Genomic DNA, 537,351 nt, shown 5'->3' with positions numbered 1-537,351 from the left:
CACACACACATACATACATAGTTAGAGTGTCCATCTCAGCTGGAGGTCACTGGCTCGAAGCCTGGCCAAGTCATGGCAAAGACTTATAAAAATGGTACTAGTAGCTGCCTCACTTAGAGCTCAGCATTGAGAGTTAGGACTGGACGGCCTGGTGTCAGGATAATGTGACTAGGTGAGACATCATGCTACAAGTCTGCGGCATGATGCCCCAGTGCTGGACATCACTGTAAACTGGCACACTGCAGGCATCATAGTGATATAACTGGAAAATTGTTAAAGCTACATTCAAACTCCAAATCACACACACACATTACAGCATTTAACACATTTATTCAACATTCCTTGGATGTGTAAGAAAGAAAACAAGGAGCTGGAGACCAATGAGAATCAGAAAAGTATTGTGAGTAAAAACATTCAAATAAAATAGATATGCCTATAAATCTTACTAAGCTAATTTAAGATAATATGTGCAAAGTGAAAAAGAAAGTGACAATTTGAGTATGTGGAGGTATCATAAATGTATATGAGCAGTTTCAAACAACAAACAAAATGATATCTGTGCAATACTCCTATATTAATTTATATTAATTTATTTGTGCATTAAGTTTCCAAACATTGTAGTTTATTGTTTCTCTTGGCTAATTCTGTCTCACTAATGTAATAACATTTTTAAAAGTTTCTAAACAAAAGAGATGGAGACTTTCTTTCATGGCACATAATATATATGTATTTATATATCAGTTGTATAAAATTTATTACATTGCAACAAAAGCACCTACTGTTAAGCTTTAAATAAAAAGGTAAGCAAGAAATTAACATTATTTATATTATTTATGATCAACAGGTTTAAATCATTCCAAAACACCTTCACAGTAACACAGTCCCAAATAGAATGGTTCACTGTTTCAAGTGAATCTCCAAGATAAACATTTATTATTTTTTTGATAATCCAAATTCTGTAAAAACAATAAATTTATAGCATTAATTTTTTAATGTTTCATCAAAATGCCTTGTCCATTTGGTTTCGTGGATGAAGTTGCATTTTCCATTCAGTTAGTGATTTTGTTTCAAATAATTCTTACACTGTTCCAGTGGTTAGAGTGTCTGCCTTGGATATGGGAGGTCACGGGTTTGGACCCTGGCAGAGTGATACCAAAGACCTTAAAAAATGGTACTAACAGCTGCCTCACTAGGTGCTCAGCATTAAGAAGTTAGTCTTAGGATTGGTCAGCCTGGTGTCAGGATGGGACTGGATGGGACATCATGCTATGTGTCTTGGCATGATGCCTCAATGCTAGACATCACTATAAAATGCCACAATGTAGACATTGTAGAAATATAAATGAAATATTTGTAAAGCTACATTAAAAAACCAAATTACACACACACACTCAAATAGTTCTCTCACTTTCACGAACATATTATAACTATTTCTGTAGCCTTTCTTGGCTTTTAAGACAAGTGAAATCTTTTTGGTGAGCCAAAGTTTTTCTGAAATTTATGGTTGGGATTCAGTAAATAATTTATATATAATTTCAGTTGAGGAACCCTGCATAATGGGAAAGGTTGGTTCCATCATTATAAATTCATGTACATTGTACCATGAACTTCATTGTTCAGAATATCATTTATAAATAGTAAATTTTGGGGGGCATTATTCCTTTAAAGAATACAGACCCACAGACCTTAATATTTTATTATACTTTAGGGTTTCAGCAAGTCTGATAAGTCTTTGGAATAAACATTTGAGGGTATACGTTATTAAAAACAAAAGCATTTCTTCTTTAAATGTGTTCCCAAGTCATAATACCATAGGAGAACTACTACTGCCTTACTCCCAGATCACACATTTGTCGAAAAAAAGCTGAAAGGTATCTGCCCACCTAGGTCAGGCAGAGTGATCTACCCTTGGTATTGGGATTGGCACCAAATCTCATGAATGTCTCGGTTACTACTTCCACTCATGCCAAGCAGCATGCTGTTGTCAGAAGAGACCTCACAAAATCTACAAAGTTTCTGGAAGCTCTACACTTAAAAGTTGGAGGAGTCTTGACTTCAAAAGGGAAGTATACTCCTTCCAAATTTTCTTTCCATCATTTTGCCATCGCATAATAGTATTACATACTTGCATCAGTAGTCTATGTGACTTCATAATAGTTCTGGCTATACTTTTAATTACATATGCTGGCAAGTCTGTAATGGCAAGAGAAACTCTTAACGTGTATAATCTCCACTATGACCAGATGCATACATGTAAGTTTTCTATATTAATGCAATCATTGTGTCTAAATGACAAGCTTCACTGATTTGAGCCTTCCTACAGGTAGTATTTTGAATTGATAATATATATTTATGTCTTGGTGACTTCATTTTACCTGTAGAACGTCATTGGTCCTTTTCCCTCTGGTAATATCGTCTCGTAATGGTGCTTCAGTTCCTTTTTTATGTACAGGTTTTCGTGTGAAATATAGAAACCTTGTTAGTTTTCTATACATGGATGACTCAGTTCATGCATGTTACTATAAGCAGTGCCTGGGTGACTTTAATCTGCAAGGGCAATCAACAATTGCCCTTAGTAAGGGTAAGCTGTTACTAGAATTGATTACTTGCCCTCCAGTCCATACATGTGCATACTATAAGTGATACTCCAGTGGTTCTACATGCACAGGAAGTCAAAATTCACATGCCTATATATTATTTGTAACTAGAATTGATTATTCTACATATTAATGCTTAGGCTATCATTCTATTCCTGTACAGGTCAAACGCACCCCTCTGCAGGTCTTTATTGTACTGGGTAAACATACATGGATTCTTACAAGCTCAAATGTCAGGACTCTGACTACACTAAATGTAAATACGGTCTTGCAGATTGAGACCATGGGCGAGACCAGTCTGACAACCACTCAACATGTGTAGTTCTCTGATTGTCATCCCTTGAATACTTGTTGGATTTGCATGTTATGGAAGGACAAAGTCAATTATAGCTTGGGGTATGAAAATATTTGCGAACCTTATCTTATTGGGGCAGTGAGATGGAAAGCAGCAGCAAGCATCAGTTGCAGTCTCGCATATCAGAATTATGGACCGAATACGTGGATCAATATTCCATACCCCATCACAACCTCAAGAACTAGACAATATTATACCAGCCAAATGGCCGTATTCCTTCACGACTAGACTTGGGCAAATAACTCTGGTCAAAATGGACCATGATCACAATCGATTATACAGAATCAGCTGCCAGAAAACGGACATGTTCATTTTCATGACTGCCCCAGTTTAGTGCAGTAATACCCAAGAACGCACTTTATGAAATCAATTTCATGTGGATAAATCTAACTCACATAGTGCTGCTAGGTACTCCCTGTGGAAGATGCACAGTTTATGTAGAAACCCTCATGGATCAAACTTATCTGCATAGCACTTTAAAACATACAGTTTTCAAGAGATGTCTATTCACTTGCCCTCAAGTCTCTGACACCCAAGGGATTCTACTTAGTGACATGTTAGAAGTAATGCAATCTGACTCGTCAGTGCTGCAAGTGGAGTGGGCCACCACCATCAACATTCATCTCCAACTACATACTTTTCAGGTAGAGCAGGAGACAGGAGACAATTTAACTACCTTAATCTGTAAACGACAATACAGGCATTCACGTTTCCTCATCGTTATTAGTTCCTACCTGGATGAGTGAACTGCACCCTGCAAACTTGAACCAAACTTACGTGCCCAATTCCATCAGATGTCCTCATATATATATATATATATATATATATATATATATATATATATATATATATATATATATATATATATATATATATATATATATATATATATCACCTGCCAGGCGTACAGTTCTGACATCAGGTGAAATTAACTCTGAAGATTCTACTTTAAGTTGCTTCCAAAATCGAAATATGTATGGGTCACCAACACAGGACTCCTCCTTATTAGCAATTCCTATAGACCTTGTCACCTCAGGGTTTTACTAATATATATTGCTGAACAGCTAGGGAAAGAGCAAACAAACAGCCAAAAGTATCCTCTGGCACAGTAGATATAGGTAGGTGATCAAACGTCCTGTAACCAGACCCAACATAATGAATTAGACGAAGTTCTCCCCACACAGATGACCTACTTCCGTTTTGACTGGACTAGGCTATCTACAAGGCAGCATTGGGTCCACGACCACAGCATATACTTGATAAGTCATAGTATCAATTCAGGGTGCTCCACGACTTTAGTCCATGGAATAAGCAGGGGCGTTCTCCATAGCATAGTCCACGTCATGACAGACTCAGTATACTGTAGCCGTAATAGCAGCTATCAACTAAGAACAGGTGGAAAAAGATACAGTGCTCTGAACTCCCACTTTATAGATCATTCATGGCCCAATATATGCTCGCAACCTTCATCATATGTTCCCTTCTTTTGATCAGGTTGGCGGAATTTCCAACATGCCACCATTCCTCTGCTTCAGCTATAGTGGAGGGATTTGCAAGGCATCCAGCAGGATCGCAGGGATGTCCTTAGAGCACATACCACTGGGAAACAATCATACATCTAAGTTGAGTCAGAATGGAGGTCGATCATTGTCAGCAGAGTTCCACCAGACCATCTCTATCTCAATGATGTACATACAGGTCCCCCTATCCAGTCTTTATCACAGATCCCGGTAGGGAGAAGGCTCCAATTTTCCTTAGCTCATTAGGGAAGGTTTACCATGCGGACCCAACAAGTTTCGTGGGGACTCTGTATCATGTTCAACGCACCTACTAAGCCTTTGTCCAGAGTTCTACAACTACAACGCAGCACTCGTCAGTTGGTCCTCAGTCTAAGAGCAGTTAACCAACAGTTATGCTCTTGAGTTTGCGATGGAATGCAGCACCGGAGCCTAACATTATCAATTGTGGGAGACTACGCAATCTCATTGTCAGCAAGAACATCTCCTACATCGTACCATTACAAGATTCCGTCGACTAGGTCTGGAATTAATGTTCAAGTATAAAGAATGTGCCCCCCCCCCGGAACGAGAATATAATTTATGTAATGGTTAGTTCCATGCCTAGTTTGAGCAATCTACCCATTAGAGAATTCCTTCACGCGCCGAATTTGGCTCAATGCGATAGCCGAAGTGTTAGTTTTTCGTGGCTAAATTGCGCTACTAGAACAGTGATTATGTGGTCCTAATTAAGATCGGACCTGTGACCATTGAGCCAACTCTCACAATCTGCAACAAAGAGGTTGCATCTCGCACTCAGAGAAACCACTTAGGACTCGCATTGGCGATAGCTTTGTAAGCACAACCTCCGGCAATCACTATCACTCCAGATGCGAACACAGCGGGCTAGGAAAGCAGGTCTCCTACCATTTCCCACTACCATAGAAGCGTGCCCCCCCCCCACAGATCATTATTACATGTCAGCATCATAGGGATGGAAACCGTGTTTGAAAGCTTTTCATTGGTGGCTAGAGAACCTACGAGGAAATGGAGTCCTCTCTCTATCCAATAACTTCATCGCGTTGACTCTCTCAAACAACAAAGCGTAACAAGTACTCAGACCTTTGTATTATTGTTTGGGATTTTCTAAAGTGGTTTCCTCATTAGCAATCCATACTTATGTTCGACATTTACTAAGCTGGGCAATGTATGGGCAGACTCGTGGTTCAGCGAGAAGGAACTTACACAAACCAGTGTTCCTTTCATTCTTCAGTTTTCACTCAATAGATACTTGATGGACCTATTAATGACAAGATAAAACCTCAACCTTTGTCTCACCAGTCCTGGACACGAAAGACCAGAATAATTTATGCTCTTTTTATAGATTGGAATGACCGAATGAATACTCCTCCTATACCTCTGATCCAGATGAGGATACAGGAATCGGGAAATATGCGTGTCTCCTCATCCTGATTAATAAACTCAACTGGGAAATATTGAAGGCTCTTCAATCGCAACATAATTGCCAGTATGGAGATATTTTCTCTTCTGAATTCAGAAACCACGATGGCTGGTGTTTCACCCCAGTCCATATTTACTGAGTCTGCACGTCTGAATCCTATGAAGTACACCTTTAAGAACAAACAGTTTTCAAGTAGTGAAGTATCCTCATGTGAGTTGTTGTTGTTGTTCTAGGGTTTAACGCCATTTTTCAGCACAAGATAGGCTATACATGGCGGCCAGTATTAATGGTGGAGGAAGAACCCTGGAAAACCCGGGGAAGAACCACCGACCAACGAGAAGCTACTGGCAGGCTTTCCCACCTACCCACGCTAGCCGAGCCTTGGACTCGAACCCACGCAGACAGAGGTGAGATGGCAGTGATCTGTAACGGTGAGCGCTTTAGACCACTCGGCCACTCGGGGACCCTCCTCATGTGAGATGGCAGTCCACCTTAGAGGTGTATAAAGGCAATGGAATATAATCTCGGTGGAGTACACAAAGCACTTTATACCCATGTAAATATCCATACCTCAATATCTAACTTCCTATGACTCTTCGATAGGAAACAGTTGTTACCAATTAGTTAAACCTACCGTTCCACGATCACTGGCATACTCTGATATCATGGAAGAGAGGATGTAAAACAAACCAAAGACGTATCTGCTCGTTTATTCATTTGTATTCTACTTGGTCAATGGCATCGTATCCTTGCCAAATGGAAGTTATCATGGGTATTAACCTCTCGGAATAAGACACCATTTGAATTGCTCTCAAACCTTACTTAGTTCACCTGTCTTTGGTCCTGCATCTTATCTACTTTGGAAGTCGGCAGGCGGAACCAGCAATACATTTCTTATTGGTGGACCCATCTACTTGCATTTACGCCACGAAGATCCATATCGCTCGTAAAGCTCCACACTTTCATTACCAAGAAAAGGCTTTCCGTCTATTCTGGACATTTCATCTCAAGGCCATCATCAGGACTTCGTGCTTAAAGATGAACTCATTGTTTTGGGTCAGTAATTGTTGCTGCTGACCTTTGATGTAATCATTGTTGATATTCACGGAGAATACGTATAGAGACCACATGTTCAGGCTTATGGCAAACTGCAGATAAGCGACTTGGATAAACCACATTACATAAAGCGAAACTATTTTCTTCTGCGATAGTCTGAGCCTTTCAAAAAGCAGGTAATAGGTCTATCATCAGGTGTAGCAGAGTTCTCTTGTTTATTTTTTTTTTTTTTTTTTTTTGGTTTTTTTTTTTTGGTTTTGGTTCTTTATTCAGTGTTTCCATACTTCTGCACACCGGAAGGTCACAGCTTTTATTGGAAAATAGTCATGTTCCAGGATACGAAATAGCGTACAAATTGTAGCGGATTTTATAAGAAGCTTGTTGCGGTGTTAAAAACTGAGCACAGCAGAAGGGCGGCTAACTTCGTGAATCATCCTTGGTTCCTTATATTGGGACGACCAAGTTAGTATCAGAAGCTAACGATTTGTTGGATGTGAAATGCTGGAGACTGATTTTTGTGCGAAATTCAGAAACGAGATTCAAGCCTATTTAATTCAAAACGAGATTCACGTGTATTTGATTCAGCTCGCAAAGAGTCCGCAAGTTTTATCATCAAACTAAGGTATGTAATTGGTTTGTAAACACACAAGACTTTTACAAGGGACTGCCGGAATTTATCTGTACATTGGCTCCACTCGCAAGAATACCGCGAGCTGTGCAGAATATTCAAGTCCAGTTACATTATCATGCCACAGACTAGTCCTAACACTAACCTCTTAATGCTGAGCGCCAAGCAAGGCAGCTGCTAATACCATTCTTATATGTCTTTGGTATGAATCGACTGGGGTTTGAACTCGCGACCTCCGGCATCGATGTGGTCGCTGTAACAACTTAGGCAACCGGAGCGGTCGATATTTTTATTTCGGTATTCGATGGAATTGCGGGGGAAAAGTGTATTTGAGGAGTTAGCAATCACAAATGCGAGTTGGGTACTGAACGTTTCTCTTTTAGAGACCTTCGAACTGGTCATGCACATGGCATGATTCACATTGGATCCTAATAAGTAGATGAAGACGAAAATGACGATAATAATACTAATGTCCAATAATATTGTTCATCACACGACTTTTTATATTTTGCAGCTATTAAGTCAAAATTGGCTGCTTTTTGCGTCTTTAAGAAAATATTTTTCAGTGTTAAAGATTACATGAAATATGAGTTTGAACCAATGCTGCACACTAATCTGCCTATCTAGTTTCGTGTGATACATTATATGACGCGTGACCTAAATAACAGCTTATATTTAATATGCACTAAATAACAGCTTATATGTAATATGACATACATAACGGCTTATATTTAATATGACCTAAATAACAGCTTATATTTAATATGACGTAAATAACAGCGTATATATAGTGCGACATACATAACAGCTTACATATAGTATGACATACATAACAGCTTATATATAATATGACATAAATAGCAGCGTATATATATATATAATGCGACATACATAACAGTTTATATTTAATATGACGTAAATAACAGCGTATATATAATGCGACATGCATAACAGCTTATATTTAATATGACGTAAATAACAGCGTATATGTAATGCGACATACATAACAGCTTATGTATAATATGACATTAAATTTTATAAATAATATGCCATAATAACGGCTTAAATTATGTGACATAAACAGAGACCCATACAATATGAATATCAGCTTACATATAATGACAAATAACAGCTGATATATAATACTAGTTTATATACAATATGTCATATGTAACAGCTTATATCTATATCTATATATATATATATATATATATATATATATATATATATATATATATATATATATATATATATATATATATAATGACATAAATAGCTGTTTATATTTAATATTACACAAATAAAAATTTATACATAATATGATAAAAAGCAAACAACAATATATGTTTGACTATCAAAACTAATCCGACACATGCACCACGGAATTTGCAATAAATTGAGGCAAATATAGAGATGTAGATACTGTTAGAACGAATAAAAATTGCAACTATCCCGGAATTCGCAATAACCGATTTTTCTTGTTAGACTGGATATACCACACGAGGTCTTGGTAAATAAAATGTGCGATGTGCTTATGTTAAAGTTTCATTTCCAGGCTTGGATAATTTTTTTCAGAAATGACTGCATCTTTATCGCCATATATTGAAAACAAAAGCAATAATAATAATAATAATAATAATAATAATCAAGAATAACAAGAAATCATATACAGGTAAAGGACACTCGATTGGTGGTTTGGGTTTAGCTATTTGCCCTACGGTATCGGCATTTACCGCTTTTCAGACTCAAAGTTAGTGTCCGTAGATACAACTGGTACTGGATTTCTGCAGAATTGACATCCGATACCTCTGCAGACCATATTTTCTTATGGCTGTCAGAAGCTATCATACTTTAATAGCTCTCCCAGAAGACCAGTGATTATTTCATTTAATAATGTAGGATGCAAAATGCAAGATAATTATTTTGTCTGACCGTCGATGGTCGGTGGAGAATGGATCAATTTCGCTTACTGAGACTTGTGAATAATTTTTGTTGACAATGAAGCAGTATCGACCAACTGTAGAACAGTACCGTATTACAGAAATCACTCAACCAATCAGGATCACAACTGCGGTTTCACAGAAAGTCTAGCGTCTATCAAAAACAAAATCCGTCGCACGTGAAAACTAGAGTCTGCACTTAACAATTTCGGATTGAATCATGCGAGTTGTTGCATGCTGATATGTTTATACGTACAAGTAAATACTGACAAAAAGCAACGTAATTCGCCAAAATTAAAACTTATCTAAACCGTGTTCACCATCAAGAATCGAGTATTGACGAGGTGAGGCGTGATTCTGGCCATAGTCGCTAAATTGCTGGTCGCTTATTTCAGCAAGCAATCATATCTGATTATTACGCTAGCAGTTTACGAGCCGTAAAGGTTTGCCACCTTCTTGATAAAGTTGCATTGAAAATCATAATGTCTGACGTCGATAAGAAATCGTGCAGTTTGAGTCGACCAGTTTTTCTGTATCACCAGCTTGTATCCCTATAAAATAACATGAAAATCAAATTAACTATACGAAACCATTCAGACTTATATACTAATGAGTACCTATCGTTGGCTTGGACTTTACATGTAAAATTTTTGTATGTAAATCTCCACAGGAATGTAAGCTAGAAAATTTAGTTTGTCAGAACAGGGAGAGTACAAAACAAATGAATTTTGCCTATTTGTATAGCATTTTTTTGTTTTTGGTGCTGCTTCACAAGCTTCATGTAAACGGAAGCAGAATATAAAACGGTCAGCAACACTGATAACTAATTGGCATGTATGAGACGAAACAAGTCCCATTGCCTGAGTGTTCACCACAAACATCGAACCTCAAGCAGCACATGTAAGAAAGTGATTTTTTTTAAAAAAAAAATGCGAAGCGTTATCGTAATCTTATTAATATTCAGGTTACTGATTCGGATCTTTGGTTTTCATAGGTTTTTGTTGCTTTTAGTTGGCAAATTTAAGACATTTAACGGGGAAAATGTCTGTAGTTGAAAAATTCTCATGCATTTGTAAGCCAAACCATGCGTTTTGAAATATTATGTATCATGTCAAATTTGAGACCCTGCATTGAATATGATTCACACATGTAATTTTTAAATGCATCCTTACGGGATTTGCGCTTTCTTTTCAGCATATTTTAATTATGTAAAATGTAAAAATCATAGGATATGGGGCCATAAGTTTATATAAAAAATATCGGCACGGTCACAAATACATTGCAGAAACATATTTATACTAATCTTTTCTTATATTTAAGTTATGTATTATTTAGACATTAAATGTTATATTAAAAGTAGGTAATATTATGTGAAATCTAAGCATTTACATTACTGTAGTGAAGCATGGACATCGTTGTTGGGTTTTAGTGTAAAATTCGGCAGAATAATACAATCTATAATGTATTATTGTGTCTTTGAAAAAGAATAATTATCATGAAAAATGGAACATTTTATACATTTTTTATTCAAAGATAGAAAAATCGACTGTTAATGTAAAATTTAGTAGAAATAATTTAGCTGTATATTCTGTCGGGGTCAGCGTGACACTTAAACATTAAATTTGATGTATGCCTTAAGTTGCTGACTGCGAGGGATGGAATCTGCCCTGTTTTGAGCGCGAATTGAATTTAAATTAGGACTCGCTTGGCTAAAGATTAGAGCCAGATAAGAGTGCAACGTTAACGCAAGGTCAATAGTGGTAAACGTCGAGAATATGAGATAAAACGGGACAAAATTTAGGAAGTCGGGGGCCGTTTGAAACAGGTGTCATGAATTTATATTTTACATAATAGTTATTAATAAAGGCGGAATCGAGAGGATTATTCTGACTTCTATGTGAGTGATACAAATTTGTGGCGATTAAAGTAGCAATCTTGATTGGCCACGCTAAACGAGGGCGTATGTGTGTTCCCAAATGGAATGCAGGCTTTTAAGAACACCCCCCCCCCCGGTGAAATTAGTCAGTCTAAGTTTCTGATGTGAGCCCGAATTTAGCGCCGGGAAATATACGATTTATAGATAAACTGTCTTTGGACGTGTGTCGGAAAACCAGGAACACGGAAGGATAGAGACTCGACTTCACAGTGAGGTACAAATCTCGAATATAGCACAAGGTTAGTCTCGATTACTTACAAAGTGTTCACTGATATAAATTTGTGATTAATTGTTGAATTCATACGTTTCAAAACTCATACTTCAGTTTTTCCTTGAGTACAGAAATAATCGTGCTTGTTATATGATTCGTGTTTGTAAGACCGTCATGCACTATTTCGTTATATGAATGAGTTCGGATTCGGTTGTGTTGTATGTAATGGAAATCATGTAGTGTAAGATTTCATGCATTACTTCTTATACAAACTATGTAAATATGTCAGTTATCTGTCTTGAATAATTTGATTCATTTATGCTGATAATTGATTTTTTTTTTCTCTGTCACTGAACTGCTAATTAGCAAAGTAAAGTAGTTACGGCAAGGGGACATGTCCATTAATTCGCGTGTAATTCATTTAGGGATTCTCTTCAATCGAGAATGGATGAATGTGTGCCGACTGGCACAGCTGAGCTGGTAATTTAAAGCCGCAGAGGGTTATGATGTTTTATCCAAAGAGGTCTAATTATATCATGGTTTACGTAGGAATGCGAGAGCAGGTAACAAGACACATTCTCGTTAGTAAGGTGTGAGTGTGTATTAGATGCTAAATGACCATCGCAAGTTCTGTTGAATTTCGAAAGACGATATCTGACACAAAATGTGGGAATATTCTTTGATCCCAAGAGAAGAAAAAAATCTTAAACGTGTTTAAGTTGGGTATATTTGTATTTAAAGAAACTAGCTTCATACCCGTCTTGCACAGTGGAAAGAGAGTGCAGTCTGCAATCAATATGTTGATGACCCGTAACGGTTGGGGGGGGGAGGAGAAATAAATATGGAAATGCTAATCTGGAACGATCAGTGCTTTGGGAAGGACCGGAAGCACCGCGTGATACTGTCATGCAGGTGATTTGAGTTCGATCATCACTCGATCATGTGATGAAATTTATTCTTCCAGTATAACAGAACTGCAAATTGAATTTCGCACATTACTGAGGTGAATAAAAGTCTCAAATATAAAATTAATATGTCCTACAATGTTAAGAAGAGATATATATTTTCAATGCTGATCTCACTGAAATAACCGCCATCAATCCGGGCACCAAATAGTTTAATAAATGAACCATGAAGAATAAATAAATCGTGTGTTGCATGTGGGTAAACACAATCACCTTAATTTATAGTACAAACTAATGATCTCGTAAATTTCACAAGGTTACGTTTTTACAATAATCTGACAAATAAAGGGACATAACTTATGCAGGACGATGTTTTATTTGAAAATGAACATGTTTTTTTTTTTTGTTTTGTTTTTTTTGGAATATAAAGGGGCTGCAGCAGAGTCAATCACATACAATATTTGAGATAAATCTGAAATAATCATGTGTTGGATAGAAACGGAAACGTTTCAAACCGCTGAAAAATAAAAAGCACATATTTCAGTCGTCCTATTGACTTGTTAACAATGCCTGCATATAATTTATCGGGGTGAGTGTTCTCGTGGTATTTTTATACATGACCAGACATATAATTTTTTAAAAAAAACCATTATTTAAAACAGCTATACGGTAATTTTCCAGTGGCGCAAGACCTCTGTAGAATAACCATATTTGGAAATGATAAGGATGATGCAAGTTGTTCAAATGGCAATGAGGTTTGAAACTGTGACATCTGGAGAAAAAGTACATTAGAAAATGTAGAAGCTAAAACTAGTTTGATACAAACAGATTAATTTTTTTTTATTACAAATCAAGGGGGGGAGAGATTTCAGGTAAATAACTAGACGATCTACATGAAACACGTGAATAAGTTTCTACAACGCAGAAAAGCTCATAGCTTGATAATAAATAGCCTCACAGAAGAAATCAAATGAGATAAACTTCAAAAGCATAAAGTTGTTTCCAAAAACGTGTACGAAATCGCTGAAAAGCAAATACGATGTAAAGTTCTAAAATATGAGGTTTTAAACAAAATAAATATAATTAAAGGCACATTGGGGTTATTAAACCTCTCTAATTACATGCACAAAAATTTCTGTCACATAGAATTAACAGAAAGTTAACCAAACACAAATTGACATATCATGATTGTTTACACTCTGTAGATGAAAGTAAAATCAATTGCCCCTTTCACAGTGTGATGATCTGGGAGAAACTCTTTTCGCAGAATTTTCATTTGACGTCAAGCAGCAGTTGGAAATAAACCACACAAATAAAAAGTGCAATAAATATTGGAATGAAACCACTTATAAAATATTATAAATGCCAAAAAGAAAATTTATGGATGACATAGAAACATGAAATGGCAAATCACAATGCAAACGACCAGAGATATAAATAATTTGTAAACCCAACACGCTTGTAATGGTAATACAGTGGAGGAAGCAACCAGAGAGGGAAATGAACAAGGTATTACATACGAATGTGAGAAACTGTAAATAGAAGCTCATTATATATTCACAAGAAATAATGCCAATTTCACATGATTTAAAAAAATCTAAATAACAGGTATTAGTTTCAGGGATGTATATAATAATATTCCTGAGAAACATTTGAACAATCAAGTCCTAAAGGGACATAATTGGGTCCATCATAATAGACCGTACTTCTAGCGTTGTATTGTTTCCGCAGAACACATCATCTTCATCCAGGAGCCAAGAGTGGCCTAATGGTCTAAAACACTCATCGTTACGGATCACTGCCATCTCACCTCTGTCTACGTGGGTTCGAGACTCGGGCTCGGCCAATGTGGGTATGTGAGAAAGCTTGCCGGTAGGTCGGTGGTTTTTTCTGGGGTTTTCCGGGTTCGTCCTCCACGTTTTATACTGACAGCCATGTATAGCCTATCTTGTGCCGAAAAATGGCGTTAAACTCTACAACAACAACAACAATCATCTTCATCCATTGACATACGATTAAAACAGGACTAGTACAGATTCTTACACTTGTACTGCAATTCAATTTATTACAATGAATGGATTACGTAACCGTAACCAAGTTGTTGCTCGTCCTTCAAATTCGAAGATGACCTTGATATCACTAACTGGGCTTGTAATAATAATAACAATAATGAGGACTTTGTATAGCGCCTAATCTTTAGAAGCTCTAAGCGCTTTACAACATTAGACGACACATATAAGATAAAAAACATATAATGCTATGATTACAAAAACAAACACCATGTAATGCTATGATTACAAAAACAAACACCATGAAATTAGAAATCATTAAAAAACATGCTGAGAATATTTAAGATAGGAAACATTATTCAGTCTTTAAGTTTGTTCTTGCAGTCGAAATAAGTGAGCTTTGAGAGCCCTCTTGAATGTGATCACTGTGTTTTGTGTCTAAGTTCAGTAGGCAATTCATTCTACGTTGCTGGGCCCTGGTATGCAAAAGAACGCTGTCCATATGACTTTGTTTTCATAGTGGGAATAATGAGTATACGATTGTCAGAAGAGGAGCGTAAGTATCTTGCTGGTGTGTACACATGGGTAAGGTCGGATAGGTATGTTGGACTAGAGTCCTACAATGAAACGTAGCACAGAGAACAAATTTTGCATTTGATTCTGGATCGAATGGATAGCCAGTGTAGGATACAGAGCAGCGGGGAGGTGTGCTCTGATCTTGGTACTCTAAGTATGATCCGAGCAGCTGTGTTTTGAACTTTTTGAAGTTTCTGGAGCAGATATTGAGATGAGCCAGATAGAATTGAGTTACAATAGTCCAGTCTTGAAAGTACTAATGAACACACAAGTGTTTTAGTGGCACCAACTGAAAGATATTTGCGAATTGAGCTGATGCGTCTCAGCTCAAGATATGCAGCCTTGTATATGTTCATGACATATTGGTGCAATGTCAGAGTACTGTCCAGAGTAACACCTAGGTTTCGTACTGATTGTGTGAATTTAATGTCGGTGTTGCTGATATTTATTGTTTGAGGTAAAGGATGTGAATGAGAAAGTCTTTGTGTTGTGATCAGAATGGCCTCAGTTTTATCATCATTCATCTGCAGCTTGTTACATGTCATCCATGATTTCACATCAGAAATGCACCTCTCTATACCTTGGATGGAGGCATCAACTTCAGTTAGGTGGCTAGATTTGTATATTTGGGTGTCATCAGCGTACAATTGGTGAGTCACTGGATATGATCTATGACACTTGAGAGCGACTGAGTGTATATAATGAAGAGAACAGGTCCAAGAACAGACCCCTGTGGAACACCACAACATAGATCAACTGGGCTGGAGTGTATTCCATTTGCAGATACAATTTGTGTCCTGTTGACCAAGTAGGACTTGGACCACAGTAAGGCTGTATCATGAATGCCAAATACATGCTGGAGACGGTGAAGTAATATATCATGGTCTATTGTGTCAAATGCTGCAGACAAATCAAGGAGGGTGAGGACTGTAATCTTTCCTCTATCCAACGCAGAGAGAATGTCATTAACTACTTTTAGAAGAGTAGTTTCAGTACTGTGGCAAGGGCAATATGCAGATTTTACATTGCTAAAAAGACTGTTTGAATTTAGATGAGATACAAGCTGGGATAGAACAACCTTTTCTAAGATTTTTGATATGAATGGGAGATTAGAAACTGGGCGGTAGTTCTTTAAATCATTATGGTCTAGTGTTGGTTTCTTCAGCAGAGGCTTTACAATGGCATTTTTGAAAAATGATGGGAATTCCCCGGATGAGAGAGAGGTATTAATAACATCAGTTAGTGAAGGCAATACTGGATCTAAGCACTCAAGCAGCAGTGATGTTGGAATTGGATTAAGTTCACATGACTTTGGTGCACTCTTCATCAGGATTGTACGTACGAAATCCATAGAGACAGGTTCAAATGCTGCTAATGGTTGCCGCTCAAATTCTGTATCCCAACTGTATGGTGACGACGAGTCAATTGAAATTGTGGTGTCAAGCTTATCTCTAATGGTTTTTACTTTGTCACGGAAGAAATTTGCAAACATGTCCGGAAGGTCGACCGGAGAGAAGGTAGTTGGAAGTGGTGTAGATTTGTTCCTTGACATTAGCTTGTTAGTAATCTCGAAGAGCTCTTTGCAGCTGGAACTTTCCATGATCTTAGTAGTGTAGTGGGCTGATTTCGCTGCATGGACTATATTTGTGACATTCTTCTTAGTGGCTTCATAGATTTGCTTATGAATAGTGAGTCTGGTGTAAAGCCAAAGCCTCTCAGCTTTACGGCGGTCTCTTTTAGCAGTGCGAAGCTGGTCCCTAACACTGCTATACCATGGAGAACACTTTTGAATTGATACTCTGCGCTTGGTAGCTGGGGCATGTTTGTCGAGCAATGAACGCATGCAGTTATCAAGTTGTTCTGCTGTAGGAGGTAAGCAAGTTGTTAGGTTAGCTTGGATGTCGTGCATTAGTTTGGTTCTATTTATCATATGGAGGTTTCTCTTAGTAGCAGATAAAGGCGGAGGGTTAGGGACTGATACGTCAAGATGGCATATAATGCAGAGGTGATCTGATGCAAGGACATGGGATACCAGGGAGGACCGTAGAATGTTATCATCAGGTCTGTGAAGAATCCAGTCTAAAATGTGACCATGTTTATGGGTGGGTTGGTTAACTGACTGTTTGAGGTTGAAAACATTAATGGAATCTATGAGTTTTGATGTATTTGGGTTTCCGGGACAGTCAAAGTGAAAGTTGAAATCTCCAAGAATAATCAGGTTGCCACCCATCGAATTTCCATAGTCCAGGAGATTCGGCAACTGCTCCAAAAAGAGAGAGTCAGCCAGCTTGTTTTTTTTTAACTAGGAGGAGGGCGGTATAGGCAGAAAAAATGGACTGACCTTTGCTCCAGTGTGAGTGTGGTTTGGACTAGTTCAAACGATGTGTGGTCGAAATTGAATGTTGTGGTGTGGTTAAGACGTTTTATCATGGAGTTCTTTGTGATGACTGTAATTCCACCTCAGCGAGAATTACGGGGAAACGACTTGATGGAGTAACCAGTGGGTGTTAGATCCGCACACTTGGGCTCATCGCCTGATGTTTATAGCCATGTTTCTGTCAGGAAAAAAACGTCAGTATTCTGGCCGTTGATAAAATTAACTATTTCTGTGCGCTTTTCCGGTGGTCCTACTGACTGGGCATTGAATAATGCAATACGCAGAGGTATTTCTTGGAAAGTTGACACAAAGGTTGACGAATTAATAGGGATTTGAATTAGGTTATCTAAATTAACGGTCGAATTTTGTTTTAAATTGTTGAGCCCAAATAAGGGAGATAACTGGAATTCTTCTTCCTGTTCTACGCCGCCCAGCTTTGAAACAACGTTTCTTTTTTCGCTTCTGTTTACATTTAGGTAATGATGAATGTAGTCCCAGTTCGTTTAGTCTAGAGCAGAATGTAGTGTGGAGAGCCAAGGAGTGATCATTTAAAGCAATTAATGAGGGTCCATCGTAGCATAAACGGGTTGACTGGCGAGCATCACGTGATGGCGGTTTGTTCAAAAACATTGGAGCAAGACAGCTGTAAGCAGGTGAGTGGATGATAAGGCCAGTATGTGATGAATTAACGACTGTTAACAAAATCTCAGAACTTCCACGACATATTGATGACAACATACCAAAGTTTCAACTGCATGGGATTTGTTTATACAGAGACAGAGAATTGTCATGAGATGTACACATTACACAAAGTAAGACAGAGAGCAGACGCTGGTGCATCCATACCGAGCATTACAACCAACTGAAACAAAAGCAGTGATATATGTCCTTGAGAAAGCGACTTGTAGGTATAAAAAAATATACGGAAGGTTATGGAAATGAGTGCAATAATTTTAAAGAGGAGACAATCTACATTTACTTATTTCCACCAAACTTGTGATGATCAAGTAAAATACGAGTAGATATTTACTGATCCTCTAATGGGTGTTAGAGTGTGTGTTGCGCACAAGTTTTCTTAAAAACGTTGTTTTTGTAGGCAATTATTAACAAATTAGTAATTTACGGTAAACCCGTAACTCCTCACAAGCAGAAAAAGGCATCACATGGATGTAAATACCTCAGAAAAAGATATCCCCGTATGACATAATCCAAAGAAACTTTAAGACAGAGCAACAAAGTTTACATATAGTATTTCCAAAGCAAACCCCAAATATGCTGACTTTGTTAACAGCCAAGCTATTACTTACTTGCAGTTACTTCTGTGGAAAGAATATGCTTGCACTGAATCTGATGGAAACTAAGTTCAGTGCTCTTTTGATTAAATCGTTGCAATCTACTCAACATTTTTGTTTAACAAAATTTGCAACAGAAAGTGGATTATCATTTATTAGGGTCGAAAAGTGGATTGTCTTTAAAATAGATGACAAATAGGGTCAGAATTATATGTTGATGTTTACCAATAAAGAAATACTTTCTTTCTAATAGATGACTTTGAGAACAATGACGACGTTTAAAAGAAAGTTAATAACCTAGTCAAACAGGCTTCGATTGGCAAACATTTTTAAATATCAGTACGGACGGTGGAGCAAAAGTACGAATCCAGTATAAAAGAATTTAGAGACAATACGCGTCGTTTATTAATATTTTACAGTAAGGACAAAATTCCAATGAAACCTATCGTCAATGCAAATATCTCATCAAAGATGACGCACAAAGATATTTTGTAAACTCTGAAACAAAGCAGAAGAACAATTAAATGTCTTGAATTTCCTTTTCCTTTAAGTAAAGTGCTTGTTGCACCAGTTCACAACATATGCTTTCTGACATGTTCTTTAGCTAATGCATTTGTGTTGTCAATGCATAACGCTTTTCGTCAAGCAATAACTAATGCATTTGTTTTGTCAATGCATAACGCTTGTCGTCAAGCAATAGCTAATGCATTTGTGTTGTCAATGCATAACGCTTGTCGTCAAGCATAGCTAATGCATTTGTGTTGTCAATGCATAACGCTTGTCGTCAAGCATAGCCAAAGCATTTTTAATCATTTTATACCGCAGACTTCAGGATTGTTAAACCTGAGTAAATTTATCTCTTGATAATTCTCCTTGTGGGTAACTATACTAGTCTATAGTATTTTTTATTGCATTTTATGTTCTTCTTTACAGACTTTGATTTCGTCTTTGTCTTCTTTAATTAATTAAAGGTTTTAGCTTAACCCACAAAACTATCTAACTTAACACCAATTAACTTGTCATTAAAAAGTACAGAATTTAATTTATTCATTTGTAGTAATACAAATATGTTGCTATTTTCGAAGTCACTGGTATATTAACTTTTCATTTTGTCCGCCATATAATTGTAGACGTTTTCACTCTAATAATAGATTTCATGCTGAAGCTGTATATTAATTAACCGTCTAATATTATCACCGTATTTGTTTTTCAATTTGTTGTAGTAAAAATCATACATTGATCATTTTGATTGCTCTTGTACTGCAAAGCGAAGGCAAATTATTTGGATGATTTTGTGTTTTCATTTTTCAAATTAACGAAACTTAATCTTAGTCAGTCATCGTTCTGTCTGCCAATGATAACTCTTCTTGACATTGAAATTTCCATCTGCACATACTTCAACTGTTATTATTTTTCGGAGATATCCTCTCTGTTTAGCTGGCTCCAGAGATCTCCAATTTGTACATGCTAGCATAAATGTGGTTTGCGCAACGTCTTTCTTTGTTGTTTACTATGATAGTTGATGCTTTAAGGTTCTGAAGTGAATGACACAATTCAATCATTTTTTAATGTACTATTGGATTTGTACACCTGTAATCATCAGCATCTCCTTTGTTGTTTCCTATGATAGTTGATACTTTAAGGTTCTGAAGTGAATGACACAAGTGAATCATTTTTTAATGTACTGTTGGATTTGTACACCTGTAATCATCAGTCATCTCCTTTTGCTCTGATGAATCATTTGCATCTGGAATTAATTTCACGGAATCTAATGGTTCGTCTGTAAAATAGTTAAGCAGGTGTAATAGAATCTATAAATCCGCTCTTAAAATGCATATGGTATCATTGTCATCAGGCCTATTACTTAAATAATGACCTTGACTTTGATCTTGACCTCTTGTACCCATCGTCGTTCTGTTTTTACCTTAATATCTTTGTAAAATAGAATTCGTTATTTGCTTCGGCACGTGTAGCCAGTATCACACTAATTCCACCCCGTTTTCCACTCTTATCAGGAATATATCCTAGGCCGCCAGTACGTGATAGCTTAAATGTTGCAGCAGGCATTAATAAAGAAGCATCGAATTAATATGCAGGATCAAGTTTTTAGTTGTTTACACAAACATTTCTAAACTACTCAAAGACGTCATATCCCATCAATGTACATATCTGTACATAATATTCATGCATATATCCTAGGCGTACATACTTGTAATTATCACCGGAAATGTTGGAATTGTTAAGTGGTACGGAAAATGTTTCTGCTCGTAGTTAAAATGTATTAATATTTCGTTTACAAAGAAACTGTCCATGTATTCATACGGATAAATATTTTTCCTAATATAATTTAGATTACAGATTTTCTGCGCTCCGCGAATCAACTTTAAAAAAATAAAACTATTTCAGAGTTCCTGAAAATATTTCGTCCATAAAGTTTTCGTTTATATTTGTTTTGTCTTTAACTCTGTCCAATGACTTTAAAGCTATTTGCAGATCTGACTTTAACTTTTAATGCTATTCTCGTTCTTTTTTATACTAATATTTTAGCTATCCAATCCTTGTCTTTGTTAGGTATGATTTTGATATTTCAGCTGGATAGTTTCTAACTACTTTCTTCAAGAATAATGACTGTTATAAATGAACAAGTTATGAATAATTAAAGATATAAATTTGGGATATTTGCATATCAGATTGCATTCTTTATGGACAGGACATGTATACTCTCTTGTTAATTGATCATGGTCTCGAATTTGTCTTTTTGTTTTCAGTTCTTGTACCGAACATTCCGACTCCGTGTGCAAAGCACCAACGGATCATGCTGCCTTGGGCACCATAGATATATTAATATGGACGGTGGATATCAAGTTATGTATTTATGTGCAATGTTAATTATTTATAATTATTTATCATTTCAAACATCCTTGGTGTAATTTGACATATAGAACGTAGAATACGTCAAGTATTAATCCCCCAACGACCATACCATACGACAAAAGATCAAAAGAGCTGATTTAACCGACAAAAAGGTCCCATATGAATGGGACTTTTATTTACATGTATTTTCGACTGCTACAAAAACAAGTTTATTTTAACAAAAACATATCTTTATTCTATTATTTTAATAATTAATTAATATAAATTATTTTTAATTTATAATTTAATTATTATTGTTAAATGGCCTCCAAATGCTAAATTACACAGCTATATAGACAATTCACACATTTTTTAACCATCAGGCATAAATTTGATACCTTTATGTATTTATTTATTTTTATTACATTTTGGGGATTGAGGGACTTTGCAAATTATATATCAGATAAATTATTGCTTATCAGAAGGTTAGTTATCCAACTGTATTTATATTTGAAAACTTAGATTGTCCTTTTCTACTGTCTAGATACAATAGCAGCAGGGGGGGCGAATCGGACATTTTGTCCAAACGTCATTTGGCTTAATTATTACTTCTGCACTCAGCGGATCCGGTGTAGTCAGCGCTGGTAAAAAAAAAACGACGTCGGTCCATCTTACACGATGGTGACGTCATTTGGTTTAATTAATACCTTCTGCGCGCCGATCCCAGCGTCGTCAGCGTCCGGTAAGCACATCGACGACCGCGTCGATGTCATCGCCCCCCCTGCTGCTAAGTGGTTATTTACAATGAAAATTAGTTACAATTTAACCGAATATTTGGTCAAGTCCGATACGATATCGTGTCCGAGGATCATGTAAATTTATCGTTACAAATCCATGTGGGGTCGACTGAGCATGACTAAAAAAGTTTCGAAAAACATTAAAGTCCATGTCACCGCCGCACCATGTCTGCCAAATATTTCGTAGCGTGTGTGTATCAACGCCGTTGAATACAGCAAGAATATTACAGTTGTCTCTGATTACTTTTGGAATCTGAGTGTATCGTTGAGTGACATATATCACGTCAGTGTTTTTATGCCTGCCTCTGGAAAATATCCTAGCTGGGTTTTTTTGATTGTCTAACATAACATCATCGTACACGACTAGATTGTTAACGTCGCCATCAATATCATCGATACCTGGTGCATCATTGATATCTGTAATAAACTCGATGACATTTTTTTTAGCGATCGCTGATGCATTCTCGTTGAAATCTTTCAACACCTCGTAGCATCGTTGATCATCTACGCTAGGGGCGATTAAATACAACTTATCCCACTTCATCCATCTCATTATTAAATTGAGTAACAATTGCGTCTTGCCGGATCCAGATGGTCCGATGATAATCATCCGGATCGAGTTTGGTAACGCTGCAACATGCTTAACTGGTTCTCTTGTTTTAGTCGCTGAAAAGTCAATTATATTCATGTCTCTATACATAAATTATGGATCTATATTGTGTAAAGTGTAGAGTGCGTACTGGCACAAATGATATGACAACCGTTACAACAAGAAATAACAGATCGGCGCTTACTGGCAAGTGTGTACAATGCGGTACAAAGAAATTTAGATTTATTTCTATTAAACCCGGGGATGTTTTAAAAAAAAGCGAGGAGGTGATATTGCAGCCAGGTTATCAAAACTCCCCGGAACCCCGTGGGCAAAGTATCCAGGAGAAAAGCACCTTCCAGGATATAACTACTGTGGCCCCGGAACGCGATTAGATATCAGACTCGATGATCAAAATCAACCCAAACCCGGCGAGTATCCAATAAACGCTATCGATAAGGCGTGTCATGCTCATGATGTTGCCTACTACAAAAGTAGCGATCTGCAACAGCGTCATATCGCGGACGTAAAATTAATTCACGCGTTAAATGCTATTCCTGATAAATCCGTCAAAGAAAAATTGGCCTCATGGTTGGTAAAATCGGCTATGAAAGGTAAATTAATGATTGGAAGCGGAGCTTCTCGCGCTGGTAATTGAAAACGCTAGCGTTTATAATAACAACATGGAATCCATCTATTATTCTCCGAGAGGATACTGGAAGGGGAAGGCCGCAATTGGTAAGCTTGCAAGCGCTGCAAAAGTAACGAGGGCCACTGCGGCTAATTGGTTATCCAAACAGGCTATATGGCAAATCTATCTACCACCGCCTAAACAAATCAACTTCTCGCGCTTTGATATCAGCGTACCTAATGAAGTTCATCAGGCTGATATACTATTTCTGCCGCATGACAACGGTTACAAATACGCGCTAACCGTAGTTGATGTTGCGAGTCGATATAAACAAGCGGAGCCGTTGAAAACAAAGTCAGCAACTGAAGTAGCCGATGCGTTTGAGCGAATTTATCGAAGAGGTCCTCTGCGCTGGCCAAATCTATTACAAGTTGATCCCGGTGGTGAATTTCGCGGCGCTGTTCTATCAACGCTGAAACATCATAGCGTCGCGGTACGACGAGGTCATACTGCGCTACATCGTGATCAGGCAATTGTTGAACGATTCAATCGGACTCTTGCTGAACGGTTATTTGGATATCAATACGCGAAGGAATTCATCCAAGAAAAACGATCTCGTGAATGGGTCAAAAGGTTGCCAGGCGTAATTTCAGCGTTAAATAACGAGATTACCCGAGCAATCAACATGAAGCCCAGCGACGCGATTAAAGAAAAGTATATACCCGGAAGATCAAAAATAGATAGCGTTTCCAAGCCGATTCTCGGCGATGTCACTGTTAGATATCTGTATGAACCAGGAGAGCTTGAAGGCGGTAAAAAAAGGGCTACTGATCCTATCTGGAGTGTTACCACACATAACATATCAACGATAACACGATCAACTAATAGACCACCGATCTATAGATTGAATTCAACTGCCCCACAGCGCGGATTTACACGCGAGCAACTACAAGTGATACCTGACGATACTCAATTACCCCCGCGTGGTCTTAACTAGCGCCGTTGCGTCTATTGCACTCAAGACAGGTCAACCTCACATTGTTTTTGACATGACCGAGACTGTTATCGATCCTGTCCACGGTAAATTGGCGAGCGTCTTTATCCGAATAGCGCCAACTCATTATACAATTGCAACTCGCGCAGTGATTATTCTGTTGTTGTCGTAACGCAATTATTAATTCGGCATCAATATCAAAACGCCGCTGTTTTTTTTTATCCTGTTGGCGGTAACCCGAGAGTTTTCTATCAATGACGCTTGCATCGATGGTGACTCCGTCACTGACTCCGTCAATAACAATTCTTCGAAGCTGATTTATCCTTCGTACTCTGGACACTGCAAGATAGACTAGATTCGACCATTCGATGCGATTATCAACCATCCAAACAATTGTATCCGTGATAGTCAGTCCCTGCGAGGAATGTATTGTCGTTGCGTATCCTAGCGTCCACGGGGATTTATCAGCACGTAGCGCGTCCTCGACGACGCTGATATCAACGAGCACGATATCATTCAGCACGAGAATTTGTTTTTCTGTCCGGCCCGGGATTTCAACTTCAATGTTCTGTCGCCGTGTATCCGCGGGTCTATAACATAACGGCACTGGACGCGTTGGAAACTTTTCCTTATGCAACGTAAACAACTTCCGCTGAAGTGTGTCTCTGACTATCTTTCTACTCGCTACAATCAAATCGTTTGGTCTCCATGTTTCCCAGAATTCATTTAACGGTGTTTCCGGAATCACCTCGCGGATTATTTCACATTGAATTCTATCTGGCTGTAATCTGATTAATTTTTTAACCTCGCGCAGTTGTTCATCAAGTGCCCGGTAATCAGTATCGGTTTCTTCATAATAGTCCACAAAACCCTTTAACCAATCATGTGGACCCTCGCCGACAAATGGTGGTGGTTGGCCATGGTCGCCACACATGATTACCGCTGTATTCGCGCGCAGCAACCACTCAAGAAACATTTGTAAAACGTCTAACGAAACAGTACATATTTCGTCCCAGATGATAACCTCAGGAATAAATTTTTCACCCATTCGATCAGGAGTCCACTCACCGCCGCTGTATCGAAAAAAGCTGTGATAAGTAACGGCGTCAACATTTCGTTGTTTTATCTCTCGCGCTAGTCTATGGGTCGGTGTAAGCACGATTATACTTGCCCGCGTTCGAAATAATTCAATTGCCCGAGTCGTCTTTCCCGACCCGCCACAGCCGCTTAAATAAACCGTCTTGTGTCTACAAATTGGATCAGAACACGGTGGTGCATTAGACCATTCTGATAATTTATCACCGCGTAGGTAATTGTTTTCAACGGTGACATCTGCTGACGGGGAATAATCGCGTTGTATTTCATTTTTAATTCTCCATGTACCCCAACTCTCGTCCGGACTAGTAAACTCGGCTACGTTTTCCTTATACGCTACGTCAACATAAAACGAATCAACGGCTACTCTAACCGCGGTGTCGGGGAATCTATTTATCATCGAGAATAAATTGATAGCGGCGTAACCCAGCATAGACGCCCTCAAATGCGGGTATGCCGGGCTGTCTCCATCGCTGTAGGTAACAACTGTACCCAACCTTGTTTCATTGGACAAGAAAGCTGTTTCGCAGTTCACGTATCTATTTTTCGCCACTGCGTCCTTGATTACGAAATCATATTCTGCGTCATCTATAATCAGCCGTGAGCAATATCGTTTGTAGTCGTGGTTTTTTCCACCTTGTGTGAACTTACCGATTATTCTTCTACCGAGATCTTTTGCCTCGCGGTTTCGTTGGTTAAATATCCTCCTGGACCCGATTTCAAGTTTCCAGGATACAACGCGCCAGAACTAAGAAAGTCTCTTAATGATTTTCTCGATCCATCAACTTATATCCTCAAACACGATAACGGAGATGGTGGTAGGCATATTGCCCCGTACAACGTAAATATCGCATCGGTGATAGCGATTAATCTAGTGTGTGATGTTATCGAAGGGAGTTACCAGGTGGATACCAAGCAATCAAATCAAGCTCAACAGGGATATATCCTTTATTCGTTTTCACCAACAGCCCCTCCGGGATTTTTGATCATTGAGAGTCCGATTAATCCGGTCTATATGCGATGCCATAATCGGTTTTTAACGAGAATTAATTTTAGAATTACCGATCAGTCAAATAACCTAATTGATTTACAAGAGGAGGAGTTAGTGATCACTCTGTTTGTAAGATCATAGCAGCAGGGGGGGGCGATGACATCGACGCGGTCGTCGATGTGCTTACCGGACGCTGACGACGCTGGGATCGGCGCGCAGAAGGTATTAATTAAACCAAATGACGTCACCATCGTGTAAGATGGACCGACGTCGTTTTTTTTTTACCAGCGCTGACTACACCGGATCCGCTGAGTGCAGAAGTAATAATTAAGCCAAATGACGTTTGGACAAAATGTCCGATTCGCCCCCCCTGCTGCTACAATCTTACCGATATCTTATTGTCACGGAATTGTATAAATCCTTTTATATATTAAACAGATACACTCTTTTTTGTGTACAACGATACCCGGGGGTGATTTATGTATATTCTACAAAGATTTCGAAATAATGAGTTTGGTTCATCTTATGAAGCACGTACGAAGTGCTTTGATGGGAAGAACCGAATACTTCCAGCGCACAGACGATGTATTGCGTCATCGTCTGTGTATAATGCCTCACCGTAAGACTAAATCTTTACATTACGGAACGTCTTGTCAGTGAGTTGTCTACCTTAAAGACTTGCACGTCTTCAGCTGTAGAGCTATGCGAGTTATTAATTTCTTGTATATAAGTTATAACTATTGTACTACCACGTTTAATTTTGTATATTTTCTATGTAGCTTCGGCTTACGAGGTATTATGCAAATATTTTCTATTCTTGTTTGTGACTTAGCAAGAGATTTATATTAGCAATATATAAAGTTGCATTTTTAAGCAACATTTAGTATCGTAGATCCTTGTCGAGCACGGGTAGGTTCACTTCTGAATTTGTGTATTGTTTTGTATCTATTGTGCCGATAATGTAATCTGTGTAGCTTACCGTATATAACGTCATTACGTTTTATCGTATATGCCCGTATGATTCATAGTACACGGTGTTAGATGTATTTTCAGCTGACCAGAGTGTTCGGAGTCGCAGCTGTATAGCTGACCAGAGTGATCAGAGTTATCGGAGTGATCGGAGTCGATGGTACCAGCTGCAGAGCAAACCATAGAAGTTGACCATAGCAGCTGTAAAGCTGAACCATAGCAGCCGTAGAGCTGAGTAAACAGTGCTGCTGGTCGAGGAGCAGGTGATTGGGCGTTGCTGACCCAGATTGGTGGGCGCTGATTGCTTGATTGACCAACCTGGAATACTGACTGCTTGATTGACCAGTGTGACTGGAAGCCAAGTGTGCTGGTGACGGAGTGTGTAACTCCATACATGTAATCTTTTAGCCGTGGGCTAATCTCTGGAGTTTATAAACCCAGTGTGTTTTTGGGACTGTAAAGATATTTTGTACATTTGTCCCTTTGTTTTCATCATTTTCACTATTTGAGTGAATACATTTTTTACTATATGAGTAAATACTTTTTTTACTATAGGAGTAAAATACCACAGTCTTACTATTTGAGTAAAACACACCGTTCTTTCGTTGTGAAATCACTGTGAATCGTTCACCCCTTGTGCTTGTACTGTATAAGGTCATTTATTTGTATTTTCATTATTTAGTTCGTGCTGATTATGTTAATTGATCCAATATTTGGATATTATACGCACGTATTAGTTATAATTCTTTTCTTATTCAATGCATTAGTTATTAAACATTGTATTTGTATCACCATCGATAGAGTTTTATTATAAATCCGAAATCCCACCCGGTTATCTTGTTACACTTATTTTACCTCCTGTGAAAGGACTTTTTGGGGAATAGATACATAATCAAAACTGTTGACTAAAAATACTTCAGTTGTGTGTTAGTCGGTGTAACATAACATCTTTTTCAAGTTATATTTTTATGTCATCAGTACCTATGTCTTTCAACTGTAGCATCTACGCGTATTTTAAAGATGGGACGGAAATACAGAACCACCCCTGGATCAACAAACACTGGCGGAAGCTAAACGCAACGCTAAGATAACGTATAACTAAAAATTGGTAACACGACGCGAAGCTAAGCGACAGCAAATTTAAAAATTCTAGATGGCATTTGCAGCTTCTGTCTAAGAGTTTCGTTTCCAACGCCAAGAGTGTGTCTGTGGCTGATATGACTGTTTTGTTGTTGTTTTAAGTTTGCACTTAACTGGGCGGCTACTGAGAGGTATGATTGATTGACCACTTTTCGCTGATATCGATCCTAGATTATTTGACTGCCTTAATTTGCTGAATTTTCGTTTTGGAGTGATGGTGAGTCAGAGTTAGTGAATCTTATACTTCTCGAATGTCTTAGTGACTTATTATACTACCCTTGAAGTTAGAATATTAATGAAATGAAATGCATCTCTCTCTCTCTCTCTCTCTCTCAATCGATCGATTGAAACCTGTTGTTTTTAAGTCCTAGTGATATATGACGCAAACATTTCAGCATGTTCGATTTACACTATTATTTCTATCGTCAGCAAACATTCGCATCGACCTTTCAGTTTTAGATGGTTTATTTCGGTTCCGCGTTTGAATTTAATCCAAATATATTGTTTAATCTGGAAATGAAACATACATACATACATACATACATACATACATACATACATACATACAGACAGACAGACGTACGTACGTACATACGTACCTACATACATATATACATACATACATACAGACAGACAGACAGACATACTATAAAGATACTTTAATAAATATAATAAATAATAAAATCAACCGCTTTTTTCGCTGACAACTGGATTTATGAAGGTGCAGCTCGGGGGGTGATCAGTTGTGAAATGTATCCGTGTTAGGGTAACCTTATGCTACTTCAAGAGGTTGTTATATATATCTGACTTAATTATATCTGATTTAATTGTTTGTAAGTTTTAAAATCGTTTTTGTTTTAAATTTCATTATATGTCAAAATAATGTAGTTCTATTTGTTAGGAACTTATACTTTTTTCAGAAAATAGTTTGACCTTGACTTTTCGTTTTAGTAAACACCAGGTGTTGACCTATATCCTGACCTTGATTCAAAATTAGTAGCAACCACGTAAAATAGTTATATTATTATTTTAAAAGGATTGGTTGTTGTCGAAGTCATGATGGGACTATGTGATTTAATATGCAAACAATTTTTTAAAATTTTTATTTCTTAGAGTAAAATAATTGGGCCTTATCAAGAACATACAGGGATTACGTGATTTTTTTATATGTAAACATGACCACGTGACCCTTATCCGGTGCGTAAAATTCAAGTTTTAAACCATCGCATTAGAGAAGTAAACACAGTTGATCTATTACACTGGAAAGTGATTGTTGTGCAGCTTGGATTTATTTCAAATTATTTGGATTCAAAAGGATTAATTCTTTTTTCCTGGAAAATACGTGTGCTCATATGAGATTCTTGAACAAAGACAACTCTTATAAACATTTAATCAGATTTCCAAAACCGGAGTGATATTTCTTGTTTCTACAAGGAACTGTAGACTTCAGCACTACAGGTTACAGCATGCGTCATCGTCTTCAATCTTGAATTATTTGTCGGAACTCGAACTTGAAATCATTTGAACATTTTATTAATATGACTTCTAAATTGTATTCGTGGATTATTCTTGGATTATTTTTTTATTTGATTCTTAAAACAGTAAATTCATATTTTTGTATTTTTACAGAACTTTTCTAGGTAAATAAATTATTGTATTTTTCAAAGCTTGTTGTTTTCACTCTTTCTTTTGTTACTGTTTATTCTAGCCTAAACACGTATCATAAGAAGGCCAATGTTGCACTGGCCCATATGGTAATATTCCTAAGGTCATATGGTCCACATGTTTTTATGCAATATAATGAAGTGGCTTCCATTCACCCACAGACAGGTGGATGGTTAGCCTGATTAAAAGGTTGATCCAAATGTGTGTCCCAGTCCGACATTTCTGCTATAAATTAATAACCAGTATGAAAACTAATTATAGTATTCAGTTTGTTTTAAAAAAAGGGTTTACCTTCACAGTAATTGATCCATACGTCTATTTGTCAATTACCACTGTCTTTCGGGGGCCCCGAATGGCCGAGTGGTCTAAAGCGCTTTCCGTCGCGGATCACTGCTATCTCACCTCTGCGTGAGTTCGAGTCTCGGGCTCGGCCAATGTGGATATGCGAGAAAGCTTGCCGGTAGCTTCTCGTGGGTCGGTGGTTCTTTCCGGAGTTTTCCCAGGTTCTTCCTCCACCATTAATACTGGTCGCCATGTATAGCCTATCTTGTGCTGAAAATGGCGTTAAACCCTATAACAACAAAAACAACCGCTGTCTTTCAAGGCAGGAAAATGTGTAGAAGTTTGTTTTTTCAACAACAACAAAAAATCGTTTTCTTTTCCTAAAGAATGAAAATTTCTTTAGTGTCATGAGCAGTGTATGAATAATAAGTATCCGCATAAGCTGTATATGAATAACAAGTATCCGCATTCGTATCTCACAAACATTTGCAACAGGCAGAATCTAAAAAACTTCATCAGTTTCAAACTAAACAAATCACCTCCCCAACAAAATCACATTAACACTTTTTAATCATTTTAGGGCATCGATGGGAAATTCTAAAGTATAAAGCTTTCAGTGTCACATTTTTGATAGTTTGGCTTAATAACTGGAACTGCCTTTTGCTTTCTAAGCTACGTGCTAAATTTGCTTATCCATTTTGTACAATTATTTAAAAAGAATTTAATTACCAAATTAGCGAAGAAAGTTCATTAAATAATGAATAGGCCGGAACGACAAAGTTTTGAAACATAAAAAACCAGCCTAAACTACATGACGGGTAGAAGCGTTCAATTTACTCCATACCTTATCCACTTTATGTCCCCAAAGCAAAACGTGATTCTCTTTCTGGATTATGTCTCATGAAGGCTGGAGGAACCATATTTATGGAGTAAATTAAATCTTCAGAGAAACAAATGTGGACTTTTGTTTTGGATGACATCGATAGTTGTGATCCAGGAATAAGCGTTTGAGACCAAAACTATTTCAGAATAAAAATGTTGGTTCAATGTTTAAACTTATCATTTCTTGATTTGATAATTAAACAAATGTTTCGAAATGCGGTGAGTATCTGTGCGTATGATGAGTGTACAATGTACCGATTCGAGTTTATCGACTAAGGCGAAAACGTTTTTTTCTCTCTACCGAGGGAGCTGACTTCAGTGGTATATATGGGTTCATGAATCAACTTGCCGCTACCATTTTTAAATTAAATATTCGTCGGACCTCTTGTCTTTTTCCAAGATAAGCAATTTTTAAAAACTAAATCAGATAAGACGCATCATTATTTGACATGTATTAATCCTATTCACGTAAATATTGATTATTCATTCATTTGATCAACCAATCAATAAACTTATCATTTTGTAATTGAAGAGATCGGTGGATATATTGATTAATCAAACAGATAAAGATGAATCAATCTATCGATGAATCAAATAATCGATCAATCAGGGACTCAATCGACCTACAGGGCAGGTTTACTCAGGGTCTATAAATAATGAAAGGATGACTGTCACCATTTCCAAAAGTTCTCTTACTGTCAAAACATTTCACTCTCAATCAAGCAATGCAAGTGGTGTGCACAGGGTATTTTCTTTTTATTCGACTTAATGTTGATTTATGTTCGATAATTCCAGGCATGAAAAACGGTTGAAGGGAGACTAATTAAGACACTAATGGGGCGACGATTACTTTGGTGGTGTTAGAGCCAGCCCGAACGCATTATCAGAATGGGCTTTTAGCTGTTGCCCTGACAACGGCAGGCACTTTGAGCCATGGGAAAGGAAATAGCATATTTGGTTTAGTTTTTGTCCTAACAATCGAATAGAGAGTGAGTTGTTGTGTTTTTTCAGATAAAGAGATTGCATCGATAAAAGTGCAAATTGGAAAGGCTTCGGCTATTACTAATATCTTGGAAATCTGGATGTTTGGGGATTAATGCACTCAATTCATTATGATTATTTACGTGTATTTTTGCTTGGTCTACATCCTCATAATTTCTAAGAGGGATTACATCGGTCACATATTTTATGTCTTTGTTTTGCTACTAAATGTATACGACCAATGCAAGCAGCATGTATATGCGATTTAGAACCAGTTATATTTTTGTGTTTATAAGTCCAGTGTAAGGAATAAGAAAACATTAAAATTAAAAATTATAATTTAATAGACAAAATAAAGGGGGGGGGGGGCATTTTGAAAATAAAAATTAAAACTCACTAGACGACTCATATTTGTGTATTGCAATCTCCTACAGGGTACAATAATATTAAATCAAATTTGAAAAAGTACTGGATCTGTATGACCCTAGACTATATTATACTGTTTGCAACATTAAATAAAACTTAGTATTGCTCAGTCAGACTATAACGACAATCCCGATCACAAATTTGATTGCAACACAGTCAGACTATAACGACAATCCCGATCACAAATTTGATTGCAACACAGTCAGACTATAACGACAATCCCGATCACAAATTTAATTGCAACACAGTCAGACTATAACGACAATCCCGATCACAAATTTGATTGCAACACAGTCAGACTATAACGACAATCCCGATCACAAATTTGATTGCAACACAGTCAGACTATAACGACAATCCCGATCACAAATTTGATTGCAACACAGTCAGACTATAACGACAATCCCGATCACAAATTTGATTGCAAGAACAGTCAGAATGCAGAATATATGAAACTCTACTACTTCAATAAATGCAATTGACAGAATACTTCAACAGCGTCAAGTGCGCTATCAAATTTTATGCTACTTCTCAATTTATGTTTACACGCTGCGACCGACTGCATTGCATAAATCAATATTAGTAAACTGGTCTAAATGGTGATTCATTCTAGCATGTTCTCGTATAATCACATTACATGAGATATATAAAATGAAATGGGCAGCCAAGTTAATACATACATACATGCATACATACATACATACATACATACGTATGTATGTATGTATGTATGTATGTATGTATGTATGTATGTATGTATGTATGTATGTATGTATGTATGTATGTATATATATATATAGATAGATAGATAGATAGATAGATAGATAATGTTTGAAGAGGACTACTGCATTCGACGTAAGTTGTTTATCATTTATTTGTCAACAAAAAAAGATTATATTGGTCCACAACTGTTTCTAATTCAGGTAAAGAAATTCTGAATCGACGAACTTAATTTGAATTAGGATTTTTACCTGTTGCCAAATAAGTAATACTTTTTTAATATCTGTGTTACTTTATTATCCTGTTTGAGAAAGACGAAAGTGATTGATATACTTTAAGACAAAAACAAAGTTCTGAAAGAAAGAAGCATTATAGCGTTAAATATTGATGACTCAATGGAAATTTCTGATTGGATAGTGACATCACTACATCAGAAAACAGTCGGAACATACCAAGCAAAGCCTGTCTACTGAAAAATAAGCCATTCATCAACATACCAACGGTGTGAAACTTTAATTTGTAACAAAATTGGTTTGGTAGAGAATAAGATTAAAACGTTACACATCTTTTCCCTTGGCAAACAAGAGTTAATCAAAATGTTAAAAAGTGTGATTTTTAGGCACTGTACATCCAAGACACAAACTCTACTTCATTGTTTTTATTATCAGGAGTCATAGTTCACTTGGTTCATGCCTTCGGAAACGTGTTGATAAATGGCCCTCGCTTAGAGTCAACTTATGCCCATATTGGAAGCCAGACTCTAATAAGCACATGCAGATATGACCATATCGGAAGCCATACTCTAATGAGCACATGAAGATATGTCCATATTGGAAGCCAGCCTCTAATAAGCACATGAAGATATTCCCATATTGGAAGCCAGACTCTAATGAGTACATGAAGATATGTCTATATTGGAAGCCAGACTCTAATGAGCACATGAAGATATGCTGATATGGATGCCGTACTCTAATGAGCACATGAAGGTATGCTGATATGGATGCCGTACAATAATGAGCACATAAAAATATGCCGATATGGATTCCGTACTCTAATGAGAACATGAAAGAATGCTGATATGAATGCCGTACTCTAATGAGCACATGAAGATATGCCCATATTGAAACCCGTACTCTAATGAGCACATGAAGATATGCTGATATGGATGCCGTACTCTAATGAGCACATGTAAATATGCCGATATGGATGTCGTACTCTAATGAGCACATGAAGATATGCTGATATGGATGCCGTATTCTGATGAGCACATGAAAACATGCCGATACGGATGCCGTACTCTAACGAGCACATGAAAGTATGCTCATATGAATGCCGTACTCTAATGAGCACATGAAGATATGCCCATATTGGAAGCCAGACTCTAATGAGCACATGAAGATATGCTGATTTGGATGCCGTATTCTAATGAGCACATGAAAACATGCCGATACGATGCCGTACTCTAATGAACACATGAAAGTATGCTCATATGAATGCCGTACTCTAATGAGCACGTGAAGATATGCCCATATTGGCAGCCAGACTCTAATGAGCACATGAAGGTATGCTGATATGGATGCCGTATTCTAATGAGCACATGAAAATATGCAGATATGGATGCCGTACTCTAACGAGCACATTAAAATATGCCGATATAGATGCCGTACTCTAATGAGCACATGGAAATATGCCGATATGGATGCCGTACTCTAATGAGCACATGAAAATATGCCGATATGAATGCCGTACTCTAAGGAGCACATGCTTACAACGGACACATTTAGAGCTATCCTTTGATCATATGGAACACAAGTTTAGAGTGTAAACATGTTATATAGCGACAAACCGATTCTGAACTTAAACGAAATAATGAAAATTACTTTATTGATTGTGCTCGTATTGATTATCGGTCCAATGATATCATTTGTTTTTCTTCTTGTTACTTTTGCTCACTAACACAAAGACTATTGATCTAATTTTTCACTTGGTCCAGCCAACAAATTAGTTAAATAAATCAAAATGAACACTTCAAAATTTTCTAATTCAGTGCCAAAACAAGTTGGACAAAATTATAACCGACTTTAATTCATAATACAACTTGACAATGATTAAAACTTCTATACCGACAATTATAAAAAAGAACTAGCCATAAAAGACTCGGAAATTCATTTAAAATAAATAGTAATGATTACAACTTTTACAGTTGTAACAATCACGATTTCTATGAATTTATAATGGAATAAAGCGATATTCAAATAAGATCGTCATTAAAAAATACTTGACAATTTGGTTTTGTGAAATGGTATTTAGACTGAACTATCAGACTATATAACGAGACTCTTTCATGAAGCTGTGCCAGTTCAGTATATACACCTGCATTACAGAGCAAGGTCTCTAAATATATTTAACAGAGGCGAAACGGATAATCTAATCCAACGTTTGTTCAACATATTATATTCCAAATTTGTACATAGATTAAGCAAAAGCACAAAATGGCTGCTTGGACAATATTGAATACGTAATATTGCACAGCCATAGGTATTAACCGCTAAAGGAAAGTATCATCCTGAGATCCAATGATCTGAACAGCTACAGTGGAAGCAGAACAAACTGGGAACGAGCAGGTTATGCAATCGTACAAGACGTTGACTTCTATTGTTCACTCGATCCTATGATGAACTAAATCTATCAGTAAACAGATCGGCTATTTTATTTAAATCTATTGTGTTTCTTTGTAATTCGGTGAAAATTTAATTTCTAAAAGCAGCGTATATTCCTGATGTAATGAATTTTCACAGTTGTTTTATGTAATTTATTAAATTGTTTGCTTACATTTACGGGGGCTCGTGTTGGTTTGTTCTATATATCTGTTCAGATCTCTATCTATTTCACCTATAAGTTTCACCACTCATATTTATATTTACTCGAACCGGACAATAACATCGAGGGCGGTCAACCCCTAGATAACGAAAACCAAATTAAGCGGGACAACCAAGAGAAAACAAAAACACCTCACACAGAGTGAATTTTGCAAATGTCATTGCAAACTATTGCAATTTTGAATTGACACATGTAACTTAGCATCGGGTTAAATTCATGGCATAAGGGTACTAGTAATTCAATGCATCTGGTGGGTCTTTTGATTGATTATTATTGATTATTAATGAGGTTAAGTTTGATAGCTAGGTCAGGAGAAACTGGACAGGGGTGAATATTGGGTTTTGTTTATCGAAATGGCCAATGGTTGAAATGTTGCACAGACAGCGTTTGTACTTATTGCAAGATTTGTCGTATGTTTAAAAAATGCTGAATTTGACAAACATTGGAGGGGTGTGATAATAATGGCAGTTAGATAAACTGAGATCTGATTAGGAAAACCCTACTGCTTCTTAATTTCAAACATGATATTTCTCTGGTACAATTCTTAAGATTAATGTTTGATCTGATCTGTCGTAAATGATATAGGAATCGTGTATGCTAAGAATTGATTATTATTAGATTTGTGTGATGTTTATGCCGGTAAATTTATAATTAGCAGTAAGGTAATATAAGCTAAAAATGAATTTTGTTTGATTTTTTAAAACTGAAATGTGAGTTCTTTTAACCTGTAAATTGGTTACATTAACATATAGTTATTTATTGATCATCCGTATGTGTGTCCGAGATTTAGCTCAAGTTCACACTGCTGGGCTTAATTGAATTAAGAGTGCGTAGGTTCTGATATTGATCAATTAGTAATGTTAACTAAGATTTATTGGAAAAATAGATTAATTTTCCTACACTATATTAACTGTCTATGGAAAAATATAAACTCGATTGTATGTAGACAAATACGGCACTGTTGTGATGGATGCAAGGTTATGACCTGAAATAAATTAGCAGTAAGTACCTGTTGTAAAATGTGGCTGATGCAGTTCTGATTGTGGCGGGGAGTGGAATGTATCTTCTGGTCAGAAAGTAAGAGATGAACGGAGTATTAGACCGCATGTATTTTATGTTATCGGGAAATAGCTTCCACGACTATTTAAGAGATTATACGACTAATATGAGATTCGCGATTATGTATAAGAGACTGGATGACCTAGAGAGACGACTAAAGGCGGCGTGTCGCATAAATATGCCAGATCGAATCCGAGAGTGTTTCAAATGAAGTTGACCTCATCCGACAAGCTACGTGGATTCTGGAGATACACAAGTTATCGGGCTGTGAAAGGCGTGCCAGACAATTAAAGTTTTATCTCGTGATGAAATTTACGTATCAGTATCGAACGAGAAAGGATAAAACTATTGATGACGACTTAGTCTTAGTCAGTTGATAAAGCGAAAAAAAAAATTACAATATAATTATAATATTAAAGTTATAGAAATAGCTAATGTACGAAATTTGCTACAAACAGTTGAAACATATAGTGATATTATGAACTATCTGTGTCTGACACTTTTACAGTGATGAGAAGATAACACAAATTCCATTATATTAGTGAGTATCCTAAGGGAAACATATTTGGTACCACACAGATCGACAAGAAAGTTCTTGAACGTTTTAAAGCAGAGTTGAGCAGCTTTCATAATTTGGTGGGTTTATGTTAAACTTTCCTTTCAGGACCTCAAAGACGAAAATAACATTTGCAAAGAAATAAACGCAAATGCATGACCCATAACGAACACTTAAGTATCGTATAGTGGATAAAAAGCTGCAAACAGATTCAAAGTGTTTCCTTGTCTTAAACTTTTTTCACTTCATCATGAATAGCACGGTTTCTTCAATAGCAGTTTCAATTTTTATTATCATTACTATAAAGCAATGAAATAATTAACGTGTGTTTGCTGTTAAATTTTTTGATGCATGCATACATACATACATACACACATATATACATACATACTGTGTGTGTGTGTGTGTGTGTGTGTGTGTGTGTGTGTGTGTGTTTACCTGAGCATAATACTCAAAACAAAATATTTATAACCATCATCATCTGCCTTTCAATGGATATGAATGTTAATACCTCGTTGAATGCTAGGTATTTATGACCAATAACATGCAATAGATTATCATTTGTACTTTTCAAAGCAATTCAGATACCTTATTTCAATTTGGATCTTGTTGTTCATCAAATAAATACTTTGTGGCCTCTGTAAAACTGTTGTAATGGACTGGAAATCAAAGGAATAAATCATGTTTAGGAAACTTTCTATTGTCAATAAAATTTATATTGGTTGTTAAATAGATTTGAATAATTTCTCCTCCTTTAACTTGGGGTATATTATAAAGCTCAGTACGGAAGAATCAAGCCTCGTTTTTTTTGGTTGCCATTTTGATCTCTCTGTCTGTTTGTCTGTCTCATTCTCTCTCTTTCACTCTGTCTCGTAATGTAGTGGTAAATTACCGGCATTTAGTTTCTGTATATGTCACTAATTGTTAAAAAAGTTTCTAAGTAACGTGTCGAACAAGACTCAAACATTTTAGAGGTTTTTGCAAATGCAATGCTAAATCTGAAATTCCGTGGAATAGTTCAAGCATGTTGTTGAGAATCGGAAGGTATAATGGAATAGCCCAAGCATATTGTTGAGAATCGGAAGGTATAATGGAATAGCCCAAGCATATTGTTGAGAAACGGAAGGTATACTGGAATAGCCCAAGCATATTGTTGAGAATCGGAAGGTATAATGGAAAAGCCCAAGCATATTGTTGAGAAACGGAAGGTATACTGGAATAGCCCAAGCATATTGTTGAGAATCGGAAGGTATACTGGAATAGCCCAAGCATATTGTTGAGAATCGGAAGGTAAAATGGAATAGCCCAAGCATATTGTTGAGAATCGGAAGGTATAATGGAAAAGCCCAAGCATATTGTTGAGAATCGGAAGGTAAAATGGAATAGCCCAAGCATATTGTTGAGAATCGGAAGGTATAATGGAATAGCCCAGACATATTGTTGAGAATCGGAAGGTATATCGGAATAGCCCAAGCATATTGTTGAGAATCGGAAGGTAAAATGGAAAAGCCCAAGCATATTGTTGAGAATCGGAAGGTAAAATGGAAAAGCCCAAGCATATTCTTGAGAATTGGAAGGTATACTGGAATAGCCCAGGCATATTGTTGAGAATCGGAAGGTAAAATGGAAAAGCCCAAGCATATTGTTGAGAATCGGAAGGTATACTGGAATAGCCCAAGCATATTGTTGAGAATCGGAAGGCAAAATGGAAAAGCCCAAGCATATTGTTGAGAATCGGAAGGTATACTGGAGTAGCCCAAGTATATTGTTGAGAATCGGAAGGTAAAATGGAAAAGCCCAAGCATATTGTTGAGAATCGGAAGGTATACTGGAATAGCCCAAGCATATTGTTGAGAATCGGAAGGTAAAATGGAATAGCCCAAGCATATTGTTGAGAATGGGAAGGTATACTGGAATAGCCCAAGCATATTGTTGAGAATCGGAAGGTAAAATGGAATAGCCAAGGCATATTGTTGAGAATCGGAAGGTATACTGGAATAGCCCAAGCATATTGTTGAGAATCGGAAGGTAAAATGGAAAAGCTCACGCATATTGTTGAGAATCGGAAGGTAAAATGGAAAAGCCCAAGCATATTGTTGAGAATCGGAATGTATACTGGAATAGCCCAGGCATATTGTTGAGAATCGGAAGGTAAAATGGAATAGCCCAGGCATATTGTTGAGAATCGGAAGGTATAATGGAAAAGCCCAGGCATATTGTTGAGAATCGGAAGGTATACTGGAATAGCCCAAGCATATTGTTGAGAATCGGAAGGTAAAATGGAAAAGCCCAAGCATATTGTTGAGAATCGGAAGGTATCCTGGAATAGCCCAAGCATATTGTTGAGAATTGGAAGGTTAACTGGAATAGCCCAGGCATATTGTTGAGAATCGGAAGGTAAAATGGAATAGCCCAAGCATATTGTTGAGAATAGGAAGGTAAAATGGAATAGCCCAAGCATATTGTTGAGAATGGGAAGGTATACTGGAATAGCCCAAGCATATTGTTGAGAATCGGAAGGTAAAATGGAAAAGCCCAAGCATATTGTTAGGAATCGGAAGGTATACTGGAATAGCCCAAGCATACTGTTGAGAATCGGAAGGTATACTGGAATAGCCCAAGCATATTGTTGAGAATCGGAAGGTAAAATGGACTAGCCCAAGCATATTGTTAGGAATCGGAAGGTAAAATGGAATAGCCCAAGCATATTGTTGAGAATCGGAAGGTAAAATGGAAAAGCCCAAGCATATTGTTGAGAATCGGAAGGTATACTGGAATAGCCCAAGCATATTGTTGAGAATCGGAAGGCAAAATGGAAAAGCCCAAGCATATTGTTGAGAATCGGAAGGTATACTGGAGTAGCCCAAGTATATTGTTGAGAATCGGAAGGTAAAATGGAAAAGCCCAAGCATATTGTTGAGAATCGGAAGGTATACTGGAATAGCCCAAGCATATTGTTGAGAATCGGAAGGTAAAATGGAATAGCCCAAGCATATTGTTGAGAATGGGAAGGTATACTGGAATAGCCCAAGCATATTGTTGAGAATCGGAAGGTAAAATGGAATAGCCAAGGCATATTGTTGAGAATCGGAAGGTATACTGGAATAGCCCAAGCATATTGTTGAGAATCGGAAGGTAAAATGGAAAAGCTCACGCATATTGTTGAGAATCGGAAGGTAAAATGGAAAAGCCCAAGCATATTGTTGAGAATCGGAATGTATACTGGAATAGCCCAGGCATATTGTTGAGAATCGGAAGGTAAAATGGAATAGCCCAGGCATATTGTTGAGAATCGGAAGGTATAATGGAAAAGCCCAGGCATATTGTTGAGAATCGGAAGGTATACTGGAATAGCCCAAGCATATTGTTGAGAATCGGAAGGTAAAATGGAAAAGCCCAAGCATATTGTTGAGAATCGGAAGGTATCCTGGAATAGCCCAAGCATATTGTTGAGAATTGGAAGGTTAACTGGAATAGCCCAGGCATATTGTTGAGAATCGGAAGGTAAAATGGAATAGCCCAAGCATATTGTTGAGAATCGGAAGGTAAAATGGAATAGCCCAAGCATATTGTTGAGAATGGGAAGGTATACTGGAATAGCCCAAGCATATTGTTGAGAATCGGAAGGTAAAATGGAAAAGCCCAAGCATATTGTTAGGAATCGGAAGGTATACTGGAATAGCCCAAGCATACTGTTGAGAATCGGAAGGTATACTGGAATAGCCCAAGCATATTGTTGAGAATCGGAAGGTAAAATGGACTAGCCCAAGCATATTGTTAGGAATCGGAAGGTAAAATGGAATAGCCCAAGCATATTGTTGAGAATCGGAAGGTAAAATGGAAAAGCCCAGGCATATTGTTGAGAATCGGAAGGTATACTGGAATAGCCCAAGCATACTGTTGAGAATCGGAAGGTATAATGGAATAGCCCACGCATATTGTTGAGAATCGGAAGGTATAATGGAATAGCCCAAGCATATTGTTAAGAATCGGAAGGTATACTGGAATAGCCCAGGCATATTGTTGAGAATCGGAAGGTAAAATGGAATAGCCCAAGCATATTGTTGAGAATCGGAAGGTAAAATGAAAAAGCCCAAGCATATTGTTGAGAATTGGAAGGTATACTGGAATAGCCCAGGCATATTGTTGAGAATCGGAAGGTATAATGGAATAGCCCAGGCATATTGTTGAGAATCGGAAGGTAAAATGGAAAAGCCCAAGCATATTGTTGAGAATCGGAAGGTATACTGGAATAGCCCAAGCATATTGTTGAGAATCGGAAGGTATACTGGAATAGCCCAGGCGTATTGTTGAGAATCGGAAGGTAAAATGGAAAAGCCCAAGCATATTGTTGAGAATCGGAAGGTATACTGGAATAGCCCAATCATATTGTTGAGAATCGGAAGGTAAAATGGAAAAGCCCAAGCATATTGTTGAGAATTGGAAGGTATACTGGAATAGCCCAAGCATATTGTTGAGAATCGGAAGGTAAAATGGAAAAGCCCAAGCATATTGTTGAGAATCGGATGGTATACTGGAATAGCCCAAGTATATTGTTGAGAATCGGAAGGTAAAATGGAAAAGCCCAGGCATATTGTTGAGAATTGGAAGGTATACTGGAATAGCCCAAGCATATTGTTGAGAATCGGAAGGTAAAATGGAAAACCCCAAGCATATTGTTAGGAATCGGAAGGTATACTGGAATAGCCCAAGCATACTGTTGAGAATCGGAAGGTATACTGGAATAGCCCAGGCATATTGTTGAGAATTGGAAGGTATACTGGAATAGCCCAAGCATACTGTTGAGAATCGGAAGGTATACTGGAATAGCCCAGGCATATTGTTGAGAATCGGAAGGTAAAATGGAATAGCCCAAGCATATTGTTAGGAATCGGAAGGTAAAATGGAATAGCCCAAGCATATTGTTGAGAATCGGAAGGTATAATGGTATTCTACTTTTCTTACCGTAGAATTGCAAACTAAATATATTCTTTGACGGTGTTTGTGAATAACACATTTCTGTTAGTAAGTTTCTGAGTTTTTCACTCATTACACCTCGTTCAGTCCTGTCTGTTCCAATTGAAACTGGTGACTACAAATCTTTCTATGCAAGAAATAATTGATGTTCTCCTCAGCTTCTAAAGACCGTTAATTTCATATGATATGGTGATATTTATCGCAGATGTCTACCTAAATTGTTTAGCACATAGTTGAAAGCATCTCTTTTCACCTTCATATCAAACTACACGAAAACTTTTCCCGTCATATAAATATTTTGGATTTCGCTTTGGGATGGGTATCTGCAAAGTTTGTTATGATTTAACATTGCCTAAATTTAGATAGAATTATACGACTCTTTGTCTGTGAGGGGTTGTGTATTTAATATATTTATAGTACGTTGATATTTCATTATTTATCTAACTGAAAATGACAGAAGTTTATGTTGTCAATTATAATGCTAAAAGACAAGATTATTAACAAAAGCATGTATTTAACATAATTACTCACAACTAGCACAAGTCCAGTGAATATATACTACAGTTATGCCTTTTCGTCAGGAAATAGGCAACAATCACTACCATTAGGTGTCTTTGCTTTCATGTTTTTTTCTTTCCTAGTGAGTAGATGCGTCGTAATAACTTGTTCCATCAGTATAAGTACACGTGTATAGATCAAAATGAATCATCGCGTTTACCTTAGTACCGTGGCCACCGAACTGAATTCTCCTTTCTTTTTGCAAATAATTCATAGTCTTGTCGTAGCAATTATTGAACCCAATAATCTTGCTCAGATCTCTGTTGATGTTCTACATATTCACCGGGCTACACAATCGAGGGAGGTCGTTCCCTAGATAACGCCTGCCAAATCCAATTAACCACCCCTCTTACTAATGGGCGACGTTACAAGACCCTTTGTTAAAGTTTTCAATTTTCAATTAAGTTTTAAATGGATCTATCGTTTTTATTATTTTGGTTTCAACTGAAACAGTCCTACCACTTTACCACTTCATGCAATAATCTTTTCATCGACTTTGATTTTGAACGTATGTGTATATGTTGTCTTAACCGTTTATATAACGATCTGAATATCTAGGCCCTCCTAAATATATCATAATTTCAGTCATCATTTATTACTTATATAACAATAAATAATAAAACATAACCATCTCAAATATTTCTTTTTTATCGTTAGACAAAGGCGCTGTGCTCTGCACACGCTAACTCTATCTACTTTACATGAAAACCACATGTGACAAGCATACGTAGAAAGTCTATCACTTTTTCATCTTCATCTTTTATGCTAATATGCCATATGTTAATTATACCCCTGTGATTATTTGTAATGGTCATAAGCAAACTATTAAACAAAGCCTCAATATAATACTCTAACGATGTTGAATAGTTACCATTTCAATAAGTATTTATAGGTTATTGCATTTGTATGGGAAAATATGACCGAGTATTTGGATGGAATACTGCACGACCTTGGGAGCGAAGTATATCCTTCCGAGAAAACGAATTCATATTTTCCCATACAAATGCAGTAACCTTTTTATTATATGCTCATTTTTTAATTCTACCTAAGGTTTAATTATATAAACACAATACACTACAAGAAACAACGTACACGTATGTATACCGCATTCCAAACTAAATACACAAGCGCATATTCATCATTACACAAATCAACATTATTACTGAGCATATATTTTTCCCCGTTAACTTTACATTGTCAGAATCGTTCAGCATTACCCGATACTGAACTCGCTCTACAATACACATATAGCATTCACGTGCATAAAGGAACTACTTTCTAATGTAAACAAACAATGGACGCAGACGCCAGCACTTTTGATTTGTACACAAATCATGTACACTCGCGTAAGAGGCTCTTTACGTTGTGGTTGTTTAAATTTGTTTATGAATGAACTAAAACGTGTTTCGTGGACTGCCACATACCAGCTGTTTTGGCACATTCCGCGTTGATACAATTTTACGGATTTAGGCTAGCAACAGTATATAACAGACGCAAGATAAGGTCCTTACAAATAACATACAAGTGACAAGCCATATACTTTCTTCTTTAGCTGGTGATAAGAATAGCAAAATAAAATATACTTACAGTTTTACATCCTGAATTTCCTCAAAATGTATTTTCTTAATTTTGCAAATCCGAATTACATGAGCCATATCATATGTTTTCAATCTGGATTACACATTTCGAAATTGTGCTGTAATTTCGATGATAAGTGCAACAGCAGCATCCTGACTGCACTTAAAATGAAAAAAGCATTAAATTCCATAGTGTCATTTGATAATTGCTATTGAAAGACTTCGTATTTTTCTCACATTATGATTTCAAACATTCAGTGACAGAAACAGAAACACATCTGCAGATGTCAACACGCTAATCCCTCGCTTCTTCAATCCCATGTATTTCATGTGGAATTGTCACATATAAATCCAGTCCATAATCACGAACTTTCGTAGAATCGAAAAGAATAATACCAAAATCTATTCATTCCAGATCAAATGTAAAAGTTGTTGCAATGCGCATTCATTCACAATATGACTCCAAATTTCAATTTTAACTAGAAACGTTATTTTCTTTCGAAAGTTATGTCGAGCGCTTGACTAAGTTCAAATTTATTTGGGCGGAGTTATGTGCGCAGTAATAATGTTGTTGTGAAATGATGAATATGCGCTTGTGTATTTAGTTTGGAATGCATCATACATTCAGTTACTTTGTTTAGTGTAGTGGATTTTGTTAATATAATTGAGCATTAGGTAGAATAATTTTTTAGCATGTAATAAAAAGTTTATCTCATTTGTATGGGAAAATATGAACTCGTTTTGTCCGATGGATATACTGCACTCCCAAGGTCGTGCAGTATTCCATCCAAAAAACTCGTTCGTATTTTCCCATACAAATGCAGTAATATATAATCATTGATTTGATCAAGGTAAATTTATATATTAATAGGTTTCACGTAGTCACAAACTGTATAAAATGGAGTACATATCAGGAACATTCTCTGGCAAGCGAATCTTAGCTAGTTCTCATTCAAAAATTCAACATCTATACTTTCTTCGTGTATCTTGCTTGTTGTCTTTCGGTATTTTCGTGTGTATTTCAGTGCTATGAAAACAGTAAATAATTTAAACAATCGTTATTTTATTCTTGTCGTTGATATTTTAAAAGACATTATTTTCCAGCTCATTGCGATTAATATGGAATCAAAGAACAAAATCTATTCTCTTCAGCAATATGGATATATTGTAGTTTCTGTCGTAAATCGGATTCTTGAGATAGTATTCTTTCTCAAGGAGATCAAAACCGTACGTAATTTATGTCATGGTACAGATTGTATTATAGCTCGCATATTAAAAACCAATGCAGATTGCCTCATGCCAAACATTTGTATAAGAATAAATAAACAGAAAAGCGTTGTACGGACGGTAATGCTCTCGCTATTAATTCTTTTTAACTTCGAATTTCTTTCCTCCGCACTCAAGGTTTCAAAACTGGAGCTGCTCTCCAACGCGTCGTTTCCTAAGGCAAAATGCTTCTTCAGAGCAACGCAACTCTCATTTTCATTTATTTACTTGCTCTCTTTTAAGTCAATTTATTTCTCATGTTCAGGTTCTTGGCATTTCATTGGTTAGTATTATTCAGGCTGTAGTTAACAATATTCATGTGAATTTGTATGTAAAGATCTTGTAAAATTCTGCGCATATTTCCGTTTAAAATGCATTCTTATCATTGTACATGATGTATTCTTGCTTTTCAATATATCGTGAGATTTTTATATTGCTCGAATGTTGTTGTTCTTCTGTTTGTATCACGGTCTGGAAACTGCTTGCGGTAAAGCAGTCCTGGGTCAAAGTATCTGACGTAAACGGAAACTTTGGTATGTCTTATGTCTTGTTACATGTGAACCAATAAAAAATATATATCCCAGAAAGGACAGACAAATAGAAGTAAGTGTTTCATTAAAATTTGAGAAAATATTACAAAATCAAATAGGAAAGAGTTAAAATAGTAATTGATCTCTCAAAAAAGGGCTGATCGCTCCCCTCCCCACTCCGCCTGTGTTATCTGCATATGCATTTTCTTTTTTGGCTTTCCGAAAGTAAACTCAGAAGATGATTAGCATCAATCGTTTAAATCTGACCATCTGAAAAATATTTGCTTCAGAAACTTTCAAGATATTGGAATTTAAAGACTTTAACTAAAAAGAATTTCCATGTCGGAACAGTCCTACCTATGTATTAGCCTTAAATGTCCAAACAGTCCTACCTATGTATTATCCATAAATGTCCCAACAGTCCTACCTATGTATTAGCCATAAACGTCCCGACAGTCCTACCTATGTATTAGCCTTAAATGTCCCGACAGTCCTACTTATGTATTAGCTTTAAATGTCCCAACAGTCCTACCTATGTATTAGCCTTAAATGCCCCAACAGTCCTACCTATGTATTAGCCATAAATGTCCCAACAGTCCTACCTATGTATTAGCCTTAAATGTCCCAACAGTCCTACCTATGTATTATCCATAAATGTCCCAACAGTCCTACCTATGTATTAGCCATAAACGTCCCGACAGTCCTACCTATGTATTAGCCTTAAATGTCCCGACAGTCCTACTTATGTATTAGCTTTAAATGTCCCAACAGTCCTACCTATGTATTAGCCTTAAATGCCCCAACATTCCTACCTATGTATTAGCCTTAAATGTCCCAACAGTCCTACCTATGTATTAGCCTTAAATGACCCAACAGTCCTACCTATGTATTAGCCTTGTTGGTTACTGATTCGTCCCAACAGTCCTACCTACGCATTAGCCTTACGTGTCTCAACAGTACTACCTATGTATTGGCCTTGTTGATTACTAATTCCACTGTTTGATTGGTTAAACAGTCCTACCTATGTATTAGCCTTGTTGATTACTGATTCCACTGTTTGATTGGTTAATTCTTTATATATGTTTGATTCGCAGACGGACTAACCGAGATGTTAACTATGTACGTGCTGAATAGGCACATTATCGACTCAAGTCTGTCGAACAAAGGTTAACGGGTCACCTTTTGTTTTCCCGTTATGCTGCTTTTAAAATTGTATGTAGATCCTTGAGCTGATGACATGGAACAGGTACTTTGACAATTCGTTTTGAACGGGCCTATTTACATCATTTTACCAACTCTAATAACCTTCTATATATTAAATTTGTATATTTATTTATTGTTTTATTTATTTATCTGTTTATTTATTCTAACATAATATGATATAACAATATGGCAAGGTAACATTTAGTATCATATTCCACGGCGTGCGTTGTCTCATGTATGTATGTGCATAAGAGGCAGTTTTGTTGAACACGCCTTAACGGATCTCCGCACAGGGGTGATTTTGGCGTCCTTTTACGTGTCCGCCGGTCCATATCTCCAACCACTTTATAGACTAACATCAGTGCAATTTTTTCCAATGTATTTTCTAGCTGGCTAAGTACACTCATTATTGACGCTAAGAGGCGGGCTCGATATGCTGTTCGTGGCTAGCCTCTTGAGTTGTCTTTCACTTCAATGTTTGTTTCTTCCGTATGTCCCAGACTCGCAGGGGTGGGCAAACTACGGCCCGCGGGCCACTTGCACTGGAAAGTTTGCCCACCTCTGTCCCAGACCGATTCTGAAGTTGAAGTCAGTATTTGTAGTATCACATTTGCAGACGGGCATTTCAATTTACATTTTTTGCTAAATGGCATTGTCTCTGCGATTTCGTGACCATATGTTACACTTGGTGGACAAAAACGTTTCAAATCAAACGTCAAGGCAAAGTTGATTCCGAAAATGTTTGTTGTTGTTTTTGTTTGTTTTGTTTTGGTAGGAGTGGAGGGTGAACGCCATTTTAGCCACATGATAGGCCAAACATGGCGGCCAGTACATTTTGTCGAGAAAGAACACTGGAAGATCACGAGAAGAACCACGGGAAGCTGCTGGCAAAGCGTTATCGCATACCCACTTTGGTTAAGTAGAGACTCAAATCCAAGAGGACTGAGGTGAGATATGTGAGAGATCTGTAAAGGCGAGTACTTTAGACCTTTGGGCAACCCATGGCTCGGATTCCTAAAGATGGCTGTACCCATAAAAGCAGACAGACAGACACATATGCAAGCGGACATGCATACATACATGAATAAACATATGCGGAAATACATACATGGAGTGGATAGATAAGCGTGCGTATGTGACATTGATGGTCTCCAATAGAAGACAATGTTTGGGTAGAAACGTTGGGAAATTTTGTTATTTCTTCTGCGCCGTGTTCGTTTTTTATTTTTGTTATTGTGTTTATACAACAATGAAACCTCTCTAAACCGAAATACCTCGGCATTACATTTTGCCTTCGTATTAGATGTGATCAGGTCCTATAAAATGCAAGTATATGTTGATATGTTGTGATAAAACATCACGAGTCAGCCAATATAAGAAATAAAACTTCGTGATAATGCAAATTTAATTGCGTTGTTATGTGTGTCATTGTTGGGTTTTATTTTATTCTGCATGGCCTTGAACTGATTAAAGACCATTCGATGTGGCCAAATGCTCTGATTACGTTGCGGTTTTATGTGGCTTGTTCTAGTGCAAGATTTACATTTGGGACGAACAAAATTAAATCAGTTTTCAGATTAGAGAGGTTTCTTATTACTGAGTTAAAGGCTATTGAAAATAAAGAGGGAAACATTTAAAACCTGAAAGGTGATTCGATTTTAATGAAATATATGTTTACTATGGTTACGATCTCAAGAGGTTTAACTCTCTCTCTCTCTCTCTCTCTCTATATATATCTATATATATATATATATATATATATATATATATATATATATATATATATATATATATATATATATATATATATATATATATATATATATTAGGGGAGAGGTCGGTCTTTATTTGATTTGCTGTCGATATAGAATTTCAGTGCCAATAGTCTTGATACAGACTATAAAATCTTTCTTCCAAATTTTCATGATTTCTGCAAATCTTTTGCATTATTTTTATAGGTGTTTAAGTAAGTTTTATGAACATGTGATGTTGCAAGTTTACACGGTCTTTATATACTATCCACCAATTCAGTTAGATAATAAGCCATTTAATTCGTGTATATTATGTAAATGGTATGCTGGAACATTTTTGATTAAGCAATTAATGAATGGTCTTCTGCGCCTGGAATATGGAAGAATACGTACATGCAGTACATAACACTTGTGGTGTTTTCAAATGAAATAGAATAAAATTACTAACAAGCAGACTCGGCGGGCACCGGCTTTCTGTTGAGTATAAATTCGACTTTTAGCTAAAAATGGCTAAATCAATAAGGAACAGGCGGCAAAACGTTCGTGCGCTACTTCCGTTGATTTCATATACAGAATCGAGACGCCCAAGCCAGCATTATTTAATGTACTTACAATGTTAGGGAGGTACCAATGATAAAATCAAAATCGAAAAATGAGTATTCAGTGGTTTCAATGCATAATGTCGTATTCATCGTTTATCATTGTCAGAGAGTCTTGAAAACAACGATGGCTCAAAGCACGGTGTCTAAACAGTGGTACAGCACAGCGTTACGCCATATAATTAATAGTCTTTTATTCATTCCATGTGAAAGATATATGCAACATTGAACTATAGCTAATATTTGTAGTCATATGCATTTTCTATCTTAGAGAAAGAAGAAATATCTTGCCAAGAAAATATTAGGTATTTAAAATATTCTCTTTCTAGCAGCAGATTCCTTTCTCGCTCTTCTGGACAAGGATCGATAATATACTGAAAGCCGAGCTGGGAAATGATCGTTCCAGACTTTCAGATTGACGAGGAAGTTCGAGAGATCTGTGTTTTCTGAGAATTCCTGGCTGGAATGTATTTGCAGATCGGGACCCAACGTAGAACATGTATGGACCAGGAATCAATATGTAATTGAATTAGGCTCCTTCATGCGATCGTACTTAAACAAGCTGCATTGTTGGATGGGCACAGTAATAGCGCAAACATTCTCCGTTTACTCTGAGAGGAAGCGGAAGTAAATTGTCGTATTGTGACGACGTGTCCTGTGTCACTGTGACCGCCACTTCTCAATGTCCTACAACGTACTGCGTCTTTAAAAAAAGGTAAGTTGTTTAACCAAATTCTTTAAATTTTCTCCCACTTTTTAACGTCTTTGAAAATAATATTTTTATCATTAATTTAGTAGAATTCAAGTCGAGAATTTTTCGGACGGATGGGGTCAGTTTTCAATGATAACGTCGTCGTTCACATTGTCCAAAAGAACGCTTTCTCTGTTTTTTTATTTATGGTTCATGACATGTTTTTCCTTATTTACATACGTAGAATTAGGATTTTCGGGAATCTCATAATTTTCCAACCACACTTAAATGTCGAAATTCCCTGAATCTTAGAATTTCCAAAAGCACATACCAGTAGATGTCCTTGAACTAAAATACCTTTTATTTTCACTGAAAATGATCCTCGTTCCCCATCCTATATATTTTGGATGTATGTCTGTATATCTGACTGCATAGCCGCGAACAGGATTTGTGGGTCATAGGAAACATTCTCCAGTACACTCTTATAAATTACAAAACTGTGACGGCGGTGCCCCCCCCCCCCCCCCGGTCAAAGTGAGCCCACGGAAATTTGTCAACGTTCTCGTACCCTGTCCGCAGCGCTGTCTGACAGCCTTTCGTTTGTTAGGATGTATATGTATGTAGGTAGATAGGTAAGTAGGCGTGCAGATAAATTAATCTCTGAAAAGTCTATTTCTGTCATGCAATATATCTGATATGAATAAGTATTGTTCTTTCTTCAGCAACGCTTTAATACTTTCAACATTTCATCAAAGAAAACACATCTGTATTGAAAGTGAGATTAAGACAACTATTTAGTTTTAGGGATTAGCACCCCTTTTAAATAAATTCTTTGAATTTTGGACTGGTCTGCGCCCCTTTCTAATAAATCATAAAGCAGCCAACTTTTCAAAACGGTACAAACATTCACAAACCTATATAAAAAAGTCACCTTTAAATCATGCCTGCTCTAATAATTATATCTGGCAAAATAAATGGAATAGATACTTCGACAAGAATTTTAGTAGCATCACTGATATACACGTGTTAATAGAATACTACAAAGAACACTGCTTCATCCACATGGTTGGTTCGTTTTGTTTTTGAGGGTGTTACGCAATTTTTAGCACATGATAGGCCATACATGGCGGCCAGTATACTTTTGGTTGAAGAAAACCCCAGAAAACCTGGGCCAGTAGAGACTCGAACCCACGCGGACAGAGGTGAGATGTCAATGATCATTCGGGGAGCCTCATCCTCTTCTCGGGGACACTCATCCTCTTGGTGTACATTACGGATATGAGTGGCCATTTGACTTTCAATGTAATACGAACAAAAGAAGAAATAAACACTGAAATGAAAATAACTTAATCATCATGCTCTCTATTTCCAAATAAATTTTAGCAACTTGTAATTTGTAGTTTAATTAACACCAAAAAGGCGTAGCGTCAGTACATAGGTAAAAGTGGTTCTCCGAGAATTGGAGGTATTTACATACGGAAACAGAAACATCACGGATTTTCACATTTACACTAGTATAGCTTCTCCAAGCTACGATGCTAAAGTCAAAGAGCCACGGTCAGTTGTAGAGGCGTAAATCTCACTACTTTGCAGAAAAATTCCATTACAAGCAGAGATCTCTCTAGCTTTGTGGCAAAATTCGATTACAGGCAGAGATCTCACTAGTTTTATTGAAAAGTTCGATTACATGCAGAGATCTCACTAGTGTTATGGAAAAATTCGATTACTGGAAGAGATCTTACTTGTTTGTGGGAAAATTACAATTTTAATATGTAGCAAACCGTGAAATACATTTGAAACACACTTTGAAGAGTCTAAATTGTGCAGTTTTCGCAGAGCCTGTCTTCCTGAATATAGTGAACATAACATCTAGTTCATAGCCGTTGCAACATAAAACTAAAGTGAATAATTTTCATACAAAATATGTTATTGATTTGTAAACTAAACGTACTTCAACAAACAAACAAAGTCATACTTTCTACATACTTTGCTCCATTACCTACAATTCGATTCTCTAACGAATATACAATACAAGCTCAAGTCTCCAGTATGTTATTACAATGCAGCTCGAATCTCTAACTTTATTACGATACAGATCATTACAATACAGCATGGTTATGTAATATTTCTAGATAAAATACAGCTCGGTTTTCTAAAGTATCTACATCGGTCATTACAATGCAGTGCATTACAATAGAGTTCGACTATCAAACATATATAGCTACGTCAATGCAGTAAATACAGCAAGATTCTGTATTAAAAAAATATAAAAAAATATTTTTACTATATATATATATATTCATACAAAATATGTTAACATATTGTAATGATGCAACTGGATATCAATCAATATCCATATTGTTCAAGTTGAAAATGAATATATATATATATATATATATATATATATATATATATATATATATATATATATATATATATATATATATATCCAGTTGCATCATTACAATACATTGACAAAACCATGTACTTGTTCTGTTTCGAGCTGGCAGCAAGAACGAGTTTGATACGGCATAGGAATGTCTGGGCCGTATTTATTATGTCATCTTTTTATTAACACATTCTCTTAAAACTTTTTAAATGTATACTTACAAAAAATGAATTAGGCATTTGCCGTTTTATGGAAGACGCTGTATAGCCTTTATGTACGTCACAGGGGTTAGGGCTTGGTGTATACTGTGCTGTTTGCGGCATTGGTCTGTCTGCATATGCATTTACGCTTTATCACTTAAGTTTTTAAAATTTTGTATGTGACATATGAATGGATTTGATCTGTACTAGTCACAAGCAAGTGGATTTGTCCTTACTTCTCAAATGGAACATAGGTTTTGGACCAGTAAGTGACCCTTTATCTTACACTCTAATTACTGAACAGAAACTTTACTTCCAAGTAAATATCAGGTCTAATTTTACAGACTTACATTAATTACATAAATTCAAGCTTCTAAGGAAAGCTCATTATTTACAGTACATTAAGACTCTGTTTTTATGTTTTCATTTAATATGAGAAATTATTGATACACTGAACCTGAGTGATAATTGAAGCATATATTTTTAAGAAATTGAAGGTTGTCTCTTTCTAACATGCGGACTAGATTTTTAATATGCATTTGGATATAGGTCAACAAGAAAAATTCTAAACAATATTGTAATATTGTTCCGTTCTCTTCCCTTTATTTTCAGCTTGAACAATCACAATAATTTCAAATGCAGACATTCAGTTCCATCAGTGTGCTCCAGTGATGAAAAAGTCTAAGAACATGGAAACAATATCTCATTCTTACTAACTTTGCCACACATCCAAAACAGCAGCTGTAATAATCTAGGGTACTTTGATGTTGTAAATGTGTGTCAGTTTTATCCTCAGATTTAATAAACAAATTCGATTCCTCTGTAACTGTAATATACAAATTTTAATTCCCTCCACTTAAACTTGCTCCTTAAAAAAATATAATTCCGCAAGCTATACCTTTGAAACTCTGAAACCTAAAAGGATTTTAGCTATTTTAGATGACTTACATTGTGGAATGTCTCTTGGGAATAAAACATTGGGTAAAGTTTTCTCCAAACGTGGGTCATTTCTAACTATGCCTCGAAGGTTGATATGACTCCTTGAGTCTTTCTTACCTTGTCTGGATTTAAAAAAAAAATAATTAAATACAGGATTTCATAGGCAAGGTACTCTCTCTCTCTCTCTCTCTCTCTTTCTCATGTTTGATGTCACTTTGCACACAAGCTTCATCTGAAAACTCATTGTCAAATATTCTGTCCAAAATAGTGTTGTCCACATCAACTATCTCTAATTTCTCCCTTTGAAACCGTGAAATACACATCCACTGCCCGTCACTCCTTACGGTGCTCTTCCATTATCGCTAGCGGCAAAAGCGTCCAATTTCACGTAATATGAATGCATTTATTAAAATTTTAAAAAACTGACACTTTTGAGTAATAAAAATTGTTTAGCAATAAATCATTACCAATATTATTTTAAGAGGACTATTTATTGAATATTTCAAGTTGTAAAATTAGTTCCAGGCTGGGTCTGCGATACGGAAATTTTAGGTGTGCGATACCACAGGTGCTCGACGCGAGCTTGATGTTGAGGGGGAAAAAACAATAATCTGAAGGAAAAGATCATACAGTGTGACAAAAATACCTTAGATTACCCCCATGACCCGTTCTGACATAGGACCCTCTCTTTCATACTAAATAAGAGTGAAGGTACGTAACTTCCAAATACTTGGTTCCACCCATGACCCTCGATTTCCTTCTGTTGTTTCCATCTTTAAAGGCACGCGACGATACTCTGTGGCTTGTTTCACTCCTGAGATAACTTGCTATTCATCAAGTCATTATTGACTTTTCTGGGCAGATCAGAAATTTCAGATTAAATGTGTAGATAATGCAGCTCGTAAAAACTCCGGTGGCCTAGTGGTTAGAGCGTCCGCCTCGGATGCGGGAGGTCGTGGGTTCTAATCCCCGCCGAGTCATACCAAAGACTTATACAAATTTTACTAGCAGCTGCCTCACTAGGCGCTGAACATCATGAGGTTTGTGTTAGGACTGGTCGGCCTGGTGTCAGGATAATGTCATTGGGTGGGACACTATTCTTCTTCTCTGCGACATGATGCTCCAGTGCTAGACATTTATATGAACTGCCACACTGCAGACATCGCAGCGATATGACTGGAAAATTGTTAAAGCTACGTTAACAATCCACACACACACACACACACACACACACACACACACATGCAGCTCGATTCTCTAACACATCTTGCTACTTCGTACAATGCAGCTCGATTCTCAAATATTTAGAGCTACGTCACTACATTCCAGCCTGATTCTGTAACATTTCCAGCTACGTCACTACAATACAGCTCGGTGTCTAGCTACGTCACTACAATACAGCTCGGTGTCTAGCTACGCCATTACATTACACCCCAATTTTCGAACATATCCAGCTACTTTATTACAATACAGCTACTTTATTACAATACAGCTCGATTGTCTAGCATATCTACATATGACGTTACAATACAGTCTGATTAAGTAAGGTCTCCATCTACATTACTACAATACAGCTCAGTTCTTAACACGTCTAGCCAGGTCATTACAATGTAGCTCGATTCTACAACATTGGTGGTTATGACATTACGTTACAGCTTAAACACCTAGCATTTATTTTGACATACTACAGCTGATTCTGTAATATTTCTGACTATGGCATCTCCGGTCATGACATTGCATCGCAAGACATTACGATTTTGAAATATTTATGGGCATGTCAATACAATACAGCTCGATTCTCTAATATTTCAGGTTACATCATTACACTACAGCTCGATAGTTTAACAGTTCGTCCTACATCATTATAATACAGCTCAATTCTCGAATATCTCTGGCAACGTCATTACTATATAGCTAGAGTTTCTAAATCTTTGGCTTTGTCACTATAATACAGTTCGAGCCTCTAACACTTTTATCTGCATAATTGCAAAGGGGCAATTGTCAAATATCTTTGTGTCATTACAATACAGATCGATTCTCGAATACCCCTACGCCATTACAATGCAGTTCGATTATCGAACATCTCTATGCAATTGCAATTCTGCTCGATTCTCGAATACCCCTAGGTCATTACAATGCATATCCATTCTCGAATACCTCTATGTCATTACAATGCAGCTCGATTCTCAAAAACTTCTGTCACTACAATGCAGCTCGACTGTGTTATACCTCGGGCCGTGTCATTGTAATGCAGCTCGATTGTGTAATATACCTCGTGTAATTGTAATGCAGATCGATTCTCAAATATCTCTACGTCACTACAATGCAACTCGATTGTCCACTGCCTCGGGTCGTGTCGTTTCAACGCAGCTCGATTGTCCAGTACATCGGGCAGTGTCAGTACAATGCAGCTCGACTGTCTAATACCGCGGGCAGTGTCATTGCAATGTAGCTCTATCATCTAATAACATAGCTAGATTTACTAATATTTCTCGTTACATAATTATAATGCAGCTCGATTCCCAATGATACATGGTTACATGATTACATTACAGCTCGATTCTTTGACACCGGCTGTATAACAAACAATACAGCTGGATTATCTAAACCTTAGGCTTTACAATACAGATCGAATATCTAATAATTTTGGCAATATTACAATACAGCTTGATTATCAAATAGTTTTGGCTATAACAATAAAATACAGCCCGATTTTATAAATAGTTTGGGCTATAACAGTACAATACTGCTTGATTATCAAATAGCTTTGGCAATATCACAACAATACAGTTCGATTATCTAATAGTTTTGGCTATATCAATAAAATGCAGCCCGATTTTATAAATAATTTTGGATGTAACATTACAATACAGCTCGATTATCTAATAGTTTCGGCAATATCATTACAATACGGCAAAAGATGTAGTGGTCAGCTATTAAGTTTCACGGATGTAGGCCAAAACATGTTCAGAGGTAAAATCGGGGGGAGTGGGGCAAGTGCTCCCTACCCAATGTGCGGGCGCCCATGTATGTTTGTTCTGTAACATGTCTGGCTACATCATAGTGAAATAAATCAACTCTCTAGCATATATCCGGCTGTGTTATTACACTACCGATTGGTTCTCAAAGATTACTGCCTATGTTATTACAAAACAGTTAAATTCCCTAATATATGTGGTTATACCATTATAATACAGTTCGAGTCTTTAACATCTATGGTTGTATGATTGCAACGCAGTTCATTTCTCTACCATAAATGGCTACGTGATTAAAATAGATCTCGATTCTCTAATATCTCTTGCTATTATTACACTATCAAATATCTCAGATAGATCTGGCTATGTTATTACAATGGTAAATCTCAAGAATCTTCGGATGTCATTACAATGGCAAATATCTTGGGTATCTTTGGCTATGTTATTACAATGTCAAATATCTGAAATATATCTGGCTATGTTATTACAATTCCAAATCTCTGATGTCTCTGGCTATTTCATTGCAATGACAAATATCTCAGATACCTCTTGCTATTTTATTACATTGGCAAATATCTCAAATATCTCTGGCTATGTTATTGCAATGGCAAATATCTCCGATTTGCCTATGATATTAAAATGTCAAATATCTGAAATATATCTGGCTATGTTATTACAATGGAAAATATCTAAAATATCTCTGACAATGGTATTGCAATGGCAAATATATTAAAACTATCTATGGCTATGTCATTACAATGGCAAAAAATCTCAAACATCTCTGGTTATGTTGTTAGAAGAGAGATCGATTCTCTAACATTCTGTCTACGTTATAACAAGCTGTAGTCGAGTCTTATTCCTAGAAAGGTAACGTCAGAGAGCAAGCATTTGGCGAACACAATTTCTGGAGCGAATGACATGGGACATTCGTATGTTTTTGCGTGTGTGTGAATGCGTTTAATTTACTGCATATCGTGCTTGACAACCACCCTATATTTTCCTACTTTATTAAGTGTCAATTGTAGTGATTGAACGGGTTACAAAGTATCGTTTGTATAGATTTCCCATATGAAACTCTCTCAATGTTACAATCAGGAAGAGATAATGCAGAGGCCGCTACAGCATTTTCATTTTGAAAAATAACGTGATTTGGACTAATGTGTTTTTTTAATAATTATATAACCTTCAAAGCGTGGTGTTCCCAAATTTAATACTGTTTTAGTCTCATGAGGACTAACTTTCTAATTATGCGCTATATAATCCATTAGTCATCACTCCACTTTTGATAATACAGCTTCTCAAAACCAGTTGACTTTTACTGATTCCTCTCTACAGCTGAAGGTGCTCGTGATTATGTATTTCACAAATACAGCTTGACGTTATTTAAATGTGACTTATCCTAACGGTATCCAATTGTGATGTATCCTAAGAAATTAAAATTAATCCATTTATTTTTTTAAGTTGCAAAGAAAATAAACACTAAATTTCGATATGGATAAATTAGTTAAAGTGCTGTCAAGTAATTTTGTTCAAATCATGTTTGGATGTTTCGGCATCTAGGCCCAGGTCTGGTAACAGCATGAAGTATTATCTACACTTTAACCCGCCAAGGTTCTACAAGTAGATAGGAAAATTTCACATCAAGACAGCGCGAGTAGCATACGCTGCATACCGTCTGTACTAGCTTATAAGATGAGTTCAACTGCAAACTGCACTTACCCCGGTCTGCCTTCACATAATGCGCCGGCAGATCTGAATCTGTGCAGTTTGTTAGGAGTAATCAGTAGAACAATCAATACAGACCCTGATCTGCAAGCGATTTATGCTATGACAGGGCAGGATCTTTGTTTTCAGTTTGACTCGACTTATAAGCGAGTATATACGGTAAGTTTGTCGATAGTTCGTTATTTCCTTTGTTTCCAAGAACTTAAAAAGGTCGTCAAAACAAGGGTTCGTTGAAGCACTAATAACGCAACACTTTTTTTTTTTTAAAATCACTCTAATAATCAACATACACTGGACTCAAATCTAACACCTGTAGGATTTTTTAAATATTTTTATTTGTTATTTTTTTTTTTTTTTTTTTTTTTTTTTTTTTGCATTGGTATGATTTATTAGTACGGAGTTCTAAGAAGTAGATCTGCATTTTCTGCACGTGCTACCAAACATAACCCAGAAACATAATAAGCAAGGATATTTATAGCTCACATTACGAAGCATTTATGCGTGAGAATATATCAAGATTTCCTTATACTGAAATATGTGGCACGGCAATTTTACAAAACTAATGTACGCTACAATAAAGTCTAAACCTAACAATTGACTGAATAGTTGGTTTGAGAAACATCTTCCAAACTCCGAGACCCCATAACCCAACAACCAGTAAATAATACAATCAACCGAGGCAATACATGGGGACGTACAAACCAAAATCACATTGCTCTGGATTTGTTAGAATATGCTATTATAAATTTATTCATCCATGTGATCTTCAGAAACGTTGGTGCGAAAAAGAGGCAACATTTCATTGTCGGGGCAGGGATTGGAGTAATTCCGGTCCCTTTTTAAATCGAAATAAATATTTCATCTGATCCTATCACCCTGTCAGCTCAAATACTGGCAAACAGTTCGTTGGGTCTGATAGTGAATAAATGAAATATCCCGGACCAAATTCACCTTCCCTAAGGTCTGAAAAATACGGTGTCACAATTTGGGCAACCATGCAATGTTCGCAAATTCAGCGAAGAAGGGTCTTATCATAAATACCCTTGTACAAAAAAGTGTACGTATAGCCGATAATCTTTTTGCAAAATTTGTATGTCATTGTCATCACTCATCCGCAATTTCTTCCAAAGTTATGGTTGCTGAACTATTATGTTCTGCAGTTAAAATGGCCCCTCCTTTATGAAAAACATAGAAACTGAATTCACTGGACTCATTCGTGCTACATTCATATCCCTGGTACCAGACTGTCATTACTTTAGTAACTTACATAGAAATTTGAACAGGGACCTTGAAGGGCTTTGTATAGTAAAACGCAAGCAATTGGTCAATTATCGATTTTGCAAGGCTGCCAGTTTCTCAGCGACTATTTCAAACAAACGTTTCAAATTAAAAACTGAATTGGTCTGCAAGTTTTGCAGCGTTTTCACAGCTACTCCGAATGCAATTTTATCAGATATTATTCAATTCTATCCGTTGACAACAAAAACGTTTATCACAACGATAAAAACAGACAGTGTAAGTTGTCTGTGAACGTATTTAAATCGCCCGAAGTTTGATTAAATACGTCAAAAATCCATGATATATATAGGTTATTAAATTTTACAATTATAGAATCCCAAAGTAACGTATTAAATCCCTGTAACTACAACGTACGTGTAAGTTATTCAGTTGTAGAACACACACACACACAAACACACACACACCTATATATATAATTTATGCATGGTACGCATTGAGAGTTTGGTATGGTTTGTTTACACTTGTCCACCTAGTGATTGGTTTGTAAAACAAAATAAAGTGGTATTTCTTGTGTTCAAACAGATGGATTGTACGCCAGCGCCTCATCCCACTTAAAGATGACAAAACGAAAGCATCTTGAGTTTGTATTGAAATGAGTTTTGAGTTTACATATCTTTTGTTGTATGCATACATTTCAACTCGTGTGTGTATATATATATATATATATATATATATATATATATATATATATATATATATATAATTGAAGCCATACTTGATATATATCGTTTACCTTCTTTATCCGATATTTTCTTTTGGATTGTCTGCAATGTTAGTTCAATTGATATCAGTTTTAGCTGTTTCCGTTTTCAGACTCGTTTTTGTCGTGTGCCATATAAGGACATTGCTGCCTTCTTTGGAAACGTAAACATATCGTAATAAATACATTATATCTTAGAATATCCAAATATGGCATAGCAAGCCTTACTTGAAAAACGAATTACCGCGAGAATCTCGTGTTATTTGTTATGATGGATAAAGCACGATTAGCGTAAAGATACCAATATTAGTTTCTCTAATATAAGCTTAACTTAATCATTAGCCAAAGTTCCTGAAAAACAGAAATCTAATTAGGCAGTAGATTTTAACTAGTCAGTGTGTGTGTGTGTGTGTGTGTGTGTGTTTTATTATTATTTTGTTTCTTTGAGATTTTTTCGGTGTATTGTATAAAGTAATTACCTAAAACACTAGTTAACACTCTAGTCAGTATGATTGTTGGTATTGTTTGCTGCTGTTTTCTTATTTAACTACTGAACCCCGCTAGATAACCGATCATACGCACTATAGATTAGATGAGGCCCAATGATGACTTGAGCATGAAGTTCGTGTTACTAAGCACAAAATATTCTAAAAAAGTTTACGTGTCCGAACCATTCGACTTTTTAATTTGCAATCACGTTTTTAAAGAAAATCATGCTCTAACGACTCAGACATGCATCATTTCTGTGTCACAGCAACAGATCGTTGCTCCAATGTATTAACTTCGCTTCCACTTTATAATAGAAATAGCAGAGGATTATGAATTAGATAATAAAAGCATGTATCACATGTAAAGAATTTTGCTTAATCTTTCATGGGTCTTGCGCCTTCATTTAATTTGTATTCCTTGGTAGCATACATGTATTACGCTTTTGAAAATCTATGCAGTAATTAATTTTTTTATATATAGAAATAATGGTGGTTCATGACGTGTCTAGGACAGATAAATCAAGGCAGTTAAACAAATATGTTAACGCAAAGATAAGAGAGATAAAACACTTTTTAAAATGACTTAAGATGACATTTTCCTATTTGTATTGTTACAAAAAGGCAGAACAGCATCTTACATTTAAATGTATTCATCCCCAAGGAAAACCCGCAATCGACAAATTCATACCCTTCCTTTGAACAGTATGAAAGGGCTGTGAAAATAGAAAGCCAGTCGCTGAAACCTACACCTAAATCTGGAAAGTACATAATGATATATACTGCTACTGTGTCTTGTTATCTATGTTTCGCGTTCATCACGGAAGCCTCATGCTAATGGTGTGAAACCTTTATTTTCTTAGATATTAACAGCTTCAAAAGAAACAATACCATTCCACATCGTCTTATTTGCCCAGAAACTACCAGGGGCTAACTCATATCATATTGCACGGCTCTGGACACTAGAACGGCAAACCCAATGTTAAATATACGCTAGCTATAATCATCAATACATTGATCAACATTCAGCATATTGCCTGTTTATACAATATACACAAATATCGATTTCAGTGGCTGATAAGTGGGCCCAACATCATAGACCTTTGTCAGTCGTCGCATAATGCGGTGACATATCCTGGTCAATGTATTTTCCCCTGATTAGTTTTTTTTTTTTAAATCGTTCGGCGCATTAAACGACGGCACAAATGGGTCTGTGCCATTTTGCATTTTGGTCCGAGTGCACATAACAATATCATTGCCAGTGAGTTCATAAACAGAACTTTATCGCAATACTTGTCCTATTTGTTTCCCTTTCTTTTGCTTTAACTGCTTTTTGGGGGGTAGATAATATATTTATAGGACGATAATACATTGTTCTGCTATAACCAATGAGTGTAGTCTCATTAGGTGTAGTGTCCTTTCTTTCTAGTGAATGTTATCAAACGGTGTATAATCAAATTTCTATACAGTCATTGATTGTCAAACAGTGTATACCCACATTTCTAGACATATGCAGTGAATGTTATCAGTGTATACTCCAGTTTATATTCATATTCATTGAATGTTGTCAAACAGTGTATAATTAAATTTCCAGACATATACAATGAATGTTATCAAACAGTGTATAATTAAATTTCCAGACATATACAATGAATGTTATCAAACAGCATATAGTCATATTTCTAGACAGATCCAGTGAATGTTGTCAGTGTATACTCAAGTTTCTAGACATATTCATTAAATGTTGTCAAACAGGATATATTCAAATTTCTAACGGATGTGGAATGTCATGGGTTCGATCCCCGGCCGAGTCATAGCAAAGACTTACAAAAATGGTACTAACAGCTGCCTCTCTTGGCTTTCAGCATTAAGAGGATAGGGTTAGGACCAGTCGGCCTGGTGTCAGGATAATGTGACTGGGTGGGACATCATGTTACATGTCTGCGGCATGATGCCCCAGTGCTAGATATCACTATAAACTGCCACAGTGCAGGCATCGTAGCTATATGACTATAAAATTGTTAAAGCTACGTTAAAAATTTAAACCACACACACACACTCACACACACATTTCTAAACATATGCAGTGAATGTTGTCAAACAGTTTATACCCAAATTTCTAGACAGATGCAGTGAATGTTGTTCAAACAGTGATTATTCAAATTTCTAGACATATTTATTAAATGTTGTCTAACAGGATATATTCAGATTTATATACATATTCAGATGTACATTAATTGGGATGTACGTGGTATGGCCACTTACCAGCCATATCGCTTTTCTCGTCACGGAAGGTTACTGTAGCGATCGCCAAATGACAGGAACCATCCTTCATTGGTTAAATGCTGAAACTGTATAAGCCCTATTTGAGCTCACATATATTGTATACAGTTTTGGGACCTTGCGTATGTATGTATGTATGTATGTATGTATGTATGTATGTGTGTATGCATGTATGTGTATGTATGTGTGTCTGTATGTATGTATGTATCCATGCATGTGTGTGTGTGTGTGTATGTATGTATGTATGTATGTATGTATGTATGTATGTATGTGATTGTGTGTATGTATGTATGTATGTATGTATGTATGTATGCATGTGTGTGTGTATGTATGTATGTATGTATGTGTATGTATATATATGTGTGTTTGTGTGTGTGTCTGCGAGTGCGTGCATGCATGCATGTCTGTGTGTGCGTGCATATATATATATATATATATATATATATATATATATATATATATATATATATATATATATATATATATATATATATTCCGATCTGGAGTAAAGAAAGAATGAATAAATGGGTACAACAATCCCTTTTTAGGTCACGCCATGCCAATTCACGTTGCAGCAATTGTAAAAATAAATCAGAATGTGTGTAGAATTAACTGATAAAAGTAAACAATCGGACCTTGTCATTTTTATGCTCTTTAATATAAAAACTTGACTGCTGTCAGAATAAGCCTTGGATGTATGGTTTAATTTCTTTGGGGTTTTGATGGGCTTTGGGGTGGAGTTGTCGGGATTAACACCATTTTTTAGCACATGAATGGCTATAGATGGCGGATAGTATATATTGGTGAAGGTAGAGAACGGAAAGACTCAGGGAAGACCTACCAACCGACGGGAAGCTACTGACAAGTTTTCACAAACACCCACGTTAGTCGAGCTGCGACTGGAACTTGACAGTAATGAGACTGAGCAGTGAACACTCGGTCTCGGAGAGCTGTCTTACTTACCAAAACGGTACGTTTCTGGGTCGCAACTCTAAGAGAGGAACTTTCCAGTAAGTACTTAAGTATATATTGATTAAATCATCTTTCAATTCACTACGTACTTATATTCGGGCACCTTAGGACATCTAGCGAAATAATCAGTTCACGAAGACAACTAATATCGAATCGTACACCGAATAGACGCTTTTGAAGGTAAGATTATTGATCAAGACGCTTTTGAAGATAAGAGTATCGATCCGGAAACTTCCAACTACCATTAACAAGATAAAATAACGGCAAAGAAGGTCGCCTCCAAATGAGGATAGGGGTGAGGGATAGAGAGGCTGACATTGATCGGGTGATGGAAGCATGCTTTAATTGAATGAGGACCACCTAACATTCTCCCGCAAATCAGTCCAATTAAGTCAATAATAGTAGACATTAGCAACTATCGCCTAAATCTTGGAAAGACAGGAATAATTTTAGATAAAACAGATATAGCAAGTAAACATAATACATAACCCATGAGTCTCTGTCGAAGAATTTTAAGAGTAATTAAGCTTTACAATTAAGAAAACAAATTACTGCAAGTTTTGAAATCTTCGTGTTTCAATATCGTTGGTCATAGATGAATCGCTAACATAACACGATATCGATATTCAGGGCGACAATTATCCAAATTGTTCATCGCTTGTATATGGGCTCTACTAAATTAAAACACCCATTTATTAAGTAAAATCAGTGAGTCAAGTGATCACGTTTTATAACAAGAATAACTGTATCCTGATCGGTCCGGATAGGTAGCGTTAATTGTTTGTTCTGTATAGTGCTCAGACATTGCTATTTTCCAGAGCTAGAGAGGAGTTTGAACTAGATAGCTCTAACTCATACTTAAGTAATCAGCAAGGTACATATCAAATAGTTCATTATAGTCATCCTTAAGAAAACACCAAGGTACATATCAAACAGCCGATTATTGTCATCCTTTAGAAAACACCAAGGTACATATCAAATAGTCGATTATTGTCATCCTTTAGAAAACACCAAGGTACATATCAAATAGTCGATTATAGTCATCCTTTAGAAAACACCAAAGTACACATCAAATAGTCGATTATAGTCATCCTTTAGAAAACACCAAAGTACACATCAAATAGTCGATTATAGTAATCCTTTAGAAAACACCAAAGTACACGTCAAATAGTCGGTTATAGTCATCCTTAAGAAAACACCGTAAGTACACGTCAAATATTTGATTATAGTCAGCCTTTAGAAAACACCAACGTACACGTCAAATAGTCGAGTATAGTCATCCTTAAGAAAACACATAAGTACACATCAAATAACCGATTACAGCCATCCTTTGGAAAACACCAAAGTACACATCAAATAGTCCATTATAGTCATCCTTTAGAAAACACCAAAGTACACATCAAATAGCCGATTATAGTCATCCTTTAGAAAACATCAAAGTACACATCAAATAGTCGATTATAGTCATACATAAGAAAACACTTAAGTACACATTAAATAGTCGATTATAGTCATCATATAGAAAACACCAAAGTACACATCAAATAGTCTATTATAATCATCCTTTATAAAACACCAAAGCACACATCAAATATTCGATTATAGTCATATTTTAGAAAACATCAAAGTACACATAAAATAGTCCATTGTAGCCAACCTTAAGAAAACACCAAAGTACATATCAAATAATCCATTATAGCCATCCTTAAGACAACACCAAAGTTCACACTAATAGTCGAGTATAGTCATCATTAAGAAAACATCAAAGTACACATCAGATAGTCCATTATAGCCATCCTTAAGAAAACACATCAAATAGCCTATTATAGTCATCCTTAAGAAAACACGTAAGTACACATCAAATAGTCGAGTATAGTCGTCCTTTAGAAAACACCAAAGTACACATCAAATAGTTGCTTATAGTCATCCTTTAGAAAACGCCACAGTATATGTCAAATATTCGATTATAGTCAGCCTTTGGAAAACACCAAAGTACACATAAAATAGTCGATTATAGTCATCCTTAAGAAAACACCAAAGTACACATCAAATAGTTGATTATAGTCATCCTTAAGAAAAGACCAAAGTACTCATCAAATAGTCCATTATAGCCATCCTTAAGAAAAGACCAAAGTACACACCAATAGTCGAGTATAGTCATCATTAAGAAAACACCAAAGTACACATCGAATAGTCTATCAGCCTTATATTTACATGATCATTTACAAGGTATATAAACTGTATGCCAAGTAACTACAAAAGGAAACTTTTATACATTAGAAAACCAAAACAAAACAAGACATAAAAATCAGAATTTTGTTTCAGCACGCTTTGGATGCAAAACTGTACGTAACAAAGCAAGTCTTTTCTGCAGACAATACATTGTGACATTTGGTTGCAGTGGTGGAAACCCTCATACGTGATAGTCTTTCCCTCTGGGTGTCTAAGGGTCATGGCGAGGGCAAATCACGATAAGACAAGGTTGTATTTACTTCCACTGGCCTAATTAGTTCTAATCATGATAAATAAATTAGTCTAATTGGACTCTGAGGATGCAAATTCGGTCCATAATTAGAAAACAAGTGTAACGATGAACGTTTTAAGTACAGACATATTCAAATGCAAAACAAAAAAAAATTAAAACTTATGGAAAAAATGGCATTAATATAGTAGTAGTACTTGCGTTCATATATACACACGTGCGCATGCGCGTTTATACGCACGTGTATCCACACCGTTATCTTCTAGTAAAAATCATTCCGAATAAAAAAATATCTGAAAACCAAAGATCTGATTTGTATATTTTTTGTACTATACATACGTATTATAAATACGTTTCGGTAACATTAATAGTACTATTAGTAATGGTAGTACTAGTAGCAGGGTAGTAGTAATAATAGCACTACAACCGCTACTCCTAATGCTATTACTATTACTACTACTAATAATAATAACATCATCAACAACAACAGTAATAAGAAGAAGAAAAAGAAGACTGCATATGATATTCATCCTTTAGTGTACTGCATATGATACTCATCCTTCATTGTACTGCATATGATACTCATCCTTCAACGTACTAAATAAGATATTCATCCTCAATTGTACTAGATATGATACTCTTCCTCCCGTGTACTACATATGATACTCATCATGCAGTGTACTACAAATGATACTCATCCTTCAGTGTAATAGATATGATACTTATCCTTCAGTGTAATAGATATGATACTTATCCTCCAGTGTACTAGATAAGATACTCATCCTTCAGTGTAACTGATATGATACTCATCCTTCAGTGTACTACATATGATACTCATCCTTCAGTGTACTAAATATGACACTCATCCTCCAGTGTAGTACATATGATATTCATTCTCCAGTGTACTATATATGATATATATAGAAATATTCAGCATTGTCCTTACCAGTGCAAGAAACTGAAAAGTTATGAAAATCAGAAAAATGTGAATGAAATTTAAAAAACATGTTTGTCACTGTCAGATCAGTTAGGCCTGCACAGTCACGTCATCACTAGAGTCACAGTTCTGGCAGACAAAGCTCAAACTTCCATCAATGCATGCTTCATATGCCCACATCTCACAAACAATGCACTGAACCCAACGCTCTCGTGACTTGCTGTTGCCATATGGCTCAGTGCAAATGAGGCAGAAATTTTCTGATTCAGAATCAGAACTAGCACTCTCACTCTGAAACAAAGGTCTACGACATCGCTTGCGAGACTGCTGTTTCATAACAGTCTGAGTTTTTCCTATTTCTACTGCTGTTTTTTTTACGCCTGTTTGCTGTCTTTTTGTCCTGGTTGTTATCTCGCTTCTGTTTGCCACCATCTTTCTTTGCTTGACTGTCGTTATTTCTCAAACCTGTGCTTTGCTTGCAAAGAACCTGGACTCGTAGACGCTGATGGTTCTGGATCATTAAGCCTACTAGTAGTCGCAGTAGGGGTTGCTGCAGCTGGTTCAGCAAATGATTCCATGTGGTCATTTGATACATGCAGCGTTGATGGTATTGATGTTCCCTCAACCGAACAGACCATTTCTGACGTTGACGAATGTGGTTCTTCTTCAGATTGTGCAGGTTGACCTAGGCCTACCACTTCTTGGCCTTCATCGGTGGAAGAATCAGCAGCTGACCGTCGAGCGGTAGAAATTGGTGCCGACGCAAGTGATGATGATTCTTCAATCGGCAACATCAATCCTTCTGATACTTTGCTAGGATCTGGTCTATCCGTAACTGACGATGGCAAAAAAGCGTCGTCTGAAATTCTGTTTCGGTTAAAGGGATAAATTCCTGTAACTTCAAATCCTGCCTGAATATTTGTTGGTGTCATGGCTGACTTGAATGCAGGAGCACATACAGCTGGAATGTCCAGCGCTTGCATGGGCCGTCCTGGATGGGCATTGCACCAGGTGTCACACTGTGCATTATAATAGCGTTTCAGTGGAAAATAAACTGTGCAGTCAAGAGGCTGAAGCCGGTGAGAACAATGAGGTGGGAAAGATAATAAGTGCACTCCATTGTCCTTTGCAAACTGGATGTTCTCAACGGAGATGTGAGATTCATGATTGTCTAATAATAGAAGAACTGGCTGGGTAGTGGATGGTTTGGTATGTTTAACGAAATGCTGAAGAAAGAGAAGAAAGTTTTCTTTTGTCATCCAACCAGATTTGTGACAGCTTCCAATGCACCCTGGTGGACCGCCATCAACAAGTCTCTCTTGGTACCTCACCCTTGGGAATATGAACATCGGAGGAATGGCATGGCCCAATGCATTTATTGCACAACACAGAGTTACAAGAGTCCCCCTTTCAGTACTTGTTACAGCTCCCACCTGTTTAACACCTTTTGGTGCTAAAATTTTGCCAGGATTTTGTGCTGTTGTGAGGCCTGTCTCATCAGCATTCCATATGGCCTGTGGTTGAAAATTAAAACGCCTGTATAAGCTCTCCAGATTGTCATAAAACAAATTTACATTTGTACGGTTAAAACTGGTGATACGACCGATGGAAGTGGCTTCCGGTTTACGCACTGACAGAACACTGCTGTGGCGGTTCATAAACCCTGAAAACCAATCATCACCTGCTGAGAGATTAGCTTTCCAGTTGTTTGGAATCTCTTTGCTGAGGTGTACTGCTAATTCATAAGCCAGTTTTTTTTTTTTTTTGTTTCTTTTGGTGACAAGCTAAAAAACATCTTAGATGCGTCAAGCAGATATGTTACAAACTCTTTTTCCTCAGCGTCGGAAAACAGTTGTCTTGGCCGAGCATAGCCGCACTTTATTTCACCCTCTCCAGAAGCTGACAGTTCTTTTTTCTTCTTGCAGAATCGATAAAGCGTCATCTCATCTATTCCAAATGCATCAGCGACTGGCCGCAGAGGTCGGTTCTGGTTTAAAACTTCATCGGAAGCACGTTCCAAAACATCTAGCCCAGCTCCTCGAGTGGTTTTCCTCTTATACGTTCGTACCATCTAAAACAGTAAAGTGTAAATAACTGTCAAGTACCATGCATATTCATATTCATGTTCACATTAGGCATACATTTATGCAACACTCAAGATAAAATAAATTAACACAAATAAATGGATATGAATATAAATGATTATGAATACGAATATGAACATGGTGGATTTCGAGTATGAATCTGAATCTGAATATGAAAATTAAATCACATCAAATTCATCAAACACGTTGAAGCACATCAAACATAGGCCTATTTCTATAAATTAATAAAATGCTTTAATGTACACATGTAGGCCCTGCAATAATGTACACATTTAAGCCAATGGGGCTAGTTGATACAGTATCAACTAGCCCCGGCACATGTGTATCAATTAGCCCCGATAGGTAGGCCATGCTAAATTTCTTTGTTACTTTACATGGAAGAGCAGGAACTGAACGACACTTTTCTTTTTAAAAGCGGAAACATCTATGCATAAAATAGTATTAAAATTATATTTGTCGTGCTTACCGTACTTTCGCAAAATGCTAGCAAGAAATCTTCAAAAAGTTTTCGGGGCCCCGAGTGGCCGAGTGGACTAAAGCGCTCTTCGTTACGAATCACTGCCATCTCACCTCTGTCTGCGGCGGTTCGAGTCTAAGGTTCAGCCAATGTGTGCATGTGAGAAAGCTTGCCAGTAGCTTCTCGTGGGTCGGTGGTTCTTTCCGGGGTTTTCCGGGTTCTTCCTCCACCATTAATACTGGCCGCCATGTATAGCCTATCGTGCTGAAAAATGGCGTTAAACCCCACAACAACAACAACAACAATCAAAAAGTTTTCAACGCAACTCGCAAATTAAAAACATCCGATAACTCGAAGACCAACGAGGTTTACGGCTTGCCGGAAATGCAGCGTAGATATCTCTCGTGCATCTAAAAATAGATACAAGATAGAGTTTTCCTGAAAATAACTAAGTAAGTAATACCGCTTGTATCAACTTGCCCCAGTATCAACTAGCCCCGGCTTCCCCTACTGTCCAGAGTAACACCTAGGTTTCGTACTGATTGTGTAAATTTAATGTTCGTGTTGCTGATATTTATTGTTTGAGGTAAAGGATGTGAATGAGAAAGTCTTTGTGTTGTGATCAGAATGGCCTCAGTTTTATCATCATTCATCTGCAGCTTGTTACATGTCATCCATGATTTCACATCAGAAATGCACCTCACTACCCCTTGGATGGTAGCATCAACTTCAGTTGGGTGGCTAGATTTGTATATTTGGGTGTCAACAGCGTACAACTGGTGAGACACTGGATGATGATCTATGACACTTGAGAGCGACTGAGTGTATAGAATGAAGAGAACGGGTCCAAGAACAGACCCCTGTGGAACACTACAACATAGATCAACTGGGCTGGAGTTTATTCCATTTGCAGATGCAGTTTATGTCCTGTTGATATGACATATGATAATCATCCTCGAGTGTACTACATATGATAATCATCCTTCAGTGTACTGCATATGATACTCATCCATCCTCCAGTATACTACATATGATAATCATCCTCGAGTGTACTACATATGATAATCATCCTTCAGTGTACTACATATGATAATCATCCTTCAGTGTACTGCATATGATACTCATCCATCCTCCAGTATACTACATATAATACTCATTCTCGAGTGTACTACATATGATACTCATCCTTCAGTGTACTACATATGATAATCATCCTTCAGTGTACTGCATATGATACTCATCCATCCTCCAGTATACTACATATAATACTCATTCTCGAGTGTACTACATATGATACTCATCCTTCAGTGTACTACATATGATACTCATCCTTCAGTGTACTACATATGATACTCATCCTTCAGTGTACTACATATGATACTCATCCTTCAGTGTACTACATATGATAATCATCCTTCAGTGTACTTCATATGATACTCATCCATCCTCCAGTATACTACATATGATACTCATCCTTCAGTGTACTACATATGATACTCATCCTCTAGTGTAGTACATATAATACTCATTCTCGAGTGTACTACGTATGATACTCAACCTTCAGTGCACTGCATGTGATACTCATCCATCCTCCATCATACTACATATAATACTCATCCTCAGTTGTATTACGTATGATACTCATCATCCAGTGTACTACTATGATACTCATCCTTCAGTGTACTGCATATGATACTCATCCTTTAGTGTACTACATATGATACTCATCCTTTAGTGTACTACATATGATACTCATCGTGCAGTGTACTACATATGATACTCATCATGCAGTGTAATAGATATGATACTTATCATCCAGTGTACTAGCAATGATACTCCTCATCCAGTGTACCGCATATCGAATGTACTCTTATTAGTTCACACGGTCTTGTGCACCTACTAGCATACATTTTCAGCCTATCGGATGTCACTTGTAATATGGGTTATAGTCGTTCTAACTTTTCACATTAACATTATCTAGATACACTTAAGATTGAAATTATTCAATATTTACGTGAAGAATGCTTTTTGAGAACTATGTCACCCTTTAGTCCAGTTTTGAACAAAATCATCAATTTTTTTCTAAAAGTTCACAAAGCTATGTAAATATTACTCATCACTTAATTGATGTAAAATTTTAAATAATTCATGGTCAAGGCAGCAGATCTTTAACATTATGTGGTGACCTAGTTGAGCCATCTGACATCATGTAATTGTTATATCTTCATCGTGATAGGTCAGAAAATTAAACCAGTCTTTGACAATACAGGTAATTTGACATCATTTTACAATTTAAAAAAAAAATGTCTTCAGATTTCATCATAATTAAATTGTATTGTGTTCTTCGATTAACCTCTGGTAACTTTAGACAAAATGTAACTTACACTTTCGATATTATTAGTAGGTTTCGCAACAATACTTTAAAACTCGTGATATTTGCTTATCACAAAGACTAGCACTAAATGACTTATGTTCAATATTAATTAATTTATGCATACATATATATCTTGCCAACTTACAGAATATGTTCTTCATCAAACAATCTCTTAAATATGAGAAGAACACCAAAGTCAAAGTACGTACATTTTTTTTAACAGTTTCTAGTTTATTTTACTATCAGTATACATCATATTTCTTGGCAACACACCACCTTTCCTACAGTAGCAACTTCTATCTCCTAAATTTAATTTTTAAATAAATATTTAATTAAGTTTTTATCCATTCCACTAATCATACAGTTAAGGCATCTAAACCATTTTGAACACATATCTGCACTCGAACAGTAAACAGTATCATATGCATAAAGTAAATATAAAACGTTATCACATGATTACTATGTTATATACGTAAAATATACCCATATCATATTTTTATCGCACGGTCGGAACACGTTTCATATAGTATTTGCATTTTCATATTGTTTTATATGACAACATGTTAAATATCACTTCATTCGATTCTAAGTGGCCAGGATATGCGATGAAATTATTGCGCTGTATTCTCTTTACTGATTGGCTGCGATCGTGAGAGAATTTCATTACCCCCCCCACCACCACCACCACCACCCACCTGAAACGTTTTGTTTTTGCTATTACTAACGTTCCGGCTGCCATTTTTTCCAATCGACTAACCAAAGGCGACTGTGGAAAAAAAGGTCACGTCTGTCTGAATATGGCCCATTTATCCCCACATGGGCTGGTTATGCCATGTATACATTATCATGCACTGAAAAATTGAGTTAAACCCCAAACAATAACATCAACAATAAATACAACTAAGGGAATTGGTCAATAGATAGTGTGCGTGTAGCAAGGAGTTGGGGTATGCCTGAAACATGGAATCCATCCTATATACAAGAGTGGTTTAAATGTTAACTTGTAGGAGCAAATAAACTCGCCTCTTTTCACAGAAGAATGTGGACATAAACCGGTCTCCAAACTGAAAGAACGTTATCTAATCACAGCACGTTTAAGTCGTAAAATAGTTCTTATCATGTGATACAGTCTGTGTGTTGAAAAATGTATCATGTGATACAGTCTGTATTTTGAAAATTTATGTTGTTACAATCAGATAGTATATTAATTCGCTAGGACAGTTGCTCTTTTAATTATAATTCGTAAAATTGAAAACTAATAAATTTTAGTAGTTATAGAACAACGTGAAAATTTACAGGGTCTATTCTTTTTACGCGAAAAAAAGAAAAGGTGCATCGTCTAAGTCAAAATCAGTGAAATAATTTCTTCTTCTTTCACTCCTATTTCCCTTAAAATAAAAACCATGTGCTATACCGAATCTCAAATGGGTAATGATTTAATAATAAATTTATGAAACTCGCCAAGGCTAGCAAAAGCTGGACACTCTTCAACTCGTTTCATATATTCAGTATTAAATCATCAATATGACACGTAGAATAATAGCACAGTATTAAGTCTCGAATGACGTCATAACGTCAAGTAAACGAACGGGCTAAGCAACCGAGGTATCTGAATGGTTATCAACGTTATTTCACTACATTAATCTGCGATTTGGTCAAATAAAATATGTACTCTTTTCCATGTGATAAACAGACTCTTGCATATGTGCTTGTTTCAAATGAAGTTCAGTTTAAATCTTTAAATTTCCAAGGCTGGCTAAGGTTTGACAAGATTCCTTTCTTTTAATAAATTTCATTTGAAATGAGTACTCGTGTAATATCCATTGCTGACTATGACATTGCATCATAAGGAAGGAATATGTATTAGTAGTCACCATAACCAAGTTGATAAATGTTTGAATACAAACATCAGCACATTCAAACGACTAACACAAATACCTAAATCAAACTCTCTCAGTAACAATATATATATATATATATATATATATATATATATATATATATATATATATATATATATATATATATATATATATATATATATATATATATATATATATATATATATAGAGAGAGAGAGAGAGAGAGAGAGAGAGAGAGAGAGAGAGATTTGTGATTTGGATTTTTAACGTAGCTTTAACAATTGTTTAGTCATATCGCTATCATGTCTGCAGTGTGGCAGTTTATGGTGAAGTCTAGCACTGGGTCATCATGCCGCAGATATGTGGCATCATGACCCAGCTAGTCACATTATCCTGACAACTGGCCGACCAGTCCTAACACTAACCTCTTAATGTGTGTGTGTGAAAGGGAAACCGTCAGTCAAAATTACAAAACTGCTATACACTAAACTATATTACATTGAGAAATCTTCATGATGTTTGTTGTAGATATTTAATGAACCCATACAACTGTCACAACGGAATCTAACCGAAGACGTAAGATAGTAGGTTATTACCAATGAATAATTTGCGCCGTCTATAGTGTGGTGGAGAACTTTCTAATCTCTCTCTCTCTCTCTCTCTCTCTCTCTCTCTCTCTCTCTCTCTCTATATATATATATATATATATATATATATATATATATATATATATATATATATATATATATATATATATATATATATATATATATATGTGTGTGTGTGTGTGTGTGTGTGTGTGACTAATTGAACTTTTAGAAGATAATTATGTAGATGTTTAAAATGCATTAATCTAACATTTTGGTAAGAAAATGTGATAGAGAAATAGGTTTGTTGTTGAAAATATATTGTTCCCTTCTGTTTTGTGAATAGGAGCGCAATTTGCTTGCTTCTAGCCGTTGGAAACGTCTGCTTTTCTAACTCTGTTTGGCAATATGTGTTCAATGTTGAGCTAAAATAGGAATACATTCCTTTAAACTTTTAGGATGAATTTCAACAGGACTTACTGCTATGCCAATTTCTAGATTTATGACTGCATCTTCTACATATATTGTATTAGTATAGATTTTGCTAAGGGCAAAATCAGAAAGATGATTAGAGGGCAAACTCCTGCAAAGAATAGTTCAGAGAAATATTCATGGAATAAGATCCCCTCAATGAACGTATGTGTTGTTTCGTTTTAATTAAATAGTAAATAATCCGAAATTCTATTCTACTTTAGACATTTCTTTGATACATTCCACCATATTTAGTAACGTTTCCTTTTTGGAGGTTATCAAAGGGTTTATTGAAATGAAGAATTTTAGCTCTCCCCACGACACGTACAGCTAATTTATGATACTTTACAACTTACTTAATACGACTGATCTTTTATTCTCTTAACCAATTTGTTTAATCTTTTGACTTTTCGAATTAACTTGTTTTTGAACAAAATATAATTGTGTACCAAGAGATGGTATTTCGTGTTTGCAATTAACCTTTTCACTCAGAATAGTGGAACATATTTCCTCAATGATATTTTGTAGAAATTCTACCAACTTGTTAAGCTCTAGGCAGATTTGTTATGTAGCTCTCAGGAAAATATTTTAAACATTTCATAGCTCTCTGATTTGAAGTTCCAAATTTTGCACTTGCAATTACGTTGCTGAATATTTTATGAGTCGGCAGAGCACGAAATAGGGTTACGATCGATATAACACGGTTCGAAGCAGTGCCGTCTTAAGGCATGGGCACACTGGGCAGTTGCCCAGTGTCTCACGCTTCTAGCCTTTTATTCCTGTGGGTGGGTAGGGCCGGTAGGGGGCCCCAGTGCATTGCTTTGCCCAGAACCTACAATGTTGTTAAGACGGCCCTGGATCGAAGACCCCTTTTTCAGAACGATTAACTGCTATACATGTATATGTCAAATAGAGCAACGTGGAACCGTGTGATGTAAGCCCAGTATGAGAATCAAAGTTAAAAAGCGAGAAATAATTGTTTTTAATAATGGGATAATCGTTTTCAAATGTAAGGCAATGCCTGTTCCGTTTGTATTTATATCACGTTGATAAGGTCGTACTTGGGTATTACAATTTCATCGTTTGAGGAATATCCCTCTAACAATGTCTCACGAAGTTAAATAATATAAAAATATTCAATTCTAAATCAGTCTGGTTAAATTTATTGTCAAGATTTAAGTACTTAAAATACAAAGAAAGACATTTGTTGATATTTGGTTTGGATATTCACAAGTATAAACACAAAACCCACTTAGATATCTTTGTTATACGTACAATCGTTTACTGGTTATATAAAGAATTAAACGAAACGCTCCTTACTAAGCAGGCATATATAGTGGAGTGTGTGACCAAAGCGATATGTTTATAGGGCTTTGTATCAGTACGTATAAGCTCCTCTTATAGGTCGTTTAAAAACATAAGTAATAAGAACAGCGATGAACTAGCAATGCCCTCAGACCACGTCTCTGGAAAATACATTGTACAAAAAAGTCAGTAAGCTATTTTAAAAATTTTCAGTATGAAATCTTTACCAAAATATACGAGATCATTGACATCTGGACATCTGAGTTGACTGATTTCTTATTTATGCAAAGCTTAATCAATTTCGGACAATTAAAAGTCAGTAAAATAAATTAATTTTAATTTAAATTAAATTTAGAGTAAAATTCATTAAACGTTTTAAAGCCATAAAGTATAGCTCACACTTTTCCATATTGATATTAAGTACCTGAATATTAACAGTACATTTATAGCAAACCTTGCTTTTTGAAATATCATTGCTTAAAAATGGACTGTTTTCTTTTCGTAAATGCATCTTAACTTTTCAGGAAAGAAATTTAATTTCACCATACCTTTGTCATTTCTAATAATATTTTGTTACTGCATTAATGTTTTACTTTTTTTCACATATTTAAGTGAACCGTGGATATTACCGTTTAATGTCTTGTCTTGTCCTCTATTACGTGGATATTACCATTTAATGTCTTGACTTGTCCTCTACTTCGTGAATATTACCGTTTATTGTCTTGTCTTGCCCTCTATTACGTGGATATTACCGTTTAATGTCTTGTTTTGTCCTCTGTTACGTGGATATTACCGTTTAATGTCTTGTCTTGTCCTTATTACGTGGATATTACCGTTTAATGTCTTGACTTGTCCTCTATTTCGTGGATATTACCGTTTAATGTCTTGTCTTGTCCTCTATTACGTGGATATTACCGTTTAATGTCTTGTCTTGTCCTCTATTACGTGGATATTACCGTTTAATGTCTTGTCTTGTCCTTATTACGTGGATATTACCGTTTAATGTCTTGTCTTGTCCTCTATTACGTGGATATTACCGTTTAATGTCTTGTCTTGTCCTTATTACGTGGATATTACCGTTTAATGTCTTGTCTTGTCCTTATTACGTGGATATTACCGTTTAATATCTTCACTTGTCCTCTATTACGTGGATATTACCGTTTAATGTCTTGTCTTGTCCTTATTACGTGGATATTACCGTTTAATGTCTTGTCTTGTCCTTATTACGTGGATATTACCGTTTAATATCTTCACTTGTCCTCTATTACGTGGATATTACCGTTTAATGTCTTGTCTTGTCCTCTATTACGTGGATATTACCGTTTAATGTCATGTCTTGTACTCTATTACGAGGATATTACCGTTTAATGTCATGTCTTGTCCTCTATTACGAGGATATTACCGTTTAATGTCTTGTCTTGTCCTCTATTACGTGGATAATGCCGTTTAATGTCTTGACTTGTCCTCTATTTCGTGAATATTACCGTTTAATGTCATGTCTTGTCCTTATTACATGGATATTACCGTTTAATGTCTTGTCTTGTCCTTATTACGTGAATATTACCGTTTAATGTCTTGACGTGTCCTCTATTTCGTGAATATTACCGTTTAATGTCATGTCTTGTCCTTATTACATGGATATTACCGTTTAATGTCTTGTCTTGTCCTTATTACGTGAATATTACCGTTTAATGTCTTGACTTGTCCTCTATTACGTTAATATTACCGTTTAATGTCTTGACTTGTCCTCTATTACGTGGATATTGCCGTTTAATGTCTTGACTTGTCCTCTATTTCGTGAATATTACCGTTTAATGTCATGTCTTGTCCTTATTACATGGATATTACCATTTAATGTCTTGTCTTGTCCTTATTACGTGAATATTACCGTTTAATGTCTTGTCTTGTCCTTATTACGTGAATATTACCGTTTAATGTCTTGACTTGTCCTCTATTACGTGAATATTACCGTTTAATGTCTTGTCTTGTCCTTATTACGTGAATATTACCGTTTAATGTCTTGTCTTGTCCTCTATTTCGTGGATATTACCGTTTAATGTCTTGTCTTGTCCTTATTACGTGAATATTACCGTTTAATGTCTTGTCTTGTCCTCTATTTCGTGGATATTACCGTTTAATGTCTTGTCTTGTCCTTATTACGTGGATATTACCGTTTAGTGTCTTGTCTTGTCCTTATTACGTGGATATTACCGTTTAATGTCTTGTCTTGTCCTTATTACGTGAATATTACCGTTTAATGTCTTGTCTTGTCCTTATTACGTGGATATTACCGTTTAATGTCTTGTCTTGTCCTTATTACGTGGATATTACCGTTTAATGTCATGTCTTGTCCTTATTACGTGAATATTACCGTTTAATGTCTTGTCTTGTCCTTATTACGTGGATATTACCGTTTAATGTCTTGTCTTGTCCTTATTACGTGGATATTACCGTTTAATGTCTTGTTTTGTCCTCTGTTACGTGGATATTACCGTTTAATGTCTTGTCTTGTCCTTATTACGTGGATATTACCGTTTAATGTCTTGTCTTGTCCTTATTACGTGAATATTACCGTTTAATGTCTTGTCCTTATTACGTGGATATTACCGTTTAATGTCTTGTCTTGTCCTTATTACGTGGATATTACCGTTTAGTGTCTTGTCTTGTCCTTATTACGTGGATATTACCGTTTAATGTCTTGTCTTGTCCTTATTACGTGAATATTACCGTTTAATGTCATGTCTTGTCCTTATTACGTGGATATTACCGTTTAATATCTTGTCTTGTCCTTATTACGTGGATATTACCGTTTAATGTCTTGTCTTGTCCTTATTACGTGAATATTACCGTTTAATGTCTTGTCTTGTCCTTATTACGTGGATATTACCGTTTAATATCTTGTCTTGTCCTTATTACGTGGATATTACCGTTTAATGTCTTGTCTTGTCCTTATTACGTGGATATTACCGTTTAATATCTTGTCTTGTCCTTATTACGTGGATATTACCGTTTAATGTCTTGTCTTGTCCTTATTACGTGAATATTACCGTTTAATGTCTTGTCTTGTCCTCTATTACGTGAATATTACCGTTTAACGTCTTGTCTTGTCCTTATTACGTGGATATTACCGTTTAATGTCTTGTCTTGTCCTCTGTTGCGTGGATATTACCGTTTAATGTCTTGTCTTGTCCTTATTACGTGGATATTACCGTTTAACGTCTTGTCTTGTCCTTATTACGTCATCATCATCTTTATTTCCTTCCATGGAAGATTACATGATATAAGAATAAATCATCTGAATACAATCAATAAATATAAAAAAAAAAAAAAAAAAAAAAAAAAAAAAAAAAAAAAAAAAAATATTCTATATTGGAATACAAATTCTTACACAATATCAATCAACAAAGTGTTCGTCAACTCATAAGTTGCAAGTTTCAGTACCTTATTTACAGAAGATAGCTGCACACTGCATGACAAAGTATGCTGCATACAGGACGAATAGCTTGGAGTTTTCTTTGTCGATTACTCCTGATGGTAACCTTTTACCTAAAAGATATTGTAGTTGCAGCTCATCTTCTGCATTAAATAACGTAATGTGCAGGCTCAGGGGAAATTTATCAGTAAGGAAATCCCAGAAAGAATTTCGAAAGTTCGACATATAAGGACAACTAACACAACAATGAAGTATCAAGTCTGTATAAACATTCCCACATCTAATACACATATCAAGCTGTGTTTGTGGAACAGCAGCCCATAGTTTAGCTACATATGTAAATACCTTAGTGTGTTGTCTAGTTTTAGCCCACTGCCACACTGAGGCAGGTCGTAAGTATTCGTGTATCGAAGAGAATCTATCAAAATCTGCTTGATTAGACATACGAACTCTCCAGAGGCTATTTTCAAGACCAACAATTTTTGACCTTACAATTTCTTTCCAATTATGTTTATCTGGAATTTCAGAATGATGTAAATAATCAGTTAGATACCCAAGCAAGTCAAACTTCTTTGAGGTATAATATAAATTTGAAATTAACCCGCAGCTTGACATGCATCCGCTCAGAATGAAGTGAAATAACGCAACGTTAAACACACGTTTAGTATGTACATTGTTAGGCATCAAACACAATCTGTGTAAAAACATCAATTTTCTTCTATCAATTTCGGACTGCGCTGATGTCCATCCTAGCATTCCCAGGGCAATGTCTGATCTTGTATGTATTGGAAAACCTTGTAAATGTTTGGCAAAATACCTCAGAGTTTTATCCAATAAAGCGAGGTCACTTTTTGAAATGTTACACCATAATTCACTTCCATAAAACATTGAAGGGAAAATTACCTTTTTAATTACATTTGCAGCAACCAAAGGATTTAAACCATTCGGTTTAATGCCAATACCAAACAGACCGTGAAAAGATTTTTTCCCTTTCTTGCATGCATCGAGTATTGCGTCATGCGACGTCAGCTTTGAGTTAATCCGGTGACCCAGGTGTGTTGCCGAATCGGTGACCGGCAAACATGACGGGCCAAGATACCATTTCATATTGATAAAATTCTTGTATTGGGGTCCGAAAATGATAATGTATGACTTTGTAACACTAAGCTCGAATCGCCACTTATTACTGTAGTCGTATGCTATATCTAACAGCTTTTGTAGATTGCTAGGATATATAGCCAAAAGTGAAATATCATCAGCTAGGGTTGGATTTCCCACAGCTAAGGATCCAATCTTTGCTCCAAATCCACTATTTTCTAACTGTAGCAGCAAGTCATTTATAAATATTGTGTACATCAAGGTTGACAAAACACCCCCTTGTCTCACTCCTTGGCCAATTGAGAACCAATCTGAAAATTGCCCATTTACAAGAACTTTACTCTGTAAATTTGTATACATGTTAAAAAATATCAAAAGGGATTTACCCGTAATTCCCAACGTGAATAATTTAAAAAGCAGTCCTTCGTGCCACACGGTATCAAATGCCTTTTTTGTATCAAGAAAAGCAGCAAAAACCCGTGAACCCATGTTTACATTATATTGTACTGATTGCAACAGCACAAAACTCGCTGTTGTGCAGCCTAAACCTTTTTGGTAACCATGTTGTTGTGAACTGGGTATACTAGAATTAGTATCTTTGAGCCAAGTTACCAAACGTTCATGAATAATTTTCTCAAAGGTTTTGTAGATAACAGGCAGTAAAGTAACAGGCCTGTAACTTTCGAGGGAGTTCTTTGATTTTCTGTTACCTTTGTACAGTGGTATTACTAACCCTTTTTTGCAATCTACAGGTATGTAAGATTGATCAATCATCCGAGTAAATAAAATTGTCATACACTCGATGAGGTAGTCGCTGCCATAGATCAAATGTTCATTGCAAATTTGATCATGGCCCGATGCTTTTGATTTCTTTAGACCTTTAATGATTTCTCTTACTTCATTTAAACTGATACTGGTCTGTAAGGCCTCGATATGGCTTACTTCGTCCTGTAGACCCCGATTTAATTCTCTCTCTATAAATTCATAAAAGTTTCCGTCAAAACTATGGTTTAAATTCGGCGTGTGAATGTCCTCATAGTATCTAGCAAAGCCATTTGCGATGGAATCATCATCACGGACACAAACTCCATCAGTTGATAGTTCCTGACAAAAATTTGTATTGTTCCCTCTCTTAATGTTGATCATTTTCCAAAAGTGTCTTACATCGCATTCATGTGCTTTTTCAATTTCTTCATACACCTCCCCCATATATTTTTCCACAGCCAGTTTTTGAACGTTTCTAAAGTCTCTCTTCTTATCTTTATATTCTCTGTAAGAATTAAATTGACTACCCCTCGGTCTTCCCTCATTTATCCAAGTATACCTAGCATGTCTTTGAAGTTTATGTGCTTCTTTGAGTTCATTTGACCAATATGGTTTGGCATGATAATTGAATTTAGACTTTGGAAGCGCGATGTCGCTTGACTGCTGTATTGCATTAACAATGTGCTGGTAAAAGCTATCAACATTGTCCGAAATAGTATCTATATCTAAAGTTTTCAGGCGAAGGTCCAGCTCAGATTGATAGTTTTTCAAGATATCAGCGTTTAATTTATTCCAGGCTATGTTGTTTCTCTTCATAGACTGTCTGAAGTCTCTCCCACAGGTCACTGTACGAAGGGAAGTAAGGATAGGGAGGTGGTCAGATATCGCGTGCTCTTCGTGATCTGAAACAATGTGCACACTTCGTAATCTACCTATGCATTGATCCGACAGTACAAAATGATCAATCATCGTTCTTGCTGGGGTGAACGTATAGCGGGAACCAGTGCATATTATTAAATGTCCAGCACTCACTAGATTATTATATCGCAAGAACTCATGAAATACTCTATCTTTGTAATCTCTGAAAGTGGCTGGTTCAGCTACTGCATTGAAATCACCAGTATAATACACGTCCCCCAGCTGTGAGTACTGATCATAGAGATTTTGAATCAACTCAATTTGCGCTTTGTAACAATCTATGCCATATAATAGGGTCGGCATATATACACAAAAAATATATACATTTTGCATATCAGGAAATTTGAATTCTATGCCAACAACTCTGTCACTATTAACTTCATCTATAAAGTTAGCATATCTCATGAGAGAAGTTTTGCAGAAGATTGCAACTCCTCCTTTACCACATTTTATTAACATACAATTAGAGGAAATATCCTCTGCCTTAGCAGTGCATTTATAATCAGAACGAATAGTATCGCAAAATGGAAGTATGTGCTGTAATAGTTTATGTTCAGTTACGCAAGCTACGTCAACGTTATATTTATCCAGCATTGCACTAAAGCTAAGAGCAGAGGACATAATTCCTCTAACATTCCAGGTCAGTATATTAAGATTCATATTAACTTGCAATATAGGCATATTAATACTTATGCATCGTGAAAGCAGGACTAAAATGACAAAGATGACAAAACACATTAACTTACGACAGAACATAATGGCAAATTTATGAACAATTAACTGTCACCCTAGTCACAGAATATCGCATCCTGCACCTTCATTTGCCTCCTGATCGCGATTGCTAAACCTGTCTCGCCAAGATTGATTCCCATACCACCTTCTTACATAAACACCTTTTATAAATTACCATAAATTACCGTTTAATGTCTTGACTTGTCCTTATTACGTGGATATTACCGTTTAACGTCTTGTCTTGTCCTTATTACGTGAATATTACCGTTTAACGTCTTGTCTTGTCCTTATTACGTGGATATTACCGTTTAATGTCTTGACTTGTCCTTATTACGTGGATATTACCGTTTAATGTCTTGTCTTGTCCTCTATTACGTGAATATTACCGTTTAATGTCTTGACTTGTCCTTATTACGTGAATATTACCGTTTAATGTCTTGTCTTGTCCTCTATTACGTGAATATTACCGTTTAATGTCTTGTCTTGTCCTTATTACGTGGATATTACCGTTTAATGTCTTGTCTTGTCCTTATTACGTGAATATTACCGTTTAATGTCTTGTCTTGTCCTTATTACGTGGATATTACCGTTTACTGTCTTGTCTTGTCCTTATTACGTGGATATTACCGTTTAATGTCTTGTCTTGTCCTTATTACGTGGATATTACCGTTTACTGTCTTGTCTTGTCCTTATTACGTGGATATTACCGTTTAGTGTCTTGTCTTGTCCTTATTAGGTGGATATTACCGTTTACTGTCTTGTCTTGTCCTTATTACGTGGATATTACCGTTTACTGTCTTGTCTTGTCCTTATTACGTGGATATTACCGTTTACTGTCTTGTCTTGTCCTTATTACGTGGATATTACCGTTTAATGTCTTGTCTTGTCCTCTATTACGTGAAATAAATAAAGAGGTAGTTGAAATGCTTGGCGGACGCCAAGCTGGGTCATCAATTCGGATTGTTTCAAGAGTCGGTTTGAGCACGCGAATTGTGTTCAACCTGTCAAAGTTTGAGCCCCTGTCATGTCGTAAGTATTTCATCATGTGATTGATACATCTAACAGAGACTTGTTGTAGGCTTGGAATGCAGCCACAAAATTTAAAGGCCGAATTTTATAGAAAAAGTCAAAAGATTAAAACGAAAATATGTATAAAGAAAGAAAGAAAGAAATTAAGTAAATATTAAAAAATTATCTGATCTAACATTTATAGCATAGTAAATTTCCCGGATGTCACTAGTATATTTAATCAATCCCCAAAATATTTCTTCAATTAACCAACGCCACTCCACAAACCCTTAAACTCAAGCCAAATAGAACTAGTTGATAAACGATTTATGCCAAAAGAAAGTGTTGTGGGAATAAATGTTCGTTTTTTTTGTTCTTCAAGTTTTCAAAGTTGCAGATGAGATACGTTTAGTAGAGATTCATCAAACCATTTAATAGTACCAAATATTCGAGAAATGGGTTCGAGTTATTCCCATTTTTCTGTATTCATGGGATAAAGCTAGTGTGCATACAATTGTTCATCACAAAACATACATATTTCGTTTTGGTAATGAATCATAATTGTAAGTACTAATAATACAAGTAAAACAAAATTATTGCATTTATGAATCTAGACGTGGTTCTTTCTCGGTTTGAATTTAGACGTGATCCTTGCTAGGTCTGATGTTAGACGTGATCCTTGCTAGGTCTGAATTTAGACGTAGCCCTTTTTCAGTCTGAATTTAGACGTTTTCCTTTCTCGGTCTGAATTTAGACATGGTCCTTTCTCAGTCTGAATTTAGTAATGGTCTTTTCTCGGTCTAAATGTGGATATGATCCTTTCTCGGTCTGAAGTTAGGCATGGTCCTTTCTCAGTCTGAATTTAGACGTGTTCCTTTCTGCTCTGCAACTAGAAGTGGGTTTATCTCAGTCTGAAAGAACGTTTAAAAGTTGCAGATGGACGGTGGTATGAAATTTTGTCTTATATATGGACTGCTGCATAATTAAACTTCTATAAATTGTGTTTACGTTTACCGCTTAAAAATATTTTGCTATTTATAAGATTTTGTCAATTTTCTGAATTTATATTTCGATTACCTGCAAAACACTCTTTGTATTAAATGTTAATACGAATTTTCAATTTTTTTTAAAATAATGGGATGCAGCAATTGTTGATATGGGGTTTGTTTTGGTTAATTTGTCACACGTGTTTTATTCTCTAATTTCAGAGGCGAGCCTTGGCTGCATCAATATCAAATAGCTGAATTTATAGTGAAATCCTTTGCGATTATTCATCAAAAAACAGCACATACACCATCATCATCAACAACAGTAGCAAAAGGAAAAACAATCGCATCAACATCATCGTCGCCATTAATAAGATATTCTTTACCCAGACTATGTGGAACCCAATCTAATCCATGCAAATGATCATGAAAACGGCAGATAAATGTTTATCCGACGAGAAAAATCACGTTTCATAGTTTGTTTTATTAAATGCAAACTATAAAACAATTAACACACCAGCATATATTATACTCCATCGACATATATTAGGATGTGTTTTGAAAATTTCTACGAGGTAGGAATATTTCTTATATTTGTATCACGAATCCGTAAACTCCAAAACTAAGAGATAAAAGTAGAAAAAAGTTTGAACGCAACAGTTTTCTTAAAAGAATGCCAATGAGCACAACTGTTCTCGTGAAATTTTCACAACGATCGTCGAAGTTCCCATGACATATCCACAATGAGTACAACAGTTCTCATGAAATATTCACAGAGAGCAGTTCCTATAACATATCCACAATGAGTACATCAGTTCTCATGAAATATTCACAACGAGCAGAGTGGTTTCCCTGACATATCCTCAATGAGCGCAACAGTTCCTATGAAATAATCACAACGAGTAAAGCACTTACTGTGAAATATATTTAGTGGGTACAGTAGTTACTGTGAAATATATTCAGTGGATACAGTAGTTACTGTGAAATACACGCAAGACAGATACAGGTGATATGTCATGTATTTCAGCATAATCATCTTAGAGATAATAAAAGTTCAGGACTATAAGTACTGTGGATAATTAGCTTTAGAAATAATTCAAAATGTCTCTTTCACCGTGGGATTTGAGCGGGTTGGGGATGAGTTTTGGTTTGTACCGCCCCAGACGCCCCAGTTATACTTATGCCACCCAACAGCGTCAACGAACTGAGAGCTATCGTTACGCCGTACGGAAAAGTGCGTCAGAACCCGATGAACCCCCAGATTTTATAGAAGGAATTATTCAGCAAAAGAATCGCAAGGAAAGTTATGTTCGAGCTACGCGCAAAGATGAGCCGTACATTTTAAATCTACCAGACAATGGTTCAGACCAAATGGACAATACAAACTGTAATTCAAGAGGATTAGGCAATCACGCACAGTACACTGGACCATCGAGTTTGGTAATTGACCAGGCGACATCATTCGTACAATATCGCAGTGCTAATCTAGATAATCACATTCAGGAACTGAAATCTGTCGTGGCCAAAAAAAGAGTTCCAAGTCCCAGATTGCCAATAAAGATGGAGCAAAGTGATAGTTCTTTCATTAACAGTTCTACTTACCCACCGTCATCTAACAACCATAGCAACATGAAATTAGCTTTCACAAATTTGGATGATGATGGAAAAGATGACAGTGTCTTCACGCCCAACACACAAAGCACATTTCAGGAGGGAGAGGACGTGGTAAGGACACCATGCTCTGAAGATAGTGTTACGGGGAGAGCACTCCATATTTTTACGTACAAGAAAAATCTGATACTACTGTGTGCAAGTTTTATTTTGATGTTCTCAGCGTTTCGTGCCATTCAAAACCTTCAGTCATCTATAAACAATCAAGATAACCTGGGTATAATCACCATGAGTTGCGTACATGGAACGATGTTCTTTACATGTGTATTGGCACCTGTTATTATTAACAAACTTACTGCAAAGTGGGCTCTTGTAAGCGGGATGGCCAGTTTTCTCTGTTGGATCGCTGCCAATTTCTATTCTCGCTTTTACACGCTAATTCCTTTTGGTATTTTGGCTGGACTCGGACAGGGAATACTGTGGACAGCTGAATCCTCCTATATATTGAAGCTAGCATTTGATACTTCTCGCGTCAGCAAGGAAGGTCTCGAGAAAGAAGCCTTCCGATTCCATGGGATATTTTTAGCTTGTTTCCAGACGACACATATCTGGGGAAACTTAATCTCGTCTTTGATTTTTCATAGTGCAAGAAAGGTGGCGGTAGCCGCCGCGTCTGCAACAATTGACGGCTATGACAACAGTACTTATCACCAAGAAGACAATCCTGTTTCGTGTGGTGGATATTACATCCCTCAGACAATAAAACCATTTGCACCGCCAGGTAAGTCAACATTATCAGTAAAAAAAGAAGTTCAAAAGGAAAACCAATAAACTTATGTAGAGTCTTATTGAAAAGATAAACATTCCTCCTTTACGAAGTCAGTATATATTCTGTAAATGGATGAAAAGTTATTATTGCTTTTCGTCCGAAAAATATATTTTGTATGTTTCACTGATCGGTTGTAGAGTTTAATCAAGAAAAAGACAATTTTGAATGAAAAGATGATAAACCCTTGGTTGCATAGCTTGTTAGGTCATGTCTAAATTCCAAACCCTATATAAACAGCATTAATTTAAAATATCCGGTCTTCAATTCCAAACCCTATATAAACAGCATTAATTTAAACTAACCAGTATTAATTCCAAACACTATATAAACAGCATTAATTTAAAATAACCGGTCTTAATTCCAAACACTATGTAAACAGCATTAATTTAAAATAACCGGTCTAAATTCCAAACCCTATATAAACAGCATTAATTTAAAATAACCGGTCTAAATTCCAAACCCTATATAAACAGCATTAATTTAAAATAACCGGTCTTCAATTCCAAACACTATATATACAGCATTAATTTAAAATAACCAGTCTAAATTCCAAACCCTACATAAACATCATTAATTTAAAATAACCAGTCTAAATTCCAAACCCTATATAAACAGCATTAATGTAAAATAACGGTCTAAATTACAAACCCTATATAAACAGCATTAATTTGAAATAACGGTCTAAATTCTAAACCCTATATAAACAGCATTAATTTAAAATAACCTTTCTTCAATTCCTAATTCTATTTAAACAACATAAATTTAAAATAACGTATAAATTCCAAACCCTATATAAACATCTTTAATTTAAAAAAAAAACAGTCTAAATTCCAAACCCTATATAAACAGCATTAATTTAAAGTAACCAGTCTAAATTCCAAACACTATATAAACAGCATCAATTTAAAATAACCGGTCTCAATTCCAAACCCTATATAAACATCATTCATTTAAAATAACGGTCTAAATTCCAAACCCTACATAAACAGCATTAATTTAAAATAACGGTCTAAATTCCAAACCCTATATAAACAACATTAATTTAAAATAACGGTCTAAATTCCAAACCCTATATAAACAGCATTAATTTAAAATAACGGTCTAAATTACAAACCCTATATAAACAGCATTAATTTAAAATAACGGTCTAAATTCCAAACCCTATATAAACAACATTAATTTAAAATGACCGGTCTAAATTCCAAACCCTATATAAACAGCATTAATTTAAAATAACCAGTCTAAATTCCAAACACTATATAAACAGAATTAATTTAAAATAACCGGTCTCAATTCCAAACCCTATATAAACATCATTCATTTAAAATAACGGTCTAAATTCCAAACCCTACAGAAACAGCATTAATTTAAAATAACGGTCTAAATTCCAAACCCTATATAAACAGCATTAATTTAAAATAACGGTCTAAATTCCAAACCCTACATAAACAGCATTAATTTAAAATGACGGTCTAAATTACAAACCCTATATAAACAGCATTAATTTAAAATAACGGTCTACATTCCAAACCCTATATAAGCAACATTAATTTAAAATAACCGGTCTAAATTTCAAACCCTGTATAAACAGCAGGCAGTGCGAAGTTGGTGATTTTATCTCGGGCCATTGAAGGGGTTCAGAGCGTTCGGCACAGATTTGGTGTGGTCTTAGCACCTAAACCTATCCCATAATATGTTTGGCGGCATTCCACAATAGAAAACATGACTAGTTGAATAGTGAGTATTTTGTATAGAGGGAAATCATGTTTCGTAATTGAAACTTTAGACTTTAAAAACATTTTTAAAAACGAGATTTTGTAGGTGCATTATAAGGTCAGTTATCTCAAGTAACATCAGAATAAAAACGAATAAAAACAGTTGACGCAGCAGATCAAGTGGACTTTGTATAAATAAAAACTTAGAAGGCCGTTTCATATTAGACTTGAGTCTACGTTTTCAATTGCCCCAAAGGTATTTAGATTAGTTTTCAAAGCATGTATTGTCCTCATCTTCACTAGCCAAAGATTCCGATATGTTAACCCTATCTACACCTTGGCGGATCGAGCAGACATTTTAGTGCTTTGCCCTAACGACAAATATTGGATTTCTTAAATTGCCTCCTTTAGTATGTAATGAGAACTAACCAATAGTGTGTAACAGCGGTGCATTGTGCATCGGCCGAAAATGGAGGAGGTAATTGACTTCAAAAGGATACTTTGTAAATTTAACAGCGAAATTATGACTGTGTACCAAATGAAGCCATCACAGCTGCATTTGAGTGAATGGTATATGTACAAACACGAACCGGTTGAAAACTGTTTGTTTATGGGTCCATTCAAGTTGTGTTCTCCCCTTGTGTCGATCATGTGCAAATAGTGATCAATTTTTCCAATTAAACTCAAGACCCGAAACACAGAAACATCTGCTCGATCCGCAAAAGTATAGTTATTGATTACATATCGGAACCTTGGCTAGCGAAGATGGTCTCGCCCTTTGTATAACCCTTTCCTGGGAATTAGAGCGAAACCTGACAATATTGACAACAAGCAGAATTTGGAATACTGTCTTCTGGACTCTAACAAGTCCAAAATTCAAGTCTGAAGTATTCAGACATATTTACATTATGTAACTTTAATTAGAATAACACAGTAAGTACGGAATTGCATTGTTATCTTGATTATTCTAAAAACCAACCCAGTTACAGTGACGTAGGTGCACTCGAAGTAATGAATCAGGCTTCCGAATTTGTATTGTGTCATAATATACAAGTTTCGAGAATATTATTCAAGATCCTTTTCAACGACGCATTTACATTTGGGCATTGTTGAACCTCTATACAAAATATATTTTGTGCTAATGCGGTTAATTAAAGAACTCTAAATGGTACCTTGCACCAATATATATTTAAGGACCTAATTAAAGCATGTAGAATAAGAAGTTACACGTGCGATACTGGACGTGAGAAAATCAGGGCGTTACACTTGTCTCAGGTTGCTGATAACTCCTGCATAATGTAAAGAATAGTTGTTTATGGGTGAAATGCCTCAAGCGCATTTATTGAGTGGTGCATCGAATAGCGTACATTTCCATTGTCTGACTGATTCCAATACTTTTGTAATCCGTTTTGCTGCTCTAAAATGTCTGTTAACGTTTTCGAAATGGTGATTTTGTTCAGAAAAGACACGTTACCAAAGACCTTTAAAGACACATATCGACATTATATTTAAGCCGAAATCGAGCTGCATTCTCGCGAACTTAATCATAGGTAAATGGAGTAAAGACTATAATACACGATAGCAGATGTTCGTTATGAAAACGATGGATGCACCAAAGACTTGAATATGTGGTCTATCCATGCATAAAACATGAAGAAAAAAAAAAACAGACACACACACACACACCGTCATAGATTTGAACTTTGGCCCAACATTTTGGGTTATCAAGTTTTTGTCGTGTTTCAAAAGACATTCACCGATACAAAATGTTATGAGAGGAAAAATATTTGTATTATACCCTACTGTACAAAAACTATCATGCGAAATGAATGTAACAGAGAGGAAAATATGAAAATAAAATATAGGAAGTCAAAATCATACTCTTTACGAAATAGGTTAATAAAGATCAAATGGTTCTTTCAGGATTTCTTTTTAGAAAGGTAAACACAACTCAAAGTTTTGGGATTAATAAATAAAATTTCACGTTTTAAAATTAGGGATCGACGCTGTGGTTAAGGGTAGCGCCTAAACAGGCTTTGCTATATCATCATGGACTTCTGACACTGGCTTAGTAAAAGGATCACGGATTTCTGGCACTGGCTTAGTTATAGGATCACGGATTTCTGGCCAGCTAAAATGACATCATGTGGTACAATATTTTTATTTTATGTTACACTGAATAGAAATATCTGTATCTGTTTAGATAGAATTTCCTCGGAAAATACTAAAATTTCACCGTAAGAATGGAAATTGCAGGATCTAGCTTTTGGTACTACTACTATTAATGCTGCTACTACTGCTACTGCTACTACTGATACTGCTTTTAGTACTACTACTTCTACTATTAGTATTATATTACTAGCATATATATGACTGAACACTTTGTCCGTTGAGTGATTACATTCAAATGAGAATATGGTGACGTGTTGAATATCCCTAAGTGGAAAGATAAAAAAGATCTTGCACAAGACATTTGCAGCTTCTCTAGCATTTTACTGACCAACAATACTCCTCAAAAGTATGAAACAGGACATGAAAAGAAAAACAAAATTCAACAGACTATGAATGCAGGCATATTGAACTACTTCTTTATGATCTTGACTATTTCATTTTTTTCTGTTAATCCTAAGGGCTCGGGAGTGGCCGAGTGCTCCAAAGGGCTCGCCGTTACGGATCATTGCCATCTCACCTCTACCTGCAAAGGTCTGAGTCACGGGCTCAGCCAATGCGGGTATGTGAGAAAGCTTGCCGGGTCGGTGGTTCTTTCTGGGGTTTTCCCGGTGTTCTTCCTCCACCATTTACACTGGTCGCCATGTATAGCCTATCTTGTGCTGAAAAATGGCGTTAAACCCTATAACAACAACAACAACAATATAAGCTCAAAAGAAGAACAAGAAAAGGCGAGTGTATTCCGATTGTATTTGCCTCGTGACATACAATAAAATATGTAAAAACCACACATTTTTCGACACCTACAATGACGAACTTTATTTTTGGGCTGCAATAATGGCCTTGTTAGTGACGAACGCACTCAAATCTTGGTTTTCTTGTCTCGGAACAAAATAATCGTGTAATTGTCATAGCTACTACTGCTATGATACTGCTATTAGTACTAGCAAATCTGTGGAAAAATCACACAATGAAGCATATTACGACACATTCGCCAGAATGCAACTTCCGTTGCAATTACATTCTTTTTTTCCTTCGTTTTCCATGATTGAGAAGTGGTAACGCTGACTGCAGTTGTATACATCTGTAACATTAGCTCCATCTTTTTTGATGTTATTCCTCTACATAACATTAGGTCCATAATTGTGGATATTATTTCCTTCCTGTAACATTAGGTCCGTCATTGTGGATATTATTTCCTTCCTGTAACATTAGGTACGTCATTGTTGATATTATTTCCTTCCTGTAACATTAGGTACGTAATTGTGGATATTATTTCCTTCCTGTAACATTAGATCCGTCATTGTGGATATTATTTCCTTCCTGTAACATTAGGTTCATAATTGTGGATATTATTTCCTTCCTGTAACATCCTGTAGGTAATTGTGGATATTATTTCCTTCCTGTAACATTAGGTACGTCATTGTGGATATTGCTTCCTTCCTGTAACATTAGGTCCGTCATTGTGGATATTATTTCCTTCCTGTTAGATTAGGTCCGTAATTGTGGATATTATTTCCTTCCTGTAACATTAGGTACGTAATTGTGGATATTATTTCCTTCCTGTAACATTAGGTCCGTAATTGTGGATATTATTTCCTTCCTGTAGCATTAGGTCAGTAATTGTGGATATTATTTCCTTCCTGTAACATTAGGTTCATAATTGTGGATATTATTTCCTTCCTGTAACATTAGGTCCGTCATTGTGGATATTATTTCCTTCCTGTACCATTAGGTCCGTCATTGTGGATATTATTTCCTTCCTGCAACATTAGGTCCATGAGCGTGGATGTCATTCCTTAGCTGTAACTTTAGGTCCATAACTGTGGATGTTTTCTCTACTGAAACATTAGTTCAATCACTGCGGATGTTATTCGTTTACTGCAACATTACGTCCAGCATTGTGGGTATTATTCCTTTACTGCAACATTACGTCCAGCATTGTGGGTAATATTCCTTTACTGTAACATTACGTTCAGCATTGTGGGTATTATTCCTTTACTGCAACATTACGTTCAGCATTGTGGGTATTATTCCTTTACTGCAACATTACGTCCAGCATTGTGGGTATTATTCCTTTACTGAAAGATTACGTCCATCACTGCGGATGTTATTCATTTACTGTAACACAATGTCAATCAAAGAGGATGTAATTTCTTTAGTACAACATTAGGTCAATATTTGTGGATATCATTCCCCTACTGTAACATTAGGTTCTTTATTGCAGATGTTATTTCTTAATTATAACTTTAGGTCCATTATTGTGGATGTTTTTCCCTTCCAGCAACATTAGGTCCGTCATGGCGGATGGCATTCCTGTGCTATAACTTTAGGTCCATTATTGTGGATGTTTTCTATTCCTGTAACATTAGGTCCATCCATGCAGATAATATTCCTTTGGAATCAGTTTAGCTCCGTCATTCCGGGTGTTAATCCTTTCCCAGGCATAGTGAAGTGTTATTCTTTCTGAACAAATTTTAACATTAAAGGACACTCAGAAACAAATTTCAAGGAGGTAGTAATTTCTCTTGCAAATGATTTAGATAATGTGTGTGAGCATGAAATGGATTTATAGGTTAATGTGTGTGAGTGTGAAATTGATTTTTAGGTTAATGTGTGACTGTGAAATAGAATTTTAGGTTAATGTGTGTGAGTGGGAAATGGATTTTAAGGTTAATGTGAGTGTGCAATGGAATTTTAGGTTAATGTTTGTGACTGTGAAATGGAATTTTAGGTTAATGTGTGTGAGTGGGAAATGGATTTTTAGGTTAATGTATGTGAGTGTGAAATGGAATTTTAGGTTAATGTATGTGACTGTGAAATGGAATTTTAGGTTAATGTATGTGAGTGTGGAATGAATTTTTAGGTTAATGTGTGTGAGTGTGAAATAGATTTTTAGGTTAATGTGTGATTGTGAAATGGAATTTTAGGTTAATGTGTGTGAGTGTGAAATGGAATTTTAGGTTAATGTGTGTGAGTGTGAAATGGAATTTTAGGTTAATGTGTGTGAGTGTGAAATGGAATTTTAGGTTAATGTGTGTGAGTGTGAAATGGAATTTTAGGTTAATGTGTGTGAGTGTGAAATGGATTTTTAGGTTAATGTGTGTGAGTGTGAAATAGATTTTTAACGTAGCTTTAACACTTTTTCAGTCATATCGCTACGATGTATGTAGTGTGGCAGTTTAAAGTGATGTCTAGCACTGGGGCAGACATGTAACATCATGTCCCACCCGTCATATTATCTTGACACCAGACCGAAGAGTCCTAACACTGATTTCTTAAGGCTATGCAACTAGCGAGGCAGCGACCTCAGGTATCCAGAGTGGACGCTCTAAAAACTTCGGCCACAGGCGCGGTCAACTCAGGTTCATAAATACTTTCAGGATATTTACTTACTTATTGTATTTTCTCGTGACCAACGAGTCCAGTTCCCTAAGTCACTCATCTGTCTTTGTCTATGTATGTATGTATGTATGTATGTATGTATGTATGTATGTATGTATGTATGCATGTATGTATCTTTCTTTCTTTTCCTTCTTTCTTTCTTTTCTTTTTTCTTTCTTTTGACTATCGCTTTCGAATCATTCATTGACCTAATATCCATACCGTTCTGATAATTTTATATCACCGAGCTGTCGACCCTTAGAGTTGGTAAAAACTGTAAATTCACCTTTATTTCTTTTGCAATCCGTGAAAACTGATTCTGTACTCTAGCCAGTCTGCTTGTCGAATATACTCAACTGTTTGTTTCTGTGCTTTAAGTTGAATTGATTGATTTAAACGGTTTCCATGACAACGCACACCCATCTGCAGAGCCCGGCTCTTTTAGCGCCGCCGGTGAGGAAGGGGAGCTATAACACTGTTAGAATGTCTTTATTGTATTGTAGGAAATGCTACTCCCGCGGGTCTTATTGAGCAACTGATGGTCGGCGGATTGTTGTTTACATGCCGAAGTCTCATTGATTTTTGCATAACAGTCATTACGAATCTCTCATATGTTGTTTTAATGTCGGATTTGGCATTGAAACCATGCAGTCGCAGTGATATTGGTGTAATCAATTACAGGGCAGGTTCCGATACTTTAGAAACATTTTTGTTTTTATTTTTATTTCTTTTTCTTTATTTTGAGTTTTGCAAGAACGGTAAGAGACATTAAGCAAATTTCTGGACAAGGAATGATAGATGGAGGAGCAGTAGGCGAAACACACTCATTTGGAATCTAAAGAGTATACATCTTGCCGTCGATCACATTGTCAGCCAAGTATAAATATAGTATAAATATATTCCCAGACTTACACACAAGGGAGTGCACTCAGTAAGGTAAATGGCATACAGTATTTGCTGGCAAATAATGACAATACTGATGTAATGTCAAGCAGAATTCAGATTTGTCAAGTTCTGAAAATTGAAGAAATATTCTCAAAAGAAAAGGGACAGAGTTTCAATGAATTTTCATACTTTTGCATGATCTGTTTTAATGACTGAATACGAGACACTACTTTGTAAATTCAGGCATTTATTACATCCAGATATTTTTAGATGATAACTAATTCGGCTTAGTAGGGAACTCGGTACTCATCCTTAAATTCACCATGAAGTCTGCGACCTAATTTTACGGTTATGACTACGAAATAGAAGAAAGAAAAAGAAAGAAAAGAAGAAGAAGAAGAAGTAGAAGAAAACGTTTTAGGGAATTACAATTTTCAACACCGACATTGTTATTTATTAGTTAAGTGGAATGACTTGCTTCTTCCAATCAAAGGCACAGGGGATAGTATCGTTGCTTAAAATTGACCTGTCATACATGTACTATATAATAACTACAAGGGAGGACACTTCTCTCCTTTCTCACGCGACCCATTTGAGAATAAACGCTGATATTTCAAGCTTTGCTTTGCATAGTTTAATAAATTTGGTACCGATATTTAGCTCAGGCATTCGACTATGTATCCCTATCAAAAATTTGACTTAATATCATACCTTTAATTTTCTTTTTGGGGCACCAGACAGATGCCCCCCCCCCCATCCTAATTATATTAATTATTTATGTGTTTTTGTGTTCCCCCAGATTTGTTGTAATGTATTATTTCATCGTTTTTATAACGTGAATTAGGAGTTCGGGTATTTTTCCAATCCCTAGTGTATCTATAGGGGAGTGTCTCCGAGAGTGATCTCACTGATCCTCTCGGTTTAACTTCCCCTAGTTTGTTTTTCCTGTGACCTTGCTAGGGTCTCCTATATCCCATGTTTGTTATATGTTTGTGTTATGGGTTATGTATGCTATATTGTGTTTTTGTTGAGATAGCTTGTTGGATCAAATTTTTTTAGTGCATAAGTTTTCCTATTATATTCCGTGTTCATATACAACGGAAGTTCTTTTTTTATACTTTTATGAATTTGGAAGAACGGTGATGTCCCCTTAATTTTTGAATCTTATTGATTCTTATGAATGTGTTAAATCACCTTTCTTAATAAGATTAGACTGAGCTCCAGGAACGGTTCACATTTTTATTAATCATTATGCTTCTCCCCCATGGAACTGGTCTATCTTTTATTTATAAATATTTCTAAATTGGTCCAATAGTTAAAAAAAAAAAAGAAAAAATTTTTTTTTTGTTTTTTTCTTAAAAATTTAAATTTAATTTGATTTGAGTTGCAATCCGAAATTCTGATTGCATACATTTTTTTAAGTTTAAAATAAATTTAAATTTAAATTCCAATTTCAATTCACAAGAATATTTGTTGAAGTTAGTGATAGAAAGGATAGATATTCAGTTTAAAATTATTTTCAAGAGGGGTTCCTTTCCAGATTCTGCCCTGGGCCTGTTCACTTCGCGTAGCGCCATGTGACATAGCCCCATGGCATCATTATCTGTACTTTCCATCTTGAGGTATTCCCTAAGTTAAAATTTAATTGGGCCACACTTTTTAATATTATTAACAATGAAACTTGAAATTTTATATAAAGTTGCTTTGCTAAAATCACCATCAAGATATAGTAGACATTGTGGTTTAAAATTACTGTTTATGTTAATTTCATCAGTTATAATTTTTCTATCGTTCTGTGCTTCCCTACAATTTAACATTACGTGTTTTTTTATTAAAAGTGCCTATTTTACACAGCGGACATTTTGGCGGTGCTCTGACCATCTGCCGTCTCGCTGCAACCTCTCCTGTCATCCACGCATCATGCATGTATTTGAAGGCGAGGCTTTGTATTTTTAAAGATCCTAATTGTGACCAGTGCCCCCATGCCTTTTTCCAGTCAACGTATAAGTTTTCACGTTCGACTTTACATTGTATATTTTTGGTTATGTCATTCCGAATCCATTTATATGAGAGTTTTTCGTCCTGGTCCCAAAATTCTTTTTTATCCCTATATTTCATTAATAATTCTTTTATACTTTTATACTTCCTAGGTGTTTCTAATAGTTTCATTACTTTATTATTTTTATATATCCCCTCCCTGTTCCGCAAAACGAAACCAAACCAATATATATATATATATATATATCCCCTCCCATGGTAATTTAGGTTCGTCGCTCAGTCATTTAAATCTATTTAAAATATTGGTAATTTTTAAAATTATGGGACTTGGTATCCCTATTCCCCCCAATTCTTTTGCTTTGTACAAAGTTTCTTTTATCACATAATGTAGTTTAAAGTCCCATATATATTTAATTATAAGTTTATCTATGTTATTCAATATTATGTTACTTATGTTGGTGGACTTCATAATATAATTCAGATTTGTATACATATATGTTTTGGCCACTTGGGCCCGTTCCATTAAACATGACGGCGTAAGTGCCCAGATATCGACATTCCGTTTTATCTCACTTTCCATTTTTTTACAGTTATCCTTCTCTTCGTTTTTGCCAAAGTACACCCCGAGTGCTTTAACAGTATCTTTGAATATATGGGCTGGTATGCTTGAATGCCTACCACGCCAGTTACCAATCTCTAATATTTCCGTTTTATCATGATTTATTTTGGACCCCGATGCTCTTCCGAATTTTTCATATTCCTTCATAAGGTTCTCAAAGGATTTCGGATCCTCTAAAAAGTTAGTGCAATCATCTGCATGTTGTAGCATTTTCACTTCATCTGTAATATTTGGAACTTTTATACCTTTAATTTCTTTGTTTAATTTTATGCTAATGCTCAGCATTTCGATGGCTATTACGTATAATAGCATTGATAGTGGGCACCCTTGCCGCACTTTTTTATGTCAAATTGTTCTGTCATGGCTCCATTATTTTGTACTCTGGATGTTATATTATTATATAGTATTTTAATCCATTTTCGGAAAGGTTCCCCGAATCCAAATTTTTCCAAGACTTTTGTATATAATTGTGCTCAATTCTATCAAAGGCTTTTTCCTGATCAAAAAGTACCATAGCAGCTTTTTGTCCCTTAATTTGTAAATAATCAATTATTGCGGTTATGTTTAAAATATTACTTTGGATATCCCTATTTTTTGGCCCACAAGTTTGATTTACATTTATTATATCCCCTATCCCCTTTTTGAGTCTATTACTTAGGATCCTACTCAAAATCTTGTAGTCTGTGTTAAGGAGGGAGATGGGCCTCCAGTTTTTCAAGTCTTCCCTATCCCCTTTCCCTTTATATATTAAAATGATTATCCCCTCCTTCATCGTCCCTGCCATTTCCTTATTTTTAAAAAATATATTATTATATAACCATTCGAGAATGGGCAACAAATCTCCGCAGAATGTCATATAGAATTCTGCAGAGAGTCCATCTCTTCCTAGCGATTTTCCCTTATTCATTAATTTTATGCTTTCTAAAATTTCCTATTGTGTGATAAATTCATCACAGAGTTGTTTAAAATCATGATTAATTTTTTTACAAGGTATTTTTTCTAAATAGTTATCAATTTCATTCACTGCTATATTTTGCGATTCATACAGTGTGGCATAAAAGTTTTTAATATATTTCATAATTTCCTCTTTTTCTGTTATTGTTGTTGTTGTTGTTGTCGTGTTGATTTTAATTTTATCCATAGTTTTATCTCCCCCCAATCTTTTCTCCTCCCTTTTATACAACCCCTCTGCTTTTTTGTATATCCCCGTATATTTCCCTGCCCTGATTTCTCTACCCCTGCTTTCTATTTTATTTATTTCTTCCAATCTGTTTTTTAAGTTGGTCTCTCTATCATTAGTGTTTAATTTTTGCAGTTGGTATCTAATCGCTTCTCTTTCCATTTTTAGTTTCTTACTTTTTAAGTTACAGTGTTCTATCGCCAATTTTTTAAATTTGACTTTTAAGTTTTCCCATTCTGATATTATATCTACATTTTCCCTACTTTTAAGTTTATCTATCTCTTTTTGGGTATTTTGTATAAAATCTGTGTCTTTTAGAATTGAGTTATTTAACATCCATCTTCCTTTCCCCCATTTAATTCTAGTTTTAATTGTTACAGTCATATTTATAAGTTTGTGATCTGATATTTTAAAATATGTAATATTAGTTTCTTTGTGTATATTTTTATCATAATTATTGCAGTAAAATTTATCTAAGCGACTTCCTTTATTAGTTTTATATTCATAAGTATACTGTTTTCTTAATAAATTTTGTACTCTATATGCATCTATTAGTTTGTACTTTTTAATAAAAAATTCCATTTCTGGTTTGATCCTAATGTCATTTGGTGCCAGATTTTCTTCCCTGTCTATAGTATCTCCCACCCAATTAAAATCACCCCCTATGATTAGATTCCCTGTAGCATATTTTTCTATATATTTATTTAAATGTTCTAAAAATTCTTTCTTATGTTCCCTGTTAGCTGGCATATATATATATATATATATATATATATATATATATATATATATATATATATATATATATATATATATATATATAAATTATGTTTATTTCTTCAATTATAACATGCATCATTCTACCTTTAAAAAACCTTTCTACTTCTATTCTATCCCATGATAAACCCTTTTTATTTTTAATTAAAATTGCCCCCCCCCCTTAATGTCTGTACTTTCATAATCACTAGTTAATAAGATTCCGTCCAGGTGACTTTCAAATGCTAATTTAATGTTGTCTTTAAAACCATTGTGTGTTTCTTGTATACACAGTACATCATAATTTAAGTCTTTTTGAAATTTAAACACTTTTTCTTTATTTATACCATTTACATTAATAGACAGGAGCTGCAAGTTTTTTCCCTCCATTCCTGTCTCTTACCAGGGTGTTACTTTTTGATTTTATTAACAAATTGTTATAGAATTTTATCTTATATACTTAGTTGTGAATTTAGTTGTGAATTTTCGGTCGGGGGGGGGGGGCACTGGTTTCTCCACCCCCCTGTGTTGAATCTATAGTGCTTTCACTTTCGGCTGCACTGGTGATTGTGTGTTGTATTGTACTTTCTGTTTCCATGTTACTTGTTTGTGTTGATTCGATTGTCCCTTTGGTCCCTGTATCCTCCCTTGATGTCTCATACTCCGTCTCTGTTTCCGGTTCCGACATTTCGTTTTCATGACTTTCACTGTCCTTTTCTCCCTCTCTGTCCTCTCTGTCCCCTCCTTCTTTATCTCTCTTTTCTTGTTCATTTAGTTTCATCCTAGATATCGATCTTTCTTCTGGCGATATGACATCCGTCTTTCTCTTTGACCTCCTCCTCCTCCTAAGCATTGGAGTTGATGTTAAGGGCGTTGCAGATTGAAGATTTTCATCCTGCTGCGTTTCTTCTATCTCCAGGCCTTCATATCTGTTTCTCGTAGGTATTGCATCATCTCTCACCCCTTCTGCTCTTAACGTTTTGTTAGGGCTCAAATACCCCTCCCAATCTAGAGTCTTGTGTCCCTCTATTTTTGTCAAATCTAACTGGGAGTTCTCTTATTTGTTCTTCCCTTGCCTCCCTGACGTTCTTTATTAGTTTCAGAATTTCTTCTGTCTGTTGTAACTGTTGTTGTTGTTGTTGTTGTTGTGTTGGTCCTTGGCCCGCTGTCTTGCTTGCATACGTTGGCCCTTGTTGTTTTTGCTGGTCATTCCCTCCTTTACAGTCTCTGGGTCCGTGGCCTGTCTGGTGGCACATGGGGCAGAGTCTGTCTTGCTCACAACCCCTGTACCAGGTTTTTAGCCTGAATCCCAGGACATAGAAAAAAATGGGCACCTTCTTCGCGTCATCTTTACTCACGTATATTAGCCTATTCCCTGATTTGATTGGCGCAAACCCCCATACGGTGGCCATCTTGTGTGTAATTACGTTCACACCCATTTTTTTCTTCAGTTTATCTTTTAGCTCTTCGGTACTGACTTCTAATGGCAGGCCCATTACGTTTATCTCCGTTAATCTAGGCTCCATTGTTCTGATGAATGGCATAGTCTTGTATATCTTGGCTACTAGTCCTTTTACTTCTATTTCTCCCTCCTCTATTAATGCCTCTCCTCCTTTGGGGTATAGGACATATTTGTTGGGTCCTGCGTTTTGTAGAGCTTCCACTTTTCCTATGTCTAGGCCCATGGTATGGAGTGCCATTAGCACTTCGTTTTGTCTGGGTGTGTTCGTCGCCCCCTCGAAATCAATTGTCTGGCACCCAGCCGGGTGGTTGACTATTAATCTGTTTTCCTCCATGACTGTATGAAAATATTGCTTTATCTTGGACCTAATTGGTGCGGTGTTTCTCTCTTCGTAATCCATTTTGAGTCTTTTTGCGTGTTATCAGCCGAAAGTGGGTCTCACTCTACTGTTTATATGGTACTTATCTTTCTAGCTATTTTAAAGACTATCAAGCTGGACAATACCCTCTAAATGTTTATAAATTCTCTAGGTTCAACCTGTATAAACTACAATTTAGGGTATAAACATGCAAAAAAAAATATTTGCAGATGTTTATATATGCTTAGTATAGCTCACTCTGCTGTGCTGCACCTTAATCCCAGCCGGGATTATTTGTATGCAGCAGAGCTGAATAAGTGAAGGTATTACACAAATTAATCTATAATGTAATACAAACTTATAAAGGTATTAGTACATCAAACCCTATACTTCTCCTCTCTATTTCTCACAATCCATTTGCTTTGTCCTTGCCATGTTCAGACGATAAAACAACAGACTGTACTTCTCAAGAAGGAGTATAAGTATACCTTTAAGGACTGCCAAATCATTTTCCCACGGTACGGCTCGACATTACCTGATCGCGCCCGCTTATCACGCAAAAACAACGCCCTGAATGGAATACTACCTTTTCATTGGCCAACTGAAAATAAGTTATAAATAAATACAGGACGTCATTGTCTTTTAACCAATGGAATTTCATACCTTTAGCAGTCTTGAGTTTGGAAAACTTATTATTAAAGCTAGCACCTGATTTTTTGGTGCGGAATTGAATGCACATGTTTCAAACGCATGCACGTCCAGAAAATGCCGCGGTTCATATCCTTTCCTCTACACAGAAGCTGACATCCAGGTTTTCTCTATGCTGATAATCATAGGTTTTATGATGAGCACTCAAAAAATTTAAGTTATTGAATTTTTAATATCATGTTGGTTGCATTGGTTTACTATGAGAACTGAATTAGTACCATGAGTCCTATAGACAGGCACCTCAATACAGTGACTCCAACATATGCAAGTGCAATTAAATTTACTATAAATGCAATCATATGGTTCTATTTGTGGATAAGAAGCAAAATTAATACCTTTTGTAAACCAAAGAGTGACTTTCAGTGGGATATTAAACACATAGATATATAAACCGTTGCCAAGAAGGGGGGAGGGGGAACAGTGTACATATTTGACTATGATTGGTGGAGTGTTTGCACTTTGATTTATATCGAAGCAATACATATTTTTAAAAAAAATGTACAATTTACCATTTATAGGGTAATTACATTAATCAATATGATATTTCCTGGTTGTGTTTTGAAACATACTGTTTCAGAAATGATCACTTAGGTCTCTTCCACCATGCTTAATGGTGATGGCCTCTCATGACTTTACACCCCACTAATTTTTTCAGTGAATGTTTTGAAAGTTCATATTTTGCATTTAAATGGACTTATGTCTACCTTAATTTAGTTTTAAATTAAATTCTTCTGGGAGGAAATTTAGGTACTTTTTGGCATTTAAATATCTTTTTCTGTAATAATACATGTACATATATATGGTCACCTTGACCTTCAACTCATGAATTACATAACATGAAAAGGATGGTAATTTATTTCAGCTTTAAAGTGAAGAGAGATAAATGGTGATGATTCTTATTAGACATCTTTATTTTAATATTTTTTCTGATTTTTTTTAAATAAAGCTAAAATATTTAGATGTTGCCTGAAATGCATGAACTTGCAATATAATTTAAAATTCACAAATGTAATCTTTAACAAGCAGAACATTGCTTACTTATGTATTGAACTACTATTCCAAGGGCTGTCAAGAAAATCAAGGGTGGATATAGGACACACGGCACTAATGATACGGAAAAATGGGAACCAACCTGAAAATTGGTGAACATAAAATAGAGTAGATATGGGTTTGGCTGACCAGAATTTGTTAATAATATAAGTTATGTTTTAGGAAAAAGAATCTATTTTGAGAGCTTATCCTAGTTGTAAGTGAGAGAAAAAAATAGAGACATTGTTTTATTGATGAAATTTCAGTCCTTTAACAGTCTTGAGTAAGGAACACTCATTACTAAAATTATCACCTGACGCTTTGTGCGGAATTGAAAGCACATGTTTCAAACACATGTACGTCCATGTATGTATCCTTTCCTCTACACAGAAGCTGATATTCAGGATTCATCAGCACTGATAAATATAGGTTTGATCATGAGCACTCAAAAATTTTACGCTATTGAATTTTTAATATCATGGTGTTTGCAGTACCGGATTTACCATTGTGCTTAGGTGTGCTTAAGCACAGGGCCCCGTTGGCCAGGGGGCCCCAACTTCCTGGCAAAAAAAAAATTTACGATGAATTTTTCAAATGTTTTTCAAAAGTCAAAACGTCCTAAACTTCCTGAGTATGTATGTCTGACTACCTGTGTAGGCCTACCGGGCCTACCTCTTTCAGGGCCCTGAGTATGTATGCCTGACTACCTGTGTAGGCCTTCCGGGCCTACCTCTTTCAGGGCCCAAGTAACGGGCCTCATAACTTAACTAGCATAGGGCCTCATTTGTCCTAAATCCGGCACTGGGTGTTTGCATAGGTTTACTATGGGAATTGAATTAGTACCGTGAATCCTCTAATTACGTTATAGCCACACGTCTACCAGTTCTTGTTCCGGGCCGACTACTGGTATTTCCCTGTCTACTTACTGCTAAGTTACGATTGTAGGTGTACAGGCCTCAGATCATTTTCAAGAACAACTCAAGCCTGAAACGCCAAATTTATAAATATATCCTTATTTTTAATTATTAAACAATTATTGCTGAAAAGGTCACATCATATCCTTAAGGTAAGAAATTTGACAGGGGTTAACTTAAGAATCTATCCTCTGCCTTCTTAAAGCTGAGGTTACGATATCTATATAGGACTCAGAGTACTAATGACATAGAAGAATAGGAACCAGTCTAGAAATGTGTGAAATAAAAGAGAGTATATATTGGTTGGGGTAACCAAGATTGGTTGATAATGAAAGTAAAATATTAATAAAAAGAATATTTTGATAGCTTATCTTAGTCGTAACTGAAAAACAGAGAAACAATGTTTTATTCGTGGAATATCAATCCTTTCGCAGATTTGAATTTGGAAAACTCAGCACTGAAATTAGCATCTGACCTTTTCGTGCGGAATTGAAACCACATGTTTCAAACACATGGTGATCCAAATATTGCCGCAGCTCTTGCTTTTCTCTATACGGAAGGTTGCATCAAGGTCTGTCCTTATAAATATAGATTTGACCATGAGCAGTCAACACTTTAAAGTTATTGAACTTTTAATATCATGCTGTTTTTGTAGATTTTTTTACGGAATCTGAATGAGAACAGTGCATCATCCATAGTTATACTGATGGCATGGACTGTATCGCTAGGGTCAAATGCATCGACATGTTTAGCAGACCTGCCAGATCCCTGCGGACTGGAACTTGGAACTAGTTAGATGTATTTCTTTATCGATTTTACACATATAAAACTGTAGTCTATAACCAGTATTGTAATTGTTTCGTGCAATGTTTGTTTAAGAGGGCAAAAATTATCAGCTTAAGCCTTTTATTTTCAACCTCCGTCCACTTTTGAGCTGTTAATTTACGGTCACTTCGAGTTACGTACCGATCACGGGAAATGAAAACAAAAGGTTTAAAATGGTAGGGATCTGGCTCTGATACAAATGAAACCACTTAAAATAACTAGGTAAGTGGCAGCTCCACTGAAAATATGCATGCATTTGAACTTAGCTCTAAAGTCCCCACCATTAGTACTGCTATGAACTTCTAATGCAAATGTATCCTCAGCTACCTCGTTCTAAGTTGTCATTTCCATCATTGTTGTGTTCAATTTGGACAACAAAATATATTAAATGCTAGCAATAACAGTACTAGAGTTACTGACTAAAAGCTTACGAACTATGAATTGTCCGCTATTTCTGTTGTAAATCTTTTTGACAAATACTGTAAAAGCAAGAGCGATCGTTTTTGCAAATATCAGCATGTGGTGTCACTGTTACTTTCGATGTGCAAGCGCAACACGAGCAGCAGTTTGATGCGAATTGTATAACATTTTGTAGGAAAATTCTAGAATGGTGCGGTTTGTTTCAAGAAAATTGAGAGCGCCACCTGTGTAACAGTTTGGCAATTGTTTACACTGCAATTCTTTGTTTTTCATTTCAGAAGAGTACCCAGGAGCCCTATGGAAACTGATGACGGTGTACTTGGTGTTGGGCGGTATCAGCTTCTGTCTTATTTTATTTTGTCTGGATAAAATTGGCGCCAAAGTAGAACCCGAGAAAACTGGTTATCAGGTAGAGAAAAAAAAATCCAGTAATTCCTAGTGTCGTTAAGATAAACTCGTCTGTGTCTGCAAAATAAAACGGGCCCGACTAGTGCTTACAATAACGTAAGATGTGTATGTGTGCATGTGCGTTTTAATGAAAACTGCAGGAATCAAACGACAGTTCAATTAAACTTTAACACATAGTTATAATCTATCTCATTTTGAACGTTTTATCGACATCATCACATCAATGTCACTTCAGCTCAACAAAATTATTGCTTAATAAAGACTTCCAATAGCATTTAATTGACATTGCGGGTTATCCAAAACATTATGCCATTATTCTGCAATTACTATATATATATATATATATAACACTTTCGTGAGTTTCTGATTGGTCAATGTTATAATTTCCATAATAACTTCTATTAAATGCGATATACTGTGGGATAATTATAACATGCCATGATTTCACTTGTAATAGAAAAAATCATCCCGTTTTCGCAAATATAAGTCATGCGTCTCTAGCAAGAATGTAGGCAGAAAATAAATGCAGTCTTAACGGCTTTGCTTAATATGGATTCAGTATCGACTGTGTGCAACTTCGTGTCAATTAATCCTATGATTACGATCATGACTATTAAAATGGATTGGTACTCGGTCTCGTTCCTTGGCGTTCCTGTCAGTAAAGTTTGGTAATCCAGAAATCTTATTTCTTATTTTAATATGGCACATCCCGTGAAAAGCTAGTTACAACAAAAAGTGTGCAGCAATTTTAATTAATTTTTCTTTTTTGGGGTGGGGGGAAAGGCATATATTTCACGAACATGGATGAGCAAGTCTGCAAATAACTTCAAAAAATATAATAAAAGTTTAATTCTCAGATATTTATGCGTTAATATTCTCATTATCTAAACAGTCATTCCGGATTCCTATGTAAGAAATCAAGGTATATAAAATTAATTATAGAGACTGTAGATACATGAGAATTTGTTACTAAGACGTAATCAGAGTGTGTCTGCTACACATGAGTGCATATAACACTGACTGAGTGGCATCAGTTTTCGGTGATGTGTGCTTAGTCGTGGGGGAATATGTGCTCGTGTGTGCAGGCAAGGCGAGGGGTAACGTTTACCCGCGGTCCTGGGTTTGAATCTTCGTAGAGTACGAATTAAAATTATCTAACATGTATGATAATACTATTTGCATTAAAATAGTAATTCTGCTCGCTGTGAATGAATAGTTCATAGCGTTATGCGTATTCATATAGTGAAACGTATAGGCAAGACTGCCAAATTTTACGTTTATGTTTGGAATACTCTGGAACCAGCTCATAACCAACTTGTATCTAAAGGATATCCGGATTTAATGAAATACCGATTGAAGTCCGTATATGAATTAGTCTTCCTACAGTTGTAACAAACAAAAAAAAAATTAAATGGTCAGTTTAGTAGATGTTTTTGATTGACGGTTGCAATTTTATATGAAGATTGCACATGCGAATTCCTAGATTTGTCCGTAATAAGCAAGTTCCCTTTTAAAATAGGAGCTCTTTGAAGCCTAATTCGTTATTTGATAAATAACGTATTTGTTCTGTATTGCAGATAGTGATTGACCACGTGACCATGCTGCTCTCCCACAAGAGCTTTCGGCTGCTCATTCCCCTGTTGATTTTCAATGGACTTCAGCAAGGTTTTGTGTTCGCGGATTTTAATCAGGTGTCTTTTTCATTCCCTAAATATTTGAAGATGATTATTTATGACAAACACAGATTATGGTAGATAAAAGGACGAGCGAACCGTAGTATCAGAAAAAAAATTCCCCACATTTTGAAATACAATGTATCTGGCCGACAACGAACGGTATGGAGATTTGAAAGACGTCAGTTACAGTAGTTTTCACTGTTTTCATAAAACTTTTTCTACATATTCGTATCATAATAAGTATTGGTTTTGTGATAAATGAACCATAAACCACACTGCAACCAGTCAGAGAACCTGTCCATGGGAGATCTGCGGGTTCTTCTTTTAGAAGTGGACGACAAAAACTAATAACAATTACAAGCAAAACGACGTAAACAAAATATTTGTCTTCTGACTGTTTTGCTACGATGAAACCGAGAAATGATATCCTTGGAAGAAAACGATTTATTAATCTTGAACGTGTATGTATGTATGTATGTATGTATGTATGTATGTATGTATGTATGTATGTACGTACGTACGTACGTACGTACGTACGTACGTATGTATGTATGTATGTATGTATGTATGTATGTATGTATGTATACTTTAAACCTTTCTCATAGAATGTTTGTCAGTTACCTCCACGTTTATTCATAAGTTATAGTCATCGAAAATGAAACAAACCTCGGCACTATGCGGAGAAATTCGTATGTCATCACATTTTTTTCTAATAAAAGACTATTGATTTTAGACACGACCTGTTATCCAAACATCACAATGTCGAAGACGGACAAACCAGGCTTATCAAATGCTTGAATCAAGTTTGTCACACACAACTTATTCACCAATAGTCATTTCTCACTAAACTTACGGATTCGGGTGATTCCTATAAACTGACTTTGTACTAGTTTAGCTTGACAGTAGATTTTGTGGGGGCATGAAAATCGTAATTTCTCAGGATAGCAAATCTTTGTAAGAATAATACTTTGGTGTCGCACCACAGTGACTAATTTATTTTCTATTTTCTCTAAGCCATAGTTCCCGAGACACATAAAAGCCCTACTGTCTAGTAGAGAAGTAAACAAGATTTTGTTGTCTGTTTGAAATAGACATTTCATGTCCATCCACGTGTGCCATTGATAAATCTTTTTTTAAATTATGATACAAGAAAAATATTGGACAATAATACATCAGTATATGTTCTATCGTATTTCGTAAAGAGAGATAACATTTTAAATTTGCGACATCACTATCATTATTTTGATAACTTGTGTTCCTCTATTGTTGAAAAGAGCTGCATGCACTTTTTGCCGACCCGTTGATTTTCCTAATTGACGTTTCTTTATTTCAGGCCTATGTGACATGCGCAATGAGGAGCGTGGAATACATTGGTTACGCCATGATCATCCTGGGCCTGGCCAATGTCATTAGCGCCATCTTTGTTGCCGTATGTGCGCGCCTGATACCACGTGAGGTAGTTTTCGGAGTGGGCGGAGTCTTGCACATGGGACTTATGATTGGGTTCCTAATTTGGATGCCGGAGAAAAATTTGAGCGTATTCTTTATACTAGCTGCTGCCTGGGGTGTTTGTGATGCCGTCTGGCAAACACAGTGCAATAGTAAGTATGATTAAGGCGCTTAGCTGCATTGTTGACAGAGATAACGGGGAAAATATATAAATAAATGGAATGAATGTGAAAAGACATAAATGGCTCTGTAGTATTTGTAAATCTAGTTTTCAATCATGTTTTAGACCTATCAAAATTAGACTACAGGTCATCTAATATCGCCCTGGAAATATGAAAGTGAATATTTCCAAAATTATGTTTTTATCAGATTACACGGAGGAAGCAGAGATGAGATCGAAAAGTTTCTCTTTCCCGGTAAGATGAATTTACATGTGTATTATATTAATTTAGATATTACAGAAATATTTGTAAAACTATTTTTAGAAACACATTTTCATGATTTTGGACATTTTGCATGGTTTCCAATACCAACATTACTAGAAGAAACATGTTGCCGCTCCCCCGCTCAGAATAATTTCATGCCGGTGTTATTGTTACTGATGATGATGATGATGATGATGATGATGATGATGATGACGACGACGGAGGAGGAGATTATTATTATTATTATTATTATTATTATTATTATTATTATTCCGCAGCTCTCATCTGCATAACATGTGTGGAGGATACAGACATTGCATTCGCCAACTACCGCTTGCTGCAAAGTTTCGGCCTGACCGTGGCATTTGTTAATGGCCTCTTTCTGTCCGTGTCTTTCAAGTTGTATATTCTGATGATCTTATTAGTCGTGGCCATAATGTTCTATGTGCTAGCCGAGTACCGGGTCAGACAAGAAGAAAGCGGGACACTTGGCAGTGTGGACTCTTGATATTGTGAAAACCTAATGTCAGGGTGCATAGTATGGTTGTAAAGAGAATTTTCACCATGGAGCTAATGAATGGGTTGAAGTGTGTGCTTTAATTATGAACTGCTAAATATATAACGTGATGCAGTGAGATGTAAAATCCAGTCATGTACATACCACACATTTTGACAAATTTATAATAATACATGCCTAAATATGAGCTAGGAAAATATTACCATTCTAGGAAAATTATTTTCGAATGGAAAAAGTAGATCCGTGTACATTATCGTGTTTTTTTATTATTTTAAAAAACAGCACGCTGCTGAAAAAAGTCATTAATGTACTGTGTTTATTCGCTTATAAGTCGAGCTTAACTGCAAATTGCACAGGCCCCGATCTGCCTTCGGATAATTCGCCGACAGATCAGGGTCAAAGCAGTTTGTTAGGAGTACTCACTAGAATAAGTCATACAGACACTGATCTGCTGGCGTATCAGGATCTTTTATGTTGTTTGCAGTTGGACGTTATAAGCGAGTAAAAACGGTACATACTTTTATCATAAGAAAAATTCACAGGGTCACATCAATAGAAGATCTTTGAATGCTTTTCAGAAAAATTCTTTTTGGGAAATTATATCGAGCACTGTGAAATTTTACGTGATAATAATGTTTGGATCATGTGTGTGTGTGTGTGTGATTTGGATTTTTAACATAGCTTTAACAATGTTTCTGTCATATCGCTACGATGTATGCAGTGTGACAGTTTATAGCGATGTCTAGCACTGGGGCATCATGTCGTAAACATGTAGCATGAGATCCCACCCAGTCACGTTATTCTGACACCAGGCCGACCAGTCTCAACACTAACCTCTTAATGCTGAGCGCCAAGCGAAGCAGATGTTAGTAACATTTATGTAAGTCTTTCGTATCACCCGGCCGGGGATCGAACCCATGACCTCCCGCATCCGAGGCAGGCGCTCTAACCACTAGGCCACCGGAGCCGTTAACAGATCATTTGAAAGCTTGCATGTGGCGTATTTAAGTTTCATGAATCTTTCCTTTTGATCCAGACTCTATTTGCCTCTTTGATTCCGAAAAATCGAACTTTTCTTCATTCAGACGTAAAGGATTGTTAATTGTGTTCTCATTACAACAACGTTTCTCCATTTTACTAAAAACAAAGCTAAAAGCCAGATAGGTATGCAGTACTTCTTCAACTTCTTGGTCACATAGATTCGTTTATTGACACTTCGCACCTGGCTCTGCAAATTTGAAGAATTTGTAACAGGTGTAAGTTTGATATATTTAAACGTTCTAGAAGCACCATCTGTACACAGTTGTATTTTCTCTTATAAGTACAAATATAAATGTGATTACATATGAGAAATAGTTATTTACGGTGGAGACAATTCCAACTATCTCCTAATATCAATCATTATTCATTTCTTAGTTACACACACACACACACACGCGCGCGCGCGCGCGCACGCACGTACACAAACACAAACACGTACGCATACGTATTCTTAAATTTGGAGGTAATGTGTGATTTTCTTGCTTGAAGACTATCATACTTTTATGCATATTTCGATGCATACAACTATAACAAATTGCACATACTTCTAGTTCCGCATTCCTTAATGTTCGTTCTAATTTAATGCTGCTAATTTTCCATTACAAATTCTTATATATTCAAATCTTAAAACTATTCGGGTGCATTTTTAAAACTAACCAAATCCAAAACTGCTCAGGTCTTTGCTTACAAGTTTCATAAATTACTTTATCTGTACGATCCGTGCGCAAAACACATATTAACCTTTCGTGTGAAACTATCGTAGTGTCTTACAGAAATAATAACTTTCATTGGTGCAGTTTAGAAATGTTGTCAGTGACGTAACTATAGCTAAGGCAGATATAGTACTGTTGTCTCATTGTAAATTTATCTTGTCATTCCAAGATAAACACGTTTTCAAACAAGATAAGTCCAGAAAACATTTCCACCAGCTGTGTTTTTGGAACATCATTATCAGTTTATTTTGTATTTTCCATGGTAACACGCTTTGATTCAATGTTTCACTAAATATTTTGCATAAGCCAACGTGTAGTTGCAACTTATCTTTTTTCATGAGCAAGCTGATTAAAACGGTACAGAGTTCGCTATACTGTCCAAGACCATTTTGAGACGTATGTCTCCGTGTTTTGAAAATGCAAACGAATTCGTCAGCCATTTGATGCATGGCGCTTTTAAATCGTTAGCGGCAATTTTGTAAATAATTCTCCGAACCGATTTCTTTTAAGCAAATGTTTTGGAGGATATCAAATAACAACATTACAATTATTATAAAATGAATTGATATTTAACATACAGTCTGATAACAAAAAAATCAAATGATAGTAGTTCGTATCTTTTGTACCCCTCTGGTCGACATATGTTCAACTACGCCTCAGAGAAAACCCATTTTCCTACGTTCATCCCCAAACATAGTTGGAAATTAACAGTATATTCCATATCATCCCCAAACATAGTTGGAAATTAACAATATATTCCATATCATACAATAGCATTGTTGGAAATTAACAATATATTCCATATCATACAATAACATAGTTGGAAATTAACAATATATTCCATATCATATAATAACATTGTTGGAAAGCAACAATATATTCCATATCATACAATAACATTGTTGGAAAGCAACAATATATTCCATATCATACAATAACATTGTTGGAAAGCAACAATATATTCCATATCATACAATAACCACATCAATACGTAATTCATAATCGAGAATATATACGATTCTTTGTAACTTGTATGAGCATGCATATTTTCGCAATGAAACGGGTCTGACAAGAAAATGATAGTGAGGTTAAAGATCAAATGAAAGAATCCATTTTGTAGATGGATTTATGTATAATTGTTCATACTGTCAGGTTTACACTAACATGTGAACATTATGCTGACAAAGTTGAGTAATTTTGTATGTGAACATGCCTTTATTGCCTATTCTAAAAAAAGACCTCTGCACGCGCCTTAGTTTACGCACCTAAGAGCACCCACTAGATTCATACACTTGCGCTTGCCTTCAAAATCGTGTGTGTGTGCGTGCGTGTCTGTGTCTGTGTTTGTGTGAACCAACGGAAACAATTAGAGAAAATATTATATAAAATACTAACATTTTGTTCGCTTTTTTAGTTCTGTTGTGAGGGAAGTAACAATAATTCACATGATTGATAAGTACTGCCATAACTCTTGCAATAGATGTGGATTAGCAATCAGCGTGAGTCTCACGTGAAATGTGGATGACAGGAAGATTACGTTTATCTCTGAGAAGTTACCTCCCCCCCCCCCCACACACACTGAATTGCCTTCGTAAAATGCCTTGCTGGAGAATGAATCCACCAGATGTACAGGATCTAGCTTTTATTCTAAAACATCTGAACAGATTTTACCACATGCGAGCTTTTGAATATTTTAAAACGTATGTACAAATGCTGGTTGTTACTTTTAGTAGGCAGATGAATCTGTCACAATAACGAATTTATTTTTTATTATGACGGTCGTTATGACCCGTAGCGACCATCCGTAGAAAAATCGTTATTGATTTATTAGTTTACATTTTTCAGTACACAGTCTGTCTTGATTTTGTAGTTAAATACAATGATTGTTCTTTACCTCGTGCTTCCATCTATCACCTAGGACATTGTTAATTAATTTACCAATCACAACGGAAAAATAAATGTTTCTAACAAAATCTGTTCAGTATTATTTTATGTTATTTCTCTGTGTGTGTGTGTGTGTATGTGTGTGTGTGTGTGTGTGTGTGTGTGTGTGTGAGAGAGAGAGAGAGAGAGAGAGAGAGAGAGAGAGAGAGAGATCGTTGGAGTAGGCTTTGCTTTCCGATTTGGAAGCTCTGTAGTGAATTTATACCACCGCCTCACCCGACTAACAAAAACAACAACAACAAAAAGCAAAAGAAGAAAAGAAAGGACACTAGAAATGTCTTCATCTGATCACGGATGTGATATAACGAAAGAAACTTTGATATCAATATATTCGTAAATAATTCACATACATTCATTCTGAGATGATCTTGTGTTCCACCAAACATATGCGAGCACTTGCTTCCTTAGCTCTTTAGATGCTTTTCAGGGATCCTTCCTTCTACCACGTGACTGTCCACGGATGTCGGCGCCCATGTGAGATAATGAAAGAAACTGTTATATCAATATATTCATAAAGGATTCACATACATTCGTTCTGAGATGATCTGGTGTTCAACCAAACATATGCGAGCACTTGCTTCCTTAGCTCATTAGGTGCTTTTCAGGGATCCCTCCTTCTACCACGTGACTTTCCACGTATTTCGGCGCCCATGTGAGATAATGAAAGAAACTGTTGTATCAATATATTCATAAAGAATTCACATACATTCGTTCTGAGATGATCTGGTGTTCAACCAAACATATGCGAGCACTTGCTTCCTTGGCTCTTTTGATGCTTTTCAGGGATCCTTCCTTCTACCACGTGACTGCCAAGGGATCCTTCTTTCTACCACGTGACTGTCCAAGGAAAACAAGCCGAGTACGTGAAGCCAGAGTACGCCATTTGTCATCTTGAAAATGTCATTTACATTACAATGAATGGATTGAAAAAAGCGTTCCGTGTAGATAACAATAAACGATTTGTAAACAAATCAAACCAACAAAAAGTCCAAAGTCTAGATAAAGATGAATGGTAAGTGAACAAGAGTCCCATCTAGTTAACTATGAACGCTATGTGAACAACAAGGTCCTGTCTTGATAAGGATGAGTGAGTTCTAAACGAAATAATATAATGCAGATAACGATGAATGAATTGTGAACAAGTCGCATAGTGTTAACTATGAATGGCTTGTGAACGAAAGAGTGCCATCCAGTTAACTACGAATGACTTGTGGACAAAATAGTCCAATCTAATTAGCTATAAACGACTTGTGAACAAGAGTCCCATCAAGTTAACTATGAATGGCTTGTGAACAAGAGTCCCATCAAGTTAACTACGAACTGCTTGTGAAGAAAATAGTCCAATCTAATTAGCTATAAACGGCTTGTGAAAAAGAGTCCCATCAAGTTAACTATGAATGGCTTGTGAACAAGAGTCCCATCAAGTTAACTACGAACGGCTTGTGAACAAAATAGTCCAATCTAATTAGCTATAAACGACATGTGAACAAGAGTCCCATCAAGTTAACTATGAATGGCTAGTGAACAAGAGTCCCATCAAGTTAACTACGAACGGCTTGTGAACAAAATAGTCCAATCTAATTAGCTATAAAAGGCTTGTGAACAACAAGGTCCCCTCTTGATTACTATGAAACGATTGTGAACAAAATAACATAGATGAATGGATTGTAAACAAAGCTATATATATAACCTCATTATCTAATATAAACGTACCTCCGGCAAACGTTCAAAGTATATGGACCTTATACAATTAAGTCCTAAATTATGAAATCAAGGATACGAAGCTCTCAACAATCCGGAATTATTCCAGGATATTCGACGGTTTGTCTTTTATCTGGTATTTACCATGCTTTCTGGAATTCTTCATTTTTACATTTATAATTTGCACCATGTAACCATTAATGTATTGAAGTACACGCATACGTACATACATACATACATACATACATACACCATGTAACCATTATTGTATTGAAGTACACGCATACGTACATACATACATACATACATACATACATACATACATGCATGCATGCATGCATACATACATACATACATACATACATACATACATACATACTGTTACGTGTTTTGGCTTAAATAACAGTAACAAAAGAAAGAGTGAAAACAACAAGTTTTGAAACATTTAACACATAATTTATTTCCCTGGAAAAACACTGTAAAAATGAAAAAATAAGAACTTATGGTTTTAAGAATAAAATACAAAATAATCCAAGAATAATCAACGAATTAAATTTTAGAAGCCCTGGTAATGAAAAGTTCTAATAAATTCAAGTTCGAGTCCTGACAAAAAAATCCACAAAGTAAGGCGATGACGTATTCTATATCCGTTATAGTACAGATTTGTCTACAGTTCTTTGCTGATTCACAAATAATATTCCGGTGTTTGAATTTCCAATGTAAATTTAAAGACGTGTTTTTGACCAAGAATTCCGTACGAGCACTCAAATATTTCCAGGACAAAGAATTAATCTTTTAAAATCAAAATAATTAGAGAAAAAAATTAAAATATAACTCCAAACTGGTCACAAACAATCACTTCCAGTGTAAAAGCCCAACGGAAAAAATCTCTATAAACAAAGGTTATACAGTAACTTGAGACGCAAACAGATTCCTGGACGAGGGTCACGTGACCACATTCTAAAATGATTTAGAAGGTATCTACAAGTCTAATGGCACGTAGCACTATACAGCCTCGATTTCACCACCACCATTCACACACCAAAAATGAATTTTAAGAAGACGTTTACTTGATTTTCAGTCAAGGTCAGGAACTAGGTCAAAAATAGAAACAGCGTTTCTAATATTAGGCGTCCACGAAAAGAGTCAGGTTAAACTGAATTTTCTTGAAAATATCAAATTCCTACTAAACAAAATTACATTACTTTGACATGTAATTAAAATAAAAAGATTTTAAAACTTACAAACTGGGCCCCGAGTGGCCGAGTGGTCTAAGGCGCTCTCCGTCACGGATCAGTGCCATCTCAACACTGTCTGCGTGGGTTCGAGTCTCGGGCTCGGCCAATGCGGATATGTGAGAAAGCTTGCCGGTAGCTTCTCGTGGGTCGGTGGTTCTTTCCGGGGTTTTCCCGGGTTCTTCCTCCACCATTAATACTGGCCGCCATGTATAGCCTATCTTGTGTTGAAAAATGGCGTTAAACCCTACAACAACAACAACAAAACTTACAAACATTTAAATTAAATCAAATATAAATCAAATCATATATACATAACAATACATACATACATACATACATCCATACAAAATGTCTCAAATCGCATAAGAATCATTGATCTCCATGAGTATAGTTAATTTTTTGGTGTACATTAAAAGTGTCAATATTTGATGAGTCCCATGTATATAGCGCAACAGGTTCAAATGTAAAGATAACCCATTTAACATGAAGGATAGACACAATGCCAGTTCTCAAGATAGGTTTCATAAATCTAGGAACAGACAATCCTCGTACACTAGAAGCATAGGCGCCACATGTAGTTCATATCCCCTAGGTCAAGTCGGTAACATTTCAACTCAAAACCAGCGGCGGGGCAGCACGGATATAAGGTTTCAGATATAAGAACTCCAAAGACTTGAAAACGTAGTTGCAGCAAGAGAGCTCAGTCCGTTCAAGAATGGGGTAATTATATTAAATAGTTTAAATTCGACCAGAAATAAGGATGCACACGTTTTTCAGCAGCCTAGTTGTCTTTTTTAATTACCAGACCTGTCCTGGTTAGCAGCTTCCATTACTGCACCCCTCTCTGAAACATACTATTATAAATATGAGGGACTGAAGTCACAAAAATTTAATGTATTGTTGAAGGCCAGATGGATTTCTTGCCGTGTCACTTAGGTTAAAAAGATTGTTATAAACATATGGGACCAATTGATTGTTCACGGGCAACAATAACACTGTAAGCAAAGAACAGTGCTCGTTGAAAGACTATTTGAGGTATGCTTATCTTAGTTGTGAATGCTTGTCTAAATGGGAAAAGAGTTGCCCCAAAATTGCTTTTACGTTTTGGAGAGACTGGAACAACTTGAAACAAAATGTTGTATTTCAGGCATGAAAGGACAGGTTTGCAGATTAAGAATATTATCACTTGATTACGGTAGGCTAGATTATTTATAATTTCGACAATCTGTTATGTGTCAGTGTGATAACTAGTGCAGCAATTTTGAATACACGAATCCGATGTTTGTATATACAATACAACAGGGCAGAGTTCTAGCAATGTAGTTTTGACGTAATGGAAGTATCATTGTATCGGTGATGAGAAACGTGAAGTTTCAAACTGACCATGTAGAAACTAGGATTTAAAATTAAACTGATCGAGGTTTAGAGATCTTTTGTAAGCCTGATTGAATAAAATGGTTTCAAGTCAATAAAGGATTCCATGAAAGCACTGACTAGATGGATCACGGTACTTGTAAACAAAATGGAATGTACCAATGCCAGAGTGTAGTTGTTCCAAAGTAATTGTGGGTTGAAGCAGACATGATTGGATAAGGTTGCATTTTTTAACTTTTTAGTGGAAGGCATACAATCATGCATTCCGAGTCCACCTCATAAGCAAGAAAATTTATACTACTACAGAAAGGAAAAGTTCTTTTTCGCCTTTTTGTGGCACGCACATACCTTTACAAATGGTGATACATCTGTAATGTGTTGTTTTTTCTTGCATATATTCGCGAGATGTCTAAGATTAAAAAAAATTATAGACTGGTAGTTTGGAGTCACAAACGTGTTGCCAATCGGATCACTTAAACTACTTCAACCGGAGTTGGCGTCATTCCGGGAGCTATGATTGTTATTTGTGTGATATTGGTCGTTCTTTATAATTGTTAGGCTATTAGGGACCAAAATACGGCTCCTGAGTTATTATATTTTGAGGGACCAAAAACAGGGGCTCCTTTATCGAATGTTGTCTTATACACTTCAGTCTGTGTTTACATGGGCAAAACTACCTGACTTTTGGCACCTGTTGAAGGAATGGAGCGCGTCAGGTAATTTAAGCACTTGAGTTAAAAATCAGAGGTTGAACAAACTAGGCAGTATTGACCCTTATGGTCTTTGTGAATCAAAACTCAATGCATATTTTTTATTCCAGTTACCGGTCATCTTATAGGCTTCATACTAAAGTGGGCCCCTCCAACTTTGAATTAAGTATTGTTCCATAGACGTCAAAAAATGACTGTTACCTATAAACGATTGGATACTGCTGAGAATCGCTGTCAGTCATATTTGCGAGAAGAAACCGGAGCTATAAATGATTAGTCCTCCTCAGACGGAGATTGTAATGAAATTTTATGCCAAGAAATCAAATTGGGATTATTTTTTGACGAGCACTTTTACCACATCCATGAACGTGAAAAAAGCCAAATATGGCAGCAGGCTATAGGAGTTGTGCATACGTATCATGCCAAAACAAACACACTTCCCTAAAAAAAACAACCCCCCAGAAAGAAAGACGAACGCATGCAAAAAATGACTCATAATTATAAAAAATTAGTTGAAGATTGAACATTTCTGACAATTAAATAATTCACTTTATATTTAAGAAAATGTGCACCAAGAACGTGAATTTTCTAATGGTCTTTAATAGACAACAGTTGCGCATAGTTAGACAAATTAGTATGGAAATTTCATGTCTGCTTTACATATGAAAATTATTGTTTGAATGTGCAACACCATCACCCAATGACAAGAACATAGCCATAAAACAACTGAAAATTGTATGTAATAAGTTAATATTCCACGAAGTCATAATTGCAATACTCAGTATGTAAGGATGTGAAGACAAGATTTAGTGGGTTCTAATAACACCTGAACTAACTATGGATGAGAAACTCCAAAATGGTGGAGAAAACTGAGTGAAGTTTTCTAAATCGGGAATTTGAGCTGAAAATGCATGTTAATGTTACCAAAGGACGATTGAATATGGAATTATTTCTATATTCAAGAAAGTATTGGTCTGACACAAGAAGGAACATTTAGATTAAATGAAAGTATCCCGTGTTAGGTCTTGTGTGATTCAGGTGCTCGAAATAAAAAATGACTAAGCATGATACATTCTGATTGAACTGTTACGGACACGGCAAAATGTCAGGGGGTGATTCATTTTGGACGAACAAGGTTATGAGTCAGATTAAAACAATACGATGAATTTCCAGAAATATATCTCATTTTCAAGAGTTTTTCTAGGTTGTGTTGCAGATGGTGATGTTGTAATTGTATTGTCGAGTGACATGGCGATGAAAATGTGAAACATTGCTAGTTAGAGCAACAATTTGAAAAGTCATCTAGTAGCTTTAAGCTGGGTCTGAACTACAACTTGAAAAGTCATCTAGTAGCTTTAAGCTGGGTCTGAACTACAACTTGAAAAGTCATCTAGTAGCTTTAAGCTAGGTCTGAACTAACAACAATACTGGTATGCTTTGTTTAATTTTGTCCGCTAATGACACTTGCCAATATTTATACGACTTTTACATCCGCATTTGTTCCTCCACCACCTCCTGTCAAACATTTTACTAAGTTTGGCATAGATAAAATAAGGGCGACTATAATCACTGACATAGCGTTTAAAATCGTGGCAATTGTCACAACTTTCTTTAGCAATTGTCACAACTTTCTTTAGAAACTAATTTCCAACCTTACTCATAAATGAGTCTTTTTGCTACCTTTGAATTCATTATCCGACGATGCCTTTAAAATTAGTCTCGAGATCTATTACAAGACGAACCATTTGTACTATTATATTTTCAATACTTTGCAATTGTTCTATCAATTGAAAATATTAGAATTTATTTACATTTTTACGGATATATTTCTTTACGTCATTTGTCTCTTTGTCATACGTTTCAATACCACACTTCATATTTTCTAATTTCAAATCGACAAATTATGTAATATCCATATTGGCCACTTAATTTTCTTATTCGTTTTGCAGCAAACGATTTTCTCTCATTATATCAACTCTAAATTCATTTTAATAATCGTAATTCAATATTGTCGATTTTTTGTATCTGTCTTGCCTCAGTAACTCTTAATTTTGCCTTGGTACAAAAGTGGGTTTAACGGCTGTTTTGAAAGTCTGTCTAGACGTTTACCATTTTGTGGTATATACGTATTCCTTTATTTTGTCTACCAAATGATGTTCGGAATTTTCATCTGCCCTCATTTGTAGCTATAAAATTAGGTGTTACAGTTGTATTCTGGAAAGCCCTTTTTAACAATGTGCATTGAGGTTTCATCTGCTTTATGGTAATACGAAGTTTATCTCAAACTTTTTTAAACGAGGTCAAATGAATTGATATTTTGTATCAAATATGTGAACATATTGCTTATGGAATTTTTTCTTTGTATTCATCAAAGAAGCATATAAACGAATTTTAAATTCCTCGTTAGTAAATGTATCATCATTGACAGGAAAATTTCATTATTCATTCTTATTTTGCACCTTCTATTCATCTTTATCGTAAACTACACTTTCAAAGGTATTATCAAAATCCTGTCATCCCTCTTCTGATATTAAAAAAGATCCATTTAGAAAAAATATAAAGTTTTTATGGTAAAAAGCAGACGATTTTGTATCAATTCAAATCGAATAATAAAAAAACAAGAAACGAAAAATAGTATAGAAACTGGAACTGACACATAAATTACTAGTTACACATTTATTGATAAAGAATTAAAAAAAAGTATTCAAAAATGAAAAAATCTTCGTCAATGCAACACAGATAAATGACAGGTATTTGTCAGATTTCGTCATGGTAGCAGTGTGATTTTTGATGAATACGTTTGTGCCGTCTGATAATTAGAATAAATTATGTATACGCTTGAGTGAAAATTACATAATATCAATTTCTTATTTGCCGTTTCACTGGGTTACACATATTCAAGTTATTAAGTGCTAGCTTTGTCATATTTAAACACATCGATTAAATAAAGAAGCACCAAATACCCCTCCCCCCCTCCCCATTAACATGAAATAATGCTTTAGAAATGTATATTGTGTGATATACATTCGAGTCATTTATACGTTGACAACAGGTAGAACAACTGAGAAGAGATCGAAAGAAGCCCCCGGAATGGAATGATACATATCCAGATCATCATGGCTTTGCGAAGGTAAGCCGTCCACTGTAGATACCAATAATATCCAAATCATCATGGCTTTGTGAAGGTAAGCCGTCTACTGTAGATACCAATAATTGGAACATATCCAAATCATCATGGATTTGTGAAGGTAAGCCGTCCACTGTAGATACCAATAATTGGAACATATCCAAATCATCATGGATTTGTGAAGGTAAGTCGTCCACTGTAGATACCAATAATTGGAACATATATAAATCATCATGGCTTTGTGAAGGTAAGCCGTCCACTGTAGATACCAATAATTGGAACATATGTAAATCATCATGGCTTTGTGAAGGCAAGCCGTCCACTGCAGATACCAATAATTTGGAACATCGAGCATTTTCAAAGTTGTATGAGACAATTATTGTTTCAATGCATGTCAAATTCTCATGCCTTGTTGAAATTTTATTTCGAAAGTATATATATAATCTTTTTATCTTTCTTTCTTGTAAGTTATTTTTTGTAGTCATTACAGTGTTCTATGTTTATAATAGTCCCTATTTTGTTTTCTTGAATTTGTCATATACTGCTTAATACTGGATTCACATTTAGAGTATATTTGTCCACATCAGTTTCAATAAACGTTTCGTTACTTAAATTTTATTAATGTTTAAGTCGACTAAAGGATTAATTAAAACATGCTGAGACTAATATGAAGTTGTCCAAGATATTACGTTTTCTTTCACCTTTCACCTTCTAATTTTGTTGAAAACGAATGGAAGAGTATCAAAACAAGCTGACAGATTGCCAGAGAAGGCAACATTAAAACATATCATCCATGTAGAGTTAAACTTGATAGACAACATGAGAAACGTTTAAAAAAATTCAAAAGATAAAAGAGGAGAGATGTTAAACGACGAGGAAGGAAGGAAGATTAAGGTCAAACAAAATATGATGCTGGATCAGTGGATTTATTTTACTCTTTGATCACGTTATCAAAAGAAAAACTAACTTAATTTTCAAAACCATTCTAAAGTTTCAAAGTAAAGAAATGGCAAGTGAGACAAACAACACTGTTTACAGTGTAACTTTAAATCTCCACTCTTATAGTATGCGTTTGAACAGATGCTTAAATTTATAATGGATCCAACAAGAACACGTATCTCGAAAAAATAATTGCTAATTATTCCAGTTCATTATTATATTTTCATTTTACAACGGACTGCTTAATAGCTCACTGGATCATAACAGCCAAAATAATTAAGAAATTGAATAGTGTGTGCTACTAAATGTTGACTAGTCGACAAAAGGATAATGTTGAATATTGAAAAGAACACCGAAGACATATATTATACTTTGGTGCATGCAGATGTCACCATGCTAATTCTTCCTCTAATTGCTTGTTCTATTGTCTGGAATATGTTATAATCAATGAGAAACTCTAGTTGTACTCCTGTTAACGTATTCTAGGCCATAAGCTTAATAAACATGTGCTAGATGTGACTTATAGTTTGAAATAGACATTCCTAACTGCTTCAAAAATACTGAACAACATTCACTTATCTATCTTGACGTTTAGTCATCTAAGTCACTCATAGATTTGAATTTAATTGTCTCATGACATCAATTACATACTAGTAATCCTTCTTCTTCTTCATCATCTTCTTCTTCTTCTTCTTCTTCTTCTTATTATTATTATTATTATTATTATTATTATTATTATTATTATTATTGTTGTTGTTGTTGTTGTAATACAGTATCTCGATTAAAGGTAAAACGCGTAGAATCATCAATATATTCCTACGGGTAAATGTTTCTGTCAAATATTTTTAGAAAATATTTCACGGTTTCCTTGAATTTGGCATGATTAAGATTCTTTGCAAGTTATTCTAACGATTATCCCATGAACCTGAAACAATTTAGTAATCTTGTCCTATTTTCAACATTTTTTAACCATCCTTGTAACTGTATCGAAGATGAGAACCTTACTAAAGTAAATATATTATTCATGGATATTTGTTTTGATATGAGTAATCTTTCAACAACGTTTTGTCGAAAAGATGAGAATTATAGACCGACAAATTACGGATAATTAATGGTATATCATTTGGATGTATGTATTTCAAATTTGACTCATTATGCGCTGGACCTCTGTGCTTACAGTTTACTAATCCGATTTCTTGATTTGATCGTCAGTGATGCACTTTGACAAAGTATGACATGGAATGAAAATGGTTTATATCTTCTTTTGTGCATATGGTTTAGCAGCATTCATTGGCCAAATTTCGTCTAAATATCTTTCCTTGTCTTTTTCCAAATACTTGTAGAACATTTTGATGCAATACCAAGTCGTTGTGTATGATTATATTCATTTTGCATGAATTTGATATCTTGATTGGACGTTGTTAGCTGTTGTTATACCGTCAATTATATATAAAGTTCTTCGCAGCTCGATAATGGTTTCAGATACTTTTGAAATCATAACATAGAAAATGCTAAAGTTCAAACTCATGATGGCATTGTTTTAAATTCACAACTCTCTCTATGTACCAGGTCTATTGTGTTATCTACTTTATTATATAATCTTTGGTATAATTTATAGGGAGGGCTAAATCGGTTTTGACAATTCTTCCAGGAGCACTTTCTATTCCAGCGTTTATTTATGAGAAATGACACCATTCTTGACATACGCTTTATTCTACGATAGCGGTCTTTAATCAAACCACCACATACCCTTTACGTATTGTTACAACTCTATGGTCTTAAAGTAAGTTACTGAAAAGAGCGAAAAACAGCAAGTTAAGTAAAATTCAACAAATAATTTCTTTCCCGATAATACAAAAGGAAAACTAAAAACGAACGTACAGTATTATGAATTAAATCCCAAATAGTTCTAAAGGTTTTATCACAAATTCAAAAAGTATACAAACTTCCGAATGAATTCCAGCGATTTTCCGAATGAATTTTAATCTTGAAAGTGCTCATGTACCAGTAGCCTGGAATACTAGTGATGTGCTCACAGCCTTGTTGTATCACAATTATATAATCGAAAATGCCTCTAAATGGATTCATAATAATCCCCAAATCGTACTTTAGTTCTAAATTTTTAATAAGCACATTGTCATTCCAAAGAATAATTTAAATAAATAAATCCTCTCAAATATTAACTGTAACACAACTAAAATTGATTTCTCTAAAGACTGATATTATGGTGTGAATAACTTATTTCTGATTACGTCTCCCTTATATATATATATATATATATATATATATATATATATATATATATATATATATATATATATATATATATATATATATATATATATATATATATATATATATATATATATATATATATAAACAAGACACAGTAACAGAACCGGAATGAGGACATTTTCAAATCGAAATAATAAAGATCCCTTCTAGAAACTTCCAAGGTCTAACACCACAAAAACATGTTTACATACAAGTGATAATTATTTTAATATATAATCTACAATCATGAACATAAATGTTACATAAGTAATTTGTTGTTTATGAAAAAGACATTAATCATGTAGGCCCAAACTCCTACGCTCAATTATGGACAACGGTCTATCCCAAAATACAAATTAAATATAGATAACAATATTCCCACGATTCCCATTGTGTCACTCTATTTCATTTTCATGAGTACGTCAACTATTTTGTAAAAATCCTGCAACATCCATCTGTGCCCTGACTTACTTGCATTTGTACAGTTGACATGGATGTTGTTGTTATTCCCTATAATCACTATACCAAACATACCATTGAAAGGTTGTAAGTTATCAACTATTCTATGTAGAGGTTTTGTCATGTTTACCCCGACCCAGAGTAGCCCAGTTTGAAACATGTATAATCAATGTAATTCTGACGGGTCATTGTTTGATGTCGAACATTGCCGAAGGCTAGCACTAATCCGTTACGTAAGACTGTTGTGGCTAGAATCGAAAAACCGGACATCGGAGTTGCGAGGCGCCCGATAGCCAGTTATCACCTAGGTGTCGAAATGTTCCCAGATCAAAAGAAATTGCATGAAGAAGTGGGAGTGTCCTAACTTCTTTCCCCTGCAAACAGACAGACAGGTTGAACTGGCCGCTAAGACGATTGGACAGGGGCACAGCGCCACCCAATCAGAATCGAGATGGGGGGAGACTTTGATTTGGGTAGAATGTTATCCCTGCGTTTTCCGGCAAGAGTTAGTTCGCTGAGAGAAATTACCCAGAGAAGAGGTTAGCGTAACTCCGAATAGCCATTCGTTATTGGCGGGAAAATCTTAGAGCGGGAAGGTCTAAGTACAGAAAGCTTCAAAAGGTCAGTAGATATTTGTTCGGTCTTTGTGGAATGCGACTGCATTTTAATTGTAGGTCGTATGTATACTTTATTATTACTAGAATCGTAGTACGAAGAATTACTTTGTTTTGTTAATATGTTTGCATATTTTGAAGAAATGAGTTGATATTTGTAAAGAATTATATAGCTTGCTAGCCGTAGTAAGAGTTAATATTGTAATTTACTATGTGGGTATTTTATAGTAGACTAACACATATGTTCATATGATTATAGATTTTGCCATTGTTGAATATTTGTAATGTACAGACATGCGTCTGATTTTGTCAGATTGTAGTACGATGAGATTAAATATATATGTGTATATACTGACGTGACGCAATGTATTGATGTCTGTATAACAATTCGCTGATACTGTGTTATTACGCCATTGTTTACCCTGCAAGAAGTGTGTGGGAATTTCGATGTGTATGCATGCGTGGCCGAAACAGTGACAGCTATCTGATGGTTAATTGTCGTTATAGTGTGAGGTGAGGTTCGATAAAACATTTGTTAACGCCTTGTGGTTTTTCACAGGAAGCTTTGAGGGACAGACCAGTTATAGTTTGGTCCCGTAGTCTCAGATAGAGAGACGGAGGAAAAGAGAAGAAAGGAGAGAACTCAGGACAAGTTGAAGTGTGGGAGCGAAGATGGAGGAGATAGTAGAGAGGAAACAGAGACAAAGAAGGAGTTAGAGGAACGGAAAGAAGGAAGAATCAGCGGGAAGAAATAGATGAGTAGATGCAAGGACAGGGGGAAAATCGAACTCACACTGTAAATCACGGGATGAATTAGGCTGTCACTTGGTCGAGGGAAAGACGAGTGATTGGAAGTTATCGTTTTTAAATTATCACATTTATTAAATTTTTATTGGTTGAATTTCATCTTCGTGTTCTCTATAATTTAACCGTCGGCATTGCTGACTGGGGGCTCAGAGCTGTAAATCTACATCATCACTAATTTAACTTTCTAACCTAACGAGCCAGGGTGGAACTTTCAATTTAATTTAATTAAATTATATTGGGAGAACCCCACCCCAATACGACAGAACGTCACAGGTTTTAAGTCTTCAACTATTTTTTGTAGAGGTTTTAAGTAATCAATTATTCTATGTAGAGGTTTTAAGTCATTAACTATTCTACGTAGAGGTTTTCAGTAATCAACTATTCTATATAGAGGTTTTAAGTAATCAACTAAGTCATCAACTATTTTTTGTAGAGGTTTTAAGTAATCAACTATTCTATGTATAGGTTTTAAGTAATCAACTATTCTATGTAGAGGTTTTAAGTCATTAACTATTCTATGTACAGGTTTTAAGTAATCAACTATTCTATGTACAGGTTTTAAGTAATCAACTATTCTATGTAGAGGTTGTAAGTTATCAACTATTCTATGTAGAGGTTTTAAGTAATCAACTATATAGATGTTTAAAGTCATAAACTATTATATTTAGGGGTTTTAAGTTATTAAGTTAACTATTTTAAGTTATTAACTATTATCTTAAAAGGTTTTAAGTCATCGATTCTATTCAGAGGTTTTCAGTCATCAACTATTCTGTTTAGAAGTTTTAAGCCATCAACTATTATATTTAGAGGTTTAAAATCATTGTTTATTCTATTTAGAGGTTTTAAGTCTTAAATTATTCTATTTAGAGGTTTCAAGTCTCAATTTTCTCTTTAGAGGTTTTAAGTCATCGTCTATTCTATTTAGAGGTTTTAAGTCATCAACTATTCTAGTTAAAGGTTTTAATCCATCAACTATTCTATCTTTTTTGTTATGTTCAGACTCGTTAAAGAAATAAGCTGGCAAGATACTATACCCATTTTCTTGGCAATATATTGAACTTTATGTTTCAAGCCTATGATCTGCTTAAATATCCATGGTTTTGTTTATTGTTAATAATTTATATTTTGCTTCTACAATTTTCCAGCAAGCATTTGCAAATTGTTTTAAGGGAATAATTTCATTATGCAAAACAAGACAATATTGTCCCGTCAATACGATTAGCTTAGTTTTATTCCGGTGTTGTACACTGAGATTTGCAGTAACCGTTTTATGTCGTCCAATTATTTTATGGATACAATGTTTGAAACTCGTCCTCAACTGTTAAATGAAGCATCATACACTTTCCGTTTCACTAGCATATAGATTTTGTTGAAAATTTCATTCTAATCGTCTTTAAAATATTTTAAAACTTGAATGGCCATCTTGCACAACTCTTGCAAAAAATAGTGTCCTCTTTCAGACAAATGGGTCTTCAAATAGCATTTATTCAATTTTAATATTTCATCGGCACTGCTGCAAATTCATTGTACCTCATCTGTGAGAGAAATTATTGAACTCCCCTCGTAATGATCATCCTTCATAAATATTTCATAAATAGTTATATAGCGAGTACTCGTCACCGTTTATGACAAACAAACAACGATAAAAGTTTGGTTGCTCTTTGATGTGACTATTTACGAATCACAACAAGTTTTTCGTAATGCCAAAGCAGCTTTTGAAAATACTAGCACTCTTCATTTTATGATAACCTTAGCAATCCAGTGTTGAAAGACACTAACAAACATACATTGAAAAAGCTAATTTAAAAATCCTGTTATTCCGTGATCATGCAGATCCACAAGGTGAAGTTTAATAGATGGTCTCGCTATTATCTCTGTTTGCCTTTGTCAATTATCTGCTTTCTACTTATCGTACTGTATCTTGTATCTGTGTGTGAGACAGAAATGCCCGGATCATGACATGTAATCGAAAAGAAGAATTAAGGAAGAGAGGTTTCAAAGTGGCAAAGAATCAATATAGGAAGTAAAATTATGGCTATGTTTCAAGGGAAGAACAAATCTGAATTTTCTCTTTCCAACCGGACAAATGTTTCTTCAAAATATCTGAACATGAGAAACCTCACATGCGTAAAATTCAGCGCATTTCAGCATGTCCGCAAATGTGACATATAATAGCCATTATTCCTCCTAGCAGATGATGTTATGCCATTTTTGTCCAAACAGCCTAAAATATACCCATTATCAGATGCAAACTGCATTAAATGATAGCAGATCGGACATTAAATCTTCAAACAGCCATGAATTCTACTCCAGAAACAATGAACTATCTCATTATATTTCAACCGAAAATAGAATTCCTGCATCTGTTCTTTAAATGTTTTAGTTTTGCACGATTCTTTTAGATACCAACAAAGATTTTGTTTAAATTTATGCTTTCTGAATATCATACCTATACAACTTGATAAGTTATAGAATTTAGTTTTTCTGTAGACTATGTCGGATACATCTCAGAAGCCAAACCAGATTTCAAACCACTGTTTTGTTGAAATAAAAAATGAGCAAACAAATTACCAGCATAAATGTCTCAATGTATTCTGATAGATAAATCCAACAATTTTATTTAGGCCTTTTCAAGCATAATTTATCTTTTTTTATCATATCTCTTTTAACAGTAATGTTCCCAAAATGATTATCAATATATAATCCTTGTTTTGGATCTTAGTTTTCCCAAGGATAATGCTGCTAACGATAGCATAAATAAATATTTATAGTGAGAGATAAAGAAAGTATAATTTATCCCGGAGTTGACAGCTGAGTAGACCATAAGTGAAGATGCTGTTTACTCTTTGAAAAGATTTAAAATATGCATACAGGCAGATTCCAATCGATCCTGGAGATACTTTAGTGCTTGGTTATATATGGAATAGAGAGATATACTTTGATAAGGTTTTGTATATGGGTCTCAGATCAGCAGCTCACATCTGTCAGCGGCTCGCCATTGCAATCTCCTTTGTTTGTTCAATTTTATTTTGATGTCATTGCTATACAAACCTATAAATCGTATGTATTAAGATTTAGAATTATGGTCTAGATGAATCCCATGAGAAAGCATTCCCTCAATCCGCCTAAATTCCTTTCGTTGGCATTTTATTAAATACTGTTTCACTTGCTTTACAAGTAGCTCCAGATCGATTGGAGGAAATTTTGGTCTTTGTCTCTGTCTGGCAACCAAACGAATAGACTATTGTTATCCTTGATTTGAATTTTGCAGCGGCATGCATGCAAAACGGAAAAGTATTTATCTTTCAACTCGATTGGCTTTGATAAACTGGTGCCTAGTCAGTTCGGCCGTCTTATCCCAACAGATACGAAAAATGTCCCTTTGACAGCGAAAGTGTTGTGTTTTTTTTCTTTCTCTCTCACAATATAATTGATATATTAGTGTCGAAGATTAAACAATGGCCAGAAGCTGATGCTTTCGTAGCTTGCCATGGCAGTTCAGTAGGAGGCGAGTCGGAGCATGGCTTCATGGAAGAGGGTACCATTGTAAACATCCCGTTTTTACCGTCCCAAAGTTGCATAGGAGTTGACTACTGCTGTTTAACGATAGTTGTTGCCCTAGAGCTTTAGGGTCACTTGTGTTCTCAGTTTGATTGTTACAGTTTGCATTTTCACGTTATTGATTCCACCAATCTTGATAGAGTGTCACGGAATTGTGTGTAGCAAAATGTTTATGAATAATATACGAACGAAATTGTCTTCGAGTTTTGTTGCCGCGTACAGTTCTGTGCGAGGGTTGTTTGTTTTTAGCCACGGTTATTTACAAATACTGAGTTACCCTGCGACATTGCTGCATACGCTGAGTCTGAATTGAGAAACCCGACCATCTCCAGTTCCTTGGCTGTAGATAGATATTCACCACCATTATAAATTTATATGCGCACCAGTTTGGTGTCAGATTCATTCATCTTTCAATTACAATATAAATAAGTATCACATTCACAAACATGCGTTCAGTGTCTTCGCTAAACCCAATCATAACCAAAGATATCCAATTACATAAAGAAAACTGTTACATTGATGTCAGATTCTCAGTGGTGTCCAAGCCAAAGACTGTTATATCTCTTGTGTGGACAATCGTCCAACAGTTTAATTATGACGAAGGCACATTAGTGAAGGGTATAGAGAGACATTCCTTGAATTTAATAGAAATGTATTTATGGAAGAATTTTCTCATACCAGTAGCATTCTTTTCCTTCTCTTGTGACTTGTAATATGAAATTTCATGTAGATATGCATGCGCTGAACTTCACTTATCACACGCAATAAATGTACAAAAAATCGCATCTTATTACTGCTTTTATCTTATCACACGCAATAAATGTACAAAACTTCTCATGTAATTACTGCTTTTATCAACTCTGAAGTCCTTTACTACAGAATGTCAACTTTGGATTTTGCAATTGATGAAAAAGTATTTGCTGAAGGAACAATTAAGAATCACTTAATTTAAGGGAAGTCTTTTTATTTCATTTTATAAATATTTTCATTTGCCTCTTTACCAGGTGAATTAAATATACGTTTATGCTTAAATTGGTTTATTCGAGTCTTCACAGCCTAATAAAACGTACATCTCGGGTGTTGAACTCTATTACATTTAATTTTAGATGATTTTCAATTTACTAATTTACGAATAGATGCAACTTCAATTTTTTAAAATTAATCTTTGGAATTACAAAGTGTTGTGAATGGCCTTTTTGGGATTCATCCATACTCCTCGCAAAGCCTTGAAAATTATATCTCAGGCTGTGTCTAAAATGTACAAATTCTTGTTTTTGTTTTCTTGCCAAGTCAAAGGATGCTTCTGTTTTGTTTATTTTTCTATCTGTGTTCTTTCGTATTGCTCAGAAATAAAACACTATTCTAGTTTACTCATCAATGTGGATGTCAATTATCAAGGCAAATAACTCGTTCACATCATTTCGTTTATTCGGTTTTCAACTTTATAACAATTACTTGCAAAGTTACAAGCCACATACAATCTCTGACTCGAAAAGACCGGTCGTAATCATGACATCTTCCTATTACATAGTGTCCAGAGGGGGATGCTCCTATGCATTATGGTGCCAAGTCCCTTCAGAACTCATTCATTGGAATGGAGTCTGGATGAGCGATGCAATTAAACGTTATTTAACCTTTTATTTCAATGAAACGCGTTTAGTTTCTGATCTGCTAGAATGAGAAGATACATTCTTAAAATGTTTTATCAATTGCACTTCCAGTGATAATAACTTTCTGACTTTATTGCATAACATGTGTGTCAGATCAATGACACGACGATGCACGCCTTTCCCCCTGCCACAATATATAAACTCCGTAATTAAATTTAATTTCATAGGACATGATTTTAAACAAACCAGCTTCATGCTGAAACAAAAAAAAAATGAAAATAAAAAATATATAAAAAATAATCCAGTTAGTACAAGGACATTTTAAATGGTCATAATACTTATAACAATTTAATCACCCTGACTAGATCAGTGTCGAGGGCGAGCATTGATCTGTCCTCTATTTTACCTTACATTGTAAAAGTTGCCCTTTATGGCAATAAATCAAGCTGATAAATGAGAAACAAGCCTAACTTTGTAAAGTTGGCAAAGATAAGCGTTTACACACATACAGGATTTTCTTAATAAACAATCAATCTAGAGTCGAACTGTATGCAAAGAACCTGAAAGTGGAGAGAACAAGGGTATTACCACAGCTCATCTGAAGATTGTGAAGATTTACAATTTGTATTTATACTTGAATATTTGTTATTCTCTCTGAAGATTGTGAAAATTTACAATTTTCATTTATACTTGAATATTTGTTATTCTACCTATGACACCACTGTTTAACAGAAAAGAAAATGAAATCATTATAGTTTATGTCGCATAGAAGCATTGTTCTTTGGCCATATATGTAACCACGGTCAGAGTATGTGCAGCACAAACTCTCTCTGTATCGTCACAATACATATATGTCTTGTTAGGAGGCAGTTCACTTTACAGAAGCAATTGTCAGATGTAGAGGTATGTGAAAACTAAACATTTATTCTTCCTTGCTATCCATTTCACGTGATGAAATTATTTAATATATTGAATCATTTGGAATTTATTCGAAATTTACTAGAAAGTCAGATCTATGTCACATAACGCCATTTTGTTGAATAGAATGTACACTGTTCCAAGTTTATTCATTTTACGGTGAATTCAATTATATGTAGTACACATTAAATAAGGAGTATTATTTGAGTTCTAATAATCAAGTGAAATTATTCTTATCAGAGACAGATTCATGTATGAACGTGGTTACAATAATAATAATAATAATAATAATAATACTATTACTACTACTGCTACTAGTACTACTACTACTAATAATAATAATAATAATCTTGTACAGTCCTTCTTATGAAGATATTTTGATGCATGATAAAGTCAATTAAAGTGCGCATACTATATATAATTGTATCTGCACTTTAACGTGTCTTGTGCTTTATAAAGCTCAGTCGTTGAATTTTCAGCTGTTACGGGAGTCGTTGAACTTTAGGATTTTGTGTAACCTGAATAATGCTGTCAATAGTGAAATTGGTTTGAAGGATGATACAGTTTGACTTAGTGTGAGGGGCCAAAGGTTCTTAACCAATGGGTCTGTGGGATCCTATGGCATGTTTGGAGGAGCATTAGACGCGAGATGCAGAATCTGAAATATCTCAGTAATCTACAGGATGCCACAAAATTATTGCTATAATATATTTCATTTTGAACTTAAAATTTGATGTCGCAAGATTTGTGAAAATCAATCAAATCTAAGCAGCAGTGCACAGAGGCAGTTTGCTTTCCTAAAGAATAAACAAATCATAGCATTCTACACGTTCTCACAACTTAGATGGCACCCGATGATTTATGCATGGAGTGATGTATTATTCACATCAGAAGATGTATGTTTCAGAGCAATACAGTGAAGCGAATAAAATACAATTATTTATATCTTTATAAAAGATGTAACCCAAATTATCCGTATAATTTAAAGTCAATAGCTGGTAAAGAAACTATAATGTACACTAGCCAGGTATCAAGATTAAGTTAAACAAACACTGGAGATGATCACTACAATGCACACTAGACCGGTAGTGAACTGAGTTGAAACAAAATTTCCAAATGCTCTAGTGACTGAGCTTACGTAACTAAATTATGTCAGTGACAATTATTGATTTTTGCTCTCTGTATAGTCATATATCTATGTATGATTACACTCCAGAGAGTATAACCAGAACTAAGTGAATATATTGCAAAAAAATAGTGATTATTTATCAGATCTAAAGTGCAACATTTACTTGTCTTAAAGGTTTACGTTATATGTTTTTTTTCTCTCAGCATTATAATTTGAGGTGGTGTGAGGGTCAGTGTGGCTGGGTTTCAGAAGGTGGGGAATGATGTAAACCCCACTCTTTGCGATTTTAGTTACCACGATCTAGGAGATGATTGACCACCGCGTCATTGCCCAGATCAACGAGTCCACACCTTATATAAATTATAAAAATTTAGTCAATTACATTAAAATAAAAGAAATTTAACATAGCATGTATATTATTCGCTTTCTCTTATAAATAGTTACAAAATTTATGTGAAATTCAATTAGTCGTTGTTATACCAATACGCAAATTTCATAATATGATCAAGTAACGTATCGAACTCAAATTGCCGGCAGGTCAGCATCACCTGACTGCTTCCAGTCTTTTCCAAATCACTGATGGTGATGGGTCAGTGCTGCTGTATTTATTTTCCTTCTCTCTCTCTCTCTTTATCTCTTCCTATAGCCTCTTTGGGTCATTAATTGTGTCAGTTGCAGAATGGACTCTTTTCACTGGGCAGTACCGGTATGGAGCTTTACCTTGTGCTTTACTGAGACTCACTCTTAGTATGCAGATGAATCTATTGCTTTTGTTTCTTCAACTTTCCGACATATATCCCTTGGATAATCTAACGAGAAATACTTGTTATTTGTTGGAGCACAATTCTGGCTTGCCTCAGAGACATAGACTGTCTAATTTCATGAGGGAGATTTAATGAAAACCTTGAATTCTGTCTGGGAACATACACCCCCTCATTCAGCTTAGCCAATCAGGATTACTTTCTCCAACCACCAATCAATTGTAACACTCCCACTGAAGTCAAAACAATCGTCTCTAGTCTTCCTTTATTATTAACTTCTGGAAAATATCATTCTATGACACCTGTTTCAAATGGCCCAAGATTTCCTGAAAATTATGCTTTGATTTGTCTCAACTGTCATTTTCTGCTATAAGACCTTACACTGACATATCTGTCTGACCATTATCGTACTGACTCGAATTAAAATTATTTACAAAATTTGGACCATTACATAGGGATTTTGCTTTGAAGAAAAAATGTCCTGTTCCGAGATGGCTTGAAAATATTTTCTTGATTTATATTTACAAAAATAAATGACCTGTAACATTTATTAGTTGAAGAAAACGAAATTATGTTCAGGTAAAAGAAAACGAAACATTACTGCTCTAAATATACTCCCAGACCCTCCCCTACATTAAATGCTCGTTCTCTTACTTATTTCTTCAAGGCAAGGTTATCTGAGATGTGGACACCCATGTATTTAGCACATGTCATATTTTATCAAATTTTATCGATAAACACAATGAATGAAGCATTGAGAATGGTTGAATTTCATGTACTATTTTTGTATTAATTTTCCAATTCTCCCTGAAAATATTACGGGGTCTGTGACTGATTTCTTCCAGGCATAATAAAATATCTGGCTGTGTCATCCGCAAATAACATTAGATTTGTCGTGTCAGTCAAAGTCATTGATATAGACAAAATTAATGAGTTTCAGAACAGGGCCCTGGGGACCCTTGTTATAACTCACATACTGAGGTTTCTCCATTACTTAATAATGTTTGTTTTTTTTTAAATAGAAAAGATGGTATCCAGTTAAATGTTTTGCCCCAATTTCCATAATAATGTTATACTAATAATAAAATGTTACCTTGTCAAAAGCTTTGCTAAAGTTCAAAAGTAAGTGCCATTAAAATCAACAAACAAAACTGTATTCCTTATTTGGGTTTCCAGGGCATTACTCGACAAAGGACTACTTAAACATTTTGAGGCAGTATAGTCCTGTTAGACCTTCCTCTGGCCTTAGATTTTAAATACCATTTTTTTCTGTCTCTGGCTACCTCCTGTTTCAAATATTTCATGGTGTTCACAGCATAATTCTTTTAGCCCTTAGAGGGGTAAATGAATTTGTCAACCTTTGAATATTAAATTAAAGGAGCTATTGGCAATATGTAAAATCATAAAAGGTCCCCATTTGCTACAATCATCTTAAGAGGGCTTTAAACAAAGACACTTGTGTTGGAAAACAAAGATTGGTGAATAATGGAAATCCAACTTATTTAAGGTCTCATCAATTTAAAGCTCACACAATAGCTGAAATTTAACAGTCCCTGATAAAGCAGTGCTGCAGAAACCAAACACAAAAACTGGAATTTTCTTGGATCCCCCAAGGGTGTTCAGTACATTATCCTCTGACCTAGCCATTATAATTAAATTGGGAAGTAGCTGACACAGGCTGGCCTGGCATTTAGTTAATCGGGTTAATAATCCAAAGTCAGCTAGGCGGGTCTTTCACTTTAAGCTTCTATTGTTGTGCCCTCAGTATAATCTGGCAGATTCTTAATGTCGTGTTGCCTGGCCGCGATTACGTAAATCAAGAACAAAGGAATTGGTTAGAAACATGTGTATATGTTAGACCGCGTGGCTAAAGTGGTCCTGTTCGGAATTGTTACTATTGGTGTCAAAAATCACATGTGGACGTTGAAAGCTTTGTTCAAGAACAAAGGACCCTTATTGGCGTCGTCAATCTCACCACGCTGACAGACGGCCGGAGCATTGTCTGCTAAGTTGAATAGAACAGCGTAGAATCGATATCCAATCGGAATTGAGATAGGGTGTGGTCACCATTTCAACCCGAATTTAACTGAATACGGTAGACTAGAAACCCCATATCATTGTGAAACATCGTGCTGAGAAGTGGTAACAATAACTCCCGGAAGCCACTCATGAATTGGCGAGAAAACTTAGGAAATTCTAAGGAAAGACATAAAGGTCAGCGAGTTATTTGCTCGATTGTTGCAGAATTTACGGCATTGTAATTATGAGCAGTATGTATACTTCATTACTAGAATCGTTAGTACGTAGAATTACCTTTGTAGTATTTAATTTACATGCGTATTTGAGAAATGAGCTACGATTATGTAAAGAATTATGTAGATTGCTAGCTCGTAGTTAGAATTATTATTGTAATTTGCTATTTGGTTAATTCGTAGTAAACTAGTGCATTTATTAATGTGATCTTCTAGATTTTTCTACTGTTGAATTGAATTGTAACTTTGGAAAATGGTTGCAGTGTGTAAAATTAGTTAATATGGATATTTGAATATTTGTGTACACTTGTTGGAGTGTAATGTACAGAGATGCGTCTGATTACTCTGCTATTGTTCAGTATACGGAGATTATATATATATATATATATATATATATATATATATATATATATATATATATATATATATATATATATATATATATATATATATATATATATATGCACACACACACACACGGATTTGACGCAATTATTGATGCCTGTATGATCAAGTAGTTGATACCGTGCTTTTATTACGACGTTGTTTACCATACAAGAGCGTATGGGTATTTCGATGTGCACGAATGCGTGACCGAGGAATGTAATAGCCTTTATCTGATGATTGTTGGTTTAGTGTGAGACAAGACGGCTCAGGAAATATGATAACTTCCTTGTGTTTTCACAGGAAGCTTTTAGGGGACTGACTTCCGGTGTGGTTAGTCCAGAGTCTCTAGGAGGGAGAGAGAGACAGAATAGATACTAGTGGAAAAGTCTATTGTGAATCGAAGAGTAGAGTCAAGGAGAGTCGAGGAGGAGAAATTGAAGAAGAGCAGTCAAGGAGAAGGAATTGGCAGTACAGGAGAGATACAGATGAGTAGAAAACAAGGACAGGTGAAAAAGCGATCTCACACTATAAATCACAGGATGCAATTGGCTATCACATGGTTGAGAGGGAGAAGAGTGATTGGGAAATTATTATCATTTGAATATTGAATTGTATTAAATTGTTATTCCTTTGAATTTCGCATTTGTGTTCTCAATAATTTAACTGTTGGCATTGCTGACTGGGGGCTTTGAGATTTACCTCTCTATATCATTAATTTCACTTAATACAACATCGAGCCTGGGTGGGACCTCCATAGTAATTTAAATAATATATTGGGAGCACTCCAACCCAACCCTACCAAACCCCCACACTTAAGAAACAAGCCTAGATGTCAAAGGCTATCTGCTGGGAAGTGATCATGCTGCCCAGGGCTATCTGCTATAAAAGGAAAATGATGTCCATAGCTATCTGATGGGATCATAATTGTCAGGACTATCTGCAATTAAGTGCTTTGGGTATGCTACTGGGAACAGCTCCTAATGCCCATGGCTATCTACTGGGAGCTGATCCCAATTCTCACGAACAGCTGCAGACAGCTGATCCCAATGGCCAGGGCTAGCTGCTGAGAACTGATCTTGATGTCCATGATTATCTGCTTGGAACTGATCCTCATGCCCAGGGCTACCTGCTAGGAATTATCCCAATGCTCCAGGCAAGATTCTGGGAACTGATCCTGATACCCAGGGCTACCTGCTAGGAACTAATCCCAATGCTCCGGGCAAGATTCTGGGAACTGATCCTCATGCCCAGGGCTACCTGCTAGGAACTAATCCCAATGCTCCGGGCAAGATACTGGGAACTGATCCTCATGCCCAGGGCTACCTGCTAGAACTAATCTCAATGCTCAGGGCAAGATCATGGGAACTGATCCTCATGCCCAGGGCTACCTACTAGAACTAATAATCTCAATGCTCAGGGAAAGATTATGGGAACTGAGCCTCATGTCCAGGGCTATCTGCTGGGAATTGAGCCCGATGTTCAGGGCAAGATTCTGGGAACTGAGCCTCATGTCCAGGGCTATCTGCTGGGAATTGAGCCCGATGTTCAGGGCAAGATTCTGGGAACTGAGCTTCCTTGAGAGAGACTTTAACTAATAACATATACAGGTGAAGAAAGAAAACAAACCGAAGGTATCTTTAAGCACAGACTTTATTACTGAAATATCATAATTTACTGCAACTAAGATTATGTCCAATGCTTGAAATTTGTCTGCAGTCAGGTGAATCTCCTTTGATTTGTCATTTATGTCATTAGCTATTAAAATAAAATATCTGGGAAGCATTTGCTGTGCACAAGAAACAATTCATGCCAGGGAAGCAAATACTGAACACAACAAATGCCTAATGCTTTCATTTAGCTACCACACATGCATATGTGCTCTTACTGTTTGATGTATTTAGTAACTGACAGATGACTATAGTAATAACAAAAAAGATGAAACAAATTGAAAGAATTTGTTAAAATTGAAAATGTCCACAGTTATTTAATACTGTTCAGCTATCTCTTTCAATCAGCTCCAGAAAAAAGGAAGAAGACAATGTTAAATTAGAACTGTTTTAAGCACCATCTGTTTTTTTTCTGCTTCTTCAACCCTTTCTTCCATCAGATATATTTAATAAAATATCTGTCCAATACACTATTGTTTTCCTTTGTTAGTTCTGTCTTATCTTCCCTCTTTAGAATCTGTAATATAAAGAATGAAATCTTCTGTAAGTGACAAGAGAAGGGAGAGTAAGAGACATGGGTAGCTGAACAGAGTAAGAGAACAGAGAGATAGCGATGGATCAATTATAAACATTTTAGACTTATTAGAAATTAAAGACCTAAAACATAACACAGCTTTTTTAAAAAAGAATTCTGGAATGCAGAAACGAAATAAAGAATATTATCAACTGATGCACATTTTTGAGCCGCATACATCTTATGTATTCTTTTGTATGAACGAAATGCAACATAAATCTTGGGTGTGCATTTGGATGAATGAAATGTGACCAATCTTAGGTGTTCTTTTGGATGAATAAAATATCACATAAATGTCAGGTGTTCTTTTGGATGAATAAAATGTCACATAAATGTCAGGTGTTCTTTTGGATGAACAAAATGTCACATAAATATCAGGTGTTCTTTTGGATGAATAAAATGTCACAAATGTCAGGTGTTCTTTTGGATGAATAAAATGTCACAAAAATGTCAGGTGTTCTTTTGGATGAATGACACGTAACATATTCTGCAGCAAACAATAAATCCTATAAAACACTTGCCACCTCCCAGAATCAGAAATACAGCGATGCAAAGCAAGTAGGTATAAACATCTTGCAAACAGACCTGCATATGTAATACTAAATGCCCTACACCTGCCATGGTAGGAAATCAAATTGAAGTATTGACAAAAATGGATGGTACATTATGCAGGATAGTATATTAAGCAGGATGGTACATTATGCAGGATTATTGGGATGGACATAATCTAAAATACTGATGATCACTTTCAGTGTTCTGATCATAAGCAAATACAAATATCCCTGTTAAAATATGTAACCTGAATTTAAATAAGACCTGTGACTGGATCTGGCACATAACCACTTCTTTACATCATAGGGAATAGCTTTGAAAATCACTAATTTGGTCCACTCCATGGAAGAAGTTGCCAATGACTGATATAAATATTCAAATCATTTCTTCTTTTTTTCGCTCAGTATAATTGTTTTTACAACCAACCCCCCCCCAATTAATAGAAATTTCTCTGCAACTACCTAGTATAATCATTTTGTATTTGACACATTCTACAATATCAAGGGAGGTAACTAGATGAGTATCATCATTTTCCTTAGGATTAAAACTGTAGTTATGTCTCTTGAAACAATTTGGCTTGCTATTCAAAGGCCAATCAAACAGCCACACCAAAAAAAGAGATAAATGGTACCTATTATTAGAAATACAAACTATTGCTCAAAACAAACCGAATGACAAATCCCTCCAAGATACAAGCAAAGGTTGATATTAGTTATCCAGCCAGTTAGATGCTGCATCTGCTAAATGTCTAACTTTGATATTGATGCATATGAATCTAGACTATAATAAATGATTATGTAACTCACATATCTTTTTACTAGTCTCCAGTAATCACTCTGTCAGGCAGAAAATAAATTCAGACTAATGTAATATTGGCCCCTTTTATAACTAATGTTTATTAAGCAATCTTTTATCTTAGGATATAACAGGCCAAAACACTCATGGGGCCTTGAGCTAAATGCAAAGACTTTACCAAGACTATCAAAAGATCAAATACAAGCCATGATGCACCTCCTCTGTATAAGGGTTGATACCTGTCAACCCCTTGAGATGAAAACCTGTATGCCAGACCAAAAAAGCCCTTACAAAGACCAAAAAAAACCCCAAAAAACAAACCTTGCACGAAAAGATGTATTCCTACATTATATAAGATGAACAGTTTTATAACAACAAATGCCACACATAACTAATTTTACACACATTTACATAATTATTTACATCTCTGATAATATCCAGCCAGTAGCTACAAAAGCTCCTTTTCTGGTCATCCTCTGTTAATACAAGCACACGCTCATCAGGCAGCATGCAATAATCCTAAAACTCATCTTTAAGCGCTTCATGATCCAGGTGTGGAGCAAATCAAAAATGAAAGTGTCTCTACTAGTAAAAAAAAACAACTATGTGCAAGGTATTTTGAAGGGTGTAATACTAACTTCTTTGGATTTATCATGGTCTCTTTATTATGCATTTATATTTTTCCCCCATAAACCCTATGATATTATGCCAGGAGCTGTCCAAAAATTGAAATCTAAAAAAAAGAAAAATCGCCAAAGTAGCAGTCCACAAGTTTATACCTCGTAAGCTGGTGATCAGTTATTATAAAAATTGTGTATCTTGTGTTTGAAAAGTTATGAATTCACTATTTGGTGTGCCGGTTTTGTTCAAAAAGTTGATACAGATTTGTTGTGTAACATATTTTTGAGCCATGAAGTATCTGTACTACTTCCGTCATGCTGGCAAGGCATCTTCCTGTTTGGATTAAAAATATGACCCACTTAATTCAAAATTTAATTTCAGCTAGCACTTTCCAAATGTTTAAATCATTAATCTTTCAAAAAATGTTGGTGTCGAGCATGTATTTGGCAGAATAAAAGGATAAAATGCAATTTAAATATTTTGTTGTGCCTTGATTCAACTTAAAAAGCGTGCTAAAATTAAAATAATGCCAGATATGCAAGATTAAGGGTTTTGCTTGACATGAAAACCAATAATTCTGTGCAAGACATTATCACTTTTACACAGGGTATGGTACAAAAAAAGACATGTTTTGATCTACAGGCATAATGTTAATTTTCCAAAGCATATTAGAGTTATCCCACCTTGCTTATGCATAGCTAAAAATGATTCTGGATAGTGCTCAATATTAAATTTAAAAAATGACATAGACTCCCTTATTTAAAAAAAATAAAAAGATAAAAACAGAAAATGTGTTACATTTTGTTAAAAACAACGTAAATTTAAAAAACCAAAAATCATACAAAACAGTTGTACGGCCATACACTGATGAAAATGGTAAAAACAAAACGTACAAATTATAGGTAACCTGTAAAAGTTGACAGGTATGGGGTGTTGACACAACAGATACACATATCATTATTACTTTTATGATTCTGGCATGAATAGTGCCTGAGAAATAAACATTAAACAGAAATTTTAACCAAATTCAGTATCAAATATTGGCCACAATGACCTACTAGTAAAATGAGGGAGTACTGCTCATCAAAAATCAAGTTTCATGATTCTAGATAAGATGGTCTATTCACAGCATGCTCAAAATATATGTATTGATGAGTTAATGCAAACACAAGTCAGTAAATTGTAAGTCACAATGACCTGTTTGTTAAAGGTATAGCTTTAAAGGATGCACACAATCAGATTATATAATGATTAAAGCATGAACAATAATATCATTAAATTGAATCAAAGTAAAATGTGAAATGTAGGCCACAATGATCCTCTTTTCTTGTAAGGGTATGGAACTTGGAGATGCGTGCAATCATCTAGTTTGAACATTCTGGCATCAGTAGTATCTGAGACAGAACTTAAGTCAATGAAGCATGATATATGGGCTACTGTGACCTACTTTTGCGATGAGGTAGTAATACACATCAAGGTCTATCCCCTCCACCATGTTTCATGAATCCTTTATAACTAAGTATACAGGGTGATAATAATCTATCTGGTTATGAGCGAAAACTTAACCAAAGACTGTAAAATGTAGGTCACCATGACCTTCAGTTGTAAGTATGGAGCAATAACAGATGCATGCACTAACCTAGTTTGATAATATCAAGGTCAGTATAGTTCGATAAATAAACATGAAACCACAAAATATAACTGATGTTGGTGAAGCATGAAATACAAGTCAGTGACCTACATTTGCGATGAGGTCGTAGTATTCATCAAGATACTTCTGTCAATGAAGTTTCATGATTCAAGACATAACATTATTTATACAGGATAACTTCAGCTAAACACAAAACTTAATTAATAATGTATAATTAAAATTTACATGTACAAAGATAGCTTCTCAACCCCTCCCCAAAGTGGCTAGTGCAATGAAATCCACTCCATACCATTGGCTTGGACCCAGGAAGAAACAATGATTTTTACATTCAATGAGGGTGTATATATGTCAATGCTTTTTTTTCTGTGTTTGAAAGCCAATGCAAGGGATAGTGCAATAGCTTACTTCTATTTAAAGGTGTAACTATTGTCTTACATTATTGTGGTGAACTTTAGACTCAGTCTTCAGTCCACTCAAATGGCTCTGGGGGCTCTGGTTCTTCCTCCTCTTCTATCTTAGGCCCACCTGCTGAAACAAAGGGGTAGGAGAGATAAAATAAGAAACAAAAAACTGCTATAAAATCCCAAAGAATTTTTTTACCAAGTGGAAAGTGTTCAGTAAGGGATGATGATTTGACTGGCATAAAAATGAATCAGCTAAATTAGGCAGCTTATCCAATTACAAAAATGTACTGAAAAAAAAAACCTGCATGTGCTTGCAGTGTTATAAATCAGTTGTCTCCCCTCACTCTAAAACTGTGTGGTCTTTATCATATTCATGTATAACGTGTTGTACAAATTTAAAAGTACCCATATAAACATGTAAAATTAGGAGGGATGAAAAATTATTCCAATTTTTTACTGTAAATAAAAGAACCCTTTATTGTCAAGCCAACTTTTGATTTAGTTAGCAGGTAAATTTTACTGTAAAGAAAAGAACCCTTTATTGTCAAGCCAACTTTTGATTTAGTTAGAAGGTAAAAACCTTAACATTGACCTTACTCTAGAGTCTGAACAGACATAAAGCTATATGGATGTACACAAACATGGATGTCAAAGTCATTGTTACGTTAACATCTGTCATAGATGGTTAATGAGAAAGATTGTTTAGGATCCCTCTGCATGCTCACAACTCACCAGCAACTGGTTCTACTATTTCTTCTTTCTCATCTGGCTTAACATCTCTCAGCATGATCAGTCCGCCATTACTTATCTGTAATTACAATACAATGAAAACAGAAAATGATATAATTTTGACCAATCAAAATCTGCCAACAATTAAAATGAGATTCATGGAGCCATCAAAATCCTGACTCTGCTTGCCTGAAACATCAAATGATCAATTTTCATATACTTATCATTTAGCATGATCAATGCAATTAACTGTGATTTACTGTGAACAAGCATTTCCTGACACATTCATATATCACAACACTCATTGGTGACATAGTTATTCCCATGGCTTTCAAATGTTATGGATTTTATTGTCTATTACTATTATGCAAAAGCCAAGTTTATCTCACAATCCTGTCAATGGCTGGAAATAATAGAATTAAGAACAAAATCTAGGAGTGCTATCAACTTGCTTACTGGAATGTCTGGTCAAAATTCACTTGCATATTTACAAGTCATGAATACAAGTAATGGTCTATGACTTGACTCCAACTTCAGTTAGGTCTGGTTATCAAAACTCCTTCACAAATGTGCATCTGTACCATTTCCATATGGAATCAAATAAGCATTGCAAGAAGCATTTTAGCGATACCTCTGTATCAATGTCAATATTCATTGAAGAGTAGTGATAACAAGATCTACAAGATGGCTACTGTGGGACCATACTGGAGGTCAAACGTCTGGAGGTCAGATGTGCACCATTTTCATTCAAAACCAGGTACCTGTTGCGATAAGTGTTGCCATGAAAAACCCCACTGTGATAAGACCATCTGTTTAGGACATGCAGCCATATAAACACTGTCAGGATGACTGTTAAAATGTTGGTTTAGAGAAGAAGCTGCTATAATATGTTTATATTGACTTCATTTTCATTCAAAACCAATGACAAATAGTGATGGGTATTTTATGATCTCTTCAAAAGGAGTTGTGATAAGAGTTTCAAGATGGCTGACATTGACCAGCACCATTTTCATTCAGAACCAACTAGACATAACAAAAGGTCTTTGGTGAAAATCACATGTCATGATGACCATCAAATCAGAATGAGTACCAATAACAAGTCTTACAAGATGGCTGTTATGCTGGCCATACTGTATTTAAAAATGACACTATTTTCGCTTATGATCAACTAGACATCATGAGAAGTTTTCTGGTGAAAACCTGTGTCATTGACCATCCATTCAGAAGGTGTTTCAATAACAAGATTTTCCAGATGGACACAGTGGAAATCAGGATAGATGTCTGAAGGGTCTCATTTTCATTTAGGACCAATTATACTCTGGGACGAATGCGTGAATAAAGTTTCATGATAAATTTAAGTAATTTAAGTGGAGAAGCAATAACAATTTCGAGCTAATATGACAGATGAAAGACAGATCATGAATGGAAGGGCAACAGTGAACAGATACCAGGTCATCCCACATGTCTACTGTGACATGATCCATGATCATCCTACCTCAAACAGTTCTCAAGATATAAATCAGAAACACAAGAAACCTCAAAATACTGATCTGTGACCTTGACCCTCATGACCTCTGCTGTAGAATTCCACAAATTATCCAGTAAGCATGTGAAGTTGCATCTATATCAGCTCTCAAGTTACTGAGCAAATTGGATAAGGTGACCTAAACCACAAATACTTGTGACCTTGACTTTAATGATACCTCTAGTCATGTATAGGAATATCCCAAGTTTCATCTCTTTACTCCGAGTGGCAGAGTGGTCTAAAGTGCTCACCATTATGGATCACTGCCATCTCACCTCTGTCTGCGTGGGTTCGAGTCCAAGGCTCGGCTAGCATGGGTACATGGGAAAGCCTGCCAGTAGCTTCTCGTGGGTCGGTGGTTCTTCCCTGGGTTTTCCAGGGTTCTTCTTCCACCAGTTATACTGGCTGCCATGTATAGCCTATACTGTGCTGAAAAACGGCATTAAACCCTAGAGCAACAACTTTACCTCATATAACTCAAATCCTATAAGCAGGAAATGAACTGTAATTGTAAACTTCAAATACTGACCTCCAATATGGTACACAACACACCTTTTAATGATGTTCGACAAGAATACCAAGTTTCATTCCTTTATCTTAGGTATCTTGGTACACAAAGGACAGTGTAGTGGAAAACAGAAAATTAAGCCACAACCTTGACTTTGAAGAGATGATGTCAATTTGGTGTGTAAGAAACCATTTTGTAATGATCTACAAGTATACAAATCATATCCCTTCAGCCCAAATGACATTAATATCACAGACTGAGGAAAGTGTGACGGGGATGAAAAAAGGATCGAAAGATGCAAACACCAACATATATTGGCTTTTTTGTAAGAAGGTGGATATGAAGAGTGCTGATGGTCATACAAATGGCAGAGAAGAAAGAGAACCAAGGCAACAAGGAATCATGATATATCAACAGGTCTAGGCATCAGTTTTAACCTAGCCAGACTATGCTGTTTCTGTACAAGCAGTGTTAACAAGGAGACAACCCTGTAATGACAAAAATACAGGCTATTGAGAGTGGTTTCCCTTGACCTTGCAGTACTCTGGTCATGTCTGCAATGCATACACGTACATGTTTTTTTTCTGTTAAATCAATACATATTATGCCTGCCAACCTTGCTGACAATACTGGATGATTTATGAAGTTTAAAAAGATTTCTGTAGCTCCAAAATGAGGTTGGGATGGGGCATTCTGTATTACTAAAACAGGTGCCACTGTACAATTGAAATTACTCAAACTTAAAACTACAATGAAGAAAAAAGTGTCTGGGATAGCTAACTTAATTAACATATACCTAAAAGCCAAATGTAAGGGCAACTGGTCAATAAATCTGGGACCGTAGGATGATTTCTACTGAAATTTATTCCAATTCTGTTAACTTAGTACATGTATGTTATAATAACAATTACATGTACTTTAATGTTTCTCAAGTTTTTTTTATACAGTTTTGTATCTTCATCCACACCTGATGGCACACCAGCATCATTTTTCCAATATTGGAAGGACCCAATACCAGAATGCTTTGTGTCCAAGTTGGTCAAATTCTTTTCAGTTCAATGTTTTAGATAAACTGTGTATAATGTTGGGTTGTAATCAATGTACAAAGTTGACAGCCCTATATGCCAGGATGCTTAGTAGAATGTTTGGTTTAATTCTGTTTGGCAGTCTTTTAAAAAGTTTTTTAAATGCTTTTTTTTATTAGCAGCATTATCTGATGCCAGATTGGCATCATTTGGAAAATCGGATGCTTTCCATCATAACTGGTCAAATTCAGTTCAGCAGTTGTTGTGACGAGGGTTGTTTAAAACTTTTTTCTTCTATTATTAGTAATGCCTGCTATATGTGATCGCAGATCAACATCAAACTGAAAATCCCAGCATGCTATCTATCAAAGGACTAGGTTCACTCTTCACTAAAATCAGCCCCATTTCCGATTTTAAATATTTTTCTAACTTAACTACTACATTGATACTGCCTTGAATAGTTTTGTTTCTGACATGGGTATTAAGTCTTTACTGTGTTTCTCATCTGAGATGATTAGTCCTTTATTGTGGAAAATGTCAAACAATAACAATGAGCTGAATTTTGTTACATCTGAGAAGTAACTGATTATGTGTAGGAATATTCTGTGTGCTTGTCATGCGAGATTGCTTGGACAACCATACCCTTCAGGTAGGACATTCAAATTAAATTTGCGGGAAAGTTTGTTTATTAGTGAGTTTGTCATGTACAGAACCTTGTTCTATCTTAGAAGATGGATGGGGGCAAATAAAAAATGTCTAATTATTGTGCTGCCAAAAAAGATTCTTTAATAGTCAACAGTACATCATCGAATTCCAGCCAAGTAAACATCTTGCACCTGTACACACTTTCTCAGTCTGATTATCCAGTTATTATGTGCAATCTTTTTTAACAAAATCCTGTCAAGACAGATATTGGAAATGAGAAGAGGTGTAGGCATCAAGATCTTCATTCATTATGTGATCTTTTGATCTTAGGATCAGTTTTATTTCAGTTTTCTTTCACAGTTTTATTGCTTTAACGCCATTTTTTTAAATAGCACATAACAGGCTATATACATTATGGTCAGTACATCTAGTGGAGGAAGAGCCTGTTCAGGAAGAACCACCAAACCATGGGAAATGGGGAAGCTTTCTCACATAGTCTATTGGCTGAGCCCAAGACTAAAACCCAAGCTGAGAGCAGTGAGATGGCGGTGATCTGTAAAAGGCGAGTGCCTTAGGCCAAAAATAAATTTTATATATATATATATATATATATATATATATATATATATATATATATATATATATATATATATATAGAGAGAGAGAGAGAGAGAGAGAGAGAGAGAGAGAGAGAGAGAGAGAGAGTTGTTTTTGTTGTTGTACGCCATTTTTCAGCACAAGATAGGCTATACATGGCGGCCAGTATTAATGGTGGAGGAAGAACCCAGGAAATCCCCTAAAAGAACCACCGACCCTCGAGAAGCTACTGGCAAGCTTTTTCACATGCCCACATTGGCTGAATCCGAGACTCACATATATATATATATATATATATATATATATATATATATATATATATATATATATATATATATATATATATATATATATATATATATATGTTATAATAAGAAATATCCATAATGTACTAAGCACTTCAAGTACAACGCTAAACTTGCTCAATCAGATTCATAAATCAATTTCTGGAAATTTTTATATATAAAAAATTTACACCTGGAAAAAACATGCTAGGGTCAACAACAAAAAAACAGGGATATCTGCCTGACCAGAAACATATTTATTTTATGGCCTAAGACCATTTGGACACCCAGGGTTCCAGTTTTGTTTTGTTATTAAAGAACTAGCTTTAACACTTGATCAATGAACATATAAAGCTGACAATACATATATTTTATCTTTCTGCAAAGTCTAAGAAAATATCAACTTTAGTAGAAATTCAATAATAACAAGCCCCCCCCCCCAATAAAATAATGCAAAAAAACATCTGGAACAAAATAAAATTATCAAAAAAGTTGAAGGGCTATTTCCATTTATTATATCACGCATATCAACATTATATAAAAAAAATGGTATAATCTCAATAATCTGAAGTTTTATAAAGCAACCTGAGATCATCTTGTAAAAAACTTTAAAAAAGTCCAATTTGAAGATTTCATCCATTAATGGATGCTTACGATTTTCAGTAATGTTCGAAATATAAAGATATAAATAACGTCACGAATATCATACTAAAACATTAGGTAATAAATGAACACTCTGCTCTCCTTTATAAAATTATTTTCTGTAAAAGCTTAGCCACTGCACTTTTTTATAACAACTGTTGCAATTTAAAAATTGTGCAATTTTCAGTTCACAGCACATGCAAATAACTTTCAAAAATTCAAAATTACTTTTAAAAAAGTGTAAAAAATGTTTTATTTTAATATGCACATAAGCCCATATCATGGTTTTAATGCATGAAAAATACTTATTTGCAGTTCAGTAAGGTTTACAGAGTTCACCATTTGTAACATTCTTTACTACCATGAGAAAATATTGCTCTAACTGTAAATAAATTTAAATACTATTTAGATCAATCCTTATAAAGACTGCACTGCACACAAGCATAGTGTCATCAAATTTAGTTCATTTGTAGTTTTGCCAGGTCACACTCAAAATATTTTACTAAAGATTGCTGCTGAGAGGTCCATTTTCTTGCAGATATTTTTGGCAGGTTGCAAGCAATAATCATCAATTAATGACAACAAAAAAAACCTCACAACTTTTGTCTGTTGGCATCCGATTCATAATTAATCACTCCAAGTAAAGTAAATGCCAACAAATGCAGTAAGAGTGGTTTCCTCTTGCTATATTCATTTTTGCTGTACTAAAATGAATACATGCCAACCAATACCATTTGCATACGTATGTACTGGACCCAAAAGCTCAGTGCTGACACTGTTGTCTCTTTAACGTGACTTGGCCTCGGCTGTAAAGATCAAAGAGCTCAGTTGGCTTTGTTAGGACAGTGGACGGCTCTCAACTGATCTTATCTTTATTGCCACATGTGAACAAAGCACAGCACACCATAATAATCTGACATGTATAGATACAACCTAAAGGCTATAACAATGCAGTTGTATCTGATATCATGAGGGTTATTTATAAAGTTATGAATATTAGTGGGGACCTAGAGTGGCCGAATGGTCTAAAGCACTCTCCATTACGGATCACTGCTATCTCACCTCTGTCTGCGTGGGTTCGAGTCTCGGATTCGGCTAATGTGGGTATGTGAGAAAGCTTGCCAGTAGCTTCTCATGGGTTGGTGGTTCTTTCCGAGGTTTTTCCGGGTTCTTCCTTCACCATTAATACTGGCCGCCATGTATAGCCTATCGTGTGCTGAAAAATGGTGTTAAACCCTACAACAACAACAACAACAACAATGAATATTAGTGAACTGAACAACAAAAATTCTTTATTAATGAAAAGTACTTTAGTACATTCCCTCAGAGTAATCTCCTTGTACCTCTACATACTTTTTTTCAGTGTGATTATCTAATTATTACATGCCATTCACTCTTTGGTATGCTGTTCATATACATTAAACCTACACTTCCACTGTGGCTTTCAAATCATCTGCCCCATATCTAATATCTGATGATAAGATTCAGCCAACAATCACTTGGATCTGAATCAGTGCTGTATAGAGGATATAGCAAAATTTGGATGCTGTGCTCCTTCAGAAAAGCAGAGTCAGACACAGGTACCTGGACAATTGGGCCTTTGGCATAAAAAAGTGTATACAACTCCATGTTTCATAACCTGTGACAATGTCATTCAAACATTTCTGTTTGCTCTTCATATTTGGCAAGTAGATATTTGTCAATATCAACCAGTGTTTTTTTTATTTTATTCATTCTTTAACAAATGCAGTGCATACCTTGCACAAATCCAAGTAATTTTTCAATAAGAGAAATACTTTCCACTCTGAACAAGCATCTTCATCAAATGCCCCCTTCACAACAGACATTCCCACTCACCAATTGCAGGCAATGGTTGTCCAGAACACAGGTCGTCTTCTGTGGATTAACAACCATCATTAAATTGATGGATGAAAAAAAAAACCCATCTGAACTGCATAATGTGAGAGAGAATTGCATTTGTAAACTATATCTATGTCTACCTTGATATCAGTTTGAGAAGACCATAAGAATGTCCAGTTTTTAATGTATGTTCTTTACTCAACAGCAGTGTTTGTTCTTCTCCAAAAAATTTACATCACTGTTCTTTTCCTATGTTACGTCGCACACACATATCTGCAGGTGTCTGTTGTGTTATGTGTGCAGCTGCATTTCATTGTACAAAACATTATTTTGTCTATTGATCTGCAGTTTTCTGTGCATCCTCTCACTGAGAAATTTAGACATCTAACACTGGATGGGAAAGGTCAAAAGAAATTCGGACTATACGACAGTTCTGCTCAAATTAGCTTAACATTATAGAACATGTAGAGCAATATGTCAAGTTACAATAAACATTTTCTGGGTCCAAGATCAAAGAATGCATTAATTATACATCTTTTGAAGCAATCACAAACAATATATTCCTTGTTAGTCATGTGCATTTCAGTTCATGTACTGACAGGTAAAGAAAAGTTAAAAAAAAATACAAAAAGTTCCACAGTTGAGCTGGCAATTTTTTTTTTTTAAGAGAGAATCCTAAAGCTCTTTAAATCCATTAAAATAAACCATTTTGTAAATTATTTTCTTCTTACAAGTTAAAAGAAAAATGAAATTTTATTTAATTTCCACATAAGATCACAAAATTAAGTTCAATGCAGTAGTCGATGTTATAAATGTTGTAGGACTTGATGTTAGTTTTTACAGATTTCACATGTACAGTTGCATGTATTTGTCAAGCTGCAATTGCATTTACATAAAATTATTTCAGATGAGGTTTCCGTTATGCCTTTGTGCATAGATAGATATTACAAATCTTCCTGTTATAATGCACTTTGCCATAACCTGATTTCAATTAAAACACGGTAGCACTATTGGAAGAAAAAAAACCTATACATAAAAAACTACTTACTTGATGTGGACATTACCAGAACGTGTTTTACAAGATACTGTCCGATATTACCTTTATCTTTAATAAACCATAACTGGTCTGTATCAACTGCAGTAACATGATCATATTCCGACCAGCAGGGTAATTCCAACCGTGGATTTGAGTCCTACTATTTACAGCAAAGATACGCAAATTACTTGCTGTGTTCTTTGTTTTTATTTGTGCACATGTGCATGCAAATTAGTAAAGATGTTTTCAGGGGATGAGGGCATCGCATGACAAAATGACGTAATTGCCTCGGTATTCTCTCTTCCGTGCATGTGAGTTCAGAAACGGCATTCATAATTTTTTTATTCAGGACCCTAGTCAGGAATGAATCATCCAAGATTTGTATAGCTTTCAATAACATAATAATTATTTATAGTAGCTTTAAAATAATGCTTTGTCTTGCATTAAAAGTAAAAATTAGACCAGTTTTATGTTTTATGACAAATAAACAATAGTATGCAATGTTCTGTATAGTGGTCAGATTTGCCTCAGTTTCTTATCATAAGAGGGCAATTCCGGCCAAGAACAAAAGCTTAAAGAAAATGTAGAATTATAATTAGTTTGTACTGAATGTTGAAGAAAAAACAAAAAACAGGATTAAATATATAATTAAAAACAATAAATAAAAATTGTAGGTACAAATCTAAATAAAAATAAAATGTTATTTCTCTCCACACCTATCTCTGTAACAACATTTACAATTATCTATATAACAATATCGCTTTCTATCTGCTATCTCTGTATCTGAAAAAAATAAAAACAATTTAAAACTTTTAAATCTGTCAAGATAAACAAAATCTTTGTATTTTAAAGATGAAACTTGTATATGTACGGTCAATATATCATGGTTGGAATTACACATATCATAGGTTGGAATAAGCCACAACATGGTCGGATTTACCCCCTGCATATATAGTCATAATAAAATCACTTTCAGTAAGAAGAACTAAAATTATCTGCTTTTTGAATAACGAACCTTGTTGCAAGAATACAGATTGACTACTTCCCGTATCGTTTTTAGGTACACAGTGGTCGGCTTCAATAATGTCGATCTCATGTCAATGGTCTCAGCGGTCAGAATATGACCAGATTATCCTACTGTCTTTTGCCAAAGTAAACATGACTGCTTTTGGCTAAAGTACATATGACTTTTGGATCTGCCTTTGGCACAAAAGACATCCTAGCAGATCAATGACTTGATTCTCTGTGAACACTTCTTACTGATTATAAAGAAGACCATCTTACTGTTGATCAATGTAGATTGACACCTGGATGGCAACATATCACAGAAAGGATTAAACATGCCGCCGCTTTCTGTAATCTGTTGCACTGCAGCCCGGAAGAGATGTTCAGTTGCATAATGTAGCTACAGTAGAAATAAGGTCTAGTCTAACAATTAAGTGTCACTTTTCAGTGAAATCATATTTAAAAGTAAGTTTAGACTTATCAGTATTGATGAGTGAATTGAGATGTAGAATCTCCCAATGGAGGTGTCCAGAAGAAGCAAAACAAAATTTTATGAATAGGATTGTGATTTTAAGGGATTCATGGAGGATGATGATGAAGAGGCTAATCTGTACTATGGGGACATTTTAACTTATATGACTTGGTTCGGCCCTGGATCAAAACTGCTGAATACTGCCCCACTTTTGAATGATGCTGACATCACTCAGTTCTTCTTAGGTGCCAAAAGAGAAAATTTAGATCCCGATCAACAGGAAGTAGGATCTACTATTGACTGTGACCAGGAGGAACCGCCTGAAACACCCCATCATTTTTTGGAAGCCATATCTGCATTCGAGAATGGATTGATTTGGCTAAAACACCAGCACACCGAGCCATTGAAAATTATGCAGCTGAGAAACATCATAGACTTTACTACCCCCACCCAGTATGATCACATTACTCATTCGCAATCATCATATATAAATGATAAAATAACTGATATTTTGAACTGAAAACAATATATTTTATTGGTTAAAAAATGACCTGACACACCAAGTGCATATGTTGCAGATATATGTTGAGTTATTTACATGCAAAATGGGTGTAGAAGTTGTAAACATATGGTGAGCTCCTAATTAAAAAGGTAAGAAGCTTTTAATGTCAGGCAAGCACTGACCTCTTGAGCAACCTAAATTTAATCATTTTGTTTAAAGTGCCATTTTCAATGACTTCAAACATGATGCATCTGCAGATAGAAATTATAACTGGCAAGTATATTTATTAAAATGAAGTGTTTATATCACTGTTTTTAATAAATAAACAGTATTAGTATACATTTGACTGGCGTTTTATTTACCCCGCCCAACACGTAAGTACACAACATTATTGATAATTTTCGCTATACTGCTGTTTGCTACAGGACAACATCGGCAGTTAAGGGCCATGACTTCCTTATAATCGGGGACAGCTGTATAACTAAATAGCACACATAAGCATACTCAATATAAATGTTCCTGATGTATAATAAATTGATATTTTATTTTCATGAAGCTAAAACTAAAGTACATTTTCTTTGTTGAAAAAATAATGCCGTTTTTATTTTGATAAAAGATTGTGCTAACATATTTTTTTTGTAATGCATATATTTAATTCCTTCCATTCTTTGTAAGACTACTTTTGGTCACCATGGTAACCAAAAATTTCTTGAATTATTCACGATTTTTCTTTTATACGATTTATATTGGTTACTTATCATGTAACAATGAATAACTGAACTGAACCATAATTCATATTGAGACAATTTTTAGTTAATTGAACACAAGAGATATTTTGCAAGATAGAATTAATCCAAATGTAAATGTATGAATATTTGTTTTTAAAGAAATGTAATGAACAAGCTACAACCTTGAAACAATCAACTGATATGCGATATCCATATACACTTTCTGGAGGTTTATATGTGATGTAAAAATTTTAAATTGACGTTTATTCAAAAAATATTTTAAAAATCCTATTTCCCTCTTTGGTTCCTATGGTAACCATAAACATCCCCAACATATTTCATGTTAGCACTTGGCATGCATATATGCATCACTTGTACAGTTTCAAACAAAACTGAATATAAATACCATTGTTGCATATGGATTTGGATAAAAAAGTATGCATTTCTGAAACAACTCATTATAACTAGATGGAACACAAAACAAATCAGCACATATAACAATTTCATGTAAAAAAAAACCCAACTCAGCATGACTCTGGGTTAAAAGGAAAAGCGGCCATCATGTCGGTCCATTATTTCTTCTTGGGAGTAACAGCAAATTGATTTTGATGAAGGTTGGATATATACCATTTACTATCTTCTTAATTTTCAAAGCTCACAATGCATTCTTTCTTGAATACGGATATTTGCAGGCTTTTTCATACAACTGTTAAAAAAACTTGGTTTCATTTTCTACATGTATTTCTCATCATGATCCTCCAACAAGAAGATACATGCGTAATGAAGTCTATTCTCCCAACTTAGAGCAGAATGAAAATGGCATCTATTTATTTCCATGATGAACTGTGCCTTTAAATTAGAGAATTAAAATAGTCACACCAGAATATTTTAATTATTTATATAACAGGATCACTATTTTTAACCCCCAAAAATTATTGAAAACTACCATCAAAAGCTAGAATGAACCTCTGAAAATAATTACTGGTGTAGTGAATTAATAACAAAAATATACAAAATAATTTATTAATATTTTTTACTTCTAATAGCTAAATATATGTACTTCATTATTCTTTTTCTGTAATTTTAGAAATTTCTGTATTTGTGATCTAAAGTCATCGTTGGAAAACCAGTGAAGAATGAATATTCCATTTTTAATATATACTGCATTCATGAACCAAATTAGTATTTACATTTACATAAAAAGTCACTACTAACCTTAATTTCGATCTGACAAAATATCATGATGGCCGGTACATGCACTCCATGTTAAATATTATAGAAAAAGTTATATTTCTGGCTAAATTGCATTTAAATGTTCGACTTGAGTAACAGTGGTTTTTAAATATTTTTTTTACTAACAGTGGCCATATCTGAAGGTGGATCAGCATTTTTTTACGTAAACTTGAAAGGACTTCCTGCCAGGATGTTTTCTGTCAAATTGGATTAAATTCTTTTCAGTGATTCTTGACAAAAAGTCAAGAAGGAGTTTTAACTATTTAGTAGCAGCAGATAGTGGATCAACATTATTTATATAAATCTGAAAGCCCTTCATACAAAGATGACCTGTACCAAATTTGGTAGATACTGGTCTGGTGGTTTCTCATCAGAAGTTTAAATAAAAAAAGTGTTGACACATTATGCCTGATGAGTGCATAGAGCATAGATACTGATTTGTCAGCACACTAGACTATAAAAACATAGATTCTAAACTGTCAGCACATTACACTACAAAAACATAGCTCCTGCTCTGTCAGCACATTACACTATAAAAACATATTAGTCTGTTAGCACATTACACTACAAAAATATAGCTCCTGATATGTCAGCACATTACACTATAAAATCATAGCTCCTAATATATCATCACATTACACTATAAAAACAGATATTGATCTGTTAGCACATTACACTACGACATCATAGCTCTTGATATGTTAGCAAATCAAACACATGCATAATTCCTGATCTATCATCACATTAAGCTAATGATCTGTTGGTGCATTACACTACAATAGCAGAGCTCCTGATCTGTCTGTAATACATTAAAATAGTATAGACGCTGAAATGTTAGCACAATGAGCAGGATGGTCCCTCACATATCAGTGCATTATATGGCAGCAGCATAGCCCATAATCTGGCAGTGCATTATGACAGCAGCATAGCCCATAACCTGGCAGTGCTTTATATGACAGCAGCATAGCCCATATCTGGCAGTGCATTATGACAGCAGCATAGCCCCATACTTGGCAATGAATTATATGACAGCAGCAGCCCCTAATATTGTAGTACATTATATGATAGCAGCTCAGCCCTTAACCTGGCAGTGCATTATATGACAGCAGCATAGCCCCATACCTGGTAGTGCATTATATGACAGCAGCATAGCCCCATACCTGGCAATGAATTATATGACAGCAGCATAGCGAATAACCTGGCAGTGCTTTATATGACAGCAGCATAGCCCCATACCTGGTAGTGCATTATATGACAGCAGCATAGCCCCATACCTGGTAATGAATTATATGACAGCAGCATAGCCCCATACCTGGTAGTGCATTATATGACAGCAGCATAGCCCCATACCTGGTAATGAATTATATGACAGCAGCATAGCCCCATACCTGGCAATGAATTATATGACAGCAGCATAGCGAATAACCTGGCAGTGCTTTATATGACAGCAGCATAGCCCCATACCTGGTAGTGCATTATATGACAGCAGCATAGCCCCATACCTGGCAATGAATTATATGACAGCAGCATAGCCCCATACCTGGTAGTGCATTATATGACAGCAGCATAGCCCCATACCTGGCAATGAATTATATGACAGCAGCAGCCCCTAATCTTGCACTACATTAGATGACAGCAGAATTGCCCATAACCTGGCAGTGTATTATATGACAGCAGCATAGCCCCTTACCTGGCAGTGGATTACATAATGACAGCAGTATAGCCCATAATCTGGCAGTGCATTATGACAGCAGCACAGCCCATAATCTTGCAGTACATTATATGACAGCAGCATAGTCCCTAACCTGGCAGTTCATAATATGACAGCAGCATAGCCCATAATCTGGCAGTGCATTATGACAGCAGCTTAGCCCCTAATCTGCTACTGCATTATGAGACAAGTGCAAACACTCTGATGTATCACAATAAATATATCTGTTGTTATGTATATTTAATTTGTATTGTTTGTTAGTTTGTTTTTTCTTGGCAAGATTATATGTTATGCATAACTGTATTTTGGACTTGACCCTATCCGAAATCAAGTTTATGTTATATCTGACTAGAGCCAGTCATTCTATAAATAAATAATACATAGTTAATATTTCAAATGGAGTGTTGTTAAATAGTAATGATCATTATCAACAAAGAAAAACATATTTATTTGGATTTGGGTCTAGGACATTGGTATTTCACATGGAATAGCCTGTTTTACCTGATGTTTACCACATTCTTTATTATAATTTTAGTAACAGATTTTATCTTCTTGACAACTTAGAGTTTTTATTATATAATCACATTTGCTTGAGAAATTACTTATTCCAACGATAACATCAGAGGCAGAAATAATTTGTATTGTGTTCTGATTTTGATTTAGGTGGATATATTTATTCAAATTATCACTGATTGGAAATATAAAGTGCTCTTCAATAATATTCTTGGACAGAAACATTAACTTGGATTTAAGAGGAATTCAGATAAGGACATCTTGGATTATTGTGATTCATCCAAAGATTGCTGGCACATCTGCACATCACAGGCTACTAAAGGCACATCAACACATTCAGTGTTGGATCTTATTTGCATACCACTTGAATTTATTTAGAACATTATTCATTAGCACTGGTAATATAATTCTTCGGACTATTTGGTATTTAATTTGTAATATTTTAAGTTCTTTTAAATTTTTACTTTGTATTGAAGGGAAATAAATTATTTCTAATTTTACAAAACTTATTGTTTTTCAGTCAATTATAGTACTTGGTCAGGGACCATACAATCATAATAGAAAATTGGGGGATCATGTATGAGCTAAAAAGATTCTAAATCCCAGATATTGTTTTATATATTTGAAAAATCTAGAATGAAACCATCAAGCTTTCACAATGTCATCTAAAGTGGAGAACTTTATTTTAAATTCTACCCAGGAATGGTTAATTAAAACGGATGAATTACTCCAGCTTGCCAGACAATATGATCTCTCTGAGGTGAAGTCTTCTTTAACAAAGCAAGAAATAAAGAACATTTTGGTCGAATAATTGGTGGAAAAAAGATTTTTGGGATAAAAGTACTTTGGGTTTGATAGGTAAGTCTCTATCTGGTTCTAATACGAAATTCAAAAATTGAAATTAAAACACAAAATGTAAAAATAGTTAAGAAAGCTTTAACTTTAAAAAACAGAAAGAGGATAAATGCAACTGGAGAAAGAGCAAAGACAGGCAACTGCAGAAAGAGGAAAGAGCGAGAGAAAGAGAAGATAGAGCTGGCAAGTGACCCCCCCCCCAAATTTAAGACAAATTAAGTTTTTGATGTCACCCAAAATATTAGGTTACCATATATACTCGCGTATAAGCCGAAAAATTTAGGAAAAAAATAAGGCCTGGTAGAAGGGGGGTTGGCTTATCTGCAGGCCAAGGTCTAAGTCTGAAATTTTTAACGCTTTTTTCCCTCGATTTCCAGTATTTATTGTTTCTGTCAATTGCCGAAGATGAGATCACATGCCTAATGATGCCACATGGCTCATAAGATTTGTGCTGTCGTGAAGTGAAACAAATATTTTTTCTAACTTAAGTGGTAGGATAATGAATGAAAAACATGTTTTAACGTACTTGACATCTATTTGACAGATGTCCATCCACCAGAAAATGCAGCCATACGTGTTATTTGAGCCACGGTGGTACGTGTATTTTCCAAAAGAACCACCATATTAGTAATCTCCAGTCAAGTATTTAACCCTCAGCTAATCAGTAATCATTAAACTCTACGGTATCGTACAAATGCACGCTAGCTTATTTCAGTGTAAGTATGAAAAGAATCTACATTAAAAAAAATAAAAGAATTACGATACTGAAGGTATATATGACAAACATTTTGATCGAGAGTAGAAATACATGTACGATAGTCTTAAAGGAACAATAGCAAGAGGCTCCATAGGGGTTTGTTGCGTGCACACTTAGGAAGGGTAAATAACAGGGCAATATACGAGTCAGTGTGAATAATTGTAAAACAATATAATTTGTGGGATTTCTTTGACAGGTGTTTTAGAATTGGCAGCCAGTTTATATACTACTGTTGTTTAGTTGTTTGTAAAGCAAAGTGGTTTGTTAGCGTTAGAGTGTTGTACAATAGCTACCATATGCTTAATCTGTGGTAAATGCCTCGGGGATAATAGGTTTGTTTTGTTGCACAATGCCAATGACTTTACTAATACATGCTGACTCTCAGATGTATTGTTTAATGAGATATGGTAGTGGACATGGCTTCTGCTCAAAGTTATAAACTGTCACAATACTTGAATAATGTCCACTCTGAAACCAATCATATTTTGATCAATTGAATCACACTACCGGTAGTTTAAAAAACACACACAAATAAACAACAATGATAAATAATTATCAAATACAAATTGATAACCACACATGGAAATAATTACAGGATAAGGTATATAAATAGTATACAAACACTATATACAAGAGACCAGGTGCAATTCTTCGGAAACCTTCAATGCTTGTATGGGATATGTTTCGTGCACACAAGACCGATTTAGTAAAAAAGGCCGCAAAGAAAATGAAAACAACACTGGCTGTGATACCAGGAGGTTTAACATCGGTGTTAAAACCTCTTGATGTCTGCCTTAACAAACCTTTTAAGGACAAGTTACTAAAGATGTGGGCAGAATGGGTTTGTTCAGGGGCTGTGAAAATGATAAAACGCAGGAATTTAATGAGGCCGGACATCGATTTGGTCGCCAAGTGGGTAAAAGAAGCGTGGGACTCAATTCCATCGGAAAAGATTGCAAAATCATTCAGGATGTGCTGTATCAGCAATGCCATGGATGGAACAGAGGATGATGCTATATTTCAATCCGACAATGATGAGGAGAGCGAGGAGAACGACATACTATTGGATGACCATGATGACAATGACGACGTATATGATGAAAGCACGCCCATAACAGAAGCCGAGTTTCGTGAACTGTTTGGCGAGTCTGATACAGAGCCAGATTTTGAAGGATTCTAAAAGTGATAGAACTTTTACAATTCATGATTTTTGAAAGAGGATTAATTAAATTTCCATTAAGACTTAACACTTTTGAATTGTTTTTATTTCAACATATAAATTAGCTTTCTTACTTTTATTTTATTTAATAATGTGATTTGCCTATATAAACGTATTCAAAACTCACTTTGTGCATCTTGTGATGTACCGATAGTCTAGAAATTATGGGTCGGCTTATATGCGGGTCATGTACTTTATAACAATTTTAACAATTCAGTTGGGGGGGGGGGGGGGCGGCTTATACGCGAACAGGCTTATACGCAAGTATATACGGTAGTAATTTTAAAGAAAAGTAGATAAATATCTTCCTCAATTAGAAAACAACTGCTGAAAATCTGAAATGCAAGAAAGCATTGTCAAAAGGTTCTATAACCACTTATTTGTGATTCTGCCAATCCTATTCCTAATTAACATTTATGGGACACATGCACATCTCTGAATCTTTTATTATCAGGTACTTTGTCTTTAACTGGGAGGTCATCTTCTAATGAAAGTGTTCTTATTCAGGGAGTAGAGTGCAGTTTTGTTAATGTTCCTTTCCAATGTGTAAATTTGTCATCCGACTTAGTCTCAGGGTATTCATTAACTACTAGGCAATGACCTATCTGAAGACAAGTTTGTGGCTAAATCACCTGTAACTAACAAGCCTTGTTTGGATAGGAATGTTAATCCTATTGAAAAATAAATCCCTAATTTATACCCATCTTGTGCAGTTACTAGCGCTATGGAAGAGTAAGCTTTTGAGAAAGATGTTGATCAGGAAATTACTTCTTTAGATTTATTGGTCAGGCTTTTGATTAGGTCACCTTTGCTCCTCGTATGGATTAATCAAAATGCACTGATCACATGATCACAGTGATCCTCTTTTTACTAGTCATTCTCTTTATTTTAATCAGGGTGACAAATGACTCTCATTGTTGAATAGGAACAAGATCCTAAGATCTTCCGTTTGTTTCAGAGGGCTAGTAGCAAAACTGAAGTCAAGAAGTATACATTTGTTATTTTGTTAAAAATGGGGTTCTTATGAGCAAACCGAGACCATCTGAGGTACCTGCTGATGACGAGTGGTCAGTAACTATCAATTGTAAGTTAAAAGTTACGTTTGTAAATACTGTAGATCTTGTCACACTTGTCAAATTGTAAGAAAACCCAATCAGAAGATACTTAAGGTTCATCCTACATTTGACAAACCATTTAGTAGAATAATGGTAGATTGTGTCAGTCCCTTACCTAAGACCAAGTCAAGCCAACAATACTTGCTGACCATTATGTGTGCATTTACAAGATTCCCAGAGGCATTTCCTTTGAGGAATATGAAAACTAAAAGGTTTGATAAAGATTTACACAATGTATCCTTCCAAATCTGTCCAATCTGATCAGGGGTTAAATTTTGGGTATTCATTTTACACATCTACAGTAAAACATGACTTGAAAAACCAATGCTTTGAAAGAACCCCTCTCCTTAGAGACCAGCTTCTCAATGCATGGACTTATTGATTATAGAGTGTTATGACCTGTTGTGAGCAACTACCTGAGACACCATACATTTTTGGCAGAAGAGGTGTTCTTTCAAGACAGATTATACTGTAGTAATATTCTACATCAGTAGCAGCTGAATAAGTCATTGGTGTATAAGACAAATGACTTTCTAAATATGTCTAACAAAACACTTGAACAATGCTGGCAATACCACTAACAGCAGTGAAAATATGGTAACTCATTTCTTTTGTTTTTGTGTGGGTGGGTGGTGGTTAACACCGTTTCTCAGTGCAACATAGGCTATACATGGTGGCCAGTGTATCTGATGGAGGAATAACACAGGAAACCCCCAGTGAGAACCAAAACTGATGGTAACTTATTGGCAAGTTTTCTCACTTAACCACAATGGCCAAGCTGCAGACTTGAACCCATGTGGACAGAGGTAAGATGGCATTGATCAGTAAAGGCATGTGCTGAGATTACTTGGCCACCAGGGTCCCTATTTAGTGGCAAGACAAAAGCAAATAATGACATGCCTAATGTTTACATGGGATTGCCATGTAAAGATATTTTGGAATATTTCATGCTAATGCCTGTGAATTTATTTTAAACCCAACCTTATGCAAGTTTGTCTCCCTCTCAACCTTAAGCCAGTTTGCCTCCATCTCAACCTGATGCCAATTTGCCTCCATCTCAACCTGATGCCAGTTTGCCTCCATCTCAACCTGATGCCAGTTTCAATCAAAACTGTACAATGTACAGATAAAATCAAATTGTGCAGACTTCAAATACTTCTGACTCTGTTCTTCTTAAATTCTGGCAAGTTAAGGATTAAAGGATGCAATGAAAATTTTAAGTTTCATTACTAAGTTATATAACCATGGGTCAAGCTGCATTCAGGACTACAAATACATTCTTGAAATGAACTCCCGTGCATACAAGTTTGGGATAGCTGGAGGAAATAGTTTCTGGAATAGGAAAATACTCACATCTTTCATGGGAACATATCTGCTTCCCTCTGGCATGGCCAAAACTTTCAGCTGTAAAACAAAATGAATGCAATAACTCAGCAAGACCACAATTTTATCATCAGCTCTGATAACTTTATGTTAAACTGGTGTTGTTTTTCACATAAATGTACTCAGAAAGATGCTGAAGGAAATCATTTATTTTGATTTGCTAAATTTGCATGAAAAATCCCTATACAAAACAGCACTCTCTGTGAATCCCCTGCTGCTGAAAGATTAACCAACACTAAAAACGAAATTCCAAGATGATGTGAATATAATAGAAACAACACACCTGACGTTAACACTGACAATACATTAGGGAAAAGTATTTTATATTTATTATTTGTTGGCAAAAGGAAGAATTAAATCACTTGGCATTCAAATCCAAAAAATTTTCATCTGAAACCTCGACAATTTTAGATCTTAACAATCTAGACTTGACATCATCCTGACCCAAATTGACGACCTGTCCTTGACTGCTTAACCTTTTGACCTTGACAATAATTTAGCCTACCTGTGACCTCATGACTCGTGCTGGGTTTGCTAACATCTGGAAGTTGGGCTCAGGTTCTTTTGCCTCCTCAGATTTTTCTTCCTTCTCTCCATCCTTGCTCCTGGGTTCCTCAGTCTTTTTCTCTTCTTTCTTCTTCTTAGCATCTTCCTTCTCTGCAATGTCATCTGCCTTTACATCCTATGGCCAGGTATATGAAGGAGTTGAAAAGTTAAATTGTGGAACATTCAGTTAATAACTGCAAACCAAAAAAATAACTGACAAAGAACATAATGCAAGCTGTTCCTTCTGTGATTGATTGGCTTTTTCAAAGTATGTGGTATGACAGACGAATAACTGCAAAATTCTTAGCAAATATAGAAATGTACATAATAATTTCATTATTATGACAAAACAACTGAGTGGAGATGGATGGGAACAAGTCCAATATATTGAATAATACTGTTATGTATATTTAATTTGTATTATTTTGTACCTTACCTTGTCCAAAATCAAGTTCACTATGTACCTGACCATATACATTTATTTGGTAAACAACAGAATACATAGCTACAGCTTTCTCTCCAAGTGTGGATTATATATTCAGATTATTAATAATATAAACACTTCTACAGTCTTTATTCTGACCCTAGAATCTTCTAGAATGAAAGTTTCCATTAAGTGACACAGTATTTTCAGAAAATGATAATTGTGATTTATGTCAAAGAGCCGAGTTTATACTCTTGTTTATCTAAAAATTACTCCTCCTTGCCTTAACATCTTGAAGCAGAATCAGTCTTATTGTTGTGTTCAGTTTTCATTTAGGTGGATTTATTCATTCAAATTAGTATTCATTGGAAATACAAAGTGCTCAATCAATGATATTCTTGGACTGGAACACTAATTTGCAATTATAGTGAATTCAGACAAGAACATTTTTGGATTATATTATGATACAAGAAAAGACCCTTAGCACATTGCCACGATCCAGGCAACTATCACATTAACATATTCAAGACCACAGGCAATCAACAACACATCAATACTTGATTTTAATTGGAATAAAACTGGACTTCATATATTTGGACTTTTTTTAAAGAGAACTTTTAGGACTATTTGGGATTTAATTCACACAACTAAGTTCTTTTTAAATTACTGGTTTGTATTCAAGGGAAATAAATTATCTGTTGAATTTTTACAAAACTTGGTGGATTTCCATTTTCTATTACTTAGTTTAAGACCACTTAGTTGTAAAAATACATATAATCCTTTCTGTTTGGTTACAAATAGCTTTTTGGGTATATATATATATATATATATATATATATATATATATATATATATATATATATATATATATATATATATATGTATGTATATATAGATAGATAATAAGCTCTAAATTTTTGATAAAATCAGTAAATTCAACCTATTTGACAAGTAGATAAAAAATTCGCTCAATGTGTTAATTTGACTATTCTACTGGGAAGCAAACTTTAATTTTTATACAGTGGTACAATAGTTAGGTACTTTAGTGTTAATATAGAGGTACCATATTTAAAAAAAACTTTAAGCTTTACAAAGAAATACAATATTAACTAATCTTTAATCATTATACAGAACTAAAATATTTAAATAAATTGACCTCACATAGAAATATAATATTTAAGCAAACTTTAATCTTTATATCAATGTACAATATTTAAGTAAACTTCAGTCTTTATACAATGGTACAGTATTTAAGTAAACTTCAATCTTTATACAATGGTACAATATTTAAGTAAACTTCAATCTTTCTACAATGGGACAATATTTAAGTAAACTTTAGTCTTTATACAATGGTACAGTATTTAAGACAACTTCAATCTTTCTACAATGGTACAATATTTAAGTAAACTTCAATCTTTCTACAATGGTACAATATTTAAGTAAACTCCAGTCTGTATACAATGGTACAATAAGTAAACTCCAGTCTGTATACAATGGTACAATAAGTAAACTTCAATCTTTCTACAATGGTACAATATTTAAGTAAACTCCAGTCTGTATACAATGGTACAATAAGTAAACTTCAGTCTTTATACAATGGTACAATATTTAAGTAAACTCCAGTCTGTATACAATGGTACAATAAGTAAACTTCAGTCTTTATACAATGGTACAATATTTAAGTAAACTCCAGTCTGTATACAATGGTACAATAAGTAAACTTCAATCTTTCTACAGTGGTACAAACTCCAGTCTGTATACAATGGTACAATAAGTAAACTTCAATCTTTCTACAATGGTACAATATTTAAGTAAACTCCAGTCTGTATACAATGGTACAATATTTAAGTAAACTTCAATTATTGTTAAGAAATGCATAATAACAAGTTCCTACTCTTTCATGTGATTTTCAGATAAAGTCTTCACTGCATTACATGTCTAAAAAAAAACCTTAAACCCTCTTCAACTTGTCTATTATTAGCTTTGGAATAATTCAACTTGTAATCATTGAAACATTCTGAATTTCAGCTCTACAACCCCATTATTTCATAGACACTTGTATTACTCAAGTAGTCTGAATTTTGTAACCATCCTATTTGTTGGTCATAGCATTCTCCATGTTGATTGATTTAATTAATATTTTGAATGGAAATAGGTAACATACACCATTTGATAACACACTGTGGGCTATTACTGGACAAAGGGGTAAAAACTGCATTCTTGATTTAATATCAGCTTGACCTGATCCTGCATTAACATTTTTGTCACAAGCCTCTTGGCAAGTAAATTATAATATACAAAATGATGAATATGATATACATATATGATCCTAATATTTAGTGTCAAATCAGTCAACACCCCCATTTCCTTCAGATAGACTCTTCCTGGTATGAAACGCTGTGCCATCAGATTGTATGCAAACTGTGCAGCTCGCCCTTCATTATTACATAGTTCTGGAAATAACATTGTACCAATATCTACCAAGTGACTAAAATTAAACCATTGTACCATTATCTACCCAGTAACCAAGATTAAACTATTGTACAAATATCTACCCAGTGACCAAAATTAAACCATTGTATCAATATCTACCCAGTGACCAAAATTAAACCATTGTACCAATATCTACCCAGTGACCAAAATTAAACCATTGTATCAATATTTATCCATGACCAAAATTAAACCATTGTACCAATATCTACCCAGTGACCAAAATTAAACCATTGTACCAATATCTACCCAGTGACCAAAATTAAACCATTGTACCAATATCTACCCAGTAACCATGATTAAACTATTGTACAAATATCTACCCAGTGACCAAAATTAAACCATTGTACCAATATCTACCCAGTGACCAAAATTAAACCATTGTATCAATATCTACCTAGTGACCAAAATTAAACCATTGTACCAATATCTACCCAGTGACCAAAATTAAACCATTGTACCAATATCTACCCAGTGACCAAAATTAAACCATTGTACCAATATCTACCCAGTGACCAAAATTAAACCATTGTATCAATATCTACCTAGTGACCAAAATTAAACCATTGTACCAATATCTACCCAGTGACCAAAATTAAACCATTGTACCTGTACTTGAATTGGACTATCACATGTACAACAATATGAGTTGAAGAAAATAACGTGAAGTTGAGTATTATAATTTTTATTTCATTTTTGAAATATAATTGACACAATTAAATACATGAATACCATGATGTGATAAAAATGCATTTAATTTACACTGATGAAAATTATTACAATTGACTGACATTTTGTTTATCTCCCCCTGCCCTGACATAGTCACTGAATATTCAACTGTTCTTCTACAATAATGTGGTCAGCAATATATATATATACTTTTCATTCTCCATGATCACATTTACAAATGATTAGGATACAGTACTGATTATTATATATACTTTAATGATGCTAAGTACATAATATTTTTAAAACCATGTTTAAATGGTCAAATAAAATGGTTTGATTTTGAGACACAATAGTGACCACAAGAGATTATGCAGATAGGATCTGCATGCCTTTTAACTATTTTGTTGTACCTTCCATACTGGATTTGCTATGAAAGGCATAATGTGATAAAACAAAACAAAGGTCTCTTTTAATCAAGATTTACAAAAACTTCCCCAAGTTGTTAATCAAAACACAGCTGGCACCTCAATAGGTTCTCACGGAAGTGATTGTGGGGATCGATGTAATGGTTTAATGAATCTTTTATTATTTTAATAAATGAAACAAATTAAAGGTGCAAAACATTAATTTTATCTGACAAGACATATTTAATTGATGTCTATTTCTTTCAATGTTGCTGGCATTTGCCAGAAGTTTTCATTGATCACTATTTCGCCATATATTATTATTTACTATGCAGTGAGAAAGCATTTTTCCAACAAAATCTAACAAAATAAGAAATTTTGTTATGTTGATTCTAATATTTCAGGCACAAGCCAGTATGTTCGAAGATAAAATGAGCAATATAACAAGGGAGTGATATAACAAGGTATCATTTACCAATTCAGATCATGATTTTCTTCACATTAATCACACAGGGGGTCAATTTTTAAAAAGAATATTTTCTTTTTAAAAAATATGGGATCCACACTAGACTCCATGTTATAATGATGATGTATTGTATGCAATGCCTCTAATAGGGGATAAGGGTCTCATAGTTACTTTCACTGATGATGACTATGTATTCCTTTGATAGGGAATTAGGGTGTCTGTCTTCACTGATGATGACTATGTACTCCTTTGATAGGGAATTATGGTGTCTGTCTTCATTGATGATGACTCTATGTATTCCTTTGATAGTGGATCAGGGTCTCTAGCTGGCTTCACTGATGATGACTGTATATAATGCCTCTAATAGGGAATTAGGGCGTCTAGCTTCACTGATGATGACTTTATAATTCCTTTGATGGGGAATTAGGGCATCTAGCTTCACTGATGATGACTCTATAATTCCTTTGATGGGGAATTAGGGTGTCTGGCTTCACTGATGATGACTATATAATTCCTTTGATGGGGAATTATGGTGTCTGTCTTCACTGATGATGATTGCATATAATGCTTCTGATAGGAAATTAGGGCATCTGTCTTCACTGATGTTGACTATAATTCCTTTGATGGGAAATTATGGTGTCTGTCTTCACTGATGATGACTTTTTATAATTTCTCTGATAAGGAATTAGGGTGTCTGTCTTCACTGAAGATGACTATATAATTCCTCTGATAAGGAACTAAGGAGTCAAACTGTCTTCAATGATGATTGCATATAATGCCAATGACAGGGAATTAGGGTGTCTGTCTTCATTGATGATGACTCTTTATAATTCCTCTGATAGGAAAATGAGATGTCAAGCTGTCTTCACTGATGCTGATTGAATATAATGCCCCTGATAGGGAAGTAGGGTGTCTATCTTAATGGATGATGACTGTATATACTACCCTTGATAGAAAATATGGGTGTTTTAACAGTTTTGTAGGGAATTAGGGTGTATAACCACCCTCATAGATGATGACTGTGTATACCGCTTCTGATAGGGAATTAAGGTGTCTAACTGTCTGACTGGGAATCAAAGAAACTTTGTGATAGTGAATAGGGTGTTTGTGTAATAAGTGAATTAGAGTGTCTAATTGTGTGATATTTAATTTGGGTGTCTAAATGTCTTCGCTGCTGATGACTGTTCCTTAGGTTTATATAAATGTTGTGAAGTAGTTTGCAAGTGCATATTCCTAATGTGAAAGTCCATGAATAAAAGGGAAATTACACTATCCACATTTAACTATTTTAGTTTTTGAAATTTAAATTATTTTCTTTAAACTCTTTAAAGGATTTATAAAACTCACAATAAAACATAATTTGAGACAAAATAGACATGTTTGCTTGGAAAGATCAACAAACTTGTAATTAGAAAAGAAAGAAAAAGCTGATTGTCTCACATACCACTTCCATTTTCTCCTCCTTCTCCTTTTTATCTGCCTCCTTCTTCTTCTGTTTGGCAGTGATGCTGAGGACAGCTGTTTCTACCTTCTCTTTTGTCTTGTCCTTCTTCTCCTCCAGATTTGGTGGGTAGGCAAATGTTGATGGCTTGGCACCGGACCGGAACTCCAACTTTGGCATCTGTTGTGAAGGATGAAGATGTGAAAATACTTGCACAATTTGTAATATATGGATTTCTTAGCAAAGAAAAAATGAAAGAAAGAGAGAGAGAGAGAGAGAGAGAGCGAGTGTGTATTTGTGTGATTTGTATTTTTAAAGTAGCTCTGGCAATTTTTCAGTCATATCACTACAATGTCTGCATTGTGGCAGTTCATAATAATGTCTAGCACTGGGGCATCATGGTGCAGACATGTAACATGATGTCCCACCCAGTCACATTATCCTGACACCAGGCCAAACACTACCCTCTTAATGCTGAGTGCAAAGCGTGGCAGCTGTTAGTGCCATTTTTATGTCTTTGGTATGACTCGTTTGGGGTTCAAAACTGCATCCAAGGCTGATGCTCTAACCACCAGGCTACCAGAGCAGTCGAGACAGAGAGAGATGACCATACATGAAAGTGCTTTCTTAAAATTAAATTTATTAAATAAACTGAAAACTTTTCTTCTTTAGCATTATTGGGGAAAAGGAGGAAATTATTCAAGAAGTTCTGTAAATACAAGTTCTACTCTGTATGAAAGTCAGACTTTTTCACAAAACCAGCAAACTAAATTGACATCTGTTGGACACGTACTAATGATGCATAAAAAATAAAACAATGACATGTTTCCAGATGCTTTTTGGGTTTATAATATGGGACATGTACTCATGCCTGCAAATTCAAGATGATAATGCATGACAAAAAAGACCCACATTAAATAAACATTTTTGTAGACTTAAGAAGTTGTCCTCCACCTTTTTGATTTACTGCCACAATAACCAATTTAATGTTGTACCCACCAGGTATTACATCTTTTCATGATCTGATGTCATCACATGTATGGTTGTACATGTATCAAAAGGCAATGTTGGGAATGTATAATACAATACATATGGATATATAAATGAGGTATGTAGCAACGAGGATTTATTGAACATTTTCAATACAGACTGGATAATAAAATGTTAACACTAAGGCATGCAATCAAATTATTTCTCTGTGACTTTACACTAAGGACCAGGTCCATTTTACAACTGAAAACTGGGGTGGGGTGGGGTTTAAATGCTTCTATTTGAAATGAATTTTTTAAAATTAAATATAGGAGTCATTTAGTAAAAAAATAAATATAGTGCTTGGAAAAATGAAATGCAAAAATTCTGCTGATTTTTCTCTGCAATATTTTAGGAATAAACATGATTCTTATAAAATGTACATCATAGAATACATCCTGTAAAGATCAATGGTTCCTTCAATTGCACATCCAAGAATATACAATGTAAAGATCATTGGTTTACAAGAACAGTTAGAGAAAAGGGTGGCAGTATGAGAAGAGGATGGAAGAAGAGTGGCTGGTAGAATTACCTTGAGGTCATGGTTGAGGCCAATCAGGCAAGTTGGAGTGAAGGCGAGGGACAGGAAGTGGGTCAGTGGATACCAGAACCAGAACTGGCAGAATACCAGCATACCCACAACACCCTCCATGTTTGTGTGTCCAGTACGAGACTGCAGCGAAATAGTCACATTACGACCACCTAGAAATTGAGGAAGTAATTGATATGTATCAATCTATACTTCTTATTTGAGTTATTTAAATTGTGACAGAGAATAAATTAAGAAAAATACATGACATCAATCACAAATGACAAATCTGAAACAATTTAATTGACTGTAGACTCCTGACATGTGTCCAATAATGTCAAGTGAAACACCCTTAAAGTCTTTGGAAGTAAAAGTACAGGATCAACTAGATCTGTCATGTCAATAAGCAAGTGCTTATGGAACATTGGTATCAGCCAGTCTGAAAGTACTCATCTGACAAAGCCCATTAATATAAATGTCATGATACAAATGCATACCAGTTTCATGAAGGTATCACAACCAAATGCATGCCAGATATCACAATCATATGTATACCAGAGTTTCATGAAGATATCTCAAATGGTTTGGAAGATATCAAACTATCAAGAGTGTGATCTAGAGACAGGTGGACACAATTTGTTTATATAAGAACTTTGTTTTATGGGGGTGGTTTTTTTCTGTTTGTGTTGCTTTCAACACATCATTGGCTATATCATACATGCAAAAGAAAACATTGGCCAAGTATCTTTCTCAAAGACACACGAAGCAGCCGACCTGGGCTTGCTTGGGTGGGTAGTTTCTGTGATTTAAAATTGATTCAGTTTTTAGTTGTTTTTGTTGTAGGGTTTAACGCCATTTTTCAGCACAAGATAGGCTATACATGGTGGCCTGTAAAATGGTAGAATAAGAACCTGTGAAAACCCCAGAAAGAACCAACGATCCAAAAGAAACTACGGGCAAGCTTTCTCACATATTCAGACCTGCCAACCCAAAGTAAGGCAGTTGATTTTTTCCCATAAGATTGACCAGTTTTTAGTAAGGTGTAACAAAATATCAGTAACTACTATTATAAACCTGGAAAACAATTAAAAGTTCGACGCAGCGATAATATTCATCATGTTTCATTATGTTCAACTGAAAAGTTAGTTAAGTACACATAGACTTTATTTACCACTAGTACAGTTGCACAAACTATAGTTCCAAACTCTATGCAACTCAATGACTTGTTGCTATCTCTCAACTTGACATGATTCTTGGAAATTCTTTTTCCATTTCATATGACGACAGCAATCATATCTTCCACCACGAGACATACTCAATTGGCATGTGATGTCCAATAAATGTAATTGTGTCCTTTCCAGCTTTTATTCACAAGAATGTGAATACTCTTTTTATTATACTGTGTTAATTTTGAACACATTTTTAGAAGCTTTTTTTTTTTTTCCTTTTTGTCTTAAACATGTATTACTTTCTGGATGCCATTATAATTTTTTTTAAATCAACAGTTTGATCATGCAGACGCTTTGCTTGAACAAATAGGTGCAGTTTAAAGCGTCTGGAGTGCTGCTGTAAAATTAGTCTGGTTCCCTGACTTATTTCACTAATCCTATTATGAAACCTGGATCGATATCAAACAGATGAACCAATTATCCGGATTTTTTGGCAACTGTCATTTTCCCATAGTTTTGCTTGTATGCCATAAGTCCGTATTTTAAGTGTAAGACTTACAGCAAAATTTTAAGAGTTGGCAGGTCTGCGTACCCACACTGGCCAAGCCCAAGACTCGAACCCACACAGACAGGTGAGATGTCAGTGATCAGTAACAGTTAGTGCTTTAGACCACTTGGCCAGTCAGGGCCCCCCAGTTTTTAGTAATAATACCTCTAATACTTGATGATGAATTAACATGATTTGCATAAATCTGAAATAACTCTATGCCATTAAGCTTTCTCAAATTCTGTCTGTCCATCAGTTGTGAGAATTCATTTACATGTTTTCATTTTTTCAATAACAGTGGCCATATTTTACTGCAGATCAGCATCTCTTGAAAGTCTTCATGCCAAGATGCTCTCTGTCAAATCCGATCAAATTCAGGTTTTGGAGAAGTCGTTTAAATTTTTTTAAACATATTTTTACAATTGACAGCCATAACTGATTTTGGATCAGCATCAATTACACAAAGCAGAAAGGTCTTTATGCCAGGAAGCAATGTGCCAAGTTGTGTTTTTTGGGAAGATGAAAATAGCAACTGTTAAAAAATGATGGATGAACTATGGCCCATACCATAAGCTCATTTGGACAGACAAACTACGAGCCATACCATAAACTCATTTGGACAGATGGACTACGAGCCATACAATAAGCTCATTTGGACAGATGGTCTATGACCCATACCGTAAGAGCTCATCTGGACAGATGGACTATGACCCATACCATAAACTCATCTGGACAGATGGACTACAAGCCATACAAAAAACTCATTTGAACAGATGGACTATGACCCATACCATAAACTCATTTGGACAGATGGACTATGACCCATACCATAAACTCATTTGGACAGATGGACTATGACCCATACTATAAACTCATTTGGACAGATGGACTATGACCCATACCATAAACTCATTTGGACAGATGGACTATTGGCCATACAACAAGCTCATTTGGACAGATGGACTATGAGCCATACAATAAGCTCATTTGGACAGATGGACTATGACCCATACCATAAACTCATTTGGACAGATGGACTACGAGCCATACAACAAGCTCATTTGGACAGATGGACTACGGGCCATACAATAAGCTCATTTGGACAGATGGACTATGACCCATACCATAAACTCATTTGGACAGATGGACTACGAGCCATACAACAAGCTCATTTGGACAGATGGACTACGGGCCATACAATAAGCTCATTTGGACAGATGGACTATGACCCATACAACAAGCTCATTTGGACAGATGGACTATGACCCATACATAAGTTCATTTGGCCTTAAGATAAAGTGAGCTAAAAAAATCATTTTTGATTGAAAATTCTGTATTATTTATATCAACATGTTTTAAAAGAAATTAGAGTTCCTTGAAGGGACTGGTGCACTACTAGGAATAATAAGTTCTATGAATTAAAGAATTTTTTCCTTTTAATTGCAGAGTGTTGATATTCTTCAGTAAGAACAGGATTTCAAATTAGCTGCTGTGTTACACATTTGGATGTCAGCTTGGCACCATTTTCTTTAGGACAAATGGGACATTAGAAGTCTTTCAGTGAAAACCCCATGGAATAAAGAGCATTCATTCAGGAGAAGTAATGACAACAAATTTTCATGACAGTAATCATGCCAGCCATATTATGGATGTACGAATGGCACCATTTCCATTTAGGACCAACAAAATTTCATAAAAATTGATTGCTGAAAAAAAAAACAATTTGGATACAGCCATCCATTTTGGAGAGATAACGATACTGTATAGATATCACTTTCCATTTAGGAGTAGTAATACCCAGATTTTCAAGATGGCTGTTGTGCCAGCCATACTGCATGTCAGATCTGTGTCATTTTCTTTTAATTTTCATTTAAGATGAACTGGATATCAAAAGAAGTGTCCTGGTGAAAAAAGAATGTCAATAAGACTTTTTGTTCAAATAGGGTTGTGTTAAGTTAAGAAGATTTTTAAAATGGCTGCCATGGAAGCCATGTTGGATGTGTGACTGGCATAATTTTTATTTAGGAACTGCTAGACATCGTAAGTATTTTTGTAAAAACTGTATGCTGATATGAATATCCATTCAGAACAAAATGGTCAAAACAAGATTTTCAAGATGGCTGCAGTGGTGGTAATATTAGATGTCAGATAAGTACGAATTTTATCCTGGACCCACCAGACAGCCTAAGAGCTCTTTTTGTGAAAATCCCATATTAATGATCATCCATTCAGAAGGAATAGTGATAACATGATTTTTAAGATGGCTGCCATTGCAGTAATATTAGAGAGTAGACTGTCACCATTAGGCCCAACTAGACATCATTAGTTCTTAAGTGGAAACCTCATACTGACATGACCATCCATTTAAGATTAGTAGCTATTTCAAGATGGTCATCATGGCAACTATATTAGATGTCTGAGCAGCACCATTTTCATTTGGGACCAACTAGACCGTGAGATAAATGTGTGCATACGGTCTCAAGGCAATCCTGGTAGCCTAAGAGGAGTAGCGATAACAAACTTGTGCTAATGGACATACACCAGATGACAGAAAACAGACCATCTGATAAGCTCTTCTGGATATATGACCAGCAGAGCTAAACACTCTTACTTTTAACAATTTCATATTTGACAATCCCTGAGGTCCAGTATGAATATATGAATGTCTGTCAAGCAAACAAAAATGGAAATTAAATACAACCCATTCAATACATCATGGCTGATACATTAATTCAAATACAAGCATGAAAGTGTTTTTAAGACAGTAAAACACAAGTCTAGACAATGTGATTCTACAAACGATGAAAAAAAGATTTGTAAGGTTTCTTTGAAAGATGGAGACACTTTATGTGTGTACAAACAACTGTGTAAGGCATATACAGAATTAACAGCATAAACCCAGGCCAGTCATCACATCCTGCAAAGGCAGACCAAAAAATCTGTTTTCTACTTGAAATGAACAGAATGATCAGAGCATATGATGGTCTGCCATTACTTTCTGCAATGTCAGCTCTACTAGCTCTATGCCATTTGATTGAAATACTAAAATAACTAGAAAGAAACATGTAAGCCAGATAGACAGAGATGATCCCAAGATTTTATCACAAGGGCAGATTTCCCCTGGTCACCAAAATAAGGTGGGATTAGAACAAAGATGAGTGGCAGGTGGAAATGGCCATAATTGAGTATTTACAAAACACTTTAATATCCATGTATCTTTCTTCCTGCCTCACTCTGTAAGACCCTTATTAAAATCTAAATCTTTAAAAGATATTGCCTTAAGCTGCAGAAACAATAATCTGTTGATTGTTTGTGAATTTAATCTGTTCTTTATCTGTGTATGAATATTAGTCTGTACTGAGAACCCCCTTTCAGTCTTTTGTCTGAAGGGGCATATACGTAACTAGCTCAGCCAGCTAGAACAAGTCTGAAGACTATTCTTTATGGCTGATATGTACGATTTTCCACAACTTGTAGGTTTTGTCTTTTGGACACTTCTGCTACATAATAAGATTTTCACTAACGTAAATTCTGCCAAAGTTTAATTTTCTCTCAACAGGTGTAAGAGTAAGTATTGCTAATGGCAAAAAAGCATAATTTGGGCATAGAAAGTGTAATATATATTACATGCCACAATTACAGCACCATGTATAAAAAGGATACATTTTATTTGGTTACTAAACTGGTTCTGCAACAAGTCAAAATTCTTGTCACAAAGGGCACAATTCATATGGATTACAGCCAGAACACAAAATATACTGACAAATTATTTTTATTCAGCAATAATTTTTAACTAGTGAACATATGTAACTTTTGCTGAATGATCATGAACTAGTTTATCAATGTAATTAATCTGTGAGGAACCATTCATATGTGAAGAAACCTGTCTGTTTTCTTGGAAATGATTCATATACAGTTGCTATAAATAGCAAATAAGGAAAGTACTTTTATGCTATTCTTTGCAGCAATCATCTTTTTAAGAATATTCTCAAATTTATGTGAGTGGAATTAAAATAATAATAAAACCGACAAAAACAACTTTTTATTGCTTTACTTTTATTTTATTATTATAATGTACCAAAAAAGCATAATCCATTTACAAGCTAGCAAAAATATAATTTGGTGACAAAAAGTGTCATGTTATGCCAAAGCATGGTTGGCATATATGCTACTATGCCAGATTTCCATAATGCTGTATTAGGATTTTAAGTCCATTAATGCCATAGTCTCCTTGTTCAAACATGTATTTTGATAAATAGATATCTTTACATTTTTATTTCATATTTAGATTCTTATATTAGATTTATTATAATCTTTATCCTAGGGTGATATTGTTTTGTAGTACATGGTTCCACAGGGCCAAATTGTGATGAGTAATGAAACAAAAAGTGCACCCTGCTTTTAAATTGTCTGTATTTTAATTTAGCTTGTTTGTCTGCCTTTTCTAAGTTTCACATTGAAATAAAGCTGAAATGAGGAGTTGGCTGGCATGCTGTTTGTTATTGTCCATTCAACATGTACATCATATTTGTATTTAACACCATCTTAGGGTTCAAAATCACTCACTAGTATCTCCATTAACCCTTTCTCAGCTCCAATATTCTGATATGCTTCCTAGCTTTGAAAATAAACTACTGTAATCACTATGCTCAGCCAGTATTTGCTGAATGAATGAGACTTTTAAAGATGAACCATGCTGGGAATCGGCCATTTTGGGTCTTCTAGATAGCTCATATTATAAACATGCATATGTAAAACTTCCTTGATGCAAGGTTCAAACTATGAAAGAATGCTTGTAATGGGGCCCAAATAGGCCAATCAGACTTAATTTAACAACCATTCATGTCAAGTCCAAGAAGCCAACTGTGTGGACAGTTACGAAAAAATACAAGTTATGACAAGCACTACAATATTTCTAACAGCTTGACTCATGTCGCTACACTTTACGGGTGAATGGCTAATAATAAAATTCTACATTGCACTTAAGGGGTGAATGGCTAATAAAATTCTACATTCTGCAGAGTACATTTTCATAAGCATGACTTGAAACTAATTTGCAGGATTTGTCAAGCATCACCACTTTCCAAGTGCACAAATTCATAAAAATTTTGTACCAATCATGTTCACTGTCGTGATCATGCACTCTGGGAGCATATCCAGATCTGTAGTGACATTCCTTTGTGGCAGATACAGGTAAATTCTGCTGCCTTGAAACAAAATCAATTGAATCACTGACTCAACAGCATACACCAAGAGCAACCATTACATCCTGTGATGGTAGCTCTATGTCTATCATGCTGAAATAATAAAATCAAGTCGACTGAACACTACTGACATCAATCTCCTGATGGATTTAGCAATGGTAGATCAGTGTCTACATTGCTTGCCATTGTATATATACATATACATATATATCAGTGACCCAATACCCATGTATGATTATTAGGCTGTAAAAATCTGATACAGGAAGACAGTGACCTAATACCTTGGTATGTTGGGGATGTGAAGTCTGTCTAGGTATGGTTATTGGGCTGTAAAATCTGTTTACAGGAACACAGTGACCTAATACCTTAGTATGGTTGTTGGGGCTCTTAAGTCTGTCTAGCTATGGTTACTGGGCTGTAAAATCTGTTTACAGGAACACAGTGACCTAATACCTTGGTATGGTTGTTGGGGCTGTGAAGTCTGTCTAGGTATGTTTATTGGGCTGTAAAATCTGTTTACAGGAACACAGTGACCTAATACCTTGGTATGGTTGTTGGGGCTGTGAAGTCTGTCTAGGTATGGTTATTGGGCTGTAAAGTCTGTTTACAGGAACACAGTGACCTAATACCTTGGTATGGTTGTTGGGGCTGTGAAGTCTGTCTAGGTATGGTTATTGGGCTGTAAAGTCTGTTTACACAGTGTGTGGATACCTATGTATAGACTGTAATGTCTATTTACAAGGAATTAATTGACCTGATACTTAGTTACCATTATTGGGCAGAAAGTGTGTTTATAAGGTACATGTTGACCTGATACCTGGGTAATGTCAATGGTCAGTTAAGTGTGTTTATAAGGTACATGTTGACCTGATACCAGGGTAATGTCATTGGTCAGTTAAGTGTGTTTATAAGGAACATGTTGACCTGATACCTGGGTAATGTCATTGGTCAGTTAAATGTGTTTATAAGGTACATGTTGACCTGATACCTGGGTAATGTCATTGGTCAGTTAAGTGTGTTTATAAGGTACATGTTGACCTGATACCTGGGTAATGTCATTGGTCAGTTAAGTGTGTTTATAAGGTACATGTTGACCTGATACCTGGGTAATGTCATTGGTCAGTTAAGTGTGTTTATAAAGAACATGTTGACCTGATACCTAGGTAACATCATTATATATTATTTGTTACGGGCAATTCTGAGTGAATATTTAAATCTTTTTCATGGAAAGCCAGTGCTTCATTTTGCAAATGCAGCCATAACAGATTGGGAAACAATATAAATGTAAACACCACCCTTGAAAACAATTTACTTTCATTTTAAAATGCTGACTTTGTATCTTTTGGACATCTAGAAATTAAATAATGAATGTACTTTTAACCTGTGCATATTTAATTTACTTACCAGCATCTAGAATACCCTGTGCTAGGATGGCTCCAAATTTGGCCATAATATCATCATGCTTGTCGTTGATTACTTTACTGTACAACTGCCGAAAATTAGTGACCTATAATAATAATAATAATAATAATTAGAAAAATGTTCCATGTTTGCCAGAAGACAAAGATTTTGTCCAGTGATTAATATTTGGAGTTCATTCTTTTAGGCATTATTTTCAAAGGTCGATAAAATCAAAGTTTTACTGTTACAACAACACTAACAACAACATCAATAATAATAATAATAATAATAATAATAATAAAAATAATAATAATGGTGACAATTTCTTGCTCTATAATGTGATCATAATGTTGAGTTTGTCAAGTTAAAGAATGGAATTATGGATCAAGACTCTTAATGACCAAACGTAAACGATATATTTCCATTAAAAACAATAAGTCTCATAAAATTTGAATGAACAGATGGAAGGACAGACAACATGATTGCTTATGTCTGCCTTTTGCAACATGCATCCGTCTGGCAGGACAAAAAAAATCAAAAGAATTAAATACCGTTCCATTAGCACACACGAACTTTCCAAATCACTGTAAATTCATTTATTTTTTGAGATTTGAAATTTTAGCAGTTCGGAAAAATATTACATTTCTTCTCTTTATCTAAATATGTAGACTGAGGTCAGAATACAAATCTTCCTGTGGCTCCAAGTTTAGGGTTTGTAGAAACCTCACCATCTATAATATTGGTGCTGACAAATAAAAGTGAATTCATGACATACACAGAAAAACATAAGGACAATTTCTGACAGAAAACTGTTCTAAGAGGACCACTTTATACAAGGGATCTTTATGACTATCTGACCTTGGGGCAGGTGACCTCATTCTGCTGTATCAAAATCAAGGACGAAGCAATCAGCGCCCCCTGTCGAACATAGTTCACAGGATCATTGGTCATTGGTTCAAGGAGAGTAATAGCATCCTGTAAAAAGAAATACAGAAGAACGCCTAAGTCGATGAATAAACATTTGATAAAATCAATGGTATATTTTGTTATTTTTAGCAATCTTGTTAAAGTAACAGGTCATCTTAGTTCATTCTACAAATGATTTCCAGTTATAGGAAAGTAAATAATTTTTATCAATTAGTCCTGAAATAATTTCCGTTTCCTTGATTCTGTTATATAATGAAAACCATAACACTATTTTGACTACATTAAGGGACAATCTATCATTATGACATTTTCACCTGTACGATTCCCACTTCTACAGATCAATATTTGTTGATTGATATTAGGAATTTCTTTCCACTTACAATGCCAGCCATACTGCCATTTTTGTGCTAGGGTTGCATTAAAAGCTGATGCAAGCATACAGATTCAATGTCATAGTGTAATTCTGATTTTTTTTGGGGGGGGGGTTATGACAGCGGTTTAGAGAATTGTGTACCCCAAAAGTACTTAATACTTTCTTTAAAAGAAGCTGGCCATGGCCGACAAGTCAAGCTCACTCAGAGCTCTATTCCAAAATCCAAAGAAAGTGGGATAAGAAGAAAGTTGAGGGTGTGGAGAAACATACAGATAGATACCAACATAACTGCTATGTTGAATTTCCACAAAAATGATCTAAGATTTCAGTTTTTAAGAAAACAGATGGTTATCAATTCTGCTGTTAAACTTCATTGTATGTGATGAGAAACTGAAGGCCTGTATTTGACTAAGCTGCTAAAATGCCATATCTTACAAAATGCCAGAAACGAAACCTAAACATTATGCAAATTCACAATCTTCAGTCTTATCAATATGCACTGGAGGGAATATGAGAAAAATTCAATTCTGAATGCCAATTGTTATACTTGTGAGAAGAAATGTATTACTGCCTGAAGAATAATAAATATTGCAAACCTGTCTGTAACTGACATGAAAACTACCCCCCTCAGAACTTCAATTGTCAAAGATCTGTGCAACAATTCTACAATTGCTGGATTTTTCCATGTGAACTGTACAGGCATGAAAAGCTGAATATTTCGATTTTTATCAAGTCTGCAACTGGCCAAATAAAATATTATCAAGAATTTGCTATTTCATATTTTCTGCATGATATTTTTTAAAAGAATTTTGAAATTAAGTTAATCTCTGGAAACTGTTGCCTATATTGGACTATTTAAAAAAACCTGCACCATCTTTTTGTAAATCTTTGTGAAAGTCTTGCAATATCAAAATTGTTCTGTGATGACAAATGTTCTGAACCAAAGCCACTTTTTTTGCAGCTATGTTACGGACCTCAAGAGAAATTAGAACATTGATATTCTTTGACGTTAGATAAAAAAAGCTCCAGGACACATGGGAATTGTTCCTTACCAATGTAAAATTATTGATTACAATATATGAACATCCCCACCCCAGGGATAGCACAAACCCATTTTTGCTGTTACATGATGCCTTGGAATAAAGGTTTTTCAAACTTAAAATATATGTCTATCCACTAATAAATATGCCACAATTGCTAACAATATACCACCATTGCTAACAAGAGGCCCTTGAAGAGACTGATGTTCTACTGGCTGAAAATAATTTCCAGGCATACATGAGATTTTTTTTCAAAACTGATGAGTACTGAAACTATCTCTGATATTTCTTCAGTGATAACAACATTTTTACAATGGCTGCTGTGGTAGCCACAGTGGATGTGAAATGGGCACCATTTTAATTTAGAACCAACCAGACAAATCAAGAAATCTTTTGAAGAAAATCCCATCTCCATCCATGCTGGAGGCGTAGCAACAAGTTTTTCAAGATGGTCACAATGGTTGCCATACTGGAGGTCAGATCATCACCATGTCCATATAGAACCAACTAGACAGCATAAGAATAGTGAAAACCTTATGATGATACGGCTTTCTGTACAGGTTATTACAAGATTTCAAGATTGCTGCATGGAAGTTATATTGGAAGTCAGATTGGCACCATTTTCGTCAGGACTAACATTATATCCTAAGAAGTTCCTTGGTACAAAAAACATGATGATACGACTTCACAGATATGGTGGTCATATTTAATGTCAAATCAGCACAATTTTCAGTCAGAACCAACTACTCATCACAGGAGTCGGCCTTGAATGAAAATGCCATGTGGATATAACCATCTACTCAGATGAGAAGCAATAACATGATTTTCAAGATGGCCTATGTTGTGGCCATCTTGGATGTATGAGAGGTGCCATTTTCATATAGGACCAACTGATATGTGTAGATTGTTACTGCAATCCTCCTAGTAGGTTAGGAGCAGTAGTGATAACAACATTGTACCAATAGACAGATCAATGATGGATGGGAGACAGACAACAAGCTATCCCATATGTTCTTAAAAAAAGATAAAAATGACAGATGTTAAAATCTTCTAAAAGGTATATGAAACAAAAATAAAAATGTAACAAATTATAAAATCTCAACAATATTGGATTAATATTTGTTACACAAACCACTTTAGTTCAAGCTGTTCTCTGTTCGTATATCACCAAAAAGATTTTTGTGTGCACAACATAACATTTGTCTGACAGGGTGGAAGTTGATAACCTAATAAAAACGAGTTCAACTGTCAGTGAACACCATCAGCAAGGCCAACGTTCATCATTCAAGAGTTTTGCATGGGTCAATTTATTGTGTATGTGCAAAAGTATATAATTTAATGTTAACCCTTGGCTAACTTATGTGATTCAGAGGGTCAAAACAGATAACAATAACTGCATATGAATACACTGGTCAACAGTGAAATCATTACTGACTTGAAAAGGCCCTAATCTGTAGTATTTTGGTGTGCCGAACACGAATATAACCGTGAAAAATTTGTATTGGCTCTCGTTTTGAAGATATTCATATACCTCATTTTCTATGTTTCACTGTGTAAATTTCTCCAGTAGGACTGCAGCAACATCCGGAATAATGATGTAACATTGCATAATACCATCATGCTCACATCATCCACAGTTGATTGCATCATTTTCTGATGCAATGCAATACTAATGCCATGCGGCTGCTGAAGTAAGTTGACGTCAGCAGTGTACTATACATGTGTAGGCCTATTATACTAATGCCAGGCGGCTGCTGAAGCTGACGTAAGCAGTGTACTATATAAAGCCCAATCAGATAGGTTCAGCATTTAAAATATTTTAGAGTTGTGCGAGACAGTTCAAGCTACTGTTACATAAAACTTATTATTTTATCCATTTACGTACAATAAAGAACAGTAATGCCTCGAAAGTGTGTTAATACCGCGGACAATTTTTGCTATATTTGTGGGGAAGTGACATTTGCCAACCAGAAGAAAAGTATCAATTCTCAAGTGAAGAAGGCATATCATCTTTACTTCGGATGCAAGGTTGGTGACCAAGACAAGCCTTGGGCTCCGCATATATGCTGTGCTACATGTACAACACAGCTTTCACAGTGGTTGAATTGCAAAAGGTCATCAATGCCGTTTGCAGTCCCAATGGTGTGGAGAGAGCCAAGCAACCACCTAAATGACTGTTACTTCTGCTTGGTTCCTCCTCTTTCCGGTGGAATAACGAAGCGAAAGAAGTCGAGAATAGTCTACCCAAACATTCCGTCTGCATTGAGACCAGTTCCACATGGTGAGGGACTTCCTATTCCAGAACCTCCAGCAGAATATTCTCTTGATTCATCTGACGAAGACAAAGGTGAGTCGACCTGTTCTTCTCCTGGTCCATCAGCATGCAGTGATCCAGATTTTCACTGTGGTGCATCATCAACCCCACACAGAATAACACAGGAAGAACTAAATGACCTGATTCGTGACTTGGACTTATCAAAGAACAAGGCAGAATTGCTAGGATCAAGACTCCAACAATGGAATCTTCTAGAAGAAGATGTCACAATTACTGCATATCGAAAGCGCCACCAGCAATTGGAGCCTTTCTTCAGAAAGGAAAGTAATCTGATATTCTGTTCCGATATTGAGGGCCTCATGAATGCTTTAAAAATCACTCATGACCCACAAGAATGGAGACTATTTGTGGACTCTTCGAAACTGAGTCTCAAGGCTGTGCTTTTGCACAATGGAAACATTCTTCCATCTATTCCAGTAGCGTATGCTGTCCACATGAAAGAGACATACGATAACTTAAGGCAGCTACTGAATTCCATTGAGTATAACAAGTACAGCTGGCACCTCTGTGGTGATTTGAAGGTAGTTGCCCTTTTAATGGGACTGCAGCAAGGATATACAAAATACATGTGTTTCTTATGCGAGTGGGATAGCCGAGCAAGGGAAATGCACTACATGAGGAAGGAATGGACTCACAGGCAGAATGTAGCCATTGGAGAGAAGAATATCCAACACCCAGCTCTGGTTGAGGCTCAGAAAATCTTGCTACCACCCCTTCACATCAAACTAGGTTTGATGAAGAACTTCGTGAAAGCCATTGACCGGACTTTGCCAGCATTCTGATACCTGCATGAAAAATTCCCTCGACTCAGCGAAGCAAAGATTAAAGAGGGAGTTTTTGTGGGTCCTCAGATTCGAGAGCTTTTCAAAGATGACCGGTTCAACAACTTGCTGGAAGGTGACGCGAAACAAGCATGGAATGCTTTTCGCCTAGTTTCTACAAACTTCCTCGGAAATGTTAGGGCAGAAAACTATAAGGAACTAGTAGAAGACATGTTGATGAAGTATAAGACACTTGGCTGCAATATGTCTCTAAAGATTCACTTCCTTCATTCCCATTTGGATTTCTTTCCTAGCAACTGTGGTATTGTTAGTGATGAACACGGCGAACGTTTTCATCAAGATATCGCAACAATGGAACAAAGATACCAGGGAAAATGGTCCACTACAATGCTGGCTGACTACTGCTGGACACTCCTCAGAGATGCTCCCGAACAGCTGTACAAGAGACAGGCGAAGAAATCTAAGATGTAGTCAATGACTTGATTTTTTATAGGTAGGCTATTACAGTTGACCTTTTACTATTGGAATGCATTTCGTTATGTAAACATTAATTTCTTGCAGATTACAAAAAAACTAGAGCCAATTTTGCAATTTGACTGTCATATTCGTGTTCAGCACATAAAAATTGATAAGAATTGACTAATTTTATTTCAGTAACATGACTTTTGTAAAAATTTGTTGTCCAGTGATATTTATACAACAAGGCATTTTAAATGTCCAGCTTGACCATGACATAAACCAGCTAGGACACTTATTTCTTCAGTCTAGTTCTTTAAGCATTAGCTTTACCTTGAGTCCTGTTCCAGCACAGGCTATACCTAAAGCCATGGCAGCACCGAATCGGACATGTGGGTTGTAACTCTCTGAGAGTAGAGATACCACACTTGGACATTGTTCTGGGGTTCTGCAAGGAAAGAAAGCTAAATTTTAAAGGTCAATTATAAGTTTCAAAATACAAACACAATACTGTAAGTCAACAAGATTACAAAATACTCCAACATTTTTAAACTTTTAATCTCATTTTCAAAATCTATAAACCTATTTCACAAAATGTAACTAAGCCTGGAGCTGCTTCCACTGACCACTATATTACAGTCCAGATTTTCTCAGAATGTGGTACATGGACCACTGGTGTCCCATCAGCTCCATTCAGGTAGGAATGGAGCTCCTACAAGCTCAATTCAGGTGGTCTGCAGAAAGGTTTACAACAGTTAGCTAACTGTACAATCAACATTAGGAAAGACCATGAAGTGGTCTGCCGAAATCCTCTACAATGTTCAAATGGTCAAAAAAAAGAAAAAAGGACTGATAACCATTGTTATGTTTTTCTACTGAATTTCAACGATGATCAATCTGCTGGCAAGAATTACTTCACTTTTTGCATTGTTTTGCATACATTAGTAATCTCTGCTTGCCCAGACTGCATCTACATACAGAAATTGCCTGTTATCTTTTAGTGATAAATAATGAAAATACTATGCCCTAATGTGGATATGTTTACAGTTTGTAGATATATTTTGTTCCCATCCCATAAGCAAATGTTGACATCAATGAGATTACAAGACCATAATCAACATGATGTAAACATTAACCAGACTTAACCAAACTGTACCTTTTTGCAAGCTATATATAATTTCATGCTCTATTTTCGTACAACATGTATCTCAATTGAAGTTCAAAGCACCATCTAGTTCCCCAAAAATCTGCAGTGCATACTTTTCGTTTGGATCTCACTGCATTATAAGTGATGAAAGCCAATGAGGGCTGGGTGACCGAAGCAAACACTTTTAATTTATTATTACAAATACAGGTTAAAAAAAATATACTTGTTGGCTATTATTTGTAAATTCTCTGCAGAAAGAAATGAGGGACACAACATAATTTTGATTGCAGCTGTATTATGAATTGACAGTTTGGGTATGAAAACTAATTCTGAACTGTTACCTATTACACATGATATGTCTTCATGCTTCAAAATATTACTCTAAGAAATGTTTTACAACAAAGCAAATACTGTTTTGAGGAAATATATAAAATTAATAACTCCACTGAGACTAATTGTTTTCTGAAACCATGACATATATCCTTTTCTGATTAAATGAAATTAAAGCTGCAAATTTTAAAAAAAAATATTATATTAATATTTTATAAAACAGTATCATTATTATTATTATTATTATTATTATTATTATTATTATTATTATTATTAATAATCCACCTGAGGTTATTGATTTTGTGTATTTTAAGGATTTTATCCTTTAATACCTTTTTTTTTGTTTTTTTGCAATAACTTAACTGATTCTTTAATTACAAAACCTGGATTGTGCTGATGTGCCATTATACCCACAAATACACACAATTTTTGTGATGATACTAGTTAGATATATATAGCAGTGTTATAAAATAAGACAAGGCTGAGCTGTTTTGCTGAATAGCTGATTTCAGTTATGCCTGTTTTGTTTCAAGTTCACCAAACAACAATCTTGATAAGTCAAATTTATTTCAAGACCATTTAGTCGATTCCTTTACACCGAGCTGTACCACAAACAAGTTCTTTCTTTGACTCCCACTGCAGGCTCAGAGATGTAGAAAAGACCTGGTGCATCTCTCTGCATATCTTGACAGGAGACTAATGGAGGTAGTCACAGTGGTTTATTGGTTAGTGTGCGTGTGTGATCTGGATTTTAAGGTTGCTGGTTTATTGGTTAGCGTGCTGAACTCATGATCAAGGGTTAGAATGCTACCACTGGCTCAGCCTGACTTGGCTACAATGGTGCGTCATAATGGGCAAGACACTTTACTCCAATTGCCTTAGTACTAAATAGTTTCCCTGTTTTACTTTTCCAGTAACACAAGATATAAAACAATCTTTATTTGATTCCGATCAAAACATGTATGTGGCACCTTTGTTTTCACAAATAATCTGCACTATTAGGTAAAGAATATTTATAACACAAATGTCAACAAGTTAGGGCTCTGGAAGGATGGGCCTGCTCAGCTGTTTTAATCAGGGAGTGTAGTGAAAAATGGATTACAGTATCAATATTAAGAATTTGAGATAAAATGGGAATGACATACAAGACAAGCAAAGCAGAGTGGAGAGCATGAGATTAAGAGAAATAGAGATAGTTCAGGTGAACTTAAAGATTAGCTGCCGACAGATATTATTAACTTTCTTGATGGTGTGGTTTACCACCTATACTTGTTTGCAACTCACATCAAACTGTAAACTGTATAGACCCAGATCTGCCATTGCAAAATGTGCCAACAGATCTGAACCCACACAGTTTTTAGGACTAATCAGAAGCACAAACAACAGAGACCTAGATCTGCCAGTGCATTTTGCAAAGGCTAATCAGGGTCCATATTTCTTGCAGTTGGACGAATTATCGGCGAGTATTTATGGTAGTTCAGTAGAAACCTACAGAATAAAGACAGGTGATCGTGATCAATGAAAGACTAAAAATAAAGTAATAATGCAAATTATTTCACAGAAGGTCTCAAGAAGATACATTCAGCTCACAAAGACCTTGAGAGAATCTGAACATACAAAATTCATCATGGTTTGTGCACAACAGCATCTCATGGGGGAGCTGTCATTTTCTTTATTGCATATTCTAGATAGTATTTTTGTAATGATATATTGATTTAACTTTTGTTTTTTGTATAAATGTCATACATATATATATATATATATATATATATATATATATATATATATATATATATATATATATATATATATATATATATGAAATTTATTTCATATGCTGTGTTTATGAGGTGTTTATTTCATATGCTGACTACATCAAATCATTTTAGAAAATGCATTTTTTTCTAAGAAAATGAATTTTGCCATTACAAAATTTAATGCTTGCATGACCCACTGACTTCTAAGTGGGAAATATTAATGCTTTGAAAATTTTAACAATCATGTTTAAGAAAGTCTTACAAAAAACAATAAACTTCTTACACTGTTGGGAGCAATGAGTGACCTAATGGTCTGGTGGTGTTAAACCCCACAAACACCAAACCAGTCTTACGTTGTTGTGAGCCCTGGGTGACCTAATGGTCTAATGGTGTTAAACCCCACAAAAACAAACCAGTGTTATGCTGCTGAGAGCCCTGGGTGACCCAATGGTCTAATGGTGTTAAACCCCACAAACACCAAACCAGTCTTACGTTGTTGGGAGCCCAGGGTGACCCAATGGTCTAATGGTGTTAAACCCTACAAACACCAAACCAGTGTTACGCTGTTGGGAGCCCTGGGTGACCTAATGGTCTCATGATGTTAAACCCCACAAAAACAAAACCAGTCTTACGCTGTTGGGAGCTCAGGGTGGCCAAATGGTTTGATGATTGTTAAACCTCACAGAAAAACCAAACTAATCTTACACTCTTGGGGACTGCCAGGTGGCCATGTGTTCTAATGATATTAAAACCCAAACCCAAACCAATCTTATACAGCCAAAATTGATGAACACACTAAAAAAAAATAATCAAAGAGTGATGCATTTCTTTTTTAGTCAGTACTGTATATACCGGTTTGTAAGTAATGTCCAACTGCAAATTGAAAAGACTTGGATCTACCATTGTATGATGCACTGGCAGATCTAGGTCTATGCCATTTGCTAAGAACATCAGTACTACAATGAAAAGCATTACACAGTAGATCAGGTTGTATGTTGCCTGCATTTGGGCTAGACAAGTGAATATGAATGGTATATTTGTTAGAAAAATCATAACAAGCACATATGCATGTGTGTGTGTGTGTGAGCTTTGGATTTGTAATGTAGCTTTAACAATTGTTCCATCATATTGCTACGATGTCTGCAGTGTGGCAGTTTATAGCGATGTCTAGCACTGCGGCATCATGTCACAGACATTTAGTATCATGTCCCACCCGGTAACATTATCCTGACACCTGGCTGACCAGTTCCAACAGTAACCTCCTAATGCTGAGTGCCAAGTGAGACAGCTTCTAATGCGATTTTTATAAGTCTTTGGTATGACTCGGCCAGTGTTTGAACCTGTGATCTCTCATTAAGATATACAAAAATATGCAGTACAGAGATTTATTACTCACTCAATAACATTACATAACAATATCTTGCAGCAAGCGGCAGAGTATATTATTCAATCCATTGATAATATTTTCATGTTGCCATGTGTTACGCCATGTGGCAATTAATTTGTACAATATGATATCATTCTACTAATAATGGTGAGTACCGTATACACTTGCTTATAAGTCGAGTCGAATTGCAAACTTCAAGACACAGACCCGCTGTCGCATAATGCGCCTGCAGATCTGGTTCTGTGCAGTTTGATAGGAGTAAACAGAAGAACAAGATACACCCCGAGTGTAATGTGCTGAGGCATATCAGGATCTTTGTTGTTTGCAGTATGACTTATAAATAAGTATAGATGATATTATGGGAAATAACTTTAACACAATATACCTAAAACTCTGCATTATTTCAGCATATTCAATTGCCAAATCCATTCTAAATGGAGACCGTTTTACCCCAAATAACCATTTGATGTGAAGCTCTTCAATGCATAAATAGCAAACTTGGTCATAATGGTAATTAAAGTGTCATATTGATATAATTCCAACATTTTTCTGAACTTTTATGGTCAGGTTTCAATCAAGGATGAAGATATAACTAGTGGAGACAAAACAGAGTCCTTGTACAAAATAATGAACCTTCTATTCCAAATAAAATCAACTTTAACAGGTTTGCCAAGATGTTAACCAAACAATCAAGATTTCAGAATTATATTCTTCTTTGAGCAAACTTGGGCATTTAATCTGAAGTATAAAAAAAGTCAAAATCAATCCCACTACTTTACATGAAAAATGGGGCTTATCCCTGATCATTGATTATCTGATAAAACAGGTAAAATATTTGCTCTCAAATATCATTTCATTTTTTGTCTTGAAACAACTTTTACAATGCACCGAGCAGTTTTTGTTGTAGTCTACAGGAAACATAGGATATGGTCAATAATAACATGACTTCTAATTTTGACCATATGGTGCGATTGACATCAATTATACCGCAAAAACCGCTGTGTGTTACCATCATGCTCTGAAGAATGAAAAGGATATTATCTCTCAATGCATTTCTTTCTCGTTTATTTTCTTTTTTTTGGTCTTAAAGGCACTTTTAACACATTATAGTGAACATCATGCCACTAAGTGCCTTTCTCAAGGATGTACAGAGAAGCTGAAAGGATTTGTTATAGCTATGTACATGAAGAGATTTTGATATCAAACATTAAGGGATTCATTAACGGGTAAGCAATTTTTAAATATAACTGTCATCAGCTGACATTTGCACTGTGGGATTCATTTTCAAGTATGTATTTCCATTAAATGCACTATTTAAATGCTTTAATCTTGATTATACAGAGATGTGATTTGAGATGTCTTGCTGTAACCTATGCAAGTAAGATGTGCAACAATGTGTTGTTTTATAAATTGTATTCACACACGTTTCTCATGTCTTCAGAAAATGGGATTAATGTCGCCCTATCTGATCAATGTGGACTGAAATAATACTCTGCAGGTGTGGAAAGAGACCTGGGTCCTACATTTTCAGTATGAAATATAAAGATTGCTAATTTGGCTTTTTGTATGGAAGTAGATCACTGAGACTGGGGCCAATTTTTGTCCTCTGACCCCCCCCCCATCTTAGTTCTATTATGTCTTTGCTAACAATGCTGTACATAATTCAGACACTAGCCTGACACTTGGATAAATATTGTCAGGGTTAATTGTCTCTTGCAAGTATAGTTGGCAGACTTTTGGTCAAATCTGTAACCTTTGTACCAGTCCACTGCGACAAATTAATTTCATGTCTAAAACCCTACCTCACAGTACCATCTATACTCATTTATAAAGCGATTTCAACTGCAAACTGCACAGACCAATATCTGCTATTGCATAAGGCACACACATATAAGGGTATGTGCAGCTTTTTAGGAGTAAACAGTGGGAAAAGACAAGGTAGACCCTGATATGCAGGTGCATTATGCTATGATAGAATTGGATCTTTGCTGTTTGCAGTCTTACATGGCACTAGTAGGCGAGTATATATGGTAAGTAATGTATGTATTAGATTTATCAAAGTACATAGGCAAATTAATTTAGACTATCTTCAAATAAAACAGTCAATTCGTTGACAAATTAACGATTTTTAAACAGATTAAGAACCTCATACAACTTGGACAGAAAATATCTTGGCAAGTTTGCAACCTAACCATTTTTTTAAAAATACGACCAGAAATACAGTATACAGCAAACAATTAGATGTTAATTGCATCAGCATGCCATGATTTTGGAAAATATTAAAAACATACAGTATATCAATGTACTGAACATCAGATATGGTTGAACACTAAAAAGGCATCATGGGATTGATTTGTCTTTAAGGTATGTACATGTATATCATTAAATACAATATCCCCAAAAATGCATTATAAACATTTTTATAGTCATTGCACAGAAGCATCCATTATTTTGGTAACTTTTCTAACGTACTGTTTTGTATTGTCTGTATCCTCAAAAATTTTTGTATACAATCAGTATCCAAAAATGATCATTATTTTTGCACTTTATTTTTGGGCCCTAAGGTACTGTTACTGAATTAAAACAATTCCAAACTAATGTACTTGAGAAGATAATGAAAAATAATATTGATTTCTTTAGAATATGTTTGTCCTGAATTATTTCTAAAATAAATTATTCATCAAGCAAGAATACCTCCAACTGCCGTATGGCCAGCGTGCAAACAATAAATATAGGTTGCAGTAACCTAGTTTTCACTGACGACTGTAGTACTTCAAATCATACATTTACATACCTAGTAATGTTACTTCACAAGCCACAATGTCAGAGATAGTGACCTAAATGTAAACCCTAACTTCAGTGTTGAAGTTGAAATATGGTTGGATATCATCAATCCATAAGCTTTGTAATTGGGCCAAAATTCACAGCAAAAATTACAGACTACAGTTACCGGTATTCAACAACAGTATCATTCAGCAATGAGGAAACAAACAAAAAATCAACTGGCAAAAAACTTTTAGCATCAACAATTACACTGGTAAATGAGGACAATGTTTGTAGAGTTAAGACAATGTCAGATGACATTTAAAGGGCCAGATGTAGAAATTATAGCCCTTGAGAGTAGCAAAAGAGTTTGTGTCATATATACTTAAGTTAAATCCTATTGCAAACATCACTGATCTTGATTTACCATTGCATAATGCCCTGCAGATCAGGGTCCATGTTACTTGTTCTATTTTTCTTATACTCCTGACAAAATGTATAGACCCAGATCTTCTGGCACATTATGTGATGGGAGATCATCTCTGTACAGTTTGTTCTTGGACTAGACTTATAACTGAATATGTATGGTAATTAGATTGTTCCCATTTACCATATTATTATCTTTATAGACATCTTTTTTAAGAACTGCTATTTTTGTTCCATATTAATACAGTGAAAAAGATTAGAGGAGCCAGGATAGCTCAGTTGGCAGAGCATTAGACTGCAATCCATGTGTTACAGGTTCAATACCTCCTCAAACCATAGCAGGTCACCTGGCTACATTCATTTTTAAGAAAGACACTTAACTCCCATTTCTCTGCATGATAATAGCCAATAATGTAAAAGTGCCATAAAAGACAAAAAAAACAAAAATATTTCTGTTCAGGTTATGAACCACAGTGATAAGGTCCAACTGGCAAGTTCAAAAAGTCTGGCTCATTAGTCACAGTCAATGAAGTATGTATTTGAATTTGAAGGTTTGGACAACATTTTATAAAATTTGTCATGGTTCTTTGTTCAAATTTAAATACATAGTCCTCACCAGGTTGGCCAATATAGTTTTGTTCATAAAGGTTTTTGACGAATCTGTTTTCCTTAATATTTATTCTTACTGTGCACTTGAAAAGCCATCTATGTGACAATGTACAATTTGAGGACATGATGCACAATATATAAGAATGGATAGACACATGGACAGACGGATGGTTAATCAGGGTGGCTGGACAGACAGGCAGACAGATTGGATATCTAGATAGATAGATTAGACTAAATTAGATTAAACTGATAGATATATAAATAGATAAGGTAGATTAGATTAGATTACATAGAGAGAGACAGACAGACAGATAGATTAGACAGACAGACAGACAGACAAATAGATAGATAGATAGATAGATAGATAGATAGATAGATAGATAGATAGATGATAGATCCTTACCACTTTGGTAGCCTAAGTGGTTAAAGCATCCACCTAGGATGTGGGAGGTCATGGGTTATACCAAAGACTTATAAAAATGGTATTAGCAGTTGCCTCACTTGGTGCTCAGCATTAAGAGCTTAGTGTTAGGACTCGTCAGCCTGATGTCAGGATAATGTGACTGGGGGACATGATGCTATATGTCTGAAGTGTTAGATATCACTATAAACTCCCACACTGCAGACACTGTAGTGATATAACTGAAATATCATTAAAGCTACATTCAAAATCAAAATCTCTCTCTCTCACACACACACACAGATACATATAACAAAGATTACAAGATTTAAAAATAAATGTTTATACACCTCTCCTACAGCTATAGGTATAAGGATGAATTGATAAGTCCGATATCTACATGCAGGCATACATGTACATAGTCAAGTAACTCGGAGGTCAACCTCCATGATGGTGCAACTGCCACTGCATCGAAATACCAAACAGCTTAGGTCATGAACATCCTAGACATGGGGAGAGGAGATTGAGTGAGTGATTTGCAGCAGTGGATAACATCTTGTGTCCATGGTTACCAGCAATTGCAAGAAATCAACAATCCAATTCTGATTAAGGCGTCCATGGGTTACAGAGTGGTCAGTTTTTTATATATAAAAAAGTGGTACTCAGATCACACACCTTGCTGACATCTATAATCCTAAGCCAAATGAAAAGACAGCAGCTTACTGATAATTCTGAGTGAGAATGGCATTATCTGACATTTTAAGCATTTTATTTTTATCAGAAAAGGCAACCATAACGGAGGTGGCTCAGCATCATTTGTATAAACTTGAGAAGCACCATATCAGATTCTTTTAGAGCAATTCAGACAACTGGTTTCAAATGGAAAGCCACTTGACCATTTCTGCTGAGACACAAAAATAACCTCAAGCAGAACACATCTGCCACATTCATATCTATTTCCTGGAATGATAGCTCAATCATATCTACTGTTATGGTAATAAATAATGCCACCTTTTTTATGGCAGGTACTTGCACTTCCATAAAAATTTTGCATTGGTGTAAATCATTTTATCCGAATCTCTTTCAAGTTGATGGAAAAGGATAAGCACTGTTCTGCTCAGATTGGACATTCAATAGTCATTTTAAGGTTTTTGTATTTTTTGCAATATTGGCCATCTTAAATAAATTATGGATCAACATAAGTAGCATAAAACTCAAAAGCTTTTAAGCCGGGATGATTTCTTTAAAATTTTGTAAAATTCTTTTCGGTAGTTTTGGAAAATTAATTTCAAGTATTTTATTTTTATTTTTAATCAAAATATATTTCACTCAAGATCACAATCATTTGCAGAAATTAAAAGGCCTTCATCCAAAAACAACTTCTGTCAAATTTGCTTAAGTTTGATCAGTGGTTGTCAAGTCATTTAAAGGCTGTTCTGTTTTTACTGAGGCAGGCATATTTGATGGCAAAATGAGCACCATTCATAGCAAAATTAAATGGCCTTTGATGCCAGGATGCTTTCTGTCAAATTCAAGTGAAATTCTGTTCAAAGGTTTCTTTGAAATTGTTTTTAAAGGTTTTCTGTTTTTAGAAACTCAATTTTTGTATTTTTTAAGTAGTAAAATATTGATCCCGTGATTTCATTGCAAGTAATAGTGAAACTTCTTAACATCCTTGAAGATATCTCTACGTCAAATTCAGGAATTCTCTGAAACTCGTTTTTGCCACAATGATCTGTATTTGTGAAACAAAGGCCTTTTAACTTTTTTTGTTTATTCCACCTCCTTTATTTGATTCAAAAGACGTAGCTAACATGAAAATAGAAAAGGAGGCTTGCTTTTTATTTGGTACAACAATACAATAAATGCTTCTGCTAAGTCCAATATTAAAACACGGTGGGCAGAATTTACGTTTAATTACATGAGGACACATTGCATTTTTGATGATTAACTTAAAAGGTATCAAAAGATAGAACTAGAACACAAATTTCAGTTGATAAAAAAATTATTTAATTGGTATTTATTTATTAAAGCTCTGCCTCCACTAGGCATAAGTGACATTTTCATTGCTCAAACTGTCCTTGAATATCGTTAATTAAGAAAGTCGTTTGAAAAATAATGTAACAAATTATATGACTTCTAATTAAAAGCTATATTTCATAACTGTGATTAAAATTTCCAGGATCTATCTACCATTTTTGCCGATAAAACGAGCGATATATCCAAGTTTCTATTACCAATTTTGATAGTAATTTTCTTCAATTTCAACAAATAAGGATCAGTTTTTTGGTATTCTCGCTTAAAAAATGGGATCCACACCTGACCCCACATTATATGCGGGTTCACAAGTTATCAGGGTGCAAATTATCGAGGAAGTGGTGTATAATGTTATCACACAGACAAGAATTTGGCAACACATTGGAATACTGACTGGCAATAGACCAGCAGAACACTGACAGTACACTGTTAGTGTGCCAGATAATTAACAGTTTCTAGTCATAAACTTGATGTATGATATAATTACACAAGCAAGAATATGGCACTGCATTGGTAGTCATCTTAAAGCCCCAATGCTGCCATTAAGAGTAAAAAGTCCTATATGCCAAATCACCTGGATAGTACTTTATCTTCTAAGGTGTTGGTCCTAAACATCGTTGGGTGCCTTACAACAATTTATCATAACATGAGCAATGTAATTTCACCCTCGAACTGAGAACTCTGGCCATGTTCACATCCATATGAATTAATCTGTTGATCAGCGACATCCATGGGTCAATCAATTTCACTAGAGAGCTGGAACGCAAGATTTGATACGTCATAGTTGTAAATAAAAGAATCCAACAGTACACTACACCGGATAAGGTAGATCCATAGCTATATTATTCTAGATTACTTTGTCCCAAATATAAAAAAACTGGTCAAGAAATAGGTCACGTGTGTGTTTATGATATGTGTACAAACTTATTTAATTTCAAACTTATCAGATCCGCTTAATATAGGCTGGCTACCTCTCTTCCTTCCCTCTATAATTAATTTTTCACCATGTGCTAACGCTGTTGTTATTAGATTAGTTACTAGTGGAGTTTGTGGCATGCATATGACATCACTACTTTTGGAGCACTCCTGAAAACAAGCACAATAATAAGCAAATTTGGGAAATGAATTAACATGTGGCATCTCTTAATTCTAAACTGAATATTAGAATGTCATTTAAAATGAGCATCTTGATTTTTTTTTTTTTAAGTTAATATAAAAGTTTTTTTTAAACAAATAATTTCTGTCCTTACAAACTTTAATCAGATTGGTAGAATGGTAAAATTTATGAAAAATGTTGGCACTGGGGCTTTAATCTGAGAAGTGATAACCTTTGAGCAACTAATGTGGATGCTGAAATAAATCCAATCCTGGCATTTTTATGTATTAATGTTAATTAGATATTTTTTCAATAACAAGCAAGATATAGCTGAATAAAATATTCACAATATATTCACAGAGAGATAAAATCAGCTATACAATATATTCACAGTGTAATCAAATCTGAGCTAAAGAATCTATTCAGTGTAATAAACTGAGCTATACAATCTATTCACAAAATGTAACATAACCAGTAACAGAATCTATTTCCAGTGTAATAAAATCAGGTACACAATCCATTCAAAGTGTAGTAAAATTAGGTATTAAATCTATTCAAAGTGTAATAAAATCAGCTATAAAATATATTTACAATGTAATAACTGATTTAATAGGATTACACTGTTTCCAGTAATCTATAATAAATATGAATGGGTAACAAGTTTCATGTGGAATCCACAGAAAGTCTTCATACATAACCCCAAGCCTCCCAAATTTTTCATAAATGATAGATAGATGACTCTCTCTATTCATACATGTCAAACGTACTTTTCGTGCTACAATTTCATCAAATGTAACAATGAATGCACGCAGACAGATATTATATCACCTTCATTTGAATGACTGACAAATGTCCTAGGGTTAGAAAACAGCAAAGCAATCAAAAGTTAATTTACACATGCCATAGTCACATGCATCAATCTTTTGATAATTTATGCATTTACCTAATTTTATATGTTGCCTTAATACTCAGGGGGAAACGGAAGCACATAATCTATATCAAGTCTCAAGCAGTGTATTGTATACTTCAATTATGTAAGTCAAAAGTGCTCTGTATCAATGATTAATATAACGATTCTTTCATAACAAGATCAGTTGAGACATGTTTGCTAGGGAGATGGGAAAATCCATCCTTTCCCTTGAGACCCATCTGAGATGTATTTCCTAGCTGTTGAAATGGATTAGCCAATCAAACTGCTCATTGAAATGAAACCTTGATGGGAAGCAATTCACCATATTCTGTGAAAAGCTACTGTAGTTGAAGAGCCTTTCTATAAACAGCTGTGAATACAGACCACAGGGTATCAGATAGATTATCTGTTAGGAACTTAACCATGAGACAATTTTGGAAATTGTTATCTTTCCTGACAACCTTATTATCAAGTGATAAACATGAATGAAACATTCTACATACAGCACTTAATTAACTTCATGAACCCTTCCAAGAAAATACCACCAAAGCATGAGGTCTTATCTTTCCCATCAGTTCATATTGGGATCAAGGACCTGAGTCCGATAAGTAAATTGTAACCCAGTCTTTACTTAGCATGTGACCCTATCCACTTGCTTTGATTCACATTTTTGTGACTGGATATCAGACAGTAAAGAATTTTCAGGGTCTATTCTATGATGTGTGACTGTGGGATTCATGACAGAAGTATCAGGGTCTATTTATGACATGTGATTGTCAGACTAGAAATAAATTTTCACTAATTGTACTGAAAAATCAATTAAGTGCACAAAACTATGCATATCATTTTCAAGTCCTACTATTATATCACAGTTAAATTCACCCTATACGTGTATTTAGAAAATTCCATCTTTATTCTCAATTAGAGGGGAGAATCCCCCCCCCCACCTCCATTCTTAGAATAGGTCCTGAATTATACCTACTTAAAAATCTAATTATAAATACATAGGAAACCTTAAGTGGCAGGAAATAGGGTTGCATTAATTGATAAGGCTTTTTGATCTCTGTAGAAAAAGAATCTTCTGATATCAGTCCACTTTTATAATGAAACTGGTGAAAAGCTCAAGCCACAATTAGATCCATGTGACTTAGGGATGCACATTAATTTTTGGGATGGGGAAGGGATATTTCTGTAATTTTTTTCAGAAAAATTTCTGGTCCCCCAAATAGCTTGAAAAAAGCCCCATAAATTCGTGCTCTGAATCTAGGAATAGAACTAATCTGATCCACAATATTATTTGAAAAAAATAAAATTAATTTGAGGTAAAAGAAAACATATATTGGTTTAAAAGACAATCTCAGTCCCCCCCCCCATTAAATGATCTGTCCCTTATTTGTAGACAGTCTCATTTTCCAGGCGATATCTTCAATTCACATATGAACCTATAAGCCCCCATTCAGGTAAATATTCAAAAAGTTGAAATTAAAATGGTTGCAACAACCCCTATTTAGTTCAGAGACACTTCCATCTTCATTTTAATTATTAAAATGATTAAGAGTGAGATAGCATTAACAACCTAAAATAAATCTGATATCGTACTTCCCTAGGAAGAAGCCAATCATTTTAAGAAATAAAACTTAAAAATGTAAAATTCTGATGAAAATGAAATAACAAGCTTACTTAATAAAACCAGGATTCAATATCACTCAAATTTAAAGAATTTATTTTTCCAACTTGTGAAAAATTCTTTGAACACCAGTCCAGTTGACAGCACCAAATTACTATACCTATTATACTTTAAAATATTTTATACTTATTGTACCTAATAAGATACCTATTACACCTAAAATACCTATTATATATAATAATAATATATACCCTTTAAACCTAATAATATAATATTGTACCTAATAATATATCACTTGTACCCAATAGTAGACCTATTACACCTAATAATATACATATTATACATAATAATATAATATACTTTTTAGTCTTTTGCTGACCATCTTTATGGGACTGAGAACCAAACCAAGACTGTCAGAATAGCAGTTCTTTTCTGTTTTAAATTTATGTAATTTCTTAAATTAACTAAACATTTTCTCACCTGTTTAGTCAGTGTTTTATGTTATGATCCTCTTGGAAAAACATCTTGCCCATTTATTGGCATCACACTCAAAGTTTCCATGCCCATAATGTTGTAAATATTGCTAGATGAAAGCTGACAGTTCCCATTTTATTTACAAGATTTCTAACATACGGACAATACCTTGGACAATGTTAGTGTAACATGAATCATCCCACTTTGGTTATAGTATTTAGATGATAACTTATGCAACAATTTGCATACACATAAAAAATTTTTTAACATAATTCTGGTATACCATGGTATAATGTGGCACAAAGCATATTGTGGTACCAATTTGTGGTTAACTGAATGATCTGAAAGCATTACTGTTACTGACCTACAAATCTGGACACCAAAACAAGTAATGCTATTTCCTTTGGATAAATCCTGTGCTAATAAAAAAAAAAATCATGACTGCAATTCTCCCTCAATAATCTGCAAGCAATGGGGTCCATAAACACTGACCGGAGCATAGCAATGGGGTCCATAAATACTGATTGCAGCATAAGCTATGGGGTCCATAAACATCGACTGATTCATAAGCAATGGGGTCCATAAACAATGACTGCATCATAAGCAACGGGGTCTATAAACACTGCAGCATAAGCAACAGGGTCCATAAACAATGACTGCATCATAAGCAATGGGGTCTATAAACACTGCAGCATAAGCAACAGGGTCCATAAACACTGACTGTATCATAAGCAATGGGGTCCATAAACAGTGACTGCATCATAAGCAACGGGGTCTATAAACACTGCAGCATAAGCAACAGGGTCCATAAACACTGACTGCATCATAAGCTATGGGGTCCATAAACACTGACTGCATCATAAGCAATGGGGTCTATAAACACTGCAGCATAAGCAACAGGGTCCATAAATACTGACTGCATCATAAGCAATGGGGTCCATAAACACTGACTGCATCATAAGCAATGGGGTCTATAAACACTGCAGCATAAGCAACAGGGTCCATAAATACTGACTGCATCATAAGCAACAGGGTCTATAAACACTGCAGCATAAGCAACAGGACCCATAAACATTGACTGCAGCAAAATGCAATGGTGTCTATAAACAAAGATCGCAGCATAAGCAACAGGGTCCAATAAACACTGACCACAGCATAAACAATGGGGTCTATAAACACTGACTGCAGCATAAGCAACAGGGCCCATAAACATTGACTGCAGCAAAATGCAATGGGATCTATATACACTGACCACAGCATAAGCAACAGGGTCCAATAAACACTGACCACAGCATAAACAATGGGATCCATAAACACTGACTGCTGCATAACAAACAGGCCCATAAGCACTGATGGCAGCATAAACAATGGGGTTAATACAAATGGACTGCAGCATAAGCAAGCCCATGAGATGGCAAGGTAACAATTTTTGGTTCACTCTGACAGTTTGGAGGGGGTGGGGGGACCATGAAATGGAGCAAAATCAGAAATATTATGTTTGGTTAGAACTTCTAATGTAGTTCTGATGCATCTCGGTAAAATCTGAAAAATAATCCATGGATTAATCAAAGGCAAGGCCTTGTCTATGGTGTGTGATTTTAATGAGAAACAAGGCAGATCTACATCTGGGTATTACTGTGATGTCACCATGTACTCTATAACTGGCTGGACCCCTTAATCCTCAACAGTTTTCGAAATAAACAGCTTAGGAACTGAGCAATCATTTAATTAGATTCTCATGGAAGCACTCAATGGCACTGCTATGACTGTTAACCCATTCTTTTCATGTTTGACAAGATAAGGTCATACCACATTTATAATAATTACACTGAAAACCACACTGATTTTTTTTTTTTAAAACAGGCATTTATTTCATGCAGTGTTGCCAACATTTGGTGTTACCAACATTTTCATTTATTGATATTTCATATGGTATTATTCATTGAAAATTTTTTCTGTTAAAGAAACTCCTATAAAATATATTATTTCTTAATAAACAAGTGAATTTCATGATGACAATTGCAAATTTCCATGAATAAATTGCTGTGTGCAACAATAAAAGAGTGATATATCGGGCACTCAATGAAGAAAAAAAGGAATTCATGCCTGCTTCTGCATTGTATGTGGGTATGTGAGTTAGTTTGGCTAAAGTGAGACAGCAGTGTATACTATATTATCACATTTGTGTATCAAAGTGCCCAGTAAGTAGAATGCTGGTCAGAAACAGAATTGGTATTTATATTAAGCTTTACTATATATCCTTGTTTGCCAATAAGGAACACTTGCATGATAATTTTTCAATGTTCTTTTACAAATAAAGACTCATGATTGCATTTTTGGTGTTTTTTTTCTTTTACTTGTACATATATAACAGTCTGTTCATGCTATACATGTACTGCCGTTAAGTGACAAGTCTTCCCTGATACTTGTCTATGAATGTGACCAATTTCTAAATCTCATATTGTTTCATAATGCAAAGACTTATTTGATAACAGAATGTATCACCAAAAATAATATACATTTATTGATATTATCTTACTTATCAAACCTTAAAGATAATCCATATTCTTCTTAAAAAATGCCTGAAGTTATCAAAAACTCCAAATATTGTGCTTGCCCTAAATATGTAAATTCACTTAGACTGGTTCAGAAATTTAATGTGGAATACTGTCATTTGCCCTCTGATTATACATATGAAGACTCAACCATGTCCGAAATGAGGTTATCAGGGAGAAATGATAACTGAGGCCACAATAACTTGTTAAATTTGCATGTTGACTGTTTTATCAAAAATAAATGTAACCCCAGTTCAGTTTACCAGAAAAAGGGAAAGAAAAATGATAAGATATATACTTAAACACTTTATATCACTCATTTGAATGCACTTTAGTGAGAACAGGAATTGATGTGCATGACTGTTTTGTCTCCCTTTGCATGCTCTCCAGCACAAGTATAAAAGTTCTGAATCACATGCTGGCATGAGGTAATGCTAATGGCCATTGATTTTACAGTTTTAAAAGTCATTATTCTACCAACTGTCTAAAGATGAAAGGATGTTTTTCCTTTATCGTTACCTGTAACAAACTTGATGCTTGCTTTGTTTAAGGAACTACTTGAACATGTGTTGTGGAGTGTGTCAGCTGTTTTTGTTGCTGCCTATTGACACCACCTTTAGGTAATCTATGTGACAATTAGGGTAATGAATTTATAAAGTAGTTTCATGGCCACACACTTGACTGCTCATTCAAAAGTTTGCCAGTATAAGTAAAGCATTCCCAAGTTTAAAGACTAACTTGACTTTTTTATTTTTTGTTGCCTTTAAAAAACTTTCTTGTTGTCTGTTCATTTTTTGGTACTATTTAAAACTACTAAACGTATTGAAAATATGGTGTTCGGAAAATTGTCAGTACCAGTTATTTAGGTTAATTATGGCATTTATTTTTCCAAATGTGAGAAGGAACTCAGTCCTCATGTCATCTGTTTTAGCTACAAATTTAAAGGTTTCTTGTTTATCTGATGATTTTGTTTTGTTGTCTGCCAAGCTTAGGAAATAATTTGACATTTGGAACAATCAGAATCATGGATCGCAGTCCTATAACTGTACTTTCGGCTTTAGTCAATATGCCTTAATTTTTGCTCAGCAGTTCACAAATACAAGACTATCAACTACTGTGTACACTCAATAATAAGTTGAGTGTTGTTGCTGTGGTGGGTTTAATACCATTAATACCAATATAACCTGTGCAGGAAGAGCCCTAGAAAAAAATTCCAGGAAATGCCACTGACCCATGGGCAGTTACTGGCAAGCTTTCTCATATGCTCATACTGGTTGAGCCCAAGACTTGGAGAGTGATGATAAATAATTTTGTTCTTGATCATAGTTTGCAAACAAACTAAATACATCCGATTACAGTTTGAATGATGCAACAGAAAGATAATTTAATTTAATACTACACACAGTCTTCAAAAAATGGAAACCATAACAACACAATCACAGTAAAAAGCTGCCAAGAGTTGTCAAGTCATGATATATTAATGATAATTTTACATGTTTACCTTGAAAAAAGTTTTAAATCATGTGGAGAATATTTCAGGTCATAATGATCTATGGATATAATAAAGCAAAATCTGTATTGGTTGTGGCAAGAATTTCTTTTCTAAAATTAACATTTTCTGTGTAAATAAAAGACAAAATCTGCATTAGGAAGAACAGAAAAATTAAAAAAGCTGCCATTCATAAACTTTAAATTCCTATTATCATTTAATTATATGAAGAAAATTACTTGACTATGCAAGCTGTGTCACAATTCATCCATTTGAGATGGTACAGTCCCTGTTAAACTACATTGTTGATGCCCTAACTTAATACTGTACCACCTTACAAAAAGCATACACTGAATGCATTAACCCCAATGTCTAATAGACATGGAAAATCACATCAAGACAAAATATGGAAAATCACATCAAGACAAAAATGAGACCTCTCATCTGGGTTACATAACTAAACAGTTGATCATTTCACTAAACAATAAATATATATCGCTCTTTTGCATTACAGAACTCATTTGCGAGCTTAAATATATAATTTACCCTATATTTAAATGATATAAATATACATGCCAAGTTTGATCAAACTAATGGGTCAGAAATACAACCTTCCTTTGTATCCATGGATCTTGATCATTATCAAATTCATCATGTAGATTTTAATGATAAAAGCACATATTCTGCATTTGAATCAAAATCTGATAAAATATGGCCTCCAGTGTGGCACTCTGATTAAAATCAGAACTCCACTGTTACAGACGAAGATCTGACAGCAACTGCTTAGGGGTCATGTTCTGGTAACCTGTGTTATTACCATAATCACTAATTTTATCAACCAATATGATGAAGTCTTATATCTTCATGTTTGGAGACTGAGCGTTGTGGATGAAGAGCATGAATGTGTACTGAATAATTTGATACCATGTGGTCTAAGGTACTCGCCTTTACAGATCACTGACATCTCATCTCTGTCCATGTGGGTTCAAGTCTCTGGCTTGACCAATGTGGATATGTGAGAAAGATAGCCAGTTAGCCAATATCTTCTTCTTGTTTTTTCTTTCTTCCTGGATTTTATATATATATATATACACACATATAAAAACAGTGTTTCTCCTAGGGATCCAAGGTTGGGAGTCAAAATTCCCCTTGGTGTCAGAACTGGAGGTCAGACTGAGTAAAAAATGAACTTTGGCATCAAATCTGGGAGTCGAATACAATATTTAGGGGTCCCTGAGGCAAACATGAGGGTAAAGGGAAACAGTGATGAAATTGTGGAAAACAGAAAACAAAGTTTTTTTACCAAGCCTCAGCACTTTGGAATCTCATGGAGACTTTGTCAAAGGCAAAATTACAAAACAAACAAGACACACAATAAATATTAAAGAAAGCATTGAATACACAATGTTATATGATTCTGGATCTAATTTGAAGAATTATTTCAAAATTGTAGATGTCAAGTCATATTGGTTTGAGCTCCAATGCTAAAATGATAATCTAGCTGGTTTTGACCAACACATTAGGAGGAGTAAAAGTGCCATCTGTTTCTAAATATAATGTGATGCAGCCATATATTATATCCCAGATATTTCATAGTTTTTAATTAACTGCACAATAACACTAACATGAGCATGAAAAAAATAAGCAGTTTTAGGTAAGTTAATGAATAATGCACTAAATGAACCAATTGTTTTATGGAGAAAAAAAATTAAATAAAATTTTATGCTGTAACTAGCCCTAAATTCAGATTTGGATATTGGCTCCAATCTGAAATTTTTAAAAAAAATTGTTTTATTTGCTTGTGGGCACCCTTTTGGAGTCACTTGATATAAGCTGCTTGGTTTCAGTATTCTTGGGTGGCAATCCAATAAGATTCCTTATCTTTCCTGGCTTCATAAATCCAGTTATATTGTGGGTATTTGGTCATACTTCAGTCCCATTTCTCAGATGCTCTTCAATTTTGAACCAGAAAAGAGGAGTCTTATTTGATATGCTGTTTGTTTGGTATGTGATCTGTCTGTGATGAAGTTTCAACTGTAGAGCATTTAAAAAGAATGAATTTTATTGTAAAAAAAAATTCCAAAACATTAACCTTTAAGACATTACATTTTATGCTATTAACCTGACTTTTCTAATGGTTCATTTGATAGATTTTACATAAGATTTGCTTACATACATACATACATACATACATACATACATATATACATACATACATACATGTACATACATACTATCACTTGTAAAATTAACATGTTGATGACTTCATGCAAACAATCTTGTTAGAACAAAATTTAAAAAAATATACATTTTAATAAACTATGAGATAAATATTTTACAAGGATCAAATTTTTCTGCATGAAACTTGGAATTTAACATACTCGAACAAGGATCCAACTAGCAAGGAAAGGGCAAGAAATTTATATAAAATACCTATAACAATCTATATCTTACACAAAGAGATAAAATAAGCAGACATTGGGAAACAGAGAATGACAGAGAGGCTGTTTGAATAGGCTCTCTTACAACTGAGTGCTCCTTTACATGAGCAGCTGTATAAAGATCCAACAGTACCTGCAGTATATAAGATCTCCATTCATTCAAGCTGAACTGTCTACTTACTATCAGAGATGTGGCAGTCTCACCTCAAACAACTGGTGTTGGAGGTGGGATGCAAATTCTCAGAAGCAACTGGAAGCCTGAACACTGCATAGGAAGTGTGTTTTGTTTGTCTTCAGGTTTCCACTCATGATTTATGTCATCAGTAATCTTCTTAAAACCAATAACAAAAGGATAGTATAGCAATGGAGGCTGCTATTCCATTTATGGGATTACTATTTTCATTATTACAAAATTCCAGCTGATCACTCAACTGGTCTAGATGGGATTTACAGAACTGGATTTGCTTACATCCAAAACAGGTGTAAATTTTAATTTTTGTTTCATAATGATTTCTTTTGTAGAAGTTTGGATTTCATTTGGTCTGAACATTTTACTTTAATTTTCTGTCTATGTCCATTTATAACATAACAGATACTTAAAAATAACTCTTAATGAAAAGATGCATTAAAACATTAGAAATGTATATATGATGCAAGTAGTTTAAAATAATTTGACTTTCCTTAATATCGGGATGTACTGGGCAGCTACTGTGACCTGGTTATTGCTATTGTGATTAATTTATATACAGCAGTCTCTCACAATAATGTCCTTCATTATAACACAGTTTTATGTATGGTTATGGATTTTATATATATATATATATATATATATATATATATATATATATATATATATATATATAGTTATTACATTCAATGGCTCCTATATCTCATTATAAGGTGGTCTCACCATTAGTGGCTTAAATTTATAGAATTATAATATGGGAGAGCTGTACAAATACAACACTCCCTCAATATAAGGCTATTTATTATAACACTATTCCTGTTACAAGGGAAGTATGGTCACAGACCCCATTTCATTAACTGATAGTAAATTATATGTATAATGCGCTTAAAGGTGGTATTCTCTATGGCTCCCATGGATGGCATTATAATGAGGGACTACTGTATTGTCACTGTTCCTTTCTGCAATTTAATTAAAAAAATGTAATAACCATAATACATTATTTTATCAGGGTACAAGGTACTTAGCTAATTCCCAGCTAATCTTGCATGGTCATCATCATGCATACATGTACTAGATATAACAAAGAATATTAAAAAGCAGATTCATTTAAAATAACATAACAGTTTTAAGGTACAATGTCTCGCTCAGAAATATTTACAAAATATATAGAAGGCCAAATAAAACACACAAAAACTTGGGATGCAAAACATCTGAGTAATGGAGTGGTAACCAAAGACATGTTTTGTAACTTGCATAGAGAATGGGCACAAGCATTATCCTATTTTATCCAATGGTTGGGCGAGTTGTATTTAACTGAATAATATGCTTGCCCTGTTTTCCATATGGCATGTATTATAGGTTATTGAAGTTTTCAAGCTCCCACCATCCTTTTTTACTAATAGTAATGGCCTAGCAAATGTGGGGCCCGAATTGGATCATTTTGTTGGGGCCCCGTGTGAGCAAGGCATTTGGAAATAAACTTTAAAACTAGTTTTACATGATAATGAACTTCAAATTTTCTTTCATCACTTTAAAATTGCTTTGTCTCTTTAGATAATTTTTAAAAATTACTAATGTATGAGGCCAAATCAGTCCAAACGGCCTAAGGACGGCCCTTTCTGTTCATATGAAGACATGTCATAATACTTATCCAACATAACAATCAGTTGACATTTTGGCATTCTCTATATGGCCTGTATCTAGGTTATTGAAGTTTTGAAGCTCCTGCCAATCTCTTTCTGTTCATATCAAGAAATGACTTAATACTTATCCACCATAACATCAACTGAAATTTTGGTATAAAATATGGCCTCAGACACTTTAGGCTTTTCATACCATTAGTCTCTTATACACCCTTTCATAATCCCATTTGCCGTGAAGTCGTATTTGATATTCATCATATTTATTATATCGAAAATTGACTTATTTCAATTAACAAACTGGAAGATGCCAGAACATAAGTACTGATGGAGGTACGTATATACAACGAATGAAAGGAACAACAGAACATACACATTGACTCGCAAGGGAATCATAGAACAGATGTGCAGGCAGTGGTTGCTCTTGATCTATGGATTTTTTTCAATGTCATGCTATTTTAATAATTGTGTTGGTGACAAATGGAAGTTAAATTTGCGGAATATTATTTTATTAATGGATTTTTAGTCTGCTTCTGACTGACGCATGTAAGTACATTGGTTTTCTAAGTAATTTTGCTGAATATTATATAAATCTTTCTATGTGGATGATTCAATGTAACATATTTATTTTATAGATAAGACTAGACCTGGAGTTGAAGCACTACAATGCTTTTCCTCATTTTCTTCACTCTTTTCAAGTCTGTAGACATAGAGTTGAAGCACTACAATGAATGCTTTTCCTCATTTTCTTCACTCTTTTCAAGTCTGTAGACCTGGAGTTGAAGCACTACAATGCTTTTCCTCATTTTCTTCACTCTTTTCAAGTCTGTAGACCTGGAGTTGAAGCACTACAATGCTTTTCCTCATTTTCTTCACTCTCTTCAAGTCTGTAGACCTGGAGTTGAAGCACTACAATGCTTTTCCTCATTTTCTTCACTCTTTTCAAGTCTGTAGACCTGGAGTTGAAGCACTACAATGCTTTTCCTCATTTTCTTCACTCTTTTCAAGTCTGTAGACCTGGAGTTGAAGCACTACAATGCTTTTCCTCATTTTCTTCACTCTCTTCAAGTCTGTAGACCTGGAGTTGAAGCACTACAATGCTTTTCCTCATTTTCTTCACTCTCTTCAAGTCTGTAGACCTGGAGTTGAAGCACTACAATGCTTTTCCTCATTTTCTTCACTCTTTTCAAGTCTGTAGACCTGGAGTTGAAGCACTACAATGCTTTTCCTCATTTTCTTCACTCTTTTCAAGTCTGTAGACCTGGAGTTGAAGCACTACAATGCTTTTCCTCATTTTCTTCACTCTTTTCAAGTCTGTAGACCTGGAGTTGAAGCACTACAATGCTTTTCCTCATTTTCTTCACTCTCTTCAAGTCTGTAGACCTGGAGTTGAAGCACTACAATGCTTTTCCTCATTTTCTTCACTCTTTTCAAGTCTGTAGACCTGGAGTTGAAGCACTACAATGCTTTTCCTCATTTTCTTCACTCTTTTCAAGTCTGTAGACCTGGAGTTGAAGCACTACAATGCTTTTCCTCATTTTCTTCACTCTCTTCAAGTCTGTAGACCTGGAGTTGAAGCACTACAATGCTTTTCCTCATTTTCTTCACTCTTTTCAAGTCTGTAGACCTGGAGTTGAAGCACTACAATGCTTTTCCTCATTTTCTTCACTCTCTTCAAGTCTGTAGACCTGGAGTTGAAGCACTACAATGCTTTTCCTCATTTTCTTCACTCTTTTCAAGTCTGTCAATTGCAATTTTGAAATGTATGCCACAAATTTAACAAATATAGTTATTATATGAAATGACAGCACCATAGTCATCATATTTTCTCATCATTGGCTTTGGATATTTAATGTATCTCTATTTCTTTCTTTTTCTCTTAGCATATTCATTGTAATCAATTATTACAGGTATCATCATTAGGATTAGGGTAATCTGATTAAAAGTGTTTAATATGTAACTTCTGGACAGATTACTGTTTGGGTGTTAATCTTGACTTTGTTACTGCGACCTTGACCTGAGGTGAAAGACAACTAGCAAAATGGGTGGATCCTGGCTATACTCCAACTTCTTGAAGCTGAAAGTTAGGATATGGTTTTGTTTGGAAGGGGAGAGGCTCCACCTCTTAAGATATTCTGAATTAAGCAAATTTAAAGCAGTCTTACTACCAAAGAAAAGTTTGTCGGCCAATACAAGGTGTATTGAGAGCTGTATCATTTGACTTTAGATATGGCAAGATGGTCAGACTTGTTTTTACTTAAATGATAATGATAATAGTAAGTTACTACAGAAAAAAAAAGAATTTTCAAAAGAATAAAACAAATTGTCTACAATTTATTTTTCAATATTTTAACTATGCAACTGGATCAACTATAAAATTTCACTTGCTTATTAACTTTTTTCAATCGATGGGAACATTTTCCAAAAGAAAAAGGAAGAAAGAGATATGCAGATGAGCAGATGGATTATTCTTCGCTTACCAACATGTCAATTACATTATGGCCTGTACTTCATCATGTCAGCCCACAGGGCAAATATTTCTGGATACTGGAATATATTATCTGACAATCCAGACTACACAGAGCTTCACTTCAGAGAAATGGCACAAACTACAGATATTTCCATGTATCCATAGAAAATAGTGTTTTTAAAGCTACCTGTCCATTTATTTTTTCTCTCAAAATGATGGACAACAAAACACACTGGATAATATATTTAAAGTATGTAAGCATATCCATATGAAAGAGTGTAAAGATTCCATAAAATTAAATTCCAATATTTAACAACTTTCGTAAAATTCAATATTTTAACAACTTCCATAAAATTCAACATTTTAACAGATTCATACAAAAATTCCAATATTTTAACAAATTTGCTGTTTCAAAAGTAATGAATTTGTAGAATGAATACAGTACAATGCATGAGGTGCAATCAGGTTTCCAGTGACATGAAGCAAAAAATACAAATATCAGTTAAAACGTCTCTAGAAATGATAATCTTATAAAAGACCTAACATTGAATGTTTCCAAGACAATATAGGACATACACCTGTTCATTTATTTTGATTCAGGTGAAACCATAAGGAAAAAAAAAGATATAACAATAATTTCAATTTCCATGTTTGATAATTTTTTTAATTAACTTTGAAGATGGGATGGGGCAGGAGTATATAATCAATTTAGTCCCTTTGAAATATCTTTTATCCCCATGACTTGGAAGATAGGTGGATACAGGGTACCTAGCTTAGTGGTTTTTATGTTGGTAACACATTTCTGGTCATGGCTGTTTCATTTTCAGCTCAAGTGTTTTGTTAACCAACCATTAAACAAATCTGTCTCTTAAAAATTTGGTCATTTCCAAAACTGTTATCTATCTACCCATTTAGTTATTTTCATACATGCATATGTGTCTTTAATCTTCTAAATGTATCTGCATTCTAACCTTTTCTTTTCTCCTCATCTACTTGTTTATCTACATATATATATATATATATATATATATATATATATATATATATATATATATATATATATAAACTTTATCAAAACATGGTTTGAAGGTGCAAACAAACATATAAAGAAAACAAAGGTTCTATATATGTAAAATAATGTGATTTCCTTAAATTATCCTATATATTTATTGTAACATCTTTTCTTATTTAAGTTGTGATATTTTAATCTTATATTTCTGAGCAAGCGCAAATCCCTCAAGAGCAAGTAAGGCTATAATGATTACCAAAGTTTCTAAATGTGTACATGGTTGACAATCAACAAAATGGTGTGTGTGTGTGTGATTTGGATTTTTAATGTAGCTTTAACAATTTTTCGGTCACATCGCTACAATGTCTGCAGTGTGGCAGTTTATAGTGATGTCTAGCACTGGGGAATCATGCCACAGACATGCAGCATGATGTCCTACCTAGTCACATTATCCTAACACCAGGCCGACCAGTCCTAACACTAACGTTTTAATGCTGAGCGCCAAGCAAGGCAGCTGTTAGTACCATTTTTATAAGTCTTTCGTAAGACTCGGCCAGGGATCGAACCCACAACCTCCCGCATCTGAGGTGGATGCTCTAAACACTAGGCCACCGGAGCAGTCACGAAACATTGCAATTTACTCCCATCTACCCTGCTAGACTTAATGAACAGCTGACAGCTACTGCTCATGTCAAATGCTGCTCATACTGTGATATTTCATTTGCGGTGTGTCTATCATGTCTTATGACAGGATTCAGTTTGTAAGACAAGTCTTTGTTTTATATATCTGACCGTTTCAGCAAAACATCCCTTGGATGAGAGTGATATTGCTTCCTACTGGTACAAATATGTATAAAATGAAATGATCGATAACGCTGCTGTATGTACCACCTAAATATGTACATGGAATGCTTTTCTAAGATTTATAATAACTAAAAAAGTATGCAGTGGCCCTAAAACGTCAAATAGTATTTCTTTAAAATAAAATTTAACAAACTGAATGCTCTGTTAACAAACATGTTTAAAGTAAACTGCTGTACTTTAGCATTATAAGCAAATGGGCCTGATGCATAATATCGTGTATGAGCTAGTACTCATTTCTGGCAACTGTGGCTTTTTCCTAATGATGCCGCATTTGATGTGAAAATCACAGATACATGTAAATACTTTAAGAATACAATTAACAGAAAAAATCCTGCTAAACAATCTTCTTAAGCAGAAATGTGGAAATATGTAATTTATAATTTACTTGGAAATGGTAGATTCTGTGACGATGAAAGCGACATGTATGTTTTTTTTATCACATTAATCGATTTCGTAAATGCTTACTGGCAGTAAACTACACTAAGCATTTTACATGTGCTTATGTTGCAGCCTTACAGGCAAGTTCAATTTTCCAGTCACCACGCCTTATTTCAAAAAGTGATCTAATGCAAACTCATTTTTGAATTGCAAGAGACATGTCCTACAGCATTTATTTTTTCATAATACCATATTGCTGTATGAGTGTCTAAAATTTAATTGATGCAATTTGTAATGTGCAATAAAGACTGCTCAGATTGTCTACTTGGAGTAACCGGTCATGTAGCACTCTAACAGGAGATGATTAATGTGGCATATAAATTACGTTCAGGCAGTATCTCTCAGAAATGTACACTCTGAATGAATGAAAGTGTATCTGATTAAAGTTCATTATCAGTCTACAATAAAACCTAGAAATTATTATCTTACTCTATTTGCTGTGACCAAGGGAATATACTACTTACCATAATTTTAAACATTCTACAGTGTTGGTTAAGTGACTGCTCCTAACAAAGGGCATAGATCCGGATCATCAGGCAATAAATGTGACTGCATATCTCAGTAGGTGCAGTCTGCAGTTGAGCAGACTTAAGAACAAGTATATAAATTAAATGAAAATAAAAATTTAAAAAAAATTATTGAATATACTCATCATAGGTCTGATCAACCACTAAAAACAAGCACATCAAGAAAATATCCAGCCAAACTAGCTTCAAGCAACCTCTGCTATGAGCAACCACCTGTCATATATGACCATATTTGTACAGAATGTATCAATTTTATTATATAAATGCACTGCTGTGAGTGATAATTAACTGAACATGACAAACACTATGCTCAGTTTTAAAACTGATATGAACAACTGTATCACAGAAACAGATAACACTATATTGAGTTTCAGAACTAACATAAACATATGTATCACAGAATCAGATAGCACTATATTGAGTTTCAGAACTAACATGAACATATGTATCACAGAATCAGATAGCACTATATTGAGTTTCTAACTAATATGAATATATGTATCACAGAATCAGATAGCACTATATTGAGTTTCAGAACATGAACATAATTCAAAGAAACAAAGCACTATATTGAGTTTCAGAACTAACATGAACATATGTATCACAGTATCAGATAGCACTATACTGAGTTTCAGAACTAACATGAACATATGTATCACAGAATCAGATAGCACTATATTGAGTTTCTAACTAATATGAATATATGTATCACAGAATCAGATAGCACTATACTGAGTTTCAGAACTAACATGAACATATGTATCACAGAATCAGATAGCACTATGATGGGTTTCAAAACTGATATAACAACTGTATCACAGAATCAGGTAGCACTATGAAGGGTTTCAAAACTAATAGGAACAACTGTATCACAGAATCAGATAGCACCCTGATGGGTTTCAAAACTGGTATGAACATCTGTATCACAGAATCAGACACTACCAACTATTATTTAATACTGAATTGCAACCATAATTATTCTAAAGGGTCTGTTGGCAAAGTGTAGATTATTTCTATGACCTGATGAAAAAGATGAGATGAGTCTGGTTACTGGTTTTCTTAAATCTACATGGGGGACCCTGGTAACATAGCGGTCTAATGTGCTTGCCTTTACAGATCACAGACATATCACCTCTCATCCATGTGGATTCAAGTCTCTGGTTTGCCCAATATGGGTATGTGAGAAAGCTTGCCAGTGGCTTTATGGGACAGTGGTTTTTCCTAGGATCTTCTCCTTCGAAAGATATTGGCGGCCATATTTACCTTATCAATCATGTTATGAAAATGACATTAAACCCACAAAAACTGTATAGATCTATATGTAATCTGATTAAAACTGAGATTTACTTATAATAATTTGTGCCAATCTACTTGTAATGATCTGTTGCTGTTCTTCTTGTATTGATCTGTTGCTGTTCTTCTTGTAATGATCTGCTGCTGTTCTACTTGTAATGATCTGTTGCTGTTCTACTTGTAATGATCTGTTGCTGTTCTACTTGTAATGATTGGTTGCTGTTCTACTTGTAATTATATGTTGCTGTTCTTTTTGTATTGACCTGTTGCTGTTCTTTTTGTACTGATCTGTTGCTGTTCTTCTTGTAATGATCTGCTGCTGTTCTTCTTGTAATGATCTGCTGCTGTTCTACATGTAATGATCTCCTGCTGTTCTACTTGTAATGATCTGTTGCTGTTCTACTTGTAATGATCTGTTGCTGTCCTACTTGTAATGATCTCCTGCTGTTCTACTTGTAATGATCTGTTGCTGTTCTACTTGTAATGATCTGTTGCTGTCTTACTTGTAATGATCTGCCGATGTTCTACTTGTAATGATCTGTTGCTGTTCTTGTTGTTGTTGTGGGGTTTAACGCCATTTTTCAGCACATGATAGGCTATACATGGCGGCCAGTATTAATGGTGGAGGAAGAACCCGGGAAAACCCCGGAAAGAACCACGACCTACGAGAAGCTACTGGCAAGCTTTCTCACATACCCACATTGACTGAATGCAAGACTCGAACTGCCACAGACAGAGGTGAGATGGCAATGATCTGTAATGGAGAGCGCTTTGGACCACTCGACCACTCAGGGCCCTTGTTCTTCTGGTAATGATCTGCTACTGCTCTACTTGTAATGATCTACTGATGTTCTACTTGTAATGATCTGTTGCTGTTCTACTTGTAATGATCTGTTGCTGTTCTACTTGTAATAATCTGCTGTTGTTCTACTTGTAATGATCTGCTGCTGTTCATTTTGTGGTGATCTGTCGCTGTTCTACTTGTAATGATCTGTTGCTGTTCATTTTGTAGTGATCTGTTGCTGTTCTATTGTAATGATTGGTTGCTATTTTATGTGTAATAATCTGCTGCAGTTCTACTTGTAATAATCTGTTGATTGTTCTACTTTTAATGATCTACTGCTGTTCTACTTGTAATGAATGGTTGCTGTTCTACTTGTAATGATCTGTTGCTGTCCTACTTGTAATGATTTGTTGCTGTTCTTCTTGTAATAATCTGTTGCTGTCCTACTTGTAGTGATCTGTTGCTGTTCTTGTAATGATCTGCTGCTGTTCTACTTGTAATATGTTGCTGTTCTACTTATAATGATCTGTTGCTGAGATTTTATTGTCTATGTTGTAAAGATTCTAATTGTGTCTTGCTTTATACTGAAGTTGCAATTATCAAAGCCACATTCATGTACTTTCCATTGAAAGGTTAAGCTGAAGGGTCATTCTGGTCAACTATGACTTCCTTTTTTCCCCACTAGCATATGATTATGGTAAGTTAATGCAAACAAAAATGACCCTTTCCCTGCTTGGAATTTCTTTTATAACTGGCGCAAGACCAGCCAATAGAAATGCAAATGACTATAAGGTATGCTGCGGAGTTCATTTTTTTAGTATACTAGTTTTTGGGATCACACTGGTTTTGTGCAAAAGATTGTAATGTCAGTTTATGCAGCTTTTAAATTGCTACAGATGTTTAAGGGGTCATATACTTTTTCTATTATTGAGCTGTTATTACATATATTAAAAGTGTTTTTTTATAGTTTTTTAATGAGACAGTACTTGCAATTATGCCAATTTATATGTAACCTCTCTGATCAAATATAATAATAATAATAATAATAATAATAATAATACCATTATTAATCCTTAATACAAGGTGTAACACAGGTAGCCAAAATCCATCTCATGCCCTCTAGTAAAATAACAAGAGATAATCCTGTGCAAACATCTAGAGTAAAACAATATGCAAAACTGCAAAACAATTACGCTATTGTACAAACAACAATCAAGTAGAAAGAATGTTAGAAGAAAACATTAAACAGTGATTATTCATTTATGGTTATTTTGACACTCAGATTTACATTCTTCATTTTTAAATTCTTTTGGAGAATAACAGGTACCATTCCATTAACACATTTCCAGCTGCACAACATATGCTGAGTTTACACAGCTAGACAAATGTACTGGTGGACTAGTGGTTCGAGCATATCCCTTGGATGTGGGAGGTTGCAGGTTCAAACCCCATCCAAATCATACCAAATAAGTACAAATGGTACTAACAGCTGCCTCACTTGGCACTCAGCATTAAGAGGTTAGTGTAGGGACTGGTCGGCCTGGTGTCAGGACAATGTGACTGGGTAGGACATGATGCTAAATGACTGAAATTTTTTTAAAGCTATGTAAAAAATCCAAATCACACACACCTGCACAACTAGAACACCTGAACTTTCTATACTTCAGCTACTAATAAAAGTAGACCTGTCCCTTACTGTCCATTAAATACAGTTTTCATTGCGCACCTATGGAAATTTAAAGAGAATTACATTTTTCTAATATAATGGCTTTAAGAACTAAATATTGCAGATGCGCGTTATATCTCACTAGAATTCATATAATGCAGTGCATCAAATATGGACTAAATGTCTTGTAATGACATGTCAGGCCACTGATTGTAAGGAAGATATCACAGAATGAAGTCAGCAGATGCTCCAATATGTTCACAGGTGATATAAAATATAATTAGTGTCAGTGATATTCTTTCCAGCATCAGATGAATTAATTGAGAGCATAGTCATTTCTGGGGTGATAACTGATAATAAACTCAGTTGCTAATGACAGCATCAGTGCAGTGAGTGAACCCTTTTTAATGGCAGCTGTAAGTTATCCTTGCCTGCACACCCTTCTCAATGATCGTGGTTGCCAATTATTAAATAAAATTCAACACTATTTATATTTTGCTGCAAAACAGTTGTTCAAAACAGAAATGTTCTGCTTTGGTGGTCTAAAAGTATGTCAACTGACCCTACTACAGTGTTGAAACATATGTTGCTTAAAAGTGGTCCATGTTCAGTAGGTGGTTGATCATGACGGTACATTTATTTCATAAAACTGATCCATGGTTGTTAACGATGGGTGGTGGCAGCACATAACACAGGTCACTCAAAATGTTTTATTGTACATTTCAAGAACTTGAAACTCTATTTAAACAAGGTCGCAGTCACTATAAGCAATATGAAACTCCAGTTCAACAAGGTCATACTGACAGAGCAATGTGAAACTCAGTTTATACAAGAACTCAGTTTCCACATAGCAACATCCACCACGAGCAATGTGAAACTCAAGTTTCCACATAGCAACATCAACCATGAGCAATGTGAAACTCAAGTTTCCACATAGCAACATCCACCATAAGCAATGTGAAACTCAGTATCCACATAGCAACATCCACCATGAGCAATGTGAAACTCAGTATCCACTTAGCTTAGCAACATCCACCACGAGCAATGTGAAACTCAAGTTTCCACATAGCAACATCCACCATAAGCAATGTGAAACTCAGTATCCACATAGCAACGTCCACCATGAGCAATGTGAAACTCAAGTTTCCACATAGCAACATCCACCATAAGCAATGTGAAACTCAGTTTCTACATAGCAACACCCACCATAAGCAATGTGAAATTCAGTTTCCACATAGCAACATCCACCATGAGCAATGTGAAACTCAAGTTTCCACACAGCAACATCCACCACAAGCAATGTGAAACTCTGTTTCCACAGGGTAACATTCACCACAAGCAATGTGAAACTCAGTTTCCACAGGGTTACATCCACCATCAGCAATATGAAGCTCAGTTTCCACAGGGTAACATCCCCCCATGAGCAATGGTCACATCCACTATGAGCATAAATGTTACTCAATTTAAAGTCACATACATCAAGAATATGCAACTCAAATTCAACAAGGTGAGTTCTACTGAGCAATGTGAAACAAAATTCCAATAAGGTGATATCTAAAGAACAATTTGAAACCCTATTTCATCAAGGTGATCTCTACTGAGCAATGTAAACCTCAATTTCAACAAGGTGATATCTAATGTGAATATAAAACTCAATTTCAACAAGGTCATATTTAATGTGCAATGTGAAGCTCAATTTCAACAAGGTCATATTTAATGTGCAATGTGAAACTCAATTTCAACAAGGTCAAATCTAATGTGCAATGTGAAACTCAATTTCAACAAAATCATATCTATGTGAATGCGAAACTCAATTTCAACAAGAGCATATGTAACGAGCAATGTGAAAATCAGTTTCAACAAGGTCACATCTACTCAGCAATGTGAAACTCAATTTCAACAAGGTCAAATCTAATGTGCAATGTGAAACTCAATTTCAACAAAATCATATCTATGTGAATGCGAAACTCAATTTCAACAAGAGCATATGTAACGAGCAATGTGAAAATCAGTTTCAACAAGGTCATATCTACTCAGCAATGTGAAACTCAACTGCAACAATTCAAATTTCAACAAGGTTATGCCACATGCTGTTTTTTATATAAATTTTCATACTCTAAATCTTGTTGAGCCTGCCTTGGAGGCAGCTTGACAGCAATCACTTTGACATCTGTGTTCATGTCCACATCCTAGGTTGACTTCTGTTTAAGATTTTTTTTAAAAACTTTACTTAACATAAATTAGCACAAAGTAATTACTGTGTTGTATGTGATTTGGATTTTTAACATAGCTTTACCAATTTTTCTGTCATATCACTAAGATGTCTGCAGTGTGGCAGTTTACAGTCATGTCTAACACTGGGGGACAAATGACCTCAGACATTCACATTATCCTGACACCAGGCCGACCAGTCCTAACACTAACCTCTTAATGCTGAGCGCCAAGCAAGGCAGCTGCTATTACCATTTTATAACTATTTTGTATGAGTAGGCTGGGGTTTGAACCATGACCTCCCACATCTGAGGTGGATGCTCCAACCACTTAGGCACTAAAGCAGTTTAAAGTAATTATTTATAATGTATGCAACAGTTGGCATGAATCATAATACAGTAATTATTTGTAATGTATGCAGTAGTTGGCATCAATCAGCTCAAAGTAATTATTTGTAATGTATGCTGCAGTTAGCATTGATCAGCATAAAAAAATATATGCAGCAGCTGACAGGAATCACCACATAGTAATTAGTAATGTCTACTGTAGCTAGTATCAATCACCATAATGTAATTAGTAACATCCAATGTAGCTAGTATTAATTACCATAAGGCAGTTAGTAATATTTACTGCAGCTAGTATCAACCATCATAAGATAGTTATTAATATTTACTATAACTAGTGAAAATTACCATATGGTAATTCTACAGCAGTTAGTATCAAACACCATAAGGAAATTAGTAATATCTACAGTAACTAGTATCAAAACCTTATTTGATAGCAGATCTGGTGTGTGTGTGAGATTTGGATATTTAAAGTACAATTGTTCCATCATATTGCTATGATGTCTGCAGTGTGGCAGTTTATAACTATGTCTAGCACTATGGCATCATGTCACAGACATTTAATATCATGTTCCATCCAGTCACATTATCCTGACACCAGGCTGACCAGTTCTATCACTAACCTCTTAATGCTGAGTGCCAAGCGAGACAGTTTCTAGGATGATTTTTTTCATATGTGTGGTACGACTGGGCAGGGGTTTGAACCTGCGACCTCCTGCATATAAGGCAAATGCTCTAATCACTTCAGCCACCAGTGAACGAGCAGTTGCAGTTGGATTTGACATATCAATGAGTATGTAACAGTGACTCATGGGTAATTGCATAATGCACAACTAATAACACTTTGTAGTCCACCACATAAACTATTTTTTTAATACAATGTTTTTTATTGGAACAGTATAAAATCTCCAATGTCTAATGTCTTTCACAAAAGCTACATTTGTAATATAGAGCATTTTAATTGATTATTATTCAACAGCTAATAATTGTATATCTTCCACATAAGCTTTTTTAAACTAGTGCATTTAATCTGAACAGTATACAATCCCTAATAATTGTATGTTTTCCATGCAAGTTATTATTTAATATAGCATAGTTCACCTGGACAGTATACAATCCCTAATAATTGTATGTTTTCCATGCAAGTTATTATTTAATATAGTGTAGTTTACCTGAACAGTATACAATCCCAAATAATTGTATGTTTTCCATGCAAGTTATTATTTAATATAGCGTAGTTTACCTGAACAGTATACAATCCCTAACAATTGTATGTTTTCCATGCAAGTTATTATTTAATATAGCGTAGTTTACCTGAACAGTATACAATCCCTAATAATTGTATGTTTTCCATGCAAGTTATTATTTAATATAGCGTAGTTTACCTGAACAGTATACAATCCCTAACAATTGTATGTTTTCCATGCAAGTTATATTTTAATATAGTGTAGTTTACCTGGACAATATACAATCCTCAATAATTGTATTTTTCCATGCAAGTTATTTTTTTAATATAGAATTCAACCAGTAGTGTATTTAACTGAATAGTGTTTTATCTAAACAGTATAAAATCCACAATAACTGTTATGTCTTCCACAAAAGCTACATTTAAAAAAAGTATATTTTATCTTGACAGTAAACAATCCTCAGTAAATGTATGTTTTTCATGCAAGTTATTTTTTAATAGTGTATTTTACCTAACTTCAACCTAATAATTGCATGACAAATTCAAAGATTTATGTGAGTTATGCTCACTACCTTTGCTGAGAGTTAACATGATTAGTTTTGAAATCTGAAAGGAAGTGTAGTGATGAATTGCAGCTGTATGGTTTTCTATTCGTTTCAGGTATTACAGGAGGCAGCTGTAACATTCTCTGTTGTCACAAATCAGTCCAGTAACGTTAATTTCACATCACAGAAGAAGAAAACGTAAAAATGAGGACATTATAAATAAAGTTTACTTCATAACTATGCATCCTGTTGATTTGAAATTTACATCTTGTACAACAGTAAATGTACATATTCAATATGGCTGCAAAACTGTAAAAACAATCCCCAGAAAAGATTGATTATCGTACATACTGCATTACTTCAGACAACACTTTAATGAGGAAAATGGACTGATTATACGTGTCATAATCTGGAATTCAACTGAAAATTCAAGTGGAAGTGAGGACAATTAGATAAAAGCTGCGTTCATTATATGTGTTATAGTTAGGTCCTCTTATCTAAGGAAGTAACGCTACTGACACCGTCATATTTGTTAAATAAAGGCTCTGTGAATTCCAAGTTCCACCTGCATGGATTTCTGGTTTTCCAGTGTCAATAAACCACAGGAATTATGAGCTTGTAAATAGAATTAAGGACTTGTAAATGCGAGTAAGGACTTGTAAATACAATTAAGGACTTTTCAATGATACGAATGAACAGCTAACAAAGTCCTTGCAGAGTTTTGATTCAAATGGGACACAGTATTACTATTATAATGTAAAAACTACAGTATAAAATTTAAAGGAAAAAAATGAGCCCACTGTTAATGAATTAGTGTTATTTGTAACTGTATGAAAACCTAATGAGAGTGGGCCAAACAATTACATTATCACTTGTTCAGTCTGAACCCTGAAAAACACGGACTTCCAATGAACATGTCAAAAAGTGTGTATTCCTATAAAAAATCTATTGACCAGTTGTAGAAAATACAGTTTCACTCCAAATTATTGTGTTACTCAGGAAATGATTGTAGACTGGATTCAATGTGGAATACGACAGATGTTAGTAAGAATAATAGTAGCGATTCAATGCCCCAGAACATCCCTGAATATAACTGGTGGGTGATGCTACTTCTTCCAATTGTCCTATTTGGATTGGCTGGAAATATCCTGGTGTGTATGGCTGTTTCCATGGAGAAGCGCCTTCAGAGTGTCACAAACTACTTCCTGCTATCTTTGGCAATCACAGACCTTCTGGTGTGCTTAATAGTTATGCCACTGAGCATGGTGAATGAGTTTATAGGTATGCATCAATTCCATTTCAGGTACATGTCAGGTATATGCAAGGTAAGTCTGGTACATTATTACCTCATTATAAAAATGTCCATGGGAGTCACAAAGTATATCTTCTTTCAGTGAGATGATCTCATAATGAAGCACCTGGTACATGATACAGTACTCCCTCATTATAACCATGTCCATGGGAGTCACAAAGTATATCTTCTTTCAGTGAGATGATCTCATAATGAAGCACTTGGTATATGATACAGTACTCCCTCATTATAACAATGTCCATGGGAGTCACAAAGTATATCTTCTTTCAGTGAGATGATCTCATAATGAAGCACTTGGTATATGATACAGTACTCCCTCATTATAACAATGTCCATGGCAGTCACAGAGTATACCACCTTTTTTTTATTATTCTCGTAATGAAGTTAAATGATACATATAATTTTGCTATAATTTCACAAAAAGTAGTCCATGACCATATTTGCCTTACAACAGAAACCGTGTTATATGAAGGTGCCTTATAGCAAGGAAGTGCTGTACAGTGATTCACCTAAGATGCAATATTTACATCCTCGTGCATAATTCATACAGAAACAACTCAATCCCAGATATGTCGTTCAGTAATGTGCTGGACAATTAGAGTGATGTCACCGTTCACTTACAATTTCTTGCTTATATCAGAGCCTGACCTGTGAGGATGTTATGTGGTGACAGATCATAGTCAATACTATTTGCAGTTGGGTATGAACTAAGCTTAAAGAGTCAACGGCACTGATTTATTAAATATGATTTCAACATTTATCACTTATTTCTTCCACATCAAGAATTATACAGTTTTCAAATAATTTCATACTAAAGTAATCATGATGGCGCATGTGGCCCTAAATATATTATATATATATATTCTTAAGAATATTTCAAGGATATGCTGTTGAGATATATACTAAGAGGAGTATTTCAAATATTGGCTATTGCGATATATACTATTAGGAATATTTCAAGGATATGCCATTCGTCTGGATAAATCAAACAATTATTTGTTGAAGTTTGGACAATTAAATCTATAATGCATATGTTGGTGCTAAGGATTGATCCCCTATCTGGAGATAATAGATGATTGTATCTTTTTGTCCTGCTTGTTTTGTGGGTGATGATGGATGGCAATGCCACTATCAGTTTCACCTTGACAAGGAATGCTCCCCAGATACTGGATGATGGATACTCCCTTTTATTAAAACTCAGGAAAATATAAAGACTACACATAAATGGAAAATAATTCACATTTTATTTTAAGAGATCACTTTCACAGAATGACCAGACAAGTTTTGGAAGAATTTAATTAGTATGAAATTTCCGGAACAAGGTTCGGAGGGATTTTTGTCATATTGTTTTATTGGTTCTTTCTTTACAAAAGTCCCAATTTTTATCTTTCTGGAAAAATAGCTTTACTTACTCCTGACTAAACACTTGAATATACCAGAGCTCAAGAATGATATATCTTTAAATATGTTTCTAAAAACAGTGAAATATTGTGGTTGATTTCACAATTTGCAAATAAATCTATGAAAGCAGTTACCTTTTAAAACTGGCAGCCAACAAAATTCCCCATTTTGACTTTTCTACCAACTATTCTTTGAAAAAATCCAATAATGAGTGTCTGATTTTTTAAATTTTTCTTCTGCCAAATCAAGACATAATGTCACCTGATAAAAATCCAAGTGGATACAATGTGGCAATATTGAAGTAATTACTATTTTGATCCTCACATGCTGAATTAAAAGCTAGCAACTTTCCATTATCACATCAGTACTTAATTATTTGGGTAATTACACAAGGCTAAAGAACTAATATCCATAATTAGGACAACACTAACACTGCTTCAAATAGGTTTATAAACTTTCCTGCAGAGAATTTCCCTGCAAGCTAGACAGCTGCTTCCAACACAGAAACAGGGAATAATTACAAGCTGACCAGTAGTACCTGGTAGAAAATAGGGGTTATTGTTTAAGACTTTTCCATCATGGATTGGATCTATATTAAAACACATACCAATCTGATATCAGATGTAACATAGGTCTACAGGGGACTTCAGGCCTACTGCCGCCCTGAACCTATACATGAATCAGTTTTACTGGGAATGGGGTTAGCTGCTATTATTGGTTGTGTGCTTTATCCCCATCAGTATCCCCCACCCCCCCTTTATGCAAACACCTTTTTGCAATAGTGTCTTGGCATATTATGAAGTCTGTAATGATCTTATAACTCCCAGGGAGCATTAAAATAATTACAGACAAATGGGACATGTCATATTAGGTTAAAAACTGCATTTGACCTGTAAGGAAGATGAGGTTTAAAATCCATACATTGCAGTCATTGATGTGTTGTCATTAAACATCATTATCTTTGCTGTTTTGTTGCTTGTGCCACCTCTGCCCCCCCCCTTCTAAGTGCAAATCAGGAAGCTCAGATCAGAGATCATTGTCACCAATGGATGAAGTAATAAAATCCAGTATTTCTGGCCCCATAAAACAAAAAGGGTTAAGTGCAGTTGAGTAGTAGATGGTGGCATGCACTAAATATTTATTAGTTTCCAGTTAAGATGAGAAAGCAATTGTTTAGTACTGTCAGTTTAAGTGACATCTGCATGCCTCCTTTTGCTACATTCACTAGTAATAGTGCCAACTTCTACCAGCTATAATCTGTGTGCTAAACCTACCATACAAATATTTTTTGCACACAACACACAAGATGAATGGCATTGTCCCACAAAAATGGTGTTGGTGTTACCATGCCCTAAAACAGGGATCTCAAACATGCGGCCTGCCATGCCATATCCTGTGGCCTGCAAAATGGTTGGCATCACAATGTGTTAAGAAAGATAACAAATGTGGTGCAGCCCTTGGGCCATCTAAAATGCCCTCATGCAGCCCTCAGGGTAGTTTGAGTTTCAGACGCCTGCTCTAGACTGTGGTGTGTCTGAAACAGAGCACACTGTCATTCATGGTTGCATCACCCCATAATTCTAGAGAATATTTTAGCGGACCAATAATTCTCCTAGAAATGGGCAAGGAAATATGAAACAGAATTTATACTAATTTTTCAGTTGATTTCTGGTTGCAGTTTTATGTGGCTGAAGTAAAACAAGCATAAAAAAGTTACTCCAAAGAGAAAGGATTACACAACATGTGACCATTCCAAACTTTACAATTTTACCTCACTCAATTATGGTAACAATTATTTCCAAAGATAAAGGCATAACTAATATGCATTGTCTCTTGCCTATAATTGCATCCACCCAAGATTCTGATAATATAAACCTACTTGCCAAGTTTCATCTTGATTGGATGAGAAATGAAGTCTCTAGATGAAGAGACTTGGGCATCAAACTTGGCCAGTCAGATGCAAGATCATCTTTTGAACATGTGCTGATTTCATTTATTAAAAATTCTGTCCAATACAATGATGATTAAACTTATTTGTCAAGCCTGATCACAATCCAGTCAAAATTCATTCTCCAGAGTGGTAACAAACTCAGCCAATCAAAATTTGTCTCTAGAGTAGTAACAAATGCAGCCAATCAAAATTCATTCTCTATAGTGGCAACAAGCTCAGTCAATCAAATTCAAAGTTAACTATATATATATATATATATATATATATATATATATATATATATATATATATATATATATATATATATATATATATGACTAATCTTGATCTAAATCTTCTTAAGAGCATTTACCAAGTTTGGTCAAATTTTGATCTGAAGGATAGTCATGTGTCATCAAGCTCAGCCAATCAGATAAAATAATCAAGTCATTACTAAGCATGGCTTTTACTCATAATAATACTCCAATGAATCTGAAAATATAAACTACATACGAAGTTTGATCAAAATAGCATTTAAAAAATACAGTCCCAAGACTGGTATGTAAGATCACCTAATAAAAATGCATCAGTCTTGCTCAAGAGAGGTAAAGAGACAAGCCAGTGCTGTCCAACCTGCAGCCAGCTGATTTTAAATGGCCCACCAGAGATCGAGCAGCTATATAGTTGTTGCTTTTAAGTTTTCTGCTGTGGCCCTCGGCTCCAAGAAAAACATTTTTCAGTAGCCCATGGTGTCAAAAAGGTTGGACAGCACTGAGCTAAGCCAATCAGATTCCTGAATAAAATGTACCAATTCTAAGCAGCTTACAACCTCCACATGAAGTCTCAGCACAAACAGGCCAGTCAAAGTCATTGATTTAGAACAATCAAATTATTAGTCATGTCAACTAGAAAAGCTTCACGCTTTTTCCAATGTTGTTAAGATTAATATAATATGGGTTAATGTCTACTGTGAAAAGGACTGGTGACTTAAAAATCAGAATGATAAGCCAACCAGGTACTTTTATTAATTGCAATCAATAAACCTCCATTATATTGCAATGTAGTCTCAAAATCACAAATCTAATATCACACAGAAATCGGCTCATACCAAGGGGTTATATTGAGATGGAATGGCTCCACAGTATACTTGGCTAGCAAAGATGACCCTCCCCCTCAACAAGCAGCTGAAATGGCCTGGTCTTATCACAAGTGGCTATGGTGGGCTGTCTGATATATCTATTTTATAGCCTGTTAAAAGAATTTCATGCAGATATGAAAGTCAATAAGCTAGACAGATAGCTCTAATACAGAAAAGTTTTCTGTTGTTTTTTTTTCATGACCTTCAATTTTAACTCAGGCTCTCAAACAACAGCAAACACTATTGTACAGTTGTATTATTAGAATAAAAAATATCTGTGGAGCAAGTATTAGGCTCCAACAAGCTTCTAAAATAATTCTTTCTTTAGTAAATCGAAAGTAAATTTACACTTAGCAATGACTTTGATAATCAGTTTTAACTTGCAAACAGCCAGAAAAAAAAGAGTTATACAGTGATTCATACTGGTACATATAAACATGCACACCCCCTCCCCTCAAATGATAGCAGCCAGTCCAGAAACAAGAATGCAGATTTCATCCTCCTCAAAGCTATATTATGGCTGGGACAGCTGAGCACTCCATCTTATCAAACTGACCCCTATGATTATGGATGGGGATGCCAGTTACACTGGACCAGATGTAGTAGAAAAACAGCTGTTTTAGCAGTGAGGCCAAATTCCCATTGACTTTATTTTATGATAACCAAGATCCTGTAAGTCTATACAGTTTTACTCTGGCAGTTTCAACAATTCAAGGATTGGCACTTGGGCAGTTTTTGGTCCAGAAGGTGAATAAGGCACTTTGACAACAGTGCTCATAAGGCACTTGGTCAGCATTGGTCCAGTGCTTTCATAAAGTAACTGGGTAGCATTTGTCCAGTACTTTCATAATGCACTTGGACAGCAGTGGTTCAGTGCTTTCTTTTAGCACTTGGGTAACAATGGTCCTGTGCTTTCATAAGGCACTTGGGCAATATTGGTCCAGTGCTTTCACAAAGTACTTGGGCAGCATTGGTTCAATGCTTACATAATGTACATGGGCAGCATGGCTCTAGTGCTTTCATAATGTACTTGGGCTGCATGGCTCCAGTGCTTTCATAATATAATTTGACAGCATTGGTCCAGTGCTTTCATAATGTACTTGGGCAGCATGACTCCAGTGCTTTCATAATATACTTTGGCAGCATTGGTCCAGTGCTTTCACAATGTACTTGGGCAGCATTGGTCCAGTACCTTCATAATGTGCTTGGGCAGCATTGGTCCAGTGCTTTCACAATGTATTTGGGCAGCATTGGTCCAGTGCTTTCACTATGTACTTGGGCAGCATTGGTCCAGTGCTTTCATAATGTACTTGGGCAGCATGGCTCCAGTGCTTTCATAATATACTTGGACAGCATTGGTCCAGTGCTTTCAAAATGTACTTGGGCAGCATTGGTCCAGTGCTTTCATAATGTACTTGGGCAGCATTGGTTCCAGTGTTTTCATAACGTATTTGGGCAGCATGGCTCTAGTGCTTTCGTAATGTACTTGGGCAGCATTGGTCCAGTGCTTTCATAATGTACTTGGGCAGCATTGCTCCAGTGCTTTCATAATGTACTTGGGCAGCATTGGTCCAGTGCTTTCACAGTGTACTTTGGCAGCATGGCTCTAGTGCTCTCTTTGGTTAGATTAAACTTTAAGTTAGCAGGCAGTCTTACTGGGCTGTGTAATTTTTTAGGAGGTTCAAGGTTAGGATTACAATCTTTAAAGTTCAAGACAGGATAGGGACAATAAAAACTGCAGTCGTATTTGGCACTCAGTCAGTGACTAAAGAAGCTGAAATTATTCTGCCATCTCTCTGATTACATTCTCTCTCCATAATGCAGTATGTTATTTCTTGGTCTTCGGTCAAACATATGAAAAAAGTTGATAAACAGTCGATATTTGTATGAGAATAACTTGCGACTATTCTTGAAAGATGGTGCAGTGCAAAAAATAAATAAAGAGCCACTCTCAGTTCTGACAGACAGCAAAAAAGAAATTCTATGTCACATATGACATGGAAATATTCTGTGACCTTGACATCTGACCTATTCATATAACAGCCACATAAGCTGTACCATGCATCTCTGACGACTTAACACACCAAGTGTATTAATGTTAATGTTTGTGGTAACAGGAAATGTAACCACAGCAGCCAACTTTGCATTTTCAGAATAAGTTTATGATTGGTAAATTAAAAAACAGATTAAGAAATATACAAAACTCTTCATTACAGTATTAAAAGCTAGAAAACACACCCCGTTTTTATATATCACCCTTATATCACTAATTAATTAATGGTTTGGGGAAAGAGGCATTCAATAATTATATGCTACAGAATTTGCCTGTCTTCCTTTTCTCTTTTAATGTAGAGTTTTATGGTATTATGGATCTTCAGCACAGAAGTAGCTTTGCCGACCAAACTAAACGTAAAGTTTTTTAAAAAGCGTTAAAATGAAATGCACAAAAACAAGCAGAAAAACCCTCCCAAGTAATAAAAACATGAAGTACAATATGGATAAGATAAAAATGTAAAGATGTTAAAATTCTGTAAAATGTATATAAAATAAAAGATAATGGTAACACATATAAAATCCATAGATAGATTAAATTCTGTTGAAGAAACTGCATTCCTTTATGAAGTTTACGATTTTCTTGGGTGGTACATTTTCATGTAGTTTCTTTAAGCAGTTCATATCCAAATACTTCTGAAATTGACATATTTGACAAGAATGTGTTCAACTGTCAGTTGATATATACTGGCATGTTATACATTCAGGTCAGGGTTCATCCTTCTGGAGGTGTGCATGAGCAAGGTATGTGTGTCCGATATGCCATCAACAAAAAAAATCAAATTCTAACACTCCATTCTGATAACATGATTTGGACATACCATCTGATCTCTGATTTGTTCTATATGAAGGATACTATTTCTGACAGTGGGTTTCATGTTCTTAAGTTTGTAGAGTTATTTTCGTGAACATGCTGTTTTGCACACTGTCTGAAGTCAGTAAATGGAATCTTCCATTTGGAAACAAGTGATTGCTGTATCTGTATGCAGGGCCTTCCAAGTTGGAAGGTGAGTGTTCAAAGTAGGTGGGGGAAAGGGAACCTCTCCCAATGGGGATACATGACCTTTTTTTTAATGTAGCTGGGTGTAAAGAAAAAAGTAGCCAGATAAATCACCTGGCTTCCGGCTGATAAGGTAAGCCCTGCCAATGTGACTTAAGGAAGCCAAAAGAACAGAATACTTTCCCCAGATTGTACAAGTACACGTACTTTACTTTATGTTTCTTTAGTATCTGGGATATTAATGGGAGTCAGATTTCAGATTCTGTGAGGCTTTCATCTGAAAAGATGACATTTAAAAAAAATGAGGTTTCAAAATATTTCAAAGCTCTGAGTATGCCTGTAATTTCTGTAGTAAACATCAAGGCTTTACCCAGTAACTGGTTATAGGGTGTAGAAATACCAGCTCCAATGCAGTCTCCATCTTTTTAACTGTTTGTATACAGAGATATATGGCTACGATAGGTGGCTCTGATTTCACAGAATTTACTCTGAAAAAGGACAGGATTTGTTGAGGACTTTCTGAATTAGCAAAGCTCAAATATCATTTTGGGAGATTTTGACAACTATGGTGGTGATTTAGGAACACAGAATTTTGTAACATTTCCAACGCTGATTTATGCCGCTTCTAAATGAGGAAGAATTCATAAGCCAAATTGTGGAATGGAATTTAATTTCTGAGCGTACAAGGTTTTGGTATTTTGGCCTAAAGACTACATTGAATACGGGTTTTGATGGATTGGAAAATAGTTTGGTAGTATACAAAAGAGCCAATTTTGTTTGCATGAGATAAAGTGGTGGTTCACATTTTGCTATCTGGGTATCGGATCAAGTATATGCAGCTTAAGATTTAAGACTGATCTACCGGGTATACAGAATCAAGCAAAAGTCAAGTTTTGTTCTTACTAATCATCTGTATAACTAGAGCAAGACCTTGTAATCTACTCCCCAATCTGTGCTTGCCATGACTGATTAAACCACCTGCTTATGTTTTCTTACATATGTCCCCGAGTTATCTAATATATGGAAGAACGGTTAGTTTACAGTTGAAAGTAACCTTGACAAATTTGGTCTCCTCCACAACAGGAATAAGATAACTGTCAAGAGAGAGAGTTCTGAGTCATCAATATGATTGTAATCGACATTAAAGTCAACAGTTTTTGATTTTGAAAATATGAACCCGTTTTCTCCCCTTTCCAACTTTAAATACCACAGACGCGATAATTACACAAAAAGAAGCATATTTTTTACCACTGCTATAATATCTCTGTGATGCAAGGGTTCAGGTTTCCTATATGGGGTCTGGAGGCACTGGATATTGAACAATACGAGCACTTTGGTAATATCTCTGAAGAGATTATTCATATTTCTTGTACGTGAGCACTTTGATAATATCCCTGGAGGGGAGGGTTTATGTTTCCTGTATTTGCTCTGCAAGTACATGTACTGGTATTGAATTACATAAGCAATTTTAAAACATTTCTAGAGGGAGGGTTTGTTTTCTGTACATGTTCTGGAAGCACTTCATGCTGAATTATGTTAACTCTAGTAATTTAAACCAATAATAATATTTGTTATTTGAATATAAACTAGAAATGTGTTCATGGAACATGAATATTCCACTGATGAGAAACTAACCTAAACATATAACTGGATGGTCATACATATTGATGGAAAAGAGTAACACTGTGTGTCAAGGGCACCTGCAGAGTCATTTTCAAGGGGGAAAAAAACATGTAGCAGTCAGTTATTAAGTTTTACAGATATAGGCCAAAAGATGTTTGGAGTTGAAATTGGAGGGGCGGGGGGACAGGAGGTAAGTGCAACCCCTCCTTGCCCCTATGTGTGGGCACCCATTCTTATGAAGCACATAATTGTACTACAGCTAGTAGAGAGTTATTTGCACAATTTACAACTGCTCTGACTCTCTTGGTAGACAACATTCTGACAGACATTCAAACTGTTTTTACCAATTCTACTATTTATATAATGTTTATGTGTGTACCATACAGAGGCCCCTGCAAATAACTCCTTGCTACAAAGCCAATCTTGAGACTAATTGCTGCCTGATTGCCAGGAGAAATCTCTGAAGACATTCTGCAATACACCTCTATTATCCCAGCAGCTATAAACAAAATATTTGGATCTGAGAAGTTGGCATCATTTAAACTAAATCAGTCCTTTTGAACTTTCAGGAAGCTGTGTCTTAGGGCAATTAGCATTGGTAGCAAGGTGCTCTGAACTAGGACATTGATCATTCAGGCCAATTAGAAAGGAAAAACCAAAGTACTGTTGTGTGCAAGCTCACTTTAGTTGTTTCATCTCAGTACTTCTAATACCCATGTTCTGTTTAAATTTTTATCTCTTTTTCAACACTGCACATTTGATGAAACTTTATTGGTGGATTTTTCAAAGATTGTATAGCTTGCAGTACAGTCTGAAATGATTGGTAATGGTGTACTTTTTTAATTATTTTTATTGAAGAGCCTTCCATGCTTTAATTCTAGGTTTCTCCATAGTTATTTACAGTGCTGTCAAGAATGCCTGATTTCATGTACAAGTGGACAATTCTAGTCGAGTTTTGGCTTACAATGTACATGTTTTTGGTTATGGAACTTTATTTTCATAATGGGTGACTTGAGGTGAGATGGAATATCCTTCCACTGTAGCCAAAGTCTCCTAACAGCTATTGTACATTGCCTTTAACCTTCCATCATTGTCTCTATTCTACACATCCAGGGTACAGCTGAACATATGCCTAAGGACAATGCCTTTTATAACAGATCACCCGTGTTTAGAGTTGTTGTTGTTGCTGTAGGGTTTAATGCCATTTTTCAGCACACAATAGGCTATACATGGCAGCCAGTATTAATGGTGGAGGAAGAACCCTGGAAAACCCCGGAAAGAACCACCGACACACGAGAAGCTACTGGCAAGCTTTCTCACATACCCACAATGGCTGAATCCGAGACTCGAGCCCATGCAGACAGAGGTGAGATGGCAGTGATCCGTAACGGAGAGCGCTTTAGACCACTCGGTCACTCGGGACTCCTCTGTGTTTAGAGACATGAGAATTTGATTCAACAGTTGATACAGCAATTCTAGAAAGATTGGTTCTGCGTTGTTGGTTTCAATGGTACATGTATTTCTAACTTTTTGTTTTTACTGGTCATATCATGCCGAGGAAATGGGAGATAAGTACCTTTCTCAAGGACACAATAAGGCAGCCAACCAAGCTGACCTCAGTGGGTATCAAACCCCAAGACGCTATAATTAGTAGTCTGAAACTCTACCCACTTAACTACTGCTGCCCCTTTTCTTGAAAGACTTGTATTAAAGTAGAACATGTCTTTAAAGACCACTTGTATGGTTTCCAAAGGTGGTCTGGCAAGTTAGGTATAGCTATATCCTTGCAGCAGAATGGTCCAGTTATGAAATTTTCAGTTTATTTTTAACTCTTGTATTTCTGAGACGATATATGCAAAGATATAATTATTAATATAGTTAAACTCCACTAAACTAGACACTGTTGGGACCTAAAGAGGTTGTTTGTATAAAGTTTGATCATCGTATGTGCTCACAGTCGAGTAAAAAATGCAAACAGTACAGAACTATAATGTGCTTGCAGATCTGGATCTGTGCAGTGCGCTAGGAGTAATTGGTAAAACACAGAACACAGATCCTGATTTGCTGGCACACTGTATGATGACAGATCAGGATCTATGTTGTTCACAGCTGAAGTCAATTTATAAGCAATGCTATATGGTATGCTATATGGTAGCAACTGGGCATCTTAATTTGGCTAACAATCTGTGACTTGTCTCAATATACAATTTTTGATGATTTTAAATTAATAACAAGTTTTATCAGTATCTGAACTAGTGGATACTCTTTGGAATGGACAAAAGTGAGAGACCTAAAATGGGGGCACATTTCTGCTAGGTCTGTAAGACTTTCTTTGTAACAGGTTGGTAGTTTTATGCTAATCTTTACAACTTTGTACCTGGTAATGTTATGTAGTATACTTAAGACTATCTTCCTAACAAATATTATGATGGGTCATTAACTTCACAGTTCTAGCAAACATAAATTCCATAACAAGAACTGTGCAGCATTCTGTCTCACTTACTCCACCAATGCATATTCCAAATAGAGTGTACCCAGCAAGTCAATGGGGCAAGAAATCTAGGTCACCGTGACCTCCTCTTGCGAGAGATGAGCATTACTCTCTGTAATGAATGCAACCAACAAGTTTTATGACTGTACACTCAACAGTCCTAGAGAAAATGAGCTGAATGTAAAATTTCAACGTTGATACCTATACCGAAAATAACGACAGCATTGTAAGTGACACCTATGTCTTATCTATGTCTGAAAGTAAAGACAAAATTGGTTTCCTAATGAATACAAGTAAATCCATACTACCATACGCAACAATTATCTACCCTGAATGTGGCTCCATGCTAACTTGTAAAAATTTGTTATAGTTATCTACCCTGAATAATGCTCAATTTAAGCTGGTAAGAATTTGCTCAACAGCAATAAACTTGACTACAGGAAGATTCCTTTCCTTCTCAGCAGAAGAAATTTCCATTTGTTGGTTACTGGAGTAGATTAGATTTAAGGTAGATCAGATTTGCTCTGTCAAACAGGCTATATTAAAACACTATCCCTATAATAGTTATAACAGAGTCACTGTCAAAGTTACAACACCATCACTATAACAGCTATTAAAGTCTCTATCCAACATACCAAGTTACAACACTATTCCTATAATAGTTATAACAGTCACTGTCCAACATACCAAGTTACAACATTATTCCTATAATATTTGTAACAGTCACCGTCCAACATACCAAATTACAACACTGTCCCTATAATAGCTATTACAAAGTCACTGTCAAAATTACAACACTATCCTTATAATAGATATTTCTGAGTGACTGTCAAACAGACCAAGTTACAATACTATCCCTATAATGGCTATTTCAATGTCACTGTCCAACAGACCAAGTTACAACACTATACTATCGATTACAGTCACTCTGTCCAACAAACCAAGTTACAATACAATACCTATAATAACTACTGGATTGTTTCTCTTTGTCAAACAGACCAAGTCACAATACTATCCCTATAATGGCTATTTCAATGTCACTGTCCAACAGACCAAGTTACAACACAATACCTATAATAACTATTAGATTGTTTCTCTTTGTCAAACAGACCAAGTTACAATACTATCCCTATAATGGCTATTTCAATGTCACTGTCCAACAGACCAAGTTGCAACACTATACTACCTTATCTATTACAGTCACTCTGTCCAGCAAACCAAGTTACAACACAATACCTATAATAACTATTGGATTGTTTCTCTTTGTCAAACAGACCAAGTTACAATACTATCCCTATAATGGCTATTTCAATGTCACTGTCCAACAGACCAAGTTACAACACAATACCTATAATAACTATTAGATTGTTTCTCTTTGTCAAACAGACCAAGTTACAATACTATCCCTATAATGGCTATTTCAATGTCACTGTCCAACAGACCAAGTTGCAACACTATACTACCTTATCTATTACAGTCACTCTGTCCAGCAAACCAAGTTACAACACAATACCTATAATAACTATTGGATTGTTTCTCTTTGTCAAACAGACCAAGTTACAATACTATCCCTATAATGGCTATTTCAATGTCACTGTCCAACAGACCAAGTTACAACACTATACTATCTATTACAGTCACTCTGTCCAACAAACCAAGTTACAACACAATACCTATAATAACTACTGGATTGTTTCTCTTTGTCAAACAGACCAAGTTACAATACTATCCCTATAATGGCTATTTCAATGTCACTGTCCAACAGACCAAGTTACAACACTATACTATCTATTACAGTCACTCTGTCCAACAAACCAAGTTACAACACAATACCTATAATAACTACTGGATTGTTTCTCTTTGTCAAACAGACCAAGTTACAATACTATCCCTATAATGGCTATTTCAATGTCACTGTCCAACAGACCAAGTTACAACACTATACTATCTATTACAGTCACTCTGTCCAACAAACCAAGTTACAACACAATACCTATAATAACTATTGGATTGTTTCTCTTTGTCAAACAGACCAAGTTACAATACTATCCCTATAATGGCTATTTCAATGTCACTGTCCAACAGACCAAGTTACAACACTATACTGTCTATTACAGTCACTCTGTCCAACAAACCAAGTTACAACACAATACCTATAATAACTATTGGATTGTTTCTCATTGTCAAACAGACCAAGTTACATTCCCTATATTGGCTATTTCAGAGGCACTTAGTTTAGCTACCATGGTACAGAACCACAATTTGCATCTTCCAACTTTGTTATTAAAAAATACTATGACTGATGTTCAGCAATTTTGATATTTCTCATGTGGGTAGTTGAAGATCAGCAGTACATGAAATATTCATACAGAAAACGCATATAGACATATTTTATTTTAACCTGCAGAAAAGGAAACACTTTTGCACAAAATGATACTACAGTTCATATATAAGAAATATAAAGTCCAGCCTTGTGAATCAAAACTTCCTTTATCAACCTACAGTAAAACATACATTATTCATACACTATAATTATATGGACTAACAGTGTTACTCAAATAAATGAGATGTTCTTTATAAAGTTACAAATTATCTTAACATCAGTTGTCTAGATAAACTCATATCTCCCAATAAATACTGATTATGGATATTCATCCCCATGCATGTTTAACAAAAAATACAAATGAGATATTTTGATATCCTCTGTCTGTCCATTATTCTGTCTGTACATAAACACATTCATTAAACCAGCTTGTGGAAATTCATGAAACTTCTAAGTTATGTTGCCCTGAAAGAAGATAGGTGTCATCCTTGGGTCCCATTTCAGTGGTCCTTGGGAGGCGTCAAAGGTCAGAAAATATATTCAATTAAAGTTACCTTTTCAAACACTTTCTGTCCTAACTTTATACAGTGACAGCAGTAAGACATGTGAGGGTGCATTATGCCTATTGGTTCACTGTCTGGCTGGGTGAGAGGAAGGGTTTAGTACAGGCTCGGGAATGGAATATGTGTGTGTATCATTTTGATTTTTAATGTAGCTTTAACAATTTTAGTCATATTGCTATGATGTCTACATTGTGGCAGTTTATAGTGATCTCTAGCCCTCGGGCATCATGCTGCAGACATGTAACATCATGTCCCACCCAGCTATAATAGCCTGACATCAGGCTGACCAGTCCTTACACTAACCTCCTAATGCCGTGTGCCAAATGAGGCAACTGCTAGTACCAGTCTTTGGTATTACTTGGCCAGGGTTTGAACCCATGACAGAGGCAGAATGGAAAGTGTGCTGATTTGTGATGGTAAGCCATTACAGCTGCTTTAGTTTACTGTTTTCTGTTAATTCAATGCCTTAAATAAACTTGATAAAAGAACTGTGGTCCCAGTGATTCTACATGTAGACAATGTATTTTTAAGCAGGCTATATGTATTGGTCAGTGAAAATTACTTTCAATAAAACAATTTCAACAAAACAGGAATATTGGTTTTCTGGAACCTCAGATCAGAATTATTTATTTCCAGTAACTTCATAAACCACAGGACTGCATACAAACAAAGTATCTTTCACTGTAGGAATTTGATTTTATTTCTTCACAGGAGTTTTATCATCTACACATTAACTGTGGGAAGTGGGTACATCCATAATCACTATGACTTTGGAAGCCTCTGTTAATTGGACTGTAATTAGTTTGAAACATAAAGAATGTCTAACAACATGACTTTTAAATATTTTGAAAACAATGATGAACTACAAATACTACCACCAGTATTACTTCTTCTATCTTTACAACTACCAGCACGACCACTACTATTGCCAGCAGCAGGAACACCACTACTACTACTACTACTGGTACCAATACCACCACTACTATTACTAGCCATGTTAATGCTGTATGCAGCAATTTTCAAAAATCTGATCAAAAATGCTAAAAAATATATTAAAACTTGGAAAATCAACAGCCTGAAAATGTTTTATCAGCTTTAAGCATAAGAATTATATATAAAAATCTTACTGTATATATTCTCATTTATGAGTCCAACTTCAAACTGCATGATCTAGATCTGTCATTACATAATGTGCCATTAGATCTGGGTCTGTGTAGTGTTAGGAATAATCAGCAGAACAACAGCACAGACCCTGATCTGTATGCACATGATGCTAAAGCAGATCAGGCTCTTTGTTGTTTGTAGTTTGACATGACTTATAAGCAAGTACATATGGTAAGTGCTTGTTAACACATTAACCCCTGGAGGTTTTTGTTGTTTTCGTCTGAAATTCAAGTAGGAAACACATTTTGAAAGCTATTTTTAAATAAATCCTAAAACACCAACTTCCAGGTGATCTTCCAATAACATACTGCCTAGATGTGTTAGAAACAGGGGAGCTAAGTACCTTTCTCAAGGACCCATTTTTTTGTTTTTTTGCCTAACGGACCCACTATTTTCATATTGAGACCACTTTTTATTCTAAAGGCCCATCTTATCCTACTTTTTGCAAAGGTTCATCTGTTGGTTTGCAGTTCATACTGGCCTGCCTTAGATCTGAGACCGAAATGTCTAAAATCCAGACACAAAATTGGATTCCGACCACTGGCGAATTTTGGGTAGAAAAAAATGAGGTAAAAAAAATGAGGTTTTTCCCTGTATTTTGTAGTACAACTAGAAATTCCAGATTATATGGTATCATTGTAGAGCTACATCTGTCTACTTTTCTATAATACCACCCACTTTGGTGTATCATACATGACCTTGATGCTACAGAGCTCGGCAGTAGGCTACTACCTCCTGCCATGTAAACTCGTCACCAGGGGTTAATGTGTTAAGTACAATAGACAAAAGAAAGTAAAAGTTATTTATTATATTGTCAAACTAATAATCCTTCTTTCAATAAATTTCCCAGAGCAAAAGAAAATAGATATTTAAAAACAGCTGTTATTGCACAGATTCTTAAGGCATGTTTCACATTTGTTCTACATAATTTTTTTTATACATAATCAGAGCTTTCATGATGAATTAGGTATGACATTATCATGTGGAAATGACTGAATTATGGCAATATAGTACACTGCTTAAAATCAGTCGGGTTTGGTTATCATGGCGTATCCTTGTGCATGGAATTACCATTTATACTCACTTAAAAGTAGAGTCCAACTACATACAACGAAGATCCTGACCCATTGTATCATAATGTAATTGTAGATTAGGGTCTATCTTGTTTATTCAATTGATTACTCCTAACAAACTTCACAGACCCTGATTTGCAGAAGCATGATGTAACTGAAGATCTGGGTCTGTGCAGTTTGCAGCAGGACTCATCTTATAAGTGAGTATATATATTACAGGTGTTGCTGTGCCATACCCAACCCCCAAAAAACCCTAAAAATACCATTCCACTTAAAGTACATTTATGTCCCTGAACTTTAAAATTTGGCAAAATCCAAATTTGTACACCCCAATTCTTGTTCATGTGAGCATTTCATTTGAGCTGCTATTGAGGCTGAATATTGGTTTTACAGTAATTTAATTTCTGCTATGTCATTATCAATCTTAAATGGTCCTGTGTAATTTGATCAATGGATCAACTGGGGTTTCGACAGCACATTAAAACATGAATGACTATTTAGTGCTGAGGGAATAAAACGTAAGCGGCTTATCCATAAGCGACTTAGCCTAATACATAACAATGCTGCCACCCCAGTCTGGTTTTTGCAGGAATCTGCAACCCAACAATTGTGAATCCATCAGCCACTGCAGCTCTGATAAGTGATGTTTCCAGTGTTGTATAGATAAATATATTCTCCACTGTTTTTAACTCATAAAATAATTCAACACTTTCAAACTAAAAAAATCCTCATTCAGTCAGGGAAGCTGTTACTGTGAATAAAATGAAAACTCTCAGCAAACAAAAGAGTATATTGAGGCATCAAAAGAAATCTTTATTCCCATGAAATTACCCTGTTAAGATCATTCTTTTTGATAATTCATTTGGCTGTAACAGTCTTACCATATAATACTCTCATAAAAATTGAGCCCAACCTCAATAAAAACAAACCCGATATGCTACTGCACAATGTGGGGTAAAATTCTGTTCTACTGATTGCTAAAATAAACCAAACAGACCCAGCTCTGCTAGCTCACAGTGTGAAGACAGATCTGGGATAGTGCAGTTTGCAGTTGGACTTGGATTATAAGGAAGTATATTTGGTAACTAATCTTTAACACACTGATACCTAACTGTGAATACTCCCCAGTACTCTTGGGACCCTTGGGATTTCCTGCCACTTAAAGGGTACCCCAAAATAAAGAGAAGGGATACACTTTAGAACATCCGCTTCAAAAGGTAAAATTGCAGCATTAGTTGCAAAAGGAAGTAGACTGTCAATGTAATAAAAATAAATCCATCATAGAAAAATCTGGAACAAGAAAGCCTCAGTTCTGAATCACAGAGCTACTCTCTACTGTATCAAATGGCAATGAGAAGAGACACATAGTGTGTGCAGGTAACAAATGGCAATCAAAAAAGACATCATAAATGTATGGCCAGACATAGTCTTACTTACATCATTACACATTTGCGATCAGCAATAAAGTTAGAAATTATCTGGACATCAGTTCTTGAGGCAAATTTATGTCTCCCAGTAAGTCCTGATTATGAATGTTTGTCCCCATGCTTGTTTGAAAAAAAACGATATTATATATTGATATCCTCTATCTATACTTTTTGTGTGTCTATACACAAGCATGTCTCTTAAACTGTTTGGGTGAAATTCAAATTACATTTTCAAGCATTTTCTGTCCAAACATAGATACTGTCACATTATCAAGACATATCATATATGTCAGGCTTTTGCACTGCAGCCCCGGGGGTTCTGTCAGAAGAGGTGGAAGGGAGGGTTCAGTACAGGGTATGAGTGGAACATGCAGATGAAAGTTTAGTGGATTTGTCATGGCATGCTATTGCACATGTTCAAGTTTAATGTCAATTCCTTGAATGAACATTTAGAAAAGAACTGTAGTCCAAATGCTTCTATACATGTAAACATGGTATTTTTGTAAGGCTGAATGAATTGCTCAAGAAAAAAGAATTTCAATAAATCAGGAATATTGGTCTTATGGAACCCGAGGTTAGAATTGTTTCCTAGAACCACAGGACTGACCATAAGACTTGGCAATAGCCATAACATTCGCAGTAGGAATTAGAGTTTATTTCTGCACTAATGTGTGTTTTATGGGATTTTTCCTAGTCTGTTTTTACCAGGGCATTGCATTCCAACTAAACTTTCCACTTGCTGTACAAATATTATCTTAAATGTACTAGTGGAGTACATAAAAATGCCCTTTCTCATATAGAGGGTGACCTCATAAGAAACTCAGCCTGCTTTAAATACACTATTACAGCTTGCCAGCACTCTTTCTTCAGCTGGGTGTTCTTGTTACAACACTGGACATACATATTTCTTGGGTTACCAATCTTGCTAAATTTCGTGATACCTACAAACAACTAGTTTATGATCTGCAGAGCAATGATTCTTCTTCTCCCAGTTAAAATATAAATACCCAAGAAAAATAAATTTAAATTTTTCACAAAACTGATCCATGAAAATATAATGAACCTTCAGCATCTTCCTAAAGATGGATAAATTATTTTTTGTAATTCCTATATACTACCAATAATTGATAACTCTTCACCTATATAGGGAAGCCGCATTTGCTCAGTTGGCAGAATATTTGATTTGTAATCCACTGACCATGTGTTTGATACCAGCACAGCCTTCTTAGGATGGCTGCCTAGCCGAGTCCTTGGGAAAGGGACTTAACTCTCATTTTCTCAGCATAATAATGCCAAAACTTTGTTAAAATAGCCATTAAAACCAACATAAAACAACCCCCCAAAAACCAACAAAAACAGAAAACAAAAAACAAATCAATAAAACTGGGAAATTATTCTACATTACAACTAGATAGGGTAAATAAAGTGCACCAATGTATAATGATGCCCAAGGTTTAAATTAGAAAAAGTTTTATCTGTATATTACTACTAAGGGTTATATTAATCTAAAAGTGAGAAGAATTGCTCTCCATATAGCATAATATTGCTCTCCATATATCACAGAATTGTCCTCCATATACCCTAGAGTTGCCTTCCATATAACACAAAATTGCCCTCCATATACCCTAGAGTTGCCTTCCATATAACACAGAATTGAACTCCATATACCATAGAATTGCCCTCCATATAGCACAAAATTGCCCTCCATATACCACAGAATTGCCCTCCATATACCCTAGAGTTGCCTTCCATATAACACAGAATTAAACTCCATATACCATAGAATTGCCCTCCATATAGCACAAAATTGCCCTCCATATATCAAAGAATTGCCCTAAATATACCCTAGAGTTGCCTTCCATATAGCACAGAATTGAACTCCATATACCATAGAATTGCCCTCCATATAGCACAGAATTGCCCTCCATATGCCATAGAATTGCCCTTCATATACCAAAGAATTGCCCTCCATATAGCACAGAAGATTACATCACTGTTTACAAATTCTTTTTGTGACAAAACACAGGTGATGCTAGATCTATGCCAACACTGGAATCAGTCAAAAGTATTTTCCACCAAAGTTCCTTGTAAATTAAGGAAGTTGTTAGGCAAATCATAGTTAAGTTGTTAGGCAAATCATAGCTCTAAGTTTTCAAGTAATGAATTTTCATGGTGAGTGATGAGATTGGTGCACATGTACATATGATGAGCTACATGCAAGTCACAGCACATGGTGCCAACTATATAAAAATGCACCGCTCCGGTGGCCTAGTGGTTAGAGTGTTTGCCCCAGATGCGGAAGGTCATGGGTTCGAACTCTGACAGAGTCATACCAAAGATTCTAAAAATGTACTAACAGCTGCCTTGCTAGGCGCTCAGCATTAGGAGGTTAGTGTTAGGACTGGTCGGCCTGGTGTCAGGATAATGTGACTGGGTGGGACATGAAGCTACATGTCTGTGGCATGATGCCCAGTGCTAGATATCACTTTAAACTGTCACACTGAAGACATCATGGTAGTATGATTGGAAAATTATTAAAGCTACATTTAAAAAGTCTAAATCATAAATCACATTGTGTAAAAACAAGTACAGTTGTGCAAATTCAATGTTATGCACATGAATTAGTATTTGGTTCAACTTCAACTTTGGCTAAAACATCCATATGCGATGGGGTGTGCATGAGGAGGGATGGAGGGGAATGTAGTGAAAAATATTTCAATTTTTCTCCTTGTTGTCATGTATGTTACAGCTAAACAGAATAATAACACTGAATTCTATGAATACTTGAGCATGTAACAGTTGCTTGCACATGTCAGTCATAAAGATTTTGTGCACATTATACATGTATTATTATAATATATATTATATTATAATTATATGTCATAGTGGAAGGCATCATGGGAAATTATTTGTTACTAAATGAGTTACCTTCTTTAACTAATAATAATAATAATAATAATAATAATAATAATAATAATAATAATAATAATATTATTATTATTATTATTATTACTGTTGTTGTTTATTGCAGAGAATCAATAATAACTATTAACTGCATGAATATCTTGTGCCTCTACTTTGCACATTTGAATATCTAGGGTCAATATTGCATTCACAATACCAAGTAAGAAAAGGCTGGCATCCAAACAGATTCCACAGTTCTAGTTACACCTGAATCTAAGCTAATAAAATAGTTTGTATATTTGGAACCAGACTGATCCCTATCATTATCCATTGTACTATGTATAAATATTGTGAAACCTGTTACAAGGATTGAGAATTTATCCACAACCATGAAATAGATATTTATTCACAGCTGAGTATTTAGATGGAATCTCATCTTTGTATTACATCCAGGATTGATAAGCAGGCACTGACACCACTGAGAGCTATCAGACAATTTATGTAATCTAGTGCTAATCCTGTACATTGCCTTTATGGTTGCAAGTTATTGTCTCAAAGAGAAATTTGGATTAGATAGGTATTGTTTAGATATGTAGATAAATAGGAATGTATGTATGTATGTGTGTGTGTGTGTGTTATGTATGGATGGATGGATGTATGTATGTGATGCATGCACACATGAGAGAGAGAGTTGGCTGGAGATATAAAGTGGTCATTTTATGTTAAATTGTCATATTCCGTCAATTTCATCCGGATATAATTCAAGCAAGACCATTACAAAAGGCCCCTGAGGGTACAAGTTTGTTTTCTTTCCTTATTCTGATATCTTGGTGGGCAAAGGGATACATGGACAATCATTCAAAAAGAATATCTGAGTTCAATGTTAGGTAGTAATTGCAAACGTCAAGAATAAAGAACAAGTCAACTGACATTAAAAAATTAAATATGCATGTATTTTACATGAAACTTGCACTGATATTTATCTGGAAGTGAAAACTGCTGAAGTCATGACAAATTTGATAAAATGGATTAAGTCCATCTGTTCTTACTCTTAGTAAAAAGGCAAAAAAAAGAAATAAGGTGCGTGTCATCACCCCGAAAGAGAGAGAGAGAGAGAGAGAGAGAGAGAGAGAGAGAGAGAGAGCGAGAGAGAGAGAGAGAGAATGTTTTATAATGATTACAAAATTAGTAAAATTAGTAACATAGATATACTGTTGCAACAAAAAAAATACTGCATTAATTTTAGTCCTCTATGGAAAAATAAGTATACTTCTTTGAAAACAAAAATTCAAATGTATTTTGCTGCCATTGAAATTGTATTGTTTTTCAACAACAAAATTCTAATAATATAGGATGATGGAACTCTTTTCATATTGTTATGGTAAGCCAGGAAAGTACTTATTGTGATATTGATGGTAATCCATGGGAACTATTATTCTGAAGCTGATGGTAAATCGTTGGAAAACTTCTGTGATAGTGATGGTAAACCACAGGAACTTTTACTGCAACACTTATGGTAAACCTGGGAACACTGTGATAGTGACATATGTTATGTTATTGTTATTATGGGGTTTAATGCCATTTTTCAGCACAAGATAGGCTATACATGACGGACAGTATAAATGGTGGAGGAATAAATGGGGAAAACCCCAGAAAGAACCACCAACCCACGAGAAGCTATTGGCAGACTTTCTTAATAGTGACTGAAAACCATGACAAAATGTTTATTGTGATGCTGATGGGACAGCATGGGAAAATTTATTGTGATACTGTTGGTAAACTATGGGAAACATTTATTGTGATGCTGATGGTAAACCATGGCATATTTTATCTTCAACATAAAATAATAAATAGTCTGGCTAAGCTGTTAGATCAGAAATGAACCAGGGAATAATCTTTGATAAGAACATACCAGGAGGCAATAATGATATACCACAAGCATAGTAGCTCATTTTCTGTAATAAAAATGTATATCAATCTATTAAGTGTCATCATGTATTTATAGAAAGATATCTCACAAAAAATGAAATTCCCAAGGAACTTGAGCAAAATAACTGCCAGAGTGAAGGACATACTTGTCCGATTCATCATACTAGTAAACCATTCACAGTTTTATTCTTCAGATTCCAATATAAGTGGGAATAAAATGAAAGATGTAGAGTTGATACAATTATTGCTGAATTTCATAGCTCAAGATGTCTAAACTTTGTCTTCATCACAAAATAAAGTGATTAGTCCTTGTGTTTTATGTTTCATTTGGCATTAAATATGATGATCCCAGTTTATCTTATCAGTCTAGTAGGTTCAGTGTTTCATTATGAATTTAACATTATATCACAGTTTCTGTGGTTAGTGTAGTATGTTCAGTGTTTCATTATGCATTTAACGTTATGATCATAGTTTCTGTTTTTAATCTAATATGCTCAGTGTTTCATTAGGTATTTAACATCATGATCACAGTTTGTTTTTAGTCTAATACATGTATAGTCAGTGTTTCATCTGGCATTTAACATTATGATCAGATATTGTTTGGTTGGTCTATTATGGTCAGTGTTTCATCTGGCATTTAACATTATGATCATTTTAAATGTCACCTGTAAATACTTTCTAGCCAACCTATTTGTATTATACCCCTTAAACCTATCAGTAATTCTTATAGAAATAAGCCTCTGTGTTAATTGTGACTACTTTGGTATTGTTATGATCTCAAATGACAAATTTACTCAACATATTAGAACACACGTGTTTATTTTCAATCATGGTATTAAAATAGTAAGTTTTCAAAACCAAAAATCTATTAAATTTTTAAGCATGTTGATTGGGGGCCCAGGAATTTCTGAAGAATTGTTCCCCCATAAATTAAAAAAAAATAATGATCTTGCTCCGCTTTGTTGCAAAAAATAAAAAATTCTCTCCATTATATTATTTACCCAAACCCTCATTTTCCAACATACGAAAAAATTTAAAATCCTGGTTAGAAAGAAAATCCCTTCCCAACTCTGCCCCAATGATATGGATTAACCACAACATTACTCCAATTATATAGATGATACCCAACCACACCCCACTTACATGGCTGATCCCCAACCCCAACCCTATATGGACGATCCCTATGTTGTGTCTGATTATATCAGGGCGTGTTACAGCATATCTGGAGCACTCCTCCTCCTACCACTCTGAAACACTCTACAAAAGTAAATGCATCTAAGAAAATACAAAGTATAAAATGGGTCAATGGTTTCATGTCAAAACAGTTCATTCTACAAGTGTACAATGTATTCTTCCACATTTAATATACTGCTGTACTGTGTGGGGAGAACCCAGTGATTCTTCTTACATTCTGGGACTACATGGCTTACAGAAAAGAGCAGGCTGGCATATTTTAAATGTTACTTATATTTTAACACCCACATCATCTCTTTTCAACAATCTTAGAAGATGAATTAAAAAATTCCATACAAACATCTTGTTTCTTTTCAGGTTATTGGCCATTTGGCCACCTCTTGTGTGATCTGTATGTGACCTCGGACGTTTTAATGTGTACCTGTTCCATCCTTCATCTGTGTACCATATCCATGGAGCGATTTCTTGCAATTCGGTCCCCACTTCACATTCGTAACCGTTCCAAGTCCATCGTAATCCTGAAGATTATTTTTGTCTGGGCAGCAGCTTTGGTAATCACAAGTCCTATCACTATTTTAGGCTTTCTGGATGACAGTAATGTCATAAATGGTGAGCACTGCGCCTTGTCCAATAAAGCTTTTATTATCTATGGCTCAATAGGAGCATTTTTTATTCCACTGGGAATAATGGTGATATCATATGGATTGACGATTCATCTGCTCTACAAGCAAATGGAAATGTGTAAAACCAACAATGAAGATCAGCCCATGATTCGCAGGTCAATTAGTCGCAAAGCAAATAAATTTAAAAAGCAAGTAAAATTTTCGAGAGAGACAAGCAGCTGCTCTCAGTCTCAACCTGATGACTCGTACAGCCAGGACCAATATCAAAATCCAAGAAATGACAGCATCAGTTCTTGTATTGGTGCTTTCTCAGTGGAAGAATCTACAATAACACCACCTCCCTCACCAATGCGACTGAAAACAACTGTTCCAGATCTAGACACTATCACAGAGGAAAGTCAAAGTGACAATTCTTTTAATTGGAATGATACCAACAGCAGTGAAGTACAGACTACAATCAGGCTGAAAAACCTTGTAAGAAAGCATCAACTTCTAATAAAAGCGACCAGCATATTACTTCTGAAGAAGTATGTGCAGCACACACAGAACCGAGATGATGTTCGAACTGAGCAGAAAGCATCCAAAGTTCTCGGTGTAGTGTTCGTAATTTTTGTTGTGTGCTGGGCACCATTTTTTGTAGTGAATATCATGACAGCATTATGTAATGAGTGTGAATTTCAACCTTTGCTTATAACATCCTTTGTTTGGCTCGGTTATGTGTCAAGTACATTAAATCCAATTATCTATACAACATTTAATAGAACTTTCAAAATGACCTTTATAAAGCTTTTAAAATGTCAGTACAAAGCTATGCAGAAATCACTTCGTGTTCGATGGCGAAGTTCAAATGGACATGATCAGTGGTATACATCTACAGCCAATGCTTCTGATGACCAATATGAAACACCTTTATAGTGGTGCTATGCGTTTAATGGCTCTAGAATTAAATCAATGTTACAAGTCATGGGCCACAATCCAATACAATCAAGATCAACTCGTCCTTCATCAATATGCATAACAAAAATACATTATAAATAATATAATATAACAATCTCCAACTGTATATTACTCACTTATAATATGAGTTCAACTGCAAACTGTACAGACCCATAACAGCTGTTGCATAGTGCGCTGACAGATCGGGTCTGTGCAGTTTGTTAGGATTCATCAGCTAAACAAACAGCATAGTCCCTGATCTGCTGGCACAATATGCTATGGCAGATCAGTATTCTTGTAGTTTGCCATGACTTATAAGTGAGTATATAAGGTGCACTGACTTTTTAATAAGCATATTCATGAAGAAGGTGGAAACCTTATCACAGGTAGCCACAAGTGATAGGAAAGCGCTGCAGATTTGCATCTGTGGCATGTGACAATGGGATTTCATGCCTGGAGTTTTATCTTCATACTGTGAATTTAAATGCACTTTCATGCACGGTCGTTCATAGAAAATTTGAGTGCTGTAAAAATGAGTACAAGATGAATATTGGGAAATAAAGAAACTTAAAAAAATGAATATATGAACATGTATATTTTTTTCTCTGTAAGATAAGTGCACATTCAGCTTTGATGCATCCACACAAACACATCTCAGCACCTGTAACCTGGATACTATGAGCAAATGTTTTCTCCTTCTTGATCTTAATTATGTCCATGAGAGTGTTTGTGTGCGTGTTTTTGTGCGCATGTGTGTGGGGAAGAGAGAGAGAGGAGATAACTCCTTCAAAGTGCATGTACATCCAAATTTAAGTAAACCATAAATGATAAAGGAATATTTTCCACATCAACCATATCAGAACTGTGCATCTGTGTGTCTATGTGTAAATGAGCAAGAAGGCTTAAAATCATATTGATGGTATTACTAATGAAGAGTTTTTAGCTCATTACTGGAGTTTGTCAATAATAATAATAATAAATAATAATAATAATAATAATAATAATAATAATAATAATAATAATAGTGATAATATACTCCTGATTTTGTTCTAAAGTTCTCTAAAACAAGGTATGCAATGAATTCTGTATATTCACTTAAAAAGTTTCTGACATACTCTGGAAGAGACCTCATGGTCAGAAAAGGAGCTATTATTTTCAGTATACTCCCAGGTTTTGGGTTCATAATTGATCAGTATCCAATAAAGTTGCTAACACATGGCATTTGTTTAATTTCTTTTGTTTCCTTCCTGATTAATAACAGTTCTGCTGAACAATTTCACATTGCATAATACAGCAATTAACTGAGGTCAAAATTGTGTTTTGGTGATGGCATACAGGAGAAACTGCCAGGTTGCCCACAGTCCAGGTAAAATGGGCAAAATATCGTCTACTAGTGACCTTATTGGGAAGTATTTATAGCACACTTATAATGACCGATTCCTGTATGATTACCATTTTAACACTGTGTGATCATACAATGCATGCTATATAGCCCCATCAGTACACCCGTGTAAGTTGAAACTACATTTAGCACAACTGTTAAGTCATATCTGAGCAACATTAGTGTTATTTAATTCCTCGGGGTATCAAAACACAACAGATGATGTAACAAAATAAGCTTGATTGTCAAGTAAACAGAATCATGGCCTTATACATGGAGTTGCATTTACACTGTCAATATGGTTTCTAAAACAGTTGAGAGTTTTGTACAATCTATTTCCCATATAACCTAAGAAACCAACAGCTTCATTTCCACTTTTCTGACCAACCTGCTGAACCCAGAAATGTTTCCTAACACAAAGAAGAGAATAATAGTAACATAAAAATTCCAGAATTGTTTAAAGTTGTGACCAGTTTAGATTTCATTTTGTTTTGATGTATAGTATTAGATGTCAGATTTATAAAGATGCTTTCTATTTTTTCCAATTTTATAAGCAATTACTGAACACAGACTAGAAATGACAATTCAAATAATGACTGTCTGCAACTTTGCTTCAAACATTGACCAAAATTCAAATTACATTAGAGTTGTATACAAAAGTGCACATCTGATTATTGTAAAACATTGTGTTGTAAACTAATAATGACACTGTTTTTCAACAATGTAATAAAATTAGGTATGCAATTTTTGCTAATAATTTGTTGGTAAATTGAGTCGGATGAAAGACGTCAAATATATTCTTTTGGCATCAATAAACCACAAATGTTTATTTTCTTTTCAGGCCTAAGTTTGATAACTTAATGAATCAAATGTCAAAATTGATAGAATATTTCATGCTGAAAATAATCAGTTTCACTATAATAAACCTGCTATTGGATCATGGATCAATTATGACCATACTTCAGGGGCAAACGTCGAGTTGGGATGAGGGGAAGACCCATCCACCCCAATTTTTTTTAGCCATATATGGAGCCAAATAATTTCAATTATCATAGTAATGTCAATTTGAGGTCTTGGATAAATCATAGATTGGCCCCTTTGCTCATGACAAGTGTCATAAAGAGTCCCAAGTGTAACTGTCATAGTACATAATTATGTAATCGGCAGGATTATGATAATGAGTTGCATCCCCCACCCCCAGCCAATCAAAACATTACAACTGTAGTGTAGACACCCTTATGTTTTAATATTAGTAATAATAATAATAATAATAAATAATGACTTTATTTAGAGAAGGTAACTCAATTGATATGAAAATAAATACAGAAATTAATTAAATACCCATAGATTGAATTTAGTACATAATTGCAAAAAGTAATCAAACAATAAATAAAATTTTGCCCTGGATACTCTTGAATGTCAAATTTAAAAAAAAGTGAAATACTAGAAAGATATATACTATTTTGCCTATCAAACATTTTGGTTTATTCACGACAATAATGAGTATACTGATCAAACTGTCACTTTGTTTCAAATTACAAATTCAATGATTTCCACAGAAAAAAAGTTTTTTGAAATAAAGGAACATGGAAATGTTGGTAGTGTTGCTTATTTTATATTCATCCTTCTTCTGGTTGTCCACGTATGTATTCAGTGCCCATAATAATTACCTTGATGCTGGATGTGTTTAATGACCTTCAGTGGCCAGGAGGAAGTAAGTATGAACACAAATCATTGGTGGGGTTTGTTTTAGTGTCTCACGGTACAGCGACAGAAATAGAATATTTGAGATCTAAGTGAGATAAAATGCCTTTACAAGAGACACAATAAAGGTTGCTGATCTAGGCTGATCCAATGGTGGGATTTGAACCTGTACCCACACCGTCATGAGTCTGGCATGCTAACCACTGAACCATCATGGTTTTCTTGGTGGATAGGATGCAGATAAGTAGGCAGGGTTTGTAACAACAGGTGCAATTATACTGCGTTTATTCCTTTCCGACAATATTAAAATTCTATACAGACACATACTGTATGATGGTTATTTACTAAGGTTCAAGACTTCTCCATCCTTGATAAAATAAATTGATAAATCTTTTCACATTGACAGGAAATATGCTAAAATAGCATCATTTGCTAAAAAATTAAACTCATCAAAAAAACATAAAATGTAATGAAAATATCAAATGCCTGCTGTGATGTTAATAATATATTACATCCATTAATAAGCTTTGAAATTTTATTGTTACTTCATTTACTGAAGTAATTCCAGTTATTCATTTGTTGATCATCTCACCAGATGGTGTCTATACTAAACCTGCCCACACAGTTTCAACTTCACTGATCAGATATCAAACATCTTTCCTCGGAAGTCTTCCTTTTCACAACATCTCAATTTAAATTAGTCTTGAGCAAAAGAAACTTACCCTGTTTTCCCCACCTCAAAATTTCACAAAGTCTTAAAAATTTTCTTCTTTAAACATTTTTCAGTCTGTCTGATAGGTTTTTCTTCACTTATGATGACACTAAAAAGCAACGAGCATTGGGTAGACAGTTGATCTAGGTAAAGTTTTCTGTCTTAGTTCCTCTATAATTTGAGTCAATAACTCGTATCAATGAATCCAAGGATTCCTAAGCATTAAAACTTCGGAAAGTAGGGATCATTCTATGTACCATTCAAATGACTATAGCATTCACTTACCTTCCATCTGCTTGTACCCAACTACTTATTTTAAAAAACAAAAAGCATCAAGTATACAATTAAAAAAAAAAAAAGGTTCATTTAATTCATAAATGTATAATTTATAAACTGTCACCAGTGGGTCCCTAACACTGTCATCTTCTGCATTTTTCAATTAAACACGACTTTCTTTTTTTGCAGGTAACACATGTGATGTAGTTCACCATCTTTGATAAGTTGTGAATAATTCTTAGATATCTGTAACTTTTTGAGTTACATCCCTTTAAACACATGGTATGTAAGAGGTAAACCCTTTAATTTTGATCTCTGTCTTTTAGAAATATTAAATCTCAATATTATAAACATAGAATGCAGATGACAGTCTTTCCTGAAAATGGACTGTTCAATAAATCGAAGAAGACAGCGAGCAGTCTGTCTGCTTACTTACATCAACATTTTCCGTTTGGTTTGAAATGTGAATAAGAGGATAATATTAAAGACCATATCATGACAATCAGGTTCTTAATTATAATTGATGAATGAAATAATCAAGTTGTGTGCATTTCTATATCCTTGGTGCTTTTGTTTTTTTAAATCAGCAGGGGGTTATAAACAAATGGGAGGGTAAGCACAGACTGTAAGTGTTAATTTTATTTCATCCTTTTGATCACCTTTTGACTACAATTTAACAAGCATGTCAACAATGTCAAGTGTACCATATACAATTTGACAAGCAAGTCAACAATGTCAAGTGTACCATATACAATCTGACAAGCAAGTCAACAATGTCAAGTGTACCATATACAATTTGACAAGCAAGTCAACAATGTCAAGTGTACCATATACAATTTGACAAGCAAGTCAACAATGTCAAGTGTACCATATACAATTTGACAAGCAAGTCAACAATGTCAAGTGTACCATATACAATTTGACAAGCAAGTCAACAATGTCAAGTGTACCATAAGCATCGCATGGCAAATTCAAATTTTGATGAAAACTAAAAATAGAAGATTGTCAAATAAAACCAGTGAAGCTTTTCGCGGAGTCACCTAACCAATCTTAAGTAAAACCCATCAAAGACTAACAAATCAGAAATGGGATCATCTGAAGACAGCTACAGATTCTGTGGTTCAATAACCAGACAAAGGCCAAAGTGGGTGGAAGTTGCTCATTTAACATTTATAACATTATAGAAGTAGATAACGAGACCAAGTCATCACATTTCCAACAGCAAGGGCTGAAGAAGCACCAATACTTTATGCTGAAGGTTTTTCAAAGTCGTATACAGTAAGGTGAAGCTTGTTTGTCTGTTTGGTGAATAAAGGAAGATTGGTGCACTTAAGGTTATTTAATATGGAAGTAACTTATCATGTAGCTTCTCATGCCATGGTGATTACTACAGCCAGGTCTGGTATTTATTCAAACCTACACCTTAATGCTTAGGAGTTCACAAAGCCATCAGAGCTTTCAAAAGGTGTTATCATAGTTTAGTTTGAAGGTATGTCTGTTCTGCAGAAAAAATTTGAGAAAAACCATAATAACTGAAGATGTACTGAAACAGAAACAATTCCTGTAATTACTTTGTGGAACTTTGTCCAAATTTGCCATAATGGAACTTACAGACCTCTTTGATAATCATCGTGTCTGACAGTAATCTGTGCACCTGATTTGATCTTATTTTGGTATGCTATGCACCTGATTCACCTTGTTTCCATTAGTTGTGTTTGTACAGATTGTCATGACATTGGAAAAAGCAGTCCCAATTACACGGGGAAAAACCAAGAAGAAAAAAAATAAGGGAATTCAGATGCACAGGTTCTAATACTGTGAAAGCAATTTTCATGGATTCACAATGCATGGAATACACAAGCTGCATTAAGAAAACAGTAAGCTTAATTTATAATACCCCCCCACTGCACTGGTTAATAATACGAATTGACTACAGGAGTCAAATCCTTTGGAAATAATTGTCCAGTATCTATATATCATCTTATTTCTTTTTGGCACAGTTCCTACTGACATTGTTATGTTTGTATTAGCGATTGCCAAAATCGACATTGGCAATTAAATTTTACTGATGGAGATTCATTACACTAAAAAGATATCTTGTGATTAAGAATGCTATTGCTTGTGCTGTTGTTTACAGATTTTTCCTTTCAAATTAATGATGCCTGGTCATGAAACACAAGCCGTGTAACTGATTCGGAACAAAATTTGTTAACAAAGGAACATACCCCAATGCATATATTAGCAATAAAACAAACTTTTAAAAAGTCTGAATTGGAAATTTTTTGAGAAACAGATAAATTATGAGATAAAATGCAAATTAATAATAGATACATATATTAAATAAATCTGAATTGAAGCCACATCCAAAATGGAACAATTCCACAGTGCAATCCATACCACAGACTATGTCAGTATTTTTCTGGGCAAAGTCAATCGGTGACTACATGGCACTGTTGCTGTATTTTGCTCCCTAATTATCTCAGTTGTTATGTCAATCTATATATAAAAAACTGAAGTGACTATATCCCATAGCAAAGTTAAACTGGCTTGTATTCAAGTTGTACATTTGTATTCCATTTGGATTCATCTTAATTTGTTGGGAAAATATCTGGGTTTAGTGATTCATACACCTTGACAAATGCTAAATTGAATCTTCTCGACTGCAAATGAACTGTATGAAAGCAGATGGATAACAAAACAGCATTCTCATGTTCTCTAAAAAGGAAATTTATAATACAGCCTTTACCAACAATACCTTTCTAAGCATTATCTGACAAAGCCAAGCTGTCTGTACCCTCAAAAACAAGTTTTTAAAAATAGAGTACACTAATTATTTTCAAAATCTGTTAGCAAATTCCCTATTACTGAGGTATAATGTGCTCATTTCTTAATTATCATTTTCAAGTAAATGAGACAACCAAATATAGCCATAATATCTCAAGCTGAATGGGCAAAGAGATAAAAATTAAAATTAATTAGAGAACTAACTAATGCATGCACAACTTATTAGTATGATCAGATTTTAAATTTTTTTTTTTTAATCGCAATCCATACTTGAGTCGTCAAAAAAACAACAGGAGAAGCCTGCAGTGTATTATATGGAGTACATCAAGTATATAAAATAGTGTATATTAATATATATTATGAGCTGAATATGTTATACATACATATTATGAGGGGAATTATGTAATGCACAAATCTTTACTATGAGTACTCAGTAGTGTTGAACCCATACACCTGTAAATTGTTATGTCCAATAATGTACATTAATGATCATTCTTCATGAGCAAGCCATCTGCTTTTAATTTCATCTTTCGGAGCCGATTATGTGAGTTAAAATTCAGACATCAACAAAGGAAAAACACCATTTCAGGATGTCAAATCCTGCTAAAATTATATAGCTTGCTGTACAGACCTCATAACAGTGATCGTAATACTACTGTACCCACTATAAAGGTGATACCTGCACAGACACACCTCTGAACACAGAAAAGTAATCCATGTTGTAGATGTGGGAGGTTGATATGAAAAGATGTTCCAACAAGGATGTGTCATTATAGTGTATAATAATAGAAATTAGGGTATGACATGAAGCCACATTATTAAATGTTTTCAATCCCAATAAAACAAATAAAGTGAAATAATTTGAGAAGAAATGATAGAACATAATGTGAACAATTTAAAGTGATTCGTTACCATATCTTTGCTATAAAAGGGATTGCAAAATACTGAGGGACTTATTAGCGAGAACCCACTGTACCCATGTTATTCAAAGGGCAGTAGCATACTGGACTTATTAGTAAGGTGTGTGTGTGCGTGATTTGGATTTTTAACGTAGCTTTAAAAACATTCAGTCATATTGCTACAATGTCTGCAGGGTGGTAGTTTATAGTGATGTCTAGCACTGCAGCTTCATGCTGCAGACATGTAGCATCATGTCCCACCCAGTCACATTATCCTGACACCAGGCTGACCAGCCCTAACACTAACCTCCTGATGCTGAGCACCTAGTGAGGCAGCTGTTAGTACCATTTTTGTAAGTCTCTGGTATGGACCCATTGTACCCATGCTATTCAAGAGGCAGCAACTTACTGATGGACTTGTTAGTATGGACCCATTGTACCCATGCTATTCAAGGGGCAGCAGCATACTGATGGACTTATTCCTGAGGACCTATTGTATGCATGCTATTCAAGGGGCAGCAGATTACTGATGGATAAATTAGTGAGGACCGATTCTACCCATGCTATTGTAGGGGCAGCAGCTTACTGGAATTTTTAGTGAGGGCCCATTGTAACCATGTTATTAAAGTGGAATGCAGTATACTGAGGTACTTATTAGCAAGGACCCATTATATCCAAGTTATCACAGGGGACAGCAATTAACTGAGGGTATTTATAGTGAGGATACCCTCCCCAAGGTAAAGAAATTTTCTGTAGGTCTGCCCCTCATGGATTTTTTGTTTAATTTTCAGAACTAAAATAGTCATCTTACCATAGAGATTTTTAATAACATATCCAGCAGGTCCACAAAAATGTTAATAAATTGTCTAATACACCTTAAACATGTTGAATTACAAGTACCCATAAATCTGACAGTAACTGACAGTAACAGCTCTCTGTCAGAACAAAAGCCCATAAAACATGTCAAAGAAAGATTAATTACATCTGTAACAGTTGCATAATACAACAGATTATGTACTAGATTACTGTTATGATAAGTAATCGATTGTCAATTGTCTGTAAGTTGATACGTCTACCTTTGAAATATATAGTATTCCCTTGCTATAAGGAATATTGGTATAAAGCTCCCTTTTATAAGGCATGTATGGTCATAAATACAATTTGATTAAAAGTATCATGTATAAGTATAAGAGATCACTCGAGTGGCCAAGTGGTTAGAGCAATCGCCTCTGATGTGGGAAGTCACGGGTTGGAACCCTGGCTGAGTCATACCAAAGGCATATAAAAATGGTACTAGCAGCTGCCTCGCTTGGAGATCTGCATTATGAGGTTAGTGCTAGGACTGGTCAGCCTGGTGTCATTATAATGTTACTGGCTGGGATATGATGATACATGACTGTGGCATGGTGCCTCTGTGCTAGACATCACTATATACAGTCACACAGCAGACATCGTTGCGATGACTGAAAAATTGTTAAAGCTACATTAAAGATCAAAATAACACACACACACACACCTCAATATAAGATGACTTTACCTATAAGGCAGTCCATTTTTATGGTTCCTCTGAACAGTGCTAGTGTGAGAAAATACTGATCCTCTGAGCAGTGCTGGTAAAGGAATACTGCACAAACTACAGAAATGCTCAGGTGGCCTAGTAGTTAGAGTGTCCGCCTCAGGTACGGGAGGTCATGGGTTTGATCCCTGGCCGAGTCATACCAAAAACTTACAAAAATGGTACTAACTGCTGCCTCGCTTGGCGCTCAGCATTAAGAGATTAGTGTTAGGACTGGTCGGCCTGGTGTCAGGATAGTGTGACTGGGTGGGACATGATGCTACATGTCTGTGGCATGATGCCCCAGTACTAGGCATCACAATAAACTGTCACACTGCAGACATTGTAGCGATATGACTGTAAAATTGTTAAAGCTACGTTAAAAATCTAAATCATACACAAACTATAGTACTGCTCCTTTGAGCAGCTTTGAGCAGTGCTGGTGCATAAGCACTGTACAAACTAATGTACTGCTCCTCTGAACAGTGCAATATTAAGTGAATACTGTACAACTAAATTAAATGAAATGAATTACATCTGACCACTTTGATCTGCATGTGTGTGTATTTTGATTTTGGAATGAAGGCAACACTGGTATTTTCCCACAGTTTTAGTTTATAATATTGTCTTTTTGAGTTTCACATTTTGTAGGAAAGGGGGAGGCACCATAATATTTTCATTGCCTAGGGCCCAGGAAGGCCTTAATTTGGCCCTTCTTCACTCCAATTGCCTTGGCACTAAATAACTCACTTGTACTGCTTTGCCGTATTGCACCAATCAAACAAAATCCAACATGTTCTGGCACGCTGGAACCCTATAAGATTGTAATCATGTAATTTGGAAGGACCATTATGCCAGCATGGGTGGTGATCAGATATACACAAAATTTCTAGACTGTTGGTGGTTGGGTAGGTGGACATTATTATTGTTTGATGATATACAGCGGATATTAGTGTCAATATAAAGCAAGTTTAAATGGCTCAGTAGCCATTAAAAAGCCATTAATGTGATTATAAGTGTTGGCCATACAAGCTGAACCCACCCTCCACTATGCTCAGATAAAGGCCAATATTACTGTAAAATGAAGACTACTCAGCTTTTCTCACATCTGATACACAGTCTATGTAATGTATCAGCATTTAATTCATAACTATCATATATATATCTAGTTATAAGGCAAGTCCAACTGCAAACTGCACAGACCCAGATCTGCCATCGCAAAGTGTGCCAACAGATATGGGTCTATGCAGTTTGTTAGTAATCAGTAGAACAACCAATACAGACCCTGATCTCTGGCATATTATGTAGCACTTACATGTAAGAATATACAGTAAGTGAAATACAGAAAGTGATTGGTAAAATATTTTCCCATTTCGTGAAATAATATCTTTAAATTTCACATATGAAATAGGACATTTTGCCCATCATGCTATGTGACACATGATTGTTCATACCTACAGTAGTTTATACTTTCATCCCCAAAAATACAAAAGTATTTCGTGAGTAACAGAAATAAATGAAAACAACATAACCTTTCAGGAATGGAATTTTGGGGGTGGGGGTGGGGGTGGTGCTAACTCACCATCATTAATATCTCTACAAGTTATGCCTCCTGTATAACTTTGACAAAAATAACACCCTGATGTGGTTGGATAAGGCAATTTTTTTATTTTTATACAAAAAGGAGAAAATTTACTGCAACTGGTAGCCACTTTTTAAATTACCAATTAACACATCTGGTATTAACATAGGAGAAATTAATTTCCCCTGCATCCTGATAAGAATATGACCTTTACTATATTAAAAACTACATGACAAAAAAACAACTGCATCTATGGGTTGACAGTGTACAAAAAATTAGTACAATAGGGTTGGCCAGAAAATGCTGACCATTTGTTTTCAAAAATTTGAAGAAAAAAAGATTAGATGGAAATTAAGATAGTAATGGTCCAAAATTGCAATGGGTATGGCACTAATTCACAGGCAGCATGTAATTATGGCAGAGCACCAAAATATACTTGCTTAAAAGACAAGTCTGAATGAAAAAAAACAAAGGTCCTGATCTGCCGTAGCATAATGTACCTGCAGACCAGGGTTTATGTTGGTTTTTGTTTTACTGAATACTCCTAACAATCTGCATGGACCCAGATCTGCCAGTGCATTATACGATGGGAGATCTGGGTCTGTACAGTTTGTAGTTCACTGTCACGACCTAGGCTGTGTTGTCATGTCCTTTATAAAGCAGACAATTATGCCAAAAACATGTGTTGGGAATTGCACACAATTTAATGAGTGATCATCCATTTCGGCTAACCGAATTTGTGATGGATTAGTAATGAGATTAACTAAATTGTCTACATAATGTCTTACCAAAACTAAGGAATTTAAAAAAAATGCCTTAATTTGAAACAGCAGGATTTGTGCCAAACTGAATTTTGAACAAAATCGATCACATAAATTTTTAACTAATTACTGGTTATTTCACTAAAAGAAATCTATTCCAAACCACATCAATTAACAGGAATAAAAGCAGATTTTTGGTCATAAAACATGCCAAGGCAATAGAGCAGACCAAAAAAAAAAGAAAAGAAATTCTTGGAATTTAAGATAAGACCATTTCTTCTTTTAAACTACTGAGTGTTAACTAAAACCATCTCTGACACTCTTGAAAGATCAGGTATTCAAATTAGCCACTCTGGCAGCCATACTTGATGCAAGATCAACACTCTTCATTTAGAACAAAAACTAAGAATACTTTTGGTAAAACCTATTGTTATTATGACCATCCATTTCGGCAAAAATATGACAAGATTTTCAATATGTTCATTGTATTTGAAGTCAGATCAATGCCATTTCCGTTCTGGACAAACTAGGTACCATCATGTTCTGGTGAAAACCCTATATCGATATTACTTTCCATTTAGGAGGAATAACAATAGCAAGATTTCCAAGATGGATGCAATGATTGCCATACTATATGTCAAATCACACACCATTTTCATCAAATACCTACCAAGCATTGTAAGAAGTCTTCTTGCAACAACCCCATGACAACATGATTTTCTGACGAACCGAAGTAGGATAAAGATAATTTTAAGATGGCTGCTGTACCGGCCTTATAAGACTTAAAAATTGGCATCATGACCATTTAGGACCAAGTAGACATCATAAAAAGCATTTTCACAAAATAACAATGTTTTTAAGATGGTCACTGTCACGTGGCCAAAGTGGAAGTCAGAATAGAACCATTTTCAGTTATGACCAACCAGACATCATAAGAATTAGTGAAAACACTATGTCGATATGAGTTTCCATTTTTTTCTTTCAACCACAATGGCCATGACTTTACAATTCCAAAATCAATAGACTTTTTCCATAACTTATGTGCATGCCCTCCACAAACTTTGGTGCATCATATGGAATTAATGTTCTTGAACAGTTACAGTGACTTTTGACCCCCATATCAATAGGGTTCTTCCTTATCTCAAGTGCAAGCCATCTACAAAGTCTAGTCCAGGTCAGTAACATCAAGTCACAGTGACTTTTGACCCCCATATCAATAGGGTTCTTCCTTATCTCAAGTGCAAGCCATCTACAAAGTCTGGTCCAGGTCAGTAACATCAAGTCACAGCGACCCTAACCTCTGATTTTTTTAAAACAGTAAAATCAATAGGCTGATTCCTTATCTACAAAGTTTTGGTCATAGTATAAAGAAGTAATGTTATTTTGCAGAAACAATTTGTCTTTATTCATATTTCTTCCTTAAAGTTCAAGCTATCCACATTGTGGAACTGTAGATGGTGTAGAACTTTAGTTGTTGTGCATAAATCATTTTTATTTCTTTAGTTTGTGACTTTGATAACTGATCTCTTGATGGGGTTTTTCTTTACCCAAACTAAAATCAATTTGCAAAGTTTTAAATCTGTAGATGGTTAAGAATTTGAGTTATTTTGCAGAAAACTGTTCTTCATTTTTCAGTCAGAAAGGTAGATGATTTTTTTTCTTCCCCTTAAGTTTGACCTATTTTCAGGAAAGTGTTACAAAATAACAAATACTGCTTTTGTAAAGTAGAAAAACATCTATTTAAAAATCTGGTATAAGAAACTGATGCAGCAACGGCAAACACTATGTTCAACTAAAGAGTTTGTAAGGTACATGTAAACCTTATTTACTTTAGTACAGTTGCAAAAACTTCAGTTTCAAGCCATAAGGAGCTCAATCACTTGTACCTATAGTATCTCTTAACACATTAACCCCTAGCGACGAGTTAACGTGGCAGGAGGTAATAGCCTACTGCCGAGCTCTGTAGCGTCATGGTCATGCATGATACGCTAAAGTGGGTGGTATAATAGAAAGGTAGACAGATGTAGCTCTACAATGATACCAAATAATCTGGAATTTCTAGTTGTACTACAAAATACAGAGGGAAAAACCTCAATTTTTGGAATTGATTATTTTCTTTAAAAAAAAATTGGCCCGTGGTCAGGATCCAATTTTGTGCCTGGATTTTAGACTTTTCGGTCCCAGATCTAAGGCAAACCAGTATGAACTGCAAACAGACAGATGAACCTTTGCAAACAATAGGATAAGATGGGCATTTGGAATAAAGAGTAGTCTCAATACAAAAATAATGGGTCCGTTTAGCAAAAAAAAAAAAAAAAAAAAAAAAAAAGAATTTTTACCCTTCTGCTCATGTTTGAGCCAAAGAACCAATGAAAAACGATGTTTCTAATACAACTAGGCAGTCTGATATTGAAAGATCACCTGGGATTTGGTGTTTTCGGATGCATTTAGAAATAGTTTTCAAAATGTTTCCTACTCCAACTTCATGCAAAAATGACAAAAACTCCAGGGGTTAATATGTTAACTGGACATAATTCTTGGAAATTTTTTCTTTGATTTCACATGATGACAATCATCATATCTCCCACCACAAGACATCAACATGCAATGTCTGATACATGTACATATAACTACTGCCCTTCCTCCTTTTATTCATAAGAATCGGAACATTTGGTTTTAATCTGTATTGACTATTAACACTTTTGTTTTCCTTTTAGATCTTCAACTCACATCCTTTGCTAGACAATATTTTTAAAAACTGAAACACATGCAGACAGATGTGAGATGTCAGCGATCTGCAAAGGTGAACACTTTAAAAATCTTGGCCACCTGGGTCCCTCTTACCTCACAATGCATTGAATATTTAGCAACAATGATAAAATGTTATTTGATACAATTTTGCGTTATTCAATGAACACAACAACACAAATTTTATAAACAGACCAAACTGGGATACAATCTTGGTACCCTAAATTATTTCATATTGTTAGGATTGTAATTAGTGTTTTGGGTCAGGGTACAAGACTAGGCATATCAGTATTGTAATAGGTGTTTGGGGCCAGGATACCAGGCCAATTCCATACATGTACTAAATGTTTTGACAACTGGCACCTTGGTTTTCATAATGTGTGGAAGAGCACATGGTCATTTCTGCCACTGGCGTTCATTGTACATGGAGTGCAGATTTGACAAATATTCATTTAACACAATAGACGTAATAATTAATCTTGTGTAGGGTACATGGGGAATTAATGGGTTGAGCAAGCAATCTTTTATGATAAATACTGAATTATTACCCTACCCTAAACCAAATTCAAATTAAAAATTCCTCCTAAAGCCATTACTTGTCTCTTATATATAAAGCCTGCAGACTTGACAGAAGACATCCTGCTATCATATTCTCTTAATTTTATTGTTTCTGATTCAGAAATCTGTGTTTCATATGTTTCTTAATAATGATTTGTGTAGAAGTTGATTTGTAAACATCAAAATGATTACTACATCTCTGACATTCTCACTCGCTTTCAACTGCTGCAGCAAAATATAAATGTGCTTTAAGTGTAGATGTCTGGCAAAGACCGATCAAAGTAAGCATAAAATCTCTACTTCCTTTAAAACTATATATAAGTTACTACTGCTAATTACAGCCACATTATCAACATTTTCAACATCTAAAGTTTATACCAAGTACTGTAAATAGCCCTTTAATTAATTTACATAAACACACACATAATTTTACCTGTTCTTTTCTCTACTACATAGACCAGAACATGACCTGAGAAACAAAGAATTAATGTCCTTAGGGTGGTTTGCAGTGAGATTCTGCTCCTATGTTTTAGGCAGCAGAAGCAGCAACTTTCTTAAATGTTGATTCTAATCAATTTGACTATGTAAATCCTAGAAAACTGGAAACAGCTGAATCACATCGATTGTACCTACTATACCACCATCCCATAATTTATCAGATATATCCAACAGAGGACCACTTGTTAACTTGCGTCAGCAACCTATGGAAATTTTTACAGTTCTAATCGTACTGTCAGGGTTTTAGTTTTAGTAATCCATCTGCTGATTTAGTGATCTTGCTTCAGTATATCTTTTGAGCCCTTCTCTTCATATGCTTATACAGACTTGTGATTGTGATGAGCAGCTAAACTACCTATCAAGCAGCTTGTACACCAAGATACTCTTCTTTGAATCTAATAGCAATGCCTATTGGTGGTCAAGTACATCAAAATCAAATCCTACTGGTTGTTGAGTACATCATAAATCCTATTTGGCTGTTGTGTACATCATAATGAAATCATACTGGTTCTTGAGTACATCATTATCAAATCCTATTGGCTGTTGAGAACATCATAATCAAATCCAATTGGCTGTTGAGAACATAATAATCAAATCCTATTGGTTGTTGAGTACATCATAATTAAATCCTATTGGTTGTTGAGAACATAATAATCAAATCCTATTGGTTGTTGAGTACATCATAATCAAATCCAATTGGCTGTTGAGAACATCATAATCAAATCCTATTGGTTGTTGAGTACATCATAATCAAATCCTATTGGTTATTGCATATATCATAATCAAATCCTATTGGTTGTTGAGTACATCATAATCAAATCCTATTGGTTGTTGCATATATCATAATCAAATCCTACTGGTTGTAGAGTATATCATAATCAAAACCTACTGGTTGTTCATAAACATATTACCTTGGGTGTCCATATTATATGAATATGTGTGATGACTTGTTATTTCATATATACCAAATTGTGTAGAGCAGATATGTAAATTTAAGAGATCCATTGAATAGGCCTGTTGTTGTAAATATGACAGCAAAAAATTTGGAAATTACTTCCCAAAGACAAGTGAAATCAGATATACTGGTGCATTAAGTTGAAATCAAATGAATCTGCCAGTGTATAATGTACCAGCAAAAATGAGTTTGTTCAGGGTAATCATTAAAACCAACAAGACAGATCCAGATCTGTGGGCACATTATGTGACAGGATATCAGAGTTTATGTTATTTACAGCAGGACCTGATTTACAAACCTAAAGACTTAAGACCAATTAGAATAATCAGAATTTGTGTATTACATTAACAAATAAGCAGTAATAGCTTGCGATGGGAACAATATGGGACAGTATAAAATGAATCTAAAATAACAGTAATGTGCGATTGAAACAGTTCTACTCATATGAAAGGATGCAGTCTTAGACAATTTATATCAATGTTGAGTACCACACAGCAATATATTGAATAATGTATGCAGTCTTAGACAATTTATATCAATGCTGAGTACCACACAGCAATATATTGAATAATGTATGCAGTCTTAGACAATTTATATCAATGTTGAGTACCACACAGCAATATATTGAATAATGTATGCAGTCTTAGACAATTTATATCAATGTTGAGTACCACACAGCAATATATTGAATAATGTATGCAGTCTTAGACAATTTATATCAATGTTGAGTACCACACAGCAATATATTGAATAATGTATGCAGTCTTAGACAATTTATATCAATGTTGAGTACCACACAGCAATATATTGAATAATGTATGCAGTCTTAGACAATTTATATCAATGTTGAGTACCACACAGCAATATATTGAATAATGTATGCAGTCTTAGACAATTTATATCAATGTTGAGTACCACACAGCAATATATTGAATAATGTATGCAGTCTTAGACAATTTATATCAATGTTGAGTACCACACAGCAATATATTGAATAATGTATGCAGTCTTAGACAATTTATATCAATGTTGAGTACCACACAGCAATATATTGAATAATGTATGCAGTCTTAGACAATTTATATCAATGTTGAGTACCACACAGCAATATATTGAATAATGTATGCAGTCTTAGACAATTTATATCAATGTTGAGTACCACACAGCAATATATTGAATAATGTATGCAGTCTTAGACAATTTATATCAATGTTGAGTACCACACAGCAATATATTGAATAATGTATGCAGTCTTAGACAATTTATATCAATGTTGAGTACCACACAGCAATATATTGAATAATGTATGCAGTCTTAGACAATTTATATCAATGTTGAGTACCACACAGCAATATATTGAATAATGTATGCAGTCTTAGACAATTTATATCAATGTTGAGTACCACACAGCAATATATTGAATAATGTATGCAGGGTACAGACAATTTATATCAATGTTGTGTACCACACAGCAATATATTGAATAATGTATGCAGGGTACAGACAATTTATATCAATGTTGAGTACCACACAGCAATATATTGAATAATGTATGCAGTCTTAGACAATTTATATCAATGTTGAGTACCACACAGCAATATATTGAATAATGTATGCAGGGTACAGACAATTTATATCAATGTTGAGTACCACACAGCAATATATTGAATAATGTATGCAGGGTACAGACAATTTATATCAATGCTGAGTACCACACAGCAATATATTGAATAATGTATGCAGGGTACAGACAATTTATATCAATGTTGAGTACCACACAGCAATATATTGAATAATGTATGCAGGGTACAGACAATTTATATCAATGCTGAGTACCACACAGCAATATATTGAATAATGTATGCAGTCTTAGACAATTTATATCAATGTTGAGTACCACACAGCAATATATTGAATAATGTATGCAGGGTACAGACAATTTATATCAATGTTGAGTACCACACAGCAATATATTGAATAATGTATGCAGGGTACAGACAATTTATATCAATGCTGAGTACCACACAGCAATATATTGAATAATGTATGCAGGGTACAGACAATTTATATCAATGTTGAGTACCACACAGCAATATATTGAATAATGTATGCAGGGTACAGACAATTTATATCAATGCTGAGTACCACACAGCAATATATTGAATAATGTATGCAGGGTACAGACAATTTATATCAATGTTGAGTACCACACAGCAATATATTGAATAATGTATGCAGGGTACAGACAATTTATATCAATGTTGAGTACCACACAGCAATATATTGAATAATGTATGCAGGGTACAGACAATTTATATCAATGTTGAGTACCACACAGCAATATATTGAATAATGTATGCAGGGTACAAGTATATTTAAAAACCTTGACCTTGGCTTTCAAGCAGATAGTCCCAAGTAAGCTTCCAAAGATTGAAAAGAAAAAACCTAATACATATTGTTGAAACCTGTTGACATCAAGCTACAAACATAAACAACAAATGAAACAGCATCTTTCTTGGGCATTAAGGGAAACAGTCTACATTCCTCTAAAACTTATTGTGTGGAAATCAGCAAGAGTAATATTAAAATCATCAAAATTTTAAACTTACTGCCCTTGACTTTTACTTGCAGAGCCCTTAAATCAACTTCTTTCTGGCATAGGAATACACTTAGGTACACACTAAGTTTCATTTCAATATGGAACCTTAGTTATTGTGTGGAAACTACATACAATTAGACAATATATATTTAATAAGTGGTCATGACCTTTAAGCTACTGACCCCAAAACAGCAAGCTTCTTTCTGTGATTGAAACACACACACACACACACACACACACTTTTTATGAAACTCTGCTCAACAAGAAATGAGGTCATGTGCAAATCAAGTGGAACAGTCTATTTCACCAACAGTGATCTTGACCTTCAGGTTACTCCCTGCAAATCAAATTTTTGAAGTTAACTATGCAGCAGAAATAAATTTAAAACACAAAATATAACCAAAGTCAATGAAGCATGAAATATACATATACATACAAGGAGCACAAAACTGCTCTGGTCATAAAATACAAAAACCTTCGCCAATAAAATGTTGGTCACAGAGACCTTTTTTGTTGTAATGTTGTGGTACCAATAGAGATGCATACCATCATCCATCTAGTTTGATGACTTTAGTATGAACTGAGTGAAAGAAATAAACATTAAACATAAAAAAGCAAAATCAACGAAGCATGAAATATGGGACAATTATTGATCAGTGACCTACATTAACTGAGGAGGGTACAGTGCTCATCAAGATGCATCACTTCACCAAGTTTCATGAGTCAAGATACAACAAACCTGCATAAAACCTGAACTATATGTGAACTAAATGCAAAAAACATGAAGAATAATGTACAACTGAAGAACATGAACATATAAAGTTAGCCCCCTCCCCAGTGGTTAGTTGCTCTGAAACCCCCTCTACACTGTTAATAAGGCTATACATACATATGTACATGTTTTTATCTGTGTCATTGCTGACACTGACAGCAGAACAATTGCTTTCCTCTACTCTGTAGAGGGTACCAAAATAGCTCCTTAATCAGGTTCACATAAAAAGCCTTGTCTGAAAGGGTGGAAATCATAAACTGGGTTCCATTTTTGCTGTCAGTGAAAATATGGTCAAGACTGAGGTTCACACCTCACGAGGTATGCATATGCCAGACACAGTGTTCAATGCATGAGCAATATATATCAGCAATTTGCTCTCTGTGCGGGAAGCCATACCCAATGATAGATTTCATGTTTCAAAGCTATTTTGTGAATTTTCAGCTCCACTATTTTGTAAGTTAGATAGAACATATGCTGAATCATAGAATCATAGAATAATAAAAGTTGTCATATGGAATTTTCTATTTAGAAAGAAGAGAATGCAGGGCAGCTTTGGCTGCTTTATCTGTTTGTTCATTGACACTAAGATCAATGCGACTTGGCAGCAAGAAGTACATAATACTTTTCCCAGATTTTATCAGCCAATTATGTGTATGCAAAATGTTAATGGGTTAACAAATAAAAACAAATTTTGCATGGATTTCAGCATGGAAATGGAACATGAAAATATTTTGTTTGTTTGAGGTTTCAACATAATTTAGTGATCTGTCAGTAAGGCTATTATTTCTGTGGTTGAAAATGTAAGCTTATACAGTAACCAGATTAAGAGGGTGCTACTATAACAGCTGCAACCAAATCTTTCAAAACTCTCGTTTATAATAAACAATATTGTCTGCAATGAAATAAAGATCCTCCATAGCATTACTAAGGAGTTTTAGATGATGTCATTTACGGCAAACTGGAAAGATTAGTCATTAGTAGTAACTAGAATTATTGGACTCCCATAGGAGACAATTTGTGAAGTGTTTGCGGACATGATAATTACACAGATCCCTAATGTCCCCTGTGACTCATTACTACATCTACTTAACCAGAATGCTATAAATACATAACAATCAGGAGAGGATCATTCAGGATATTAAAAACAGTCTGTGAAGAAAGTGATCCCATTCTAGCCATTAACAGAGTTGGTTCAGGTTGGTTGTTACATGTTAATTCTATTTTTCAGCATATGATAAGTTATACATGGCATATATGTGGAAGGTAGAAGCTGGCAGAACATCAGACCCTTGAAAAGTTACTGGCAAGCCTTCTCAGGTACCCATGTTGGCAGAGCTGAGACTTAAACCCCAACAGACAGAGGTGAGGTGATGGTGACCTGTAAAAGTGAGGCCTTAGACTACATTGGGCACCTGTGACCCCTCATAAATATGGATGGTTTACTATTTATTCCTACTTTCAAATGCACCAGTCAGTAAAACCTGTTCAGTAGACTGAAATATACACTGCATGGAAGACTCTTTGTGGTCACATACACAAATACTTAACTCTTGCTAGTTAAGCATACAATGTAGGTGACAGTGACCTTTGATTGTAAGGGTGAAGTGGTAAGATGAAACAAATTATGAAGTTTCAAGGCTGCAACAGAAACACACAATTAATGAACAGAAAATTTAAACACAGTCATTGATACATCAAATAAAGATCATAATGACTTTTCTTGGCTAAAAGAATGTAGAACTTATAAAGATACTTCCACTTACCAAGTTTCAAGATTCTACATAGGAGAGTACACATACAGCATGCCAACAACTCGTACATTCATGAGATAAACATAAGATGTAGCCAATGACAGTAAAGATTAAAATATAGGTCACAATGAGGTTCTTTTTGTTTTAAGGGAGTGGTAATAACAGAAATGTTTATCATCATCGATTTCATGATGCTAGCATGAACAGTGCCAGAGAAATGAAAAACAGGTCAATTACATGTGAAATATGAGTCTTAATGACCTACTAATAAAATAAGGGACTAGTGCTCATTGAGATGCATCCCATCATTTAAGTGGTATGATTTTAGATAGTATGTAAACAACATTTAAAACCTTATGTGACTTTGAGGAAAATGCAAAATCTTAATCAGTAAAGTATAAAATGTAGGTCACAATGATCATTCTCTGTTATGGGTATGGCACTAAGGGCAATGTAAATAATCACCTAGTTTAATGATTCAAGCATGGACAGTAAAAGCACAAAATGTAACCAAAGCCTGTGAATCATGAAATATTGGTCAGTGACCCATGCTTAAGATAGCCTAGGGTGTAATAATCATCCAGATACATCCCCCCCATCAAGTTTCATAGTCGAGATATAAACGTATTATATGGGAGGTAAAAAAAATGTGGTCATGAGCTAAATGCAAAAACTTAACACAGTCTGATTAAAATCAGATGTTCACTGTCCTACATGAAGACTGACAGTGGCCACATGAGTCATGTTCTGCTGACCTTTGAATTAGCCAATGGAAATGCAGCTTTCAAAAATCTGTTGTTGTTGTTGTTGTTGTTGTTGTTGGGCTTAACGCCATTTTTCAGCACTCGATAGGCTATACATGGCGGCCAGTATTAATGGTGGAGGAAGAATCCGGGAAAACCCTGGAAAGAACCACCGACCCTCGAGAAGCTACTGGCAAGCTTTCTCACATACCCACATTGGCCGAATCCGAGACTCGAACCTACGCAGACAGAGGTGAGATGGCAGTGATCCGTAGCGGAGAGCGCTTTAGACCACTCGGCCACTCGGGGCCCCTTCAAAAATCTGAAAGTAGATCAAATTGTTTTGCACACATTGATGGTCTTCAGCCACATTGCTCAGTCTCCCAAATGTAAAGGCATAAATCTTCATTGGCTGAAAAAATTTGTGATTAGGGTACTAACATAGGTCACAAGAAAATGACCCCTAAATGGTCGCTGTCAGATCATCATGTAGGACAGTGGAGATCTGATGTTAATCAGATTGAAACTTAACATAAGCAAGTAAAATATGAAATGTAAGGCACAGTGACCTTTATGTTCTAAGGGTATGGTATTAATTCGTCAAAGTTTAATTTTCTATTTTTATTAATGGTGGCCATATCTGATAGCATCTCAACACCATTTGTGTCAGTCTAAAAACCACTTATGCCACTATGATTTCTGACGAATTTGGTCATATTCTGCTGAGTTTTTCAAAATAAGTTGTATAACAAGGATTTTGGATTTTTTAAAAAATTGTCAAGGAATGGATAATTTGTAATTGATGTGCAATATCAATACACAACTGATCAAATATGCAAGGAATATTCAAATCTGGTGACATCATCAAAATGCACCCATTAACTCATTAACCCCTGGAAGTTTTTGTTGGTTTTGCATGAAATGCGAGTAGGAAACACATTTTGGGGCCTATTTCTGAATACATCCTAATACATTGACTTCAAAGTGATTTTCCATTAACCTAATGCTTAGTGGTGTTAGAAACATTGTTTTTCATTGGCTATTTCGCTCATGCATGAGCAGAAGGGCAAAAGTTGGAGTTCTTTTTTTTTCTTTACTTAACGGACTCCAATACCCATCTTATCCTACTTTTTGCAAAAATTCACTGTCTGTGTGCAGTTCAGACTGGTCTGCCTTAGATCGGAGACCAAAAAGTCTAAAATCCAGACACAAAATCGGATTCCTACCACAGGTGAATATCGGGTGGAAAAAATCAGGTCCAAAAAATGAGGTTTTTCCCGCTGTATTTTGTAGAACTTCCAGATCATTTGGTACCATTGTAGAGCTACATCTGTCTACCTTCCTATAATACCACCCACTTTAGTGTATCATATGCTACAGAGCTCGGTAGTAGGTACTACCTCTTGCCACGTAAATGCAGCACCAGGGGCAATAATGCGTTAAAGGTTTTCCTATTTTTAGTAACAGTAACCATATTTGATATAAATCTTGGTCAGTCAGTAGAATGCTTTTTGCTGGAATTGCTTTTGATTCTGTTGATTGTACCATAATAGCTTCTGAACAAACTGCTCTGTATTTTTTGGCTGAAAAAAACACTGTACATACACCAATTTCTTCAATACAAGCTGAGAGCTGGGAAAATCTGCAATGTTTTTTCTGCATATCAATTTTTATTTATTTGTAAACTTCTGTATTTCATGTGTGAAAATATACATGAATATATATTTTCAATCTCTATAACCTATTCCAAACATTTTGCCTTCTGTTCATAATCTCAGTGAAAGTGCTGGATAGTGCATACTTGTCTCTGCTTCTAATACATCAAACCCCGACAGTGCAGCAAATGAATGGAAAATTAGATTTCAAACTGTCTGAATATCAATAACTTGAACACAAAAGCTAGGAGGAAATCCGTGGGCTGGGGCTGTCACTGGCAGCCCACTCGGCTGCAAATCAGACTGTGTTCAATCATCCCAGTGACAATCCTGTGTAAAATAACGTAATGATAGTGATGAAAAAGTTTCTAAATTTTAATAGACAATTTAATTTTCCAAAAAGCATTCTGACACAACTGCACTAATAATAACTGAATGGAATAGCTTGATTTGGAACTTAATTGAGGGAGTGGATTTAAGAGAATACAAATGAGATAAGGTGAATGACTGTGGATGTTAGAAATATTTGTCAGGCATTTTTTGACAATAAAGAATGCACACAGCATAAGTCATATTAAAACATTAAAAAACTTTTAAATAAATAACCTGCTGTCTGCAGCTGTAATAATGCCACAAGCTGGATTGCACAACCTTGCACCTGGGCCTAAGATTTAATGTCCCTTCAAAAATACATCTACTTTCAGTAAGCCAATTTGTCTTCAATATTTATGAATGGATCAAAGTGCAATGTAAAAACTGTAGTTCATATTAACAGTTTAATAAAAGGCCATACATGTTGCTTTTTAATAACTGACGTGAAGTAGGCAACATGTAAGGGTGATGCCCTTTTTAAGTTGTTGTAACCTATAATACACCTCTCTCTCGATATCTCATACACACTGGCATCCAAAAACACAGACTACACTATAAGCGAGGAAGTTACCGAGGGACCTAAAAAAGACCCGCTAGACATCCAGAAAATTGCAGGGTGGGGGACTGGTCTGTTAAATAGCTGAATCCTAGTTTTATAATCGAGTTGAGAAAATTTTTCAATAACGTGCTTTTTCTGATGAAGTTGTTCAATATTTTTAAAATGTCTAGCACCATGATTCCAACTGGTTTCAACAACCAAACACAGTACACGAAAACATTAATGTATCACATCATGGCTTTTTGTTTTGTTGATTAGTCTGGTTCCCAGAAGTGTGTGTGTAATAGTATCTTGTGAAACTAAGAATCTTCAAAGCAGGGAACCAGACTAACTGTTGATACACTGCCAAACAAGATTCCTTTTTATAAAAAACAAACAACATTTATTTCATGGGACAATCATCTTTGTCAAAACTTTTTTCTTTTTCAATTAGTAAAATATTGAAGAAAAATGGGATCCACTCTTGACCCCGCGTTATAAGCGGGTTCGCACGTTATCAGGGCTCAAGTTATCAATATGATGGGTTGTTTTTGCATGACCTTGTCACCTGCCCTAATTTGTGCTGAACTCACCCATCTCAATATGTTGGGTGGTTTTTACATGACCTTGTCACCTGTGATAATTTGTGTTTAACTGTCACATCTCAATATGCTGGGCTGTTTTTGCATGACCGTCACCTGTGATAATTTGTGTTTAACTGTCCCATCTCAATATGTTGGGTTGTTTTTGCATGACCTTGTCACCTGTCCTAATTTGTGTATAACTGTCCCATCTCAATATGCTGGGTTGTTTTTGCATGACCTTGTCACCTGTACTAATTTGTGTTTAACTGTCCCATCTCAATATACTGATTCATTGTTGTATGACTGTTCTAACAATGTTTTTGCACAACCTTATCACCTATGCTAACTTGTGTCTAACTGTCCCAGCTGCATATATTAAGTTGTTTTTGCATGACCTTGTCACCTGCCCTAATTTGTGTTTAACTGTCCCAGCATATATAGACTGTTTTTGCATGACTCACCTGTGCTAATTTGTGTGTAACAATCCCATCTCCTTATACTGAGTACTTTTTGCAGGACTGTCACCTGTGCTAGGTTGTGTGTAACTGTCCTATCTGCTTATACTGGGTTGTTTTTTGCAGGACTCTGTCACTTATGCTAATTGTCTTCCTGCCCTATTTATTTATGCTCAGTTGTTTCATAACAATATGGAAATATGGACTTTTTGAGTCAAGTCCATATAACTGCTGTAACAGTATTATTTATTGGGTTGAAATTATACAATGACATGCATCACGGTTACCAAACAGGATAAATATGATGGAAAAAACTGTTGAAAAAAAGATCAAATTATGCAGAATGTGTACAGTATATATTGATTTACAAGACGAATCCAACCAGATAGGCCCGGATCTGCCATTGCAAAACGTGCTGGCAGATCTGTGTCTGTGCAGTATGAGTAATCAGAAAAACAAACAACATGGACTCTGACCTGCTGGTACATTATGATATGGTAGAACAGGATCTTTGTTGTTTCCAGTTTGACATAAGTTATAATTGAGTATATATGGTTTATGGCTATTACATTTTGCTGACTATGAATTATTTATACCCAAAATCAAATATTGGATGACATGGACAAATGGTTAGGTGGTGTATTGCTGGATACATCAGAAGATGCTAAGTACAAAAAGATTTATGCCTTACCTTGCTGGTTATTTCAACAACTCAAACAGTTTAAGATTTTCCGATCTCTTACCTGGAAGCAAAACAAAAATATTTTATAAAAAGTCAAAGAGATTCAATTTAAATTTTTCTGCCAGTAATGGTCTCTTTTTAATGTTATCTTGAAAAATCAATTTTAGACAAACTGCATAAAGCATTTCATCCCAAACATGGTTTTTCAAGACAACATAGACTTGTAATATCCATAACTTACACTTCAGCATATGATACATGTACATGTACATGTACAGTCATATATGTCAAGTGTACAACAACCTTATATTAATTTAATCATGTATGCCAAGTGTATACTAACTTTATATTAATATAATCATGTATGCCAAGTGATATAATTACCTTATATTAATGTTCAGTGATATATGCCATAAATGCAGTCATGTATGCCAGGTGTATAACAATCTTATAATAATGAACAGTCATGGATGTCAAGAGTATAACTTTATGCTGTACCCATGTACAGTAATGTATGCCAAGATTATACTATGCTAATATTAAAGTACAGTCATGTATGTCAAGTGTATAATAGCCTTATAATAATGAACAGTCATGGATGTCAAGAGTATAACTTTATGCTGTACCCATGTACAGTAATGTATGCCAAGATTATAATATGCTAATATTGAAGTACAGTCATGTATGTCAGGTGTATAATAGCCTTATAATAATGCACAGCCATGTATGCCAAATATATAATAACCTTATATTAATGCAATCATGGATGCCAAGTGTTTAGTAGCATTATATTAACATACAGCCATGTATGCCAAGTGTATAACAACCTTATATTAATGCAGTCATGTATGCCAAGTGTACAATAATCTTATGATAATGTAGTCATACATGCTGAGTTTGTAATAACCATATATTAATGCAGTCATACATGCCAAGCATATAATAACCTTATATTATTGTACAGTCATGCATGCCAAGTGTATAACAGCTTTATATTATTGCACAGTTGTGTATGCCAAGTGTATAATAACCTTATATTAATGTACAGTCATGTATTTAAAGTGTATATTAACTTTATACATAATGTACAGTATTGTATGGCCAAGTGTGCTTCTAAATTAGTATGGCTAGAGAATGAGGTTATCAGAAATGGAGCACCACAACCTATTTCAAGCCTACTGGAATAAATATGTAATTATTAACATTTCTCTGTATTTTCTGCCAATTAGCATTATCAGCTCCATGCTGTGTGTATCCTGAGCATTAAGCAAGACAGTAGCTGATACAAAGGAGTGGGGACTACAAACATATTGAGTCCAGGCAGGAAATCTCCCATGCAACAGAAAACAGAGCTGGTAGTTGACTTTTATATCTGATAATGGCAGAAAATGTTGTAGCCAAACTGACAAATTACAATTTTGGCCTGACATAATCTGGTCTTCATGACCTATGCTGTAGCAAGCAGTAAGTCAGATCTGGTAGAATGCTAGCAGGAATCACACAAATTCAATTTACACAATGTCAGTTCATAAACTGAATGCACTGAGCACCTAATGATCAGCAGTATTGCTTTGTACCAGTTCACCTTTAAAAAAAAGAGAAGAAAAACAGAAAAATACTCAGTAAAGAAAATTAAATAAAGATTGGAAGAAGAAAAGAAAAAAAACACACTCAAATCCCATGAATACCAATCACAGTAAGTACTATGGGATACACCTACTAAACACCTGTAATAACACATGTACATATAGATGGTCACCTTGACCTTTTACTCATTAATTACATACTATAACAAGGCTGGTAATATATTTCAGCATTAAATTGAAGAGAGATAAATGGTAATATCAAAAAAGATGATTCTTATTAGACAGCTTTATTTTAATATTTGTTCAGATTTTTTAAAATAAAACTCAAATATTTAAATGTTGCCTGAAATACACCATTGCTCTTTAGGTGAACATGAACTTGCAATATAATGTAGTCTTGAGTAGGAACATATATTACTAAAATTAGCACCTGACTCTTTGGTACGGAATTGAAAGCACATACATCAAACATATGCAGGTCCAGAAAATGCAGTGGCTCATATCCTTTCCTCTACACAGAAGCTGACCTCCAGGTTTCACCTATACTGATAAATATAGGTTTGATCATAAGCACTCCAAAATTTTAAGTTACTGAATTTTTTATATCACGGTGTTTACATAGGTTTACTATGGGAACTGAATTAGTACTGTGAGTCCTATAAGAACACTGTACCAGTACACAGTTTCAAACATCAGTCAAATTATAAGGCTTTGGATGGCAACCATGACTGCATAAAAGACCAGAATAATATCTTGGACTTCTCTGCAAAATAACAATAATATTAACTGCTTTATTTTAAGTAATATGCACACATGCTTAATAAGGTAAGTACAGTTTTCATTTTGTCAAATCGTACAGGCCTGGGATTATTAACCTGGTTAACATTTGCCTAATAGTCAATTAAAGCTGGTCAAAAATATTGGGATTAGATGGATGCTTTCAACAGACATTTCTTTCAATGCTATTGATTGTCCATGTTATGAAAACAAGTGTTTTAACTTGGTTCCTCCAGGTTTTGATATCTTCATCCATATTTGACTGCATATCATGAACATTGTCACTACTGAAAGGCCTCCTTGCTAAAAAATGCTTTCTGTCAAGTTGGTCAAATTCTGGTATCCTTTCTATTTTAGATAAAGTAAATATGTTTCTAATTTTAGTAACAGACTTCATATCTGATGGTGGACTGGAATAATTTCTTTCAATGTGGAAGGCTTTCAAACCAGGATATTTTTTATCCTATATGGTCTTTCAATTATTTTGAATTTTTAGTAATGGTGGCCATGGTTAATAGCAAACTGGTATCATTTGAAAGCCTTTCATGTTAGAATTATTTTTTTTAAAAAAATATTTCAAATTCTGTTTCGTGGTTCTTGAGAAGATGGTATATTGGGGTCAGTCTAAGTTGGCTACCATGGTGTATCTTTGGGCAAGGCACTTTACACAGATTGCTCCAGCATTATATAAGCTATTTGTGTTGCTGTTCTGCAAAACATTGAACCAATCCAAACCCAGCCATTGTTTGTGACATGGCAGACAGAGCAGTCTCATGCCAATCACTACCGAAAATCTACCTCAGTGGAAAGTTTGTGACGACTACAACAAACACGACCTCGGATTCAGCCAATGTGGATATGTGAGAAAGCTTGCCAGTAGCTTCTCGAGGGCCGGTGGTTCTTTCCGGGGTTTTCCTGGGTTCTTCCTCCACCATTAATACTGGCCGCCATGTATAGCCTATCGTGTGCTGAAAAATGGCGTTAAACCCAACAACAACAACAACAACAACAAACATGACCACACAAAAAATTGTTATCAAGTCCAGAAGGAGTATAATCAAATGTTTTTCAAAACCAAATTCATTTTTAAACATACTCTACAGGATGCACGTACACACATTCGTGATTTCATCTTTTCCTGACTGCATGAAACTATCCTGTAATGTTTGGGTCACGACCTTAGACATATTTAAATTCCTATCTTGATCCCATAATTCCCTTAGTTCACAATCATTAAGAAGGTCCATAACAAAGATCAGCCATCTGGAATCTATACTATCTCTAAAACTGGAACAAGATATTGAGACTAATTGAAATCTTATCTTTCTTACTACAAAACTTTTCTGGACAAGAAAGCAAATCTTTCTAGCCTTAACAGAGATTAGGACTCTTCCTAATTCACTAAATTAAAAAATGATATAAGATGTAGATTTTCTTAGCTTTGAAACAGTTTAGAAAAACTGCATATGAAATGCTTCAAGGGTATCAGATTTTTCAAATCTCCTGAAATGTACAAATGTAGCTGCATTAGTAATCTCATCTTTCTGAAATTACCTTTACATGTCCTTGAAACAGTTGGACTTAGATCCTGATATTCAGTTACAAGTTCAAGCATTTTACCAAATGCAGGCAAAATTTGAAACTTCATTTCTTCTGGACATGGAAACTACATGTCTTTGCTATGTACATTAAAGTCTGACAATACATTGCATCTGAAGTCAATCTGACAGCTCTGGTTTGACAATACACTGCATCTGAAGTCAATCTTAAAGCTCTGGTCTGACAATACACTGCATCTGAAGTCAATCTAACAACTCTGGTTTGACAATACACTGCATCTGAATTCAATCTTAAAGCTCTGGTTTGACAATACACTGCATCTGATGTCAATCTTACAGCTCTGGTTTGACAATATATTGCATTTGAAGTCAATCTGACAGCTCTGAATCAGACTGAGCATGTATTACTGTATCATCTTTGCAAGGTACAGTTTGAAATCAAATTCATGCATAAAGTCAAGCAGCCAAGTTCTCAGCCCAAAACACAACCTTATACAGGCCAGTCTGAGTTTGAATCAGTTCATCTGAGTTGATGTAAACTTTCTGCAGTGTGTGTGACTTGGATTTTTAACATAACTTTAACAATTTTTCAGTCATACTGCTATGATGTCTGCAGTGTGGCAGTTTATAGTGATGTCTAGCACTGATGCATCATGCTGCAGACATGTAGCATCATGTCCCACTCAGTCGCATTATCCTGACACCAGGCTGACCAGTCCTAACAATAACCTCTTAATGCTTAGTGTCAAGCGAGGCAGCTGTTAGTACCATATTTGTAAGTCTTTCGTATGACTCTAGCTGGGGATCAAACCCACAACCTACCGAATTCTAAGCAGATCCTCTAACCACTAGGCCACCAGATCAGTTAAACTTTCTGCAGGATGACATTCATAAAATTAGGGACAGCAATACAAGAGCAAAAGGGGGCCCCAAGTAGAGGAGTGGTCTAACGCACTCTCCATTACAGATCACTGCCATCTCACCTCTGTCTGCGTGGGTTCGAGTCATGGATTCAGCCAATGTGGGTATGTGAGAAAGCTTGCCAGTAGCTTCTCGTGGGTCGGTGGTTCTTTCCGGGGTTTTCCCGGGTTCTTCCTCCACCATTAATACTGGCCGCCATGTATAGCATATCATGTGCTGAAAAATGACGTTAAACCCTACTACAACAACAACAACAACAACAAAAAGTGAAGCATCTGATCAGTGTTCCACTTAATAATCAGAGTGGACTGATGTGTTTTGTAACTGTTTCCCTTTTTCCAGAGTTAATTTTCTCCTTATTTTAACTGCCAACACAATCACTCATAGATAAAATCCCAACATATTATTTAAACCTGTGTGTAATTTAACTAATTCAATTGTTGCAGTTTAATAATAGTTAAAATTTTAACAGTCTTGTCTTCCATTCTCCTTTTTAATTATTAAAATACAGACAAATAAATTTTTTATATGGACAAGTAAAATGATTCATGGGATGCACTTTACTGTTAAAGTAATCAATTACCCAAATCCCTAGGAAATGTGCATTCATGGTTGAATTAGTGCTGATGATTTCGACATGTTATACAACATGTGCAGATAGAGTAAAGCATCAGTTATCCAGAACCATCAAATTTAGTTCAAATAACTGATTGTCCTTATCAATTAATTTTGTCAAAAAAGTACAAATGTTAACAAGAGTCAAGGGCAACTGATCAAGATAAACACATCTTATATGGATTCTATTCACACCTGTGCTGATAGGTAATTAATCACCCATTAAGCCACTGCTGATCAACATTTAATTGCAGAATCTTGGACCGCAGAATGCTTGGGATTAAACCATCAGGAGTTTTTCATCCTGCCCGATTAGCTCAGATTTCTGTATGACAAATTACATACATGTATTGTTGTAGATTAGGGTGAATCTGGTGCAACAATAAACTTTCTCTCCTTGAATCTTTCTCCCCTCATTTTCTTAATTATTTTGAAAAGATCACTGAATTATTCTTAATACCTCTTAATTATAGATGTATAAGATTATATTTGATTGTGTTTGTTTATAAATACTATTACTCAGTTCTATGCTGGTGTCATGATTGGGAAGTTCTATATATAGGTACATGTACAATGTAATAAATAAATGAATTCAGGAGGATGGTAATCAACATTTAACTGTATCAATGATTTTGATGTTGTTCATGATTCTTTTTCAGGAAAAGTTTGAGCGAAAGGATTGCTTTGCTTATTAGTTGGCTTTTGAAATGTGCCATTAAGTTTTTTTAATATAAATTTGCCTTTGAATATTGTCTTCAATTTTTAATAAAGTGCTTTAAACTGCAAAACTAATAACACCAAAGTTAATTTTTTAATTAGAACTAAGTGCTAACTGTACAATGCACTTCTGTGCCAAATGATGGGCATACTTCGGTCCTAACTTAAAATATCTATGCAGACTTTATTTGTTTTCCAAAATTGAAAAATATTTATCTATGAACACGAATATTACAAACAACACAATTTGTCTGGAATTTCAATACTCAATAAAAAAATTAATAACTTCTTGAAAATCAGTATTACTCCTACAGATCCTAATGTATATTAGAGGAAAATCTGCTTCATATTAGACAGAAAATTGATACTGCTGACTGATGAAGGTTTCTTTCCATTTGTGAAAGAGCTTACATCAAGAGATGACCAATAATAAGCATGCACTGAACTATATTCCAAATACATAGAGCCATAAATAGGCTTCTGATATTTAAATTCAACAAAATATCTGGGAGTGGGTGGAAAAATTGGTGAAGAAGAAAATTGGGGGGTAAGCATGTTTGTGGTTTCCAAACCAATCCCAGAAAATTTTCTTAGTTTTGATAAATACAAATTTAAAAATAATTTAAACTGATATATAAAAAAAAAATGAAACTAGTGCAAACAGCATGTGAAATCATATATATATATATATATATATATATATATATATATATATATATATATATATATATATATATATACACACACACACACACACAAACTATTCCCTCAGTAACTCGTGACCTGATAACTTGTGATCCTGCTTTTAATGCGGGGTTGAGTGTTGAACCCAATTTTTTAAAACCAGAAAATACCTCCAAAATTGCTATCTATTTGTTGAACTTGAGAAAATCACAAGTTCAACAATCAAAATTGGTAACTGAAACTTTGATATATTGCTTGTTTTATTGTCAAAAATGGTAGATAGGATTTGGAAATTTTATCATAATTATGAAATTATTAAGTTTTAATAAAAGGTCTTAAATTTTTGTTACATTTAATATCCAATTAATACAAAAAATACTAATCAAATAAGTTGTTTTTCTTCTAGTTAAATGCATGTTTCAATTATATCTTTTAGTTCGGTTTATGTGTAATCATCATAAATGCAATGTGTCCTCTTGTATTTAAACATAAAATGTGTCATTCTACTGTAACGGCTATGTATGCAAGCATTTATCTGAGAACCTAATTAAGTGTCAACCGTGTTTAGATCTCTAACTTGCTTTTTCTGTTAATGCACTAAATTAAAAGATGACCTCCTTTGTACATGTATTTATCATGTTAACTGCCTCTTTGTATCAAATGAAAGGTTAACAGACATGCAAATTCTACATGTGTATGACCCAGAGGCCATGGTCACATATCTGGTGAACTCATTTCTTTTGATCAATCAAACATCGTTATAAATATTACTGAGTATATAATTAAACTACTTTAAATTATCTTTAACTCAGTTATAAATGTGATCAAAGAGAGCAAGGCAACCAGGTGAAATGATTACATAAAATAAAGAGCTGTGTTTCAAAGATACGGATCGCTGTGGAGAAACGAGTTTCAGAGAATTCCGGAATTCCTGAATTGGCACTCAAAGATATATATACTCAAGGATGAAATGTTTCACCATGATTAGCAATGAAATGACAGCATCAATATTTTACTAATTGAACACTACAAAATTTAGTTTTGACGTAGACGACTGCTTACGAAATATATGTTGCTTATCTTTTTGCGGTGTATGCTTTTGGACCCCATGGTGTGCAAGTTTATGAGGGAGAGGTATGTGTGACACTCTCTCTCTCTCATATATATATATATATATATATATATATATATATATATATATATATATATATATATATATTCATTCATTTTAAGGTATTATTATTAATTTTTTTATTTTTATGATGAGTATGAGTACACACTAAACAGTTTCTACTGATAAGCAGTCATGCTATCTTATTAACAAGAGGCCCTGAGTAAATGAGGGGTTTTAAGGTGCTCATCTTTACTGTGAGTTCATTGACATCTCACCTCTGTCCTCACGGGTTCAAGTCTCAGGTTTGGCCAATGTAGGTATTTGAGAAAGTTTGCCAGTATCTTCCTGTGGGTAAGTGGTTCTTTCCAGGGCTTTCCTGGGTTCTTCCTCTGCCAAATATACTTGTCATGTAAAGCCTAACACTGCTGAAAAATGGCATCAAACCCACAAAACAAAAAATACCAAATGTCCTCATTAAATCAGTGTGAAAAACCACATCAGTGTGAGAAATGTCTGTAAATATTTTACCACCTCTAACATGTATGCTGAAATGAATGGGTACATTTATCAGATAACTAACTGCACAGTGGGCAAAGTGTTTCCAAAAAATGATTAAATGATTGTGTCCAACAATGTCATGCTTTAACTAGTATATATTGATGCCTAAAATATTATTTGTCATCTGTCTGTCTTATTTTTTTGTCCCTCTTAGTTTCCATAGTTAGACCTGAGCAAGCAAAAACAAAACATTCATAATAATGATCATCTGTGTGAATGTTGATTTACCAATGATTTGCAATCATTTGGAACAATGCCATAGTCCAAAAGATTTATTCTTCATGTCATGTCAATGGTTTAGATTATCTAAAGTAAAAATCCTAACCCACCGAGTCAGTCTTGATAATCCAAAATTTAAGTGTATATTTCCACAAACCCAAAGGGAGTCTATCTTCTGGTAAACTGTAGCATCAATTGATTGTGTCCTGAATCAATTTCTTCCAGAGTTAAGAGGAAATGAAAATACCAATGTGTGAAAAAATGCTTCAATTTCATTGCCATCAAATCCCATTTATTCCCTGTAATTGAGACAGAATATCAGTCTGCATACTGATCAGCAGACAACAGAACTGCACATCTGAGTCGCATCTGAGTCACAGACTTTTCTCTAAATATCAAAGAACCCTCATCCTGAGTAAACTGTCTCCGTCCTGAAACTTCTGTCCACCAAACAGTGGGCCGAAATTTGATGAATGCTGATTATGTCCACAACCAGTCCCAATCACACCCAATGCTTGAAGTCATCATCAAGAATGGTGTCCAAGTTACGTGACTTGACCTGAACACAATACCACAAGTAGAGAAGAACAGGACTGTGTTATCCTTATACATGGCTACCTCATTATAATACAGTGGCTGCGGTCATTAACTACTACATTAGATACAAAAATGCAGTAAACCAAGAGAAAGTAAAATGTATAGTAATAATTATATATATTTTTCAAATTAATTAATAATGATTTGAAAGGATATAAAGATATTAAACTAATCTTCACATTTCTTTTTGTTTGTCTGACATTTCACTGATCAGTCATCTGCGACTTCCTCCAGGGCATGTGCTGGATGGCGATTTTTAAATGTACCCATGAACCACCCCAGGTTTATAGCAGAAAAAGCCAGGCTCTGGGGCAGATATACATGCATGTGATTGACCAATTTAAGTAAAATGATTTTTATGTAAATTTTTCAGATAATGTATGCTGCAAATATCAAGTTCCAATTACATGTATTGTATTTTCTAATATTTTAAATTCTGGCCACAGAGTTGATAGCAGCATGGCATTTTATCTGGAACTGTGTCATAAAGAAAGTTATTATATCAAGGGAGAGATGATTTCCCTTTTTCCTTCTGGCTGCCCCACAAAACATGAATATAGATATAAATGCAATTACTGTATTCTTATCACTTCCGAAACAGCTTCATCCTACAAATATCTCTGAATCATAGTTCAGAACAGCAATGTTTCAACTGTCAAGAAAAGAAAAGAAATGAAAAAATCGCAGATAAATTCAGTTCTCTATATAGATTTCTTTGTTTTTGTTTCCAAACCAAGATTTATATTTTGTAAAAGCTGTCACATAGTGCAATACTTTTTTCTGACCTTTCTGCAATTTACCTCATAATACATCAACTGAAAAGAGATTAAAACTTTTCTGTACATAAAAAAGCCAATACCATATATACTCACCTATAAGTTTAACTGCTAAATGCATACACTCTGATCTGTTGTCACATAATGCATTGGCAGGTATGGGTCTATCTAGTTTCTTAAAAGTAATCAACACAACAAACAGCATAGACCCTGATCTGCCAGTGCATTATGCAATGGCAGATCAAGGTCTATGTATTCTGCACTTGGACTCATTTAAGCTAGTACATACAATAACAATCTTTCATTGGTGGCAATTATTTCCCAATGCAAACATAAAGATATTCTCCAGATAATATCCCTGACCCATGATCTTATCCACAGGGTTATACAAATACAATTCTGATCAGATCTTATAAAAATCAAAGAATCTGTGATGGCCTTGATGTCCAAAGAGAAGGACTGGAACAATGATATTCTGATAAGTTATTATGAAATGGCCAGTGACAAGGTCTTGGTAACAAAAGGTCAGCTTCTTAAGCTAGCCATAAATTGATTTAAAGCATTGTCAGTCCATCATCCTTGATTCAGACCAACAGTAATATGGAAATGGAACAGAAAATACAACTGAGTTGATAAGTTATTATCCTTATGCTTTAACGTAGAGATATCGTTGTTGTTGGTTTAATGCCATTTTTCAGCGCATGATAAGCTACACCTGACAGCCAGTATATTTTGGTGGAGGAAGAACCCAGGGAAACCCTAGGGAAACTAACGATCCATGGGAAGCTAGCAAGCTTTCTCACATACCACTGTTGGCCAAGCCCTTGATTCGAACACACATGGACAGAGATGAGATGTTAGTGCTTTGTAAAGGTGAGCACCTTAAATCATGCAGACACCCGGGGACCCAGGAGATAATGTGATGCCACCCATATGTCCATCCTTTTTATCCATAACCATTTCTCCTAAACATTATGGGTGGAAATTCACCAAACCTGGTACATTGTTAACCCATCTGGTGATCCACTATAAGAGGAATGTGATATTAAATACCCAATTGGCTCCAACGTCATATACACAAAAACTGCAAATACTGTCACATTTTTAAATATATTTTTGACAATGCATTCATAACAGGACACATACTATATATATAAAAAATTGGGTTATAACCAATGGATCATGGAATCAGGTCATAATTAACAGCTCCAGTTCAGTACCCACTAATATAGTTCCAGTCTATTTTTAGAACATTCTTTTCTCTCTCATTTTGGTGGTGATAGAAGAGTTAGATTTATGCAGTTTTGGGAGGGACTTAAACTAATTGTTTGTTCTTGAGAATATGAGCTCAGGGTGTGGTTGTCCGTATTTCGGCGATAGTGCACTGCGAGTAATAAGGTCTTGGTGATGATCCGGAAGTGAAACCTGTGTTGTTTTTACATGCTGCTCTGTTTATAGTCCAGCCTCTCAAAAAATGCAGGTGAACCTTTGACAAGAACTTCACTGTGAAGTCATCTTTGAAGGCATTTTAGATTAACATATGATTTGTATTGATCATCACAGTGGAAAGGTCAGTACTGAGAAACAAATATTTAGTAAAATTAATTGTGTTCTATGTCCTCATGATCAGGTGGAGAGACACAGGAAACAATGAATTTTGGGTTACATCCCTTAATTCATGGATGGGTGGAGTGAAACATATAACTGAATGGCTTCTGGATTACAAACTCTGGTTCATGGTCAGGTTGAGGGACACCTGTAACTAATGAAATGTTTGGGCATTTCCATGTCCTTGGAAGTACCTGCAGCCTGTATTGTAATAGTCTGTGTGTGTATGGATGTGTTTAATTTGGATTTTTAATGTAGCTATATACTGCTACAATGTCTGCAGTATTGCAGTTTATAATGATGTCTAGCATCATGCTGCAGACATTTAGCAGTATGTCCCACCCAGTCACATTATCCTGACACCAGGCCAACCAGTCCTAACACTAACCTGTTAATGCTGAGTGCAAAGTGAGGCAACTGAGAGTACCATTTTTTAAGTCTTTGGTATGACTTAGCTGGGGCTTGAACCCATGACCTCCCACATCTGAGGTGGATGCTCTAACTACTTAGGCCACCGAAGCGGTCACAATAGTAGAGAACAAAACATTATAATCATTATTTTGATGGTAACAATTACAGTGTCAATGTTGTCAACAAATCTGGTGGCATTGTCATCAATTATGCTTTCATTATTGTCAACAACTTTGAAATAATTTTTGTCAACTTTTGGTGTTAACACATTAACCCCTAGCGACGACTTTATGGGACAGCAGGTAGTAGCCTACTGCCGTGTTCTGTAGCATCATGGTCATGCATGATACAATAAAGTGGGTGGTATAATAGAAAGGTAGACAGATGTAGCTCTACAATGATACCAAATAATCTGGAATATATAGTTGCAGTACAAAATACAGATTAAAAAAACCTCATTTTTTGGACCTGACTTCTTTTTACCCAAAATTCGCTCGTGGTCAGAATAGGATTATGTGTTCAGATTTTAGACTTTTTGGTCTCAGATCTAAGGCAAACCGGTATGAAATGCAAACAGACAGATGAGCCTTTGCAAAAGGTAGGATAAGATAGGCATTTGGAATAAAGAGTGGTTTCCATACAAAAATAATGGCTCCGTTATGCCAAAAAAGAAAAAAATCAAACTTTTACCCTTCTGCTCATGGGCGAGTCAAATAGCCAATGAAAAACAATGTTTCTAACACAAATAGGCAGTATGTTATTGAAAGATGACCGGGGATTTGGTGTTTTCGAGTCTATTCAGAAATAGCTTTGAAAATGTGTTTCCTACTCGATTTTCAGGCGAAAATGTCAAAAAGCTTAAGGGGTTAATGTGTTAATGACGTCAACAATTATGGTGTCATTAATGTAAACTTTGATGCAAATGCTGTCAACAATTATGGTATTAGTTGGTTTCACTGTTGCAAACAATTATCATTGTCATGACAAATTTGTTGTTATTTCTGTCAACAACTTTGGTGTTATTGCTCTTGACTATTATGGTGCCCTTTTCATCAACAATTATCAATAACTTTGGTCTTACTTTTGTCAAGAAATCTGATGTCATGTATTAACAACTTTGGGTTTTGTTTTCATCAATTATGGTGTCATTGTTGTCAACTTGGGTGCATTTGTTGTCAATAAACATGGTGTCAATGCTGTCTAGAGTTATTGTGCCATTTGGTCAGCAGTTAAATTGTCTTTGTTGTCAACAATTTTGGTATCATATTTGTCAACAACTTTGGTGTCTTAGGTGTCAGCAATTATAGTATCATTGTAGTCAACAACTTTGGTGTCAATGTGTTAATAATTACAGTCTCACTGTTTTCAGCAACTTTGGTGATATTGCTATGAACAATGAGAAATATTTTGTGTTAAATCATATACTTTTCATGTGTAACACATGTGTTTATCCCAATTTGAATGTGTTCTACCCGACACTAATGAGCTTTATATTTTTTATATATAAATAAACCCACTTTTATTATATCTGGCCCTCAGGAGAGAAGAAAAAAAATCTCACACTAAAATTCAGACCAAACTTGGAAATTTGATTTGACATTCTCAGTTCTGTGACCAATCCTAACTGCAGGTTATTACAATTTTTGAATTCCATCATAATCTCAAGACGATATTTCTTAAAGCATTACATGCTTGCAAATATGTAAACTGCATTATGCCAGAATATATGGAAAAACTTTTTGATCAAAATCATGGACACTGTATGGTAGATAAATCTCACGATCACTCAAAACATCCAAATCCCAAACTGTTTAAGTGTAATCAATCTCACAAGATTAATTGAAATGTCCAAATCCTCAAATGTTCAGGTGTGCTCAATTTCACAAGATTGCTTGAAACATCCAAATCCCAAAATGCTTAGGTGTACAAGAAATATTCTGAAACCATATAATCCAAATGTTTAGAGCAGAAAAATCATGTAAAGTTTAAACTTATAATGCGTGTGTGTGTGTGTGAGAGAGAGAGAGATATTTGGATTTTAACATAGCTTTAAAAAAAATTCAGTCATATAATGCTCAGTCATATCTGCACTGTGACAGTTTTATAGTGAAGTCGAGCACTGGGGCATCATGCAGCAGACATGTAACATCATGTCAAACCCAGTCACATTATCCTGACACCAGGCCGACCAGTCCTAACACTAACCTCATAATGCTGAGCACCAAGCGAGGCAGCTGTTAGTAACATTTTTGTAAGTCTTTTGGTATGACTCGGCCAGGGATCGAACCCATGACCTCCTGCATATATATATATATATATATATATATATATATATATATATATATATATATATATATATATATATATATGAGAGAGAGAGAGAGAGAGAAAGGATCTCAAATGGGTAATGATACTTGTCTTTTTGTATTTCAGTGAAAATTATTTAGATAGAAAGAAGGAATAATTTTGTTCATTTTGACAGGCAGTGCACCTTTCAGTTTTTGTTTTGCATAAAATATAGTCCCCCCAAAAGTTGAACTAGTAAAATTAGATAGTGTTTTTCTACGAACTATGAATCAAAGAACAAGCGTCCATCCGAATAAACATCGACACTGTAACATCATTGTTTGGTGATGGTCAAGACGGATATATGGATTGGTACTTACAGGAAAGGTGATGGGTGCCATTTACCTGTGGAGCCAGGTTTGAATCTCTGTAGGGTACAAATTAAAATTTATCATACTGCTTTTTACTAATATACACAAGTCTTTTGCAAGCTTAAAATGGTTGATGTTTTCCTTTTATCAAATTTAAGCTTGAGCAATTTCAACATTGCTGACCATTATGTAACTCATGATACAATGACAAATAGATTACCTAAGGGTCTCAAGGCTGACTAGATACAATTAAATAAAGACATTTGTAGTACTAGTAGTAGTAGTAGCAGCAGCAGCAGCAGTAGTATCGTCATAGCAAAAGCAAACCTGCTGTTAATATGTACCTAATGCTTTGCATGCCAATGTGGAACAAAATTAAACTGTGATGTGATGGTTCTTATACTTTGCCAAATCAACATTGTACAAGAAAATACACACTGACACTGACACAAACACACCTGATCATTTGACATAATGAGGTATTCTTCTTGCCTAACTGGCAGACAGCATAACTTGTCCTAGAATCAAGACAGGCTAAAAAAAATTTTAAAAAATGAAGAACTTCTCAAGTAACTGATAAGGAGTTGTTGGTGCATAAGTAAATGTAAACATGAGCAAAGTAACCTTTTTGAACTTACAGCATGAAGAAATTTTATATGTAAACAGTCAATCCCATGTTAAATCACAAAAAGCTCAAAGAATCTCTTAAAACTGTAAATAGGGTTGGGGAGTCATGCACCAGCATTTATAGGTAGCACTCCACTAATTGGGCCAGTCAACTCTTTTTGCACTTGACTGTAGTCTCTCCACAAAAAAAAATGCTCTGATTTTTATCTGGAGATTTGCTAACCAGTGAAGAATGTTACTTGCATTCAATATAAAGCAGCATTAAAGCCTAAACAAAAAATAAAATATTTATTGAATTCAATCTCTTTACTTTTTTATAGGATGAAAAGGAAAATGTGTGGTTCAGCTGGTTTCAGAAAAGTCAATGCTTTCAAATTTACCGTCATTTCAGTCAATGCAGCTACTTACAAAAAAATGCAACAAAAAACAATGCAGAGTTTAAAAAATGTGTCATGTCTAAGTTAGTGTCTAGCATATGTGAGACAGTCTTTATGTATATAAACTCATAAATAATACAATGATTTCATCAAAACTGGGGAAAAATGAAGGAAATTTGTAAGGAGCATAATTACTGCAGTGATGCCAAATTGAGTCTGAGTGATAACAAATGAGGGAATTTTCCACAGAGTACAACTTTTATAAAGATTTGTTAAAGAATGTACAATTAGCACATTTTTCTTGCCTTTTGAAATTTGCAACAGTTTCTCTGTGTTGTCTATAAATTGTAAGAAGTATATTAATAAAAAAACCAAGCCAATTTGTCCATCTATTTGGAAGCAGTAGGAATAACAATAGTTTCATGCTGGCTGCCATACTGGATGTCAAATCAGCACCATTTTCATTTAGGACCAACTAGATTTCAATTTACATATTTTGGTGAAAAGCCCATGTCAATACAATGACTCAACCATAACAGGTCAGAGGCAGTGGGGGGGGGGGGGCTTCTCAACATATCTAGATATAAAATTAGGACTGGCCCGGTTCAACTGCTTGCAAAGTCAGGGATAGTACCCTAACTTCCATCCTTGCAAACAGAATGTCACTGTAACCTTGAGAACTGGGTCAAAATCTAAGGCAATCACCAGACCCCAGTTGAGTCAAAACATATTGGAGATGTCATGCTTACAAGCTGGTGTTCTTCACTTATCACAAATCATCACCATGTAACCCCCCCGCAAACAGATTTAGATTTGTGCATTCAGAGAAAATGTCAAAAGGTGCAAAACTGTTACCTGATTAGCAAAATAAATTTTATGTTCTATTAACATAGAACCTGTTTGAGAAGTTGACAGTAGCCATCCTGAACAAAGACTGTCACTGAAATATTTAGCTAAGATTACAAATAAAAAAGTTATCATGCACAAACGTGCAAAAGTGCAACTGAAGAGTGTTTAAAAAATATCTTGCATTCTGAGTTCTTGTGTAGGGTTATTGTGGTAACAGGTAAATCTTGGAAAGCCTTTGGCTGATATAAGAAAATATTTATAGTAATCATGCACAGAACAGATGTGCATTTAGAAACTCCAAGGCCATCAAAAATTGCAGTGTCGTACTTACTGAGACCTGATTCAAAACTCACCCATGTATAGTCCAAGATCCACAATCAGACTGGCCAGTCTATATTCCTATCTGGTGAAATTATGGGGTGGGGTGGGATAAATCTTTTTAAAAAGCAATCAAATATAAGAAAACCTTAAAAATGTTTGCACCCCTCATGATATATATATATATATATATATATATATATATATATATATATATATATATATATATATATATATATATATATATATATATATATATATAGAAAGAGAGAGAAAGAGAGAGAGAGAAAGAGTCATAACACTACATTTGGCACCCAAAAGGACTTAAATATTGATACAGTATACAGACCAACATAGAAAGCAAATCAGACAAAATTAATAAAATCCCAAACAAGAAATGATCTAAATAACAAAAGAGTTATAGCCTCCACCTCCTTAATGATGGTTCCTAAGTTACACATATTGCACATGTCAACTGTTTTGTGGGGCGGGGATGTGAGCATTTTTGTCTAGTTTTATTATAGATAAAACCTTAAAAATGTTTGCACCTCTCATGATATATACATGTGTGTGAGACAAAGAGTTGTTGTTGTAGGGTTTAATTGAATGCCATTTTTAAGGACAAGATAGGCTATACATGGCCGCCAGTATAACTGGTGGAGGAAGAACCCTGGGAAGAACCACCGACCTACTCCCCCTTTTAATGGACTCCAAAGTGTGGTACAGGCCCATTGAATACACTTGCATGTTGTAAAATGTGACTAATACAGGTAACCTGTTTGCCACAACATGCAGCAACTTTTTAAAAGAGTTTTGGCAGAAAAATCTTGACCTTGTATTTAGTGGGTTTTAAACATTTGGCTTTTATTTTTGTTTTGTATGCCGTTTTGGGAAATTGTTTGCAACGCGTATAACTTTCATCTCTTGTCTCATGGTGCCTATTTACTTTTGGTCAAAGGCTTTGTCTTCCTGGGGCATTTGGAAAGGTTTGACCAGTTACCTAGCTTTTGCTTGGCCCTATTCAGCCAGAATTATGCTGATGTACATTAAATCCTGTACATACAAATGTACCTTCTCCAAGTAAAACTGTTTTGTGTCCTAGGTAAACTTTATTTGAAGTTGTGATGAAAATCTGCTTATGAAAATGATTAAGAAAACCACTCATCCCCCCAACTTTAAAGTCAACAACATGCAACCATATGCTGCAAAATAATTGAATGGATGAACACCGATTACAAGAAAAAGTGATAATCAAGCAGGGTTTCCCACAAGGGCAGAAAACACTTGATTTCACATGTAAGAAAGTGAGACCAAAAAGTTCAATGTATATATTGTAAAAGAAATGTTGCATTAAAGATTTTTGTTATTATTGTTATTTTGGGTTTAATGCCATTTTTCAGCACATGATATGCTATACCTGGTGGCCAGTTTAACTGTTGGAGGAAGAAACTGGGTGAGATGGCAGTGATCAGAAAAGTCCAGCACTTTAAACCTCTCAGCCATCCAAACAAAGCCCCTACAAGATTTGCAGTAATTGCTTAACTATGCTTTTTACACAAAATAAAGAAATCATGAAACCCTGTTATTCAGCACATGATAGGCTACACAGTGTGGCTAGTATTTTTGGTGCAAGAAAATCCTGGGAAGAGCCCAGGAAGAACCAATGACCCACATTCAAACTGGAATCCGTGCAGACTGAGATGAGATGTTAGTGATCTATAAAGGTGAGCACTCCAGACTACTCCACCTCCCGGGGTCCCTTTTTGGAATACTGGAAATCAGATTCATTCAAGTTCTTTATCAATATAAAGGTCCACCATCAATTTGGTTCAAATCAAACTGTCCAAAATAAAGGATGCTGCAGAAATCAAAGTTAGGAGGATGGTAAATCAGGGGTTCATCACTCCACTAAAAAAGATAAAGTGAATGCTGAAAATCTAACTTATTCAAAGTCTCCAATATGAAGTTACATTTTTTCCCCTTCAAATATGACTGAAATTTACAGATTCCTGTTAAAGCAATGCTGCAGAAACAAACAAAAAATACAAAAAAAAATACATAGTCAGGGGACATAACTCTTGTAAATGGTGTCGTGGAACAATGGAAATCTAAATTTAAGGTCTCATTAATATAAAGCTGCATGTCAAAATTGTTTGAATACCAGGAAATACTGATAAATGAATACGGTGGAAATTAAAGTAAGAATGACATGCAATCAAGGAGCATTACTCCTGTAATGGAATGCTAGAAATGAACTAACTGAAGGCACACTGTATCATCAATCCAAAGCCGCATGTTAAATCCTGTTGAAATTTAACCATAGTAATTTTATGAGGCAGAAACCAAAAACAGGAGGACAGGCAACCAGGGCACATTTAAATCCCATCAAAGATATTGTGGAAATATGAAAACCAATTTCAAGCATTACCTCAGGAATATTAATCTACATGTTAAGTTTGGCTATAACACAGAAATCTTTGTTAAACCAATGTTTAGGAAGACAGGCATCCAAGGGCTACATTCCTCTAAATGATGATAAAGAATCCTGAAAGTCAGCTCTTTCAAAGTTTCATTGGTTTCAAAGCCAGTTCAAGTCAACTAGAGCTACTTCTTAGTTTGAACAGGCAAATCCTTGTTTTTTATTACATTACTTTCCCTGCTTCCTCATAGATGATAAACCTACTCATAACCCAAAACATGTGATATGCTATGTGTAATCCTTCTAAAAAATAATGACACACAATTATTGTTGGAACAAATAAAGCTATATCTGAAAGTGATTTAGCATAATTTGTATCAGTTTTAAAGGCTTTACTGTGAAGTTGATATTTTGTAAAATTGGTTCTAATTGTTTAAAGTACCATAACTAAAGCATTTCTTGGTTGCTATCAACAGCAGACATGTGATGCCAGATCTGTGCTAAATGTAGATAAATTTTAGAGGCCTTCATGCCAGGATGCTTGCTGTCAAATTTAGCAGATATTGAGAAGACATCTGAAGGTTATTCTGTTTTAAGTAACTGCAACTATATTTTATTTTGGATCCATATTATCATAACAAATTAAATGTTCTTCATCAGATATTTTTAGTGAAAACTGTTTGAATTCTGTTGTCAAATTAAAAAAAATGTCATACTAGGTGATTAATCAGCATCATTTTGTAGCAACCTGAAAGGTCAAATCTGGTCAAATTCTATTCTGCAGTTTTTATGGCACAATTGTTTGAAGGTCTGTCCACTCTTGGTAATAATGGTCATATATGAATGGCATCATCTGTATAAAACCTTTATATAGCAAGACACTTTTGTCAAATTAGGTCAATTTTCTTTTAGCAGCAATGTTTGGTGTCCAATTGGCATTAAAGGCATAAACCTGAAAGGCCTTAATGCCAGAATCCTGTATCTAATTTAGTTAACTTCTGTTCAGACATTTAAAAAAAATTATTTCAAGGTTTCATATTTTATTTGTAATGGAGGCCGTATCTGATGGCAGATAAGCATCATTTGAACAAAACTAAACTCCTTCATGCTAGACTGCTTCCGTATATTTTGGCTTTTCTCTTTTGTAAATTTCGGAGTTTTCCCTGATGAATGGTTTTTGAACAATTGTTCATAATGTGACCATAACTGATGGCATATAGGTTAAGGTTTGTACAAACATGAAAAGCCTTTGTCAAATTTGGTCTAATTCTGTTGTGTGATTATTTTTGTACAAGTTGTTTAATGTCTTTCTATTTTCAATACTGTTGATTATATTGGGATTTAATGTTAGTTTGCCAATATTTAAACAAATCTGCAAGTCCTTCATTCATGCTAGGGTGATCTCTGTAAAATCTGGTTCAAATTTGCCGATTATTTTATTTTAAGAAGTAATTGGAAGATTTGCCTGTTTCTAATAATAGAGGCCTTATCTGATGCTGGATCAACATTCCTTCATATAAACTTCTTTTGTTATGCCAGAATACTTTCTGTCAAATTTGGTCAAACTCTATTAAATTGTTTTTGAGAAGCTGTCATCTTTGGGTTTAATTTTAGTAATTGTGGTCATATTTGATTGTGGATTGGCATCATTTGCAGAAGCTTGAAAAGCCTCTACAGGCTTGAGTGCACCCTACTAAGGATGATGGAAGTTATCCAGTGGTTTCTGAGAAGTTTAAAAAAGCCATTTTAAACATACAATACACAAGGCACTATACTATATGCTCACTTGGCCTATCGCCATGTAAGCTAACTATTCCAAATTTCTGGGCCAGTTACATGAACCAATGGCAAAGACGATGAACTTCTCATGGTTCACTAGAACAATTCTGATTTTGATAAAACTTTAAATTACTGCATTTTCAAAGGAACAATTCTGATTTTGATAAAACTTTAAATTACTGCATTTTCAAAGGAACAATTCTGATTTTGATAAAACTTTAAATTACTGCATTTTCAAAGGAACAATTCTGATTTTGATAAAACTTTAAATTACTGCATTTTCAAAGGAAACAAATGAACTATACACTTGCTTCAGTAGAAATCTGACACTGAAATGAAGAATGCTTCTGCCAGCTTGCACAATTCCCAGACAGGTTGTCCCCAACAATCATGACCCTTACAGAATCAGTCAATGCAGAATCTGCTTTTTTTAAAAGCTAGTACATACACATCATGTTTCACTTTGTCAACGAAATGGGTAATAGAACAAAAAGACTATTATTAGTGTACCAGAATCACCTCAAACTTTCTGAACATTTGTAAGAGCATAGTAACTATTTATCAGAAATGAGAGAGAGAGAGAGAGAGAGAGAGAAAGAGAGAGGAAGATGGTTCTAAATGATAAAATGCATTAAAACCATAAAGAAAAAAGTTCAAGTTAAAAATATTTATGCTTAAATGAAACTATGCAGCAACATACTTATAATACCTTAAGATTATAACATGGAAAGAACAGCGCAGATTTTCTTTTTAACCAATCTGAGTGATAAAGTTACATATACCCACATATATATAATTCACGTCCAACTGCAAACTGCATAGACCTGATCTGCCAATACATTAGGTGATGAAGTTGGTCTATGTTGTTGTTCTATTTATTAGTCCTAACAAACTGCATATACCCCAATCTACCGGCACATTATGCATTAACCGACTCATAAGCAATGCATACAGTAACGCTCTCCAGTATGCTGATTCCATTAAACCCTGGTCAATCTGAAAAAATTATTTGTTGTTGTTGTTTTGGGGTTTGACACATTTCTCAGTACAAGATAGGCTATACATGGTGGCCAAAATAACTGATGAAGGAAGTATCCTGGAAAACCTCAAAGAACCACTAACTCATGGGAGCTACTGGCAGCTTTCCCAGGTATCAACATTAATTGAGCCTCAGACTCAAACCCGTGCCAAGAGACTGGTGAGATGGCAGTAATCGGCAAAGGCAAGCACTTTAAACCACTTGGCCCTGGGCCCCATTGTTATTCATAAGAGATTCAAACAAATACAAATCTACTTCTAAATGTTTTACATCTCCATGATAGAGAGCTTTAAGATCTTTTTCTTCTCTATGGGAAATGAATCTGTGAAGCAACACCCGCCTGCCTCTTTTTCTAGTTCATTAAAAAAAGGCATGGACCTCACTGTCCAGTATCTTGGTTCATTAAAATAGGCATGGAGACCACTAACTCAGGTGTCTTAGTTCATTAAAATTGGCATGGAGACCATTACTCAGGTGTCAGGCATGGACATTCCTGCCCAGATGTCTTAGTTCATTAAAATAGGCATGGATATCACTGCACTGGTGTCTTAGTTCATTAAAATAAGCATGGACATCCCTGCCCTGGTGTCTTAGTTCATTAAAAAAAGGCATGGACATCCCTGCCCAGATGTCTTAGTTCATTAAAATAGGCAAGGACATCCCTGCCCAGATGTCTATGTTCATTAAGATAGGCTTAGTTCATTAAGATAGGCAAGGATATCACTGCACCAGTGTCTTAGTTCATTAAAATAAACATGGACATCCCTGCCTAGATGTCTTATTTCATTAAAAAAGGCACAGATATCACTGCCCTGGTGTCTTAGTTCATTAAAAAAGGCATGGACCTCACTGCCCAGGAGTCTTAGTTCATTAAAATAGGCAGGAAAAAAAGATTCAGGTCTAATGGCTTGCAAAAAAGATGTTTAAAGCATAAATTGATAAATGTTTCCTTCCTTCTTTCATTGTTGTTTTAAACTTTTCTTTCTTTCTGGTACAACTGCAAACTTGGAGGAATCTTTAACCTCTGCCATGCATTTTATTAATTTATTTAATTTTTTTCTATGATTTTATAATAATTGTAGAGTAAAATGTAATTTTTGCCCACCAAATAAAATAAGTTCTTTGTGAACCAAACACACTCCTTCTTTTACTTTTGTTGCTCAACTGTTCATTTACATATGTAGCCATTATTTGATTCTGACTTGTTGGTGCAACTTTCCAACACTCTCAGTTGCAGATATATTTTCTTGGTTGGACTCTAATTTGATGTACTTATAGGACTGAGACATTGGTTGCTTTTCAGAATGTGCATTCATATGTAAGAAAAGGGTGAAAGCCATTGTCAGTGAAGTTTGCAGGTTAGTACTGTTATAATAATTTGGATAAATATGAGCCTTGCACAGCATGGTGACCTGGAAGTCAATACTGTACTGAACTCAGATGTACTTTCATATAATATACTGTATTGATCCCATAATAGGTCCCTGCTTGATTATAAATACTCCTCATCCCAGCCAGTAAGGTGGGGGTGGAGCAGCAATGTTTTGCTACATATTAACCAAGGCTATCTTTGTCAGAAATTAAGCCTACCCTTACTTTCGGCACAAATTTTATTTTGACACTTGGATAACATTTATTTAGCCAACTCTTGGACAAACTATTTAACTGACTCCTTGTATGTTGAACAAGTTACAAATCTGAACTGTTTATATGACTGGAAAATAGAATAAATCAATAGTTTGAATTTTATCAGATAGAGAAGAAATCAGAATGAATTTTCCATAGCAATTGTTTATACCATTGGTTTTGCTGTACCAAAAGGCACTGCTTTACAAATGCATGGTTTCATTATAAAAGTTAAGAGAGTATGTTGCCTGTTATATTTCTAATGGTATTACAAAACTGACAAACCACTCCGATGGCCTAGTGGTTAAAGCATCTGCCTCAGATGCAGGAGGTCAAGGGTTCAATCCCTAGCAGATTACTACCTAAGACTTATAAAAATGGTACTAACAGCTGCCTCACTTGGCACTCAGCATTATGAGGTTAGTGTTAGGCCTGGCTGGCCTGGTGTTGGGATAATGTGACTGGGTGGGACATGATGCTACATCTCTGTGGCATGATGTCCCAGTACTAGACATCACTATAAACTACCACACTGCAGACATCGTAGCAATATGACTGAAAAATTGTTAAAGCAATGTTAAAAATCCAAATCACACACAGACACAAACGAATAATTACAAATGAAGCTGAGGGACCTGGTAACAAAGTATTACATTACAGTATCAGTATAACATGGCCCCTGAAATAACACTATCCCTGATATAACGCTGTCCTTGATATAACACCTGTATGATCATGGTTCCCATCGTACTGTTTTAATTTCATTTTACCATCTGATATACCCCAGTAGTACATCGTGACCATGCCGATATTAGACTCACAGTACACTTTTTTTAAATCTGTGCCAACTTGGCTGATTAATACAGAAAACGAACAGGTGCATTGCATGGCTCCTCTAATTGCGTTAATCAGCTGTAATAATTATTTCCACACAATATTTACACAACCTGAGAGGAATTAAGGTAGATCAATCCATCCACTAATTTGGAGTGAATGAACTTTTGGGGGGGCTTTCAAAGCACTTGCACAGCAAGGTTACTCATTTGGATTAATTCTTGTTTCCCTCAATTATCTTCAATGAAAGAATAACACAAAATGGCAGTCTAAAGATAACTGTTGACCCTGAAACATTTGGAACTGACATAATCAACATGAAACTGAGGCAAACAAAATACTTTTGCAGAAACCTGCAGGAAATATGCCTAGCTGTACTTAATATAGCTATACTATATACATAAATACACACACACACACACACATACAAATGGAACTAAGTACCTCACTCCATATGTACTCAATGTTACAAATAAAACTAAGCACCTAACTCCCCCCAAGATGGAGCTAATTCCCTATGTACTCCAGGCTATGATGGAACTAAGGGCCTAACTTGCTATACAGCTCATGTTATTATGGATGGGACTAAGTGCCTAACTTGCTATACACTTCGTGTTATTACAGATGGGACTAAGCGCCAAACTTGCTATACACTTCATGTTATTATGGATGGGACTAAGTGCCTAACTTGCTATACACTTCGTGTTATTACAGATGGGACTAAGCGCCAAACTTGCTATACACTTCATGTTATTATGGATGGGACTAAGTGCCTAACTTGCTATACACTTCATGTTATTACAGATGGGACTAAGTGCCATACCTGATATGCCCTCCGAAAATATCATTTACCCACCATGTACTTACTCTCTATTTACTCCATGCAAATGATGGAACTAAGTTTCTAACTTGCTATATACTCTATATTATAAAATGGAAACTAAGTACCTTACTTAATATGACCTCCATGTTACAGATGAAACTAAATACCAATCTTGCTTTGCACTCCATGTTACAGATGGAACTAAGCATGTTGTTTGCTATGCACCCCAGCTTATAAAAGGGACTAAGTACCCTACTATGCACTACATGTTACAGATGGAACCATGTACCTTACTTGCTATAAGGTGGGCCCTGGGTTGGGATGGGGTGGGGTGGTCTAAGGCACTTACTGTTACAGACCACTGACATCCTACCTGTCTGCATGAGTTTGAGTCTGACCACCTGTCATGTGCTAAAAAATGGTGTTAACTCAAAACAATAACTAAATGCTACAAACTTCATGTTACATACGGAACAAACTACCTTACTCACCATGCACACTATGTTGCAGATGAAACTATAATAAGATTATTGTGGAATTCATAAACCCAAACTAGTTTTTGCATAGAAACTAAATCAATTTAGAAATACAGCCTCTAGAGACCAGCAGCAGGCTAAGGTCAATTAGAACAGCTCATTAATATGCACATTTATCACCCATCATCAAATTCATTCTGCATCTTGAACCATCTGGTCTGGGTTGATAGCAGTTTGTTAGAAATACTTAGAAGAAAAATGAAACCATGCTGATGTGTTCTTGCATAATGTACCAGCATATGTGGATCTACACAATTTGTCAGGATTAAGAATAAAGCACATAATGCAATCCCAGATCTGAGACTGTTCTTTAGAGTTGGACACAATTTGTATAGGACTATATATGGTACATTAAAATCCGAGTGATAAAAGCATTGGCTTATGTTTTCAAATTAGTGAAGGTCCTATTTTCTAAGATTTGATAATCACTCATTGCCATGAAATACATTTTACACTACAACTGTATTGGGACTGTCAACCAGTTTTTCATCAAATTATATAGAATATAGAAGAAATCAATACAGAAAAGATGTCAGAAACAAAACCAGGTACTGTGAATAGATGGGCTAATAGACAATCAGTCAGTCTCATCACATAATAATTAACAGAAAAAGTGTCAGAAGACTGCATTTCATATGTTATACTTTATATTCTATAACAATGATTAAAATTCTTTTTAAGGAGAACAATACTTTTAAAGTCGGTATGCATGTATGTTTTGTATACTTGTACTCACAAATGTGCTTATGATAGTTGAGAGTATCAAGTTTAAAAGACCTGGTTACAGGCATTATAACAAGAGTTCCAAGTAGGTCAGCTGTCACTCACCTGTACATAACAGTCAACCATTACACTAAACAATATCATCGAGTACTGTACAAGCATCAACTCTATGTAAATTATCTCCCAAACTTTATATCATGTCGAGTTTACCTGTCTTGCCATATTGTGCAGAATTTGCTGTCATATTATATAAGTAAAAAATTCCAATAGATCCTGAAATAGTCAACAACAGAGAGAGAGAGAGAACATTTATATACATCTAGCTGATTATTAGTAAAATTAATTAAAATCTTAACTTTTTAAGCAAAATGTTAAGGATATTTCTAAGTTTCACTGTGACTGCAAAAAGGGTGTCAAGATTAAATTCTGTCGTAATGTCCAGCTCTTCAGTAAGATAGTGCTCAATGGCAATCAGTTTAATGAGAAAGCATATAATATACATCTGGAACCATGCCAACATTCTCAATGAAAATCTATAATAAATTTTATGCCACCCTCCTCAGTTTTAAATATTGTTTGACCCTTTTTTGATCCAAGCCTGTGATGCAGAACAAAGGTTATTGTGTGGAAAACATTTTTCTTCTTTGTGTCACAGTGACCTTGACTTTTGACTTTAAAATTAGTCAAAGTGCGAGACATCCACACAATTTGGACCAGATGTGTGATGTATAACTAATATTATTATGTGGAATCAATTTTTATTCTTTCACTCACTGTGATTTGTATCTTTTACCTTTCTCCTGAACGGAGAGGTTTTCCTTGCTCAAGTGAAAGCCATCACACGTTTGGTAACTGTTGACAATTGAGAACTTAAGTTGAAACCAGTTTTCTTCTTCCAGTCACAATGACCCTGACCTACAATCTTTGGACCCCAAAATCAACAGGGTCATTTCAAAGTGAAAGCCATTCACAAAGTTGGACAAATGATGATGGTGTAGAACTTGAGCTATTGTACAGAAACCATTTTTTCTTCTTTCAGTTACACTGACCTTGAGCACTTACCTCTGGCCGAGTGGTCTAAAGCGCTCTCCGTCACGGATCACTGCCATCTCACCACTGTCTGCGTGGGTTCAAGTCTCGGGGCTCGGCCAATATGGGTATGTGAGAAAGCTTGCCGGTAGCTTCTCGTGGGTCGGTGGTTCTTACCGGGGGTTTTCCCGGGTTCTTCCTCCACCAATAATACTGGCCGCCATGTATAGCCTATCTTGTGCTGAAAAATGGCGTTAAACCCTATAACAACAACAACTTACCTCTGACCCTAAAATCAATTTAAGGTTCCTTCTTACCCCAACTGCAAGCAATCCACAAAGTTTGGTAACTGTATATGAATTCAGGTAACAGGTAGACAGTCCAGCCAATGAAATGCCAAATAATCAAATTAATACAAACAGCAGTTATTTATAAATAAACTCTAATCGTGGAATAATCCCCATAAGAAATGGAGTCATTCCCCATTTTATAAACTACATCAAAAGTTTCAAACTATATTACTCTACAGAGGTACCAAACCTTAAGATTCTCACAAATGACATAATTCCTAAATATTAGTTGCCTTCATCAAATGGGTTGAGGGTGAATGGTAATTATTATCCAAAGACCATGACAGTACTTTCTGTACAACCAGGAAATCCCTATGAAATCTTCAGCTTGGTCAACAGTGCTGAAAGAACAATGACCCTCTGGCATCTTTTAAAAGAGAATCCCAGCCTATTATCTGTACTCTACTTTCATTTCATCTCAACTGTCTGCACAGGCATAAATAAATTGAATTATCTGAAAAGGAGGATGCCAGAGACTTGTCAAAAGGTTAAAGATGTGAAATATTGAATGACATGACATCATATCAATCCTGACTGGAAAGTAGACATCCTACTTAGAGTATAATGCACTGGTGACTCTGGGTCTATGCAGTTAGGAGTGATCAGTATGAAAAACAACACAGATTCTTTTCTGCCAAGGTATTATGTGGGAGCAGATTAGAGGTCCATGTTGTTTAAAGATGGACTTCACTTACAAGTGAACAAATACGGTTTTAAATGAAGTACTGAAGGATTTATTTTGAAATTTTAAAAAAAAAATCTTTATTGTATAGAAAAATCTTACAAAGGAAAAATTGTTATGAAATATGTAGTTTGTAGTATAATTTAAGCATATACGGTCTAAGCACGAGGGAAAAGAAAATAAAAAGGACAGAAAATATTAAAATGATGCATCATTTAGTTGGACTATGGATATGAGAAAATAATTTTTCATTTACCTACAGAAATTATGCATACACACATACCTACCTACCTACTTACATACAGATGAGCAGACACACAGACAATGCATCTACATGTCTGGCTGGAAGCTTGATAGCTATAGCTACAGCTGATAAAAACAATTACAAATTTAGACTCATTTCTGCATTACACCTGTTGTTAGCTAAGTAATCTTCATCACCCAATGACTGCTGTCCATGGTTCTACTAGTGAAGATGGAAGTTACCTCATCTATACATGTTATATGATCTAACCAGCACTAAAGTCAAACTGCAACCAACAAAGATCCTGATCTAAAATAGCATAATGTGCCTGCAGATTAGGGTCTATGTTGTTTGTTCTACTGATTACTCTAACAATGCACAAACCCAGATCCGCTAACACATTATGCAATGGCAGATCTGGGTCTGTGTAGTTTACACTTGGACTCGTCTTATAAGCAAGTATAGACGGTATATGAAAGACCTGACTATATTTTAACCCGGTGTGATACAAAGTCACATTGATAAAAAAAATGAATCCCATTTTAAAGCAGCAAATTCACACCTGTAGAGATAAAAGCTTTCAACACTGAAAGTTTTCATCACTGATAAGTAATTTCAAGACCCTAAGATAAGAAGATTAGACACCTGGGAAATAAAATAATTAGACTGAAAGACTTCCAAAGATAAAGTTCTCAAGATAAGAAAAATATTTAGCAATACACTTTGAAGATAAAATTCTTAAGATAAGAAAAAGTAAATAATACTCTTCCTAAAGTAAATTTAGCTTTATAAAACTAAGTAGGGTGATGAGTGTAATAAGGTCACTGAACTTACTGGTCAGTTCCTAATACCCTAAAGAAAGAATATCCTGTCTTTAGTGCAGAAAGGTGATGGCTGATATGTTAGGATAACTGAGTGAACTTGGTTTATGCATAGACATAAAATCTCTGAATAGAAAATAGTGAGAAAAAGACCATATCAACTCAGAAATTCAACCAACTCCCTGTTGTACTGTATTTATTCTGAGTAATAGATTAGTCAATAATCCATCATATCTCTGTAAACATAAAACAATACCTGATAAGATTCGGTTAATGTAATGGCTTTTACATTCTAATTAAATTTCTGTTTCACGACCTTGAATGTCAATGCACTCAGGGCAATGTGTGTGAGTGTGTGTGTGATTTGGATTTTTAACATAGCTTTAAAAAATTTTTGTCATATTGCTACGCTGTCTGCAGTTTGGCAGCTTATAGTCATGTCTAGTATGATGCATCATGCTGTAGACATGTAACATGATATCCTTCCCAGTCAAATTATCCTGACACCTGAGCTCGACCAGTCCTGACACTAACCTATTAACACTGAGCGCCTAGTGAGGCAGCTGTAAGTATCATTTTTAACAGTCTTTGGTATGACTTGGCTGGGGTTTGAACCCACGACATCCCAGCCACTGCAATGGGAAATCAATACCCATCCAAAGGACCATCATGCCAAGGTAAAACTCACAATCTGTTATATATATAGTGTATTTTTTGTTATGAGCACATTAAATGTATGATGTTTGGTGCAAAATATATTATAAATGTCCTTCCCATTTCTACTTTAGTGTTTTACACATTTTATTCCTCTGATTGAGCCCAAAAATTGTAGCCCTCTTGCATGTGACAAATTGCATAACAGCAGGGGTAAATTTCAGTCAGTGGGTCAGGAGAACAAATTATGGTCAGATATTAGGTATATGTTACAGTAAATCCATAATGCAAAGGCATGGGGATGAAAGAGAATGGCAGTTATGTTAAGTATCAATCTATTGGTATTTTGGTCTTTTTTTTCCCCCTCCAGACCTAGACATATAGACACCAAGTCTATAAACCAAACCATATACACTTGCTTTTAAGTTAAGTAAAACTGCAAAACAACCATAGATCTTGACCTGCCATTACAGATCAGAGTCTATGTTTTTTGTTCTACTGATCACTTCTGGCAAACTGCATGTACCCAGATCAGCCAGTGTGCAGTCTGCAGTTGGACAAATGGTATGGAATGTAATTTTTTTTCATAGTTTTTAAGGAGTTCTTTGACAAATTTTGGCAGTGCTTATCAAATTTCTCATCTTGAAACAAAATATAACCTGATGGAATTAATCTTTATTTCCTTACCAATACAAAAACTGAGTTTTTTTTATGCAGAAATTTAAAAAGTTGGTTTATCCTTGGTATTTTTCAGAATTGCAAAAATCCTGTCTTTCATGTTCCACCTGTCGGCATGGGGATGCAGAACAGGTGTGCCATACTACATACACTGTATGTCACAAGAGACCACTAATTAAAGCAATCAGTTGCACTGGGATGTCTCCTGTGATGATGTTAAGTGCAGCTTATATCAAGAAAAGGCCCAAATGAACCTGAAATCACTCACCTGGCTTACATACTTTAACAGTTCACCTTTTCACTTAACAGGTTTATGTAGTATTGTACAAAAAACACTATGCAAACTTTACATCATGTTAATTTTAGCTTTTCAACTTTTTTATAAAAAATGTTTCTCAATACAAAGGTATATTTAATATGCATAGTCTTTTGCTCATAAAGGAAAGTCATTAAAAAGCTTGATATGAACCCATTTAATGAAATGCCTTTATTTAATTAATGTAATGTTTGGATGGCTTCCTGACCAACAAAAAGCCTGTAAGGCTAGATAGTGGGACCCCGCTATAACATGGTAGTTGGGAGCCAAAAAACCTGACCGTGTTATATACCGAACCGTGTTATATGCAACCAAGTTGGCTGAAGAAAATGTACCCCCCAAAAAAAAAATTATGTGGGGGTGGGGGGTGGGTAATAAATGCGGGCGGTAAAATACGTGCTTTGTCGGCACAGTTACCATCTTCAGTTGATGCATATTAAATGAGAAATACACCTGTAGTGAAAACAGAGAAGACATAATATAATAGTTTACTTTATTTAGAGAACCATGAATTGGTACATATATGTGAATCCTGTTTATATATAAATGTCTAATGTATAGCATAAATAGAGCATCAACACCATGTACTCACCTGCAAACCTCATCATATACACTGAATCCACAATACAAGTGATTCCATCGAAAATATGCACGCACAGCTTTAAAATATTAATTAATTTTGTAACAGGTCATATTGGTCTGAATTCAGTTAAAAAACATAGCAAAATCATGTAATGAATGACGAAGCACATTTACTTTAAAGTACGTTCCAAGACGGTAAAAGTTAGTTTGCGTTTTAAGCTGCCGTTATAAACTTTTACCCTACAAACAGGAAACTTTCGCAACACAGTTAACGTGTTCCATTCACATTGGAAAATGCAAAACTCCATCAGATTCCATCACTTTTATTTAAGTGTGGTACTGACTTCCTTTGAAGAAAAGATCTTTGCTGTTATTGAAAGATTGTAGTCAGCTTTCTTTGATGAAGTGTGCATGCACTATTGAAGTCACCGCTAAAGGACAGCTTTGGAGAACCAAACAAATGCCCATTTTTTATTGTGGCGGCAACATCAAATAATTGTATTGCATGATTGAAACTGGTATTTTTTCATTTGCTGAGTACATTTTCATAACAGTCGGTGCTTCAAAGGTAATCTGTTTATTTTGAATTTTCAGCAAACTATTTTATCTGGGTACATTTTTGTTGTTGTTGTTGTGGGGTTTAACGCCATTTTTCAACACACAATAGGCTATACGTGGTGGCCAGTATTAATGGTGGAGGAAGAACCCTTGAAAACCCGGAAAGAACCACCGACCCACGAAAAGCTACCGGCAAGCTTTCTCACATACCCACACTGGCTGAATCCGAGACGAAAACTGGCATTGTCTCGTAATCTATCCTTCATCGGATTTTCGGCCGCTCGCTAGTAATTAACATATTTACAAAGACTGACATTTGTATGTGGATGGTAAGTAAACTTCCTCTTTGTTTCATTCAGAATTAAAACCTTCAGAATGCTTACGTTTTCTGTAATAATCCCTGTCATCAGAACACCTGCGTCTCTATTGTCCATTGACCCTTTGTTAATTTTCAGATGCATGCGTTTAAGGCATGGAGGGACAGTAACTAGAATAGTCTAAACGATGGCCAATTCCTTTTTTTAAAATGTACCCCGGGGACCCTGAGTGGCCGATTGGTCTAAAGCGCTCTCCGTTACAGATCACTGCCATCTCACCTCTGTCTGCATGGGTTCGAGTCTAGGATTCGGCCATGTGGGTATGTGAGAAAGCTTGCCAGTAGCTTCTTGTGGGTCAGTGGTTCTTCCCAGGGTTTTCCTGGGTTCTTCCTCCACCATTAATACTGGCCACCATGTATAGCCTATCATGTGCTGAAAAATGGTGGTAAACCCCACAACAACAAAAATCTATTCAAGTCCAAAAGAACAGAATGTTTCAAACAAATTTCAGTTTCAGATGTGCTGGTCTGCCAACAGTCCTGATGCATCAAAATGGCTTTGTTCAGAACTCCTCTGAATACACAACAGGGCCAGAATATTTTAGTCCAATTAGCACTCTGTAATTCCAATGAATAATATAAAAAAATGCTTCCTCTAAAATAATATCTAAATGCAATATTAAATACGTCTGCAGACTGATGTAAGAAGAACATAAGAAATAAGACTGAAAACATTGACTAGCTCCACATACCTATACACAAGCATAAAGGGTGAAAATGAATTTTGCACCTACTAGGAACGTGACTTTAACCCAATATCCCACTGTAAAAGAACCCACTGATCTAACCCATTCAGTGGAAAATAACTTAATTCTTACAGAACCCACAAAATCCGACCAGCCAATGAGAAATCACCCCAAACTTGTCAACAAGTTTTATTATTAACTATTTATAGATCCAATGCAATCTACACTCTTATCTTAAAATAGAATTTTGTAGCCACGTACAAAGTTAGCTAATATCTGGACTATCGATGATTATTACAATTTACATAAAGATACAATCATATACTGTGAGTTCCAAAGAGTATAGATACGCATACCAGTTGAATGTCAAGTTCAGGGATATAGTAATCATTTTTCATTTAATAATTTCCTGAAAAATACAGTCTCAGGTCCAAGTTTTACAACAAAATACGTCTCAAGTCCAAGTTTTACTGCGAAACATAGTCTCAAATCCTAGGTTTACTAAAAAAGACAGCCTCAAATCCTAAGTTTACTAAAAAAGACAGCCTCAAATCCCAGTTTTACTGCAAAATACAGTCTCAAATCCAATATTTACTGTAAAATACAGTCTCAGATCCAAGGTTTACTGCAAAATACAGTCTCAAGGCCAAGGTTTACTGCAAAATACAGTCTCAAGTCCAAGGTTTACTGTAAAATACATTCTCAAGTCCAATGTTTACTGCAAAATACAGTTTCTAGTCCAAGTTTTACTGCAATACATAGTCTCAAATCCTAGGTTTACTAAAAAAGACAGCCTCAAATCCTAGGTTTACTAAAAAAAGACAGCCTCAAATCCTAAGTTTACTAAAAAAGACAGCCTCAAATCCAAGTGTTACTGCAAAATACAGTCTCAAATCCAAGATTTACTGTAAAATACAGTCTCAGATCCAAGGTTTACTGCAAAATACAGTCTCAAGGCCAAGGTTTACTGCAAAATACAGTCTCAAGTCCAAGGTTTACTGTAAAATACATTCTCAAGTCCAATGTTTACTGCAAAATACAGTTTCAAATAGCAGGATTTACTGTAAAATACAGTCTCGGATCCATGGTTTACTGCAAAATACAGTCCAAGTCCAAGATTTACTGCAAAGTACAGAAGTCCAATGTTTACTGCAAATACAGTCTCAAATCCAAGATTTACTGCAAAGTACAGCCTCAAGTCCAAGGTTTACTATTTAATTTATTGCTCAGATCCAATGTTTATTGCAAAATATAGTCTCAAGTAGCAGGATTTACTGTAAAATACAGTTTCAAATCCAAGAGTGACTGCAAAATACAGTCTCAAATAGCAGGATTTACTGTAAAATACAGTCTCAGATCCAAGATTTACTGCAAAATACAGTCTCAAATAGCAAGATTTACTGTAAAATACAGTCTCAGATCCAAGATTTACTGCAAAGTACAGTCTAAGTCCAAGGTTTACTTCAAAGTACAGTCCAAGTTCAAGGTTAACTGCAAAATACAGTCCAAGTCCAAGGTTAAATGCAAAATATAACAAGTCCAAAAAAAAGGTGCCAGTACGATTATTCTTCAAAAATGATTTATTTCCCACCAGATTTATCAATTTCAATGAGAGTTATACTGAAATAAAGAGACTTTCAGTGTGTTTTCTTTAAAATGCTATATGAATAGAAAACACTGAAGGAAGACGGCCATCTTTGATGGACTACATATATAAAAGCTAGAATAAAGAAACTTAGTGTGTTGTGTTTTAAAATGGTGGTGATTTGTGTGAATGTACACCCATACAGTGAAGACACCTTGAAACAGGTACTTTTAAACACCAAAATCAATTCGGTTTCTATAATTTCATTTAAAACAATATTATTCATGACAAAACATTATATTACATATTTATTAAATGAAATCATATAATTGATTGCTGGATGCTGACATAGTCTGCCTAATAAAACAGAGGATTTCATTCATATAAGGACACAATTTCCTAATGGGATATGGAGGGGATGGAATGCCCTTTTTAAAGCCAAATTTACTGAATTTATTGTTCATTTGCTTTTAAATCACATATAATAATTTTCCAGAGATCTTCCCATATTCCAGGATTTTCCATTAACTGTATTTATGGGTATTCCAGGCAAACATTTCTCAATTTTACATCAAATGTATTCCAAGACTTTTCAGTAATTTCCCTGAATATTAGTTTTCCACGATAGAATTTTCCATGGATTATCCTTGAAAACCTTGGAACATCTACAGCCTTGAAGTGAGAATAGGGCGGACACATCATGAAATGGGAACTTTTTCATTACCTCATTTAAAACAAAATTAACATATCCACCAAAAATTTAGTATATTTTAAATGAAGTCACTTATTATAATTTATTGCTGGATGCTGACAAGTTAATTAACTTGAATATGATGCTTTAATGAGGAAAATCAAGAACCAGGTACATTTCTGTGATGAACACTGTACATCATAATTTAGGATTAGCCTTGCTTGCTCGTTTCCAGATTGTGAACCATGCTGTGGTGCCTTGGTGACCAAATGGTGATAAACACTCGGGACCCCAACTCAATCAAGTCTTAACTCTTTTATGGGGCTGATCAACCTCTCTCTGGTACAAGCCCAGTAAATGGAACAGCGGTGATATGTCTGAAGGGGCTGTCTTCCATCCAATGGCATTTGATTTTCTTAAGGTACACTCCTTTCCTACACCCCACAAAGGTAGCCTCCTGTTGCTCTCTCACTTAGTATAGGGATAAGTGGTGGATTGTAAATATAGAAATCCAAACATGCCTTAAATGGGTGATCAAGGCTGGGGAGCACTGAGCTGATTGCACAAACTCACCAGCTTAGTCCTCTGATAAAGTAGTTGAAAGATCTACAACACATACATACATAGCAGTTTGTGGATGAAACTTTGTTATGACCTTGTTCTCTGTGGCTGTTTCCACACACACACACACACACACACATACTTCTTATGCTTTCCAGCATCATGTTACATAGACAAATATCACTGGATTCACAAACTGTTAATTGATTTTTTGAGACAGCATTCATTCATAAGCAGAGGTAGAATGGCCAATGGATTCATACGGAATACTATATTTCTGCATGAGAATTTGATTTATTACATAGAAAATGTTTTCCTTCAAAAAGTTGCAAGTTTCTTGACCATTAAGCTTCAAGCCTAGCTATCACATGAACAGGAACCTTCCTTGCCCCAAGGCCAAGCCATCCACAAATGTTGGTAATTACAGCTAGTGGACAAGTCATGGATGGACAAATGGATGGATGGATAGATGGACAATACCATATTATAATACTCTGTCCCTTATGAATGGCATATACAAATTGAAAAGACGTCAATCATCATAGTTTGTTAGCATGCAGGTTTGTCATATTACATGCACTTTTTCTTAATGGATTCAGCAGAATCATTCAGCAGAATTAGTAGATTGAACGTGAGCAGGAAATTAGTTCCATATTTTGGCCCCTGAATACTTCAGAGTTTTTTGTACTGTTCAATGTAAGCCTTTGGTAATTCTAAACTTTTTGTAGAAATTGGTGTTATATAATAGGGAGAAGAACTTTTGCAAAATAATATACACACTACAGCATATCCTGTCAATCATTTTAACTTGGGGAACAAATACAATCCTATTACCATCACAAACTGATCAAGCACTGCCCCAGAAAATCATAAAACAGATCAAAATTAAAATCAAGACAACATTTAGTCACTGACAAGCATAATTATGCTGCTTGCAAAATGCAATGGGGAGGGGGTATTTACTTTATATAATGTACACTTATTATAGCTAGAAGTTTATCTTTTTGAAAGAAAAGGCTTGATATAATTGCAAGAGAAATGAATATTGAAAATAATGTACCCAGCCATTATCACAATGTCTTTACAACACATGATGCTGGTAATTCAGGTAGTGGAATATACTGTTAATTCTGGTAATGGACACTGTACATCATAATAATGTTGATAATTAGCTATCTGTGCAGCTAGTAGAACCAGAGACATCTGAGATAGAAGACAATGGAGGGATGGATATGGAAAATGGGAAAAGTCTTTACAGACCAGCTTTACTTCTTTTTGTGTGTAGTGCAAGATACAGTTGCATCACTTTTCCAGCTCAGGTCTCATAACTAGTCCTAATTAACATTTTAACATTTTATGTCAACAGTTTTGGAAAGTGACAAATGAAAGTTATAATACTGCTTACAGGAAAGGTTCACTTTTTTATGCAGAAATTCTATGCATGATTACCCCCTTACTGACTGTCCACAATTTTACCATTCCATTATGACAGGTCAGGTCTGTCCATCATTGCATCAGCCTACCCATCTGTCCATCTCTATCTATGGCAATTGATGGACAAAGATCATAACTGGACTACACTTATGGAGTATGGATAGATAATTCCAAAGGTTTTTAATAATACATGCAGCACCAACTACCGCCCCACAAGAGTACAGGGGTTAAAAGTCACAAGTTCTCAGATAATATGAATTCCTCCTTGTGACATGAACTCCATTTACACTGAGGGACAATAACCATATCAGGTATGTTTCAGCAGGATACGTAAATGTCTGTGAAGTTTCTGAAACCTAAATACAGCAAGCATAGGGTTGGGGTGGGGGTTACAGATATAATATGCTGGTACGTACTGACTTCTATCTATAGTTCAAATTGATAATAAGCCAATGAAAAGAGATATTCCTAACTGCATCAAATGTTACAGATGCATAGGAGGCGTTAAGTTCAAAATGAACACAACTGGAAATTATTACGGTAATAGCATGACATAAGATGGTGGTAAGTGGCATATTTTTTAATAACCTTATATGCTATGAGATGCCAGCAACCTGAAAATAATTTACAGTCAATAAAGAAGATTAGGAGAAGTACCATTAAAAAACTTGTGCTAAGAAATGGAAGGATAAGGGACAATAAGCCATTTCATAAACTCTTCTTGTCTATGACTAGTAAACTACAACAAAACAATTTTATTTCTATCTGGGACTGTTTGGCATTATGTTATGGCTGAGAGATGCAATTTTGCATCATGAGGTAGGTTGCTTCTTCCATGGCCTGTGACATCATCGTAGTTCATGACAGATTCAAGAAGGTGGTAATAGAGAAAAAATAAAAATACAGTTTTACGCTGGTGCCAAGTAATAATTTGAAATGAAATGCACAGTAAAAGAAAACAGCAAAAAAAACCAATGCAAAATATACAATTTTGAAACCCAATTTTCTTTTCTCAAAATAATGTTAGCTCCAAGACCAGAATTTGTGTCCAAACTTAGATCAAAAACAGATATGAGCAAACTTCATACAGACAGCAAACAAAAAAAAACACTTTACAGATCTTAGGGTAATCAAGGAATTTGGAGAAAAAAGGGACCAAGTATCTAAAAATCATGGGCCCAATCAGTCCAAATTTCACCCATTAGCTTATGTGTAAAAAAAAAACCAAAACTAATCCAAACCAACTTCTCAGACAATTTTTTTATTAGAAATTGTCACTACAAAATCTCAATGATTCAGATGTTTGTATTCAGCTGGAAAGAACAAGAAAACATTTCAAGTGAATAAAACATGACCTCCCAGTCTTGAGGAGTTAATTTGGATTTTCATCAACAATCTTATCCTACAGGTCTCCACTTGAAGCAAAATACAGTTACCAAGTTATCCTGTCATCAGTGATTATATAAATATTTCATTTTAGTGCCAACGTGTCTTGAAAATAGTGTATAATAATTCCAATTAAACCCTGAATAAGCAAGGTCATTATCTCATCAAAGGCCAACTTCCTGAATCAACATTTTTTATTGTAGAGTACTCCAGATACAACAAGATCCAGTAGAAAAAAAATTAACTTGATTGCAGATAAAAGGGCTGAGATTGATGTTTGCCAACTACAGTTATCTGCCCTTTGCTCAAATCGTAATGTTCATGTCATAAATTATTTACATAACTGATAAATGATAATTTGAAGCACATAACCTTTAGCTAAATCACAGTGGGGCTGCATATAAAAACCATGCTGTTTAAAAATTAAGACCTAGTTCTGCTGATAATGTATTTTCTTTAACTAAAGTGCCGATGTTAACTTACAAATTGAGATAAGATGGCTCTGCTGAAAAGATAAGCAGCCGTTCCATAAGCCTCTCCCTGTGGATATTTTCTGCAAGCTGCAAATGGCTATAAATTTCTATGAAAGTAATCTGTACAAAAAACTTCAGAAAACAGTGATTTTTGCATTCCTTTCACATACAAAATTTCATTCACTTGTAACACAATATGTGGATAAATGGCAAGCTATTCAAAGCCATAACTTTGTCCATCAACAAACTAAAATCTCAGATGTTATTCTTTTCAATTTCATTGTCTAAATATTTTGTATATTTCTGCTACTGATTAAGCTTCACATTAACAAAAACAGAGGGCATCCATATGCTGAATGGACAGAGATTCAAGTTAAATGAACCAAGTTTCGTACATTATCTAGTTACTTTCCAGCTGTTTTCCCAGCTGTCATAATACTGACATACACGTAACTGCTATCAGTAGTTTTGAATTTTTGCCTTTTGCAATAGTATCTGTGCATATCTGCTACAACCAAATGTTCAAAATTTCCTGTGGTCAATATAAAGGCAATAAAAGAAAGAAAGAAAAAAAACAGCAGCAGATGTTACCAGAGATCTGAATGTGAGACAGTACGACTGCATTCAACCCAAATTGTTTCCATTAAAAGAATAATTTCATGTTATCTTAAGTTTAATTTGGAACAATGAATCATTTCCTATTCTGACTTCGATGGGAGTGATAAATTGTATGGCAGGTAAAGAAAGTAATCCTGATAGGCTGAGCTAAACAAGTGGTGTGTGGGTTCCCAGATGGAATTCAGGCTTTTAAGAAGTTCCCCTTGCAAATGTAGTCAAAGTTCTGAGGAAAGCCAGAATTTTAGGTCCAAATTAAGTTATTCTTGTTAGATTGTCCTATAAACATGTGTTGAAAAGTGAGGGACACAGAAAGGAGAGATTTTACTTCATAGAAAGGTGCGAGCCTCAAACAACGCACAAGGAAAAAATAGCTCTATACTACACAGTAGTAAAAGATCTACAGCCAAGACTGTTGGTGACCTTAAGAGCCTAGAAAGAGAGAATGAGAGAGATGGACAAGAAATACAGCAATGCTGATGTATAACCAACAGTGATTTGGTAAAGACCGGAAGCAACCAGGTGATGTTGACATGCTGGTAATTTGAGTTTGATCAGTCACTCAATAATATGATGAAATTTGTTCTATCAGTATAACAGAATGAATAATTAAATTTTTGTAACTCTTATTTCTAAGAAAAAGTGAATCATTCAAATGTCATGTTCAATTTTATTTTGTTTATGTAATTGCTTCAATTTTACATAGGAGGGCGCATGTTGTTCTATTCTATATCTCTGAGCAGATCAAAAGATATAAAGTTTTTCAAGATGGTCATCAACACGACCATTGTGGATTACACATCAACATCATGTAAATATAGAAAATACTATGTATTTCAAGAAAGGATTTTTAAAACCTTTTATTTTGTAAATGTTGGTATGACAATCCAATCAAGAGATATGTTGTGAGATTTCAAACTGTGGAAGGTCACACTGGCATCATTTGTATTTAGGATCAACTACATACAAATAATGAGAATACATTTTTGTGAAAACTCCTTCAAACATTGTAGTGATAAGATTTTACAGCTGACCACCAATGATTGGCACCATATGTATTTCAGACCAACAAGATATCACAAAAGCTTGCTTAGTGAAATCGCCATGTCTATATGACAATCTATTCTGCAGTAGCTAGAAAAAGATTTCCAAGGTGGTTACCATGGTGGCTATACTGGTGGTCAAGTCAGCAAATTTTTTATTCAGGACCAACTACTTATCATGTCTTTCAGAGAAATCCCCATTTGCTATAATTACCATTTCAGGAGATAGTAGGACAAGATTTTTATCATTGTACCAAGACCATGCAAATGGAGGTCATAACAGCACCATTTTGATTCTGGATTAACTAGACTTCAAAAAGAAGACTCACAGAAAATGAAACAATGTCAATATGAATACCATTTGGGCAGGCCGGTTATAGTAATAACAGTATTTTGTAAGACTGCTACGATATGGCCATGATTTATTTGAACACGATGTACATTAAGGAAGAACTGGACATTATGAAGTCATAAAGTAAAAACCTCCTGTCAGTAAATATGTGTGATTTGGATTTTTAACGTAGCTTTAACAATTGTTCAGTCATATTGCTATGATGTCTGCAGTGTGGCAGTTTATATTGATGTCTAGCACTGTGGTATCATGCCACATTCATGTACCATTATGTCCCACCCAGTCACATTATCCTGACACCAGGTCGACCAGTCCTAAAACTAACCTCTTAATACTGAGCGCCAAGCAAGGCAGCTGTTAGTACCATTTTTGTAAGTCTTTGGTATGACTCGGCCGGGGATTGAACCCACAACCTCCTGCATCCGAGTTGGACGCTCTAACCACAAGGCCACTGGAGCGATCCTGTCAGTAAAACCATCCATTGAAGAGTGGTGAGATTTTCAGAAAGACCATACTGGATGTTCATGGGACACCATTTTCATGCTGTAATAACTAGAAATCATACAAGGTCTTTTTTATACATACAATCCACATTTCAATATGACAATGCTTTCAGGTATGACAAAATTTTCATTATGGTTAACATGGACACCATGGCATTAATGGTACCCTTTTTATGGAGAACCAACCATGTCAAAAATGTTTTGTGAAAACCCCATGTTAATATATACCATCTATTCAGGAGAAGCTACAACAAGAAAGTTTCAAGATGGCCTCATACAAAGTGGCTTCCATACTGGATGGCCATGGGTCAGTGATTTCAATGAAGACTAGCAGACCTTCAGATAAACTGTTTGTAAAGTTTCATGGCAATCCTCCCAGTACTTTATAGGTGTGGACATATTTGTGCTCAAGGATGGATGAGAGGCCACTGTATATGCTCTTCTGGTCAGGCTAAGAAGAAGCATTTGGATAAATTTTATCAAGTTAGTGTCTAAAACAAAATGAGTAAACTTTTGATGTCATTTCCCAATTTTGTGTATATACATGCTGTATTTGCTAGCCAATACGTAAATGTGGAGTTGAATTCCCTAATTTTTTAATTTTCTTTCCTTCATATATATAAAAGTGGATGCAGAGTAAAAGACAGGGCCAAATCAATACCTTGGCTTCATGTTTTTTTTTTTATACTAGTACTAGTACCTTCCGGTTTCATGAATAGAAGGTTCCTGAATGAAGTCATCAGCAGCCATAGTTGTGGTATAATGGCAGATTTACCATTGAGTGTATATGTTGTCCGGAAGTTGAAATAAATTCCTTGGATCTCAAGATACCGTTACTAAAATGCATACATAAACTGAATGTAAATCAGGCATTCTATTAGTATCTATATTTGTAATTCATAAGTCGATTTTGCTTCAGTGTGCCTTGTTCAAAATGGTCAATTTTGGTGGTTGCATATATGAGAAACTGAAAGGTTGCCCATCGTCCATGTAAAATGGGCAGAGTATCACCTGCTAGTGACTTTATTGGGAAGCATCTATATTAAATACATCATGCTATTCCATGTTACAGGTACCAATGCTATCATGTCATGGGGGGGGGGTGGCTGGTAGAAGTATTAAATCACCTATTTTATTGCATGGGTAGCCTCATTTCCCTATTGGTAACCTGACTCATTTGATAGTCTGCCCAATCTTGCCTTCAAACAGGTGCCAGCTGGAATTTTCTAGAATATTTAACTATCATGTATTTGCAAATATATTTCAGTTAATGCCACTAAAACACTTGTGTGTTCATTAGTACTTTCAAGACTGGACTATATTGTAACTCAATTCTGTCTGGTTCATCTCAATATCTCCTCCAGAAACTTCACAAAGTTCAAAAAAAAGCTGCTCGGATCATACTTAAGAGTACCACGATCAGAGCATACCTCCCCGATGCTCTCTACCCTACACTGGCTTTTCATTTGATCCAGAATCAAACACAAAATTTGTTCTCTGTGCTACGTTTCACTGTCGGACTCTAGTCCAACATACCTATCCGACCTAACCCATGTGTACACACCAGCAAGATACTTACGGTCCTCTTCTGACAATTGTATACTCATTATTCCCACTATGAAAACAAAGTCATATGGACAGCGTTATTCTGCATACCAGGGCCCAGCAACGTGGAATGACTTGCCCACTGAACTTTGACACAAAGACACAGTGATCACATTCAAGAGGTCTCTCAAAACTCACTTATTTTGACTGCAAGAACAAACTTAAAGACCTAATAATTTTTCCTACCTTAAATATTCTCAGCATGTTTTTTTAATGTTTTCTAATAACAAGGTGTTTGTTTTTGTAATCATATCATTATATGTTTTTTATCTTATAGGTGTTGTCTAATGTAAAGTGCTTAGAGCTTCTAAAGATTAGGCGCTATACAAAGTCCTCATTATTATTATTATTATATAAAATCTTGTGGTTCTTTGGACAATGTATATCTTAATTAAAATAGGAAGGAAATGTTTATTTAGTGATACTAATTGATAATGGATTATAGTACCGCCCTTGTACATAAGTGAGGACACAACTGTCAGGTAACTGAACAAAACAGACTACAATCTTTCTCACCCTCTCTCTCCTTCCTTCCACCCCCCGCATACTCTCATAGGGGCATATTTTATTTTGATCACAAGGTGCAGTAAGTAGAAATGTGATGGAATACCTGTGTCTTTATCATGGCTATTCATTTTCTAACTTGTCTATGCTTATATACATATGTGTAATCAAATTAAAACAATCTTGATTACTAGTCCACTTTAGCACAATTACATCTGATGCATGTGAATTTAATATTGATGATCGCGTAAAGATTCTACAATCCTCCTCAGTGTCAGGTCCGATATATTTTGCATATCATCTCATCGCCAAAATTATACTTAATTTTTACACCTCATTTTTCATACCTGTATTCTGGAAAAAATATTTATTTTTTACATACAAAAAAATTTCATAACATACTTTAAAGTGATTTGAATGTCATAATCCAAGGTCAATTAAGAGTACAACAAGACAAAGTCCAGATCTACTGGTCAAAAAGTATTGACTTACTGGCTGGTAAATACAGTACTTGATAAATGAGCTCCTTTGCTGAGGGCACCGACTTTGGGAGGTTCATTTTTCTTCCAAATATGGTTGCACCCATTAAAGTACATGCACATGTAAGCCACCTTTCCCCAAACTGATTTTACCAACAAAGTTAAGAGGGCAATGCCTGAGAAATGTGGCATTATGGTTTAACAACTAAATATTTCAATCTCTAACCTTTTGATGTCCGAGTATCTGCACTTTTAGAAAATCCTAATCCACATAAAAAATGATCGAGTGTGTATGTAATATCAACGACTGGATATCAACTGGATACACCCCAAGTTTTAAAAATTTAAGAACTTTCACCAAATACTTTACTGTATAAATTTCATACAATCAATAATGGGGTAATGAAAGTACGACATGCATGGTGTGGAAATTCTTTGTAGGTTAAGACCTTGAGAGAATTTTGCTTAATAGCAAACATCTTGAAAACATTTCTCTGATAAATTTTGGAAAAAAGCCTGTGCCTTTAACATGACCCCAATTAAAACTGTTCAAATCTTGAGTTGTGGCCTGGTCCTGAGCATCAATCTACTTGCAATGGAAACATTCTGAGCTTCATTTGAAAGGTGGCTAACATATAAAACTAATAGGCTTTCTGAACGTATTATATTGCAACCAATTATTTTTTGGGGGTGGGTGGGGCAAATTAAGTCTTCTTAATATTAACACGTAGGCAGATAACTGGAAGGTCATTTATCGTTTGTAATTAAGGGTCTCTTCCTCGCCTTCTAGACCAAATGCTAGCCAGTAGCCATTCAATAAACTTCACATTTCCCTTAATAATTAGTAATATCACCTACTGATAGCCAACAATCAAATGATTAATGGCCTCAAGTTATAAAAATCATTTGACATTTGACCAAAGATTAAAGGTTTGATTCTTCTGACATTAATGACTTCTTGTAAAAATTTCTATGTGGACAACTATCGATACTAATTCTGAATCAAGGGAAAATTCCTTGATTTTCTTTAATTGGTACATGATAAACATATGCAGTCCTGCCTCAAACACCATACTCCCAGAAATCTAGAAACACTAATGGTAGCTTATATACTCCTGACTTAAAGGCTGGGGTTGGCAATTGACCAGTGGGGCTACTCACTAGTAGTCTGAGGTTTAACTCCATAACAAAGTTTATATATGGGTAGGTACCACGAAAAAGAAAGAAACTATATGCTATTTCAGTAACAATTTAATATTATTATTATTATTATTATTATTATATTTTAATACCAAATAGTGTACAATATCACAAAGACAAATCATCATTCAAAAGCATAATACTGTATTATTTACTGTGAGAAGAAACGTGCTTTTAGATTATTTTTCAATTTCTTCTTCTTGCATCAATTTCTATCTCTACATTTCATTCCTTTATATTAATTTGTTTCTTACCATTTGTTTAATTTGCATAAATTTATGTTTATCAATTTCTATACTGCCATTTTTATTTGCATCAATTTGAATCTTTACACTTCATTCTTTTATATCAATTTATTTCTTGCCATTCTTAATTATTTAATTAATTTGAATCCATCAATTTTTATGTGAATATATTTCTATATTGCCATAATTTTATTTTTATATATTTGAATCTTTCCATTTTTATTTGCATTATTTGTATCTTGCCATTTCTTTTATTTAAATCAGTTGAAATCTTAAAATTTCTTACTTGTATTGATATCTATTTTGCCATTTCTTTCATGTGAATCAGTTCATATTTATCAATTTCTTTGATGTATATACATTCATATCTAGCCATTTCTTGTATTTCTTTTATGTGTATCAGTTCACATCCAGCTATTTCTTTTATGTGTATCAATTCATATATATTCATTTATTTTATGTGTATCATTTCATGTATTGCAATTTCTTTATTGATCTATTTATATCAGTACATTCCTTTGTTTGTAGAAATTTTGATTATTATTCTTCTTAGGATCTTACATTTATTTTATTTGTGTAAATTCATTAGAAAAACTTGCCATTCACTGGGGTCTTTTTATATCTCAAATGGCTTGTTTTCAAAACTAATATATAATTACTGATTTTAAAAAATCAGGTCCTGAGCCAGTATAGCTTCTTGGGAGAAAGGTTCTCAAACATTACTTTTTTTTTCAGAGACAGACAGACGGTGACAGAAATAAAGAGAAAGAGAGAAAGAGACAGAGGATGACTCTCATGAAATTCACTTTGCAAAAAATCAAGAACAAAGTCCCAGACACAAGTTATACCTATATAAAATAAAGGCACTGACAACAGGCTACATGTCTAATTACACAGTTAAACATGGTAGATAACTTCTCAGAGAAAATAGTTTTGTATTATTGCAGTTATGTCCCATATACAACTGGCAAACTTATGGAAACTGGGAACATAAGTTAACCATCTGTGTGTTAAATATGATTAGAAATAAATCAAATCTATAACATGATAGTTTTAGGCATAACTACTCAGCAAATGGACCATAAATTTTGACCAGGCAACATGACAATTCAATATTGTTTTTAAAATAGTTATTTCAGTGTAGCTTTAACAATTGTTCAGTCATATCGCTATGATGTCTGCAGTGTGGCAGTTTATAGTGATGTCTAGCACTGGGGCATCATACCACAGACAGGTAATATCATGTCCCACCCAGTCACATTATTTTGACACCAGGCTGACCACTTCTAATACTAACCTCTTAACACATTAACCCCTAGCGACGACTTTACGGGGCAGGAGGTAGTAGCCTACTGCCGCGCTCTGTAGCATGCATGATACGCTAGAGTGGTCATGCATGATACACTAAAGTGGGTGGTATTATAGAAAGGTAGACAGATGTAGCTCTACAATGATACCAAATAATCTGAAATATTTAGTTGCACTACAAAATACAGATAGAAACACCTCATTTTTTGGACCCAACATTTTTTAACCCAAAATTCGCCTGTGGTTGGAATCTGATTTTGTGTCTGGATTTTAGACTTTTTGGTCTCAGATCAAAGGCAAACTGGTATGAACTGCAAACAGACAGATGAGCCTTTGCACTTTGCAAAAAGTAGGATAAGATGGGCATTTGGAATAAAGAGTGGTCTCAGTACAAAAATAATGGCTCTGTTTAGAAAAAAAAAAAAAGTCCCATTTTTACCCTTCTGCTTATGCACGAGTCAAACAGCCAATGAAAAACAATGTTTCTAACACAATCAGGCAGTATGTTATTGAAAGATCACCGAGGATTTGGTGTTTTCGGATCTATTTAGAAATAGCTTTCAAAATGTGTTTCCTTCTCGATTTTCAGGCGAAAATGACAAAAACCTCCAGGGGTTAAATAGTGACTGCATAATCTATTCATGTATCCCCATGTTATCTGAAGTGATGCAAAAAAGTGACTGCATAATCTAGTCATGTATCCCCATATTATCTAAAGTGATGCAAAAAAGTGACTGCATAATCTATTCATGTATCCCCATATTATCTAAAGTGATGCAAAAAAGTGACTGCATAATCTAGTCATGTATCCCCATATTATCTAAAGTGATGCAAAAAAGTGACTGCATAATCTAGTCATGTATCCCCATATTATCTAAAGTGATACAAAAGTGACTGCAGAATCTATTCTTATATCCCTGTGTTATCTAAAGTGATGTAAAAAGTGACCGCATAGTTATCTTTTGCAACTCACTTGAAATCTGCTACTGCAATAAGACAGCTTCACTTGAAAAATCACGATTTCGAGAAGAAAATATACGAGCATTAACACAGTTATTTGCTCCCTTAGAGAATATGAATAACCAAGTATTACTAGTACTTATATTAGTATTCCTACTTTGCTGAGGCTACGACATCCTTGCTAATATATTACATGCCATAATTACAGTACACCCCATGAGAAATGTGCATTTATTTCTCCAAAGTAACCGGGATCTGCATGTGAAAATATTTGGTAAAAACGGGCAAAATCCATGTGGATTAAAACCAGAATACAAACACAAAATTTCTTATATTCAATGCTCACTCTAACTAAAGTGAAAGCTATACAGGTCATGTATGCACGTTTAATCTTCTTCAATATAAACTGTTATTTCAAAATTTAATACTAATTTTGTTAACCAAACTGATTACTGAATAATCTGCACCTTATCAATCACTATGAACTTTTACAAATTACTATAGTGACCATATGCTAAACTTGGGTCAAGAAAAGAGCACACTGAGTCTAATCAGCACAATATAAGGTAATACAAATTTATTTATCAACATGCATAGCTTCCACTGTGATATCATAGCACATGGCATTCAATCTGGATTGAACTGGATCACACCAGAAGGTTGATTTCATCTAAAAATGTCATTGTACCTAACATTGATTTTGCCATAGGTACTTAGATGGAATGTAAATAATGGTCTTCTACAGGAATATGGATGTATGAGGAGCTAAATAAAGTAAATAATTGTCATTTAGAGGTATGTAGGATCAAATTCTAAAGGTTGATATCCATTACTGAAATAATCCATGCTGAACACATACATGACCTTTATGACTTTTAAGACTACATATCTAACTTTTACTAATGACTGTGACCACTCTGGTGGCCTATAGTGGTTAGTGTGTCCACCTCAGATGCAGGAGGTCATGGGTTCGATCTCTGGCCGAGTCATACCAAAGACTTATAAAAATGGTACTAACAGCTGCCTCACTTGGCACTCAACATTAAGAGGTTAGTGTTAGGACTGGTCGGCCTGGTGTCAGGATAATGTAACTGAATGGGACATCATGATGCATGTCTGTGGCATCACTATAAACTGCCACACTACAGACATCATGGTGATATGACTGAAAAATTTCAAAGCTACATTAAAAATCCAAATCACACACACCAATGATTATTAAAAAACCACAAATTCTGCAATGAGCATTGATGAAGTGCTTAGTTGTTGTTGTGGGGTTTAACACCATTTTTCAGCACACGATAGGCTATACATGGTGGCCAGTATTAATGGTGGAGGAAGAATCCTGGAAAACCCCAGAAAGAACCACTGACCCACGAGAAGCTACTGGCAAGCTTTCTCACATACCCACATTGGCCGAATGAAGTGCTCAGTCTGAGTCCTGTACTGCATCAGTCTCATATTCTTCTGTACAAATTTGTAACTGATCTGTCCTTTTTCTGATTCTACAAGTTCTGAAGTTTAAAAGGACCCATCTGCCAGAAGAATTTTCATCCACAATTCAAACTGTAAAACCCCATTTCACTTAAGATCTGGCCTCAAATTCTTTAAAAGTACAGACTGGTCTGCTAGCTAAATTGATTATTCAATATAATGAATCTGTGAGGTGAAGTTTCAAATAAAGAAACCCATCTTTTTCTTGGAAATGGATCATACACACAGTTGTTATAAATAGAAAATTAATAAAGTAGGTCTAGTGTATGACAGTCAAATTAGCCCTTATGCTCTTCTTAAACAGGTGGGGCCTCAAGTGGCCGAGTGGTCTAACGCTCTCATCGTTACAGATCACTGCCATCTCACCTCTGTCTGCGTGGGTTCAATTCTAGGATTCGGCCAATGTGGGTATGTGAGAAAGCTTGCCAGTATCTTCTCATGGGTCGTGGTTCTTCCCGGGGTTTTCCCCCACCATTAATACTGGCTGCCATGCACAGCCTATCATGTGCTGAAAAGTGGTGTTAAACCCCAAAACAACAGCAACAACAAATTCTTAAACAGCAGTCATTCTTTTATTATTATATTCTTAAATGTGTATGATAAGTAGAATTAAAGAGATGATAATATAAATGACAAACACAACTTTGCATTGCTTTATTTTTTTTTAAGGTACCTAAATAATGTAATCCTTATACAGGTTAGCATAAGATGTAATTCGGTGAGAAAAAAAAAGCATATTGATTTTGCCAAAAGCATGCATTGATAATGGAGGGAACATATTGCCTGGACATAGGCATGAATGCTTTTTTTTAGATCTACAATGGCCAAGAAACTATTAAAATGTGAGTCTTTTGCTTAAAATAAAATGTTACTGATCGAAAGTTCTGTTAGTAAATAGGTTTGTTTAAAATCAAATGCTGTAGTTAAAAGAAATATTTATCAGTTGTTGTTGTTGTTGCTGTAGGGTTTAACGCCATTTTTCAGCACATGATAGGCTATACATGGCAGCCAGTATTAATGGTGGAGGAAGAACCCCGGAAAAACCCGGAAAGAACCAACGACCCACGAGATATTTATCAGCAATATGTGTAATGTTTTATATTGTACAATATAACCAGTTCTAGTAAATTTCCATTTTTTTTCCAGGTGATGCCACATTAAGAACAAAAATTGTAAAGACATATGATAGGACAAGAGTTAACATTAAGATATTTAAAATCCAATGAAGAAAAGATGTGCCAATATGTAATTTAACTGGAATAGGTAGTTTCTGGGTCAATGACAGCCACATGTGGCTTCAGGTCCACTTTACCACAAGTGTGACATAAGTGGAAATTTAATAATTACTATGAATGTCATCAGTGGTCACCAGTCAGTGATGCTGTGAAGAAAACCAAAAATGCTTGAGGATTTTATTTAAAAATACAAATCTTTGAAGTGAACTATGAGATAAACAATTGTTCCTTTTTAATTAAGTTGAAAATATACTGATTCAAATTAATTAATATTTGAACATTTCTCACCGAATCTGATTCATTTTCAAAACTTGCTGTTTTATTACAGTATGAAAAAAAAATTGTTATATCAGAAACTGCACTCTGCATATTATTTTCAATCTCTAATGCACGTAAGATTTCTATTGATAAAAACTGAGTGGTTTAGAAGCCAAACTATTTATCAAAATTTGTAAATCTACTGGTTTGAATTCCTGGTTCTATCACATGTACAAAATTCTACTCCCTCAGGGCACATGTCTGCATAACTAACTTCCACCAGAAAGCTATGGACAGAAGGAGTAGACCACTCTTCAGTAGTACAACTGGCTGGATGGCAGAGTTAATTTTTCCCTGTGAAAAAAATGTTAAGTGCCTGACATCCCCATCAGACTGGTTTGCTTCCTGCATAGGGAGGAAGACACAGGAAATTAATCCACCAACCACATTAATCCCCATACAATCTCCCTCTGAATATTGATTTATTTTATGAGGAAACAAACACCATACTGATGGACCAATTGTGATATTCCCTTACAATGTGGAAGGGCAAATATAGACAGAGCTGAAATCTATTAAAGAAGAGCTTCCATTAAAGGAAATCTGTTTGTATGGATGCTGTATAAGCATTTTATATTAATTACGATAGTCACTTGGCATATGTTTTTGACAACGCTGCAAAAAACCCTAATGCTGTTGAAAACAAGTTTTTCGCTATACATCCCACATCGGTATGTAGTGCAAACTCATGACATATCCAATTTCCTCACTCTCTTCCCAAATCCCTCATCCCAACCACTGATTGGACTGGGTCTAAATACTTCATGATCAAACTCTTTTAATGCATTCAAGTGCAGACTGACTGCAAGAATTTGACAAGAAATCTGCAAATTCACAAAATTAAATCCACATATTAAACAGCATAAAACTGTTGTATGTATATTCTGTTCTTTTCAAAAGCAGTAGTATAGATATTATGTTTTGTTTCTCCCTTCGGTCATGAAACATTTATCTTGCCATGCTAACCATCATGGCTTGCATGCACGATCGACTACTGTATGTACTAACAAGTTGGATTCAACTGCAAACTACATAGACCAAGATCTGCTACTGCCATCAGATCTGGGTCTATGCACTATCTTTTTGAGTGATCTGTAGAACAAACATCACAGAAACTAATCTGTTGGTGCATTATGCAAAGACAGATCAGGGTCTATATTTTCTGCAGCAAAAATTAGACCTCTAAGTGAACATGGACATGATTCAGCTGTGGATCATGCACCTGTGCTCATTTCTGATGAAACACTGAAACTCCACATATAATTTCAATCTTTTAATTGTTAAGGTTTATAAAAGAAGAAAAAATTATTCAAAGCATTTCTGGAACTGTGCTAGCTCTCTTGGTAGAGCATTGGACCTGTGATCTGCTGGATGAAAGATTCCATATTTTGTCAGGCATAACCAGGTTGAATGACTTTGTGTCCTTCGCACAGGCTCTTTACGCTCCCATTTTATAGACACGATATATGTTAAATGTGCAGTCAAAACTTTATTTCTATGTTAACTGACTGACAATGCTCAGAAAAATATAAGAAACAATTAAAAAAATGATTTGGAAAAATCTGCAAAATTGCAAATTGTACCATGAGACTATTAACTTCTTGAAATTCCCCCAATCTGAAATGAAATACCCAGGTTAGAGATATCTCAGTTAATATGGAGTTAAGCCACTGCAAGTACAAAACTCCACCTTGATGGAACTACAGTTCAATGCATGTTGATGGTGGTACCCATTTACTGCTGGGTCACATGGCAGTTACCAGATATACTCACTAATAAGTTGAGTCCAACTGCAAACAACACAGAACCAGATCTGCCACTGCATGACGTGACAGCAGATCTGGTTCTATGCAGATTGGTAGGAGTAATCAGTAGAACAAACAACACAGACCCTAATCTGCTGACACATTATGCAATGACACAGCTGGGTCAATGTTGTTTGCAGTTGGGATTTACTCATAAGTGAGTATATATGGTAAGTGCCCTGTCATTATTCTGCACACAGCTTCAATTGTCCTACTGCTAGAGAGAGAGAGAGAGTGAGAGTGTGTGTGTGTGTGTGCATGTGCGTTTGTGTGTGTGTGCATATGTGTGAATTGGATTTTTAACGTAGCTTTAACAATTCAATTTTTCAGTTATATCACTAACATGTCTGCAGTTTGGCAGTTTAAAGTGGTATCTAGCACTGGGGCATCATGCTGCATACATGTAGCTTCATGTCCCACCCAGTCACATTATCCTGACAACAGGCTGACCAGTCCTAACACTAACCTCATAATGCTAAGCACCTAGCAGGACAGCTGTTAGTACCATTTTTATAAGTCTATGGTATGACTCAGCCAGGATTCAAACCTGCGACCACCTGCATCTCAGGCAGACACTCTAACCCAGTGCGGTCCATCCCGTGGCCCATTTTAAATGGCCCACCAGAGCTCGAGCACCTATATAGTTGTTGCTTTTCAGTTTTCTGCTGCGGCCCTTGACTTCAAGAAAAACATTTTTCAGTGGCCCATGGTGTCAAAAAGGTTGGACAGCATTGCTCTAACCACTTAGGCCAGACCTACTGCTAGAGTTAAAACATTTACTTAAAAATTCAACTTAGAAGTTCGACTAAAAATTGCAATCTCCCTGAGACTAAAGTTTTACTGGTGAAATTCAGACCAGATGAGATATTTCTGAAACATTTTTGATTTCAGACTCATTGTGGTATCATTCGCTAATGATATGTGACACTTCTTTCAAAGACGTGTAAAAATCTACCTTCCTTTTATGAGCCTTTCCTTGAACTGTGAACTAGACCATGTGATTTTATATCATATTACAGAGTAGGAAAATTTAATTAAACAACCAATTTAATAATTCTCATTCTAACTAGATAATGTTCGGAGGCACTAGAGAACACTATATTTTCAGATATATTCAGTTTAACAAAATCCTTGCGAAAAGATATTCCTGTATTCACTTGTTGAAACATCAAGCTGTCAAACCCCCTTAATCCAAGTCCCAAAGGATAATAATTTCTGCTCAGCTTCAGACTAATTTGCACAGTAACAATGCCATTTATGCTGTGAAAATGAATAATAAACTACTCAACCAGTTAACAGGTCATAGGAATACAGCCCTTCCTTCCTTGAAATGTACAGCATTGCAACACTGTTTTTTTTTTATTTTATAAGGCACATATGGTCATGGGTTCATATTATTAAGTTAAGATAAAACTGTATGTATAATTTACTTCATTATTAATCTGTATTCCATTTCTCCCTAATTCATATGATACAAGTTGTGCTGTAAGCATTGATTTTACAGGAGCAGACAATCTTCTTCAAACTGCTTTAATTTGGCTGATAAGGTTTGGTTCTACTCACTTAAACTGTACACCATACAGATTTTGGGACAATAGAAAGGTCAGATGCAAGTTAGAAACCTAACATCAATTCAGTCCAAGCTGTCCAAATTGGGATGCTCTTAAACAAGGACTTCACCATAAGAAAAACAGACACACACATTTCATTTTCATTGTTTGTCTTTTTATTTTTTTAAATTATATTCATTATATGCTATGGATAATTGTATTTTGACTTAACTTTGTCCAAATTAAGTTCATTTTCTGTCTGACCTGAATCAATTATTCTTTTCTTCATTCTGTAGACAACTAATACATGGCTAATATTTTCTCTACGAGTATGACCTTACTAATTAGGATCATCATTAATAGAAGTAAACATTTATCTTGGCCTGAGTCAAGGACATTGTGTTTTCCATGTTCTTTATTATAAATTTTGTAATAGACCTTCTAATTATAACTAAGATTTTATCTTGTAAACATTTGGAACCTTCCAGAATGAAATTTTCCATTAGTTAATAGTTTAGTCTTTTAAAAAAAAAATGCTAACACAATACAATCTTGGGAGAAAAATGTTTTATTCTTGCTTTAAGATCTGAACAGAATCAGCTTTATTATTGTTGTGTCCAGCATTTTATCTGGGCTGGAATTTATTTATTGCAATTATTTATTTTTAAGTTATTCTTCACTGGAAATAAAAAGTGCTCACAAACAACGTTCTTGGAAAGAGAGACTTGGATTTAAAGTAAACTTTCAAATAAGGATATATTCTTGGATTGTATTCTTGTGAATCAACAAAAAACTGTTGGCACATCACTACAACACAGGCACATCAACAATTCCAGCCTCTATCTTAGAATACCACTTATATTTGTTCAGAACTTTAATTAGTAGGACTTATATTTGAAATTTTAGAATTATTTGGGATTTATTTTGCAAAACCATATGTTGTTTTTACATTTTTCTCTTTGTATTCCAGAGAAATAAAACTATTAACTTAAACACTTCTGACACACAGTACAATTCTGGCCCTTCTTTCAAGACAATATACCCGTAGCACATTAAACCTGAATTATTAGAAGCTAATTAGATACATACCTGCACTAATGATGTATACCAGTAGTTGCCCATAAATATTCAGTTTTGGGATTTTAAAAATAATGTTTAGGAAAATGTTTGAAAACAAATACATTTAAATATTGGAATGGATGAACGTACAAAAGAAGACAATGACTGAAATTTAAAATAGCTAATTTATGCACATCTGTATATCTTGCATTAGAAAATGTATTTTTTTCTCTTTTTTCAGATTTTATTTTTAAGTTGAAGGCTAAAAGTGAGAATAGAGTTCACTAATTGAATTATTAAGAAATTATTATTATTATTTGCAACAGTATGAAGTTTGTAGATGTCACTGCAACACACAATGGAGTGAACTGTGCAGATGTCATTGTGATGATCTGGCACAGAATTAAATCCATGGCAGGTGTAAGGATACAGAACTTTAACTGGTCTGGTGGGGACATGATTGTGTCAGGCAAACTAGTTAAGAGGTGAATTAGTGTATTAAAAAATGTCAACGCTTGAATGTTGCAGAAACAGCATTTGTACTTGACGAAACATTTCTTTTGCCACAAGATGAAACTTTGCAAAGATAGGTTATTACGAAAAGCGGGAAGAATATGAAGTTTTCTAAACTCTTGAGGGGCATGTGGTGTTAATAAACCCTAAATCCAGTTGGTTAAGTAATGGTTTTTGGTGTTTTTCCATGCAAAGTTTCATGTTTTGTAAATGTCCCAATTAGTATGTCAAAAAATCCTGCAGAAGGCAAGAAGTCTCAAATCTGAGAGAAGCAGGAAGTGCTTTCTACAATAATATCCAAGGGACAGGTTGGGAAGTTCTTGAGACATGGAATAAAAAGGTAAAGAGACATGTCTGATATGTGGGAAGCAAGCAAATCTCAAAAGCACAAGATAATGTGTCTTAATTTCATGCAATTTTTCTTTAAAAAAATTCTGAAAATAATTGTTTGAATGTATTTGTCTTAATTTGATATAGCATTTTTCTTTGATAGGAGTCTTAAGCTAATTCTTGGAATTGATCTGTCTTGAATGTGACATGAATCATGTATTCTTAAAATTTCATACATTACTTTTCTTTGCTACAGTTCTTAAGATAATAGACTGAATTTATTTGTCTTAAACGGACTGAATCATGTATGCTAAGAATTGGTTATTATTAGGTACCAGTTATCTTTATGCTGATGAACTGTTAGTAAGTAATGTTGTTTAGACAAGTGAATTTTTTTTATATATAACTAAGATGTGAATTCTTTTAACCTACTCATCAGTGTATTAGTACTGAAGCAGTAAAAGGGACCATACAGCTTTTTTATTGTCGACCATATGAGTACATGAATCCTATATAAGTCAAGATAGTGCTTAATAGCTAACACTGATGGGGGCTTCAATGTATGAGGTATTGCTGATCAGTTAGCAACATTATCCAGATCTGAAGAGAAATATATTAAATTACCTGTACTATGTAACGGTCTATCAAAATTGATTGTGTATGTAGGCAAAGATCACATTTTCTGTGGAATGCAAAGTTGTGGCCTGAAACCATGTTAGCAGTTAACATCTGTTTAATAAAATATGGCTAAACTCTGAAGTAGAGGAGTTAGTATTCTCACGAAGAAGTACATAACAGAATACTTAGGATGCATATATCTTATTTTAAAAGGAAATAGCTTCACAGGACATCGGAGAGATAATCTGTATAGCAGATAATGACCCATAAGAGGCTAGAAGCAAGAGAAAGGCAATTATAGGTAGCAATACATGGCAAGTCACTGGGAATAAATCAACCCCAACCTACTGTGTTAAATCTGGAGTGATCCACAGTCAGTCATGCTGGACAATTAAGTTCAAAATGATCACTCAATTTTATAATGAATTTTTTATTATGCACTCAATCTGGGCTATAACATCAAGGCTGATCATCCTCTAGATGATAACCACCACTAACACTCCAAAACATTATTATGATTATGATTATGATTATTATTATTATTATTATTATTATTATTATTATTATGTTAAATACAGAACCAAATATATAACAAAGGTTTTTCAGAATGTTCTGTCCCATCCATTTTTGGGTTATGGATTGACCATAAACTCAAATTGTCTTGCACAAAATACTGTAACAACACAGTACCAATGCCACTGCTAATGGATTACATCAAGAATGTTACCTTGCATTTTTCACAGAAACAGACAGCTGCATGTACTGAAAGTAAAATTATTTCGGCTTTTTCTAAATAGAGTGGCAAGAAAAAACTTAACCCTCTGAAAAGAAAATCTTCATATCTGATTATGTGTCAGTCTCTATCTCTCTACCAAGAAAAATATGAAAGAAACAAGTGGTTCCAAGGTCTGGTGATCATCTATTCATTCACCTGTTGTTGAGCATGTCAAAAACATTCCTCATTTTAAATTCTAACTTGAATTCTTTTACACAAACTATAAAAATAAAAATAAAAGAAAACAATGTCCAGAAATTTTATGTTCAAATGAAAAATTACAACCAATTTTAAAATTATTGTGTCCAAAAAGTTAGAAGGTTCAGATATCAGCATTAATGAAAGTAACTCGTATTTTGCAAGTATATGAGTGTTAAATTCGAGTACTGAAAATGGATGCTTACCAATGGTCCAAAACTAGTGTTATGCATATTTAATTTGTATTGTCTGCTTATCTTTGTAACTGGGTGCAGGAGTTTGGGCCTAACTGATAAACATCATTTTTTTTAAAAAGTTCTTTATCTGAATTCAATGTATAGCCTTGTTCATAAAATTTAGAATGTTCTGGAAGAGAACTTTTGACACATATCCTCATCATTTTATTTATAAGGTTGACATCAAAATTATTCATTCCTCCTTTAAGTTCAGTCTCTAGAATTATTTACTGTTGCATTCAGATATAATCTGAGAGGAATCATTTATAAGTATTTAACAAATTTTCATTGGAATTACAAAGTGCTCATTGATATTTTGGACAAAATCACTATTTTGGGATTTTTTTGAATTTATTCAAGGACATTCTGGATTACTGTGATACATCAAGACTGTTTGTATATTAGCTTCTTCAAGACTACTGGTACATCAGCATATTCAATACTGAAATTCATTCAGAACACTATACTTCTGGACTTGTGATCCAACATTTAGGATTATCTGGGATTTAATTCACAGTACTGTAATCTTCCTCTTAAATTTTCAGTCTGTAACTTTGAGAAATAAATTAATTTATTGATTTTAATAAACTTGTTGCTTGTGCTTCTTTCTGTTACTAAGTTTATCACAGATGTAACAAGAGAAGTCCATCATTTACATATATTTTCTATTACTGAAGCAACAATTGTGTATCTTAAAATAACCCAGATATAACAGCTATTGAAAAGGTCCATTCAATTGGACAAGTAACTGTGTGTGTGTGTCTGTGTGATTTGGACTTTTTAAAGTAGCTTTAACAAGTTTTCAGTCATATTGCTATGATGTCTGCAGTGTGGCAGTTTATAGTGATGTCTAGCACTGGGGCAAGTAACTAACAAGATTTCAAAAAATCTCTCAGTTCTCTCTCGTTAGGAAGCCGCCTGCCCATAAAATTTCAAATTTCTGGATTACCCCAAAAGTTAATTTGCTTTGACCTAGTGAAAGACATATACCATACATACTTATGGCAAATCTGAGTCTGTGCAGTTTGTTAGAAGTAATCAGTAGAACAAACAATATACACCCTGGTCTAAGTGTGCATTAAGTACTATACAGAGCTAAGTGACAATTTTCTAAATCAATAACAAGGAGATCAAAACAGCATTATAATCTCCAAGGCTATATAGATGAGATTAATGAGGAAAGTCCCTTAACCCTACTTAGGACCATTTGCATTTCATTTTCCTATGGTCTTGGATCTTTAGTGTCATGAGACATATGATCATATGAAATATCTTCAGGCTTGAATAAGCACAAGCATTTTATTTACAAAAAGCTACATAAGTGTTTTGTTCTAGGCCACTGAAAAAAAGGAAGTCTGATATGCGAGGACAGATTAAAGCCAGACATATCAACATATTCCCATGCTTGATCAAACCAGTTAGTTCTCTGCCTTGGAATGAAACATTTATTGCATATCACACTGAATTTATTATAACCCCCCCCCTTTCCACATGTTATACAATCTATATTATAAATAGAATTCATGGCATAGGAAGGTATGGAAGTTCAATTTTCAGTATATATATATGCATGCAGGCGTAAATAAAAGCACCAAATTTAGATTCATCCTGTTACTGTGATGCATGCATTGCTGCAATTAAATAAAATGTATTGCATTTCAAACACCTATGCATCATTAACTTTTTCTTTTAATTCAATACTAAATTGAATATATGTACTGATATGCATCAATTAACTCCAGCCTGAGTGTATGGTATGGAAATATCTGGCATGTGACTGAATATCCCTGCTGAATGCCATATTAAAGATGCAAGATCAGTGATTATCTAATTGTTCATCTAATTGCGATCAACCATTATTTATGCAACTCCCTAAATGACTGCAGAATACAGAAAACCAATCAGTGTTATCATTATCAGCCAGTATCCCACTTAAAATACTTCTTCTTTTAACATTGTAGCCCTCTACATTTACAACATGACATTATTTTCTTTGTTATACTTTTGTGTAATTAGCCTTGAATTTATTAATTTTAAACAAATATCTCAAAAGACCATGAAAAGGCTGAATGTATCCAGCCATAATTGGAAAATATTTGTTTCCTTTTTCTTTCCATTCATAAATACAAATCATAGGAACTGATATATTTAACAGCTTGCATCAAGAGAAATAAATCCAGACACAAGATGATTGTGTATATGACAAAGTCATGACTGCAGAATGCAAGGCAATTAATGGTATCTTTATGTAAGCTCTTTTCTATTTGATTGATAATGTGAATTAAAAGTTTGGATAGAAAACTAGAAGATTGATTGAATTTTCAATGATATGAGTAGCGATACACTGTATCTTGATCCACAGTGACTTTCAATCATCTGAACAAATATTTCACTTCATCAAAGAAGATAATAATGGTATGTAGGCTGGTTTACAGCCCAGTAGTTATGAGGATTTCATATGCTCTGACAAGTGATAGAACTAGTCTTGGCAACAACATCAAAAACAAGAGTGTACTTCAACAGTCTTTATACAGGACATGCCACTTTCATGAGGCAAGACACACCTTCTATACTAGCAAAAAAGTAGGATTCAACTGCAAACTGCATAGACCCAGACCTGTCATTGCATAATGTGCCAACAGATCTGGGTCTAAAATGTCTGTTAGGAGTTATCAGCAGAAAAAAACAACAACAAAGACCCCAATCTGTTAGTATATTATTCAATGAGAGATCTGGGTCTATGGTCTCTGTTAGGAGTCATCAGCAAAAACAAAAACAACACAGACCCCAATCTGTTGGTGTATTATACAATGACAGATTTGGGTCTGTGCTGTTTGCAGCTGGACCTGACTTAAACGCATGTATATACAGACAGAATTATTCACTGGAGGCAAAGATGCAAAATTCTTGCATGATGTAAGCACATATCCATTCAGATTAGTATGAATAATCACTTCATACTAACATAAATACCTATAAAAAAAAGCAGCATCAGTTTTTATTTACTGTTACATTAGTTACCCATCATCTGTATTTTCCATGACATACCAGTCCTGCATGTATGACTCAGATACTGACAACATTTTTAAGGGTTTTCCAGTATAAAAGAAGCTGTCAAAACATGTGGTTGAAATGATGAATGAAGTGATGCTCTCTAGCTGTAAATTTAAAATAAAAATGTTTGCCCAATGGAAACATTGCTTACTTTGCCAAAGAAAACTTCACAAAAGGGTCAACATGTTGTGTTGTGCCCCAAAAATCCATATCTGCTTCTGGTAATTCCAAAAAAGGAAAATTGGGATTTCAAAATACATACAGCTGCATCTGAGAAACTGTGGAAAGGTGTTTAAAAAATGGAGAAAACAGGTTAATAAAGGAGTAGACCACCAAAACAACTTGCAGTTCAGTAAGAAGTTGTAATGACTTTAGGACCATGGTTATTGTAGAATGTAGCTCCAGTGGCATCAATACGCACCAATGTAGTGTCCAGTACAAATCACGACCAGGAAATTTATCTTGGTGAAATGTTTGGCTCTGAATTTGATTAGTACTCAGCAGAACTCCAGTTAAATCCAAACTGCACTGCAGCTCGAGTAAAGCTGCTTGCAAGAGTGGGATGAGGCCCCACAGTTGAAACTTCTTTAAAATTTTAATGACAAGGTGTTTGGCCCCTCGACTGAATATTCAATATAATCTGTTTTTTCCATGGTGGTTAAAAGCAAGGGCAATCTGTCCATGTATGTCCAAGATAATAAGATCTTAGTCCCTGCAAACCATACATTTATCAACCCACCAAAAACCAATCATGAAATCTGAAGAATGTCATCTGCTGTGGTGCAGTATTGGGTTAAATCTCTTCAAGATCTCCATAAACTTGTTGGGCTTGGTTATGTACCAGCTTTAGGTCTGGCATCTGGTTTGCAACAAAAAACTGTCTGTCATCCCAAACAGGAATGGCTATCATACAAATATTCTTAGGGTGCTTTTAGGGAGTCGTCTCTTCAGAGGCTATATTTCATGTGCCAAAACCTCAAACAATCTCAACGTTGTCATGTAATGTTGATGTATCGAGAATGGTTTGTGTGGAGATGATCTCTAAGAATGCATGAAAGCTGCCAAGGAGATATATAACTAGTTATATAACTAGAATAAGAGGCCTTATCAAAATTTGAGTTTTTATGATCATTAGTAATTTCCCTTGCTCAGAGCATAATTATCTTAAGAGTTTGATGTTTTCGGCAATATCACATTGCTTTGATCAGCAAATATGTTGATCATGTGACTTATAATGATCATGTGATACAAGTAGACTAGTGTAGATGGGTGATAATTCAAGCCCCATGTCCATGATTAGTGCTGGCCTCTGCTGTCATTTTTTGATCACCTCCTTCACCTTCTTTTTCTAAATACATGTACTGTACTGTCCTCTCATGCGATCACCTTGATTAGATTGGGGACAATGGAATGTCCCATATTCCTACAATGTTCATGTATAATGACTCTCTACTGATGTGTTCCTTAATCCTTGAGCAACCCTTTCAACCAAATTTTTATGTTCAGAGACAGTTTGTGTCCAGTTATTTTTTAGGGGCTGGAGCCAGGCATGGCAGATACAAGTTGAACAGATGACCGACATCAGAATAAGGGTAATTATTGTGCAAAGCAGATATTCTAGACCAAAAAGTAAATAAGATGTGTTACTATTTGATTGGATCCAACATGCTCCTGTCAAAATAAATGGGATAAACTTGTACATGACCCAAGGGGTGTCATGTTTACCCCGACCCAGAGTAGCCCAGTTTGAAACACGTATAATCAAAGTAATTCTGACGGGTCATTGTTTGATGTCGAACATTGCCGAAGGCTAGCACTAATCCGTTACGTAAGACTGTTGTGGCTAGAATCGAAAAACCGGACATCGGAGTTGCGAGGTGCCCGATAGCCAGTTATCACCTAGGTGTTGAAATGTTCCCAGATCAACAGAAATTGCATGAAGAAGTGGGAGTGTCCTAACTTCTTTCCCCTGCAAACAGACAGACAGGTTGAACTGGCCGCTAAGACGATTGGACAGGGGCACAGCGCCACCCAATCAGAATAGAGATGGGGGGAGACCTTGATTTGGGTAGAATGTTATCCCTGCGTTTTCCGGCAAGAGTTAGTTCGCTGAGAGAAATTACCCAGAGAAGAGGTTAGCGTAACTCTGAATAGCCATTCGTTATTAGCGGGAAAATCTTTTAGTGGGAAATTCTAAGTACAGAAAGCTTCAAACGGTCAGTAGATATTTGTTCGGTCTTTGTGGAATGCGACTGCATTTTAATTGTAGGTCGTATGTATACTTTATTAGTACTAGAATCGTAGTACGAAGAATTACTTTGTTTTGTTAATATGTTTGCATATTTTGAAGAAATGAGTTGATATTTGTAAAGAATTATATAGCTTGCCAGCCGTCCTAAGAGTTAATATTGTAATTTACTATGTGGGTATTTTATAGTAGACTAACACATATGTTCATATGATTATAGATTTTGCCATTGTTGAATATTTGTAATGTACAGACATGCGTCTGATTTTGTCAGATTGTAGTACGATGAGATTAAATATATATGTGTATATACTGACGTGACGCAATGTATTGATGTCTGTATAACAATTCGCTGATACTGTGTTATTACGCCATTGTTTACCCTGCAAGAAGTGTGTGGGAATTTCGATGTGTATGCATGCATGGCCGAAACAGTGACAGCTATCTGATGGTTAATTGTCGTTATAGTGTGAGGTGAGGTTCGATACAACATTTGTTAACGCCTTGTGGTTTTTCACAGGAAGCTGTGAGGGACAGACCAGTTAAAGTTGGTCCCGTTGTCTCGGATAGAGAGACGGAGGAAAGGAGGGAAGGAGAAGAGGGTGGAGTTGAAGTCTGGGAGCGGAATTGGAGGAGGAGATAATAGAAAGGGAAAGGAGAAGAAAGGGGAAGTTGAAGTCTGGAGCGAAGCTGGAGGAGATAGTAGAGAGGAAACAGAGACAAAGAAGGAGTTAGAGAAACGGAAAGAAGGAAGAATCAGCGGGAAGAAATAGACGAGTAGATGCAAGGACAGGGGGAAAATCGAACTCACACTGTAAATCATGGGATGAGTTAGGCTGTCACTTGGTCGAGGGAAAGTCGAGTGATTGGAAGTTATCGTTTTTAAATTATCACATTTATTAAATTGTTATTGATTGAATTTCATCTTCGTGTTCTCTATAATTTAACTGTCGGCATTGCTGACTGGGGGCTCAGAGCTGTAAATCTACATCATCACTAATTTAACTTTCTAACCTAACGAGCCAGGGTGGAACTTTCAATTTAATTTAGTTAAATTATATTGGGAGAACCCCACCCCAATACGACAGAACATCACAAGGACATTATGACATATTCAGGCTAAAAGATTTTTTAGAAGAACCAAAACAAACTTTTTTCCAAAACTATAAAATTTTCATCATTTGGGTGTGAACTTGTTGAAACTGAAGTTCATGAACTAAAAAATGGGGCCACTGAACCCACTAAAACTAGTGAGTTTGTATCAAACTTATTTTTGGTTGAAAAGAAAATTGGGAAGTTTAGACTGGTTATAAATCTGAAATCGTTCAGCGGATTTGTTAAATATCACCATTTCAAAATTGAAAAGACCGACATTATTTTATAACTATTTAAGACAAGAGTTGATTTGAAGATACCAATTTCAGCTCTTAATTTCAAAACCTCACAGGAAATATCTTAAATTTTTCTGGAGAGTTTAGATGTATCAATCTTGTGTTTTTCCATTTGGTCTAGCAATAAGTCCCAGAATTTTCACAAAAATTAAAAAGCCTATTTTTACTTTTGTGTGACCCACTAGTGTAATTTTTTGTTTTGTTATACAGATGACTCTTTGGTCCTGGCACAAACAATCAGTAAGTGTATGAATGATGCAAAATTACTTGTAACTTCTCTTTAACTCTTTAACACATTAACTACTACCTCCTGCCCCGTAAAGTCGTCGCTAGGGGTTAATGTGTTAACCCCTGGTGCCATGTTTACATGGCAGGAGGTAGTAGCCTACTGCCGAGCTCTGTAGCATCAAGGTCATGTATGATACACTAAAGTGGGTGGTATTATAGAAAGGTAGACAGATGTAACTCCACAATGATACCAAATAATCTGGAAGTTCTAGCTGCACTACAAAATACAGAGGGAAAATATTTTGGACCCCATTTATTTTCAACCAAAATTCACCTGTAGTTGGAATCCAATTTTGTGTCCGTATTTTAGACTTTTTGGCCTCAGATCTAAGGCAGACCGGACTGAACTGCACACATACAGGTGAATCTTTGCAAAAAGTAGGATAAAGTGCACATTTGGAATAAAGAGTGATCTTAATATGAAAATGATGGGTCCGTTAAGCTAAAAAAAACCACTTTATCCCTTCTGCTCATGTGCGAGTGAAATAACCAATGAAAAACGATGTTTCTAACATAACTAGGCATTAGGCTAATAGGAAACCTCCAGAAAGTCCATGTATTAGAATGTGTTCAGAAATAGCCCCCAAAATGTGTTTCCTACTCACGTTTCAGGCAAAAACCTCCAAGGGTTGGAGTTAAATGGTTGGGTTTCAAATGAATGAAGAAAAATCTGTTCTTATCTTATCAGGAAGGATAACACTGCAGATGCCTGGTGCATTATTGAAGCTGGAAGATCAGAAAGTACATGTTGACTAAACAAATAATACTATAGTGTTTTGAGAGAGGAATAAACATCTGATGTTATATACCATGGGAAAATAACATTCAAGCTGAAAAAGTAGCCAGCTTTTTTTAGGAATCAGCAGAACGGAAACTGATTTTTTTCATTCATTTATGACAGAGTTAGTTCTCTCTCTCTCTCTCTCCAGAAACTGACCTACCTGCATCTAAGCCAAACCATCAGATTAATAATTACGTTTTTTGGCATCCAGACCCACATGATTTTGCAACCGATGCCTTATCTTGCATTGATTTCATTTATGTCTTTGTTCCTTTCAAGTCCACGAACTGAATCATAGACAAATCATGGTCTAAAAGATAAACAAGGTTCTTCAGAGAACACAAACCTAGTTTCCACGCTTACTACCAATGCTTACAGAAAAATTAAGACTTCAGTTGGCAGGGTACAGTTTCGTAAATTGGCCCCTGGCAAATATCTTAACTTAAGGCTATGGTGCGACTTTTTCAGCTATTATTGTTTACTATATAAAGATATGGATATATTTGTGAACTAGGTGTTTCGGGCTTGTGTTGTTCTTGAAACTGATGTCAGGCATGTACACCTTCCATAGCTACACTGCAGTATGTTGACAGTGAAATACCAATAGCTGGCTAAGAAGAATAGCTAGCCACCCATTGCAGTAAACACATGGGTTTGGGGAAAGTAGAATATCTCAAAAACGGCTTGGATGACAATTATTTTCAGTTGTATCAGCCTGTTTAGTACACACTGTTTTGCAGAATTGTCATCTAGGGAAAGGGTTTGTGTTTGCACTGTGAGCATCACATGGTGTCAATAATGACTTTCAGACATGAAAATTGCAGGTAGAAATTTTGGGTTGGGGTGCATAAACTTCTTCTGCTATGAACTGCCATTGACTTCCTTGGTCAAGTGGATAATATTCTTATGCTTTGTTTTAATATAGGTATCTAAAAATATGGACCTTTTTGACCTCACTTGTGATTTGATATTTTATGATTTTTTTATACTAGGTCACTGATCGCGGCATTAAATTTGTACATAAAATCTGGCCCCTGCCCCCTTAGTAAAAAAAATGGCTTGAATGTTGATCAACCCGTCATTGACAGAAACACCCATTGACTGGGAAATAACAGATTAGTAGGGTCTAATATGCCAGGCCAGTCTTCAGTAACAAGGGGTTTTCAAACTGAGCTTCAGAGTGGATCACTGGGTCATGAAATAGTCAAAATGTAACCAATTTAACTTTGCGTGGCAAAAATGGTGTCTTTGGTGTTCTAGATATAAGTGCAATGTCCATAATTTCTCTGAAGTATGTATTGTTAAATATCTGACAAACCTGAATGATGCAGGAAAGTCATACAATACTGTCATCAGCTTTGGTTAGTAATAGGTCATTCATTAACAACCAATTCATATCTAGGTTTATGAAAAGTGTATATTACCTAACATAAAATTATACAAGATATACAAAAATATGGGATATTTCCACAGCTCTAAATGATTCAGAATGGATGAATCCTTTAGAACAGTTGTTACTGAAAGATTTGTTATGTAAGTTAGCATGTTTAATGGCTTTGGTAACATGCCACTTGGGGGTGGGGCCACAAACCTTGACGGTTTTTAATCTTAATGATGTGAAAGTACAAAACAATGGCGTTTCATTCCAAATATCAGGATTGCTCAATACATCAAGGCCAGAAAGACTAAGAAAGCCACTACCCAGTAGTTCTGCAAAATATCACAAACCTGAAGTGTGCATCACTGTAACACTCCTTTTTATCTTGAACAAGAAAAAGAAGAGGAAATCAAAGCAAGTATTTATTTCATTCAAAACATTTAAACCTATCTCAACAGATACATGGGCATGATTGCTGAAATGCTGGAATTCATACCAAGCAATTCATAGTTCACTCAATGGTTGTGCCTCAACTTCAAAAGCCTATGGGATGACCTTAAAGCAATACTGGATACTGGCAACTGGTCTTATGCTATGGGATGCCCTTAAAGCAATACTGGATACTGGCAACTGGTCTTATGCTAAGGCATGACCTTAAAGCAATACTGGATACTGGCAACTGGTCTTATGCTATGGGATGACCTTAAAGCAATATTTGATACTGGCAACTGGTCTTATGCTAAGGCATGACCTTAGAGCAATACTGGATACTGGCAACTGGTCTTATGCTATGGGATGACCTTAAAGCAATATTTGATACTGGCAACTGGTCTTATGCTAAGGCATGACCTTAGAGCAATATTCGATACTGGCAACTGGTCTTATGCTAAGGCAGTTCATGAATTTTACTGTAGAAACATGGAGCAAGCTAAGCTAAGAGGACCTTTCAGATATCCTTCTGTCAGTTGTCTTGAGGCTAGAATGTATGGGAATCCAAGATCTAGTTCACTTGTGGATTTATCTGTATATCATTTACATATCTTGTTTGGACATACATGTAAATAATTTACACCAATTATCTAAAATTGTTTATGACTATCCTTTTGTGGATTAAGTTTCTGAAATACTCCAATGAACCCTGAACAGCTTTGCTGGTATGGAAAAAAATGTACCAGTGGTCTAAACGTCAATTCAAAATGTGATGGATGAGCAGCATTCTCTGAATACCAGTCAAAGCTGAAAGGGTTCCATACCCACCACTTTGAAAAATATGTTGTACACAGCTGATGTTGCATCCCAGACCAAATGTTGTCCTCAACAAACATCTCTGACTTTCAGTAGAGGATCTGACATCAGCAATGACGAGTTTTATTGTGGTAAGGATAATGGGTGGATCAAATGTGACTTTTTCTTTCATTCTCTATTAAGTACAGTCAAACCCACTTATCTTGACCTCGGTTAACTCGCCAACCCTATTAAGTCGACGTTTTTGAAGTGGAACCGCCAAATTCTCTCTTTGTATTAGCATTTTCTCATCGGTTATGTCGATTCTTTTATGTCGCCGAACCCTAATATCTCGAGCACAAAAGAGGGCCAAATTTGCCACTTAACGTCGGTTATCTTGATCCCCATGACCAATCGCCGGCTTTTGAAAATGTTAGTTATCGATGCCACTTCACCATCTCACAGCCGCAGAAGAACTCGCGGAAGTGGCGGAAAAATCAAGCCTTACAGATGCTATCTTGGAAGAGGAGGCACAGGAGTTAGCCATCACTGTCCAGGAATTCCGAGATTACATAGAAATCGACAAAGACGTCGTTACTGATGGCGTGATCACCGATGAAGACATTGTATCAAGTGTGCAGTCAGCACAGGCAAGCACATCTGCATGCGGCAATGACAAAGAAGATGAAGAAGATGCGGACGAAGATTTGGAACCAATTCCCTCAGCTGGTGAGGTGGTAGAAATGCTACAGAAAATTCAACGGTATGGTTCTTTTGTAGGAGATGAAACTGTTTTAGACAGCATAAATAATATTGAAGCATTTGTTTTCAAGCAGACTGTTAAAGGCAAAAAGCAACAAAGCATTATAGACTTTGTAAAGAAACCATAGTAACCGCGTGTACGATACTTTTCAGAGCTGTGTCAGAGTGAAATGACTCGCGAATTTAATTTTGACACTGGTTAGCTTTTTGGAAAAACGAACTACACCCCGCACGTTTTTTGTGATTTTGTGAGCGATCTTTGTGTTTGCAATGTTGGAGAATATAATAAAGGTTTGTATCGAGAAACGACGGTGGTTTGTATTGTATACTGGTAAATCTCTACTGTTAGTTGGTGCACATATGCCTTTTGTTGTTAGCAAACATGTATGTACATTTTTATAGCATGCCGATCGCTTCATCAAACAAATTGCGGCAACGCTGTTGTGTAAAAAAAACTCCAAAAACACGTGCATGTACATTCTCATTTATTAATGCACATCATGTACATAAAGAAATTTCAAGCACATGTTAATATATTGCCGCCATATTGGTTTTCGTTTACCTCCATCATCGGTTATCTTGACGCTTTTTGGCAAACCCCTAGGCCGGCAACATAACCGGGTTCAACTGTATGTGCAATCAGTGTCTGAACTGATTTTGAAGACTGTCTCTGACTTAACCACATTCTGGGTAATGCTCAGCTGTGGGGTCCATTTACTGCATGACCAACAAATACTGTTAACTTTTAATACCCCAATGCCAGAACCTGATTTTTTTTTTATAAGGTTTTATAACTAATCACATATACCCCCCTTTCCTGCATTGTTTGCAAAGAAGCAATTAAAATAGGCTGGTCAATATTACCTAATCTACTTACATGCACAATATTATTCATGCAAGGGGCACTGGGTGGCCGAGTGGTCTAAAGCATTGCCTTTAATAATCACTGCAGCTCACCTTTGTCTGCATGGGTTTGAGTCTTGGGCTCAATGTGGATATATGAGAAAGCTTGCCAGTAGCTTCTTGAGGATCAGTGGTTCTTATCAGCGTTTTCCTGTGTTCTTTCTCAGTTATACTGGCCTCCATGTATAGTCTACAGTGTGCCAAAAAGTGGTATTAAACCCACAAGAACAACAGCAACCACTATACTTGCGATAGAATTGAGATTTCAGCTTAGGACAAATCAGGAGAGTTGCAAAATTTGGTCCGTGTTTTGACTTCAAAAGTGGGAGGATTTTCAATGAGAATGGCAATTTTCCCATTGCAGCACATATCTTCCACTTTCTTAACCTAATTAAGACCCAAAGATGTGTGTGTGTGATTTGGATTTTTAACACAGCTTTAACAAATTTTCAGTCATATTACTATGTCTGCAGTGTGGCAGTTTATTGTGATGTCTAGCACTAGGGCAGAGGTCTCGCTAGGATTTTAAAACTAGGAGACCAGGACTCCCATTTTGGTAAGTTGCAGTCCCTTCTTTCCTAAAGAATCAACACAGACATGAGTGCATCTATTTTTAGATGGAGGTTTTCGTAATGTAATCACTCACTATAATATTGCTTCATTACAACAGTCCATTGACAGTATCGCAAATTTATTTTTTATTTATTTGTATATGTACTTGTAGTAATTTTAATCAAATAAATAGTATCTGATTTGCTGTTTTTTTCCTGTATTTTTGCAAATACGTGTAGAGTCAGAAAACAGTTTAGACCTTAAAGTGCATCTCACGAATTCCACAACACAGCATTGTCCCATACATTTCTAACTGACATAATTTGCATTTTAAAGTTAAATCTTTAATAAAATAATACCTAGGCTTTGGTTTCAATGATTTGTATTTTTTTTTCTGAATATATTTGCCCGATGATTTAAGAAAACAGACAATCTAATAAACTAGTACATCCCAGACTCAGTGAAGTCCGCCATTATTTCCATTATGCCTACTGGTTCACTTACAGCTTCAAACTAATTTTATGCAAAATAATGTATATGAGGCAGTTAATAAATATCCAGATCACTGATTCTGATCTTAAACCACATGTTTGTATGTTTTATCATCAAAGGATATCATGCAGGAAATTGACAGTTGCTACCTTACTCGGAAAAGGGTTAATGGTCAATCAGCTATCAAAACATAATGCTTGTGAATGGGCAAGAATTTGTTTGTCAACGTAATTGACATAAAAACTAGGCCTAGCTACTGATGCCTTGATGAATACATTTCACTACAACACTAGAACTAACCGGGCTAAGGTGTGGGGCATTTTTAAAAAACATGGTATGGTCAGTCAATGTACCACTTAAATAACCACAGGGCGAAGTTGTTTTCGCTTTCCTAACAGAAGAAGGTGAAGTTTACATTTTTAGGCAACTTGTCACCCACTTATGGATGGCATTTTGTCTAAGTCACAACAAGTCTTGATTCTGAGGCCATGTGCACTGTTTATTCCGCTACATTCGGTAAATGAACACAATAATGTAAGCTAAAGTTGTTTATTTGATGTACTCTTATAAATGACCACATGTACATCTCTGGGTCTTTCTGCCTCTGAATTCAATCATAATGCTGATAACCACTCAGCAGAGACATAAAAGAATTAAAGATAATATTCTCCACATCAATTTTAATGATGTGGAACAGAAACATGTTATGCAAGATAAACCTGTATGAGTTCAAGTTGATAACAGTAATGTTATGATCAGCATATCAGCAATGTTACCAAATAAGATGGCTAAGAAAATCTGGTTACTATCAAAAATTAAAGAATTTCTAACCTTAAACCACAGGATAATGTTTTACAAAAGCTACATTCAACCTCATCAAGCCTACTACAACATCATACGGGGTAATTTATTCTCAAAAAAATCTGTTAAAGTGGAAAGACTTCAAAAACAAGCCATCAGAATTATCTATGACAACAGAGTTGATAATGTCCATGAATGTATGAAAGATTTGAAAATCATGACTGTATGAAAGAATAACAATGACATTACTAACTAACTGGTGCCCATCAATACATAAACAAAAATCTGAAATATGAAAGTATTAACTTTGCAGGAGGATAAAAACTGCAAAAGACGATTCATTTTCTTATTTCAGAAAATTGAAAATGTTAATGCCAAATCAGTAAACATAATCTATAACTTCTAATAGTGTTTACAGATGTATTTGAATATAAATTAAGTTGCAAACTTAAAGAGAATAAAATCATTAAAAAATATTTAACAACTTGTGTCTTAGAGAATGGATATATATTGAAAAATTATAAAAAAAATTAACTATTAGGTCAAACTAATCAAAATATTAAAATACAATTGTGATAATCAACAAATATATTTGGTGAAAATTCTTACAGGAGAACACAAATAGCACTGATGTACAATGAATTAGGATTTTTCTCTCGCCCACTGCACTCTCTCTTACAATAATTCTTACTAATACAGAACCTTTTAAAAACCTTCAATCAATTATGCAGTTAAATTACAGAAATAAGAGACTTAAAAACTGAACAGGACAGAGATGGACTAGACTGCCCACTCAGGTCTAACATGACATTAAGTACAAATGGAAACTATTTACAGTCGTGGTGAACTACTTTATCAGACAGAAAAGGGAGTGGTAGCTACTGAGATCCTGATCAATATTTTTGGACGTACATAGGAGAATGGGATCAAACAGTATTGTCGACTCGCTTAGAAGTCAAGTCAAACTGCAAACAACAAAGATCCCAATTTGCCATATCAAAATGGCCCTGCAGATCAACTGATTACTGCACATAACCAGATCTACCAGCGCATTATGCGATGACAGAGCTGGATCTGTGCAGTTTGCAGTAGGAGTCATCTTACAAGCAAGTACATACGGTAATAGATGAAGCTGTTCTGAATGTACACTGGAACAGATTGATTTAAATATCAATCTGAAACTAGTGTGTTCTACAGCACTTTGTTCACATTATTTCATCATTTTGTGCCATACACAGGAATAATTGGTTAAAAGAATGAAACGTTTTTAAAATATCGTATATGTTATATTTTTAGAGGAAAATAAGAACATTAGAATGCCAAATTTATATGTATTTATCTGTCAACCAATCTCAAGTGAGGAATGATGAAAATAGCTATAATTTGTTCAGTCCAGAATCACACAAAATTTGTTTCATAAAGGAAAGCCATTTAAGATTGGATACACCTTCAGCAACACTGAATAATATATAAAATACATCCAAAATTTTGCTCATATTATTCCAGTAAAAGCTCTAATTTGTTTATTAAAAAATGCATAGAGGAAGCCTTTCAGTCTCTTCATAAAACATGCACAGTAGGGTACAAAACTTTCATAAAAAATCAAATTTTTCAATGTTTATAATTCTTTAAATGTTTGATATTATATTTTCAGTCTGTTCAGTGGAAAATAAATTCCAAATAAAATTAACCAGTTTTGCGAAAGCAATCCAAAAACTAAAAACTAATCAACTATTTATCCAATGAAGACTTTCTTAATACAAAAGAGAAATGGTTAAATTGCTTTGATACCAGATATTACTACTTTTTTTTTATCAACACTGATTTCTAATCACCATTCTCTGCGCAATAGACAGAATTCATTCAAAGTTTCCTGAAGATCATCATTGTTTTCAAGAATAAAATTATTGTCACCATAACTGACAATAAATACCTAATATTTTAAGGTATTCACTATGGAACCTGTTATCCTAATACATACTTTTCAGGATGAGGGATAAAAGTAATGTAACTGGTTGTTTAGGGCGATTCTTTGCCCAGCTAGAGGTTTTGGGGAAGGTCTATCCCCTTCCCTCCTTATAAACACAATGTCATAAGACTCAGCTGATATATGGCCCACAAGTATGGTATCTCTGCTATGTGGTCTCATACAAGAAGTCTTATGGCTGTATGTAAGGAAATGATAATCGCTTCCCTGCAGAGGAAGGCCCCACATCCCAAAGATTAAGAAGAATAATAGGGAGGTGGAAAAGCCAATAGATTTGCCGGCCCTTATCTGGCATCTGCAAGTCAATTCTGAGTCCCCCCACCACCACCACCACACACACACATAATGAAAATTTAGTCTGGAGAGATGGGGGTTACTCAACTTGATACCTATCTCTGACCCAAAACACACATGCCCAGTGCTCTGTGAATGGTGCCTGGTACCCAGTAGCTGGTCTAGGACTTCTCAGGACACTCTGATCTGCATTTTAAACCATCCTCAGATCTGACAGATCTGGATCTAAGCACTCACTTCTTCAAGGAACTAGACTGCATCACCAACAATGGGTCCTTGGGACTGAAAGGTGCTGCTCCCCACCCCCCATATGGGGAGACCTTGACTCACAATCAGCACTTAATAATCTGTGGTTCAGTAGAGGATTTTGCTCACCCCTAGCTGTGGGTACTACTTGCTTTCTGCCCTTTTAGATGCCAGAGGGTTTGGCTCCTCCCTGTAGGGAGGACACAACATGCTCTCTATCTTAGTGGTAAAGAGAGGGTGCTGCTCCTCCCTCTTAAAAAGGGTGTGACTCACTCACTACCATAGTGAAAAGGGGACATTGCTGCTCAACTTTCTTGGGAAGGTGCGATTCACATAAAGGTCCTATGGGCATGACTGGTATTAGATTTCTTCACTGCAACATTTTTTTTATTGCTAATGGGGGTGAGCTAGTAATAATACCACATTCTACCACTTTTGCTCAAATTATCTTGCAGAAAACTATCCCCAGTGACTTGCAAAAATGATTGATCTGTACAAAAACTTTCTGTATCTGCCATCATCCATCATAAATTATATACTTCTAACTGAAAATAACAATAACAGACCAACTCAAAATCATTTAAGCTCTTGTGTTGTCATGGTCTGTAGTTATCATTTTAATCTGGTGAATTATTGTTTCAAAAAGTGGAAGGTTATAACTATTAGACCATGTTATAAATGAGTTAAGTATGGCATTTTCATTGATCAATATAACTTGTACACCTTGCTGCCAATATTTAAATAACAGCATTAGTTCTTTTTTGTATATATTTTCTTGTGAAAATGACCAATATGTAACAAGAAGAGCTCTTATCTATGAAGTTATGCATACAAATTTTTAGAAGTCAATTTTACTCAATGCTAGAGATATTTAAAAAAAAACTCTAGTCTTATAATGGACCAATGCCTGTCCCAAGACAAATCTGACCATCCAGGATTGGCAGACGAGTGTTTCTTCATAAACTATCATAACACTACAAATATCACCATGTCAGCCAATTCTGCGCAACGATACATCATTTCTGTAAACACTGGATTATGTTCTATTCTGGGTCAAAAATCCATTTTGTATCAAGAAAGAATGATCATACTTTATTTAGGAAAAGTGATATTCATAAAGTGTACAAAAATATCCCACAGTTCAGCTCAAAGGCATATGAAAATATGATTTATAAATGTCAACATGAAGACCCACTCCATGACCTTCTTAAACCTGTAACCCAGAAAAAAATAAATACATTACATAAATGATGGAAATGTATAACTTAAAATGTTCTGCATCTTAATTAAAGTTTCCAATTATCTAAGAAGTTGTCCCACATATACAATTTCGTCTGCTACCCAACATGTCAACTTGCCGCTAGAAGGGCATGCTCAAGAAATTCCCTGGCATACAGTCTGTTTCTAAATTCTTTAATAATTCTTCCTCATACACAAGATGTTGTAAACACATTACATTCTATTCATTGTTGTTTTTCTTCCACATAATAGCTTATTTTTTTATAAAATGTTGAACTTTACTAATGTTTTTTTACAAGAACAGTTTAGTTTGCTTAATATCTCTTGCCATTTATTGACATTGTTACGTTGAATTTTGTAAAACTAGCTATAAACCCGACCAATTACTCGAATGAAATGCTGACAGAAACAGTCGAAAGTAATGTATTTCATTTCTATAGTGCAATGGATAAACATGACATCTTTTCAAAGCTATGCACAGAATAGACTGACATATCGCGAGTGATGAAAACACGGGGTTGGTATCTCATGTGTCCAAAATTAATATTATTTTGAAGAGAATATTCTTGGGACAATTGCCTCATTTCAAATGGTAAGCATTGCTGTATTTTATTTTCATCAATCGGTGGAATTTGGTAAGTGTTTTGCTTCAATATCAGAGATGGAAACCTTAGGTGTGCAGAAATGCCCGACAACATTGTAGATGAGGTTGAATGCTGGCAAAAATCACTCAATGAAAGCTGTACCAAAGCTTCTTCTGAAATCATTGATGATTCTGTGCAAAATTCAAAATAAGAAAATACAGTAATCATTCCAGTAATAACTATTACAACCTGACAATAACAATATCATAACCTGATAATAATATTTTCATTGGACAATTAACAATATTGCAACATGACAATAACGGTATTTTAAGCTGACAATGAATCTCATGGGAAGCAGACATCTCCAAATTCAATTCATTCTAGATGTCATTAATATAAAGCTGTGAACCTTAATCAGATTGAAAATCAGACAACCCTAGACAGAGTTTTACTGCACACAACAAAGTTTAGGATTACAGGCCCAACTCCTGTAAATGATGGCATGGAACGCTGGAAATACAATTCACTCATGTTCTCATCAATGTAAAGATGCATGCTGAAATGAATTTGAATCAAATAATCTAAAGTTATATTGGAAAAAGAGTTTGGAAAATAAACAATCAACAGCCATAAAGCCTGTAAATGATTTGGAATGCTGACAATATGAATCATACAAGACTTCATCAACATAAAGTTGAATGCAAATTTTGGTTGAAGTCCAAAATTCCATTTACAAACTTATTCTGTTGAAATTAAAGTTGGGATGATAAGCAATAAGGGGGCTTAACTCTTACACATCTTATAAAATGTTGGAAATCAAACTTGTTTGGAACTTGTCTACATCTAGCTATAATAAAGTCACATTGCTGAAACCAATTTGGAGGCAGGGCAATCTAGGTCTATAACTCTTGATGTCATCAAATGCTGGAAATCAAGCTCGTTGCAGTGTAATCAATAAAAAAACTGGGTAACAAACCTGGTTTTAACATAACACTCCAATGTAAAGTCAAGCTGCTAAAACTTATGATAAAAAGCTATCTAGGTCCATAAATCCTGAAATTATATGGAATGCAAGATATTGATCTCATCAGAGGTCTCATCAATATAAAGTTTCATATAAAATTGGGATAAAATCCCAACTATTCCCAGTAGAGCTATCTTGTGGAAACCTAAGTTAGAAGGCATGGGGATCTGTGTCTGTAACACCTTTTAAAAAAAGACAGTGAATGGAGTTCATTCGATATCTCTTCAATATAAACCCACAAACCAGATCTAGCTGAAATCTGATAATTCCCAGTAAAGTTACCTTACAAAGGCTAAATTGCTGATGGATGGATAGATGGATGTGATTACTGTTGGGTACAGCAGACTTTGTCAAAATAATCCTGATACACATAAATAGAATGAACAAAACAGACCCTGATCAACCAGCATATGAAGTGACAGAAGATCAAGGTTTGGGCATTTACCTTTAGGGTGCATATTTTACAAGAGGGTATATGGTACATAACCATTTCAAATTATACACTGAACAAAATAACATGGAGAAGAAAAAAAATATCAGCTAGAAACATATTCAAATGACCAGAGTGCCTGAAATGACCTAAGCAAGATGTGATAGATGATGGCACATAACAAATGGATGGACAATGATAATAATACATGCTTTAACACTGTCATGGCGAAGTAGAAAAACGGACTTGTAAATAGTTCTGTAGAAAGGAAACTGTTCGAAAGAGTTAGCCAAGACTAATGTGAGAAAAGATGGTGTAGCATCAAAGTGAACTTACCAAATGATGTTTCGACTCTCTTCTACTAAACAAAGGCTAACAGAAGCTTACAATATGCGTTGTTTTATAAGTGAGTCACTTACCTGCAAAAGAAAAGGACAACAATTTTAATTTAAATAGTAGATCAATTATAATTAAGAAAGTTTTCATTAAGTGCAATAATTCTGAAACAAACTGAACATAGACAAGTATACAATGATCTGCTGGTAGCAAATGGCAGATATCATTTAGCAAACTGATTACCGTATTTCATGTAATTTTTCGTACACGAAAAAATAATTATTAATGCCCGTGTGGTTATCGAAACCCATGACCCTTGGGATTATAAGTCTGATTCTCAAGTAGCTAAGTTACAATTATGTATATCTATGTATCTACTTATCTCCCATCAATCAATTTATCTATATATCTATCATTCATTGATTTATCTGTCTACTGTACATCACCATCTATCATCTCTCTACTCTACATAGTATACATCATACTATCTAGTGTACATAGAGGATATTTGCTTGCTGCAGTGAATAACATATATTTCATCGAGATGAAGTAAAACTCAGCATTTTCAAGAAAGGAAAAGCTATTAGTTAAAATACTTTAAGTTTTTCACCTACGACATAAAATATGTTTGTTATTCAGTCTGAACTAGCAAATTTTATTTTCATTTTATGTTCAAATGTATTGGTTAGCAAAATGTATAACAGACTGAAGTAGATTTCTTACTGTATCCTACCCAATAATTTCATTGGTTTACAATTACAGGTATGTCCTGCTGTGTTTGTGTACATGAGCACAGGAAACAAAGTAGTAACATAATTTTCAAATCCCAATTCAATGTAAAAAAAATGTTTTTAAAATATTTGCACATCATTGGATTTACAAGATCACAATAGCATCTTTAAACAGTTTCAAAATTTCTTGGTCATAATGTTTCCAAAGTTTATTGACAGGAAGTGAAAAAATATTTATCTTGTTCCGCACAGTGAAATATCAAGATTATAACTTTGTAAATCCAGTATTTCATGGCCTTGCATAAAATAGAATTATATATCATCTATCTACTACATATCTATATCAATATCTATTTATATACTGTATCTAATTATTTATATCCTGGATATCATTATTTATGTACTGTTTATCATTATTTATATACTGTATGTCATTATTTATATAATGTATATCAATATTTATGCAGTATGTCATTAATTATGTAATGCTTATCATTATTTATATACTGTATACCATTATTTATATAATTACAGCACTATCATTTATCTAATGTATATCATTGTAATCTTGAAACTTTAACTGACAATTAAACATATTTGCAATGAAAAATTTGTTAACCTAGCTCAAATTTGTTGTTGTTGTTGCTGTAGGGTTTAACACCATTTTTCAGCACACAGTAGGCTATACATGGCGGCCAGTATTAATGGTGGAGGAAGAACCCGGGAAAACCACAAAAAGAACCAGCGATCCATGAGAAGCTACTGGTAAGCTTTCTCACAGAGGTGAGATGGCAGTGATCCATAATGGTGAGCGCTTTAGACCACTCTGCCACTCGGGCCCCCCTCAGATTTATGGCATACACATTCATTAAGTAAGTTACTAACAATGCAAATAAAATTTTCAAAGATTTATTTTGTTCTCTTTAGCATAATTTTATGTTCCAGAAAAGTTTGCTCTCTCCTGCTTCTGCACCTATGAATCTTGAACTGAACTGAAAAGCTTTTCTTTTCTACATGTGCAATGAAATTCAGTTAGGAGTCACATTAGTCTCAAGGGTTCCATTATCAGTACAAACTACTTCAGACAACAACACTTGTGCACTGGAATTGGCAGGACCAGAACTCCATATGAATGGTTTCAGTTTACGATCAATGCTTTCCCTAAAATCACTTTGTTTAAAAAGATTCTGTATACTTTAGACTGATTCTTCACAACACAAATCAAGCATAAAAGCTAATCATGTGATTATGAAGCTATTGATTCTCAGCAAGTATGGATGCAAGGCCAGAAATACATAACCAGTGGAAGTGGAATAAAGCAAATCTTACATGGTTAGTGTTGAAATTATGGGAATTTCTTGGCAGACAAACTGTTCTGCACTTCTGACATTTATTTTTACAAAACACTTCTAATACAAAATAACGGTTCTCTCATATTCTAGTGCAACAGATCTGACAAAATACTGGGTAATAAGTGACTAATGAATGACCATACCAACAGAAATAGTAAATGTGCCGCCTATGAAGACATTATATATGTATCCTATATGTAATAAACCCAATCGATTTCTGCTTTTAAACTCGATGCAACATCAAGGTATTGATTACATGTTTATCATACAACAAACATTCTTTTAATAATAAAAAGACAAATTTTATGTTCTTGTTTATCTTTGACTTGATTCCATTCGTATGAGCACGTTGTAAATTGCATCTAAAAATAAAGTAACTGTTATGAGAGACTGTTGTAAGGTGACACTGTTCATGACAACAATGAAAAAGTACATTTTATCCTGAGTTGTACGATGACCAGTAATTCGGCCAATGTGGGTATGTGAGAAAGCTTGCCAGTAGCTTATCGTGGGTCAGTGGTTCTTTCCGGGTTCTTCCTCCACCATTAATACTGGCCACCATGTGTAGCCTATCATGTGCTGAAAAATGGCGTTAAACCCTACAGCAACAACAACAACAACAACAACGATGACCCATATTCAATAAAGACTAAGACATGTGTTCAATGTTAGATATGTTGACTACAAGTCCATCTTAAAATCAAAGTATCAATTATGGACTCAAATTTTATGAAACTGCTCTCACAAAATAATGACCCAAATTTCAAGCAGGGCTAAGATTAACTAACTACACAAAACTAATATGGTGCTTAATCCAAAAAATTAACAAAGACCTTAATCAAGGACAGACATACGAAAGAAATGTATAGATATATTAATGAGGGCCATAAGCAGGTATGCCAAACTCATCATCATGTAATACTTCTGTTAACACATTAACCTCTGGTGATGAGTTTACGTGGCAGAAGGTAGTAGCCTACTGCCGAGCTCTGTAGCGTCAAGGTCATGTATGATACACTAAAGTGGGTGGTATTATAGAAAGGTAGACAGATGTAGCTCTACAATGATACCAAATAATCTGGAAGTTCTAGTTGCACTACAAAATACAGAGGGAAAAACTTCATTTTTTGGACCCCATTTTTTTTCACCCAATATTCGCCCGTGGTTGGAAAATGATTTTGTGTCTGGATTTTATACTTTTTGGTCTCAGCTAGATCTAATGCAAACTGGTATGAACTGCAAACAGACAGATGACCCTTTGCGAAAAATAGGATACGATGGGCATTTGGAATAAAGAGTGGTCTCAATACGAAAATAATGGGTCCGTTAAGCAAAAAAATAAAAACTTTTATTTTCTGCTCATGTGTGAGACAAATAGCGAATGAAAAACGATGTTTCTAACCTAACTAGGCATTAGGTTATTGGAAGATCACCTGAAAGTTGCTGTATTAGTAAGCTTTCAAAATGTGTTTCCTACTCGAATTTCAGACGAAAACGACAAAAGCCTCCAGGGGTTAGTGTGTTCAAGCAGTCTCCCTCACAGCAAAAACATTACTGTAAAAAATTCTGTAGTATATTTTGAGAAAGAAATTTCTATAACTGAAGGCCTTAGATAATTTCAAGCATGAAACATATGTGACCTGGGAATTTGATAGCATCTAATTGTGTGTATCAAATTTCAAAACTGCAATTTCATAGTTCAGAGAAAGGGATGTGTATCAGAAAGTGATAAGGTTATATCAGTCACGTCACTCTCAGGATCAAAGCAGACAAATGAAAGTCTGAATGGTGTAATATTTCTTAATTTCAAGAAAGTTTTTGATTAAGTAAATAACAAATTTGTGCAGTCAGTGTTAAGTGCTATTATTAAGAAAACATTCCCCGACAGTTTATATATGAAATCCATATTATGAATCAGTTAACACATTAACCCCTGGAGGTTTTTGTCATTTTCGCCTGAAAATCTAGTAGGAAACACATTTTGAAAGCTATTTCTGAACAGAATCGAAAACACCAAATCCCCAGTCATCTTTCAATAACATACTACCAAGTTGTGTTAGAAACATCGTTTTTCATGGCTATTTGACTCGCGCATGAGCAGAAGGATAAAAGATGGAGTTCTTTTTTTGTTGCTAAACAGAGCCATTAGTTTTGTGTGGAGACCACTCTTTATTCCAAATGCCCATCTTATCCTACTTTTTGCAAAGGCTCATCTGTCTGTTTGCAGTTCATACTGGTTTGCCTTAGATCTGAGACCAAAAAGTCTAAAATCCGGACACAAAATCGGATTCCGACCACAGGCGAATTTTGGGTTTAAAAAAGTCGGGTCCAAAAAATATCTGTATTTTGTAGTGCAACTAGATATTCCAGATTATTTGGTACCATTTTAGAGCTACATCTGTCTACCTTTCTATAAAACCACCCACTTTAGTGAATCATGCATGACCATGATGCTACAGAGCGCGGCAGTAGGCTACTACCTCCTGCCCGGTAAAGTCGTCTCTGGGGGTTACTGTGTTAAAGACAGTATAGGTATTCCACAGGGTTTACTAGTCTCCTTTATTTTCATGCATAATATTCCTCTCTGTACAGAATTTAATAATACTGGTATATATTTGCTGATGATATAATTCTGTCTCTAAAGAGCTCAATTATGTTGGGTTTTTTTTAAGAGCCAGGTCCAGGGCAAGTGGCTTCAAAAAAATTATAATCCTTTAGTGAATTAAATTTCAAAGATATTTGTTTCTTATTCTGGAGGTGAGAGCAAATAAAAACAAACTTCCATACCAAGAAAACAGAATGCTTTCACCAAAACTGATTAGCTTGATGTAAGTAGATTTACCATGGTGCAAATGTGTCAAAATTATATTAAACAAAAAAAGACTCAGCAAACACCCCACCCTACAAAAAAGCAAAACTAAACCCAAACAATTTATGGGGAAAATTGCAGCAAATCATAGCAATAAACTCATTCCTTGCTGCTATGAGACATATGAATGTATGAAAATAATTTTTTTTTTTAAAGTTAAAAAACAGTCTAAACAGAGATTCGTGTCTTTCTATCAAGTACATCAAAATATCTAGTCACCCATGAACATTTCAGGAAATCACACCAAGTATGCATCTCTCTTACTCATTAAGACAATTATCCAATATCTTGATGATATCAATATATATTTCCATGATTTATCCAAACTGGATCTGAAATAAGGCATCAAGAGTGGGTAACAAGCTCAGTCATTCACATTCAAAAATCAGCTTTTCAATATGACTGAACTCACTTGTTATCAAAATCATCTGAGATCTTAATAACAAGAATATTTTCAAGTCAACAAAAACTGGATCTTAGATCTGGCCTCCAGAGCGCTAACAACATCAACCAATCAGATGCAAAATTACCAATTGCCTCACTGATATGTGGATCTGCTCTTTATTGAACCCATTTAAAATCTTAATGATATAACCCCATATTTTAAGGTTTATCAAAATCAGATTAGAAATATGACTTACAGAACAGTTACAAGGTCAGCCAATCAGAAGCAATATCACCTCATTAAAATGCTTGAGTCTTATTTATTATCAAAATCATCGGAGATCTTGAGGACAAAAACTAATATTACAAGCACTGGTATGACTGAAATCAGATTAGAAATATGGCCTACAGAGTGGTAACAAGCAATTATTGATGAACAGAGATCATGGACGATGGAAGATAACTTATAATGCATTACAAATGATGGGTTATAACATAAGTTCAAATGACTTGACTTAACATAGTTCTTAAGTGAAACTAAACTTAGATTTGGAAAATGTGAAAACCTGGTCAAAGGTGAACAAGATTGTACCAGTAAAATGAAATACATATGACTCTAGAGTGGTAACAAGCGATTTACTGATGAACAGATATGGACATTGGAAGATAACTTATAACGCATGACAAATGCTGGGTTATACCATAAGTTCACTAGTCTTGAAAGTTATGTGAACTAACAACATATAGATCTTAAGTGAAACTAAACGCAGATTTGGAAAATGTGAAAACATGGTCAAAGGTGAACAAGATTGTACCAATAAAATAAAATATGTATGCCCACTGTTACTGGAAAGGAGGCCCTTGTGCCATCTGCCTAAAAGCCAAATAAAGGAGCAGCTGACCAAGAAATATACTGGTATGCAAGATGGATGATTTCTATTCAAATTTCTCCAGAGTTGTTAATTGAGTCCATATGGTAAGAAAACAAATCATTCATATCTTCTCTAGTTTATGTATCTTCATCCACACCTGACTACATCAGCATCTCTTGGGCAATATTATAAGGCCCCTATGCTTAGGATGCTTTGTTTCAATGGCTGCCAAGTTCTACTCTGCATTCTTTTATACAGTTTTAGTCAAATCAGCCATATTTGATGGGGGCATGATATCTTTGATATACATGTAAATGAGACTGGCATTCAAGGTATTAACACCTTCTGTTAAAACTGGCCAACTACGAAGTGATTACCTAGAAGCTATTTTAAAAATTTCTATTTTTGGTAACATCAGCCATATTTGATGGTGGCATGATATCTTCGATATACATATAAATATGAATGGCATTCAAGAGATTGCATCTTATGTTAAACTGGATGACTGTCAAGTGATGATTTAGAAATTAAAAAAAATTTCCTATTTTAGTAACATCAGACATACTTGTAAATATGAATGGCATTCAAACTATTACACCTCCTATTAAATCTGGCAGACTGCCAAGTGATGATCTAGAAGCTTTTCAATTTTTCACTATTTTTTAGTAGCATCAGCCATTTGATAGCTGATTGGTATAATTTGTATTACAGGAAAGGTCTTCATGCCAGAATGCCTTCTGTCAGGTTTTACAAAATATTATTTAATGGTTTTAGTAAAGAAGTTGTTTAAAGTTTTTTTCAATCTTAAGTATCTCTGGCCACATCTGATGACAGATTGGCATCATTGGTATAAATCTGGTTTTAATGCCAGGATATTTTCTATCAGGTTGAGTCAAATTCTTGGAGAGAAAATCAGTTAAAGGTTTTTCTCTTTTTATAAAATATTTTTGTAATAATGGCCATATTTAACAGCAGACAAGAATCACTTGTACAAAAACTTAAAGGTCATCAAGCCAGAATGCTTTCTGCGAAGTCAGGTCCAATTCTATTTTGCAGTTTTGGAGACACTTTTCTTAAAGCTTTTTCAATTTTTAGTAATGGTGAGCACATTTATGGTGCATTGACATTATTTGCTCAAATCTGAAAGAGCTAAAGTCAGGATGATTTCAGTCAAATTTGTTAAAATTCTGTTCAGTGGTGTTTGAGAAGAAGTCATTAAGACTTTTCAACTTTCAGTAATGGTAACCATATTATATCGTGGATTGGACTCGCTTGTGCAAGCCTAAAAGGTCTTCATGCAAGGGTGATTTATGTTCAGTTTGGTCAAATGTTATTCAGCGGTTTTTAAAGAACTCATTCAAAGTTTTTTTTTTCTTTTTAAACTCTGGCCATGTTTGATTTTGGATCAGTATTTTTTTTAAATCTGAAAGGTCTTTAAGCCAGGGTGCTTTGCGTAAAATCTGATCAGAATCTTTCAGCTATTTTTGAGACAAGAAGCTGATTAAAAACTTTTCTTAATTTAGTAACAGTTAGCCATGTGATAGAGTCTAAAGTCAGCATCATTTGCAAAAAATTGAAATGCCATTATACCAGGATGCTCTATGACACGTTTGGTTGAAAATGGTTAAGAGGAATTTGAGGATGCAGAAATAGCTATTCTGGCAGATGACTAACAGCTTTCTCTGTTTAATTTGGAAGCCATTTTTCATGGCAAATCAGTGTGTATATGTGTGTGTGTGCGAGTTATTTGGATTTTTAATGTAGCTTTCACAATTTATTCCTATGATGTCTGCAGTTTGGCAATTTCTCGTGATGTCTAGCACTGGGGCATAATGCTGCAGACATGAAATATCATGTCACACCCAGTCACACTATCCTGACACCAGGTTGACCAGTCCTAACACAAACCTCTTATTACTGAGCACAAAATGAGGCAGCTGCTAGTACCACTGTTCTAAGTTTTTGTTATGACCCAGCTGGGATTCAAACCCATGACCTAGTGCATCTGAGACCGATGCTCTAACCACTCATGACAGATCAGAATTATATGCATAAACTATAAAGGTCTTCAAGCCAGGATGCTTTATTTCAACTTTGATCAAAATCTATTCAGCACATTTGAAGAACAAGTCGTTTAGAGGTTTTCCTATTTTTTTTGTAACTGTAGCTATATTTGATGGCAGATCAGCACGATTTCTACAAGGTCTTTATACCATAATACTCTGCCAAGTGTGTTTGAAATTGTTCAAGAAGTGTATGATAAAGCTGAAAAAAACATCTGTTCATAGATAATTTACAGGTTTTTCTAGTCTTGGTATTTGATGGCTAATTGGCATCATTTGTATAAATTATAGAAGTCTTCATGCAGGTGATTTTACTGTCAAACATATCAAAATAAGAAGTTTTGAACAATAAGTTGTTTAAAGGTTTTTCTGTTTTTAGTAACACTGGCCATATTCAAGGGAGGATCACCAACATTTGTATAAACCTGAAAGACCTTTATGCCAGGATACTCTGTGCAAAGTTTAGTTGAAATAGTCCCAGTGGATTTTGTTGAAAAGCCAAAAACAGCAATTGCTGACAAACGGCAGACAAGGCACGAATAATAAAGGCCCATACCGTAAGCTCACTTGGCCTGACAGCTAGGTGAAGGACTTGAATCTTAAACATAGGGACAAGTACCGGTATATCGAAAATGCAGAAGAACACAAAATCCTTCGACTGTATGTTAATCATACTCGACAACTGGAAGAGTGAAGTACATGTATTTATGTCAATCCTTCAACTCAAAGACAGCTTATTGTTTCTTAAGACTGACAAGTATCTTCTTAAGAATGCATAAATCCATTGCCATAATACTATATACCGTCAATAAATCCAGTCCCATAATATATACCATCAATAAATCCTGTCCCATAATACTATATACCATCAATAAATCCAGTCCTATAATACTATTGTAATAAAGTTGGAGTATGCGCATTTGGTTATAGTGCCCCGTTTTAAGGAATTCTTAGATCTGTGTGATCACTTGTGTGATTATTGGAATTTGGCACAATGGAAATATCCTTAGCCTGAAATGATTAGCCAATTTCTAGAAGCAAACATCATGGAGTGAATTGTTAGTGAGTTTCCATGATGCCATGGTTCACTAGTAGTGAATTCAGGCCAAAACCAAATGAATGTCCCTGGAGTAAGATAGTCCATATTAAAATCTAGTGGTGTACATTGGTGGTGTGACTGCAGTGACAGTATTTATGGTAGGAAACTGGTAAATTACACAAAGGAATAAATAAGAAGGGACTTGGCAGATACTGTTTATGTCGACATGGTGGCAAATGTGGTGCAGTTATATAGGCGAAATGTACCTGGAAAGCATAAATTGACTGGCCTAAGGTGGCGGAGTTAAAATAGTTTCCAGTGTTACGGGATACTCATATAGTTTCTATGGCATGAACGGCTGGTGGTACGGAAACCTGATGAAGAGAAACCATGCAGTTGTGCGGTTGATAGATATCTGGCAGGTTGTTTTATCTCTGGTTGTTGTTGTAGGGTTTAACGCCATTTTTAGCACAAGATAGGCTATACATGGCGGCCAATATAACTGGTGGAGGACGAACCCTGGAAAACCCTGGGAAGAACCACCGACCCACGAGAAGCTACTGGCATTGTCTGTGGTCTTGCATTGATTAGAGTAAAATTTATGTATAGAATGGACATGTCGGGCTTTCTAATTTACAAATGAAGTTGTATGGAAGTCTTTGGAAAGTTGGGGTAAACTTATGACTTCTAGCGGGAATCGCGCCAGGGTTTGACAACTGGTCGGTCAAGAAAAGACCCCTGGCTTGTAACACTATATACAGTCAATAAATCCATTCCTATAATACTATATACCGTCAATAATTCCATTCCTATAATACTATATACTGTCAGTAATTCCATTCCAATAATACTATATACTGTCAATAATTCCATTCCTATAATACATTATACTGTCAATAATTCCATTCCTATAATACTATATACTGTCAATAATTCCATTCCTATAATACTATATACTGTCAATAATTCCATTCCTATAATACTATATACCGTCAATAATTCCATTCCTATAATACTATATACCGTCAATAATTCCATTCCTATAATACTATATACAGTCAATAATTGATAACTGTATTAACTATATGAAGAAGCCACACACACCATGCTAAATACTCCAGTTAAAACACCATCAGCAATACAGTTACTCCTAGAATTAGAATGGCAAAAAAAGTCAACAATGGATAAATTTCAACAATGCTTTATATCTGCTGATGAGGGTATATGTGAAATGACATTCAACTGAAAATATTGTCACATAGTTCATTTCAAGTTTGTCCTCATTTTTAAAGAAATTATCATGCATTTTTTTAGCTATACTAATCAACATGATTCAACTTTTTATGAATAATTTGTATATGTACTAGCTGTTTGAGCTAAAATTGTCACTAACCCATAGATTGAACTTCTTTATTTTCCTCGTTCTGCTTTAATCCTGAATGTCAGGAAGTAAATGTCATTTTCACTTTTCTGATACACAGTTCTTTCTCAGGCCTCATATATGCACCCTTTGTAGGTTATACTGAATAGTAAAGAATGTTCTACTCACAAACTAGCACAACAATTGATTTAATATTACCATTTCTCTCTGAAAAGGTATGGTGATGGGCAGACAACTTTTATTAGGGAACAAACATTTATTTCACTGGTCAACAGTGAAATCATTACTGACTTGAAAAGGCCCTAATCTGTAGTATTTTGGTGTGCCGAACACGAATATAACCGTGAAAAATTTGTATTGGCTCTCGTTTTGAAGATATTCATATACCTCATTTTCTATGTTTCACTGTGTAAATTTCTCCAGTAGGACTGCAGCAACATCCGGAATAATGATGTAACATTGCATAATACCATCATGCTCACATCATCCACAGTTGATTGCATCAGTTTCTGATGCAATGCAATACTAATGCCATGCGGCTGCTGAAGTAAGTTGACGTCAGCAGTGTACTATACATGTGTAGGCCTATTATACTAATGCCAGGCGGCTGCTGAAGCTGACGTAAGCAGTGTACTATATAAAGCCCAATCAGATAGGTTCAGCATTTAAAATATTTTAGACGTTGTGCGAGACAGTTCAAGCTACTGTTACATAAAACTTATTATTTTATCCATTTACGTACAATAAAGAACAGTAATGCCTCGAAAGTGTGTTAATACCGCGGACAATTTTTGCTATATTTGTGGGGAAGTGACATTTGCCAACCAGAAGAAAAGTATCAATTCTCAAGTGAAGAAGGCATATCATCTTTACTTCGGATGCAAGGTTGGTGACCAAGACAAGCCTTGGGCTCCGCATATATGCTGTGCTACATGTACAACACAGCTTTCAAAGTGGTTGAATTGCAAAAGGTCATCAATGCCGTTTGCAGTCCCAATGGTGTGGAGAGAGCCAAGCAACCACCTAAATGACTGTTACTTCTGCTTGGTTCCTCCTCTTTCCGGCGGAATAACGAAGCGAAAGAAGTCGAGAATAGTCTACCCAAACATTCCGTCTGCATTGAGACCAGTTCCACATGGTGAGGGACTTCCTATTCCAGAACCTCCAGCAGAATATTCTCTTGATTCATCTGACGAAGACAAAGGTGAGTCGACCTGTTCTTCTCCTGGTCCATCAGCATGCAGTGATCCAGATTTTCACTGTGGTGCATCATCAACCCCACACAGAATAACACAGGAAGAACTAAATGACCTGATTCGTGATTTGGACTTATCAAAGAACAAGGCAGAATTGCTAGGATCAAGACTCCAACAATGGAATCTTCTAGAAGAAGATGTCACAATTACTGCATATCGAAAGCGCCACCAGCAATTGGAGCCTTTCTTCAGAAAGGAAAGTAATCTGATATTCTGTTCCGATATTGAGGGCCTCATGAATGCTTTAAAAATCACTCATGACCCACAAGAATGGAGACTATTTGTGGACTCTTCGAAACTGAGTCTCAAGGCTGTGCTTTTGCACAATGGAAACATTCTTCCATCTATTCCAGTAGCGTATGCTGTCCACATGAAAGAGACATACGATAACTTAAGGCAGCTACTGAATTCCATTGAGTATAACAAGTACAGCTGGCACCTCTGTGGTGATTTGAAGGTAGTTGCCCTTTTAATGGGACTGCAGCAAGGATATACAAAATACATGTGTTTCTTATGCGAGTGGGATAGCCGAGCAAGGGAAATGCACTACATGAGGAAGGAATGGACTCACAGGCAGAATGTAGCCATTGGAGAGAAGAATATCCAACACCCAGCTCTGGTTGAGGCTCAGAAAATCTTGCTACCACCCCTTCACATCAAACTAGGTTTGATGAAGAACTTCGTGAAAGCCATTGACCGGACTTTGCCAGCATTCCGATACCTGCATGAAAAATTCCCTCGACTCAGCGAAGCAAAGATTAAAGAGGGAGTTTTTGTGGGTCCTCAGATTCGAGAGCTTTTCAAAGATGACCGGTTCAACAACTTGCTGGAAGGTGACGCGAAACAAGCATGGAATGCTTTTCGCCTAGTTTCTACAAACTTCCTCGGAAATGTTAGGGCAGAAAACTATAAGGAACTAGTAGAAGACATGTTGATGAAGTATAAGAAACTTGGCTGCAATATGTCTCTAAAGATTCACTTCCTTCATTCCCATTTGGATTTCTTTCCTAGCAACTGTGGTATTGTTAGTGATGAACACGGCGAACGTTTTCATCAAGATATCGCAACAATGGAACAAAGATACCAGGGAAAATGGTCCACTACAATGCTGGCTGACTACTGCTGGACACTCCTCAGAGATGCTCCCGAACAGCTGTACAAGAGACAGGCGAAGAAATCTAAGATGTAGTCAATGACTTGATTTTTTATAGGTAGGCTATTACAGTTGACCTTTTACTATTGGAATGCATTTCGTTATGTAAACATTAATTTCTTGCAGATTACAAAAAAACTAGAGCCAATTTTGCAATTTGACTGTCATATTCGTGTTCAGCACATAAAAATTGATAAGAATTGACTAATTTTATTTCAGTAACATGACTTTTGTAAAAATTTGTTGTCCAGTGTTTTTCGGTTGGGGGGGGAAGACCTGTCATTTTTTTTCTTCAAAACATTTTTCTTTACCTGAAGACAAATTGATTTCTTTCATCTAATACAATGGATATAATTGGTTCTTTTAAAGTTTCTTCCAGAAAGAGTAAGAATATTTGTTATTAGCTATTTTGGAGTCAAAAATTTCAAAAAAACATCCCAGTTCACTCCTACCATTCCAAACATTTTACAGTGAAATAATAAAGTTATACAGATTTTAATCTGTGTATGTTATAATGCAAGCTGTACACAGGTAATCCACAGGACTATGACTGACCATTTGACCAACTGTTACTGTTGCAAACAATAACATCCAACACAAAGTTGACTCCCAGCCAATTTTTAATGTTCACCCAAGCTAGGGCTCAAGACAACTGCCCTTTACAGAGAAAAAATTGGTAGTTTTACACCAGGGCAATAGTTTATCAAAATAACAGTGACAACAAAATACAGACTCCCAACTCCTATGGGTCAGACTCTTTATCAGTATCAGATGTGTGAACTAGGTACTATTTGTTTCTAACATTACCATATCTGACTGCTTAAAATCATTTAATCTAAAACTACCATATACACCCATGTCTCTTGTCTTAATGATAACCAATATTTATACAATAAAATGGAGGGAAATGTCAAGGATTAATATGACACCAACAGTAAAAAGGAGTGAAGATCCTTACCCAGGTTGGTGGTTTGATTGGTATGCAGACCACTGGTATGTTCGTTATTTGACAGCTGAATAACAATCATCATGCTCATCTGGAGATTGTATCATTTGGTTCATGTGAATTTGTTAACTTAAATGGGACTCTTCATAATGACCAAAAATTATCACACCTGTGAAATCATATGGAACTGAACAATGAAAGGGATGCATATCAACAGAATTACACCTTCAGATACACAACAAATTATCTTCGGATAGGGGTGTGTGTTTTGTTTTGTTGCTTAATTTATATGTGTTACAATCCACAAATGCAACACAGTTTCCACTATTTGCAGCAAAGATTCATCGTAGTTACTAAAGTTACAAGACTTGTACAAACAAAGCCAAAGGTGGCAAGTTTCTCATTACACACAACCCTGGGTGATGTTTTCAACAGATGTACACTATTTCTCCATGGGCCCATTTGTCTTGTGATAGACCCAAGTGTATCACTCCCATTTCTCTTACAATAGATCCAAGTATGTCATCCTGAATAGTTCTCCTATAAGAGGTTCAAATGTGTCACCCTGTACATTTCTCCCAGAGTAGACCTGAGTGCCAACCTATACATATCTCCTAAGCGAGACACACAAAATGTGTCATCCTGCAAGTTTCTCCTTATGACAGAATCATGTTTGTCACCCTGTACAGTTCTCCATGATACCATGGCTCAATTGTGCCATTCTGTACATTTTTTTGGATAAGTGAGAGATGGACTTATCAGTGAATAAAGCTTTCTCAAATAAATATTTGCAAAAAATTTTCAAAGCTGGGTATAGGATTCTGATCATCAAACATAATGTTAATATGGAGAATTCCACAAGCTCCATTTTAACAACCCACACATACATATATCAGAATGTTTGCTAACCTTTGTGCTAATATATCTGAAATTAAAATGTTTTTGCTTTTTCATTGGTGGTAAGAAAAACTAATTTCAAATATGAATAGTTATTACTTTCTGAAAAATCCTTGTCCATTTGATGTGAACAAATCCTTCCACAGAGTGGAGAATAGTCAATAAGACATAGTCCATTCATGATCTCACGTGCTCATGTCAGGAAAATCATCTTTTTCATAGATGATGATTACAACAGGACATTACAGTGGGATGGGAGGAAAGTATTGAGCAAAAGTGATGGATAAGAATTGCATAATTAAAATTAAATAGTTTATCCCCCCCAACCACATTTTAATAGCTTCAATATCTTTGCTGTCACTATAGTGTAGCTGATTTTGTCAGTTAGGTGGGTAGGCTAATGTGTTAAAACTAATCAAAGACAGAAAAATGAACCCCTCATCAAAGCATTTGTGACAGCCGAGGGGCATTATTGGATTAAAGCTGGAGGCTGAGCATGTATACATAGCATGTTATTCTGCCACTGGTGGAAACAAGTGCTCTTCAAGGAAGAAGAAACTTTATCAGTTACATGATGTCTAACATGATGTATCCAATATAAACATGACAGCTGCACTAAGTATTTCATTGTATAATTAAAGTGAAGTGTTTTGCTGTCTATATAATAAAGGGAGGGGAGAACCCCTTTGTGGTGAAACCTCAACTTGCAACAAAGGATGGGTGGGTGGGTGTATTCATGCTTAGCCTCTGGATTTACTCCAATGCTCCTCATTCATCACAACTGCTAGGATGAGAGGTTCATTATTTTCCATAAAGCTTTTAACCTCACATATATACATATCATCTTTAAAGATACACAACAAAACATGTGTTAAAACATCAAAAGGAAAAAGGAACATATGTTAACCTGTAAAACATCACCAACAAAAAATATTATTTACATGCAATTAATAACTGCTCCAGCAAAACACTTATGATTTGCCTGAATATCCCTCAGATAAAAATTGTGAAATGTCTATGCTGATGTCCAGTCTGCTGTTTTCAAGATTTCTTGCAAGGAACAGCCTTGTATGAAAGCAGCTGATGCTGCAGCATTTCTGTAAGAATGAGCCTGGAATTTTGGGGTATGAATTCCTGATTGTTCAAAAACCATTTTTAACCATCTAGTAATAGTACTAGATGTCAAAGCTCTACAGGAACAAAAAGACACCAAAACTTTAGTAGATATCCAAAGATTTTTAGTCCTGTCAATAAAATGCAACATGGAATACAAAGCACTTTGCTTCTCATCATTATAATGTATCTGTTTCAAATGGAAATTCTTACCTTATCCTGACATTTCCAAAAAATAACAAAACTGAACACTATTTTATCTGCTATACAAGTCATATTAAATAAATTCAAAGATTTTAAGAGTTCTGTCTCTTGGAGCTGCAGACAAAGAAATGAGAGCAACCAGCTTCATCATTAATAACCTCAAAGAAAAAAGGGTACACAGGTATTTCAAGACTGGGATTACATACCAAGTGTCAAAGTATCTTGCTTTTGGTGGACTTTGTTAAACAGCCCCTCCAAGCATCTACTAATTGTCAAAGGGTTGATGCACCACACATTACCAAACATTCTCAAAGTAGTATGTAACATTGCCTTGTGAGTATTGATGACACTATAAGACTTACTGGTACCTTCATTTATCAAAGAGGTACCTTCATTTACCAAAGAAGCACCTATTATGAACTTAGAACTCTGCTGCAACACCAGAATAACTATAAAATACTTTCTGCAGGTGTCCTGTTTATCATGTGACTAAAAAAAAAATCCTTTTCTTTGAAGAGACCTGTTTCTGCCAATGGCAGAAAAACATGCTATGTATACATGTCAGGCCTGAAGTTTCATGGAAAATAATGAAAAGTATTCACCATTTGAGGAAAAGATCACTGAATGCTGGTGCCTTAATCTTGGCCACATGATGTGCCTCAAAGTTTGGACCCAGAGTGTAACAGTGTGAATTTTGCAGGTGTCATTGTCACATATAGCAATTTTAAATCAATGTGAGGGATTTTAATGATCATGAATGAAGTTCTGTTTGATTTTTATGTCAGGCGAAATTCGATGGGGGTGAAGTTTGGGTTTTGTTTATCGAAACAGCCGTGGGTAGAAATCTTGCAGAATAGCATTTCTACTTGTTGAAATATTTGTAAGAAGTTTAAACTTTGCAGAGATCAGTATATTAAGAGGAGAGGGACTGTAGAATTTCTCAAACGCTTGAGTGGTGTGTGCTAATGATGGCAGTTAAACAAACCTCAAATCTGATAGAGTAGTTAATGGTTTGGGGTGCATTTCCAAGTGAAGTGTTTTATAAATGACTTGTTTAGCACAAACAGGCAGTCCAGTTTTTGTGAGGCAAAAGGTCTCGACTATGGAGGTGGATGAGGCCCTCATAAATGTTGTCCATAGGACATTTAGTTGAGAGTCTATGAGAGAAACACAACCAGGGGTGTAAAGAGATGGTTCTTCTAAAGAGACAATGAGCAAACCTCCATGCTAAGGTACCACATCTTAATTTCATACATAATTTTTCTTTGAAAGGTGTCTTAAAATAAGTGGTTGAATTGACTTGTCCTAAATAAAAAAGGAATCAAGTATGCTAAGAAATAATCATTATTACTTTTGTAGGATGTTTTCTGCTGAAGAAATGTTAATAGTGTAGCATAAGCTAACAAGTTTGTTTGATCTTTTTGTTTAACTAAGACCTGAATTGTTTTAACCTATAAATTGGTTGTATTAACATTTGAGAGGTGATTATGGGACTGTATGGTTATTTATTGATCAGCCATATGTGTGCAAGTGTTTGACATTTAGTTCGAGATGGTGATTAATAGTTCACACTGCAGGGGCTTAACAAGGGCTTAACAGTCTTTAATATGTGAGAGCTGACTATGCCTTTGATCAATTAGTAATGGTAACTAGTTCTCCTGGAGAAATACATTATAATTTTTCTATACTATGTTAACTGTCTATGGAAAGAAAGAAGCTCAAGAATATGTAGATAAATACTGCACTGTTATTACTGGATGCCAGGTTACGACCTGAAGCCAATTAACACATTAACACCTGGAGGTTTTTGTCGTTTTCGCCTGAAATTTGAGTAGGAAACACATTTTGAAAGCTATTTCTAAATAGATCCGAAAACACCAAATCCCAGGTGATCTTTCATCAACATACTGCCTAGCTGTATTAGAAACACCATTTTAAATTGGCTATTTGGCTTGCGCATCAGCAGAAGAGTAAAAGTTGGAGTTTTTTCTTTCTTCTTTCTTTTTTTTGCTATACAGAGCCATTATTTTTGTATCGAGACCACTCTTTATTCCAAATGGCCATCTTATCCTACTTTTTGCAAAGGTTCATCTGTCTGTTTGCAGTTCATACCAACCACAGGGGAATTTTGGTTAGAAAAAAACAGGTCCAAAAAATGAGGTTTTTCCCTCTGTATTTTGTAGTGCAACAAGAAATTCCAGATTATTTGGTATCATTGTAGAGCTACATCTGTCTACCTTTCTATAATACCACCCACTTTAGTGTATCATGCATGACCATGACGCTACGGAGCTTGGCAGTAGGCTACTACCTCCTGCCACGTTAACTCGTTATACAGAACTGGGCAGTAGGCTACTACCTCCTGCCACGTAAACTCGTTAACTCGTTGCAAGGGCTTAATGTGTTAACAGTGGAGTATCTGTTGTGAAATGTGATACAGGATAGTCTGAGTGTACCAGGGAATGGAATGTACCCTTCAGTTCATAACCTAAGGAATGAATAAAATAAAAGAATCTGGCCACATTTATTTTATTTAGTCAGGAATACAGCTTTCACAACTAAGTACAAGAGATTTAAACAAATAAATTAAGAGACCACCAAGAGAGGCCATTAAAGGTTGGGTGATGAGGGTGAGTATTCCAGTTCAAGTTCAAGACCCCAACCAACAAGCTATGCTGACTCTGGAAAGTGAACAGCAACCAGCTAATGGGTTATGAAAGACATGCCGGTCAATTAAAGTTCAACACACTTTTGTGATGAAATCTGCAGTATCTTTATAAAATATAATTGTATTTAAGAACTTTGAGTTAATTTATTTTTCTGGTGGAGGTGCATCCCTCAATTGCTCTTGTACAATTTTATTTTTCTGTATCTAAGTTCAATGGATAAAACTACTGAAAAGAAAGTATATGCCATGCACACACACACACACACACACACACACACACACACACACACACTAAGACAAATTTTAAAATAAAAATGTTCATGAACATGGCAAAAATATTGGGCAGACACTGTCTAGAAAGCTCTGACTGCCCCAAACTGCACATGCTATGATTTGGTTTAACGCCATTTCTCAATACATGGCAACCAGTATAATTGTTGGAGGAAGAACTTTGGTAAAAACCATGGACCCCATGGGAAGCTAGTGGCAGCTATCTCACCTACACTGGTCAAGCCCAAGACTTGAACCCAGGTGGGCATAGGTAAGATGGCTGTGACCAGTAAAGATGAGTGCTTTTAGACCACTGGGTCACCCAAAGCCCCTTGTTTGGTATTTAACTGCATATCAAAATCATGTCATGGCAATGGAAGATGGTGTTCTGCCAATGGATACACCATGACAGCTTACCTGGGCTGATCCCATAGCAGGATTCAAAACCACACTCATCTGCCTTAAAATCCAGCATGCAAACTGCTGAGACTCACTGGCTGACTCCATTATGAGGACAGAAAAAGTAATGAATGATAAGAAAATTATGTTGTCTAGAATGAACTGCATTTGTCAATAATTTGATGCAATATTATCCTCAGAATTAGTCAAACCTGACTTAAAGGTATCCCTTATTAAACAATCACTTGTCTTACGCAGCCACTTTTCCAAAGTCCCTTACACAAACATACACACAGATTATTTGCACAACCTCTAAAAGCAAATCATTTCTGTTGCAACACTCAAGGTTTGTCATACATGTCTGTAAAATGTCAAGAAGAAAAACTTATTAAATACTTTTTAATAATTTTTAAAAAATTAATTCTGATATTGTGATTGTTATAATAAACAGATATTAAGCTCTGTCCCCATTACAATGAAACTCATTATAACATGATTCCGGATATAATGCAGTACTGTACTGCTTTATAATAGACCCTATGGCCAAAATCATACCAATGTATAACAATACAAGTTGAAAGAAAACAGGGTTATTCTAAGTCTTACATCTGGATTTCCTTTTAAAAAAACACCTAAAAAATTGTAAAATAGTGCCTAGTACATAAGTGTTGTATTTTACAATTTTCTCAATTTATCACATAGTCAATATGTGCAGTTTCATAGTTTTGATATTATACACATGAATATACCACTTTTTGCAATTCTGATTGGCTTAAATAAGGCCATGAAATTATTGTGCAGTATTCTCTTTAGTGATTGGCTACGATCATGGGAAATCTTTTTTAACCCTGCCTTCTGGAATGTTTTGTTCTGATCGAACATTTTTGGCCAACGTTTTTTTATTCAACTCACAAAAGGGAATTGGGAAAAAATGGTCTCATCTGTTTCAGTACTGCCAATTTATCCCTACAAGGGTTTGCTATGTCATGAATAGCACATCATAATGAAAAATGGCAAAATCCCCAAGACAAGAACAATAACAAGTAAAACTATTGGTATTGCTCACATGATAACAAGGGTGGGGGTGAGGATGGATGGCCGGTATATATGTAGCATGGAATCCACCCTATATACACTTGGTTTAACTGTGAACTTACTGAAGCAAAAAAACTCACCTTTGTTCACAAAAAATGTAGATATAAACCAGTCTCCCCAAGTAACAGAACTTTATCCAACCACAGCATATTTACACAGTAAATATGTGAATCAAGTCTGACTCAAAAAGAGATTTGTTAACGTCTTCTGTACAATCTAGATTCCAAAACAAATATTGCAAATATCCAGTCACAAATACATAACAGTAAATTTGTATTTCTGCATTCAGTAATCTTCTTTTCACAAAATTATCACAACAATGTAACATTTAGTTGTGATGTGGAAAATTTCAACATAAACAGTCATTGTGTTGCGCATGCCAACTCAAACTGGTACTGTGCACCATATCAAACAATGTGACCTCACACACACTGGATATTTTGTGTTGACAAATGTGTTGTCTTTTGTAAAATGTTCTGTTTATTTGGATGGATGCATATTCTTTGATTTATAGTTACCAAAAATGTATAATATAATTTTACTATTTCAACTTTGTTTGGGACTATATTTACGCACAACAAATGAAATGTACAGCATATCTCAGACTGAACAAAATTATTCGTTATTCTTTCTATCTAAATAATTTCTACTGAAACAAAACTATGTGATAAAAAGAATCTCAAATGGGTAATGATTTAATATTAGATTTATGAAACTTTTAAATAATGTTCCAATAATGAGCCAAGGCTCACAAAAGCTGGACATTTTAAACTCGTTTCATAAATTCAATATTAAATCGTTACCCATTTGAGACCCTCTATATATCATTGTTTTGAATATACTGTGATTTTCAGTATAAAATGGTTTAAAAAAACATGATCGGTTCTGTATATTATGCTATTCTCAACATATCATTTTGAAAATAGTGCAATTCTCAGTATAGCATGGTTCAGTACATAACATGATCGGCAGTAATGGATCCCAACTACTACATTGTTGTTGTTGTTCTAGGGTTTAACGCCATTTTTCAGCACAAGATAGGCTATACATGGCGGCCAGTATAACTGGTGGAGGAAGAACCCTGGAAAACCCAGGGAAGAACCACCGACCCACGAGAAGCTACTGGCAGGCTTTCCCACATACCTAGGCTAGCCAAGCCTTGGACCTACTACATTGTAATAATCGAGAGCTTTATATTACCATCAATGCTGACAGTAACATATACTTGGGCCATATCAATATGTCAATCATTTCAAGAGTAGCAATAACAAGCTTTTCATGGCAGCCATACTGGATCTAAGACTGACGCCATTTTCAGTTAGGATGAACTGAACATAACATAAAGTCTTTTAATAAAATTTCAATGTCAATGTGGCCATTCATTCAGGAGAAGTAATAACATGATTTTCAAGATGCCTACTATGGTGGCCATATTGGATGTTAGATGAACATTATTTTCATTTAAAACCAACTAAACATTTTAGGAAAAAAGTGTCAAAACTTTATACTGAAGTGAAAATCTGGTGTCCATTATGGCCATATTGGATGTCAGATAGGCACCATGTTCAGTTCAGACCAGACATCATTAGAAGGCTTATACTGAAAACCCCAAACAGGTATGACCATTAATTTATCATGGTGATCCTCCAAGAAGCACTTGTGTAAAAATACTGCCCTGACAGTACCTCAAAATCTGGGATAAAATTAGAGTCTGCTTGATTGCCATCTGCATTTCTACAATCACACCATCTTGTATAGCAGTGCCCATCAACACTGATTAATTCAAACAGGCCATATTATTATGACAAGAGATCCTAATTAAGGACAGCACAAGCTAATCAAAACTTCACAGGTTCTAAATGATGAAAAGATGCATAGTGGGACTGCACTCATCTGTACAATCCAAACATTATCCCAAGACTCCAGACCTGAAGAGAACTTTTATGTCAAACCAGTAGCCATAGCTTCTTTCATGGCATTTCATCCATGGTGTATTATAAATGTAGCATTCTTTGTTGTTGTTGTTGTAGGGTTTAATGCCATTTTTCAGCACACGATAGGCTATACATGGCAGCCAGTATTAATGATGGAGGAAGAACCTGGGAAAACCCCGGAAAGAACCACCGACCCACAAGAACCTACTGGCATGCTTTCTCACATACCCACATTAGCCGAATCCGAGACTCAAACCCACGCAGACAGAGGTGATATGGCAGTGATCCATAACGGAGAGTGCTTTAGACAGCTCAGGGCCCCCAATGAAGCATTCTACCATTCCTTAATTTCATTCATGGGGTACAAGACCTGTAGAATTCTACCATTCCTTAATTTCATTCATGGGGTACAAGACCTGTAGCATTCTACCATTCCTTAACTTCATTCATGTGGTACTAGACCTAACATGTTATCATTCCTTAATTTCATTCATGGGGTACAAGACCTGTAGCATTCTACCATTCCTTAATTTCATTCATGTGGTACTAGACCTAGCATGTTATCATTCCTTAATTGCATTCATGGGGTACAAGACCTGTTGCATTCTACCATTCCTTAATTTCATTCATGTGGTACTAGACCTGTTGCATTCTACCATTCCTTAATTTCATCCATGGTGTATTATAAATGTAGCATTCTGCTTAAGTTCATTCATGGTGTATTAGAAGTGTAGCATGTTATCATTCCATAATTTCATTCATCGGGTACTAGACCTGTAGCATTCTACCATTCCTTAACTTTATTCATGTGGTACAAGACCTGTAGCATTCTACCATTCCTTAACTTCATTCATGGGGTACTAGACCTAGCATGTTATCATTCCATAATTTCATTCATGGGGTACAAGACCTGTAGCATTCTACCATTCCTTAACTTCATTCATGGGGTACAAGACCTGTAGAATTCTACCATTCCTTAACTTCATTCATGTGGTACAAGACCTGTAGCATTCTACCATTCCTTAACTTTATTCATGTGGTACAAGACCTGTAATATTTTACCATTCCTTAACTTCATTCATGGAGTACAAGACCTGTAGCATTCTACCATTCCTTAACTTCATGCATGTGGTACAAGACCTGTAGCATTCTACCATTCCTTAACTTTATTCATGTGGTACAAGACCTGTAGCATTCTACCATTCCTTAATTTCATTCATGGGGTACAAGACCTGTAGCATTCTACCATTCCTTAACTTCATTCATGTGGTACTAGACCTAGCATGTTATCATTCCATAATTTCATTCATGGGGTACAAGACCTGTAGCATTCTACCATTCCTTAACTTCATCCATGTGGTACTAGACCTGTAGCATTCTACCATTCCTTAACTTCATTCATGTGGTACTAGACCTAGCATGTTATCATTCCATAATTTCATTCATGGGGTACAAGACCTGTAGCATTCTACCATTCCTTAACTTTATTCATGTGGTACAAGACCTGTAGCATTCTACCATTCCTTAACTTCATTCATGTGGTACGTCTAGTACCACATGAATGAAGTTAAGGAATGGTAGAATGCTACAGGTCTTGTACCCCATGAATGAAATTATGGAATGATAACATGCTAGGTCTAGTACCACATGAATGAAGTTAAGGAATGGTAGAATGCTACAGGTCTTGTACCCCATGAATGAAATTATGGAATGATAACATGCTAGGTCTACTAGCATGTTATCATTCCATAATTTCATTCATGGGGTACAAGACCTGTAGCATTCTACCATTCCTTAACTTCATGCATGTGGTACAAGACCTGTAGCATTCTACCATTCCTTAACTTCATGCATGTGGTACTAGACCTGTTGCATTCTACCATTCCTTAATTTCATCCATGGTGTATTATAAATGTAGCATTCTGCTTAAGTTCATTCATGGTGTATTAGAAATGTAGCATGTTATCATTCCATAATTTCATTCATGTGGTACAAGACCTGTAGCATTCTACCATTCCTTAACTTCATTCATGGAGTACAAGACCTGTAGCATTCTACCATTCCTTAACTTCATTCATGTGGTACAAGACCTGTAGCATTCTACCATTCCTTAACTTCATTCATGGGGTACTAGACTTAGCATGTTATCATTCCATAATTTTATTCATGTGGTACAAGACCTGTAGCATTCTACCATTCCTTAATTTCATTCATGTGGTACTAGACTTAGCATGTTATCATTCCATAATTTCATTCATGGGGTACAAGACCTGTAGCATTCTACCATTCCTTAACTTCATTCATGGGGTACAAGACCTGTAGCATTCTACCAATCCTTAACTTCATTCATGTGGTACTAGACCTGTAGCATTCAACCATTCCTTAATTTCATTCATGGGGTACAAGACCTGTAGCATTCTACCATTCCTTAACTTCATTCATGGGGTACAAGACCTGTAGCATTCTACCATTCCTTAACTTCATTCATGTGGTACTAGACCTAGCATGTTATCATTCCATAATTTCATTCATGGGGTACAAGACCTGTAGCATTCTACCATTCCTTAACTTCATTCATGTGGTACAAGACCTAGCATGTTATCATTCCATAATTTCATTCATGGGGTACAAGACCTGTAGCATTCTACCATTCCTTAACTTCATTCATGTGGTACTAGACCTAGCATGTTATCATTCCATAATTTCATTCATGGGGTACAAGACCTGTAGCATTCTACCATTCCTTAACTTTATTCATGTGGTACAAGACCTGTAGCATTCTACCATTCCTTAACTTCATTCATGTGGTACTAGACTTAGCATGTTATCATTCCATAATTTTATTCATGTGGTACAAGACCTGTAGCATTCTACCATTCCTTAATTTCATTTATGTGGTACTAGACTTAGCATGTTATCATTCCATAATTTCATTCATGTGGTACTAGACCTGTAGCATTCTACCATTCCTTAACTTCATTCATGTGGTACTAGACAGCATGTTATCATTCCATAATTTTATTCATGGTGTATTAGAAATGTAGCATGTTATCATTCCATAATTTCATTCATGGTGTATTAGAAATGTAGTATGTTATCATTCCATAACGTCATTCATGGTGTATTAGAAATGTAGCATTCTACCATTCCTTAATTTCATTCATGGGGTACAAGACCTGTAGCATTCTACCATTCCTTAATTTCATTCATGGGGTACTAGGCCAGTAGTATGTTACTAATCCTTAGTTTTGAGCGATCCAGTGGCCTAGTGGTTAGAGTGTCCACCTCGGATGCGGGAGGTCATGAGTTTGATCCCAGGCAAAGTCGTATCAAAGACTTAAAAAATCGTACTAACAGATGCCTCGCTTGGCACTCTGCATTAAAAGGTTAGTGTTAGGACTGGTTGGCCTGGTGTCAAGTTAATGTGTCTGGGTGGGACATCATGCTACATGTCTGCAGCATGATGTCCCAGTGCTAGACATCGCTATAAACTGTAACAATGCAGACATTGTATCGATATGACTGATTTTTTTTTAAAGCCATGTTAAAAATCATAATCTCGAAATCTCATCCTTAATTTCATTCATGAGGTGAAACTGAATGAAATTAAGGAATGGTAACATACCAGTTTGGTGAATTAATTAAAATCATTCATGGGGACTGCTCTGACAGCCTAGTGATTATAGCGTCCACCTTGGATGCAGTAGGTCGCAGGTTTGAACCCAACCAAGTCATACCAATGACTTATGACAATGGTGCTAACAGCTGCCTCACTCTGCACTCAGCATTAAGAGGTTAGTGTAAGGATAATGTGACTGGGTGGGACATCATGCTACGTGTCTGCGGCATGAAAATCCAAATCACACACAAACACGCACACAGATTCATATTGTACTAGATATGTTGCATGCTACCATTCCTTTTTGTTTCATTCAGATGTACTTGACCTATAGCATGTTATCATTCCTTAATTTCAATTCCACCTTGTGCCTTGTGATCCCATGAGATGATATTGGTCACGTGACTGATCAGAACCAAGGTTACATTGATGTGATCAGTTTGGGAGCAAAAGAAGGAAGAAAACACCAAATATACAGCATAATGTATGATTTTCTGCACAAATGTGTTGCAATTATCATTCTTTTGCCATCAGTAAGCAATATTTTTTGCAGATTGGGATTCAACTTTGCAAAGTGTTGCAGGCCATTTCCCAAATTTTGCAATCTTGACTGCGAGTTTTATGTCAATGGGAGATGCAAACTGCCCAGTGTTCATTCATGTGGTATTGGGCCTGAGGCATATTACCATTCCTTAATTTAATTCATGTGGTATTAGACTTGTAGCATGTTACCATTCCTTCACTAATTCACTTCTGTTTCATTCTTGGGATAATAAAGCCTAAATTAGTTTAAACTGGTCAGAAATATTTTAATTCGCACACAGATTCACTGTATCCAAGACTAAATTGTTTGACAAATCCTGAATTGGTAATGCAGTCTGTTACATCACATTTTTTATATATTCTGTAATCCAGTCCAGCACTGCTGAAGTGATTAAAACATGGCTGAGAATGCATTCTATGAGCCACAATAAATCAATTAAATGATCTGAATTTATAGAACTGAAAAAATTGAGAATTTCTTGAAAACCGTCACACACACTGGCGATTACCAAATTTTAAGCCCTAGCACTGAAGAAATTAAATATATTTAGTATTAACATTGGTGGAAATGGCTATAGTTTTTCAGCCTTTGTACAAGTTGAGTAAATCTGCAAACAACACAGACCCTGGTCTGCCGTCAGTCATAATGTGGCAGCATTTGATTCCATGCTGTTTGTTCTATTGCTAATTCCTTGCAAATTGGATAGACCCAGATCTACCAGCACATCATACAATCGCAGTTCTGGATCTGTGTGCCGGCAGATCTGCTTCCGTTTCCATGCAGTTGCAATAGGACTTGACTTACAAATGAGCATACACAGTAGATGTTTAATATGGCGTACCAGTGTATTCTGTGAAGTGTACCATATATACTCGTTTATAAGTCAAACAGCAAAGAACAAAGATCCTGATCTGCTGTAGAATTATGTGCCTGCAGATCTGGGCATATGTTATTTGTTCTGCTGATTACCCTTAGCAAAATGCACTGACCCAGATATGCCAGTGCATTATGCCTGGGGTCGGCAACCTATGGCACGCATACCACATTAGGTGGCACATCAAGTTTTGTGTGGCACATGAAGGGCAGCCACAAATCTTGATCTTAACATTATTACTTTCTTACTGGTAGCACATGCTCATCCATTTTGTAATTAATCTGGAAAAAGTGGCATGCTATATAAAATAAGTTGCTGACCCCTGCATTATGTGATGCAGATCTCGATCTGTGCAGTTTGCGGTTTGAAAATTCTTATAAGTGAGTAAGTATTGTACATTTCGGCCACATTAAATTGAAGAGCTGCAGTGGTCCAGTGGTTAGTGTTCTGAAATCACAATCACTGAGCTACTTGTTCCAATCCTGCCCAATCCAGATCTAGTTGGTGTCATCAATTCTGTTTAATTATTTAATATGAACAACATGCATATACCTCATAAATAGTATGGCCTTACCTATTATAAGGCAGTCACTGCAATGGCTTTCATGCACAGCATTTTAGTGATGGAATACTTCATATGTAATACATAATGTCAATTAACAAAGGTAATGCAGAGTATTTTTAAGAATATTTGCTTATTATCCAGATATTCAGTTGAATATACCCTCATTATAAGGCACATAAGCATAAGGTTGTCTCTTTATAAGACCAACATGGTAATCTATCCACATCATTATATAAAATTAATATTATGTATAAAATACCTTAACATAAGGTGACCTCACCTATATGGCAGTGCAATTCCATGAATGGCTTGGTTCTAAAAAGTGTGTGTGTGTGTGTGGTGTTTTATAGCACCTCAGCACACAAATGGCCAACAACAGGTCAAGTTCAATAAATGTAAAAATGAAATGCACAAATATTTAGGAAGTTAAACCCTCTCCCAAAAACGTAAACTTCAGTACAACATTATTTTTTATATAAAATAAATAAAAGTAACAACTGTACAATCTTTAAGACATTAAATTAGGTTTTATAAGCTGCATTCCCTTAATCAGCTCACACATTTCTTGGATGTACATCCTAATAGTTTCTTCGTAATAGTACACAACACTTTTCCCTGTACTGTATAAAAAGATAATGAATTTGTGTATGTGTGTATGTGTAAATTTTTAATGTAGCTTTAACAATCTTTCAGTCATTTCGCTACGATGTCTGCAGTGTGACAGTTTATAGTAATGTCTAGTACTGGGGTATTATTGAGCAGACATATAACATAATGTCCCACCCAGTCACATTATTCTGACACCAGGCTGACCAGTCCTAACACTAAACTCTTAATGCTGAGCACCAAGCCAGGTAGCTGTTAATTCCCTTTTTATAAGTCTTTCGTATGACTCAGCCGGGGTACGATCCCATGACCTCCTACATCTGAGGCAGACACTCTAACCACTAGACCACCGGAGCAGTCATGATTTTGTAATATCTGGGATATGAACAGGTTGTGAGATCAAAGATTCTGGAAAGGGAATCCAAAAGGATGACATATTTTTGTGGCTTGTTTGAGAGTTTTATTGTATTTCAAAGTCTTGAGTATGATTTCTACAGCTATCAAACTGTCTGTTTACAGAGATATATGGCTACAATAAAAGGCTCTAATTTAATTGAATTTACTATCAGAAAGGAATGAATTCACTGAAGACCTTTTCAATTTGCAAAGGTCAAATATTATTTTAGGAGGTTGAGATAATCATGGTGGAGTTGGTAATACAGACGTTTGCAATATTTCCAACACAAGTTTTTGCTGTTTCAAAGTTAAGATGAAATGTTAGGCCAAACAATTTAAATGAAGTTTGGTTTCTGAACATAAAAGATTTGGTATTTGGGACTAAACACTACATCATGTGATGAGTTTGAAGATAATATAGTAACACACTAAGAGCCTAATTTGATCATCTGAGATAAAGTGATCATTCATTAGCTGACAAATTGCCCATTTACTTAAATTTAGTCACATTTGTCCTTAATTCAACCACACAGTGAACTAAATCTTCCTTGACCAAGGTGCGACTACAGCCTCGAAAATATGGTACATGTTCTAATGTTACCTGTTTAGGCTCTAATAAACAGTAACAAAAAAAAGAGTGAAAACAACAAGCTTTGAAAAATTTAATATATTTCCCTGGAAAAACAATGTAAAACTGAAGAAAAAAAAAGAACTTATGGTTTTAAGAATCAAATCCAAAAATAATCCAAGAATAATCCACAAATTAAATTTTAGAAGTCCTAGTAATGAAAAATCCAAAGTGGAAGGTGATGACGTATACAGTAGCCTTTATATTACTTTATATTGTTGATCCACAAACAATATTCTAATGTTTGAGTTTCCAAATGAAATTTAAATAAATGTCTTTGTCTGAGAATTCTGTATGAGCACTTAAATATTCCCAGAGAAAAGAATTACTCTTTTAGAATCTTTAAATTTAAAATATATCTCGACTGGTTACTACAGAAAAACAAAACACCTTATGTCCCAGTGTTTAGAAGCCATACTGACTAATTAATCTATAGACAAAGGTTATACTGTAACTTGAACCAAAAACAGATTCACGGATAAGGGACAAACCCACCAGAATTTCGAGAACAGCATAGAAGTATTTACATCTAAAATCATGTAGTCCCAGTCAGCCTCAGTTTCACTATTATCATTCACACATTAAGAATGAATTAAAAAAAGAAGTTGTTTACTTGATTCTCAATCAAGGTCAGGAACTAGGTCAGCAAAAAAGATACAAAGTTCTATTTTTAGTTGTTTTCTACTAAACAGCCAGGTCAAACTAATTTCTGGAACGTATCAAATACTAGTAAACAAAATTACATTACTTAACATGTAATGATATAATAAAAAAAATATTTTAAAACTTACAAACAAATTAAATCAAATATACATAACAACATGCAGCTCTAAAGAAAATTATATTGCAATGAGTCCCACTACCACAAACATTAATTGTCTTCATTATCTTCCAATCTGAACTGGATAATCATTGCCATGTTACTTATTGTATCACTTATAGCAAAACTGGTCATTGTTAGTACAACCAGCAATGGTGTAGAGGGACATCTACTTACACAAAGCTGAAGATGCTAGTTTTTTTTTTCCTGACAAAAAAGTGCAACCAAGTTGCTGGTCAGGGGCCAGCTTTGGGGGACATACAACAAAAAATTGCTGGACACCCACAATCCCATGCTACTTAAAAGTATATTTTGTCTCCAAGGCAATGTCAAATGTACCTATAAGACAAAGAGATACCCCAAGAAAACTTGACTGATAATTCTTATTCATGGTTGTCATGTTGGCTCTCAGCTCTAGAGCCTTACAAGACAAAGGTCTGGAATGCTTAATTTAATTTTACTCTTATGGCTTCAGATTAAATTAAGATATAAATGGAGAGGCTTCTATTTCAACAGACATGTTTACATATAAATAATCGCTCACCATGTTGAATCATTCTTTCATTCTAACCCTTTTTTAAATCAACTTGTGGACATTGATTCTAGTGTTTACCAAGTACTACAACATTTATGCATCTCAACCAAACTTTGGCTGTGCACTCTATGATGACAGTGCATTTTACATCATTCTGAGGTATCGATTGTGAAGATGAAAATCTCTTTATCCTGATGCATTTTCCATGTGTACCCTACAGAGAGATGACAAAATTTCATGTTAGAATCTGATGCAGAGATTTTAAACACCAAAACATTAAAAAAAATGTAATGTACATCATCCATATATCCTTCAAAGAAAAGATACTTTCTTGACCAACATCTGCAAGTTCAGTCCACTTCCAAAATGAAGTGCAAGGTCACTGCCATCTTGGATTGAAACAAAACTAAGAAAACCCTTCATAAATCTGAAGATAATTTTCTGCTGGAAATTCCTTCCAATTATTTATTTTGCTGGAGAACAACTACAACACCACCATTCAAATTATCAATCTGAGAACCTTAATAGTGACTCTGCTGATAATGTAATCCTCCAAAGTCAGAACCATGTGAAATTAAATGTGATCAATGACAGATAATCAAATCAAATTCCCAGTCTAAAGCTGCTAAACCAAATGGTTGGAGAAAAGATTAATGAAGAAAAAAATAGGATAAACGCTGTAGTTTATTTTTCTTCCATGAGCTTAACACATTAACGCCTGGTGGTTTTTGTCGTTTTCGCCTGAAATTCGAGTAGGAAACACATTTTGAAAGCTATTTCTGAATACATCCTAAGATATCAACTTCCAGGTGATTTTCCAATAACCTAATGCCTAGTTGTGTAGAAACATCATTTTTCATTGGCTATTTGGATTGCACATGAGAAAGTTTGACTTTATTTGGGTTTTTTACTTAACGGACCCATTATTTTTGTATCAAGATTCCAAATGCCCATCTTATCCTACTTTGTGCAAAGGGTCACCTGTCTGTTTGCAGTTCATACCGGTCTGCCTTAGAGCTGAGACCAAAAAGTCTAAAATCTGGGCACAAAATCATTTTCCGACCATGGAATTTGGGTGAGAAAAAAAAATTGGGTCCGAAAAATTAGGTTTTTCGCTCTGTATTTTGTAGTGCAACTAGGACTTCCAGATTATTTGGTATCATTCTAGAGCTACATTTGTCTACCTTTCTATAATACCACCCACTTTAGTGTATCATACATGACCATGATGCTACAGAGCTTGGCAGTAGGCTACTACCTCCTGTCAAGTAAACTTGTCACCAGGGGTTAATGTGTTAAAACGTCAGCCCACACTAAGAGATTGTCAAAAATACTCTTTAAAAACAGTACATTACATGATTAGTTCTGAAGTTCTGATGGCTAACTACTGAGATTAATTTTTATGGCAGGGTACAGTTCCACTTGATTAAGAAGCTGTACTGAATCAGTGATTAGCATGCTGGACTTTAACCAGAAGGGTGTGAGTTCAAATCTTATTATTAGATCAGCCCAGGCTGACTACCTTGATGTGTTTCAGGGCCAGGCACTAAATTACTCTAATTGTCTTGGCACAACACAACCATCCTTAAGTTCTGTGCCTTAAAAAGATAATATACCTTACCACAACCATAGAAACTTCCAGCTGGCAATATTGTTAGTGGGAGTGATGTCCTTCATTATACATGAACAGCATCATACTGCATCATGTAAGATAATACTAAATCTGTCTTTTAACAAGTAAACTATTCTTCTGCAGTGTTGTCTGGTGGGAAATAACACCCTCATCTTCAACTCTGCACCGCACCCCATCAAACAAAAACTGGGAAAAGGCATGAAAATAATATTCATCAGGAGCATTAAGAATGGTGCATGCATACAAACATCACATTTTTGTTTATCCAAATGAAGTCTCCTTCTCTCTTCCTTTGGGGAAGAATTTAATTTCAATAACTAAAAGAATACAATTAAAATAACACAATAAACCAGAAATGAAGAAATCCTGCACCATAAAGCCCATCAGCACAATACTGACCCTTTTATACCACTGTTATTGTCTTGTTCAAAATTAAATTGCTTTAGTTTACTTCTATCATTGTTAATTCATTAAGATAAATGTAATTTATTTCACTTGATTTTAGTTCATCCCAAGTAAATCCTATCCTATGCCACCATTTGTGTTTTGTGCATTAATACAGAATTAATAAACTAAAACATTACTTGGTTTTCAAGCACATAATAAGTGGCAATCATCCTCACCTGCTGATTTACCAGGATGATCCCAGCTCTAGACAAGGACTATAATTGGATCAACCCAGTACAGACCACGGAATCACCCCAGGTCAGTAGCATCCAAGGATACCCTCTTTACTAATGCTGCTGTGATCAATTTTCCTTAGCTCAAAGGATGCTCCCTCCACTCTAGCTATAATGATGACTGGGATTACTCCAGCAGAGATCCTGGGATCAACCAGTTCAGTAGAATATTAGGAAAAGGTGCTTACTATGGCAATGGGATCAACCTGCCTTAGGTCATGGATCATCCTCAGGTTCTACCAAAATGATTTTCATTTCATACACATATTACCATGAGAGAAGCCAAATTTACTGCATATATTTTATTTTAAAATTTATTTGTTTTTATAAGATTTGAGAAAGGTTGCACAAACATACATGTACTTTAACCAATGTGAAAATGTTCATAATGTTTAGAAGCTGATAAAACTGATTACTGTCAACAGATAATAAATATTAAAAGAAGAACCTAATTTCTCATAATGTATATAAATGACTAAACTCAATTGGTGATTAGTCAAGAAAGATCAGATTGTTGCTAAATACAATTAAACAATAAATGATTCTTCTTAATAAAGTCAAACCTGTTTTAGTGGGCAGCTGCTTTCCAAAAAACTCTTTTAATCAAATGCCTCTCTCAGAAGACCTTTTAAACTTTCCACAGGTAGCCATTTAATACAGATAACCGAAATACTTCCTTGCAGAATGCATGAGAAATTTAACTACCCAAATTAAAATACATTCTTGCAGAATGCATATAACAGATTGAACTACCCAAGCTAAAATACATCCTTGCAGAATGCATATGACAGATTGAACTACCCAAGCTAAAATACATTCTTGCAGAATGCATGACAGATTGAACTACCCAAGCTAAAATACATCCTTGTATAATACATGACAGATTGAACTACCCAAGCTAAAATACATCCTTGCAGAATGCATATGACAGATTGAACTACCCAAGCTAAAATACATACTTGCAGAATGCATGACTGATTGAACTACCCAAACTAAAATACATCCTTGCAGAATACATATGACAGATTGAACTACCCAAGCTAAAATACATACTTGCAGACTGCATATATGAAGATTAAACTACCCAAGCTAAAATACATCCTTGCAGAATGCACATGACAGATTGAACTACCCAAGCTAAGATACATACTTGCAGAATGCATATATGAAGATTGAACTACCCAAGCTAAAATACATCCTTGCAGAATGCATATGACAAATTGAACTACCCAAGCTAAAATACATACTTGCAGAATGCGTGACAGATTGAACTACCCAAACTAAACTACATCCTTGTATAATGCATGACAGATTGAACTACCCAAGCTAAAATACATCCTTGTATAATGCATGATAGATTGAACTACCCAAGCTAAAATACATCCTTGTATAATGCATGACAGATTGAACTACCCAAGCTAAAATACATCCTTGTATAATGCATGACAGATTGAACTACCCAAGCTAAAATACATACTTGTATAATGCATATATGAAGATTGAACTACCCAAGCTAAAATACATCCTTGCAGAATGCATATGACAAATTGAACTATCCAAGCTAAAATACATACTTGCAGAATGCATGACAGATTGAACTACCCAAACTAAAATACATCCTTGCAGAATGCATATGACAGATTGAATTACCCAAACATAGCTTTAACAATTTTGCAGTCATATTGCTACAATGTCTGCGTGTAGCAGTTTATAGTGATGTCGATCACTGGGGCATCATGCTGTAGACATGTAGCATGATGTCCCACCAATCATGTTATCCTGACACCTGGCTGACCAATCCTAACACTAACATCTTAATGCTGAGTGCCAAGTGAGGTAGTTAGTACCATTTTTTTAAGTCTTACGTGTGACTTGGCTGGGTATTGAACACACAACCTCCCACATCCGAGGAGGACACTCTTACCACTAGACCACCGAAGCATTTGTAATTGTCAACAGCGACAAGCAATATTTTCTTCAAAAACTGATACAGCTAAACACCTTTTGACAAGTGTTATTCTAATCTCAAAACAGAAATCCAAATGTCAAAGCAAATGTGGAATTGCTCTTTTAAAAATCCCAAATGGAGTCAAATACAACATTAATAGCCAACAAACACACACACACACACATACACTTTAAAAATAACAATGCTGGTGTATCATGGGAGGACTGAAATCACACACACACATATGAACACATTAATATGGATAATCATGTTGGACTAAAGACACACACATGGATAATCATGTTGGTGCATCATGGGATGAGTGACACACACAAGCACACGGACATGCAGGGATAGTCATGTTGGTGTATTATGGGGTGACTGAAGAATTCATTGATCGGATGATTTGTTATCTACACTTCACTAATCTCATAAGAAATTTGTTGAAGAAAAAGATGATCAGACATTAAAACAAGGCTATAACAAAAACAATGAAACAATGATTTCACAGAATGATTAAATACAAGACCACGTCATAATATTGATCTTCTGAGGAAATGCAGTTTACTCTAGTACAATTCCAGCAGTACTTATAATATATAAGCATGCAAAATTGTAAGCAAACAGACTTCATGTCCTTACTTACTGATAATAAATTCGTATTAGAGGGTTTCTCAGTTCATCCACTTACAAAACAGTCCATTCTATTCCACCCAAACTCATTTATCACTATCTAGACAGTTATTTTATCTACCATATATACTTGCCTGCAAGTTCGATCCAAATGCAAAATGCACATACCCAGATCTGGCATTGCATAATGTGTCGACTGACCTGGGTCTATACAGCTTGTTAAGAGTAATCATTACAACAATTAACACAGACCCTGATCTGCTGGTGCTGTATATGAGGTTGTTTGCTGCTGGAACCAACTTATGAGTATGTATGGTACTACCAACATAGACAAAAAGAATAAAAGAACAATTTGCACTTTATCTCCTCAGATATAATGGCAATCTGCATCTCACAAAAGCTGCCATCAGGATTGATGATTTTGTTTTAGTGGCATTTTGAGCAAATTATTGGCAATATCATGCCAGTAATGGCAGCTGGGTGCATTTTTAGAAGGCATGCCAAGGCAGTTGACTGGGCTGATGTGGTTGGGTATCACACCCTTGACCACGGGAATTACAAGTCCAGCATTCCACCAACAACCTCAGCTACTGTGAGTGTTGTGAAGATACCTAATCATAAAATCTTAGCAGAGATGATTTTGGGGGCACTCACCAGTTATTATGTACTTTTGAGAGAGTGACATATGTAAGGTGAAGTTGTTTGCATTTAAAACATGCACAATGGAGTGAATGTTGGCATACCTCTATGCTATATTAATATAATGTGGATGATATTTCTTTAGATATTGTACTTTTGGAAATTGTACATGATCTAAGCACACTGTTAACTAAAATGACTGCTCCTTTGTGCTAAAAAATCAGTCTGAATTAGTCTAAAGTACACTATGCATTGCAGCTATTAAAATAGGGAAAATGAATATTGCCAGACTAGACAATACCAGCTTCTGAAATTGCAATGAATGAATCACCAAATATATAAAATATAAAAAAAGTTATCAGCTCTTTTTTATACAATTTACCTCTGAAATTCAGGAAGTGAAAATTTTCAAGTTGAGCAAGCACTTTTTTGAAAGGTGCACATCTGGAGTAAGGCCAAGCTGTATCTCTATAACCCACATTACACCCATCGATCATAAACCAAAATATAGGAAATTAAAGGTTCTTTGAATTATACCCAAGATATACAATGTCTTTTTTTAAATAGCCAGTATAAACCAGTGAGGAAAGCCAAGGAAATTCTTTTTCTTTAAAATTCTAACCCTTTGCAAAATGCAAAACTGTAGAGTGCCCCCTTTGCTATATTAATTAGGGCTGCTTGCAGCCGGTGTTTTTATTGGTAGCTCCAGAATTAAAAAATGAATAAATTTTTGCAAAATTTTACTTTGCAAAAATTGTTTCCTCAATTTAATTCATAGTCCATAATATGTGTTACTAAGTCATACTGCAAATTTACCTTCTTCCTTACCAGAAATCATCTTAATCATACAAAAGATTGCCATTGCTTCTATGTGCATTTAGGAATAAGTATTTGGAATCTCCAACATATATGAATCATCAAACAGCTGATAAACGAACTGAAAGCTCTTCTATTTTCACTATGATGCAAACATATTCTTCTCCTGATCAGAACATTTTTTAACAATATATGCATGTTGTTAATTGCAAGTGTAATGAAAACAACAATTTCAGTGCATTTATGTGAAGATGTTTTCGTCAAAATTGGACAAACTTTATATAAAAAATTGTGTAAATATTTTCTGTTTTCAGTAACAGTGGCCATATTTGATGGTGGACCAGCATAATTTCACAAAATGTGAAAAAGCTTTCATGCTAATAATAATAATAATAATAATAATAATAATAAAAATAATAGTAATAATAATAAGGCTTTATTTATAGAGGGTGACTCAGTAGTCAAGGACTATTCTCACTTGAGACCCTCTTAACTCATTCGGCCCCAATCCCACCTATAGGTGTGATGAGGCTGTACTCCATTTCCGAGCTCTGCAGCATCAAGGTCATTTAAGATACACCAAAGTGGGTGGTATAACAAAAAAAATCAGACACATAAAACTGTACAATGATACCAAACAATCTGTAAGTTCTAGTTGCACTACAAAATACAGAGGGAAAAACCTCATTTATTTTACACGATTCTTTTTCACCCAAAATTCGCTCATAGTCGGAATGTGATTTTGTGTCCGGATTTTACACCTTTTGGCCTCAGATCTAAAGCAAAATGGTCTGAACTGCATACAGACAGGTGAACCTTTGCAAAAACTAGGATAAGGTGGGCATGTGGAATAAAGAGTGTTCCCCATATGAAAATGATGGGTCCATTAAGCAAAATGGATTTTTTAAAAATCCAACCCTTCTGCTCATGCGCAAGCAAAATAACCAATGGAAAACGAATGTTTCTAATACAACTAGACATTAGTCTCATGGAAAATCTGTTGAAAGCCGATGTATTACAACGTATTCAGAAACAGCCCCCAAAATGTCTTTCCTACTTGCATTTCAGGTGAAAACGACAAAAACCTCCAGGGCCGAATGAGTTAAAGAGAGTATAACAATGCACATTATATGAAGATAGCAATAATTACTGTTGATTTTAACATGTTTAGTATCAATATACTAATTTCCATTATCTATTAGAAGCACATACATGCTCATGATATCTCTTCTTAAATACTCTATTTTCAGCAGATTTTACATGTAGTGGAAGCTTGTTGCACTGAACTGTACCAGAGTATTGGAGGCTCTTCTTAAATTGCTCTGTTCTTGGTTTTGGTGCTATAAGGTTTCCACATGATATTGATCTCAACTGGCATTGTATTTAAAAAATCCCACATAAGTCCTGAAGATACTCTGGTGCATTTCCATGTAGACATTTATATAATGAATTGCATTGTGAAAATCTATCCTGTCATATATTGTGGACCATCTGAGTTCTGTAAATAATGCTTTTGAGGGATGATCAATAGATGCATCTAAAATTACATGTGCTGCTCATTCCTGAAGTTTATAAATCCTGTCAAGGTCAGATTTAGCAGTTTCCCCATACATATGAATAATAATCCATTGTTGGAAGAATATATGACTTGTAGTATGGATTTCGAGTTTCCACAGGTAAATGATTTCTTGATTCTGCTGAGTAGGGCAACAGTGTTTTACAAAGCTTATCAATACGGTCATTCCATAAATATTTTTATTATCTATGGTCACATCTACAAGCTACACGCTTTTCATGTTTGACATTTTTAATGGATGATTATTTATTGCAAGATGCTTTTAGTCAAATTTGATTAAATTCTGTTAAGTGACCTTTTATAAGAAGTTACTTAAAGTTTTCTATTTTTAGTAACAGTGGCCATATTTAATAAAAGATCAGTATCATATTTGTACAAGCTTAAAAGTGCCTTATCCTAAAACGACCTCAAATTTGGCAAAATTGCAGTAAATGGGTTTTGAGGATAAATATTTTGATTTTCTATTCTTACTTAGGGCTGACAAATTTAACCATTTATGGTATCATTTATAATAATTAGAAAGCACTTAATGACAGAATTTTTTCAGTCAAATTCTGCTAATCACTTTCTGAGAAGCTCCTTAGAGTTTGTTCCATTTTAGTAACAGTGGCCAATATTTGATGGAAGATCAGCATCACTTGCATAAATGGCAAGGTCTTAATGCCAAAATTCTTTGTTAAATTTAGTCAAATTATTGGGGTTGGGTTGGGGTTTCAAATTATTTAGAGATCTATTTTTAGTAATTGTGGGCATATCTGATTGCAGAGTAGCATTATTTTTGCATAGAAACTGAAACTTGTTCCTGAGAGAATGCTTTTTCTCAAATTCTGTTTAGTGATTTTTGAGAAATCTTTCCAAGGATTTTTAGTAATAGTGTCCATGTCTTATTCTGGATCAAGTAACAGTTGTAAAAAATTTAAAGCCATTTGTGCCAGGATACCTTCTGTCAAATTTGATCAAATTCTGTTGAGGGTTTTTGAGAATAAGTTGTTTGAAGATTTAACCAATTTCATTTTTGGTAGACGTATTTAATGATGGATTGGAATAATTTCAATATTTTAGATAGACCGTCATGCCAAATTTTTGTCCAACTTGGTCAAATTTTGTTCAGCAGTTTTTGAGGAAACACTGGATAAAGGGTTTTCTATTTGTACACATAGTGGCCCTCATTAGATGACCACTTGGCATCCATAAATTTGAAAGGAAATGATGCCTGAAAGCTCCCTGTACAATCATGTTTATATAATGATAAAGCAGTTTGTAAAATGAAGTTTAGAAACAGCAATTGTGAAAGAACAATGCATGATGAATAATGGACCATACTTCTATCATTTACTGTATATACTTGCTTAAAGGTCGAGTCCAACTGCAAACAACAAAGATCATGTTTTGCTGTAGCATATTATGCATCTGCTGATAAGGGTATATGTTGATTCACTAATTACTTCTAACAAACTGCACAGACGCAGATCTCCTGGTGAGTTATGCAATGGCAGATCTGGGTCTGTACAGTTTTGCAGTTGGTAAGTATTAACAGTAGCCTTGTGAGATAACAAAACATAAATTGCTAAAATTATGAACAGCTAACCTAGAAAACTGATAAATACACAAACAACAGCAGAGTTGCGCTGACATAATTTATCATGATGGAACAGAAGTGTGCAATTTTATCTTTATAACTTGTAATAAAATTATTGATAAAAGCGGTAAGAAATGATTTTGGCTCCAAAACACTGTTAGTCAAGATAAAATTACAATGATTGCAGAATGACATTCATGATGTGTTATTGATGGCTTAGTAAGCATACTGTGGTAAAGTAAAGTAGTCCCTCACTATAGACACCCTCATTATATTGATGTGCAATTATAAAATTTGGCATGAAAAATACCAGGCAGTGCATTCCTTGTCCTGACAGTCTGAAAAATGCAGCACATGTCCTGTCCAGTGTTGGTGAATCTTAAACTATTTGTACATTATTATTAATGTGTGTGTGTGATTTGGATTTTTAACGTAGCTTTACAATTTTTCAGTCATATTGCGACGATGTCTGCAGTGTGGCAGTTTACAATGATGTCTAGCACTGGGGCATCATGCTGCAGACATGTAGCATGATGTCCCACCCAATCACATTATCATGACACTAGGCCAACCAGTCCTAACACTAACCTCTTAAAGCTGAGCGCCAAGCAAGGCAGCTGTTAGTGCCATTTTTGTAAGTCTTTGGTATGACTCAGCCAGAGATCGAAACCCACGACCTCCCGCATCCAAGGCGGATGTTCTAACCATTAGGCCACCAGAGCGGTTAATTATTGTTAATAATTACCATATTTATATGATTATCTACAAATACATGTTCTTACCACACACAAAATTATTGTATGATAATAAGCCAACACCCTGTATTTTTGCCAGATAATTCTGACTGCATAAACCACTCCCAACTTTTGTCTTGTCATGGGGACAAAATGATGTACTATATATACATGCTTATGAGTCCAACTTCACATAATCAGATCTGCTACAGCATAATGTTTCAGCAGATCTGATGTAATACATCTTTTCACAATGATATAAAAAGCCATTTGATGAAAAAACTGGAACAATACCTTTGTAGAGCAATTTTAAATTACTGATGTTTGGTTAGACAGCCTTCATTTCTGAACATAACATGTTTTGTTCAAGTCAATCTTTAACCCACAATATGAATGAAGTTTGTTTAAAAGATGCTTCATTTTGATAGAAATTTCAGCTAAAATAATTTGATCACAAGCTTACAACAGAACAAAGCATTTTAACATACCAACAAAATTTATACCATAACTATCTTTGGCTAAAACATTTTAAATATATAACAACAAGGAAACGAAGTAAAGGTGACAGAATAAAGCCATAGCGTACACCAAATGAATGGTTAAAATTATCAGTAAATCCATTCAGAACCCTAACACAGAATTTTATATATATATATATATATATATATATATATATATATATATATATATATATATATATATATATATATATATATATATATATATATTGAAAAATATAAAAGTTTATTTCCCTGGAAAAATATTATAAAAATGAAAAAATATGAACTTACAGTTTTTAAGAATCAAATCCAAAAAGAATCCAATAATAATAATAATAATAATGAGGACTTTGTAAAGCAACTAATCTTTAGAGCTCTAAATGCTTTTCAACATTAGGCAATATCTATATAACAAAAAAAAAACATTGATAATATTATTACAAAAAACAAACACCATGAAATTAAAAAACAAAAAACATGCTGAAAATATTTAAGGTAGGGAACATTATAAGGTCTTTAAGATTGTTCTTGCAGTTGAAATAAGTGAGTTTTAAGAGCACTCTTGAATGGGATCACTGAGGCCTTGTGTCCAAGTTCAATGGCGTCCATCAGTGAAACATAGCACAGAGAACAAATTTTGTGTTTGATTCTGGATCGAATAGATAGCCAGTGTAGGGTACAGAGCAGCGGGAAGATATGCTCTGATCATGGTACTCTAAGTATGATCTGAGCGGCTGTGTTTTCAACTTTTTGACATTTCTGAAGTAGATATTGAGATGAACCAGATAGAATTGAGTTCAAATAGTACAGTCTTTAAAGTACTAATGAACATAGAAGTGTACAACTGAAAGATATTTGTGAATGGAGCTGATGTGTCTCAGCTCAAGATATGCAGCCTTGTGTATGTTCATGACATGTTGGTGCAATGTGAGAGTACTGTCTAGAGTGACATGTGACACCTAGGTTTCGTACTGACTGCATCAATTTAATGTTGGTGTTACTGATATTTGTTTGAGGTAAAGGATGTGATTGAGAAAGTCTTTGTGTTGTGATCAGGATGGCCTCAGTTTTATCATCATTCATCTGCAGCTTGTTACATGTCATCAAAGATTTCACATCAGAAACACATTTCCTTTCACCTTGGATGGTAGCATCGACTTCAGTTTGGTGGCTAGATTTCTATTTTTGGGTGTCGTCAGCATACAGTTGGTGAGACACTGGATGATGATCTATGACACTTGAGAGCGGCTGAGTGTATAGAATGAAGAGAACAGGTCCACAAATAAAATCCATGAAGTCCAAATAATAAAATGTTTTAATGATTTCAAGTTCAAATCCTGAAGAAGAATCTAAGATGGAAGACAGTGAAGAAGGCTGTAACCTAAATGTTGATGTCTACAGTTCCTTGTAGAAACAAGAAATGTCACTCCGGTTTTGGAAATCCGAATAAATTTTAATAAGAGCCGTCTTTGTTCAAGAATTTCATATGAGCACACATATATCTCCAGGAAAAATAAATTAACCATTTTTAATCCAAGTAATTTGAAATAACTCCAAACGACACAACACTTTCCAGTGTAAAACAAAAGCGCAACTGAGATAATTTTTCTAAAACAAAGGTTTAGAAAATCTCCAAGTTGCAAAATCAAAAAGAGGGGGTCACATGATCGTGTTTTTAACATGTACACCTAACATGACCCTGACAGAAACCAATCATTTTACTCTAAGAAATAAAATTAAAAGAAACTGTTTACTTCTTAGTCATGCAGTCACATCATGACCTTGACATCAACCAATCATTTTAAAATAAAAACAGAACTTATTTATGCTCTGCTACTAATTATGAAACAAGGTCAGGATCTAGGTCAACATGTTTACTAAAATGAACAGTCAAGGCATCATCTCCAGTGAATAAATTTACCTCACAATATCATGTAATGAAAAATAAAAAAATTAAGACTGACAAACCATTAAAATAAAATAAATTTATATTAAATCTGATATAATTAAATCAAATATACATAACAATATATATATATAGTATTCGATAGAACATAAACCTTAATCTGCAAACACATTATGTGATGACAGATCATGGTCAATTTTGTTTTTAGTTGGACTCAACTTACAAATGAATATATATATATGATACATTCTGGATGGCTTGCTTTCCACTGATTAACCTCTGCAATTTTCTCTTCAAAATATTTGATACTTCATTAAGTACTTCCTATTCCATTTAAATAATCTCTGGGCTTCCAGCAGCATATTCAATCAACAGCCACAAAACATTTCAATGAGTTGCAACCCAATCTGATCACCAAGGTAGGTGTGCTTATCTAATTACAAACAGAAATGCACCAGTGATGGATCTTTATTTTACATTTTCCTGATTGGTCATGACCAAGTATATAATTAACCATCTAAGTTCATTACAGAAATCGATGAAAGCACATTTTGACAATACCATTTAAAAACATTCTATTTCATGTACAAACATTCAATAAATACAAGAGACATATACTTACAACACACACATACACACACATGCACTAAACCCAATGACATTGGATGATGACCATGTGGGTTTGGGTGCTGGTGTAGAGCTAGGTGATTGTTGCCATTACTCACAGAATGAGTTCAATTGCTGCTTAGAATGAATTATAACTTTTAACCTGCTAGCTTTGTTCTCTCTCTCTCTTAATATATATATATATATATATATATATATATAGAACATGATAGAGAGATACATACAGATACATACATACATACATACAGATACATACATACACTTATGAAGCCACACAAAGGTGGTCTTTCTGGACAGTTTATACACAGGTAAGTCGACCTGAGGGACTGCAGAAAGTTTTTTTTTATATATAGAGAGTATGTCTTTATATACAGGTAAAAGTCATGTTAGTGAACCTGAATGGAATTATTCATATCAGACAGACTAAAAGACAGACAGACAGACAGGCCCAATAAAAATATTTTTTTTAAACCTCAAAGAATTTTTTTCTCAATTGTTTAAATCAGTAAGCCATGTGAGATTATGTCTTTTAAAGTGCAGTGAATAATTCAGGTAATGAATAAAATAGATAGTCCTCACTAAAAATCTGTCATTTATACACAGCACATCAATGTGCATGAGACTAGAAAATAGCAGTGGTAATACTGACCAGATCCACAGTGTTGAAAATTTTGAGTTTTTATGTGAATATATTCTGCAATAAGTGAAAATACACGTTAAAGACAAAGATGGAGAAAAAACCCTGGAAAAGGTATATAAAATATAAATGTAATAAATATAAAATTCTTCAAATACAGGGTCAACATTTTTAAATAGGTTGCATTCACTCAAAATATCCAACATTTTCTTTGGTGGTACATCATCATGAAGTTTCTTAACAGTATGAAAATCTTTTTAAAGGAAAAAAAAAAATCTTTTTCGTGGGATGGAAGTAAATACACTGAACAAGAAAGTGTTCCTCTGTCAGAGGATTCAAGCAGGGAATATACTGACATATAAAAGAACAACTCTCTTAAGAAAAACCCCTTTGCTCAAGTAATTTCTGTAATTACCTCTTGAGCTAAAACATCAATACTGACATCAATATTTCATTGTGTTGCAAAAATGAGTTCTTTGCATGAACTGACCCATTGTCAAAGTATGCCATTCAAACTGCCATTATCCATCTCTATGTCCATAAAGTATAATTACTATTGGCACATCGGGTGAAAATAGGAAAAAATTATGTCAAAGGGCAGTTTCCATCATTATTTTTTATTGTAACACACACCTTTTCTATTTTATGTCAACATCTGATACAGTGAAAACCTATTACATACAAATACTGCATCCTCAAGAGAACAATGAAGTCATTTGGTTAAAACTGGAATATATTTCATCTTTGAAATAAACAAATGAATAAATAAATAAATAAATAAAATAATAATAATAATAATAAGAAGAAGAAGATGATGATGATGATGAAGAAGAAATCTAAAGAGCTAAAAGCTAGTGTCCTTGAGACCCCCTAATTAACTAACAAAAGGTAAATGTACAGACACTTAAAGCTACATAATAATTAGCCAAAACCATCATGATATAATAATCTATGTAAATGCCAAAGACAAAAATGCAAACAGAAAGTCAGTAAAAACAGAAAAATATAAAAAAAAATCAAACAATAATTACCCTTTTATGGCATGTCTATACATGTACTTAGATTTAAATGCATGTAGCCTTAACAGATACTGAAAAGTCTTCCAGGCCATGCCACCAGAATACTAAATACTTCTCTTACATAATTATGTGCTTGGTTTTAGAATCTGGATGCTATTTTCAACCTCAGATCCTAATTGATATTGTTTGTTTTTATGAATGATTTTGGAGATAAACAGAAACCATTCCATGTACACATTTGTAAACAAAAACAGCTCTGGAACAGTTTATTCCATCATGAACAGTCAGTCGGTCATTCAATGTAACTGTGAAATAAATATTTTGTGGAAATATTCCGTTGTGCATCTATAATGATATGTGCAGCCCATTTTAATATCAGGGTCTTAGTTGTTCTACTGATTACTCCTAACTGCTCAGATTCAGATCTGCTGGTGCATTATGCAATGGCAGATCTTGATCAGTATAGTTTACAGTTGATCTGATTTTTAAGTGAGATTAGAACATGAGGTAAAATGTGTATACTGAAATACAGTGATCAGGTGCCATGGGGTATTTTTTAATGCTGCTTAGCAGCGACATTTTTTATTTTAAAGATTGTTAACGGCATGTCCAGAATTGGATTAAATTTTGGTGGGTACTTTTACTGTCTTGTGTAATATTATACATACAGGTTTTTAGGCTGAGTTCAACTACCAACTACACATACCTTTATCCGCTGTTGCATAATGTGCTCACAGATCAGGGTCTATGTTGTTTGCACTGATAATTATTCCTAAACAAACTGTCCAGACCCATATCTGCTGAAATGTTATGCAACGACCAATCTGGATTTGTGCTGTTTACAGCTGGATTACCTCATAAGCAAGAAAATATGGAATGTATATAATGTGTAATAAACAAGAGAGATTCAAACTGGATTTCTTAAATACCGTAAAGAGAGTTCAGACCTTTATCAACAGCTGCCTAAGAAGAATTATCCAGATCCGCATGCCAGACACCATCAGCAACACCAACCTGTGGCAGAGAACCTCCCAGCTTCTGGTAGAGGACGAGATCAAGAAGAGAAGATAGGGTTGGACAGGACACACCCTATGTAAGCCGAAAACCAACATTACCAGACAGGCATTGAAATGGAACCCTCAAAGCAAGTGGAGAAGGGGACGACCAATAAACATCTGATGCAACCTTGAGGCAGACATCAACTAAGATGGGTCACACCTGGAGTCAGCTTGAGGGGATGGCACAGGACAGAAGCCTCTGGCAATCTTTTGTGGGCATCCTATACCCCAGCAGGGGTGATGGGCAAAACTAACTAATACAACTTTTAGAATATTAGCAGTTACATCATACAAAGGACTTGGGAGCTAATGCCTTTCCCAAGGACACAAAGAGGCAGCCAACCTGGGCTGGTCTTCTGCAAATACAATTGGATCATATTTCAACTTCTGAACGAAAAATTCTGATGTCCTAAATCCAACAGTATTCACACATTTGTGTTCAGTATCATTGCAAAAGCAATCAATCATCACTCAGTCCTCAATATACCAACACAAGACACTGATTGCTGATTTAACCTAGATCAACCACATTTCCTTGTGTAATGAACACAAAATGGATCCATGCTGGAAAAAAAGCTGGTGGTGCATTCATGATATCCATGCCTAGCTTACGTTTTTGCTCTGGTTTCAGATCCAATTTATTATAACTGATAAAACAGAATAGGTTTGTACCTTAGCAAGAAAATCAAGAATAATGTCCTACTTGAACACAATAGTGGCGAAATTATAAGAACACGTATTACTATGACTCCCATCAGTTGAACAATAGATGCACTGGAATATGACCATCAGAGCACACATTACAATGACATCCATAAGGTCAGAATATACAACTGCTAAAAGGCCGTGAAATTTGAACTAAAATTCCACTTTTATCTGCAAAGCAGTTTCTTGAAGTGACCTCAGCATTCTAAAAATCTTTCATGTGCAGCACTCCATTAACGCTTGCAAACGTTTTCTGGATATCTGTATGAACCTTTCCAAAACCAAACTGTAATTTTGGACAAATGGCCCAAGTTGGTCTGATATATCTCACCATGCTGACATTGGCCTCATATGCATATTTCAAAAACAGTTGGCCCAGAAATCAGGGTCTATAGGACACTTTTTTCTTAGAAACTTTTTCCAATGCCATTGATTGCTAATAATGTTAGGAAAATACCATTATTTTCCTTCTGGTAGTTAACACTGCAATTCTGGGGGATTTAGTTTTGTATTTTCAATTTTAAATCATGCAGTATAGTACAAATGTTGACATTAAATCTGACACACCATTTGAAATATCCAAGAAGACTTAAATATTGCATCATTAAGCTCTCTCTGATAGCAAATAGTCAACATATAGCAGAATAAAACTAGAGGTGAACTGTAAAAGTGCATGATTATATAATCAAGTTCTTCAGAATAATAGCAGTGAACCAATGATGCTTTTGGAGTTTTTTGGTCACATAGAGATAGATCCCATCCTTTCCACTCTCCTTTTTATAGATCCCTGAGGACTTACCAAAAAAGTCCATTAAAATGAAAGATTTAACTGTTTTTGTTTCTATGCTAACTAAAGGTACCTGAAACTGAAGAATTTTTGTACTGGATTCAATACTGGCCTTTTACATATAAAAATTCAAGATTTATTGACTTGACTTATACAGTTCATGTAATAGACTGGCAATGTGCTCTTTTACTATAATATGCAACATCCTGATGTGATAAGAGTATACAGTCTATTAGCAATAGTGAGGCAAAGATGGAAAGATTTATGATCTGCCTTATCAGCAATACCAGTCTCCTGATAAATAGTTCAAATCTGAAGCACCTGCAGGAACATTACAATTATTTTTACTTAAAACCATAAACAAAATGTCCAGAATGCATGTATATACTAGGATTAAACAGCTTTAGATTGTATATAAGAATTTTTCAAAGTCAAAACAATTAAAAGTCAGTTTTGCCAATGAAGGATTACTTTTAGCTCTTGCTTTTCTCTTGCTTACTACATGATTTTTTTATATAGAGGATATTCATTCAGTCCTTAATGATAATGAACCTTTTAGCATAGAGACTGGACCTTGCATATTTTCCTGGGAGCCAACTGCTAAACGTGCCAATGATGCTCACCCCCACAAAATTAATTAGACATGATCTTTATTGACCCCAGAACCATTAAGTCATCAAATAAGTCACCTAAAATAGAAACCAAGCACAAAATCATTTCTTGTATTAAATGCATATTAGGATCCCAGATATAAATGGTCCTCAAACAAGCTACTGAAAAAAAAATCTGCCACAAAATCATTTCTTGTGTTAGGTTCATTAGGACCAAAGAAATGAATGGTCATCAAATAGGCTGCCTAAAACAAAAAAGTTCAGCATAAAATCACTTGTATATTAGGATGCAGTGACTTTCGTCCAAACCCAAGACATACCAATTCTTGTCAGTTAAGCAACAAATTTACCAATGAAAAAGACAGCCTTAACATCCATGTGTATCATATGGAATGGGCTTACTATTCATAGCAAATTGAGTAAATGCAATTTTCTGTTCTTGTTTGACCAACAATAAATGCACCGTCTATATCTCAAATGCAGATTTTTTTAAAAATTCACATTGAAATTTCACTTTCTTTCATTTTGATCACCTCATGAAATTCTCAATTACCAGACCTGTATGCTACCCCTTCAAAACCCTGTTACATGCTTTCAAAGGAAAGGTTGACACTTTATCCATCTATAAACCAGATTACTACTCCCACATTATCAGAACTTGGAATAATAGCACATAAATCTAATGCTGCCACAGCATTTGTATCAGAAGCCTGACTGGATGATTACGTTATGGATGCAGAAATTGCCATGGTAATCATGTCTTGAAAGAAACAGAAATGGCAAACATGCATTATGTACCTATATTAGAAACAATATTTCATTCTCTGCTTGGAAAGTTCTACATACTGTGAGTTGAGACATGAAACAGGCAGATCAGTTGTAGCCTTAATCAAAATCAAGGGTAATCCATACCTGTTACAGACCTCCAAGTCACTCTTCAACATCAGACTTGAAAATTTTATTTCAATATGTTTTCTTCAGAAAGTCAACATTGCTTAATAAATAATCAAATATTTTGAGGGTAGTAAATCCTGAAGAACTGACTGCTGCACCCACCTGTGTATGGGAGAGACCATTTAATTTTCAATTTGTGGTGGCCCTGTGATATTTATAAAAAATATTTCTGTCTCTCAAATAGCATTTAAAAAAACAAACATATATGCATCTTTTAACAGAAAAAGATCATTATTTTAAGGTAAGAGAAAAAAAACATTCCAGGTTCAAAGAAAATCACCCTTCCCCCATGAAATGGTTAGTCCTTTACCAATATCTATAACATTGATAGATCACACTTTATGTAATGATCATGGATAAATTTGTCAGTCAAGAACTATTCCAGTAGGTCTTGGTGACCATTTAGTTACATAATCTATTTTACAAGAAAGATTGTCACAGGTCAAATCATCAAACATAACTGTGAAAAATCAGATCTTCAGAAAATTAGAGTGTAGGGCATTTAATTGCAATACTGCCAGGTCCCAATTAGGAGGATGTTGTACATATTTAAAAATGTGAAGCACCGATTTTCTTGGTAAAGAGTATTTAATTTAACACTGGGACTTTAAGAGAGCATATACTGAATGCTCACTTGTAATTTGTTACCAAACAAATTGGAATAACATAAAAACAAGCCCCCACCAAATGTGGCAATAACTAAAACAAAAACTCTTGGTTATGATTCCAAAGTCAAAGAGGACAACAATATCATTCTTAAAAGCTATGGTAATAAATGCAAGGATGCATAATAATCTCAACTTTTCCTAGGAATACTTTCCCACTGTCACTTCAATGCTATCAGGTTGAAATTTGTTTTATCAGTTACAAAAGAAAGAATATGATATGCATCACTCTGACCAGTCGGTGAAGAGTTTACTGATGTGGAATTAAGCAATATTATGACTGGTAAAAATACAGAATTGAATAATATACCTGCCCAATTCATAAGGGATACAGCCTATGTCTGGAAGGTTCTTATTGTTCAAAATTGCCAATTTTTCTATCCCAAGTTACACTGTTTCTCAAAAGCTGAAGACAGCATTGGTGAAACCATTGCTAAGATAAACAATAGTCTTAAAGCAAGGAACTATTGGCTTGTATACATACATTCTAAGCACATATCTAATCAATCTGCTTTTAGGAATGAATATTCTCACATAAATGCCTCATTCAACAGACAAATGCTTAATTAATTGGACAGAATAAATGCAAGTACAGAACTCGAATGTATAGTTGGTAATCTTGTCACTGAACTATGCACATTGAATTTTGTTTCTTAACACATTAACCCCAAGCGACGAGTTAACATGGCAGGAGGTAGTAGCCTACTGCCGAGCTCTGTAGCGTCATCGTCATGCATGATGCACTAAAATGGGTGGCATTATAGAAAGGTAGACAAATGTAGCTCTACAATGATACCAAATAATCTGGAATTCCAAAGTGCAATACAAAATACAGAGGGAAAAACCTCATTTCTTGGATCTGATTTTTTTCTACCCAAAATTGACCCATGGTCGGGATCCAATGTTGTGTTCGGATTCAAGACTTTTTGGTCTCAGATCTTAGGGACCAGCTTCGCACTGCTGAAAGAGACCGCTGTAAAGCTGAGAGGCTCTGCCTTTCTACAAGACTCACTATTCATAAGCAAATCTATGAAGCCACTAAGAAGAATGTCACAAATATAGTCCATGCAGTGAAATCAGCCCACTACACTACTAAGATCATGGAAAGTTCCAGCTGCAAAGAGCTCTTCAAGATTACTAACAAGCTAATGTCAAGGAACAAATCTACACCACTTCCAACTACCTTCTCTCCAGTCGACCTTCCGGACATGTCTGCAAATGTCTTCCATGACAAAGTACAAACCATTAGAGATAAGCTTGACACCACAATTTCAACTGACTCATCGTCATCATACAGTTGGGATACAGAATTTGAGCGGCAACCATTAGCAGCATTTGAACCTGTCTCTATGGATTTCGTACATACAATCCTGATGAAGAGTGCACCAAAGTCATGTGACTTTGATCCAATTCCAACATCACTGCTGCTTGAGTGCTTAGATCCAGTATTGCCTTCACTAACTGATGTTATTAATACCTCACTCTCATCCAGGGAATTTCCATCATTTTTCAAAACTGCCATTGTAAAGCCTCTGGTGAAGAAACCAACAAAAGACCATAATGATTGAAAGAACTACCGCCCAGTTTCTAATCTCCCATTCATATCAAAAATCTTAGAAAAGGTTGTTCTATCCCTGCTTGTATCTCATCTAAATTCAAACAGTCTTTTTAGCAATGTACAATCTGCATATCACCCTTGCCACAGTATTGAAACTACTCTTCTAAAACTAGTTAATGATATTCTCTCTGTATTGGATAGCGGAAAGATTACAGTCCTCACCCTCCTTGATTTGTCTGCAGCATTTGACACAACAGACCATGATATATTACTTCACCATCTCCAGCATGTATTTGGCATTCATGATACAGCCTTACTGTGGTTCAAGTCCTACTTGGTCAACAGGACACAAATTGTATCTGCAAATGGAATACACTCCAGCCCAGTTGATCTATGTTGAGGTGTTCCACAGGGGTCTGTTCTTGGACCTGTTCTCTTCATTCTGTACACTCAGTCGCTATCAAGTATCATAGATTATCATCCAGTGTCTCACCAATTGTACGCTGATGACACCCAAATATACAAATCTAGCCACCCAACTGAAGTTGATGCTACCATCCAAGGTGTAGAGAGGTGCATTTCTGATGTGAAATCATGGATGACATGTAACAAGCTGCTGATGAATGATGATAAAATTGAGGCCATTCTGATCACAACACAAAGACTTTCTCATTCACATCCTTTACCTCAAACAATAAATATCAGCAACACCAACATTAAATTCACACAATCAGTACAAAACCTAGGTGTTACTTTGGACAGTACTCTCACATGGCACCAATATGTCATGAACATATGCAAGGCTGCATATCTTGAGCTGAGACGCATCAGCTCAATTAGCAAATATCTTTCAGTTGATGCCACTAAAACACTTGTGTGTTCATTAGTACTTTCAAGACTGGACTATTGTAACTCAATTCTGTCTGGTTCATCTCAATATCTGCTCCAGAAACTTCAAAAAGTTCAAAACACAGCTGCTCGGATCATACTTAGAGTACCACGATCAAAGCACACCTCCCCGCTGCTCTGTACCCTACACTGGCTATCCATTTGATCCAGAATCAAACACAAAATTTGCTCTCTGTGCTATGTTTCGCTGTTGGGACTCTAGTCCAACATACCTATCCGACCTAACCCATGTGTACACACCAGCAAGATACTTACGCTTCTCTTCTGACAATCATATACTCATTATTCCCACTATGAAAACAAAGTCATATGGACAGTTCTTTTGCATACCAGGGCACAGCAACGTGGAATGAATTGCCCAGTGAACTTAGACACAAAGACACAGTGATCACATTCAAGAGGGCTCTCAAAACTCACTTATTTCGACTGCATGAACAAACTTACAGACCTAATAATGTTTTCTACCTTAAATATTCTCAGCATGTTTTTTTAATGTTTTCTAATTTCATGGTGTTTGTTTTTGTAAGCATATCATTATATGTTTTTTATCTCATAGGTGTTGTCTAATGTTGTAAAGCGCTTAGAGCATCTAAAGATTAGGTGCTATACAAAGTCCTCATTATTATTATTATTATTATTATCATCTAAGGCAAACCAGTATGAACTGCAAACAGACAGATCAACCATTGCAAAAAGTAGGATAAGATGAGCATTTGGAATAACTGTGGTCTCGGTACAAAAAAAAAGGGCTCCGTTAACCACAAAAAAAAAATATATAAAAAATCCAACTTTTACCCTTCTGCTCATGCACACGCCAAATAGCCAATGCAAAACGATGTTTCTAACACAACTAGGCAGCATGTTATTGAAAGATCACCTGGGATTTGGTGCCTTCTGGTCTATTCAGAAATAGCTTTCAAAATGTATTTTCTACTCAAATTTCAGGTGAAAACAACAAAAATCTCCAGGGTTTAATGTGTTAAAGAGTGCATTTTGATGATGTCACCAAATCTGAATATTCCTTGCGTATTTAATCACTTGTGCATCGACAATGCACATAAATTAAAAATTTAGTCCTTCCTTGACGATTTATAAAAAAATTCTATAATCCTTGTTAACACTTAACCCCTAGTGACGAGTTAACATGGCAGGAGGTAGTAGCCTACTGCCAAGCTCTGTAGTGTCATGGTCATGCATGATACACTAAAGTGGATGGTATTATAGAAAGGTAGACAGATGCAGCTCTACAATGATACCAAATAATCTGGAATTTCAGGGTGAAATACAAAATACAGAGAGAAAAACCTCATTTTTTGGACCCAATTTTTTTCTACCCAAACTTGGCTCGTGGTCAGGATCCAATTTTGTGTCTGGGACTTTTTGGTCTCAGAACAGACAGCTGAACCTTTGCAAAAAGTAGGATAAGATGGGCATTTGGAATAAAGAGTGGTCTTAATACAAAAATAATGGCTCCGTTTAGCAAAAAATAAAAAAAAATAAAACCCTCCAACTTTTACCCTTCTGCTCATGTGCGAGCCAAATAGCCAATGAAAAACAATGTTTCTAACACAACTAGGCAATATGTTATTGAAAGATCACCTGGGATTTGGTGTTTTCTGATCTATTCAGAAATAGCTTTTAAAATGTGTTTCCTACTTGAATTTCAGGCGAAAACGACAAAAACCTCCAGGGGTTAATGTGTTAACTGTATACAGCGGTGTCGCTAGGGTTGGTGTTACCCAGTGCAGTAAACTCATGGTGTCACCCCTCCAGACTAGACCGAGCAGTGTATGCTCTGTAAAATTTGCAATTTTTCATTTTGGTGTCACCCAGTGCGGTCCGTACCCCCCGCACCCGCCTAGCGACGCCACTGACTGTATGTATGGTTGGCAATCTTGGCACTGAATTGTATAATTAACTGTATGTATGGCTGTTAATCTTGGCATTAAATTGTGTATCTTAATTGTATGTATGGTTGGTAATCTTGGTACTGAATTGTGTGCTTAACTGTATGAATGGTTGGCAATCTTGGCACTGAATTGTGTAGTTAACTGTATGTATGGCTGGTAATCTTGGCATTAAATTGTGTATCTTAATTGTATGTATGGTTGGTAATCTTGGTACTGAATTGTGCACTTAACTGTATGAATGGTTGGCAATCTTGGCATTGAATTTTGTATCTTAACTGAACCAGTATGGATGGCATTATATCACATGCAGATGAAATATTGATTTTCTTGTATTGCATGAAAACACAGATCATTAATACAATGTTTCAAACTCTAGATTAAACCAATTCTTCTTCATTGGTGGAAAACAAAGAGATATGACATCATTAAAGTTGATAATATGTTTTATTTTAGCTGGGGTCTTACCTTTGACAAAATTGGTCAAAAAAATCTTCCAGAACATAATAATCTGTCATCCAACTTACCTAAAAATGAAGTATAAAGGTTGTGAAAGTGATGCAGTGAATAACATTACTGAATATCAATTTTATGTCTCACGATAAAACCATGATCTCTTAATTATCATGTCTCACGTATAGCATTAACATTGTTATCTTCTTGTTAAAAAAGCTGTCAGGTTAATCAATACATACACATGGTCAAACAAGACACACAAAAATTAGATAAACCCACTGGACAGCCATACCTGTGAATGGTATTAACACATTTTTTTTCTTCTCATGAAATAACAATCGGGTCAATACAGATGGATATGGTCAAACGTAAGAAAATTAGAACATTCTCTGGATAGCCAGGAAAGAATTTTGCCAGCCAGTTTCTAGTGACCCGAGTTTTCTTTTCACTAAAAACAGAGCCATTATAGAGTGAGATAACATGAATATAAAAAAAAGTTAAATCCATGCCAAAGGCATCACAGAAAAACTTCTCCAACTAAAGTTTCTGCCCATATACCATATATACTCACTACTGCTGTTGGGCTTGACTTGTGAGTGCATATGGTATATGGGTCCAGTCACTACAAATGGGCAATAGAGTGAATGAGGGGTACAGATTATGAAACATAAGTAGGTAGGAAAAATGAGATAAAAACCAATGTAAAATACACATACATTTTATTATTGAGGGGAATATGTCTAACTGACAACATTCAATTAAATCCATTAAAATCCATAACACTCGACATTTTTTATATATAAAAAAAATCCAAAACTTGAATTATTGGTCACATACTGGCATAAAAATAGTTCAGAATGATCCGATTCACAATATTTCGCAATATGTTAATTCGATGCATTTTATTGTGTAATGAAAACCATCATGAAATGGATAAACACCGTGATTACCACATACACTTTCTGAATAGGAATAGAGTCATGCAGTTGTAAAAATATTTGAATTGGCAGTCTTGATGCGTGCTGCTGATTTCTAGAGTTTACAAAGATGACCCCTACTCTGCAATGAATCAAATTTTCATTAAAAAAAGTTTGACTTATAAGCAAGTAATGATGGTACACTGCATTCAGCTGCTGGATAAAAAAGGCAATATCTCTCATAAAAATTCAAGATCAAAGTGATTTATTATTGTTATAGGGTTTAATGCCATTTTGTAGCACAAGATAGGCCATACATGGCACCAGTGTAAATGGTGGAGGAAGAACCGGGAAAACCCCCAGAAAAAAACACCAACCCACGAGAAGCTACTGGGAAGCTTTCTCACATACCCACATTGGCAAAGCCCGGTCAGACTCGAACCCGCACAGACAGGGGTGAAATGACAGTAATCTAAGGTCAGCGCTTTACACTAATTGGCCACTCGGGGACCACAAAATGTTTTGTAACTAGAAGCATCTTCAAAGGGTATAACTAAAGGATTTATCAGGTTTCATGCCAATCTATGAAACCTGATGGCCTAGTTGTGTTCACAAAAATTTTTATGAACAGAAAAGTTGGATGCAAGTGCAGGTATAAGGACTACTACATACCTAAGGCAGTGGGTATAAGGACTATTACATACCTAAAGCAGAGGGGCATATAGATATGAACATCAAAAGTGACCTATCTTTGGTCTACATATACACTCAAAAGTAGGTTAGATTTTTTTAGGATTTTCTTTCCGATTAGGAAAAAAGCTGCTTTGCTGACAATTTTACTTGTGTCTGGATCATGCGTACCTTTTAATACAATGTTGGCTAATGAATCTGGAACTATAAATGATACAAGGACATGTGGAACATCATTAGCCTGTAATTACTTCTTTGACTGTCAACACAGAAATTTGATTTCATGCTACAGTGCCATGATATATCGCCCCTTGGAGAACATACAATTTAGCAAGGAGCATTGATTTAATGGTGGTTGAGGCAACAGTTCATAACATTCCAGTAAATTTCATTACAACTGTTTAGTATGCAGCTTGTATCATGTTTTGGGGTAATGTGCTATTTCAGAGTTATATGATATGCTAACATGGGATCCTTTTTGCTGAAATTCACGTCTCTTGAATGGATAGCAGAATCGTGGCAACAATTTAAAATATATCCATGTGTAAACCATGTTTACTCACTTATAAGTCGAGTCAGACTGCAAACAGCAAAGATCCTGATCTGTCACAGAATAATGCATCTGCAGATCTGGGTCTGTTGTTTGTTCATACTGATTGCTCCTATCAAACTGCACAGATCCAGATCTGCCAGCACATTATGCAATGGCAAATCTGGGCCTATGCATTTTGCATTAGGCATTGACTTATAAGCAAGTACAGACTGTACTCGTTTGACATTATAACATACCATTTCTTTATCCCTTATCGTCCTTACCATCAGAAATGTTCCTATAAAATGTGATCTGCATCAAATGTCTAGGAATAAGGTAGTTTCATGACAACACTGCCAAGTTTAAACATCTCTGTGTCTGTGTGTGTGCCTGTGCATGTATGGGTATAAATCTGAGGTAAACAGTGTGGTTTTCTATTTGATGTTTGATACATATATTCATAACTTCCAAGAGGCCTGTGCTTATATAAAACAAACACTGAGTAATTATATCACCACACGAATAACAATTATAAGACATTAAGTATCTTAACTCTGCAAAACATCTGTTTACACACAGTTATCTACATGTGGTATATTGTCTATTAGTACTATCTATCCCCATCTACATTCTTCTTGTATCTCTCACTGAGAACACTCTGGTCCTGTGAGGACATGAACAACTGGTTATTATATATTTATTAGTTAAAATTCCATTTAGTCTACATATCTACAGTAACCACTGTAAATAAAATAAATAAAACCTGCAAACTATGAACAGCTTGATCTATGTATGATATGATTGGTATTCAACTTGATTTAGAGACTTCATTTGCTGTAATTTACCTTTACTCCATTTGTCTTCCTGTAAAACTGGATCAGAATTGAATACCATTATTTATACTGTAATCAGCATAATACACATACATGCCGTAACATATTTTTTGTTTGACTTAACTGCACTTTGTAACATATTGTTGACTATATTTAATGCTAAGGAAATGGAAGCTAAATGTCTTTACCAAGGACAGGCAGCAGCAGCTGACCTGGGCAGGTATTGAACCTGGGACCTTTAAATTCATTGCTACCAGCCAAGTTACATACCTTTGTAAGTACACACCTCACCCTATTTGGTCAAAACTCTAAATAAAAATACAACCACACTTGTCTTAATCCTTGCACATGTGAGGGAAACAGCTGCTAAAAGCAGCCTCAGTAATTATGATTTTCTTGGAAACTACTAACATGCCTGGCAGTTCCTTATCACTTAACTTGTTGGGTTAAATCAATCTCAAAATTGGATATCAGACCTATGTTTTATTCAGGACACATGGTACTAATGGTATGGAAAAATGGGAACCAGCCTGGAAATGGGTGAACCTAAAATAGAGTATATATGGGTTAGGCTGTCCAGGATTAGTTAATAATGTAAGTTATGTTGTAGGAAAAAGAATTTTTTAAGAGCTTATCCTAGTGTAAGTGAGAAGAAAAAAAATAGAGACATTGTTCTGTTGATGGAATTTCAGTCCTTTAACAGTCTTGAGTTTGGAACACTCATTACTAAAATGAGCACCTGACTCTTTAAATTTGGTGTGGAATTGAATGCACATGTTTCAAACACATGCATGTCCAGAAAATGCCCTGGCTTATATCCTTTCCTCTACACAGAAGCTGACATGCAGGTTTCACATATACTAATAAATATAGGTTTGATCATGAGCACCCACAAATTTTAAGTTATTGAATTCTTAATATCATGGTGTTTACATAGGTTTACTATGGGAACTGAATTAGTACCCTGAGTCCTTCAGCATGACTATGTCACGAAAAAGAGAATGCACCTCAAAAGTGAAGACTTCAGGTTGCAGCCATAAGGAGCTAACTCCTCTCACATGATAGAAGCAAGGTTTTCACAACATTGGTGGACAATTATTGACAAGCTTTAACTTGAAGAATTACCCAAATTTTAATTTTATAAGCACACCATGAGGGTATTATGCTGTACAAGGTATCAAGTGTATAAGTATAAAATGTACATAACTGTGCTACATGTACAACCACATTACATTGCTACAACCAAATATACTTGCTTATAAGCTGAGTCAAACTGCAAACAAAAAAGACTCTGATCTGCTGTATCATAATGCACCTGCAGACCAGGGTGTATGTTTGCTCAACTAATTACTCCTAACAAACTGCAATGACCCAGATCTGCTGGCACATAATGCTGGTGCTACGATGTCTGCAGTGTGGCAGTTTATAGTGATGTCTAGCACTGGGGCATGATGTCTCATTATCCTGACACCAGGCCAACCAGTCCTAACGCTAACCTCTTAACGCCAAGCGAGGCAGCTGTTAGTACCATTTTGAAAGTCTTTGGTATGACTCGGCTGGGGTTCGAACCCGCGACCTTCCACATCTGAGGCAGATGCTCTAACCACTAGGCCACCGAAGCGGTCCAAAACAAAAAATAAGTTTTATTGGTACTCTTGATGACTGTTATGCACGTTGTGCAAAGTTCATCCACTAATGTCACAAAAATTCATTTGGTTGTTTCTGTGTTGATTGTAATTTTGGAGGCAATTAAATATCATCATCTCTTACTCTAGTAAATAAATGTGTGTCAACTTTTAAACATGCTTGCAAATTATTAACAAATTAAGATTCCTGATTGTAGTGTATAGCATTGAGGTCTTCCTTTAAGGCAGCAGTACCAGTCTCTGGTCATGACCCAAATCAGTGTCACAGTGGGTCCTCACTAGGGTTATGAAGGGTCATCAGAAGAAACTTTTTTAAATCAAGTCATAAGCCTGATGGTCAGGAGGTCTTGCTGGTGGCCAATTTGGGGAGTAGCAAAAATAGGATGAAAATCACTGTTTTAAGGGTTCACCTCTCACTGCAGCAGTGATGTATTTTGTTCAACACATAATTATTTTTCTCCATTTTTCTCTCACTATGCCTTAATCTGAAATCAAGGTTTAGTTCCACAACGGGTCTATTCTTTAACTAAAACCTTGCAGATATGTCCGCCCCCCACCAAACTCCCACCCCCAAAAAGAAGGAATTTTCTGAATATTGGAGGAATTCAATTAAGATATATAGGCAGGGCTGGAAAATACAATGCACGATTTTCAAGCATTCTGTTCATTTTTCTACATGATTGTTTAGAAATCAGCACAGACACCATCTAATAATTGCATTTCCCAGATGAGATCATGTCCACAGGAAGAACCATTCATGGTTATGATAGACATGCATGGTGAAGGAAATAATGTATTGATCACGGAATTCCATGAAAACAATATTTTCATTTGTAAAAAAAAAAACCTTTAATTTCAATCCATTGGTGTAAATCAAGAGCTCTGACAGTTCTGAACTTGTAACAAATAATGTTGCTTAATTTTACAGATCAGGTGTATATTTCTACCAATCAGAATTCATTTTCATCTTAAACAATTTCCAGTACTTATCAATTTCATCAATTTTGGACACAAGGAAAAAGACCAGAGCTGGAATATTATACATGTCAATGCAGGTGAAATGGGATTGGAAGAAGAATGCATCCATACATTTTAGTGCAAGCCAATCTCCTGTGCTTGGGTTTAAATTGCCCCTGAAGCCAGTCCCTTGTGCATAGTCAATTACAAAATGTTATTCACATCAGACAGAAAATGTAAACATTATTACAAATGATCCAATCATTCCTAGGAAACAAAAACAGCATCCAATAATTTCTGAGCTAAAGTTAACAGAAATCATCTCCGATTGCACTTTCCATTATGTACACAGGTGTGCTGCACTGTAGGATGATTTTTATCAATTATTTTCTACTGATTATGAAACAATTCATGGTGATAATCACATACAGACATAAAACATGAAACTGACATTACATGTCATACAGCACTCATCAACCTTTAATATTTTTTTTATTGATTTTAAGGAGGTACAGGAAATAATAATACACAATTAAGGATTTTTATGAGGCTTCTGCTTAGTTATTAAAACAAAGGAGTATAACAAAATTAGGTACAAAAATGACAAACAGTCCTAACTTTAGCTGAGGCCCAAGGTGACTGAGTTGTCTAAGGCACTTGCCTTTACATATCACAGACATCTCACCAGTGACTTCATGGATTCAAGTCTGAACATGATATGAAAGTGTTATATCTGTATATTTACAATGTCTACCCAATGTAGTACTAGTATCAGGTCTGACAACTACTGTACATGGTTCATCAGTGTTATATCTGTGTATTTGCAATGTATATCCAGTGCAGTACTGTTATCAGGTCTGACAAGCACAGTCTGTCAGTATTATATAAAAACCAATGCGTTTTATTATCAGGTCTGACAACTAATTGGTTTGTCAGTGTTATATCTATGTATTTAAACTGTATACCCAGTGCAGTACTAGTATCAGATCGAGAAGCACACAGTCTGTCAGTGTTGATATCGTTTTAGTAGCAGGTCTGACAACTAATTGGTTTGTCAGTGTAATATCTATGTATTTACACTGTATACCCAGTGCAGTACTAGTATCACAGGCCTGACAAATACATGTACATGGTTTGACAGTGTTATATCTGTGTATATACACTGTATACCCAATGCAGTACTAGTATCACTTGACAAATACATGTACATGGTTTGACAGTGTTATATATGTATTTACACTGTATAACCAATGCAGTACTAGTATCACAGGCCTGACAAATACATGTACATGGTCTGACAGTGTTATATCTGTGTATTTACACTGTATACCCAATGCAGTACTAGTATCACAGGCCTGACAAATACATGTACATGGTCTGACTGTTATATCTGTGTATATACACTGTATACCCAATGCAGTACTAGTATCACAGGCCTGACAAATACATGTACATGGTTTGACAGTGTTATATCTGTATTTACACTGTATAACCAATGCAGTACTAGTATCACAGGCCTGACAAATACGTGTACATGGTTTGACAGTGTTATATCTGTGTATATACACTGTATACCCAATGCAGTACTAGTATTACAGGCCTGACAAATACATGTACATGGTTTGACAGTGTTATATCTGTATTTACACTGTATAACCGATGCAGTACTAGTATCACAGGCCTGACAAATACATGTACATGGTTTGACAAGTGTTATGTCTGTGTATTTACACTGTATACCCAATGTAGTACTAGTATCAGATCAGACAATTGGGCGGTCTAAGGATCAAATTTGTTCTTGAAGTATTCATGCTGATCACAACTCCCAAGAGATACATTTTGAAGAGAAATCTATGCTGTATTGACAGGTACATGTGATCAAAAGTCTCTTACTTTGATTTGCAAGGGCCATGACTTTGAAATATTAAAGATTTTACTATGGAGGTAGATGTAGGAATAACCATTCACATTGTAAGGGCAAGTAGTGTGTCAGTACTTGGAGGTTTTTACATGAATACATCAGTTAAATGAAGGCTGTAAATTAATTCAAATGCAAATACAAAAGTTCTGCACCATGTTAATAGTTCACTATGTAGTCACTAGATGGGGATGGCTGACTAGACAGATTATTGACCAATGAGCCTTAATGTTCACTTGATTTTTGTTCAAGGTATGTGTAGAATCATTAATTTCTTATCAGACTTACCATGTACGAGACCATTTGAATTATGACCCGCAAATCTATTGGTTTCTTCCTTACTCCAAATGCAAGCAATGCACAAAGTTTGGTCAAGGACTGCAATGTACATCTAATTTACTGTGTGGAAACCATCTTTTCTGTTTCATTCAAAGTGACCTTGACATTTCATCCCAAAAATGACTGGCTTCTTCCTTATCCAAGTACAAGCCAGCTACAACTGTAGATCATGGAAAAACTTGAGTTACCATGCAGGAACCGAACAGGGAACTGATGGATGGACCAACAGATGCACAACACAACATAATTTGCTCCTCCTTATACATACATCAGGTATACAATAAAAAGAACCTTAAAACATACTAATTTACAAAAAGGAAATCCTGTGTTATGCAGCCTACTCTGGAAAGTAAGTAAAATGGTCCTTCATGAAAAATGGCTGTTTAATAGATATTTCTTTCTTGATATGTTGGCTGCTTTTATTGACAAAGGTGATATCTTAATACAGGTAACCTTTAATGACACCATTTATCATAAATTTCACCATTTTTTAATGTAACTAAAGTTTGTAATGAACGAAATGATTTGCTAAAAAGCTATCTGATATAAACCAATCTTCAAAATAATCAAGATTTTAGGCTGAAATGCCATTCAAAAAATTCAGTTTAGAATTAAGAGGTGCCAAGCTGTAATTCAGTCAACAAAGTCACTTGTAATTGTTCTTTTTTGGCAGTGCTCCAAAAAAAAAATTGACACATCTGATAAAATCTGTTACTAATCTAAAAAAAACATTCACATGTGGTGCAAAATTGATTCAAGGGGGAATGAAGTGAGGATGGCCCATATTTGTTAAGCAGATCTGAGAAGAAAAAACATGCATTAGATAAAAATATGATTCATATGAATACTCTTAAGTGCAAAATTGGTCCGACTGAAGACAACCTGACATAGTGTGAGTTTGCTTCTTATGTTTACAACAGTGGCATTATTGAACCATGTGTTCCAACTTTTGACTGAAATCTGCTGACCCACAGATTTCACTGATCAACACTGTATTAATTCGTATGCATCTGAAAAATGGCTAGTTTCTCAGTTAATGAGAGAAATTAAATGGCTCATAATGTGATGAAACTTTGATATTATCTAGCTTTAATGGCAACCAATGATGTTTAGCACCAATATCTTTCAAGATTTAGGGCCCCGAGTGGCCAAGTGGTCTACAGCGCTCTCCGTTATGGATCACTGCCATCTCACCTCTGTCTGCGTGGGTTCGAGTCTAGGATTCGGCCAATGTGGGTATGTGAGAAAGCTTGCCAGTAGCTTCTCGTGGGTTGGTGGTTCTTCCTAGAGTTTTCTCGGGTTCTTTATCCACCATTAATACTGGCAGCATGTGTATGTTCTTAGTCCACACAAAATATATGATTTGGAATATCTTATGACTTGTGAACAAAATCCATATCATTCTTGTAGGTAAAATAGGTAGCTAAAATTGTATCCAGAAACCAGTTTTCTTCTTCCAATAATTGACCCTAAACTTTTACTTTTGACCCCATTTCAAGTCAATGTGACCTTGACCTTTTGACCCATATACACTGGGCCTTCCATTAGATTTAAAGTTGGAGGGTGAGCTTCCAAATTAGGTGGGCGTGTGGGGGACCTACCCCAATGGAGATTCATGTTGTTGTTTGTTTTAGTAGGCAGGTGCAAAGTAAAAGTAACCATGTAAATCACCCTGTTCCTCACCCTGTTCCTCACCCTGTTCCCGGCTGACAAAGGAAGCCCTGTTTATTATCTTCCTTACTCTAACTGCAAACCTCACAAAAAGATCGGTAACTAGATTAATGGATAAATCAAGTAAATGTGTTTAAATTATTTGTTCTTTCAGTTAAAATTACCTTGACCTTCGACCTTGGAACCCTAAAATCAATAGGATACTTCCTTACCCCAATTGCAAGCCATCTACAAAGCTTGGCAAACAATGGAGAACTGCTAAAACTAAAGTTTCTTCTTTCATTCACTGTGACCTTCACTTCTAGCTTTTAACTATGAAATCAATACGTTTCTCCCTTACCCAAAGCTCATCCACAAATAATGGCATCTGTAGATGGTAAATAACTCAAGTTATTATTCCAAAATGAAATTGGAAACAGACAGAATGGACAGATGACGTAACATAATATGTGTGGAAACCAATCAGTGACAGATAGATGGACAAACAGATAGACGGACCAACCACATTATACCATAATATTCTCCACCTTGTGGCAGGCATTTGAAAAAAAAGGATATTTGCTTGAAATGAGTGAATAACATGTATTTCATTGCATGTGTGAAAAACTCCATATTTTCACAATACTTATGTTTATTACCCATGAGATGAAATATATCCATTATTCACTCATAGGAAGCAAAAATTTCATTTTATTTTATGCTTAAACCTACTGGCTAGCAAGATGTACTGTATAACAGTTTGAAGTAGTGGATATCTTTTTGGATCCCATGCAATGTCAGAGGTTTACTGTCCATGTACTGCTGTCTTTTGTGATTATTCGCAGAGAAATTATATGTGATGTGATTTTTATTTTTAACGTAGCTTTAACAATTTTTCAGTCATATCGCTATGATGTCTGCAATGTGGCAGTTTATAGTGATGTCTAGCACTGGGGCATCATGCCACAGACATGTAGCATGATGTCCCACCCAGTCACATTATCCTGACACCAGGCCAACCAGTCCTAACACTAACCTCTAAATGCTAAACGCCAAGCGAGGCAGCTGTTAGTACCATTTTTTAAGTCTCTGGTATGACTCGGCCGGGGATCGAACCCACGACCTCCCGCATCCGAGGCGGACGCTCTAACCACTAGGCCACCGGAGCGGTAGAGAAAATATAAACAGTAGCATAATTCTCCTTCCCAATTCAAAGGAAAACACCATATTAAAAAAACTAAATAATTTGTGTCTCACTGGATTTGAATTTTAGTCACCTTGAACAGGAGCTGGCCATAGTTACCACCTGACCATATAAGAGTCTAGTGAATTTCACATTTATAATGTTATCTGCGTCAAATGTTATAATGTTATCTGTGTCAAATGTTATAATGTTATCTGTGTCAAATGTTATAATGTTATCTGTGTCAAATGTTATAATGTTATCTGTGTCAAATGACAGCTAATGAAAATATATATTTTTTTCACTCAAGCGAAATATAAAAAATTATTCTTTCAGAAAATCCATTAATTCACTGCCTAGCATAAAATAAATAGTTAATTATTAATACTATCTGATTTGCTGGTAACATGAATACAATAATGCCTCAATGGATTGAGAAATCGAGATCAGGTCAAATTCATTTAATTAAAGATCTTCAGATTTTTCTCCATGCTTGACTGAACTACAAAATTCCGGCTGATGAGAATTAGGCTGTAATGAACACTAAGGAAGAACCATACAAATGCTCACAATATAACAAATATTTAAAACATTTTGTAAAATATATACATTTAGTAAATAATTACTGGTTTTCATAGGAAACAATTACATGTATATTCAAGTCAGGGCTGAGTTACAAGAGCAGGATTCATTCAGCTGTGTCACATTCTCCCAGACTGCGAACATAAACAGGCCTCTGAGAACAGGCACCTACTGATCAGAGAATACACGATTCACTATGTATCAGTAATTTGCTGATGATGCACATATCATTACTAAAGGTGAAGAATGAATGCAAAATAATAATAATAATAATAATAATAATAATAATAATGATGAGGACTTTGTATAGCGCCTAATCTTTAGAAGTTCTAAGTGCTTTACAACATTAGACAACACCTATAAGATAAAAAACACATAATGATATGATTACAAAAACAAACACCATGAAATTAGAAAACATTAAAAAAAAAACATGCTGAGAATATTTAAGGTAGGAAACATTATTAGGTCTTTAAGTTTGGTCTTGCAGTTGAAATAAGTGAGTTTTGACACACTGTACCTTATATAAATTGCTTTCAATCTTCAATGGCCATTATGTCATTTGCCTCTTAATTATTTGCCTGTATTGACAAATTATGATACGTATCTCAATATGTACCAACATGCTGCAGTGGTGTATCATTGTTTCAACAGGCAAGAATCACTGCAAAACCACCCCATTTCAAATACCATGATTTAAGACCTAATATGCCCAGTTTTCGTGAACACCTATATCTGTTTATATACATACTGAATTGTATGTACTTGTAAGAATATACAGATAGGGAATGGTATCTGTCATGTTAATATACCAACTAGTTCATAACGTTTGCAGAAGTTGAGAGCAAAATTAAGACACCTTTTTTTTTTGATTGATTAGTTTGTAATGTTGTAAAATTACAAGCAAAAAAAGTTTTCACACTAACTAGTTTGTTACGTCTGTAAAAACCCACAACGAATTTTCAAACAAATTTTAATCTCTTTCCTTTCCATTCCTATATAATTTCTCTTCAACCCCTCCTCCTCCACCAATTACCACAAGAGCAGCTGTTGAAAAGCTTGTTAGCTCTTAATGCTAGCAAATACAACAGGATCCCAGTCTACTGCAGCCTGTTATTAAGACTACCTGCTTGCCACTTAGCCATCAAAACCAATGGAGCCAGTGACAGAAGCATCAGAGACACAGCCTGACTAGAAGGCAAACACAAGGCCCAGGCTTTCTTGTATCATGAATCCAAGATAACATCAAGACACTGAAAGACTATACAAGTTCATGGAATTCAGCATTAAGTGTGTTATATCTCAACAAATATCGGGGATAGAACACATGATATTATATGTACCACTCTTATGATTTATTACATGGATTAAACATATCAAAGCCATCTGGAATACACCAGCTCTAGTAACAATTCTCTCACAAATACACAGGAATTAAATGGATTCTTTGAGACAAATTCGCCACCAAATGAGATCATTTAGAGAAACATATCTCAATCTTTAATATATATAATGATTAGTTTTTCAATTAAATTCTACCAAGATAAGGAAATGAGAAAGTTCAGGAGTGTTGTGACAGTTCAATTCTAGAGAGATTTTAAAAATTTCATTGATGACTGATTGATCTGCATTTCACTGGAATTAACTTAACAAGGTGAGTTATGAAATTGCTGTTCTCACAAATTTATAAAAATAAAACAAAAAATATAATGTCCCATTCATTATAAAGGGCCTACCAATTCATAATAATGACATTAATACTAGATGTATAATAATGAAATAAAATATAAATATCATAACCATGTCACAATTGTACGCATAAGTTATTAAATATAATTTATCCACTTACCTCAACATTTACATTATCTGACATTTGATCATCCATGCTTTTTCATTATCTTTTTTTTAATTTGCAGTGTATTTCAAATCTAGTGCCTACTAACAACTGCACTTTTTTCTACAAGAAAAAGTATTTTTAAAAAGTGGAAAAATTTATACCATATAACCTCTGTAGATGTCTTAAAAATGAGTAAACTGACCAATCTAGCAAACTGATATTTTAAAATGTAATAAAATGCTTTGGATGATTAAAGTCCTTTGTTTTTTTTTTGTTTTTTTTTTCAGTGAGAAATCTAAACCAATGGCAACTGGGTAATTTAACATGCACTGGTACTTCAGAAAATTTACAATCATATTTTGACCTGCTAAAGAATGATTTGCATAAAGAACGACTGTATATGGATATTTTGAGTGACAAGGATATATTAGTGTGATTTAATCCGAGACATGATCAAAAAGGATGCTCCACTGAGAGATATAATAGCCTAAAAACTTAGAAAATTCAGTGTAAAGGATGTCAGCAAACACCAGTGACAATGACGTATGGAATGTGACACACAATTATGCAAATGATTCACTGCAGTTACAAGAGTTGGCAGGCCCAACTCCTCTGCGGTGGGGGCTTCTCTCCCTAATCATATTAATTATGTGCACTGCCCTAGGGAACCTGTTGGTGTGTTTGGCAGTGTGCTGGGATAGAAGGCTTCAAAACATGACCAACTACTTCCTCATGTCTTTGGCAATTGCAGACCTCCTGGTGTCTGTGCTGGTTATGCCATTTGGTATGCTGGTAGAAATGTATGGTGAGTATGCGTCAAGTGTTTTTACTGCTACTGGGAGGGACGCCATGGGTAGTGGTGGTGATGGTGATGGTGGTGGTGGTGGTAGGTGGGCAAACATGCAAAATTGAGTGATGGCTATGACCTGTGCATTCACACTCAATCAATGACCCCGCAAACACCATGTAGCGATGTGGAGACTGATTTACTTGAGTACATGTCTTCTGGCATGCTGATAAAATATACGAAAAGTCATGTTGCATACCATGAAATATACTGTACTTTTGTTTTCTGCAGTATTTCTGAACACACCACAGTATGTAAGGCAGTATACTTCAATTATATTTGGGACTAACAATATCTTTTCTCAGGGAGGGGCATGAATTTTTTAACATTTAAATTCCAGCTTTCAAACAGCTTGAAAAATATTTTGCTTTAAAACACACACCAAACAAAAACATAATCTTACATCCATTATATTATCTAAGAAAAAATACCATTTTCTTGAGAATAAAGAAAGTAAAATATCTTTTATTGAAAGAAAATAGCAGCCCCACCCAATCCATGATCAAAATTAAATGGTCAGAATCTGACTGTAGATGTATTTGTGATGTGTATGTTTACCATTTAACAAGTCGTCATCTAAAACAGGATGATTAAGCTCACACTATAGTTGACATATAGTAAAAGACATGTGGATATTCACAAGCTTGCTGATAAAAAAAAAAACAGGAAGTTCTAACACTGATTTGAACTACTCTATTAACAAGGTTTTTGGAAATTTCTTACAAATTGTCAAGGAATGGCTCTTTTGTTAATTTGTAAAATGCTGATGCACAAATGATCATTTGGAGACGTCATCAAAATTGACCCATTAATATGGAAGTTTTGAGTGGGATACCAACACCCTGAGCAAGTTATTTACCAGTGAAGACCAGTAAAGTTATGACACACTTGTTGAGAAAAAATTTAGTCGACAAGAGAAATTATGTACAATTCAAACAGAAAACAACAGCTCTCCTGAAAGTCTTCAATTGACACCCTGTCTTAAAAAAGAAGAAAAAAAGAGTACACATACTTACACATTAACAGATGCAAGTAAATAATTTTTTTTAATCTGAGATGTTTCCAAAAACTGCATTTGGAACAATTATCTTCATGATGTCAACATTTGGTCGCCATTGTGGCATACATGTCCCAAATATGTACTTAAATATTCATAAATATAAAATATATTTGTAATAATAACTAATTAATTTGTGACAAATACTACTGTTCTGTAAAAAGAAACAAGTTTTGTAATTATTTTATCATGAAAAATGAAAATCTGCTTTTGATATCATTAAATTCATGATAAGATTACTGGGGAATTTCCTTACATTCCTTACTGGCAGAAACTACTTAAGCACCAAAAGAATGTACCATGGTACATACCACCCAAAAAAAACATAATACAGACATCTAATGGTATCCAAGGGACATTCTTACTGCCCAAGCCCTAACAGAACGGATTTGGCAATTAGAATTTGAGTAGAGATTCCACTATGGTCATTCATGTCTAATTGATTAATTCTTTTTCTTTTCCTCAAGAAATCATTTTCCCTAGTCAGTAAAACTGACAGGAATATTCATGCTGTGTTGATGTCAAAAGATATGGGGTACAATAAGTTAGTTCAGTGATTAAATTATATCTTGTACATGTGTACAACCAACTGCCAGTTTCTGCTGTTTTCTACAAGTGCAACTATTGTTTAATCATATTTATTCATAAGGCCATCTTACCCTGAATTGAAAATTGCAAACATTCCAAATTACAAAAAATATTCAGACTTTCTTGCATGCTTTACATTAATAGATCAAAGGCTAAAAGCGATGTAAATGAATCTGAAGGAGAAAATAAAGTTCTTTCACCATGTTTGAATTTTCAAAACTGCAAAAGTTAATTACTTGTGTCAGGGTAAAATCTTTGAAGTGTGAACAAGCTCTCAGACCAATATAATCTTTAAAGTACAGCTGATATACCCTACTGTACAGCTACCAAGAAACTGAAATCATTCAGAAGCCTGTTGTGGATGCCATGGATGGAAAAGCCCAATAGCTAACATTAACCTGAATTGAAATAAGTATCTATATTAGGTGCTGGTACTTATTTTATTGAAAAATCTGTCACTTTTTAAGATTACATCTTAATCTAACTGAAATATAATCATAACTGCAAAAGTTTAAATTCAGATTTCTTAATCAAAATATTTTGTGCATAAATACTGATTTAAAATGCATGGAAAACATCAAATATACTCTGAAATTAAGCCAAAAATTTTCAGTCTTTTGAAATACTACGTGGTTAGAGAAATCGTTAATTAGCAGAGGAAATTAGCTGTACTACAATATTAGCTTGTCCTCTCTCAGTGTAAGGACTCTTTCAGTTTGCAGACAACAGCTATGAGAGATGAATACTTGTTATAGGATATGCAACATATGGTACTGCCAAATGTTGATCAGTTTACATGTATCTATTACATGTAAAATCTAAATTAAAAGTATAAAACATTACATACTGTAACTGACCAACGCAGCATCATCTCCTTAAAATTAGAATGCCCTGTTTGAGCATTATGTCAGTTAAATTCCTTTCTGACAAGTGACTGCCTCCTCACAGAGGTATTATTAAAAATAAAGTATCAGGCTGAAAGAACATTAAAATGTCTTTTACCAAGTAATGCAAGACAAAGTTTTATATGGTCCATCATTAGAGTCCTTATTAGAAAAATCCTAAACAAATTGAGTTCGATACTGTCCATCACTGGTTTCCTTGTCAGAAAAATCCTAAACAAATTGAGTTCGATACTGTCCATCACTAGATTCCTTGTTAGAAAAATCCTAAACAAATTGAGTTTGATACTGTCCATCACTGGATTCCTTGTTAGAAAAATCCTAAACAAACTGAGTTTGATACTGTCCATCACTGGATTCCTTGTTAAAAAAAATCCTAAACAAATTGAGTTCGATACTGTCCATCAATGGGATCATCATTGTTGGTGACACTTTTGCATCATTTTTTTGCAGACCCATAATTCTCACAAGCTGCTGGACACCAGACTGTGCAGAGCTAATTTTAATATTAAAATTATTATAAACAAATACCATACCTACCTATAAGTCAAAAAAAACCCCACAGATCCTTATCTGCTCTTACATCATGTGCCATCAGATCAGGGTATATGCTGTGTGATCTACTGATTGCTCCAAACAAACTGCATAGACCCAGATCTGCCAACACATTATGCAACCACAGATATGGGTCTGTGCAGCCGGTAGTTAGATAAGCAAATTTATATGGTAGCTGTCAATCAGTTTATATAAAATTATGTATTTAAATTAAATAAACAAAAGTACAGGCCTAGAATTTCACAAACTTTTTTGAGGCCAGAAGGTCTATTAGACAGAGATTTACTAGTCCTGCTGATTCTTCACTGGTCCTTCCCACAATACAATGATGACAAATGAAACATTACTAGCCATCTGACTATTGAAATTATGTGAACTACTTGTCATATAGGAATTTTACTAACCTCAAACTATAGGACTACTGCTATTAGAAGCCGTGTAAAATATATACAGTACATAGGTTTTTTTTATACCGTAACTATTGCTGGCTAAAAAGGAATAAAGATTTCATGTTTTCACAATTCGATCTTCTGCCAAATAAACACCTACTGGGTTATGTGCATGTGTGTGCGGGCTAATTCCTTATTACACAGGAATTGACCAATTATGTTACTCAAAATTTTAAATTACTGCACCACTGCTATCTCTACCAAAATTAAGTAAAATCTCATACCTAAACATAGCTGATAAGCAAATGAATTTTTTATCTTATATATGCAATCTCTCTCAGATGCATGAAATTTATAATTCTGAAATTGTCAACAATTTACAAAAATCTGCCTCATCTGACAGACAGATCTCTATCGCTCACATAAAAAACTCATCATTAACTGAATTCAGGATGAATCAGCTGTAACAAATGTTACTAACTGGAACCAAAAGTTTGCCTTTTTTGCTGCAGGAAGTCGTCTTGAGCATATAGATGCTTGACATTGTTTTTTATGTGTTTCAAGCATAAAAAGTATTCAGATTTTCCAATGTCTGTGCATTGTTGAAGAACTGAGAAGCAAACGTATTTATCCTTCATATTCATAGAGATGGATATGTATTCAGACATTAAACTGATTGATATTTTTTGCTGTTAGGGTAGTTGACTGTACATACTGGTAATGACTGATAAATACTTTTTAGGGGCTCTGAATGCTTAAAATAAACACAGATCATGGCCTGAGATTCATCTCTCAAGATATGCACCTGAATAGTGTGAAATGCTGATTGACATTTTTTGACAACTTAACTTCCAATGAATCACAATTTCATGACCCTCTATTGTATGTTTTTCATTGAGAATGGAATATAGTTTCTAATGAGTGAGAAAGTATATCTCATTAGACTGATAAATCAGAACCAAAAGGCATACAGATGTATTAAGTGTGGGGGATTTATAAGAGCACATGATGTTAATGGCTTGAAGCTTATGGTAATAAATAGATTCTGAGGAACCTAAGGTATGACTATCGTGCAGATCATATTTTCTATGATGCAGTTATTGCTCAGTGGAAAAGGACTGAAATGTAACTAATTCATCTATCAGAAAATGCAATCAAATTTCTCACTACCATATTTACTCACTTATAAGTTGAGTCAAACTGCAAACAACATAGCTCATGATTTGCCATAGCATAATGCGCCTGCAGAACAGGGTCTATGTTGTTTGTTCTACTGATTACTCCTTACAAACTGCACAGACCCAGATCTGCATTATGCAACTGCAGATCAGGGTATGTGCAGTCTGCAACTGGACTTGTCTCATAAACAAGTACATACAATAACTCTCACTGCATTAAAAACTGGGAAGGTTTTGGTAATTCGTACAATGCAGATAGACCTGAAACAATAAAGTAGTGCAATGAGTGCAACTTAACAGCTGTATTCATTTTTTGCAAGTCAAAAGGTGTAACTGTCTGATTCTGTCTGCTACAAAAGGACAACTGAACTTTTAGAGTACCAGTGATGAAGAATAACAGGTTACAAACCAGAAGTCTATCTTTAATATTTCTCAAAATACTTGTTTTGTGATAAAAGAAACAACAAAATCCAGGGGGGTGGGGCACAAACCCTGAAATCATCCCTGGAATGGCATCCTGAATGGTGCTATGGAGATGTGTTGCTTACCTAACTTTTAAATACAGGGTTCAATTGCCATGTTCAGTGGCCCCACACAATCAAGTCACTCTGCCTTCTATTAGAACACCATTTTCACTCTCATTATAAAGCCCCATATTATATTGCCACCCATTATAATATGGGTTGGTCCCTCACTGTGAAGTCACTAGCAATACTGTCACCTATCACAATGCAGATTACTCCCTCATTAAACCTTTGGTATTCTGCCATCTATCATTATGAAATTCTTGGTATAATGCCACCTATATTAAAGCAGAATTGTCTCTCACTGTAATGCCCCTTGATGAAATGTTACCTATTATAATGTGGTTTCGATGGTTACAATTAATTAGTATGCATTTGTTTTATTATAGCCACTAACATATTTTCCCTTTTAGTTTTTGACTCACATTCAAAACAAATCACTAGTGTTTTAATAACATTAAGTACTAATTTTTCTGTTTAAATGAAAAGAGAGCTGTGTACGTATTTTCTCTGACTAATTTATATATAATCAAATCAACAGCTACCTTATAAACATAGCAGGGCTTCAAGTAAGGGAAATATGGTGCTCTCCTGTAAAAATACCTACACACTGATGACCTCTTTATTATGATAGGTTTTTTAATAATTGATTAAACTGCCTCAGAGAGAGATTTCATTACCATACATCCCAATAAAAACTCCTCTCTCAATGTTTCACAAATTGTCAGTATATTTTTTAATCCCCAAAAAACTGTGCACACAAATATATTAATATGCTGCTTAAATTTTCATTCGCTACCTCAGGGTGGGTACTTGAGTTGATGTAAGTGGGTGGAAGTTTTTCACATATTTTGAATGCAGAATCAGTATTAAGGTACATAAAGTGCAAATCAATCTCTGTGATTCAACATTACCAAGTCCATTAAAACCAATGGATAAAGCCTGTAGCTATTAGAAGACTGATATATTTCAAATGACCTCAAATGAACAAATGTACTCCCACTCTCATAGTATCAAGACATGAGCAAAACCAACGGAAGCTCAGGAGAGACTATTATAGCTGAAAATTGCACCATGATTTCTTTGTGGTCATGTGCCAGACTAGTGATATTAAGGGGACAGGTTTGAATCCTACCATCAGAGTAACCAAGGTCTACCACCATTGTGTAATTCTTGTATTCTATCTGCGTGGGTACTAAAAAAACCTCCAAGTGTTGCAATGCCATAAATCACAAAACCAAATTGAAAATTCACTTACATAAGATCTGAATAAGATAAATGGTTATCTTCCTAATACCCATATTACATCTCCAGCAAATTCTCTCCATAAAGAAGCAGTACTGATGCCTATCTCTTGGCTATAACATTAATCATCATTAATTTGGGAGTCCACTTGTATGGTGGAAATTCTCTAGGTGATGCAGCCCACCAGAAAGAATTACCATTACTTTACCAATGATACAAGAAGATTGGAATTATTTGTTTTCACAAAAGTATCTCATAATTAATTACATGTATCTTTTATGGGTGAAGAAAGAGAAATGAAAAGAGGCTTTGGTTATCGAATATTTATCTTGTACTTCTCAATGCTATAGGACTCATGGTACTAATTATACAAAATTATACAAAAAAAGATTAGAACCAGTCTAGAGATGGGTGAGTATAAACTGAGATATTGATTTGAATAGACATGGTTGGTTGATAATGAGAAGCAAAAATAAGTATTATCTTTTCAAAGCTCATCCTATCATTAACCTAAAAATGTCGTGGATTTTTTTTTTAAAGATAGTTTAGGAACTCTAATTATGAAAGTATGAATTCCCAATCCTTTTTGTAAATATACTGCTGTTTCTGGCCAAAATTATATTTACACCATGGAGAGTAAGGGCAAGAACTGATATAAGAAGCACATGACCTTTATTAAAAATCTAAATATACTTAGTTCACAAAATTTTTTTTGTTGCTGGAACAAACAAAATGATGAAGCAGAAGTAAATCAAAACATAGTCACAGATACACACATTCTGGATCACTGAATACCAATATTTTCTTGGAATTATGGTCAATAACAGTTAATGGTATACAGTTTAAATCAACCACAAATAATTCATTCTGGAAGAAAATATCAGCAAGAAATATGTGTGTCCATTCAGTCCTTTGGCAAGCAACAAATTGGACAAGTATCGTGAGCTACAACAACAATTTGAAAATAAATGAGTTTTTAACAGCTTGTCCTTCTTTTTAATTGAACTTGGGTTAGTCTTGGTAGCAGACCTACACCCCCCTTCAGTCATTAATTTTAATATAAAAAGGGGCATGCCAGCAGATTAGCTAAACAAATTACCTAATTACTGTGATGCTTTCATCAACTTCAATTAAGTTTACCCCATCTTCGAATCTGTGCTGACCTTTTGTATTATCATGAAATATCTAAAACACCTGTCAATGATGTTAACCCAAAGGGGTATAGAAAGTTGCCTGAAGAAGCAGGTGTCCCTTATATACAAGTACATTTGTCTCCAATAAGATCATGGTGGAAGATCTACAAGTCCAACCTACACATTAAAAAAAAATCCCAATAGACAGGATTCTACACAAATAAAAATAACAGACAAATACCAACTGTTGAGTTTCTTTGCAACTGGCTATACAGTTTTTGTTGAACTTATATAAAGTTCTTTTACTGAAAAGCCTGATATTGCACTGATGTGATTTATATGTGAAGTTTCTGGAATAAATATTGTTCAAATTAAAAATAAGTCTTCTCCCACACACCTTGTTCCACCATTATTCTTTTATATTAATACCATTATTCTTTTATATTAATGCCATTCACTCTACCATAAATCTTTTATGTTGTTTTCACATTGTAATTAATTTACTACATATCTGTACTTGCACTTCATATTCACCCATCTTAATGCATTACCCAATAAAAAGTCTTTTTAAAAAAAATAATAACCAGAAAGTTATTCAAGTGCAATTATAAAAAGTTCAGACAAGGAATCAGTGATCCCCATGACCGAATTTGATGAGAAAAACTTTAATTTGGGGGATAAAATACTAATCATTCAATGCATGTATGTGTGTGTGTGTGTGTGCTTGTGTGTTCATGCATGCATGTGTCCTTTAACTGAAGGCTACAATTAATTATTCTTTTTTAAATGTTGTTGTTCAAACAAACTAAGCATGTAAGTAATACCTCAAACTCATTTCATGCATATTTGACACAAGCTTCTGCATCACTGGGAGTGCTGTTATTTGAAGTAAGACCCCAGGCTCAGCATAGAGAAATTTGGTTACATCTAAATAATGCATCTATGAAGTTTCAACAAAAGTTGCTGTTATACAGGTCATGTAAGCATTCATCACCGATTATTTCAGTAACACATGTCATTTTGTATTCTATTACCTTTAAATAGCAAATATTCTCTTTATTTGTAAGTTCATACATTAAAATTCCTTTGGAAGGTCATTATTTACACAGCCGGATTATTTACACTGCTGACTAGCTTTACGTATCCCCAAGAAAGACACACAAAACAAAATTATTTTATACAAGAATTTTTAAAAATTCAATTTTTTACTTAAACCAAACTCAAGTCCAAATCCTTCTTCTAGGACATCATCATATGACACATCCAAAGGTAAAAAGGTTGCTTTCATTAATCATCTTTTATGATATGTGGAAGAAAGCTAGCTTCAGGCAAGGGAAAGGTCCAACAGTTAACGATCTTCACTTTGGGCCGGTGTTATATTCAATACCTATGCAGTTTTCACAAATTTTTTTAACTGCACCACATAATTGTTTACAACAACAGCTTAATCAGTTTTGATATTCTTTCACTTGCAAGCAAAACAATGCATCTTTATGTACACATGCTTTATCACTATCTTCCCCATTATAACTCCTAAGATTTAATTAATTTATCAAGTGCATCTCAAGATCTGCAAGAAATATAGAGCTGGCCTCAATGATAACACACATCACTCAGTCTGGCATATAAATTTGATGTCAGTGATAACATACATATCACTCAGCCTGGCATATAAAGTTAATGAAGTGATAACATACTCACATAGCACTCAGCCTGGTGTATAAAGTTGATGTCAGTGATAACATACTCACATATCACTCAGCCTGGTGTATAAAGTTGAAATATGCAATAACATAGATTTCACTCAGCCTGGCATATAAAGTTGATGTCAGTGATCAAATAATCATATCACTTGCCTGGTATATAAAGTTGGCCATAGTTATAACATGGTTGAATATAAAGTTGATGACAGTGATAACATACATTTTCACTAGATTGTCATATAAAGTTGACCTCAGTGATAATACTTACTTACATACCATTCAGTATGGCATATAAAGTTGACCTCAGTGATAATACTTACTTACATACCATTCAGTATGGCATATAAAGTTGACCTTAGTGATAATACTTACTTACATACCATTCAGTATGGCATATAAAGTTGACCTCAGTGATAATACTTACTTACATACCATTCAGTATGGCATATAAAGTTGACCTCAGTGATAATACTTACTTACATAACATTCAGTATGGCATATAAAGTTGACCTCAGTGATAATACTTACTTACATACCATTCAGTATGGCATATAAAGTTGACCTTAGTTATAGCACAGTTGACCTCAGTGAAAACATATTTATATTTCACTCAGCCTGGCAAATAAAGCAGACCTTAGTAATAACATGATTGTGTATTGCTCAGTCTGGCATTAAACTTGATCTCAGTGAAAACAAACATACTTATCATTCAGACTGGCATATAAACTTTGCCAAAGTAATACCATACTTGTGTGTTGCTCAGTCTGGCATTAAACTTGATCTCAGTGATAACAAACATACTTATCATTCAGACTGGCATATAAACTTTGCCAAAGTAATACCATACTTGAAGCAACGTTCTAGACAAATCTAGTGTACTCAACCTCACATCAGCTGGCCCTTTGTTGAATACTTCCATATCAACACAATTTGTTATTCAAACAAACAGTAATACAATTTTCTGACTGATTCCACAGAGCAAGAAGTTGGAGGAGTGTTGGTGAATTGCAGGCTATAAAAAGATTGGCAGACGTCAATTTCCAATTTTGTTTTACTGAATTATTTCCACTGACTACCATCTCAAAGTGATTCACAATCCAGCAGAAGTGGCTAGAAGCATTTTGGGTTTCAACCAAAATACAAACAACCTTTGGAATTTTGTGAAAACATGTCATGTACTGTGGATATATCATATACTTGATGCACCATCCTTTATTTCATAAGAAATGACTATTTGGAGACAGGTGCACAGGTTTCTCAGTGGTCAATGTGCCAATCTCACAAGACAAAGGGTCTGTATTTGAATCTGACCACTGAATTAGCAATCATCATTGTTGTGTGTCCTTGTACAAGACACTTTAACTGCCTCAGCATACTGGTGGTGTTGTGCTGTAAAACACCAAATCAAGATAACTGAAGCCAACACATCAAACCAAAGTCACCTCCATAAGATGCTCTCTTTTTTTATGTTAGAGATCTCAAAATTCCCAAAACAATAAAAGGGGTATATATATATATATATATATATATATATATATATATATATATATATATATATATATATATATAGAGAGAGAGAGAGAGAGAGAGAGAGAGAGAGAGAGAGAGAGTTAAGGACATAATTAAAACTGAAAAATTAACCAACAGGTCACACTGCTATATAATCAATAAATTTGTACACTGAGAATGTGGTCTCTCAAGACAGGTAGTCTCATATAGCAGTGGTCTTTCAAGACAGGTTTTACTGTACCTTGCCACACACAAAAAAAAAACTCAACATAACTTCTAAAGAAAACACCCTCTCAACAAACTGGAATTGTTGACAAATATCTAAGTCTACACCACCTCTATGTACATGGTTCCCACGTTTTTCTAAATATAACTTTGATGGTATTTCCCAGGTTTCTTCAAGGATGAAATCAATTTTTTTAAGGTTAACATATGACCACTGCTGAATGGAATTAAAGAACATTTTGAATTATGAAACATGCATTTTCCAAATCTGAAGATGTTTCTCTTTCAAGACACTCCAAAACATATGTCAGAAAAGATGAGCATGTACAACAACAAAGAATGAGTCACACAAACCAAATCTGACTATATTCCTATAAATTGACATTTAAAGCCATTTCAATGTACAGAATACAAATCCTAACTTCACTTTGCTGACCTGCATTATGTTGCTACGTGGAAACAACATAATGAGCATAAGTTATTTTGTTTCCTTTCAAACCTTTAATTGTAAAGAATTCTAGAGCAATATATGTGCATGTTATACAGAGTAAACATTTCCTATCACAGTATGAAAAAAACTCAATAAATGCAAAGTATTTGAGTCTTATCTTGTAACAAAAAAAGTTTAACCCTGATTTTATGCGCCAATACAATCTCTAACAAGATTTTTCAAACAACCTAAACTCCTGAAGACAATTTGGTTAAAAATTTCATCATTTGTAAATATTTACAAAAGGGTTGATTTCAATTTTGACAAAAGACCTTCAAAATGATATACTGTTGTATAAACAAGAACTGAATTTTCTGTAACATCAACTTGCCTTCTTGTATTTCAATAAACCAGTTCCAAAACCTTTATTGATACATGGGCTCTAATCATTTCTCAATACTGTATATAATAAAAGGGATGACAATTACCCATTTCTCCAAAGTTCTTTTCAAGATCTGAAACCAATGTTTCAAGCTACCAGTCACTGTGTAATAGTTTCACACCAAAGTTCAGCTCAGAGATTAGAAATTGTTCTAATCCAGGTTTCCTCCAAATATTCCAACCCCTTTTTTCACATTTGGACATTTAGGATGGAGTGCGGGTTCTGAGCAATTAAAAATATACAGTCTAGTCTGTCAGCGGATTAGGGGCCCCGAGTGGCTGAGTGGTCTAAAGCGCTCACTGTTCCGAATCACTGCCATCTCACCTCTGTCTGTGTGGGTTCGAGTCCAAGGCTCAGCTAGCGTGGGTACGTGGGAAAGCCTGCCAGTAGCTTCTCATGGGTTGGTGGTTCTTCCCTGGGTTTTCCAGGGTTCTTCCTCCACCAGTTATACTGGCTGCCATGTATAACCTATCTTGTGCTGAAAAATGGCGTTAAACCCTAGAACAACAACTGTCAGCGGATTAAAGACATAACGATTATAATACTTGCCATTTTTGAGAAATAAATAATTTTCCTACCAATCTTATGCATGTATAAGTCGATATAACATAGCTTAAATTAGGTAGGCCCACTGGTAATCTATCTTATTTTTTGTATGCAATATTCTGGTTAGAACTCGATAAATTTAAGTTGCAATCAATTCAGTTACGATTCAATTATGTAACTGTTTGGATGTCTAGTCGTGGAGGAAAATTCCTGGGGTTTTCCCGATTTTCATAAATATTTGCAAAATTTAAAGACTTTTCACTGTCAGGGAAAAAAAATTAATATTTCTCAAGACTTTTCCCTGATTTCCCGTTGGCATGGGAACCCTGTATGCCCTGAATTTTTATTAATCATACCTATCTATCTTCAAGCAAGTGAAACAAAACTATATATTTACAAAATTAAAACAATTTTGTGTCTCTCACTGCCTCAAAATCTACCAATTTGGAAAATTCTAAATTAAAATTTAATTCAACTTTGTTTCCATAACAACTATGCTGGCAGCCATGACAAACAGTTGGTTCTCCAAGCAGGAATTTTATACCTTACTTTTTGTAAAATGGATATATTAGCATCAACTTCAAAAGACTTTTGTCTTGATTTATAGCTGATGTTAGATTGATTCTCCAAAACCAATTAATGGACAAATGTCATACTGCCAGTATATAATCTTTTTTTCTTCAAATTTCTCAAAGGCAAGACATAATAGGGCAATATAAAATCTTAAAAATGCAACCCTATTGCAGAAAACCTCGTGAAATTATCAGTGCTAGAAGGGCATATATCATTATAATAGTCACACGTAAGACTAGGCTGGGGATATTGGCTATTTCTTAAAGCTTTTGCATGATGGTTATGAACATGTCAATCTTAGATCAATGCAGAATGAACAAATTTTCAAAAGTTTTGTGTATGATAAGCCTTACATTGCTGGCAATTTTGAGTCTTTCACAACCAAAATAGAATGCAAGATAGTTAAGCCTTCAAGCTTTTTTTTGAAATGGAATAATTGTAATGTAAGCTAGATTTCAAAACCAGATGACATTTTAAATTTTACAGATGAATGCCTGCCAATATTTATTTTGTTTCGCAGAACCTTAAGTTAATTTTATCCAGAGCTATCATACATAAACAGGAAATTCAGTCTTTGACAAATAGTACTGCAATAAACCAAAAGCATGGAATACTTTTGGCAAGTGAAATTCACTAATATTCTGCTGGAAATATATAGTTTGACCTTTTGTCTTCAAACTGTATCTCAAATTTAACTCATTCAGCTGCTTCTCCTTTATCTTATATGAACATATTGCCATCCATTCAAACCATAACAACAAAACAAAACAAGAAAAATGAAGAAGAAAAAAAAAGAGTAATCAAGAGTAATAAAGACCAATAGTAGGCATAAGATGAACATGTATATACATTTAAGAGGTAAAGTGGCCATTGGACATTTTAATATTAAATAATATATTTTTATATCCTTATTAATAGGTTTCATAAAACATGAAGAAATAAAATAAAGCATTAAATAGATTACAATATGTGTATTCCTCCTTACATATAAATGTACTGTACAAATCTTGACAGGTTATTGCAACTTTTTATTACTGTTGTATTAAGAACACTAATAAAATTCTCAAGGAATGTTTACACCTATTGTTACAAGGTACCCGGTTCTTGTAGGTTAATTGGTGCAAGTTAAGTTGTTGCTTTTTTCTTCTCACTCCACATCCATCTATGATCTCCATCATGCAAAAGACAGACAGGAAAGTAGAGAGGATTTTGATGAAATTCAGCACCTTGCTTAAATCATTTAGAAGACAGGAGTTATTAGTTTTATTATTTTAATGATTATTCAGGGGAAATTCATCACCAATTTAGAGAATATAGAAACAATAGCCTACTACTGAAACAGAACCTAATGTTGAAACAATATTTATACATGCATATTAATGCACCATGGGTGGATCACAATTTGATAAACCAAATTTCAAAAACCTTTCATCTAGTTACTACCTGCTTTAGTTCTAATAAAAATGTGCAAAATGAGCACAAGAGTGTTCATTACAACATTTCTGGTTAGAATATGTAACTATCAACTTAAAAATAATTCATGACAATCAACTCATAAATTCAATGCGGACTTTAAAAAAAACCCAAAAACTATAAGATCTAAGGCTGTAATTTTCAAGACAGCAAAAATATAAGCTGTGGATACTATGTCCACTCAAACAAACAAAAAAAACCAATATCTCATCTTCCAACAACAGTAAAGGAGATTAGGGATATCTTCATAAAGAGCAAATGTTCCCTTGTAATTTCCTTTGATACCATTATGTCACAAGCAACAAATTTTGTTTGCAAGGCTTCAATAGCTTCATTTACTCTTAATAAGTGAGCAATGATTAAATGACTTCATTATCGATAGTGTGATATATACAAGAAGACTTGATGCAGACAATTCATATTCTCTGTAGAGTGGATTTACTCAGGAAAACCCCAGGAAGACCCACTGACCCAAGGTAAGCTACTGGTAAACTTTCTGATATAACCACACTGGCCAAGCCTGTGATTTGAAACCATGCGAACTGAGGTAAAATATCAGTATCAGTAAAGGTGAGCACTTTTGACCACTTGGCCACCCAGGGCCCCAGAAATATAACCAGAATTCTGTTTTTTGTAAAACAGTGGAAACATCATGATAAAAGCATTCTTTATTGGCAAGCAATGTTATAATGCAAACTAACTGACTTAGACTAACTCTGACCAGTATTCAACTCCTTGGGCATATGACAAAATGTTTGGGAAAAGTACATGAACTGTCCAGCCAGAGAGAAAAGTATCAGCATATCAGCAGATATTAAGGTCAATGACAGTTCATACAAGTGTCTGCCTGGTGCTAATTAAGAAGGAAATCTTGGCCATTACCAATGCATTTCTGAGGATTCCTAAGACTTGTTTGTTCACAGGATTTGTACTCAGATCTAAGAAAAGCTGCACAGTATTTAAAGGATACCTGTAATGATATTTTCTTATACAAGACCGCATTAGGTAATTAACTAAAACCTACAACAATATTCTTGCTGTAGTAGGCAGAGTGCATTAAACTGAAAACTAAACATACAGCTTGAAAATACCTCTATAAAGGATAAAAATTAGTTATTACAATAATTTTGACAGTGTCTGCAATATGAAGAGCTAATCCAAATGTTAGACCTGCAGCTCAGAAATCTCCAGAAAGGATTAAAATTAGCTACTATAGTAATTACTGCAGTAGGAAGTGTCTAATTATAAACCTGTAGCTAGACTGAAATATTTTTTTTTACTCACATAGATTGCATATATGAATATTTGCAATTATTCTTATAAGAAAAGAACTAATGCAGTGTATCCCCTAGGGGTGCAAAACTAAGAGTAAAAAATCTTCTTAGTGTCAAAACTGGGGGTCAGCATGAGTAAAAAAGCAAACTTTGGTATCAAAACTGGGGGGGGGGTTCAAATTAAAAATAGTCTCTGAAGCGCAAATGAAAATAGAGAAAACATTGATTTAATGTCTGATTCATTACCTCAAGAAATCTCAGTGGCACCACTTATCCTAATAATTATTTCCCAAAGTGCAAAACTGCTTCAAAAATTCCACCATTAAAAGAAAGCAAGCTTTACACAAACCTAAAGATACATATCCTGAAATCCTTCATCAACAAATTAATTAAAAAGGTTTATTCAAGTGCCTGAAGTTTTCATTCAGGGAGATAACTCATTACTGATATATATTCCCACCCCCAATTACCACCAAGATATTTACATAAAATGCCTTCCTTCAAGAGGAAGGTATAATGGTCAGTCCATCTCCTTGATTAAACTGTCAGTGGTCTGAGTAGATGACATTCATCACCATCTAATGGAGCAAAATTAGATAGGAATCAGAATTCTACTCAATGTACCAGTCTAATTTTGATCCAAGGTGACATCATAAAGTCTGCACGCAACCAGATTTATATTGTCTGAGCCAGTCTATTGGAAAAGTCCTTCTAAATTCTAACACCATCTATATAAATGTACAAAGTGCCACTGAAAAAAAAAAACATGGAGAATATTTATTTTTGAACAAAATCTGAGAATTTTCAGACTGGATGAAAAATTTTTAATACCATTAATTCTCACCATACATGAAAATTACACTTATTTCTGCACTTCTGTAAAGCAGTCAAACTTACCATCCTTCTACAATACAATTTTTCATGGGTCCAATAAGGGATCAAAAGCAGAACCATTAAAATATGAATGGGCCTCTCTCTTAACACAAAATATCAACAAAGTCTTTTACAATCCCAATTAAAGTCATTTCCCCAAAAACATTTTATTCTGAATCATTAAATATTTATCGCAAAATGATGGGCCATGATTTTTCTCAATCAACATGACAGATTTGGAATTTGTTTTTGATTGGAATTCTGTGTACCTACAGGTTTCATTACAAGCATGAAGGAAATCTGAGGACTCTGGGTCCTCAAAGGAACTCAATTCATCATTTACAAGTTAACTGCCTTGCGAAAAAAAAGCCTCAGTGGATAATGATCCCACATTTTAATTTAGATTGAATACACAAAAGCATGAGAGTAATTAATAAATTTGCCAGTGGTCAACAATGTGAGAACTGAATGCTATTCCCTAAAGCATGCACTCATCTGATAAAATACAGAATTCCCCTTGCAACACACACACACACACACACACACACACATATTGCCTAATATTAGATCTGAAGAAATAAGTTAAATTCAAAAAAAAGATTTCTAGTATAAAATAAAGCAGAACTCACAAATTCACGCATTAGTAAAGTTGAGAGTCACTATTTTAAGGTCAGAACATGTGTATTCATTGCAAGCAAACAATTATGAATTACAGTTTCAAAGCTAAAGATACACACATCACAAGTAAGCACAAGGCATTTGCTTGGTCCCTGAACATTACAGTACATCCAGATCCAAAGAACAAAATTCAAAGTAACAGAATGAGAAAGGATAAAACTGAATTTATCAAAATTTTAAATATTATTTTTGCTGTGTCACTACAAATTTTTAAAAACACCATTGTGGTAAACCTAAAGCAGTTGTAAGATAAATTGTGAGTGATTTATCATTACATACATGCACATGTTAAGATGAGGACCATAATATTTACCAAGATTCATTGTAATGAATCAAAATCTTTAGTCAACAAGAGTGTATTGGAAGGATGGATGGACAAGAGGTTTTCTATATACTAGTCCAATCTCTAGAACAAAAATGACAATATTTTGGTCATTTATCCATATTTAACAAAGTATAAAGGTACATCAATAGGTAGGAAATAAACAGACTGATGGACACACTATTAGATAATGACAGAAACATTGTGCAGATGGTCAACTAAGATGATGAGATTTTTCAGAAAAAATATAGCTATTAATACAAGTGACTAAAGTGTTAACAATGATGCAATTAGGTTAATAAGATGTCCCTTCTGTCAATGCATCAAAAGGAATTATGTCCAACTATTTTATGTTATGGAACTTGGTCTATACTACTTCCATTCTGTCAAAAGCACCAAAAGGAATAATGTGGATGCTTTCACATACAGAGTTGTTACAACTGTTTTGGATTCTCTTTCCACCCTTTTACCTACTATATGTACTCATTTATAAGACAAGTCCAACTGCAAACTGCACAGACCCAGATCTGCCATCTCATAACGTGCCACCATATCTGGGTCTGTGCAGTTTGTTTGGAGTAATCAGTAGAACAAACAAAATACACCCTCATCTGCAGGCCCAGTATGCTACAGCAGATCAGGATCTTTGTTGTTTCCCGTTTGACTTGACCTGTACGAAAGTATAGATGGTATCAAGTCGTGCAATCATCATAACGAAGCTGTACCATCAGCTTCAGACATCAACAATAATCAGATCATGCCGAGGAAATGACTAGCCATTACATGGACTTCCTTGACCATTTCATGATCTTGCCTAGGAAATGACTAGCCAATACATGGACTTCCTTGACCATTTCATGATCTTACCTAGGAAATGACTAGCCAATACATGGACTTCCTTGACCATTTCATGATCTTGCCTAGGAAATGACTAGCCATTACATGGACTGCCTTGACCATTTCATGATCTTGCCTAGGAAATGACTAGCCATTGCACAGACTTCCTTGATTTCATGCTCTTGCCTAGAAAATGACTAGTCAATACATGGACTTCATTGACCATTTCATTCATTTGTGACAGAAACTAGCAGGACCCCATAAACATCCAAATTCTAGTTTGTTTTCTCAAATACATGTCAATTCTTACAGAATCAAAGCCGACTTCACATTCAATGTAGGACATAATCTCATTTCTAAAACAGCCATATGAAATATCTAGGGCATCAACACTTAGTGGTAAAACAAAAAATCTTTAACTAACACCTTCCTTAGCTCACTAGTCGATTTGTCACACTAATAGAGTATTAGTTAATGCTTCGTATTGATTTGGTTGTAATGCTAAATCACCCTGCCTATCCCTCTCAACAAATGCTTGTGTTCTTTTATTGAGCTAATTAAGCTCTTTCTTGCCTACTGGGAAGCTTTTAACCTCAACCCCCCCAAGTTCTCCAAAATAATCATGAATTCAGGGAATATTGACAGTTTGCAAGAATTAAATCTTAGAATTTTATAGCTTGTGTAATTGGGAAAAACAAATAATGCTGCCAAGAAAACGTATCAATGGGAAAATTTGGGGTGTGAATTGTCTGACAAATCTACTAAACCTATAAAACAACTGGAAAATATAAAACTGTTTCATGTAATAAAACCATCCTGAAGATATTAAATGTGGGCGACTATGAGCTTGTACATTTGCACATTTAAATTATTTCTGAAAATGGGCATAGTCGACTTCTGTGACTTCATAACTTGTGAGACACACAATTGCTAAAGCTAGCAGTCTGACAACTGTTGACCAGAAATACAAGGACAATGTTGTAAAAAAACACACAAAAACACATGATATACATTCATGGCAAGATAGTGACATATCAAGGCAGATAAGCCCATAGCTCCAAATAGGGGCTTGACCCAATGCCAGGAAGGACACAGGAGGTAAGGGAAATGTATGTTGAGATATGTTTCTTACAAGGTGTTAGTTGGATTACAGTAACAAAAATCCTAACCGAATATGTTTTGACTCACTCAAAGAGATGGGGTGCTACAAGTGTGTGATGATGTTCAATTCTAAGTATGCATTGAATTGGATAATGAATATCCAGTTTGTTGGATGAGTGAAAAGATCTTCACAATGGCTGTAATGGCAGCCATATTGGATGTTAGATAGGCATTATTTTCATTTAAGACCAACTAGACACCATAATGAGTCTTTTGGGAAAATACCATATCAACATAACTTTCTGCTAATGAGAAATAGTGATAACAAGATTTGCAAAATACATGTATTGGCACAATTTTCATTTCAAGCCAACTTTACATCATAAGAAGTCTTTGGTGAAAACCCCTGTAAATATGACCATCCATCTGAAATGAGTAGTGATAACAAGAGTAGGTCAGATCAGCACCATTTTCTTTTAGGATCAAATAGACATTATATAAAATCTTTTTGTGAATTTGAAACCCATGTTAATATGATTGTATATTCTGGAGTATGGATAACAAGATTTTCAAGATGGTCGCTGTAATGGCAATAATGAATGTCCTTGCAGCATGATTTTCAATTAAGACCAACTAGACCTTGGAATGAATGTGTGCATTAAGTTTCATGCCAATCCTCCTAACAGTTCTGGAGGAGTTGAAATGACAAGTGTGTGCTACCAGAATACAAATGACAAACAGGCCATCCCTTAAGCACTTCTGGTCTATTACCAGTAAAGAGAAAAACACAGGAACGAAGATATGTAAAAGTCAAAACATTAGTGTCAATGGACAGGATACCGGTTTTCACTGTGGTTCAACAAATAATCACACACTAACATGTACACAAAATAACACAAGAAAACATTTCGATGACCAGATCTTCTATGTATAAGACATCTAAATTAGACACAAAAAACAAAATGTGGTGGATGTACTTTTTTCTTCTTTTTCTTGGTCATACTTTAAGATATACCTCTACTATGCATTTATTTATTTAAGTGAACATCAATTTTGGGGATTGCTTAAAGATACATGTTTGCCAGCATTTCAGTTTGGAGGGAGTCTTCAATTTGTAAATCTGGGAGGAAGTTGCATTTTTTCCACAAAAGGATCACATTTTAGCTATGTCCTTAAATCTGTGGTTGTAGCAACAATGAAGTTCACAACTGAAAATAGTTCAATCAAAGTACAGTTGTTGTTGTAGGGTTTAACACCATTTTTCAGCACATGATAGGCTACACATGGCGGGCAGAATTAATGGTGGAGAAAGAACCCGGGAAATCCCCGGAAAGAACCACCGACCCTCGAGAAGCTACTGGCAAGCTTTCTCACATACCCACATTGGCTGAATCCGAGACTCGAACCCACGCAGACAGAGGTGAGATGGCAGTGATCGGTAACAGAGAGCGCTTTAGACCACTCGGCCACTCAGGGCCCCATCAAAGTACAGTACAGACTTGTATTTCATGGAGATTTTTAAAAGGTGTTTTCTTACCTTACCAATGCTGTGATCAGGAATGTATAAAAGATCATGACATGACCATTTGCCAACAAAGGACTTACCTGAAAAATAATCAAAAAGAAATTACAAAAGTTAACTAAACAAGACTCAGTCTTGATATAATATTACTTGTTTTCCTGAAATTACGTTCAAGAAATGTACATGAAACATACTAAAAACACCAACCCAGTTCATAATGACTGCATCAGTTTCAACGTTGAATTGACATCAACTTCAAATCGTACATTATTTGAGTCTACATACAGTATATACTTGTTTATAAATCGAGCCCAACAGCAAATAAAATAGACCATGATCCGCTGTCTCATACTACACTGGCAGATCAGGGTGCATGTTGCTTGTTCTACTGATCAGTCCAAACAAACTGAAACTGCATAGACCCAGATCTATCAGCACAGTATGCAATGGCAGATATGGTTTTGTGCAGTTTGCAGTTCAAGTTTTAACTGAGTTTATATATGGTATTTCTTTATGATATGTAAGTTATTACAACCAACAGATTTACTCAAAACTTTATTTTTTAAAACATAAGTACTATCTAATGTAATGTTTCATTAAAAGGGGACATCCTACAGAAAAAATAGTGTTTTGCAGTCCAGCCTGGAATTCATGAAAATTATTATGCAGGGTTGTGGCCATATTTTACCTATATATGTTGCTTCCAATGAAACTTGTGTTTTGATCCCAACTTTAGTTTTGTTAGCCATTCGCAGGTTTGAATGTGCAAGCAGAAGTTTACGGGTTCCTAAAATGCTTCGTCATATACACCTCATATACTCACTATTAGTTCGGTCCAACAATATAAACCCTGATCAGCCACTGCACCATGCACTCATAGATCAAGGTCTACATTGTTTCTTTTACTAATCACTCCAAACACACTGCAGAGACTAAGATCTGCTAGCGCATTATGCATTGGCAGATCTGGCTCTATGCAGTTTGCACCTGGACCGAGCATTAAAGTGAGTTATATACTATCACTCAAATAACAACCATGCGGGTGTTTTGGTCATATTTGGTTTAACTTAGTGCTTTATGGCACACCAAAACATATAGGTTATTTAGTTCTTAGACTATAGGAGTAAAGTGCTTTGCCCAAGGATACACCATGGTAGCTGACCCTAGTTGGTCCCATGGTAGGATTCAAACCCACACCCTTTTGGGTCGTGAGTCAAGTGGCTAACCACTTATCCACTTGCAGCTCCCAGGTGTGTTTTGGCGAGTAACCAGAAATATGGTTTGACTTCAGTTAGTACTCAGATACTGTAGTGACCTTGTTTAAGCTGAATTCTAAACAACAAAGTTTCTTTGCATAATAACCACTGTAAACAACACAGCACCAAGAATTTAAAATAATATTCAGGTCCCAGTGTCAAAACACATCTCAAACTGTTTGATTAACATTGATCTTTCATTAACATTGATTTTTAAAGTGCCTAAGCCACCAAAGAAATGGATATAATGATAGATAACAGCCTGACACATACTTGATATGAATGAGATTACTGTACATAGTTTCACAAATGACAATAGTTAAGGTAAGGCACCCTGCCCCTCCCAAATGTGCACTGGTTTTAAAATTAGGGTTGGTAGATAGTTGTTGTTTTTTGGTGTGTTTTTTTTAAAACATTGCATATATTATATTGATTAGCGTATATAATGTACTAAGCACTTCAACATACTGGGCAAAACCAGCTCAATCAGATGCACTTAATGAATTTTGGGGATTTTTTTTGTTGTGTAAAGATATATTTGTGTTGTTCAAGAGTGTTACATGCCTGGGTTTACAGTCAAAATCAGGACCTAGAGTTATATGTCAGGGTCTAGTGTCATATTAGGGCCTAGTGTTTTATGTCAGGATCTAGTGTTATATCAGAACCTAGTGTTATATGTCAGAATCTAGTGTCATATCAGGGCCTAATGTTATATGTCAGGGTCTTGTGTCATATGTCAGGGTCTAATGTCAAATCAGGGCCTAGTGTTATATGGTCTACAGTCACGCAAGGAATTAGTGTATTATGTCAGGGTCTACAATCAGGTAAGGAAGATATCACCATATGTTTAGACTAATTGATTTCTATGGTTTTCACATGATCTGGCAGTCAAGACAAAAATATAACTTAAACCACATCAAGTATTCTTTAACATAAAGACTTCAGTCTTTCTTTTGTACAACATCTAACACGGTCATACTCTCAAAGCTGCATTTCTACTGTCATGTAAACAGAAGAACCAGACAAACATGAAACTGCAGAATTGTTGCCTAAGGAATAAGCAGGTTGTTTGTTTTGGCTTTTAAAGCCCACACTGGATTCTCTGCCACTTTATTTTCTGACCCTGTGGTGCTGGAAACATTTTCATGCATTAAGCAAGAGCCTCTGAGTGAGATGTAATTGGTGTTCACTAACAGAACTGTCCAATGTCACAAGCAAGCTGTACACATTAGGATTAAGCCTGCCAATGGCTGGGATAGGTTTCCATTTAAGTCACTTCTCTATTTAATACCCAGGATCCATATTCCTTCAACTCCAGCAATTGTTACAAAAATGGAAAATACATACATAAAAGACCTTTAATGATCTTGTGTTTCAATTAGTTCACTTATTATTGTCAGCCTTCAAAATTTTAGTTGCAGAATGCAGTGAAGTCGAAGAGTTTTGCAAATATGGCAATAGGTTTGTGACCTAACTGATCCATACAACTTGTATGTGCCTATATCCACTAACTCATTCTCTGGTCCAACTAACAGTTTCTGAGTAAAGTGATCCCTCATTATAATCCTTTTTACAGAAGTCATACTGTAGTAGGTGCTGGCACCTTACACTGAGGTAGGCTCACTATAAAAACAATATTTAAAACTGGGATCCCTGACTGTACCCAAGTTAAATGAGGGATATAACTATACTCAAGTATATTATAGTGTAGAACCACATATCAAAAGAATGAGGGATATAACTATACTCAAGTATATTATAGTGTAGAACCACATATCAAAAGAATGAGGGATATAACTATACTCAAGTATATTATAGTGTAGAACCACATATCAAAAGAATGAGGGATATAACTATACTCAAGTATATTATAGTGTAGAACCACATATCAAAAGAATGAGGGATATAACTATACTCAAGTATATTATAGTGTAGAACCAGATATCAAAAGAATGAGGGATATAACTATACTCATGTATATTATAGTGTAGAACCACATATCAAATGAATGTGGGATATAATTATACTCATGTATATTATAGTGTAGAACCACATATCAAAAGAATGAGGGATATAACTAGACTCATGTATATTATAGTGTAGAACCACATATCAAAAGAATGAGGGATATAACTAGACTCATGTATATTATAGTGTAGAACCACATATCAAAAGAATGAGGGATATAACTAGACTCAAGTATATTATAGTGTAGAACCACATATCAAAAGAATAAGGGATATAACTATACTCAAGTATATTATAGTGTAGAACCACATATCAAAAGAATGAGGGATATAACTATACTCAAGTATATTACAGTGTAGAACCAGATATCAAAAGAATGAGGGATATAACTATATTCAAGTATATTATAGTGTAGAACCAGATATCAAAAGAATGAGGGATATAACTATACTCAAGTATATTATAGTGTAGAACCAGATATCAAAAGAATGAGGGATATAACTATATTCAAGTATATTATAGTGTAGAACCACATATCAAAAGAATGAGGGATATAACTATACTCATGTATATTATAGTGTAGAACCAGATATCAAAAGAATGAGGGATATAACTATACTCATGTATATTATAGTGTAGAACCAGATATCAAAAGAATGAGGGATATAACTATACTCATGTTTATTATAGTGTAGAACCACATATCAAAAGAATGAGGGATATAACTATACTCAAGTATATTATAGTGTAGAACCACATATCAAAAGAATGAGGGATATAACTATACTCATGTATATTATAGTGTACAAATACATATCAAAAGAATGAAAAATCTAGCTGGAAGAGACTAAAACAACTGAACAATTACTAAAGGAAGCATTTCCCCCATAGGAGTGCAAGATGCTGTCAGAACTGAGGATCATACTGAGTATGAAAAAAAAAACTTACCTGTCAGAACTGGGAGTCAAATTAAAAATATTGGGGTTCTCTGAGTCACAAATGTGGGTAAAGGAAAATGTTCACTGAAGATTACTAATGTAACAACTGTACTGCAGTATACATGCCAACCCCAAGAGAGGTATAAGCATAATTGTTGCTAATGTAAGTGAGCATAAAAAGATGCCATCTATATATTACATGCTATAATTGCAAAAACACCTAATAACAATTTATTAAATATGTACATTTATTTTGGCTACTAACTTGGATTTGATGCTGGTAAAAATTCTTGTCACAAATGGGCAAAAGCCATTGGGATTGGTACAAAGGATACCAACACAAAACATACTGACAATTTATATACCTACACTCACTTTACTACTCTACATTTCTATCTCTTGCTGAATGATCATTAAGTCCACAAATTCTGCAATGAGTGTGACAAAGTGCTCAATCTGAGTGTGGACTTACATCACTCTGATATTCTTCTTTTCAAATTTGTAAAGTGTTTTTGATCCATTTTCTGATCTGACATGATTAGAAAGTTTAAAAAGATCCCTCTCTTCTAACATGTTTTAGTTATATAACTTCATGAGTCACATTAAAAAAGAAGTTTTGCTAAACATCTGGCACCAGTTGTGTTTTTTTTATGGTATAGACTGATCTGCTATCTAAATATATTATCAATATAATGAATCCATGAGGCTAAGTTTCAAACTGATGAGACCCATCTGTTCGGGGGGGGGGGGGGGGGGGATATCTGTCATTTTCAGTTGCTATAAACAAAAAATAAGGAAAGCACATGTAGGTCAAGGATGGACAAATGTAATCATACACTATTCTTACTCAGCTGTCTTTTTTTAAATTAAATTTTCAAATTAATAAGATAGTGGAATTAAAGAGATGATAATAAAAATGACAAACAAAACTTTTTATTGCTTTAATTCTATTTTATTTTGTAATGTACCAAATAAGCTTAATCCAAATAAATGCACAGTCAAGCGTACGATACAATTAGGTGAAAAAATGTATAATGATTAAGTCAAAAGCATAATGGCTGGCATGTATGCAGCAGGTGCAATTCTGGAAATATCATGCTGAGTGCTGGGTGGTGGGGGTGCATTGTGGCTCCACTCTACCTCTCAGGATCAGCCCCTGTACAGCAAATTATTTCAAATCTAAAATGTAAAGTAATCAAAGATGTTCTTGAGATCTATAGTCTCATCTAATTTTCTGATAGTTTTAGCCTGCATTAAGCCTTGACCTATTATCTCTTTGCAGGTTATTTTCCTATGAGCCACCATTTTTGTGTGTTCTGGGTTACAATGGATGTCCTGATGTGTACTGCTTCCATCTGGCACATGTGCACCATGTCAATGGATCGCTACTTCACCCTCAAGTACCCAATGCAGTATGGTCGTAACAAGACAAGAATGATGGTGTTTTTTAAGATCACATTTGTATGGGTGGTTTCAATTGCCATAAGCAGCCCAATCTGTATTCTAGGTATTGTGGACAAGACAAATGTCTTCGTCAGCCAACAATGCATTCCTACCCTAAAGGAGTTTCTGATCTATGGGTCTGTCCTTGCCTTCTACATTCCACTCTTCATTATGCTTTTCACCTACGTTCTGACCATCCGCATCTTGTGGAGGAACCAAACATTAATGCGTACAGTAGACGGGTCAGACTTCAGAGTCAGCAGAAATAATAACCTGCTCAAAAAGTCTTGTAACATATCAACAAGGTTATCTCCTCCAAGCCAAGAATCAAATCTTGCAAGTTCTGCGGACATTAGTCAAACTGAATTAAGTTCCTTGGTTAAGACTCCAAACACTGAAACGGGGGAAAAAACGACAATCATGATGACAGTTATAAAAAATGCAAACAAAGATAAAGATGATGAAGAATATGAGACAAAAATTGCACCACCAATCTACATTGAGGGACCCAGTTCACAAGGGGAAACAACTCACAGCACTGAGACCCTACAAAACACAGCTGAGCCTCTCTGTGAAGAGCTACTGAGCTCATCTCAAGATAGAGACAACAAAATGTCATACAAAACTGTTGTTTTTGCAGAAGGATCAGAAATGAAAGACATACACAATGATACCAACTGGCAGTACCGCACTCGAGCTAATACACACAGCTCAAGTCAGACCCTTCATTCTAGTTTGAAACTCCCAAAATCACAGAACAGCCCCCTCCAAAGTTCGATCTCATGCTCTAACTTCCCTCCAGAAAATCAAACATGGAAAACACTCCAACAGAATTGTATTACTTCTTGGTCTGAGGGAGATTTGATTCTTAAAGACAGAAAATCTTTCAAGTGGTGTCAACATTTTCATGAAATACAAAATGAAATGGATCAATGTCTACAAGAAATAAGGAATGAGAAAAAGAATACAAAAAGTAAAATAACCTTAGATCCTGACAACAAAAAGCCTACTTCTTTAGAAAGAAAGCTCAATGGTCAAGGGCAGATAAACCAAAAATGTGAAAATGGAGAAAGTAGTGAACTAAAAGTTGAATTAGTGTCTGATTCAGGGGACTCAATTGATGATGTTGATTCTTCATCAGAAAATACAGCCAACCTTCTAACACTTCACTCAAAGTCCATGTACATGTATCAGCTAGCAGTTCCCAAAAGTGTATCATCAAGTAACGTAAGTACCAGTAGTCGGGCAGCTATCAAGAGGAGACTATCTGATAGGAATACTGAGCACAACCAGTCCAGAAAGAGTTCTGAGGATTCTGGGAAATCCCATCTTTCTGTCAGACAGAGTGCAACCAGAAAAAGTATACGAAAATTTCTGAGAAAAATGACAAAAAATAAGCAAGCTCTTGGCAAAATGTCCAAACTAACAAAAACAAATGAAAAGAAAGCTTCAAAAGTTTTGGGAATTATTTTTGCAGTCTTTGTCATTTTGTGGACTCCATTTTTCATAACTAACATAATGTCGGCAATTTGTGAATCCTGTTTATCAGCCATAGCTCCCGATACAATGTCAGTGTTTCTGTGGATGGGATATGCTGCTTCACTGGCCAACCCAATTATTTACACAATGTTTAACACATCATTCCGTCGGACATTCCTCCATATACTCTCTGGCCATCTTTGCAAGCATCCCAGATCAAGAATGGTGCGAGGAAGTGGTCTTAGTTACATGCCTACCTACATTGGAACACGCAGGCAAACAGCCATTCTTGTCATCAATGGAAATGGTGACCAACATCAGAGCTTTGGAAATGAGCTATCCTCTAATGGCATTAGCAGATGATTTTTATAATAATGTTTATTGGCCATGTTTTAAATAGGATACTTGCATAACCTAGCTCAATTAACACATTTGTTCCACTTCTTATTCATATCATGTGATCCATATCCAGAAGGATTATTATAGAACTGTCACATAAACAGACAACCTATCAAAGTATTTGGAATACTGATGGCTTGAATGGTTAAATCAAGGTACTGAGAATATTGATGGCTTGCAGGGCTATATCAAAGTACTGAGAATACTGATGGTTTGGTGGGTTGAAGTGATACTAATTTACATAAGATCAAGTGTAACAATGCAACATCCGAAATACATCTCATGGTTCTTTTTTACTCTCATAATCTGACTCTCTATATAATCTTTGTAGTATTCTAACTTTTATATTATTTTTCTGGAGAAGTAACATTAACATCTGAAACATTATTGTAGGAATTACTGTGGTGATTTCCCTTTAAAAGCATTATGTACCACTGTTTCAAGCATTACCACCAGTAATGTCAAAGGGAGATAACTATTAAAAGGTCCAAACATTTACCTAAATTTAAGTTGTTCCCATTACATTATGAAATTAACTTGAAAGGCCAGTAGATCTATCACATCATTTGTTACTATTATCAGTTAGTGTTATAGATTGAATCCTAAGAACAGGACACATTGTGTCACCCATCCTCAATATTTTTGGGGGAAGACGCAACAATCTAAAGAGATAAAGGAAAATAATAGCACATAATGCACTATTAGTGCAATAAAACTAGGATAATCTCATCTGCTTCAACAGTTTTGCCACCTTAGTTTTGTGGTCAGCACAAAACATTCATATTTTTCTTGGACACTTACATTATTAAAATTAAAGTTTTATCAAGCACTCAAATAACTCATGAAAACATTAAAATGTTTGAATATCTGCTTAACCTAAAATGAGCTGCAAGATCAAAATTTCCATTCCAGGTCTTGCTCTCATGTAACTTCAGTGCTGAATGCATACTCATTATCCACCAGCATTTACAATACCTCAGTGTGTCTTTTCTTTTCAAACTAACAAATCACAAAATATTGCATAAATTTAGTCTCTTCGGTCATTATTTGAACCACAAAAATAAATTAAATCTTCTCTCTGAATGGGTGATGTTAAATTCAGAAATATATTAAAAATAATGGTGGTTAACACGTTATATTGCAAGTAAGGTAGCTACCATAAACATTAAATGTTTTCATTGCCAGATACATTGCCTTAAAATAGATATTCAATGCCATCTTACAGTTTTTGCAACTTTGACCATTGGTGGCACTAATAATGACATGGATGGACATCAACTAATGACGAGCTGTAGGAACAATTTTTGAATTGTAAAAGAAAAGAAAAAATAATTTGATAAAAAAGCATACCCATGCAGGTGCACAGAGTCAAGACTTGGTGGGCATAGCTTGTATATTAGTAGTACAAACAATATTTGGAAAAATTATAATGGACATAGTGTCAGAGATATCCTTCCAATCCCAATTGTTCCAAGCCAAAAATGATTGTTTCACTAGCAAACTTTCATGAAACAAACACAATTTTGTATACAAAAAAGAAAACAATCCTATTTTAAGATGGTTGTGGATGGATCCACCATTACCTGGCTATAAGGTCAATATTGGAATTACCACCACCCTAATAAAACACACAAAGATGCCATACATTTTGTTAATAAAGACTCTGAGATATTCTTAGAAACAAAACAAAAGTTGGCAATGAACAGCAAATATCATCCGAGTTCTGTGAAAATTGATTTGATTCCATTTGTTTAATTAGAGCTGATTCCAGCACAAGAAAGCACTGACCCTGTGCTGGTTTTTACTGGTTAATTTGTGCAGTCCTGTTGTGATTAAAGTGCAAGTCTGTGATATGCCTATAATTAAATTCATATTATACTATATTTATGGACAGTAGTATTGTATACCTATCTATCTGCCTCAGACATTTGCATGTTTATACTGTCTTCTCCAGGATCAATACACACAGGGAACAAGGCATATCTGCAAGGGTGAGGATATAAATTTTTGTGGGGAAAGGGCAATTTGCATAGTAGAGAAATTACTGAAAAACTGCATGTCTACCGCTGCAAAATGCACCAAATGCAGCTGCTAAAACTGTTTTAATAACTACATAATGAAGTATCTCACTGCTCAATTGCACAAAGTCAATTAGTTTTGTGCTTGATTATGGCAGTTGATTTAAAAGTCAAGAATTTTTAAGATCAGATGGAGATATATTAACAAATGTTACAGGTTTCATTATGCTCAAAGGAAATCAACAGTGCATGATTTTCACGAGATTGTTCATCTTATGGCAGAATAGGGGCAGTGGGCATTCATTAAATTTAGCATGGATTCAGGCAATGATACAACCTGGAGAAAACACTGTGTGTGTGTGTGTGTGTGTGCATGTATGTACGTACATATGCATGTACGTACGTGTATGTATGTATGTATGTATATATGTATATATGTATGTATGTTATGTATGTATGTATGTATGTATGCATGCATGCATGCATGCATGCATGCATGCATGCATGCATGTATGTATGTATGTATGTATGTATGTATGTATGTACTAATATGCATATACATACTGGTACTAACTTTAAAATGAATTCCACATCTTCCCAATAAAATGATAGTTTATTGTGAACATTTGCAGGTGGTATAGCTTTTGCCACATTTTCTGAAATATTGGATAGGGTCAAACTTAAAGAGTGCCAAAACAAACTACCAAAAGGAAAAGACATGTCTTTATTTACAATTTTCACCAAAATTCTGCAAGCATGTCCATTATAAAATAACAATGTTTTGGCACACTGGATATAATGCATCATGCAGTGCATGTACCTCAGCAATCATATTAATTTCTACAATTTACATGCTGAATTTCAAAATTGGGATTTTTAAAAATTCTAAATGATGTTTTTGATTTTTTTTTTTTTGGTTCTGTTGATCATAATGTGTAGTAAATTTGCATGCTGATAAATCTGGGTTGTCTGAACTATAAGAAATGTAGACCCTAACTGATGGACTGCATGGCAATGGGATAGGAAGTGTCTGTCCATTGGTTAATGTTACAACTAGCTTATGATTAGCAAAATATGACTTTACATATCTACCAAGAAGTTATCCCAAAAAAAAGATTTTAATAAAAGCTGTAATATGTTCTAATTTCTCCTCCAATTCTTTTTAGTATGAGTTCTATCCTGAAATAACTTTTGTATTCAGGAAAAGTCTCTCTCTCTCTTTCTCTCTCTCTCACACACACACACACACACACACACACACACACACACATACACTTATAAAACCAACAAAATGGGATTGTGATTTTTACCATCAAAATGGGCACATCTTTATTTCAACAAATTACGGGTGATAAAGACATATCATTTATAATTGAACTGTGGTTAATTTCCAAGAAACACTGTATCATAATCTTAAGCAATGGAATGGATACACACAAATATACACAAAGTGAGAGAAATTATACAATCATAGAGGGGACATTCCATAATAAGTATTTTGATTCATTTTCAATTTAATCCAAATGCTGCAGCAATCTCATCTCATGCACACAGTCCCTTCCATATTAAAAAATAATAATCTGAAATATCATGCTAAATTGTTTTACGTATGTCCAGAAGTTTCAAGAAACTGAATTGTCAGAATGGTGTAAAAATACAGAGAATATGTTTCATTTCAAAGAACTACATGCCATTCTTCAGTTAAAATAATTTTATTGGCAAGAATACATTTCAGAACTGAAATTTCTTCCTCTAGCTATAATTGCATTGGCCATTGACCTTTTGACCCCCCAAATCAAAAGGCTTCTTCCTTACCCCAAGTGCAAGTCATTAACTAAGTTTGATCCAGATCTGTTATGCAAAACTCTTGAATTCAGCTAAACAAATTGTATTCTTTCAGTCACAGTGACTTTGACTGTTTATGCTTTTCCCCAAAAACACAGGGATTTTCCTCACCCAAGAGCAGTTCATTCACAAAATTTGGTAGCTTTCAGAAGTGGTGAACTAGAGTTAATGTGCAAAAACCATTACTTCTCATTCAGTGACCTCAACATTTGACCTTTTGACCCCAAAATCAGTAGGATACTTCCTTGCTACAATAGCAAGATATGCAAAAACTTGGGTAACTGCAAATGGCAAGAATCTGAGTTACTGTGCTGTACCATTTTTATTCTTTTAGTCAATGGCCTTAGCATTTAAACTCTTCACCCTGAAATCAACAAGGTTCTTCCTTACCCCAAGTGCAAATCATCCACACAGTCTGGTGGTGATCTTGAATTATTGTGCAGAAACCAAACTGGTAACACGTTTTTGGGTTGATAGACATCATAACATTTATATAATGATACAATTTTAGGAAGATAAACAAAATAATACCAAAATAATAAAAATAAGACCAGTCTGACCCACTCCCCAACTGAAGAATTTAAAGTACATGTACCATCAAAAAACTTAATTGCTGGAGGAAAACCATGAAAATTGATAAATATAAAAATATATGAATTCACAGTCTGTTCAAATTAAACTAATGGAAATCAAACCTATGCTCATTATTCTGAAACCTCCATTATTGTCACTTGTACTGTGTTGTTGATATATGAAGCCGCTTCTATAAATTCTGTGAAAACTGATGCTTCCTTAAACTAACTTTTCTTATATATAAAACCATACATGTGACAACTTCCATATCATCATGCAGACTCTCTAATTCAGACCCTACCTAAAATACGGTCAAAAAAGTGAGGAATACTTGAAATTTCATTGAAGCTAATTAAACACTTTCCTGTGTCATCTATATTTTGTCAAAAATATCCCCAAAATTGAGAACAAATCTCCCTTAAAGGAAGAACAGGTCTCCCTGAAAGGAAGAACAAGCCTTCCTGTAGGCTGCTGAGCATATCTGCAGTGTTGACACCGATCTGTCGCAAACTCTATCAGTAGATAACAGTCAATACTGTTCATTCCAATATTTCAAAGCACACAACACTAACTAGATTCAAGCATGCTATCTCATCAAGGGGAAAAAAAGTAGGAGAAAGATTAGAGAGTAGTTAGAGATTAGGATAAAGACATAGAAAGTTGACAATTTGTATAATTAGCATGGTGGGTACTGATGATAGATACAAGGTTCACATGAATGAAAAGTTCTAACAAGATCATTTTATCCATTTATAATTTTATCAAACAAGCTAGTTCAATTTCTAATACAAGAAAACATTTCAATTATTCAGGTCTAAAAACTGCCCATTTCTATTATCATATAAATTCTAAGAATTAACCTTGGGAAATGTTGTGAACAAATGTCAACATGTATTTTGAATAACAATTTGCACAGTCTAGAAGGATTTTATATGATCAAAGGTCTCCAGGGATACAAATTGAGTCCACTGGCTTTCTGAACTGAAATTACGAACAGTTTCTGATTGGTTTCTTGCCTGTGATGATGCAAAAGTAAAGAAAAATTATGGATCTGTCTTCAGTCATCAACAATCAGAGTAAAATCTTAAAAAGACTACAATGAACCATGATCAGAACAACTAACAGATTTATCTTTCTGAACAGTGATAGTGATCAACAAATCATGACTTAATAAGCTGTTTTTGCTTCTACATACTGAATAAAATATAAATTGCAAATTATCCAAATGAATACATCTTAGGAAAGGAAAGAGGATTGCTTTCAATATATTCGGTCACAGGTAAATACGACAACAAATTGTCAATGTTTCAAATCATCTAAGTAATGATGCCAAAATAATTTCCAAGTGACAACTAGGTAAAGGCAATTCTGAATATTTTTTACAATCAAAATCTGACAACACAGAACACATAAATTTAGTGGGGATACCTATGAATTTTTTTTGCAATAAATATTCAAGTGATTAGAGACTACTGCTTAGAGATGGACATTAATTTGAACATTTTTTTGGTGCCTTTTCTGGTCTTAACAGCATTTTTAACACATTACTTGCTGTATCATGCCATGCCAAGAAGTATGGAGCTAAGTACCTCTCCTATGGACATACTGACATACAATCTGTCAGACGAACTGAACAGCCATTTCACCCCATGAGAAGAAACAAGCATGCAAAACATTTTAAGGTAATACAGGAAAACACAAGTTGTAGAACAAGAATCAAAGCCTGATGCTTACCAAGGTGAGAAAGGATATCCAAGTATATTTTGCCATGGTTTGAAACACAAAAAATTACTGGGTAATTTACATTACACCCTTACACCATGCACCAGGACATTACATCAGATTAGATTGGTAAAAATCAGCAGCACTTTTTATCTATATACATTTTATGCATTTCAATTATATTTTAAAATTTTTATTATTTTTATTTTTATGCTGGTAACAACTTAATTTTTTGTCATAATATGCATTCACTTCAGATTATAACAAAACAGCTTTTGAACATGAATCATTCTGATAGGAAATGGTACAATAATCAATTAATTAATGTCAGTGATGTGTCAACTCATTTGGCCCCAGAGGTTTTTGTCGTTTTTGCCTGAAATGTGCGTAGGAAAGACATTTGGGGGGCTATTTCTGAATACACTGTAATACATCGGTTTTCAACAGACTTTCCATGAGACCAGTGCCTAGTTGTATTAGAAACATCATTTTTCATTGGTTATTTTGCTTGCGCATGAGCAGAAGGGTAAATTTTTTTTAATATTTTTTTTTGCTTAATGGACCCATCATTTTTGTATGGAGAACACAATTTATTATTACAAATGCCCACCTTATCCTAGTTTCTGCAAACGAATCACCTGTCTGTGTGCAGTTAAGACCAGTATGCCTTAGATCTGAGACCAAAAGTCTAAAATCCATACACAAAATCGCATTCCAACCTCGAGCAAATTTTGGGTGAAAAAAATACGGTCCAAAAAATGAGGTTTTTCCATCTGTATTTTGTAGCGCAACTAGAACTTCCAGATTATTTGGTGCCATTTTAGAGCTATATCTGTCTGCTTTTTTTTAAATACCACCCACGTTGGTGTATCTTAAATGACCTTGATGCTGCAGAGCTTGGAAGTAGGGTACAGTTTCATCACGCCTACAGACGGGATTGGGGCCGAATCAGTTAAGAGAAAGATAGAAGAGTTGTACCTCTGTTTACAGAAAAGATTTGTTTTGTTGTATAAAATCCACAAGCATTCTTAGTTTACTTCACAAGTTCACTGCCGGATGAACACTGCTGACATTCATACAGAGTTACACACTTAAGGACTCGTGGCACAAACTGAACTCTGAACTCATATAGTAACCCATGGAAACACCATATTAAATTTCCAAATGTTGATGATCAAACCTATGTCAGTATAGACATATCCCTGAGGCAAGGCTTCTTTGTAGAGAAGACCAAATGAACTGCAACATTTCTTGGATCTGCGTGTGTTTCAAACACATTTTCAATTCTTTACCAAAGAATCAGGTGCTAATTTTAGTAATGAGATTCACAAACAAGTCTATTTATGGATGAAATTTCAGAAATAAATCATTATCTCTATTTGTTTTAGTTACATGTACAAGCTCTCAAAAGATTTTGTTTACCCAAAATTTTACTTTCATGTTTAACCAATCCTGTCCCATTCTTCCATACAATTAGTACTATATTTTCATTACTATATCATGTTTCGTTGTGAAGCCATGAAGGCTCAGTGATTACGATGTCAGACTCATGACTGAAAGGGCACGAGTTCAAATACTACCATATGACCAGCATGGGTCATCTACAGTAGTGTGTCCTTGTGCAGGCACTTTACTCCAATGGCCATGGCACTAAATATCCTACTTGTGTTGCTGTGCAACAAAGCAAAAAGTCTCATTGTCAGCATAAAAAATCAGGATCTTGAATTGACAGTGTGGTTCATAATGATACAGATTTTCTGACGCTGATAACTCAGCTGAATCTAACAATCAAAATTACAATACTGTGATATATGTATATATATATATATATATATATATATATATATATATATATATATACACACACACATATACAAACACATACATACATACATACATACATACACACACACATACATACACACATACAAACATACATTGTGGATAACTATCGCCCTCTCTATTGCTTCATGTACAAGAATTCTCAATATTGTTGTGAAAGCACAACAAATTAATCAAAGGACACCGAACTAAGGTAGATTAGTACCACAAGAGATCTTGATTTCTGTTAGCAGATCTGGTTTAAAAAAGCCTAAAATGATGTCTGTGAGGCTAATATGACCACCAAATCTGAGCTCTAACCTCACGGACTTCTCATGTTAAAAGAAAATTATACCAAAAAAATGAGATTCAATAAAGGACATGGTCTCAAACTGAACATCCCCTCTGTATTTCAAAAGTAGGTTTATTTTACAAACATAGTTTCATTTTCCCAAACATAAGAAATATTAAAATGCATATGTTGAGCAGCTTGAGTAGATGATAAACAATGCCTTACAAAAAGAAAATATAAAACTGAATTGAATTACACTGAAATATGGAGAGATAAAAAAGCATGCACAGATAAACTGGCTTCTTCAAGGGAGAAAAAAAGACAATCAACAAAACAAGAGGATAAAGTGGCCTGATACAGCTCACCTCAGCAGTTGACATATGTCAGGTTATCAATGCAAATTCATACATGTATTCAAACTGTAGTGAGGAAAGAAAGACTTGGAACACATAGCTGCTATATTGCCTAATAAAACTGGTATCATTTATCTTATTTCCTATGTGTGTATATATATATATATATATATATATATATATATATATATATATATATATATATATATATATATATAATACAAAAAATAGTATCATACAGGTCGAACATGTCGGGTGGCCTAGTGGTTAGAGAATCTGTCTTGGAAGCAGGAGATCGTGGGTTCAAATCCTGGCCAAGTCATACCAGAGACTTACAAAAATGGTACTAACAGCTGCCTCATTAGGCGCTAAGCATTAAGAGGTTAGGACTGGTCAGCCTGGTGTCAGGATAATGTGACTGGGTGGGACATCATGCTACATGTCTATGACATGTTGCCCCAGTGCTAGATATCACTTTAAAAACTGCCACACTGCAGACATCATAGCGATACCACTTAATTTGTTTTAAAGCTACGTTAAAATTCCTAATCACACACACACCATACAGGTCAGAGAATTTTTCATTCATGCTCTATGGAGATTTGAACCCAGGTCTGCGGGAAAATGACACCCATCACCTTGCCTCCACACTCTAGTCCATATTACATCATGACTAAGCACACATCATCAAAAGAATGATGCTAATGAGTCAATGTTATATGCACTCGTGTGTAGCAAACACTCGCATGGTGACCCAATAATTAATTCTCCTCTATGTACAAAGTCATGTTGTTTACACACAGACCTGGGTTCAAATCTCCGTAAAGTAATAATTAAAAATTCTCTAACCTGTATGATAGTATTGTATGTATTAAGTATTAATTCTACCTACTACTGTCAATCATTCTCCTATAGAATCCAGGGGATAACACTTTCCAAGTCCAAAAGAGAGAGAGAAAGAAAGAGAGGGGACAGGATTAAGTCCAGTGTAAAACAATCACAATTAGCAAAAGATGCAAGCTGACGTTTTCGAAGACAGCAAATGTGACTGTCACAAAAAGCAGCAGAAATCAATCCATTCTTAAAAAAACAATTAAGTTTTATAATTTGCAGATAAGTAGATTTTAACAGTATGAAATTTATACAGACAACACTGATTGACCTTGGGATGTACTGAACCATAAATGTCCGTCTAATGTTGCTATTATTTCTTTTCCACTGAATTCAGACACATAATGATCTGAGATAAAATTATTGAATACTTTAAACCTGAGCATATATTTTCAATGGAATTACATGTATTATTGATTCACTGCATGTGGCAAGATCAGTGGGTGAGTACACGATGTTGATGCTCTATTCATTCCATATATATATATATATATATATATATATATATATATATATATATATATATATATATATATATATATATAAATATATATATATATATATATATATATATATATATATATATATATATATATATATATATATATATATATATACACACACACATATATATATATATATATATATATATATATATATATATATATATACACACATATATATACATATATTTGTAGCAATGCTTTGTTCTCTGAATATAGTGTATATGCAATCTGTCTGTTTTCATTAAATGTGTATTTTTCATTTAATATGCATTGATTTAAGATGGCAACTGTGCCAATGAAGCACACATTTTTGTACCAACCCACCTGCCACTTTTATGGTGCATGCATCATTTTCTTCAGCTAACCAATCTGGTTGGTCATAACATGGATTGGTACATAACAGTCATGTTTTAGCAGGGTCACTGTGTGTGTGTGTGTGTGTGTGTGTGTTTAAACAACCAGCATTGGCCTCTGGTTCTCTTCCTGCTCCTTGGACTAGGCCATGATTCATAACTTAGAAACTGTACATAGCCCCACCCTTACAGTATACAGACTAACCTGGCAATACAGTGGGAGTTAATCTGTGCAATCATGGATTACTGGGTCTGCGTTTGCATCTATGGGACCCTGTCCCATGAGTTATAGCTTAAAACTATTGAGATCCGAACCAAACAAACTACTGTATCTCAGTGGTCAAGGCAATGGACTTGTTACCAGAAGGTTGCAGGTTCAATTCCCACCATCTAATCAGCTACACCCATTTATTTTTAATATAAAACTTGACTTGAATACATGTTTAAACTAAAAATGTGATTGTCTGCAATAAATAAAGTAATTCAGCAAGTGATCTTTCAAAGAAGCAAAACATTTAAATACTGATGTTTAACAGGTATTAAATAGTTTATTTTGCAACAATTTAATCAAAAGTTTGATGTAGGCACTTCTATGTTTGAGTACTCATGGTTAATGTTTTGTGCCTGGATTCTCACCACTATGCTTGGCCCTTATTCAAAATGGAACCAATCATATACTTTGATGAAAAGCCAACACAGAATGTCCAATCAAAATCTGTTCAGAAATATGTCTCCAGAATGTTCATGAACTCCCCACTCAGATGGAAGACTACTCAATTAATATACATAGATGCTGTTCATAAATTAGCTCATGAGAGATCTTGGTGATTGCTATCAGCACAATTTCACACTCAGGACATATCAGATTCTATCTGTTGGCAGTACCAGTTGGCAAAGAACACTAATCTTTGCATTCTGGATATAGATACCAGAGATTCTCAACAGAAACTGGTCCTGGACCTATGCCCTTTGATAAAGCACAATGTTAAATTAATTAAAATTTCTTGTCTATAAACAAAACAATTATCAAGTTGTACAGCAGCTCACAAACTCAGCCAATCAAATCCAAGAATACCTCATTATCATGCATGACAGAAGATAACAAGTCTGATTAAAATAAAAAATATGGCCTCTAGTGTTCACAAGCCCAAACAATCAAATGCATGTTAACAAGCTCAGCCAATCTGATGCAAGATCACTTAGAGAAAGTAATTCGGATTGGCTAAACCAAACAAGGGTGTACGTTTCCTATACAAAATTCAATGTTTTAAAATAATCTCCCTCGCAAAAGAAGCCAGTCCAAGTTTCTGAGGCAAGCCAGACCTTAGCAATAAGAAATATGTATTTCTCATTATATTGAACCAAGGGACATGTGTCGGAAAGGAGGACACAAAAAGAAGTTCAGCTGCACGGTCTCAATAAAGCACAAGGTTAGTCACAATTGCATAAAATATGGACACTGATGTAAGCTTGTAATTATTTGTTGAATTTATTCATTTTAAATTCAAACTTTAATATTTTCTTTCAATTCATAAGTTAATTATTGCATGCGTTTTGTCTCTCATGTTATATGACTCATGTATTATATGGATGCATTCAGATTTAGTTGTTTTGTATGTAATAGAAATCATGTATCATAGGAATTTCATGCATTTCTACTGATACTTATTGTGAAAAGTAAATTATCTGCTTTAAATGATCTCTATCATGTATGCTGAGAATTGATTTTCTGTCTGGAGATATATGTCAATGAATCACTAATTAGTAAAGTACTGTAGTTAGGACAAGGAATGAAATCCATTAATTCGTTTGTGTAATTAAGTTGTGAATTCTTTTCAACCAAGAATCAATGGTGGTAGCATTAGAAACTTGTGTCAACTGACATAGTCAGCTAGCAATTTACACCCCAGAGCAGGACGTAATGGTTTATCTAGAATGGCTAATAATGTCTTAGTAAGTTAAGAATGCAAGAACCTACTACAAAGGCATTAATTTATTATGATAAGGTGTGTGTATCAGTATTAGGTTGCAAAATTACCATAGCTTAGTTCTGTTGAATTTTGACAGACGATATCTGATGTAAATGAGAGTTGGAATAATGTTTGATTCCAGAAGAAAAAAACTGACACTATTTACGATGGGTATTACATTTGTTTATTTGAAGAGGAAGAACAGCTCCATAGTAGTATTGCATGGTGGTCAAGAGCAGTCTACAACCAAGATGGTTGATGACACAAAAAGGCTAGAGGAGAACAAGAATGAAAAGAAATATGGCAACACTGTCCTATCACCAAAAGTGATTTGGAAATAACCAGAAGCAACCAGGTGATACTGATATGCTAGCAATACGAGTTCAACCGGTCACTCGATTATATCATGAAATTTGTTTTATCAGTTAACACAATGGCTAATTGATTTCTGCATACATTTTATAACTCTATTTCTTAGAGAAAGTGAATCATTCACATGTCATGTTCAATTTCATTTTGTTTGTGTAAAATAGATTAAATTGTTGTATTTTACTTATGGGGACTCCTGTTATTCTATTCTATATCCCTGCTCAAATCTATGTTACTCCATCCACTAATTTCATATTTTATTATATTGTGTACTTGATCCAGGCAATAACACTATGGTTGATCATCACTTAGATAACAAAAACCAAAGCAACATATGGAGTTGGGGGGATTCACACATCATCACAGCACCTTCTAACATACATGTAATCAATGTCACCTCATCAATATGCATGTATGTAGCTCATAACTACTTTTCTGTTTTCCTGATGATATTAACTAACATACCAAATATGATCAAAATTTGGTTTAAAATATAGTCTTTGGAGCTTTCATAAACTCAGCCAATCCGATGCAAGACCTTTTCCAAAATATCTGTCATTCATACAAAAAAAATCATTAAAGGTTTTCATAATATAAGCTAACACACTAAATCTATCAAAACTTTGGCTCATAGAGTGTTCACAAGCCAATCAGATACCAGATCACCTATTTAAACTCCATGATTTTCTGATGATATATCGTAATTTTAAATACCGTGTCTGATCAAAATCTCATCAGAAAAGAAGCCTTTAGACTGTTCAAAATCAAGAGTGAACAAATGGATAGACAACAGATGACATATAATGCCTACTGGGCCATTACATACCATCACTGGGCTTGGATTCCAAATATACCAAATATATGTTGGATGACAACTAGGCTTGTAATATTTCAACACTTTTTTACAAAAAAGCAAAATCCCTAAAGGACTTCAACAGTGAAAAGTTATGGCATCCACTATAACTGCTGGAGGAAGAACCCAGAAAAACCCTAGGAAGAATCACCAGAACACAGAAAGCTAGTTCTTCAGAATTTTGTTGTGGTCGAAGTCAATACAACAAAAGACTGCTTAATAGATGAACTGAACTTCACAGTTGCTTGAACTTAAAAGTGGAGCTGAGTGTAGCAGATGCTGAGCTTATCTGTGGAGTGGTACTTAACAGAAGCCGGAGCTTAAAAATGGTGCTGATCTTAACAGTGGGATGAGCATAAGATTGGATATGAGCTGAACAATGGGACAAGCTGATCAATGAATCAGGGGTTAAATGTGGAGCTGAGCATAACTGGGCTGAGCTCAACAGTGGAACTAAGTCTAAAAGTGGAACTGATCTTGGCAGTGGGATGAACTTACAAATGTGCTGACTTTAAAAGTTGAGGTGAGCTAAAAGTGGAGCCCAGCTGAACAGCAACTGAGCAAGCTCTTTTAGTGATGCAGAATTGTGGAATGATTTAAGCTTTATTGTATACATTTATTTCATCCAAATTCCTATACATACATGTGTACAAATCACTGTTTACATTTTTTTGTGCCAGCAAATATCTATTTAAACAATGTGACCAATCCTGGCCTTTACCATTTGATTATACACAAGGTCAATAAAGATATTGGCAAGCATGATGGTTTTTATAACTGTTACATGTGAATAAAATTAATTTAAACTGCATCACAAAATACATATGTAAAATTAGTAAAAAGCCTTACTAATGATCAACAGGGGGCCCCAAGTGGCCGAGTGGTCTAAAGCGTTCTCCGTTACGGATCACTGCCATCTCACCTCTGTCTGCGTGGATTCGAGTCTCAGATTCAGCCAATGTGGGTATGTGAGAAAGCTTGCCAGAAGCTTCTCTTGGGTCGATGTTTTTTTCCAGGGTTTTCCCGGGTTCTTCCTCCACCATTAATACTGGCCGCCATGTATAGACTATCGTGTGCTGAAAAATGGTGTTAAACCCTACAACAACAACATAAAACTAACGATCAACAACTGGACCTATATAATTGGTGTCCATGGTCTTTATTGATCATGTTTAAATTCAGTAATTATTTAGAAACTGTTCACATCTTTATTCATATGAAGAAATGGTGATGAGACATTTTTTCTCAAGGATAACATCATGCCAAAATATTAAACTGTTGTTTTCTTTGGTACTAAAACTTTGTAGTGATTCAAGAACTTTTTAGTGATTCAAGAAATTTGTGAAATTACTGTAAAATATCTGAAACCATGACACAATCATGTTACATCCAAATTCATACTATAAGAAAACGCATTATATAATGATTTCCCTCTGAGCACAAAGACCCAATTTAAGAAATAATGCACATTTCTTTCATGCATGGGCATGGCTGTTCTCAGAGATTTTCATTATACATGCAGCTAAAACATTATGAGTGAATGAATTACAGAACATAATCATATACCCTCTTCCCATGTGACTGTTAAAGTTTACTGTGTGTACTGAGAACATTATATATTGTCTTTTTAATGAATGATAATAAACTTGTCATATTGCTGAAACATTAAGCTTCTTTTTCTCCAAAGGTGAACAGGTTAGCTCTAATGCTAAAATACCCATGACCATATATACTCAATTAAAGTCTACTCCAACTGCAAACAACATAGACTCTGATCTACTCTTGCATAATGTGCCATCATTTCAGGGTCTCTGTTGTTTCCACTACTGATTACTGCATAGACCCAGATCTGCCTGCACTTTATACAACAGCAGATGTGCATTCAGCAACTGGACTTATAAGAAAGTATACACAGCAATTCTAAAGATGGACCAAATAATGGGGTTAATCATCCTGTAAGATAACAACCTAATTCACTCATTTAAAAAAATCCCTGGCTGAAGTTACAGTTGTAAATCCTGAAGCATTGGATCCATGTGCCAACCTACCTGAGATAGTTCAATAAGCTGTCCAATCTTGTATTCCAAGTCAATCAACAGGAAATACAAATTCTTTAGTTTAACTGATAGCATACCTATCCAATGATTTCCATCTTTATCTTGCAATTAACTGGCAGATCCTATTTGCCAAACACATTATGGCAAATCAGTTAGTCAAAGGATGTAACAGATAACTGAAGTTTCATGCATCTAAGGATTATCTTTAAAAACAAATATATTGTACTAGCCTGTTTTATATTTAAACAGTTGAAAAAAATCAGGTAAAAGTGTACCAGTCTATTCCAGAAAGAAAATATTTTTGGAGTGAAATTTCAACCTCCATTTGTTGTTGTTGTTGTTGTAGGGTTTAATGCTATTTTTCAGCACACGATAGGCTATACATGGCGGCCAGTATTAATGGTGGACGAAGAACCCTTGAAAACCCCGGAAAGAACCACCGACCCACAAGAAGCTACTGGCAAGCTTTCTCACATACCCACATTAGCCGAATCCGAGACTCTAACCCATGCAGACAGAGGTGAGATGGCAGTGATCCATAACGGAAAGCGCTTAAGACCACTTTGTAACAAATACCATGAATGCATATCCCTTTAAAATACCTTCTATTCATATAGATGAAATTGTTTAAAAGAATGTTTTCTTGTTTCAGAAAGAACTTGACCTTTCAACTTTTCACCCTGAAATCAATAGGTTTCTCTCTTACTCTAAATGCAAGTCATGCACAAAGTCTGATACATGTCTATGATTAGAACTAATGTTATTGTGTGGATCCCGTTTTTATTCTTTCTTGCAGTCAGTGACCTTGACCCTTGACATTCCACCTCCCAAATCAATTGCCTTATTCCTTACCCCTAGGACAGGCCAAATAATCATAGTGTAAAAAATAATGTACTCCTTTGGTCCTTTATCACTAAAAAAGCTCCACAATTTAATTATTTCTCTGAAAATTAAATCACATACAATATATACTTGTTAACCACTCCAGTAGCCTAGTGGTTAGAGCATTCGCCTCGGATGCATGAGGTTGTGGGTTTGATCCCTGGCCGAGTCATACCAAAGACTACAAAAATGGTACTAACAGCTGCCTCGCTAGGCGCTCAGCATTAACAGGTTAGTGTTAGGACTGGTTGGCCTGGTGTGAGGATAATGTGACTGGGTGGGACATCATGCTATGTGGCTGCGACATGATGCCCCAGTGCTAGACATCACTATAAACTGCCACATTGCAGACATCATAGTGATATGACAGAAACATTGTAAAAGCTAAGTTAAAAATCTAAATCACACACTGACACATATATACTTGTTTGTAAGTCAAGTACACCTGCAAACTGCACATAACTAGATCTACTGTCACATGATGCACCAGAAGATCTAGGTCTATGCAGTTTGTTATGCGATGGCAGATCAGGTTCCCTGTTGTCGGCAACTGGACTTGACTTATAAGCAACCATATACAGAGCTATACAAAATTTCCTACACTATGCCAATACCCAGACCTGGATCTATGCAGTCTGTTAGGAATAATCAACAGAACAAACAATATAGATCCTGATCTGTCATCACATTATGTGACAGGAGATCAGGGTCTATGTTTTTTGCTGTTGAAGGTTACTCATACATGAGTATATACTGAACATAAAGCCTCATCCAGTAATCAGACCAGACTCGACTTTTCAAAAAATTTATTACAGTGGAATTCCAGGCTTACTGTAAAAAGTTTGTTGTTTATCATTGAAAACTTGAGGATCTCTGAGACTTCCAACATTGGTCTGGAATACATAGAACCTTTTAAATACAAGAAAGGGACCTCAATCCCTCATAAAGCTTTCAAAATAGACTGGAACAGTCATTTCTACATGATTTTCACACAGATGGGGAATTCCCAGTCTGGCATATTCATAATTGGGCATTTTCCATTTTGGAGAGGGTGAGAAAGAGGCAGTTTTTACATGAGAACTATATACAGTATATGAAAACAAGATACCCTGAATGAGACTGATACTTCATTGGCTAAAAATAATTTCCTGGAATTAAAAAGATAAGAACCTTTATTCCTCTTAACTGCCAAGTGTTAAAACCATCTTTCTTCAACAATAAAAAGATTTTAAATTAGCTGCTAAGGTGGACACATAGGATGGTGCCATTTTCATTTAGAACCATAAGAAGTTTTCTGGTGGAAATCCCACTGATATGATTTTCCATTTTGGAGTAACAAGATTTTCAAGACAGATGACATAGTGACCATAATCGATATCAGATTGGCACAATTTCTATTAAGTACCAGCTAGGAATCATAAGAAGTCTTAAAGCGCATTCTTAATAGGACCAGGCATCTAAGAGATGAAAAGATAACAAGATTTTCAAGACGGGCACTGTGGCAGTGATATTAGAAGTTGGATATGCTGATATGACCATTCATTCAGAAGAAATAGCAATAACAAGAGTTTCAAGATGGTCACTTCGGTAGGCATATTTAATGTCTGCATGGCACCATCAGGACCAAACAGATACCACAGAAAGCTGTTTAGCAAAAAACCCATGTTGATACGACTCTATTCAGAATGAGTAGTGATCACAAGATTTTCATGATGGCCAATGTTGTAGCAATGCTGGCCATCAGACTGGCACTATTTTCATCTAGGACCAACTATAGTCTGACTACATCCTTGTTTGTTTGTACCCCCTTACCGATTTCAAAAACAAGAATGTTTAATGTGATAAAAAGTCCACAGAACTAAGTCAATTGAATCACTGATTTATAATTTCTAACCTGACGGTGACCAGAATGGCACTAATGATGGCATCCCCTGTATCATTTCATGCTTAACGGACTTTCCATACTAACACGGCACCATATTGCGTATACTATAGGCTAGTTTATTTCCATCAGATAACATAATGACGTAGTTCATCCTGTTCGGCAAATGCTGAATAACTGCAGAAATTACATAACGTTGAGAGTTTGGAATTATATCCCTCTTCATACATGAACATAGAAATTAAACCGCTTGTTAAATCCACATGAAATGCGTAGTTGTCATTTTCCTTTGCTTGATTTGACATTGTAAATATCGGAAGCAGACAACTTATGTATGTACATCTGTAGTCATGATACACCCCATTGCTGAAAATGGACTTGTCCAGAAATGGGAAATGGATCCGAGCATGTCTGTCTATTACAATGAAAACTTCTGTTAAGCATGAAACGTGCACAAGATGACAGTGTTAGGGCCACTCTGCTCAAGAGTCAGGTTAGAAACTATAAATCAATGAATGAATTGACTAAGTTCCTTGCACTTTTTATCACTTTAAAGATTTCCATTATTTAATACAGTAAGGGGTACAAACAAACAGGTTTGTATTATCAGACTAAAGACAGCAGGACTGTTTACTGTTCATACATACTGATTACAGGCATAATGTTATCACAGTGGTCAAAAGATGTTTTATTTTCTGTATTATTTTGTTACTGAAAAACCTTTGCAACATGGCATGTTATAGCAGGTATGGTTTTAATAATACTGCCAATCAGGTGCTGAAAAATGGCATTAAACACAAAAGCAACAAGACGTTATAAATTAGACCATGGTATACCAAGGCACTGTATAAACTGATTTTTTTTTAAAGCTACGTTAAAATTCCAAATCACACACACATAATACAGGTCAGAGAATTTGTAATTCATGCTCTGTGGAGATCTGAACCCAGGTCTGCAGGTAAATGACACCCATCGCCTTGCCTCCACACTCTAGTCCATATTACATCATGACTAAGCACACATCATCAAAAGAATGATACTACTGAGCCAAAGTTATATGCATTCGTGTGTAGCAGACACACTCGCATAGTGACCCAGTAATTAATTCTCCTCTATGTACAAAGTTATGTTGTTTACACACAGACCTGGGTTTGAATCTCCGTAGAGTACAAATTGAAAATTCTCTCAATTGTATGATAGTATTATATGTATTAAATATTAATTCTACCTACTATTATAAATCATTCTCCTATGGAATCCAGGGGATAACACTTTCAAAGTCCAAGGGAGAGAGAGAAAGAAAGAGAGGGGACAGGATTAAGTCCAGTGTAAAACAATCACAATTAGCAAAAGATGCAAGCTGACATTTTCGAGGACAGCAAATGTGACTGTCACAGAAAGTAGCTGAAATCAATCCATTTTTAAAAAACAATTAAGTTTTATAATTCACAGATAAGAAGATTTAAACAGTATGAAATTTATACAGACAACACTGATTGACCTTGGGATGTACTGAACCATAAATGTCCGTCTAATGTTGCTATTATTTCTTTTCCACTGAATTCAGACACATAATGATCTGAGATAAAATTATTGAATACTTTAAACCTGAGCATATATTTTCAATGGAATTACATGTATTATTGATTCACTGCATGTGGCAAGATCAGTGGGTGAGTACACGATGTTGATGCTCTATTCATTCCATATATATATATATATATATATATATATATATATATATATATATATATATATATATATATATATATATATTTATAGCAATGCTTTGTTCTCTGAATGAAGTAAAATAGTGTATATGCAATCTGTTTTCACTAAATGTGTATTTCTCATTTAATATGCATTGATTTAAGATGGTAACTGTGCCAATGAAGCACACATTTTTGCACCCACTTTATTACCCACCTGCCACTTTTATGGTGCATGCATCATTTTATTCAGCTAACCAATCTGTGTGTGTGTGTGTGTGTGTGAGAGAGAGAGAGAGAGAACTTAGAAACTGTACATAGCCCCACCCTTAAAGTATATATACTAACTTGGCAATACAATGGGAATTAATCTGTGCAATCATGGATTCTTGGGTCTGCATTTGCAACCATGGGACCCTGCCCCTGGAGTTATAACCTAAAACTATTGAGATCCCAACCAAACAAACTACAGTGTCGCAGTGGTCAAAGCATTGGACTCATTACCAAGGTTGCAGGTTCAATTCTCACCATCTGATTAGCTACACCCATATTTTTTAAACTCAACCTGAATACATGCTTAAACTAAAAATGTGATTGTTTGCAATAAATAAAGTAATTAAGCTAAGTGATATTTCAAAGAAGCAAAACATTTAAATACTGATGTTTAACAGGTATTATCAGCACAATTTCACACTCAGGGCATATCAGATTCTATCTGTTGGCAGTGCCAGTTGGCAAAGAACACTAATCTTTGCATTCTGGATATAGATACCAGAGATTCTCAACAGAAATTGGTCCTGGTCCTATGCCCTTTGATAAAGCACAATGTTAAATTAATTAAAATTTCTTGTCTATAAACAAAACAATTATCAAGTTGTACAGCAGCTCACAAACTCAGCCAATCAAATCCAAGAACACCTCATTATCATGCATGACAGAAGATAACAAGTCTGATTAAAATAAAAAATATGGCCTCTAGTGTTCACAAGCCCAAACAATCAAATGCATGTTAACAAGCTCAGCCAATCTGATGCAAGATCACTTAGAGAAAGTAATTCGGATTGGCTAAACCAAACAAGGGTGTACATATCTTAGACAAAATTCAATGTTTTAAAATAATCTCCCTCACAAAAGTAGCCATTCCAAGTTTCTGAGGCAAGCCAGACCTTAGCACTGAGAAATACGTATTCCTCATTATACTGAACCAAGGGACATGTGTCGGAAAGGAGGACACAAAAAGATAGAAATTCAGCTGCACGGTCTCAATAAAGCACAAGGTTAGTTGCAATTGCATAAAAATATGGTCACGGATGTAAGCTTGTAATTATTTGTTGAATTGCTACACAAAATTTCCTACATAGTAAGACTATGCCAATACCCAGACCTAGGGTACTTTGTAAAATTGGAACCATGTTATACTAAGGTGCCTTTTAAATGGAATTTTGTTATACCAATGGTGATTTATAAATTGGACTGTATTATTACTAGTGTGCCTTATAAAAAGGACCATGGATTGCTGGGATGCCTTAAACTGGACCATGTTATAGTGGTGTGCTTTACAATGGGAACCATTTTACTGTGGGATGCCTTACAAAGGAAACCATGTCATACTTGGCACTTTATTATAAACATGAGTAAGTCATACTGGCACACCTCATACAGGAGACCATCTACTGTGATGTCTGATAATAGGGACGATGTTATACTAGGGTACATTATAACAAAGGACCAATGTATCATCAACAGTTCTGGAATCTGAGTTTCAAGCAAACTGTCAGTGTCTTGAAAGTTTTATAAATTCTAGGCCCTGAGTCCAATTAGCAGACCAACAGTACATGAAATAATATATCTACAAATAGCAAAACTGTCTATCTTAGTAAACATCGTTAGCAGAGCCCTGTGCGTGCAAAAGACATGAAGTACCATCAGTAGGGACTGAGTGATCAATGATCTACATAACGAGATAAATTTTCAAATAATAAGATCTCAACAAGCACATTTATTACTGAACGCCCCCTTCCCTCCAAATTTAGCAAATTTGTAACAAATCAACAATCCAGTCTGCCATTCCCAGAAATCATCACATGTTTACGACTAGCATGAAAATTATTCAATCCTTCAGAAAACCACAAATTTAATATTCAATATTATTTATTTGTTACATTTCTCTTCTATATACCTTAATTATTAATGTACATTTGCTTCATGAAGTCTCTTATCTCTATTATGAATTAATTTATTTCCAAGAATATCAATTTTCATGGATTTCCCAGAAAAGGGACATTTTCATTTGCAAATGAATTCATGTAAACCACATTATAAATTTAGTATCAGCGTAAATTCAGTAGTCTAGTTTTATCGTACTAAAGATGAAATCATAAAGGAAGACCTTATGATTTGTATGTACATGTACATGCTTGAAGAGTTTGCATCACAGTAAGGTAAAGATGTGCAGTTATGGTTACACTGGAGAAACAAAAGGGTTTGAGGTCAGTACAAAAAGGTGGGTTTGTTATTTTGGGTTGGTCAGGGTTGATTTAATGAAGCATAAACTAGAAAAAGTGTCATTTGTATCCTGAATTAATTGTTGTTACATGTACCTTAAATCATTTATTTTTGCCCCCAAAACAATTAGGACTGGCATGAAAAATTCAGGTCAGAAGGATAACTGGAACCACAAATACAGTTTCATTTGGTAAAAGTATATGGGACCTCTCCAATGAAAGGTTAATTCTCACTCTCAAAATGGTAAAACTGACTTAAGCACACTAAATTTAACCAACAGAGTGAAGTGAAAATTAGACACTGGGAATGCATAGTAACAAGTTTCAAGAAAATAATGATGTAATAATAAGCCAATTTTAGCTGCATTTCCCTCCTAAAAAGCATCTTGGGACTGACTAATGTGTGCATTAAAACTAGATATTTTGTTAATTTGCTTTTTGTAACAAGAGGGGGTGTGTGATTAAAGCTACAAATGAGTATTTCATTAAATAAAGTATGCCCACAGATGTAATTAGAAAGAAATGTCCTGCTGTCTTCACAGAGGGATCATCATTCATTCAATCTAAGATGTGTGGTCTTTAGCAACCTTAAAACCTCTTTTCAACTGGAGACAATTCACAAGCCTGTACAAAATTAAGAAAAGGATTTTAAAAAATGCTCCTTTCCTTATAATCTGGTTAATATCTGTATGATCTAGGTATTATCATATATTTTCAATGATAAGTCCATGCTTGATGATAAACCCACTCCCAATTTAAAAAAATATTCAGCAAATATTTACAAAGGACATGTAATTCCAATAATAAGGTCACCCCTTGTCGAGTGATTTATTAAGCTGGCACCCTAGTCTTACAATAAGATAAATATTGTAAAACAATGTCAATTAGCAAGCCTACTATGTCCAATTTTACTCACATAATCTGTCACATGATCATGCAGTGATCCAATAGTGCCCAAAGCTGATAGGTCACCATGATCATGCAGTGATCCAATAGTGCCCAAAGCTGATAGGTCACACAATCATGCAGTGATCCAATAGTGCCCAAAGCTGATAGGTCACACAATCATGCAGTGATCCAACAGTGCCCAAAGCTGATAGGTCACCACGATTATGCAAAGATCCAATAGTGCCCAATGCTGATAGGTCACATGATCATGCAGAGATCCAATAGTGCCCAAAGCTGATAGGTCACATGATCATGCAGAGATCCAATAGTGCCCAAAGCTGATAGGTCACACGATCATGCAGTGATCCAATAGTGCCCAAAGCTGATAGGTCACCAAGATCATGCAGTGATCCAACAGTGCCTAAAGCTGATAGGTTACCACAATCATGCAGTGATGCAATAGTGCCCAAAGCTGATAAGTCACACAATCATGCAGTGATCCAACAGTGCTCAAAGCTGATAGGTCACATAATCATGCAGAAATCCAATAGTGAACAAAGCTGATAGGTCACATGATCATGCAGTGATCCAATAGTGCTCAAAGCTGATAAGTCACCACGATTATGCAGAAATCCAATAGTGCCCAATGCTGATAGGTCACATGATCAAGCAGTGATCCAATAGTGCCCAAAGCTGATAGGTCACACGATCATGCAGTGATCCAATAGTGCCCAAAGCTGACAGGTCACAAACTGCTTTTTTAATGTGGCAATGTTCCCATTAACCACTGGCTGCTACAATTCACAAATGGCTATAAAAAAAATTGTGAACTAATTAGTTTACTTTGGCTACTGTTTTATTCCATTCTTACATATTGTAAGAAAATCAGCACTCTAAGGCTGGTCATTCAGCTTTTCAAGACAATTAGCACTCTTAGGCTGGTCATTCAGCTTTCCAAGACAATACTGCTCTAAGGCTGGTCATTCAGCTTTCCAAGACAATAGCCTTCTAAGGCTGGTCATTCAGCTGACCAAGGCAATCAGCACTCTAAGGCTGGTCAAGTACATGGTCACTCAGCTTTTGAAAACAATCCAAACTTTAGCTGGTCACTCTGATGGTCACTCAGCTTCCAAAAGACTGTCTGGGGCTAGTGGGTCAGATAGTAAATTATCTAAGAATTGTCCATAACCACTGGCTATCAATAGGTGCTCAGATGTCTGAAAGATGGTTTAGTTAATTTATTACTCAACTTTCAAAGAAGTTAGTTTAATGGTCATGCAAGTGTCAGTTGTTGGTCAAATGGTCACTCAGCTGTAACACAAGTCTGAGGAATAGTGTCTATTATTGCGAGTTACATGATCATTCAGCAGTGGATGATCAGACAGTAATTGAGCTGTGAGAAAATGGTCATATAAATTTTCATTCAGCTATGGAATGTTGGTCAGTAAGGCAATCCACTTAGCTATCTGTTAAGAGATTACTGCAAATCATATAAATAGTTCTTTGTATGTGCTGATCAAATACTTGTGAGCAGATGTACAATATGGATTGGTTAATTGATGTTATATTGTAATCTCAAGATTCACCTCTCTTTCTCACAGTAAAAGTTTGAATAGTATTCATTATTCTCAAACTATTAGAAATACAAATTAAAACTACTCCACAATCATGAGATTGGATTGCTTCAAGATTTATGAAATCTTAACACTCAGTTCATGTATATTATACTTCAAATGAAATTTAACTTGGCACCAAAGGACTGACAAGTTTTAAGACAAATGTGCCCATAAAGGATCAAGAAAGGGTTACCAAAAATTGCCATCATTGTTATGATTCTTTTCACAAAACTACAATAGGACAAGGACATACAATATCTGATAATGGATAATGGTCATGTGTAATGAACAATAAATGTATACCTGCATGCTAGTATCAACCACTTCCTAACTTTATGTCTTTGCAAAAGGACAGTCTGGCCTATACTATTGTATCAAAATAGTTGGACTAAATTCACATTATTATAAACAGAAAAGTCTTTAAAGAAAAGCAGTAAATTGTAATATAAAAACATTTATAAATTGGGTCCAACTGCGAACTACACAGATCCAGATCTGCCATCACATAACGCACCAGCAGATCAGAGTCAATACAATTTTTTAGGAATAATCAGTACAAAAACACAGATCCTAATCAGCCAGTACATCATGCAAAGAGAGATCAGGGTCTGTCTTGCTGGTAGATTGACCCAACTGATAAGCAAGTATATACAATATATTGGTACAATTACCACTTCTTTCAATTTGTGATAACAATAGTATTCCCATTATATGTAAATTTTTTGTCACAAAAACATGTTCAAGTAAAAGAAAAGGGGGTGGGGTATGTCAGGGCTACAAACAAAAAAGAAATCATGAACTAGAGCATATCCAAGTGCTTGTCATCACTAATTCCCATAAGTGTGTGTATGTATGTCTATGTGTGTGTGTGTGTGTGTATATATACACACACACACACTATCCCATTGATATTTTATCTTGGTGGATGTAAACTTTTAACTGCTGATTCTATTTGACCCTAAGCCAAATGAAAGGAATCAACCCAGGATGGAATATTCTCATTCACTCTGCTAAAACACCTTGGAAAGATTATCATTATTAGCTGAAAATAACCAACACAAACAATGAATAAATAACTGTTCTTCTGTGTAGGCAATGTAAGCCTCTCCATTAAACTGATTCAAACTGAAAACTAGCCATACACAGATGTGATGGAGAGCATTTAAAACAATTAAAGTGTGCAGATGAAAGACAGATAATGATTTTATTTTCTAAAGTTTGAAAAAAAAGTGTGTTTCATGTGGGTGTTTTGGTTTGGAGTTTTTCAAATGCATTTATGAAGCAATTGACGACACCAAAAACAAGAAGTTGTTCTTCACTTATTTCCAATGTTCTAATCATCTCAGAGTGAAATCGTACAGTTCCATGTAGCTGTTTAGCTGTCCAACATGCAGAATTTTCAATCTGGTAATATAAAAAATTCCTACATTTAATCAAAGGGCTGACCATGTATTTTCGGACAGAAAATTGAATCTCTCTTCAAGCTATCCACTGCATCGCACTGTTTCAAATACTCCCCATTAAATACTAATCCTTCTCAGAACCAATCACCTACTTGTAAGTGGCCTAGTACACTTGACATCAAAACTTTAAAATAATCTTATAGAAACAGTTAATCTCTGCCATTAATCAGTGTTGTCAAAAAAAAAAAAAAGTTGCAGATGCAAATATAAGTGACAGCTACAACTTCTGATTAATTTCAGCAACTAAATTTATAAGTGTTTCAAGAGTTATTGAAAATGTCAGTGCCACGTTGATTTCCATACTGTCTGCCCAAATTTCATATTACCCTTCTAAGAAAGGGTGTACAGAAAGATCTGACTGGGATACTCTAAGCAATTCAAATGTCAAGATTTTCCCAATAAAGGAGATAAAATGCAAAATATACCCAAATATTTATAATGGCCAAGTCTAATTGTAAATTGGCATCATGTATTCATTATCAGAAGGTCAGGATCTACACAGAAGTTACAGTTATAATGCTGAGGTAACACTAAATTAACATGGTACAGCAGAACCTACCATTAGTATTCACTTATGAGTCCAAAAACTGCACAGACCCAGATCTCCAGTAACGTAACAAGCAAGTAGATCTGAGTCTGTGCAGTTTGTTGGGGGTAATCAGTATAAAAAAAAACAGACCCTGATCGGCAGGCACATTATGCTATAGGAGACAAGTCTCTTTGTTGCTTGCAGTTTGACTCGACTTATACATGAGTATATATGGTCTGTTGATGACCACCTCTTCTGCTCAAAGAGTATGGTCTCTCAAGACAGGTGGTCCATCTTTACAGATCAAAACACTATATAAGCAAATAATCTGTGCTTTGAGAATCTGGTCTTTCAAGAGAGGTGGTCTCTCATACCAGTGGTATTTTAGGACAGGTTTTACTGTTATCATGCAACAGTAAATCTGATTTAATGCTAGTCGACAGAACATTATTTTAAAATCTGAGATGACTCTAGTAATTCACAAAACACTGAATAAATATGTTCCTCTCTTCTTCCTGTTTTGATATTGGTAATTGATGTTCATCACAGATCAATGCCAATTTCAAGTCATAAGTCTGCTGTAATGAGTTAGTTTTTATATCAATGCTAGCAGCCATCAGAACCAAGTACAGCATTAATCTTACTTGACACTAGAAATATAAACCTAAGTGAATCACAGAGGAAATTAATAATGTGCTCTAATTAGCTTGGTGAGTTTCAGGTATTAGCATTCATTAGCCTAAATCTGCTGATTGAAGGGATTATACCATTAATTTATAATCAAATAGCTTGCCAGAACAAGAAGGAAGATTTGGCACACAAACGCAAAATGTGTGAGAATCCCAAAATTCTTTTCTAAGTGTTTAAGCAAAAATGCTGAAATTATGGTATTAGTACAGGTGATGCTTAATTTATATGACTGATGCTTTCCTAATGTTATGGCTTAAATCAAATTTGATGTAAATCTAAAGTAATTTTCCCACTGGATACCTGTAAATTATGTTCTTGGGCAAATTATACCTTAGTCTTTAAATAATGTTTATGCATAATTTTCAAATAAATTAAAACAAATAACACATATGTGAGCTTCACGAGTCACAACACATTGCACCAGTGATGGCATAAAAATGAGCACAGTGGCTCAAATTGAATGTTATTTCTTTGTTAAAAATGGCATATAAAAAGAAAAGTGTGTAAACTGAACTGGCATATACCAAGTGTCACCATTAATCAAAGATATTTTTATTCTAACATAACTGACCAGTCTAACTGTTCCAACAATGTTCACACTTCACTACAATACACATGTTATTCTTACATAACTGACCCATCTCATTCCACAACAAAATTTGCTGGCCATACACACTTGTTATTCTTACATAACTGACCAGCCTAAGAGTTACAGCATTTGTTCACACTTTGCTGACCATACATGATTGTTATTTTTAAACCACTAACCAACCTAGTATCTCAAACTAGTAGTCATTCTCTCCAACATCCCTAAATGAGACAAGATTCATAATTTTTTAAAACAAACAATATTAAAACAGCTGGATCAAATTGGGTAAACAGCCCTAGAAACTGTCAGGTATACAAGTCTGGGCAAAAAATGAGCCTACTTCACTCACTTAAACGTAGCTCTAACACACTAAAACATAGCTCTAACACACCATTCAAGCATTTAACATGAATCAGACTATCAACAGATTATCACCTTGTTTAGCCTGTAATAGTCTTGTGGTTGAAGCATACATGCATCTCATCAAAGACACTGTAATATTCTTAAAAGTAATTACTGTAGTAACATTAATATTCGTGGGAGACCAATTTTTGTGGTTTTCGTTGTTGCCCCGAACCATGAATTTAAATCCCCAATGAAAAATAAAAATAATGCCCCCCCCCCATTTTCTTACCATGTTTAATTCCATAGATTAACACAGCTACTAGTATTTGATAAATCAAGATCAATACTGTAATCTGGTAATTAAATATTAGCTTTTACATGTCTTTTTGTTTTATTTTTTTAACGTTTTCAAACAAGAATTATAAGCATTTTATATTGTTTCAGTGCGCACATTCGATAAGGTATCCGAAAGCTGTAATTTTATACTCACTGCCTTAAATCGATGTGTGAGGTAAGCAAGAATAGAGAGAAAATAGAGAAAAAGCTTAAGGTATTCAAACAATAGTAACACTGAAAATGAAAGAAAAAATATTACAAAATAACTGTATATACAAATTACATTTATTACTTGTTAAAACTGATACTTCATTTGAGTACAACTGTTGTTGAAATATTTAAATCCTTCTGAAAGCACATTTCATTTTATCCCTGCATTTTTAATCCAAAAGAACAACAATCCTGTAAAATACTATAATTATTTTTTGAAACACTATTATTAATGAAACACTCTGTATATACAATAATTACAGCTGAGTACTAAAGCTAACACTTCACAGATTTTTGGACAAAGCCACTGTATCAACATTGTGTCAATCAAGTCTCAGGGTACTCACAAATCCTTCTCAGGTAAATAATCCCCAAATTGCTGAAAAACCTCTGATTATTAGGTCCTATCTTTCAACCATTGTTGCATGAGCTATAATTATCCATTCAGCGTGAATTGACTTGATTAATGAGGTTGCAAGATTTACTAATACTGTGCATTGATCGTCTCCAGTAACATCTTTTTTCCGTAATGGCGTCCATGACATGTTTATCATACCACTCGTGGCAGTGTGACTTTAACTCTTCTTTAATAACTGATTGGCCTAGTGTTGTTGACTGTGTCAGCTTTCTTTTCGATGTTGAGCACTCAAACGAAAACATGGCAAAAGTGATTAATCTTGATTTATTTGTGCTCATAGAGATCGAAGTATTGTTTTAGTGTTGTTGGCTGCGTTTTCTTCGACTGATGTTATTCATTTGGTTGAAAACATCATCCACAGGTGCTCGACACGAGTGAGATGTTGTGAGAAAAAAAAAAATAATCTAAAGGAAAAAATCATAAAGAGTGACAAAAATACCTTAGATTACCCCCATGACCCTTTCTGACATAGGACCCTCTCTATCATAATATATAAGAGAGAAGGTACGGAACTTCCAAATACTTCGTTCCACCCATGACCATCGAATTCCTTCTGCTATTTCCGTTTTTTAAGGCAATCGACCATACTATATGGCTTGTTTTACTCTTGAGATATTTTTTTATTCATCAAGCCATTATTGACTTTTTCTGCAATGTAACAGATTGAAGTTATGGGCTCCAAAACATGCGATTTTTAATTCTTAGACAAGTCCGAGCTCATGTGATAATAAGTATAACCTTTTGAGCCAATCATATTTCGGCGTTGACTTGTGTGCCACATAATTTACCTATTTTGAAAATAGAGTTGCATGTATACAATGTATGTGCAGTGAAGAAGACAATATCTAATTCTTGCATAGAACAGAATTCCTAAAGTTAAATCAAGGTAATGGTAAGTAAAAACTTACTTTTGCATCTATCACTGTTCTGTAATTCAAGAAGAGATGCACCATAGAGTTGAAAACATGGTACATGTAGCAGTTTTCACATGTGCACGCACTTGTCAAAAAAAAAAAAATTCGCGAAAATCGCACGTTTCATAACTTCAATATGGTACATCGCAGAAAAGTCAATGATGGCTTGATGAATAGAAAAATATCTCAAGAGTAAAACAAGCCATATGGTATGGTCGTTTGCCTTAAAAAAATGGAAATAGCAGAAGGAAATCGAGGGTCAGGAGTGGAATGAAGTATTTGGAAGTTCCATACCTTCTCTCATATATTATGATAGAGAGGGTCCTATGTCAGAACGGGTCATGAGGGTAATCTAAGGTATTTTTGTCACTCTGTATGATTTTTTTTTTAGATTATTGTGTTGTTTTTTTTTTCTCAACATCTCGCTCGCGTCGAGCACCTGTGGTATGAACATGGTGTAAGTACTGAACTTGCCCGGTCTTTGATTTGTACTCAAGCAGGTGGTAGTATTGCTTAAACATTAAAGTGACCATCATTTGCATTGGCATAGTTTTATTCTTTTGTATTCTTTATTTTGGGTATTTGTAGAGGTTAAACCATGAAATTAAATACCTACTAATTTGCAAACTTTTACAGGCAAAACCACTAATTTAAGTACCCATGAAAATGCCTTATTTTTAATACAAAACCACAAAAACTTAGCCCAACGAAAATAAATGATACTACAGTATTTCATCATTTTTCTCTTTTAAACAGCAATACTTTTTTTAATTGGCCAGTGTGTGTGTGTGTTGCTGTTGTTGTTTTTGTTTACCACAATATGAACTGCCCCGAAATCAGGCAACCCATATTTTTTAAAATTTAAACTTGTGAATGGATTTGTAGGGCCAACTACCCAGAGTTGGACATGTACTGTTTCCTTGAATTTTCCAAACTTTTTGGATTATGCTTGTTCACAACTATGCAGAAGACATAGGATGTAACATCTATCAATCATTTATTACTCTAATTCCACCCCCACTAACCCCCGCATAATCAAACAGTTTGCTTTATGTCAATCTGAAAACTCTAATTTGAGAGTGACACTGTCCAAGTCAGGGGAATGTTGGTCAGTACTTATGTTTTAATCACACAGTTTTGTATTTTAAAAGGGGAAGCAACTGAAAGAAATTTAGGATTTCATTCTGATCTACTTACAGTTTTTATCTGAGTTAATAACATCCACAGAAGCCAACAAACACTCAAACAATACTACCACCACTATAAGCACATATAAAATAAATGTCACGATCAATACTACTTTTTGCTCCGTTTCCGTCCAAGTACTAAATATCAAAGGAAGCTGACACCACCAAAGTGCAAAGAAGCTAACAAAATTGAAAGACAGTGGAATCATTCCTTTGTGCCAGCCTCACATACAGACCAATTTCAACTACTAGACTTGAGAGTAAAAGGAAGAATAAAAATCCCACTACAGTAAATAGGTCATGGAGGCCATCATAGTAAAGGAAGATGTTAATGGTGACAATCAGTGCACTGTATTAATGAATCTTGAAACCTAATAAATCAAGCCAACTGACGCTAAATAGATAACTGCACCTCATGAGGCAATGGTGAAAGATCAGTGGTTTTGAAAAGCAGGACTTGTTTAAATCTGCAATATATGGGTTATTTACCTGACACATATCTGTGTGCCATGAGACTTGACTGGCACAATGATACAATGGCTTTGTCCAAACTGAGTGAAGTGTGAACTTTAATATTATGCTGTAACTGGTTATGTATTTTAATAATAACAGTGCTTCAAGTGATAATTATTTTTACAGGCATGTTGTACTTTTGGATTAAAATTGTGTGGATAAAATGAATGTGTTTTCAGCAGGATTAAAAGTTTTCAACAATATATGAACTCAAATGAAGCATCAATTTGAACAAGTATTCAATTTAATTTTCATATACTAGTATTTTTTATTGTTCTTACTTTTATTTTTTTCAGTATTAATAGTGTTTGAATACCTTATGCTTTTATTCATTTCTCTCTATTCTTATTTATCTCACATATTAGTTTAATAAGTGGAAATTACAGGTACATGTTACCTTATTGATACCTGTAAATTGAAGCAATATAAAACATGGTAAACAAGCTTTTCTAAAGATAAATTTCCAGGTCATTTCCAGGGTTTTTCCAGGAAGAAATTACTTTTTTTCAAGGTTCACACATGACTATTTTACTGAATGGAATTAAAGGACATTTTAGATTATAAAACATGCATTTTCTTTATCTAAAGATGTTTCTCTTTCAAGACTCTCCAAAAAACATCGAAATCAGAAAAGATGATCATGTACAAAACCACAAAAAGTATCACATGAAACAAGTTTGATTATATTCCAACAAATTGGATGTAAAGTCATTTCAATGTACAGAATAAAAATTCTAACTATTTTGCTGCATTATATTGCTAAGTGGAAACAACAAAATGAACATAAATTATGTTTTGTTTCCTTATAAACCTTTAATTCTAAAGAATTCTATAGCAAAATACATATGCATCTCATAGAAAGTAACATTTCATATTATATTGAAAAAAGCAATAAATGCAAATAATTAGAATCTTGTCTTGTAACTAAGAGTTTAACCCTGAATTAAATCCCAAACAAGATTTTTCAAACAATCTAATCTCCTTAAGACAATCTGGTTAAAAATCCATCATTTAAAAAACATTTTCAAAAGCTCTGATTTAAGTTTTGACAAAAAAAACCTTTAAAATTATATACTGTTGAATAAACAAGGACTGAATTTTCTGTAAAATCAACTTTTCTTCTTGTAATTCGTAAAACCAGTCCCCAAACCTGTATTGATATAGGGACTCAAATCGTTTTTAAATATATAATACAAGGGATGAGAATTTCTCATTTCAGCTCTGAGATTCAACAATTTGGACTACAAATCTGGCTTAAAACGAATGGCAGTTCATTTTCTAATCGGAGTTTCCTCCGATTATTCCCATCCCATTTTTCATATTTGGACATTTATGTTGGGATGTGGGGTCACTGCAACTGCATATCGTAAATTTGTAATTTGCCGCCACCGTGTGGTAGCGACATATGGTAGTCGCTTACCAGCGGGCCTAGAAAATTTAAACATATGTTATATTGACTCATACCTGCAATGCAAACCGCGAGTACTAAGTCACATTTCAAAAAACGACGTAGTTTTATCTTGTCTTTCAACAGATTAAAGACATAACAATTTTAATACTCACAATTTTTGAGAAAATAAGTAATTTTCATATCGATTTCATGCATGGATCACTTGATGTAACAATGTTTAAAGTTTGCTAGGCCATCCGGTAAGCAGATACGTTTTGCCACCACAATGTTGGCCTCTTGTTATGCAAGGCTGGTCTTCATACCTTCCATATAAGGAAAGATAAGAATATCGAGCTGACTTTCAAAATAAAAGTTTACTAGATGATACTAATCCACTGGGCATTTGGATTGACTTAGCATATATGTTTATTGAAAGCAACCAAATGATCCATACTGCACCCTCTGAATATTCTGGTTAGAACTCGATATATATAACTCATGATTAGTTACGACTCAATTACGTGATTGTTTCGGGTGTCAAATGGTGGCAGGAAATTCCTGGGTTTTTCCAGACTTTCATCAATATTTGTGAAATTCAAGGACTTTTCACAGTCAGGAAAAAAATTATCACTTCTCCAAACTTTTTCCCTGATTTTCTGGTAGCATGGGAACCCTGATAAAATCATTTTTAAATCTATTTTCAAAGTGCTAAAATAAAATAAACAAGTGTAAAGCCTAATATTATATTACAGCATTGACAACGATTTATCAAATACTAGTTACAACTTCGTTAATCTCTAGGAATGAAGCACAGTAAGAATTCAGGCAGAAGGTCATCTTCATACATTGATAATTTTCCATTGGGTCGTTTAATTCATGGTTCAGGGAAACAATGAAAACCAGGAAAATTGGTCTCCAACACAAATTTTGGATACTAGAGTAGCTGAGGATTAACCAGCAATAATATAGGAAGACTGGCAATAATAATGAAGTGCTGTTCATGGTTAATCAACTTTTACTACAGAGAAGTGTCAAAACAATGTAGAGTAAATAAAACATTCCAAGACCACCAAATTAACAGAGGAAAAGAGTTCCTAATTTGGGGATTGTTTTAATGAAAAGGCTAAGTCTTTTACATGCTAATGTGGGATAAATTACCAAACTAAATAACTGTTTGGGGTGTTTCTTTTTTTTGTTTTTTTAAATCACTCAGGAATAATATAATGGACACAAAAAATGAAAGGACAAAGTGAAGGTAGACTAAGAAAGAAGGAATAAAAGTAAAGACTTTCAAGATGGCCACTGTGGCCAAGAAATTATACATCTGATTAGTACCCTTTTCATTCATTTTGTTTTTTGGTGTGGGTTTAATGCAATTTTTCACCGTATCATACTGGGAAACCGGTGTGTTTAGTAGAAAACCACCAACACACAAGAAGCTACTGGCAAGTTTTCTAACATAGCACATTGGCCAAGCCAAGACTCAACCCCACATGAACAGAAGTGAGAGATAACTGATCTTAAAGGCAAATAGCTTAGACCGTTTGGCCACCCAGGGACTCAATCAGAAAAAAAAACAGGCATCAAACGAAGTACTTTGTGGAAATTCCATGCTGACATGGTCATCCATTTAGGAACAGCAAGTATCACAAAATTTACAAGATGGACATGGTGCAATAATGTAGAGAAGAATGGGACCATTTGGCCAGCAGGGTGCAATAATATATAGAAGAATGGGACCATTTGGCCAGCATGGTGCAATAATGTATAGAAGAATGGGACCATTTGGCCAGCATGGTGCAATAATGTATAGAAGAATGGTACCATTTGGCCAGCATGGAGCAATAATGTATAGAAGAATGGGACCATTTGGCCAGAATGTTGCAATAATGTATAGAAGAATGGGACCATTTGGCCAGAATGTTGCAATAATGTATAGAAGAATGGTACCATTTGGCCAGAATGTTGCAATAATGTATAGAAGAATGGGACCATTTGGCCAGCATGGTGCAATAACGTATAGAAGAATGGGACCATTTTCATTTAGGATCATGTAGATAGTACAAGAAATATTTTATTGGAATCTCTTGTCAATATGACCATCCTTTCACAAAGAGGTGTCATAAATATGTTCAAGACTTTGTACAATAGCATACTTTGTATAGTGAGCTAAACACCTCCTACAGTACGACTTAAAACCATATGCAATATCTAACATAGAACTTTGTCTACCTAGCAGGGATAGACTGCCTACTCTATCTGATTACAATGCAGCACAGCAAGACATGGGCACACTGACGCTCTTTATCCAAATCAAAAAATTAAATTTCTTTGGTTTCCAATGACCAGCTGATAGGCTTGTTACGGCAATGACACAGAGTATATTTTCTGGTTTAGTCATCATACACAGTCATGTTCATCTCAACTGCTTTTAACTGCTCATATCAGCCTCAAACCTGTCATAATGTTCACCTTTATTCAGTGGTCACCTGTTCACAATGGCCAGTCTAATTTGCCCCAGGCAAATTTTATACAAATTCTACAAAAATGTCCTGTATGTAATGGTCACCTGCCTTCCATGATCAGTGACCAGCTGTTATCTAGCTTAACAATGTTTTATCTGTAACTTAGTAACCACTCTGTCTATGCAAAATGAATTTTTGTGTCATGAGGAAGGCATTGTTTAAACAAGGGAATATCACATGAATTGATGTGCTGTATACAATCATAAGTTATCTGCTTGTGCTCGTAACTCCACTCACAATGACAGTGTAACTCAAAGGTGGCAATATGCAAATTTTGAAATCGAGGCAGTTGTTATCACAGGGTAGAAAGGCAGAAGCAATTCATTTCCTGTGTGGTAAAAGCAGTCATGCTTTTGCAGCAGTGTGATGCTATCTTTCAAATTTGGTCAAATTATGTTGAGTGGACGTAAGTTGCTTAAATGCTGTTATATTTTTAGCAATGGCAGCCATATTTGAGTATCATTTGTACAAATTTTAAAGGTATTCATTCCAGGCTGTTTTATATCAAGATGGTCAGATTCTACGCAGCAGTATTGGAGCTGAAGCTGTTTCAAGTTTATTGCTATTTTTAGTTGTTGTTGTTGTGGAGTTTAACGCCATTTTTCAGCACAAGATAGGTTATGTATGGCGGCCAGTATTAATGGAAGAACCCAGGAAGAACCACCGACCCACGAGAAGCTACTGGCAAGCTTTCTCACATACCCACATTGGCCGAATCCTAGACTCGAACCCACACAGACAGAGGTGAGATGGCAGTGATCCGTAATGGAGAGTGCTTTAGACCACTCGGCCACTCGGGGCCCCCGCTATTTTTAGTAATGACAGCTATATTTGATGGCAGATCAACATCAATGTACAGACTTGAAAGATCTTCATGCTTGGAGGTATTCTGTCACATTTGACATCAATGTACAGACTTAAAAGATCTTCATGTCTGGAGGTATTCTGTCACATTTGTATTCAAGAATCTTGGACAAGAGGCATTTAAAGTTTGTTCTACTTTTGGTAATGGTGACCATAATTGATTTAGCATCATTTAAACAAACTTTAAAGTCATCTATGCCAAAATAGCTTTCTGCTAAATTTAGTCAAATTTTGTTCTGTATTTATGCTTTTTTTTTGAGGGAGTTATTTCAATGTTTTTCCATTTTAAGTAACAGTGTCCATATTTGCTGGTAGATCAGCAACTTTATAGAAATTTGAAAGGTTTTCATGCCTGGATGCTTTTTGTCTAGTTCAGAAGATTCTGTTTGGTGGTTGGATAAGCCCTCCTTCAAAGTTTTTCCTATTTTTAATAGTTGTGTCCATAGTGATGCCACTTCAGCATTAGCTGTATAAACTTGGAAACCCTTGTTGCCAGGAGGATTTCTGTCAAATTTGCAAAAGTTCTGTCTAGTGATTTCAGAGAACAATTCATTCAAAGGTTATTCTTTTTTTGTTAACAGCAGCCACATCTGATGGAGACTGGCATCTTCTGAATAAAGTTCAATGGTTTTTATGTCAGTATGCTGTAAAGTTTGGTCAAATTCTATTCAATAGTTCTGGAGAAATAGTTTCAAGGTTTTCTGTTTTTAATAATGGTGACCATATTGGATATTGGATCAGCATCATTTGTACAAATCTGAAAGATATTCCAACCAGGATGCTTTCTATCAACATGATTCAATTCTCTTTGGTGTTTTTGAAGAAATCAATAAATATTTTTCAATTATTAGCATCGTCAGCCATATTTAATGGCGGATCAGCATTAGCTGTACAAATATGAAAGCCGTCTATGTCAGAATGCTATAAAATTTTGTCAAATTATGTCGAGCAGTTTTTGTGAATAAGTCAATTTAAGATTTTTCTCTTTTAGTAATGGTGGCTATATCTGATGTAAAATAAGCAACATTTGTGAAAACTTACCAGGATACTTTCCATCAAGTTTGATCAAATTCTAGCTAGTGGTGCTGACAAAATGTAATTTAAAGGTTTTTGTATATAAAAAAATGTTACAGTTGCTTTTCAGCTTTTAGTGACAGTGGCCATCTTTATACACTGGATAAGAATCATTTGTATAAACTTTAAAGTTGTTCTTGGCAGAACACATTTTGTCAAATTTGATCAAATTCTGTTCAACAGTTTTTGAAAAGAAATCATTTCAAGGGGTTGTACTATTTTTAGTAATGGCAAGCATATTGGACAATATAATGGCATTTATGTTTACAAATTTAACAAACTCTTCTTTGAGCCAAATCTGGTCAAAATTTGTTAAGGTTTTTAAGAAGTTAAAAATAGCAATTGTTAACCGATGCCAGATGCAGAGCTATGTCATATGCTCACTTGAACTTATGGCCAGGCAAGCTAATGACAGTGCAGACTCTGATCTAATAGTATATTATACAATGGTCATATGAGATAATGACAAGGCAGACTGCATATCATACAGTGGCCAGATGAGCTAATGACAGGACTCTGATCTAATAGCATATTATACAATGGCCATATGAGATGATGACAAGGCAGACTCTGATCTTATAGCATATTATACAATGGCAATCACAGTTTATGGCAGTCACAGCTGGGCAAACATTATACATGAATTACTGTTTGTTTCTTTATAAACCCCCTGTGCAAACAGGTATGTACAATAAACCACATGAAATTATGGATCAAGAATAGGTCCACTGCACACTCCTGCATGTTGTAAGAGGCAACCAATGGAGACAGGTGCTGTTGTTGTTGTTGTATGGTTTGACGCCATTTTTCAGCACACGATAGGCTATACATGGCGGCCAGTATTAATGGTGGAGAAAGAACCTGGGAAATCCCCGGGAAGAACCACCGACCCTTAAGAAGCTACTGGCAAGCCTTCTCACATACCCACATTGGCCGAATCCGAGACTCGAACCCATGCAGACAGAGGTGAGATGGTTGTGACCCATAACGGAGAGCGCTTTAGACCACTCGGCCACTCGGGGCCCTGGGGACGGGTGCTGCAATGGCTCAGTGATTAGCATGCTGGAATCAAAACTGACTGTGTGAGGGTTAGACTCCTATGATTGGATCATAGGATTTTATGTAGACCTCCTGCAAGCCTGATGTCAAGGTAATAAAGTTGTTAGTGTTCAGGGCCTGCAATGGAGTTACAGCTTAAGTGACACAAGATGGCATAACAAAACTTAAGATGGGGAGGACAATAAGAGGCAGATAGTGGGTCTCTAATGAAATGCCCTTTTGTGCAATCTTGCTAAAGAAATGATATTCCACCAGTTAAGTCTAAATAAATACTGTGGGATTGGTGCTGTGCTTAACAACCCACTCTTCCATGCAGTGTCAGACCAACCAATTCTCTTCCATTATTTAATTCTGAGCATACAATATTTCTAGTCTTGTTCTGACATTTGTATTAAATATTATATTTTAAAAAGAAACTATGTTAAATGGGGTCTTTTCTATCTTACCTAAACAAGAGGAATCCAAGGGAGGTCACTGCAACTCTTCTCACATCATCATTTACATCACTGACCTACAATATTATGATAATAAACTTCAGATAATTGATTTCCTACAGAAGGAGGAATAGAGAAAAAGAAATAGAAGGAACCGCTAATGCAGCATCCCTGTATTTTGTATGTAAACCAAAACTGCTTTCAACATTCAACCATACACTTAGTCATCCATCCATCCAAAAAAATGCATCCATCTGCCATCCCATTTCATCTTTCTTTACACATATCTGCACTCTTACAAACATCCTCTGATTACCTACTGCCAATAACAGGCTGAAAGTGCTATTAAAACCAACAAAACATAAAAAAAAACATACTTCATGCACAATTAGGCTGGCAATTTCAGAATTGTATCATTATGATGTTTTGCAAAAGATTCTCATAATTCTTAAAATAGTAACTTTTAAATTATTACGAATTGTAGTACAGTGACTCACCGCTATGTGAAGAAGCCGCCTGATAGCTTGATTGTTTCCAGAACCACAATATGCCATTGCAATGGTGTACATTCCAGACCATCGCAGAATTGGATCCTTGTCACGGGAGAGACTTTCAATCAGTGCATCTGCTTCCTCTAGTCGCCCATACATTATCAGAGCAATTCCCATAGCAAGGCCACGTAAAATTTTCTCATGCTGGGTCTCCTGGGCATACTGAATATTTAAAAATATTGTAGTGAACATTTTATAAATCTAAGAATCACTCTGATAATCCATAGGGTACAACCCCAGGTAACCTGTTTGATAAAAAAAATTCCCTATTCTGGTAGACAAAACTGCAAGAAACAGGTAAGCATTTGCAGTACTACAGTTCATAATGTTCTATTTTTTAAAGACCCACAATAGTTCAGCTGGTAAAGTGTCAGACTCATAATCCTAGGGTCTTGAGTTTGATACCTGCCCAAGCCAACCCGAGTCATCTGTCTTAGTGTGTCATTGGGAAATTCAATTAGCTCCCATTTCCTAGGCATGATATGGCAAAAAACATGCTAAATGTTGCTAATAAAACCAACACAATTTAACGAAAAAACTTATTTAAAAACCAACATAAACCAAATAAAAAAATACTTTTTCCATTATCGTCATGATATGGTTATTGTATATTATTTGAATAAAGTTTTACATGTGATATTTCAACTGGTTTTCAAATTCTGAAATAATCCCTAAAAAAAATTGATCACTGACTACAATATGCAAAAGATGTGTGGCTGAAAAATTTGGAAGTGACAGAAAATGTTAAACCTATGATATTGCATTACAAGTCTGAGATACACAGCTCCTGTTAAACCTATAATCTCTGTTTTCTGACATACTGGTCAACATAACATTACTTGGGATTATTCCTGTTCTATTTTACACAACAATTACATCCACTCAGGGTCCAACACAAAAGGAGTCTTTATAAACACAGAGTTTTTATTATACAGGTGAAAGTCATGAAGGTGGACTTGAACGAAAGATGGTCAGGCAAAAGGAAAGAATGAAAAAAGAATGACTATAGGATGCTATACATAGACTGATAGATAGACAGACCGAGAGAAATAGGATAAAGATAGACAAGACCATCAACCTTAATTAGCAACAGTCATGATGAGCAATATACAAGAGTCCAAAGGACTAAAAATAGCAGTCCTTGGTCATGTTAAGTACATGGATGCTATATTGAAGAATAAGAATTTTCAAGGGTACTGAAAAAATGGTGGTTCCTGCTGGCAGGTATTCACTATGCAGGTTGTCACAAGACCAGGTTTGACTATGTAACAATGGGAGCAAAGGACAGGGGTAGTGGTGATAGTATTGTGAGTAAAGGAAGATAAATACAATAACCTTATAATAATTCAGACAGGCAAGAAGAAAGAAATTAGAAAATTTCACTTACTGCTACCATATCTTCAATAGCTGTAGCAGATTTAGTTCCAAGCATCACCAAACCCATTGCAAGGCCAGCTGCCTCACCTGAAATATACAAGGAGAACGTCTATTACTATGAACCACCCACTGACCTAACGTCTTCCAGCATTCACACACGTTTAAAACAGTACATATGTTAAAACAATACATAATTCACCTATTTTAAAGACAATCGGTTCATGATGGATTTTATTTCACTGTTAATCATTACCCATCCACATGTGTGTGTATGTATGTATGTATGTATGTATGTATGTATGTATGTATGTATGTATGTATGTATGTATGTATGTATGTATGCACATGCATAAGGAATAATGGCACATGACAACAATACTGGCTGTATGGTGTCCATCAAAAGGTAAGTTCTAAACTTAAAAAGATAAAAAGAACATCAAATAAGCATGAACATGCTGTACTACAAGATAAAGATGCAAAATAAAAGTTAAAGATGTTAAACTGCTCTACAAGGAATATAAAACAAACAATAACACTACAAATTATTCAATATATGGTTTTGCACTAATCAAACTTAATTTAAACTATCAAAACAATAACAAGGCTTTACCTGTGATTGCATCATCTTGATAGAGGTTAAACTTCAGTTGTTCATAAATATCTACAATAAAAAGAAAATATCAAGTAAGTTCAAAATTAATGCAATAAAGCATATTGCAGAATACATCTTGAACCTTCTTGAAGAGCCTTAGTCAGCTGAAACCCCATTAAACAAACATTTTAATTTGATCTCTAGCTTTTGTGGTATCGAAAGCTTTCTTGTCATTGTACATAATGTCAAATAAATTACATTTGAAGGTATTTGACCCCAGGTCTCACCATAAATGTACATTATAATACATTTTTTTGTAAATTCAAAAAGATAATTCACGAAACATGTAGGCACACATTCAGTGAATTTTGGTTTTCTATGCTGATTCCATAAATGTGTCAAATATATTACAACCGACTGACTGCCTTTAATTAGATTTATACTACCAAGAAATCATCTGAGATCACATTCAAGGGACAACTTTATATTGACATGTACTTATATTTATATGAAAGCAAATTTTGATAAAAAAGCACAGGCAAGGAAATTATTAGATGATCTCAGGTTATAATTAAGAGTCAAATTCAAATTTGTGATCCAAGACAGAGTTATGATGGTTTTCGAATGAACATTACAATTTTTCTTTTGAGTACTCATATTGTCTGTCTGTTTCTCTTATGCACAGATAAAGCACATTTAGAAGTAAAAGTTAAACTACATTAAATCCAAACATTGTGCAAAGATAAAATGTTTTGGAACTTACAAAGGAAATATTTCCTATGATGAAGACTATACCATATGATGGAATATTATAAGTCGATTCATTAATCTAAAGCATTTTAAGCAAAGAATTCATGAAATTCAAAACAGTAATGATGGTAAAATATTACAGGAAACTGAACGTGGCTTGTATATCGAACACACCCCTGAGCTTTGACGATGAGGGCATTTATTGAGCTAGATAAAGAAAGTTCACAAAGGGTGAGGAAAAACATCAGTGAAATAAAAGAAAAGTAAAATTGTTTAACATTTTGGTCATTCTAGGGAGTGAACAAAAATGGACACAGGGAATGGACATGCAATGATGCCAAAGTGATTGCAATACCATCAAGGTGGACTAAACATTTAATTAAAGTACCTTGTCTTGCTGTCCCCATGGCCGCTAGACCCAGGCCTAAGCACCCTCCATGTCGTACCATCTGCAACAGAAAACATTAAAGTCTGCTAATGTACAGACCTGTCTATAAGAATTATACATTCAGTAAAATTCATATAGATTTGGGGAAAAGAAATGACTTCAATTAACTTCTAAACATACTATTATTTTTATAATGTTTCAAGAAGCACATTCAAAAATGGACGGAAGAATTAAAATCTTACTTAACACCTACTCCTACCATTTATTTAGTCTACAAAATTAAAGTTCTTAAAAGAACTTTGAAGCAATGACAAGCTCCCCTCATAAATTTGACTTCTCATAATAACTTTATACCAAAATGAAGGAAGAAGGGGAAAAAGGGAAAACAATATTGCCAATATACACCAAACAAATATTAAGCATAAAAAGTTTCAATAATACCCTTTGAGTGGCATGGAAGGAGACCCCATCATATGCTTCTTCCTAATCTTAAATTTCAAAATAACCATTTTTAAAATTTGTTAATAAACTAGAACTAGTTGTGATGGGTGCATTGAAAAGGACCCCAATCTCACCAATTTTTTTGGCAGGCTCTAAAACAGAAAAACTTTGTTGGGAAACTAAAGTTTGGTGAAGATGAACATTCATCAATCAAAACTATTCAAAATGATCATGCTGAATGCTGAAAATCTAAATAATTAAATGTCTTATCAATATAATGGAGGATAATAATTTTGGATGAAAACCAATATCTAAGTAAAGCTATACTGCAGAAATTAGAGTCTGAGTACAGCAGATTGGGGTCATAACTCTTTAAATGATAATGTATAATGTTCAAAATTAAATCATTCAATGTCTCATCTATATAAAGCATAGTGCCACATTTGGTTGAAATCCAACAAAGCTTAGCAAAGTTATGCTGCCATAAATGAAGTCAAGATGACCTGCAATCAGGGGCCATAACTCGTGTAAACGACAATAAGTAAATCATGGAATGCTGGAAATCAACTTCACTCAAGGTCTCATGAATCTAAAGCCGCCTGTCAAATCTGGTTGAAATCTAACAAATTTTGGTTGTTATCTTGTAGAAGCTAAAGTTACGAGGATGATCAAATTAGACAGCCTTAACTATTTTAATGAGACCAAAACCGAAAATGCCATCTATGTTGATTCCTGAGCTATGCTGGCTACAAGAATATGCTGTAGCTGAGATGTAATACTAATGGAAAAGGGCAACAACTCCATCTACTGGACCTAAAACAAAGAAACCTTTAAATGATACAGCGACATGTAACAGGCATTTTACCTACCAAATGGTAACCAATTATGTATAATGGTTCCAATCTATGCTGGTTACAAGAAGAATGGAAAGACAGATAGAGAAAATGTATAGATGGATGGAAAAGGCAATTACCATAGGGCCCCTGCAACTTACACTTACCCACATTTATCCACACATACAAAGCTGTATGACTGCAGCCAAGTGCATGAAAAATCTACCTGGATGTAATATGTAGCAAGAGTCCCTTGAAAGGACTGATACTGTACTGGATGAAAAGAATTTCAAGATAAGACCATTTCTACATTTTAACTGAAGAGTGTTGAAACCATCTCTGATATTCTTCTGCAATAGGATTTTCAACTTGGCTGTTTATGTAAGAATAGCAACAATTTCAATTCAGAACAAAATATGGCTTTTCATTTTAGAGAACCAACAAGATTTCCAAGCTGGCTGCTATGTTGGCCATACTGAATATCAAACTAGCACCATTACCATTTGGGACCAACTAGACATCACACAAATTCTTTTGGTGAAAGCACAATATTGATATGACCAGTCATCTAAGAGAATTAGTAATAATAAATAATAAGAGTTTCAAAATGACATTGTTGCAAACATTTGGAATTCAAATCAGTGCCATTTTCATTTATAACCAACTAGTCATTATAAAACATCTTTCAGCAAGATCCCCATGCTAATATGACCATTCATTCAGAATTAGTGACAATAAGGTTTTCTAGATAGCCACAGTGGCAACCATATTGGATGTCTGAACAGCAGCATTTTTTATTTACTTTTGGAAACAAAAATGTCAAGGTCTTTTCCAGGTTCATTCCTTGATGTAGTTGATATTCTGAAGGTTCACTTATGACCCTTACTGAATGGAATTTGAACTACCATTTTTGCTTAGAAAACATGCATGTTTAACATCAAAAGTTGTTTCTATTTTGAGACTCTCCAATTACATCTAAATTAGACAAATAACTAAACCATAAAAGCAACAATAGAAACAAGTATAAATACTGAAACTGATACAAATCTGCATGTAACTGATTTTAATTTACAGAGAAAAGTTAACTTTTCTCTGCTTAACTGCATATGTTTGTATGAAGACAGGATTTAATAGAAAAGGGTTTGCTTTAAATTTTGAAAAGAAAAAGAAGCCCTAAAAATGTTTATACTCCTCTGTATAAATAGGGCTGGGATTTTTTTAGGGTGTGTGTGTTTTTTATCCACTTATTCAGGTCTCAGGAATTTGTTTTCAAAGCCATGTCAGATGGGGGTGTAGAAGGTTACTACTGACAATAATGCTTAACACCATGTTCCTCATGTCAATATGAATAATAATAAGAGTAATAAGAAAAGATTTATTGCAATTCAGTATAAACATTTTCATTTTCATTAATTTTACATATCAAAGGGGGAACTGGTGAACATTCATGATCAACCAGACATCATTAGAAGTATTCTAGAGTAAATCTCTTATCAATACGACTTTCCATTCAGGAAGAGTAGTGACAAGATTTCCAAGATGACTGCAGTGGGGGCCACATTGGGCATCAAATAAGCACCTTTTGATCTAGGATGATCTAGACATTGAGATGAATGTGTGTAAAGTATTATGGCAATCATACAAGTAGTTTATGAGGAAGAGCAACAATAAATATGCCCTAATGATGGATGATGGACAACAAATGATCCTATAAGGTCTTTGATCTATAACTGGTAGAGCTAAGGTGTGATGGATGGATAGATGAAAGATGGATGAACAACAAATGATCCCATAAGGTCTTTGATGTATATACTTACTTCTGACTGTGCTTCCTTGAGTTGGTTTAACAGATAATCTGTAATTTCCCCTCCATGATTGGCATGTATCAACCCTGAAATTAGAAACATAATTAAATTTCACCTTCATGATTGACATGTATCAACCCTGAAATAACGTATTTGTAATTGCACCTATGTATCAACACTAAACAGCATTCATATTTTCACTATTCTTGATTTACTCTCTCCATTTGTGCTTCAGTCTATCTTGCTTTGTCTCTGCCAAATATACACAGAGAATGCTGACATGAACTAACCACCAAATTAAAGTCCACTGAAGGACTAACGACCTAAAAGAATTTATAGGAATGCAAGTTTCTTCTTTTTAACCATTAAATGTTGAAACAATCTCTGATATTCCTGAGCAATAACAGGACTTTTTCAATTAAGATAACCAACACTGTGGACATACTGGAGATATGATCAGCACCATTTTCATTTAGGAACAATTATACAAAATTTTTGTTTTGGTGAAAACCCAGCCAAACAGAAAGAGCAGCAATAACAAGACTTCCAAAACAGTGGCCACAATGGATGAGATTTCTTAAGAAGTCTTTTAGTAAAAAAAACCTCAAATTTATATGACCTTCCATTCAGGAGGAGTAATAATATAATTTTCAAGATAGCGCCTGTGGTAGCTATACTGGCTGTTGGAATGGCACCATTTTCGTTTAAGATGAATTGGAAATCGAGTATTGGAAACCACAGGATGATATGACCATCAGTTCAGGCGAAGTAGCAATCAATAAAAAGGTTTTCAAGATCACTATTGAAGGCCATGTAGGAAGTCTGAGGGGTACAATGGATCAACTAGACCATGGTATGAATCTGTGAAAGTTTCAAAGCAATTTCCCAAGTAGTATCATTTAGGTTGCATTATGACAAGAAATGTGCATTAGAGAACAAATAAATAATGGGTGGATGCTGAGCAACAGGTCATCCCATAGGTTCTTCTCGTCTATCATCAGTAGAGCTAAACACTAACAAACATACTGATGTTGTATTAAATTTAAGTTTTTTATTTCGTTTTCTCTTTTACATAAAAAGATAACAAAATGTACTTTCCTGAAAAAAGTAAATATTTTATCTGTATTCTATATATGATTGACAAAGTACATCTTACTAAGCAACAGTGTCATCACACTGTCAGAAAAAGACATGTGTATATATGTATGCAAAAGGTTTAACAGCGTATCAGTACAATCCTGACAATATAATGCCAATTGAAAGTTTAGTTCTAAAACTATAAATGGGACATGCAGAGTCTGCATCTTTGCAAGCAGAGGTTTCGATATGATAACCCATCACAGGTATATTTGAGTGAAAAGTATTTGTACAAACATAAGCCGGCAGTGGAAAATGGATTATTTGTCAGTCCATTCAATATGTGTGCTCCCCTTGTCTCAATCATGTAGGAACAGTGTTCAAATTTGAACAACTTTAATTTTGATTGGATGCAGTGGCTTGCCACCATATCCAATGAAATTCACAGACCCGAATCACAGAAATACCTGCTCAATATGCCAAGGTATAGACAGGGTTATCATATTGGAACCTTGGCTAGCGAAGATATCAAATTCTGTGAATTTTTATCCTTCGACCATCATGACGAGTTCACAATCATAAAATCTTTTGACCTTTATTGCACAATACACATCCTAGTGAAGATGCATAAGAATACAGTTTCGTAGCTTATTCTCAAAACAGCTCTTAGGGTAAAGATCAGAATGTAAAGTGTGATGGAAAAAAAAAATTTAATCATGTCTTTGGCCATGAAGATAGTAGTCCTAATGTAGGATGTGGCACACCTTCTAGTGATGGTGTACAAGTACAATAACTTTGATCCCTTAATCTCAAACAGATGGAAATGTTAATGGAAAATTAAACAAAAAACCATGACCCTGGCCTTGAAGATAGGACTACCAATATGGTATGTGACACCTTTTAATGATGATGTACAAGGATTAGCAAGCTTCATCCCTTAACCACAACTGGTTTTAATGCTACCAAGCAGAAGGGAAAGTGTGATGGACAAATAAATTGCAAATATTAGTAAAATAAACCCTTCCAAATAAATACAAAAAAGAAGTCCTGCAAGATAAAATGCACAACTGTAAATTGCTCAAATCTTCAGAAAGATAAACCCTTCCAAATATTTTCTCTCACAAGATCAAGGCAAATGTTATCACCAGGGAGCCCTAACTGAGGTCAAAGGGCAACCCAATATTGTTAGATTCATTTCTAATGCAGAAAAGGCACTAATTAAAACAAGAAAAACTAGAAGCATTTATAGAAAAACTTGCTGGAAATATATACTTTTCTGATCCATTCTGAATGCAAGATATATTTTGGAATATTTCAAACACTTATTTTAAACATGAGCTCTCATCATTCCCACTGAAATTTCTTCACATGTTTTTCTGTTTGCTGAATGAGGTTTAAGTCAGTATTCAACTCAGCAGCATTTCCTTTTTCTTCAAAAATCAGTTCATTTAATATCTGCAGCTATCATGAAATTTGCCATCTGCATCATGATCTTTGACTGACCAAATCTACCCAGCAGGAAAACTAGGAACCAATCAGAATTCATGATACAAATCTGTTTTGTCATGCTCTAGATTGGTGAGCATCTGTTTCCTCTAAATCTACCATGTCCTATTATAAGCTGGAAACCAAACTAATGGTATTGTGATAAAAAGGTACCCAGTGTCTGACAAAAAACTGCAACTGTACATTTGCTTGCAGAGCAATCGGAGTTGCAGCACCATAACCAAACCCCTGACAAATTTCTCCTCAGATTTGCAATCAATGGAATATTTGCTTTATTTGGTCACTATACTGTTATTAAAAAGTTCCATGCCTGTCTAGGTAAAAAAAAAGATTCAAACCAGTCAAATAAAACAAAAGTAATATTTAATTTATTGTACTCTTACATCACATGTACAAGATAAAAGTACTATGCCCCACAGCTCAACATTTTGAACCTCCATACCTAAAGCATATAATCCTCATCACATTCAAAACCTCCATACCTAAAGCATATAATCCTCATCACATTCAAAACCTCCATACCTAAAGCATATAATAATCCTTACATTTTGAACCTCCATACCAAAAGAGCATAATCTCTCTCACACCTCTATACCTAAGTAATCCTCATTTTGAGTCTCCAGAACAAAACTGTATAACCCACCTTAATTTTTGGCCTGCATACATGAAGCATATAATTTTCCTCATAATTTAAGCCTCCATACCTAATGCATATAATCCTCCCATATTTAAGCCTCCATACCTAAAGCATATAATCCTCCCATAATTTAAGCCTCCATACCTAAAGCATATAATTCTCCTCATATTTTAAGCCTCCATACCTAAAGCATATAATTCTCCTCATATTTTAAGCCTCCATACCTAGAGCAAATAATCCTCCTCCCTCAGAGTAAGCTGAACCAGGGCTTTGATCCTTGGGTAAATATGTAGACATCAAATTCAATGCCTCTTTTTCATGGCCCTGTTCCAAAAGAAACAATGAACATAAAATGGTACACATTATTTAATGAATAAAAGACTCACTATTAGTCACAACAAAAAAAATTTTTTTTGGAGGGGGGGGTCTTCATACTTAAGGAATTTAAAGACCAAACCTAACATGTAATGAATATCATTTTTTTCAGTCATATTTTAACAGACAAATACTATTTTTATATACTGACGTCAAATTATACCCATGAAAAGAAAGGAATCAAAAGTATACATGAATTTTTTTCCACAGGCCTCATTTATGATTTGTACTCCAACCTCTTGGTCCTAACTCATCTTATCTGACCTCCTGCCAGGTATACTTCTATACTGTGCAAAAATTAAATCATTAAACTTCAAAACCTGGGAACAAGAAAACTGATTTGCAAAGTTTTGTCTAAATGGTGTGGTACTTTCATATAATACATGCTATGTATCAAGTTTTGTCTAAATGGTGTAGTACTTTCATATAATACATGCTATGTATGAAGTTTTGCCTAAATGGTGTAGTACTTTCATATAATACATGCTATGTATCATGTTTTGTCTAAATGGTGTAGTACTTTGATATAATACATGCTATGTATCATGTTTTGTCTAAATGGTGTAGTACTTCATATAAAACATGGTATGTATCATGTTTTGCCTAAATGGTGTAGTACTTTCATATAATACATGCTATGTATCATGTTTTGTCTAAATGGTGTAGTACTTCATATAATACATGCTATGTATCATGTTTTGTCTAAATGGTGTAGTACTTCATATAAAACATGGTATGTATCATGTTTTGCCTAAATGGTGTAGTACTTTCATATAATACATGCTATGTATAATGTTTTGTCTAAATGGTGTAGTACTTCATATAATACATGCTATGTATCATGTTTTGTCTAAATGGTGTAGTACTTTCATATAATACATGCTATGTATCATGTTTTGTCTAAATGGTGTAGTACTTCATATAAAACATGGTATGTATCATGTTTTGCCTAAATGGTGTAGTACTTTCATATAATACATGCTATGTATCATGTTTTGTCTAAATGGTGTAGTACTTCATATAATACATGCTATGTATCATGTTTTGTCTAAATGGTGTAGTACTTCATATAATACATGCTATGTATCATGTTTTGCCTAAATGGTGTAGTACTTTCATATAATACATGCTATGTATCATGTTTTGTCTAAATGGTGTAGTACTTCATATAATACATGCTATGTATCATGTTTTGCCTAAATGGTGTAGTACTTCATATAATACATGCTATGTATCATGTTTTGTCTAAATGGTGTAGTACTTTCATATAATACATGCTATGTATCATGTTTTGTCTAAATGGTGTAGTACTTTCATATAATACATGCTATGTATCATGTTTTGTCTAAATGGTGTAGTACTTCATATAATACATGCTATGTATCAAGTTTTGTCTAAATGGTGTAGTACTTCATATAATACATGCTATGTATCATGTTTTGTCTAAATGGTGTAGTACTTTCATATAATACATGCTATGTATCATGTTTTGTCTAAATGGTGTAGTACTTCATATAATACATGCTATGTATCATGTTTTGCCTAAATGGTGTAGTACTTTCATATAATACATGCTATGTATCATGTTTTGTCTAAATGGTGTAGTACTTCATATAATACATGCTATGTATCATGTTTTGCCTAAATGGTGTAGTACTTCATATAATACATGCTATGTATCATGTTTTGTCTAAATGGTGTAGTACTTTCATATAATACATGCTATGTATCATGTTTTGTCTAAATGGTGTAGTACTTCATATAATACATGCTATGTATCATGTTTTGTCTAAATGGTGTAGTACTTTCATATAATACATGCTATGTATCATGTTTTGTCTAAATGGTGTAGTACTTCATATAATACATGCTATGTATCATGTTTTGCCTAAATGGTGTAGTACTTCATATAATACATGCTATGTATCATGTTTTGTCTAAATGGTGTAGTACTTTCATATAATACATGCTATGTATCATGTTTTGTCTAAATGGTGTAGTACTTCATATAATACATGCTATGTATCATGTTTTGCCTAAATGGTTTAGTACTTTCATATAATACATGCTATGTATCAAGTTTTGTCTAAATGGTGTAGTACTTCATATAATACATGCTATGTATCATGTTTTGTCTAAATGGTGTAGTACTTTCATATAATACATGCTATGTATCATGTTTTGTCTAAATGGTGTAGTACTTCATATAATACATGCTATGTATCATGTTTTGCCTAAATGGTGTAGTACTTCATATAATACATGCTATGTATCATGTTTTGTCTAAATGGTGTAGTACTTTCATATAATACATGCTATGTATCAGGTTTTGTCTAAATGGTGTAGTACTTCATATAATACATGCTATGTATCATGTTTTGCCTAAATGGTGTAGTACTTTCATATAATACATGCTATGTATCAAGTTTTGTCTAAATGGTGTAGTACTTTCATATAATACATGCTATGTATGAAGTTTTGCCTAAATGGTGTAGTACTTTCATATAATACATGCTATGTATCATGTTTTGTCTAAATGGTGTAGTACTTTCATATAATACATGCTATGTATCATGTTTTGTCTAAATGGTGTAGTACTTCATATAAAACATGGTATGTATCATGTTTTGCCTAAATGGTGTAGTACTTTCATATAATACATGCTATGTATCATGTTTTGTCTAAATGGTGTAGTACTTCATATAATACATGCTATGTATCATGTTTTGTCTAAATGGTGTAGTACTTTCATATAATACATGCTATGTATCATGTTTTGTCTAAATGGTGTAGTACTTCATATAATACATGCTATGTATCATGTTTTGCCTAAATGGTGTAGTACTTTCATATAATACATGCTATGTATCAAGTTTTGTCTAAATGGTGTAGTACTTTCATATAATACATGCTATGTATGAAGTTTTGCCTAAATGGTGTAGTACTTCATATAAAACATGGTATGTATCATGTTTTGTCTAAATGGTGTAGTACTTTCATATAATACATGCTATGTATCATGTTTTGTCTAAATGGTGTAGTACTTCATATAAAACATGGTATGTATCATGTTTTGCCTAAATGGTGTAGTACTTTCATATAATACATGCTATGTATCATGTTTTGTCTAAATGGTGTAGTACTTTCATATAACACATGCTATGTATCATGTTTTGTCTAAATGGTGTAGTACTTTCATATAATACATGCTATGTATCAAGTTTTGTCTAAATGGTGTAGTACTTTCATATAACACATGCTATGTATCATGTTTTGTCTAAATGGTGTAGTACTTTCATATAATACATGCTATGTATCAAGTTTTGTCTAAATGGTGTAGTACTTTCATATAATACATGCTATGTATCATGTTTTGCCTAAATGGTGTAGTACTTTCATATAATACATGCTATGTATCAAGTTTTGTCTAAATGGTGTAGTACTTTCATATAATACATGCTATGTATGAAGTTTTGCCTAAATGGTGTAGTACTTTCATATAACACATGCTATGTATCATGTTTTGTCTAAATGGTGTAGTACTTTCATATAATACATGCTATGTATCATGTTTTGTCTAAATGGTGTAGTACTTCATATAAAACATGGTATGTATCATGTTTTGCCTAAATGGTGTAGTACTTTCATATAATACATGCTATGTATCATGTTTTGTCTAAATGGTGTAGTACTTCATATAATACATGCTATGTATCAAGTTTCATCACTCTTCAGTAACTGTATCCAAGAAAGTAAGCTAAACAAAAATTATTAAGGTACATCATTGTAGCATGAAACATGTCACAGTGACTGTTCTGATAGAAGAGCACGTTACTTCTTGCAACTCTGCCTCATATGTGGGAGGTCATGGGTTCAAACCCCAGACGAGCCACATCAAAAAATGGTACTAACAGCTGCCTCTCTAGGCACTCAACATTAAGAGGTTAGTATTGGGACTTGTCGGCCTGGTGTCAGGATAATGTGTCTGGGTGGGACATCATACTACATGTTTGCAGCATGATACCCCAGTGCTAGAAATCATTATAAACTGCCACACTGCAGACATCGTAGCAATACAACTGAAAAATTGTTAAAGCTACGTTAATAATCCATATCACACACACATTTCTCGTGAAAGCAACTACATAACATGTTATATGACTCTGTGTGCAAGAACATGTGAGAAACTGAGCTAAAAGAGTAATGCAGATCACTTTAGTCAGAAATATAGATCACAGTGGCATAGTTTTGACTGAAGGGTGTGGACCTCATGATGCATGCTTATCTAAAATTACATTATTCTGCAATAATGTCAGAGAAACTGCATCAAATACACTCCTAACATAAAAGAAACTGAACTAAATGCAGAGGTAGATTCAAATCACTTAACTATGAAATAAAGGAAATGATAACCTGCTTTTCACAGATGGTTGTAGTATTCCCCATGAAGCAATTGCATACTAAGTTCTGTGACTCGTTAGGCAATACTACAGAGGTTAAATAAAATCAACAGACTGTGAAACAGGTTACAATGACCTAATTTTCACTAAAAAATGTGTAGCATTACACATGACACAACTAAACAGTGTCTAAGAAAATGACATATACCCAAGCCCAAAGTTGATGCCAGACAGATAGATGACTGTGTGTATGTGTTTGATTTGGATTTTTAACATAGGTTTAACAATTTTGCAGTCATACTGCTATGGTGACTGCAGTGTGGCAGTTTATAGAGATGTCTAGCACTGGGGTATCATGCCACAGACGTGTAGCATGATGTACCACTCAGTCACATTATCCTGACACCAAGCCGACCAGTCCTAACACTAACCTCTTAATGCTGAGCTCCTAGCGAGGCAGCTTATGTACGATTTTTGTACACTCTTTGGTATGACTCTGCTGGGGTTCGAAATCACAACCTCCTGCATACGAGGCGGACACTCTAACCACTGGGCCACCGGAGTGGTTAGATAGAAGAATGAGTGGACAGAGATCATCATTCCAGAAACTAGATTGCAGGATATATTTCTTCAATTAGAGACCAAGTTTTATTGCTAGATTAATATCTGAGTGTATAGCTATCTTGTATAAAGAAAGTGTAAACCTGAGATACTAAATTTAGATCATACACAGAGGTTCTTTTGATAGAACTTGCAAAGGAAAAGCTTTACCTTTTCATCCTGAAAATTTGACAGGACATAGTTTTCAAAATAATAGGCATTTACTTCAATCACTTATTGGTAAAATCAATACTGACCTTATGTATGACCCCTAAACTGGCAGTAGCTGTGAATTTGGCCCAATTTGTTGCTCTTGCTAACCATTCTAAATTATCCCTGGAAATGAACAGGAAATAAATGTACTTAACAGTAAAGAAAAACAATGCTGATTTAACAGGCATATAAAATAATCAACACTGTCTTAAGTGGCCAGCAACATAGACATTGTTCACTTAACAGGTCTACTAGAAAAACAGTGCTAACTTGCTTAAGAAAGAATGTTGACTTAACAGGTCTGCCATACTTTTCAAAGTAATCCATAAAGGGTAAAAAGTTTTATCACGAACTCGATGTTTTGATAATATAAGCCCACGTACCATGTTTGATCAAAATAGATCTGAAAGATGGTTTTAATACTGGTAACAAGCTCAGCAAATAAGATGTATGATCATCTCATAAATGTGTTGATCTCATTCATCATTTGTCAGGTGAGATCATGATTATATAATCCTACATGCCAAGTTTGATCAAATTTGGATGAAAAATGTGGTCACCAGAGCATTAGCAAATTCAGCCAATCAGATTCCCATAAATATGCACGGCTTTTACTCAAGTTCAAACTCAGCTAAGATCTTGATAACGTAACTTATATTCCAAGTCTGATCAACATGGGATCAGAAATAAGAGTTAACAAACCCAATCAGATGCTAGATCACCTTATTACTGCATATGAATCTGTTCATTTTTAAACCTGTCAGCAACCTTGATAATATGAACGTATATACCATGTTTTATCAAAATCATTCAGAAATATGGTCTCCAAAATGATAACTAGCAAACATTGATGAACAGAGGGTCTAACCAGTAGCACACTTAGCTTTACAGCCTGGTGAGCTGAACATTTATAACAACAAAAGTAACTAAATTCACAGTAATTACACAGCAAAAAGAATCTCTGTAGATATAATATTTGGAACTTGAAAAACTGAGTTTGAGTACTTGTCTTCATGTTTCTCTACAGTGGTCCTCATCAAAGTATGGTCTCTTAAAATTCTTGTACGGAGTCACTACGATAACTTATTAACAAATTAATCTTTTGATAAATATAAAACCTGAAAATTAAAACAAAATCTGTCCTTAAATGTACCTAAATATTTGTGTTGCTGAAAATTCAAAGTCAAATCTTATCAAGCAGAAGAGGAATGTTTACCTTAAAAACTGATCACTTGTTGTTCCGAAGTGCATGAAAGAGTTTGCTATCACTGTAGCTGAGTGACAAATAGAATTTCTTACAGCATCCTGCAAAGAAAAGGGAAGATTATTTCATTTTGTTAGTGATATACTAATCACCTTCAAAGAGATTTTGTTTGATGTGAGTAGTCATCAAAAACTCCATCAACAATGTCGCTCATGCTATGTACTATTAAATGTGAACTCACTATTTTTCCTTGGATACTAATTTTCATTGGGTACCATATTTCATTGGGTACTAATTTTCATGGGGTTCCCATTTTTGTGGGATAATATTTATCATGGGGTAAAAATTTTCATGGGGTACTAATTTTCATGGTTTTTTATTTTACAATTTTCAAGAGGTAAGAATTTTCATAGATTTTGTGCTTTGCTACAAACATCAAATTTATAGACACAATCAGCAATAATCCTTCCATGGAAACAGCAAAAGATCCAATCCACAAATTAAAGTATACATCTGTACTACACTATTGAAATTTATTTAAATAAAAATAAATAAATTCACATTATTAAAAATGCATACATTTGTAAATTTTTATCAAAACCATCAAGTATTTTTTTTTTATACAAAAAGATACAAAATGCAAACCAAGAAAGTAAACAATAATACATTTCCCTTAGCACAGCTTTGATGCTTCAATATCATATGTGGTTAGTGCTGAAATGAATAAGTGAATTTAATTTTTGAGTATTTGTTGCCTGTATTCCATTCATATTTTAAATTTCACTGTGATGTCAACATTAAATATTTACTATAATACTATCAAACTTGGGTTGAACCAGATGCCACGAAGCAAGAAATGAATAAAATTCTTTAACAACTGCAACACGTGTGACTTGGAAATAGATTTGTCTTGACATCCATGTTAACACGTGTGACTTGGAAATAGATTTGTCTTGACATCCATGTTAACACGTGTGACTTGGAAATAGATTTGTCTTGACATCCATGTTAACACGTGTGACTTGGAAATAGATTTGTCTTGACATCCATGTTAACACGTGTGACTTGGAAATAGATTTGTCTTGACATCCATGTTGCTGATTTATCTAGCTATGTAATCCCTTAATAATAAAAACAAATAATGTATCTGACCTTGCATGCCCATAACCTTTCAACCAGACACCTACATCCTGTATTTTTTATACCAAGAAGTGTGGCAGTATGAATCAAAAAGAGTCAATAAAACATATTGCATGTTGTTGTTTTTCAAAAGCCAAAAGAAAGGAAAAAAACCCAATAATAATTTGTTTTACTTCATTATGACCTTCACAATGAAGTCTTGGACTTGGAAGTGTGATTATATATATATATTAATATAAATTATTTTATACAGTGGACACTAACATATACACTGCTTTAATGAACTATTAATATTCCCATGAATGCACATATTCATATATAAAGTCTTTTTTAGTAAATGTCCTGTTATTACGTTGTTCAAAACTACAAAATGTAAATGTAAATCACTAAGCAATTACAACTGGGATACTCAGTTAAAGACCCCATCTGGCCACAAGATTATAAGATATCCTCAAAGACTTGAATTACAATTCTGATATCTGACTGGTCAGTGATTTAACACTACCCCCCCCCCAATTCTTTTTAGATATTTTAAATAATTTGTTTATTTTGCATGAATAACATTTACAATCATACAAAATGAGAAATCACCAAATATACTTGCTTGTAAGTCAGAATCAATTGCACATTGCATTCACCCAGATCTGATGTCACATAATGCACCAGTTGATCTGGGTCTATGCATTTACTGAGAGTAATCAGCTTCACAAGCAACATAAACCCTAATCTGTTGATGCATTATTCTATGGTAGATCATGGTCTATGTTACTGCACTTTACAGTAAGGCTTAAAATGGGCAAAAACAGCTTGTACAGTTCTTCCTCTAATTTCAAGTACAATAATGAGAACTCTGAAATACTGAGGCAAAGCTCCAGTGTCACTAAAATTCTCAACATTTTTCTCAAACTAAGATTTTACATTATCGTCCTTAGTTTACTTCGGACAATATGAATATTTTTGTCCGAGTCTGAGATATTGAAAAAGAAGTACAATCACTATTTAATGAAATCATCAAAATTATAAAGATATTCAAAACTACTCATTTGAGGAATACATCTTTATATGGTAAGTGAAACAGGCCTGGCCCTCCATAAGGCTCAACCTCTCTGTTAGAACTTGTGGGTTATATTACCATACTCACTTTAGTGTTTTTTAATATCAGTAGGTCAGTTTTATTGTTTCTGATAAGAAACTGTAGGTGCAGATCAATAGTTGTCTCCCCTCCAAGGATGGTCACTAGCTTGGTCAACTTGTCTTGCAAAATTTTCTCTTCTTCTGTCTGTATGATAGAAAAGAACAGCACTATAACATACAATCACAATGTGTAATATGCTGCAACATTCATCCACGATACTGTCACATACATTCACAATATTGTAGCATAAATCAACAATGCTGCAATATACATTTACAATTCATAACATAGATCCACAATATTGCATACATCCAAAATACTATAACATATATCCATAATTCTTTCAACATAAACCACAATAATATAAATGTATCCAAAGGTTAACAACGAATAATTTTTGCCTGCAGATTGGTCAATCACATCCCCAACCATGTATATATCTTTCAAACTCATCACACAGAATCTTATCAATGTTTGCAATGCTGCGACTAAAGAGTACAATCACTATCTGCACCACTGCCACTAGATAGTAGTAAATACTGGCACTGCTGCCACTAGAAAATAGTCAATATTTGTACTGTTGCCTAGAAAATAGTCAATACTGGCACTGCTGCAAATAAAATCTAGTCAATATTGGCACTACTGCCACCAGAAAGTAGTCAAAATCTGCACTGCTGCCACTAGAAAGAATTGTCAATACTGGCAATGTTGTTACTACAAGGTAATATCAATATTGGTACTGCTTCCATTAGAAAATACTGTCAATATTGGTAATGCTGCCACCAAAGAGTATTGCCACTACTGGTTATGCTGCCATTAGAAAATACTGTCAATATTGGTAATGCTGCCACCAGAGTAATGTCACTACTGGCACTGCTGTTGCCACTGTAAAGTACCATCAATATTGGCACTGCTGTTACTAGAAAATATTGTCAATAATGGCACTGCTGCCACTAGAATCTACTCTCAAATTTGGCACTGCTGCTGCCACTATGAATTGCTGTCAATACTGCCACTATGAATTGCTGTCAATATTTTAATTTTGTTGTGCATATTGTTTTGACTCTATGCTCTTAAAAGAAGTAACAGAAAAGAATGAAAACGAAGTTTTGTAAAATTCAAAATGATATATTTCCGTAAAATACAGTGAAATATTAAAAATAACTTACAGTATAGTGAATGAAATCCAAAATAGTCCTAAGAGTGCTTAAATATTCCAAAAGTATCGAGTATTCCAAATGAGTTCCAGATAACCCATTCTTCTCATTACAAAAGCAACAAAGCCAAGGGTCACGACATGTGACCATAACATACGGTTAAGCTATCAGGCTGTTTTAAAGCCCGGGGTCCCTCTAACTTTATTTCAGGACCGTCCTGTACTGAAAGTGAAGTGGGCTTCTCAAAAAAAAATTGTTTGCCTGAGGAAACTTTAACTGCGCTGATGAAAAGAGTTAATGAACTTTCAAGATGTTTACATGCATGCAATAACACGGTGTAACCTAAATAAGATTACCACTGTCCTATGTGAAATTGAGATATGATTTTAATCAAATGGAAGCTTTACTAAAAAGACAATTTTGTACACCCAAACCCCCTGACAGTCGTATTTTGAAACAACACAAATTTCAGTAATCTTAACAATTTTTTTAATTAAAAATTTCAATCTATGCCCTTTGCATGTAGTATGTATAAACAGTAAACTGTAATGATTGGAATTGATATAAACCTATCCCTCCAGCAGTTTTAAATAGCGGCAATTAAAGGAATTTAGTTCAGGTATGAAGTCAAAGTTTCACACTGATTGACTGACAACAGCTAGTGAAATGTGTTTAAGGTTGCTGCGCATGAACCTTTCGTGCTAATCTGCATAGGTAGGATCAGAAAGTGAACACCTCATTATAGGTAAATCAATGATAAGATAGATATGTTTACAAGAACATTGGCAATGAGGCCAATGTCGCCACGATGTTCAGAACCAGTTTAAACATCAGAATGCTTCCACCCAATTTTGCAAAACAAAAAAGTGAAAAATTAAAACCAGCTGTATTGATGGATGGACAACGAATAACGGGTGATGGACCAAAACAAGCACATCATACCATACAATGATATCATCTGCCCAATAGCCAGATAGCCTAGGAAGAACACATAGACCTACATGTTGTGTAAAAACTAAAAAGATTTTTTAACACCCAAAACCATAATGCAGGTGTTGTTGAGTGCTATTGGAGAATAGTGACTTTTATTCAATTTTTTTGCTTTTCGACTATGCATGCTGAACAAACAACAAAAACACTACCCACCAGTTCCTTCCTGTTTTCCTTGGCTGTCTCTGATGTACTACCTGTAGATTCATCTGTATCCATAGAGGAACTGGAAAGAAAAGAGAGCAGAAGGAAAATTGGATATTTTTAAAAACACTAGGAACCAAACATGGGTTCTCTGGAACATACTCTCTTACCTGTGAACTGTGTTATAATATATCCTATCTAACCCAAAAAACTTTCAGACAAAATAAAACTTTAGATAGGGTATCTACTTGCTAACACCCAAACAATCATCTGCTGAGAAGAGTTGTCGGGAACACGAAGTCTTACCTGAGAACTTTGTTATAATATAGCCAAGTTGCCATTACCAGGAAAGTGATGCATGTTTTGCCACGTGCAAAAGGCATGCAAGACAGAAAATTGTTTTAAGAATTATATTTAAATTATTGTCAGCTTTTTGTTAAATCTGACAAGACAAATATATCTGCTTGCAAAAGTTATGAGGTAATTTCCTTATTTATTTTTCTGATATAAAAATTCTATATAATACCTAATTATTCTTTTGCCTGCTAGAAGATTCTTTTCCCTGAGGTCTGAATGTTTGTATCAGTGTTACCATAACCCAACATTACCTTTAAAAACTACAGCAATCTAGTTCTGGCAAGGTATAAACACAATAATTCTATCTATCATTATTGTATGCATATATATCCCAAAATTCCTTAAACTTTATTTCAAAATTCTGTTGTTTTTATTCCGTTCTTACTCCAAACTGTTGTTTGCTTACTTTTACGCTAGAACACATTTCTTACATTAAAACAGGCAGTTATTAAAAGGGATATCCTTACTATTTTACGACATAAGCAAAAGACCTTTTCAGTGTAAAACGTAGCTTGCAAAGGAATCAATGATAATGAAACAAACTTTCACGGTGATACTGGCCAGGAGTATGTTTTTCTACAGCTTGCAAACAAATCTATCCAACAAGTGAGCGAGCTAAACTTTCACTGTAATAATGGCCATGTATAGATAGACTTCACTGTCAATGGGTTTTCTTTTTGCCTTATTTTTTAATGCAATACCTCCCACTATTCTCTGCTTCCTTCTTTGCATCGTCTTTGGTTTCTTGTGTTGTTGTTTTTTCTTTCTTTTCCATTGAGATGGGGACAGGGGCAGTAGCTTTCAGTGCAGAGCGGACTCGTAATAAGAACTGCTGAGTGGCACTTTCATACAAGTCAAATGCGATCTGGTAGGCCATCAACACAGAGTTCTGCAACACAAGAGAGGAGAAAATAGCAGTACTGTTTGCAATCAAACTTTGCTTTATAAACTGTGCAAAGAACCTATTCAAGCATGTACGATTCACAGTAGTTTCTAATTAAGAGTTGCTTGAAGAGTTTGACCAATTCACTAATGGCCAGATAGACTTCCTAGGAATCATAAATGGTTTGTTTCTTGTATCCATTTATTCTTTTTAACTGCAAAGTATTAAAACAATCTTGAGTATTCTTGAAAAAACTCCAATATTCTAAAATTCTATAACAACAAAATATGCTTGCATGTCTGAGTTAAAATGTTAACAAAATGCAATATAAACTACTTTATTGCAGCTTTGAGCTTGAACCATGGACATCACGTTGGAAGTCTGATCAGTACTATTTTCTTTCTGGACCATCATATGATGTCTTTTAGTGAAAAAACCCATGTGGACATCTGTTTCAAGATTTTCAACATGGATACTATATTGGCCTCATCAGAAGTCTGACTGATACCTTCTTAACTCCTCATCACAAGAAGTCTTTCAAGAGAACTGGCTATAAGTTTTTCAAGATATGTCATATATATATATCGGACCAACAAGAAGCCTTTTAGTGAAAATTCCATATCACTACAATCATCTGTTTAGAATTTGCAAAGAGATTTTAAAGACGGCCACTGTGACAACCATGCTGTAGGTCAGAATGGCACCTATTTGATACCAACAGGACATCACAAGACAGTGTTGCACATCAAGTGTAGGACTGCATTTTTCCTGACATTTTTTGTCTAATGTCCCACAAACCTCAACTCCCTGCACCTCCTAGGCATGCTTTTTCATGAAAGAAAATTGTACAAATACATATACAGCATTTCTTTAGTAACAATCCATGTCCCTGTTAGTGCTAGCAATGGTCAGAGTTGCTAAAGGTGATAAAAACTTTAAGACGGCAATTAATACTGACTTTAAAACAATACACCTGGCAAAGAAAACATCACAGGCTGTACAGCCAGCTAAGTTGCAATGTAGAAATCTTTGATAGCCAATAGTGTGACATATATCTGAGGTCAAAGTCACACCTGCATCATACATGTCTCCCCCCCACCCGATATAAGCATAATTATTGCTATTATAAGTGACAAAAAAAGAATAATTTGAATGCAAGAAGTGTAATCTATATATTACATGCCAGAATAACAGCACAAATGAAAAAGATAACCTGGTCATGCAGCTGGCCAAATTTCTTGTCACAAAGAGCAATAATCCATAAGGAATAGAACCAGAATACACACACAAAATATACCGAAAAATTATTTATATACAGCACTCACTTCAACTATTCTACATATGAAACTTTCACTAAATGATCGTGAAGTGGAAGCAATGATCATGGCCAGGTTCTCAGAGTTCTGTATTAATTTACTATCATATTTTTTTTTTTAAAGTTTGTAAAGTGGTGTTGAATTGTCCCGCTTTCTGATTGGACATGTTTTGTGATGCTTGAAAGATCCATCTGCTCTAACATTTTCCGGGGCCCCGAGTGGCCAAGTGGTCTAAAGCGCTCGCCGTTACGGATCACTGCCATCTCACCTCTGTCTGCGTGAGTTCGAGTCTCAACCTTGGCTAACGTTGGTACGTGAGAAAGCCTGCCAGTAGCTTCTCGTGGGTCAGTGGTTCTTCCCTGGGTTTTCCAGGGTTCTTCCTCCACCAATTATACTGGCCACCATGTATAGCCTATCTTGTGCTGAAAAATGGCGTTAAACCCTACAACAACAACTACAACAACATTTTCCGTCATATAACATCCACAACTCTCACCATAAAGCATCATATTCCAATCAATAACTGGATTTATTTTTTACATGGGTTTTGTCTCTATCTAATTTGATATATTCTATTCTATTCTGTCTGTGTAATCTATCGATCCAGTTTGGCTTGTTTATTATTAAGAAGTGCAACTCTAACTCACTGATACGAGGCCAAACCTTACAGATGGTTTTGATTTGCAAATTATACTTTGACTACAGGAGAGTCAAAGAGAAATTAGTTTTCTGCAACCCTAAACAGAGTAGAAGGGTCAATTCAAACTGATTCATAAATGAGTATATGCTGTACATTAACTGAATTCTGGAACTTCTAAAAATTCTGACAATTTAAGTCAACAGATCAAACTTGTGATAAGTTAAATTATTATTTTAGAAATATTTCAGGCAACTGATCAATCTAAAATGGTGGCTGATAATTCTCAAGTTTCCCTCCAACTTGGACATTTTTCACTCTCAAAAAACCCAGAGCATTTCCCAAACAGGAACAAACCTATTCTTATTTCCAACTTTTTCCCCCGTTTGCACGTTATCAGGGAAACCCTATATATAACACCTTATTAAGAATGTGTGTCATTTGGATTCTTTTTACAAACATAGTTTTTTTTAAAAAATCAGTCATATTGCTAAGATGTCTGCAGTGAGCAGTTAACAGTGATGTGTAGCACTGGGTCATCATGCCACAGACATGTAGCATCATGTCCCACCCAGTCACATTATCCTGAAACCAGGCCGACCAGTCCTAACACTAACCTCTTAATGCTGAATGCCTAGCAAGGCAGCTGTTAGTACCATTTTTATAAGTCTTTGGTATGACTCAGCCATGGTTTGAACCAGCGACCTACTGCATCCAAAGCAGACACTCTAACAACCAGGCTACTGCAGCGATCATCGCTTTTTTGAGAATCCAACTATCATCTGACTAAACATGTGTGTAGAACTAAGAAATGACTTCAGTGCCATGAAGATTGATGTACTTTGTACCAAACCTGTGATAACTGATGGAGGAGGTGGGGGATCGTGGATTCAAATTGTATTTGCGAAAATGTAAATATTTAAATGACCATTGGAATGGTCAAAGAAATAAAAAGAAATTAAAATCTCTCACCTTCTCTCCTGTGATTAGCTTTTCTAGGATATCCGATACTGACTGGGGGTCATCCAGGAAAATGTAGCACTAAAATAACAAACAAGAACAAGGACTTAAAAGAACGAGTAAGAGAAAAAGAACCTTCCTTTATTTTATTTCATTTCAGGATGAATGATGGTGGTTAGGGCAAAAGTATGTGGGCTATTAAATTCCTAATGGTTACACAGTTAAAGTCGCCACAGATTTCATACGTGATCCAAACATGCAACATATGCACAAGATATGCAATTCATACATGAGGGTTATTTGAAAAGTAACTTTTTTCTTTCTGTAAACTTGTCCTTAAATTGAACACTGACAGTTACACAAAATAAATTCTATCTGCAGATATAAACATGTGATGTATCATAGGTAAATAACAGTGACAATAAAAATGTCAGAGAAGAAATACAATACTTCTACAGAGCAAAGTGCATACTGTAAAATCCAAATGTTCTCAGGGTACTCTCCAAATGATATTAAGGCCAACTTGGATAAAGTTTATGGATTAATCTTGCTGTTGTTGTAGGGTTTAACGCCATTTTTCAGCACAAGATAGGCTATACATGGCGGCCAGAATAAATGGTCGCTATGTCTTAGCTATTCTTTGGACAAACTGGTTTTCTTACACTTTTTTGTATGTGAAAACTATGTTTGGCATGTGTAATGTGTAGAAGCATGCATATAAACATATTTTTTCCCCACTTGTAAAAACAAAAATATGACTTATTTGAGAGTTGCTTCTGAATGAAATGCCATGTCTTAGCAAATGAGGTAATAACTCAGCAGAAATTGGTGGTTAACTAGTTTTGCTCACATGAAACTTCAAAACTGCATTAAACAGTTTCAGAGATGTGCATGTAAAATTAGAACACAAAATTTTCACATTTTTTTAACACTGTTTATGTTACAATACATATATCTTCCAACTCTAGTGCCAATTATACATCTATTTGCCAACTCTACTGACAACAATACATGTACCAACTTTAGTGACAATTATACATGCATGTGCTAACTCAAGTGACATTTATGCAAATAAGAGCTCATAGAGGTTTAAAATAAGTTTCATCAAAAGCTGACAAAGATGCACAAACAGATGACCATCATGTTTATAGCAGACAAGACAGATCGAATAACTCTAAGAAGCAATGATGTAATTTGGGGTTACCAGCCTTATGTACAGTTTAGTGAGGATTTGCAGAACCGAACAATGGAAGCTGTACACAAAGCTCATTTGAATGTCACTGATTAATCTGGAGTGGTCATCCCCATATAAAGTTCAGAAATGTGTTCTTAAGTTACAGAATGTAAAGGTGGATGAGACTTTAACTCACTGGCAACCCATTATGTAGTCTGAGGTGACCAGTCCTATGTAGGGATGTGAAGAACTGTAAAATGTAAGACCCTACATCATATTAATGTAATCAATAGTGTCCCTAGCCCAATGTACAGTATGGCCTAATCTGACAGACACTGATGTCCCAGCCCAATGTACAGTTTGGCCAGGACTTGTAGATTCAAGTTCCTAAACTGAGGAATGTAAAACTACACCCAACTAACCTGGTACACCACTGTACAGTTTGGTGAGAATTTGTACAACTTTATTCCTAAACTGTACAATATGACAGTGTAAACTGATCACACCTGACCAAAATTAGTGTAATACTGAATCCCTAGCCCCTTGAATAGTCCAATGAGGACTCACAGAACTTGTTTCTAAACTGTACAATGTGTTGCTATAGAATGAGCTTATCTTGAAGACATTGATATCATTCTGAATGACCAGCTGATGAGGTTTTGCACAATTGTACAATGTAAAGCTGTACACTTGAACAAAGGTGGAAGACAGAGGCAGTCTAGAGTGGCCAGACAAATTAACACTTTGGTGAAGATTGTCAGAATTGTGTTTCTGAATGATACTGTATCAAAATGCATCATGAACTCACCTGGCAGACATTGATATAATCTGGTGTGGCCAATCCCATGTACAGTTTGGTGAGGACTCGCAGAACTGTGTTCCTAAACTGGCGATGTTGAATCAGAGACATGCAGACTTTCAGCCCATATGTAAGCATTGTCGGTACATCATCCTGAAAATACATGTATCAAAGTAAGGTTAAAGAACGAGATTTAAGCATTTTTTGTACCAATGCTGATTACAAGATTAAAGATGACTGACAGTGGTCATAACTCTATCCAAAAATGGTACTGATGAGACAAAATGCATAAGCAACACATTTAAGTGTAATAGACAATGATAGAGCAACACATGCAGGTTATTTAGTACGAAGGCAATTAGAGTAAAGTACCATGGCCAACGATACACCACAGTAGCTTACTCAGAATGCTTCTTTATAACAACCCATGTAAAAACTCTATCTAAAACAGAGATGATGTGCTGGTACCCATAAAAGTAACATCAAGGTCTACAGGACACTGTTAATACCAAACAGCATCAAAATATTTAGATATTAAGTTAAATATCATGGGTTATAACTCTATCCAATGATGCATATGAGATCAAACTCATAAAATACACTTCTTGGGCTAAGAGACAATGTTAAGACTGTATCAGAATATGTAGATATTAAGTTGACTGTCTTGGGCATTAACATTATTAAACAAGACCAAACCCGTGAAATACACATACAGATATGAATTTAAATATGTGGTCAATTTGTCATGGGGCATAACTCTAAGATAAAGCTGATGATACAAAACATATAAAGGCAAAAATAAGAGACAAATTATATCAAAATATGCTTCATGTTTCTTGTGCAGTGCCAGGAAAATAAACAACCCACATGAAAATATAACTGTCAGGGCATATATGCATACAAGGCCCACCCATGTCTGTGAGAAAATGTCATCAACAAACATAGCATTAAAATATACTGAATGTTTCCTGAGCTATGCAGGTTGCAAGGATCTGCTGATTTGAAGATCTAAATGTGACAATAACTCGTCAAAACTGGACCTGTATTCCAAACAGCACACCTATGTGTAATAGGCAATTCACCTCCCAAAATGGCATACATGCCATGGTTGCAGAGATTTGACAATTACAAGATCTGTGAACAGACAGATGGAAAAGATGATTTCTTTCTAGTTTTCACATCTAACAAGAAAATTCCAAGTCTGGTGAAATTCCATCAAGTTAAAAAGAAAATGCGTTAATGGATAGAAAAAAGGAGGGTTCCTTTTTACCCTAATGTTAAATCTTGAGGACAAAATAAATTATTACAATTATGACAGCATATTTTTCTACTTCTCTTGAATGGCAGATACTCACACTTGCTAGGATAGCTCTCTCAAAGATGTCTATTCTCCTGGTCTCCAGTGCAATGCCTACCGCCTGCAAATATACAGGAAATATTATGATCACATCATTTACACATTCAATTCTTGGCTAGAATGATACCTTCTAGAAATATTAGGCAAGTATCAAAGCCTGTTTTATGACATGTTGAGGAGAAAAGAACTATTTGCATATAGCTGACAGAATAACAATTCAGTACAGCATAAAGTTATGTCCAAAATATTACAACAAGACTATACATAACTATGGCAAGAATTCTGCAGAATGCTATTAGCACTGAAACTGGTGACTTTTCTTAGGTCACTATAGCAAAAGTCACACTGTTCATGTGGGCATACATAACCATCTATTTCTGTAATGAGTCTAATTTTTCAGAATTTGATTACACATACCTCTAAAAGCAAATTATGCACATTATCTGGATCCTCATACATCTATTTTCCTTTAAAAGGTCATTATTTACAAGCTCAAGGAAGTAAATATGGCAAAATCAATATTAAATAACATGGACTTTTTTTTTACATAGTCAACCACAAGATGGGACCCAGAACACGTAAGAATGTCGCATGCTGTAACATCATAATGAAAGCAGTTTGTTTTGAAAACAAATGAGTATTACCCTGCTATCTCTTATGATAGGTCCAATATCCACTTTTCTTGACTGAGTTCAGTACCTCGTGACCTTTTTAACACTCCAGAGCTAACAATAATTTTGAACTGGAAGTTTGTTTATGACATTTAAATTGCAGAGCATTCAACAATCAGGACTGAATAGACACTGCTTAAACTAATTTAGTATTATATTTTAAAACAACAATTAATAATTAGTTTAAGTAAATGCGCATACATGACCACACTGACCTGCATTACAGTCACTGAGAAAAAGTCAACTTAGTTTACTGTGTAAAGTTTGTATTCAAATTCACCCTCCATTGCACCCCACCCCAAAATGCTGTCAGAATGAACACAGTCTCTGAAACATGTATAAAAGATTCTCATTCACGATAAAGTGCTTTGTAACAACAAACCACGTATGTCTTCATGGGAAACACTATATGCTCCTTCCATTAATATGTGATTTGACAGACACTGGTGACATTATATACCCCTTTATAGATATGATGTGACTTGACAGACTGACACTGGTGACACTATATATCCCCCTACATAGATATTTCAACTTGACAGATAGATATGCTAAACACTATATGCCACCTCCATAAATATGACGTGACTCGACAAATGGACATGGGTAACACTATATGAATCAGCCATATATATATATGACTTGACAGATGGACATGCGTAACACCTATATACCCTTTCAAAGATATGATGCGACTTGACAAATGGACAAAGGAAACATATGACTGGACAAATGGACATGGGTACAAAGATAGTGGACATGGGAAACACTATATGCCCCAGCTGCATATATGATGCAAGTATACAAATATGGATTTTATGCATATAATAAAACATGATCAGGCTCAGGCAGGTAGCATTTTTTTTTACAAATTTGTCACTGTAATAAATCATGTACCTGTTTATACTGTCTGTCATCAAAACACCGCTGAAACATTCTGTTGACAATAGCCTCCAGGCGCAAATCTATAGGTTTCTGGTCCTCTTCTGAGCTCTCTGCATTGCTGACACGAAGTTTCGTGTAGTGATCTATACATTTTGCTGGAAATAAAGAAATTATCTTTGAAACATATTTCATTTCTGGCTGAAAGGTTTTTCTTCTTAAGTGTGTCTCCTTTCAGGCAAATTGGGTTATTAGTATTAGTAAGGGGTTTTGGGGTGATTGTCAGATGACAATCGATGTACTTTTGATGTGGAAAGTTTTATCCCAAATTGGTGTAATTTTGTCCCTCAGCCTTTTAAACAACTTCTCTTTTCAATTTAAAATTGGTCTATAAAGACAGGTTTGACTGCATGATTGTATAACAATGTATCAGAGCTAGGAAGAAGAACATTAAACAAACAATTCTATGCCATCTTCAAAACTTCTTTCATCAAGGAGAATATATATATATGATTTTAATACTTACCAATTGTGGTCTCGACATATTCAGATGTGTCATTGACGTTAAACAATGATCCTGCCCCAAGTGCATATGTCAGTGACTCTTCAAAGGCACCAAGGTGATAGTAAACCTAAAAATTAATATATATACATGAATACATCATTTCAAACTCTAATGCCTAATCTGCAACAAACAATGACTTTTCTAAAGCTTTTGTCAATAAAGATACTTCAGATATTATCAGTATACATCAGAAAGCTGAACTTGGTTTCAGGAAAGAAAGAAGTGTGATGAAACGGACCACTACCCCACCAATCGACAATCTTGGCATAATAAACATAAGGGTTTACAAAAGTGTATGAAAAATGTGGCAAAATTAAAATATGCCAATTCATACTTCTGTGGTCAAGTTAAAAAGTTGAAAAATCATATATAAAGTTTATTATCACAACTTGATCATTTTCAAAGGATGCACATTAACATGGTGAATGATATATGATGCCAAAACTATCCTGAAGGATACAAGTTTTACAAGCAATGTACAAGGATTAATATCCAACATTTTTCTGGGTTATTCTCAAGACTTATTATCCACAAACTTTGTGTGCAGACATAATCTGTACAGTTTAGAACTGCAGCTAACTTTCCATGCTCAGCATCCATTACCAACTGATGACTTTTAACTAAATGCTTAATCTGATGGATTACTAACTAATGACCTTTTAACTAATGCTTAATCTGATGGATTACCAACTGATGACCTATTAACTAATGCTTAATCTGAAGGATTAAGAACTGATGATCTTTTAACTAATGCTTAATCTGACAGAGTACCAACTGATGACCTTATATCTAATGCTTAATTTGATAGATTACCAACTGATGACCTTTTAACTGATGCTTAATCTGATAGATACAGTCTCTGTAAAACAAATATCAGATGACCATTTACTAGTGCCTACAGAATACTTTAATAAATATATACCCTTGTTTAAATATATCAAGATAATGTGCTAATCCACATACTGTGCAGGGGCATGTGTGGATTCCACTTTTTCATACAGAAATAGGCATATATTTGCTGAATATGAAGGGAAAAAAAGATCACAATTTGTATATAAAACCTTGAAATTTGGCAGTTAATGCCAGGTAATTTGAAGCAATGTGAAATATACAACTTTTAATAAAAAGTTGAATAACTTGTTACATTTTCTTTATTAAAACAATTCTCAATACCATGTAGGTTTCAATATATGATGAAATAGCGATTAACTAAAATGTTAGCAATCCAAGAACTATAAGAAAATAATACCAATTAAATAAACTTTATCTAGTGAAATCATTTTTAATTCAATCTCAGTCTAATCATCATAAACGTAATATGCCCTCTTGTATTCAAGCATGAAAAGTGTCAATCAGTTGCCACCTCAATGACTTTTGAGCAGTTAAATGAAAACTTAATTAAGTGGCAGCTGTGTTTCAATATCATATTTGCAGTGTTTGATGCACAGAAACAATTAAAAGTAAATTAAAATTACACCTCCAGCTGGCATGGTCATGTACAATGTCAATTCATTTCAACTGACCAATCCATGTTTGAAACTGTTATTATGTAACATAATTTAAGAATCAAACATTATTTATTGGTTTATTCATGATTCACAATGTGATCAAGGATAGCAGAGTAACAGAGTGAAGGCATGCTTGGTATATAAAAAGCTTACTGTAACAAATAAAATGTGTTATTGAGAAGCAAATCCCAAAGTTTGTAAAGTTATAATTCCTGAATTGGCACTCTGGAGTTTGCTTAAGGATGAGCAGAAATTTTGCAATAACTTGCAATAAAGTCAATTTGCCAATATTTTACTGGCAGATGATACAAATTCAAATTTTAATAATGTTGTTTCTCAAAATAAATGTCCATGTTTTTTTAAAAGAATCAAAGTTCTGTTTTGATTCAAGAATAACACTTGAAAGTATCCACATTTACATGCAAAAGGCAGTGAGCCAATGCACAATATTTTTGACTGTACATCAAATGAATTTATAATAACTATATCATGCTGCAAACAAAACGTCCAATACGTTTACAGTACAGTAAAACCTATCTTGAAAGACCACCCCTTCTCCCAAGAATGAATGGTCTCTGATGACAGGAGATCATAGCTTTATATAATTAATAAATGTGTATACAAAGATCTAGATCTCTCAAGAAAGGTTTCACTGTAACCACATTTATCATACTGCAAACTAAAGTATGTCACTTTTATATGACTTTACATCCACTGTCTATAGATAAATATGAGATTAACAAATACCATCTGATTTAAGCAACAGTCCTGCAGTAAGAAAATCTGTCATATTTATTGGTAGGTGGGTGATGCATAACATTCCAGCTCTGGGTATACATACATCAGTATCAACGGCATCAACCTAACATCACAACAAATATCTCAAATCCTGTATGTGACATACATACCTTTGATGCAACAAGGGCAGCAAGCTCTTTGTTTTTGAACCCTCCATCTTCATACAAAACCTCACTGCAAATAAACATAAGAATTGAAAAGTAATATCCAGCGTGATGCAAAAAAATCCATCCTGGTGTGCCATTTCTCTCTGCATAAGGTACAGAAACAGAATTATGGTCTAACTGCAAATGAAGACAATCAGGAGGCAGAATTGCTAATTCTCAAATACATTTTTTGGATATAAATAATTCATCATCTAAAATTGGGGGGGGGGGGGGGGTACTGTTGGCAAATTCAGGCAACATCATGCCTAATGCTACATGCCCCATTTGCCATGCAGGCACGGTGAAGAGCTGATCTAGTGACAAGTATTCTAAAACGTCCACAATAATTTGTTAAGTGTCTTACCAAGGAAATCAGTGAATAACTCTTATGTTTAATAAAACATTAATAAAATGAAGGGAAGAGAATTACATTTTATCAATGGCCTCTGAGATTTCTGCCCAAAATACATCTACAATCTTGTTGAGCTTGTCCAATGCAAACACCTGCAAGAAATTAAAACACTAATTAATGTAATTAACAACAAAAGCTTTCTCTGTTTGAGTCATAGCTGTAAGTTAAAGAAAAAATAAATATTCAATACTGACAAACAGGGTAACATTTCACAGACAAGAATGAGAACAGTTTCTTATTCAATCATGGCTAAAATTAAAAATTGTTACGGAATATTATTTTATAATAGACGTCTTCCAAACAGAAAACTTAATACATGATTTTGAATTTTCATTTGAAGGAGTTAACAATGTATATCAATATAGCATCATTCTACGATGTATGCAATCAAGTGGATTTAAAAAAAAACAAATGATATAAATTTATAACGGCTATTGCTTTTCTCATATGAGGGGATTGCCCGCCACCTCCATGAACATCTTAGGAGAACTTTAGTTTAGCTTAGCCGAGGCTCTGAACCTAATATTTGTCATGAGAAGGGTAGTGTATTATGACCCTAATTTGATATCTCTGATGGTGGGGTGTGATAAGTAACGTCGACCTTAATTCCAGCAGTACTTTTGGAGATGTCAATTAACCTTACTCCACAGCTCCCTGTCTCAATACCTATAACACATCAGAGGGCCAAAAAATGAAGCCTGGTGTGAACTCTGAATAGTTGTAGAATGTGGGATAAATCAGGGGAGGGGGGAGGGGGAATAATGGTTCCCACAAACTGAACTAAAGGTAATATATAGAAATTTGCAGTCACAATAACTCAAACTATTGCTTTCATTTTGCTCAAATTCGAGATTAATAAACATCATATCATGGAAAAAAAGAACCTCTAGCAGGTTTGACAAAGCTTGAATTTTATAACATTAATATTTCTTAAGGCTGCATTAAGTTTAACTTGCAAAGTACATATTTTTGAATACATGTCTTTATTATTCTTGGGAGTGGTGTAGATGTCTTTATTATTCATGTTACCTTCAGCTGCGACTCTTGCTCATCCAGTAAAGCCAGCACTCCAGCTGCAACAGAAACAAATATTTCTCAATATTTTTCTCACTTTATACAAGGCTTGAAATAAAAGATAATCTTTTTCTCACTTTATACAAGGCTTGAAATAAAAGATAATCTTTTGACCCGCAGTTAATTACTGACAGATCACTAGAACCCCAGCCATCACTAAAACAATGGAGCATTGAAGAGTGCTGCTAGTAGCTATCAGTTCTGTATTTAAAGTATCAGCAATGGCATTAAACTATCATTTCATTTGATAATGACACATTTTCTTTAGAATGACTCATATTCAATGCATTTCAATTTCACATCACAGACTATTACTTTCCAAATGAATGGACGACAATCAGCATATCATTTAAAATAATCAAATTACAAAGAAAATTCACACTGAATAAAGATAATTCTTTTAACCATATCACATCATTACACATCAAAATAATCTCCAGTGAGTGTACTCACTGCCACCAGCAGCCAGTTCTGAAAAACAAATACCTAGTTTATGCATTATCAAAAAGTTTTAATCAGGGGTAATACAACCATAGAAATAGCCTAAGCTTTGGACAAGTTCTCACAAAGCCAGGGACCAGAGCTTCTAAGTCAAATATGCATGAAATTCTCAGGAGATATACCCTTTCTAAAGCTCCCCTTTTTATATTTTCATCAATCATGCCCAATGTGCTGAACAGCTAATGGCCACATTTAAGCAAACAGTCCAACTACACCTCTCCATTGATAACTCACACACAAAGGAGTCCACAAATGTAGACCACATTATAAGCGAGGGCACTTGTTACTGAGGGACTTCTACCAATTTACAAAATCCGCTTAGACACAGAGAAAACCGGGGTGGGGGGTGGGGATGGGCTGCTTAATGATTGAATCCTCTTTTTGCAATCATGTCAATAATAATTGTTAATAATGTGCTTTTCTAATGAATTTGTTCGTTATTTTGTATACATAACATTTATTTTCAAAATGTCCAACATGTGAAAGATCATTCCAACTGGTTTGATCAACCATCAGATGTTCGCAAAAACACGTGTATTACGTTACTGCTTTTTGTTTTGCTGATTCGTCTGGTTCCCCGGATGTGGTAATTAATAGTATAGTGCCAAGTCATGTGTCAACATTGTTGCTGTTGTGGGATTTAATGCCATTTTTCAGCACAAGATAGGCTATGCATGGCAACCAGTATTAATGGTGGAGGAAGAACCCGGGGAAAACCCTGGGCAGAACCACTGACCCACGAGATGCTACTGGCAAGCTTTCTCACATACCCACGTTGGCTGAATCCTAGACTCAAACCCATGCAGACAGGTGAGATGGCAGTGATCCGTAACGGAGAGCGCTTTAGACCACTTGGCCACTTTGGGCCCCATGGGTCAATGTAGCATAGAACTAGACTAACTGTTCATACACCACCAAACAAGATTCCTTTTTTTTTTAAAAACTAGCGACATTTAATTCATGACACAATCTTCTATGTTGAAACTCAATTTTTGTATTGTTCAATTAGTACAATATTCGTGATTTCACTGGAGGTAATAGTGAACAATCTTATCATCCCTGATGATATCTCTAAGTGTCAGTTAAGGAATTCTCTGATCTCTTACCCACAGTGGTCCGTATCCATGAAACCAAGCTCTTTAGTTCATGAAATATTCATTTCCCTTGTTGCCATGCTATTTTTTATCACAGTTATGAATGAGTCAGTTAACTTCAGGTTGTTTATAATTGTTCAATTATCAACTGAAGTGAGTTCACCGGACATGCAACCGGGGCCGCTAGATTTTAAGTATATAGGATTTTAGTGCCTTTTAACATTTTTTTATTCCATCTCCTTTATTTGATTCAAAGGCATAATTAATGTGATAATAAAAAGGAAGCCAGTATTTAATTCAGTGCAACAATATGACAAACACTTTGATAAGTCAGTAATCAAAACACAATTGGCACTTAAGTTCTCAAAGAAATGCTTACGGACATAGCTGTTATGGTAGATTGACACATTTCAGGTTTAAATACAATTTGCATTTGTTATGATTACACTTAAGAGGAACTAAAAGATAGAATTAAAACACCAATTTCACTTAATAAAAATTATTTAATTGGCATTTAAATATTAATGTAGTGCCAACACAAGGCGTGACATTTTTATTGATTGAAATTTCCTTGAATATCCTTAATTACGGTATACTAAGAATGTTGTTTGGAAAGGAAATGTAACCAATTAAATGACTTCTTATTTAAAACTGATAATTTCAAAATGTTGATTAAATTTCTATGTCCTATCTTTGACCATAATAGTAAGTGATATATCAACATTTCAGTTACCAATTTTAATTGCGAATTTCTTAAAATTCACAAAATAGGGATCAATTGTAGAGGTATTTCTAGTTTTAAAAATGTGACCGAAGTCTGACCCTGCATTATATGCAGGTTTGTGAGTTATCAGGATGCAAGTTATCGATGGAGTGGTCAAGTTTACAATTATTCCACATCATTGCAATTATTTCTGAAAGGACCATCCTTCTAAAGGTTGTTCTCAAGTGATTTCAAAGAAACTGAGTTCTATTTAGTTGGTACGTTTATGTATGCACTTCAAGTTCTACAGCAAATAAAACACGCCTGTCATATTCCCAGACAGTGTTGATGGGAGGGGTTGAGATCTGTGTGTGTGATTTGGATTTTTAATGTAGCTTTAACAAGTTTTCAGTCATACTGCTACAATGTCTGCAGTGTAGCAGTTTATAGTGATGTCTAGCACTATTGCAACATGTCACAGACATGTAGCATCATGTCCCACCCAGTCATATTATCCTGACACCATGCCGACCAATCCTAACATTAATCTCTTAATGCTAAGTGCCAAGCAAGGCAGCTGTAAGTACTATTTTTATAAGTCTTTGGTATGACTCGGCCAGGGATCAAACCCACAAACTCCTGCATCTGAGGCAGACGCTCTAACCACTAGGCCAATTGGAGCAGTCTGTTGAGACTTGAAAAGTCTGTATTGAGGTCCAAATGAGGGTTCAATGCATGTCGCCAACAAATGTGACATGAAACTGAGAATAAGCATATAAGTTTACCTTAAAATCCACTGGACAACAAAATATACACTTAATTATATGTAGTCTTTGATACTTTCTCAATAGAGTAATGCACGTGTCATTAGTGTTCATCACTGCATTCACTAGTGACAGGACGGTACTAGTGTTCAAACTTCCCTGATGGATTCTTGAAGCGAATCCTGGTCAGAACTGAGTTGTTCTTGGTGAGTATAAGTTAGCATTATCAGAACTGTATCAGAAGCAGTCTGCTTATGAGATGTGCTTATCTTTATATAAAAATGGATATGCATCACATTTGGGACAGACCATTTCATTGGGGGAAGGAGGGTCATAATATTTTAAAGTTCCATGGATACTTTACAGGTAAAATAGCTGTTAATAAATGCCTTTGCCCAGTACGGATATTAACACCTAATCAACATAAATCAACTGTTATTTACATAGAGTCAGCAAGTTTTTCCCCAACAACGCACACTTTAAAAAAAAACAAAAAAACAAAAAGAACAAAAGAAACTGGCTCATAATTTCCTATTCTCATGGTGTTAGATCCATACATGTATTGTCACTGAAAATCACCGTAGGGGTCAGTTTTATACTGTTTTTACTAAATTTCAAACTTTTGACAAAGAACCAAGAAACATTGTCAAGTTGGGGTGGGGGTAAACACAAATCACACGTGCATCGTTCATGTCATGCCTTTACAAAAAATAAAGAATAATATAAGTTAAATTAAAGTATAGCCTCTGACACTTACCTGCTGATGTGATATTCATTTTTTAAATTCTGAGGTGTACACGATATTTATAATTACAAATGTTCCAGCCGAGATCTATTATGCTGACTAATAACGCTAACCGGTGGAAACCTTTATTCGAATGACCACGGCTCCCTTCGTTACAAAAGAGTATACTCAAGGATCCGGTGCCCAATATAAATTTGAGCAGTGTAACTTAACTCCGGAACAATTTCCAAATTGAACATTGTTTCTGAATTTTCTGCATTGCATATGGGAAAATGGGCTACTGGCTCATCATAATTCTCAGACCTCAGGAGATAACTCTACGTATATACATACATACATACATACATACATACATACATATAGGGTCGTTAATATGTAGAAGAACAATTAAAATTTAATTTAATCTGAGTATACGCGCCTGCATGACTACGTTGATATATACTTTAATTAATTCCACAGGTTACATGAAAAATAACAACATGCGATATTATTAGGTTTTATTTCATTGATCAATAACAATAAATTAGTCCATAAACCAGTCGTTGGTATGACCAAGTGTATGAGCATACTGCCTCAGTAATTGTCGATATCTCTCCTTTTGAATACTCTGCCCAGTACTCGTGACGTCGGCCCTCCAAGGCTTAAAACCGGGTACACTGAACTCTATACACACACACACATACACACACACAGATATATATATTATATATATTAATAATATATATATATATATATATATATATATATATATATATATATATATATATATATATATATATATATATATATACACACACACACACACACACACATATATATATATATATATATATATATATATATATATATATATATATATATATATATATATATATATATATATATATGCACATAAAATCTTAAGATCAGGGAAGCAGTTTCCATGTGAAAGTTTGATTTAAAGTTAGTAGACGCAGAATTCACACTGATCATCAATAATTCAGGCTAGTACAAATTAAAAGAAATAAAACATATCCCAGGTAATAATATCAGTAGTTCAAGTGAAAACTCAAAATTGCCGTGACAACGTCGACGCATTGTTTGACCAACTGTGATGACACGAAATAAAAGGTGATAAATAAAATCTATCAAATGATTTAAAAGTTGAGGACACTTGCAGTACTTTCAGCGTTATTTGCATTCGTTACGCCACTAAAACAATTGTATTCTTTCTATAAATTACATTAATAAATCTCTCTCTCTCTCTCTCTCTCTCTCATTTGTACATATTTGTATACATTATACTATATTAACTTTGCTTTGATATTTAAATTTTTAAAAAGCATGATTTAATGTTGTTTGAAAGTAAAATTGGTGGTACATACGTACATTTAATAGAAAAATGCAGATAGAATATGACGAAGTCTTATAACACAGATAGCGCATGAAAAAGGCAATCTAATTGTGACAAAGCCAGATTAAATAATTTTATATAATAATTATCTTATTGAGAGACACGTAATAATATGATGAAAGTGATATTAAATATTATATTAACATTCATAATCATAAATTCATGATGTACTTTCATCGAAAAAGATCGACCATGACAAGATTGATACTACAAATACAGAACATCATTTAACATGTTAATATCATAATTTGTTTCAGCATAATCATTACAGGGTCTTAAGCGGTAATACAAATCTTTTCTGTTGCTATTAATGTTTGCGGTATACGATGAGAAGAAGCGATTATGCTACAAACAGTAACAAATTACTCTGCCGTTGTCGGCAAAATCAAACGCGGTTCCTGGCTATTTTACAATGCAACTCTGTTCATGCAGTATTGTTCACACAGAAATTATTTAATCAACCTTTAATTATCTACCGGCGTCGGCAATCTCCAACATAAGTACTGTTACTGAAATGTCGCGCATTCCGCGGTTTCGGGCCATATCAAAGGTACGTATTGTTTGCATCAACTAGCAGACTGATTAAACACCTGACATTTTAAGTTTGGGTATTATTATAAAATGGCCAAGAACAAAAATCTTCATCAGAAGCATTTTGTCGTGATTCAGTTACGGTATTAAGCTTCAAATGATTAATGCTAAGTGTAGGATGTAATAAGTTGTATAAAGGTTTATTTAAAATATTGTGTTGTACTATTTAAACATAGGTGTTGTAGTGTAATAGTGTATCAACTGTGTTAAAGTGTGAAATATTCTTTACATATAATATTCTTTGTTGGATAACGTAGTGTATATTTGTCAGAATGCCTTCAGCCCGTGCTCGTAAGCGTGTTTAACTCCATCAGTACACGTGCGCTGTTTGCAAACAAAATTGTGCCAATGATTCGGTCCATTGTGGTTATTGCAAAAGTTGGGTACATGCATTGTGTGAAGGCATCACACTTAGTGAATTAAATGTTCTTTCCGGGAATTTTAAATTTATGTGCCGAGTTTGCATTAAGAACAATAATGGTGAAGAATATAGCTACATGAACGCTCTCTTCCGGCTGAACGAGGTAAGTGATAATTGTACAGTATGTGGTATATCTGCTTTATGTACATGTATATGAAGAAAAATTATATTTTCCAGATGGGATTAAATGAAAAACGGAAGTTCTATAAAAAAATTTTTATGAGACTTTAGGCTGTAGAGTTATACGTATCGTTGTCAGAGTATTGATTACTCCGCATGGTAATACATGTACTTTGTGAACCCAATAATTTTTGTCATTATTCATATACAATACTGTCTTGTTCACTGTAACGCTGTTCATCCCACGACTGCTTCATCTGAGCCAAATCATTTCCCGATAGTTTTTCTGTTTTAATTTTGTGTGCTAAATGTCAAACAAACGTTCATTGACATCTTTTAAAAATGACCATAACTAAAACTAATAATTGATTTATTATTTCAGTATTTCCGCAAAATGTGTGTCCCTTTATAGTAATTCTGAAAAGCAAAAACAGATTTTCGCTCCAAAAACGCAAAAAAAGAATAAACAAGAACGAC

At 35.1% G+C, this 537,351-nt stretch overlaps 4 protein-coding genes and 1 long non-coding RNA gene across 6 annotated transcripts; 4 read left to right on the top strand and 1 right to left on the bottom strand.

The window, feature by feature from the left end:
• The first annotated feature begins 87,345 nt into the window (after window positions 1-87,345).
• LOC149799364 (N-acetylglucosamine transporter UNC93A-like) lies at window positions 87,346-116,046 on the top strand. Its single transcript, XM_089958689.1, has 5 exons — window positions 87,346-89,381; window positions 108,130-108,260; window positions 109,837-109,950; window positions 111,269-111,536; window positions 112,088-116,046. The coding sequence occupies exons 1-5, from the start codon at window positions 88,091-88,093 to the stop codon at window positions 112,315-112,317; spliced, it is 2,034 nt and encodes a 677-aa protein (XP_089814815.1). The 5' UTR covers window positions 87,346-88,090; the 3' UTR covers window positions 112,318-116,046.
• A 25,471-nt stretch (window positions 116,047-141,517) lies between these two features.
• LOC149799360 (26S proteasome non-ATPase regulatory subunit 1-like) lies at window positions 141,518-534,501 on the bottom strand. 2 transcript variants are annotated; one of them, XM_089958686.1, is made up of 31 exons: window positions 534,362-534,501; window positions 530,498-530,541; window positions 529,487-529,560; window positions 529,021-529,084; window positions 526,566-526,671; window positions 526,055-526,197; window positions 524,485-524,547; window positions 523,139-523,282; window positions 521,169-521,237; window positions 518,062-518,249; window positions 517,016-517,085; window positions 514,719-514,856; window positions 512,450-512,538; window positions 511,278-511,356; window positions 505,870-505,969; window positions 502,438-502,511; window positions 499,347-499,407; window positions 498,227-498,277; window positions 497,627-497,703; window positions 496,186-496,401; window positions 495,701-495,765; window positions 189,059-189,173; window positions 183,671-183,787; window positions 182,816-182,918; window positions 174,495-174,664; window positions 172,937-173,113; window positions 166,999-167,175; window positions 166,464-166,514; window positions 146,882-146,957; window positions 146,181-146,273; window positions 141,518-142,069 (listed from the first exon to the last, which is right to left on the bottom strand). In XM_089958686.1, the coding sequence occupies exons 1-30, from the start codon at window positions 534,378-534,380 to the stop codon at window positions 146,203-146,205; spliced, it is 2,991 nt and encodes a 996-aa protein (XP_089814812.1). In that variant the 5' UTR covers window positions 534,381-534,501; the 3' UTR covers window positions 141,518-142,069; window positions 146,181-146,202. The 2 variants fall into 2 exon arrangements, with proteins under 2 accessions (XP_089814812.1, XP_089814813.1); XM_089958687.1 differs by having other exon boundaries at window positions 146,181-146,270.
• On the top strand, window positions 210,319-253,641 carry LOC149799363 (5-hydroxytryptamine receptor 2C-like). Its single transcript, XM_089958688.1, has 3 exons — window positions 210,319-210,653; window positions 225,453-226,618; window positions 251,219-253,641. Exons 2-3 carry the CDS (start codon window positions 226,360-226,362, stop codon window positions 252,397-252,399), a joined length of 1,440 nt encoding a protein of 479 aa, XP_089814814.1. The 5' UTR covers window positions 210,319-210,653; window positions 225,453-226,359; the 3' UTR covers window positions 252,400-253,641.
• On the top strand, window positions 425,903-456,318 carry LOC149799362 (uncharacterized). Its single transcript, XM_089958685.1, has 3 exons — window positions 425,903-426,452; window positions 426,923-427,440; window positions 454,006-456,318. The coding sequence occupies exons 2-3, from the start codon at window positions 427,152-427,154 to the stop codon at window positions 456,006-456,008; spliced, it is 2,292 nt and encodes a 763-aa protein (XP_089814811.1). The 5' UTR covers window positions 425,903-426,452; window positions 426,923-427,151; the 3' UTR covers window positions 456,009-456,318.
• On the top strand, window positions 467,367-468,944 carry LOC149799361 (uncharacterized). Its single transcript, XR_016420898.1, has 2 exons — window positions 467,367-467,848; window positions 468,583-468,944. It is a non-coding gene; the product is annotated as an uncharacterized LOC149799361 (long non-coding RNA).
• Window positions 534,502-537,351: the final 2,850 nt, after the last annotated feature.

Source organism: Sinohyriopsis cumingii, chromosome 5 (assembly GCF_028554795.1).
Source record: "Sinohyriopsis cumingii isolate HCF-2022 chromosome 5, ASM2855479v2, whole genome shotgun sequence".
NCBI lineage: Eukaryota > Metazoa > Mollusca > Bivalvia > Unionida > Unionidae > Sinohyriopsis > Sinohyriopsis cumingii.
This window is presented reverse-complemented; position numbering and strand designations above follow the sequence as displayed.

What these genes read in the sequence shown, in the direction of transcription:
- LOC149799362 (XM_089958685.1), top strand. Translation starts at nt 427,152, where the DNA reads ATGTCAGCAAACACCAGTGACAATGACGTATGGAATGTGACACACAAT. An exon ending in TATGCTGGTAGAAATGTATG is followed by an intron (nt 427,441 to 454,005) that starts GTGAGTATGCGT and finishes ATCTCTTTGCAG; the next exon opens with GTTATTTTCCTATGAGCCAC.
- LOC149799363 (XM_089958688.1), top strand. Translation starts at nt 226,360, where the DNA reads ATGTGGAATACGACAGATGTTAGTAAGAATAATAGTAGCGATTCAATG. An exon ending in CATGGTGAATGAGTTTATAG is followed by an intron (nt 226,619 to 251,218) that starts GTATGCATCAAT and finishes GTTTCTTTTCAG; the next exon opens with GTTATTGGCCATTTGGCCAC.
- LOC149799364 (XM_089958689.1), top strand. Translation starts at nt 88,091, where the DNA reads ATGTCTCTTTCACCGTGGGATTTGAGCGGGTTGGGGATGAGTTTTGGT. An exon ending in AAAACCATTTGCACCGCCAG is followed by an intron (nt 89,382 to 108,129) that starts GTAAGTCAACAT and finishes TTTTCATTTCAG; the next exon opens with AAGAGTACCCAGGAGCCCTA. An exon ending in TGTTCGCGGATTTTAATCAG is followed by an intron (nt 109,951 to 111,268) that starts GTGTCTTTTTCA and finishes TCTTTATTTCAG; the next exon opens with GCCTATGTGACATGCGCAAT.
- LOC149799360 (XM_089958686.1), bottom strand. An exon ending in AGCTAATCACAGGAGAGAAG is followed by an intron (nt 518,250 to 521,168) that starts GTGAGAGATTTT and finishes CTTGTGTTGCAG; the next exon opens with AACTCTGTGTTGATGGCCTA. An exon ending in CACGAGTCATGAGGTCACAG is followed by an intron (nt 166,515 to 166,998) that starts GTAGGCTAAATT and finishes TTTGTTTTACAG; the next exon opens with CTGAAAGTTTTGGCCATGCC.